This window comes from Rousettus aegyptiacus, unplaced genomic scaffold, assembly GCF_014176215.1.
Source record: "Rousettus aegyptiacus isolate mRouAeg1 unplaced genomic scaffold, mRouAeg1.p scaffold_m13_p_8, whole genome shotgun sequence".
NCBI classification, from domain to species: Eukaryota; Metazoa; Chordata; class Mammalia; order Chiroptera; family Pteropodidae; genus Rousettus; species Rousettus aegyptiacus.
The window spans coordinates 101,501,084-102,077,799 of NW_023416311.1; the positions used below are offsets into that span (position 1 = coordinate 101,501,084).

A 576,716-nucleotide genomic window follows, 5' to 3' on the forward strand; every position below is an offset into this window, starting at 1 on the left:
TACCATTTAAGAAGCTACCCAAACAAATCACATGCATGCCTAAAAAATGCTTTTAGTTTGTTGTTAATATGTCTTTACTATGTGCTGGACACTGAGCTTTATGCTGAGTACCGGGTTTAGCCAGGAATAGCACCAAGTCTAGTTGTGAAGACAGACAAGTGTACAGGCAGTATATATTAGGTGTTGACTTGGGTCCAACTTCATGATGGTTGTGGGTCATAATATACATAACTAAATATATTTATAACTAAATATATTTCCAAGGCTGAATGTCTAGATATGGTGGAGAAAGGAAAATTTAATATCTTGTCTAGTGTATGGTCTCAGCATAGTGTCTGGTACACAGAGTTAACCAATGCAATTGCATTATTTGAAAGACATCTAAACCAGTGGACAAAGTGATTGGTCAGTTATGTAGAACATTAGACTAGTTTTTCAAATTTCTGAGGTTAGATTGCTCCCTAGCAAAATGTGATATTTGCCAATGTTCACTGAGGACTAATGAAATTTTTTTTCTTCTTTATGACCGACATTAGAATTTTGGTAGTTTAGGATTCCTGTAAGTGCACATCATAATAATAAGTAAATGGAGGTTCAGAAAATTAACATTTACTCCATGAAGACCTGCTTACACTCTGCCAAGGCTGTAGCTAATTCTTGACATGCAGAAATTATAGTTCATTTTTGTTAGTAAGACAAGAAAGTATTTTTGGAATCATTTAAAAGGATGAAAACCATTACAAAAATACTATGGCTTCTGTTTTATTTTTATGAGTGTTATGGTATTAAGAATAATATTTGTTTCTGATATAATTATAACTATTTAATAAAATAATTAATCCACAGTATATTTAAGTCAATTTAGTGATTTCTTGGTAAAAAAAACTCACAAATTAAAAATTAACATTGACATATTAGACCAAATTCAATGTGTATTATACTATATAAATATCAATTTAGAATGAGCTTTCAATGAAGAATAAAACAATAAATTGAGACCATTACTCAATTGTGTGTTATCTTTTACAATTATCTTTGTTCTTTCTACACACACACACACACACACACACACACACACACACATATGTTACAATTGGCATACAATATTATACTAGTTTCAGGTATACAACAGTGATTTGCCACCTTTTTAACTTATAAAATGATCACCCCGATAAATCCAGTACCCATCTGACACCTAATACTTATAATAATATTTTTGACTATATTCCTTATGCTATAATTTACATTCGCATAACTGTTTTATAACTACCAATCTGTACTACTTAATCTTTTCCTGCCCCCCCCCCACCTTTTACCATCTGGCAACCATCAAAACATTTTCTGTATCTATTAAATTATTTCTGTTTTGTTTGTTTGTTTTGTTTTTTAGATTCTATATGTAAGTGAAATCAAATGGTATTTGAATTTGTCTGATATATTTCACATAGCATAATACCCTCTAGGTCCATCCATGTTGTTGCAGATGGAAAGATCTTCTTCTTTATGTCTGAGTAATATTCCATTGTATATATGAACCACCTCTTCATTATCCATTTATCTATTGATGGACACCCAGGTTGTCTTCATATCTTGTTTGTTTCTTTTTCTTAAGATTGCTTGGATTATTTGATGTCTTGTGATCCCACACAAATTTTAGGGCTATTCTAGTTCTGTGAAAACTTCCCTAGGGATTTTGGTAGAGATTGCATTCAATCTGTAGATGGCTTTTGGTAACTAACTCTGCACAATATTAACACTTCCAATCCATGAGCATATTTGGTCATTTATCAGTGAAGCTATATAGTTCTGGACTATTGTATGTTGAGAGGTTTTGATTACCATGTCGGTCTCCTTACTAGTACTCGATCTGTTTGGATTTTCTATTTCTTTGTGATTCAGTCTTGGTAGGTTGCATGTGTTTCAGTATCTGTTCATTTCTTTTATGTTTTCTAACTTTTTTTGCTGTATAATCTCTTTTGATTTATTTATGTGTCATCAGTTTCGTATTTCTTTTATTTAGAATTTTTTTTACGCGAATCCTCTCTGTCTCTCTGTCTCTCTCTGTCTCTCTGTCTGTCTCTCTGACTCTCTCTCTAACTCTCTCTCTCATTAGTCTAACTAAAGCTTTGTCCATTCATTTATCTTTTCAAAAAAACAGCTCTTAGTTTTATTGATTTTTTTCTTATTTTCTTTCTTGTGCTAACTCCAGCTTTAGTTTGTTCTGCTTCTTCTAGTTACTTGAGGTGTTTAGTTGTTTATTTGAAATCACTTTTTTCTTACTATAGGAATTATTACTATAAACTTTCCTCTTAAAACTGCTTTTACTGTATTCTATAAGTGTTTCTACATTTTGTTTCCATTTCCATTTATCTCAAGATATTTTTTGGTTTCTCTTTAGATTTCTTTTTTGCTCCACTGGTTGTTGAAGAACATATTGTTAAATCTCCATGTATTTTTAAATTTTTCAAATTTTTTCTTGTAATTAATTTTTACTTTCAGACATTTGTGTTCAGAAAAAAAATGCTTAATATGATTTAATTTTTTAATTATTATAACTTGTTTTGTGGCTTAATACTTGATCTGTCCTGGAGAATGTTTCATGCACTCTTAAAAAGAATGTGTATTCTATATTCTGTTGGATGGAATATACTGTATATAACTGTTAAGTATTTATGGATGTAATGTATAGTTTAAGTTTAATATTTCCCTACTGATTTTCTGTCTAGGTGATTTATCCATTATAAACAGTGGGGTAGTGAATTACCATACTATTATTTTATTGACATCTATTTCTTTCTTCAGTTCTGTCAGTACTTGTTTTTTTATATTTAGGTGTTCTGAAGTCGGGTACTATTTGTTTATTTTTATCAATATTTTGATATTATTCATATTTTCCTAAAATTTCTAGTATTTTTTAAAAAATTTATCAACTTATTTTGGGACTACTTCAATGCTATTTGAGGCAAGATATTGAGGAATTATAGAAGTTAAAAAAATCCTGAACATTCTAGTAGTAAATGCTCCTTCACACATAATAAGAAACAGAATAATAGTAAATTCAGACTGATCAAATAATGTATGCTTTCTAGAACTCTATTCATGTGTAAAAAAGTCTAGAAAAAATTTTACAAGTGATGGATCAATGACAAATGTAAATTAATTTTCCACGTTTTTCATGTGCTGTTTTACTAGAACAAAAAGGTTTAAGGGAAAACAATCTCTCTGCCAATCATAGTGTAAGGCATGTTTCTTTAAACACTTTATATTTTCTTTCAAAGATTTTTTATTATACATTTTAAATACAATGATGAATATCATTAGAGTGGCTTTTACTAATATAGAATTAAGCACAAGGAGTAAAATGTAATTTCTTATTAAATGATGTAAGTTTAATTCAAGTAGACTACCACAGTGTCCTTTTTATATTAAAAAGGATAATTTAATTTTAAAAGTAACATTTCATTTTTAAAACTAATTTATTTTGCTAAATAATGCATGATTGCCTACCCTGAGTTCATGTTTCTATCATGCATATTTTATTATTTCTTAAAAATTCTATAGTAATATGAAGGATTTTATGGCATATCCTGGTAGATTTGTGTAACTAAGTAGTTTTAGTAAAGATACCAACTGCTATCTTTATTCATGTTCTTTTAAATATGATTTCAGGTTGTTGATATGAGTTGTAATAATTTATTACATGAAAACTCAGCCAGCTTAATTATAGTTATAATTAAAAGAGTCTTTATGGGGTATATTAACTGATGATCTTGCAAAGTAGAATTTGCTATATCATATTTTTCAGTTAACATACATAATGTTGATGCATTCATAAAAAGTTGTAACAAATAAATTCAAATCATAAATATTTGTTTCTCTAAGATTTTCTTTCATTCCTTAGAAATTTATTTTCTACAAGGATATATATATATAATATATAATATATAAGATAATATATAATCTGTTATATATGGAATATAACATATATAATAATATATAAATAATAATTTAATACATAATAATATATAATATATTATTAAATGTATTAGGGTGACATTGGTTAATCAAATTATATAGATTTCAAGTGTGCAGTTCAATAATAGATCATCCGTATATTGCATGTGTGTTCACCACCCAAAGTCAAATCTCTTTCATTCTAATATCCCTTTTACCCCTATCTGCCTATCTCCTTCCCCCTTTCCCTCTGGTAACTACTAAACTATTTTCTGTCTGTGAGTTTTTTTTTGTTTTCCTTGTTCATTTGTTGCTTTCTTAAAACATATTTTGATTTAAAATGTTTATGGGATGTTTGAGTTCATACTATGATCTTTTAGATAGGATAAGAAACTTGAGTATAATGTTATAGAATGTTGTTATAAGGAAGAAACAGTATTTAATCTCTACCTTCCATAAATATATCCTGAAGCCATAAGTAAGGTTAAATAATAATTCTTACTAAGAAAATGAACTTTTCTTCTTCATTATGAGGAACTTATATAGATCTAAAACTTAGATTTTTTTCTCTGTGGTGATAATCAGTTAACTTATGCCACTTAATTATGTCGAAGGTCAACATTTTCTGAGTAGTAAACTTAGGAAGAACAAACAGGTATGTAATGATTCCTAGTTCCTTTAATTTAAACCATAAAATTATATGAATACAACTATAATGTTTTTATATATTTGTTTAATAACTCGTTTGTGAGAAAAAACAGTTCTAATACAAACTAGTTATCATTAACAATCCATATTCATTTAGGATAGAACAAGGCAAGTGTATTACAAATATCAGGTAAGGGAAATAAGCATTATGGTCAATAGCTTTTTAATATAGCTAAGCTTTTTTAAAAAATACATATTTCTTACATTAATAAATCATAAGCCAGTGTTATAATAACCACTCCAATCTTTTCCTTATATCATATCCTTTAAAAATGCTATTTATTTGAATAAATTATTACTCACTAAAAATAAAAATAGTCGTAAATTATATTGACTTTAAATTTGGTACATATAGATATACTAAAATATCTATTACTATTTCTATCTATTTATCTAATCTATCATTTATCTACCTATCTATCATCTATCTATCATCATCTATTCTTCCCTAAGTATTATTTAATATTTATTATGCTGATATAATTTTCATAAGCATATTCCGAAGAATACTTCTTCCTTTTAACTCAACGTCACTTCATTTTAAGAATTTGGGAAAAGATTTCTCCTCATTGATGGATGAGACCAATTCATTTTTATATAATGTCGAGAGTCTTTAGCAATAATAGGTAACCTATGATTAAAAAATAAAAATGCTTGAGAATTTTGAAAGTGTTACATATATATTTTTGGTAAGTAAATGTGGTTTTGGCTCATCACATTTTAAACACACACATTGTCTTTATCATTTAAAGATGCTAAAGAAAAAATAACCTCTACCTAGAGGTTAACATTTTCTGAGTAGTAAACTTAGGAAACAAATCAGGAATTAGAGTTCAGTCCCATATTCTCAAAGAATAGAGTAGTTGATATAGTTGACCTTTCTGTTTCTTTGTGTAAACATAAGATGTCATCCATACATAAATGAAAACTGTATTATGGAAAAGTAATTAAATGTAACAAATATTGTTTTAAGATATAGAGAAGTTAGAGGTGCTAAATTTCATGAGAGCATTGTAACCCCAGGTCCTAGAATAGCATCTGGCACAGTGCCTAGAACAAAGATATTATTAATTTAACAAAGATATTTTAAAATAAATTAATAGTGTGTAAATAAATTAATAAGTTATTGAAGACTATGTATATTGATTTTATATAAATTTATAATTTTGTTGCCATAATATAAAAAATAAATCGATCTAAATTATAGAAAAGAATTTTTACATGAATTAGTCCTAATAGCCAATTCAGGAAGTATACAGAAGAAAAAGATTCATATTTTTTCCAAAGGTTGTAATAAATTATCTTCTTTTAGTTTTTAAGAGTGTGTGGGGGGCCAAGTGTTTATGATAGAAATTGATGAGATATAGTCATATGTTATGTTATAACTTAATTCACATCCTGAACAAATATTTTTGTTGTGTTTACTGTCTAATAAACACTGTGCTAAACACTGGACATGTAGCCATTAATTAGACAAATTGTGTCTCTTTTCTCATAAAGTGGATATTTTAGTCCAGGCTGTTATTTATTTCTAGGTGACATCTTAGGTCTACACAAAGAAACAAGAAATTCAACGTAGCTACTAACATTGAGAACATGGAACTCTACTACTCTCTTTATCTTCCTGGTTGTGTCTCAGCAATTCTGAGAAGAGGATATTCTTCTCTTAGTTTCCTTCCAAAAAGAAATGAAGACGACTTGTATGTGATTATAATCTAATACTACATTTACTTAGGTAAAATGAACTTGGACTTAAGCAAAACAAAACAACAAGAATACAGTGAAATTTATATTGAGGGAACAGATTTATTTCTTAAGAAACATTCATTCCAGCATGTGAAAGTGCAAATTTATAAATTTAGAACATATAAAAGCCTTTGGACTCTCAATTTAGCAATAAGCTGAATCCTTCAGTGCAGCAGCCCTATTTAACCCTGGCAAAGAGCCAGTTCCTTTTTCCACAGACGGCGGTGGCTATTGCTCATAATAATCTTCAAAGCAGGTGCTTATACATTTCTGTCATTAGTATAAAGGACCACCTATTCCAAGTCAGGTGATAAAAATGAAAGTCTAAATGTCGATTTTAATATCATCAGATTCCTTCAAAAAAGACCCTGTATGTTCACTCAGTAGGGGATGATTTCACACAGTTCTCTAGCTCATTCATTTCCTTTTGTCATGGGAACTCCATCTCTGAAACAGCAGTTGCTGAAATAAGGCAGACTTAGCTGAAAGCCAATCGAGTTATTTTATTTACTTAATTTATAAATTCACACTTAGCCTGAATTTCTGAGCACGTGTGCAGAATACAAATACTTAGAGCAAGTAAAATCTTCCATATGCTTTTCTGATGTGGAATGTTCCCAAGCATCGTTGCAGAATGCATCTCGCTTGCCCATTGACAAAATCTTCCTTTCTAGACACACTCTCTACTTGGCTTACACTCACAAGCCAACTCTACAACTTAAAAAAAAAAAAAAATCCAATTGAAAGAATAGATGTTTTTGGAATTCTGTATTTGAGGGTTTAGGAGTTAGTTTGTGTGACTGCCAAACTTGAACATAAGGATATTTCACAAATGAAGAATGTTTTCTCCTTGAGTCTACATGCCACGAGCCTTGAACTGATCTCCAAAGGGAATATATGTTACTCATTAATAATAAGTCAGAACTAGATCTTACAGGTATCTAAAATTATTATTCCCTCATACTTTTTATAATTGTTGACTGTAAAAAATAAAATCACAATTTTGATGGGTTACGAGAAACGTAAAACAACAAAAATGAAGCAGACTGTTTTCTGTGTTGGTTGATTCTCACAAAATTACAGATGATGTTGTGGGATTTGAGGGTCTTTCGAAAAAAGGTGATATTATGCATGTCTATTGCCAGAGCTGCTATAATTGCAGCTTCCTTATAGAAACTCTGTCTTTTAGCAAGCTTTGATTTCAGTCCCAGCCTTAGACAGTCTATCACTTGATTTTGCTCCATCTGGCCATAGTTGAATGAATTCAACTAAGTACCTGACTCAAAGCAGTCAATTTATAGAATGATTGATAAAATATAGAAAAACAAGGGATCTCGTTTTTGTTTTTTTTTTTTCTCCAAAGAATCTGAGTAATTGAGAATCTGAGACAATCTGGTTATAATAAATGCTGTATCTCAGAGTATGCACTGGGCAGAAGCGGGTCATGAAGAACCATGAAGAAGCCAGGCTAGGAATATACTTAAGTAAGGAGGTACGGAAAAATGAGGTGGAGAGAACTGTATGGGAGAGGAGAGTTAAAAAGTAGAAGAAAAAGATTTTCAGTTGGTGTTATAAAGAGACCTTAAGCATATAAATAAATACACTCTTAATATAGAAGTTTCTCTCAATGAAATAAAGCTTCCTTCGACCCAAATAATCTTCAAATTTGGTGATACTACTAATCATCATGTTTTTAATATATGCACAAAAACGTTAAAAGAAAAAAAGAAAGATATTACTATTAGCAAATGCCACATACACATCTTTTTGTGTTGACCACTTAAATCCTTTATTTAATGTGATCCTTGTGTCAAATCTGTTCCTCCATTTAGGTCATATTTCTAGTATTCTTGTGTAACAGACATTTATTGGGAATCTATAATTTCTAATATTTGGGCTGTAAAGTCCAACCCTTAAGGAGCAGATATTTAGGGAAGAGTTATGCACAATAAACATATTAAACATATATATTACATAGTATATATCTTAGTTTCAGTTATCTGGAGAACAGCCTCTAATTTGGAAAAGCACCTACAGAAAATATATTTGAGTGGTCCCTTGGGATCAACACCCATGGAGGAAGGAAGAAAGTAAGATTGTGCAAAGACTGAAGTTGAATTGCACCACAATCTTAAAAAAGTGGTCTCACAAGAGCTTTTGGGCCTGACTATCTCTTGAACATTGTTCCACCTTGAAGCCAAGTGAAGCCTTTATTTCCTACCTCAATTCATGACCAACCATAGAATGCTCACTAACTCCCTGGAGCAAGAATATTCTCTGTAGCTGAAGACAATTTCTGGAGAGGAACTCATCAGAAGGCTATTGACAACCCAAGCTCCAAGCGCTGGGGGAATGAATCCTTCAGGGGGATCTGGATGTGACAACACGACTCAATACAGTATCCCAGAACATGAAAGCTACTCCACAAATAGATTTGGGTATGGGGAAGCCAGGTTATTTGGAATTAAGAAAAGAGAGTAGGTGATGTTTGAGCAGAGTTGAATAATGTGACAGGTTTAGATGGATTGGTTGTTGGAGAGGTTTGTGCAGAAGAGACAGACAGAGCAAACAAACACCTGGCATGTTTAAGTAATGACACGCCAGTTTGGCTAGAGGAGAGTCCATAAAGGTTGAGTATTAGGAGATAAAATTAGGGATGAAATCAGAGTTAGTTCTTTGGGGCTATGTAGGTTATGACAATAAAACAAAAAGAAAATGGCTTGAATAGAAATGTAGACTGGAATTAGAATAATTGTGGGATTTTGAGCAAAAAAAAAATAAAACATTTTAAACTAAAAGAGATTAAAATAATAGCATCACTTTTTTTTTTGGTAGTATTGAAAAAGAAATGAGTGAGGAGGAGGGAAAAGTTAACAGTGGAAACCAAACTTGTTAGGACGATAAGAGTTGTGTTGATAGTAAGATACAGGTGAGAGATGATGGTGTCTTGAACTAGATCTGTACCTATAAAGCTACTAGGAAGTGGTCAGATTCTTCGTTTATTTTGAAGTACAGCTAATGAGATTCATTTGGTATTTGTGAGAAATAAGAAAAAGAAAGGCATCAAGGGTGCCTCTAAGGGATGCAACCTGATCAATTGGAAATATACAATTAGCAATAAGTGAGTTAAACAAAGCTGAGAGTGGGGAGGATATTTTGGGGTAGAATTGGATGGTAATGGGATGATTATCATGGAGATGGTATTTCAATCATATGAAGGCATGAACTCACCAAGGAATTATGAAATACAATGTGTGCGTGAGAGAGGAACCTAAAAAAAGAGGCTGAAAAATGATCAATGAGAAATACATATTTTTTCAATGTTAAAAAAAAGTTTCAGAAATTAAAAAAAAAAAATTTGAAAACAAGAAAATGGTCTTAAATATTTTTCTGGCTGGTCACATGTCACCTTACTCTTTTCATAAGTTTTTTTTTTCCCCCTGCTTAGAGATAATGGGTGCCTAGGATAAAGAGATTTAGAAGTCTTATTCGATGAACTCTTCTTAAGGACAGAAGATCATGTACTATTAAATCCATTTATATATCACATATACTCTATTCCCCCTAAAAGCATTATCTTAGCTAGTGTGTCTCTTTCAAAATTATTCTCTTCATCATGGTAATCTTTAGAGATTATCAAACCTGGAGCTCCTCATAGATGATGAGAAACTATTTCTCCCTTTTTTTTTCTTTTTTCATAGATGTCACACCTATGTAACTAACACATTCAATGAGACTCTACTAATTTATTGTGAAATTCATCAGGCAAGAGAAATGAAGAACTATATACCTGATTACCTCAATAGCTTTTCCTAGGATTTTGATATTAATAATGCCTCCCCTAATCACCTGAAGATTGAATTTCACGAGGACGATAGAATGAAAGAAACAAATACACACTCAGTACAGAAATGCAAGCACCCACGTCACTGTCACTGCTATGTGTGTCTTTTGTCTAAAAAATAAACTTTATGATATTTGAAACAATGAACCAAGACTCTGGGCTACACCCAAGCTAGAGTCTACAGATATTGCTTATACTACATTTTTCGGAGCCCGGATCTCTCCAACCATCGATACCACAGTGTAGGGCTCATATTAAAATTGATTTATAGAAACATTGTTTAGACCTTGATGGAAACTTCATGTTTTATATGGTACTGCAGTCCTGAGATACCTTTTCTCCAGACTACCAGGCAAAACTTGCAAGTTAGGCAAGTCCACTTTCATTTTTCAAACCCTGTCGATGTCAGTCACTGCTCGAAATGCAAGCCCATTTAGCCCTCTCTGACCCTCAACCTCTCAGAAACTTGCACATGACCTTTTGGACAAAGATACTTCCTAATTATTTAACTCATCTTGACCTGGGAACTAGTGTTTACATGTGAAGTTGACAGAAAATTTTCCGTTGCTAACGACCCACTTACCTGAAAATCCAGGAGTCAGAGCTGACTGAGGCCATGATGCATCGGAAAGCCAAAGAATGCTTTCTGAAATCTTCCTCTAGGCTATTTACTTGTTCTTTCTCCTGCCCTGGAGTGATATTTCTCCCCTTACACGTTCTCTGTCAGAAACACCAATCATCTTCACATTTTCCACTCCTGTTATAAAATGATTACTTCCAAAGCAATCATTATTTCTAGATCTTTTTCTCTAATCCTAATTATTTTTAATTCACACATATCTCCAGATATTCTTTAATATATCTGCATTTATCTATAAATAAACATATTTATATATATATTTATATTTATTTATATAGGCTTTATATTTTCATTCCCCATCTCCTCAGACTTGATCTGTGAATAATACCATGTTTTGGTGACTTGCACAAGTACTCATCTAGTTCTGTGAGTCACAAATTTGTGGTTCATTTCAGTCATAAAGTCCTATAAGTAGTTTTATTAGTAAAACATGAAAATATTTTAAAGAAGTAAAATAAACCTTTAAAAAAAACACTTCAGAATTAGATTCTAATCTTGCCTTAGAAATATGATCTTTATTTTATTTTAATACACTAACATGATAACTCAAGAACTTATAATCATTTCAAAAAATCTTTGGAAAAATTACAGTTGTAGAAATACAGTAGAAGAAATATCATATAAACTGACTCTGCTGTCATCAGAATTACATTGACAAACATCTTTATCATCTTTATAACAGTAGACTATCTACCAGTATTGTAGAAAAATAATAAGGTTGCACAGGTATCTCAGATTCGTAGTTTTCAGCATGCCACACAACCGTCATTATTAAAACACTGAATGACCCAAAATAAGAAAACAACTGTATGCCCCATTGTATGAGAAAACGATGTTTATCTTTCTGCAATACATTTTAAGTCAAACTTGTCACAATTAATAGAAGACATGTAATACATTTTGATCATATCTTTTCTTTCTGCATAATAAGTAAGTGTGGTAAAATCCAAGTTCATTTTTATTACAAAACTCTGTTGCCTTTTTCTGACTCGAAGTCTTTAAAAATACGCGGATCACTATAAATTGCAAGAGAGTGAGCTCCAGAGAGCAAAATCTTGCTCATGATACTGCTACTAAAAAAAAAAAAAGAAAAAGAAAGGCATAGTTTCTGAAGAGCTAAATGCCAGACTGTGTCCTGACATTCACAGGTTAAAAATAAGACGGACTTGGTTAGAATCAGTAATTATTTTGTGTTATTTTTGTTACTAAGGAACTGTCATTATTCTGCTTAACTGACATTTCACCCATAACTTTACTTGAACTGATTATGACTAAACATTAACCTTCATATTGACCTTAGGAGAAAAGTATAATTATCTGAAGCAGCTTAAAGTATCTTATTATGTCGGTGCAAAAAAAAAAAAAAAAAAAAAAAAAAAGATAATAATATGTATTTTCTATCAAATTAAGCAGCACTTTAAATTATAAGATATTTAGCTTATAAGTTTATAAATGTGTGTTTAATGATTCATTTAAAGAACTAAATGCACATATTTATATATCAGGAATAAAATGTGAACTAAACATTTATAAACCACTGAGTTTTTGTCCTCTCCTAACACAGGATAATTAGAGTTGTTTGTTCAGAAACCCAGGGCTTGTGTACAGTTGGGAGGAACCGCCACTAATATTCTGCCTCTTTGTCATGGTATCTATGTTCTTCAAGTCACAGTAATCATAAATGTCACAGCTGTTTAGGATCAGCATGATGAGACCCAAAATTGTGCAATGGAATAATCATTTAGCATTTTAAAAATCAAAATAATAAATGTTAAATGAAAATGCAATAGAAAACCTTATAAGGAAAAGATGCCCAAGCTGCAATTTACCCAAAGATAAAACTTTTAATAATATGTTATTTCTCTTGGGGGTTAGAGTGGGTTACCTTTACACACAAATCAGAGGTTAAATAACACTATTTTTTTTGATTAATCAACTTTGTTATTATTTATGTATTTTCTGTTTTGATAGGAGAGGATTTGGCTTATACTTCACCCTCGCATTTCCTCAATTTCAGTTTTAATCATTAGTTTTTATCTTTTCTCAGCTATATTTTCAACTTAATTAATATAATTAAAGTTTTATCTATTTCTAGTGTTTCAACAGTATCTTTTCTCTTGATGTCTTATAATTGAGCATGTCAGGACTCCTGAATTTCTGTCCAATTCTCTTTCCAGCTTGCTTTAAGTAAGCTTGCAAGTTATAGCTTTCTGATTGCTATGTCAAAGAAACATTCCATTTCTTTTCCCTGAATCAAGTATCATGCATGATTTTTAGGAGTATAGTTGAAATCCACTGAGATCCATTAGTAAGACTATAAACATATCACAGGGAAATAAAAAGTGTTGCTCAAAGGAGATTCTTCTTATGTCAGCATAAAATAGATTGTTATGTTTAACATTCATTGCTTATTCTAAAATTTTCTGTATTTTAGCATTTCTCAATTTCTTGTGTTCGAATCACTAATTTTTTGTAAGGTTTTCCAGTGGTCTTAGTGTTTCTTATCACCTTATTATCTTGTTGAGACTCTAGAGCAACTTTCAGGAGGCTTAGCTCTATGGACCCTGATTTTCAGCAGGCATTTCGGGAACTTTCTGATTCGTGGTAGCTCGTGACTTCCTTTGAGCTACCTCTATCATTTTATCAATTTTTTTTTTTTGGCCTCATGAAACTATATCTGTCAGTTATAAATATATATAGTTGACAATTATCAGCTCACAGTACAGCTACAATAAAACAATAAATACAGCTTTTTTAGAAATGCTTTGAGTACTTCACACTTTATTAGAAAAATAAGCTATTTAAATTATATTTTCTTTAAAACAATATGAATGCCTTGCATTGAAAAAGGAAGATATTGCAAGCAATATTTTATTTTGAAATCAATTATGCTTTGAAATTTTATCATACTGGTATCTATGTTGTATTTAAAATAAACTGTTAAAAAAAAAAAACTAAACTAAATACATGCAACTATAATAAAGAACTTACAAGAGCACGAACATTTTTGCCAAGTTATTTTAAAAATCATGACTCAGAACCGACTTCTGAAAACTAGATGTATTAATAACTATACTTTTTATTTATATTTAAATCTAAATGTGATAAGACTTGTAGATAGTCTAATCAAAGAATAGTTGCATAGTAGGAACTCAACATTTATATTGAATACTGTTATCGCCTGAAGAGGGTAAATGTCTGTGTTCTATCATTATACCAGTTTTTTTTCAAAACCAGGGCAGCATCCCTCAGATTGATTTTATCATATACTAAGTCATGTGCAAGCACTTTGAATGCATCAAGAAAACAAAGCATTAATTCATTTCACTGGTTCCTTCTTCAGCAACTAATGTACCGAAAATACAGCACAATTCCAAATGTGAAAAAGAATATTGATTTATACCTTCTTTATTTTTATCACTCCCAATTACTTCAGCCTATTTTTTTAAATAGGTAAAAATATAATAAAATTTAAGATTAGAATTTCTCAATAATGACTGAAAAACATTAAAATTATATGGAATTCCTTTTAATAATAGTAACACTTAAACTATTCACATGTGAGCTATGACTGTGCATAGTGTTGAAAAATGTTTCATACATTATTTGTTGAACTCACTTAATATTGAAAGGAACCCTGGGACAAAGTCTTCCTAAACATTTTTAGTCGATTTTACATAATTAGTACCCTAAATTGCATGTGATGATTTTTAAAGCTACAAGAAATAACATGGCATTGCTGTTTGTTCAAAGAGTATCGAAGATTTAATAGCATACTTAGGAAGCCGTTTAAATCCAATTAGAACTATATGTTGAAATGGAACTTTTCACATCTGTAAGGTTGACAGTAAATATTTATTTTCTGAGTGATACTTGCTAATACTCTGCTTCCTAATTGCTTTCCCGTAACACAGAGCAGACTCAAAATCAGTTTGAAGAGATTGCATGCACTTTTCAAACTTTAACAATAGACTATCTAAAAGCAAACATTTGTTCACTTGAGTGCTCAGGTTCTATTTTAAGTTACGCTGAATTCGGGTTAATAAACATGCAGACTTTTGTTTCCATCGTGTTCCAGTTAACTGTGCAATTTAAAAGCGTCACATTTCTCTCACCTCTTTTAAGGATTCACAAACTACCTCTCAACTTTAGTACTTTCTGTTCTTATATTTAATTAGGAAAATAGTGCCTAAGGTGTTTTAAAGTTTAAGTAATAATAATTTTACATGTATTATTCATTGGGTATTTATTGTTTCCTATGGGGGGGTATCATATTTCTGCTGGACTGTTTTTAAGGATTATAGGTGTTTATCAGATAAGTTTTACCACAAAATCTGCCAGCATACATGCATTTTCTGTTTTATTGGTTGAACACAATCCTAATTCCAAGCCCTTCCTAATTTGGTCCTTTTTAGTTTTGTCTATAGAATAAATATTCTCATCAACGTATAAACATAATGACATGTTTACCATTTTAAAACTCTTTCAAATTTTTATCTCCTGCTCCACCTACTGTCCCATTGTCTTTCTATTCTTCCTCACAGCAAAATTCCTTGAAAGAGTTGTTCTTAATTGTCATTTGTCTTCATCTTCTCCTTCCTTAAAAACAACAACAACAACAACAACAACAACAACAACAACAACAACAACAAATCTACTCAGGTTTTCTTTCCAGAACTATACATAAACTGCTCTTGAAAAGCACTGTGAAATCCAACAGTCAAATTTTCATCATTATCATCTTTGACCTATTAACGAAATTTGGCAGAAGCATTGCTTTCTCGTCCTTCCTTTTTTCTTGTTGGCTTCTGGGACATTGTCTTCTCACCTCACTGGCTTATTCTCTCAGTCTCTTCTTTATGCCTTCTTTGAAATCCATCATGATAAATGTTTGATATTCAAATACATGACAATATTTATCTGACCCAAACACTTCCCTATACTACATATTCATATGCACAACTGGGAGGTTAAAATTAATATGTCCAAAATTTAATTATTTTTCGAACCCATAACTGATAGGCTTCTCCCCAAGTGTTTCTCATTTCATTAAATGCAGTCTATTTAGGACGGTATAAATTTAGGATGATATTGAGTTATGGTGTTAAGAACGTTTATAGCAATGGATGAGATAATTCTAATACAGGAAGCCCATTCTTCCAGTTACTAAAACCAAAAAATGCGATGTTATGAACTGCTGTGCTGCTTTCAGTCCTCACACTAATCTATCAACGAATCTCCTGGGCTCTATCTTCAACATATTGTCAGATTCTGACTGCTTCTATTATCACCACAGCTATCCCAAGTTCGAGTTACTATAATTTTTTTTCTTTCTTCTTCTTCTTCTTTTTTTTTTTAATGCCTACAGCACTTGGTTTTCCTAGATGGTCTCCCATCCACATCCAAGTACTAACCAGGCCCGACCCTGCTTAGCTTCTGATCAGACAGGATTGGGCTTGTTCAGGGTGGCGTGGCCATAGACAGGTTACTGTCATTTCTACCAGGACTTTTAAAATAGCTTCCTAGCCTTTCTACCTTTCTATTCTCTCTCCTAAATGGTCAACTATCCCCACAGTAGCTAAAATGATCCTTTTAAAAGTTAAATAAATTCATATTTCTTCCTTAAGACCATCAAAATCCTTCCCCATTTTACACATCAAATTCAGTGACCTTAAATGCCTACAATGGCCTACAACCTACCCTCCATCTTGTACTCCCACTGTTCAGGATATTTCATGAAGATACTAAGGATGTCTCTGCCTCGGTGCCTGACATTCTCTGTTCACTCTAGCTTAACTGTTCTTTCCCTCATGACTGGTTCCTTCACTTTTTATAGGTATCTGGTCAAATCTCTGCTACTCAGGTGAGATGATTCAATGCATCTCAAAACCACTATTCTTAGCTAGGTAGCTCACTCTCTATTTCCTTATACTTCCTTTATTTTCTTCATAATATCTATAATATTACATGTTTCTTCACAGCATATGAATATATATGTATGTATGTGTTTATATATGTAAATATATGCTATATGTATAAATATATGTATATAGTTGTAGTTTGTTCATCTTATACTAGAAAATGAGTTCTCTACTAATAGACACTCTCACTAATTATTTGTTAAATTAATTATAATGTAGCAATATGTGTGAATCTACCTAGAGAGAAATTAGAGAAAAGAAAAACTGTGTACAGGTCACATGGGGGGAGTGTTTGGTAATTGCCAATGTTGCAAGTGTTTTTAGGTTTGATGACTGAAGATTCTTGGATTATGGCCTTATGTTTAAACATAACTCAAGCTCGAATTAGACAAGAAGTAATTTAATGTCCCTTCTAACTATATGGTATTTAATTTCAGGAGTTATTGATATTATTAGAACAGTTAAATTAAGAAGTACCTAATATAAAATAAATCAATCATCTAGATGTATATAAATATAGTGTAGTATAGATCTTAAATAGTCTGCAGTCATAACTTTGTGTTTCCTATTTTTGTATAACTTTAATTCCTTTTAACTATAAAGTGACTATATCTTGGACAAAGGACCTATTCTTGACCTACAATACAACCTTGCCATAATCACTACTGTACACTTGAATTCAGAATTTATGAAGTAATAAAGGCAAATTTGTGGTGTTCCCTAGAAATTATTTGCTGTTACATTTCTTATGTCTGTTCTTTCTGGTGAAACCTGTGTGTGGCACATGAACAGAGACACTTACATGGCTGACTTAAAAGGGACTGAAAAGCCCCATAACCAAAAACAACCTTATTAACAGCCGGAGATGGTGCCTTGAACTATCAGCAGACACATTGAGAGACTCCTTTGAGTTTCAGCAAAGTGTTTTAGGAAAGTCTTTCTTAAAATGTTTGTAAAATCTTGTCACCTTAGCACAAATTAAACCACTGCTAAACAGGACAATAACAGAATATTAGAAAAAAAAAAGACAATATTGATGTATGATGTTTAAAAAGTTTAGAGTAGGAGCTGGGGCAATTCTGATAGGGAAAATCTAGACAGTCCCTCCTAAGATCTTGGGTAACCACTGAACTCTTTGGTAGATTAATATGATAAGAGAGTAAGCAAATATTAAAACTTTACGTATTTTTCTTATTAAAATGAATAATGTCCAGAGCATATTATAAAAAAAGGAGAACATATCTAGAGTATGCTAATTCATCAATATCTCCTCATGACCTTGGGAGGGCAGGACGATGAGTAAAGAGAAGGACGATAAGAAAAGTAGACCTGGAACCATTGTGATGAGATAGAGTGTGGAATCAAATACTGTAATATGAATTCTGCCTCTACATTTTAACTGCTTATTTGAGTCTAGCTAAGTGATTTTCTTTTTCTAAAACAGAGTTTCCTCTTCGGCCAAACAAAGATCATATTTTTGATCCTAAGCGATTGTTATGTGGGTAAATTTTATAAAATATTAATGATATAAAGAACATCTTTGTTGTCAGTTAGCACAGAGAAAGGAATTTCAGGAGGATTCAGTGAATTTAAGGTGTTCTCAACATCATTATCTAGCAGCTTACACAAAACCTTTTAAATAGCTTTATCTATAAAATTATATTTATTTTTATCTATGTTGAAGTATTTCAAGATACTAGAATCAACTTGACTAGAAAAAATTTTAATGATTAACATTTGCTATTAATAAATATTTAGGCTTTATGCATCTGTTGATTTTACAGATGTTCTGCCAACACTTTTAGATCAGTCACTTGAGTCAATGAGCACAGGTATAGACATGGCATTAAGACCTTTCTCTACGGCCCGCATACTCTCCCTGACTTTAAGGAAAGGTTTGTAGCCTTAAGGCAAAGATAATTTCTAGAATTTGAAATTTTTCTTTTCTAGATTCCTGCATTTTTTGTGACTAGCTACACTGCCTGTATTATTTATGATTACATACAACTTGAAATCACCAAAAAACTCGATTTTTAGACAGAATCTTTCTCGTAAGCAAAATGGTACAGAGTTCATCAGCCCAAAGCTGTCACAGAGCGCCAAAGTGTCACAGAGCAGCTTCACATTCCCAGCACACGGCTTTTACGTGGGGGCCAAGGAATTTGGAAGTTAATGGCCAACAGCAGTGACTGTGTTCCAGTCATCCCTTCCAGCCAGGCCAGAGAAGAAATGTTAAAGAAGAGATATCACACCCTCTCATAAAGACAGCTGACACATATCGAACTTCAGGGAACTTATATAAATGTAAGTTTTAGGGCCATTGGAAAAAAAATGGCATAAATATATAATCTAAGACATTCTGATTCAGAATCAGAAGAAGGACAGTCAGCTGTCTTTCTGTTTTATCTCTGTATTTGAAAACTTACAGCATGGATTCCTGTTAACAAAATCTCAGAATTCAGGAAATTACCATTTAGAGATTTCAACTGATTTATGGGCAAATTGACATTTGAAGACTCTCCTGGAAACCCAGCCACCCACTATTATGTTGTCACTATGGAGACATTAATTTGTGAGTTCTACAAATGGTATATTATCATATTATAAACAGACGCCCAGGTTAGTTTGTATAGTCAGTGCCCTGCATGGTGCACCGTGTCCAGTGGGTGAACAATGGCGGAAATCTGGCCTCCAGTCCTTCGCCAAGCCATGTGTCCTGGTGAGGGGCATGGTAGCAGGAAGAAGAGGAGCTAGCGTATGATTCCCTAATGTAGAGAAATGAGAGTTAAATTGTAATGGAGGCAAAGGAATATGGAGGAAGGTCAATGGGCAAAAGACAAAAGGAAAATCTCAGATATCATAGGAAAGGGTACATGGTACAGACTCTGGGGGCCTTAAATCTGCGGTTCTGAATCAAGGAGGATTTCACCTCCTGGAGACATTTGGCAATGTTTGCAAACATTACTTTTTGTCACGACTGAAGGGCTGCTAATGACATCTAGTGAGTCAAAGCCGGGGCTGCTGATAAATATCCGAGATGCACAGGGCACCTACTCACATTAACAAAAGAACAAATCCAAAATGGTAATAGTGCTGAAATTAAGAAGCCATGCTGTAAATAAACGCATACATTTAAAAAGAGTTAAAATGCTAGGAAACAGTGAAGGTTTGCTGAAAGGAGATGAACACTATCAATTTCCTCCAATGTACTATTTTTTTCTGAAAATTAAATATGTTATTAGGTCAGCCATTGTTTCATGCTAGTCAGTGAGTTGCCATGCAATGTTTTTATGTAAAAAAAAAAAAAAAAGTCTCCTTTTTCCAAACGTTTTCTTTCTAAAAAAGTAACAGCTAATATCTGATTTGAAGTAAGCCACTTTCAACGATTGCTGTGCAAATAAAAAATCTAAATCTCAGGAGAATTTTCTCTTGATGTCTTGTTCCATTCATTTTTTTTTTTTTTTACATAGAATTGTTACTGAAAACTCTTTACTGAACTTCTGAAGTTCAAAATTTAGAAGCTGAGGATGGTTTCCAAAGATATTCAGTCTGTTATATAAACACAATATTAAAATAAAAATTATGTGGGAATTAAGTTTAATTACTTCAGTTTGATTTCAAATTGGATTTCTCCATAGTTAGAGGGTACTTCTCATCCTGGATCATCATGCAGACAAGGGAGTCTGGGATGGAGGAAACATCATTTTGCTTTAGAACAGGGAAGTATGAGAAGTGCTCCTGTGCCTTGAACTCTGGCTGACACTGCTCGCATTTTTATTCATCTATAAATGCATGTGATACCTCCATAAGTGTGCACTCCAGGTGATCCTAAGCATCTGTACTTGTATTTCCATAAAGCATAGTATACTTCTTGCTGCTTAAATACTAAACATATATGTTATTGCAGTTTTATAATCCTCGGTTCTAAATAATATGAATGATCTGCTACATAGTACTATATTGCTTACTTGGTGATATTCAACAGAATTATTATTCTGACTCTTTTCATCTGCAAAATGCTGTTTAATGTATTGGCATTGCAACTGCTAACTCATCAGAAAGAATATGACAGCATTATGCCAGCAGTTAAGAAAGATTTGCCGTTTAAAACAAAATAATTAGTTCCTCCAAATTTGTAAAAGTGCCTTTAGACAGTATAAAAGTGCCAAGATCATCACCAGAACTATCTAAACGTCGCTCTCCCCCTCTCACCTTGCACTATGCCACGTGAATGTCATCTACATCATTTCATCACATAAGCCAGGCTGCTTGAACATTTTTTTTTTCTCAGAAAGGGGAAAGAAAACCACCTCCTGATGTGTTTAGTCATTTCAAAAAGCAAATTTTATATTTTTGAGTCATTTAATTAGAGGAGAGAAATGTGGTGTGAGATATCACCAGTCTGTGAGACACAATAGCATTTAAAAATAGCACTGGGTCTGATTTGTAAACGAAGTTTTCGTAGTTGGCTTTCATAAAGATGAAAAAATGAGAATAAAATAATAAGACTAAAGCCACACTGGATCAGAAATACGCTGTATTTCCTAATGGTGTATCATGTAATGGTGACTCAATAATAAAATGTAGTATCTTGGTTTTATGATTCTACAAAAATATGCAAGTCACCATGAGAAACACTGAAAGGTTTATGCACTCTTTATATTTTAGAAGAAAAAGAATTGGAAACCCCAAATTTTAGAATATTATTGCTTGGGTTGTTTTAACATCTACATTTAATATCCTGGGCTTGTGCACACACTATTTAACCTCTCTTCACCTCGCTTTCCTAATGTTTTATAAAAGATAAAGTTACCCTCTTCATAAATTAGATCAGGTGATGATTTAATATATAACACCCGCTCGTAGTGTCATATTCATAGTAAGTGCTATATAAATATTTGAAGAATCTGTGAGCAATGTTGAATGGAGTGCTACAGAAAGGTAATCAAGTTATTTCCTAGTTTGCAAGATCCTAAACATCAACTGGCCAGTGCCACTGGGGTACCAATCACTCTTTTTGGTCTCACAAGAGGGCAGAATAGCAACAGACGAACCTTTTTGACAAGAAATTTACCACTCCAAAAGGCAACATATTTCATGATGACTATTTCCTTGCATTCCATTTAGATAATTCTAACTCTTAAGAAGTGTGTCCTTTGAATGAGCAATAAACATCACTCTCTAAATTGTTTGTTAATTGAAGCTATAAACAGAACCTTTTCTTCGGGATCCCTTTCATATATCAGGAAAGGACATTCATGCCCATCATGAAGCTCATCTTTATTTTGAATGAAACATCTCCGGTTCCTTTTTCATGACAAAATCCAAAATGCTGTGCACCTGCTTGCATTCTGACTCAAAGCCTGCTTCAAACACAACATGCTTTAGTAGACATGGCATTTTCGTTGTTCCTTTAGAAGCCCAGTATAAGGGCCTTTTGTTTTCCTGCCTGTGGGACTGTTTCGTGCTTTCAGCCTGCATCTCCTTAATTCTTGTTTGCATTTGGTTTGGTTATATTTTGTTTTTGTTTATTTGTTTATCTGAGCCACATCCCCCGTGATCTCTGTTAAGCTGAATACCTAGATAACGTATGTGCAGGTTTTTAATTGCACATATGCATATTTGTGAGTCATCCAAAAATAATGTGCCATACTTTAAGTATTCTATCTAGTCACTTAAAAGTATTGAATAAGGCAGTCAAAAACAAACAGACAAACAAACAAACCAGCTTTGGTTTTTACTCCTGTTTCTTTGTTTCTTCTTTTTTCACTTTTCATTTAAAAAATTTTTGAGGATGGATTATCTTCCAGGCTGAATAATTTACCTACATTACCTTATTTAATCTTTACAACCAATAGAGAAGATAGTTACAAGTTTTCGTTGAGCAATGAGGCTGACACATGGACAGACTGTCACTTTTTCTAGTCCCAGACTCCTTGACACCAAAGTGCATACACTTTACAAGGTGGAAAATTCTGAATGTGCAACTTTGGAGCATACCTTTGTCAACAGTTGTGCATTTGATGTATTGCATTTTTAGTCTGCATTTCTTTGCTATTTTCATAACAATTTTGTGAATGACTTTGTCAGATGCCTTAATGACTTTCCAATATCCCGTCTTGAGGTCAAGCTTCTAAATACTTTCTCAAACCTCAACAAAAAATAACTACAACCACAAAAATAAACAAAACAGAGGAAAAATATACAACCACATAACTGTCTTTGCTGTCATCAGCTGAAACCTGGAACAAGAGAAAAATACCAAGCAATAGTTATTAGGGAAAATTAGATAAAACTGAGTTAAGTCTTCAGCTTTGTCAACTTCAATAGGTTATGCAATATTCCTGAGATCCATTTGCTTTAAAAAAATGAATTTAAGTGTTCTAGTATATGAAAAGCTCCTAAAAATACAGTACCTGGCTTATTATAATTAAAATAAACAATAATAAAATCCAGTACATAATAGATTGCACGAACATGATAGGAATGTAATAGTCAGCATAGGCTAGTCTATGTGGTGCTAACAAATTTTCCAAATTTAGTGGCTAATACTATGAAAGTTCATGCCTGACTAATCCTGTGTATCTAATGTGAATTGGCAGGGGAATTTTACTCACTGTAATCACTGAAGAATCCAGGGTGACAGAGGGTATTCATACATCCTTGCTCAATTGCTGAAACAGAAAAAAGAAAGGCTCATAACCAATCATGTAATGAATTTTAGAGTTTCTGTATGAAAACAATTAGTGCATTTATATCCTCTGGCCATTCTAATCAATCTTACATGCCTTACATGAATTACTACGAAGTCCCTGGAAGGGAGAGGGGTATATGAATACTTGTTGAACTGACTAGTAATCATGTATCTCCAGAGAAACAGAGCCAGTAGTGTGTGCCTGTGCGTGCATGCGTGCACACGCATGTGTCTGTGTTTATCTATAAGTGCATGTAAAATGGTTTATTATAAGAAATTGGTTTATGTAATGATGGAGGCATTGAAATTCAGACCAAAGACAGCCGATGTTATACAGTTTCAGTCCAAGTCTTGGTCAAAATGCAGGAGAAGACCGATATTCAGCTCAAAGACAATGAGACAGTGAAAGAGAAAGCATTCTTTTTTATTCAGTCTTACATTCTAGTCAGGCCTGGAATGTGAGGCCCACCCACACTGAGGAGGGCTGTCTGCTTGTCTCAGTCCACCAGGACAAATGTTCACCTCATCTAGAAACATCCTCACAGACACATCCAGAAATAATGTCCAAGTCATTACTCAGTGGCCCCATCAAGTTTAACACATACAATTAACCATCATCGACTGTGACTCTAAAACGCTGTAGATTTGGAATATATGTGGAAATTTGCAGAAAAAAATAACCCAGACAAACAATGATTTGAAATAAACAGGAAAAGGAAACCTATTACAGTGGATTTTTAAAAATTGTTTATATAAGAGTAATCTCCCGGCTTCATTTTGTAGTTAGGAAAGTACCTGAAGATAAATCAATCTCTGGCTCTTCTGTTTTAATCTCCTGGTAAAAATGCCAGAACTTTGTCAGTTTCTTATTTTCATGTACAGTCTCAGTTCTTGTCGCTTACACTCTCCATATTCCCATCCACATATGTGTCTAACATACTTCAAAAAAGATATGACACAGCTGCTTCTGAAGCCATCTGTTTTATTGTAAGTTCTTTCCAATTTTATGTAATTTTTGAGAATTGTGTCATTCATGTATAAGGTTCCTCTTTTGTGCTACTCCAGGATCAGGAGATTGTAAATAAATATACATAAATTTTCGTGCTTTATTTATGTTTATATTTTCACTAGAATAATACCTAATCTCCATGAAGAGCTTAGAATTCCATAGCCAACATAGCCAATAATTGACATTCATTCATAGAAAGTCATGTCTCTAAACCACGGACAACTTACACAGCTACACTTCAATTATCTAAGCATTATTGACATTAATGGAATAGATTAGTCTTTATGTGAACTGAAATACTCATATACATGGTTTGATAATGGCCTGGCAGTATATAAAGAAGCTGATTGTCACAGGAAACAGATATGTTGCAAAAAATGTTTTTTTTTCTGACTCGATATTTAGTTCCACCATTGCAAAATAAAGGATTTAACTTTTCAATTCAGACATAAAAAGAAACACTGAAGCCACATTAGGCCTAAAGAACTCTAGAATCTGTGTTGAGGTTATTTCATTTCAAAGGGTGAATTGAAACTTTGAGACTGTGAATTTCAGACAGTCTGTTTCTTCCCGGTGAGCCACTCATTCCATCACATTTGATCCTCCCAAATCTGTTTAGCAGGGGCTTGAGTATTTTGGTAGGGCTAACCACAGTGGTTATGTTCCAGTCTGTTTGATCAGAGACACACCTGTCTTTCAGATGTTTCAATATCCTCTGATAATTGTGGTCCATGGTACAAAGGCATTTTAGATGACAAAAAAAGTTTTATAAATTACCTAGCTTAACCTCTCCACTTTGTAGAAGAGTAAACATTTTTATAAAAGAGACAGATGCAGCTTCTGTCACTAACAGAAGTATCATTAATTGCTTCATCTTTTTGAACCTCACTCAACATGCGTTGCACATAAAATGCTTTAGAGCTGTGGAAAGGTGACAGGTTTGTTCTGCAAGGAAAATTTTGAGAGAAAATGTCATTTGTGTTCCCTTTTCTTTCCAACCTCTCAACTTTGATCCTTTCCAGAAATCTAACTTTATTTGGTAGATGTCAGCATACTGATACCATAAAATTAAGAGATCACCAACAGATGATTTAGGGAACCCTGGCTCTTTTACAGATTTATTGCTAATGTGTTATTTGCTAATGTCTCCCTTCCGCTTATCTGATAAAATAAAAAGTGTCATATCAGATTTTTAAAAAATTTTTTGAAACGTTGAAGTCTTTTAAGAGTCTGGTGCTATGAGAGAAACCACTTTTCAGAGAAAGGAACAACTCCCAAGTCTCATATATCAAATTAGATGATCAAATTTAAGAGTGTAATTCCCTCAGAGGAAACACTTAGCCTCTGACAGCAAATGAATCCTATGTCACTGAAAACTGTATGACTCTAAACCAGATCATTTGAATATCTAATGCTGGGCCTGGCACATCTGTTATAGGCAAGAAGGCAGGGAAGTGTTAAGAGTGGAGGCACCTAGGTTAAAATATTGACTTGTAGATAATAAACTGTCCAAACCTCGATTTCATATCTACCATTTTCACCTGGCTGGGCTGATGTAGGGATAAGCAATCACATATGTAACCAAACGATAACAGTACCATGCACTGAAGATAAACGTTTGATTTATTAACTGGGAGATTAGGACATGGACATTTTGGGGCGGTCATTACTCTGCTTACCACACTAACCATGTCTTTGATCTTTTCTTGTTGGGGTTTCCTATCTTCCCCTTAAGGCTAGCTTTATTTCTACCTTCTCTGTAAAATCAATTCTGTCCATTCTCTCAAAAAAAGGTCTTACTCTTTTAAGATTTTAATAGAATCTATTATTTGGATCATTCATTTTTTCCTCTAAACTTTGTATGTGTATATGTAAACCCCTGTTGATGTATTAGATTTTAGTAGACACTGCGTTCACATTTCCTTTTATTAAGGATCCAAAAGTGACAGTTTTCTAAAAAAGAAAAAGAAAAAAATCTCCAAAAGGGGAAAGGGCTTATATTTACAGGTTAGCACTTAGGAAAATGGCTCCCATTATGTGGATTGATTGGCTGATCTTGCCCTGTCTTTCTTTCTGGCTTTCACTATCAGCAACTCACACTTCCCACATTTCATCTTTCTTTATTACAGATGTTGGACCCTCTATTTGCTTTAAAATAGATAAACTCTGCCTGTCTTGTTTACTGGTGGAAAGTGAATTTACCTACATTTACCTCTTTCTGCTAAGGTCTCTTAACATACGCTTGTGAATTGTGAATTGTGGCACTTGAAATATCTATCTTTTTGTCTTAAATAATTACTCTCATATTATTTCTCTACAAACATCAGTCAAAGGTTAAAGATTCTCAAGAGTTGTTGCTCTGGGTTTTTGTTGTTCGTTTGTTTATTTTTAAGCATAGAATAGTTTATGCATGAGCATCTTGGATTTCTTTCCACAACCAGTGTCACTACCTGACTTTGCAATTAAAGGAAACCGAAAGAGAAACAGAGGAATCAGCAGGGGTCAATCTGAGGTCTCATTTTATGAGGTTTAAGTGAGGTAGTTAGCCAACTCCCCAGTGCTCTCAGAAATTGCATGAGGTCACTAGGGAATTCATACCTGTTTTGTTACCTTCCAATTTAGGTTCTCCAATCTGTTATGCCTGAAACCATACGCAGACACCTGCAAGGATACCAGCCCCTTCTAAAGCTTATTAACACACAATATTTTAAACCATTAATTTTCCAAGTTCTTCTTTTCTTCCCACTATACGTTAAAGAATCCTGGGTCTTTTTGTTCATTATCATCACAGTAATTCAACTGTAGCAACCTTTCTTTTACTGATAAAATTAAGTACAACATAAACTAGAATGAATTAAGATCAGAGAAGCTTACAAAATTGGAGAACTATTTCATCTGTAAATCTTCTTTGAACAAACATGGAAAGTTCACGCACAGATAGCAATAATTATAGTTTTGGTCCCTTCATGACTCTCTTGGGTTTCTGTTAATTTTAAAGAAATTAAAGAAAACGCACAGTCACTTACATCTTCTGCATTAAGGAGGTGGATGGGCCCAGTGTCAGTTTTGAAATTTTCTATTTAAATATTTCTTCCCACTGCCAACACAATTTCTTCTGACAGAGCAAACATGATTACATTAGGTCAGCCCCATCGTTTACCAGTATTTGCAAAAACTTCTTATAACTCGGCTTTTCCATGGGTCTATGCAGGTGCAGCTGGCACACAAAAGCAGAAAAGCCACATTTGTTCAGGCTGTAGGATGGTTTGTAAGGTTAACTTCCTAATTCCTAATATTAGACAACTTTCATTGGGATATGAATAATTATCTTCACCTCTTCTTTTGGGCGAACACATCTCAGTATGTCCAGATCCCTTATGTCCTTAACCAATATTAATTATGTACATATTCATACCACATAACTCAACTTTTTTTTGATCCAGTACTACTTCTCACCTTCTTCACAATATAATACAGCCAGTCATTCTAGCTTATTTTTCATAAAATACAACAGTGATTTTTGGTTGATTCCACAGCAAATGTTTATTGGTACATACTAGAAAAACTACCACAGTCTGATGTTTATATTTTATACTCATGTCACTGTTTTGATGGATATAGCCTTGCTATCCATGCGCTTTTATGAAGATAGACTTAGAGTAATCGCTGGACATGGAAGTTAAATTATTGGTTCTATACATACGGCATATACTGAAATGTCTTCTCAGAACTCTTTTCAAGGAGTAGAGTTATCTGAGAGCCTCCAACTATGAACTTAAAAAGTCCATCTCATCTTTTGAGCTGAAATCATACCCTTTTTAGAAGGCCCTCAGCCAATGACAGAACAAAGTGTCGATAAAAGGACTTACACATTTTTGCTCAACACAGAACTTCTTTAGGGGCCAATCTTTGTTTGGAGATCCCTGCTGGGATGAAAGAGATGGACCCAACGGTCCATCATAGCCTCTGTTAAAGTAAGAGTTTATAAAGCCAGGTCATAAATGGAATTCTTAGAGAAAAACAGAATTGAGTGAATAAATAAAATCAATACCTTTATGTGTTTATTCCTAAAATCACAGACAGTCTTAGAGGAAAGAATGAAAACAATAGAAAATGTTATTTTTTTTTTATTTTGCTTGTTTTAATTTCACTCAGACTCTCAGTTACAAGACAAAACAGTGTCCACTTGGGTTTTTCATTTTTTCTTGTTATTATTTGTAATTATCTATGTTTTTTTTTTGCATGGTGATTAAAAATTCCCATAAAAGTATAAGTAGAATATAATGTTATCTCAGTTTGAAATTTTCAAAGAGTTTCAAAATGGATACATTTAATGACTGATTCTTGCTAGTTTTTATCTTTAAAATGACATCATTATAAATCTCATTTCTGAGAAGCTATAGAATTTGAGCTCCAGAAACTCTATGACTCACTCTCAGAGGTAAGATTCTAAAATGTCCTCTAAGATTTCTGTCCTTTTTTTGTACTGGTGCTATATAATACCTGAGACTATAAAAATAATGGATTTTATTCTCATAATTAGGTTACTTTATAAGTCATAGTTGACCTTAAGATAGGGAAGTAATCCTGGTAGGCCTGATAATTACATGAATTTTTAAAAAGTAGAGTTTTCTTCAACTGGGGACGGAAGAGGAAGTCATAGATCTGAAGCAAGAGAAGGATGCAAAGCACAATTTATGGCTTGAAGATGAAGAAAGACACGTAGTAAAAAAAAAAAATGGAAGTACCTTCTGGGAGCTGAGAGTGGCCTCCAGCTGACCACTATTAAGGAGAAAGAGACCTTAATCCAATACCTACACAGAACTAAATTTTGAAAATGACCAGAGTGATCTTGGGAGCAAATTGTTCCCTGCAGCCTCCAAATGAAAATTTAGACCAGCAGATACCTTAATTTCACCTTTGTAAAATTAGTACTTTGAGCAGAGAACTCAGGCATGCCATGATTTTGCTTTTACCTACAGAACTGTGTTGTTTCACAGTCCTAAGTTTGTGATGACTTGTTACATAGCAATAGAAACTAATACAATTATATTTTTTCATGTTTGGAAATAGTACAATTAGAAAAAAACTATCCTCCTTGAACTCTCCAAATAATAAACTTTAAATTTACTATTCTGTTTTATAGAAAAGTAATTTAAAAAATTAGCCATTAATTATTTTCCCGTAAATAGTTAGCACTGATAAGATTATAACCATATATATGCAAACATTCCCGTTTAAAGCTTTGATAGCAGAAATTCAATAATTATGCTGTAAACTTTGAAATTTTAATATAACTTAAATGGTAAATAAGATCCGTACATATAGAAATTTTTCTGAAAGGATGACCAAGCATTTTATATCTTCTAATTAGGATGTTACAAAGAAAGGTGTATTCGTGGAATTATGAAAATGTATAGTTATTTAATTTATATTTCTGACATATATATGCAAATAATATTATTGGATAGGTTTTATGTTTAATAAATATTTGCTCACTAAACAAAATTTCTAGCCCAAGTTCATGTACCTTTTAAATTTTATTTCTGAACCTCACAGAATTCCATGAGAAAGATATATTTTTTCCACATTTGAGGAAACTAAAGCTTATAGACTATAACTGTTAATGATCAGATGGCAATTAAGTTATCAAGGCATGCATCTATCAAAATCCATATCTGCCTCGTCACAGATGCCCTCACATGCTCTCATACAACAAACTCCTTTGATGTGTTCTCCTGTTACAGAAAAGCAATATTATTACAATATTTTTCTAAGAATAATCCCAAGTAAGGTTACCAACATGAACCAAAAACAGTAAATTAATTTGAAATAGTGTACAAGTACATTTAATTTCTGTAAAAATATAGAATAGAAAAACCAACAATATTTTAGAATATTTTATTCTTTACCTTTTGTGAGGAAAATGATTCAAACATAAAATTTGTTTTAGACTTAGTAGTTGGTAGGTATTTAACATAGCATATTTCCTAGCAGAAATCACTACCTTGGATGAGATCAAACAATAAATTGATAATGAGGCAAGGAGTTTATAAAGAAAATTCTGATATAAAAAGAAATGCTGGGTGTCTACTTTAGAAAACAGACTCGAACATTATAATTTTGAATTGGAAAATGTCTAAAATGATTAAAGAGAAATAAAGCCTAGGGCAAGAAAACTGATTAAGAGCACATTTTAGTAGTTAATTATGACATGGGCTTTCAAAAGCTAAATTATTGTGTGAAAGGAAAAGAAAATCACTTTGGGAAACATGAACTGATCAGATTTGGTCAAAGACTAAAATAAAATGCTGATTTGCCTTTGATAATTAACCAAATGATTAAACTGTGGTCATTTTCATGTCCACTAGTTGGAAAGTATATGACTATTTTATAGGTTTATAATATTCCTTAAAAGAAAACATGTCCAATTATGTATAAAAAGAGAATGGAAAAGTTGGAAACATTCTGACATGTTCACTAATCCTATTTTTCTTAGGCTTCTCTATGTATCCTAGAAAAATCTGTATCTTTTGCATTAATTTTTATAAGTTTTCTACATTTCTCAGAAATATGCTACAATGCACATATTAAGACATAGCCTAAGCCCCTTAGAAACTCACATAGCCAAGAGGGAATGGAGACCACAAAGGAATACTAGACGTGTAATAAGATTTGTATTTTTATTTAGAGAAGAAGGCCAGCTTCCTCATGCAGTGAAGAGGGAATTCTATCACGGCCCTGGAGTGTGAGGAATGATTTACAAAGCAAAGCCCTTTTAAGCTGGATCTTGTTAGAAAGCTGAGCAAAGAATGACAGGCTATTTCAGGCAGATAGAAAGGCATATAGAAAGACATGAAACAAAAGATGTGGCCTAGAAAGGTGATTAGTTCAGAATCACTGGAGTGGGAGATGGGTAATTATTAGTAATGAAGCCACAATATTGAAGACAATCCAAATAGAGTCATGATGTTACTACATCCTCATCTGTTTATAAAGAATTGGCTCCTCCCAATAAGCAAAACCAGTCTGTAAATTTGGATCTAACCCTAGAATAATTGCTTCTAAGCATTCATGATTTTAGTCTAACCACTTTTCAGTCTATGTCCATCCCATCATAATCATGGAAAAAAATGTACATTTTCTTTGTTCAAACTCCTTCAGCAATGCTCAACCACTAACAAGACACAATTGAAACCCTTTAAGAGAGCAGATGAGAATTTACTTCTCCTGCTTAGTGACCCATCATGTCAAAATATAAAACCAAATTGTTAGTCATTATTAAGATCATTTAGAACAAACACGTGTCAGTTGGGACCAAGACTAAATCATACACACCATTAGATTCCCAATTACTATGTATAGATGTAAAAGTTGGACAGTGAAGAAGGCTGATCAAAAAAAAAAAAAAAAAAAAAAAAGGAATCACTTGAAATACAGTTTTAGAAGAGAGCTCTATAGATACCCTGGACCTCCACGAAGACAAACATGTGGGGCCTAGAGCAAATTAAGCCTGAAACATCGCTGGAGGCAAATATGACAAAACTAAAGTTTTCCTACTTCAGGATCATTATGAGAAGGCAGGGTTCTTTGCAAAGGCAATAATGCTGGGAAAATAGACGGCAGCAAGAAAACAGGGAGACCAAATGCAATATGAATTGACTTCATAAAAGAAGTCATAGACATCTGTCTACAGAAGCTGAGCAGGGCTGGTGAGGACAGGGCACTGTGGACATCACTTATTCTTAGGGTCACCAGGAGATGGAGCTGACTCAAAGACCCATAACACCCACACACAAGGACTTGCCATTCTCAAACTTTTTCATACTCTTGTATATTTTGTGTTCTCATATCTTTACGCAAGACTGTAAATTCTACTGTTTTTGTTTCTCTGCACCATGGTTATATGGCAATCAGGCCAACACATTTTTATGGTTCAAAAAATTACTGAAATACCACTTGCTCTTTCAGTAGTTCCTGACCTCTGCCTTTCTTAAGCTCACATTACTCCTTTAAATCTCACGGGACATTTTACACAACATTATTATTACATCCCAGCTCACTTTGTCTATTATTAATTTAACATAGCACCGTACCTACAGTTTAAAATCTTCGATACCACGGAGCCATACCTTATTTCTTAGAACATAAGTCTATAAGAATACTAAGCAAAATTGGACTCTAAAAAAGAGTTTTTGAGCAAATAGATTGTTATCTAAAGAAAAGATAGACAAATGAAAGGCATTATTATTAAAAATGTACATTGATAATACTCATACACAATTAATTGTTGTTTTCTCTTGACCAGTGGGCACTTCTAATGTGACTTGAAAACTACAAACAAACCGACCCCTGGGTCATGGTTTATTGAAGCAGTTCTGCTGTTATGTATCAGTAAAGCTTATGAATTAAAGTAGAAGCTTGTAACCCATGCATAGAGATTTATAAAAAGTAAAGATTAAAAATAATGTCACATTTACGTTGGAGCAAAGACTAAACTTACTGTTTACTTAAATTTGTCAAATGGAAATCTCTCTCTACGTCTTTTTTTCATGCCTCTGTTACAACCAGCACTCTGACTGAAACTATGCAGGATTGAGTTTCTGTTGATGTAAAGAATTTCTGTTTTTAGAAAATCAGAATGGAACAGGTGGAGTTCTGTATCTTCTCTTTATACCTGTATCGCTGTTTGTCCCTCCACATTTTCATCTTCCCTAAACCTTTGATCCCTTGATTTAATTGTTTCCCCTCTATCAGTGCTCTCATTCATCTATAATTTTATTAAATTCTACCAATGCCAAGTTTTGTGCTCTCTATCTTTTTACCACATCAAATGGGCAAAACACCTACATATTGATTAGTCAAACTGTTTACCATTCTGCTGGTGGAATACAAACTCATGATTTACAGTGTATACCGGGCACACTAAATCGCTGGCAAACTTTCGTGATTTCTCTGGTAAGTTGTTTCATTACCCATGCAGCTCTCTATCCTGTTCTCTATAGCAGAATGGTAACTGACATGTGAGTGTTCTCAGATATAATTCAGTAACTCCACAAATATAAACATTCACATATTACATAGTGCTCTGAAGTGGTATCTTAATTTAACTCTAAATTTCCATGTTTTTTCCGTGCGTATAAATATGGTATCAATCTTGTCCTAGTTCAAGCACCTTTACAGTTGATCAGGTCCGGTTTTGTCTCTGATACATGACTACTGCCTTGAGATGTAACTGTTTTACACTCTTGGTCTTTAGTACTTGTTTGTACCACATCTTTCTGATAAGTGGTTTATGTTCAATGACTCCACCTTCTGGGTGAAATGCTGACTCTGTTTCTCTCCTATTTGTCTAATTCGGGGCACAGAGTAAATACTGGATCATACTGTTTATCAATTCAGGACCTACAGGAAACTTGACCCAGAAAACTCAGTTCATTCAGTGGTCTTATGGCTTAATATGCCCTATTCTCATTTCTGAGCCAGAGTTTGTTATCAACGTGAAATCTCTCGCACACAAAAATTTTTAGAAATTCCATCAAAAACCCTGGATTATTCTACTACCATCCCTACTCTATAAGATTCTATACTTATATCTGTAGACTCTTTGATCTGGGATATATATCTATATCTGTATCTATAGCTATCTATTTATCTATCTATCTATCTATCTATCTATCATCTATCTATCTATCATCTATCATCTATCTCCTGTGTGTGTGTATATATACACACATACATATAGTCTTTTCTTTCATCTCATCTCCAACTCTAGAAAAGCCCAGAACTTCTTCTTCCACACAGAGGAATATGTGTGTCCTGAGTTCTAAGGGATAATATCTATGTAAAAAGGAGATATCTGAGGTCAAACAGGTTTCTCTCCTGACCAAATGATCAACAGTAGAATAGTTTACTATTATTAAATGTGTCTCCATTTGGCAAGAAAATAGATAACATGGCGCTTACGTGCATGCCTCTCCCTGGCTCAACGGCAGTATTTCTAAGTGACGCTTACTTAGATAGAGTCTCCAACCTTATGGATTCTCACTCGTGCTCCTACTCTACTTCCCCATCTGTAATGTTTTTAATCCTGTTAGTGTGAGAGAAAATTGACTCTGTGAGAAAATGAATCTTACTTGTGCTTAACCTTTGGCTATTTTAACTACATATACAAGTGTGTGTATCTTTTGCTTTCTTATTACAAAGCTGAAAACTTAGATGTAGTTGTTTGCCTTGGAAAGTTCTGGCCATCTCATGCCTTTATTACATGATTCTCTCTTATCCATGCTTCGGGTTATTAGCGTAATACAACTTCTCTGGAAAGATTTGTCCATTCCTCTCAGACTTGTTGAGATCCTCTTTTAGAAGTGTCTCATCCTGATTTTATCCCTTCGTAACAATATTTATCGCATTGCTAGTGTTAAACCCCCACCTTCTGTTTCTCTCTCTTGTCCAACGCATAGGTGGCTTGCAAGAAGAGACTATGGATCTTTCTTCCTCATATCCTAAAATTAAAACCAGGACTTAGTACAGAGGCTTCCCTTGTAAGCTTTTTGAAATGCTATTGAATATTGACTATTATACTTGACTAACCTCATTGAATTTTGAAGTGCCTTGGCTCTGTGCCCCTCTGGTATATGTAGAGAACCTCTACATTTATCCTAAGCATTATAGAAATGTTGTGAATATTTTGTCCTTGACATTTCTGTACAGTCACAATGGTATACCATCTCTTAAATGAAACATTAAGCAACAGAGTTTATATTGACTTAAATAAGTAGTCTAAAAATATTTTGGATCTCACCATGAACAACTTTGCTTACTGTTAACAGCATTTTGAGAAAACACATCAAAAATATACTTGGCTGCATAAAACAAAGTGATAGTCTAATTTTAGGTCTCAAAATATAGTAATAATAATGTATCTACAAAGAAATTTTTGGTTCTCTTAAGGTTTGGTATGTAAAAATAATTTGATAGGTGTGAATTTAAATATCCATGTTATACCCAGAGGCATGTTTGCAATATCTGTGCTGAAATGTGTAAATCTAAATTGAGGAAATGGTGAAATAGAAGCTTTAACTATTTTCGATATGGATGATATCTATAAATAAAATTCACCAAGATATTAGCCAATCAATATAAGTACATAAATAAACAGAATCAGATACTAAGAGGTATCAAAAATAATCTTTCCCTTCCCTAATGTCCTGGACAAAAAAAAAAAAATGGTTCAAAGACATTCAAAATTAGTTCATCATCAATCTAATAAGTTAAAATGCTATTTTTAAACAGCGTTGCAGAATTTACCAGGGTCATGACTGTGAACCCATTAATATAAGCTGTCTTTGGAACTACAGTAAGAAAAAGTCAATAAGAGAAGAGCCCAGAGAGTTATGGGCCCAGTGAGAGCATCCTCCATATTGAAATAAGGACCCTGGTGACATTATTCTTCTGAATTTGAATGATCTAGTAGCCCCCATGTAAATTATCTTTGCAATAAGAGCAGTATTATGCTTCACAAATTGTGTCTCTCTATATACACACATATGTCTATATATATTTAGATACTTAATAGTATGAATCAACATGTGAAACTGACAAATCATTAAAGTTTTTTATTTTTAAATAAATTTATAAAAGAGGTAAGGAGTTTTTATTAGTAGCAAATATTAATAAAGTTCTAGCATCATTTAAAAATGTGATCTTAGAAAAAAAATTTTTTTTTTCAAAAGCCTATTTGGCATCTGTAGTCCTGTCATTAGGATAAAAGATAGTAAAAAAAAAATCTCTGAATACTATGAAAGCAGTTACTCATGATTATTGTTTGCTAGTTACAAATGATTTTTATTTGCTAATTATGGAAAACATTTAATTCATAAAAATGCTTCGTGGGAAAAAATATCAATGGCATTGATCATAAATGGTCATTTTAGAGAATAAAAAACAAAATGACCAATTTTACATAGACATTGTTTGAACTAGTAGGGGAGATCTAGGTGATTTCTTTAGTATTTTTTATTGCCCCAAAATAATACATCTCAATTCTTTATAAAGCACTTACAAAAAATTTAAAAAATTAAAAACACACATATGCGTTGGAGAAGGTGCAATTCATATTATTTCATTGATGTGGGTGCTCATGGGTTAGTGTTTTTTAAATAATATTAGCTCTAGTGATTTTGTTTTAAATTTTCATTATCTCAAGACTTAAGTAATTCAGAATGAGTTCTAGTCTTCATTAAAAATTATTAGGCAAGCCTTAACTTTTAAAAATAAAGAGCAGAATATGAATAATGCTCCACATCGCTTTGAAATCAGTTGTTTTTTCCCACCAAATATGGATGGTACCTGAAACAATTAAATTAAAATAAGTGTCTTAAAAACATATTCAAATCACACAGGAATCACAATTATTTTTCTCTTGAGATATTTCTTCACCAAAATAGGCAAAAATGCAGAGGGTACCTAATGTAGCGCACATATGTTTTTGGACTGTAGGATTTTTTACAACTCCCAGAAATATTTAGTTTTCATTTTGACATTGTCTTAGACAAGTATTTTCTCAGGTATTTTTATCTACATTAATGAATGAGAAATGTAAAAGTTATTATAAGCATTCTTACGTGAGAACATACAAATTGGAAGTTCAGAATTGATTTTAGTCTCCATGGGAATCTTCTTGATTTTGCCCTCAAAGGAAGAGAATGAAGTAAAGTCTCTATGTTGCCCATTTTCCTGGGATCTAAATCGATGAATACAGAGGTGTTTTGTTATATTGTAACAAAGCAGCAAAAATGATTTGTTTCAGAGAGAGTGCTTTGGTGACAAGCATGAAAATGATTAGATAATCTACAAATGTGACTCTTTTGCTTCTATGACCGTTTCTGATTCCTCCTAGTCCAAACAAAACATTTTACAGAACATTTACAATGCTAACTGAACTTTGGCTCATCCTAACCCCCCACCCGCCTTAGACTAAAATGCCCTTTTCATAACAAATTTTCCTTATTCTTCCTGTGCCAACTTTTCTGTAAAGTCATTTTATAATCCATTATTTAGTATTAAATACCCCATCAGTATAACTAAAAAACAGATCATGTTTTCAGGAGGTTTATCATTTGGACAGATTTTTACATTTATTGAACAATTATAAATAATTATTCAACTCTCACTGTCCTAGGAACATTACAGATTCTTAACAAACATTAACAAAATAATGATGTTTGGCCTTGTATGTCAAAGTAAAGACTTCCCTTTTTATTCTGAAAATACTTGAATCAATCAAATATTAATGATGATTAAAAAATCAGGCTTATATTTAAAAATACCTCTGATGTAATGAGTAGAATGGTTTAGATAGACATAATGGGTAATGTACAGGAACCAGTTAAGAAACTATTTCTGTGATTTTAGGGGAAAGATAATAATAAATTGAACAAAAAGATGTCTGTTGAAACAGAAGGCAGCAAATAGAATTAAAATGCTATTTGCAAAGCAAAATGATAGTATCGTGATACACTAGATGTTTGTGAGGGTTGAGATGAGGCAGAAATTACAGGTGATCCCTAGGTTCTTGAAATATGGATCAATTATTATACCATTTACTAAAATAGAAAATTATAGAGGGAAGGCCAGATTTGGGGAAGATCATTATTTTAGTTTTGGAATGTTAGATTTTAGTTCCTTAGAGATTTCCAACGGGAAATTCAAGCAAACAGTTGTATATAAAGGTCAGAGCAGAGGCATTGGCCAGAATTAAATATGTGGAAGTTATTGGCATAAAAAAATTGTGCGAAGACCTGGTCTCTGACATGATTGCCTAGGTCTGAGTACTGAGTAAGAGACTAAGGAAAGAGACACGAAGGACTCCAACATTTAACCACAGAGAAGAGCAAGTATACAGAGGAGTTGAGAAGAAGGAACTGGAGAAATGGGAGTAAAAATCAAATTAGATGTACATTATCTCAAATCTTAAGGAATTTTTGTTTTGTTTTCCTCAAAATAGGTTTGTTTGTTTGTTTGTTTGGTATGACCAGTGCTATTGAAAAACCAAATAAGTATTAAATATGTCCATTGAAATGAATGAGATATGAATCTTTGAAAGAAATTAATTTGGTGCATTGAGAATAATTTTAAGAAATATTAGAAAGTTTTTAGAAAGGACGCACAACTTTCCAACATGTCGGGTTAAATGGAGGCTACAGACTTGCATTATTGATTTGTGTAAGTGCACAAAGGCTCTGCTGACATTCCCCAAAAAGAGGGCACAATAGCTCTCAGTCCAGCAAAAGATAACTGTAACCATATTACATTTATTAAATTTTAAAAATAACAATTGTATCTTTGAGAGCAATGGACTTACCAGCCACAGAAATAAAGAATAAGAAACAAATATTAGCATTATCTATCCACGAGGTATTTGCCTGGGCAGGTGTTATGATATTTTGAAGGAAGATAAATTCGGTCTTCTGAGTTTGACACCATTAAATATTTAAACGATATTAATTTCCTTTGCTCTCCATCTGTTCTCACAAAGCTATCTTTGCATAATGTTTGACTTCTTCCTTTGTCCGCAGAGAGAGAATACACTCATGTAAGAACTCACTATTTTGGTCTCCTTAGCTGTTATAGTTCCTTATGTAGATTAACGCATCACCATTTTAATTTCATGCACCAGTCTTGTGAGTTTGATTAATGGCAGTTTCGTCTTGAGCAATGAAATTGTTCTTGGTTGGTAACAGAATCAGATTTCTGAGTATGCAGGCTTAAGGACAGATTCTGGAATCTAGTTCTTATACCAAGGTGTAGCCCTCCAGGTGAACCGATGAGGGAAAACCATACCATTCTATGACATACGTTGCTCCATTTTAACATCTCATTGGATATAAGGTTTTCCTTATTTCCATTTTCACATGAAATACAAGTCTGTATCTCATGCATCTTTATATGTACTTTGTGGGCAGATGTCATTTATTTTCTGTAGCATATAGCAAATTGCTCTAGACATATTGACTACTAAAAATAAAATAAAATTTTAAGTGTTTGTATAATTTTGTAGATATGAATTTGAGCATAGGCAGGTTATTATTTGCTTGGCAGCAAACTCTGTATTTTATATGTGCTATCTATTTACTCTTCGAATTCTCTTGTTCTGAAAATTAAAACCCTGAGGGGCAGGGTATTATTATGAATATGATATAGATGACATACTTTTAATATCTTGGGCTTTAACTGATAGATAATAGCTAAACATGAAAAAGTTCTGTGCTTTAGTTGAACGTGTTGGCAGAATTAACATTCTTGTGAGGCATGGTGGTTATGTACCCTCAAAGAACAGATTGCCCATAACATGCTCTGTTTGTGATGGGATATTAAAAACCAGCTCTCATAATTTTTCACTCCACACCACATTTATAGATTTGTTTCTGCTGACGGAATCCTGGAAATTTAATTAAATGTTTAGTTTAATTAAAATGGAAAATATAGCCTTGTTTTCAGAAACTCAGTACAACCCAAAATATAGAAAATGTGAGTGATTATGTATCTAAAAAGCATGTATACTGATTTTCTACATGTATATATTTTTTCTAACATTCAAATATAATTACACGTGTATATTGCACAATCCCTAAAGCAATCTGTACATTTTCATCACACACACACACAAAAGATGTATTTCTAGAATTCATATAAAGTTTAAAGTAATATTTATATATGAAAATTGATGAAGATTTAGCTATCAAATTGGTGGGATGTAGTATTGACTGAAAAACCCATCAAAGATATGCCTACACTAGATTTCAGTCCATATATATTTTTAAATAAAGGACTAGATAGTAAATGTTTTCAGCTTTGTGGGCCATATGGTCTCTGTCAAAACTACTTTATTCTATTGTTGTAATACAAAAGTAGCCACAAACTATAATCAAAGGGGAAGAGCATGTTCTAATAAATCTTTATTTATGGGCACCAAAATTTGAATTTTATATAACCCCATTTTGCTACTCTTCTTACTTTGATTTTTCTTAACTATTTAAAAAACATTTAAAAAATCCAAGAAAAGTTTTTTAGCTCACATACCTTACAAAAACAGGAGCAGGCCTAATGTGCCCCAACAGCCTTAGTTTGCAGATTTGTGATGTACATATACAGTCATCCACATATACACACAGGCACCTGCACACACACAAACACACCACTTTTTCCACTTAGGTATTTCACTTCCAAATGTTCAATAAACATCTTTGATCTCAGTTCCTACTCTTCTCTGCTCATTCTGATGTATTTACCATAGTTCATTCTGTTGTTTTGTTTTACTTTTTCCTTTTCCATAAACACTTGCTCTGTTGTTTCTGTATTTTGAGTCATGCTTAAAAATTCCTTTCACATTCAAAGATTTTTACAGACACTTGACTAATTTTTTCTCAGCATTTTTATGTTTTTTTTTTTTCCATGAAATCAATCTTTCTCCAATGAATTTGTCATGGATAAATCAGCTAGTGCTGTGTTTTCTTGAAAAGATGTCTACTAAACACTAATCTTTAAGCATTTACTCCTAGAAAGTATTGTAATGTGTCAGTTAAGAGTCAGGATTTGTTTTTTGTTCCAAATCGTTAGTCAATTGATTCTCTTTAGTTAACTGATTAATTCATCTTTCCCTTTTCTATTTTCATTATCATTTTGATATATATATTAAATCTTTATATCTTTTGGTATCTATTTCTTCATTGGTTTTGATTGCATTGAATTATTTCTTTACTTATGTAAAAGTTATATTTTTAAATTTACATTAAAAATCTATCTGAAGTTTATAGGTCAATTCAATATGACTTCCCTTTTTCGAAATTTCTTAGCACTTCCAATGGAACAATCTTAAAATAAAATTGACATCCTCTGTTAAATTAAAAAAAAAAAATTTGTTCAAATGTTGGTTGTAGTTGTGTAAAATTCTTAAAATATTTACCTGAAATTGTCATACTTAATTTTTATCAAAAAAACATATCCTTTCAAAAAATTTGTAATGTTTTCTTATACATGTAACATATATGTTTTAAATTTCAAAATACGCCTTGTTATTTTAAAAAAGAACATTTTGATACTTTACATTACTTATGTTTTAGAAATGTATTATACACATGAAATTAATCATTTGTGCAACGGATTTAACATGCATAGAGCAGCAAGTGCTGTGTTTCACTGAATATGTATAAACCTATATACTATATCTTTAAAATTATGGCAACAATTAACTAAATATTATAATAGTTTATTTTTTATAAACAAACAGGAACATACTCACCTACAGAGAACAAACTAATGGTTGCTAGAGGAGAGGGGATTTTGGGGGGTGGGTGAAAAAGTTGACAAAATTAAGAACAAACTAGTAGTTATGATATAGGCATGAGGGTGTAAAGTATAGCATAGGGAATATGGTCATTAATATTGTAATAACTATGTATGGTGCCAGGTGAGTACTAGACATATGGTGGGATCACTTTGTAAATTACATAAATGTCTAACCACTATGCTGCACAACTAACATAAAATAATGTTGAATGTCAAATGTAATTGAAAGTTTATTTAAAGTTTATTTTTCAATTATAAAAGTGTTTGCTGATGAGTAATACATGGAAACAATGAAGTAGAGAGTATAAAGTAAATTCGTATTTTGTCATTCTGAGTATCGAATATATTTTATTTATTAGTATTAATTTTTAATGAATAGCTCTGTTCCATTCTTAGAGAAATTATATTCTCATGATTAAAAATTTCAACATTTCAAAATGTTTTAATGAGAATAAAAATTTTTCCTCTGAGCCCCACTTCCCAGAGAAATTTCTAGTTTTAATTTTTCTGATAGATATTATTATAAATATATTTCTATACTCACAACTTAAATGTATTTTTTCAATCATTCAACTCCCACTAATTAAAAAGTAAAAAAATTTAATGTACTAAACTATTTCCTCTTGACCCCTTCTAGTCATCACCTTTAGTTATTCTAATCAGTGCTTTTATAGCTTAAATAAATTAAAACTTTCTCTTGAGTTCCCAAATCTAGTGGCTATCTATTGATGACTTGCCCTTTATGAAGATGAATAAATCAATATCCTTATCCACCTTCCATCTTGCCTCTATAATTCTATTGGTCATATTATTATTTTGTGTTATAACTGATTTGCTTTTACATTGACTTAGCATCTAATTATCTTCCTATACTTTGTGACTTTATTTTTAAAAAATCACTCATTTAATATAGGATTGGGGGATCCTATATTATTGAAATTGTGTCTCAAAGAAAATTTTTCCAAGTGTCAAGCTCTAGTGGTCATTTTCTAAACTTGTCTAATCATGGGAAAAATCAATAAAAGGTTTTTAAATATCCAGATTCCTAGGCATCTGCACTGAGAAATCTGATTAAACTGGTCAAGAGGGGCCCAATATTAGTCTTACAATCAGGAAAGATTAACTGAGTGATGCCCTTGTCTGGATCGACTCTATGACCAGTATTTCTTAATTTCTGTGTCAATGTCTTCCTTTTATTTATCATTCATTCTTTCTCATTTGGTTATAGTATGACCTCAGACTACTTTAATGCTTATATAATTTTATGTTTGGTATATATTGATATATTTTATCTAAAAATATATTACAGGTGTGAATAAAATTTCTGCAGTTTCTTATGTTCAAATATATTTCCCTTGCCACCATCTTTGATTAATAACATGGCAACCTATATAATGCTACATTCTGGCATTTCTTCGGATTAGGCCTTGCTGTCTTCTAATATTTACTGCTGGTGAGAATATATCTAAAGTTACTCTGGTTTTAATTTCTTGATAGATAACCTATTATTTTTTATTCTATTTGGAAATATTTAGAATGTTCTATTCAGTTCCAGCATTTTAAAATTTTACCAGAAATTTTTATGTGTATTTTTTTCATTATTTTCATTTATAATTTGTTGGGGCTATTTCAACTTAAAGATTTATATCATTACTAAATTACAAGGACATTTTATTCATTTGATTCATCTTTCATATTTATTTTTTCTTTCTCTGTGTTTTGAGATTTCTAGTTAGATAATGGAATTTAATATACCACCTGTTCATTTTTATACTCATATGCTCTATCTTCAACATAATAAAGTCCTCAGGCATTTTCTTCTAGATGAACATGTGTTCTTTTGTATAGCCATTCTATTAACTAGCCCAGTTATAGAATTTTTAAAAATTTACAAATGAATTCTATCTCAGAGTAGTAACTATTTATTTTCAAGATTGCTACTTATTTCACATATTAAATTTTCTCATTTCTGATTTTAGTATTACTCAAATACTTCCCCATCTTTGGTAGTCTGTTCATATTTATGAAAAATAAAGTTGGTTAATATATGTTTAAAATATTGTTGCCATACAATTGGATGATGTATTCTCTCCCTCCAAAAGGAGGGATGATTGCAGTAATTATATAAGTAAAAGAAGGTAGATATTTAGATCTTCCTTTAAGTTTAATATGCAGAGAACAAGAAGACAGGTCAGGGATAGACTCAACTGCCAAGATACAAGTATTTTATTCTGATGTAATAGGTGCTCTGCTTTCTTTGTGAGAAACAAGAGGTACGTTAGAAAATTATTGGACTTCTGGTGAGAGAGGATGATTGCTTGGACCAGTGAAGATAGTGAAAAGCAGTTTGGTCAGATTCAGAACATGTTGTAAACTTGCTGATATATTAGAAGATTAAAAGAGAAATCAAGGACTATAACTAGCATATTGGATCAAAAGTAAAGTGGTTTTAGATAGAAATATTGTTGTAGGTTGCAAAAAGATTAAGCATATGAGTATAATATATTAGAAGCAAGTAAGTTGCTAGATTTTTCTAATAAAAAAGAACTATTTTGTAGTTATTTCTGTTTTGTAAATGGAATTGTATGAGGTCACTCTTTGGCAAGAAGACGAAATTAGAGGATAGAGAAGAGACACAAAGTTAAGACATAAAGGTCCATTATCTTGGAAAATTTAGTTGGGAAATATAGTACAATTACAAGGAAAAGCCGTATGTCTATTTGAGATCTCTGCTTTAAATTTAAAGAATGAGTAATTTATAGGATACTGTGATATTTCTCTACCAACTTAAAAATATAACAGAAATTGCTTTATTTTCCATGTACAACCCTCTAGCACACACGCATGCACACACACACTGATATTTATATTGTGGTTTTTATAAAAGTTTGCATATTTACATGACTTTTCTGGTCTTTACAGTACCTTTTCAACTTTCTAAAAATGAGGGAAAATTGATTGACTCTTTTAAAGTGGTTTTTGTGCACATTCATCTCTCCACATTCTAATGTATAGTTCTTCTGATTTCACATGAAATCTGTCAAAATTTGGTAGAAACAACACTGACAGTGTCCTAAAATAATTGTGTAATTTCACAATAGTGAATTTAAATGTAAATAGTGACAACTTTGCAGAAAACACAACAGGCGAATGGCTTCTTTTTGTTCGGGTTTTTTTCTGACTTTCTCTGTTTCACGTACAGTTGTGCTCTATGGGTTCTGTGATTGGCAAACCAATCTGCTTTATCTCTTGGCTCTGATTTTCATCCTCTGGAATTCTGAAATAGAGAAAATCTATATCTTCCTTGAACAGATTGTGGATGGCAGCAGATCCCTGCCATTCACTTTTCAGAGAAGTAGGTAATCGTAACAACACAAAGTGTCAACAAATGGACCATAGCACCACCACCCCAAATCATACCCCGTTTTTCATTTGCAATGTGCGTCTTTCTTTGGCGCACTCACTTTTAACTTAAAACACTTAAGAAGATGCCAGTTATATGCATATACTTTGGCAAAATCATAATAGTAACTGAGAGATTATGTCTGTTTTTATCATGTTATTTATTGAGTGTATATTATGCGCCAGATACTGTAATAGGTGAATTGTATAAATTGTATCCTTCAACATATGTAACCCCCATAACTTCCCTTCTAGAAATGAGCAATTATACCACCAAAGATGAGCAAACTGACAGCCAGTGTTTATCAATGTAAACACACGAAATAAGTGGCGAGGCCAGAATTGGACCTAAATTGGCCGCCAGCCAAAGTCTAGGAATTTGTTTTCAATTTCTGAAGAAGGGGAGATGGCATAAGGAGTTTACAATTAAGATCTCTCTCTACTGCACCATATATTCAATAAAGTTCTAAGGGAAATTCAGAAATCAGAAACTAAAGGGGATCAAAACTTTTTAATACAAAATCTATATCGCTCCTGTTATATGAGGAGTACAATTCAAAACAAGGTAGAAATGTATTAGAAAGATTCATGGAACCTTAGAAAGAAAAGATTTAGGCTTGAAGAACATAATGAGAAAACCATCAATATCTGTAGTGACGAGTCCATAATGATGGGCAGAACATATGGTTAGGGACAGTATGTGTAAATCTGCCAACTGTGATGTATGAATACTGGAAGCTTGAGAAATCTTTAGGTAGGCAAAGCAAGGCAATGCTCATTTCTTTCTGACAATGACCCAAGGCCTACATGTATGTCTTAGTAGGATTGCTATATTTTGGGAAGAGCTTAACCCTCCCTGTAGTTTAATATTGCCACTCTGAGAGCCAAATATTGAGCAGGGTAATGAATGTAAAGGCTGAATTGTCACTGCTCTCCTGAGCTCATCTTGAAAATTCTTACAGCCTATGGGAACTGTAGGGACTGGGCTTATGCAATGCAAGAGGCCTACAGAGAAATTATTTTAGTGCACCACACACAATTGACTTGCAGTAAAAAAAGGAAAGGAATAATAACACAAGGCATCCTGAGATATAGGTAAATGAAATCCCTTTTGATCTAACCAAGCTTCCTAGAGCCCCAAATTAACACTGGCAATATGAAGTTTATTTTAAATACCTTTTCTAGACAATACTTCAGGGACACTGTTCTCTTTTAAGCTTGTTCTGTTCTTTATGAGGTTGATGGCCTCTATAATTTTTTTTCTCTGAGTTAAATGTAATCAGGCTTTAGGTGATAATCCAAGTTTTCTTTTAAGGTAGCAATGTAAATAATCTTTAATATATAACAGCTACCCTTACCCTTATACACACAAACACATACACACCTATTTATTCAGGCTAAGAGAAGGTGATAGAGTTTCCATCTCAATTTCTTGCTTTCAACAAAATCTTTAATTTTCTTTATGAATAATTATACATCCTTATAATTTGGAAATCGTCTTTTAAAGCAACTGTAAGCCACAAAATAGTCAAGTACAGATAATCTCATCTTAAATGAATATCAAGCTTTTCATGCATTAAAAGAAAGTATGAGATTTCATTTGTCAATTTTATTATGCTATAGAATATGCAAAACTTTACTGTAGTAAGACTTAATTTGATTTATTTTTAGTTAGACATTTTTTTCAACGAATAAAACATATCATTGAGTTTCTACATTTTACATTACCAGTTTGTGCAGATAGAAGACAAAGTTTATTTACTAACAGTAATATAAATTTTAAAAATCATGTTGTTAAGATTTACTACTGTTTTCTGTTTATCTCTTCTGACTTCTTTTAAGTATCATCTCTCCGCTCTCATCTCCTATTCCTTCTTCTCTCTTCTTTCTCTCTCGCTTCACTTAGTGTGCCTTTATCATTCATCCTATAGAAATGTTCCTCTTGCCCTTTAGTGGCTGTAACAGCTTATATCATTAGTGTTACTGTCTGTAGACAACACATACAATTATGTCTCTCACTCAAAACTATTTCCCAAGCTGCGGTCTTCTATTGCCGGTGACTCCTATGTAATTCCTCATAATGTCTTGCTAACACTTCAACATTAGCATATTCCAATCTAAATCTATATGTTTCCTAACCAGATATTACTGTTTTATTCCTTCTTCCTACTAATGACTGTGCTATTTTTCCAGGACCATGCTTAAAAATTTAAATTCATTCTGAACTCCATTATGTCATGGTTTATTATTTCTCTAAATATGTGTACCTCACTTTTTCTCTTATCACAGGTTAAAGGCATTTGTTATCATCCTTCTAGATTTTACCTATAAATTTTCCAGTGACTTTTCATCCTGTAATTCAGCATGGAGAGTGCTAGTTAACCATCATATATTCAATATATTTTGGTTATCTATTAAGTCTTAGACAATGTGGACAGTGTCCCCACTAGACCAGTTCCTTCCTTACAATGGGCTCTTGTTCTGATTTCTCTATTTCTATACATAAAGATTAAAAACTACTAAAGTTTCCCCTACTACTTCTTATCCCTCACTATATAGTTTAGTAGCAACACGATGGCATGAAAGTTGCACACCCATGTTAATTGACATTCTACCTGCCTAGTCAGCACAAATTCAAGCAAGAAATGATGGTGGAATATTGTAGACTATATGTAGGTGGAGGAACTTGAGATAGAATTTAATAGATAGATGATTTGAGGATTATCAGTAAAAAAGATAAGTTAAATCTGATTTATCATTTTTTGTTTTGTTTTGTTTTGTTTATAAGCTTAAAGCCAGAAAACTTGAATTACTTCTCTTTCTGTCCCTCAATGAAAACTATTTCAGTGCTTTCCATATGGTACTCTGTTTTTGCTAAATAAATCTATTCATGTATACTTTATATTTGGATTTTGGATTTATATACACATGTGTGTATGTGTTAATGTATGTGTAAGTATATACATATATACATACATATTATGTTTTTATATAAACATACATACAAATTTATAAACACAGAAAGTTATGTGTGTATACACACACACACAACATTTTTAAGGTAAATACGAGAAAGAAATGTAGAAAATTCTCTTGAACTCAATTTTCTAAATGTATTCTGATTGAGCATTAAAACAATTCCAGTCCATTATATTTCTCAATTAGCAATAACATGCTAGAGGGATGGATATGGACAGAAAATTATGAGAGAAAAACAAGGACAGAGCCAATATTTTAGGAATAACATGAATAAAAATTAAAATGATGAGATAATTTTGAGCTAGTGAATAAGCATATTGAAAAAGAAATGCTGTTTAGGAGTAGTGAGGGGTGAATTTATTTTTTACTATTTTCTAATGATTTTGAGGAGCAATAAGATTGTCATGTTTTTTGAAAAATGTTCCTTTATTTTACTTAGTATTTCTGTTTTCAGGAGTCTACCAAGTGCAATAATCAGAGATCCAAGAAAAGATTTATAAACAGAGATGTTCATAGAAGCATTATTTATGACATCAAAAACCTAGAAACATGAATGTTCATTGGTAGGAAAAGGTTAGATAAAGTAAATTACGTATATTGTGTGCAATGTAATGCTGATTTTTTTTGAAAATGTTGCATAAGCGCTTTTAAATGCCTAGAAAAACTGATAATATTAACATATATAATGATAAAATGTTTGATTTTGGGTGGTGAACAATGATATATTATTATATATATCTTATATAAGATGATATATATTATATAATATATATTATATACAGTACATAGTATGTTATTTATATTATATAATATATAATATAAAGATTATATATTATATAAAGATGATATATTATTGAATTTTACACTTGAAACCTATCTAATTTTACCAACCAATGTCATACCAATACATTTAATTACTTTTTTTTAATTTAAAAGACAATCTATATTCATCAGTTTTCATCATGTCTTATAAGTTGCTCTTAAACAAAAGATTAATAATAGTAAGTTTTAGAGTTACTGTCTTCTCTGGGATGACATTAGCAAATTGAATATTGTTCTGAAAATAATTTAGTTAATCAGAAGTTCTGATTAATTGAATATCAATTAAGTAACACTTGTTTTTATAGATTGATGTCATAAAATGATTTAAAAAATTTGTCCCTTTTTTATATTATGAATATTGTAATTGTATACAGTATTTACTTGATAGTTAAGAACCTTACAATGCTTTAGGGTCATAGAAATGTCAGTATTCATTTTAGAGCACCAAAAAGGTAAATATAGATTAATATGGGAGGTTGAACTGAGTTAGTACTGTCCCCAGAACATTCTGTGGAAACTAGATTTTCTCTTTTAATATAAAGCTCCCAGGTAAGAATTTATTTGTGATTTGCCTTTTTCTGCTGCAGAATGGACTACAGAAGCAAATATGATTTAATGAATACTTATTGATCACTTAAAATCTGGATTCAACTAACTTTTATTCAAAGCCTTTTATATGCCAAGAATTGTGTTAGACCTTTTACATGTGTAAATCGCTTTAAGGGTTGTGACAGCTGTGTAAAGTGACATGTACTTTGTGTGATCTTTGTCTACGAATTAATTACTTAAAACTAGGGTCCATCATTTAGTAAATGTTCAGCTATCTTAGAACCCTACGTCTTTATTTTATCCCTTATTCTGCAACAAATACCTATGCTATTAAAATAAAATATATATGTAATAGTTGAGGGGTTTTACTTTTTCCTTGATTAGTTATCGATACTGCCCCCATTAGATCCAAAACAGCACATTGGTTCTTTGATATCCTGCAGGCACTGAAGAAAACGTAAAATAAGTAAAAGTGTATTTATTAATCTAATTATTATTATGAGTAAGAGAGTCACTATTTTTTCAATTAATTACATATATAGATAACTTTAAAATATTTTTCATCTATCTTCTTTATTATCCTGCACCAGTATTTTCCAGTACTCTGCAATTCTTAATCTGAAGTGTGATAATAGAGTGAGTAAAGGTGAATTTTATTAGGTCATCTTTAATTATACAGTTAGAGATGGTATTTTTACCAACATAAATTTTGGGAGGATTACTTCTCTCTCTTTCTCTCTCTCTCTCTCTCTCTACACACACACACACACACACACACATATACACATACATACATACATGCATATATACACACACATATAAATGTATGCATACTCTGTAGTACTGATTACCCAAACACATAAAATAAATAACTGCAAATTAAATTATATATTGCTTCATGTTTTTACCAACTGTTTCTTTATTCATAAATAATCAGATGATTTTTAAAGTTATCTTAGAATTTTAATAACCATTTAATTTAAATTAACTATGATATCATGTTTCTGTAGTTGATTATTTTAAATGTTGAATTTTAACATAGGCTATCCCTACATTTTTTAATATATATATATATATGTATTTTTTTTTTTTTAATTTAGATTTGAAAATGTTGATCAGCCTCCTGAATTTCCAGGGTAAAACTGAGCGTGAGATGTCATCTAAAGAGACAATTTCCTGAGTCTGTCTCTCAGGGCACGATCATAAGTTAGCATTACAATTTTATCTTTCTGGGTTCTGTACTCTGACCATCATCAATCGTATGTTAGATGCTTCTCTGTCACCGGTGAAAATGATTCTTATAACTCTTCCAAGGTAACATAAGTGGGGACTCAGGATCAGAAATGTCCACGCTTTCTGTTTCAGAGATTTGCTCTGTAATAAATTCTGCTGACTGATACATTGTCCAGTTTTTTGAACTAATCTTTGACATAAGGAGAAAATAAACACCTGCCTACCACCTGGCTTTCCCCAAGCAGCATGTTCCACATCGGTTCACTTTCTTCTTTTAAACCTGAAAATATAAGAGATACACTAAGTGGCTGACAGCTTTGCCTTTCTATGGCTAGGGAAAGTTGGCAGGGTTTCAGAATGTCGAACTTCGGAAGCCATTTAAGTCCAATGTGCATTGCATCACTGTGTTTGTGGAGAATCTAGTGCCCTTAATCTGAGTGTGGTTTCACAAAAACAAATCCCCCTGGGTGAATGGATTCTTTATCTAGAACTGGATTGTATTGTTTGGTGATACAGACAAATCCCTCTGCATGTCTTCCCATTCAGGAGCAAGTGCCTGTTGACTTCCATTATGGCTGTCCGCTGGATGTGCTTATTACAGTCTTACGAGGGAAAATCACTAAGGAAGACTAGCGAAATCACATTTCATTTTCAGGTGTGTCCTTAGGATACTCATTACTGGTGTCTCTGCGAAACCTTCAGTAGCAAGCTGGCAAACATTTTATTTCATTCAAGTAGAGGAAGCAATATAAATAGGCTTCTCCAGAAAAATGTCACAATGTAAACATTTAAAATTAAACTACATAACCTCTTAGAGACCAAAAGTTCTTCTTTATATCCCCTTTATTTTTCATAACTATTCCTTCCTTTGTGTTCTCAGAGCTTTATCAACAACAGAAAGATTCAAAATGGATTCTCTTCATTTACCAAAAATGAATGTGAACATGCCTGGATACTAGGCAAGAAAAATCTAATTTAAATCAAAAGTTACCCAAGAGAAGGTATACAAAGTATAACACAACACTGGCTCATTATTCTAATGCTATTGTTTCTGTTCCATTTTTCCCTGAGAATTTAGATTTTGGAGATTTCCAAATTCTAATTGACTTCTAACATCTTCCTTAAGAATAACTACACACTTAACAGCACAATTCTTTCACAATTAGAAACAATCTAATTTGAGTGCTTCTTTCATTGTTTCTGTTGGTTACTTTAATATTACCAAAACACCAAAGCAAATTAAATCCCCGTGTATTTCACATCACTCAAGCTACATAAAGGTAGTCAAATACAACTTTCTTATATTAAAAACGCTCCCTCTGAGGCCCTTTAAATGTCTTTCGAATGTCTCATACCTGATCTTCTCAATTTCTTCAGCCTTTCTCAAGTGAAGAGAGGGATGATTAGAAATTAACCTTTATTGAAAGTTTACCACATTCATTAATCGTCACAGAGACCTTCTGAGGTGAGGATTACCTCCTCATGTTAAAGAGAAGCCTCTTGTGGCTCAGAGAAGTGAAAAGCTCACACAGGTTCAGGTGGAGAGAAACGTTTGAGCCAGGATTTGAGTCCATGTCTTCTGGCTTGAAGAGAGCTTGCCCTCTCTATCGCACATCCCCTCTTGAGTCTTTTTGTTCCTTGAACCTCTGAACATGAGCATTTATAGTATCAACTCACCAGAGCAAGTTATGCTGCTCTCTGTGGCTGCAATGAGTGAGGGCCTTGTATAATTCTAAATATATCTTCCAAGGGATCCTTGGAGTAGCCATTTCATTTAGATAAAACTCCTACACTTGTTTACTACACTACTTTAAATGAGGATGCCCGATGTTGTCAATGAGTGAGTGTGAAGTGAGTTTGTATTGGGAGAAAGTGAAGTTATTTCAGCTGTTCACATCAGTTTTGAATACAGCCAATCAGTCTCGGAATCCATGTTATCAAAAGCTATGTACATTACAAATCGTTTTAATTTATTCTGGAATAATAAGATGGAGGTGTGTATGTGCGTGTGTGTGTGCGCGCGCGCGCGTGTCAGAGTTTTCCAGGCACAAGCACAGGGAGTCGGAAAGCCACTGCAGTTCCTATCCATCTTCACAAATATAATGCTGACCTCCAAGGAAAAGCTCTATCTCATAAACCCTCCATGTCCTGAGTACTTTGGTTAAGGCATTAAAGGGCATCGCTCAAGCTGAATCTCACAGCTACCACCCGACTGTGGATCACTGATGAATGAGCCAGCAGTTGAATGTTTAGCAGGCTGTGACGACTTTGCACGGGAATAGGAAAATTTATTACCAGCCTGCCACATCAGTGGCTTGCCCTGCCTGCTTTTTCTCTAGTTCCCTCCTGCTGTCTACTCCCACTCCATCTGACAGTCAAACCCTTTCTCGCTCCCCAGTTTTGCCTCCCCCGCAGAGAACTGACGGTCTAAACTGTCACGGAGTCCTGGCCTTCGTATTTAAAGAGCCGGTGGTACTAAAGACGATGCCGTTGGTCCACCGTTTTTATTTATTTGTATTTGTATTGTTATTAATGGCATAGCTTTCCACATGACCTTGCTCGGGAGGCTAAAGGATGTTCGTTGTGCGTGCTATAGAATGTGTGCAGCCCCCAAAGTGTGTACGATGAGGAGGGGAGAAGAGAAGACGGCAGTGGGAAAGGCAGCGGACAGGAGGGCCAGGGAGGAGAGGAAGGAGGAGAGACGGGAGAGGAGAGGATCAGGCGGACAGGCTCTGCCAGCCAATCAGAGGCGCGCTCCGGGGCTGCAGAAGACCGAGCCGCGGAGCCCGGGGCTCGGAGGAGCGCGGAGCCGAGTCTGGGCTCTCGGAGGACGGGAGCAGCTGTGCCGTGAGCACTGGAAAGTCCCCTCTTTGCTTCTCATACATTAAGTTCCTTTCCACCAGTTAGGGCAAGTCAGCCAAGGTAAGGCTTCAATAAATGACACTTTACTATGTAGTGACATTAATCTATATGTGTGTATATCTATATATTTTTATATATATTTGTACATCGTAGATGCTTATCCAGTTCTGAGTCAAAACAGTATTTGGTGAAATGTTCCTCTCGGATTGGTTTCACAGGATCTGGTGCAAATGGGAAAGTTGTAGTGAATGCTTCGTAAGCCTTATCGCTAGAATACATTTAAAAATAATAATAATAATAATAATAATAATAATAATAATAATAAATTCTTATCCAGGAATGTTGCCAGAGAGCCTATGGAATGTGAGTCTAATAATCCAGCTGGTCTCTGTTTATGTTTATCTGGGGATGTGCTGTTATCTGCCCTGCCCCTGAAGAAGTTGGAAGGATACTCTGCAAGGCACATTTGAATACCGATGGCATCAAAATCAGCTGTCCATGCATGTCTGTCTGTAAAAGTGAGGGAAACCACTGTCAGAATAGAAAGAGACGTTGAAATTGAAATTTCGATAGTGCTTTTTTAATAATTGCTTTTCTGGTATTCTGTAAAATTACATGAAATCTGAGTCCTGAAGCTGCAGCAAAGCAAGGCTCATTTTTTCTTTCCTTTTTTTTTTTTTTTTTTTTTCCATGAATCACTTTCAGAAATGCTTATCAAAGCTTAAGATAAAACTTTTCTTTTAAGGGACACTATAAATGATGCATGAAAAAAAATTAGGTAAGCTCCTGTCATCAGCAATATACTTTATTTAGTATATGCCCGAATGTTTGTTAACTCTGATTCATTCCCCTTTCTTAACTTCCTGAACATGATTTATTTGAGTCTGGAAATAACAATTATTTTGTCCCTTTCATGCCTTACAAACAAGGTAAAATTATGTCTTACGCATGTTTATGTGCCTCTGTGTGTGTGTTCATGTGTGTGTTATGTGTACGAATGTGGAACTAGCAAAACCTGTCATATGTAACAGGTGAAGGAATAGAATTTTATTAGCTAGTTATTAAAGTATTTCTTTAATCAATGCACGTTGTGCTTAATGAAATTTTAGATAAATCAACAGCAAATTCTCCTTGCTACTTCTCTGCTGGAAATCAAGAAATACTAAAATAAAAATCTTAGCTAAAATTGTTATGGTCTTGCGTCTGCTCAGGTGATGGCATCACCGCTTTGAGCTGAGAGAGATGGATCAGAGAAAGATTTTATTATGCAGCCAAAAAAAAAAAAAAGAGAGAGAGCAAAAACCAAAATGAACTATGGGCTCTCACTGTGTTTTGGAACCTTTATTTTCCACTCCGAGATCACCCATAGATTTTCTTTGAAACAGAGCATTTTCCTTCTGCAATGATTGTTCTATGTTTAGTGGACTTATCAGAGAAAATATTGAATTTTAAATCAAGAGTTTAAGGTCCAGACTAGATCTCATATGTACCTTGTTGGATGTGGGAGGAGGAAGGACGTGATGCTCGTGGAGATTCAGTTCTGTAGCCTTAGTACTCTGTTCCAGGCACCAACCATTATTTTAGTCTCTTTCAAGCCTTCTGTTATATATGTAATTTCAAATTTCCTGATAATAAATTAACTTAGTGTAGGTCAAGCTATTTATTTACTTAATAAGGCATTCATTTCATGGGCCTTCGTGATAAGTATTTTACAACCATACTGCTGATGCTTTTTCACAGGGGTAGCTAACTTAAGGGGAGTGCGAAACATAAATTTAAACTAATGGTCAAGTTTGAGCTCCTGTCCTGGCAACATGAAAGGTAGAAAATGAGAATTTGCTGTTTTAGATGCAATAGGAATGTCCAAATGAAAATACCCAATAGCAAAGGAGAGTATAACAGTAGGATGAAGGTAAATGACAGGAAACTCTAGCTGTGACTCTCTATCCAGTGAATGTTGAATATAATTAGCTACAGCAGTTGCAAGCATGGTCAATAGCAACCAATGCTTGAATAAAGTCTATACATTGAGCAATATAGAAATTATTATTCTTCCTGATGACCTGTTTCAAATGGAAATTGTGGAATCATGAGAATAAATAGTCACATAGCCCAAGTTCATAAATTCTTTATATGAAGTGTACTGTATATAGTAAATATAAAGTACTTTTTCCATTTGGCTTATATAAATGTCATTCTTATGCTTTTTGTTGATTTTTATGGTCCGTTGAATATAAACCACATGTTTACAAGTTAGCGTGTCCCATTTGCCCTGTATTTGGCTCGTTGATGATTAGAAGACTGCGATATACCTTATATATTTGCACCCTAATAAAATTGTCCTTTAGGATCTAAACATGCGCATGCATTTCCACAAATATAGGGTAAAATATATTTAACTGATTGACCTGGAAAAATGTGCTTATCTGAAATGAATATATCAGCTGCAATGGAGTCAAGTGAAAAGTAAGAGAGAAAGATTGATAGATTGAAAGTAGAAAGTATATAAAGTGTCCTTTCACTTTTTAAAAAATATACAGAACTTTAAACTCTTTAATTTACTTAATTATATTCCTACCTTGTAGTTGCTTTATACCTGTCTATTAAACTGCATTCTAAATTAGCGCTTCTTAACCTTGCTGCCATTGATATCTGGGTCATATAATTCTCATGGTGGAGTGGGGGGGGGGGACTGTCCTGTGTTGTGTAAGATGCCTGGCAGTATTCCTGTTTTCTACCCACTCGATGACAGTAGCACCACCCCCAAATTGTGAGGACCAAAAATATCTCAAGACATTGTTGACTATTCTCTGTGGAGGGAGGCAAAGTTTTACCCTTCTTCTATTGAAAACCACTGCTCTAGGAAAAAAAAAAAAAAACAAAGGATAGGATCATGCAACACACTCTTTCAGTAGGCAACTGCCTGTGTATATTGTTCAGTTTAGGAGCTCTGTGATAATTCCCCATCTCTTGCTTTGAATGGATTTCAACTTGGAGGTGATTCATTAGGTCCCTAATACAAAATTATGAAGGAGCTAATCAATATTATTTTTTTTCTATGAACAGAGAGACTGAGCTATATATCATCATATACTATATATAGTATACATATAGTATACTATATATGATCATATACTAACATTTGTGGAAACAAGAGGAAAAAAACTGAGAAAAGGAAAATATAGATATTGAGGCTGAAGACAAATTTCAGTTTCATTTGTTTCTTCAGATGAGCTTTTATTCTAAATAATAAATGAAACACACTGATTCTCTCTATTCCACAATTGCTTTCATAAATTTCTGAAGTATGTGTATGTTTGGGGTGGGCGTTCCATGTAGTAATTCCATGTGCTTGGGGTGGTTTATAATGTTCTAAGGCTCCAGAAGTAAAATGAAAACATTTTGGTTTAAAAAGCATAGTTCTTTACTGGTGGTGATGTAAAGCACTATGGAGAAAACAACAACAACAACAACAACAACAACAACAACAACAACAACAGCAAACTACCAGGCTTAATGATTTGAACACTTGGTAGAGCTTGGATCCTGCCATGGATCACGTGAGTCACATATCAGCTGGACACATACATAGGTGACTTTTCCCCATCTGCAAAAGGACATGAGAACAGGTATTAAAACCAAATAAAACAAGGTGTTGAAATGGGTTGTAATTTATGAAGGTCTACACCGATGTTGATAAATTATAGATTCAATGTCTTTGGCGATTTATTTGGTGAGAACTGACTCAACATGGTAAATCTTCCAGCTATTCTAGGGTGTTGAAAATCATCTATAAGAAATGGCAGTATTACCTCAAAGTGTTGTTTCACAGGTGAAGTGATACATCTTCATATTAAAATATGTAACTTAAATTATGAATAACCCTTAATTTCCTTTCTTATTTCCATCTTTTCTCATAGTATCCACATTATAATTTGTTTAAAAATACAGAAATTTAAAACATAGATTTTACCTTGAAGTTCACTCTTGAACAATAATCATTATTACCAATTTGGTCCACATTTTAAGTGTTTTTTTTTTAAATAAATAGGCTAATATGTATGTTTACATATAATCATGAAATGAATATGGATTTAAAGATATATAGAGATGCATACATTCACATAGCATATGTACACAAACACAATATTATACCCACCTGATTTTATAGCATGTTCACTCTCCATGTTATTATATAGAGAATTCATGAATATTTAACAATAACCCAGTATGCCCTTTTGCACAGGACTGATACGTAACTCTTATTCACTGGTAAGAATACATTGTTGTTCACAGCTTTCTCTTCTCATTAGATCAGGGTAATTTCAGGTCGATCGATGTCCCTGCCATATTGAATGCTATACATTTTGACTATTGCATATGATTGTATAGATACACTGTCATTAATTTAAGTAATCTGTAATTTTTTAAATGAAAAGTAAAGAGAGGTCCAATACAAGTTAAATAATTTAGAATCTATTATTACTGATAGCATTTTGACTTTTAAGTGCGTTGCAGTTTCCAGGAAAATAAATGAACATTGGTGAAATGTGAGAGCTGGTATGAGAGGAATATTTGCTCTAAGATACCCTGTAATGCCCGATGTTACTTCCGTAGATAACAAAAAATTCTGATATGTAAACTTCTACATTGCTGGGCTATAGCCATTTAGGAAAATTTTTGGTACTCTGGGAATAAAACAAATAGAGTTTAATCTCTAAAAGTATGTGAATGACATATTTGCAAATATGTCACTTTTCTGAGCTCAGAAAAACTATGTCTTATTTAATATTTTACTTGTACTGCATAGAATATAATAGACAAATTACCAATAAAGTGAATTTTGGTTTTGTAGATGCCTCCACTGAAAAGAGGAACTGAGCTATCATTTCCATTTTATTTTATGTTTACTTACATGACCATAAGGGTCTTCAAATAGATATTTGTTATTATATTTAGGCTTTTAGAGTCAGTATATATGACATGTATAATTATGCACAATCCAATATGACTGGCCATTTCTCTTATCTCGTTATTTTCAGTCTGATACCAAAAGTTTTTTTTTTTTTAATAAAATGTTTATCTGGGTTAAACTCATAGTTATCAATGAGATTTAAGTGAAGACAGAATCCCATTGAATTTATTCAATGGGTAACCTATTGAGTCATCACATTTCAAAGACTTTTTGAAATCAATATTGGTGTTGACTAAGGTGTGATAAAACTCATAGTTATTTCTGGTGAAAGTAAAAATTATTATACCAGCTTGCAATCCATTGTCAGAGACAGAAAAAGGCAGAATCTTTTCTGAGAATGAATTAGTAGGAAATAATCCAAAGTATAAAACAATGAAGAAACTCTTCAAGAAGTTAAAATTAAGAATTTGAATCAATCTAAATAGTAAAACAATGAAGAAACTCTTCAAGAAGTTAAAATTAAGAATTTGAATCAATCTAAATAGTGAAAACTTTATGGAAATTACATATGATAGTAAACTTGATACAAAAATTTATATGTACTGCAATTTCAGAAAAGATTTTTTTAAAAAATCTAGTTGGGTAATGTATTGAAACAAAAATGTGTATCCTCCTCCCAACTTTTTATAAGATTTATATTATCTATATTTTTAGACATGTGTAATTAGTACTTTCTAGCTTGGTTGTGTGATAGAATTTAAATGAATCATGAAAATTATTTTGCGTGTATGTAATTTTGCTGCTTTTATGGAGAACCTACATACTGCCTGATTGTTTCAATTTAACTGAACAATAGATTAAAAAAAAAAAGCCTTGTATTATTGATTGAAAAGTAAACCAGTTTCAGAAGACTATTCGGTAAGATTTGCAGTTCCGGTGATTGATATTCTACTGTTGAGAAGGGCAAGAATTTCCCCCTTCTCCCCTTCTTTAATTCTTTATGGCTGATCTAATGAAATTGGCACAAGACTCGATTAACAGGGGGAAAAATTTAATGTGTGCTCAAACTAAGCACCTCTTTTATATTGTTTAGACAAAGAAACAATAAATTCGTGAGAAGTTGACCGGCAAAGAAAGTTAGTGAACTCATTAGAAAGGAATCTAAGCAAGGTTTGAACTTGGGTAGTAAATTAATAAGGCGTTATATTTTTATTGATAGATTTTTTTTTCAACTCTGGATTTTTTAATTCTGTGGTAGCATTGTCTCTCATCCTTCAGGAGCGGGGAGGGCACCAGTCACTTGTTAGATTTATTTCCTCCTTTTAGGGGAACAAAGGGGAGTCAGAGAGCTCCTCCCACTTCTGCTGCTTCCCAGGTAATTTTAATTAGAAACATTGTAGGCTATGCCTTGGGCCACAGCATTACTTTTAGAGGATTAGCCATTTTTAAAAACAAAAATACAGCCAAATTAAATGTTATATTAAATATGAAATTCATTTGAAGATTATATTTGGGAAAAGAGGGCAAATAAGGGAAATGATATAGTACATTACTTTTAGAAAATGAAAATTGTTAAGGGGCTAAAATAAAGGTCAAATGTGGAACAAAGGTTTTGAAGAGATGAGAGTTGGTTTGATAGTCTAGCTATTATGGCTTGGAGGCCCTCACTGAGAAGGTTACTTTTCATAAAGCCTTACAGGAAGTGTGGATATGAACAATGTTGGTGCCTGAGAAACTGTATTTCAGGGAGAGTGAAAAGCAACAGAAAAAGTCTTGGGAAGGAGCATACCTGGCCCGTTAGAAGAACAGCAACAAGGCCAGAGTAGTTGGAGTGAGGTGACAGAAATGGAGCATGGGAGGAGACAGTAGACACCAGATCGTGTGTAGATCTTACAGATTAGTGAAAAACTTTGGATTTTTTGTAGGAGAATTGAGATGGCGTTGGATATTTCCAAGCAGAGAAGTGGCATGATCTGATTTACATTTCAGCAACAGACTCTGTGTTACAGTTAGACTAAAGAGAAGCCAATTACAGAGCTATTTCAATAATTCCAAGGTGAGAAGATGGCGACTTGCACCAGAGTAAAAGCAATATGAGCAGAGAGAAGAGGTTGGATTCTATGTTTATCTTAAAAATAATGCTGACAGCACTTGATGTTATATAGGACATATGGGTGGTGGAGGAAAGGGAGGGTAAAGAATAAATTTTGTTTGCTGTCTCCTGAGTAACTAGAAAGATGAATTGCTTATCCCCTAAGAAGGGGAAAAATTGGGAAGAAGTAAGTTTGGCAGGGCAAAGGGGAGCAGACAGTAGATAGGAAAGAATGACTTTTGTATGTTTTTAGATTGAAATATCCAAGTGGGAATGACATGGAACCAATTGAATACACAAATAATAGTTCAGAGGAGAGCTACCTACTGGAGGTAGGGAGTCAAGAGTCATCAAACATCAGTTGCATTTAAAATAAAGAGATTTGTGAACAAAATGATGAAAAACAAGGGTCAGGACCTTGAGTACCTCTAGGTTGGGAAAATGAAAAAAAAAAAAAAAAAAAAAAACATAGGCAGTTGGGAAGAAGAAACCCCACCAGTGAAGTATCTTAAAAGCTAGGGGAAAATGGATTTCAAGGACAACACTGTTTCAAAAAACATTTAAGTTATTGAAATGAAGACTCCCAAACACATATAAATGAATATTCAACATACACATTCTGGACATTTTATTTTAGGTAGAAAAAATTAATTTCTTTAAAATTATTAAAAATATTCTTTTTTATAGTACTTATTCATTCTAGTTGCTTACTTTTTTCACTTCTCTATTTATAGTAATAATTTTCAAGTCAATGTGCACCTGATATCAGAAATAACTAAAAAGTTCATTTAAGACAAGCAAATATTGACATGAAATTATTGCTTTAATCATCTGTGGATTTAATTTATTAATTAGTTTTTGTCTTCTAATGTTTTTATTGACTTTACCTAAAGTTTAATGTTACAATTATTGCTTTTCAGATCTGACAAGTTCGCAGCATAAAATATACCTCATTTACTGACAGCTGAAAATTTTGCTTCTTGATGACCCAAAATTATTCTACAAAACATTATCATGAAAGAATAGTAGATATGAAGTTTTCTGTAGCCAATATTCCAGTTAAGGGACTGTATGTTTTTACTTCACCATCTTACAAGTGATTTATGTCAAACCTTTGAAATGCAAGAGAAATACATTAAGAATGGAGATATATATCTACAATTTCAGCTACAGTTATGAGGTGACTATAAAGTTGTGAACTGATCTATAAGTAAATATGCAAGGTTGCTGCCTTGCAGATTATTTCAATGATGCTCATACCAATTAAAGAGTTCTTTCATACAACTATTCCAAGACGCACACACACACACAGACACACACACACGCACACACACACACAACACAGAACCTATGACGTTATAACCACATTCTGTTTTAATCTAAACAGATGATAATAGTCTGGATTACCTAGTATGTTATCAAGCAAATTTTACTTAAAATGTTTATAATCACATGAATTAAATAATGTTATTTCTGAAACTCAGTTTTATGTAAGGAGTCACAATATGCTGAACAATTTAAATGATATATTAGCGCCGTATGTGAGGACATTGAAGGCTAACGTGGTAGGCAAAATAATGGCCCACAAAGATGCCGAATCCTAATTTCTTTAACCTGTGGCTATGTTATGTTACATGGCAGAGGAGTATTAAGAATGCAGGAGTTAAGGTTGCTAATCTAAAATAGAGAGAAGGAAATGGGAGGCAGACGAGAGGTCAGTGACGCCAAGTGAAAAGCACTCAATCTGACTTTGCTGGATTGGAATATGGAAGAAGAGGGCCATGAATCAAGTATTTTGGGCAGCTTCTAGAAACTGCAAAAGGCAAGAAAATTGATTCCCTCCTACAGCCTCTAGAAAGAAAGGCAGCCACACGGACACATTGCTTTTAGCTCTGTGTTGACTAATTTCAGACTTCTGACCTTAGCAACTAGAAGATAACAACATGTTGTTGGAAGCTACTAAGTCTCTGGTACTTTATTACAGTAGCAATAGGGAGTTCATATAGCTACCTAAAGGAAGTATACACTTATTAAGTTCTGCCTTTTTTATAAACAAGGCATCATGTAAATGTTCTGAAATAAAGATGTAATAATTATATGATTAATCTAGGATTGTTATATTGTTTGACATTAAATGAATTAAAAAGTTATTATGTCAAACTTGTAGGATGTTTCTTTAAAAAAGTAAGCTATAATTTCCCTAATGAAAGAAAATAATATATCCTACTTAATGTGTACTTTCTTTTCCTCAATAAGTATTTAGTACTGCTATTTATATAAGTTTACTGGACTTCTGGTTCCTGTGTCCAAATGTGATTTAAAATGTATTGAATTATCTTATATAGCTTCCTGAGCTAGATTATTCATTTATGTAACAATGCAAACATTATCACACAAGTAAAGAAAAATATAGAATGTACAGAAAAAAATCCCTCTCCGTGTTGAACTTTTGCAGTATTGGACATATTTATTCAACTTCTGAGTGATATTATTTTTTAAAAGCAGTGTTAATTACCATAGAACATTCTGCACATTACAGATTATAGAAGGCGTGACCTGGTATGATTAAAAAAGATGGATTTAGAGTGAGAATGTAGAAATCTGTGTTCTTTTACTAATCTATTTTTTTAATAGGTGTGTGTGGGAAAATTGCTTAACCTTCTCAAAACTCTTAAATAGGGGGGAAATGTTATTTATCCTTCCAGTTTGAATGGCTTTTTCTCATGTTTAAAACATAACATTTATGAGAATTTTCATAGGAAAATGTTGAACAAATTTCGAATGTATAAAAAATAGAAGAATGGAGTAAGGCAAATCATCTAATAACATTTGACTAATTACACTTTTATTTCAATCTTCGAAGTGTTCCATGGATATTGTTTGCTAGCACCTGGTTAGAGAAACCCTAATTAACAAGTGTTTCTAAGAGTGGCAGTATGACCCGCCCACCTCCTCATGAGCTAGTCCAGGACAAGAAGGAGAACCACAATGAGTAATGCAGACTAGTCTTCCCTGCTCTCACAAATTGGTGACACTGTAGGCACTGGAACAAATTATCCATCTGAGCTTTATTTTCTTAATCCTAATGCCATGATCTGCTTCCAAAAGCCTGGCTAGGCACCCAGAGGCAGGTCTGGGTCATGTATTCACCCCTGATACACGATTGAGTACTGTTTTATTTTTTTCTTATTTGTTTAGCTTTTCTGATTTATTGTATTAATTCTACGAATTCCTTAAGTGGTGGGTGTAACAAGCCAAATGATGAGAAATGTTAATAACCTCCATTTCCCTTTCTTCAATCTTCCTCAGCTGAAATCTCCAAAAATCGTAATTTTTTTATTCAACTATATTTTTGTCTATACACCTGTAAAACGTCTATGAATGAATATATATAGATATAGATAGAAATATCATATGTTCACAGACTATTTTGACATTTTTAAGTAAATGTGTTATTTTATTCATATGATAGTATGACATAATTTTACATTGTATTAGAGCATTAAAATCTTACAAATCAATATATTAATCTGATTCTTTCTTTATTGTTTGTTTCTTAACTTGTTTTCAACCTTGTTTCTGTCTTTGTGTCCTGTCCCACTCATCTCTTTTCGCACTCTTCAATCTCGAGTTTCTCCTAATTTGTAATTGTTTCTGTATTAGCTCAGGCAGCCCCATAAATCTGGGAAGTCTAAGATTAAGGTGCCCATTGGTTCACTGCTGAGAGCTCTCTTCTTAGTTTATAGATGGCCACCTTCTTGCTGTGTCTTCATATAGCAGAGAACAAGCTCTTTGGTGTCTTTTCCTATAAGGATGTTAATCCCACCATGAAGCTCCTACCCTCATTACTTTATCTAAACCAAATTACCTTAATAAGGCCCATCTCCAGATACCATCACGTTAGATATCTGGAGACAGTCCTTATTAAAGTAATTCAGCATACTCATTGGGGGAGAGGAGAATTGCAGTCCAGTCCATAGCAGTTCATACTTCTTTTTTCCTATTATTATTATATCATATTTCTAAACATCCTATTATTTCTTGTTCCTGTTTGTGACCCTACCATGCATTCTGATCTCATTAATCCCCTCCAGTCCTCATTCACCTCTTTCTCCAAAATCACCTTATGTGACTTCGAAGAATATGCCTGCATATTACAGCCATCTGTTCTGAAACCCTTCAATACGAAAAACTAAATCCACACTCCTTCCCTGTAATGTTTTGGTTAACGATCAGTCAGTTCATTCTTCAGGTTAGTTTAAGGGTTGTGAATATTGCTTGACTACTGGGCTCACTGTATCCTTCAGAGTGCTGTATATTCAACTCTTTCCCCTATAATTATATAAATTGCCCAAATCTGTGACATTTTGTGTTTTCTATGATATTTAAAGACCACTTTTCTAAGTTTATTGGATGTATTCTGTAAAATAAATGTTAAAGTCATTGTCTCAGAGCTTTTAAACAGAATTTTTAGAAGTTTCACAGAAAATTGTACTTTGAGCCATTTATCACTCACTCGAGTAATAAAAGGAAAAAACTTATGAAATGACCAGAATCAGTAATATATGAATATCCCTGGTTTCACATTGCCAAGGCATGAGTCACCCTTTCAGATGAGATGCTTACACCAACTTGAAAGGATGCTCTTGTGTGACTCAGGAGATATGTAACAGTTAGGAAGAGCTTGTTTCTCTGATAAAGCATCTCACTCCTTTTCTAGTCCAGTGCTAAGGAGGATTTCATATGTATGCAAAAAGGTATTTTTAACATAAATTTGGTATTAGCACGCTAGAAGTGCTGACTCTTCCACAAGTAAAATTGTGGCTTTCAGAAAGAAGTAAACTAGGACACTGTCAGCATCCTGGAAATGATTTTTTTTTTTTTTTTTTTTTTTTTTTTACTAAAGGAAATGCCAAACGTTTAAAATGAAAAAGCAACACATTAACTCAATGAAAAGGCTAGATTATTCTAATCAATAAACTCTACAAGAATAGTTTACTGTTAGCTAATATCTGTTTCTGTCCCCAATTTATTAACAACAAAAAAGCATTCTTCTTAAAAATTTGATTTTCTAAGAGACATAAAATATTTAAAATAACAATTGCTTCAAATCAGATTGTGTTTAATTGTTATTGATCTGTTCTATCTAAATGTTCAGCACAGAGCCTACCCTTCAGATCTTTATCAAAGTATGCATTTATCCTGTAGACTCCACAATTTACTTTTGTGCATGTTAAGTGTTTATATAATACCAGTACATTTTCAACAATTTATTGCATTTCATTATGAATTACTACATAAGAAAACAATGATTTTATAAAATATAAAAGTAGCACACTTTGGCAAAAGACATTTCAATGGACAAAAATATGAATGTAGTACAATTTTTGTGGATTATAGTCATCTATCGATTTATTTAAATTATATAAATTATAATTTAATTGTGTATGTGTTGTCACCCTTGTTAAATGGATATTCTTGTTTCTTTCTGGAACCTCTGGTAGTTGGCAGATATTATTAACTTCATTTTGTGTAAGAGTAAACTGAAGTCATATAAGTTCGTAGACTTGCCCAGAGGAACACACTTCAGAGGCTGAATCAGAATGGAGATTGCTCTGTCTTCTTCTGTCTGTCATGCCTCCCCACCACCCAGCCTCCAGATCCCCTTAACCTAGGGTCTCAGCTCATGGCCTTGCCTCACATTAAAATTACAAAATTTCTAAAATCAGTGGGACAGTTTCTATTCCATGTCATCTCCACCTACTCTGGACAAGAAATGGTACCTGTACTCTAATCCTGTCTCTGCTCAAATTATAGAAGAGGAAGATGCCTACTATTATCTCTATTATCTACAACCTATTCTCAGAGATCCTCCCTAAATCTTCCCCTTGATAGGCTGCATCTTCAACTCATCCCTCCCTAATGGATCATCCCATTAAGTATGCTCCAGTAACTCCCATCTAAAAATTAAAAAATCTCAGGACCCCACTACCCATTTATTCTGCTCAGATTTAACGTCAGTTCCCTCAGCAAATCACACCATCATTATCATAAGTCACAAAACTAAGAGATATCCTTTATGCCTTCCTCATTCTTTTTTGTCACATAAATATCTGATATATTCAACCCCTAAAATGTATTTAAAGTATATTCACTACTTCTATCTCTGCCACCACTACACAAATTCAAGTCACCATGATCTCCTCTACAATGGTTTCTAGTCTGCTTGCATCATCAAATGCCCTCCTCAGATGGTTTACCACATACCGGCCAGCAGCAACTTCTAAAAAATATAAATCAGTGGATACTGTTCTCTTTCAAAACCCTTCAGTGAACCTCAATTTTATGTAAAATAAAAGACTGAATTCTTGCCATGGCCTCTAAAATCCTATGTGATCTCACCCGGCCTCCCTTTGAAACTTGATCCCCACTTGCAGCCACCAGGATATACTTTCAGGCTTTCACCTCAAATGTGGCAAGGCTTCCTTGAGGCATTTGAACTATCTTGTGCTTCCTTTGGTCTGAACGTCCATTCCTCATATTTTCCTATGGCTAGCTCTTTATACGTCTTGCTTAATCTCATCCTATTAAAAATAATGTCATCCTCCCTAAAGTAGGTATCATATCAGCTTAGTTTTTCATGTTCTTCAATGATACTGTTTATTCATTAGTTTACTCATTTGTTTTTCTCTTCTTCAGGGAGAATGTAAACCCTACTTGAGCTAGGATCTTGTACGTTCATTTACTTTTGGATCCCCAGTGGTAAAATATTACCTGGCAAATAGCCCAGAATATATTCCAGAAAATATAAGAGAAATTTATTCATAGACTAAAATGAAAACAAGTCAGGCTCTTTAAAGGGAAAGTTTTTTAAAAATTAATTGAAGAATATCATACATAGAAATAGTGCACAAATCATTAGTGTAAAGATAAGTAACTACCACAAACTGAATGTACTCAGGTAACTACCACTTATATAAAATAAAAGATGACCTGCATTCCAACGGCCTTCTGACCGTGCCCTCACAGTACCTTCTTTTTCCCTAGATAGTAACTTTTTTCTGAATTCTTACAATATAGATTAATTTTGTGTATTCTATTATATATATATATAGACTCATATAGTATTATTCTATTCTTCTATTGAAGACAATCTGGTTCTGTTTACGTTGTTAACTACTATAAATGATATAACTATGAACATTCTTGTGTTTGAATTCTGGAAAACATGCGTGGCTTTTTATTGCACATTTACTGGGTTGGAATACTCTATTTAAGATATGGATATGTTCACCATTAATAGATATAGCCAAATATCTACTTTTGCAACTTTACCTCATACTTCCAAATTTACACTCTCACATTATTGTATTAATCTTGTTATTATCAATCTTGTTAATTTTAGTCACCCTGGCAGATATGTAGGAATCTTTCATTGTGTTCTTCCCCAAACTATATTTTCAATCTTCGAAGCTAGAAAATTAAAGGAACAATGCAATTAACATTTGTGCCCTACAACTGGATTCATCAGTTGTTTTTATTTGCCACGTTTACCTTATTGACAACTCGCCATCTTTATTTTTCTGAATATTTGCAAACAAGTTTTAGACATTAGATGCAAACTTTTACGTATCGAAAAGTGAAAACTTTCTGATTTATAGATTTGGCAATTTTGACATTCACTATTTTATTGGTTTACTTTAACTGTTTCAAAATAGAATGGTAAGATGCAGTATATAAATACGATTTACTAAATACATTTCAGGTGCTAGAGAAAAAAATTATTCTTTGACATTTATGAGGGTCATGTGTAAATGTAAAAATAATCTCATTCATTTCATTCATTATATTTAAAACATGAATCAGGCTTGAAATAGCTTTTGGAGATTAAGCCACTATAGGGACAAAAAAAAAAAAAAGAAAAGAATATCACCTGTTCTTTGTATTATTCCCTATTAAGTAATACAAAGATAGTTATTAACCACCAAATGATGATAGTTTGGACTCCAAGAAGCAAATGTTTGATTTTTTTTTTTAATTTATATACTTTCTCTTTTTTGTAATGCTTCTTGGTATAATGGGGACAACCAAATAGTTGTATCATCCTCTCCTATGAAGGAAGCTATGATAATATATTTAAACTCTGCCTTCAGCAAAACCTTTGCTAGAGGCTTTGGAGTTTTCTGCTTTCTCTAATTAACTTTATCAATAATATGTATCACGTATTCTTATATACCAGCTCTGGAATGAATGAACTACAAACCATTTTTTTTTGTGAAATACTTGGTTAGTTATTATGTTATATAAAGAAAAGTTTGCTTTTAGAATATACCTATAAACAAACATTTTGGATGCTAGTTGTATTATATATTCTGAGTATCGAAAATTTTATTTTTTCCCAATAGACTTACATTTAATCTATAAACATACTTTGTTTTAATTCGATGTGTTATCTTAATATCATCATGCTAAAAGGTATTTCTTTAAGAATAAATTTCCAAACAAGACATATGTGCTTTAGCAGGTAGAGATGAGATGAGAGCATTGCACAATCTTGAATAAGCTATTTTTTTTCCTGTAAATAGAATCACCTCATTTTCAATATCCTTAACTTTTTGTTATTAAAGCTTGTCTGCATTATCTATATATATTGACGTCTTTACTACACATTCTAATTGAATTGTTTTCACTATTATTTAAAATACCCAAATTAGTCTTGTATGAAAAAGTGAATAATTTTTAATGTGCTAGTATTTATCTCAGACTTAAACGTGATTTTTAAGTGCAAATAAATGTATTAAAATTATTTTTTTCTGCTAAGGATTTTCAAAAAATATTTTTTATGAACTATATATCATGAGGCTAGTGAACTTAGCTATTCAATTTTTATTCAGTAAGATATTTTACAGTTCACATCATTTTACTTACAAAAATACATAGCCTTTTAAATGAGAATGAAACATAACTTTCAAACACTTGAAATAATAAGTTTGAGGGTTTCTTGTGCTATATATCAAAATATATGATTATTTGTATTTAAAATTTTTGACTTTCTTTTCATTTGTGATAATAAAATAAGAAAGATTAGTTTTTGTTTTATTTAACTTTCAGTTATGCAAAAGTGTAAAATGCTTAATATTTATTTTGAAAGAGAAGAATATGCTATTTTATCGATAATTTCAAATATCTAAAAACATAATATTTATAATTAATTCATTCTAAATATAAAGACTACTTACTGCACTATAGCAGTACCAGTACTTGTAGGAAAAATACTGTTTTATTTTGTTTTTGTTTTCTTGCTATTTATTTATAACATATACTGCAATTTATTATTGTTGATTTATCAATTGATTTACTTTTTCCTGTCTATCTCATTCTTGAGTCCTTTTTATTTTTGCCACCTTGCTTTCTTAGATATCCCCCAATGCTCTTTTGTTGACGATTTGCTCCTCTCTATATACATACCCTCACTCCCTTGTTCAGCTCAAACTTTCATGATTATCACTCATGTGATTTTATGACTCCATGTATCTAGCACTGTCCTTTAACGTCTCGTCTGATCTTGCATTTCTAGTAATGAACAGACCGCCTCCAGTGGGTTATCTAGCTCTGTCTCAAACTTCTTAGATATTTAACACTCTTAGATTTGAAACTACTTACAATACTCTCTCTCTAGACTGTGTAAATGCACACACACACACATATACACAATAGACTACATATAGTTTAACTATTTATGATACTTCTTTCGTGATCTAAAAATATCGATTTGTTTTTATAATTTAAATATTATGATTTAACTTATGATTTTTTTTTACTTTACAATGGTGTAAAGTGATACACATTCAGTAGAAACTGTACTTCATATTTTGATATTCGATATTTTCTCAGGCTAGCGATATGCAGTATGACACTCTTGTGTTGTTGAGCGTTGGCACCGAGCTATAGCTCTCCATCAGCCATGCAATTACTGGGGCAAACAACCGATACATGATTTTGCTCAACTATATGGCTAATGTAAGTGTTCTGAACACATGTAAGGAAGGCTAGGCTAAGCTATGATGTTTGGTAGGTTAAGTGTATTAAATGTATTTTCAATGAATACTATTTTGAACTTATGATGGCTTTACTGAGATGTAAATCAATTGTAAGTAAAGGAGCATTCGAAAGTAAAATGTGCTCTACTTTCCTTTAGTTTCCTGAGACCAACAGGATGGAGTATAGAGATTATGAGCTTTAGAATCACTCAGAAATATCTTTTGAAGCTTTATTACATTAATATGTGCATCACCGCAGGCACATTATTTAATTTTCTATTTATAAAATATTCACAACACTAACCGAAAGTATTTAATGTTATGTTTCTAGCACAGATCACAGTGTCAAGCATAGAGACACTGTAAAACATTGGTCTTCACGATTTCTATTTCAGCAATTTAATTTTCTGATTTTCTGTTTATAATATTGACAGCACCATGATTCATTAAAGTCAAAAGTCTAAAATAATAGTTGAATATTCCTTCTCTAATCTGTTTCCAATTCTGTCATTTTTATTATTAATGAATCTTGTAGATAATCAAATTCTCTGTATTTCAACAACTGTTACTCGTCATTATCTTTAGTCTTTTCCTTTTTGGTTTACAATGCCTTTTATTGCATTTGTTCTATTTTTCTTTTAATATTATTGTTTTTTCTTACTTTTTTTTTCTTTTACAACCTAAATATTCTTCAGTCTTCTCGAGGAGAAATATCAGATCGTTAATTTCTCTTGTATGTCATGCTGGCCTGTTAGTGACTATATTATGTGGATGATATACATTTTACTTGGTTGGTTTGACATTAGTATAGCAAATCCATTTTGAAATTCTGATAAATATTGAATATAATTATATTTTTATTACCCAAGTATCTTTTATTTTTTATTTTAAAATCAGTCCTCTCAAAATGATAGAATATTCTGAAGTGACCTTAAAGTTGTTTACCGGAACCATTGCATTTTCTTCATTTATTTCTTCCTTATTGATTATATGAATAAGTATGTATAAAACTCTTGAAAATAATAACCCTCACTTGATACCAGAATAGAGGAGGTTCGTTTTTTCTGTATGCCTCAAAGCCAAACAAGACACGAGCAGGGGTTTGCAGCGATGAAAGTAAAGGTTTATTTAAGAAAATGGTGCCAAGTCTGGAGACAGGTGAGACAGTGCTCAAAGACCTGGCTCTGTGATGGCCTCTAGGGGAGAGGTTATATAGCGGAAAGCTCCTTCATCGTGGTAGCTAAGGGAGTCGGGGTCTTTGGCTCTTCTGATTGGTCAGGGTTAGTGGAGAAGGCCGGTGATCATTGCATCAGGTCCCGATGTCAGTCGTGGCATCCTTCTGTCCTGTTTCAAAAGAATGCAAGTAGGATCATTCTACCTTCATGTGTCTGGAGCTGAACACAGCTTAGGTCAAGATGGTATCTTTTGTTTTACCAAAACTCTGTTTCTGTGGTCAACAGACCTGAGGCTCTGTTCCTCGGGTTATTAGATGTTGACCTAACAACTTAATGATAGAGTGGTTGTGCAGTATGCAGAGGGATAATGAAAGAAATGAAGGAAGTGAGCCCAAGTCTGGTTTGAATCAAGGAGAAAGAGAAGAGAAAAAGTGATTTTAAAGAAGTGAAGATTTTCACAGTTACACAGCTTACTAATGGAAAAGGACGTTTATTCATATAAGCTAGTCATTGTTTGAATTCATTTCAAACAGTAAAATGTTCAACAACTAAAATATATTTTTAAAAAGGGAATTGATTTTTTTATTTAACAATGTAGCAATTTTGCTACTTTTTTGAACTTTTATTTAATATAGGTTTGGTAAATATATCATTTTCCATTCTTCAGGTATAATATAGAGATAAATAATAAATATATAATACCTGATTGGAATATAAAGTTATGTGTATAGTTAATGTAGTATTATAAACCGTGATAAACTTTCCCCTTTCTTATCTAGGCTTATTAGCTCTTCATCTTCTCTCTTACTTCCATATTTTTAGTTACATAAAAATTAGAAGTGCAACTAATATCCATAAAATTATAACATTTTTGTTTCTGAGCAAGAGCATTATCGGATGTATTTTTTTTTATGTCATCATAATTGAATTAAGTAATCTGAACAGAGCAGGTGCCCAGAAATAGGAATACAATATGTTTTCATGACCAATCACCTCCATTTATGTACCAACTTTCAAACGATCTTTCATCTTGATATAAATAAATCAAGTTAGAATATATAGCAGTTCGAACTCACGGTGTAAAATTATTTTATGTTTCTTTCAGAAAATTGTCTTTTATATGACAGCCATATGCCATCTGTTCAGTATTTACTATAGGTTTTTCTCACTGTAAAAAAAGAAAATAAAATTTTGTGTCCCATTGCACTGTATGCACACCTCGGTCACGTGAGTGTAGCTGAGGTAGATTTAGCCGTTTATTGACATGTGGGGACGATGCATCAGGAAATTCTGTTTTGCCTATTAACACTCTCTCCCCACAACAGTGGACCAAACTTCTCTCTTTCTAGTCTTCTCTTTTCCTTCTTTTCTCCTTAAACCTAACCACATGGGGAAATATAGCCTATAGGGCAGTGAAACTGGTGATATTCTGTACATTTTTTGCACGATCCCTCACTAATTAGTAGAATGAAAATATATAAAAAGTCAGTCTCATAATTCTGGGTCATCCATCAATTCATCTTCAATAGGTACTTTGCTATTATGTATAATGCTATTTATTTAATCTACTCATTAAAATTATTTTGATTGTGTTTATCTTTATCAGGACAGTTTGCATCAAGCCATGTAAATAAATTGTGTATACACATGATTCAGATTTAGAGTTTCTCACATATTTGGTAAAATTTGCCAGGGAAGCCATTTGGCCTGGGGTTTCCTGTTGTGAGGCTTGTTATCACCAGTTCAATTTCTTTACTTGTTAATGACCAGTTCGGATTTTCTGTTTCTACCTGATTCAGTCATGGACGATTGTGTATTTCTAGAAATTTATCCATGTCTTCTAGTATTTCCAATTCTTGGGCGTATAGTTGTTTATGTAAGTTTTTTATGATCCTATGTATTTACGTACAATCAGCTCTATTTATCTTCACTCTTTTTTTTTTTTTATTAGTCCTGTTTAAGTTTTGCCAATTTTATCTTTTTGAAAAACCGACAGTTTTGTTGATCCTTTCTATTGTTTTTCTGGTCTCTGTTTAATTTATTTCCACTCATCCTTATTGTTTGCTTTCTTCCTTAAATGTTGCGCTTTCTTTATTTTTTCTTCTAGTTTCTTGAGTTGTAAAGTTAGGTTGTTTATTTGAGATCTTTCTAATTTCTAAATGAAGAGTTGCTCTTTCTTGTCACAATTATGCAGAAAATCTATTATGTCACGCCCTTTCACTTATATTCTCACTCAGAAAGTTAATATTAAACTTATTCACTTGTATTCAAATAGGACTTATTATTTATTATATGTTTTCAGAGAATTGAAGTTTTGATTTTTATAGACTAGCTTATAGTATTAAGTTACAGTCACATTCTTTATTTTTATTTACCTCTATGTAAAGTGGTACAGATTTATCCTTTTAAATGCAAGCGTAAAGTACGCATAAATTTAAAAATAATGACCCCATACAGTCCTACTACTCAAAAGATAATCTCTGTAAGCACATGTACAAAGAAACACTTTATGATGTTACATATTATACAAATATGTCAAATAATTTTATCCAAATAACACACAATTGAATGTTCTAATAACCTTAAATATTTCAATATAATTTAATTTAATACCTTTATTGAATGGGTATATCAAAATTTATCCAAACAATCATATTTGGCTCTTTAGTTTATTTCTGTTGCTACTGCCAACATATCTATGGTCACTTTTATTCGTTTTTTTTTTTTTTCATTTTTAGATATTTCTCTTAGCTTACTTCCCATAATGAAATCACTCAAAACGTGTGAATATTTTTCAGGTTCTAAATATATAGTTCCATGTTATACTTCAAAACATTTGAGAATTCTGGCTGTTACATTTTGTCTTTATTTTTCATGTCACCATTGTCACCTTCCAACAGCATCTTAGTTTTATACTTTGAAAAAATAAGTTAGCTTGCAGTGAGAACCACTTAATAACTTTTATCCTTAAAAAGTTTTTGGAAAATATATTTTAAAAATGTATGAAAATATATTGTAGAAACTTAAAAAACATACTAGTTCTTTTAAAGAATTAATTAATAGAAATAGTGTAAACTCATGATTTTATGAGAGAAACTGTGTGATCAGAATTATTGAACATAAAAATAGACATATACCTGCTCATGTGAGGTAATCTTATTAAGGCTTGTTGCTGTTCCTGGTTTTGTTTTTCTTTCTTATTTCTTATATGCAATCATCTGGGTCAATTTTAAACTTGATAGCAAAAGATAAATTTAAATATCTAATTTCCAAGGAAATACAATGCCTTCTTTGTCATTGCAGAGTGTTACTGAGTCATAAAAGAGAGATAATAATAAGCTTAGTAATATCTTTCCTGTCTTGGTGAATTAGATGGAAAATCATATAATTTTAAAAGGATTATGTATAATGACTACCTTAAATAGTATTCTCTGAAACTTAAGCATTACACAAAATCTATTTAAAATTTTCCTGGAAAATATAGGATAATACCATCTGATATGGAGTTTGATACCAGACCTAAATATCTCAAATAATCTGAAAGGAAATGAATTTTCTGGTCTTTTTAACTTATGAATTTATCACTGTGTATTTCTCATTTATTAATTATAGATAATTAATTTATCCATTAAATATAGATTTATTTCCGGGTCCAAATTATATTATCTTTTCAAGTTAACTTATTAAATGTTTGTAAATAACACATTTAATTTGCAAATATATGTTTTTATCATAGAATCTGACACTGATGTAAGTAGGGCAAGAGACACAAATCAAGTTAGCAGAATATTCCATACATAAATAATTTTATACATAAGCATTTATTATACAATCTTGGAGATGTCACAGTCAGGATTAAAGACATCCTACAATAAATTATGGCCATATTGGAAAAATCAACTAAAACCTTACTTCTTCAAACAAAGTAGAAATGTACTGGGAAGCAATTATAAAAATAAGATCACAGAAAAATAGAGTAATTGCAATGGAATATTTATAGTACCTGCGGGAGGAAAAGGTAATATAAACTTGAAAATTTTAGCAAAAAAATATTGCAGAGGAAAAATAGTTATGTTTAAAAGTACATAAACTTAAGACTATAAGGAATGCAAAAAAACTAAGTTAGGCCAATAGTATTTTTACTGCAATCTTGATAAAAGACCAACAATTTTGTATATCATAATAATAAAAATTAGGAAAACTTCAGAATCTGTTATCATTATTATGAAATAACATTACTACATAAATAATACATAGAAAGATTAAAATAATCAAAAAAGAAAATAGGCAACAAATGAAACCAAAGAATGTAATCACTATGAATTCCAACCTGTATTAAAATTATGCCAGGATAAGGTGTCATTTTCTCAAGTTTGAATTTGAAATAAATAGAAAGCACCAGTGCTAGTGACGTTGTGTTGAAGTGGTCAGACTCCTACATTGCCAAAGGCACTCTAAATTTGCTTTATTCATGTTGAAGGCAATTTAACAATTTATATTGAAAGCAATATAATGCATAAATATTTTTGCTCACCTTTTCCACTTTCATGAATTCATCTCCATGAACCAGCCTTAAATATGAAAAATATATGCTTAAAATATATGTTTAAAGCACCTAAATTTATTATCATGAAACAATGTAAACAATCTAAATATTTAACAAAATTTAATATTGCTTAAATAAATATTAGATAAGATGTTATAATCATGATTCACAAATGGTTTTTTTAGATAAACACATGGAAAAAGCTTAGCAGGAAATAATTAAATACTAATTTTAAATACATTTATTTAGAACATATATAGGGACAATACTTAATCAAAATATCCTTAATAAAAATAAATATTTTATTTTCTCAGACAAGTCCTTTAATTCTGAAAATAAATAATCCTCTATATTAGCTCACAATTATAACAGATGATGGAAGAAAAGAAAGAAAAAAGGGGAGTTCTTCTCAAGTGTACAAAAAGTAATGCCTATTATGCCCCTTAAATAACACAGAAATGTTTTTACATAAAAATTAAATATGCTATTGGAGTTTTGTTGAAATTTTCATTCTGCGTGTAGCATTTTATACCCAAGAGATAAATGGTAGCTAAAGCAAGTCCACATATCTAAATAAAAACATTTTGGTCGCAACTGGCTGTAACATCTAATTTAAAATTTACAAAAGGTTATGCAAAGATTATGTAGATATATTTTTAATTATTTGAGATTTAATTTTTATCTTTTAGATATTTTAAATAAGACTATGTGTAGATAACACACATATACATAACACATGTAGCTAATATTTAAATTATTCCCAGCTTATTAAAATATTTCATGTATGTTTCACATTTATGTTTCAGATATATATATATATATTCGTACACACACACACACACACACACATATATATCCTCAATGTTTCTTTTGTCCATGCTTCATTAAATTAAATACAGATACCTCAGGGTTGATATTTTCTTAAAACAATCAATGAAAAGGGTCACAGATACTAATTTCTATAGCATGAGAAACATCAAAAGAGACTTTTTAACACTTTACCAAAGTGAGGAATAGATTTTATTTTTTTCAATAATTTCAAAGGCATTTATTGGGGCAAAAATAGTTAGATCGAATTAAAAGGACTACTATAACTATATACATATATATATATATTTTATTTTATAAATAAGTCAGATTTATATTTACCTTTGTGAGATTTTACTAAGGTATTCTTAGTTCACACTTTTATGCTCTTGAGATTCATCTATGAATTATGTATGACAACTGGAAACAAGAAGAGTTGAAGTGTGAAAATCTTTGAGAAGGATTAACACCCATGAATAGTCTATGGAAAAGGCTGCATATGATTTTCTACTCTATATCAATATTTATCATATGTGTTAAAGTTATGAAACTTTATGATATTTAATGACAAATGTGCTTCACTTCAAAATATTGCAGATATATGGGGAAATGTCCTGATAGCTTGTCAGTGTTGAAAATGAAATATAAGGGACCTACGAGCTGCCGTCAGAAAGTTTCAAAGACAGACTGTAAAATACCTGAGGTCAAGGGTTAGGTCTTACATCTTACTCTTGTGTCCTTAATGCTTGCCTCATGCCAGGAGCTTAATAGGCACCGGGCAGTTGTGGGCGAATGAAGACATAAAAGACAAAAATGTAAAAAATGGAAAAATGACATATAAAATTATCCCTGGAACAACCCATTTGGATGACCCTAATGACCCTAAAAGACACTCATTCTTTCAACTCTAAATGGAGTTTTCTTGAGCCAGTTTGTATAAGTTCGGTGAGACTGGAGGTAACAAATAGCGTGTGCTGATCTGTATTGAACCATATTATGTTGTAATATTTTTTGGAGGATGTTTAAATTTCCAAAACAATGTGATGTGGCCTCACTTTCAGGTCACTGGCAACAGTGCCCTTGAAAAATGTTGCTGACTAGTCTGCTATGTGTGCTACTGCCATGACCTCCTCATGTCCAGTGAAATAACTTAACTTGTTTGATTTACTCAACAATACCAAACAAGTTACCCTTGTTTGATTAACTCAATAATATCTCCGTCTGGTCTTTCTGTTATTCTGAAATTCTGTTGATATTTGTTCAACACATTGATTATGCAGAAATATATATATCAGAAACCTTCCACTACAAGGAAGTATTAGATATGCCCTATGCTAACCACTAAATGTTAGACAGTAATTATTCCTATTACAAAAGGTTTGTTAGATATATTGTTAACTACTTGATAAAGAGTTTAAATGGGGAATAATTTAGTACCAAATGATTTCTTAGTATCAGTAATTTGAAACCCAGCCAGCATTAAATAAACTACCACTAAATATTGCAAGACACTTTTACTGGTTATCTTGCGTAGAGATTTATATGGAGGGTCACTATCATATTAAACAATAAAGTTACTACTTGCAAATATATTTAACATTAACTGCAGATAATTAAAAGTTATTATGACCTGCATTTCTAGCCTAGGAAATGTAATCAAAGTGGTACCTTTAGGAATCCCTAAATAAAATTACTGCTTAAACAGAGGACACCTTTTAAGAAAATGAAATCGAGCATATATTTGCTTCATTATTTTATTAGTCAGAGAGTATGGAGGAGTTAGCTAAGGTTCATTTCAGTTTTTTCATCTAAATTACACATAGAATTGGCTTTCAATTAAGAAAGAAAATCTACATTTCTAAAAATGTTTTTTGATTTTTCCCTTAATTTGAAAAAAACTTAGTTTATAAAAGCTCATTTTTCATTGCAAGTGTTACACAGTCACGTAATAATGATATATATAACCAATTTTCAACTAATTATGATGGAACCTATATGCTACTCTGAGGTGAGTATATTTTTAATTATAAAAGTGTTCTTTAATATGCTCAGAATTTGGTATTTTTAAGAAAAATAAAGCAGTATATTTATGCTTAGATATTTGAAATTTTACATTTAAATTTTTTTGTGTGATCAAATGTTTTAAATATATATACATATATATTTTTTACAACTGTCATATTTTCTTTGAAAGAGTCTCAACCTGGTCAGCAAGTTCATTCACTAGATCCATAAACCTGTGTATACAATACACCCTTCTGCCTTACAGCTGCTCACCAGGGACTTGTAGCCATTGGGTCGTGTTATTTTTCCTATTAATTCTTAAATTTCTCTTATTATTCTCTTATATTCTCAACTTTGATTCTGCTATTTATATATTCCATTAGATTCTTTGGAAACTGTTAATATTATAAGCTATAAAATTTGTGTAACTGTTTCCCTCATCTTCAAGCTTTCCTGGACTCTCTATCATATTTAAAATTAAGAGCAGGACTATCTCTGTAACTATACTTTTAGGATTCTTTTTCAATAGTATAAAATCAATATGAGCACAAGTTGTAATAAATTCCTAGTACAGATGTGGATAAAATGTAATTTTCTCACCACTTTCAGCAGATGATGAAATTGTTAAAATTATTAAAATAGGCATTCATTGATTTTGTTATTTTTTTAACTTATTTCCATAATGCTACAATCAATTTTGTATTAGTAATTGGCTTTTATTTATTTTTCAACAACATTGTTAGAGACTTATTAATTTTAATAATATTTTCAAGGAATAGAATGACATTGTTCATTTTATCTATTGCTTATTTTTTAATAATTTTTTGTGGTAACACCAGTTAATATAATCATATAATTTTCAAGTGTACATTATCATTTGATATCTATATATTCTATTGTGTGTTTACCACCCAAAGTCCAGTTTCCTTCAGCTACCATATAATTGTTCCCCTTTACCCACTTCACTCTCCCGCTCTCCCCTATATTTAATACCTCCATTTCTTTGCCATCTTAACACCATCATGAGATGATCAGCACTTTATCTTACTATCTCCCTAAACTTCTCTGCATTTTATGGTTATGGCTTTAATTTCCCAGAACTCTTTTTCTGAGATGACTATTTTTTCTAATAGGTACTTCTTGTTTGGGTTGATGTAGTATTCGAATGTGTATGTTTGAAAAAATAAAATTTGTAAAATATATATATTTAGGATAAATAGGTAGATTCTGTTAGCTTCCTAGAAATCTGTTCAGATTGATCACCTTTATCTCTTCTTTCTGCTCTGTACTTTTCTTTAAATGTGTGATGTGTTTTGCTGTTTCAACATATTTATCAATTAAGGATGTGCCTGGATAATCCCTGTAGGGTTTTGTCTATAGTTATGCTGGGATGTTTTTCAAAAATGGGAACCCAATCTGGCATATTTTTCATTGTAGTAAATAAGAACTTTATTATCTTCCAAATATGGACCTATATGTCTAGCTTTTCTCTCAGTTTTCATATTGAATATACTTTATTGGAGTTAAATATTAATTTTTGCTTCTCAACACAGCATTAATGCACATATTTATAAAATAAACAATAAATTAATACCATTTTCAGCCTTTTCATCTTTAATTTCCCTAAAGTTAAATTTATTATTATATCAACAAATTTCTACATGTAGTTAATAAGTGATAAGAATAGCTTTTTGAAAAACAATCTATATTCATATATATATAAATTCAGAATCATAAATAATTCAAATTCTAGATTCAGCTGGTATTTTTATAGTATTTACAAAGTGCAAATAATTTAATAGGGCCCAAAATGAATGCAAAGACTTGATAGAATCAAATTCTATGAATTTATTTCTTGTAGTTTCCTGAAAATAGATACTTTAAAGTAGTAGCTCTGATTTTAATAGTTTTCATTTTAAAATCCTCTTCAATTCTTTTAAAAGATTTCCCTTTTCCTAGAAACATTAGAACCCCATAACAAAATTAATTGAATTATTTTCCACTTAACTCTCCACCCCAACTCACCCAAATACTCATAATGCATGAATATCAAAATATTCAAACATTCTCATATTTTGATTAGACTCCAATGCTCTAATTCTGCTTTGGTCCTGAGACAAAAACTATGTCAGGATGATATAAAGTGACATACTGATTTTCTGTGCTGTTTTCTAGTCTGCAAAATAATCTGCATCATTAAATCTACTTCAGGAAACAAACTATATATCACTATACCAAAGCTAAAGATGAACAGCAAAGTGGATTCATTTTTTCTGGCAGTGAAGAATATGTGTAGTATCCGTTAGTTATGGCATCATCTGTAATATTTTTTAAAACTCTAATCATTTTTTTATTTGAATGAAAATATTTGCCTTCCAATAAAGCCTATCAATAAACTATAATAAAAATGTGCAAGTATAATCAACAAACCTGAGAAATCCTAAGGATTACTTATTAAATATAACTATCTTTTGTATTGAATCTAAATAGTGTAAACCAATAGCATGTCTGTAACCCATATGCCAATTATTTCATTAATTGTGCTTTTCCTTTTATAGGTATTAAATGTATTTATTCTTCGATCTTATCATACTCAATATTGATTCTGTGCACAGACTTCATTTACTTTTATTTTTAGTCATATTCTTAATAATTTATACAATATTCACAAATATATTTTTAATCACAGATATCCTAAGAGTTTAGGATACAACTTAGATTTTATTCTTTCAATGTAATCTGTAGGTATTGTACATACATGTCTGCCTTGGATCCTTGGATAAAATAGTTATTTATGTCTCAATTCAAATGGTGAAGGTTTTATAGATTTATTTTCTGTTTTAGAACTTCTAGTTTCAAGCAATTGAACAACCTTAAAATTAAATTTCATGGTTGGAATGGATCTTCATTTTTCTATGTCAGAATTTCCCCTACTTTCCTCTCATATAAGTAAATACATTAATGGTGTTTGAACATATATTGAATATTTGGAGCTATAGAACTGTTAACATTGCTATTCAGTGGACGGTTGTAGGTATTGCAAAAATGCATACAACCTAAAAATGAAATACACTACAAACAGTGAAATACAATTTCACAAGTTACTTCAATAAAATACTTTTTATTTTGAGGTTTATTAATGTTGCCTAGTATGTGCTAGGTATTGCATGCTAGTAATGCATGAGGAATGCTGTGAAGAGAGTCACATAACATACTGACATGGTTTCTGTTTATGCATTTTATGTGTATTTTAGCTTCATATCCTCAGAAGACACAGAAACAGATCAGTAAATCAGAAGTCTTGGAACAGGGACCCTGGAGGTAGAGTTATTAGGTAGTTATTAGGTTACAGTTCGGCCTCTGTTGCAATTTGAAATTGAAACAGAACAATCAGGATGATCATACAGGAGAATAACAAAAGATCTCTCCAAAGTCATTTTTTCATATATCTCTTTTCAGGTTTCAGATAGATAGATGATTATAGATAGATGATAGATGATAGATAGATAGATAGATAGATAGATAGATAGATAGATAGATAGATGATAGATGGACGGATGGATGGATGGATGGATAGATGGATAGATGGATAGATAGATAGATAGATAGATGATAGACAGGTGGTAGATTTTATAGTTCTTGATTTTTGAACAAGTGAGTTGAGAATTAGTGAGTTGCTTTGTACTTAGAATCAACAGATTTCATGACTTTGAAATGCCTCAGATTCCTAAATATTTATAACCATCTGGATACCTCTGAATGGTGAGAAGTCAAAAGCAAAGTAGGAAAATGATAACAAACAGCTGGAACCTCACCTCACACTCCTACTACATAATTGAAAAACAGTATCTTAAGATGCAAATGTATATTCTTAGGCAAAGTTCCAACATCTCCTTACAATGCAGTAATTTTAGCACGACTAAAAGCCATTTATGTATTAATCCAGAGTTCTATGCGCTATAAAATAAAATACCATAATTAACTCAGTTTTATGATATCATTTCTCCAGAGAATTCTGTTTAGGTTTCTCAAGAATAATATAAGCAAGCTCCAAAATAGACTGTTTCCCAACACTTTCTAAATTCTTGAGGATAACATTTAATGAAAAATGCTCCATTTTAAATAAGTGTTGTCAATTACTAATACATTTTTAAAAGAAAAAAATGAATGAATACTAGAGAAAATACAAAGACAGAAGGTTGTGGAATGATAGTGCTTTAAAAGATGCACTTGTATCCAGTTTTGTGATTTCTACTTTTAGGTAAAATGAAGTTGGCTTTGTCGCACATATGAAAACTTTCATCTTCATTTATATTTATTCATTCAAAGAGAAAAATACCTAGCTAGTATGCCCTGACACACTTGGTCTCACTCTTGGAAGACACCTCTAATCTTTCCCACAGAACCTTGAGTTTCTTCTCAAAATTGCACTCAAAGCTGCCACAGTTGACTAAATGGAGCAGACAATGAAGTTGAAACCTATGCACTCCTATGCACTCCAAATCTAATCAGACATACTCTGTGCAAGAATATGAGTTAAAGTGACTCATTCTTAAAATAACCAATCACTGTGACTGAACCAAGGCAATAAGTAAGCTATTCCAAGTTAAGGAGAAGTATCCTGCTCATTCTATCTAGTACATCATAATAAGATCTTGGTAGGGAAGTGTTAGTTTAAAAATATTTGTAAGCTGAAACTTATCAGATTTTGTTAACCAATGTCACCATAAAAATAATTAGTTAATTAAAAAAAGAAAAATATTTGTCCGTAGACTGACAAATAATATTTCAAGCCTTACAGTAATTAATAGTAGTATTCACTTTCCATTTATTAATATTTAGATGCAATGAAAAATAATGCATTCAATATCAAATATTTATTTTCAGTAGCTATTTGATATTTATGATTAAATGCACTGAATCGTTTCTTGATATAAATGCTGTATGTTCTTATCGCATAACATAAATTCTACACAATAATTAACAGAGGTCATCGGTAAGGAGAAAAGTTTTGGTTAGAAAATATTTTCGCAGTTGTAATTAATATTTTCCATATCATGAAATTAAGTTATCTTGCTAGTAACTTTTTGAAAAATATTATAAAACTAGTTTGTTTGTTTGTTTTTGGAACTGGTGGCCTTTGGTAGAGCAAAACTGACCAAATTATTTTTAACCATATTTTATCTATTAAACAAAGTTGAAATATTCTTACTCAGCCAAAATTATAATAATTGTTTTCTACTTTTCAGCAAAATTAAAACGAACAAATGTAATTTAAAAATGAATTATGTGCTCATTTTAAATAGTTTCTTTCCAGCCTAAATTCTAAAGAGAAAGATAGGTTGACTTGCTTATCTCTTTGGAATTTCAGGGGGATATTTTTTAAACCCCAAACTTACATAAAATTTCCAAATGGAAAAGACTGGACCATGAGAGTGAAGGTCTAGCTTATTTATTGTTAAGCACTTTAAAATAGTGAGTGAAATACTACAATTATATGTCTCTATGTTAAAGAGTGTGCCAGGAAATTGCTGTAAACTCTAATTTGTCAAATACTTACATGGGTTTCTGTTATGAAGCCTTGAAAAGGAAAAAAGAAAATTCACATACCTCAAAACCTTTTTTTTTTTTTCTTTTTTCTAAACACAAGACTCAGATCTCAGTACAAGACCAAGGAAAAGTCATTTTGAGGTAGAGTCTTTGGGGAGATATTGAGAATAGACTTAGTGTTATTTCTTTTATGCCTAGGGAAGAAACATCCTGAGAAACTATAATTTGATGATTATGGCTAATGTAATCTTTGAATCTACATGTGTTTAACTGTGCTTACTTTTGTTTGTTAAACATTACTTTCTTATGATGATTAAATAGGTCAACCTTTTAATCATGTAAAGATGGAAAGCTTAAATTGATTCATTTCTTGACAGTTATGGAGAGGAGCAGCCCTGAAGCCTTTTATACAGATAAACTTTCCATAGTCATTTAGCTTTCTCTAATTTGCTCATATACTTGAGCAAACATTGAGCACATGTGATACATTTTCCTTACACTTTTATTATGAAATAATTAGAGGTTCATAGAAAGCTGGAAACCATGCAGGAAGTCCTATACCCTCTCCACCTGTCACTCCCTCAACAGTAACATCTTCCATACATCAAGAATCTGTGAAATTCATATTCGTATAGCCACAGAACATACTCAGATTTTATGTTATATATGCATTCATTTGAATATGCGTGCAGGTATACAATTTTGGCACATGTGAAGCTCTATGTAACCACCCCAGCAACCAAGATGAAAAATTGTTTTATCATTTAGGCTTCCTGGTACTACCCCTTTATAGCCATTCCCCAGATTTAAATGCATACAAATGGCAACCATTAATACATTTTCTATTTCTATAATTACTTTATTTCAAGGATGTGATATAATTCTCTTGAGGTCTTTCCACATTGTTGCATTTATCAATATTTCATTCCATTTGATTGTGAGTAGTATTCTATGGTACAGACAACCCACACTAGTTTAACCATTCACCCGCTGAAGGGCATTCGAGTTATTTGCATTTATTGATAAAGTTGCTGTGAATATCTGTGTACAGATTTTTGCATGAAGAAATTTTTCATTACTCAGAGATAAATACTCATGTGTAAATTTAACACCTTGTCTAGTAAGTGTATTTATAGTTTAAAAGAGTGGATATACCACGTTATATTCACATTTGCAATGAATGAATGAACCAGTTTCTCCACATCCTTGTCAGTATATTTTTTTTCGTCAGTCATTCTAATAGATGTTTAGTGATATTACACTGTGGTTTTCATTTATATTTCTTTAATTAGTAATAATATTGGAAATCTTAAGTGCTTATGTGCTATCTGTATATCTTCTTCAATGCAAGGTCTACTCAGTTCTTTTGCCCATTTTCTAACTGGATTATTTTTTGTTTGTTTACTTTTAAGATCTGAGAGTTCTTTATATAGTTTAGACATAAGCTCTTTGTGGGATGTGTGGTTTGAAAATCTTTTCTTATGGTCTGTAATTTTCCCTTTCAGCCTGCTAAAAGGAACTGTTGAAGAGCAATACGTTTTAAATTTTATGAGGTCAAATATATCAGTCTTTCCTGTTATGAATTGTGCTTTTACGATTCAGTCTAAGAACATTCTCTCTTTCTTTCTCTCTTCTCTCTTGATACACACACACACACACACACACACACACACACACACACACATACTGAAGATGTTTTTCAGTGTGTTTTTTTTTTTCCTGCAAGTATATAGTTTTATATTTACATTTAAGCCTTTGATTGTGAGTTAATTTTTATATAAGGTCTGAAGTTTAGATTATTTCCAATATGTACACCTTTGATTTCTCTTCTTACCTTACTTTCCTGGCTAGAACATCTAGCACTATGTTGAATAAGAGTGATGAGAATGAACACTTGTGCCCCGTTCTTGATCTCAGGATGAAATTATTTAGTGTTATGCCATTAAATATAAGGTTAGCCATAGATGTTTTGTAGATGCACTTTATCTACTAGAAGAAGTATCCTATAATTCTAGATTCCTAAGTATTTTATAATAAATGGGTAATTGATGTCATCAAATGCTTTTTTCTGCCTCAGTTTATATGAATGTGATTATATAAAATATTTTCTTATGATGGTTATGCAGTTTGATTTTCAAACATTTAGTCAGTCTTGTGCATCTTCCCACTTGATTATTTTATGTAAATTATTTTATACATTGCTGGATTCAATTTTGTAATATTTTGTTGAAGATTTTACATCTGACTTCATGAGAGATAGTGCCCTATAATTTTTTTGCTTTGTTCTGTACTCTTTGTTTTTGGTATCAAGGAAACATTGGTCTTAAAAGATATCTTTGGAAGTGTTCCTTTCCTTTTTATTTTCTAGAACAGATTGTATAAAACAGATGTTAATTCTTCTTAAATGTTTGATAAATTCTCTGGTGAAGCCATGTTGATTTGAAGATATATTTTATGGCAGCAAGTTAGTTACTAATTCAATTTCTTTACTGGTTATGGGACTATTCAGGTTTTCTATTTCTCTTGGTCGAGTTTAGGTTTTAACTCTACCGTTTTTGAAATATATTTGTCTAGAGAGTACAGGCTCTGCTGCCTCTGTGAATGGATCAGCCTCATCAAGGGCTTGGATGTGGGACAGGTGTGGGGTCTGCTCATGTGGTGTCTGCCGGTTTCCTCCTTTTTTGATCATTTGGACAGAGGCAGGCTCTTTCTGTTTCATTGTTGATAGTTTCAGGTTGTAGGCCTCTCTGCTGTTCAATCCAAAATTAATAGTAAATAAAAAGAGAACCCAAGCAATTCACTATGATGCTATTCCTTGATAGCCCTAGTCAGTCAGTCACCCATTGTCTTCATGGTTTTCAGAATCTTTTATTTTTCCTTTCTTTTTTTTTTTTTTTTTTTTTTTTTTTTGCTTTTGGATCATTTCCAGAGTATTTAGTTGTGTTTAGATGGAAAAATAGGGAAAAGTGAATCTACACCATGTTATCTGGATAGGTGTAATACATATTAAGGAAAAGCATATATAGCATGTGTGGATCCACATCAGTAAACATACCAACTTCACATACAGTTGTTTCATCGGGCAGTCAATTAATTTTTAACAGAGATATTGTGTAAAATAGCAGAGGACAGAGAGATGAACTCTACAAACAGGCGCTACCATCATAAAGTACCATGCATTTTCCAGGTGTGTATAAAATTGAAAGAGCTTGAAGATTCATATATTTCTGTATTTTAAATCACTCTTACTAAATAGTCATCAGTAAAAGCAAAATCTTAGTATTAGAAGTGATGAATCTAGCACTTTCATTACATTTTATGCATACTTTAGGGACTTAGATTTTGCTGAGACTTTTATGTTATCTATTAAGCATAGTTTGTTATTTGTTTGTTTTCATCAATCCTAAATTAAGTTTGAATAGGTGGACGTTAGCCTTTTTCTATTTTTGGTCAAATACTATCCTATTAAACAACATAGGACAGTTAGACTTTTATGTAAAAAAATAACAAAGTTTAATAACAAATATATTATTTCAAATTTTATTACTTATTTGGAGTTTAACAATGAGAACAGAAAAATTATCTGAAGATTATAAGAAATATATTAAAGTAGAAAAAGAAGTAACAAATATCAAAAGGTACTTTCATCCCTCACATAGATCTTTAAATTATAAGTGAATATCATTTTATTTTACTTTATTGGTTGAAATAGTTAACTCAGGTTTTTATCATAGCTGTCTTTGCAATGTTTGAAGTTAGAATGAATATGAATAATTACTATTTTCATCAGTAATATGAAATAATTATTGGAAAAAAAAGAAAACCCTGTCTAGATCTCATTTCTAATAGAGTTTCTTATTTATAAATCAATTAATAATAATATTTTCACAAATAGCACAGCATTGGACATTTTCCTTTAAGGAGAATGTTTAAATATTTCCTTTGTTAGTTTTTCATGTGAATAGTTAATTACAAATAGAACACTGTAATACTCTAAATGGTCAGGCATCAGGAAGTTATGTTTTTAAAAGTATTCACTGGAACCTCTAGTTACTGAATCTCAAAGATCCACAGGATATTATATAATTTTTGTATGTTGGCATGAAAAAAAGAGTTAACTTGTTTGTTTTGATTTTCTCTAAAATTAGGTCTTAAAATTTATGACAGATGATGGATCAGAGAACTGTTATTCAAATATGACATTTAAATTACATCTCAGTTTAGAGCTTAGAATAGCTTTCATATCTTGACAAGGTTGGTTATTTACAACCTGAGCTCTATCTCAGGATTCATATGTTTGGATTCATTCTATATCTCCTTGAAATATTACATTTAGTTTCATGTTTCTTTACAATTCACTTTGAGAACTGAATTACTTAGATTAATATGGTATAGTGAAATGAAAATGACATTTGGATTCAAGAGACCACATTTAAATTCATACTTTACCACATAGTGACCGTATATGCTTGTTAAAGTTTTAACTTCTCTGATTCTTACATTCCTTATTGAAAAAATGAGGAGTACAAACATTTCTGCCCTGTATACTTCATTATATACTTTATCGTCTCTTTGTGAGGATCACGATGAAATGAGATGATGTAAACACACTGTATAAATGATTGTATTATTATCACTGTAAAGTTGTCACTTTACAACAAACTCATGATTATCTAAAATGAAGCTTAAAGAGGCATCATGCTTCCTTTAGGCATGAGGGTCAGCTAGCACAGAGTATGTCAGAAGGCTGTCTTAATATCTGTGTCATGGGTCACTATGTCCCATCTCCAAAACCTGAATTTGGTGTGTGCTAGTAATCAACTCCTATCAGTAGCAAAAAGTCCAACTTCTGCCCTTGACTGTTTCTCTCTGAAGGTTAGGAGATTTCTCAACAATGACTATATACTAGAGGTTTGCCTTTTGCTTCTGCCTTGACCTCTATTTTCTGCTTAAACTTTGCTCAGGCATTTTTCCTCATGTCAAATCAAAGTCTCATACCTTAATCTATCTCCAGCAAGCATCCAAGGGAGCAGGTCAAAAGGAAGCAAGAAGGATGACATCTGTCAGCCTGTAGAATCTGTTTGGAAAAAGACTCAGTCTGCAGGTTAACTTATTTCAGGAAAACATTAGTAAAACAGCAAATTAAAACCAGAAGTCAAGGATCAAATTATTCTTCCAGAATGTTTCAGAATGGACATATTTTTCTTTGCAAATTTCAATAGTTTATGGAAATAGCGCTACCTTGATAAAATAAAGATAGATTTTATATTCGTATATGAATCCATGGCCAGAGAGTCAGTTTTTAGTGGCAGAATTCTTTTTTTGGCCGTCAGTGATTCAGTGGCTGGAGTAAATTGCACTAGTTTTCAAGGGTCAAGGCTGTAAGCAGTTTGAGGCTGATTTGACTCACTCTGGGTAAGGGTGAGCATCTGTCAAAAGGAAATCATGTCTGACTCAGTTCAGGAGAAACGACCTAACTGAAGTCTGTAAATTATTCTTCCAAATTGGAGTCTATATTCTCCTGAAATTTTAGTATTGTTTTGGTATGAGAACACTGCAGGTGGCACCGATTTTTAAAATCTTGATCCCTGACTTAATATACTTCTTGATGCTGACCTATTATATAACTCCCCTCTATGTCTTATTACCCATTTGAAATCCACTTTCCTGGTTATGTCTTCATGCCCTTGACCTGAATACAGCTGCCATCTTTAAACTTACAGGAAACTCCAAGAGTTCAGGTTGAAAGGAAACAGTTCGGTATAATGAAATGAGCATGAATGGGAAGACAGGATATATCAGTCATAGTTTCTTAAGTAGCTTGATAAACGTATGTATAGCTGCATATTTTTGTGTATTGGCTTGCTGTATAAAACATACTTGCAAACAAAATTAATTGGGAAAATAATATTCTCGTGTGTATTTATAATCTGCCTGTATTCTTCAGGTTTTCACTTTTCAGTTCTTCCATTGTGGCTCACACATACCAGGATGTTAAGTACATTGTATCTGCACTGCCCCACTCAATGCCTCCATGATAATTTTGTGTTAAAAATTCCAGTTCCTCTCACATGGCAGGCGCTCAAGAGAAATTATACTGAATGAAAGGCTACTGCTTAACCAAATGAATGGACGAGTGATAGGTATCCAGAATTGGCCCTTTTTTTATAACTCTGATTATATCATTATAATAGAGCCTTCCTAATTTTAATTCTTCAAATTTCTACTCCTCATTCTAACCATAGATGTTTAGAGCCTTGATATTGAGATTGTTTCAAACGTCAAGGGTGGTTTATACTAAGGAGTCAATCTAAAATTTATTATTTTAATATTTTATTTTGTAAAGAATCATCCTTTTGTAATAATATATCAGCATGTATATATTTACTCAAAAATGGCACACATAGCTATATTGATACTCACAGTGATATCATTAACCTATACAAGTATATGGGAAACTGAATCACAATAATCACAATATATCTGTATAATTATTACAGCGATACTTGTGAATGACCTATTTAAACTGGCATATTTGGCAGGTTTTGTATTTTATTTTTAAATCTTTTACCATAAAAGGAATTCTGTATTTCAAGCTAAGTGAACATATATATTTGTGGAGATTTCAACAGGAGAGCATATTAAAGATTGCTTTAATACTATTTTATTTAAAATTTTAAAGACTATCTTGAGAATTCCACAATTTTACCAAAAATGCAAATACATTATTTTAGATCCTCAAGTTTTGCTCTTTCTTTAAAAATAAAAGATATCTAAGAAGCTGACTTGTGACATATTTATAGTATCTGTTAATTTCACTATACTGAAAGTGTTAGAGTAGCTATTTGATTATAATTTTTACAGAAGTATAAATCACATTAATCATTTTTGTACTGCTTTTGAACTTTTAAATACAAGACATATACTGTTTAAAGACAAAATTCAGGGAAGTTCAGGTTAAAGACTTCCTGTATGAACATTCTCATGGTTTTTTTCAACATTTTTACAAATTTTTAGTGAGAGAAAAAAAAAGAACCTCATTTATAATTTATTTGTGTAGAAATAAAAAAATGCTCTTTTATTTTCACTTGGACAGTATTTCTTTTTTTAAAAAAAGGGGGGAGGGGGTCTGTTGCTCTTTTCAGGCCTAAGGGGAAATGTTTAAAACTAGGAAGGCAACATATAACTCAAAAACAAACACACACACAAACACACACATTTAAAACTATATGTGACTCAACTCTCTGATATGGAGAGCAAAAGCAACTTTTTGGGTTAGAGTAATAGAATTGAAATTGAAAGTGTCATAGAATAAGTACAATATGCCATATATTAAATAACATAGATTGCCTAAACATGAGTTTCTACCACTATGAGTATGTCCTATATGTGACTTACAGAAACTGGAAATTAATAGCCATTGCAATTACACCATTTAATTAGAACCACACTAACAGATCAAATGAGACCGATCAAGAAGTAAACATATCATCACTAGAAACAAGCAGTGAGAAGATCCAGAGATAAAGAGAAAGACAGTGATCCTGACTCTCCTTAAAATCTAGCTCTTCATTTATGAATGACAGACACATTAAAATTCTTTTTCCTTAGAAAAAATGCATTCAAATATTCAGGTAACCTAGCCTATTTAAGAATTTCCATAGAAAATACAGTAAAGAATACTAAAAGCAGGCAAGCCATAGCTTATTAATACTCTCCTTCCCTCGGTGGGGAAAGTAAATGAAGTGTCACCCTTGAGATGCAACACGCTCGTGGTTACAGGCGGTGTAGCAGTGCTCTGTGAGAGCTCTTGACTTTTTTTGAAGGACCTTTTCTTCTGAAGGTGCAAGACAAAATGTGAACAACAAAAGATTATTTCCTGGGCTAACAACTCAATTTCTATTTTCCCCACTTCTGAACTAGAAGGGATGTTTGAAGATAAAGATATAATCATAGGCCAAGAAAACAAATTAAATTGTATCTTCGAAAGCTCCTTATGCATGGAAAAATATGCTAAATAAATTCATACTTTGGAACCCATTGTTTTCTTCCCCACATTTTATCTAGGATTATTTTAACAGAACAACCTAGGTCTTCAGATAAAATGTGATAAGAATGATATGAACTTACACATTTTGATAGGCTAGAGCTTTCTGATCCTATCATTCTGTGCAAGTTAGAAAATATATTAATCAAATAGAAACCATGTGCTAAGCATTTGCAAAAGAAATGATGCCTACATGAATAAAAACAATCTTATTTGCGACTACGTAAGGTTGTTGAAAGAGTCACCTAAAAACCCCCTGTATTCACACATTAGTTACCTTTTCTCTAATCAGAGTCTCTTCAGTGCATACTTTCTATACATATAATTGGTTTCTTTTGTTTGTTTGTTTTTTGTTTTTAGTTATAAGGGGGAAGTAAAAATGGGCTCTTAAAAAATGTTTAAACATTTCCCATTTCCTTTGGCATGATTCAGGCTTCAGTGTTAGCAAGAATTCTTTAGGGAACCATTTGTTTGTAAATGGCCTTCCCACACCTGTTAGAAAGTGAAAGCTAGTGCATAAAGTAGCAAAACATATAGGAAAGATGAAACAGAAACCCACTGAATTACCTTCATCTCTAAAAGAGGGGTGTTTAGTTTGTGGAATCAGAAGCGCCGCAGAGTGATGTATGTATAAGCTCAGATTGTCCTCATCCGCCACCATGAAGGGTGCAAAAATAGCCCAACAGGTTAAACTCTTTCCAAATCTTATGTCTCTGAACTCATTCATTCATTCGCTCATTCATTTTTAAAATTTATTTATTACATTAATTTAGACTCTATTCATATATCCTAGTTCATATATCCTATGGACTACAATATAACAGTGGGAAAAATAGCCCCAACTCTGATGGAATTTATATCTATTGTAATTAGATGTTTAAAACTTATTACTTACTCAGAAGAGGAATAACTTAAGAGAAGCAGACTTGGGAGGTGGGGTGAGGAATATCAAAATTTAAGATGCTATTAGATATGCAAGTGGATATGATATATTAGAAATTGAACGTTTCCATCAAGTTTGGGGGATTGATCCATACTAGAGATAAAAATTGGTGAGGCAATTATATATGTTTGTTATTTAAAGCCCTGAGACTACATATGACATGTTTCCTAGATGATTAAAAATAAATAAATAAAGAGATCTAACATCTGGCCCTCTTCAAAATTGTGAGGATCAGCAGAGGTATCAGAAAAGGAGGCTAAGAGGTTTCAGTAAGGTAGGAGAAAATCTAGAGACCCTAACACTGTAGAAGCAAAAAGGAGAAATATATATGAAGTGAGAAAGAGAGATCAACTATTTAAATGCTACTGTTTGGTAGAGAAGTATTATGCTATTGAATTTAACAATATGAAGATCACTGATCTTGGCAAGGGCACTTTGAGTGGAGTTTTTGTGACAAAGTGCTGACTAAAAGGAAAAAAAGGGGACAGAATAGAAATAGTATAAGTAACACTTACCAAAATTTTGCTTTCAAGGAAATAAAGAAATGGTGCAATAACTGAAAAGGGAACTTGGGGCCAATATTAAGTGCATTCAAATATCTAAAGAAAAGAGAGAAATATTTATGGAAGAGCAAAAGGAAAAGACCAAGGGAACACTTTTCTCGAGAATGTAAGAGAAATGAAATTTGATGTAAAAGTAGATTACTTGGAACTTGATGGGAGAACAGATATGTTTATTGATAATAAAAAAAGAGAGAGAAGGCAGGTAATATGGGAATAGATGTAACTAGGTGGGAAATGTCTTCTGGTTCTTATCTTTGCTGAGAAGTGTGATCATCAGTGGAGAGTTAGGATGGGGAAGAAGTGATGGAGGCTTAAGATAGAAGAAAGTGTCAAAGTATCAGCTAGTAGAGAAGGATATTGAATGGAGCAGAATTGTAAAGTTTCTCCAATATTAGGAGCCCTTTTCAGGGTAAAAATTGTAAATTTAATGAGAAACTGGTATGGACGACAGTGTGATTTTATTTTCAGTCATTTAAGTTGCATGGACATAAGCATGAGCAGACAAAGAGTTAGATTTTATCCCTGTTACAATTTAGTCAAATGGTTTACTTAAGTATTGAAGAAGAGAGAATTAAGCAAATGTTTTGAGGATATGTGCAAGGTAATTCTCTTAATAACTGCACATGGAGTAAAGAGAAATATGCAGACATGATGGATGTAAGTTACTATGAAAAGATGGTAAGATCACTGGACTATAGTTTCTGGGATAAAGAATTGTTAAATTAGGATAATAAAGTGAATGAACTGTAAGGATTTAAGTCGATGAAGAAGGAATGATGACTGCAAATTGAGGGAGTTGAAATTATTGTTAAGACAAGGTCTAATGGATGACCATTGTAGTGAGGAGTTGAGGTAGTAGGGTACAGATCTATACCTTTGTAGAAGAGGAAGTCGAGAAAAGAGAAGCCCAGAGTATTGAAAGGACCATTTACACAGATTTATGATAGAGTTGTTACAAAGAATGAGTAAGCCAGAATTTTTTTTAAAGCGAGAGCTAGATAATATGCATTCTCTTATAAATAGAGATTGTATGCTAAATATGTCTACACATGGCTCTGAAACAGAGCTTTTCTGTGTCAGTATTCATCTGACTATAAAATCCTCAATGTATTCCCAGAAGTCAGGGCTTGTTTGCTCACTGCTTTCTCATCCTTACAGGTTGTCTAAGAACTACGAGTCCCAAAAATGGGATGTACAGTGCAGCCTTGTTGGTTTACAAAGTAATATACTCTAGCTTTTCTTTTAATCCCTAAATTTTAACCCAGAAATTTAATTCCCAACAACTGCAGAAAAATATGTACTGTAATAGTATGAAAGACAGACGAGGTAGAAAACAAAATAAGAAATTTGGAAGTATCTTTAAAAAAAAAAAAAAGAGACGTGAAATAGGACAGAATACAATAAGAAAAAAGAAAGGAAATAACAACTTAAAAGAAAGACAGGAAAGCATAGATATATAGATAAGTATAGAAAAATAAGTACTCAGAAAGTCAGTTTGAAATGTGTGCAGGCCAAGAAAGAGATGGATACAAGAGTTAATACAAAAGAGAGAGAGAGATTGTAAAAGACTTGGGGACAGAGAGAAAGAGATTTTGAACAAGATTCTCTTATTCTGTGTTAATCAATATTAGTCATGTGGCAGTGCCACGTTCATAGGCTAGAAAAGCTTACATTATCTCTGGCACTTGCCTTATAAACAAATATTAAAAAGATGACTTTTTAAACTCATCTATAGTCTAACACCACCAACAAATTTTAGAGTTTCTGCCTTAAATTGTTGTATTTCTGCAAGCTTAACGAAGCCAGTACCTATATTGAAAGCAGAAAAATTATAATTTGGGAGTAACTTCAATAGCACTAATATCTATCTCGGTTTCAATTTTAATTATATTTATGGAGAACATATTCATCACAACTTTGAAAGAACACGTTAATTTCAGAGGAAAATAGAATTTTGTTTTTGGAGTCAGGATTTTTTTTTTTCCTATTAACCTGTAAAACAGAGGAAAAAAATTAGCAGTGTGAACATTTTAACTAAATAGAAGTTATTTTGACAGATGAAATCACAACTGAGATTAGATTGGAAAGACATCAAATTATTATTGAAGAATATTGTAGCAGAAATAAAACAAATTATTAATCAAATATTTGAAAGATTATGATGTTCTTAAATGATTCTTAGATATGACAAAATTAGCAAAGCAATTTTTCTCAGGGCTGTACTTCATGTGAGTTTATTGCCATTGTTTGCATAATACTATCTGTTTGCTTTAATATTTCAGTATTTGAATACATAGTGAACCAAACCATGACTTCAGCATATATTTAAATTATGTCTCTCAAAATGTGATATATGACAAAGCCTTGATCGCTTTTTTTTTTTTTCTCAGATTTAGTTTTTCTGGTCTTAGATTTATTATTCTTCTCAGGTTTTTATTTTTTCAGTTACATTATTTGTCTATTAAACTTCAGAAACATCTTAGGATATGGATTTTTTAATTTGTTTTAATTTGAAAATTTTTGACATCGTAAACAATGATAGTCCTGATCTTCTTTAAGTATGTAATGGATCGAATGTAATATAAGCAAGGCCTGTTCTATAAGCTTAGCTTTAGGGTTATGGCTGACTTCATCCTGCTCACTCCCTTGGCATGCTAGGTGTCCTGTTATTGAACTGCTCTGAACCATTTGCCTCGACTATTTTACCTTTTTTTTCTGTTCTCATGCACCAGTGTGATCAATATTTTCTCCTTGATTGATAAGATTGCAGAACACAAAATGCTAAAGTGGAAAATTTAGGAGAGCCTCTTCTATCATTTTTCACTTGGGTGGGGGATTTTTTATTTTTAATGTGGGTTATTCCCCACCACAAAATGACTTTCCTTCTTTTTTTCATTTTTCCTTTACTCCTATGTTGTAAGTCTGCTTCTTCGGTGTGCACGCATGTGTGTTTCTTCTTTCTTGTTCTACATTTAGTGTTCTAACACACCCCATGCATGGTATTTGACAGTAATTATAATCAGGAATGCACGCTTTAGCACCAGGTCCCCTAAGTTGGAATCCCAGGATTACTAATTATCAGAGTGTGAATATGTGACCTTAGTAAGTCACTTAACCTTTTTCTGTGTTCCATTTTTGGCAACCATATCTGGAGATGGTAATTTTAGGATGCTAAGGCCTTTCAAAGACTAAATGAACTAATCTTCGCAAGATCATTGGATATTGCTTGGTACACTATAAACCTCTTCCAGGTGGATGTCACCATTCTTGTTATCTTCTCTGTCCCTCTCGTTATGCATCTGAAACTAATTTCTCCCCATCTAAGTTTCCCCTTCAGTCACTACTTACTGTGAATAAGAAGCCTAACCAACATTATTTCTGCCACAGAAAGCCATCTTTATTTCATGTTCGGGAAAGCATTGGAAATATGGGAATCGTGAGATGAACATTTATGGCTATAATATGAAAATTTAATGTTATATTAATAAGTTTGGATGACTCCAAACTTAAAGAAACAGTGCCAATAAAAGGTAGGTCCTAGGCTATAAAATTTGACTCACAGTAGTCACATTAGCACACCAAGATGTAAGATTCTGATATATCAGGGTCTTTCTCAACTTAAATGCCCTTGTAAATTATGCAGTAGTTGGTTCTCAGTTTCTGGGTTTTAGAAGCCAAGGAAAGCAATGCTGAGAACTAATCAAGATGTATGCTTATTCGTTAATTCATTTATCTATTCAGTCAGTAAGTAACTAGTGCATACCTACTTGGAGGGAGTTAGAAAATCAAATTCCTTAAAACCTAGAAGCGTATGCATACTTATGGAGACCTGACATATATATACAACAAAATTTAAAATCGACAAGGCAAATTTTAAGTGCATGAAAATGCTCAAAAGCTACCTATAATGCCCCTGTCTACTCTAGGCTGGTGCCACCTGAGTATTCATACTTGCTCCCAATACCTCTTATTGTCTGGTTCTCCTAGGATCCCTTTTATACTACTGTTTCATTCTTTTTATGGCTTAACTCCATTCCCCACAGAAAACATTTGAGTCAGTCTCTTTCCCGACACCTGTTCTATCACTGTGTATGATTGCACTTTTCTGTTCATATGTAGCATGGAGCATTTAGGGGGCATCAACAGCTATGCTAGTACCAAACTAAACCTCAGTGACTAAAGAACTTGCTTCAAAGGCCTATATTTTCAGTTGTCTAGTACTGAGGAATTAGTGACTCATTACTATGAGAATGTTTGTCACAAAAATGGGTCAGGGCCATTTTTCTTTCAAATCGATCATAGAAAATATGAACAGATTTGCTTTTGGTAGGCTTGGAGAATCTCACTGATTATCAAAACTTAGAAAACATTTTTTGTGTGTGTGCAGTATTGAGTGATATTCCAAAGAATTCTAGATTACTTTCACTACATATTTAAGCATGAAACTACTTGTATGAGAGGACGAAACCTAAAAAAAATAACAATAGAAAAAAATACTATAGATTCTTTCATTCCAGCTTCTGGAATTCCCAGGGAGTCCTTTTCTTCAGTTGTAAAATGAGATAATAGTCCTCATGCACAAGCCGATGGTGAGGATTAAACAAGGGAACATCTGAAAAGAACTCAGCAGAGCCCGATGGTGAGCAGCCAATAAGTATATTAACAGATCCTGAGGTTCACGGTTGACATTCAGCTGAGAGACAGTGCATTGCGATACCAGCTTTGGGCTCTTGGCTTCCCAGTCCAAGTCATGTGTCTCTGCCTGAGGTTTTCCTCTCTTTTTCTGTTCTCAGTTATTGTTTATTTCTTTCTTTAAAAATGTTCTATTAAGTATTGTGTTTCTGGGCGCACTACATTCTCTGTTGAATAGAACATTTAGAAAAATTAGTTAATTTTCCCATGTGAAATTTGCATACTGTTTGGCAATTTCTAAACCAAATACAAAAGCAAATATACTTGACCGTGTCTAGGATTCCCATCTTTTATTTTGTTTAACGAATCTTATATGGTTTTTAATAAAGCTTTTTATGCCAGGCCCAGTTCTAAGTGCTTGCAAACATTAATTCATTTATATCAATAGCTTCTGGTACTGAAAAAAAAATAATAATTATATGTTAGTGAGCTGCATATTTAGTAAAATCTTGTGTTAATAATACTCGTTTTAAATAATATTTGGGTGTAATTTAATTCGATTTAAGTATCTCTGGACTGCAGCCATTGGAAGCCCTGGGGGTCCTTGGCAGGTAATGTAGAGGAGGCTTTGTCTTCCTCACAGCGTTTGGGTATTGCTTGAGCTTCTCCATGGCAATAAATCATGCAGCATAGGGCCTGTTGTGCTGTGTTTTCAGGAGCTCTGCATGATCAAAGAGCAAGTTGTGTAAATAAATTGATTTATCTCAAATAAACACAATAAAATAGAGTGAATTTAATAGACATGAAATCTCTTGTAGGCTTAGTGGCCAATTTCTCTGTTTAAAGGCTCAGAATAACAATAAAGCAGAATTTAGAAAAGATATGCCCTCTCCTGGGTCAGAGACAGAGATTTGCAATTTATTTACAGGATCAATACATAAATGTGCACATTATATAAATTGTTCAGTATTCTAGAGATACATTGAGACTCAATTTCTCAAGCATTTTCTTCTCATCTCTGTCAAATCCATAATCTCTTTTTCTAAAAGTAAAGGTTTTTATAAATACATAGTGTTGACAAAATTGCATTCACTCATTAGAAGGCAGCTAAATGCCAGTGGCATTCATCAAAATATAATTTTACTAAAATAATCTACATCACAATAATTTTTATCTATGTTTTCATATTTTGTTTTAGAATAATGTATCTTCAAAAGTAAAGCAAATATTTTATGTAATTATTATTGCTAAAGAACTGACTATATTTGTACATTTAAAAAGTCAATATAGTATAATGCTTAAGAGTTTAGCATCTGGAGTTAGAGACTTCGAGTTCAAATCCAGGCTCCACCACTGTGTAACCTTTTGACTTTGGCAAGTCACTTAGCTTCCTTATAAAGTTAGTACAAGATTCATCACTACTTCATAGAATGTCGTGAGGATGAACTGAGTTATTGCATGTAAACTATTTAGCATGCTACCTGGAATGTGTTTGGAGAGAATTCTCTAAATCTCTTTCATGTTCCTGGACATCTTCTGAGCAAGAGGCATTGACATCCTTATATGCACTATGGATCAGAAATAGAATAGAGATAAATAGAACCATAGATCATAGAGATCGAATTTTCCTTCACAGAAGAGGGAAGATTTATTTCCTTACCAGTATAATAAAGATAATGTCTTCACCTGTGGAAGGATTGAGCTTATCTTCAGGAGCTAGCTTTAAAAGATCAGGTTTTTCTAAACTTGGAGTTCCTTAGCATGTGTACACATGTGCAGCATACATGTGAGCTATTTCACATGGTCCCAATGACACTTGTGAGGCAAGGAGAATTCATGTGAACATGAAGCTTATACTGCCTGCTGTGTCCTGAATAATGGTGCCCTTTGTCTCTGAGTTAGAAGTCCCGTATTGCTTGCCACCGTTTATGAACACTTTTCAGCCGTTAGCTTACAAACAGGGGAAATTTTGTCACAGTTATTGATTACATAATTAGCATTTAATAAATCTTAGCTATAATAATTATAATAATTATTATTATAATTATGATATGATCTAAAGAAGCCATACCTCAAGAAATACTCAGTGTAAAATTTCCAGCACTGTTAAGACTGGTAGTGTGTCAATTGACTAAAATAGTCCTGTAGCAATCCATTTAATGTTGATTTTTCTTTTTCTTCTTTTATGAATAGTACAATGTTTAGATTAATCAAACTGTGCTCTAGCTATTTGACTTCTTTATTTAAATAACTCCCTGTGCAGATATTTTCTATATTAAAAATAAGTTATTTTATATTATTTCTTTTAAAAAGTATTTTTACTAGCTATGAAATTCTGAAATCTTTAGGCATATTCTCCTAAATAAAATAAAACAAAACAACAGCCCCCCCCACACACACACAAAAATGATAGTAAATAAAATTCAAAAATTGAATCACTGATTTTTATTTTGGTAGCAAAAGGAAACTTCATGCTATACCAAATCTTTTGTTGACTCTTTACATAGATGATAAATAAAAAACAGTAAAATCATACTTAAGAGTTGATTTTCTTGCATATAATTTATATAGAGTAATCAAAAATGACTCTTGTTTGCCATAAAAGCTGATAACTGAGGCTTATGAATAAAAATGTTAGCCTTATATCAATTTCAGTCTCTGAATATCCTTCTGCTTTTTTTTTTCTTTTGTGGAATTGAGAAAAACCTTGGTTACCAAAGATAAATAATTACATGTAATCAGTGTTTTAAGAGCACACATGGCAAACTCAGGATACTCTTCTATTAAATGGGATGATCGAAATAGCTTTATTCTGATGTCAGCACAAAAGTAAGTTAACTGTAATTAACTTACAGTGAACTAATGGTTGCCCGTGTGCTAAACCATACTCGACATTTCATTTTTATTATAGTTTTCAAAATTAATTTAAAAATTATGACTGTAAGGTACAAATATCATACAAGTGAAATTAGGAGCAATGATTTACTGTGTCTCTAAAGCTTCTCTAAGTTCAGCAGACTATATTTCGAAAGCCACTGTGCCAAATATAGAGTAGATGGGCAGTTTTCAAGTTGTGTTCCCTCGAAGAGTTGTTGCCTGTGCATGCATTTAGATTCTTCCTGGGCTCCCATTATCTTCAGCCTCCTCCTCTCTGTGCTCTTGTGCCCAGCCAGCTGTCTTCATCTAGTTACATCTTCGCTTTCTATACTTAGATGAATTTTAACCCAGTGTTCAGTGTTCGATGACTCCAAATATCCTATCGACATTTAAAGTGCTAAAGTGCTAATTTTTAAAATGTGAAACAGAGGAAAAGAAAGATAGGAAATAATCCAATGAGATATTTCTAAAATAGAAGTACACCTGAGTAGGGAGAGAGGAGAGAATATAAACTTAGTTTAGGGAAAAGAATTCAATATCAAAAGAGCATACCTCTGGAAGCTTACCTCTCCTATAAGTGTTCTTCTCATCAACTAAATAAATATGCATATCTATTATTGTTAATAGGTATTCATTATTAATTAATGATTGAACAGTCATTATATTCATTATATTTATAAATTTTCTCAGTATAAGAGAGTTATATTGCATAGCAGAAAATATAAACCAACTACGGCATTGCCCCCAAGGAAATAATTCTTATAGTTTCACTATAAAACACACTTTTCCTGACTGTTCAGCGCGTAACTCAACTCAGAACTACTGTGTCTCACCACGGGATGGTATTGCACTTGATCTGCAGCCATTTTTCCACAAGAGGAGAACAACAGCTTTAGGCAGTTGTCAGAATTTCTGCAGTCTAAATATGATTCAGAAGCTATTCTTTTGAGAAGAGTATATTACGATCTAAAAGGAAATCCTTCAAATCTGGTTTTAGATTGTTAAAGGTTTTTGAGCCTGATATTTAGGGCTTTACAAATAACTGCATTGTCAGTTTGTATACTATCCAGTTCAGTTCTTTGGCCTGAATTAGAGATGAGGGGATAAGAGGTATAGAGAGCTGAGCCTATCCAGCTTTACCATAACTACTCTTTGAGGATATATTGTTATATTTTTATAAGAGTACAAAGTCTAGAATCATAGGCTCTGCATATTTCCTCTGTATGTGTGAAATTGAAGACGTAGTGACAAAGGGAAAACAAAGTCAACCCTTACACAGTGATCAAGATATTTAAGGAAAATAATATATTTCTGATGTCTATTAATGTGTAACAACATAACCCATACTAACTGGTATAAAGCAACAACTTTTGTTTTTATGCTCAGTTTCCACGGATCAGAAAATCAAACAGTACACAGAAATCATGACTCGCCTCTGCTATGTATATTTCTGGAGGCTCATAAGTGAAGACAAAAGATTTGGGGTTACCTAACTAATTGACTACTGAAAGCATCTGAAAGCTTCTTCACTCACACATCTGGGGTGGAGGTTGAGACAACGTGAAGGTTTGTTAATCGGAGTGCCAATACATGGCCTCTTCATGTGACCTGGACTTCCTTAGAATATGACAGTCCAAGGATTTCCGTGGTGGTTCAGCGCTCAAAAAGCAGAGAGGAAATTGCAGAGCTTTCTAAGACCTAGCCTTGCAAATCACAGAGTGTCACATCTGCTGTGCAATATTGCTCAAAACAACCACAAGTCTGCCCAGATGCAAGTGACACTATGAAGATGCCACTTTTATATTAGAGAACTGTTACACAGTTTGTCTTAAAACTGCCATCAAACCTAAATATCAAAAATGGGAAGGGATATCTTACCAACAAGTTTAAAATGTTATAGTCTATAATTAATGTGGGGGTGAATCAATTTTTCCCTCTTTCTCCAAAATAACTCACAATGTGGGAGAATTGGAGACATTTTTAACTATACCAGGAAGGTGTATAATGCTTTTTTGGTCCAATTTTTGGAATCCTTAATAATTATTTATATATTCTTCAGGAGAATAATAGAAAAATAAATGCTTCGAGGTTGGTGAAATTAGACACAGAGAATTTAAACAAATTCTCAAGGATGAAAGAACAATTCCCATATAAAAAAGTAAGATTAAAAGTAAATTCGCTAAAGTATATAGCATCTCAGTGACTTTAAATTTTTCTGTCACAAGTCAACCAGGATCTTGTTAAAAACAGACAGAGGGAGGAGGTTTGGGTTGATTTTTATGTCAAAAAGAGGTATGACAGGATCAAAGATATATTAGGCTGCATTATATCGTTTGATGCTTATATGACAGGACGATCTCTTGTAATATCCACAAAATTCTTTAACTGAAGAAAGTTTGATGCTTCTATATTTAGCATTTGTGAACATTTCAATCTTTTTTTTTTAAAAACCCCATTTTGTAGTAATTTCAAGCTCATTTAACCATGTGACAACCTGACAGAGAGTGGCATTAATACTGCTTCAGTTGACCGATCTAAAGCAGACTACATGCGAAACATGAATAGAAAAAAATGAATTTTTTTGCACTCCTCTATTAAACCGTTTCCACTGGAAGTACATTCTAACAGAGGGATGGGATTAATTACTCTAAATGAAAAAAAAAAATGTTCTCTCCTTGCAAACCAAGATTACTAGTTGTGACAATTCACCAAGAGAAAAATAATTATCTGTGAAACTGTGTTGATTCAGCAATACTCTCCATCTTTTAACTCTTCTACCTTACTGTTGTAAAAATGATGTGATATTGGTGTTGCCTTTCTCCTTAACAAAACACAGATAATTGTGATAGATATTTACTCTAGCGAGTGGTTTTCAAACATTTTGATGTCAGAAACTTATTTTTTTATCAGTTTCAAGTATACAGTACATTGATTAGACATTTATATAGTTTATGAAACAGTCCCTCTGATTATTCTGTCTTTTCTCTGGTTCTATACACGGTCATCACCTGATTGTTGAATGCATTCCCTAGGCCATGCTCCCCATCCTCGTGACCATCTATCAACTGCTAACTTGTATTTCTTTAACCCTTCACCCTTTTCTCCCAGCCCCTCTCAAACCCCTCCCCTCTAACCATCAGCCAATTTTCCTCTGTATCTGTGCGTCTGTTTTCAATATTTTTCTTTTTGTTCCTTAGATTCCACATGTCAGTGAAATCATGTGGTATTTATCTTTTCTGTCTGACTTAATTCACTAAGCATAATCACCTCTAGGTCCATACATGTCCTTGCAAATGATAAGATTTCATTTTTCTTAATGGCTGAGTAGTCATATTACTCAGAACTTTTTTATATCTTAAAAGTGCTTGAAGACTTTAAAGAGCCATATTTTTAATAGGGGCTTTCTATATTGATATTTATTGTATTAAAAATTAAAACTGAGTAACTTTACGTGAATTTCTTCATACTTTATTACCAACATAGTTTTTAAAAATTATTTTTACCAATTTAATAAGTGAAAAATATGCAGTCTTAATTTTAAATTTTTCTAATTATAACTGAGGTCACATGACCCTTCAAAAGATTTTACGTTTTTGTGGTAAAATATATATGTTGCACAATTGTATACTGAGTTTTAATTTTTTCACAAATTTATGTTTTAAGATAACAGTTCACTCATGAGATGAATACAAATGTTTTTCTAGTCTTTTTTTTTTTTTTTAATACATCGACTCTATCTTGTTGCTTTTTATGGGTGTTATTTATTTATTTATTTATATGCTTGGATTTATCAGTATTCTCATTTGTTTTTTCCAGTTTATAATTATAGTATTCTTTCTCACTTCATGTCACAAAAGTTTCTATTTGTTTTACAAGTGCATTTTTGTTTATATCTAAATTATTGTCTTCTCCAGAATTTAGTTTTGAATCGTATTTGAGGTATCAATCTAATTTTTTTTCTCAATGACTAACTAATTGTTATAACACCATTTTGAAATAACTTTTTTTCCATTTCTTTGAAATAATATTGTCATCTTGCACTAAATCTCCCTTTAGTGTTAGTTATGTGTGTGTGTATGTGCGTGTGCAATTTGTTCTCTGACCCTTAATTTCAGAGTCTAATATGTATTATTAATAAAGAGCAATCTGTGTAAATATACTCCACACGGATGGTCATTTTAGAGGAAGCATTGGTAGTGACAGCAATGATATTAACTGGGCAGCTGGGACTCAAACTGTATCTTTCCATATCCACTCTACAAGCCATACTTGTTCATTACATTATTCTTGACAAATTTTATCTCTTTTATTATTGCTTATTTAAAATAGCTTAAATTAAATAATGAGTTTGCTCGTCATTTTTGATACCTTAATTTAATAAAAATTAAAAGCAAAATAGCATTATCTATAGTATATCATGACTTGTAATTTCAGGTTTTAAAAATAGCAAGATTTTAACCAGTTTTACTATGGTACTGTAAATATTATGTTACAGAAAATAATATGTTCTAATGTATGTCTGCAATTGTTTAAAATGGGTTTTGAGAGAGAAATGAGAACCATAAAGTAATCTACTTATGCAGAATTTGCCACTTATTAGTCTTCATTGTTCCTGCTTATAGTATAGAAATGACCATTCTCCCAAAGTAAGGGAAAAGAGAAGAGAATGAACATAGATAGAGATACTTTGATATACTTAATTTTTATAGGCCTATTTCTTTTTAAATTTTTTTCTGTTTCCTTGATTGTTTCCATTTATGTATTGGAAACACAACCCAGAAAACCTGTCCACACTTTGCAATCATCTTATCTCTTCATTCTTATCACCACTATTTTTTTGCTCATATTAGATCAGAACTTCAATCATATACTCAAAGTCGAAATGAGCATCCTTTTTTTCATCAAACCATTTGACATCCGTAAAAATTTAAATAGGATAACTTGATCCACCACCATAAGTAAAATCTTAATTTTAACTTTATTTACATAGTAGTTTTGAGATCTCTTTATACTGTTTCAAAGAATGCTCTAATTTTGATAAAGTAGTTGGAAATTATATATATATATATATATATGTATATAACCTCTCACCTCATTTATTTAATCATAAGATTTGTTGAATTATTTATTAAAATATTTTATAGTTGATTTTTGTTGGAGGACATAGATTTGTGCAGCTATTCATGCACTACTGAACAAACAAAAATGATCTTTGCTTTATTCTGCGTCTGTAAGTCTTTATATATTATGGCTAGACCTAGGCATATGTCATGATGGATTATGTTTGCTAACTCACGAAGGAATTATTGTGGCATATTGTATGTTGCCCAACATTTTCCCAAGATTTTATATGAGTTTTAAAACCTTATTTTTATATATGAAAAATATGATGACAGTGCAATAAAATCAGATTCATAAATGCTAAATAATATGTTAAAGGTAAATGTCAGGTCGCATTCTCTTGGACTGTATTAATTTTCTACAGTAACATCGTCATGTTGGAAATTATTCATTTTCTGAAATCGTCCCATTTACAATCGGAGATGCACGCCGACACCGACATGTTTTCACAGAGTACATTCGTGTCCTAGAACATGTACTCATTTTCATCAGCACATAAAATTCTCCCTGTTTGAAAGATGATTCTAGAGCATCAAGGCACATATCATTTTAGAGAATTATAATGCTGCTCATTTTCCGATAGGACTATGAGCCGCTAAAGACAGGATTTTCATTACTAGTGCCTTTTTTCCACAACCCCCTTCTCTCTTTCACTACACAAGGCGTAACGCCTATCAGTACTTAGCCATCATAGATGCTTCATTCACATTTGTTCAGTTGCACCAAAGAGCTAAGTGATAAAAATGGATTTTTTGAGCACATTATGTAATGCATTATAGTTCGGCATGTATTTTTAGAATAGCAACCTATACACTCTTCTAAGTATTGAGGAAATGTGACAATAAAGTAGTTCTCTCCATTCAAAAAGCTTACAATTGTAAGTTTTTGCCTTAATATGATGTGTTTTAATGTGCACCTGCATCCGTTAGTTCTTGTTGACTCATGAGAGCGAGGTAAACTGAATGAATATCACTTGCTGCCTTTATATAGGATAAGACATTGCACCGCTGAGACTTTTTCCAAGTCTCAGGACCATAAATTGGGGACATGAAAATGTAAGACCAGGCTTTTAAAACCTTAACCTAAAGTCTTTTCTATTATTCTAGACTAGCTCATAGTTAGGAAGCTGAGCCCTTCAGTATTTTAAATCTTCAGGGCCATGATTCTAAAAGAACATACAAATATGATTTTTAAATCCTTAATGTCTAAATAAATTAAAAAACACAGGAGAACAAAAAACATCCCAGAATATATTTGACACAAAGATTCCTCAGTTTTTAAAACACATAAAATAGTGGATTTTGTTTTTGTTGTTATTGTTTTGGTGAGGCAACCCTTGGTTGACCTCACAGATTGCAAAAACTTTGTCAGCTTATGGTCCTTTATTTTTTATTTTTTATTTTTATGCCTACAGCACCTGGTCTTCCTAGGTGGTCTCCTATCCAAGGGCTAACCAGGCCCAACTTTGCTCAGCTTCCGAGATCCGACGGGATCGGGCTTGTTCAGGGTGGCATGATCGTAGAATAAAAATAGTGGATTCTAATCACTGTTATATCGAGAGATTTTTTTTGTTTGTTTTCTGATCCACAATTTACTCTTTAAAAAGGCAGTTCTTTATTTGGCCTTGTCTGTCAGAAAGAGAATTCTTAGCAACAAATTCTGTTGAAACCATATGTGTACAATACTCAAGTTCACCAAAGTTACTAGGTTTATCTTATATGTTGGATGACAAGATCAAAAAATTGAATACCCTTCACAGACTTGAATGGCTACAGAATCTTAGCAAAAATAAATTTTTTTGAGAATAAATATGCAATCTTAATTTTAAAAGGGCAAAGCAAACTATTGTTTCTTAGTTTCTGACACTATATCATAGAAGGAGTATATCCATGATCCATAAGGACACTCTCCCTGCACTCATAGATTCTGGATCTTATATTCTAGAAGAGAGGCATGGAAAATAAACAATAAGTATATCATATAGTATTTTGAAGATGATAGATACATGCATGGGGAAAATGTAGGGGAGAGTAAGGTAGATGGAGACTAAGGTGACTGCGGAGCTGCAGGTTGTAGTATTAAGTACCAGTGTCAAGAGGTGTCTCACTGACGAGTTAGGGATTGAGCAAGAACTTAGACAAGAAGGGATGGTCCATGTAGATATCTGAAAGAAAAACTTTCCAGCAGAGGAATAGCTAGAGTGAGGCTTTCAGACATTGCCTGGTAAGTCCCAACATGTGCACGGAGGCTTGTATTGTAGGAACGGAGCCTATAAGGGGGTCTGTAGTAAGACAGGAGGTTTTAGCATCCTTCTACAAAGTCGAAACGCCTCTTTCCTTATGTGACTCTATTACATAGGTCATTAAGTGATTTTTATTGGTTCCTTCAAGTAGCAAAACACAACTAAGCTTGTAGTAGGGAAAAACTAATTTCAACAATGTCACCATGAAAATAAAGTGACCATCTTACTTCCATTCTAATATTACTCATTTTTGCTGAAAATGTGATTGTGTATATGAGTAATTAGTAATTTCTTTCCACAGGTGTCGACTCCAGCAACTATGAAATATTGAGTTGGTATTTTTTCTTTCTTGTGGTGAAAAATGATTTCAGAACCCTAAAGAATCCAGTATTGCTAGGTGCTGAAATAACTATAGCATTTAAATTGCTTTTATTATTTCTGACATCCTCCACACTCTTTCTGGCTATTCATTCAGATTTTGAACCACTTTTGCTGACAATTATCACACAAAGGGACCAAAAATATTTAGTAATGTGTGTGAGTATATATATTTAGGTGGATGGATGTTTCCAAATATGTAAATAAGCAAATATTTGCCCAGTCCATCAATGTTTGCTAATTATATTTTCTTATGGGGGGCATGAGGATCACATGTCTGGGCAGAGTATATAACTTTATACAACTGATTTTGAGGGCCCAGTCATTTTACATTACAACAAAATTGATTTAATGGGATGATTTTCTTTTTTTCTTCAGTAAAAGATACCGAAAGTTATGGTAATTTTCCCTGCAGGATACTATCAGATTTTGTTTCCTATATAATGAATGTGCCATAGAATTCCTCTTTTTTTTCTTTTTTTTTTTTTTTTCAAGACAGACAGGTTTAATTTAGTTATGTATAAATACCTCTGAAGAATCAGTTTCTAGTCTTAGTGGTGCATACTCCTAACATCCTCATATCTTCTTGAATTATTAATACGTGCCCACTTTCAATTTTAGACCCAGGTTTCAAACGTGACAACAACAGCAAAAAAGTTCTGTTTGTTTTATGACCAAATGTCTAAGCAAAGTCAAATTCACTGGAAATCCAGAACCAGGAGCTCATTAACATTTTCAATATAAGTCCCTAATTCTTTCCTATTACAACTTAAATATCTTTCTCTCCTTCCCTCTCTCCTTTCTTTTTTTTTACATTTCTTCTCGAAAGCATAAGGGTAGCTATCGTTTTAATGGACACTTTTGCATTTTTTCTCTTTCTAGAATCAGGAATTTCATAAGAAAAGGAGTGACAAGCATTACATGTTCTTTAATTCATCTCACTTAAATTATTTATAATTTTAGGTATGCTTGTAATGGTGACTAATAGGAGAGCCTGACACTTTTCTAGTAAAAAATAGAAAACTATCTTGTGCACACACTCAATACATCAATTTCTGCTTAAAACAAAAAATCAGTACCTCTTTTCTGTCATTTGTCTTGATTTTTTCTTTCCACAGTAATGGGAAAAAGGATTGATTTTCTTTAAAATACTTATATTTTTCTTGCCACTTTCTTGACCAAATACTTCAAAGGTTCCTCACTATCTCTAAGAAATGTCTAAAACCCTTGGCTGGCTTTCAAGCTACGTGAGAATCATCTGGATTCAGCTACTTCCTCAGACTCGGGGTCCATCCTTTCCTTTCAGATCCCCTCACAGCCCGGCTCTTCTCAGTGTTAGAAATGTCTCGTCTCCTTTCGTTGTGACTCATGACACTGAGCACTAGTCTTCCCTCTTACTCACAGCATTTCACAAGCTGCCGTTCATTCATCATTCAGGCTAAGCCAGAACCAGTCTCTGTCTTTAGGCAGTTTTTCATCATTCTTTCATGAATACATTATCTTTCTCATAGCATGTGTCGCTTATACATTCAAAACAGAGAATAGGTTATTAGAAAAATAATTCAGCTCTTCTTCCATCACTCGCAAGTGGAATAACCTTTGGGGGATGAAGGGAAGCACTGTCATAGAGAAACTACGCAATAATCTCTAAAATTAGCTTCAGTGAGAATAGTGTTTAATTTTATTCTCTAAACTTGACAATACTCCCAACCAACTCATCTAGTATCTGGCCTCGTTACTGCATGATGGTGGCTGCTCTGGTTCAAACCACTTTGCTTTTACAAAGCTTTTGAATGTTGTAAGTTGTTAATAAACAAACCTCGATCTCTTTTTTCTTACTCTGTGCTCTCTTCCTGAGCATCCTCACTCGTGCCTTAAATCATTATCTAGGATTGATGACTCCCAAAGAGCATCTCTAAGGGATACCTTCTCTCCTTTCCAGAGCTGCTAGCTGCTTAAGCTGACACCACATCTGAATGTGTGGTTACCACGCCACTCCCACCAACCTCAATACAGGCTGTTCCACGAATCCTTTTCTCTATGGGATCTATCGCTCAAGCAAATTATCTAAAAATAATCCTTGACAACTCACTCCTTACTCCTATACCCAGTTTATTTCTTCTATGGCATTTTTTAAATCAGCTCAGATCACTATAACTAAATACTATAGACGAGGTGGTTTACAGAACAGACATTTATTTCTCACATTCTGGAGACCAGTAAGTCCACAGTCCAGGTGCTAGCAAATCCAGTTCTGGTGAGAGTGCTCCTCCTGTTTCCTCTGTGCCCTCACATGGCAGAGGGAACAAGTGAGCTCTAGTATTTCTTCCTCTTACTCAGACACTAAGGTCATCATGGGGGCCCCTTCCATCTGACCTCATCCAAACCTCATTTCCTCCCAAAGGTCTGAATTCAAAATGTTATCATATTAGGGGTTAGTGCTTCAATATATGAATTTGGGGGCCGTCCAAACATTCGGTCCATAAGAAATCTTATCTCCTAATGATCTTCAGTATCTGTCCCCTTCTCTCTGTTATCCCCATCAGCACCTTCTTTCATATCACCATCATATTTTATCTACACTCAAAATCCCTTCCCCATCCCACGCTGTGCCAAGAGAACAGAGAGGTTTTTAATCAGAATGTGAATCTAATTGTGACACTGAGCTACCACAAACCTTTCCGTGGCTTGCCAGGGTTTGTGGATAAGAACATAATCTAAAGGATAGCCTGGAGCTGGCAGCAGCTTAGATCTCCAGCTTCTACTCTCTACTGACCAACCCCCTAGCCCTTGCTCTTGTGGAGGCGCCCACGACAGCTTTTTGTTTGTTTGCTTGTTTGAAGGTGCTCTACTCTCTGCCTAGAATTTCCTCCCTGCTTCCAATCTGTGTACTTAATAGGTACCAAATTAAATACATCAGCTCACATGTCAGTTCTGCTTCTGGATGAGTGCTTTCCCCAGGCCAGAGGTAAATTCTCCTTTATATGTTTCTACTATACCTTTCTTTCCCACAATTTAGAATATTTTTAGATGATAATTGTTTACATAGTTATTAGGTTGACAGCTGTCTTCACCCCGCTACCTAGACTGTAAGGTCCAAAAGACTAGTCTTCCTCTAGTTGGTGTACCTTTTACCTCCAATTCCTAGGACACATAGTGTGCCTTACATCAGTATTTTTGCATAGATAATTATAGCATATAGTGCTTTCAGACATGCTTGCATTTTTATTTGACTTTTGTAGTACAGTACAATATTAGAATACTTATTCTGTCTCTCAATTTCCTTTCCATCATGCCTATAAAGTTTTTTTTTAATTATTAATATAAGTAAAGGAATATTGATTGATTGCCTAGAATAATCTTTGACCATATCCATTTGTGAATTCATAATAAGTGAACTTACATGCAAGAGTGCAATGGTGATAGTCCAGTTCTGAAGCTAATAAAAGCAAATATATCCTTACGACATCAATTCATAACACTGAGCTTAATGGAGCAGAGGCCACTGCGCTGTGCCCTTAAGGAAAATGTGCTTGTTTGCACTCTAGGGTAATCGAAACCTGCATAGAGTTGTTTTTATTTAGGTGGCCAAGACACTGTAAAAGAATGATTGTGGTGTCAGTGACTAATTTGGGTTCCAGTTCACTAAGATATATTTCATAGTACATTGTATTTCCTCAGCAAATATAAATAATACCAATTTGCAAGCAGCGCTTTTTACATTTGCCCCTTATTCGATCCCATTTCAACCAAAAAAGTCTGGTTATTAGGTTGAACATTTATGCTGAGAGGCAGTTGAGCAACATTGGGACTGATTTATTTCCTGAGGCGAAAATAAACTATCCGCATTTTGGAGGTTAACTGATACATTAACAGAAGAGAAAATCTGTTTAGTGGACCCCTAAAAGGATGTGAGCCAGAGCGAGGATGTGACGCGGACCCAAACAAAGTCAGCCTGTGTTCGTTCATGTTTTAAAGAGAAGGCAGAAGTGGCGTATGATTCAACTCACATGTTTTGAGTTTTAAAATGTAGCCATTAAGAAAAACAAAGGAAGGCGCCAGGTATCCGCACAACATACTTATTTTATTTGAATTACTGAATCCATTATATATTTCCTGTCGTAGAATTTTGGAGAATGAGCATACGTATCTGCTAGGAGCTATATAGATTAATGATAGATGAAGATGATGTTTCTTTCCTATCACGATGATCATTTAAGTGAAGGTAAATTCAAGACATGCACCAAAAATGTTGTTTTTTAAAAAAATTTTAATTAGTATAATTTCCCGCAAATCTAAAGTAAATGATAATGCAAGATAAGAATAATTACTACTGGCAGATAGCAACAGGTGTAATTTTCTTTTTTCCATTTCGCCTACTGGGTATCTTTGGCATCAGATTTCTAATAATAATCATAAAAATAATAATAATATTCATTAAAGAATTGCAATTAAACAGAAATGTAGGAAACCACTTTACTTGGATCATTTTATTTATACTCACAACAATTCAATAGAGGTTTTGATATTTCGGCGGCTGAGACACTTTTTAAAAAGATTGTAGGGTTGCTGACTAATTTAGGTCTTCGTGCACTAGGACAGATGTCATCGTATGTTATATTTTCTCCATAAATGTAGAAAACACCATCTCTTCTCTGTACTATTACAATTTTCATTAGTTAATAAACTGATATTTCTGAGAGAAGGAGATGTGACCAAAATAACAACAAGGAGCTGAGTCAGGCTGTGGAACTGTCTGACCACCTGACCACAAGAGACTCTGCCCTTGCCCATTGGGCTGAACTGCCTCTCAGCATAAATGTTCAACCTAATAACCAGACTTTTTTTTTTTTTTGTCCAAAATATTTTGGAATATTTTTTATTACATTTTGGATTTAGGGAAACTGGCTCTCTAATAGATTTCAATATTAGATTTTCTGTTAGCATTCAGACCTGATAAAATATAATTAAATTTACCACTTCAAATGATTGTTCTTATACAACTGCTTACTTAGAAGAAGTGGAAATCACAGCTTAGATGAAAACTGATCACAAATCTCACTATTGATAACTCATGTCTTTGTCATGCATGGACAGCATATTCAATCAGAAAATACTATAAACAATCTGGAAAGATGAGGATACAATTTAGAACTTTTTTTTTAAGCATTGGAATATCCTCCAACTGCTGGAATGCAAAGTTTCTAAAATTACACAAATTCTTGTTAGAAAAAAATAAACATTTACTGTAGCAAATATTAATGTGTTTATAACTATTTTAGATTCAGGTTTAACATCATTTATTTTTCATATGTGTGTGTGTGTGTGTGCGCGTGTGTGTGTGTATATCAGATATAATTTTTTTTCTCCTGACTTCTCATTGTGCATATATAATTTTAGGTTAAGTTTATGTAAGATGTCCATGCTACAAAACATTTTTAATTAACTGAGGTTAATGTTTTAAAATGTATGTCTAAATAAGAAATATTGTCACTGTCAATATTAGAACTCATTAAAACAGTCTTGCTTTGAAATATGAGTACTCGAATTTCCCTTTACATTGAACATTTAGTCATATTAATTCTGTTGGCTTTTTTCCCCCATCAAAAAAAAAAAAAAGTTAAATGAGTGATCAGGTCAATTTTCTTTCTGATAATTTTCATAATTATAATAAATAAGCCTTCTGAGACAAGATTTTTATTTCCTTACCAAGAAGAGCAGAAAGCAAAGACTAGCCTTTCATTGTTGCTAGGATACATCATTGAGAAATAATAAAAGAAAATTATATATTAGTCAGACATTTTTGATTAACTCTTCCTTATCTACATTCAAAGACTTTAAAGCATATACCTTAGGTTACTAATGATAAAATATCATTTCATTTTGAGTCAAAAATTTAAATATTCCTCATAAATATTGAATGAGTGGTTGAAAATATGATATTTTAACATTAAAGGAAGTAATATAGTCTTTGAATGTAGTAATTCACTATTTAAATTAACCAAGGCTAAGTACAATGCTATAATTTTATACTAATTTATTTTGTAAACATGTTTTTTCTAATTTTTTTAAATCAATCGGTTTTGGTTAAGAAACAAATAATCAGAAGTTGTAGGAGAGAAAAAATTCAGTAAAAATATATTTATAATCAGAATTTTTTTTGGATTTATAAAATCACTTAAATTTGTATAATATAATATTTCTAACCAAATACAAAGTATATTGCTTTTCAGTGAGTTCCGTGGGCAGTATTTCTCAAACATACATAGCCATAGTTTTTTTTTTTTTTTAATGGAGATGTCTTGTCTGGCTGTACTGGTGTTTGTAAGAGCCTATTGAGGAAAAGATTACAACAAAAATGAACATAAAATAAGAATATTTCTTTTGAAATAATGGAGCATTGAGTAATCACCTTGTTCTCTACATTTCAGGCATGTTATGGTAGGCAAACCACTGTTAGTTTATTATTAACCACTACACATTAGAAATCCCCTTTCACATAGATTTTTATTTATCTGTAAAGTGATCACTATGTTTTAGTTATGAACTTCTGGCAGCTGGAGTATATGATAGCTTAGAGAGTGAGACACAGACAGACGGACAGATAAACAAACTTGGGCAGATGATTATTTTATTTTGATAGCTCTTGGTTTAATGCATTTGTCATTACCTTGGTCCAATCATAGGTATATTCATATTCTCAAACAATCAATCTTTAATACTTTATCTTAGAATAATGCAGTGTTAACCTTATTCTCTGTTTATATAGTAAACATACTATTTTGAATAGATGAATGAGCTGGGATGCTTTTCTGAATATGTTTCTCAGAATTACACAGTTTGAATAGCACTTCAGAATTCTGTCCAAAGTCTTGGAATCCTGGATACTGTGGGTGGTTGGTTCATCTTTACAATAAAAAAGAATTATAGGATAAATGGTTACAGTGAGTATTTTGTCAAGCTATAGAACTTCTTCCTGATAATATTGTTCTATTTAGGTTAATGAAAAATATTTTAATAGGATAAACTATATTTTATGTTTTCTCTATATAGATATAGATGTAGATACAGATATAATCAATTTAATGAATTGCACATTTTCATTAGGTATTTTGCACAAAACTTTAAACTTTTAACATATATCACACATTAAACTTAATGTGAAGAATCAAGAGTAGTCAATGTTTATTTGAAGTCTTTTTAATTATGAGGATGATATAATTAATGCCTATGGATTATATTTATTAGTTCTGTGAAATCCCTACTGTCATATAATTTATACTGTTTTATTAATTATTTTTACATCTTTCACTAGATACAGGAACTATTGACATCTGATTTTCATTTTTCAGATGATTAACTTAATTAATGAACAAATTCTTTCTTTCACTGTCTTTGGAGACTATTAAATTGAAGTTTAATTTCTGAAAACACACATTGTTGAGGAGTATGTTAATGGCTAGAGGAAGAAAATATAGCTTGTTAATTCTCATAGATAAATCTGCTAGCTTCAGAATGCAATCGTTTGAGAAAGTACAGTGGTGTTATTAAGGACGACTATTCTTAATGCTTACATCTAGGAGATTTCCCCAATTGAGTTTTAAAAAAAAATTGCAGTAAAGGCTATATAAATCTAACTGCTATTTGTCAGTTTTTTCCCGGATTCTCTGATAGTCTTCATTTTTAATAATTCACAAATCCTGTTGATTTTAACACAGTCATTCAATGTCCTGAACCCTAATTGATCTATGTTAAGTTGTCTCAAGTGACATTTTCCAGCACCTACCAAACTTTTTTAAAGGTTAAAAGCAAGTATATGTTATAATTCTAAATATATTGTTACTAATTCCTTGCTCAATTTCTAATATTTTCAATGAACTATTAATAAAAATAAAAAAAATTGCTAGTCATTCCCAAATTGCAAACAGGTTGCACTCCACAAGTTCATTTGTAAGCCACTGTTAGAACTTGGAACATATTTTCCTATAAAACCTGTGTGATGAATGTAGTTAGGACATAAAGCCAACCTGAAAGATTCTGCCTAAATCAAAATGTAATTAAAATGTAGCACCAGTATTATTATAGGACCTGGCCATTATTTATCCAACTGCTTCTTTGGGAAACAGTTTCCAATTTCTAACTTGGAAATTGGAACACTTGAACTTCATCCTTCTTCTCTACGTTTCCAATTGTTTGCAAAATTCTCCCTGCCTTTCTCCAGCCCCACCTTTCAGGAGCTCCCACTTCAGTAATATAAATGGAGGTACTTTATCAGTGTGGAAAACATCTCTTGGCAAGAAAACCATTTGCAGTTGTAAGATCTTCATAAATCCTATAGTTATCTCTCAGACTTGCCTTTAAGACTGTATTCTGTTTTGCAGTCGTTTTATATATCCACATTTTTTTTAAGAAAGCAGATTCACATATGCTATCATATTCTCAAAAGAATTCAAGACTTCTTCCTCCTACAATACAAAGGTATGTTTTTATAAATTCAGGAAAGCGATACATACCATAGCAAGATCATATCAAATTCATTCCATGAGTATCAACATGTTATAGAATTTATCATTAAAAGGTGCTTTAAGATTATAAATTCAACACTTGTTGTTGTTGTTTTTTTCAGATGTGAAAAACAAAACCAGAAGTGGTATTAATTTAGCCAAGCTTATGTATCTAGCTAATTTGCATGGCTATGTTTAAACACTGAGCAGTGATGTTGCATATTACCTGAAAACTTGCCAATGAAGAGATTTATGGTTTTTTTCTTTAATAATATTTTCCTAAGATAGACATATATAATGTTCACCTTTTAATAATGTGAGGGTTAGAAACACCAACCCCCAACTCCTGCATAGTTGAAATTCCACACCTAACTTTTGACTCCCTCAAAACTTAAGTTCTTCCTTGGTATCCATGGGGGATTGGTTCCAGAATTCCCATGGATACCAAAACCTGTGTTCAAGTCCCCTATATAAAATGGTATAAATCAGTGCATACAGTCAGCCCTCCAAACGTTGTATGGAGAATAGTACAGGTATTTATCGAAAAAGATATTGTGTATTAAATTGACTTGCAGTGCAAGCCCACAGGTTGTAAAAGGGTCACCTGTGTGTATCTTATACCTTCAAGTGCCCCTCCAGATTCTCGATCCTAACAAGTTTTGACACATATAAGTTTACACTGAAGTCGTGCTTATAAATCCCTCTTTCTTACATGCTACTAGATTATGTTTTTATGGGATAAATCACATTAGAATCCAGAACCATTAAATTATCTAGCCCCGAAGAATCCACATATCATGTATTTCAATTGCCTTATTTAGCAAGTGACAAAAGGATTCTTAGGATGATTGTAAATTTTCCCAGAGCACCACCCATTTGTTCAGTGTACACTTTCGAAGGAATATGCTCTGTCCTCTGAAGTAATGGGAGGGATGGGGACAGGCTTTGTTTCTCTCTCAAAGATAAGCAGAATATTTATTCTTCAGAGGCATGACTGTGTTCTCTCCATATACTACAAATTCTGTTCAGATCGCTTAAAAGCCCAGTCCTTTAGAAAACAAAACAAAACAAAATTAACAAAATTGCTTGCATTACTGAAAAACTAGCATGAGAGCTGAAGCCCATATTACATCTTTAGAAATGTTCCTAATGGGTCATTATTTTGAATAGTAATTACAAAAATAGTATTATATGTTGCTCTATCTATAATAAGACATAACTTTTTTTCACTCACCTTTCAAAACCACTTAGAAATTAGGAGATAACAAAGCACACTCTCCTCTTTGCATTATTTGGGAGGGAAGGGAGAGAGGGCGCTGTTCCAAGTGGTAAGGTTAATCACCTACAAAATAAAAATCTAACTTGCTATTAGAAATTCTGACGCTAAAAATGTTATGACAACACTTTCTCTTTTAATTTGCAACTTAAAAATGTCTAATGCTTTATTATGATGTGGAGATGTTGTATATCTTGGGACGGGATTTATATCTGTCTTAGCTTATCTAAATATATACAGATTTAGGTGATAAATGAAAATTATCCAAGCCAAACTCTGGGAAAAGTTATTGTGTAGAGATTTCAGTAATTATTTCAATTACATTCTTTATTTCTTCTGTTTTGAATATATAATATATACCACAATAATATATGCCACTATATATAATATATACCACTTATTGATTATATTATATTATTATATATATTATATAATAATATATACCACTTATTGATTATTCTTCATATTCCCATTTGCTTGATAAAATATTTGCTGCATGATGAGAGTTAAACATCAGAATTATTCTGCAAGGTATAGATAGATACCTAAGACCTGGTTTAGAGAATGAGAAACAAAGTTCAAAGAGATGAGATGATAACTACCATGGACATGGGCATCTAACCAAAGTTATGTTACCAAATTCTCTATTTTTCCTACATGCATTTGTTTTCCCAAAACTCAGCAGCTTAAAACAATATTTATTATCTCACACAACATCTGAGGGTTTAGAATCTGGGGGTGCTTAGCCATGTGGTTCTTGCTCTAGGTCTCTTACAAGTGTGCAGCTGCCTGCACTCACCTCACATCTTAATTAGGACTGGAGAATCTGCATCCATGCTCACTCACTCACTTAGCTGTTTGCCTGCTGGTTTTTTGGATTATGGTTCCCAGTTTTTTGTCACATGAGTGTCTGTGTAAGGAAGCACAGATTTCCCCAAGAGTGAGTGATCCAAGAGGGAGAGAGGGAAAGAAGGAGAGACAGACAAGATGGAGGGCTTCAGGATTCTTGTAACAACTTCAGAGGTGATATGCCATCATCTCTGCCATGTTCTGTTAGAGAAATCGCCCGCTAAGTCCCGCACACACTCGGAAGTGAAGAATGAATCTCCACTATCTTGATGGGGGAAGATTCGATGATTCGTGGTTTTATTTTAAAGACCACACACTACTCTTATTAGAGTGCTTCCATACATGTTTTGTTACATGTAAAGTACCATTTTCTTTTTATCGAGGATTATGAACAGGTTAAAACTAAACTCACTATTGCCCTAATAGTTTTATAAAGACTAGAAATGAATTAACACTGTGATGACCTAATTACATGTTTTGGTTGAATAAAGAAAAAATAGGGCTTTGCAAGGCAATGATACTTGTGGTAAACATTTATTTAGAGTATTATGATATCATTCTGAGACAAAGAATAATTATTCCTTTACATTAAAATAATTCACATGTTATTCATTTGGCTTTTGATTGAGATACTAGAATCTACAGCTCAATCATTTATGTTTTAATCATCATATGTGAAAAAATATCTATTCAATGATTGCGTGATAATGGCCAGTTACTATTTATTTTACAAAATACCATAATACTAACTACAGAAAATGTCAATATTAACTCTCTTTTTGAGCTAACATTTTATTTATAAGATATCTGCATCTTATATTTCAAATTCTACCAGGCAACATATTCTGAGTTTACATGTTATAAATATGTTAACACTTTTTATGTGACCACTTATTTTCTAAATAATATTAAACATATTTCAAATACAGACCACATCACCCTTGAATATTTGTTTCAAATTCAATGGGAAATCCAACTTCTTAAACTTGAAGTTGGCCATAGCAGATTTAAGACTTATTCTCAAATGCTCATTTTGCCTCCAGTGCAATGAAAGGATTCAAATGTAAGTAGATAAATCGAAAGATACTTAGTTTGGCTTATTTTAAGATGAAGAAAGATTTCTTGGAAAGAGTGAACAAATAAGATAATAAAGTAAGACAATTGAAAATACAAAATTATATATTTTCTTCTGTTATAACTATTACATTTATGAAACTGTTGAAAGTTTTTTCTTAAATGAGGAAGAGTATTCAAATAGCATTATGTAAGAGTGAAGTAAAATTTCTACTTGGAAGTATAATGTATTGATTTATAAAGAAAATAGTCATTAATGTATTACAACATATTCTTATGTTTTCTCCAGTATGTTAATAGTAATGACAATAGTAATAATATAAACTACAATTTATTTAATACCAGACAAAAATATACTGATTAAATCTTATGTGATTATTTTATTTCCAAATTGTACAGAGGATATAAAGTCAGAAGTTAAACACATTTCTCAGGGCACTAGATTATAAGAGCCAAGTCAGGATTTTAACCTGATCTTGATTCCAAAGTCTGGTTCTGATTTTGCCACTTACCCAGATGATATTTTTGGAAGACCTATCCTATACAAAGCCTTTACTAATGTTTTTTAAAAGGCATGTATTATTCTCAAAGAGGAGGAGAAGGCAGTTTTGCACTTAAAACATAACAGCTTATAGAATCTTAGTATCAAAGTAAAGTTTATTTTTAAAAGTCAGGAGAACAGATAATCAAAAATAATAAAACAAAAACATTCATAACCAAAACACTCATGTATTATCATTGTCAATAATCCATTCAGACTTTTTTAAATTATGTATATTTAAGCAGACTCACCTGTTATATTTGTTATTATTATGTTTCACTTAGCAATGCTTTTTCCTTATTTTCCACACAATTAAGTATTCATTACAACACATCACTTTTATTGACTCTTTATTCCTTCACATGGTTGTAGCCATATTATTTAAGCAGCCTTTTATTAGTAATCATTTTTCCTAAATTTTCTTTAAGCATCACTGTAATCTCTATAAGACTCTGCATTTATACGATTCTTGATTACTTTTAGAGAAAATATTTTAAAATTTGGGATCTATTTTCTACACACCTTTTTAACCAATTAGAAAATGCAATAAATTGAAATGTTTCTTTTACAATAGCAATGACGGTCAATATACATGTAAAATTAAGAAAATCATTTGACCTAAAAATTTGTATGACCTAAATAAAGAAAGGAAAGAGAACCTAGAACACTTTTCTGAAGGGAATGGATACTGAACAAGTGTGAAGGTAAAACACGTTTTTAGACATTGTAACACAAAATAACAAGGACAAAAATAATTCCCAACTCTGTAGATTCAGTGCAATTCCTTTTGTATATTTTCTGAAACTAAAGTTTATCTAGAAGAATAAATACAAAAAAATCACATCTTCTTTATAAATCGAAAGTGACATATATAAAGAAAATAACATGATGAGTGCATAGCTTAATTAATTTTCATGAGTTAAACTTACCTGTGAATATTTCTTTCTCCCAGATTTAAAAAAAATATATACCAAAATAACACTATCACCCTACTAATCACTGCCTGTCCCTCTGCAAAGTAACCGGTTCCATAGCTTAATTTACTATATCTTGAACTTCATGTAAACAGAAATATTTACTATGTACTGTAGTCTATGTGCTTTCCCTAGCCCTGTTTCTTTAATATTATTTTTCAGTGATCCATCCACATTGGTTCATATAGTTGTAACATTTAATCATTATTGCCCTATAATATTGCTATATATAAGTACAAGAGTATTTAATACTTCAAACATAGAAGAACATTTTAGTTGTTTCCAGTCGACTATTATTATAAAATTGTTACTCTAAGTATATGTGTATGTGTCTTTGGGTGAATATTTGTACTCATTTTTGTTGGACATATATGTATAGACTTACTGGATCATAAAGCATGTGTATGTTCAACTTTATTAGATAGTACAAAACAGATTTTAAAAATGGAGTTATTGATTTAAACTCATGGACAGTGTAAGAAAACATAATTTGTTCACAATCTGACTAACACTTGGTATTTTCTTCTTCTTTTTTTTTAATGGTAACCATTTTGGTGAGTATACAGTGGTAACACAGTGTTGTTTTTATTTACATTTCCTTGCTGGCTAATTAATTGAATCATTGTTTTATATGTTTACTGGTCATCTGGATATGCTCTCTTGTGAAGACATTCTGTTTAAACTTTTTGCCCATTTCTTTTTTATAATAATTTTCTAATTATTTTGTAGAAACTCTAGGTAGGAATAATTTATCATATACTTAAATGGAAAATATTTGGAAAATATTCTCCCACACCATGTATTGCCTTTTCATTCTTTTAATGGTGTTTTGTTGTTGTTGTCCATTTGTTTGTTTGCTTTTAGGAATAATGTTTCTTAGTTTTAACATATTTTAATTTAACATCTTTCCTTATGATTAACATGTTATTTTGTGTGTTGTGTTTAAGATATCTTTGCATACCCTTTGGGCATGAAGATATTTTCCTATTTCTTTTCTAAAAAGTAATAAAACAACTCTATCACTTTTTAAATTAATTTTTGGTTTTTAGATATGCATAGATTCCCATGCAGGAGTAAAAAAATACAGAGAGATTCCATGTATTCTATAACCAGTCTCCTCCAAAGGTAATACATCACAAAATTACAGTACAATATCAAAACTAGAAAACCGATAATGATATAACCCACCAATCCTACTCAGATTGCTTCTGTTTTACATACACTCATTTGTGTGTTCGCATTTAGTTCTATGCAATTTTATCATATGTGTAGTGCTTTAGTTTCTTGTGGTTGCTGTAACTACAAATTCAGTGGCTTAAAACAACAGAAATTTAATTCTCACATTCTGGAGGCCAGAAGTCCAAAGGCAGTATTACTAGGGCAAAGTCAAGGTGTCTACAAGGCTGTGATCCCTTTGGATGCATGAGGAGAGAATCTGTTCTGGGCTCCTTCATGGCCGGCCTCACGCGTTGACCTGTGGCCGTATTCCTCCAGCCACTGCCTCTTCTGTCACATCCTTGCCTCTTCTTCAGTGTGTGTAATCTCACCCTGCTTCTCATTTATAGAAACGCTTGTCATTTCATGTATTTAAGGGCTGCTCAAATAACCCAGAATAATCTCTTTAATTTAATAGCATCTTAAACTAAAGGGCACTTCCCCCCCTCCCCAAGTTAGGCAACATTTATACGTTTCAGGGCTTGGAGCATGGATTCTTTCAGGGTTTATTTTTCAGTCTGCTGCATATAGGATTGTGTGCTCATCATCACAATCAGGGCACAGAACAGTTCCCTGATGATATGGATTCATTTTGTTGCCTTTTGATCGCAAAGCCCACATCCGTTTCACCCATCTCCGCCACTGTCCCTAATTTATAGCAACCACTCACCTGTTTTCTACCTCTATATTTTTGTCATTTTGGTAATTTATATAAGTGGAATTGTACATAGCCTTTTGAGAAAGTCCTTTTTCAATTAGTCTAATTCCCTGGAAATTGATTCAGATCTTGCATTTATCAGTAGTCCATCCTCTTTATTGCTTATTCCATTGTATGGATGCAACACAGTTTATATAAACACATGGGCCACAGTCTGTGTAAATATTCACCTGTTAAAGGACATCTGAGTTGTTTCCAATTCTAGGATATAACAAATAACTCTGCTATTAACATTTACCTACAAGTATTTGTGTAAACATAAGTTTTAATTTACCTGGAACCAATACCCAGGAATATAATTGCTGGGTTATTTACAGTCACTGGAGGGTCAAATCTCTATCTTTTTTTTTTTTTTTTTTTTAATCTTAGGTTTTAGCACAGAGTCAGATTCAAATATGTCTGATGCTTCCTTCAAATAAACTACTATGTATAAATGATGATCTTAATTAGATCAAGCTCAGCATTTGTGGCTTCTTCAAGAAGCCTTCTTAGGCTCCCTGCAAACAGTCCTTTATTAGGGGCCATGTCAATTTTCAAGATATTTTATGAAAAAATCTGAAACATAGTAACTAAAAGTCTTTCTCAAGGAGAAACTCAATTCTGTTTTCCTATTGATATTTCTGGTGTATTTGTCCCAAAAATTCAGCTGATGTGCTTCAACTCCAACAGTAAACATAATCTAGACTGAGGACGAAATATCTACTACCTACAATAATGTGTAAGTGAACATTGGATCAAGTTTTATTAAAATAAGGTCATTCCATAGACTACCTCAAGCCTAAACATTGGCATGAAAATGAAGATCCATGAGCAAATCTTCAGCAAAGACAGAATTATCTGTGTATATCACAGAGAAAAAATCACCTTCGGGGTTTTTCAGGGCTTCAAGACTCACCTCATCATTCTTCCTGAGCCCCTTAGAAAGTCTTCAGGCAAGGGTGACATAGTGATAAATTACTTTTTGGCACTCACTAATATTGGACAAGTCTGAGAAAAGATAGAAATGTTTACAGGTCAAATGTTACTGACTTTCGAGCCCCCAAATATGGTATGAACAGTTGTGAAGATAAATGGGAATCCATTTGGAGAAATTGTACAACAACTCCCCCCAAAAGTTCCAATTTTTCTATAGCTGACAATGCATGTATGGTTTCTTAATTTTATCTAGTCGAGGAAAATGTCTCCATAGAATATAAGGAATTTTATAATGGGAATTTAAACTTATGTGTTTTATGATTAACAAGTACAAGTTACAAATTTTGAAATACTCCCTCCCCTGGTTTTTCAGATATGATCAGCCACTTACCACATCTTAGAAACCTAACTTTTTGTCATTATCATAATATGTCACTTATGTAACATATCTAGTTCAGAAATTAAATAGGTGATTAGAACACTAAATAGGCATATAAAATATGTCTAACTCATTTAAGTGTCCTGAATTTTACAGGAAAATCTATAACTATATTCATATAAAAAAGTTTCATTTAATAATTACATCAAAGTAGTCAAGTAGTTACTAATTTATATTTTTATATGCATACAAAGAAGTAGTTAATAAAACTAAAATAGATCCAATTTGAAATATCAGTGGGTTTTCTTCCAGTGATTCCAAATTCTTGTGTTTTAGGATGATTAGAAATTAGTGAAAGCTTGCATCTCTCCTTTTCTAAAAAAAGTAAACATAAAAATATCTTATTCTACACCAGTACAATCAGTCTAGAATTCATCTTCTACCAAATTTCAAAATTAAGAACTTCTTAAAAGAGAATTTTCTAAGCAGATGCAATAGTTAACAAGTGTTGAAGAGTCACAATAACTTCAACAAAACTTCCTTACATCATATCTATCATTTTTGAACTATAATAAGCAAAACTGAAGTTCCTTGCTCATTTTACAACTGTCCCCTTGCTCATTTTTTTTCGAACCTGCTCTAATGTGAAGCTTAAATAAGTGTGTGTGTGCTTGTGTACCACCTCTGCTCGTAAACTAATAATACTTTTAAAGTCATTATTAATTTGTCAGTTTGTGTGGCACTGAATGTAAATGTGGCCCTTTTTGTGATTCAGTAATTCGCTTTCTCTAGGAATAGAGTGACTACTCACAAAGGCTATTTGGGAAGAATTTTCTCATTATAGCACTGATTCAATGAACTGATTAACGATTGACATAAATATTTGAATATTTACACAATATATTTTATATCGTATCAGTTACCTATTGTGACATAACAAATTACTCCAAAACTTACCAACTTAAATAACAATACTTAATAACTCACATAATTTTTCTGTGTCAAGAAATCTGGAACAGCTAAATGTGTGGTTTGGGCTCAGGGTGTCTTATGAAGTCACCTTCGACAGGTGTTGGCAGGGGCTTCCATCTTCTGAAATCCTGACTGCATTGGAAAGGCACACTTGAATGCATGCTGCTGGTATTGGCAGGAAGCCTCAGCTCCTTCTTGTTTGGGCTTCTACCTAAGTGTCCACATGATGCGCTAGTAGGCTTCTTCCAGAGTGAGTGATCCAAGAGAACACGAGGAAGAAACCTTCTTGAAAGTCAGACTTTGTCATTTCTATAATATCCCTATTGCTTAAAAAGGTTGGTTCTCATCAGTGTCAGAAGGGACTATGCAGGAACATAAATACCAGGAGGTAAGACTCATGGACGTCACAGAGCCCTGGTGACTTTATTTTTGCTCAAATGACTAATTCTAATGTTAAGAATCTTAGACAATAGAATCGATAATTATAAGGTTAATAACATGACAGAGACCGTGCCCTACGTAAATGTTTGTTTTCAATACCATCTTCATCCTAGAAAGTAAAATTAATTTTTATTATTATTTGTTATTTTAATATGTCAGACAGTAATGGATAGTATATATCACAACAGTAATTTGTTCCACCAAAGAGAAACTAATATTAATTACAAAACTTTAAAGATAATCTTGTACTTTGTATACTAAAGAAGTAGAATTCTAGCTCTATGGTTATTTTAGCTAAATCGAGCCGTGTCTCTAACTTTTGTTTTGAATAGGCTTATTCCCGGATTATTCCTAATATTAATTATTGTATTCAATGTGCAAATGAAATTGTTTTTATTCTGTTTTCTTATCCTCTCTGATACCCACTCAGGTGTGCATTTCCTCCTCATCCTCATATCCCACATAGTACTAGGACTAAGTAAGAGAACAGAGAAGTTAGCTAAAAACACAGCAAACTGAAATGTTGGCAAGAGAATGCCTTTTAAGGCATTTCTTTGTGACAACTCTTCCTTTTGTTAAGGGTCCTTCTCTCTTACTTGACTTCTAGGAAACACTTTAAAAAACGAAATATGTAATTACATTCCATCTTCTTGATGAATGTGTGAGTCATTTAGAAAGCGAGTTTGAATATAACAGGGAGATCAGATCTGCCCAGGCTGGAATTTGTATCTTTTCCAAAGCTGATGTTTCTATTCTGAAAACAGAGCATCTCAGCTCTGGAAGAAATTCAAAGATTATAGGGAACTCATTCAAATCAAATTCTAGAATCTTCTGCCAAACATGATTCAGTTAATGTATCAGGCCGCTTAATCTCAGGGAATTTAGTTACCTAGTAAGGGAAACAATCAGTTCAGGGCTACTATAAGTTCTTTTGTGAGTTCTTCCTTATGCTGAATTAAAAAATTATAATGTTCCCCTATGTAATCACTTTTCATTTATGTGCATAACGTATCGATGAACCATCCAGATGTAATGTCTCTACCTTCATAAGCAGTTTTTCATAAGAAGTCAGGATCAGGCTCATGGTTGTGAATCTGTGACTCAGGAGCGATTCCCACTTGAACTTCAGCCTCACTCCTATTTCTCTGCCACTCCAGCTAGGAATTCTGAAATTAATGATATGCTCCCATTAGAAAGTGAAAATATAAATTCAATACTTTTCATAGTGGGAGCGTACTGTGACTTTAATGAAGTAGAAGATGTCCTCAGGCTCGTATGTACAAGCATATTGAAGACTATTCTTTAGGAGAGGGATTGGTAAAATGGAATGATACAGAGAGTAGACCCCAAAGCCAGAGTTTGCTAGTGTTCATGTTAGAAATTCACAAGGAAGAAAGAACCTTCAGTAATGAACTATGCATATTGTCCTTGGGGGGGATAGTACCCAATGTTATAAAAGCAGGTGTTTCACTCTATGTTTTTCCATTAATAGTAAAGCATTCTATTGTGTACCTAATCTTTTTCTGATTCTGTACTCACACAGAAACTATCATTTTTAAATTGGTTTCCTATGTAGGTCCACCTATAAGGAATGATGGTGTACTTATTCTGGGAAAAGTAGTGCAATCTATGTGATATTTTAAGTACATAATTTGGTATTATGGACTAACACTACCTTGATTTGATCAGTGTGAAATGGCTACATTTTCTGTGTAAGCAAACCAATCCTCATTAGACAGAGCTTAGCCACTGAACATTTCAATATATTCAACAAATTTAATGTGCTAGGCTGAATGATGGTCCCCCAAAGATGTCTACATCCCATCCCCTGGACGTGTACATGCATTGCTTTATACGGCAAAAAGGATGTTACAAATGTGTTTAAAGATGTTAGCATGAGAAGGAAGTCCTTAATTACCCAGGCAGGCCTACTGTCATCACAAGAGTCCATATAATAGGGGAATGGGAGGATCAGGGTCAGAGACAAGAGATGTGACAGCAGAAACAAAGGTTGGAGTGATAATTTTTGAGATGGAGGAATGGACCACAAACCAAGGGATTTAGGCAGCTTCTCATAGCTGAAATAGCAAGAAAACATTCTTCTCAGGCTCCAGAAGGAACACAGCTCTGCCAATTAATAGATTTTAGCTTGTAGAACTCATCATGGACTTTTGACCTCCAGAACTGTAAAACAATAAATTCGTGTTGCTTTAAGCCACCAAGTCTGTAGTAATTTGTTACAGTAGAAATTGGAATCTAATACAGTAATTCATCTTTCGAAAACTCTTAGATGGTACTCAATTGACCTTTTCTTGCTAACAGATCCATCTTGCATTGTAAGTTTTTTCTTAAATGTCCACATATATATCTGATACCACACATAATTCTTTTATGAAACAAACACAGCATGTTAGACACAGTCTGACACTTCATTTTCCTTTTGATTAGATTCTGTATTTTACATGTACATTTTAAAATCACAACTATTTTGGTGGTGGCTACATGATCTGTTAAACTATTATAAAACTCAACATAAATTTCTATGTCTCCTTATATTTACAGATCTTTTGACTTTAAAAGTCAGATACTACTAAAATCTTTTCTTAAAGATAATCATAGTCCTGATGGCATCAACTACAAATTCTTCTAAATATTTAAATTTAAAATAATAGCATGTTTACATAAATTTTCCTATAAAATAAGAAAATAAGAATGGTTTATTTAGGCCAAGTAATTTATATTACAGCAAAAGAAAAACGTAAATGTAAACATAAATGCAAAAACCCTAAAAATAGTAGCTCAATAAATCAAGCAACATATAAAAATAGCAAAGCTATGTTTGTTTCAGAAACACATGGTAAGTATGAAATACAATAAATTTCAAAATATTTGTAGGATATAGAAGAAAAGTTTCTCTTTTTCTCAATAATAAAGAAAAAATATTAGATAAAATTTAATGCCAATTCATAATAAAATTCTTAGCAAACTAGATAGATAAAAACATTCCCTTCAACAAATAGAATAATTTAAACTAATTATGTTCCTTGGTAAAATAACAAAAAATAAATTCCTGTATTAGTCAGGGTTCTCCAGAAAAAATGTGCCATCTTCACTTCTGCATAATTTTGATGACATGTGGCTTTGGCTCACTGTGTCACCAATGTTAGCTCATATTCTAGGTGAATTTTCATTTTAAGTACTCACAGTCGTTTAATGAACTTTATCAATCAGAATCGAAATTCTAGATTCCCAGGGGCAAATATGATTAGTCAGATTTATTCAGATGCCTACCATGAGCCCAGTCTCAGGTGAAGATTAAGGAGTATGAAATTAGAGCTACCTAAATCCAGAATGTGGGTTAAGCAGTTCTGGTGTTTTTCCCTTTTAATAAACATATGATTGGAAAAAATTAATTGAAATATCTGTTTTACTTGCTAATTGTGTGTGTGATTGAAATAAAATGGCAGAGTACTGTGGTTCTGAAATCTTTTGTTCTCACACACTCTTAAATGTATATAGTTTCAAATGATTATATCTAACAATATTTTCCATATAAAAATTAAAAGTAATAAATTATTAAAATATTTAATTTAATTCTATAAAATTTATTGCACATTACAAGTCACCTGTTTTATGAAAAATAACTATATTTTCAAAAACATAAAGTAAGAAGAGTAACTTTTTTTTTACATTTTAGCAAACCTTTTTAGTGTCTGACTTAATAGAAGGCGACTCATAATATATCAATCTGTGCTTTCAATCTGTTGCAATAGTCATGTTTCATAGTCTCTGGAAAACTCCTCTGTGCACTCAAGGGTAAATGAAAATGAAAAGGTAATAAAACATCTTAGTAGAGTTATGAAAATAATTTTGATTTCTCGTATCTCTTAACGAGTTGCTAGGCATCCCCACAATTCCCTGAACAACCCTGAGATCTGCTGATGTAATGGATGGTGAATATCTCTGAGGCCAGATAGACTTGAGTTCAAATTCCAGTCGAATCAGTTATGGTTTGTCTTTCTGAACCATATTTTCATCATCCGCCAAGTGGTTCTATTAATACCTCATTAAAATCATTGAGGGATGATTCTGAAAACATGAGATAGCATATGAAATTATGCAGTGTCCCTAAAAACAATAACACTAATAATAGAGTTTCTTTTTCATTGAAACTTTACTATACCTCGGGCTTTGTTGTATTTGCTTTTCATGAATTAACTCATAACAGATCTAACTGATAACATGTCTGTGAATTAAGTTTTATCTTGGGTTCCATTTTATAGATACAGAAACAGAAACTAAAACATTACTTGCTTAAGATAACACAGCTAGTCAGTAAAGAATAGGATATCAATTCAGATATTTTAATGCTAGACCTCTTGTTCTTAGCTATGATATATTCTCTTTGGCAATTAAGATATAAGCAATAAATGTTAGTACATGTTTTACTCATATAAAACCTAAAAGTTATTCTTACGTTATTTAATCTCCTGAAGATCAATAATGATTCCAATTTTATATTGTTCTTGGACTCATATGAAAGCACATTACTACAGATCTACTGTCCCTTTTTAGACATCATACCATATGCAATTCTGATTTGCTCGGTAATAACTAACACTTCAATAGCATTTAAAATGAGCCGAATACTATTCTAATTTAATGCTCACAACAACCTTCCAAAGTATGTACTATTTTATATACATTTTATAAGCAAACAAGAAGGAATTGGAGACTAAGCCCCTTGTCTTCCACTAGAGAGATAGTTGGGGATAGAGCTAGAATTCGAACTCAGATATTCTAGCACCAGAGTTCATTCACCTAACCACTAAGGCATAACTTCTAAATTCTCTCTGTTTGCCTATAATGTCATAGAGAGTAGGAAAGCGAAGCAGAAATATGGTATAAATCTATAGTTTTTTCGTGATAGTTTATTTATTTGAACCATTATCATATCTCAAAACAACAATTCACACTACAGAAATACATAATGTCTTGATAATTGCAGAGTATCAATAGCAGATTATCCTTTTTCGCTCTCAGTTTGCTCTCAATGGTCAGTTGTCTATGAATGATGTTATTTGATAATGTTATTTTGTTGTGCTATGTTTGGTTATACTGAGCTGCTTTAGTGGTAAAAATATCTGAGAGAGAGAAAAAAACAAGGGAGAAAGAGAGGAGAGAGACTGTTAAAAGAAATTAAGTTTGAAATTTCTTACTAGAAGTTGTTAGGAATACTCTGGTTACAAGAGCATAGAAGGTCTGTTCTGGGGGGCCCATGACTGGTGTATTAAATTAAGAATATTCAGATTATCACCTGCTGAAAGAGGAGGCACGAGCCACTCACACAGGGTCAACAGGTAGCTTCCTCAGCATCTGATCTCCCATTTGGGGAAGTAAAAACCCCAGGGTCATTTTGATCGAAGACACAATTTCAATATATCCACATACAAAATATCCAATCACAAGATTTATTACTTACAGATCCCAGAAATGGAGAAAGGGTAGTTCTCCATCCCAGGTCAAGATGGAGAGCAGGGTAGGTAGCAAGCACTTACTACTTGGGGCTGAGGGTAGTAGCTTTGTAGGGGAAGGGAGGACTCAACTCTAAGTGGTTATTTTACAGAGTGCCCCTGGAAAAGCTGAGTGGCAGTTTGCAGTGGGAATATTAAACTCAGGGCCTTATCTAAATGTCCAGACTCTAGGTGTGAGCAAGGGTGTCATACTGTAGAATATCTAGGCAGCAACTCAAATAAGTGTTTTGTCATTACAAGGTCACCCATACAGATACTATTTTATAAACACAAAGTTGTTGTAGATGTTTTCAAAATTATGTGAATAATTTAGAGTATTAAAATATATTATTTCCCATATTTCTTTTTCGATCACATGTATCATTATCATTCATATAATGAGTACTGAGGAATATACTTATTCCTCTTTGGTTGATTTATTTCTATCTTTATGATTTTAATATTTTGTATAGAAATTCTTATTAGTAAGAAACAAAAGATAGATTTCAAGTTAAAATAGGAATGAGGCTCAAGGGAAAAAATGGCGCCGTGTTAGGCAACATGTAAGAACTTTTCTGCATTTCTAATGTCTTCTAAGACTGTCTAGTTCACCTTTCACTGTTCTCACTCTGTTCCATTAATAGGACTTAACTTTACCTCCGAGGCTCAACTGCCAAAATCATAAAGGTTTAGTGAAAACAATTTTGTTAACAGTCTTTAAAACCAAGGGATGATCTGAAGTGGGCAATGTTGATGCAGAATTTATTTTCAGACTTTTTGGTAGAATAAAGACTCCAACTATAGCTATAATTTTAACTTCCCATTGACTGTCAGTTGAAAATATATAGAAAAAGAGATGTGCTATTTGCAGTCTCCATTAAAAGTTTAAAGATTATACATTTCAACGAATTCAACTGACAACTCATGCTTTACTGCACATAAAAATAATTACACATTGAAAAGAAATAAACAATTTATGGACTATAAAATACAACATAGGTTGTAGTACTTAAGTCATATTTCAGAAAGTCAAATAAATTTAAACAAAGATGATATAAGTACTAGTTTAATATTATATAGTATAATGACATAATAGTAAGCAATATAATTATTTTAACATTTTAAAGAGTAAGCATAATTCTTCAGTAAACACTCGAATCTATTCTTATATATTTGCAAGTTGAGATGTATTTTTGTATTTAGTAGTAAAAAACTCAAATCCACATTCGGCAATAAATACTGAACATTAAAATTCTTTATTTTTCAGATTTTAGTTTATATTTTCAAACCTTAATGTTCACAATACAGTCTTTATACATATATATTTGAATATATTAAAGGTAATTACTTTTCTAAAAACTATATGGAATTGGAAAACAAACAAAAATTAAGGATCCCCAAACAATAATTTGAATAAAATGGCAACCTAGATGTTTTTGTCTCAGTATACACAAACTATGCTTCTCATTAGTAAAAATGAATTCCTGTAATTCTGAAAGAAAAACCAGGTAACTTTGAAAATATAATACTGGGTAAACAATTTTTCTCCTAATCATTAGAAATATAAGTGCAAAATTCATGCTTAGACATCAAATAAATCACAAATACCTAAAGAGGAAAAGATAAGGAAATTGTGTAGTAAATGATCGTCTTTGTGTGAGATACAAAATGCTCATGACTTGAATTTAGAGTATAAACTGCTTCTTAATTTTTTAAGTCCTTTGAACACTTTAATGGTCTAACCAAACCTTCCACAATTTGATCTCAATTATAGTTTCAAGTAATTGTTTATTTCATTCCTTAAGAATGACACCGAACATTCATAAGAACCCTACAAAGAACCTATGTAAAATGTAGTTTCCAGCCATTGCTCAAAGATTATGATTCTGCAAATCTAGTTTGTGCTTCAAAATCTGCATTCACGGCCATTTGAAGGATTTGGTAAGCAGGGTAGGTTTACAGGTTATTATTTGTAAGGGTTAAACTACCTTGAAAAGCCAAAACATACATTATCTTTTATTGAATTAAATACATTCAATAGCATGTTATTCCTATTATCAATTCAAAAGCATTCTGGACCTATAAATATGATTATACTTTTATAAAGATAAAATATATGTAATAATATAGTTAAAACTGATAAAATACAGTTAAATTTCACATTTATCTTTTTTACTTCCTTTATTAGGGAAGGTTTATATATAGTGAAATCTACTCCATGATGATGTGTGTATACCTCCTGTTCTGGTATTACCCTGGAGTATTATTTCTAAGGTGGTAGAGATTACATCATAATGAAAAATGTTTTGTTGCTTCTTTCCAAGTTTTGATACCTTCACTCATATCATAGTGAGTATATATTAATGCCATTCTTTCATAGTAATGATATTTCAGAGATTTTATATACAAATTATTTAAGCGAAAGTGAAATGGTGAGATGAATCTTTGTGTTTGTATTTTTAATTTCTACTTCCACTATTTATAGCAATAATCCAATCTGTTACTCTAGTTCACAAAGTATTCAAAATATTTATAATTTTTAGAAATGTGTATTAATTTATTTATCTTACATAATTTATTTTATTTAATTATTCTGAGAAAATTAAACTTTTTGATGTAATTTTTGAAATAAGACACCCACAAAAAAAGTTGGTTTATACTTTATGCATCTGATTTGTAATAAACACATACTTATTACTAAATGTACATCTATCTCAATGTTATATACTATTAAATAACAAAAATTCAACTGAGTAAATTTAAAGATCGATTTGTTTTTTCATCAATTTGCGAATAAGGCACATCCCATCTAGCAAATAGAAAGGAACTCCATTGAGCTGTAGAGAACGAAACAGTTTTAAAGGCAGAAAGGAGGTAGAAAAAAGGAAATTATTAGCAAAGAATGCATTGTTTCCAACAAGATTGCTCCCCTAAAGGGGAAAATGGGGGCCTATGGATTGGATTGTTTCTTTAGTGCTGACCAGGTAATTCCAGGTTGCCTGGTTAAAAGGTTCTTTCCTGGGAAGTTGACACTGTAATAGGTTAAGTATTAACTCTCGATTTGCTGATATGGGGCTTGGCACAAGTGACTTCATTTGTGCTCGTCTCTTTTTTAAATAACCCCCTTCTCCTTTTGATCAGACTTTCAGTTTAACTGAGAGATGTCATCAAAATTTAAGTCATTAATACCACTCACAGCTAGCACTCCATAGTTCTCACAGTTTTATAAATTTTGTTGGTTCTTTCTGTGGTACGCATGGTTCATGATGTTTCCTTGTCGTTCTTTTAATCTGTGGGATATTCATAGGTCATGGCTTTAGGTTCATGTTATTGGCAGAGAGGCCTTGTATGGCCTCAGGCTTGAATAGATATTGAGGTAGTTTAGGAAAGGATTTATTCATGTCTATTAGAATTTTTACACACTCTGCACTTTTTATTCTCCTGAGGTCACCATTAGAAGTAGTACACATGCCTTTGGGCATCTCAGTTAAATTAGGGGAATTTTTTTCTTCTGTATCAAGGATGTATTGTAAAGAACATAGAAGATCAATCTCGGGTGGATGAGGAAATTCTAAGGTGAGATGTTCTGCATTGGAGGCAAAAATACATCAGCCCTTTTGATTTAGAAAGGAGACAGATCTTACCAGATAGATTAACGGTCTGTGTCACAGAGCAGAAAGGAATGTTTTTCAGTAAAAGGTCCCAAAGTGGAAAATGTAGCCCCAAATCTACCAGAATTCTGCCAGGTTTTCTTTAATTGTGATTTTAGTTTCACCTTGGCTGTTTAAGGGTATTAGCAGGAGTACTTTACCATAAGGTCTCTAGGAATCTCATCAGTTCTAAGAAGCACTCATATGGGGTAGCCCTTGAGTAAATTGTGGAATTCGCATAATATTTTTGAGGGTAATTCTTTTTCTCCTGTGCCCCAATTGATTACAAATGAGACATTGGCCCCGGGCCAGCCTTTCAATGATGGGCCCCTAGTGGGGTATGAGGTGGGAGGCCTGGGTATAGGTCTCTGGCCTTGGAGCTCTAAGGCCAAAGGCTTGGCAGATGATCGTTTATGATCGAGTTCCAAACTCTTTTAAAGGTGCTCAGCTATAAAACAAAAACAAACAGACAACTTTTAATGGTCCTCCTTGAGTTTAGAAAAATCTTTTGCTATGTCCCTTGGTTTGTCTTTGACCAAGGAATTTGAGATGTCTGAGGAGGTTCTTCTGCAGCCAATTTGAGGAGTATCACCTCAAAACCTCGAGTGGTTTTATTTTAAAAGATAACCATTTAACCGTTTCTTCAATGGAAATCCAGTTCAGACAGAAAATTAGTAGAATATGAGACTTCAGATAAAGGATGATAGAGAGGGGAGGTAGAAGTCATGTAAGTCTTATTGTCTTGTTTTAGATTCTTCTTATGTCTTTAATTTTTCATTAGTCTTCTATAATGAACCTTTTAATGAAGCTATTTTGGAATTTTTGAAGCCTTTTGGAAGCTTCTGTGTACCAATTAAACTAAGTACTCTATTTGTTAAATTCCTGGGACCTTTACTTTCAAGTACACTTCTTAAATGAATGGTCTTGTCTAGTTGGAAGGTTTCCCATAATGGCCATTGTAAATCTAGATTATTTTTAGTAAGATTTTGGCATTTTTGTAGATATTTATAGCTTCTGAAACCTCAGTTTTTAGACATCAGCAGTTGTGCTGGAAGGTGGCGTGCTGAACTCTAGAATGTGAGGCTCCGTTAGCTGAGGCTTTGGGTTTCTCAGAGTCAGGCTAATCACCTAAAAGAGATGTACCACTGGTTCGGGAACTGTGTGATATTTTAATGTCCCTCATTTCATGGACATTTTACTCGAGGTTAGTGGGAGAACTTGCATCTATCTAACCCTTTCCATTACCAATTTATCCTATTATGGGAGTCTTCTAGACCAATTTATCCTATTATGGGAGTCTTCTAGAGATGATGAGTGCTCTAAGCCTTTAAATGCTCAATTTATGCCCGCCAACTTTTGTGACTTTTTGGCCTCCAAGAACCCCATTGTCAGTAGCCTATCTACATATATCTACATAACAAAAGACAAGCAAACATATGCACTTTAACTTACTGTCAGTGACCAAAAGATGTTACTGCGGACTAGCCACCAGAAGCCTGTGCCCACTGCCACCAGTCTCCAGCATCGACTAAACCAGCAGATGTTAATGCATAGGGACAGTGAACTGAAATGGGGGAAAGGGGTCCCAAACAACAGGGGAATTCAAGATTGCACCAAGCAAAGACTTGGGACTTAGGTTACAACTATAACCCTCTGCCAGCTGGAGCCGTCCCACTAAGCCCTGGGCTAGAAAGCCACTTGGATGAGGCAGGAGCTCAACACAAAAGTGATGCTCTGAACAGAGAGGTGGTGAGCTCAGAGTTTGTGGAGCCATTGGCTATGTTCCTCCTTGTCCTGGAAGCTGTCCCAAGACTTCTTAGGTTCTGATGCTGCCATGAAATCTGTGAACAAAAAATTCAACTGAGTGAGTTTAAAAGACCGAATTGATTTCCTTCAGTGATTCATGAATCAGGCAGATAAAAAGAGCTTCTAGCTATAGAAAAGAAAAGGAGTTTAAAGGCAGAAAGGGGGCATATAAAAGGAAATCGTTAACAAAGAATGCATTGTTTCCAACAATATCACCCTCCTAGGGAGAATGAAAGGGGCCTATGGGGTAGATTATCTTTTTAGTGCTGATCAGGTAATTTCCTGTTGACTAGGGTAAAGGTGACATTCCTGGGAAATTGAAACTGCAGTTAATTTCAGTATTAAATCTTGGTTTGCCGATGTAGGGCTTGATCCAAGTGACTCCATTTTGGGCCTGTTGTCTTTTTTTTAACATTATAAGAGGGGATGAAAAATAATGAAATATTCCTGTGCTTAGAGTATTTTCAAGGTGACATGATGATACTCAGATTCAAAAGAGCAGCAAAAAATAAAAAAATAGACAGTAGACATCACTTTCGATTGTGCGGTCATCTCGAAGATGAGTAAAATAACACTGTGAGACCTATGTAATATGAGGTGCAGATATGTCTTCTGAACATATGCACTAATGGAAGTAGATCAACCATGGAAAATCACAATGATAATGTTATTAAGAATTTTAATATTCATGTTAGAACACGATATTACCTAAATTCAAATACCCAAAACATTACAGCATAGTAAAGGTACACCATGAAGTTTAGGGTAAAAAATACCAAAAACTGAGTCGCCTATATCTACTTACCAGATATAGTCCACCATGACTATCATATAGTATATAATAAACATGTATAAAATTGTATTAAACTCAGTGAGAGATACAGCAGAATTCTAGTGGTACTTCAAAGAGCACTTGAAGATGTGGATATTTATAAGCATTTAAAAATTCAATATTGGACTAAAATAGGTTGCTTGGTGAGAAATGAGACTGATTGATGTCCTTCAGAACAATAAAACCATAACCCGTGACATTATCTTTTCTAATAGAATCATTTGCATTCTATTTGACAAAGAATCTACAAGTAATCAGGTGACTGTACAGAGTATTGACTTTTAATCAATAGTAGATAGCATACGTCAACATAAGAAACATCCAAACCTGTAGAGAATGTTGATGAGTTTATTTGAGCCAAACTGACAACAATTGCCGGGAAGCAAAATCTCAATGGATTAAGAAAATGCTCCAGAGAATGGCAGTTTTGCGGCTTATTTTATATACTAGAATCAAAGCAGGAGACATAAGGAGGGTTCCGTGAAGCCCATTGGTGGTAGACTAAGGAGGCGTGAGCAAGCCAAGTGGGGAAACCTCTGAGATTGGATATAAAATAAAATGGAGAGACACAGTTCTTTTACATTGAGAGTGAATAATTAGCATTTACAGCAGAGTGAATAATTAACATTTACAGCACATGGAGATGATTTACGGGGGACCTGATAACCATGAGGGGTTCTGTGGTCTCTGCTCTGGTGCAGTGGGTTGTTTCCTGAGGAGTCTGGAAAAAAGGGATTACTCTGACATTCCAAGGGTATGTTACATTAGATGCAAAAAAGACAATAGATAGTTAAAATATATGTATACATATATGTGTGTGTGTATACATGTATACACACACATATCTATACATATATGTATAAAAAAAAAAAGATGATAGGTGCACTTAAGGTAAAGATTGACCTTGTCAAGAAAGCTATATGCCCAGGATATGACTACCCGCAGTGACTTGCTTTTAGTTAGGCATTTTTATGTTTAGATCATCCTAACGTGTTTACTTTCAGTCTCTGGATTTTTAGGGCCCACCACGTGTGCCTTTCTTGAGCTTGTCAAGTTTCGTATGTGGCCCCTTTTTCATCCACACACTTAAGACAAAGGTATTCTTCTGGATATTTAGATAATCTTCGAGCAGTCTATTAACATAAGGCATTGAAAGAACATGCTATTTTCTCATTGTCTTATTTCCAAGATTCAGACTTTTTTTCTTAATATTTTTCTGACTTCTTTCATACGCGTCCTTTTATAATATTACTGTCTAGTTTACTGCCCTATTTTACAAACTCTTTCCCCTGTTCTTTTGCCAGATCAACACTTCCCCAGAGAGAAGGAAGTAATTAAGTGTGTGAATCAAAGGGGCTCCCTGTAGGACTACAGGCATCATGCTAAGTAAGAGTAAATAGAAATTGTTTGAGATGTCAACAGTTGGAGCAGACAGAGTCAATAGAATTTAGAGGTAAGATTAGAAATAGATAAGCCACTAAATAGGAAATATTCCTTTTGAGAGTTAATAGAACCTTTATTTGTAAAGTTCTGATATTCTTAGTGTTTCTCTGTGAGCGTACAAATGTTTCACACACGTTTTTTCATTCTAATTTTAGATATTTTAGATGTTGCATTAAAAATTTCTTCATGTTTTGAACAGATATAATTAAATGCTATTTAATGTGCCCTTCAAAATGAGACACTTCAATAATTTACTGTACTTCATTCCACAGTGCTCGAGTCCAGAGCAGTGATTACACCAAATTGATCTCTTGACATTTTTCACAGCACTTCATTTTCAGAGTAGTTGGTCTCATACACATGCACATCAACCAAAAATACTGAGATTCAGATGAGCTCTTCAACACACTGTCAAACAAATCTATCCTCCTTCAATGCCTAATTCACTTGAAAGCAAAATCTTATAGATTTGATGGTTACCTAAAAGAGTGTAATTACTCTTCATTTTAGGGCTTCTAAAAATGTTTTTTTCTTGTTTAAAGTTACTCAATTTGCATTCACCTCAGTATAAGTGGGTGGTATTTGTTGTTTGGAAGCCTAATTTAAATAAAATCTAATTTAATTTATTTAAGTATTTAATATAGCTTGTGATAGCATGGTCTTTTCTTTCTTTTTCTTTCTTTCTTTCTTTTTTTTTTTTTTTTTTTTTTTTAACTTCTGAATTATTTTATTTCTTGTTCTTACCAAATGGAGATTAAGCATCTGGTCCATGGAGCATTAGAAAGTAGAAAGGAGAAGAGATATAAATATACATAGCAATTAATCTGAATAGGACAGCTAGTTTGGTCTTTTTTTCAAAATAGGATCTTTGCTTATGCTACATTTTGGAAAAATATTTCTGCCATGTCAAATATGTGAACCCATTTAATGCTCCACAAAAGCAATATGTTAAAATTTGTCTTTGTGTAAATCATTTTCTTTAACTCACCTGGTAGGACATAATGGATTTCCAAGGAAATGATTTATTGTCACCTTTAAAAGATGTGAGTCTTATTTAAGCAATTAAATTGTCAGTATGCATGAAGTCAAATGACACACTAAATGACCATCATAGAATAATTCGAATAAGTTAGACCCAAACTAAGAGAACTATGTTTTTGAAAGAAGCAAATCGAACAAATCAAATACATTACTTAAATATCTGATGTACACATATTCCATTTCCTTATAAAAAGTTTAATATTCTGGTATTTCTAAATATTCCAACTATCATTTAACCACAGCTTTACTCGTATAATAATAGTGACTACTTTATATCTGCTGTTCTAGTTACATTTAAAACAATCCTAATTGTTATACTCACAAAGTTTTATATTTATGTTTAAATCACACCTGAGGAAATAATAAAGCAGGTATTTCAAGAAATTTACTCACCAGCATCCAAGCAATAAATGGCAGAAACGAGGTTATGAACAGTAACCTGGAATTTTTAGGCCCACATTTTTTTTTCTATTATTGTGCCATTTCTTTTACAAATACAGGAATTGTTTTAAGATCAGTGCTTGATGTTCAATTTTTATCCCCTTACATGAGGGTTAAGAAGAATAAGCTGTTGGCAAAAAATGTTTAATAAGTTACAAGTTTTTTATTCACTTTAAAAATTAACACAATTTTTTTTAGTTCACTTAGGGCATTCTTACCACCTTATAAAAATCTTTTTACAACATTACACTTTTTTTTAGTTGATTCTGCTTAGATTAAAGCACTAAATGTATTGAGCCAGTTAAGCTAATTTTAGTTAAAAGAAGATTTTATTCACTGGGCCTGAAAATAGTTTTAATATTACATTCTAGTTCATATTTCTTTTGTTTATCAAAATGAGAATACATATAATGGTAAATATATGAATGCATGAACAAATGAATAGTTTATGGTAATTAGCTGGAGATGCAATTTTTTTCTTTTTATCTGATCTTTTTGGATAGTAGCGATTGTTTAAAAATTTATGAAATTTGAAAATTGCTTCTAAGTGACAATCAGGTGTTTTGAATTAAAATTAAATTTAAATTATTCGTGCCACAAAAAAGTGATTTTCATAAAATTCCTTTTGCATATGGAACAACAACATTTATCAGAGACTCAAGCAGAATAAGCTCCTACTGTTGTTTTTTTTTTTTATTTATTTTGACTATTCCACTTACAAGTGGCCTTGATTTTTTCATAGATAAAATGAGTGACTTATACCTTCCTCTTTGAATAGTTGTAAAGCTCTGTGAGAGAATGGACATAAATTTTCTAACAGTGCCTGACACCTGGTAGTTAACTTAGTCCTCGTTAAGTCTATTAAATTAAGGTCCCCATCCGCTCCAATAACCATAGCTCTTTCCTCTGTAGATGGAACCATTGTACAAAACATCATGAAAAAGTATGTTGCCTGAGATCTTAGTAATATTTTTGCATGGCCTATTTTTATGTCATAACATTTTAAGAAAGCATAATATGAGTTAATAATATGAGAACTTCTCATTAGTATGTTTTAGTATTATGGTTGAAGCACTGTCATTTCATGTGCTTTAAGTATATAAGTTTTATAAAAAGTTAGCAATCTAATAGCAATATTACAATATTTAGTCTCTTTCTCAAAGATACTACCAATTATTAAAAATTAAAACAATTAAAATTATAAAGAATAAGTTGGCATGTACCCAAATTTCTATACCCAAAGGGAAAAAATATTTTGGAACATTTCCCTTTGTCCATCTTATCCATCTGTTTTCAAAAATGAGAACATAATGCACACACCACTCTATAGCTGCCTTTTTGCACCTAATAAATTAGTAGATAGTGCTTCCACGTCAATAATGAAAATGGTAATTAATCATCATAACAACCGTAATAGTCTTTCTGAGCATTTCATATATGTCAGATACTATTTGAAACACTTTAAAGGTAGTATGATATATAATCTTCAAAACAATTTTGAGACTAGCTATCACTTTCCAGTCTAGCATCTTATCTCAGATTTCACGTGAACTAGGTAGCAGAAACTTTCCTCAAACACTTGCCTCTCAGGACCAAAGAACACTATTCTTATGTTCTTTATTGGTGACTTCATATAACACTGAAATATCCTGCTGTGATCATCAGCATAATTCAATTTATTTGTTCTAGGTCTTACATCCAAGCTATAAGTGTTCCAAAAGAGACAACCTCTATTTTGTTTCAGTGTTTCTATAAACATGTATCCTCACATATAGTCAGTCAATACAAAAAAAAAAAAAAAAAAAGAGAGAGAGAGAGAGACAGACACACACACACACACAAATCAGCTTTCATAGATTTGTTGTGTTCATTTGTGTGCACAAGCTTGCAGTATTTAGCAAACCCCTTTTGATTTACACTTTTGAGCCCTTATAGTCTTTATTATTGTTAACATCCTTGTGTTTAAAATCGTGTTGCACAACTGTTCGAATTTGTCTTCTTTGGAAAAATCCCCATAATTGCCATTGCTCAATCAAAGCACACACCCATTTAAAATTCTGAGGCATACGATATAGAACTGTTACCTAGAAAGACTTTCCTAGCATTGTTTTCCTAGTATTGAATAAGATTGTACAAGTCCTCTACTTTTAACCATATGTAATGTTGTGGGGTTTTGCACTCGAATTAGTTATTAGCCAAAATTAAATCTTACCAAAGTTGTATAGCACACTTGCTTTGTGGTACGGAACTTCAAATCTCAGTGGCTTAAGACAGGTGAATTGATAACTCACTCACCAGAAGTCTTGGGGAGTAGGAAGGGCCTTAGTCCTTGAGGAATTTATTCTATCCCTCTTGTGGGCTGACCTTCCTCTAGGGCCTCCATTTTTTCTGTGTATACCCAGAAGATGGGTAGGGGAAATGGAGCATTGATCATAAGAGCAGATTGTGTGGGCCATGACTAGAAATGAGTTATTCATTTCCACCTGGGTTCTATTGCCTAGAATTTAGTCATAAGGCTACCTTTAATTACAAAGGGGGCTGGGACATTACTCTAGCTGTGTGCCCAGGAAAACTGGAACATAAATTTAGTAAACAGTGAGCCAGTCCCTACCAGTTATCCCTTCTCATCACCAAATATCTGTTTCAATCTTCATCTTCCATGTAAGACATAGTCATCACATCCCAAAGGAAACAGTCGTGCATCTCAGCTGTAAAATGCCCAAGATCCTTGGATGACAGTCTTCTCCAAAAGATCAAGGTCTAAAAGACAATCCCAACTCCCACCCCATACACAAGCCCAAGGTCAAAGGCAGAACCAAGATGAGATAACCACAACAAAGAATTTCCTCCAAGGTAAAAAGAGAATGGAAGACACGTAGAAAAGAAGTTTCTAATCCATGTTAAATTTTCAATACTCCTGAGAAATGAGACTCTGCCAAATGAGAGAAACTCTCTGGTCCATTATTCTTTGTTAGGCCGCTAATTTTACAACCTATTTTTTTCTTCTTTTTTTCTTCTTTTTCTTTCTTTCTATGGCTACATCGAAAGTAGGTACTGGTGAATTTTCTCATAACCTTAGAAATCCCTCTCCAAACCTGTTACCTATATGTGCAAGTTTCAGTATCTAAACTCTGACTTGACTCTCAAAGTAACAAAATATATTTTTAGTCTGAGCTCCTTTTTGCTTTGTCAGTAAGATTCTTCAAAAAAAGAAAAAATAGGCTTTTGCTTCATTTATTATTCAATTTATAAAGAAAGTTATCGCCAAGGCAAAGTCTTAGATCTCCTTTATTTCCTTACATCTCACCTCTATACTACTTTATCTCTCAAATTAATACTAGCTTCCTTGAGGTGATCTGGAACAAAAGGGTTGAGTATGGAAGTGAAATTCTTAAGCTAATCATGTAAATCTTGTGATTTTATTCAACTGACATGTCTTAACAAACTTTTTTTTTTTAACTCAAAAATATTTTTAAATCTACCCTTCAATTTTTGGGTCCATAGTGCAGACAGCTTTTACAAACTTCTGAAGTGCTAAACTCTATTTCCTTTGATCTCTACTTAAATAGTGTTAAAAAAAATACTAAACTAATTGCTTTCTTGTAATACTTTTGTGCAGGCAGCCATTAATAGCCATTACAGTCTAAATGACTCTGTAACAAATTCCTGTAGATTTAGAATGTCCATCTGCATGTTTTGGGTCTTCTAATTTGCTGCAGGTGACATTCTTACCAAAATTTGCTACTTTTAAACATGATGGTAGCATTCCACTACAAAGCACTAATGTTGATATTGGAGAAATACTAGCAGCTCTATGAGACAAACCACACAATCTTAATAGTTTTATACAATAGAAGTTTACTTCCAGCTTAAAAAAATACTAGTTGGGGACTAAGGATAATTGCGTTCAATGTTGTTATTCAGAGATAAGGCTCCTTTGATCTTAGGTGTGTATTTTGTTCCAAGGATGCAGAATCCTGTGGGAATCTTTCATTGTCCAAGCCTGGATGTGTTTTTTTTTAGTACTTCCAGCCAAATTTCTTTGGCAAGAACTTAGCCTATCTACACCTGCGAGAAAGGGGAGAAAATGTACCACAACTGGAGTCCAAGAGGAAAGAGACACAATTTTGGTACACATGAGCAAGTTGTTGCCATAATTATTATGAAAAAAACTCTGAGAAATAAGTTTTGCTTAATTTCAGTTGCCTCACTGAAGTTAGGATAAAGTCTGTATATAAAGATAAAAAATAAATTTGGTTCTTTTTTTAAAAATTTATTTACCAAGGAATAAAATGAAAAATGAATAGGAAAAATGATTCTTCATTAATTATTTTTAAATGAAAATGATTAAACTAGCAATTGACTATAAAAGAAGTCAAAATATATTTACATGCAGTATGCCAATAGAAATCACTTTAAGGAAAAATTAAAACACATTCTTCCTTCTAGTTTAAGTTTGATAGATCCAATTCTATTTTGGTAATTTGCATTTAAAAAGAGAGAAAATTATAAATACAGACTTCATGGAAGAAAAAGCAGAATGTATTTTCAAGTACAACACTGAGATTTCAGTCACACAAGAAAAAGGCAAATTGACAGATGAAATTAGGCACTTCATTTTCAGTAGCTGAAGCTCCTATTAATTGGGGCCCCATCAAATCCTATTAGCTAAATATTATGTCACAGTGTCAAACCCTTAATTCCGATAACAGTTGTATATTAAGTATCTCCCGTATGTAAGAAACAGTGTGATTTAATGGGAATTCAAGAATAAATAAGACACACATCTACCCCCAGGATTATGGTTGGGTGCAGTGTTTATGAGGTGGCTTTTCTGAGTTGGGAATCAGTATTACTTGTGGACTCATCAGACAAGCAGAGTCTCAGGCTCCGCCGGCAATCTGCTTTCAACAAGCCTTCTGGGTGATTCTGGTGCACACTAAAGTTTGAACCTTGCTAGTTGAGATTCTTTGGAGGCAGTTATAATGTGTGAGAGAATATACTTACCTTCCCACCTCTACTTCATCCTGAGCACTTTTCTAAATTACAACAGTGTGTGTAAGACGTGAGCTGCAGCTCAAGAATGCTTTGTTCAATTTACCTGCATTATGTCCACATTATAAAAATAAATATTTTTATAAATAAGTTGCTGCAGATAAAGTCTTATGAGGATTTTTTTACAGAGATGCAGAAAAATAGTATAATAAAATTCTTTTCACAAGCATTTTTTTACTTCTTGTTATTTACATTAAATCTGCCTTTTTTTCCCCAAAATAGATTAAAGTCATGTTCCACTCAAAGTCTGTCAATATACAGTTAATAAGGAACGTATTAAAAGTAAAGATCAAGACAATAAAAGGAAGAAAATAAGTCTGTTAACTATGATGATAAATAAAGATTATGTGATTGAGAATTAGATTTTATCCTTATCTTTAAGCTAAGATAAAAAGGAAAGCGTAATTAGTTACATTGGGCTTGTTACTATAGAAACATATGAAATTCGTTGTTATATTTTCATAAAGATGTTGTGGAAGATATTATGAAAGACTAAGAGGTCACAAACTCAGCAGTCAAAAGGAAGCAGGCAGATTACTTAAATAAGTGATCAGGGCTGGGTGGTTAAAACACGGAATGAAAAAGACTTGTAACCCAGAGAGTACAGGCTGCTCGAAAGTGAATACGTGTTCCCAGCTCATAAAGGCCATCGCCAGTCTAAATGGAGACCAAATTTCGCCAGATCTCTAGGTTTTTAAAAGAAATTCGAAATTTAGATTGTAGGTAGCATCTACAAGTGCTTTAATGTTTTTAAATAAGCTGTATTTCATAACATTGCGTTGGAGAGACTGCATAGTTCTGAGTGTGGGTATCCCCTGTGACCACCCGCTAGTATGCAGTTTTTATTACATCACATCCTTTATGCAAATTCGGGAGAAAGTTATTCACTGGTTTTACAATGCATGCGAAAGTGATTCGTTTATATTTTCACACTATGAAATACAAAAAAAAAAATGACAATGCAGCTTTTTAAAAGTAGATTCTCAAAGATTTCTAGTGTTTGTGTTTGATTTTTGATTAACTACCAGGAAATACGTAAGCCATTTAGGAATGCATTTTGTGTAAGCTTTCATTCTCAACTTTTGCTTTTCCCTCGGCCTCCTTTCTTTGCTTATCACATTTTAATTTTGTTATGCCATATTTTATGGTATATTAATTCAAGCGTGCCTCTGGCCTCTCAAATTGGTAAGTACACATGCAGTTGCATTTATGTACACATACCAATTACAGAGACTCCATCCATATTTTGAGCAAAAGGTTCATATTCTGAAAGAATTGCAGCCATAAAATATTTCTGAGATTTTTTAGTGTGCTCGTCAGTAGGACTGCATACCAGCCCATAATTCACAATGGCAGATACCAGAGAGCTGCCTTCATGAGCCTCTATTACCTAGAGCACAAGCATAGAATTGCAGGAGGTGCGGTAAAGTTGCAACATCCTACACTCATGTGAAGGTATCTTGTTTTCCTGAGAGCTCTTTAAAAATTCTTAATGTTTCCAAAGGATTCTTTCCCTCACCAACCATGCCTGTAAACTGTAGTGTCTTAAGTCACATTGCTGCTGCCACCCCTGATTGGCTGTCTCCTATACTGTCTCCAGTGTAAACTTTCAGTGAGATATGTAGATCAGAACAAGGATGGTACTTCAGGATAACGAGAACAGTTTTCCCTCTCTCTGCACCATTCTTAGCCAGTCCCCCTTCCCCAAACAAACAAGATAACTGCCTGCTTCCAAAGTTAGTCCCCTGCATCAATACATACGGGCTTTCCTCCCATACTCTGATAACATTCCATGGTACCTGGGTTGATAATCAACATTTGCCATGACCTATAATCACAGCGATCGCTTCTTTGCAGCAACATAAAAAATTAGTATTCTCCTCAATCCCCAAGCCAGATGGCTCGTTCCTGTTTTCTACGTTTATTTCTGCAACCTTTGTGATTTTATGAAATTTTCATTCGTTCACATCATTCAGTTTTTTGAAAATGTGTTCTTGTATCTTTGGAAGCCAACAGGCGAATGGTAGAGGGAAGCTGAGGTGCAGAGCCTGGGATTCTTACCTCCAGAGAATTATTCCAGGCCTGTGCACTTCAGAGATGGGGCACGTATTAGTTTCCTATTTATGTATAACTATTTATCATACCTTTAGGCTCTTGAAGCTAAACCCATTTATTATTATTTATTATTATCATTTATTTTTTTTTAATCTTCACTCATTGGATTTAGGCTCTGCTTTACTGGGTTTCTGCTCAGGGCCTCACAAGGCTACAGTCATTCTCATCTAAAAGCTTGAGTGGGGAAGAATCTGCTTTCAGCCTCATTCCATTTTCTTCTGGTTATAGAATACATGGTGAGTTGCTTCTTCGAGGCCAGTGGGAAAGTTTGGCCGCAGAGAGGGTCCTTGACTCTCCTTTTACCTGATTAAGACAGGCCCATGCAGCATAATCTCCCTTTTGACTACCTCAAGTCAACTGATTTTGGACCTCAAATAAATTTGCAAAAGCCTTTAACTGCTACCATGTAAATGACCCTTTGCAATAATTCATAGCCTTGAAGCAAGTCAGATTTTCTCTGTGCTAGAGGAACATTACACATGACTCATTGAGATCAACTTAAGGTATGTCTGCCACAGGGTGCTTCTGAGCTCTCTCTGAATATGTCTTAGTGCAGGTGATGACTGGCTTCACCAGCCAATAGAATGTTAGTAGCAGGCTGTTAACCTGCTATGACATATTTTTTTATTTATATTTGAATAAGACATTTGAATATATTATGGTATAGGATTGGAATTTAATAAGTAATGAGTTAACTCAAATATAAATTCTAAGAAAATATATATGAAACAGTTTCCATTCATTGGAAGGATTTGACTCACCAGTTTCTAATGGGAGGCAAGATTTTTCTCACACAATGCCCTATCTCAATTTTACAAAACCCAATAAAGTAACTTCTCATATTGATAAAGATAAAACGTTACAAAACAAGCACCTGTTCAGAAATATAATAGGTTCTAGAAAGGAGTTTGGAATCCAGGTTTATCTCTTCTGGAGTCTAAATTCAAACATTAAGCTCTATTTTATTTCCTTGTGCTCTACTGTCTTTGCAGTGAAGAAACTGGAGAGGTCATGAATAGAGGGTTATAGACATTAAAAATAATGATGTGATAACTTTATGAACAGATAAAAATAGACTTTAGAGTATTATACAAGTTAAACTCCAGAACTGTTTAAAATAGGCACAGGACCAGCTCTTGATTTGTTATTTTAATATTTAGTGAGTCCTGGTTCTATGCCAGGCAGTGCTGTAGGCTCTGAGAATACAAAGATGATACCCTTCTCAACACTGAATGTTTAAAGAGGCAGCTTAGGAGCTTGGATTATGAATTTTTGAGCCACATTCTCCTGGGTTAGAATTGTAGTCCTTCCACTCACAAATTTCAGAGCTTATCTATTTTACCTCACCAAGTCTGTGGATAAAATATCAGTACTCATAGGATTATTAAAAAAGATAAGAAATAATATAGGAGAAGTGTTCAGTGTCCTGCATGAGATATAATGATCAATAAATGTCAGCTGAAGATGATGGAGATGATGATGATGATTGTAATAATGGTAATAATAAACTCAAAATCTAAAATTTAGTGCTATGTGATAGACACACACAAAAGAAAGCCAATTAAAATATGTAATTTTGATTACAAACTAGTAGTACATAGGGGTAAATATGGCCCACGCTTTATATATTGCTGGGCTAATAAAATTTCTACTTTTGTGCAGAGTAACATTGGACTGTACCCTTGGACTAGGTAACTTCTACTTCCCACAGTCTGCATTCCTATTGCTTAGATGTTTTACTATATCTATCTGGACCTTTAAGCACTTTGAGTATTACCTTTGAAGTAGAAGTGATTAATGTTTTTAACCAGCGGCTAGGTTTTTAGCAAGATGAAAACATAAACTTGCCCGGAGGAAGGTAAGGCTCTAATTGAAGAAGTGTTATTCAATGCAAGCATCAGAAAAAAATCTCTGAATGTTATAACACGGGACCATTTCATAGCTGAGCTAACAGAATATCATGATAAAATCAATATTTATCCTTTGTGAAATTCTTATATTATCCAAAAGGAGATATTGAAGGTGCTCATAAAAATTTATTATGGAGCAAAGGGGGGAAAAAAGCATCCTTTAATACTAGACTATCTAGAAAAACTCTCTTTTCTCCCCAATTGTATTGGGATAGCACAAAAGAGATCGAGTTTAGAACAACATAGTATATTCACCCCTATCTATAACTAATCACGTCTACTCGAACAGTGCAAAATCCCCTGGCTTTTTTGACAAGAACTACATGATCTACAAGGGATTGAAATGATGTTGACATTCCTGAGTTGTGAAACCAACTCAAAGTTAGGGCATGGTGTGCATTGGTTATCAAAAACAGCTGTGAATCAGCTCATTGCTCTTACCAACTTAAGATTTCACATGCTTCTACAGATAAGGCATATTTTTGCAATATCAGTATTAATATGTTCATTTGGTTTATCAAGTGGCTTCTACAAACCTATAAACTTTTATTCATAATACTGGAGTTTAGTGTTAAAATATTTTGTTTTGTGCTGCTTAAAATCTGAAGAATGACATTCTCACATGAAAAATTCTAAGTAAATAAGACTAACGATTATTATAACTCTAAATTTACAATATTAATGCATTGCCTGTTCTAGCAAGTCTTACATAAACCATGTCAATTGCTGTAAAGAGTGGTCAGAAATTTTCCAATTAAAATTTGGGTGAGAAGATATTACAGAATTATCTATAAATGTGAATTTAAATGCACTGCTACAAAGCAATTCCAAACACCTTAGTCAAGATAATGTAAAAATAGTATTGTCTAATAACAGACTGAGTGAAACTCCTAATGATGGATATTTATATTTAAACTACCTGTGTAGCTTATAGAATGGATGATTTCATTTAGTCCTCATGGCATCCTCTAAGGACAAGTCATAAAGTGATATTGAAAGTTTTTTGGGGGAAATTCTGGATAGAGTATTATCATTACAATCAGAGCAAATAAATATGTTATAAAAGACAATTTTTTCATGTGAAGAAAACAACTCATTGTACATTGTATTTATAATCAAGAGTTGCCTATAATATTCATTTGAGTGGATCACTCCAGTAGGTGAAATTGTAAGATGATCAAAATTAGCCACTGATCTCAAGCATAGGCTGAATGAAATTAACACTGAGTTGTCTGGGATACTGCCTACTATACCTGTATTAGGTAAAGTATTAAGGAAAGAGAAAGAGACCCAAGACACATCTTGTTATTTCAACAACTCAGATTATTGTTTGAAAAGTGGCATGATAATTAAAATGTTCACTGCTTAAAAATAGGGTGACACTTTTAATGTATGTGCTTAGATAAGTAATTTCTTGCTTATTTTCAAAAAAGTATTTAAAAATGGGTAGCATTGTGTGAATGGCATTGTACATTAAAATAATTATTTTTTAAAATTTTCTCTATGTATCACTTTCACAACTGCTCTTCTTTCTTCACTCTTAATGCTGTTTTGATCATATTTCATAAGTTTTCTGGCCACTTTCAGTTATAAAATGTTTCTTTAAGCCCAGTAGAAAAAATTAAACTCAAAATCACATTTAATCTATTTGTGTTACCCCCCCCCTTGCTCCGCCTGTTTCTTCTCTGTCCCCACCCACATTCTCCACACAAGCTATGCAGATGTGGGCTGAGACTCTTCTTCCACAGCTGAATGGGTTGTGCTATGGTCTTATCCCCCTTTGGGGATGCTGTGACATCCAGGATTGTGTATTGGGGAGGAAGGACCATGACGATAGGCTTCATTTATGGAAATGGGCACATAATTATGTTGGAGGATATTCCTGAATTTAGTGTGGTTCAGTCTCTTTTCTAAATAGCATGTGTGTGTGTGTGATCTAGTATGCATCTCTCCGAGGGCCTGTATTATGGCAGGTTTTTGTAATACATCTCTGGATGATGATACTCTGCTTTTTAAAATATTAATCATGCTGGCTTCTCTAGTTCTCACCATTTGGGTCAGTGCCCAGCTCATCATCATAAATTAAGCCCGAGAGCTGGATAGCTACAGAAATAGGAGCTGGTGGTAAATTTGGGGAAAGGGGTGGAGGGAATTTTGATGATAATTGTTATTAATTTTGGTCCTAGTAATACATACTATTACATTTCACTTAAAATTTAATATTTTGTCTATATTGGTAGAAAATAATATGATATAGCTCTAAATATATATTTAGATAAAATATTTGCAATCAGTAAATATATGTTGGCTATGTCATTTATATGTATATCATATTTAGTGTCTGATATTCTAAGACTCTTTCTAATTAAAACACGGGTAGAGCAATAGCCTACTCATAAAATAGCAAGTAGCCATTATAGCATAACCTGTATTTCATGCTTGCTTTACACAAACATTCAGTGTACATTGGAAATGCCATGCATTCCATAAGGCTTTCATAAAACATTTTTTTAAATCAATGGGTAAATAGATATTTATATAGGTGTTAAGTCTTTACCTCTCACTTCATTGTGTGTTCATTTACTTTCTAATTATTTTAAATCTGTATGTTTAATTCCATTCAATTTAAAGAAACAACATCAGATATAATTCTGGAATGGTCAGATTAAATAGGTAAGATTATTTAGTTCCTCCTAATCATTCCAAAATATTAAAAAAAAAAAAAACTGTGAAGTGAGTGACATGAAGTAAAATAAAAATATGACTTTTCTCCTATGATATCAATTTGAATACTCTTTTGAAATTATTAAGGATCAAATTATATTATGGAAATACTTTCTTTGAGGGGATGGATAGGTGTTCGCTGAGAGCTCATTTTTTATATGCTAATTATGTGCTTGGATTGCCTATTGAGTAGAATGACTTATTGTCCAAACCCAGACATTTTTTAAGTGTGAAAAGGGGAGAAGTTAATCACCATGGCAGGACTTTAGGGGTAAAATAAGACGGTCCCCAGCAAACTAGGATGTGAGTACCACAGTACATAGAAACCGTGTACCAAAAACAGGACGTTCTTTCTTGTGCCTTTTCCCTGACTCTTTAAATGCTTCTTGCTTACCTGATCCCAGGTAGGCTCTCCACATACCTGTGCTTTACTCACCTTGTCTTTGCACCTGGTGTGCTGTCCTCTCCTTCATTATTGGACAAAACTTAGTGTAGTGCTCTCCTTCTCCTTATGTGACCCTGCCCTCTGGCATCCAGCACAAAACTGCCTGTCTCCCACATCCAGGCCTGATTGAGCAGTCACTAAATGCCCGCCGGGATTTCCTAGAGGCTGGGTTTTGTAAGGACACGTTTGCTTCTTGACAGTGTAATAATTTGATTATACTGATTTTGTGTTCTTCATGCACAATCCTCATTCCAGGCTGATTGCTCTCAGAGTTTTATTATAGAAACGCCTCAAGGCATAGTTAGTCTTGTAGACAGAAAATGCCTTCTGCGTTTTAAGAGACTTGCTCTTTGTTTTCAAGAGCAATACTGGAGAACTCTAATCCACAAGTTGATGCCTTAAACAGTGAGGTTTTTGTCTTTGGTTTTGTTTTCCCTACACACCAGGATTTGGCAAAGATGCTTCTGGCTGTGGAAGAGAGAAAAGCAAAGAGGAAGCATAAAATTAGAAACTGGAGGGGTCTCTGAAAAACTGTCATTATGCTTGTTACCCTTGTTCATGGTCTGGGAAATACAGCTGTAAGAGGTGGACACATAGCTGATTCAAAGGCTGAGGGAACTTAATCTGTTTCCTAGATGGATCCTTGGAAAATGAGCTCTGCCTATTAAATACCAATGTGCTATAGCAGTGGTAGACTATAAATAGCAGCACTGCACAAAGAGCAAACAGGGTGGGAGACATCCCACTTCTCACACCACCCGCAGTCAACTGCCACCCTTGAGAGCTGTCGGAGATCGGCCAACCTGAAAGAGACACCAATGAGCATTGAGAAATATTGAGGATGTGGGGAGCCCTGTGGGAAACAGGTCCAGAGACGGGGGTGCGGGGTTTTCCTGAGGAACAAGTAGAAACGGTTGCATCTGCCCAGGGAAGAGATGATACCCAGAGTACCTGACACTAGGTACTCCTCTGCCCTCCCTGTCTGTCACCTTGAGAAGGGTACAGTCCAGAAAAGACTATTTTAATTTGCATGGAGACAATTTACCAGGATTTAACTAATTTCAAAGATTGATTTTTTTTTTAATATAACAAAAGTTACATCTTCTGTACATCTATCTGTAGATTATATACCAAACAGCCTTTCAAACAAGAGAGAAGGGATCAAGAACTCAAAGATACTACATAGCTATAATTGGCCAGGTCCTGTGTTTAGTATTTTACATACATTATCTCATTTATCCTTCGAAATAACTCACATATTTAGAATTTTCAGAATCTTCATCCCCACCCCCACCATTCCCTCCTCCTCACCCCCCAAAAAAGAGAAACACATGAAGCGTTATTCAAAAGACTTGAATCCAGATAGTTTATTGTGTGAAGCTGCCTTAAGGGATGTATGTGGGTGGTGGAGCAGATGAGGCAGGGCAGGAAGAAGAGCCAGTCAGTTATCTTTTGGGGCTTTGCCACTGTGAGCAGCTGTGGCTTCATCCAGCAGCAGTGCTGAGGGATTGTGGAGAAGGTACTTCAGACTTGTCTTCCCAGGTGCCCAAAGAAAGGAATGTTTGTGTGTCAGCAAACGTTTCCTCATTGGTCGTGGGCTCCCTTAATATTCTAAGTTTGTGCATTTGTCAGAATATCTGAGTTGTTTTAACAATTTGGGATCATACATAGATACTAACAGAAGACCCCCCTTTAACTTAGCATGCACTACAGATTTGGGGGGACTAAGTAAACTGGAAAAGTTAATTCAATTTTCCTGTTTTATGAAAATAAATAATATAATCGAAGTAATAAAATATATTACAAAAGATGAGATATTTGACAGAAGCTTTTGGTCACTGCCTACAAAAATATATATTTTAAGCAGTTGATTGCTTTGAATAATTCTATGATTTATTTGTCAATTTCAATTATACAGTAATAATTTACTCTCAAATGATCAGCATTTGGCATACCCACTGACCCCTCCTCTGTGGGTCATGCTCTTTCCCGGGTTTCCAGGTTCCCTTCTTTTACACACTGGTTTTGCCCCTCAAGCGTCTTCGATGGTACCTTCCCATTCGGCATTCATTTAAATATTGAGAGATACAAGGGCTTTGTCTTTTGACCCATTTTTCATCCGCATTTATTCTACTGATGATTTATCTAGCTTCCAAGATTCAAATATCATCTTCTTTCTGATAACTCGTGAATTTATGTTTCCAGTCCAGATCTCTTTCTGAAATCTGGTTTTGAATATCTTTCTGCTCACTCATCATTTTCAACAGCAGATAAACAGCTAGCACAAATTTGACATGCACAAAACTAACCTTTTAGTACTTCCTCCCACATACCATAAAAAGCCTCCATCCTTTGAAATTTTCTAGTAAATGGGAATACAATGTTTCCAGTTGCTTAGCCAAAAAAAAAAATTTTTTTTTTCGAGTCATCTTAGAGTTCTCTCTTTTTCTTTTCCACTCTTCATATTTATCTTATCAACAAATTCTCTGAGATTGACCTTCAAAATACATATGAAATCTAGACCCCTCCTCACTCTCTCAAGTCCAAGGTTCTCTTATCTTTCCCCTCGCCACTGGTCCCCACAGTTCTGCCTTTGCTCCTCTTTAGTCTTTTCTCCGTAGAGCAACTGGAGCTTTCTTGAGGAGGAGCAGATCATATCACTGCTCTGCTTAACCCACCTCCTTCAGATTCAAAGCAAAGTATTACTGGGATCCTTACATGATCTGCCCTTCCTTTACCTCTCCAACTTTATCTCCTTGACTCATCTCGTTCTGGTTTTCCCATCCGAGCCTCCTCACTGCTCCTGGAAACGAGTCTCAGAGCCAGAGTCAAGGCTAGTCCCTACCCTGATTCTCGTCCCTCAGATATCCCTACAACAAGGATTCTCATTTTCTGTAGCATGTAGATTGATGTCAAAATGGAAACATAAGCTCAGTTGAAAATTAATGACTGCAATTGGAAATTAATGCCAAAGGAAGGCAATTATTGCTGCTTGCAAGTTTATAAAGAAGTGTCTGAGGCACTGAGAGCCTCAGTTGCTAAGAATCTAGGTTCTCTCTGTGGAAAGACATTCTGTAGAATACTCTATCTTATTTTTGTAAAAAATTGAAATAATGGTGTTATTATTTTAGTTAGTTCTCCCCTTGTACTAGTGAGATGTAAAGTCTTAGTCCTCATTTCAGATGGAATACATTTGGGGTCTTCATCTAGATTTACTAGTCAACCTGAAAGGTATTTAAAAAGAAAATTATGACCTAAGATTAGAGAAGCAAATAACTTAGGAAAATTATTATTTTTTTCAATTGTGTTATGCTAGGTTATTAAGAGATATTTAGAAATGTATTCTAAATTATGTGAATTTAGTCTCACTTTTTATTCGTGTCTGTCTGCTTGGATCACATTCAATGACAATTGTCTTTATAAGGAACCTAATTTCTTCCTAAATTACAATGGGCTATTTTGATAACTTAGGCTCATATCACACTATTTAAAAAATATTTGTTTAAGTCTTTGAAAATGTTTCCTACTCAGAAACTGAGAAACAGAGCCTTTCAGCATAAAATATACTACATGCCTCAAAACATCCCATGCAGTTGGAAGGACAAGTCAGACTAATAGAAACATGATATATTTATTGAGTACATGATAAGAACTAGAATAAAATTATCAGCAAATATGTGAAAATTGTCTAAAAGTGCTAAAAAAGTTAAAAATGAATAGGCAGTCAATAAATAATTTGGAAAGTCAATTTGAGGTGATAGGATTTGGAATGATCTTTAAAGAAGTTGAATATATAGAATGGACAGATGAGGATAACACAGGAGCAAATACATGATAGTCTAGGTAATCAAAGCCCACGTTAGCAACATCTAGTGGCATGGACCGAGCAGAATAATGGGACTGGTTGAGAAATATTAGAAAATAAAAGGTATTCTTTGGTGGACCATATTATGAAGATTCTTCACTCCAGGCAGGAAATTTTTAATTCCTAATCTTTGGAGACATTTAAAATTATTGAACGGGTAGTGACAAACATTATTATGAAGTTTTAGTAAGTATGAGAGCCTCCTAATCTGGCACATTTAACCTGAAGAATATCTAACCAATAAGATAGTTCTTATTCTATGATATTACAAAAAGTCTTTGCTTTTAGCCAATGCAGAGTCTTAAGTTGGAGTTTGGTTCGAGGTGAAATTTCTAAATGTGATATTTCGTTAAACAAATTTCTGTTTTTTATGCAATTTATTGCGTATGAGATTAATTTGTTTTTAAGTTGTTTTAATGTTTTAGTTATTTTATTTTTGAGGCAAGCAAAATTAAAGGTCTGTTTCTAGATTTAGTTAAATAACAATAATGGTTTCATTTAATTTAACAACAGGACCAATTAATTCTGAAAAGTTCATCAAACTCCACTTTCTTACAGTGTACACTATATAATTTATATCTCCTTATTTTTCACAACCTGATATTTCTAATACAACTATGAGAAAAATTTAAAAACAATAGTCTGTAAGTTTGCTGTATGATCTGATCTGTAGAAATACTGAATATCTAAACCACTCGATTTATTACTTGATTTGTCATCATCATTAGAAATGATAGTACAACTTACACATGTGCCCAGTCTTGTTATATTTTCTTATGGGAAGATTGTTCATGATTTTTCACCATCATAGATAAGATTCACTGTCATTTCAGCTATAAAATATTTTGGCGGCAGTACTTCTTAAACAGTGAATATCTGAATCACTTGTTGGAGCACAGAGCCCTGGTCCCATCTCTAGAGATTTACTAGATATGGAGTGGGAACTGGGAATTTGCATTTCTGATCAACTACTAGTTAAAACAGATACTTCTTGTGCCTAGAACACATTTAAGTAGAACAGTTGTAAGACATGCACACTGACTCAAGTGATTTTTTATTACTTTTTCTTGGACATGTCATGAATTCATCAAACATGTTTATTGAAACAAAGTGAAAGCTTCAGACAATTATTAGGAAAAATCTTTTACTGTGACATTCCTTTGGCTTTAACTAAACAAAAGCGATTTTTCTTAATAAAGAAAAACATATCTTCACTTCCTCTACCATTATCTCTAAATCTTTCTTTTTGTCTAAAATCACCTTGAAAAATTTTAAAATATCTTATCAGTTCGAAAGGGATTTTTTTTTTCTTTTTTACAGTCTGGCTTCCTAAATATAGTAACTTCTTAATCTACATAACAGTCGATTAGCTCTTATTTGGTTTAGGGGCATTAAATCAGCATGCAAGTCTATCTGTTGTAGCTGAAAAAAGATAGTTATTATTAAAACATTACTACTGAAAAACATATTGTGTTTTGAGGATCCAGCACAGCTGGGATCTGTATACTACCTCAAGCACCAGATGCTCCATTTGCTGTTGTTAATTTAGAATTATTTACACACATGGATGGGTGAACAGAAGGGTGGGGAGGCGCAATGATTCTTACTAGTTCAAAGTTTGTTAATTTTTTTCTAGATAATACATTTATGGCTTAAAATAACATAAGAGAGGAAAATTAAAATATACCAGAAAAATGTCTTTTTCTTATCCAGTACACTTCACTCGGTTTCCTTTCTTTTGCAAATAGAAGATACTGTTCTTTTATCATATATTTTTTCAAAGGTGTTTTTGCATAAAGAAGTAAATGTGAATGCATATATTGTCCCACTTTTTAAAAACATTTAGTAGCACACAGTATTGTGAAACTTATCTTCTTTAAAGAATGTATCTCAGAGATCCTTTTATAACCATACATAAGGTTCTGCCTAGTGTTCTATTGTATGGAAATATCACAGTCCCTACAACTAGTCATCTATAGATACAGATTAACAGGTAAAATGTTAACAGGTAAACTTTTCTGTAACAGAATAATTCTATTTAACATAGTGTTAAGCAGTGCATAAATTTGACACAGATGATCTCCTGTATACATGATTAAATCTTAAACAAAATGTTCCTCATATGATGTGATAGGAATGAGCTGTCTACCTTTGATTCTTTTTTTTAATTTTAAATAATATATTTTACAAATCTTTAGGACATATTACTACAGTAGAATTTATTACTCAAAAAATAGAGCTTAATCATTTTTGTAGGAGTTGGCAAATTACTCTAAAAGGGATTAGCTTATTTTACATAACTGTAAGCAATATATGAGTGCATTCCTCCTCCTGGTCTTGCCAAATGAGTTAGCAAACCTCTAGATTTTTAACAGTCTGTTGAGTGAGAAATTGGCTGCCAATGTAGTTTTAATTCTCATGTCTTTTATTATGAGTGAGGTTAATGATTTTCTTAATATGTTTAAAAGCTTTTTGAATGTTTTCTTCCTGTGAATTGTCCATTATGTACTTTGCCCACTTTGGGAGAGTGGGATTATTGAACACCACCTTCTCTTCTTGTCATGTTCATGCCATGCAGGCATCTTTAGTTTTTATAAACTGGTTTTTATCAATCTGTTCTTTTATAATTTCATGATTTTTTTCAAAGATAAAGGTCTCCCACATTAAAACCGAATATGTTTGTGAGATTAGCACAACGGTTACCCAGATTAGTTGGCGCATGTGAGACTCTTCATTTCTTTCTGGAGACAGATTGCTTTCAGGAAATGTGCTGTTTGTGTGATTCTACGTACCACGTTACCTCCTCTGCTTTGCTGAACTATGCTGGGTCCCAAAGGTTTTTTTTTTTTTTTTTTTTTTTTTGTCTACCTGACACCTTTTTCCCAACTAAGGTTCCATTGCAGATACAGTTTTAGTCCTGGACGTGCACCCTCCCCCTCAGAAAGTTTATTTTTGCTGAGATTTACTAGTGCTGACTCAACTTGCTTCTGTCATTTCCTTAATAGTTTCTTACCTCCATTCTCTTCCATGTAGCACATGAAAAGTACTTTGGCTCATTCCTAGTTTTTGAAAGCCCTTCAATATACTTTAGGTTCTAGAGATGACATGTTATCAGGGCATGGATGTTAGCGTCCCCCTAAATTCTTATGTTGAAGCCCTAAGCCCCCAGTTAGGCTGTGTTTGGAGATGGGGCCTCTAAGAAACTATGAGTGTTAAAATGATGTCATAAGAATAGTGATCCGATGGTATCACTGCACTTATAATGAGAGATACCAGAGAGCTGTTCTCTCTCCCTCTTTCCTCATTTGCATGAATTGAGGACTATGAAGGGGTTAAATCCTAAGGCAGGTAATGGGATATAGTGAATATATGAGTTTCCATTTAGCTATAGAGCACATGCGAAGCAGAAGCACTTTAGAGCCCTACTGTTTGGAGGTATGTGCTCACCTGTAAATTCACATGAGCCAGCCCTGCGGGCAGATGCTTCACAACTGTTTGCTTACCCTCTCCAAAGGAAAACAGTAGGATGATCATTGTTTACTTGTTGTAATGATAATAATATTATTACTAATTACCTTTGAGAGATTTATACAGGCCAGGCTCTTAGAGATATTGTCTCAGGTAATAATCATACCATTCATTCTGAATGGTTGTTGTTATGCTCATTTAAAGCACATGAACTCAGAGTCTAGCAGTTTAGCTGCCTGGATGACACTTTTTACTAATTATGACTGGCAGAGCCAGGACTCAAACTCAGATCAGCCTGACTTCAAAGCCCTTGCTTTTCACCTGGATAATCTGGATAGTTTCTCCAAGAAAGACAAGGTATATAATGAAGAATTCACTCTCTACTGTGATAATTTATAAAGTTAACACGATGTGGGTGAACTAGTGTGAATAATCCCTTTTTTCTATTTAACCATATCCCAAATGAATTTCGTCATCTGCATGTACAAAACCATGCTAATAAAGATGCATTGCATATATAGATTTTTTAAATGTAACTTAGAATATTCTATCAGCTAATAAAGTAAATTCTGTTTTTATCTTGGGTTTGAACTTACAGATTTTAGTTTTTGAAATAAGAAAGGATTGCCGTCTACTGATTTGAAAGAATATATACTTTTAAAGAATACAGGGCCTATATGTTCATTAGATATTGAATATTTAAATTATTGTACTTTCTTATAACTGTGTGATATATGGTAGTTAAAAATAACATGATAGATCTGTAGTAAACATGCCATATATTTATTTTTATGGTAAGAAAGCAATTATAAAATGTCAATATAACATGACTCAGTGTAAAAAAGTATCAATTTAGTTTTCTTCATTTATTCTCTGTTAGATATAGTTATTATTAATGACCAGGGCTATATACATATTAATTTTATATGTGAAAAGTGGAACTTAAGGGAAAAAAGGATGAAGGTTTTTGTGTTGTTTTGTTTTGTTTCGTTTTTACTTTTCCCTTTATATCGATTGTATTGTTTTCATTTATTTATTTTCTTACCATAAGCAGGTAACACTTTTAAAATAAAAAAAAAGAAAAAAGTAAAATCATGATAATAATGTTTTCAGGGTTAAAAAGTATAAAACTAGAGAATATACATTTAATTATTTGGAGAGCGAATACGCATACCTTTTAAATATTCCCAGAAAAGATATACCAGATGAAAAGCATTTATTTTTATAGGACCACAAGGTAGTAATTATATTAACAATGTGGCAAATTCCCCATGTAAGCGTATCAGCCTGCTATCCAATAATGCCCTGGAGGACATTACACAGTTTTGTTGCTTTGTTTTCACCACGATTCAATGAAGTTATTCTTCAGTAGCCAATGAGAGTTTACGGGAGTGTCCACTGGGAGTTTATTACAACCAGGAGAGTTCCCGATGTTCAATCTTTTGAATGATTATATTAGGTGAACATATTCTCTAATTGCTAAGAGCTATAAAATAGCATAAACAGAATAATGCAATAACTGGAAATATGAACATCAAGTTGCAAATAAAATCTCAATGAGTTTTCAGATAGTAAAAGTAGAACACTTTACTTCCTAAGCTTCTTCAAAAGATTAGATAGTTTATGTGTCTCATTCTATTAATATGTCAACATTTAGTAACACCTTGAAATATTAGAGTTAAATTTTATTTTCTGTGTCTGAGCGACTTATAGCAAAATAGTTGAGGAAGTTCCTCCAAGATTTCCCTATGTCTTTTTCCTTTACCATATATCAACATCAAAAGAAAATTTTTCTGCTATTTAAATTATCCCACCTATGAATAGGTTGTTCCTAGATCTTATCCTAGTTTTCATGGAAAGGAATAATCAGATTCCTGTAAGCCATAAATAAGTTCTTTATTTTATTGCAGCTAACAGAAGACATTTAAATATGTATGATTTTTATTTTTCTAAGCTGATAGAAATATATGGTAATGTAGGAGAAAAATTACATTTATCTTAAACATTTGTATAGTTGAATATTATATTATATTACACAAGCTTACTTTTTAATTTTAGAATAATGCACTAGATTTAATAAAGATAAAAAACTTCCTTATGTTTATCTTTAAATTTTTTGGATAAAAAAAGTAACAATAAATATAAATATGAGTTAATTTCTGAAATGAGATAGCTATATAACAACATATAATATTACTTTAACACATTACAAGGGCTCATTATGAATCAGAAAGAGTTCTCAAAAAAAATTTTGGCTCATATAACACTAACTACAATTTATAGAGTAAGTAGTACTATCAGACTCATTCATCATTCAGGAAACTGAAACTTTAAGATATCAATTACCTTACATCTCAAGGACTGATGGAAAGGAGACAGGTGCATAATGATTCAAACCTGTGTCTATTTAAATCCAATGTTAGAGAAAAATAGTGAACTCAAATAGAATTGGCTTCAAATTTTATCTCTCAGGCAAGCTATTTGAATGCTGTGAAATAAAATTTTCAGGTAGACGATGGTCATAAAACAATTTAAATAAAATAATGGCTTTAAGCATATAGCCCATTTTATGAAATTTAGTATATATGTTTAAAATCCTAAGTTCTGTTATGCCACTCTATAAATACATATTAATATAAATTTAATGTAAAAGATAGGTTGGTGTTATCTGGGTCTTTCAGAAATAAAGACACTGATTTAATTAGCAGTGCAATTCCCACATCCCCTCCTAAAATACTTGATCTCTAGACTTCTGTGATACCCCACCTACTCCTTCCAACCACCATGGCACTGTGTTTCGCTTCTATTTCCTATATTGACTCCTTATCCCCTGCCCTTACCTCTAAATGCCGAATGCCCAGTACTGAGCCCTGTGCCATACACCCTTCTCTACTCAGTCTCTTCCAACTTGGCCTTATCGATCCATGGTTTTAACTTACCAGTTGACTCTTAGGTGGTGACAGCAGTGTACAGGTCTGTCTGACTGTCTTCATCATGAGAATAGCATATAATGGGACAGTCTGAGGAGTACTATCTTGTCACGTAGATATAACAGGCTTACTATATGATGTTAGAGTAGAATATACTGGTAAGAGTTTGTTTGGAATGGTGGAAGATAAATTTGACTTTGAAAAGCAGTATGAATTTCTATTAATAATCAAATCGTTTGTACACACACCACACATACCTTTTCTCTTTGAGACAATTTTTCAAATTTTCTCAATAAAAATTTCAGAAATACAGTATCTCAGAGTTGAACAATGTATGATTCCTATAATTTATATTTTCTATAGAAAACTATGTGTAACCCAGCTTTAAATTCCAAGTGGATTTGACTCCATATTTTACATAAAACTTTGGCATATATTTGACAAGCTTAAAATTTAGCACTTAATTTTCTTAAAAATAACAGTTGTTATATATTATATCTTAATTAAGATAGATATCTATATAAAGAAACTAAAATCTCTCCCTCAAAAGAGGAACTCATATTCCTAACTTTTTATAAAAGATAAGACTATTTACTGTAGAAATGTTCGAAGGCAATATGCTAAAGAAAAGCTGAATTTTTTCAATTCCATTATAGCTTTGTAACTAAGTATCATTTTAGGTATGCATCAGTTTGGGACATTTATGTGTTTACTTTCTAAAAATGAGTGTCTCCAAAAACATTTTCAAGACATATGGGAACCATTTTTTTTTAATTACATACATACTGTACATTATAGGGATAGAAAATGAGAGTTCTAAGAAAAGGCACACAAGTATTAAATATTCATTATCAAGGCATTATGCAAATACTCTGCCTCTTAATGTTTAACTTTAATTTCTTTTCAGGAGTTATACTATCCAAATTATAATTAAAATACTTTCTAATATCCAGATCATGGAAAATAATCCTAATACATGCAAATAATGCATATAATATAATATTTTATGTAAAAAGTATAGTGTTCTTACTTTTGAGAGATATACTTCAATTTTTATTTTCTCAGCAACAGTGGTAAATTTTGACTGAGCAATCCAGGTCCTCTTGTCTTTGTCCATAGCTCTAATTAATTCTCATAGAGATGATATTATTAGACCTACTTTACATATAAGAAAATGTGGCTAAGGTCACATGACTAATAAATGGCACACTTAAAACTGATACAAGCACAAACTAGTTTTGTTTATTTGTGCATCTGAGTCTTGACTGTGAGTGTAAGATATGCTTATCATTAAGGTACAGAAATTAAAGTTAAATCCTTACAGGAAGTCACAGTCTAGTTGGGAAGACAGCCAAAGAAATGCATATAAGTCATGTGATAAATATGACTTTAGAGGAGGAAAAAAATTCTTTTGCCTTTTAGATTCTTCACTAGGCTCCTGTAATAAAACAAATTAACAAGAAATTAGATTAGATTAGACTAAATAGATGATAGATATAGAGATGATAGATAGATAGATAGATAGATAGATAGATAGATAGATAGATAGATAGAATGTAAGTTTTACAGGACAGAGGAGTCCTCACAAGGAAATGAAGACCCAAACCCACAATTTAAAGCAGGCATTTTTATAATGAGTAGGACAGAATAGTAAATAGTGAAAAGAGGCAAGGCAAAGGGGCTTGGGCTAGTTAGTTAATTGAGTAAAAGAATGACTAGAAGATAAGACTTAGTTTAGCAATGTGTGTTTGTACAAATTTCTCTTGTCTTTGACAGAATGTGTCTTTCCTTCCATTATAAGGGGACATCTCTCATAGGGCACTTTTTTCTCTAATCTTAGGGAAGTCAGCATGCCCTGTTTGCATCTGGTGTTTTTCAACCGCCTGTACCTTATAATAATATACTTTTTGCAGTGGAATATTCTGAACTCCTTGATGATCATATAGAAAACAGGGGACTTTGGTGACAAAGTGGATGCACTCTGAGGAATTGCTTGGGGGACCGGTTATTTGCTGACCATTAAAACAGAGAAAAGGGTTTTTCACTTAGAACAAAATAGCTTATAAAGAGGCATAAAAGTTAGGAAGAGAACAGCACAGACAAGAGAGAGTAGACATGGCAAAATATGCGCAGGTCATGGTGTTTCCTGGGTAGACACTGTAGATAACAAGGGAAGTGGAAAAGTGTCAAATATTGAAAAGCTATGAATTTCCTGTGCAAGTTTTGTGAGTCTGTTCTGGAGGTGATAGAAAGACAGAAAATTTTCTGGGGTGAGTGAGGGGATTATCTATAGCTAGAGGACATATTTCAAAAGTAAAGACATTGTGAGAGACCTCTGGGTGAGTATCATCCCTTCTGTTTGCATTGCATAGTGCTGTGTGCTGCAGATGAAATTGGTACAGCATAAGACTTGATTTTTGACTTCAGAGGAAAAAGAGAGAAAAGCAAGACATGCACATTTGAACATTTGCGATAAAAGTTTCAGAGAAGGCTATCACCAGAAATAAATTCTCTGGAATTTGGAATAGAATACCATCCATTATCTCTCCATGTTTTTTATTCAATTTTTCCTTTCTTTTCTTTCCTTCCTGTGTACTTTATTTCGCAAATCCTATCCAAAATCCAAAGCCATGGAGAATATCCTGTTTCAGCTCAATGGTTGTTAAATGAGGGTTAAGTTCAGCTCTGAGTAACAGAAACACAAAATAGCTGTGGCTTTAAAAAGACTAACGTATTTTCTCTTTTAACTGAGCTCAGAGGAAGGCCCCCTGGGACTAATGTGCTCCTGGCTCTGCCCTATGGTCTTCTCTGGATAAAGTTGCTTGATCGCTCAATCCCCAGGCTGTGCTACTCATTTTTTGTGGTCCACAAGGAGTCTCTAGCCACACAGTCAGGAGTCATGTGATACATTAGAGGAAGAGGAAAGAATAGAGGAGATACATATCAACAGTCTTCAAGGAAAATTTTCTGGAAAGAGCATTCAATATTTCTGCTTTTGTGCCATTGACCACAACTTAGTCCTTGAGTAATACCCAGCTACAAGTGAGGCTAGGAAATGTAGTTTTTAGCCTGGAGAAGTGGCGCATAAGGGACTTGTGCTTGTCAAGGTGTGTAAAGTGCTTAGTAATGGAAACCAGATAGTGAGGCCACTGTCTGCACCAGTCCAGTTTCTTTAGTATTTTAAAAAAATATTTTAAATCAAAATGAATAACCATTTTAAAATTCATTTCATAAAATCCTATGCATGAAATGAAAATATATATACATATATATACTATTTTTTCAACAAGAACAAGGATATATATAATCAAGGATAAAAATAGTGTAATAGGTAGAAATACTTTTGGAAGAAAGAAGAAATTAGCAATAACAATTTGTCACTCTGACACGTACAGATGGGTAAGGAAACATTAAATTTGGCACCATAATTTTCAGTTTTTTTCTGAATGATATCTACTAGGTGTTGTGAAGTTTGAAATCAGCAACATGAAAATTGGAAGTAATTCTATGATATCTATTAAAGCCAAATAGATGAGCATTGCAAATATCATTTTATAATAGCATATACCTTCAGTACATTGTTTTTCCCACTTAGCTGTATAATTTAAAAAATATATAAAACATTAAAATAAAACAGCTCTACATAAATGTTTGCATTAATCTAATTTGTGACAGAGATAAGGAGTAGTAACAATGTGAATGGTCTGTTTTACTTTCATATTTTTAGTCAGCATAGGAGAAACATTCATACACACACACACATATATATTACTCATATTAGTCACACAATTATGCTATTGCAGAGTTTACTAATGCATATTTAAATGACTTCATTAATTTCCTCTGTGTTAAAAAGAGCTTAGTGAGAAAGAAGAATTTTATTGACAAAAATGTAACTTTGTTATTCAGTACTTACGTTTCTTTGATTGTGACAGGCTTTCAAGTGAAAACCAAAAGTATAATGTTAACCAAATCAAAGTATGTTAAAAAAGTTTTTCTGAACACATTCTTACAATGAAATATTTCAAGTTGAAACTTGGTATTTTTACGCCACCTTTGTTGCACAAACCTGACTTAATCTGTGTATTCTCTATTTATTCCTTCATTCAACAAATGTTTACTTAGTGGCTACGATATGAAAATTTCTTCACTTGCCAATACAGGGGATATCATGAGAAATACAACACAAAGAAAACATTAAATAGCACCTATAAAAATTATTAGAATGTTGGTCTGCAATATTTAGTTAGGATTAGGTAAATGCTGTGGTAATTTAGAGGTACAGTTACAGTAAACTATGGTATCTAGACTTTCGATTGAAGGATTTAAGATTTTTGCCCTACTTTTAAGCTAATAAGCTAGGCTGCCACAGCTTTATAGATGCTGACAAAGTACACGAGACTGGATCAGAGACAAAAGACTTTAATACCATAGCACGCTTGGCAATGTAAGATTCCCTAGCTCCTCACATCCCATCGGGTAATGTGAAGCAGTCAAGGTATATGCCACACACACAGTATACATATATGGGTTACAGCTAAGGAACCTGGATTTTGAATTTCCAGTGTCCTCTGAGGTCTTCTAGCACACTTCTACAACTTTTGTCCTAGAAGAAGACATTATTCAGTCAGAAAATGAATCTGCCCTCTGCCCCCAAGGGAGGTAACTATCTTTCTTCCAAGGCTGTTTACTATACAAATATTCTTGAAAAGACAACGAGAAACAAAGCTTTCAATACTTCTTTTTTCAGACCTGAAGAAACACAAAAGACCCAAATAGAATTGTCTCTCCAGAAAGAGAAATCTTTGTGGAGAAATACTCTTCTGTCTAGGTCTCAGAGGATAGGTTTTACTAAATGGAGTTTGGAGAGTAAACCTATTAAGGCAAAGAAAATTGAATGAGCCATGCCAGGGAGTAATACCTGTAAGTACACGTGTAGTGTTTTCATCACTGTCTCTAGGATACGTAAATGAATATTTCCAACAGAAAAAAAAAAAAAAAACCTACAATATGCAAAAGTTAATGCTTCCTAATTTATTTCTGTTATTAATTAGATAGTTCATTGTGTTTTTGAGAGTTGCATCTATATCTATATATCTATTTATATCTATATCGATATTTTTAAAGTAAATGCAATTTATTATATTTAAATCTTGGGGCTGTGGGAATATCCTGAAATGATCAATTGAAAGTGAAAATATTAATTTCGGAGTTGGTTGGGAATAAAATCGCAGCCCTGGATACAACTCCATATGGTTCATGAGTATTTGGAATTTGATTATAAGCAAGAGCTATGTAATCAAATTAAGGCCGAAGGAGAAGCATATAATTCATTATTAAACAGAAAAATTATCAATTGAGAGGAAAAAACACCAAAGTTATGGGGGGGGGGGGGCGGACCAGTAAAAGTAGACAGTAAAAGACAGGAAGGTAAAACATAAATTCAGAAGTTGGTATAATTGGAAAATGAACAAGACCTAGACTTAGAACAAGAGAATGATACTGATATTGTTGTCATTGGATTTGAAAATGATGGAAACCCTAATTCCAGTGCCAGACATATACCTGATAATGCATCTTGCCAGCAATGGGCATTATGACTGCAATCAACAAGGATATCTTAAGGTTTTAGAACACATCATCCTAAAGATAAGTAAATAAATACATACATGCATACATACAGATTATAAATTGGGAAAAATTGGCTTTTATTCAGGACATGTAACTTTCACCTTATATAAGTACCCCAGGATTCAAACATAATATAAAATTCCTTATATTCAAAATTTCCTGACAGTATGATGGATTTTAATAATTCATTATGGAAAAGTTAAGTTTCATTATTTTCAAGAGGAATTACCCTCATGAAGAACAGCCCTCTCATCAGATGGATTTACAGTTTTGACAGTTGTGCAGCAAATAAAATGAACCATTGACATGTAGTCCTCTACACAAGACGTCCTTATGTATCTCACATTGAAAGTAATTCCAAAAAAATATGGACTTTTCATCATATTTCATCTTCTTTTGACATTTTCTATTTAAACTAAGTTTGCAAAGTCAGGTAAATTTCTACCGATAATAGAGTTGAGAAGTCGGTGGTAATTATAACTCCAGGCTTTTTGAATATGTAAAATAATATCTTCTGTCATCTCAGATATATGAAGGATGGAGTGATACATTCATGAAATAAAATTATTTTTAACAAAGACATTTTCAAAAGCAAAAGAGCAAAGAAATACTTTTTTTCCTTAAAAAAGGAAAACATAAGGCATTCTCTAGACCTCTTTGGAGTCCTCAGTTTATAAATTAAGAATGAATTGCTGAAAAAATTGTGTCAAAAGCCCAAGTTATAAGTAACAACATTTGGGGTAAATATGAAAATCTTTTTCTTTGAGAATAGTGTTTCTTCAAAGCTCTCTGAAAGATTGGCTGTAGTGAAGAGTTATAAATGGCTAATTCTGCATCTTCTGTGATATGACTAACTCAGTGTAAGTAAGGAAAGTCATTTGTAAATGATGCACAGTTATTAAGTCATAAATTCAAAGAATTAGCTGAACATGCTTAAAGATACTTCAATGAAAATTTGTATTCATAAATGAGAAATATGAAGCTCAGAGAATATAATCCTCATAAAAATGTGATAGTTCTCTACAAAATGATCATTTGAGGTCATATCTCATGACTAAATAGAGTGTTACTAATTCTACTACTGAAGAGGGAATAATTAGAGCAGCAAGAGGAGTAGTCTGTGGAAGCAATGCTGGATCACTTAGATTAAGTACTGAGCAGAGGAGGGAGGTCTGCATCGCACATTAGTGCATGTAATGCATTATTTGGAAACTACTTCTTTTGGAGTATTTTGACAGTAATGTTTTGTATCAGAGAAGGTTCTTGTTTTCAGACGACAAAAATCAACTTGACCATGGAAAGCAGCAGATATATTTATTGGAAGAATATCATGTAGCCATCAAAATTGATGAGGGTCTTTAAGAATCAGGTTGGTAAGAAGTATGAACCAACAGAAGTTAGGCAGTAATAAACAGTGTCAGCTACTTGCCATTGAAACTGTGTAGCCAGAATGACGATTAATTTGTGCAGCTACCACTGTACTTTGTCCGTCATGGTTACTGGACTCACTATTGCTACCTTTGGACCTTGAGACCCTTACAGCTGCTGTTGAAACATTTCTCAACTTTTCCTACACCCATTTGTCACTTGCTCCAGGGTCCCAGATCATATAATTAACATGTGTATATCACTGGCACAAGTTAGAAGTAAAAAGTTAGAAGCAGAAAAGTCATCTGGTCCTAGGTGTTCAGAGCCAACAGTTAAGCCTCTGGTCATCAGGATTCATATGTTGGCGTGCTCCATGAAAGCAGGAAGGGTGTTTAGATGTTGCTTAGTGAAAAAAAAAGCCAAAACTCTACAACATATTTCTATTGTATTAGTCTCAGTTAGTGATTTATTTCACTATTATGTGCATTTTAATTCTTTCTAACCTATGCAGAGATGGGTTTTTTGAAGTAGAGCAGAAAATGTTTATATTTGTAGTCTGTCCTTTCATAATACAGTAAATGAAATTAATTTTTAAAGTACAATAGTGATGTTTACATTTGTTCTTTCATTCCACAGAGCCTTATTTATAACTTTTCATAACTGTCAGACTAGATTCATACAAATGTAATATATATAGATTAAAACATATTTATATATTTTTGGAATGCCACAGGAGATGATTATTGTAAAGAAAACACTATACATATCTGTAAGGCATTATAAAAGCCACTTTCTTCACCTTCTACTCATGAATTATGCTTTGTTAAACAACTTAGCATAAAGGGCAAAGATGTTAATTTCATTTAAAAATCACACCAAGTGGTGTGAACGTATTAAGATAACACCTTCTTTATAGTCATCAACTTGACATCTAAGAAGAAAGTTAAAGTTTCTTATTTTGAAATTCGTGACTTAAATAGAAGAATATTTAGATAAATAAGAAAGAAAACCTTTAATATAAAATAACCCAAATAATTTAATAGATATACTAAAAAGAACACTAAAAGTGTTTACATTTTTATAAATAAGAAAATTGAGACAAAGAAATTAGATGATTCACATAAGTACATATTATAGGTAAATTATCAAAAAAATAAAAAATAAAAAACTTTTCTGACTTTCTTTTCAGTGTTCTTACTATGTTGGCACTAGAATGGCATTTCTCTTTTTATATGCTAGGAGAGTTTTTGAGTCATTTTAATGTAAATCAGTGAAAATGTATCTTTGCTTTCAAATAATATCACAAAGTTTAATTTATATTTGCCCGATGATTAAAATGAAATTCCAATTCTCATCCAATGCTATACTTTCACAATTGTTGAAGTAAGCACTTTCAAAAACCTTAATTTATGGGGAGAGATACTGAGAGGGTAAATGCCTTGCTTTGTGTCTTATGTGGTTATTTTTTTTCATCTCCTACTCAGTGTAAATATTTTCATCAATTATATAAAGGATTATGCTTTGATTATTTAGATTCAATTTTTTAAATAATTTATATAATCAAGTCAACCACTTTGTGATTCATTTAGGTCCACATGTAAGTTTGTACTATTTCTAAAGGCAAATTTTATGGAATGAGAAAATGATTCATCTACTATTTTAACTTGATAGAATACTTATAATCTTGAATTGATATTTTTTTAACCTTGAAACAGACATATTTAACATGCCGCAAAACTTACTGCAGTTTTATGTTTCAATAAGTTAATAATTTCGGTCAACTTTTTCTCTCCCAAATTCTGTTTTTTTATCATCCAGAAATTATCTCTCAAGTTTTACTTTATTATCCAATTCTTGTAAACCCTAAGTCCAAGTTTGCAACATCTATTTGAAAATCAAAGCATTTTCCCCTCTGTTCTTTTTGCCATTCCTTTCTTACTTACACCCTTCTTTACACTGCTGTTAGATTACATGTAGTGTCATTCCCAAACTTGAATATCTGTCTTGCCTGTATTTGAAGACCCCATGTTAGAGTATTATCTGCAGTCCTAGCAACATCCATACAAGCCGTGAGTGAGCCAGCTGATATTCTCACTCATATTTGTGCCAATCTGATTCCTTAGTATGGAGTAACTTTCAATTTTATATATTTTTTCAGCCATTTTCTTTTCTGCTTTTTTTCTTTTGATTTTTTTTTTTTTTTTTTTTTTTTTACTTGCTAAGCCACTTTTAATCCTAGGAAGTATTTTGTTGAAGTTCAGTGAGTCACATATAATAGGTAATTAATTTGTGTCTGTGTAATACATTTTTATCACATCTAACAAAAAAAATAAATACAAAAATAAGACAATAAAATTTGTGCTTAGCACGGAGTCTCTATTAGATCACATATTGTAAGTGATCACGCTACACTCAGACATGTGTACCTGTGGTCAGTTTTGACCATTTCAACACTCCCTATGGCTTCATTTCTCTGTTTCAAAGAATACACACACACACACACACACACGCACACACGTGTATGTGTATATATATCCTCAATATAAATATACCCTGACTATAATATTCATGTGTAATATATATTCAATTATATATAATTGAATATTAGTAGTGCAGATAGGAAGGTTCATCTACAAATGTGTGTTCAGTGTGCAGGTTTACGCATGACTATATGTATTTTTGTTTGTGTGTATTTCCAAAAGAATTTACACACGTTCTTTGCCTGTCAGCATCACACTGCAAAATAGTATAATTTACATTCAGAGCAAATACTTAAAACTACCATGTTTTGTAATGTATATAATTTTCTCTCTTTCCATTAGGTAGAAAATGGTTGCCTGTGTTCGCTTACTGTGAAGACTTAGAATCAGACAACTATAGCTTTGATTCTCCAAGTATTTCAGGATGTAAATGCAATCTGACTTTACCCTGATGGACAGTTAAATCATGGACACGCTGAACAATTTATTTTGGACTGTCCTTCTAAAACATGCTTTGGCTTCTCTCTTGAATGCTCACTAAGCATTTGTAGCTGACAAGGAAAAGAAAGAAAACTGTGAACTGGAAAGTTATCCTACAATGAAAATTACGAGCACATCTTGCATCTGTCCAGTCCTAGTGTGTCTCTGTTTTGTGCAGAGGTGTTATGGAACTGCCCACCACAGCTCCATCAAGGGGACCAGAAACCAAACCAAACACATCGAAGGTGAAACCGAAGTCCACCATCGTCCCAAAAGGGGATGGGTTTGGAATCAGTTCTTTGTTTTAGAAGAACATATGGGACCAGATCCACAATATGTTGGAAAGGTATGTTTTTGTTTATTGGTTTACTTTTTTCCTCTTCTGGGAAATTGTGGGTGAAATGAGGGCGGAGAAGCAGTTGGATTTGAAGACATGGAACGTTAAGTGGATTATATTATAGAATGGTGTTACTGTACAAAATAGTTCAAAATAATGATTATAAAGATGAACTTTCCCAATTATGTCACAATTCCTTAAACATTGGTCTGTACACATCCATCTAGACAGAATGTTCTTTGCCAACATATTACTCTTCTTGTTCTCTCATGTAAAAAGAAAACACTAAATTGAATACACAAGTAATTGTGCTTTCGTTACCATGAAAGTAGGTTGGTACAAACTTTTTTTTTAATCTATCACTAGTACACATAAAGCTAAAAAGAAGATACCGTATCATGACGTTTAATATAATTCTATTAACTGTTACAGAGATGGTATTTTCATTTGCCAGCCTTAAAAGCACATGGATATTTTTCCAATCCCATGAATCAATTTCCATAAAAATGTTGATATACTTTAAATATAGATTAAATGCACATGGGATGTGCAGGTTCTGTTAAAATTTCAAAACAGTAAAGTAGAGAAAATGATCAGTAAGTTCAGATGAACTTTATTTTCTCCCTAAACTACAGAAATGACAAATTAATGGCTTCCCAAACCCATTAGGGAATTGTGTGCTCAGTAAAATGGAACAGTTTAAGCGTGTGCCATGTAGGCCCTAGAGTAAAGAGCAGAGTGGGAAGTGGAGAGGCCTTCTGATAAATTACTGATTTGATTGATCCTTGAAAGTAGCCACACTCAGGTTTGTTCAGCACCTGTGAGAGAAACAGTAAGCACCCTGATAGACTTCAGACTCAGTGATTTCCATCTCCTCGCTTGACTATTTATTTTCACTTTAGAAGTGTTAGTACTAAAAAAAAAAAAAAAAAAAAAATAGTACTCTAAGCCGTGGTGCTTCCCTAACGTGTGGGCAGTACAGGATCACAAGCCATCTGTTCCACCCCTCATCCAACAGGGACTGGGTTGCAGCTGTTTTTTTCCCTACAAGGCAGGAGCTGTGGAGTCAAAATATGCAACACAAACACACACACACAAATGATCTGAAACAATTTTATCATTTTCTCATACGCATATTAAAATGAGACCAAAAAAACTCATCTTCATCCTATGCATTTTTCCCTATAAAGTATTCCATGAAGTAAAAGGAGATATATACAAAATAAAAATACACAACATATTGAATTATTAGAAAGTTATTTTTTATGAACTTCCAAGTGTTTTTTGTATAATTATTTTTATCCTTGAAAAGGAAAAAAGAACAGAAAAAAATTTTCCCTTTAGGAATAAACCGAAAGGAAAATATTTTATTATTACAATATTTTGTTATGCATATTTCTTATTTTAATTTAACTAAAAAAAAAAACACACACAAAATTTTAGAAAGGGGCAAATGATAGACAACTTCTTATTTCTTTTTGCATCACCTGGATTTAGTAAAAGAGCAAACCTCAATTGGTACATCAATCCAAGCCATCTTTCTGGGCTTAGGTGCCAGTGAACATATGGTTGAGAGCTGATAACCCATCAGGAGGTGGAAGAGGTCTGTGAACCTGTTCAAGATTCTGGAAGTTCAGTAGAAATTGATATCTGTTTTATTATTTGTAGTATTGACAGACAAATAAAAAGAGTCACACCTATTTCTTAACCTACCTGGTCTCCCTCCTCATAGTCTTTCTAGAATTGCCTTAATGAGCAATTCTAACTTAAGTGTACAGATTCTTCCCCCTCACCATCAACACCCAATATCCATCCATTCATCTATTTGTCCATCCATCCATCCATCCTTACAAGCATGCATACATAAAACAGTGGCAATTCAAAAAACAAAACAAAACAAAAAGCCTGCAAAGCTCAACACAATCCATATGTGCTTAAAATAACAACTTTCTGTCCAATTATTTTTGTTTAATAAGTGAATTTAGATATCACGCTTATAAAGACATTCATAATGAACCAATCATGTATTTTCAAAGTGCTCCTAAATGAAAAACTGGAATTTTAAAAATTACTGTGAGCATGAGAAAGAATGTCTCCATAGAACTAAAAATTATCTCCTTCACCCCTCTCTGTCACAGAATTGCCAGCATATCTTTGAGTTCCTGATTATAATTTTATATATCTATCATTATCTTTCACACTATAAAACAACATTTACTGGAATTTCTTTAGGATTCTTAAGTTAATTAGTTAATAAAATTATAAAGGTTTCAAGTACATAATTCAATAATACATTATCCATATTTGTTGTGTGTTCACCACCTAAAGTCAAATCTTTCATCATATATTTGACCCTCTCTACCTTTATCTTACTTCCCCCTACCCTTTCCCTCTGGTAACCACTAAACTGTTGTCTGTGTCTATGAATTTTTGTTTTTCTTGTTTGCTGTTTTCATTTTATATCCCACATGTAAGTGAAATTGTATCGTTCTCAACTTTTTCCATCTGACTTTTTTCGCTTAGCATTATAATCTCAAGATCCATGCATGTTGTCAAAAGGACAATATTTCATCTTTTCTTATGGCTGAGTAATATTTCATTGTATGTATGTACCATCTCTTCTTTATCCAATCATCTATGGAAAGGGCACTTCTGTTGTTTGATGTCTTGTTTACTGTGACTAATGATGCAGTGAACATTGGGTACATAAATCTTTATGAATAAATATTTTCAAATTTGGGGGATAGATACCCGTAAGAGAGATTGCTAGGTCTTATGATAGTTCTATTCTCAATTTTTTGAGGAACTTCCATATTGTTTTCCATAGTGGCTTGAATTCTTATCAAAAACACCCTCATACTAGACTTGTGATAAGAATTCAAGCCTAAGTGTTTCGATATATAACAACTTCTCATATTTCTTATGATAATTTTCTTAGACTTAGTCAATGATTGGATTTATTATAGGATATTTTTCCCCCGCATTGCTCAATATATATTATGCACCACTAATACAATTATATGTGGCTAAAGCCATGATCCTAAGGTCATTTATAATAGTAAACAATATAACTATACATATACATATATAATAGATATACAAATTATACATATATGCATATATAATTATACATGTATATGTACAATTGATAATGCATAATTTTTCCATAATAAAAAGGTCATGAGAAATCAAATACCAAAACTAGCATGTGAATATATCTCTTGGATTTTATTTCATGGATTTGTTAAAGATATCTTTAAATAATTGAAGAATTAGGGTAAGGAAAATATGTTAGAAAGTAATACCTTTCCTTCTGGAACAAATTATTTGGTAATGTCATTATAATTTTAAAACTAAAGTGTTTCATCTTTTCCAAAAATCATGGGGAAAAACATACTATATAGTGTATTTTTCTTTTTCAAAAGGTGAACAGTGCTGAATAAATCTCATTATAACTAAGAATATAATTTTATGTAAGATGTCACACACATCCTAAAGTGCATGTCATACATCACACTTATCATTGGAGTAGACACATTGCCTTCATGAAATAATAATGATTAGTGAGTAAAGAGCTGGGTTTGAGTTATAGCTTTTCTGTTTCTTATTTGTATTACAACTGGCAAGTCTATTTCTTTTCCAGTAATTCTGTTTCCTTACATGTAAAAAGGAGAAATACTGTTTGACATTTCTAGTATATTATAAAATTCAATTTATAGTTTAGATCATGGGTCATTTAAACTATAGCCTGTGTCCAAATTCAGCCAGTTTCATGTTTTGGTATTACCATTTTGTTTCGTTTTGTGTTTTCATTTGTACATTGTGGAAACGATTTTTTAAAATAATATTTTGTGACGTTCTAAATTTTATGTAACCTAATTTCGGTTTGAAGTAGTAACGTTTTATTGGAATGCTGCCACACTCATGCATTTTCGTACTGTATGTGGCTATTTTTAAGCTACGGTGACAGAACTGAGTAGTGGCAAGGAAGAATAAGGCCTGCAAAGTCTAAAATGCTTACTGGTGGTCGTGAACAGGAAAGGTTTGTGAGCCTCCACTTTCGATGTCTGCCTCACCTAGAATACTGTGGATGCTTTCAAAGTAGGTTCTGGGGCTGTTTCATCTTTATTCATCCAATATCTATCTCAGTGTCTATTGTAACGATCAAATGCAGTTATTAACTGGGAAGTACTCAATAAACTGTCACTATTTGTAGTCTTGTTAATGGTTCTGATAATTATTTGAAATTGTTGAAACAAAACCCTCTCTCACTAATCATTGCTTTCATGGAGGAGAGAATTTTGGGAGGCCTTTACTTCGCCAGTTTTACTAGAGTACTCCTCCCCCGCAGTCATTTTAATGACTGTTCATCAGCTCTGATGTTTTTGTTTTTATTGTTCTTTTGTTGAAAGACATGCAATAGTGTAATGAAATTCCTAAGACATACATTATTTAACACACAAATAGGTGCATCTGTGGGAGAGATATAGAAGTGGGATTCTGATTCAAAGACAAACAAATCTTTAATTTTGGTAGATATAACTAAATCCCCTTCTATAGATGTATTTTGTACCTCTCTCAGTGATGTAAAAGATTGATTTTTTTTCTCTATAGCAATGTCCACAGATGGGATTGTAAAACTTGGAATTGTATAAATATAATCAGTAAAAAACTGCATTTCTGTATACTTTTAATTTACATTTCTCTTATTGTGAATTAAATTTATCATATTTTGGAGGATATGAATATTTTTTTACTGACTGACTTTTCATGGCCCTTGAATTTATATTCCTTTGTTAGTTTCTTTGACTTCTTGGTACTAGTAGTTCTTTATATATAGTAGATGCAATAATTCTTTGCCAGTGATATAAATTACCAATAGTTTTTTCTTCACAGTTGCCATTTATTTCTTGAATTTGATTATGATTTTTGCTTCATATAAACTTATTTTAATATAGCAATTCTTAGCATTCTTTTGATTGAAACTATGGTGTTATTTGATTTGGATTCTTCTGAAATTTGAGGATATTAATTCAGAATTAGTGGCAGTAAACAAAAATTCATTCTTTGGACCTTAATATTGACAGTTTATTACATATATTAGAAAATATTACTTATTGAATAAACAGAATGGTATAAAGTGGAATTGCTTATGTTAGAAACCAGAAATTATGGTTTAGAATACATTTGAATTCTGATTTTTAGCCACTAGCTATCGGCCGTATTGCATATATGTCTCGTGTTTACTAGTAGAATAGATCCTGAATGTGCAGGTTGTAGTTGCAAAATATAGTGACTTTTATTAATGTATATTAGGAATATTTAATTCCATGTAATTGGTAGAATTTAACTAAAGATATGCATTGGAAATAGTGTCTGTTAACATACAACTGCTGGCAAGAAGTTTTGAATATTTCAAGTGGAAAGATGATTGGCAAAATGTTGTAGTCCTTAAACACTTATTTTTTTTTATTTTAAAAAGATTATAGGTGACTTCTTTAACTGGCTGAGCATTCTTATATAAGAAATAAGGTAAACTCTATGTTTATGCCAGGATATCTGTAAGTAGATATTGTCTACATTACATTATTTTATAATTAAAGAAAATGAAATAAAAAAATAATAAATAAGGGGTAAGAGGCCAAAGGGTAAAACATGTTACTAAGCAACATGTTTTAGGTTAAGATATCTAACCTAGTAGCAATGTTACATCAGGTGTGGCTACAGTGACTTTAGAAATATGTTTGATGATAAAACTTAATAAGAACTTAACCATTGTATGAAAAAACAAATCGTATTTTCCATCTTCACTTTCCTGGATTTATGGTGTATCTGCTTATAACCATTACAATGTTTTTCTAGATATAAATCATAACGTAAAAGGTATGGGTTACATCTATGAAGAATTTACTTCCTAAAATTCTACCAGTCACTTTCCTCTCTACACATGTCCTATATGTGTGAGTAGATAAGTGTAGACTCTAGATAATTATTCAAAACCTGCTTTATTAAGAAAACAACAACAACAACAAGAAATAAATGGAGGATAAGCAAGGAATCACAGCAGTATAAAATAACTAAGGAATCATCTTGCCAAATCCCAGATTTAATAAAAAGCAACGATGCTCAAAACAGTTAAGTGACCTCCTTCATGGGAAGAGGGATTAGTCATGGCACTGCCAAAGAATAAGTTGTAAGATATCTAGTTCTTTAATGAAAATTAGTTTCTAGTGTAGAGTGCATGAAATGCCTCTTTCCTCATCCCTATTACTGTCATTATTCTGTGTTTCTTCTTTAAAAGAGAGCTTTCCCATCTGTTTGAATATGAAGTAATGCGGTTTCAAATTAAATAAATAATTTTGGGATTAAAGAGAGAATACATTATGTAAGAAAGAATGGAAAGGTTCAGGCTTTTCAGAAAAAAAAAATATAGCTTTAATGTCATCATGAACTTTGAATTGAAAATTTACTGCATACCAAGGAAAGGTCCCAATTGTCAGTTAATATTGTCAAGATGATAATTTATGAGTATTTTTATTATAACTTCTTTGAAATGGAAAATTTCCTGTATCAAAACATGACATTTGAATTTTGAACAAACGACAGTGTGATGACATGATGTCATGTGAAATTAATTATGGCACCTAGTTTTATATGGATATAACTTCCTCAATAGTCATAGAAATGTAACTATTTACATCTAGATTTATGAGAAATTGAATACATAAAAGAGAAATTTGATTTGGCATATATTTTATTTAATTTGTAGTGATACAGAATTATTTTTAAGAAATCAGATTTAATTAAGTTTAATTATATTTCTAGAGAATAAGTATTAATTTGAATAATTTGAAAAATGTTTAAATTAATGAACAACATTAGTATTTATTATGTATAGCATTTCTTGATGTTACACTCACAATTTTCAAAAGGTCATCAATGGAAAGCAATCCGTATGTTATGGGCATATTGTATATATTTATTCGCACTACATTACTATATACATACATCCCCTGTGTGTGTGTGTGTGTGTGTGTGAGAGAGAGAGAGAGATAGAGAGAGAAAGAGAATGGTGCTAAACTGAAGGTGACTTCGACCTTTGGGGTATCTGTGATGTCTGGACTCATTTTTCACCGCAGCTAAATTGTCTTATTAGTTACAATTGGCCTATTGCTAGTGTTAAAGATATTTAAAAGGTCTAGGAAAAAGTCATAATGCATTTTCAAATATGAATAAACTATGAAAAAAATGTAATTTAGCCTACCTTATATTAGTCTGTATCAATACAAATATAAACAGAATTTATTGTTTTAATTGGGAAACAAGGTCCATAAAGGCAAAAAAGCCAAGGTCCATAAAAGTCCTAATGTGGACCTGATTTTTGGTCGTGACAAGTAGGAATGCGGTGCTACTGGCATTTAGTTAATAGAGCCAGGGATGCGGCTACGCATTCCATAGCACAGGGCAGCACGCCCCGCGCCCCACAACAAAGGGTTACCCAGCCCAGAATGGCAACACGTGTCAGTGGTGATCTGATAAGCGCATCCTTATGTCACGTTTCTCTTGGTCAAAATGTTTTTGAATATTTTGTTCATACTATTATATCACTATAATGATGTTTTACATGTTTTTATAATACACATACAGATGAGTTTTAACTTTTAGTTTGTTTATGCATTCCGATAATTTATTTTTATTGGGAATTTATAATATACTCATAATATACTTGGACTTATTACTACCAATTTATTTTGTATTCTATGTGCCCTGTGTTTTTGTTTCCTCTTTTCGTTCTACTGTAATGACTTTTATTGAGATTTCTCTCTACTAGTTTGGCAGTTTTATGCTAAATTGTATATATATATATATATATTTGTACTTGTTCTTAATTTTTCTGTATGCATTATTGACCTCACAGGTCAAAACTTCATATTTCTACCTACTCCCTGAACAACAGGTACATAAAATGGGCAAAATTTTATTACGTTATTGTGTTTTCTACTTTCTATATGTCTATTGTGCCAAATTGTTTTAGGCCACTCAATCACTTATTCTACTTGTTGTTATTGTTGTTAGTATTAATGTATGGATTGTTTATTTATTTATGTGTCTAACCTATTTTACAACTTTTTATTCCCCTTTGTTTCTATATCAAACTTTTTGGGTTCAGTTTACTTACTGAAATATGACTGTGCCCTGTTTCTTTTTAGTAGATACTTTATGAAACAAAATTAATAACATTACAGTTATCCTAAATGATATAAATAGTTCAGAATTTTTAAACATTAAATACTTTTTCCTTGGCCATGTTATATTTTTATAGTATCTTGTTGCCTCAGTTTTTAAAATGTACTTTCCAGATTTTTTATTATTATTAAAATAATTTCAATGTTCTTTCTTAGATTTACCTGAATTTACCAACATCTTTGCACCTCATTACTTCTAATCCTATTCCTTCTCTGGGTTTGATTTTCTTATTCCCTCTATACAACTTTTACTTTTATTATTATTATTATTATTATTATTATTAATTTTAAGTTTATTTATTATGATGATGATTATTTTTTTAATTCAACCTATGAACAGTAAAAGATCTTTCTTTTCTAATTGAATACTTATTTTTTGTGTATAAGATTTAGGATGAGTTTTTCAAGGACTGTTTTATTGAAGATATACTATATTCTAGATTGTAATTTTAATAATGGGAAATCTGCTTAAATTCCATTTTAAATTACCTCTTTCATCTATGGCCATGCCACCCTGAACAAGCCTGATCCTGTCTGATCTTGAAAGCTAAGTGGTCAGGCCTAAGTAGTATTTGGATGGGAGACTACCTAGAAAGACCGAGTGCTATAAGCATAAAAAATAAAAAATAAGGGATTGTAAGCTGACAAGGTCCTTGCAATTTGTGAGGTCGGCCAAGAGTTGCCTTGCCTAAAAAATAAAATAAATAAAATAAATAAATAAATTACCTCTCGTGGATTGATATCAAAATTATCACTGTGTCCTTTGTGGTCTATAGATTCACTAGTGTGTCTAGGCTCTGGATTTTTTTTTTTTTTTTTGACTTTCTATTTTTCTTGGTCTGTATATTAATTAGCTAGAGCTGCCATAACAAAGTACTAAGTGGCTTTAACAACAGAAATGTATTGTCTCACACTCCTGGAGGCTAGAAATCTGAAATCATGATGTTGTCAGAGTTGGTTGCCTCAGCACTTTCTGAGGATTGGATTTTTCCAAGCCTCTCTTCCTGATTTGTAAATGGCTGTCTTCATGTTCACGTGGCGTTCTAGCTATAAGAGCATCTGTGTTCAAATTTCCCCTTTCCTTATAGACACTTTGGATTAGAAGTCACTTTAATGACCTCGTTTTAACTTTTTTGCTTCTGTGAAGATTCTATCTTCCAATAAGGTCCTGAGGGTTAGAACTCTAGCAATGGAATTTTGTTCAGACAAAAGTCAACCCAACAGTTGAAATCAGCAGATTTTTTAATAATTATTAGGACTTTTATATTTTAAAGAAATGCGATATGCATTATTTCTTTGAATTTTCTTTCTCATTTATTGTTATATTCCGAAACTTATATTTGATATAATTTCTGTCCAATTTATTTCTGGCATTCTCATGCTTTCTTTGACTGAGTTGAATAGTCAAGTATGCTCTTTTACTTAAACATGAATATTAGCTTAAATAAATATATTTTAAAATTTCTAGTTCTTTTTGTTTTTTTTTTTTCTTTTTTATACTGTCCTTTCATTTTTACCTCTTATAATTTTAATTATTGGAAACCAGCAATTTAACAATCTTGTTCTATTTTTCTATTTTGTTTGTGTGTGTGTTTGATTAATTTGCATGTTTCTTTTCTCTATTCACTATTTTTCATAGAGATTTGATTATAGTATGCCTGCTAAAATTTTATTTTACCTCATTTTCAATAGTGTAAAAGTGAAAAGGGGATTTGGGGAGATTCCTGAAAAATAAAGCTGGAAAAATATCTGTAGAGAGCCACGTAAGATTTTTTTTTTCAGCTGGCAACTAACTGGTTTCATAAATCTGAATAAATATTAGCTTTTAATTCTAACTACTGATTCCTGTCCATACATTTAATGTAAACAGCAACTACAAGAACACTGACAATACTAAAAATAAAACTTATACACCTTTTGTCTGGGCTGCAAGTTTGGTTTTCAGTTTATCACAAGAAACTATTTTTTTCTACCAACACCTCCTAAATAGATCACCAGCTTCCTTGCTAGTTTTTAAGTTGGTAGGTAGATAATTTAATTTTTATGCCATAAAGGTTTCTTTTCAAGTAGTATTGCTTTTTTCAGATATCTTCACTTTAATTTTATAACTTGAATAACTAAAAGTCATGGTTTATGATACTCAGGATATATAAAAATCTAATTCTTAGTGCCCGGCGCCTGTATCAGTTTAAATTCCCAGATGACATTAGGCTGGATGCCAGTTGTAAAAGACCTTCCTGGCACTAAGACTTTTTTCCCTTCTCCTTAGTGATTTTTTTTTTCACTGTTTCTAACTCCGTTGTATTGACTTTAACTTTTAATCTTATGCACCATTTTAATTGTTTATAGTAAGAAACATATCTTTATTAGGGTTGGCTGACATTTTTGTGGTCATTCATGCCTCAGGTTTTTCTTTGCACAAAAATAATATTTAGATTAGATAATCTTAATAGTTCTTCTAGATATAAATAATAGCATTCTTTTACCATGCTTCAATATTGCCATACAGAAGTAGAGATAAAAATCAGAATGTTTCTTCAATCCTGGTTTTTGGCACACATGAAAAAATCCAAATATTTCAAAAATATGAAAGAGTAGAAATATGCATTTCAAAAATCCTATTGTACTTCATAACTAATTATTGATTGGTTTATTTTAACATGTATTTGCCCTAAGAAAAATAATAGTTAAAAAATTTTTTTTCGTTTAAAGTCGACATTCAGTATCATTGTTTATTGGTTTCAGGTATACAGCATAGTGGTTACACATTTATGTAATTGAAGAAGTGATCTCCTGGGTTAGTCTGTACCCACCTGGCACTCTACAAGGTTATTACAATGTTTCTGACTGTATTTCCTATGCTGTACTTCACATCCCTGTGACTATTTTGTAATATTCCATTTACATGTAAAGTGATTATTGATACACACATAGTTATTGTCATTTTATTATTCATGTTTTTGTTTTTCCTCCTTTTTTCTTTTTAAAGTCCCTTTAACATTTCTTGGAATACTGGTTTGAAAGCGATGAATTTCTTTAGCTTTACTTTTCTGAGAAGTTCTTTATCTCAGCTTTAAAGGTGAGCTTTTCTGGGTAGAATAGTCTTGGTTGTAGGTCCTTGCTTTTCATCATTTTGAATATTTCATGACAATCCCTTCTGGCCTGAAATTTTTATGTTGAGAAATCAGCTGACAGTCTTAGAGGGACTCCCTTGTAGGTAACTAGCTGCCTTTTTCTTGGTGCTTTTAGGATTCTCTCTTTGTCTTTAACCTTTGGCATTTTAGTGATTATCTGTCTTGGTGTGGGCATCTTTCGGTTCATCTTGTTTGGGATTTTGTGCTTCCTAGATTGTATCTCTGTTTCTTTCTCCAAGATAGGAAGTTGTCCATCATTATTTTTTCAAATAGGCTTTCAATCCCTTACTCTCTCTTTTCTTTTGGTACCCCTACAATACAAATGTTATTATTCTTGATCTTCTCCCAGGGGTCCCATAAGCTTTCCTCACTTTATCTACTATTGATTCCTTCTAGTGTATTCTTTATTTCAGTTATTGTTTTCTTCATTTCTGACTTGTTCTTTGTTATGGTTTCTGTATCCTTTTTATGCTTACTATCTCTTTGCTGAAGTTCTCACTGAGATTACATATTCTTCCCCTAAGTTTGTTGAGCATCCTTATAACCAGTGTTTTGAACTCAGCATCCAGTAGGTTGCCTGCCTCCATTTTGCTTAGTTCTTCTTCTAGAGCTTTGTTCTATTTTTTTTTTTTTTTTTCATTTGGGACATGTTTCCTTGGTTCCCCATTTTGGTTGCTTCCATGTGTTTGTTTCTATGTAATATGGCTGCTATGCTTCCCGGTCTTAGTAGAGTAGCCTTATGTAGTAGGTGTCCTGTGGCGCCCAGTTCACAGTCTCCCTGGTCACCTGTACCGGGTGCTCTGGGAGTGTCCTTTATGTGTGTTTTGTGTGTTCTCATATTGTGGTTAAACATTGATTGCCGTCGGCATGTCAGTGGATAGGATCGACTGGAGCTGACTAAAAGCGAGGAACGGCCACATCCACAGGCTATGAACTGCTGTTGTGGGCTGATCCCATGGAATGGGGTTCACCCCAGCTGGCTTATGTGCCTGTTGAGACCACCCTTTGAGTATGCCACTAATGGGGCTAATCAGGTGGTGCTTTGCTGTGATCTGATGCCAGCCTCTGAGTGTATAGGTTCTGGGGCCCCTTGGGAGGGGCTTCTGTGCAGGCCAAGGTCAACCACTGCCTGTGACCACCTGAGCCTACCTAGTAGGAGCTGCAGAATGATCCACGGTTGGTTACTGCCTTTGCTGGACTTGGAGACATGTGAGAGGGGCCACGTGTTGAACCGAGACTGGCAGCTACCAGCTCCGGGCCCAGGCAGCTCAGCAAACGGTCCAGGGCACCCCGAAGTCTGAAGACATCTTCCAGCTTTCTGCAAGTCTCAGCAGCTGATAGAGTCCCAGGTGACATGTAAGTTGGGTGAGATGAGGTCCCAGCAAGTCAGTAGCATGGAGCCCACTGTGCTCCCCAGGTTAGTGCTATTGCTCAGCCTGTGGCTATTTGCAAAACTCTCAGCTCACACCGAGGTCAGCTGCCACCTGCCTGGGGCCCACAGACCCCTGAGATTTGTTCAAGAAATACTGTAGCTTGGGCTGAAGCTGGTCACCCGCCACCTGAACTGTCACAGAGGTCCATCAGCTAAGGCTTGCTGTTTGCTGTCAAAAGAGTCTTCTGCCCTGAGGGCTGGGTGGGCCTGGCTGCCCAGCCAGTAAAATGCCTCTGGTAAGTGGAGAGTTTAGTGGAGTGGGATCCCAGGGAGTCACGTGGCTGTCTCTAGGCCAATGCATATTCAGATTTGGCCATGTAGGGGGAGGGCTCAACACAGCGAGATGGCGCCCGCCCTTAGGCTGCACAAGAGGAGGGCGCGACACAGAGACAACCAATTCTCGTCCCGAAGCCACACAGCTCGGACTTTCCCTGTATGCCTCTGGTGCCTCCCGAGCTGCTGTCCCTCCACCAGAGCCCAGGTGAGTGTCTGTGGGCGACTAAGTGTGTGTGGGCCCTTTAAGGTGGACATCCGAGGTCTCAGGTTTCTTCCATCTCACCCAGATGGCCAGATTCTCCAATGATTTTCATAGCCAGATCTTGTGGGAACCCCTCTTCCCAGCACTGGGTCCCTGGGCCGGGCGCCCCAGTGTAGAGCTGGGACCCCTTGCTCCTCTGGAGGATCTCTGTGGCCCTGAGATCCCCCTAGACATTCTCAGCTGCTACTCGCGGGGGTAGAGCCAGCCCGTTTGGCGTCTCCGCCCCTACTACCGGGGTCTTAGTTATAGGAGTTCTGTTCAGCTAGTCTTCAGATGGTTTTCCAGGTTGATTATTCTACAATTTAGTTATAATTTTAATGCGCTCATAGGAAGATGCAAGCACAGCGTTTACTTCCCCTGCCATCTTGGCCGAAACCAAAAAAGAGCAGTTTTCATCATAGGCATTAGATTATGCTCAGGAAATCTATTTCGTTATTTTATTGATTTTTATTTAATGAATGTTTGAACATTTAGTTGCACCCTAGCTCAACTAATAAAGGTATTTAATTTAAAAGTTGAGCCTAGAGGGTCTTCAAATACATCTTTTTTGTTTGTTCGTTTCATAGAGAAAATGCCAGGCATTCATTACAAGAATTATAGAATAAAATATAATTAATTCCTGTCCTCTAGGATTATTTATGTTTTCTATATTTGAGTTGCTTGTCAAGGAATTAGAACAATATATGGTGTGAAATTTTTTTCTACACTAAAAAAAGGTAACATAGCAAAGACAACAATATAAAATATAGAAAAATGAAAATATACTAACAATCATAGCCTTTGGTTTGTATTGCTTTGAACTAAAGTTTGATTGTAGTTGAGTTTATTTTGACAAAAGTTTAATACTATTAGGTCATGTTCATCCATTCAGAATTTATTGAGCATCTTCTCAGTTCGGGTCACTAACAGAAAAACTAGGTCTGAATAAAGAGTTTGAAAATATAATTCTACAGAGGACATAGAGACAACAGAGCAGTAGAATCACAGTAGATAAAGAAGGAGTGTCTTGAAGAAGTGGACAATGAAATCTGAATCTTGGGTGAGAATAAAATAATACTCATATACAGTGTTGTCACTAATAATAGTAATAATAACAATAATAATACTAGAGCAGGAGGAAATTTTTGGAGAAGGTGAAGGATTAGATATGTTTAGATAGATTGTGGTGATGGTTTCATGGATTGTGTACTATCTTCACACTCATCAAGCTGTATACATTAAATATGTATAGCTTTTTATATGTTAATCATACCTCGGTAAAGTGGCTTTACTACAAAGATAATATTAAAACCTTTAAAAATTGTGAATTGTATTTTTCACAGTTAGCCTTTTACCTTGGAAATTATTTTTCTCCTGAATGGCCTTACTCTGTCCAGGGGGCTGACTCACAATCACAAGGACTGAGCCTTCTTGGACTACTATTCAAGCATCATGATGGGCTAGTGACAGTTGACCTGTGGCAAATAACTTAAGTCCAGAATTTCTGATTTAACCATCAAGAAGGTTAAATTATAATTACAACAATGTGTTTAGACCAGCGCTGTACAGCACAACTGTTTTAATTATGTCACATTTTAAATCTGCACCGTCCATTATGGTAGCTACTGGCCCATGTGTCTGTTGAACATCCAAAATGTGGCTAGAGAAACTAAGGGGCTGCATTTACATTTTATTAATTTAAATTTAAATAACTACTTATAACTATTAGCTACAGTATTGGACCTTGCAGGTTTAGACTAATTAAGAAGGAAACCTAGTCTTATGCACGACATAGACTCTTTGTTCCTTGGTTTCAAATAACCTACATTGTTATTGTTCAGTGTATCTGTACGTGTGAAGGTGTGTGTGCTTGTACTCAGACCAACCATGATTTTATAGATCACATTGACAGCAACAGAAGAATCTGACTGTGAATAATTAAGCATACAAGTAATTTTCCAAACAGATATTGGATAGATCATGGAATTGTCGAAAAACCCAGTGTACCAGTGATGAAATAAAACAGGAACCAAGAGAGGCCGAGTGACTGTAAATGCAGCCAAGTTGATATCTGAGGAACAACTGAATCCAAACGTTGCCACCGGACTTCTCCCCAGGACTTGCACTGCTACTGCCATCGCATAGTTGATAGCATAAGTGTGAGGAATTATCTGCACTGTTCATTGGTCTTTGTGTCCCATGGTCAAATTTCAAAACTCCAGATAGGAGCGTATGTTGGCCCAGCCTAAGTTGTGTGCCAGTGATCTGGCTGCTCCCAATAGGAAAGATGCAGTGTCTGCTCCCGAGGTTCCATAATTGAGACAGAACTCTCTCTTCTCCCCAAAATCCCACAGTGGGGTATTGATTTTTTCAAAATCAGATACAGAGAGGTGAGGGGTGGGGGTGGGGGGGTGGGGCGTCCATAGAGGAAACATACACACACAGCAAACTCTATGGGAAAGTTTAATATATTTGGTTTTTATTTTAGTTCATCATTTTATTTTATTGATTATGTCTCTAAGTTATAGTTAGTATCATTCATCTTATTTAAAATACATAGAAACTCAGAAAAATTAGAGGTCATTATCTTTCTCCTTTGAACTCACATTAATGTCCACCAAACTTTTGAAGAACGGGAGTATATATATATATATATATATATATATATATTCATATAATGTTTCATAAACTTGTTCTGGAACATCTTGTCTGCTTGGTAATTGCTTGTTCAGTTCATTAGCTGCTTTGCATGCATGGGTTCTTTCCGTTGTTATATCAAAATTATGAGAAGTATTAAACGCATCTATACTATTCAAGGCAATACAAGCTACTTTTAATTAAAATAAGAGGACACTAAGCAGAATGAAAATGCTGTAAGAGAGACATATATTTTTTTACTTGGGATTACACTCCCCTCTTACAGATGAGTTATGTTACAAATTTATGCTGTTTTTTTCTTCTCTCATGGCCATCGTTACTCTTATTCTTTGGACCCTGTTATTATCATTCTATAGAATTAAATTGACTATGAGGAATTTTGAGTTTTATTACTATTTTTATAAACATTTAGATGCAAAAGGTTAAAATAATATCTAATTGCGCATCAATTATCAGCACAAACAACATTAAGTAAATATTTATGTTTCGGGGAGGAGCGTGGAATGCAGGGCAGCTGTGTGGGACTAAAGACTCCTGGAGAGCTGTTAATTTGTGTAGAAGTAGTTTCTATTCTATGCTTTGCAGCTGCACTTTTCTCATAAGAAAAGTTAAAAATAACGAGGAGATAAATATATGCTATACTAGGTTAATGTATTAAAAGCAAAGCTTCGATATGGTCATTGCTATGGGGAAAATTGAAAAACTGAGCCTTATTAAAATTACTCCATGAAAACCTATGTGAAGAGAATTAAAAGGTGATTTGATCGCTCCCTAGAGACTGGAAACAAGGAGTTGCAAATTTCACATCCAACAAACAGTGTCTAGCATATTTAAAGAACTCTCAATATTTAACAGTTAAAAAAATTGAAAATGAGCCAAAGACGTTTTGTGAATCGTTATTTTGGTGCCAAGTCTAAGTACTCTTCTCCTAGTGCTAGGTACCAAGATTCTCTCCTCCTTTTATGCACCCCCCCACACACTAAATCGTATAGTTTTAAGTTTTACATTTATGCCTACGATGCAGTTTCAGATAATTTTGTTTACAGTGTGAAGTTTAGGGCAAGATCTTTTTTTTTTTTTTTTTTTTTTAATTTGCCTTTGGAAATCTAGTCAATCCAGGATAATCCATTAAAAAGGCTTTTTCCCCCCTACTTTGAATTGGTTTTGCGCCTTTGTGAAAATTTAGTAGAGCATACTTGTGAGGCTGTGTGTATAGGTCATCAATTCTGTTCTATTGATCTCTATGTCTCTCTATAAACTGATACCACACCTTTTTAGTTATGGTAGCTATAAAACCAGCGATAATATCAAATACAGCAAGTTTTCATCTTTGTCAAGATTATTTTAACTAATTTAGGGCCTATGTCTTCCCCTAGAAATTTTAAAATAAGCTTTTTTATGTCTATGAAATATATTGCTGTGATTTTAATAGGCATTGCATTAAATTTATGGATAATTTTAGAAAAAAAATGACATTTTAGTGTGTTGTCTTCCATATCATGAACATGATATCTTCATTTATTTAGTCTTTTATTTCTTTCATCAGCATTTTGCATTTTTCAGTGTTCACTGCAGGAAGTATCCTGTGCATGTTTTATTAAGTGTTTGCTTTTTTTTTTTTAGCGTGACTATAAATTGTATTGTGTTTTAGTTTCTGTATGTTCATTGTTAATATAGATTTGTGTTTGTTAATCTTCTGTCCTGCATACTTTCTGAACTCACTTATTCTAGGAGTTTTTGTTTTTCGGTTTATTTTGTAGATTTTATACATAGATTATGATGTCCTCTGCAAACAGGAAGAATTTTAATTCTACTTTTTGATCTGTATGTATTTCTTGCCTTATTGCTGCACTGGCTAGAACATACAGTACTATGTTGAATATGAGAGGTGAGAGATTAAAGTTTTGCCATGTTTCTAATCATAGATGTAAAGCATTCAGTTCTCCACTATTAGGCATGATGTTAATTGCAGGTTTCAGATATTCTTTGTCAAGTTGAGTCCTTGATAAAGATTTGATATCCTCTCTATTTCTAACTTGCTGAGAGTTTTTATCATGAATAGATGTTGGGGGTTGCCAGATCATGTTCTGCATGGATTGATATTACCATATGCTTTTTCTTCCTTATCTTATTGATATGATGTATTACACTAATTGATTTTCAAAAGTTGAACCAAGCTTTCTGTACCTGGACTAAATCTCACTTCATCTTTTTATGCACTAAAGATTCGGTTTGCTAATATTTGTTAAGGATTATTGCTTTTGATTTCATGGAGGTTTTTGTTTGTTTGTTTTTGAACTATCTTCCGTTTTTGTATCGAGGTAATATTGGCTCATTAAGTTACTTGGAAAATATTTCCTCTTATATTTTATTGAAAATATTTTGTAAAATTGATATTAATAGTTCTTTAAGTATTTAGAGGAATTTTCCAGTGAAGTTGTCCATGTAGAGCTATCAACTGGAACTTTTTAATTATAAATACAATTTCTTTTATGATTATAGGCAATTCAAATCATCTGTTTCACTGTGACAGTTTGCGATTTTCAAGGAATTGATCCATTTCTCCAAAGTTTTCAAATATATGCCTGTAAAGTTTTTCATATTATCCCCTTATTATCTTTTTAAAGGCTGTGATCTCTGTAGTATCACATATTTATTCTGAATTAGTGATTTTTGCCTTATCTCTTTTAAAAATATTTTTCAGTCTTCCTAGAGGTTTATCAATTTAATTTTTCAAAGAATCAAAATTTCATTTTATTGACTTTTCTGTATTATTTTCTTTTCAAGTTTACTGACTTCTCTTATTTTATTGTCTCCTGCCTTCTCTTTACTTGAATTTATACTTGATTCTTTTTGTAATTCTTGAGGCAGAAACTCTTAGTTATTGATATCTGTTGTTCACATAAGTATCCTTGCTGATTTTCTGTCTGTTCTATCAGTTCACAAGAAGGGGATGTTGAAGTTCCCAACTATATTCCTGGATTTGTCTAGTTCTCTTTTTAGCTCTATAGTCTTTTATTTATATATTCTGAATCTCACTGGTTTGGTGCTTCCAACTTCCCTGATGTCATTGGACAGGGTCGGAGAATCTCAAGACCATAAAGTTAAAGAGACTTCCTGGACCAGACGAGCTGAGGTTGGGGCTGTCCAGCAACTCTGCCCATCTAAGTGGAAAAGGGAAATCTCATTTTCTATGGGGAAGCAGAGTGCTTCCACTGGTATTTTATTAATGGCGGGTCTCCCAAGCAATTCCCTTCATCAGAGCTGTCTGCTTATCTGACGTTGTCAGAGAGATTTCTGTTTTATCTGGGGAGAAATGGACCTACTCGAGTGTCTTCTGTTATCAGAGTCGGAGGTTCAGGAAACACCAGTTCTGGGTAGCTTTCTTCCATGTGTCAGAGGATAAGGCACCCCGTTGCTGTCCTGTTCCTCTAAACCTGGGGTCACAATTAAGCTTATCTCCTCCTTACTACTTTTCAGAAGTCACTGGTGATTGTCCCTTGTGCCATTCCCAGAATTTGTCATCTATAATTGTGCTTATGAGGAAGAAGCTGGGAAAATTCGGGTCTATACCATCTTGTCTGAACAAGCTAGAAGTCATTAAATAAAATGTATTTTTTTATTTAATGACTTTATTTACTAGTGTGAACACCTTATTTATAATTTTATTGTTTGCGGCAGAGGTTTTAGAAGTATATTTCATGTATGCCTTTTAAAAAATAAATGTCATTACTATATGCTATTAAATCTAGTTTAGTTACGATTAGTTCTCTTTCATGATGTAATGCTATTTGTAGCAGTATTTCAAATGAAATAGCGTTCATCTTAATGATTCCATGTGGATTTTGAGAGAGAAGATTTTGTTCCTTAACACATAAGTATCCCATTGTTTTTCAAGAAGATATATATTTTAAGCTAGGCCACGTTGCCAGGTGTAGCATCCCGGAACTTATTTAAAATAAAGGACATCATATTTCCAAATTTAGGATTTCCTACTTAGGCAATTACTTTCCATGTGTGCAGAAGTTTCTCTAGTCTTTCTCTCCAAAATGTATCATGATGAAGTTTACCCTTTTTCCAGAATATATCCAAGCCAGAGCTGGGTTATCAAGCCTCTTTTCATAACTCTCAATCTCTGGCCTTCTCCTGACTCTCAGAATGTGGTATTAAGACCCTAGTTTTAATTTGTTTTATTCTCTCTTTTCTAAGGATGAAGTGCAGACAAATTTTGCTCATTCTCTTGTTCTTTTAACCTTAAATTTCACTTATAAAATTCTTCATTTTTCTCTTCCTAATAACTAAGAAAAGTCACATTGAATGCAACTATATAAAAGGCAGTTAGAAAGATTTTATTCTAGAATTGTTCTAAGTCAACCATACTTCTGCTTTCCCATAATTAAATATAATTAACATTTTATGATGAATCTTATGGTCACCTCAGCTCTGGGGCAATAAATATTCATTCTTGACAGCTTTAGAAATATTAGTAAATCACTTAAAATGCCTCTTAACAGATTACAGTCAGTTAATCTAAAATTTGTTTAGTAATTTACTTATATTACCTGCCTCAAATGTTAGTAACTAGCGAATACTTTAGTTTAGTCCTAGCTTAAGGTAGCTAGCAAGTAGAATCTTTCTACCACAAATAACAGCCTAGATCCCTATGTGAACTGGGACTACTTTCTCCAAGTTATGTGTTTTCTCTTTTCTCTTTAGAAGAAAGCATCAAAATATGAATAGGAAGATAGGTGAAGAACTATAGAATCTTGGAGTTTCCTTTCCTGGTAAACAAAGCAACAATTATTGTTGTAGAAATAATAATTATTATTTATTGATTGACTGACTGGAGCCAGACTCTAGGATGGTCAGATGGTTTCATTATTCTGTACGCCACGCAATAACGGCTATTAAAATAGCAGTAAAAAAAATTGCAAGTATCATGCTTATAATCTGATATATTCACAACCGTGTCTATGCATAGATGTTTAAATGACTTGCCTTTCTGTTAAAATAGAAGTCAAGTTTCTACCATAGGTATCTCATCTCTGTGGAAGAACATAAAATTTGTTCACAGTAAGATATAGTTGTTTCTATGCTACATATAAGTCTGTATTTTAACATCTATTGTCCTATATTTTGTAAGTATTTAACAAATAAAGTTATACTTTATCATGCAAATGTGATTAAGCTTGTCTTGGTTCAGTGATAATATTTCTAAAAACCCTGCAACAGAAAATTATAGTTTTAATCAACTAAAATTCAAATATTACTTGATATATGACTTGACCTGTCACGTGTGGTTTAAAAGAAATGTAGAAATTTTAAGTTCTTAAATATTCCTCCAAATATAGCCCAAAATAAAGCGAAGATGAAACAATAGCTGTAGTAAAGTGGAAAATGTCTTGCTGAATTTTTCGGTATATCGACTCCGTTTCAGCTAGCGTAAATGAATGAGTAGTAAATCTATTTCTTTTCCTCCTGTTTCTGTCACATTTCTTGTGAGAATTTGGTTCACATTTGGAGTTTGAAATGGAAAATAAAAATAGAGCTCTGTTTGGCTTCTGCTGTGTCAGATAATTACTTTCAAAATTCTGTAACTGGAAGCCAGTTGGGATTGGAACTGTGTTTTTGTTCCTGTGAAACAGAAATTCTGTCATGTGCAGCTACAGGATTTGACTGATACTGCTAGAAGTTGCCTTTCTACTTAGTGAGCATGAGTGACTAGCTTATCCAGTTACAAGTGATGAAAAAGCTGTTAAGGGAAAGCTAATTCTAGAAAATTAACATGTTTCCACACAGTATATGAGATACATTTCTTATTTTAAATATAAAGAACAAAGCATACAATGTTATTAAAGCAGTAATTTTTCTTTCTGCCCCTACTAACTACATGTTAAGTGTGTGTGTGTGTGTGTGTGTGTGTGTGATGCAGAAATATTTTTAGTCTCACACATCTGTTTTCTCTACTTCTTGTTATGTGCCTGACATTTTGTACATATTACTGTTTAATTCTGCAAAGAGAGACACTCTAATTTTAAAACGAGGAAACACTGTTACACATGGACCGTGTGGTGATAATTTAGAGTTTTCCATTTCTAACCAGACCTCTCTCCTGAGCATCAGATTCCCTTAGGTAACACACATTTATTTACACACTTGGAAGCTTTGTTGTCATCTCAAAATTAACCTGTACAAAACTGAACTGAAAGTCTGTCTCCTCACACCGGCTCATACCTGGTTTCTCTGCAGAATCCTCTTTTCAGTAATTATACCTCCATCCACTCAACTGTTCAAGTAACTGTGCCTGAGAATCATTCCTGACACTTTTTTCACACCCACCTCTCCGTAAACCCAGTCTGTTAGTGAGTGTTGTCAGTGCCTCATCTAAAATATATCTCATATGTGTCTAGTTCTCTTCGCTTCAGCCCTCTTCATTCTAATTTATTCTGCCATTATCTCTCACCTTAAATACTGCAAGAGCTTCCTAATAGGTATCTCACTTCTCTTGCACTATTTAAACCCTTCCCTGTTTGGGAGCCAGATTGATCTTTTGTAAATGGAAATTTAGACCCATCATTCTAGCGTTTAAATTCCTCTGTGCTTTCAAGTGCATTTAGATTAAATTCGTAACACAGATGAGAAAGCACAGTTCAACATCTGGATGCATCCCCAGCCTTGTCTAGAGTGACTCCTTTTATATCTCTCAGTTCGATTTGCTTTTTGTCTCCTCTCATAGCAACTTCCACTGTTCCTTTACAAAACTTACCGAATTAAAATGTTTTGATTTTCTGTGTGTATTAATGGTTAGATTTATCATTAGATTCTGAACTTCCTCAGTACAGTTATGATAAATCTTTTGTTTACTCTGTGCTTCTGGATAGTCCGCAGATAGCCAACCACTGGCACATGGTAGACGATCTATAACCACTGAGTAAAGGAAGGAAAGGAGGAAGGAAGGGAGGGAAGAAGGGTGGGTAAAAGAAGAGAGGAAGGAAAGAAGAATAGTTTCAGAATTTACACACATTGTAAGTAGAAGAATTGAAACACAGACCTGTTTTTTGTTGTTTCTGGTTTTATCTCTTGATTAGAGAAGTTTAAGATTAGACTTTTGAAAAATTAGGTGTGTTTAGGTAGGAGAGTAAAGAAGACTCAAGGGATAGCAAGGATATTTTGTTCATATATTCAGCTCATGAAAAATGCTGGAATGTAGTTGAAATCGAAAACAGTGTAATATGCCCGGTTATATTGACATGTTAAGTGTATATAAGTATGTTAAAGAATAAGAATAATAATACAATTATATATCGTTGTGTCAAATAGTTTGTATCAATTGAGAGAATCATATGAGTTTTATTTTTCATTCTATAATGTGCTTTATTGATTGATTTGCATATGTTAACCATACTTGCATCTCAACCTCTTTTTTATGCGGCCAGCAGCAACTTGATACCACTACCAGACAGAGACACTGCAAAAAAAAAAAAGAAAGTTACAGACCAATATCCTTGATGCACATGAATGCAAAAATCCACAACATATTATAAGCCAACAAAATTCAAGTGCACATTAAAGAGATTATACGCCATGGGTAACATCTTTGGATTACAGTAAAAAATAGAAAGCAATTATTAAGAATCTCAATGCGTTTGCATATAAGATGTAGTAGCAAATTTATTTTTATTTTTTATTCACTTGGAATTTGATTCTAATTGGTTACAATATTGAACACTTTCTAATTAACCTCTTAATTGAATGTTGACATCAATAAACTAAAATTGTAAATGAATTATTTTTAATAATCACTACAATTATAATGTCCAATATTTATTAAGTAATTATTAATGCTTGGCATTATTCTAAATACTTTATATGCATCAACTCATATCCACCTCACTACAACACTTTGAGAAAGGTAGTACTATTATTTTCATTTTATTTTATCTATGAATTTCACTTATTTATAGAGAAAATAACTGAAACCGAGTGAGGTTAAGTGACTTGCCCAAGATCATAGAACCAGCCAATGGACAAGTAAGCATTAGAAGACATGGTTTGGTTTTAGAATCCTGAGAAATTAATGTTTATAAAAGAAATTTTCTTATGACAATTAGGGGCAACAAATTATCATTTTAATTTTAGAGCAGTACAGATTGCTTCATTAGATGCTTGAACTCACTTAGAATATAGAGAACTGAAGAAGACAACAGACTTGGTTCAGATATAGGTGGCTCTTCCCCCTAAAACAAGTCTTTTACCCTTGACTAAAAATTTATTGCTACTCTCACAACTAGTCCCTATCATTAGCCAAACAGGCAAAAAACAACTAACACCCCAGATGGGGGAAATAGGAGGAAAATGTCTGAGTGAATGATGAAATATAAATATATTTTAAAAATCAATCCCAAAGAATTCACAGTTTTTCATTAACAGCAAGTCACTATTTCAGATTGCAACTAAAATATGTTGGAAGTTAGAGTAATTACTGCGAAAGGAGTACATGATCCTTTATTTATCCCATAATATAGTTTTGATCAGAATTGTATGTCTTCCATTTCTTGAATACAGGACATCAATCTTGTCATTGACAAAGCACTAATATATAATCAGGGAAGAAGCTCATTATGCTGAAGCCAATTGCACAGGTGAGATGGATTCCATAAGTAGAGATGTTAAGTATAAATTTGTATGGATATAAGTGATGATAAATCAGCAACATCCCTTTCACAGTCAAATGTAAAAACTATCCCCAGAATATATTCTTCGATTAATGTTTTAAGAACAACAAATTAAACCAGTTATATGTATTTATTTGAGCTTCTGTCTCATTGAACACTTGAAATTAAGATTTTATTTTTATCATAAGCTAATGGTATAAATGAAGCAATTGACATATTTCAGCAAATCTTTTGGAAGAATAAACTCTTTTTATCTCAAGTCATCTCAGTTATGGCCTTATGAAAAGTCTATGTGTCTCTGAAGTAAACAAATTCCAGCCTCAACTGTGGTTGCTTAGTTACTACATCTTGGCACCCAGAGTAACATATAATTTTTGAGGATTTAAAAATGATAGAGTTTCAGTTTTTCCACTGATTACTACATACCCTATTATAAGCAAAATAGTCACACAATGTTTCCCGTTGGCATTAGTTGATAGTAGTTGAAAAGTGGTAGAAATTCAACGAGAATGGTAGAGCAAGAAAGAGAGATTGAGAGGTCCTACAAACTGATTTATATTAATAGGTGGTTTATCTAATAAAATGAATATTAGTTATTTGACATAATTTTGAAATAATTCATTATTTTATATTAGTTTTAAAAATATTTTTAGTGAAAGTTACTAGTATTTGTTAAAGGTATCTTTAAATTAATTTAATTTCTTTCACTTTACCTTGAACCTTTGTCTGCTTTTCTGATTTTTGCTATCTCTCTCTCCTCCTCCTCCTCCTCTTTTTCCTCTTCCTCCTCCCTCTCCCCTATTCCCTCCCTCCCTTTCTCTTTTAGGTCTCATGACAGACATTTATCTTTTCTGTTTTGTTCCATGGTATTAGATCCAAGTTTGGCTCATGCTAATTTAGTCTTCATTTTGCTTTGTCTCGCTTCTCTTAACTTTATTTCATTCTTAGAGACATCGTCATTCTGCAGTGGTGGCATCATTCAATCATTTGTAAAAAGCCACTTTAAATAGTAATCACAAGGGCAGAAAATTTACTGTTAAAGAATTTTGATGAAATATAAATTAGTGCTAATATACAGTGTTATAGAATGAATATATTTTTACTTTTAAATGAAAATAATATATACGAAAGTTACTAATATCAATATTTTTATATGAAATGCATGGTTTTGATTTTCAACTGTAATAAAATAATGGTTGATATCATTTTAGAAGACATACAAGATATTTTCTTAAATGTATAAAGTTATATGTATAATTTTAATGTTTTAAAATATTAGATTTATTGCCTCAATAAATTTGAAATCATAATTCAGAAAATATGCTTTTGTTTCAATTATCTGACAATGTATGTATTGGAATTTTTATCTAATATAATCCAATGTGCAGTGTATGGTTAAGCGACAGAGAAAGTGTCTGCAGATTGCAGTGAGGACATGGGAGAATTAGAGTTCAGTGCGTGACATCAGGAGCCTAGAGGGGGTTGGTTATTTGAGAACTTGTAAGAGCCTATACTGTGCTATCTACTTCCCCTCACTTTTGTTTTACTTTAGGTTATTTTATTTTTTCCCTCTTTTTTGGGGGGTTAGAGTCTGTATATTCAAGGAGACTGATTGGAGATATAGAGGTCAAACCAGAAAATACCACTTTCGCTTTAATAGGTTTGTTTTTGAAGCAGTTATTCTATTTCTTTAAAATCAAATACAGAGTAAACTAATGTATTATATAACAATATGGTGGGCGGAATAAAAACACTCGGTGCATACAAAGAAGTCTGTCATGTTGACATTTTTACATTAGTATTGACATAGCAGGGCCATCTTAATTTGGGAAGAACTGAAGGCCTTTTAAAGTTATTTTTAGCAATCTTTATTGACTTCTTTTTCTTTTTGTTTTTCTTAATGGATTATTTTAGTCTAATACATTCTTAAAAGTGTACCATGGAGAGATAGCTGAGGCCTAAAGATTTTCTTTTAAATCATTTTTTGTTGTTGTCTGTTGCTGTTATTTGTTTGGGGAAAAATTTTGGACTGTCTATGAAAGCTGTAGATTTTTTTTTTTTCTGAAATCATTATGGTTCCTAATGTTTCAGAGGGAACTTTGCTCTACTTAAAAATGGGCCAAGTATGTTACAGTCCTTTTCTGAACTACAAAAAATAAATTGAATATTCATTATTGTTGAGTTTCTGAACATTATTGAAAAAAGATACCAGTAAACATGTCAGGATTATGGGACTATGTTAGTTGTCACATGTTGTTATATAATGATGAGAAATACACATTATTCATTTTTATGTCACAAGTAATGAATGTATTCATTATAGAAACATTGAAAATGCAGACAAAAGTAAAGAAGAATTTGAAAATCACCATTTGTACTATACTTCAAAAATATTTCCCATTAACGTTTTTCTATGCCACTGTAAAACTTCTTCTATGCTTAAATGCATATTTATGTTAAAAAATAGGTTAATATTTGCCTCAAATATTTCTGTTTTTTTCTACATTTGAAAACTTATATAATAATCTTTTCATTAATAAATACATTGATACAATAGCATTCTCAGTTGCTAGATAACATTTCATTTTCAAATATATCATTACTCATCTAACTAGTTATCTATTATTAACATTTTGTTTGGTTTCAATGATTCATTATTATATAGACTATTGCCATACATGTCACCACACACCCAACATTGTGACACAACTTTGGCTTATTTATGTTTTATTTCATATTTATAATATGGCAAGGATTGTATGATGACCTGAGACAAGTGTCAATGATTTTAAGACAGATTCAGGAGTCATGTCTCCTACACATGAATAATTTACTAGCTGTGTGACCATTGGCAAGTTATTTAGCATTTTGTCCATGTTAGTCTATAATGTGTAATAATCAGTTTTCTAGGGGCATTGAAAAGATTGCATGGTTTAGTGCAGATAAAATATTTCAAAATTTTTATTTCATAGAAAATACAGTCATTGCTTTTTTTCTTAATTAATGAAGTAAAAGAAACAGCCATAAGAATTTATATGGTGTAATGAAAGGGCAATGACTCCAGGCAGTTGAAACTGTTGATAAGACACAAGGTAGAAATCTAAGATGCAAATCACACAACAGGGTGGGAATTCTAGTTAGGTTAGGTATTGATTTTAAGGTCTGAATTGAGTGAGTTAGTGAAATAAAGTTTATTTTCAAAATGACCTAAAAGACAAGGACATGGTCTCCTAGAATGGAGGCAAGCACGTTTTCATGCAAAAATTCTGTAAATGATTTTGTAAAATTAAAACTGCTGGCTCAAGAGTTGTGCATGGTTTGATGGGTTTTTTCTACTTATTCCCCAATACATAAATCTTTAAGATGAGCTCAATGATATGTACCCTGACCAAATATGTAATTAAATATGTATTTTTTTTATTTTCTTTATATGCTGGTCATTTAATCATTTTTATCAAGGTATAATTGACATATAACATGTTAGTTTCAAAGATGCAATATAATGATTCAACATTTGTATATGTTGTGAAATAATCACCATAATAAGTCTACTTAACCTTAGTCACCATACATAGTTGTATTTTTGGGTGTGTGTGAAGAGAACTGTCACCATGCTGTACATTATTATATCGCTGTGACTTATTTATATTTATTATTATTTATATTTATTTACATTTGTTCTTCCTAAATTGTCTATCACTTTTCTATAAGGTTTCATGTCTATTTTTTCATTTAAAATTCTTAAATATATGTATAAGTCCACCACTAAGTGGTAAAATCTATTGCTTTAGCCTCGGTTTATTGTTTTTTTACTCCTTTAGTGATATATGTTGTTCCTGATGTAGATATATGTTAACTGTATAACAATAATATCAGTGTTTTCCTTTGTTTTCTTTAGAGACTACAGATTATGTTTGAAACCAATTCCAAACCATCGGTATTTCTTCTAGTTCTTTAATATTTCTTTTATATTCAGTGGGTTTCATTGTGGGTATTTTGTGAAGCATTTCAAATTTATTTTTTAAAAAAATAATTGTTCAGTTATTGTGCTGCCAATTTTAACCAATTACAGCATTACTTTTTCTCACCAACTTGAGATTTCATCTTCATCATAGTTTAAATTCTCTGTCATATATATGTATGTGTGTGTGTGTGTGTGTGTGTGTGTGTATTCTTTCAATAATATGAAACATTACAGTGTTTTATCCAGTTATTGATACATGGTTTATAGATATAATAATATTCACAGCTTTAAGAAAGCAGGTCGGTGAATTGTGATGGATGTTTGCACCCTAGTGACCACTCCCTTGATCAAGGTATAGAGCTGCATTGTTCAATACTGTAGCAAGTGTCTACTGACCAGTTGAAGTGTCGCTAGTTCAGAGTGAGATTTTCTGTAGTGTAAAAGGTATATTGAATTATGAAGATAGTATAAAAAATAATGTAATATATCTCATTAATAATATTTTTAATTTTGATTACCTGAAGAGACAATATTATTTTAGATATAAGGTTTAAATCAATGTGTTATTGAAACAAAGTTCACGTGTTCCTTTTTTCCACTTTTTAACAATAGCCAATAGAAAAATTTAATCTGCATATGTGGCTTGGATGATTTTTCAGTTGGCTAGCACTGATACAAATTATTTTTACCTCTCCAGATATGATCCTCTTCCCCTCCCCCTGAGAAACGCTGACCTGATTTCTGTCACTAAAGCTAGTTTTTGCCTATTCTAGAATTTTATGTAAATGAAATTATGCTATACATCCTCTTTTGTGTGTGGATTATTTTGTTCAGTTTATCTTCAGTTTTTCTCTCTCTGGTGCTTGTATCCATTTATGATTATACCACCTTTATTTATCTATTCTCCTGCTTTGGGTTTGATTCCAGTTCTGAGCTGATATGAATTAAGCTGCTATGGCCATACATGTACCTATTTTTATGAATACATGATTTCCTTTCCTTTGGGGAAAGTGAAATTTCTAGTTCATATGGTAAGTGTATTTCTTTGTAAGTAAGTGTAGGTTTTTACTTTATAACAAACTGCCAAACTATTTTCAAAAGGAGTTGTATATTTCACATTCTTACAGTAACATGACAATTCCTGTTGTTCTACATCCTCACTTAGAATGGCAGTCTTTTATCTTAGTTATTTCGGCATGTTTAAAGATGTATATCATTATGGTTTTAGTTTTTCTGCTGGCACCTCTTCAGGTATATATTGTGAATGTATCTCCCCTTATGAGTGTCTGTTCACATATTTTGCATATATTTTTCTTGGGATGTTTGTCTTATTGAATTACGAAAATCCATTACATAGTCTGAATATATGATCTTTGTAAGATGTATGTGTTAAAAATATTTTTTCCCAGTATATTGCTTGCATTTTCATTTTCTTGATGGCATCTGAAAATAACTTTCTAAGTTTGATAAAATCCAATTTATATATTTCTTTATATGGTTAATGGATTTTTTTTGTCTTTTCTCAGTTATTGCACTTTTTAAGGTTCTCAAAATTTGCCTGTAAATATATTTTAAGATGTTTTTATATTTTATTTTTTTGAATTAATTTTTGTTAGCAGATTTTGTTTATTTATTTTCTATGTGGTATTAAACTGTACCACTATCATTTTTAAAGAAACATTCCATTAACTCTGTCTAAATTAAGTGACCAAAAATACATTTCTCTTTCTGAACTCTCTTATACTATTACATTGACATATATTTAATTACTGTAGTTTTAAACTAAATCCTAAAGTCAGGTGGTCTTGATTTCAAACTCCTCCAGATTTGTTCTTTTGTTTTGCTCAAAATGTTTTGGATAATCTAGATCTCTGCATTTTCATATGAAAAGCAGAGATCTTAATTTTGATTTTTAAATCTGTCAATAAATTTGGAGAAAGGACATTTCAAGTCCTCAAGTCTACTAATGTGACAAAATGCTTAATTTATTTGGAACTTTTATAAGTAATTTCTTTCAGTAATATTTTATAGTTTTCAGTGTAGAGGTCTTACACATATTTCTTTAAATTTATTCTAATTATGTTACTTTCTTGATATTATTATAAGTAGCATTTTGTTTAACATGGTTTTCTAATTTTTTGATGTTAGATAGAAATACATTTTAAAAAATACTAAATATACTAAATTTTGGCTATTTTTGTAAAACTTCAGAATTTTATAAATAGAGTCTCCTGTTTTCTGTGAGACTGCCAGTGCAGTTTTGAATAGAAAAGGTTGAAAACATCTTTGCCTTTTTTCTTAACCTAAAGATAAAGCATTCAGTCCTTTATCATTTAGTACACTCGTAGCTGTCTGTTTATAGTAGAAATTCATTGACAGGGTGAGGTATTTCAGTTTATTTTTATTTTTTTTTTGACAGTTTTATTATGAGTGTGTGTTGAACTTATTCAGATGCTTTTTTCCTGCATATATCGAGTATTCCTTTGGGTTTTACTCTTTATTCAGTTAATGGGATGATCTGTGTTTGTTAGTTTCTTAATGGGATGATCTGTGTTTTTTTAATTTCAAATATTGAACGAATTTTCATTCCTGAGACAAACCTATGCAGTTAGTATGTGTTATCCTTTTCATTTAGTGCTAAATTTTTGTAGAGAAGATTAATAGGAAATATTTATCTATATTTTTCTTTCATTTAACATCTTTGTCAAATTTAGGGGACAAAGTAATAATTGTTCACTGATGTTGTATATATTAATATTAATTCTTCCTTGAATAACTCACCAATGAATACTTTTGGGTCTAGTGTTTACTTATGATAAGAATTTTGATTCCAAATCAATTTCTTTATTAGACATGTTTTTTTTTTCCCCTAATAGGTTTGATATGTTGTTTTCATATTTCATTTAATCAAATTTGTTGAATGTTGGCCTAAAAATTTCAATTTATGCATAGATTAGGAAAGTATAATATGGAGATTAAAATACATCTTACTGTTTTTTGTGTGTATGTGTGTGTGTTCTAAGATAACAAATCTACAGACTATCCCTGACATATGGCAGTATGACTTACATTTTTGACTTCACATTGGTGCAAAACCTCTACACATTTGATTGAAACCATACTTCAGATTCTGAATTTTGATCTTTACCCAGGCTAGCAATACATGGTACAATCTCCTCTCATGATTCTGGGCAGTAGCAGCAAAGATTTGCTCTTCCCAGTGAGCCACGCTATCAAGAGAGGGAAACAATTGATACTATATAATGTAGCACTAAATGAATTTTTTATTCCCAGTCTTTTCAACTTATAATGGGATTATCAGGACCTACCCCATCATAAGGTGAGGAGGATCTGCATATACTGAAACCTTTCATTTGTTAAAATTGGGCAGCAGATTCGGAGGTTATCATCATATTATTGTCTGTACCTTTTTATATTTGATGAAATTTTACAATATAAAAATAAATGCATAAAATGTAATTTTAACTAAGTAGCCTATACATAATATTTAACTAAACAGTACATACAATATATAATATATATAAATACAGTTATCCAAACACATTTTAAATATCTGAAATAAGTTTAGATATATGTTAATATATGTAATGGCATATTATAATACAATATATATAATTGTAATATATAATATGCATTATGTATTATATATACACATATAATTACTTATATATGCACATACATATCATTGCAATTAATACTTTATTGCTCAATTGCAGAAAGAAATAAGTCGAAAAGAGAGATTCAGTCATTAAGAAAGTATACCGAATACTTCCTAGCGTTCTAGAGTCGAAGTATGCTTTGTAAGATAATAGTTCTGTGACATTCTACATACCCACACACAGGGTAAGAGTTATGTCTGCAAATAATTGAGGAAAATATTGCATTGTATTTTATCTTTTTGATTATCAAAAAACATGAACAAAATTATTTTATGTTCTTTATCTTATCAAATAGCACATGGATTCACCGTCACCCAATATTAAAACATCCACTCATTTGCAGTTTATTGTCATCAGATATTATGTGCCAGATGGTTAGCTTGTTAAAAGGTGTTAACTTTATATAACCCAATTTCCTCAAGCTTATTCATCAAAGAAAAATTTTATTCCTTAACCCTTATCTAAAAACATTTTAATTCAAATTTAATCCTTCTTTAACTCAAATGCTAAATTATCAAATATTTTAAATTGCCACTATATATTTATTGTGTGATTAATGCTGAATAAATATAAAATATCACTAAGTCCACAATGTCTACAACCCAAATGATTCCCTAAATATTTGGTTTTTTGTTGTGCATCTACTTGGGCACACGAGTTCTCTTGTGAGAAAGATGAATTCCTGTCTCTAGAGAATGAAAATCAAAAACTTTTCTAGATGTTTCTTATTCTCTGTACTTTAAAAATATGAAAATATTCTGATACTTTTCTGAATTTTACACTTTTAAATTTAGTTTTGTATATATTTTTCTTCACTTAATCATGCTGTTATCTTTAGAAAACACAGGCTATGACTTTTTTAAAAAAAACAAAAAATAAAAAACAATTTTGCTCAAAGACTTGCACAATATTATACACATGGCACATAATTAAAATTTATTATGACCATTGAATGAATAAATCAATAAAAGTTTTTAGTATAAAACCTTGAAATATAATATGTTTTGACTCACCAATAAAATGAAGAAAATAATGACTACCCACATTGCTGTTTGTACATAAAAGAAAATCTGGATTATGTCTGGCAAAGAGTAGACGCTCAACAAACAGCACAGAGAATTTTAATGTTAGTAACATATACCTAATTTATAAAAAGCTCATCACTACGAAGAACTCTTATGGTTCTCAAATACCGTTAGTAAATGTTTTCTTGTCTTAAAAGGTTCAAGTGGGATTTAATTGTTTGTCCTCAATGTCATGACATTATATTAATGTGCCAAGATAATCATGATACATGGAGATAAGAGTATACAATTCACAACAGTTTCTGACAAATGAAACAACTATTCCTGAAAACCTGTATAGTGTGGCAGAGAGAGGAGCAGAAATGACAAAACTGCATGTAGCCCCACCCGGTTTTTCCAGAAAACTTGTTTGGCTTTATCATGTAGGAATTCCCCAATGAAATGGTGTTAAGTTGGGAATGTAACAGCTAGTGCACATGAGTTACAGTAAGATGTGGTTATTTAAAATCTAGTCATGTTTTTCTTTTTCCTTCAATCTTGCTGCTTTGAAAATCGAAAACACCTTATATATTAACATGTAGAGATGAGTTTTATGAACATTAATTTGTCTTTCATGATTTTATTGTGTCTGATACATCCTTTCCACATGCAGAGCTCCCTATAAAACTCATTGCAGGGAGGTTAAGAGACCTAAGTGAGCCTCATTAGTAAATGATGGGATCAGGATGTGACAGAAGCCTATCAGACTCTCAATTTTGTGTTCTTTTGACTGCTGCATCCTGCCTTCGTGTTACATACAGGAACACAACAGATTGATTTATAATTCTGATGAATAAACTAGCAAGACCTTTCAAAAGGATTTTTATCAGGATTTGTCCCTATTAATTAGGTAGACACAAAGTTAACGCGGCTTAGAGCAACAAGGAGCTTGCATTCAAATACATTTTATGTTTGTGGACCAGAAGTCACCTTAAATGCCCTAGACTACACAAAATACTAAACTACTCCCAAGGGCAGAAAGGCATTTAGTGAAATTAAATATCTTAAATCAACAAACATTGATATATTATTGCTATATTTAGGCAACACAACGTGAAAATCTAGTCCTTGGAAGATAAATCGATTAATGTCTGAAGTTATAGGAAAGTTCGGGTATCTTCATGCAGAGCATTTATCAGAACTAGAATAAAAGTCATTTATGTCATTAGGAATGAAGTTTGACCTAACACATCTATAAGTTAGGGAGATTCGTTATCATTCTCATTTGCTGTAGTGGAAACTGAGTCACAGGAAAGTTAAGTAATTTATTCCAGCTCACAGGGCAAGTAAGTTTAAGTATGCTCATGAAAACTCAGAAAATTTGCCACCGGAACTAGGCTCTTGACTGTCATGCTGCTATATTGCCTCCGCTGTAGATATATCCTTGAGGGCACGGCATTTTCTGATAGAAATTTGGATTTGTTTCTCTCTGCATCACAACCCAGTAACTTAGATTACACCACATGCAAATCCATTTTGTCCTCACTCATCACCATGGAAATGTGTGTTCTTTCATTTTTACATTAATATGTCCAATGCTAATCTAACAGTTGCATGGAAAATAGATTTTTATGTCAGCATATACATTTTCTTTGCAGAAAAATTTAACTGATTGTAAACATGAAGAGAAAATATGTTTCCTACATAGTAGAAATACGATATTTTTGTACGTTAATGAAAAATGCCTTAGATGCACCAAAGAAACGCGGAAAGTAGCAAAAAAATTACAGATGTGACACACCATGCTGCCTCTTGCTTTTCATTTAAAATGAGGGGTTGCAGCCATTCTCTCATTTTTTGCTCCCTTTTCACCTACAATTCTCTCTAGATCTGGATTATTGTGAGTGTTTAATTCATATGCTAAAAACTAATGTTGAGAAAGAAAAACATATGTAAAATTATATCTTAAATAATTATTCTTCACTCCGTAAGGCTACTTAAAGTATTTTCAATAAAACCTAATTTTATATAAATAAAAGATAAAGAATCTAGCAATTAGTTAAATGTATTCGTCCATCCCTTCATCTCCTATATGGGACCTGGTTTTAGAGAATTTCAATATCACTTATACTGTCTTTTTATTATTTTTTTTATGATGGCCATAATTCAAGAGGTTGTAGGTCTAACATAGATTTCTATTTTCCAAAAGGTTAATTGTATCTTAATTGCTGTCACGTATAAATATTAAATGCTTTTTCTATAAAATAAATAAAAACAAGAAAAAATATGTTTACGAATGTGATATAGACTAGCATACTTATTTGCAAATTTTTTTCTTCTAAAGGCATCTTACATCTGTGATTTGTTCAATTAATTTGATGTAATTCAATGAGAAAAACCCACAGTGGGCTTGATTTCATCACCTGCAGCACATTTCTCTCCTGAGAAGTATACCTTCCTTTTGCTATACCACAGCAATTCCCGTAACCAAGCTTTTTTCTAAAGCCAGTAAAAAACACGACTTGAAAATAACAATAATTGCTATTGATTTATCAAGTATTATTAACAATCTAGAATTTGTCACCATATAGAAAACATCAAAGAAAGGAAGCGATGATAGTAAACCTAAAAAAAAAAAAAATATAGGTAAATTTTGTCTCCAGTGAATTTGCACCTGATGCTGGAGAATCATTATACTCCTCAGGGATGTTATTGAAGCAGAGATGAAAAAAAGAGTCATCACGAACCAAGCCGTGATGCTCTGCTATTCAGTAGATTAGATAACTGGAAAATAAATAAATAAATAAATAAAAGATATCTAGAAGCAGTGCAAAGGCGTTCTAAGATAAAGAATTTTTTTTCTTTATTCTAAAAATAAACTAAGCAGATATACTGAAATATGTTGTGAAAAATAAAGTAGAAGATAGTGACAGCAGAATTTAACGTGTTGATAATATCATGAAAGTGAGCTATCTTTGCTTTACAAGGATTGGGAAAAATGAGTCAGGAAAAATATCAGCGTAATAAGAATTCAGTGTTACTTTTTATTCAAAAGCAAATGCATAGATTTTGTTTTGTACAATTAAACTTAAGACCTAATACAGCAAGTGAATTTGGTTTATGTAACAAATATTCAGTTAAATGATGAACAACTTCTGTATTTGTGAATGTGGGGGTGGTACAGGACATCAATAACTTCAATAGACGGTTAGTGAAACCTTACTGTTATGTATTGATAGTTAGGCAACAGATTGTTATTATTATTATTATTTTGTGAACCAGCAGGAGTTTGCAGTCTGTTTCACCCTCAACTCATCTTTCTGTCTTGCAATTGTAAAAGTAGCTGTAGGTAATTTCTGCTGGTTTACATTTCTACTACATGAGACCACAAGTTTTCTGTCTCTGGAAACAGAAAATTCCAAGGGAATCTTAGGTTTTCTGGTTAAAGCAGAGAGAAGGACAGGTAACCTACACTCCTGATATTATTTTCCAATATCAAAGACCCAAAATAAATCAGAAAGAAAAAGTTGATAACCATATGATTTCACTTATATGTGGAATATAAAATTGAAAGCAACAAACAAACAAGACAAACAAATGAACAAAAACTCATACAGATAATAGCTTAGTGATTATTAGGGGGAAATGAATAGGGAAGAGGTAGATAAGAATAAGGGAGGTCAAATATACAGTGATGGAAGGAAATTTGACTTTGAGTGGTGAACACACAATACAATGTACATATGATGTATTATTGGATTGTATACCTAAATCTATATAATTTTATTAACCAATGTCATCCCAATAAATTTAATTAAAAAATCACCCCAGATTTCTCTATGGAGGGAGATCGATTTATAGTACTAATAGACAATGTACAATTACCATCTCATAAGTTGATAATGTAGAGTAGCTAAGAAGTTCACATTTAAGGGTACATTGAGCTAAGAAGGTTATATAAGAAGAGACATCAACATTTCCCTCATACATTTTTCTCTGAATGCCTGAGTTCTTTGCACTATATATAATTCATTAATTGCCACTCATATAGAAGCATCTAAATGTTAATATGTCATGCAGAGAAAAATGGACCAGACTTTTTTAGTCTATGTCATATTGTGAGGCAAAAAGAACTTTGGTTTTGAAGTTAGACAAAGCATTTAATTCTATGAATCATACATTGCTGGTTATGTGATTATTATTATACTCTTCTAGTTATACCCCAATATCTAATCCTCTGTTGTACATGTTAGTGATATAAACACCCCTAATGTGTCTTCCAGATGAGTAGTACCTTATCCAGGATTCTTTGTAGCATGTGTGTGCATGGATGGCAGAACTACCTTGCTAGTAATAGATTACCTCTGAGTTCAATGAGAGAATAAATTTGGCTTTATTGTATTTTACCCATATCCATTTGTGACAGTGATTTATTCTCTACTTAAAACAATAGCCTTAAGCTTTCTTTCTTTTTTTTCTCTTCACCCTAACTATCCCCTTAACTTTACTTCCAAATTGGAATAACTGCTTTATAACATCTGTAAACACGTATTTCATATAGATTTACATAGCAGAAGGGCTTATATATTTGTTATTTCTTCCAGACCACTAAAATTATTCATTAATAATGGCACGTCGAATGGAGGCATTTGTATCGTAGATGAAAAGTGTTCAGGTTCAATTCAGAACCTGGGCATTTTCGGTGTTCCAGATCTAGATCAAACCAAAGCTGATAATAGTCACATGATATTTTTAAATCAGGACCACTTCTTATTCAATAATATATATTTGAAATTTTGACTGTATTGCATATGTGAAGCCAAGGGCTCTGGCTGTGTTAACCATACACTTTGTTTTTCTCATGACTGTCCCTGATAACATCTGTTGTCATAATATGATGATTTATACTGTCTTCCTTTTACTCTCAAATGTATCCCCGTTCAAATGATAAGTTATATGATCATGCTAATTTGAAGAGATTTATACCAGACCCCTTTTTTAAAAAAGTCTCCTAGAAATTGGAATTTTATCATTTATCAACAACAAGAAGTGGAATTTGAAATTAACAATATAATCGTTTACATTAATACTCCAAAAATGAAATACTTAGTTATAAACTTAACAAAATATTCATGCTCTATATGAGGAGAGATAAAAATCTCTGATGAGTTAAAAAAAAAAAAGAATAAATGAATGGAGAGGCTTTCCATGTTTATGGATAGGAAGACTCAATAGTGTCAAGATGTCACCTTTTTCCCAATGTGATCTATAGGTTCAGTGCAGTCCCAATCAAAATGTTAGTAGATTATTTTATGGATGTCGAAAAATGTATTCTAAAGTTTATGTGGAGAGACATGAGACACATGAGACTAGCCAACAAAATATGAAGGATATGAAAACATTTGGACAACTGATACTACTGCACCTCAATATTTACTGTAAAGATAATTAAGACAATATGGTACTTGCAAACTAATAGATAAATAGATGACAAACAAAATGGAGAGCCCAGAAGTAGACATGCATAAATATAGTCAACTGAGCTTTACCAAAGGAGAAAAGGCAACATAGACTCTTCAACAAATGGTTCTACAAGGACTTTATATCCACAAGCAAAAAACTAGATCTAGACAGAGATCTTATAACCTTCACGAAATTAACTAAAAAGAGATCACAGACCTAAATGTAAAATGCTAAATTATAAAATTCCTGAAAGATAACAAATAAAAAAACCCAGATGACCTCAGGTATACTGATGATTTTTGAGGTACAACACCACAAGCTTAAACTATGAAAGAAATAATAAGTTGGACTTTATTAAAATTCAAAACTTCTGTTCTTCAAAAGGCGATGTCAAGAGAATGAGAAGACAGATCACAACTGGGAGAAAATACATACAGGACTACATATCTGGTAAAAGATTATTATTCAAAATATACAAAGAAGTCTTAAAACTCAGTAACAACAACAAAAAAAGAACCCAATTCAAAAAGTGGGCCAAAGACCTTCACAGATGCCTCACCAAAAATGTACATAGTTGGAAAATAAGCCTATGAAAAGATACATTGGTACATATGTCATTAGCGAAATGCAAATTAAAATGACAACGAGGTACTACTATACATCTATTAGAATGATGAACATCCAAATTACTGACACTGCCAAAATCAGGTGAGGAGGTGGGGCACAGAAGATTTTTAGGGCAGTGAAAATCCTGTATGATACCATAATACTGAATAAACGTCATTATACTTTTGTCCACACCTGTAAATAGTACAGTACCAAGAGTGAGCCCTAATGTAACATCTGAGCACCTGGTGAGTATTTATCAATATAGATTCTTCAGTTGTAATGACGTGCCACTCTGGTAGGAGATATTGATAATGGGGGAGGGTATATGAGAAATCTCTACCTTCCACTCAATTTTACTGTGAACCTAATACTACTCTAAATAAATAAACAATTATGAAAATAAGTAAATAGAAATGATCCATATCGAAACACAGAAACAGGAAGCCTTTAAAAAATTACAGAGATATCAATTTGTAAGAAAATGTTAACCGATCTAATATAAATGTAATTGGAGACCCATTAGGTGGAAAAGTTGAAGGCAAAAACAATATTTGAGGAAATAATTTCTGAAAACTCTCTAAATTTGATGAAACATATTTACCCACAAGTCAGAGCTCATCAATAAATCCAACCAAGACAAAACAAAAGATGAAGAAAAATCTTATGAGTCAAAGAAAAATGACAAATCATTTAAAGTCAAAGAACAATGTAAATTACAGCTGATTTATTGGATACAAATATGCCAGAAGATGATAGAAAGTCTTTTAAAAATTCTTTAAAATCTTTAAAATATGTTTGAGTACAAATAAAATCAACCAGTATTTTTATATTCAATGAAAATATATTTGCCAGTTATATGGTAATACTAAGTTTATCCTTAAGTATTAACCTTATGTAAATTCAGATTTTGTCTCTTAACTTCTATTCGCAGCACATAAATAATGACAGAGAGGACTCTCAATATATTCTTGAATAAATAAATAATTTAATAAATGAGTGAAAATAAGTCTATGATACAATGAATAAAAGAATGGGTAAATGATGAGCAATTAAACAGGTGAATGAATGTTTGTTGAGGCGTAGGCTGTATTGTTTCTGAATATGAGGAGCTTATGGCCTCATGGACACCTTGTTGTTCTTTTGCACTTGATAAATAATTGAATATAATAAACCACACATATTTAAAACTTGAGATTTTATAAAATTTGTCAGATGGATACACAATGAAAAAGATCAAGATATCTAGCCCCGCAAAAGTCTGCATCATGCCCCTTGAGAATCCTTTCCATCTGCTCCCCCACTCCCATCCCCAGGCAACCATTTATATGCTTGCTGTTACTATAGATACGTTGCATTTTCTAGAGTTCATTATAAATGGCTTCATATAGTATATACTCTATTTGGTCTGGCTTCTTTTAATCAGAAAAATTATTTTGAAATTTATGCATGTTGTAACATGTCGTACTTTTTTGTTCATTTTTGCTGAGTACTGTTCTATTGCGTGTATGTACCACAGTGCAGTATCCATCCATCTGTTTTTGGAGAGACATAAGTTGGTTTAGGTTTTGGGCTATAACAAATAAATTGTTTCAAACATCTGTGGACAACTCTTTATATGGACACATACTTTCCTTTCTCTTCAAAAAAGACCCGAGTGTCAAGGCTGGATCGTATGGTAGTTGTATGTTTATCTTTCTAAGAAATGGGCATCTGTGCCATTCCCACAAGTTGTGTGTATTAGTTCCAGTGTTCTTTCACATTCTTGCCAGCATTTGGTATCATCAATCTTCATAATCATTATAAAAATTTGTGGTGGTATCTCATTGTGGTCTTAATCCAATTTCCCTACTGATTAATAATCTTGCATATTTTTATTTGTGTTTATATTCCACCTTATCTGGTGAATTGTTTGGTCCAGTATTTTACCCACTTGTGTATTGGATTGTTTCCTTATTAATGATTTAGTTTTTTTATGTATTCTGGAGACAAATTTTTCATGACATGTATAACTTGTCCTTCATTTCACACAGCATAAAACTTTTCATTTCATTCTCTTAACAGTATCATCCAGGGCATATTTAAAAATTTTAATAAAGTCAAATTTATTAATATATGTCTGTATGGATCATGTTTTTGGCATTATATTACAAAAAATTAAAAATTACTTCACCCAAGGTCACAAAAGTTTTTAAAAATTTTTTCTTAGTTTTACAATTTTGGTTTCACCATTAGTACTATGGTCCATTTTGAGCTCATTCGTTTATATCTGTGAGTTATGAATGGACTTGTACTTAATTACATATATATGTATATATATATTTTATATATATGCATATATATTATATATATTATATATATATAGTTTCTGCTTTATTTTTTGAAAAGACTATAAATTCTATTTTGAATTGCCTTTGCACATTTGTTGAAAATCAGTTGGTCATATATGTATGGGCCAATTTAGGGACACACAATTGTTTTTCATTAATATAGTTGTCTATCTTTATGTAATACTACACTGTCATGATTACTATAACTTATAATTAGTTAGTTTGAAGTAATCCAAATTTTTTTTCCAAAAAAGAAAATAAAATATTGTTTTGGCTGTTCTTGTAATTTTTTTTTTTCATTATCATTTGAAATTTAGAATCAGCTTGTTTATTTGTAAGAAAAAAACCTACTGGGAATTTGAATGGAATTATATTAAAAATGTGGATCAATTTTTTTGGAGAATAGATATCATAAAAATAGAGTCCTCTGACTAATATGTATAGTTATTTCTCCCTACAATTAGGTTTTCTTTATTTTTTTTAACCATGTACAGATTCTTCATTTCTTTTCAGTAATTATTCCTAATTATATAATTGTTTGATGCTATCTTAAATAATATATTTTGATTTCAATTTCTTTGTTGGTTACTAGTATATGGAGATAATTTTTTTCCCTACTTTTGTTTCTTATCCTTACATATAACTAAATTGATATATAAGTTCTAATAGCATTTTTTTGTAAATTTAATAGCATTATTTAGTTATAATCCCTTATTTTTTTAAATTTTTTATGCTTATAGTACCTCGTTTTGTTAGGTGGTCTCTCATCCAAATACTAACCAGGCCGAACCCTGCTTAGCTTCTGAGATCAGATGGGATAGGACTTGTTCAGGGTAGCATGGCTGTAGACATTTTTGTTTATCTTTTTGTCTTATTTCCTTGGCTAAAACTTCCAGTAAAGTGTTAAATGCAAGTGGTGATAGCATACATCTTTGTGTGTTCCTGGTCTTAGGGGGTAAACATTTTACTTTTCACATTTAGTCATAAGGTTAGATGTAAGTTTTCATAGATAGCCATTATCAGGTTGAATATGCTACCTTATGTTTTCAGTTTGTTCATAGGTTTTTTTTTTTTTTTTTTTATCAGAAATGGATGTTGATTTTTGGAAAATGCTTTAAACATGTCTTTAGAAATATATATTTTTTAGTTTTTAGTTTTTTAATACAGTGTATTACATTTGATTTTCAAATGTTAAATTTACATTATATTCCTGTAATGTAACATCACTTGGCCATGATGTTTTAGATTTTTAATATATTGCTGCTTCATTTTATTTAAAATTGAACATTTATCTAATATTTCCTTTAGAATTTATCTGTTTATGTGTGATATTTACCTGTACTTCTTTAGTAGTACTTTGTCTTATTTTGATGAAGAAAATGGATAAATTACAGAATGAGTTGGAAAATATATTTATCCATCCTTTTCAGTTTTCTGGAAATGCTTGAGTAAAAATTGGTATTATTTTATTTTATATTTGATGTTTGATTGAGTTTACCAGTTAAGCATAAAGGCATTTTTGTTTGATTGAATTTTTGGTGGTGGAGGGGGATAGAGAAAATTTTAAACTGAAAATTCAATTTTTTAATAGGTAGAGGGCTATTAGTATTATCTATTTTTGAGTGATGTCTGGTAATGTTTATCTTCAAGGAATTTATTTTATTTAAGTTGTTGGATTTATTGAAATAAAGTTGTTCATATGATTTCCTTATTCTTTTTCTACAATTTGTAGAATTTAAATGATATTCTCTATCTCATCCCTAATAGCAATTTAAGTTATATTTCTAAACAATCTTTATAAAGGGCTCAATTGTTTTGTAGAAACTACAAATATAAACCTACTTTACTTCAGAAAACTAGAAGAAACTAAAATTAGCCTTTATGACAATTTAGAGTTATATTTATTTGGTGATTCTCCATCTATTTCTTCTTTAACCAATGAGAAATATAACTTTCATCTTAATACTATTTCATTCTAATTCACCCATAATAATGCCAATAATTTAAACCCTAATGTTTCTTTTAACACAATGCCTGATTATTCATCCTATATATTTTAGATGCTCTGGATAAGCACACAAAGGTCCAAGTTGAGCCATGTGACACTTCCATTGTTTGTCTCGGATTATTTAGACACCATCTGTCCCAACATAGTGGTACAGTTGAGCTCTATTTATGAGTAAATAGAGTAACCTACCAAAATTGCATTGCTTTCTAGCTGTGAACTTATATCATCTTTAATATACACTGTGTAGAAAGAGAGAAAAAACAATACAAGTATGCATAGTAACCTATTTTTGCTTTATATTTGCATTTTCTTCTTGAAAACTTGTATCAAACATGTCAATAATTAGTATTAATTTATATAACATTTTATTGATATAATCTACTTTTGAAACACTTTTTTTTTTGTTACTGACCATTATAATTAATTTACTGGCATTTTATGACTCTTTATCCCTATGACTATCTTAATTGTTATTATTTATACTTTTCAAGTGAGACAGAAACTATAGGATATTTATATTGTTCAATACTATAAAGATAACATATTTCAAAAAACCCATACATACAGTCATATTTTAATATGGTATCACTGAATCAAGGAAAAAAAAACAGCTTGTTGTTACATAAGGTAAAAGTCAATGGGCTTACTTTATGTGACTATAACCCAACTATTCTATATCTAATCGATTTCTAAAATAGCCCACTGACAATATGTAACACTGTTACTGTTTTTTTTCCCCTCGTTCTTAATTTGACCGTGGTATTGTCATTGGTTCCTTAATGAATTTTCCCCTTCTCTTCCTCTTTTCTCTCTCCCTCTCTCCATCTATTCCTCTTTTTCTTCCTCATTTTTCTTCTCTTTTCTTCAGTATAGAGTACCTATGAAGAGATCATTTAAATACCTGAGAAATAGACAATTTTCCATGCTTTGCATCTTTCTCAATTCCTACTCTAGTCAATAAGTCCTCCTCCTCTGCATAAATGATGTCTCCCAAAATCTCATACATAATGCTGGCCCTTAGTGATTTCTAGAAATAAGGATGCATTTGGGAGATTGAAAACTCACTTTTTGTCCTACTTTCATACAACTCATTATACCATTTCCTTTCAGTTCATTCTTATTTCCTCTACTATGTCAAATCTGCTGTTTAATTCATCCACTAGAAATTTTATTCATGTAATATTTTTCATTTCCAGATGGTAATGTTTTCAAATGTCTTCTGCTTCTTGACGGTTTCTTATCATTCAAGCATCTTTGTAATGGTATCCTTTTTTTCTCTAATTATTTTGTATACAGTATAATTTTTCTGTAGTATGCACATCTGCAGTTTTTGATCATTAAAAATCAGTTGTTTCTCAGCTTTGATTCTACTTGTGATGGTCTGCCTTTTCATGTGTTTCATATCTTTTGTTGTGAGGACTTGCTTAGTTTTTATGGGTAGTATTGCTGTGGGCCCTGCTTGGTGAAACTTTATTCTGTAGAGTGTGTGCATCTGTCTCAGCTAGTAATTGGGACTTGCCTCGCTCTCCCTGGATGTATCAACTTAACACTCTCCCTATAATTTTGGCAAAGAACTAGTATAGTAACCATTCCAAGCATCCTCATCTTCACAGTCTAGTTTGTCATGGGAATACACATGTTAGTCCATTGTGGCTTATTGTCCTTTCTGGCTACTAACTTCTCCCATTCATTGTTGCTCCAGCCTTGCCTTCTAGCATCCTCCTCCTTGCCTCTGGGCACATTTCGACGCTCAGATAGTCCCATCCAGGCTCCAAGGATTTTGAGCCCTAGCTGCTATGCTCTGAAGTTTAGGCATTTTTTCTGCTTTAGCTTCTTATCACTTCTCCACCATCTGAAACTCATGTTGTCTTAGAGGAATTCTTGAAGACAAGCATTATCTCGAAGTGATTAATACCCTGGATCTTGTTGTGTAGAGAAAGGTTTCTAAAAGTCTCTTTAGAAAGTTCTTTATTTGTTTTTCTCCTTCTCTTTTTTTTAGTATGTGTGTATATGTGTGGACATTTGTCTGCTATTCTCTTACATGTTGATTTAATGTATGACTATTGCAGATGATGTGAAATCTACAGTTTTGTACATTTAAACTTTTCAGTAATTGTGTTTGTATATCTGTAATGTGTCATTTGACTAAAATATGAGTCCAGGTGCTAAAATTAAACTTAGAGGGGTTCAAGTCCAACATCTCTTAATAGCTTGGTATCCATGGGCAAATTAACAACGAGATTCAGTACGTTCATTTAAAAATATAAGAACAATAGTAATATCTATCTCATAGAATTACTATAAACTATATGTAAATTTTTAGCAGGATATATGATACATGCTAAAATATATCATATAAAAATGCATTATATATATTACAAAAACTATATTTTTATAATGCTGTTATAATAAGTTATCATACATCTTATGGCATAAATAGCACAAATTTATTATCTTACAGCTCTAGAATTCACAAGTCCTAAAATCAAGATGTCGAAATGGCTGCATTCCTTTTGGAGGCTCTAGGGGAGAACACTTTTTTTTAAGCTTCTAGAAGCTGCCTACTTTTCTTGGTTTATAGCCAGCTCTTCAGTCTTTAAGGAAAGCAGCACAACATCTTCAAATCAAATCTATCAAATCCTCTCTCTCTCTCTCCCTCCCTCCCCCTTCCTTCTTGTTATATCTGCTTCTCTAAGTCATACCTTTTCTCTGACTCTCCTGCCTGCCTTTTTCTCTTACAAAAACACTTGTGATTACATTGAGCACAATAGGATAATCTAGAATGAATTATGTTCCCTTTTTTCATATCGGCAACATTTATTCTTTCATGTAAAATAAAATCGATAGTTTCTCTGGATGAAGACATGGACATTTGAGGTTATGTTATGTGCAAAATAGATGTAGGGGTTTTTTGGTAGCAAAAAAGTGACAGTTAGGTCCTATCACTCTACTTCACTCAAGATCTTAATTAATTAATTATAAGACCTTAATTTTGTAAGGGATGAAAGGAAAATCTTAAAGAAAGATTATCTAAGCAGATCCCACAAAGAGAATACAGAATTAGTGATAATCTGAATATTTATTTATCTACTAAGGTATATGATGGTATACTTTTCATTTTCAAATCTAAAGTTTCAAGTCCTACAAGGCAATTTAAAATAATTCATTGTTCTTACAGAATATGTTCATGCTCTATTTTTGCCAAGCCTAACATAAATGGGAGAAATGTCTGGGTACAAGTAAAACATTCTTTGGATCATGTTCAAAGCCTTATTAACATTGTACCTGAAATGAGAGTTCATTTTGCCTTGCTCATTTGCCAAAATAGCCAATTCTAAAGAAATGTTAAGGTAGACTTATAGCATTCTTTTTGTGTTTCATTTTAGACTGTAAGCTCAATGGCAGGGATACTGTATTGATAATTAGGTTTTTATATAGCAGTCATTGCAGTATACTTTGATGCTTAAGTAATTTGATATTCATAATTATTAACACTAAAAAAGAGGTACACTTTACATGACATGTATTCAACATATAAAAAGTACATACTTTGAAGACATTTGAAAATTCACATGCTTTTTTCTATGTTCTTTAAAAATATTTAGACTTCCTTATGGATGTGGTAGCCTGAGGTTTTAATTTGCATTTCCCCAAGGACTTCCATATATCTATATATCTTCAAAGGAAGATATCATTTTTTCAGTTTCTTATCGGTTATCTATATATCTTATTTTGAGAAATGTGTATTTAAATTCTTTGTCCATTTTCAGTTAGCCTATTTGTCATTTTATGGTTAAGTGTATTTATAAATTCTAGATACTATAGCTTTATTTGATATATAGTTTGTAAATGTTTTCTCCCACTCTGTCAGTTTTCTTTTCACTTTCTTGAAAGTATGCTTTGAAACACAAGAGTTTTTAATGTTCATAAAGTTCAACTTATATACTATTTTGGTTGCTTATGCTTTTGGTGTCAATACAAGATAGCATTGCCAAGTGTACTGTTACAAAAATTTGCTTTTTTTCTAAAATTTTTTTGGAAAATTTGTTTTTTTTCTAAGATATTTATAGTTCTAGTTCTTACACTTAGAACTTTTTTTAATTTACTTTGAGTTGATTTTTTATATATGAAGTCAGCTTGGGATGCAATTTCATTCTTTTGCATCTATATAGCTATCCAGTTGTCTCTTCAAAATTTCTTGGGAAGTTTATTCTTTCTTCCATCAAATGTATTCGCATTTATTGCAACTCAATTGACCATAAAAGTACGAGTTTATTTCTGAACTTTCATGTCTGTTTCATTGATCTATATGTTTATCCTTATCTCAGAACCATATGAATTGATCGCTGTAGCTTGGTAGTAAGTTTCAAAATGTGGACTATCCAGTCCTCCCACTTTGTTCTCTTTTCAATATTGTTTTCTGATTCCTGGCTGTTTCTCCCCACTAGAATCAGTGTGGGCTTTACCAGCGCTGGGATTTCTGCCTGCTTGTTCATGATGCCCCATCACTGAGCACCATGAACAACATGTGGCGGGTACTCCAAAACTACATGTTAGATGGATAGGCTCCTAAAAGTGATTGCTGAATCAAATAATAATATATTTTATTGTCAAATGAATTTTCCAAAGGAAAGGGTTAAAATAAAAAATACAGAGTTTTAATGGGAATGAAATCACAACACATTTGAATGGTTGGCTATGGTTCGGAACTAATTTTCTGGAATTTTAGTAAAGTTTAGTATGCTCTTGAGGTTTTTTAAAAATGTAGCTGCCACAGCCATCTTTTTTTCAACTAGATTTTGATTGGGAGATAAAAGTAGACATTACTTTTCATAGAGAATAAGTACTCTTGTGCCTTATATATCTCCAATTTTAATCAATTGGCTCTTTTTTGAGGCATCTCAACAATTAATAGTGAAATTCTCAACTATTAATTGCCTCCTGCAGTGTCCAAGTATTTTCCACACCTAGTAGGATTCTCAAAAGTAAAGCTAATTGGAATGAAATTATGGCAACTTCCAAATTTGGAGATATTTTACAATTTTTCATCTTATATCATTAGAAAACAAGGCTAAGATCATCCATACCTTGTTTCTCCAATTAATCTGTACAGATGTGAAAGTGTGACAGTAAGAAGGTCAATAAGGGGGAAAAATGATATGTTCGAAATATACTGTTGGAGGAGAGCTGTACAGATACCCTGAAACACCAGAAAGATGAACAAGTGGACCCGAGAGCAAATTAAGACCTAAACATCACTGTATGTGAAAAATGATAATACTGAAGCTGTTCCATTTCAGTTGCATCATGAGAATCAGTGTTCTTTATAAAATAACTAATACTGGAAAAAATAGAAAGCATCAGGAAAAGAGGAAGCCCCAATAAGAGATGGACGGACTCCATAGTAGGCCTGAGTTCGTTGGGGTTAAGCAGGGTTGTGGAAGACAGGATATTGTGGACATTACTCATTGATAGGGTTGCCAGGAGTTGGAGCCAACTCAGTGGCATGTAACACGCACACGTGCGCGCACGCGCGCGCGCGCGCGCGCGCACACACACACACACACACACACATTAATATTCCTTATCTGAGAATCTGAGAATCAGGGTATATCCTAGTCAAACTAGTGGTGTTTCCTGCTCTTTTTTCCCTCCTTCTGGTCAGTCACAAGTTTTCTTCTCTAAGAATACTTGTAAAGAAGGTAAAAGCTAAAAACTAAAATGAAACAGAACTATACATATTTAACAAAGACCTCTGATGTTTCTAGCGAAACAACTGTATACCTCTTCCCTTACCCTTATCTAGTTTATTAACCTTTTAATTGACTAATGTTAGCTTTACGGTGGAATGAAGTACTTTATTGATACCATTTTTGCCATAACATTTTACATATTAATTGATACAAAGTTAAAACTAATGGTTATGTATTTTTCTTACACAAAGAGACTCATGTGTTAGTGATCAAGAAACTTATGATTTGATTAGTATTTTTCTTCACATTGACTACTTATTAATAGTTCAGTTGAGTTTTATTTTATAGTTTAAAATATAACACATTCTGGAATGAAGAATACATAATAAGTTCCAATAACATATCTTTCCTATGATCTTCATATTGTATTAATTATGTTTTATGTGTTGGAGGAAGTTGTAATAGTGGGATTACTATATGATATTTCTGGCTTTATATTTGGCTTCTACTGGAATATGGTAAATATAAGTTTCCTACTCATATAAAAGTAGATAAATTTTGTAGTTCAAAATTCTATAATTTTAAATCAGTGACCTATCATTTTGGCATAGCTTGAAGTCCTAACTAAAAGCAACTTTTTAAATTAATTGTTCTGCCACCATGTTCTTAACCTTTTACAGTTATTCTTCCTCCAGGGATAGAATATTAGCTTTGTGAAGAATTCTGTATTAGAGTAAAAGCTATATATATTTTGTCCTGACCCTAATATGTTCTAGGGTGAATAGTTTTCTCAGAGGAACTCATGTGAGTCACATTGGCTTTTTAAGTGCCATAGGTTACTACTTAACATCAAGAAAGAGTCAATTTATTGAAGTAATGCCAGAGAAATATTCATTTTGCTTTACTTGGGTAACTACGTTTTTCTCCCTTCCTTAATTCTCCTCGCCTTTTCTATTCTCTAAAGTGCAGTTAATTAACCCTGCTCTATTATGTGCTCAGACACACAGGGATTATCTCTTCTTGCTTTCGAGCAACATCTGTCCTTCAGCATAAAAATATCACTCATTCTGTTAAATCCATGACTCTAAAAGTATATTTCCACCAATGTGTGTTATGATAAGACCCTGCTACTGCTTTTTCGGTGGTATTTCTAAACTTTCTGTTAGAAAGTGTTCATTGCATATGACTAAAATCAATTATCTTCCAAGTATTTTTATAGATTTAATGTAAAAATGTTGAAAATATCTCTTAAATAATATACTACCTAACTTTACAGTGCAATTTTACTGTTTACTAAATCAGTATCTTGAATATAACCACAGAATTTCTACTTTATATGCTCTAATCGGATTCTTTCTCTTTTTTCAGATTTTACTTGTATTATTATTATTATTTTATTATTATTAAATTCATTGAGGCAACATTGGTTAATACAATTATATAGGTTTCAAGTGTACAATTCAATAATATGTCATATGTATATTGCATTGCATGTTCACCACCCAAAATCAAATCTTCTCTGTCACCATATTTGACCCCTTTTACCCATAGCTACCTCTCTACTTCCCCTTTCCTTCTGGTACCCACTAAACTGTTGTCCGTGTCTATGAGTTTTTGTTTGTCTTGTTCATTTGTTACTTTTAGTTTTATATACCACATATAAGTGAAATCATATGGTTGACGACATTCAAAGATAACACATTTCTATTGTGATTATCTGTATTGATGAGCTTTCTTGGTGTTTTAAGAGTTCTTTCTCTGATATTAGCCTTACTCCTCACCAATTCCATTCATTCATTCATTCATTCATTCATTCACTCAGTCATCATTTTCTGCCTTACAAAATCTGATATAAAACATGTATTTTTCCAGGATCTTAAAATCCATTTACTAAGGAAAACAAGACAATATAGCCAACATTTCTCTCAGACATCTCTGTTACAGAAAAAAAAAATAGTAATTGAGAACAGGTATGATATAGAAGAGGTAGTCCTGAGAGTGCAAAACTTGTTTGCTTCACAAGTGATTATTGACATAATCATATAAACTATTAATCAATTGACCAAATAAATGCTACTTTGATGGTTTACAATTAGTGTTTTATGGACCTAATCCTTTCAAGTTGCAACTAGGCCAGCTGAGAGAGTAAATAATCCATTAATAAAATGCTGGTCTACATTATTTAAACACTCAAGCAGTGTATTATCAATTAATATAATTCAAATATATTTTATAATGTTTTTATGTAACATTTAATGTTATCCAACAATATAAATACTCCTAAATTCCAATTTACTGATTGTATTACCTGTCTATTTTCAAATCAGATATAACTTCTGAAACATTTAGACCAAGTGATTTATTAATTCTAAAACCTTTTATTATGGAATCAGGTCCAAATTTTAAAATGTAAATCAATAAAATTACTGGAATTTTTCTCTTATTTGAATTACTTAACAAAATGTATATAAAGAATAGAGTATATAATCTTTTTAATAGATGCTTTAGATTGACAAGTTTACTATTTATTTTGACCTCTGTTGATGGTCTACATAGATAAGCCCTTTCTTCTTTATATGAACTTTTAATCCGAAACTAAATAATATCAGGTTAACCACACTAAAAACATAGAAGAATATGTGACTGCATCCTGAAGATAAGACTTGATTGTAACCATTCTTGTCTTTCTGAAATTAGTTGTTAGAAGTCACATTTTTCCCCCAAAGTGTTTTTAATTAGATGTGTACATATATATGTCTATGCACATATATATGTATGTATGTATAATATAGATTTATAATTTATATATAGTATACGATAGCTAATAAAATGATCTGCCTCTTATTAACTTAATAAGAAGAATGTTCCAGAAATGTCCTAAAAACATTTGTTGAATGAATTTGTTGCTTTACCTTGCTATATTCTGGTAATGAATTGATACATTTTTGGAGACTACAAAACAGAATTTTGGAGGCATCTGCTTCATAAATGATAAATATTTTCTTCTAGCTACTAAAATGATATGTCAAAAGACATAAAGAAATAAATACATTTTCATACATGCATGCAACTCTCTCCATGCAACTCAATCTGCATTCTCCGCTAGTAATTTTTTAATGAAGTTTGAATCTTTGAAACCTATGTTTTTCATATTGTCCTAATGTATTTTACTTCCTTTTATAAAAGCCCCCCAAAAGCAGTTTTGAAATGAGTTGTTAAATCTTACTGAGTGATTTTCATTAAAATTGTATCTCCATTTATGTCTTATGTGTTTTGAAGAAAGAAGTAGAATTATTTCTGATGTCCTATGATTTATGTTTCAGTTGTTTTTTTCTATAAAAATTGTCCTTTCCTCATATTGTATTGTCTTTTTCTTTATTTTATCTGTAAAAAAAAAAAGCATTCTAAGAGTTCAGAGATTTTAAAATAAACCATCAAAATTTTCACTTTACTATGGCAAGGAATCAAAATGCTATATGAACAGGTTATATTTTTTTAGTGTGTCCAAAGTCAGAAGTGAGAAAAAGGTGAGTAGTGGAGATTAAGTGACCAAAAGGTTTCATAGGCAGGATTACTGTCCAGATCTCTTGGGAGAAACAATTCTTCATATAAATCATTGTGATATGAGAAAATACCACAGTTGTTCCTAGCTAGAAATATAGTAGTGGCACTTATGAAAATATTTAACTGAATTTTGACATCGTAATTTATAGTAGAATATTAAATATGAACTATACAGTTAAAAAGCATTTACTGATATGTAAATAACAAAAAAAGAAATTTGAAATCATCTTAATCTTATCTATCATTCTTATTGAAGACCTCTTTGCTGAAATGTTGCTTTTCTAAAATCTGTTCAAAGGATATTCAATCATTTTAATAAGTAAGAATTTACTAGTGTATCTCAATTAATTAAGAATCAGAGTCTACTTATTGATTAAATCTTCATTATTCTTTAAATTTTGAGTTAAATTTTTATAATCTTTAAGAAAAGGAAATATATTCTACCACAAGTTTCTTTTTAATTCTAAGTATAACAATCGATTAGAAATAAAATTTAAATGATAAAGTTAATGCCTCTGTGACAAACAAGGGCCTCTTTTGTAGATATTTTAATGATTAATTTGTATTTCAATTTGCCCTATCATACAATTTTTTAAATTTTAACATTAAAATAAAATGCCAATTATTTATTTATTTTTTAAAAAATACATTTTTACTACAAGCATGAAAACAGTATTCCTACAAGTGATTTATTTACCGGTAATTTATTTTCCCAATTCTATTCCATGTAGTTGGTAAAATATTCCCTTAATAGAATGACACCAAGGGCTATTGTTTTTGCTATTAATAAGTATTACTAATTATTTTTTCTTAAATCAATAATTGGATTTTTTAATACATCATAATAAAAACATCCGTATTAACAGTATGTGGAGAAAAACTTCAGAAAAATAAATGATTCAAATAAAATACAGGACATTGAAAAGCCATAATCAAATAAGTATTGAATTATAGATAGACAATTTTCAAAGAATACCATGTAAGGCTGGAATATAATTGCATGTGAAATTATTTCATTTCTATTTTATAGCTGCACTCCAATTCTGACAAAGGTGATGGGTCTGTCAAGTATATCCTTACTGGAGAAGGTGCTGGGACTATATTTATCATTGATGATACCACTGGAGACATCCACTCAACAAAAAGCCTAGACAGAGAGCAGAAGACCCACTATGTGCTTCATGCCCAGGCTATTGACAGACGAACAAACAAACCTCTTGAGCCTGAGTCCGAGTTCATCATCAAAGTGCAAGACATCAATGACAATGCTCCAAAGTTCACGGATGGACCATATATTGTCACTGTGCCTGAAATGTCAGATATGGGTAAGGAAAATCATTTTTATACTTTGACTTAATGTATTTTGAGAGCCAAAAATCATCTTTTGAAGACAAGATTTTAATTTTTTTTTTGTGTTGATATAGAGAAATTTGGAATAGTCCCCAAGAATTTCAATAATTTTCTACAGCCTAAACTATTAAAGAATATTAGTTCAGGCTATTCTAATGTTTATTAAAATTAATTTCTGAACTTAAAAGTTTAAGTAAGGGTTTCATCTCAAAGGAAAACTATTGTAAATCAGAAAAGACCTAGAATTCTTGTTTAATTGACGTGTTTTTGACCACATAAATATTTTATGTATATTGTAAAGAACATATAAACACAATTAAAGTTAAAATTTACGTAGATAAAGACAGTATAATGTTGGAAATCTATTACTATGTCTTTTCAACTTGCAGTTATTGCCTAATTATAATAGTATTAATAGTATAAGTAATAGCCACATTAAACAATTAAAATTTTCACATTCTCCTAAGTATTTGCATATTTTATTTACTTATAAATATACAACAACTTTGAGAACTATTTTGAATCCCACTTTAAAGATATAAAACTGGCATACAATACTTAAGTAACATTCCCAATTCACATATTTAGAAAATGACCAAGAAGAAATTGACTCTAGATTCTTCTGAGTGCAGAGCTTACATTACATTTAATAAACTGTAATCTGGGTCTTCAGTCACCCTGATGATCTGGGCTTTTCCTTCCTCTCACTATTATCTGCAATCTAGCTCTTTTATTTAGTTTTTATTTCATACGATGGATTTCTAAGTGAAGTTAAAGTTCAGCTATCATAATAATTTTTTACTATTTTATGAGTCTTTAAACTTGGATTTAGAACACAGTTTTCGAATGAAGATTGCATATATTTAAGTTTACTGCGTATATATGATATGATTTTACATTAAGGTTATTATCATCATTAATCAAATCACTGTATATTGGATATATACATAAAGGTTTTTTTTTGGAAAAAAATTTCAGTTTTATTGAGCTGTGACTGACATCTAGCAATGTATAACTTTAAGGTGTATAGCATAATGACAATTTATATCTATTGTGAAATGATCGCCACAGTAAGTTTAGTTAGCATCCTTTATCTTATATATATATAGGGTTTTTAAGTGGAAAATGGTAGTTTCTTCTTTCCCAATTCCAGCACATTTTAGGTCTCTTAAGCTAGGCAAGTAGCTCCTGAAGCTGTTGGGGAAGCAGGTTGGAAAGAGATACTAAGTACTCCTTGAAGAAAGTCTCAGGGGAGAAAGCAATTATCAAACTGGCTCTTTCTGGACCAGAGTAGAACCCAGAGGCCTTCCTCAAAGACCTGGGGGAGGCCCAGACTCAAGCTCATTGGTCTCTGAGGAAAACTGAGGGCAAACTGAAAGTCTCAATGCTGTTAACTAGCAGCTGAGAGCTTGTGTGGAAACTCTAAATGGGCCTCCTCCCAACACTTTATCAAGGGACTGATAGCCCATCAGTTGCCCTTCTGTCTGACAAAAGCAAAAAAACTCTTTGATTCTATCTTTGTGAGAATGATGCTGCTGGTAAGGAGTTCCAGGGGCTGCATAAGATCACCAAGAAACACAAGGGAACAACCATAACCATAGGGGACAAAGAGAAAAAGAGAAAAAACTAGGCAGAGCAGTCATTACCAAGAAAGAGTAGATAATAAGAGAACTAGTGTTTTATGGACACTACAAAGCCACATTTTTTTTTTTTATAAATAAGTAAACAAAAAAATTTAATGTATGGATTGAAGCATGGATGGTCACTGATAAGACCAAAATTACTGCTCTGGAACTTGAGAATATACCTAATGGGAAGAAGTAGCTAAGAATCAGAGCAGAAGTACAAAAATATGGAAATTGTGAGGAAAAGATTACACTTAGAGCAGGGTTCCCCCAACCCTGTGGCCTGTTAGGAACCAGGCCATAGCAGGCGAGCAGTGGGCAAGGGAGCAAAGCTTCATCTGTATTTACAGCTGCTCCCTAGGGTTAGCATCATCGCCTCAGCTCCACCTCAGATCATCAGGCATTAGATTCTCATCGGAGCACCAGTCCCTGGTGCCAAAATGTTTGGGGACCACTGACTTAGAGGATATGTTCATTAGGCTTATCATGTGATTACCATATGTTCCCAGAGAACAAAATAGAGCAGATAAAAGTGAGGAACAATATTATTTTCTGGAGGTGAAGGGTACACTAAACTTACAAGTTTAATAGATTTTCTGCGTTCTAGGAAGGACTAATTGAATAAGAAACCTATGTAAGTTCTGGGAAAGTTCTTAAAACCTAAAAATAAAAAAAATATATAAACTTTTAGACTAAAAAAATTCTTACTAAAAATATGTATTGGTATTATTATATTTATCACATCAAATATTGGACTTTGGTCAACAGTTGAATACCATTTATAGCCTATGTCAAAACATGATTCATCTGTCAGTGAAGTGAAAGAAATATTCGAAGAAGGACACTAAAAGTATATAATTCTCTTATCTAGAAAAATATTTTAGAAAATAGTTACAATTGAAAATAGATGAATCAGAAAAAAGATCAAAAAGAAAAAGACAAGGACAGGAAAAAGTAATCACCAATCTACTCTGAAATATATGTGCGAGTGTGTGTGTGTGTGAACAAAGACTTCAATCAAAATGAGTACATCTGAGGCTGTTAAAAGATACTGTACAATCTAAGAACCATGAAGTGTAAAGGAATTATCACAGTGAAAGCCGTAGTGTGAGGACTTAGGCGCAAGTTGAAGGATAGAAATGGGAAATAGGTAGGATTCTTAAATTCTTTTACTGAGATGAGTGTGGTTAATGCAGAAATACTTAATATCTGAAAGTAATAGAGAAAAAGAACATAATAGAGTATGTTTTAAGTCGTTACTTCTTGTGGTTCTAGGCATGAGTCTATAGAAAGAGTATGGCAAGCCATAGGCTGAGTATTGGAAATTATATTGTGTGCATGTGTGTGAATTCATTACTTTGGGAAAACAGACACATAAAATCACTATATTAGCATCTAATGCACATGGAATATGAATGTTATAGAAGGTGATATAAAAGTTAGAGGAGGGAGAAGCTCACTTTATATTTGGTGCTTAAGTATAGACGACATTTGCATTGACTCTGATTTTTAGAAATAAAAAAAGCTAATAATATTGTAGAGTAGTGATCATCAAACAGTGACAGGGAAAAAAATTCAGCCTGCTGTTTTTACAAAAACATTTCCTTGGAACATAGTCACACTCATTTATTGCTATATTGCCTATGGTAGTTTGGTCACTGTGATGGCAGAGTCGAGTAGTCACAATGAAAATTGATTCGCAAAGCCTAAAATATTTTTCTGTGTTGCATTTTACATAAAAGTGTTTCAACTTCTATTGTCAAAGATTTTGGAGGATGAGCCTGGAGGCAGGGGCAATAATTAGAAGACAGTGTTGTAGTCCTGATACACGAGCCACCTGCCGATCTAAGGCAGTTAGTGTTCTGTTGGATATACACATATACACAAAAATATGGCATTTGTTACAAATAATAGGATTATGCCTCTTCCCTTTAGGTAGATACTGTAAGTTATCTAATATGCAGTCTCCCGTTCTGTGATACTGAGAGGACTCAGTTTTGTTTAGAATGCTACTATACAGACTTAAATGTCTACCTCCCATCACTCCCTTTCATCTGGGAGTTGACAAGTGACTTAATTCTAGCTGGTCAGATGTAAGTGGAGGACAATGGGTAAAGCTTCCAGGAAAGATATAGGTTTTCTGACAAAAAGACATTGCTGGCACACATATTTCACCCACTGCCATTTTCCTTTCTTGCCACCTATAATGCAGATGCATCAGCCACTTACAACCATAGAAAGAAATCCTCTTGCTAGGTGAGATGGAGCAGAACTGATGATTCACCCTGGCCTGCCAATCCCAAACCCTTCTTTAAGAAAGTAAACCTCTTTCTATTTAAGCTCTTTAATTCAATCTCAGATACACGCATTGCATCTGAATTGGTACTTGGACCAATTCTAGGTTTTAACATGGACCAGTAAGCAAAGTATTGAACCTAATACTGAATCCAAAGAAATAATGAGAAAGATTTCAGCATCAAATAAGAATCAGCGGTGTCATTTTCTATTAAGTGCCTTGATTTGGGAATATTATGTGAAATCATCACTGCTTTCCCCTTCCAATATGTAGCTATGATGCTAGTCGACTTTGCTATGGCAGCAATTTTCCTTTCTGCCTGTGGTGTAAGTAACAGCTGATTTCAGATCTCTAAATCCTGCTCGCCATCAACTGTAGAATCAATTGTATCTGTACAAACACTTATCAGTGGATTAAAGGAGATTGAATATTTAGATGTGGACTTTGAATTCCACAGAAAATCTAAAATCGATCGCCACAAAACAACCAGTTGGTTTTGCCAGAGTCTGAAATTATAAGTTACTATAGCAGTTGTGATAATCATCACTGAAACAGCTTGAAGAAATGTTTATTGAGCACTTACTATATGCAAGGCATTGCATGCCATTTGCAATAATTTCATGCTTATATCATCATGAAGTCAGTATTAAAGTGATCCTTGTTTTACGGAGGATGAAACTAATACATATAATTAATTAAGTAATTTGCCTGAGATCACATGGTTAGTACGAAGTGCAACTGGAAAAGATTTCTAATCACAGCAGAGCTTCAGCTTTTTAATCAAATTTAAATCTGATCAAGCTATTTTGGGAATAAATATAACAACAACAACAACAACAACAACAACAACAACAACAACAACAAAATAGTGGGTGTCCTAGAATCCATACAGTTTACTGAGCCAGTGGTGGGAGTCTCCTTCTTGACCGATTAGAATAGATTTGACATTATGATAATTTTCCTTTTGTTTAAAAGAGAGGATTTAGAGATGGCCAAGTATCATAAAGAGGAAGGTTATCCTAAATCTCCTGAAAGTAAGGGAATAGCTAATTATTTATACTAAAATCTAATCCCTAGGGAATCCAACAGGAATGCACTTTTGAAAAAAAAAAAAAAAACTGTACACAGTGTTAATAAAGACAATGGACAGTTTCCACTGAGTTATGTCTACCAAAAGCTGAAAGAACTGTGACATGGATGGTGTGGAAACTGAGGCAAACGGAGTTGTCCAAGTGAGCTGTCGGGAGTGGAAATCAGCTTCCCTGAGCTAAGGAGTGGAGTTCAGACAGAGGACCAGATGTGCTCATGATGCGGGAGAATGTGAACAACAGTATTTTTTCCCATGCTTAAGGACAAACTAAATGGTGAATAAATCCATGATCAGACTCCAAAAATGGAGGTTCTCTTGCCTCAACTACCTAAGAGTCTCTCTGTAAGAAGCAACAACCTCTCCTCTTCCTCACCCTTCCACTTGGCAGTCACAAACCAGCATCCAAACATGAGCGCATCTCCATCCGTGTTAGCCAGGCTGGTGTTCAGACTGGCGATGCCTGCTGGGAGCTATACTGCCTGGAACATGGCATCCAGCCTGATGGCCAGATGCCAAGTGACAAGGCCATTGAGAGAAGAGAGATGACTCTTTCAATACCTTCTTCAGTGAGACAGGTGCTTGCACACATGTGCCCAGCGCAATGTTTGTAGACCTGGAACCCACAGTCATTGATAAAATTTGTAATAGCCTTGTCTTGGACCGAATTCAGAAACTGGTTGACCAATCCACAGGTCTTTGGAGCTTCTTGGCTTTTTACAACTTTGGTGAGGAAACTGGTTCTGGTTTTACCTCCCTGTTGATGGAAAGTCTCTCAGCTGATTGTGGCAAGAAATCCAAGCCAGAGTTCTCCATTTATTCAATACCCCTGGTTTCTACAGCTGTAGTTGAGCCCTACAACTCCATGCTCACCAGCCACACCACCTGGGAGCACTCTGATTATGCCTTCATGATTGACAATGAGGCCATCCATGACATCTGTCGTAGAAATCTCAATATTGAGTGCCTAACCTATACTAACCTAACAGATTGATGGGTCAAATTGTATCCTCCATCACTTCTTTCCTGAGGTTTGATGGAGCCCTGAATGTTAATCTGACAGAATTCCAGACCAACCTGGTGCCCCATGTTCACATCCACTGGCCACATGTGCCCCCAACGTCTCTACTGAAAAAACCTACCATGAACAGCTTTCTGTAGCGGAGATCACCAGTGCGTGCTTTGAGACAGCCAACAAGATGATAAAATGCAACTCTCGCCACGATAAATACATGGCTTATTGCCTGTTGTACCGTGGAGACATGGTTCCCAAAGCTGTCAAAGCCGCCATTGCCACCATCAAGACCAAGTGTATCATCCAGTTGGTGGACTGGTACCTCCCTGGCTTCAAAGGTGGCATGAATTACCAGCCTTCCACTGTGGTACCTAGTGGCAATGCAGCCACAGTACAGCAAGCTGTGTGCCTGCTGAGCAACACCACAGCCATTGCTGAGGCCAAGCTCACCTGGACCACAAGTTTGACCTGATGTATGTCAGGTGTGCCTTTGTTTACTGGCATGTGGGTGAGGGCAGGGAGGAAGGAGAGTTTTTCTGAGGCCCATGAGGACATGGCTGCCCTTAAGGATTATGAGGAGGTTGGTACAATTCTGTTGAAAGAAAGAATGAGGAAGAAGGAGAGGAATACTAAAGTTAAAATGTCACAAGGGTGGTGTTTTTACAGGGAAGCTTATTCTGTTTTAAATATTGAATAATTATGATCTAATCAGTTAATTTGTATGTAGAACTATATACTCTTATATACGATTGCTATGCTTTAAACACGATGCTTTGGTAAGACCCAACCTGTCAGATTCTGTGATGGATTTGAATAATAAAGTATTTCTTGTCTTAAATGGAAAAAAAAAAAAAAACCTCCAAAAATAGAAACTTTCAATCTGCTAATTAAAAAAAAAATGTTATGAAAGGCTCTGATGTAAGATATGAATTTAATAACCAATAAGAAATAAAACATGAATTTAAGTGAATAAACATTTGAAGATATAGATGTCAAATAATAATGCTAAACCTACTAATATAAAAGATGACTAAAATATGTGGTAATATCAGACATGGCAGACAGGATCTAATTTTTATTATGTAAGAGACACTTTGTTGTTGTTTTTATTGAAGTACCATTGGTTAATAATATTATATAAGTTTCAGGTGTACAGCATTACAATTCAATATCCATATATACCATAGCGTACTTGCCACCAGAACTTTAGCTTCCATTTATTACCATATACTTAACCCCTTTATTCTCCCATAACCCCCTTCCCTACCTGTTATCCACCATTCTGCTGTCTGTATCTATAAGTTTGTTTTGTTATGCTTTTTGTTTGTTTCTTTTTTGTTGTTTTAGATTCCACATAAGAGTGAAATCACATGGTTTTTGTCCTATTTTGTCTGACTTATTTTATTTAGCATAATACCTTCAAGATCCATCCCTGTTGTTGCAAATGACAGTATTTCATCTTTTTTATGGCTGAGTAATATTTCATTGTGTGTATATACACACCACATGTCCTTTATCCATTTATCCACTGATGGACACTTAGGTTGCTTCCATATTTGGCTTTTATAAAGAAGACTACAGTTTACATAGAGGTATATATATATATTTTTTGAATTTGTGTTTTTACTTGTAGAGATCTATTCTGTAGTTACACTCATATGGATATGCATAGATATATGTAAAAGTGTGCCCTTTGCAATATTGTTCATAATAGTCACAAATTGAAAACACCTAAAGTACACTGATAAGAAAGGTTTCAAATAAATGACTCTTTAAACATATACAGAATACCCTGTACAGCCTTAAAGTTAAATGAATTTTTATGTATATGCAGACATACAAAGATCTACATTATTTTAGTAAGAAACTGTTTTCAGAAACTGCATGTGAAATAATCTTGTTTATTTTAGAAAATAAGGGTGTTTCTTAGAAGATGCATGATATCCTCAGGAAATATATAAAGGAAATACAGATGAAAGTTATTACTTCTAAAAATGAGTAAATATCTTGTATTGCAGGATTATACTATTATTTATTAAAAACTATGTATATGTTATTTATAAAATTATAATGAAAAGTAAAATGTAGATTTGTAATAAAATAATAAATATTGATAACATTAACAATTTAAATATATACCAGTTTCTAATCCTAATAAAGGCTAACAATGTAGGTAAGTAACAACAGAATTTTTCTCAGCATCTGGTGCTTTATAAAATCATCATTTTTATCATACACTCGTTAAGTGAGTTTTGAGTCATGTAGTCATTAAAAAAATGATCTCCTCATATCTTGCCAATTCTTTCTGGAGAGAGAGAGAGAGATTGAAAGTATATAATATACTAAGAACTGTGATAGTAGCTAGTAATGACATGTTAAATAAAACAAGGACTCTAAATTTGAGCAGCCTGCAGAGACATAAACAGAAAATTTCAATATAGTGTTTGATACACTAAATAAAGGGGAACCATTTAGTGGACAAAGTCCAGCTTGCAGATTTGAGAAGTTGTCCTCTATGAATTTTATATACATATGGAGTTTGTCAGCTGGCCAAGAAAAATAAAAGTGCATTTTACATAGAGAATACAATGATGAAAAGTACTCCTCTCTTCCCTGAGTTGATAGTCTACTTATGTGTGCGTGTGTATGATTATGTGTGTGTGTATGTGTGTGTTTATGGGTGTTTGAAGAAGGAATAAATAGGATCATCATGCAAATGATGAATTCCTTTTATAGCTTAGCAAAATATACTGTGAGAACACAGAGAAGATAGCACCAGAGAATTCCTGGGTTTGCAAGTTTTTATCAGGTTATTTCTTCTTGTGTATCTGTAGTGCTAAGTAATGGTCATGGAGACCTCCAAGTAATTGCTGCATGCTATATTGCCAGTGAGAAAAGCATAATTTGGTTTCATATTTCTTGTCAGTGGCTAATAATAAGCAGGCAAAGTCTGTGGGAATCTGGATGGTTTAATAAAGAAAAAAAAAACAAAATAAACCGAAGTAGTTTTTGATGCATGTTTTAATATAGTTTTTCTTTATCTCTTTGATTTACATCATGTAATTTCAACTGTTCTCTAGGAGAAGCATATCCCCATTGGGTGGGGTTTTTCAACCTTGCCGTGACTGACAGTTGGGGCTGGATAACTGTTGTGGAGGGCTGGCCTGTGCACCGTAGGATGTTTAGCAGCATTCCTGGTCTCTACCCACTAAATGCCAGTAGCGTCCTTCCCACTACTGCCATGTTGTGATGTCTTCAGACATTGCCAGATGCTCTCTGGGAAGCAGATTTGCTCTCAGTTGAGAACCACAGATATGTAAGATAAAAGAATGAAAACATTCAAATAGAAACATGAATTGGAGAATATGGTATTGGTTAAATTTAGTCCATTCCAAGGAGAACCCCATAGTGTTAGATACTCATGCTAGGTATTTTATGAGTAGAAACTATTTCGTATGCCCAGATAAACAGTTTTTATGTTTAAATATTAATTGTCATTTTCACATGCACAATGTTATGAAAACAGCACCATAAACGTTTGAATAAAATTATCTGTTCTCACTGAAAGGAGAGTAACAGCATGGCTTTTTGAGAGTCACTGTGGCTCTCATGTTTTAAATTTTAAATCTACGATTTTATAGCATTGATTTATAAAAGGACTATTTGAAATAGGATGGGCTGTTATTTTATTATTTTTCTTTATTACTTATCTAAAAATGTGATCAAAGCCAATAAAGTGAATGCATATGGACAGAATAACATTATATTATGGAGGGCCAATGTAACCTGAATAGGTCCTCAAAGAGACTTGTATGCGTTTATCAATGCACATTTTACAGTTTTTCTATGGTGTGCAGCACATGATCATTCCAGCCTTGATGAACCTACCACCTTCGATAGAAGTAGTTCTTTCGCTTCATTTTTTATAATTTTATTAAATATCTAAGTGTCAGAATTGAGACAAGAATATGAAAAGTTAATGATATTACTTGGCATGGCAGAAAGAGGAAAATAACCATGAGGTAAAATTATACCTGTTCTTGGAGTCAACGTTCAGGTGCATGTGTGGCATTTAGGAAAGGAAAATAGAATGAATAAAATTGTATTTGTATATGAGTATTGCTATTCAGATGAAAAGGGCATTATTTATGTCTTAAGATGTTTAGCAATATTATGATACATCATTATAGTAAAAATCTGGTAAAAATTTGTTTTAAATCTTATTGATAAATCTCTTTTTTAAAACTGTAAGAGTAATTTTGTCTTTTCTATTTGTATATGCATATACCCAGTTTTCTGCAGTTATAGTCTTGCTTCCACCTATAATCAGGACTTTTTAGGATGAATTTAAATTTGGTCTTAATGCAGTCACTTTAAATGTAAAAAAAAACTACTTTATATCTAACAATTGTTTAAAGAAAACCATACCAGATTACAATCTGATTTGCCCAAAAATAAATGTCACATCTTTGTTTTTTGCAAAAACATATTTATAAGAAAATGTATAAATCTCTACCTCTTTTCTTGTGTATATTAATAAAACATACAATTAAGTATTATTGAAAAGATTTAAAATTATAACAGATTATAGATGTAATATTTTTTAATTTATTAGAAATAGAGCAAAAACAATTAATTGTATGAAAATTATGACTGTATAATTTATACTTTAACTTCAGTGGAGTACTGAAACTTAGTTTGACATATCCAGAAAAGATGAGAAGTTTTACTGTATGACCCTTAGATTTTGGAAGGTTCCTCATCTTTGGAGATGTAGTAAACCATTCCTACTCATTTTCATGTCTTCTTTGTTCTCCTCTCTGATCTCAAACCCTCAGGTCCTTTTCCGTGTGAAGCTGTGTTCTCTGTTGCACAGCAACAAGGAGAGACACCAGCTGTGCTTCCTTTATTGCACTGCTTGTAGGGAGACTGATTTAGTTCTGCTCAAACATCTTGGGAGCTTTACCCTGGATATCTGCCATGAGCCTCCTTGTCATTTTAAAATCATTACTCTAGGGCATAATCTTCAAAATGAGGTCATTTCAATAAAGTGAGGCTGATGGTGCAATTGTACATGGTAAATAGAGTGCATATAAAGTGTCACATATGGCAACTGATAAATAGTTATTTAGGCAAACTTTTATATGTTTTATACTTTTTTCTTCTCGTTTTTCATCATAATTTTTTGTCTGGGTCAGTTGGCTATTGTTTTGTAAGCAAACAACCCACAACTTAGTGGCTCAAAATATCCTTCATTTTACAACACATTATTAGAAAGAAAATTTAAGGAAATCTCATTTACAATACTATCAAAAACTATAACATACTTAGGAGTAAATTTAACCAAGGAGGTAAAAGATCTGTATACTGAAAACTATAATACATTGATGTAAGAAACTGAAGAAAATACACATAAATGGAAAAAAAAATGTGTTATGCTTATGGATAGAAAGAATCAATACTAGTGAAATGTCCATAATACCCAAAGCAATGTACAGATTCAATGCAGTCTCCATCAAAATTCCAATGGCATTGTCTAACAAGATAGAAAAATTGATATTAATATCTATACGGTTCCACCAAAGAACCCAAGCTGAAGAAATCTTGAGAAAGAACAAAGATGGAGTCATCACACTTCCTCATTTCAAAGTGTATTAAAAGCTATATTAATCAAAGCTGTATGGTATTGGCATAAAAACAAACACAGAGATCAATGGAATAGAATAGAGAGCCGAAAAGTAAACTCATGCCCATGCACATACGGTTAGTTAATTGTTGACGAAGGAGTCAATAATATATAGTGGAGAAGGAATAGCCTTTTCAATAAATAGTGTTGGTAAAACTGGACAGCCTCATGCAGAAGAATGAAACCGGACCCCATTTTATACCATACACAAAAATCAAGTCAAAATGGAGTGAAGACCTGAATGTAAGTCCTGATACTATAAAACCCCTAGAAGAAAAATTCAGGGGTAAACTCTTTGGCATCAGTCTTGGCAATGACGTTTTGGATTTGACACCAAAATTAAAAGCAACAGAAGCAAAAATAAACAAGTGGGGCTACATTAAACTGAAAGATTCTGCACAGCAAAGGAAATCATTAATAAAATGAAAAGGCAACCTATCAATGGGAGAAATTTTTTATGTTTTCCTAGGGTAGGATTTCAAGAGTGTGAGAGCAGAGTTTTTAAAAAAGAAGTTTAGATTCTACTACTTTATTTTTGCTCTCTTCTATTATTGTAAATACATCACTTGAAACAGTGTTCTGTAAATATTTATTGAAAAATTAATTATTGACCCTTTCCACCTACAACTTTCAAATTAAATTTATTGAATGACATTGGTTAATAAAATCACATAGGTTTCAAGTGTACAATTTAATAAGTCATATGTATATTGCATTGTATGTTCACCACCCAAAGTTAAATCTCCTTATGTCGCCATATATATGACCCCCTTTACCCTTATCTATCTTCCCTCGCCTACTTCCCTTCCTTTTGGTAACCACTATATTGTTGTCTGCATTCATGAGTCTCTGTTTGTCATGTCTGTTTGTTGCTTTCAGCTTTATATCCCACATACAAGTGAAATCATCTGGATCTCAACTTTTTCTGACTTATATTGCTTAGCATGATAATCTCCAGATCCATCTATGATGATGCAAATGGCGGTACTTCATCTTTTCTTATGTCTGAGTAATATTCTATTGTGTTTATGTACTACATCTTCTATCAAAAGATACTTTGGCTGTTCCCATGTCTTGGTCACTGTGAATAACTCTGCAATGAGTATCGAGATGTACATATCTTTACAGATAAAGGTTTTCAAAATTTGGTGGTAGATATCCAGAAAAGGGATTGCTGGGTCATATGGTAATTCTATCCTTAATTTTTTGAGGCACCACCATACTGTTTTCCACAGTGGCAATACCAATTTACATTCCCAGAAGCAGTGAATGAGGGTTCCTTTTTCTCTACCACCTCTCCAACACTTGTTATTAATTGTCCTGTAGATGATAGCCATTCTAATAGGTGTGAGGTGGTATCTCATTGTGGTTTTAATTTGCATTTCCCTAATAGCTAGTGAAGTTGAGCATCTTTTCATATGTCTGTTGGACATTTGTATTGTATGTCTTCTTAGGAAAAGTGTTCAGGTCCTCTGCCAATTTTGTAATTGGATTTATTATTATTATTATTATTATTATATTGTTGTTGTTGTATGAGTTCTTTTTTTTTTTAATATTAGGCCCTTACCAGAGCCATTGTTTATAAATATCTCATCCCATGCCTCTTTGTGTAATTGATGGTTCTACCTACAGTTTTGTCTGGAGGGATATTTTGCTGAAATAGAGTCTCTTGAATTTTTGAACATCATTATTCTGATATTTGGTAAAAATTCATTATTGCTTCTTGGAGTAATGATTAATTTTATTTTCCTATATATGATTAAATTTCTTATTATAAATTTACAAAAAACACATAAACCGATCTAGTTTTTCACTTTGGTTTAATGATTAATGATTGGTGTGGTCCACTAGTTTATATTTCATGCTGCTGCTGACTTCATTTCTCCATCTATTTTTTTGGAAGTACTGTTTTGCAATTCCCCAATAGAACTGATCAATTTACAATAAAAATCACAGGAATAATTATTTTACCATAAGTTCAATCCAATTCACAATTCACTGTATTAGAGTATATGCTGCTGAATTACATTCTAAAAATTCAGATGTGCAATAAATTCAACTCTACTTCTAATTGAATTTGATTTCTAATTCTATTTTGAAGTTTGACTTTCTTTTTTTGAATCTTTAGATACTTTAGATATTCTAGATACTTTTCTCCATTTTCTAGGAGTCAGATGCAGAGAAAAAGGACAGTAATTAGGTGCAGCGTGAAGATATAACAATAGGTGTGGGGCAAATCTTCGAGATGGCACAGTGAAGAAAAGGTATGTCAGTATCATCAGAGACTCCTGCTGACTTCTACCAGACGTCATTCCCACTTATTTCCAGTAGTCAGTCCTTGATGATCATGGCTGCCTTCTGTCTGTCTTAATTGCAAGTCCTCTCAAAATGCACATATTTCCTCTCAGCTAAATTTTGTTTCTCACCAAGGTAATCTATGGAAATAAAAGTAGACCAACCAAATGAGAACAAGCAAAAGCTATTTATTCAGTTTGCTAGAGCAGGAGAGTTAATCGCCATTACTTGAATTTTGGCAGAGACTCAAAGTCAGGCAGAGGAGTGGGAAAGCTTTAGAGTGACCAAAAAGAAAGGTTTGAGTATGTCATGAATGGAGATTGTTGGCATGGGAAAGCTGTGGGTGGGCTGACTAGAAGCAGAGCATCTTATATGATCAGTTAATAATGCATATTTTGCTTTATATGCTTTATCTTAAGTTGGAAGTGGGGAAAACTTTAGGAAAACTGTTAGTTACTAATCAAGTCCTGGCCATTTTGGACTTACTGCTGTTGTTGCTGTTATTTGGCCTCCCCTACAGGTCTGACTTAGAGATAATAGCCTGACTCCTGGGCTGGTTACTACGGATAATGGGTTAGTTTCTTGGGCCGGTTGCTGCAGACTGTGGGTCAGAGTTCTATTTCATTTGCTCTGGCCATTGTTTATTGTATATTCAGCCTTTCAAATCAAATCGTAGAAAAAAAAGCATAAAAGTCATTTTTGTAGAGAAATCATAATGTCGTATACTACAGTGATCTCAAATATGTAACTTACAACACTCAATGATGAGAGATGGTGAAATAAATATGTGTGAATGTGTATAAATATTTTCTCAGAAAACACTAGGGGTTATATATTGCTTAAAATTTAATGAAGCAGTATGTCTATAGTGATAAACGTTGTACCAGCATAACTGAAACTACTGATGTAATTAAAATTGCACAGAGAGGTATTGGGAGGTAATTTAGATATAGTGCATAATTTATCTTTTTAAATAATTTTAATGTTTTAAATTACAGCTGGCATACAATATTATATTAGTTTCAGGTGTACAACATAGTGAGTAGACATTTATATAATTTACGAAGTGAAAATCCCGATAAATCTAGAACTCATCTGACACCATACACAGTTATTACAATATTAATGGCCACATTCCTTATGCTATGCTTTACATCTCCATGACTATTTTGTAATGACCAATTTGTACCTCTTAATTCTTGCCCCTTTTTCACCCACCCCGAACCCCTTCCTATCTGGCAACCATCCAAATGTTCTTGGTATCTTTGAGTTTGTTTCTGTTTTGTTCGATTGTTTACTTTGTTGTTTAGATTCCACATGTAAGTGAAATCATGTAGCATTTGTCTTAGTCTGACTTACTCCACTCAGCACAATACCCTCTAGGTCCATACATGTTGGTGCCGATGGCAAAATTTATTTATTTATTTTTATTTATTTATTTATTTTTATAGCTGAGTAATATCCCATTGCATAGATGTATCTCACCTCTTCTCAGGTTGCCTCCATATCTTGACTATTGTAAATAACGCTGCAATGAATATATGGATTCATGTATCCCTTCAAAGTATTGCTTTGGATTTCTTTGCATAAATACCCAGAGGTGAGATTCCTAAGTCCTTCTCTGTCTCTTATTATATCCTTTGTTTTAAAGTCTGTTTTGTCTAAGTATTGATACCTAAGCTTTTTTTTGGCTTTCATTTTCATGAAATATCATTTCCCATCTCTTCACATTCAATGCGTGTGTCTTTGATCTAAAGTGAGTCCCTTATAGGCAGCATATGTAACAATCTTGTTTTCTAATCCATTCAGCCACCCTATTTTTTGTTTGGACAATTTAATCCACTTACTTCATCTTTAATTATGGTGTATCAATCGATATTTTTCAATGATGAAATCTGAAAATTTAGAATTATAACAAAAGATTAAATCATTAGACATTTGAGTAATGGATCTAGTGGGATTAGGCCCAGGAATTTAAGAGGCTTCTAATTTATATCTATATGATTTTATTTTATTTTATATTATTTTTGCTCACTAAAATGTTAAGAATTTGCTATTATAATTTAGAAATAAATGTTACTACTAACGTAAAAAATAAATTGAGTTTTTTCTCAATATTGAAATCGATTGAATGTCAATTATGTGTGTGTACATACCCACATATATGTATATAAATATAATGATTATATAATGATTGCATTTATTTTATATATATATATATATATATTAATCTCCTCTGAAATATTATTGGCAGCATTTGTGAACAACCAAGGACAAAATATTTTGATTCCTAGCATTTTATTTTGTAGTTTTTTTATGTTTATTTTTTTGTTTTTAGTTTTGTTTGCACTTTTATCGTTATTGAATAAAAATTCGGCTGAAGCAAAACTACATTATTCAAAACATTGCTGAACTTGGTAATAATTTCTACTTTCTAATTTTTTCCAAAGAGTGAAGTTAAAATCAAGTACAGAACCTAGTCTTTATATATGGTAAAATATAGTCATTACTTGGAAAAGTGATGAAGGATATTTGGGGAGAAACCTATTAATACCTTAAGCATCAATCAGAGTTTAGTCTGGAAAAACAAATCCTCTGCTAGTTAGATCAATAAAAGGAATCACATACATGAGAAAGTTAAAAATGATAGAAGAAATGAAAAGCCAAATTGTGGATCGTGAGGCAACCAGTAAGGGAGTTTAGCATCCTTAAATTAAGGCTGAGAAGTGTTATTGACCCCAGGAGCTTGGCTTTATTATATGGCCCATGGAGAAGGGCAGTTGAGAGGGTGCTAGAACCATTAAAAAAGTGTAATCACTGGGAGAGACACCACCCAAAGCAGAAAGAAGGGTGACATAGACAGGGAGGGAAGGAGAGGAAGAAGGAGAGAGAAAGAGGGGTGTCTTTTTTCTCTTTTCCAATTTCCCTCTATGACCTGCCACTGTTAAGTTGGAAAGGAAGGCCAGTCAGTATCAATGACAGACATTGGGCTCCTGAAAAGAGTGCAGAACAAAGTAGGAAAGTAATTTGAGAACAACATACAAATTTATTCAGAACATCTGTATGATGGATGGGACTCTAATCAGTCCAGTCAATTTTTACTGCCACCATTTGCTCTGCACAAAAATCAAAAGAATTGTGTGCAATCTGTAAGTCTAACAGAAGAGCATAAATTTATCCATCCCTGGGGATTGTTTCCCCCCGAGTATTCTACCACACTATTTCATTGGTCAAAAATGTAATTATTGACTTGCATTTTTGCTATGGCAGGGTGTGAAACACAACATAGCCTCTGCTCTAGCAGATGCATTTGACCAAGGGAGCAAACAGTGAGAGGTAGGAGATGTTTTCACTATTAAACAGGATTCAACATTTCATGACTGAGTGGGACAATAGAGTACCCGGGAAACAATGCCACAGAGCAGAACAGATAAGACAGGGGTTGACTTCTGGCTTCTCCCATTGTCAATTATATAACTGCTTGGAGCTACCGTGCCCACATTCATAAAATGGCGTTAAATGTAATTTTCTCAGTTTGATCTCACTATCGAATTTAATGTCATATAGCAGAGGGCTTCCCATATCATTAGCACTAAATACATATTATTTCCTTAATTATTTTTTTCTATTTAAGAAATATAATATAAAATTTACTTGAGTAATATGAAATTTAACATTAAGTATTCTTATAAAAAGAATCTAATTGAAAATATGCAGAAATTAACAATAGCCATAGGTTAAAATATGCAGTTAGAATAGTGACTTTCATTTTGGTACCTAGAAGTTTCATAAATGTTCTCGCGGGATTTTTTTTTCAACCCAGTGACTTTTGGGTGAATACTCAAAGCATTATTGAATTACACAATGACTGGAATCCTGTGCTATTGCTGTTTGGTGAAATTACATTCCTCTTGTGTAGAATAAAATTTAACTTGTAGGTTTATGACTATTGCTTTTTCACAGTCCCTGGGAAAAAAAAATCTTCTGAGAATTAAGCCTTAAGAGATTGCATCAGAGAGATCCTCTTAGCCTTCAGAATCCTGCAGGTTATTTTTACTAAAAGTTATTGCTTAACATTAATTCACTTGAGATTTTAGCAGAGCTGCAAACCCTGACAAGTCATGCATAACGATGTGCAATCTCAGAGAATATTTGCTTGGTGGTAAAATGCCTTATTAAATATTTCAAATTGGTCTTTGGAGACGTTTGAGAAAGTCCACTCTTTCTGCTTCTCATTGATATGTAACTTTACAAATAGTGTGCTATTTATAAAGCTGCAATATCAAAAGAAACTGAATGAAAAGAATGACACAGGACAATCCCCAAAGGTCTTAAGTTTTATTGTAGAAAAGATATCTTGAAAGCATTTTTTTAAAATGTATTTAAATCTTTTTCAGATTTGTATAAAGTGTTAGCTGAGGGACGAGGATCTGTACCATAGGAACAGCTATGTACATGCCATAGGAAATATTTGCCATAAAAATATTGGACGCCAAATGGCTAATGCAACTTTAAAATGCATGTTTCTTTGGTTATTTTTTTTTTAATGGAAATGGTTGTAAGAGTAGAAAGCTTATATAGAACTTTTAAAAGTTTTCTTTGATAAAAACCAGTTATGTAGGGAAGGGGCTGTTGTTTTAATATGTATTGACCAAATCTCTGTACTTTTTGGAGAAAATTAGATTCTTGTTTTAATAACCTGGTAGAATAATAAATTTTTAGGCATTACTGTATGATTTTTTATTTGTAAATCTAGCACAGTAGGGGATAATAATTTTCTCTTTTCTACTACATATGCTATTAAGGCATTTAGTGAATAATCAATTGAATGGTCTAATGTGAGATACTTTTCTCAGATATACATACATAAATGGTGGTGATTTTTTTTACTTAAACTTTTAAACAGAAATAAAAATTCTCATTACAATTATTAATATAACTCATTAATATATTTAATATACTTAAAAATGCCAATAGGTAGGTCACAAATAGTGTCTAATTTTGTAAAAAAATCGAATACCATTAAATTTTACCTACTTAAATGTTTCTACTGCGAGATTAACTTCTGATTTGATCTCATTTATAATGTATCTGGAATCAAATAGTATAGGAAATTACCCATCATTTTTTTTTCTTGACTTGTGACTTCAGGTTCTGGCCAAGATTCACTTAAAGAACAACCTTAAATTCTGAGAATAAATGTCATTTTTTCCCACTGCAACTGTACCACCCTGTACTAGTTTGCTGTGGCTGCTGTACCAAGTCACCACAAACTGGGGTGGCTTAAACAACAGATACTTATTGTCTCAGAGTTTCTGAAGCTAGAAGTCTGAAGTCAGTGTGTCAACAGGGTCGCGTTCCTGCTTAAAGCCCTGGAAAATATCTGGTCCAAGCCTCTCCAGTATCCTCTTCTGGTGGTTCTCTCTCAATCTTTGACATCCCCTGACTTGTGGTATGTGTGTTTGTCTGTGCCTATCTCCAAATTTCCCATTTTTATGAGGACACCAGCCATATTGGTGAGGGGCCCGCTCTACTCCAGAGTGATGAGCCTCTTTCCACACAGGGTTGTCCTTTGAAGTTCTTTCTGGAGTTTAGAACTCGAACATGGGAATTTTTAGGGGAAACAATCCAACATGTAACGTACATCTTGGGAGAGTTCTCACTTTTTTAAATTAAGTATATTGGGGTAACATTGGTTAATATAATTATATAATTTTTGGGTGTACATTATAATTTAACATCTGTATATTCTATTGTGTGTTTACCACCCAAAGTCGTTTCCTTCAGCTACTATCTATTGGATCCTCTTTACCCACTTCACTCTCCCCCTCCCCCACCTATATTTGATCCCCTTTACCCTATCTACCTCCCCCCTCCTCCCCCGCCCCTACCCTTTGGTAACCACTAGTATATAGTCCACATCCATGAAAAGCCTTTTTTTCTCTAATGTAAAAGAACTTCCAAAAGCACCAGGGATTCTTATAATTTTCCCACATAGACTTCAGATAAATTAGAAAGTGTATGTTTTGCTTTTGGCCTGAAACTCCCTTAGCAATTCTCCTGGGTAAGATATTCTTGAATAGGCAAGTAAGGGTGTTATTTCCATACTGGCCTTTTATCTCCCCCCTTCTGTATTCAGGGTCAAGGTGACTTTCTTGGGCTGTGTGGTGCGTACACCTGTGCTACCTTCAGCCAGCAATCTGTGTACTCAAAGTAGCAGCTCGATATCCTCAGATGCCACCAAAGTTCTATGATAGAGAGAATTTGCTGTTTCTCATTTCACACACAGATAGAATTGCCCAATACCTGAGACGACTACAGCACAGAGATGTGTGCAGCTGTTAACGACTGTGTTTTCTGGGCGTGGTAGAGAGTGATTATATTTTCTTTTCCTCTCCTGAAACCCTGTCCTGCTCTGCTTCCTTTCCTCTGCTGAGTCAAGCCATCACTTAGTCAGTACTGCCAAACTCCTCTTCTTTCTTTCCGTTCTCCTTTTCTCCTTGCTCTTTATTTCACTTGTCACTCAATTCATGCTTCTCAACTTTCACTTAACAAGGCTGGACTTTGTAGACACCTTAAGACACCTCCTTCATGTGGTGATCCTGCCTGTCACTGTAAACGAGGTGAGATCCTGCGCTGTTTGTCTTTCTCAGCTTTCTCCTTGGAATGGTTGCTTGGGGACTATTTTAAGACATTGAAAACTATTTAGCCTTAAATCACTGTTGCAAAGCCAAGGCAATTTCCAAATCTTAGGATTTTATAAGGGTGTTTTTTAATGTTCATTATTTTACATCTATCACATTTTTTTTTTTTTTTTAATGAATCCTAGTAATCCCTGTATGCCCGGTACCATCAGCATTTTCCTCATCAGATCCAAGATTTGACTGATATAATTTTATAATATGTTATCCACATTATGAGCTTTTTACACTTTTAAATAGCCTGACCTGGGAAACTACTACAGATTTTAGTTTTATTTTCAGTGAGGTTTCAATGAAAATGTCTGCTAAACCAACTTTTATCTGCAAATATCTACCTCTGAACAAGTTGGATAGATGAATATTGGGTATGAAACAAGTGTCAAGCTATCACAGGAAAAGTCCTTAGTATTTTATAAGCATGCATAGTAGTGGAAGAGATAGTTTACATGTGACTAGCTCTGAAAAGTTTAATCAAACTGGAAAATGTAGTGCTGTAGTGTGAAAATTCATGGTACACATACAAGCCCAAATGAGGCTCTCCAAGAACAGACTAGCATTGAAGCAATGAGACACTTTTTTCAACTTTTAATTTTGAGATCACAGATTCACACAAAGTTGTGAACAATGATATGGAAATATTCCTTATACTATTACCCAATTTTTTCCACTGGTAACATAGTAAAACTATAAAGCAATATCATAATCGGGTTATCGAAGTGATTTAATCTACTGATCTTATCTAGATTTGTCTAGTTTTATCTGAGTATGTGTTTGTGTGTTTTAGTTCTATGTGATTTATCACCTGTGTATGTTCACGTACCTAACATAATCAAACATAATCAACATAATCAAAATATGAGACAGTTTCAACACCACGACAAACCCTCGTATTGCCTTTTTATAACCAAACTCACCTCTCTCTTCCTCTCTTTTAACATCTGGAATTCTACTAATCTGTTATCCATTTTTAAAATTTCATCATTTCAAAAATGTTAAACAAAATCACACATTATATAACCTTTTGGAATTGTTTCCCCCCGACCACTGGGTATAATCCCCTGAAGATTTATTTAAGTTGTTGCAGATACCGATAGCCTATTTATTATTCTTGCTGAACAGTAGTATTCCATTGTATGAGTGTACCACAGTTTGCTTTATTATTTTCCCATTGAAAGACATCAAGGTTGTTTTTATTTGAGGCTACTAGGAATAATGTTATTCTGAGTATTTGTAAGTAAATTTTTATGTGAGTATACATTTTTCATTACTTTAGTATGAATGCCTGAGAGTACAATTTGTTCAGTTGTATGGTAATTGTATGTTAGGCTTTATAAGAATCAATTAAACTTACATTTCTACTAGTGGTGGTATGAGTGTCCTAGTTTCTCAGCATTCTTGCCAGCATTTGGCAATACTGTTATATTTTATTACTCATAATTAGAGACTGCTTTTTAGACATTACACAGTCAGTCCTCCATTTCTGAGTTATGTATGATTACTAATCATATTTATGCTTATAATCTCAATGTGAAAATATTAGTCAGAGGCCAGGGTCATAGCATATTATTAAGAGTTCATATACATTTATGGCCTGCTAATAAGATTTGTCAGGTACACTTGATGGACTAACACTACTAAGTTTTCTAGGATCCCTTGAAGGCAAAGAACAACCTTTACTTAAAGTTTGTCTGAATTTCAATGTGTAAGTAAAAACTTTGTAGTTGAACAGCTATTAAGCCCTTAATCAGAGTGTTGTACCTAAAAATTGAAGTACTTACTAAAGTTAAAGACTGAAAATTGTCAGTGCTTCCACAGTCAAGTACCAAAATAAATGCAGAATTGTAAACAGGCTCATTTGATTGTGGAAATATTTTTTGTTTGATACATAATCTGAATTAGTAGATGAAATTGTTCTAGTTAGGCAAAATACAATATCAAGTATGCACGATTAGATGATCCATCAAGTATATGCTATGAATAAGTGAGAGCTCTTACCTAATAATTCTACAATGAAGTTGTATAGCTCATAATATATGGTTATCATGACGCACTTAGCTCAGTTTTTATTTGGGAATACCTGAAATAAGGGACAGATGTATCTCACTATGGAAATAGTGTTTAAAAGGTGTAAACATAAAGAAAATACATCCACAAAATTTAGTACTTCACATATAGTATTTAAAAATTTATAAATTATTTTAAAGTAAGTATAATCTTCAAACATCCCATGTGATAAGAATATCCTCATACCCAACAATGAAAGATAATTATACTGATAGTGTGTATAAGAGACTAAAGGAATGAAATCTGAAGTTCCATAACCAGTTAGGAGAGTCACAAATTGTTTATGTAAGAAACAAAAAGAGCATGAATGATGGAAATGACTTAAGTGGTCTGTTTTGATGCCGTTATTAATTTAATGTCAGCTCGCTGACCTTCCCAACTAATCACAAACCATCTCACTACTGGTGTTATGTAGCATGCAGTATGCACCCTCATGGTACATTTTACTTTGCCTCGTAGTTAGCACCAATTTGATTCTTGAAGATCAGTCCAACCCAACCATGATTACGCAAGAGAAAGACCATAATAATATTATCAGCACATAGACATATTAAAATGTCTGAGATGAAATGTTCTATTTTGAAGTCTGATTTAATACAGTTGATAGAGAAAGGAAGCAAGGAATATGTCAGACAGATACATCTAAGAATTAAATTTGGTCAGATACATGTATTACAGGTCTCCATAGTGTTTCAGCATAAAGTTTTTTTCCCGTATACAAATTGCTCATGGGCCAAATGCCACCACACACTAAAATTTGTTTTCCTGCATACACAGGTACCTCTGTTCTGCAGGTGACAGCTACTGATGCAGATGATCCTACCTATGGAAACAGCGCTCGGGTGGTTTACAGTATCCTCCAAGGACAACCCTACTTCTCCGTAGATCCTAAAACAGGTTAGTGCATTTATGTATAATTTGTGTGCAGGTACGTGCTACAATAAAAGCACCATTTTTACAATTGACACTTTAACAACATGGGTCTACTTATATGCAAATTATTTTCAATAAACACATACAGTACTGTAAATGTATATTTCCTTTTTATGATTTTCTTAATAACATTTTGTTTTCTCCAGCTTATTTTGTTGTAAGACTATAGCACATAATGCACATAACATATAAAATATGTGTTACCGACTGTTTATGTTACTGGTATGTGTTCCAGTCAACAGTATGCTGTTAGTAAAATTTTGGGGGAGTCAGAAGTTATGTGAAGATTTTTGACTTTGTGGGCATTTGGCACTCTTAACCCCTGTGTTGTTGAAAGGTAAACTATAATTCTGTATACTCGTCTATATCAGACATTATTTTGGGGCATTAAAAAATGCCCTCACTTTTCTAAAATGACTGGATAACTGGATCACATAACTGAAGATAAAAAAAAAATTTCTCTTCTTAATATTTTGATTATTCATTACCTTTCACTTATACCAGTAAAATGCTTCTTAACTTTACATATTTCTGTAACATGTAGTGAAATGTTCTCTGCTAAAAACAAATATGGAGTATTTCATAAAGATTCTTTTATAATTTATTTGAGTTTGAATGTCACACAAGTTGTTATATATTACACTGGGGAATTGTTATATCTTGAACTGACATTTTTTCCTAATGAGAAATTCTTCAGCCCTCAAATATTGTGTTATGTATGAGAAATTAACTGAGAATACAGCCAAGAACATTTCAACATTTTTTTTCAGGACAATATGAATTCTGCTCTCTTTCATTTTTTTCTGGCCAAAACAATCATATCATATTTTATACATTATGATGCCAAAATGGGAATGAAGGATACTCAATAATACATTATAGTGTTACGTTACAGCAGCATAATATTAAAACCACAAAAAGCTCTAGCTCCATTGACAAATTGTTAATAAAACTTGGCTAAAGATAAACTCATTTTTACCGTAGCCAACTGTTCAGTAAGAAACAAGTCTCACATTTTATTGAGAATTTCAAGGATATACATAATCATAAGACATAGATGAAGCAGAGAGAGGTCCAGGACATCCTAGCAGCAACTAAAATTCTTTCTGGTCACATTAGATGCATTCTGAATGACGTTAATGTGGGATCTTCAAGTAAAGGGCACAACCCTATAACTAATACATTGAGCCAAGTTTAGTCATAAATATCCCCTTATATACATACAACTGCATATCATACAGAACATTTTGCAGGGAACCCTGCTCTGTAAGCCTGTAGATTCCAGGTATGTGTATCTGAATGTCTGCTCAAACATTGCCATGTGTTTGTGTGACTACATCCACATGTGTCATGTGTGGGTAAATGTGTTTGTGTATGTGTGTGTACTTTGGATGGATAAACCAGGCCACTGAGGACAAAATTTGACTAGCGTTTTACTCTGCTATAGTTTGTGCTTTAGTGAAGCAAATATATCAATAACATAATATTCAAATAGAAATTGCATTGTGTTATATGTGTTTATTATAAATTGATTAAGTACTTCATTAAATAAAAAATATCTGTAACTTAAATAGGCTGTTACTCAAATATTACTCTATGAAACTATGTTTGTTTTTATAATTTTTTGCTCTTTTCTTTAAGCGAAACAATTTGAGTAAAATGTATGCCTCCATGTTGATATATTTAATTTCAATATTATATTGGATAAAGGATCATGGGAATCTATTAATGTGTATCCTAATATAAAAATTCTTTATGCAAATGTCTTAGATAGTTTTCTCTGCTAATAGGGATTATAAAACAAAATGCTCATTATTCTCTTTAAACCTGACTTATTTATTTATTTTTTTATAATTTCAACTTAAAAGACCTGTCACTATGCAATTAAACATCCTTAGAAGTAATGAATTTTATGAAAATTGTGCTTAAAATGATGACTAAAATACAAACGTACTAAAAACTGAAGAATCATTTGCCATAGAAGGGGTGATATATAAGAAGCCTTGGGACAGTAGTCACTTACAGGTGTTCATTTTAATAGTAAGGCATTTATTCTATCTTCTCATTTGGCATGACTGTATTTCAACATAATCCCAATTACTTTCAATGAGACCAATTATAAAACAGAAAATTTATACCAAATAGAATTGCGAATGCTTATGGTTAAGTTCAGGGCTTTGTCTAGTTTCCAGTGAGGTCTTGCTTCCTACTTTATAAACCATCTATGAATCGCTGCTTCCAAAGAATTATATGGCTCTTGATATACTATACTATACTATACATAATTGATTTAATAAATTCTGTTTTACACTGAAATCCTATTAATCGATATGATGAAACAAATTTTGCGAATAGATTGTTGTTTTAAATGTTTTATTTAGTAACTATTTTATGCTACTTGATTAATGTATCACAACAAAAGATGAATTTATATTAAAAAGTGATATTTTAATATTACCATTTGAAAGATGCAGAAGACTGTGAAAGAATGAACTATAGGATTTAATGAAATATAAAAGACACCTAGTATTTCTCAACATATTTATGTAAGAATCATGGAAATGTAGGCTTAATGTAGATAATTCTAGTTGAATACATTTTATTTTATTTTACTTTACTTTATTTTTTATTAAATTTATTGACGTGACATTGGTTAATAAAATTTATAGGTTTTAAGTGTACAATTCAATAATATGTCATCTGTATACTGCATATTCACCACGCAAAATTAAATTTCCTTCTTTCACCATATCTTTGAGCCCCTTGATTTTAAATCAGCAAGGAAACACTTTAGAGTTACCAAGTGAAGGAACCACTTTAATGTTCATGAAAACTATTAACCCTAAGCAGGGCATTTTGAGGAAGGCTGCTGTGTGAGAAAGCCATTTGAAGTGATCACTGAATCCACATCAAGAGAAATCTGGGCTGAGAGTTGTCTCTTAGCATAACTCTAATCTCATTCCTAGTCCAGTTAATATAGTGCCAACTGCATTAAAAATAAATCGATATGTTCAAGGTCTCTATGTCTCTTCACAAGCTATGGAATTTCTGTCAGGTGGTGACGCAGAAGCTGAATGATCGAGTTGCTACGAAAAGGAAAAATTTTCCCTGACTTAGGTCAAAAATAAAACCAGAAATATACCTAGTATCTTTTCTGGGTCTTAGAAACAGAATGGATTCACAAGGGACAGTTGTGCAATTTTTCACTGAGAATGCAAATCTGTTTATGGCCATGGCGTTTATAGCCACTTAATGATTCTCTATGCTAGCCGTTGCGTGGTCAACTACTTATAAATGACTTCATGTTCTTCCAGTGCATATATCTTATGTCTGTGACTATGTCACAGAGATATATTATGGTCAATTCAAGAAACCTGAAAACCTGGATTAAAAAATAATGTCAGAGAAAATGGAGGGATGTGCCGGTTTATAGAATCCTAATTAAGCTTTATTTACAATTGTCTATAATGCTAAGAATTGTGAATACCAGCTTTTTTGACCATCATTAATATGAAACATGTAAATTGGGGTTTGTCAATAATTTTGTCAAGTTATTTGCATGAATGGTACTAATAGTGGTTTTTAACCACACACCTAATAAAGGCTAGATAGCTATTCGGTTTAATATAGATGCACATATTTTAAATTGTCAGTCATTTTTATATAATTTTTATATATTTTTACATTTTAAAGAATGCATGTTTAATTAGAAAATATGCAGTTGGGAATATTTTTGTCGATGAATTCTACATTTACTATTTAGGTACAGAAAATGATAAGATTAGAAAGTCTACCTTTTAATTATATACAAAGATCATACCAGAACTTCTTTTTATTTCAACACCTAATGCATTTTAGCACATGAATGGTTTCTGCTCTGTGTTGAAAAGGAGCAGACAGTGGATTTCACATCTCTTGTCAGTCAAACACTCTGCATTAACACCATCTATTCCACAGAGAGCAGGGCACATGGCATCAAGTAAAATGTTCCACACCTAGTGGTACCTGTGGTTCTAAAGGTATGGTAGTATAGCTTATTTTTACAAGGCATGATTGTAAATATAATAAAATGCTTAGTTGATCTTCCTGTGAAATAATTAAGATATTTAATCATGTTATAGTTTAATTAACATAGTAAAATAATTCATATTTATTTCTTTTTCAAAATACTAAGGTGCATTCCAAAATGACTTGGCGATACTCCATGCTCAACTCCTAAAATGTAGTCTTATCTAAAGAAGAAAAAAAAATTCATATGACGGGATTTTTAGTCCAAATAACTGTACATATTTATAAAAAGAGAAAGCTCCATTATGAACTTTTATTTAGTTAATTTTCTTTTCAGATATTTCGAAGAAAGTTTTTTGTATATATTATAAGTAAGATAAATATCTTTTTAGAAAAAGTGCATGATGATTTAAAAGGAAATAAGTTAAAAACAAAATTAGCTTTTTACCTTTAGAACTTAGTGTCCCAACACAGATTAGCATCTCTAGGTTATGTAAAAGGAATGAGGCCTGTGATACAATTGTCATTAATACACAGGTCTTGACCAACAATGATTGTGATTCTTGAAAATGACCTTTCCTTAACATCTCATATCAGAAATTAAATCAGCTATTAAAATGTACTTAGTGGAAGACCTCAATGAGTTTCTTAGGATGTAATTAAAAACAAGATTTTCAACACTCTTTTTCCACTTTGTGTGATGTAATTAAATTTATTAACAGTTTTCCTTCTGTTTAATTCTTTTAAATTTATTTCATTTCGAAAATTGTTTGAGAAGGTTATTAGGTATGTTTGCTTAAAAAATGTTAAGCATCTCTAAAAGTCATGTGGATCTTGTTATTAATATTTCATAATTCAATATACAGATCTACTTGAAAATAGTTTCATTTACCCAGAGTAACATTTTATATTATAATAGCTTAGAAGATAATAGCAAATAAGTTAAATATAGAAGTAGGACAGTGAAGAAGGCTGATAGAAAAAAAAATGAAACCATTTGAAAAATGGCATTATTGACAGCAGTTACCAACGTTTTTGGCACCAGGGACCAGGGCTCCTATGAGAGTCTAATGCCTGATGACCTGAGGCGGAGCTGAGGTGGTGATGCTAGTGCTGGGGAGCAGCTGCAGATACAGGTGAAGCTTCACTAGTTCCCCCACCACTCACCTCCTGCTGTGCGGTACCCTTACAAGGTCCGTGGCCCAGGGATCAGGGACCCCTGCATATCATACAGAACCCATGCATTAGAGGAAAGCTCTATGAATACCCTGGACCTCCAGGAAGATGAACAAGTGGGTCCTAAAGCAAACTAAGCTTAAAACATTGATGGAGGCACAAATGACAATATAAAAACTGTCCTACTTCAGGTATATTCTGAGAAGGCAGGGTTCTTTGTAAAAGACAATTATGCTGGGAAAATAGAAGTGGCAGGAAATGAGTAGAAGCTGTAGTCATGAGTGTACAGGCGCCGAGCAGGGCTTCTGAGGACAGGGCACTGTGGGCGTCACTCATTTGTAGGTTCGCCAGGAGTGAGAGCTGATTCGGCGGCACAAACCTCACATGAGAAGTTAAAATATTTAAATTATGGTCACCAATTTCTACAGAAGATAAAGAGTTTTCTACAGTAAAATATGTTTTGTCATTTTTTCTTCTTCATAGCACATTTCTAATTGATATAATAACAATGACAATATAATTGCATGCACAAATAATTATAGATACATTTTCAAATAATTTTCTTTCACTTGACTGCATAATAGAAAAAATAGTTAATTAGTAACTCCAATGCCCTAAGAATTTGCTTCTCTTAGTGAAAAATGGAATGCAGTAATTCAAAAGTATGGAATGACATCAGTTTACTTAAGAAAACACTGTCACAATTTGTCTTATTTAAGGAAGAATCTAAATGTTTCCTGAACTGTAGCAATGAGGATAAGGATTAACAACATAAGAAAAAAGTCCATGTTATATATATATATATATATATATATATATATATATATATATATATATATATATATATAGCATTTAAGACATAAAGCCGGTGAACTATAGTAGACACTAGCAGTTGTTCACTCGATATAAACTTCTCATTTTCCTAATCCTATCAAAACTCTGATGCTGCTCAATACAACGACATACTCAGTCAAAAAACGAGATTTCTCAGCCTCCCTGTAGATACTTTGACACAATTTGCCATTGATATATAACAGAAAGACCACTGGAGCTCTCCAGGAAACTTTTGATATCTTTATATAGGTGCCAATGCTTCCTCCCTTGGTCTTTCATCTTCTAGATTTAAACACATGTGTAATCATTGGAGGACAGTGGCTGACTTGTGATCATGTGACAACAAATGCACAAGATGAAAGTCACAAGCAAAAGACTGCTGAGCAAAAAGACTAACAATGCAATCACTCTGGTTAGGCAATTTTTATGTGCAGTCACATACAATGTTGATACCTGGATCTTTGTGAATTTGCTTTGCAGACTGATACATCACAGCACAATGCGCTGCCCAGGCAGGCACAGAGCAGGCTCCCTGGGACCACTTTTATTCCTCTCAAACCAAAATCCATGATCCAGAGAGAGCACACTGCTCTCTGTGTATGAGTGACCATTTTCCACTTCTACGGCTAATAGTAAAGTAGAAAAGGAAACTTTAGACACTGACTCAAATCAGATATCAAAAGTTATAATGCGGATGTTTGGCAGATTGAAGAATGAGACCAAGGCAATTTACTCTGATACTCCATTGAGAATGCATATTTGAAAAAAAAAAAAAAAAACAATCATTAAGAAGTAGCAGAGTACTACATAGTCACCATACATATCAGATAAGTCTCTTCTGTAGCAAAGAAATTATCATGTCCTATTGACATGAACAAAGTTAATATCTATTGAATTTAATTGCTATGGGTATAGTTTTAATGAAACAAAATTATAGACTGCTGTTCTATGTTAAACTACTTATTGCAGCCAAAGATGGATCCATATCATTGAATTAGCTTGAATTAGACACTTAGTGAATTTTGTTGTATATAAATTAAGTTTAAAGCTGTTAAATAAGCAAACAAAAGAAATGATTCCAATTAAATCCACTTTTTAAAATTATAAATATCAACTTTTTTTTAAATATTAACTTCTTATAACAAAATAGACCAGCTATTACTAGGAAGAAATTAATCTCATTGACTCTGAAATTGTAGTGACAGGAAATGACAGGAATCAATATTGGTTAATTGCAACACATTTAATACTACTTCTTCCTGGTAAAAAATAGATTTACCTTTTTTTGTAACTTCGTGTATCCTGCACCTAAATAGCAGCTGTTGAGAAAAATACCAGGAATGAACATATAGGTATCTCGAATCTTTAGCCAATAGCTGGTGAATTTATTAGCTAAGTGATGATCGGTAGTAAAAATGTTGAAAAGAAAGGTAACAGGAAACATTGCAATTATCTTGTCTGGTCTTTAAAACTGATTGAGCATCACCCGTGGAAGGTAATCACCAAGCAATTCAATTTTTTTCTCATCCTTTTAAATTTATTCTGATAGGCTATTTATTCTCCTACCTCAGGATGAAATGTACTGCAATCCTATTGACTTCCTTAGTTTTTTTTTCTAATCAAATATCTTTAATATTTAAAATGAAATTGAGACACTCCTAGGATAATATTAATCACTATTATCTATCATCTACCTATAATCTATCATCTATCATCTACCTATCATCTATCTCTAATCTCTTTCTTCCTCCCTCCCTCTCTCTTTCTCTCTCTCTCTCTCTCATCTCCCACCCACCTCTATATTTCAGCCAAGCATGACTTATGTGTTACTTTTCCACTTGGGCTATTACACTATCCTAGCTCGTCCTTCCCAGGCAGACTTCTACAATTATGGTTGGTTCCCTTGCACTCCTTAGTCAGGCCTAATCTCTTTGATCTGTGAGCTAATTTTTTTGTATACCTCATAAAACATGGCAAGTACTTTTTTGGCTCACGTGTTGTTTCTTCCCGACTCCGAGTGCTCCTTTAGGGAATGAACGCGACCATGTTTTTGTTGTGTTCTGCACTGGGTCCCATTATGTGCCTAACACATGGAATTGTGCTTCTAATTATCTTATTGAAAGGGTATATTACTAAAATATCCAACATTAAATTTATGGAAATTTGGAAGAAAAAATAACTTAGCATTGCAGATTTAGATTTTTATTGTAATTAATGTTACTTTTATTACACTATAAAATGTGCCTCATCTTTCATCTTCCATAAACACTTTTTAAACATTTTTCTATTTCTGTCAGTCTTACAATCTAATTTAGGATCTTTCTCAAATGATTACCAAAAAATTACTATATAACTATTGTTAGAATGCTAAGTGTTTTGGGTACCATAATAAAAACAGTGAGTTTTGAGATCACAAAGAAAACTGTTTTTGAGAAACAGAACAACATTTTATATGTGTGTGTACACACACACACACACACACACACACGCACACAGACTTAAAAATTAATTCCTAGAATGCAACTGTTTAAAAACCCTCATCACTTAATTTTGTATCTTCTAAAATCATTAGTGCATTGTGCGACATATGGAAGACAACACTATTTATTTTTATAGAAATGAAATGTAATTTTGGGAAGGTGGTTTCCAAAATAATACCTGTTTCTAGAATTAAGTCTCTTTTATGTTATTACCATAATTATTTAATTTTTCAAAAATATTGCTGTCTTTCACATATTGAATTTAGACAGGTTAAACATCTGAATAAAAAAGTAATAAAGTTATGGTTTTAAGAATATTTATCTATTTTTTATTTTCTTTCCAAACATTGAGGAAATGTGGAAGATAATTATGATCCATGAAAAAGAAATCAAATTGAAACAGAAAATTAATTTTTTAAATTTCCTCATTAAGCTGTTCATAAGAGATTTAAACTGCCATTTTATTTCAAAGGTATGTCCTCTCTCTCCCTCTTTGGGCCACTTTTTCCTGTTTCTGTCTTTTCAACATCATTCAGAACGCCACAGAACTCTATTGTTGTTGGGCAGAGAAATATGGACCTTCTGTTGCCTCACTTAATCCACCTGACAAATACAAGGGAATTTCACCTTTTCAGAGTGACAGTACAATGGAGATTGTTTTCTCCTAAGAGTAAAGTCATTTCTCCACAGACCAACCTGTGTCCTTTCTTCTCAGAGATACCTGTTAGCCTTCTTTTAAAACACAACCATTCCCTACTGTGCTAACTAAATATTTTCCCAAACCCGCGTGGCTGAAACATTTGAATATTTTTGCTATATCTCTCCTTCTTTTCCATATCTCTACTACCAGTTATTTTTTTTTTATTTATAATTTACTCCCTACAATCACTATTTGTTCTCTGTGTGTAATTTCCTTATCTTAATTAACCTTGTTTAATTTTTTCATCTTCAGCTTTTCTTTTTCTCACTCTATGTCCCCACTTTAGTCACTCGAATTTCTAATGCTTCTCTAAAAAAGAAATGTTTTCCTCATTTTTCCTCTAAATTTGAGGATAAGGAGTTTCACGGAATGAGAATTGTAAAGAAACTGTTATGATAGCAACAAAGCCCATAGCTATTCTTGTGGGGGAAAAAAACCAACAACAACAAAAAAAACAAAAACAAAAAACAAGACACAAAAGCCCTGCCTGCTGGGGATATTCAGTATTAAATATGCAAAGACATGCACAGGTCTGGGAGTCCACTGAAATGTACTAACAGGCAGGCTTTGCCATAGGCACTACTGTGCTTGCCAAACACCCACAGGAGACTGTCATTCTTAGTTTGTGAAGCAGTCACCCAAAGCAGAAGTAATTTAAGTATTAAGAGATGATGATTTTATGGTCCCAGTTCTTCCCCGTGCAGAAGTTGTACATGCAAACCTCAGAAAATTAAAGTACATGCAAATATCATATTACAGCTTTGAAAACCTCATATGTATATATATTTAAATTATAAATTATAAATTACAAATCTATTATGTTATTTATATTTCCCATATATGTCAGTGTCACAACTGACATTTGTTTCACATTCTCGAAACATTTATTTATGCATTCATTATGTTAATAACCATTTATGATGTCTTGTATGTGGCATTTCCTCTGCTAGCTGAGCATTTATGGTTGTACCGAAGGTTTTACTGACACAGTCTCTATACACTTAAAATGCTCAGTTCCCCTTTAATATCACCGCTTGCAAACAAATTAAGCAATGGCATATGCTTCTCAAAATGGTTCATTGCTGTTTACATCCCTCAGCCCTGCTAACACTGGTGAGCTGCTCTCTCCAGATGACTGATTGACTACTAGATGTAGTTGATTGATAGTGGTGTCAAACCCAGAGGAATAGTCTTTTTTTTTAAAGCACTCAATGGCTATATGTAAATACAGTCAATGATATTAACACCTCGGGCTTCTCTAAGTTTATTTAGGAGCCAGGCAAGTTGAACCGCTCATGGAAACAGAGTTGATTTTTGGAATTAATTATTCTCTATCCAGTATTCCTGAAATATATAGCAATTTATATATAACTGCAGTTCTCTATCTCTATGTTACCTCAGCTTTTTTCGGTTTTCATATTTGTAACACATTCTCTTCAGGGATATTAAAAACGATGATTCTCAAAAGGCAGAAGAGAGGAAGTATGGGAGAACGAAGCAGGAGAATAGACTACTCAGAAATGAAATAATTTATTGAAATGTGGAGGCTAAAGCTTTTAATATTTGAAATTTCTTTTGTCAACTGTTTCTCAGTGAACCATTCTGATATATTATTTATAGGCTACCTCAATCAAACCATGACTTGCAGTAACTATATTTATGTAAGAAAATGAGCATGGCTTAGGGAAAAGAGTTAATGATTGTGGCTTCAGAAAAGTATTTAAAGAAGATAGATGCAGATCACTGAACAGGCACCATAAAAATTTAGATGGATAGACTCTACTTTCTCTCTCTGAGAGCTCATTGAATACACTCAAGGCTGTTCATATCACATTTTTTGTTTTATGTTGTTTTCTAATCTTTATAAAGCCTTTTTCTTACCATGCCCATGTGGAGGCCATTAGAGTGAAATATTTTCAATTTTTTTTCTTGTGACTTGAAAAAATATATATATTCTCTTCATCTAGGAATATTGAATGTTCTTTCTTATATTTCCTTTGTCAAAAGCAAGAATCTTTTTTCACTACTAGTCATTCGTACCACTGTGTCAAATTTTCTTCTGGTGATTTTCTATGGTATTGTGAGAAGATACTGTCAGATTTTTAAACAAACTTTGTATAAAATGATCCACACTTTACAGTTTGTTAGTGCCCTGACTAGTAAAATGGAATTCTTTAAATCTTACGTTAAGGATTTAAATATAAACCATTTATGATAACCATATGCCTGCAGTCTAAAATGAATGCACATTTAATATGCAATTTTGCATTTAAAATGCAATTTAAATAATATATCGGTTTTATGTAATTCTAGTTACATGAATTATGTAAAATACACAATTGAGATTAATCTATAGAGAAGCATTCTTATTCCAATAAACCATGAGATTAAATGTCCTTTTGTACTTAAATAGTCAGAGAATCACCTACAGCAACTGCTAAGTATTGAAATATATGTGGGAGGAGGGGTCATATTTTTAGAACATAAAACAGATGATATTTTCTACTTTTCTGGATATTTTCTTTATTTTTAACAGATATTACATTATGTGTTTCAACTGGAGTTTTCGATTGTTTCTATAATTCATAAAAGCAAAATTGCTCATTGCAAGGTTTATTTCAAATGATTTACTCATTGTCATTATTTATTGCTTGCCTTGTGTGTGCAAGATTATGTGAAATGTTAAGTTTTGTTGAGTTAATAGAATAAAATCAGGGTTTAAATTGCTGACAACATCTTTCTTCTCAGATTTCACAAGATGTATTGGAAAACAAAAAGAAAATTTCCAAACCAGCCCTCACAGTAATCAAGTGAGCACTGTTCGTCATATTTTCTCAGTAGAAGACAAATGTTTGATTTTATTTGAAATCACTTTTATAAATAGTAAATATATCGTCTTATTGAGAACAACCAGGTTGCTCCTGTGATCTTTTTATAGATGATAAATCATGTTAAAACAGAATTCAACTAATAAATGTTGGTAGTGACGGTATTTAGACAAATGCAACCTTTTCTGTCACTAAAGCTTATGTTGATTATGCAATATCCCTATATCCTCTGTGGCATATCTTTGCAAATAAAGCATACTGATACAACTTGTTTTAGGTTACTCATGAATATATTTTAACCTCCAAATTAGGACACAAATTTTAAAAAGACTTTTTTGAAGAATTTATTTATATGAAAGCTTTAGAAAGATGAAAAAATCTATATTTAAACTAATGGTCTTTATTAAAAATAAAATTCCATGAAATCGTGACTACCACAGCCTGTTAAACCATTTTGAGATCAGAACAAAACAATGAGACTTACTTGTCCCATAAGATATTTATATGTTACAAGGATTGTGGTTACTCTAAGAATAAATTATTTTGGTTAACAGAAACACTCATAAATGGTCTATAGTTAACTTAATTTTTGACCTATGAAATAAAAACAATGAATTTGCTTTTAGTAATTCATCTTTCTAATGAGGATATATAAACCTTGTTGTTTAGCAAAATTCCCTCAAATTCCAATAAAAATTCAAAGTTCAAATTTGCTTCCAGGTCTCCAATTTAAAGGACAATTAATTACATGAATGAGATGTGGCAATAGTATTTTGTTCAAAGTGTTACCTGATCTATTAAAAAAAAAAATCACTGGTGCATTCTGGGAAGCAGAACTTTACTAAGGAGAGAATACTGGATCCAGATTTAGTTGGTAGAGTTGCATTTCTGCTCCACCATATTTTCCCCATGTGACCCAATTAAGTCTATACATAACCCTCAGATTCAGTTTTTTTCCCCTATAAAATGGGAATAAAAATGTCTACACTAATTTTCCATCAGGATTATTATGGCTATTAAAAAACCTAGACATAGACACACTCAAAGACACACATATATAAAGTTTTATACATATCAAGGAATTATCATTACAATTCAATTGCAGTAAAGTAATGTTGTAAAATATATGAAAAGTAAGTGTCCAAATACATAACCTTATTTGGCGGTAGGTTAATAGAACAGTATAATCAACCCTATTTTGATTTCTATGTTTGAGGCTCTATCCAGCTTTTGATTGTAAATTGTAAAGATGGAATTATTTCTGGAAGTTGATTATGTTCTTCACATGCATAGGAAATTTAACATTGGTTGTAGTCGCAAAGTTTGCTATACCCGGTGCTTTGCAATAAATTCTGACTTGGACCCTTAGGATTGAAGTTATCAAGAGTGTCAAGTCAGAGAGAACTAACCAATTCCTGATTGTAGCCCCCAGGATGCTGATTGCAATGTAGAAACCTCTGTAAGGGACAAGCCCATTTGTCATTGTCAGTGAACTTTAGAACAATAATTGCAATTTTATGACTATTTTTATAACTGATTGTATGTCAGGCAAAAAAAAAAATCTTATACGTTTTTAGACTTTTAATGCATTCTAAATTTTCTATGGAGTAGAATATAGAATAGCTATTTCTGTTTAAGCAGGTCACTAATCGTTCATTTGGTCTCTTTCTGTATGGTAAGATAATATTTAATAAGCCAGATCCCTGCATCCTTAGATTTAACACTACAGTGATATTAAATATATATATATATATCTTTTGTAGCAAAAAGACAGCATAACCACAATTTATGCCCCTAATATGTACTTGTTCAATAAACAAGTCATTAGCTTGAAGACAGAAGGTCAATGCAGAAAGAATAATAATTATGAGTGTATCCTTCCAGCAAATTGCTGCATGGTTTTCTATGTGCACACACACACACACACACACACACACATGCACACACGTGCGCACGCACACACACACACACACACATGCACACAGACCTGGAGCTATAGTTCTACCTCTTATCCCTTTCACCCATGCATGTACAAATGTCTGTGCACAGTCACACACCAGGAAAGAGGTATAAAGTTGTCCCATTGCCAGTCAAGTGGAAAAAAAGGACATGTGTTTCAGCACTGGTTACCTGAGCCCCACCCTGTTTCAGGCACTGTTCCAGGCGCTGCCAGGCACTGTTTCCAAGCTGTAGGGAGATCTCCCTTCTTAACATCATTTTTCTTCAAGGGATCCTTCCTGAAGTGATACCTTAGTCTTAACTTAATGGCATTATGTCATCCACCATACCTAGTTGTCTTTAGCATTTCTGTATCTAACAAACATTCATTAATTCAATAAACCTTCATTAACATTACCTCTCACACTGGGGCAGAGACTCTAGTAGGCAATAGAGACAAAAGATAAAGATTACCCCCCCTCTACACACACACACACACACACACACACACACTTCAATTATAAATTCCTTTGAGAAACTATGTACCAGAGACTAGCAATATGATTTTTAAGCCACTGAAATATGGCCTTAAGAATACTAAATATCTATTAATATTTTTCACAGTTTATATTTTACCTTCTTTAAGATTTTCTGTCTGTCTTAAAATATTTCCAAATTATTTTCCTTATTTTCTTGATAGATAATTTACAAATCCAAAATATATGGGGATATGGAGAAAAATACTCTTAGTTATCATTTTCTATTATTAGTTTTTATTTAAAAATGTATTCAGTTTTCTAATTCAGGTTTGGATACCTCCTCTATATTTTTCAGTCACCATTGCTCAGCACAAACATTAAAACAACAGAGCTGTGGGAAGCAGTGCATCTTGTGAAAATAGCCTAAGTAAATATAACCTTGTACTAGCCATTGAGGAGACTAGAACTATTAATGGGGTAAAAATACCTTCCCGTCCCTGGAAGCTGGGTTTGCGTTTGTGTGGCTGTTTTTGTATGTATATATGCATGCACATGCTTGTGGATGTAAAACACACAGAGAGGGAAGTGGACAATTGTCCCCACACCGAGATGGATTGGATACAATTTGGAATGAAACTTGACCCACATTGCTCAGCTTCAACTTTCCTGGTAATATTTCCTAGAGGCATAATCCAATTATAATTTTAATTATTTATAATCTTTATTTTGTTGGCAGATTATAAGCATAGTTTTGGAAAAATTAAAATAAATGCCTGAGATACCAAAATTTTTCAGGAATAAATATGGAGAAAGGTACACATTACTAATCATATAGAAAAAAAAAATCATTTCCAATTAGAAATTCCAAGAAAGATATATTTTAATTATTTTATAGGGTTTTAATAGTTTTAACTTTTTAAACTTTTTAAAACATTAAGTTGGTGTCACTTCTTTCATATAATTTCTCAGAATATTTGTTGATTGAAATAAAAAAATTATAGGTTATCGTTTTCTAATTCTAAAACAGTAAGAGAATTGCTGTTGAAATAATTATATGCTTCGAAACTTAATTTTAAACAGTGTTTCTTATGAATACTTTCTAAACTTCAAAGATGATCCGAATGTTATACTCAAACACTTTCCTTTTTTTCTGAGTGTTTTGTATTTTCAAAGTTTTATATAAATGTTGAATAAATCTCTTCATAGCTTAGAAATCTAGATATAAAATTAAAGTTTACAATACTGAAGATCATATAATCAACTCCTCCTTTAATATGGCAAGTAATCTCTTCCCTTAACCAAATTATATTTAACATAAAATTTTATAGCTACTTCGTGAATACTGAATTATCTTTTCTTCTTATATTATTGTCTTTCATGAGATGAAATGGGTAAGACTTTTCATTTTTTTAGATAAGTTAGAATTATTACAAAGCAATTATTACTTTGTTTAATATACATGTATAATTACAGCTATTAAAATCACAAAATTTCTAGATAGTGAAACTGCACAATTTATTTTCTTTCCTCCTTTGTTATAATATTTTTAATCCCCCACACAATTTGCCTCCACTAAATTCACCACTAGCCCGAGGTGATCCTTAATTGGATTTTTGTGATATGGAAGACATTTGTGATATCTCTAGTTGTAATTTGAAGTTCCTTGTTTCTCTGTGACAGTGTGAAAACTATGGAGTTCGCTAATTGGAAATACAGTGAGTTCTGCTATAAAGCTTGTTTTGTAAACACAAATATGTTCCAAAGTGACTGATATATTAAGGGCCAATTTTAGCATAATGCAAATATTGCATTTGTTTATAAATGATTTCATCCACGCAAAACACTGAGTGAAAACAGACGACTGTATCCAACTGAATATACAAAATGTGCACACACACAAACACACATACACACATGCTCTTCAAATACGCATGTGTAATGAGCCGTACCTACCTACATCAGGTGTTCCAATTTTCCGTATAGTTTTGGAGAACCCATCTTCCATCACTTGACCATAATTCAAGCTGCAACTCTTCCAACACTCACTTTCACAAGAAAACACCAGGTTTTTTCAAGGTAAATCACTATATCCATCATATTTTAATGTTTTTCTTCACCATTTATCAGGCGAAAACTGTTTTCACTAGGTTCCTACTTTTATTTTCTTTGCTATGTCACTGGCAAAGTTTTCGAGTGTTGGGCCCCTGACAGCCGTCAACTGGTGACTTGTGCAGTTAATGTAGTTCAAGTTAAGACATAGACGTAAAAATGAGGAAAACCTCCACCAGAAGCAAAACCTGTGGAGAAAAAAATCCAACACCTTTGAGAAGAAATAAAGAGAAATTAAACTTTCTTATAGGAACCAAACTTTTAGACATATTATGGATGAGCACCTATGTTGGTTTTTTTCTTCTTCGTTATCCCTTTTCTTTAGATTTATTTTGGCAGCAGCATTTCATTTTTTGAATTAAATCCTTAAGTGAAAATCAGGTTTTATATAGTTCCTTTATTTTGTGACGTCAACAGTTAAGTGTACTGAACTCTCCATATTTGCATTTATTTGTGAAGGACTTTTAAAAAACTTTTCAGCCCATTAAGTTGAACCCTCTGTCCTTCACCAGATTCGCTATGATGTCAACATGAGTTTATTATTGTCTCGTTTGCTGGTACCTCAGAAAAAAAATCAGAAGCTGTATCTAGAAAATTCTTCCTTTTTCCTCTTCATTTTTCATTCAGTTTATGAGGATCCTGTGAAATTTAATTTGCTTGAAGGAATTTCTCTGTTAAAAGTTCATTTATATAATGGTTGTGAGGTCAGATTGCCTGGACCACAGTCTTACTTTTTGGCTATGTGAATTTGGGCAAGTGATCTAAACTGTCGAAGGATCAATTTTCTATGTAAAATGAAAAATATAATAGCGGTTCTCTCACAGGTTTATTGTGACAGTTACATGTGACTATAATTGAAGAGTTTGTTGCATTATGTTGCATAATGAAAATTCTCATAGTGTTTTAAACAGTATTCTGATAACAGAAGTTAAAATATGCTTATAAAATTTAAACAATGAAAAAATAGGATACAGAAAGCTGATTAAAGTCATTTGAGTTCATTAAAATAATTTTTTTTAGTAATCATTTTACAGAGATTTTTGGATTCAGCATCTAAAGAAAAAAATTACACGAAGTATCTGATAATTTATATTTCTTCTCTCAATTTTCATTAACCTTAATTTATACGTGAGTGTAGAAAGGGTTAAAGTTGCCAAAATTCTGTATATAAAGCAGAAATATAACATTTCTAAATTGTAATCATTTAGCCTTATCAATAAAATATACATTTAATTGCTAACAAATAGCTAGGAACACATAAATAACCATTTTAAAGGACTACCGTTGCTTTTTTTTTTTTTTTTTTTTTTTTTGTATTTCATAAAGCTACAAACTACTAATCTTTGGTAAACAGCTTAGTTCCTGATGACATTTAACATAATGACATTTAACCTGACAGTTCATAGCAAATTATGACAGTCTAAAAAGAGGGTAAACCAAGATAACTGTCCATGGATTAGCTCTCATTTCCTTTATGTCTCAAATAAGAAAAAAAAAATGATGTAGTACAATATTATTTGCCATTAAATTAAGTAAATCATTACTCATTCTTGACTGAATGCAGATGGGCATCATCTGAAGAGATTTCTAATTTAATTGTATCCCAAACAATGTGTGTCTTAAGAAAAGTCATTTTGGAAAACAATTGTGAGTATTCTGTCTTATTATTGTCTACAATAATAGGGTTTTTATCTAAAAATCTTGGCATTTAAAATATCTGTGACTAGCAGATTAAAAACAAATGTTGCCATCAAATATTATCACTGTTAATATTCCCATTCCCAATAAAGTTATAATTTTTCCAAATAGGTATTGACCAAATATATTTTATACAGCTTCTTATCTTTCTGGTAGATAATACCTCCATTATTAAGATATTGGTACTTTTGACTCATACCATTATTCCTTTGGAGCTGGTCTTTCATAAGCTGTCTTGAATTAATAATAATAATAATAATAATAATAAAACCTTTAAGGGGATTTACACCATCAATCAGTTAAAAAATATTAAATTATTTGGTACTGCATTAATATTTCTGAGAATTAAAATGCTTATGGGAATCATATAGAGAAACATTGTAAGCACATATAAGTTTATTTCAGAAGAAAATGAAGAGATATGACTAATTTTCTCAATTGAACCTTCTCAATACCAAAGGCATCAGTAAGATAACATGGGAGAAGTTGTCCAATTCCATGAATACAAGAATTTTTATTTACTAAACACTCTTCCAAATGCTTTAATTTAGATGCCACACCAGCTCTATAAATGTTACAATATTATTATATGCATTTATTGACAAATAAACCAGAGCATAAGGAAGTGAAAATTCTTACCCACGGTCACGCAGGTAATCCGTAATGGACTTGAGGTTCAAATTCTGCAGGTCAATCCCATACCACTAGGTGATGCTGCTGCTCTGTCAGCCTCAGTGTTGCTCTTCCTGTATCTGGATGCAGCTGTGGAATCAGCCGCATCCAGATACAGTAAGAACAACACTGATCCTTATAATGGCTTTGTTGAACAAGTCCAACCATTGAAGCTTTAACAAATATCCCATGGTCTTCCATCTTTCCCAAAACAACATACTGTTTAGGTTTTTGGGGTGAGGAAAGGTAAGTCTACATCATGCAATGATAATAAATTATCTGCATATGTGATTGCAAAATATCCAGGATTGTTTCTAAATGGTAGCATTTCTTTCTCCATGACTTGTGGTGAATATCTTATGGCATACATCTTGAAAAATCATCATGCATAGTACATTAGGGTCCACTCAAGTTATTCTCCTTGCCGTTTTTTCTGATTTGAGACACAAAGGAAATGAGAGCTAATCCATGGACAGTTATCTTGGTTTACCCTCTTTTTAGACTGTCATAATTTGCTATGAACTGTCAGGTTAAATAGGTTAAATGTCATTATGTTAAATGTCATCAGGAACTAAGCTGTTTACCAAAGATTAGTAGTTTGTAGCTTTATGAAATACAAAAAAAAAAAAAAAAAAGCAATGGTAGTCCTTTAAAATGGTTATTTATGTGTTCCTAGCTATTTATTTTAGCAATTAAATGTATATTTTATTGATAAGGCTAAATGATTACAATTTAGAAATGTTATATTTCTGCTTTATATACAGAATTTTGGCAACTTTAAGCCTTTCTACACTCACGTATAAATTAAGGTTAATGAAAATTGAGAGAAGAAATATAAATTATCAGATACTTCATGTAACTTTTTTCCATTGCACTTATGACTCTCCCCATTTTATTCTCTTCCATACTTTATGTTTATTCTCTATTTTCATGATCTAGTTTATCCATCATATACTTTTCCATTATAAAACCAAGATAAATTTAGAAATTGAGTTATTTAGATTTAAAGTGATTTACTTAAAAATATTCTATTTGAAAAGTCCCCATGTCAGAATTATATAATCTAGTACTAAAAATATAAGATTCAGTAATTTTCATCATGTAAACTTCATAACTCTGAAATAGGGCTACAGAGATGTCAGATATGGAAACTACAGTTAATGTTCACCCTAGACTACTCTACTTCTAACTCTAATAGAACATGAAATTTTATAAGAATCTGCTAAGTAAATAAACAAGGTATTTGTCAATAGTATGTTTATTTGGAATATTTTCAAAGCAATATATTTATCTAATATAACTAGTGTTACATTTTCTTGATTGCTCTGTACTTTAACTGGAAGAGCTAGTTTTATTCAATTAACTTTAGATTTGATGAAACAGATCAGAAAGTTGAGACCTGAGACCACATAAATTCTCATCAGTTTTCTCTGACTGCTCAGTCCCTGTTTCTTAGATTGATAAATTACTCGAATAACATAATTTACTCTTTTTTAAACAGCACTTTATCCCTTGCCCATAAACTTCTAGTGAATTCTGAACTTGCGTATATAAGTACTTACCAAATATTCCTACTGAGATATACACCAGTACTACAAACTGTGATGTGCACTAAACTGAACTATGAACAAAAGACTTAGAGTGTTCCATTTTCTTAGTTTTCTTTGTTCATTGCTCATTCATTTGGCTTAGCCCAGACAGTAACTTAGACATTTTCCAGACTTTAACTTTCATTTCACCTCCTTTCAGGTAGACTATCATCATGACATATTGATGTATTCTCTGCAGTGCATTTTGATTCTGTCAACTCTTCTTGATTTCCATTAATAATACATTAATTGTCATCTGGTCATTTTACTCTAAAGTGCTACAAAGTCCCCTAATTGGTCTCCTGTTACTCAAGTTTGGTTTCTTGAATTCTCATACTTGTTGAGCAGAGGTCCTGGAATGGGCTCCAAAAGGCATACAAATTTTAAAATGCTTTTTGTGAATCTTGATGTTTCTATCCCCAATCATAGTCGTCTTTAGATCCATACAGAGCTGGAATGAGCTTTGTAATGCGTATTTGGTCATGTTATGCACTTACTTACAATTCTTTAATATTCCCCTATCTTTAGAGATAAAAGTTGAATTGATCCTAAAGGACACGAAGGCTCCTTTATGTCCAGAGAACTATGAGCTTCAGTCTCTAGCCACACATCTAACCATCTTTCACCGCAGTAGCGCAAACTGTTGGCTTCCATTCTTTGCCCTCCCTATAACACATGTTTCTGTTTCTTAGAATCTGTGAATATACGCTGGTTTTTTAACGTACTTTTCACTTCTCTCTAACAAAATTCATTATTACTTAAAATTTCTATATGAAGACATAACTCATTTGCACTATTTCTTTAAGTATGTCAAGCCATTGACTCATTTTCCTATTTTTATCTGAAAACAGTTTTCAGCAATTTTTAATAAAAGTCATTATCTTCACAGAGTTTGCCAACACGTTTTTTGTTTGTTTGTTTGTTTGTTTGTTTGTTTGTTTAGTCCTTCCCTGCTAGTCTTTTGTGCAGGATTTCCTCTATGGATAGACCTATAGGGAAATGTACACCTCCGCACTTTACCTAGTTCACTCCCACTCATTTTCCAGACCTCGCTTCAAATGTGACTTCCACATGTGCTCAGGTTCCCATTTCGGTTTCCACAAAGTACTGGAGTCGTGGACTAGCAACATCAGCGTTGCCTGAGAAATTATCAGAGATGTAAGTTTTCAGGCCTCAGTCAGATCCCCACATACACCTGGAGACATGAAGATCCACAAGACAGAAATTGATTCTGATTGGCTTTTGTTTGTTTTTACCTTTGTAGTGTTTGTTAACCATTATGTTTGTTTTACTTATACAAAGCCTAATGTAAAGTAGGCACTCTGTATATATTTGCTAAGTAATCAATACACAGGTGAAGTTATTTGTTTTTTTTTTCCTTGCCTTATTTTATAACCTCATCGCTCTGATCCACACACACACACATACATTATTGAAATATACCGAATTGTTCACTAATACATACTTCCCTTTTCATAGGCAAAGTGACCATTATAAAGATTGCAAAAGCTAGGCTTGATGTAATGTTCAGTTCTGAAAATTTCGATGTTTTACTGTATGAATGTCTATATAAACACAGAGTGAAAAACTAGCCAAGTGCAAAAGAAATTATATTTAGTATTTCAATTTGGGGTTTATTTGTGTATTCCTTATTTAAATATAGCTTCACAAACAATTATGGTAAAGTACAGCAAAATTGAACTAGTTCGAAACTAATTTATTTTACTAAAATATTTGTTTATGTACATTCAGTGTTAACAGAGTAAACAAATATTTGTACTGGTCTAGATGCCTCATGACTGAGATGTCATCCAGTTAGGGAACATAATGACAGTGCACCTTGCAGTCACCTTCCCATCTTATTTTTGACAATTAATTAAGAAACAGTATTTGTTACAAGACTATATTCAATTATTAGAAAATCCCTTTTATTCACACATCTTTTAAACCACAGTGAGCTCTCTGACTTTCATTTATTTTTATTCAAAACTGAGCTAAGCTGATAAGTCTTATTATTTTATATAATACTGACTATAATTCTCTGCAGCCATTTTTGTTAGACAGTTATCTCTTATTAATTAAATGAATAACATTTACATTTTAAATTACTATAACAGGTCTTTTGATGATAGTGGTCTAATGCCCTAGAAGAATACAGAAACATTTAAAATAAGTGGAAGGTCATTATTATCTCATTTGTTTTATCAATGCTAATGAGAATCATAAAATCTAATAGAATATTAATGAGGACTTTATGTCATGTCTGGGTGAAAATATTATAACAATATATATTCCAATACTTTCACAAGTGCATTCAAACACCACACACTCAGACTCAGAAAATATCCTAGCATTATTTCATTAAGAGTGGTTAGCAAAAATAAAATATAATTACCTATAAAGGTTTTTAATTTGTAATTACCTAGGCACTCATTTCTGACAATATGTCTCATCTTAAGTATTTGAATTTATATTTTTACATTGAGCAAGTCTTTGTAATTATCCCAAAGAAATCAATAAACCGATTTTAATTTTTAGAGAAAAAGAAAAAGCATTTTATGTTTTTGATTAGTTTTATTATTATTGGTAAAACTAAATATTCAAAAAATATGTTTAAACTTACTTTTTATTATTAAGCATATCACATTTCTAATTAGGCAGTAAGAAATGGAACTGAAATATTTCTTTAGCATTGTAAGTAAATTTCTGTTGCAATGACATGTGTGAAGATGCTTGTTTGGTAGATCAGCCACATTAAGATGAGAACAATTATCAACTGGATTTTAATATCAGATTAAAATAATTCACCAAAAGGAGAACCTTAAAAAATATAAAACTTTGTGAAACGGGATATTTGAGTATAAAAATATGTGGATCCTTTGATAAAATATAAATATATGCATAAATGTATCTGTTATTTAAACTGGCAAATAATATATAATTCATAATAAATAATAATATTTAAATAGTCTAATTACTGTGAACATTATTTCTGTGTTTGTGTCACTCAGGATTAGCAAACTAGTTTATGTATATATGTGTATGTGTGTGTGCGCATGCATTTTGGTTAGAAGTCTCATGAGAGGTATTAGATTTTGAAATCCTGAAGGATGTTCTTACGGTTTTAAGAACAATATGTAATCATTTTAATAATGAGCTGACTCAATATCAATTTTATTTATTTACAAATATAAGATAGGACAAAAATATTAAATGTTTAATTCATTAAACCATTCTTTTATATAGTAAGGTATAATTTTTTCTATTTTGTACAGATAAAATATTATTATGAAATTATTGATTCATTATAAATATATCTACTTGTTAATACTACACTTCTAACTTGACCTATATACTATTGTATTTCTTTATTTTTGTCACATCAATTTAGTTTTGGGGGTGAAATTATTTTCTCAACAAAATATTAACTGCTAATTTAAAAATGGAAGAATATTTTATCCAAACATAACATATTAAGAAACAGGGATTTATTTCTTTAAAGATTGTAATGAAATTTGTGATTTCAACATTTAAAAAGAATACTTACCCGAGTGCCAATTTATATCATAATTTTAATAATTTACTTGAGATTGAATTAATTTTTATTCGATACATTCCTTTCTCTCCTTGTATATCTTCCCTATCCTCCAAAAGAAACTTACACAAGGACACAAACAACTCATTAATTGCAATGACCCGTATAAACTCTTAATCTCCTTTCTCTTTTCTAGTTTTGTGCCTTTACTTCTTGTATCTCTTCCCCCATCCCTGTTATAGTTTTTGTGACATTGATATATTCCAGTTCTCTTTGAACACAGACATTTTGGTAAAAATCAATTTGCTTTTGGGAGATTTATTTGAATCAAATTGATTTTTGGAAAATTGACCTAGAGCTATTTTTATCTCCTTACAAAACAACTTTCACAAATGTTTACCAGTGCCTACAAAGCCAAAATTCCTCTTTAAATAATTTTTTAGTCATAGATTCTTTATTGGTTGGTATAATATTTTAGCTACTCTTGCAGAGAAGATATTGAAAGATAGTTTGATCAATCCCTTCCATTGTTCAACTAGGATAGGTCATTAAAACTTATTTTTCTTGTAAAATATGTGATGGATTTTTTGTTGTTGTTGTTTTAATACTGTATAAGGCCGTTATTACATATCCTTAACTTTTCTCACTAATCTAAATAAGATTAAATTGAATTTTGACTCCTTTTTCTCAATTAATCTTGCATAACAATTACAATTTTTCACACCCTAAATTATTCCTTTATGTAGCACAGACTGTGTCACAATATCTTATTGCTGGATATTTAAAATTTTAACTTTCATATTGTCCAGGCTTTTCTTAAACTCTCACCACAATAATGATTTTTCCTGTTGTATAATCACACTTCTTTCTAAGGTCAACTTCCTCGCTGTTTCCTTAGCCAAACACTCAATTTCCACGTGCAAATGATTTCTTTTTAGAATACCTGGTTTTCATGTCAATCTTTTATCTTTCTCTCTTTACATTCATAATTTACATATTTCTTAAGCTTGGAAAATTTGAAGATCAAACCAATGTGCCTTTTTTAATAAAAACATATAATAACTTAACCAGTAGCACAGAATTCTATTCATGTATGTCACTGTTGCCGAACTAACGTAATTGAAAGTTGCTGATAGGAAGAAGCATTTATTAAACTGCCAGGTGTCTTTTAATGTTCCATCCAACAAATAGCATTGAGCACATAGAAACTAGATGAATATTAACCAAAAGTTTTTAAGTTAAGGTTTTTTAGGCAATAATGTATAAATATATTTTGATTATTGGAGTTTATTTCCCAGTTTATTATTTGTACAGAAAATAATTTTTACTCCAGACAACAAAAGTGAATCATGCAATTTAATGAGTCTAGAGAATTTTTAAATTTATTTTGATAGTTGATTATTTTTATAATGTATTATTTCATACTTCATAGCATGAAGTATATAATACCATAATAAAATAATTTTTATATAAATTATTTCTGCAACATTTCCAATAAGTGATAATATAGTTTTAATGTTTTCTTTTGTAATGTTTATCTTTATAAATGTGTTCAGAATTCTTTGATGGAATTTTTACCAATTATTAATTATCATGATTATTATCTATCTTGTGGGAAGTCTTCTTACTCGTGTTCAGATATTCTGAACCATTAATTCTTTCAAACATATTTATGAATACCCAAACATATGTGAATCATTCTACATATGGATATACAGTGATAAAAATAAAACTGACATGTTTATTTCCCCCAAAAGAAAATTACAGAAATTCTCCATGCCTTATTTTCAAGAGCTCTGACCATTTTCATGTTTGTTTTGAGAATTAACTGATTTAATGCAGTGAAGGGCATAGTATTGTGTGCCATGAATCAGATATATGCAATTACAGTTAACTTATTTCAATGCAACCTAAGATGGCATCAGTATTTTTCATGGCATGTCATAGAAGAGACTCATTTTGAGCATAAGTTTAATTAAACATTCTAAATGTCTTTGCACACGCACTTGGGCCATTTTGAAATATATACAGTTGATTTCTATATACCTACATTTGGAATTTCACATTATTTTTTTTTATCCTTTCAGATAGTCAGTTTTGCTACCTAGATTAGATTTAGATTTCATGACCTGGAATTTCTCTCAATTTTGTGTAATATACATATTTGACAGCTTTCTACCAATGCCAAAATATTAATCACGCATACAATAATAAACTTTCAAGGACTAGTTAATCATCTAAAGCCCTTCTAAAAGCTACTAGAAATTTACTTTGAGTTTTACACTAATTTCCCCATAAGAAAATTTAATCGTTGAAGATCAATACAAGATGTTTTGAGTTTCCCTAAATATTATTTTCTCTAACAAATTACTTTATTTTTTAAAAAGGCTATAATGAGTAATCATGTCAAATACGTTATTAAAATCAAGGTCACCACATTTTCTAAGATTCCATGATGTGTTACAATTAGACTAACATGCCATAACTTGTTGCTAATGCAAGGTACTTCACAGAGATAAATGCATTTCTTCAGAATTCTTGCACATAGTTACTTCAATATTTTATTCCACTGTGCTGTATAGACATATGTCATGTTCAACATTCATTTTATAGAATCAACTTCAGGAATTAAACTTGTCAATATACTGACTGTAAATATTATTATTTTTTTAATATCTTAAATGTCTTTTTTTTTTAACCTCAACAAATCCATAAACTATATGCAAAAGTTAAGGTACTGGAGTATCTAATTTTTTTTTTAGTTTTTTAAGTTCTTATTTAAGGTGAAAGAAAATTTTCCTGAGAATTTTATTCAGTAACATAAAATGTCATTTCTCAAAATATTGCATGTGAATTATTAATAAATTAGTTGAAAATGAATAAAATAAAACAATATTCACTGGTCACATTGCAAATTGAAGTTAAAACTAAACAGATTTATTCAGTGCAGGGTTTATCAGTGCCTTTTGCATGTCATGCAAAGTGAGCACAGAGATGTAGTAGCTTTATTTCCTTACTCCCCAAACATTACTCATTAAACAAGGGTCTCATTTTCATCCCTTCAGAAACTATGACTCAGGATTTGTCTTCTCCACAGTTTATTCTGAAAATTCTAGTTTAGGATAGTCTTAACTTAAAATTGTTCCCAAACCCATTCTTTCAGACTAAGAATTTAATATGTAGGTGTAGAAGCACTTAAAATCAAATAACTTCCTCATTCAATTTCCAAGTACTTAGAAGAATTTGATCATACTTATAAACTTGAAGGCATAGGAGATGATCAGGTTCATACTTATTTATAAATACCAGTTAGCATCAGTATATTTTGTATATTGTATGGGACTGCAAGAATAAAAGACAAAGCTATAAATTATAATTTTACAGGGGAATAGAATCATTTTTTTCCTCACTACGGCATTTTACTCATAAAATTCTGTCATTATTTGAAAGGTTCCAAAAATGCCTGAACACCTATTAGCAGCATAAAGAGAAACATTTTTGAAAGCATTAATTTTGTTAGCTTTAATGCACTGTTGCATTATTATAATGTTTAACTATTTGAAAAAAAACTTAGCGTAATTTCCAGCTTTGGATGTTTTAGATGACCTTTTCTCATCTATGTTACAAGAGAGGGAATAAAAGTAAATCTATTCATTTCCCTAATTTTTTTAACTAATTTCCCAAAGTCCTCTTTGTTCACTGGGCATTCTTTTTAAAATTATACCAGAAAAATAAGCCTATGTACTTTTTATTCTCATATACGTAGTATTTTATTTGTTATGGAAAGAAAAGCATAAGAACAGTATGCTGTAATTTTAAATATAGCTAGCTATACATTGTTTTATTCTGCTCATTTTGCGTTAATTTCATACACTATACATGTTATGGGTAAAACAAAAGCTCATCATTAATTCATGGATAAAGGAAATTAAGACAGATTCAGTGGTATCTGGTTCAGAGTTTATCACACTGTAATGTGTTGTCTATTAATAGATAATTAATAGAAAAATGATTTTAAGTATTTTATCAAGCAGGATAGGAGACCTCAAGCTTTTAGAATCAAAATGCAAGGGTAATATGAGCTGTGCAATTTTGAATTTATCACGTGATAAACTCCATATCTATGACACTGAAGCATAAAGTCATAGCAAGAATACTTATATGGTTATATTTACCTCTATGCACAGTACGAAGCAGTACTCTGGAAGACTAGATGACCCATTTGTTCTTTTCTTACTTATAATATCTATGTGGAATCTCCTCAGCACCACATTACTGTGTCTATGGGTTCTATATGCTGGCTTGAAGTAAATGCCAGCATATTCAGGTAAATTCGGAAGACACGATACTAGTCAGAATCCTGAATGTTCCCGATAAGTGCTTATATTTTCATATGTAAAAGAATGACCAATTTTTAAAAGAATATATATCCTTGTGTTGGATTTAAAACATCTGTATATATGTGGTATATATAAGAAAATCAAAATATGTACTAAAAAAAAAAAGAACAATTAGTGAAAAAGTAAGCCAAAATGGTGACTGCATTTTATTAGATCCCATGTATTTTCATTCACCCATTGGGCACGGAAGAGTCAACATAGATAAATTTCAATTTAAGCTGAGACATGATCATTATGAATAATTTTGTTCTCCTGAGGTGAAATAAGTGAAAAGACCAACTTGTATTAACCCCTCTGGGTTTTGGCTTCTCACAAACCTACAGTCTAGTTCCAGCTTCCAGAAGGGGGAGTCAAACAATGACTCACACATTCAAGGACCCATAGCAGAGGGTAAATCCATTACCCACCATTTTCTCTGAACCTGAGTGTATATGCGATAAGCTCGCAGAAAGGTCTCATTTTCCCTGCCGAGTCCTTCCCTTCTGTAAAATATGCCATTACATTTGATAGTCTTTTTCTTCCAAACTCTATTGTACAGGTGATTCTGTGTATTGTATTTTTATTTCATTTTACAGTGTATTTTCTGAAATATAACTACCAACTTGAGACTGCATTTGAACCTTACTTTGCTAACTATCCTTTTTGAATCTATCTTCAAACTAATTTTGTTGAAAGGGAAATAACTGAAAAATAGAAGAAATTTAAATATTACTTTTTTTGAAAGAAACATCTTCTAGTCTACCGACATACTGTATTTCTTTTTGATTTGCAAGCATGCTAAGGAATGTTCAATGCCCTCACATGTACTTCGTCTTTTTCACAAAAATATTTTGAGAAATAGAATTCATCTAAGAACATCATTACTTTTATGATCTTAAAATAAGTAGTATATAATAATATGTGTGGGGTATTTAATTGGAAAGTAAAAAGTAAAATGAATTAAAAGCATAGAAAATAATTAATGTTCAAATTAAATAGATACATAAATCTAATAGTAAGTTTCTTTTCAAAGCCTAAATTATAATTATATAGACAATACGCTTATCATAATTCCTAAGGTTTTTCTTTGGTATATAGTTTATTTGTCCTTCTGTTGGAAATAGGTTTTGAATCCTCAGTCTCCTCTTTCTTTTTGCCATTCTTTTGTTATTATTAGTTTTCTATTGCTGCTTGACAAGTTGCCACAAACTAAGGGGCAGCAATGTATTATATTATCTCACAGCTCTGAAGGTCAGGCTTTAAGTCTACCTAGTGTGTTCTTATAATCTCATAAAACTGGAATCAAGATGTCAACTAGAGGCTCTGAGAAAGGATCATTCAGGTTGTTGGCAGAATCCAGTTTGAAGCAGTTGTAGGACCCAGGTCCCTGGCTGTGAACCAGGAATCACTCTCAGCTCTTAGAGGCAGCTCTCAAATCCTTTCCACATGAAGATACCTTCAAATTCAGCTATAAAATACCTCTCTTTTGTCAAATTCTTCTTGACTGTGAAAGTCTATTTTGACTACAACCACAGCTGCAAGGAAAACTCTTTTTAAAAATATTTATTTATTTATTTATTTATTAATATTAAAAAAAAAATTCAGTTACAGTTAAAGTATCCATCAACAGATGAATGGATAAAGAAAACTCTGTTTTTGAAGGCATCAGATAGGTTAGGCCTATCTGGATAATCTCCCTGTCAGAAGGTCTAGTGCTTAGTAACCTTAATGACACCTGCAAATCTCTTTACAACATAAAATATCATAATTGGAGAGCTAAGGTTATGTTGACCAACTGAGAAAATCAGTTACTTTCCGAGTCCTAAACTTTAGGGAACTTGGTACTCTTTTGTCCCTGACCTATTCCTTTCTCCTCTAATCCAAATATATGTAAAAATACATGTTTAATTTATTTAAAGAAAAATGACCTACAGAGGAGTTACGTGTGGAATCACACTTTGAGAAAATATGTGGGGACGTTTATATATCTCAAAACTTATTAATTCTTAATAAATGTTTAAAATGTTAAGACTACTCAAGATTTATAAATGGATTTCAATTTGTTTTTCTTATTAAAAAACTAGTCATATTCTATTCAAACATCTCATCACAAACCAGGGGCAAAAATTTTTATCATAGAATACTTTCACGGACTTAAGCTGTATTAAATTAAATGTCATAAACATAGTGTTCTACTAATTTGGGAAACATCTATGAATAGCTTAAATGATAAAACGAATTCTAGAATTTTCAGGTAGTTCAGAGTTCAGCAGCAGTGATGTGAATCTTTTTGTATAAAAAAAATAGATTAGTACACTGATTATATATTATTTCACTTATTTATGAAGAGAATTCTTCTACCGATATTTATTCATCATTATTTAATTAATTTCTCTACTTTAACTAAAATAAACATGCTGTAATCCGCAATCTATGTCATCAAAGAAATGCAGATTAAAACAATGAGATACCACTATACATTATTGGAATGGACACAATCTAGAACACCGATGACACAAAATGCTGGCAAGAGAGTGAAGCAATAGGAACTCCTGTTCATTGTTAATAAGAATGCAAAATGATACAGAAGACGATTTGGCTATTTCTTAAACTAAACATACTCTTACTATCTGATTGAGCAGTTGCATACCTTGATTATTACCCAGAGGAGATGAAGATTTACGTCCACACAAAAATCTGTAGATGGATAATGGCTTTATTCATAATCATCAAATATTGGAAGAAACCAAGATGTTGTTTAGTAAGTGAATAGATAAACCGTAATACATCCCAACAGTGGAATATTATTTAGCACTAGCAAAAAAATGAGCTGTCAATCCATGAAAAGAGCTGGAGGAAACTTAAATGCATACTACTAAGTGAAAAAAGCCAATGTGAGAAGGCTGCATAGTATATGATTCCAATTATATGTCCTCCTAGAAAAGAGGAAGGTATGGCTGCAGTAAAAAGATCAGTAGTTTCCAGAGGTTGAGGATGGGAAGACAGATGAATAGATAGAGCATAGAAGTTCTTAGGTCAGTGTAATTACTCTGTATGATACTAATGTGAAGGATACACACCACTATACGTTTGTCCAAACCCACAGAATTTACAAAACCAAGATATTACCCTAATATAAACTATAGACTTTCATGATTATGATATGCCAGTACAGCTTGATCAGTTGTAGCAAATGTACCTCACTAGAGCAGGATGCCTGGAGCTGGGAAGACTATGCAGCAGTGGATGTTTGGGAAATATGGGAAATCTCTGCACCTTCCATTCAATTTTGCCATAAACCTAAAACTGCTCTTAAAATAGTCTACTAAAAATATTCAAATAAATTAATAAAATAAAAAAATATTGTGTGAAATTGGATCTTTTGAAAGTTTTTTCATCACCTGAGCTGTCTAAAGAGATGATCTGAGCAATGTGACTCAATATGAAGTAATAAAACTACATTTTAAATTCTATTATTGAGATACAATTTATATCGTCAAATTTTTTTTTTTTTTGGTGAACAATTCTAAAAATTTTGACAACACACGTAGTCTTGTAAACACTAACATAATCAACATGTAGAACAATACATTTTTACCTCAAAATTCTCACCTGTCCCCGGATAATCAACCACTACTTTCATTTCCAGCTCTTAGGAGCAATCGCTTTGTGTTCTAGCCCTATAACTTTTTTCTTTTTTTCTAGAATGTTATTTAAATAAAATGAGACAATATTTAGTCTTCTGAATCTGGATTCTTTAAATTAGCATAGGACGTTTGAGAATTATCCATAGTGAATGTATTGGTATACATTGTCTTTTTATCTCTGAGTTGTATTTCATTTTATGGATAAACAATAGATAATTCATTCATTTACTAATTACAGAATAGTTACATTTTTGACAATTATTAATAAAACTACTATATTCATTCATGTACAGATTTTTGTATAAATACACATTTTTGTTTCCCTTGAGTTGAGTGTCTAGTACTGGGATTGATAAATTGTGTGTAATAGGTGTATGTTTAATTTTATGAGACTACGATGGGTCTTCCAAAGTGCTTGCAAAATTTTACCTCCCATGATCAATATTTGAGACTTTTAATTGCTTATGTCTTTGGAAGCAATTGAAAGCATTTTAAATAATGGTTTAATGTTAGCCATTCTAATAAATACTAATATTCCATTATGCTTTTGATTAGAATTTCCTTAATGACTAGCGATTTTGAGAATCTTTTCATGAGTTTTTTTTTTCCACCTCTATATCTTCTTTGATGAAGTGCCTGTTAAAGTTTTGTTCCTATTTTTAAATATTGAGTTGTTTGTTTTTATTATTAACTTTGAAGAATTTCATATCAAATTCTTTTATTATATAATGTGAAGATTTTTTGTTAGTCTGCATCTTATTTTTTCATTAACTTTGTCTTACAAATAACGTATTTTTAATTTTGATGAAGTACGTTTTATTAATTTTTTGGTGTGCCTTACATTTTTGGTGTTACATTTATTTTTTTTCTTAACTGATGGTGAAAAATATTTTCTTCCACGTATTCTAGTGAAATTTTATAATTTTAAGTTTTAGCTATAGGCTAATGACCTAATAATATTCTTCAATTTCATCATTTGCTAAGCATTTTTATTAACTAATACTAAATTTTATCAAATGCTATTGTTGTATCTATTGAGATGACCATATTGATTTTTTTGTTAGTTTATTGATATGATAATGCTCATTGGTTAATTTTCAAATATTGAATCAACTTCTCATACTTTGTCATGATGTATTTTATAAATATTGTTCTTTAGGGTTTACCAATATTTTGCTGCAAAATGTTGTGTTTATGTTCTTGCAAAAAAAATGGCCTCTAGTTTTGTTTTCTTATAGTATTTTTATTTGATTTCATATCACTAATTGTTCTTAATAAAATGACTCAGAAAGCATTTTTCACTTTATTTCCTGGAATAGTTAGTGTAGACCTGCTATTATGTATTTTATAAATTTTGATAGAATTTTGTAGAGAAATTGTTTTGGCTTGGAATTTCATTGTTGAAAGAAAAACTACACATAAAATTGCTTTTAATAGAATCAGGACTCTTAAGGTTATCTATTATCTTTATTTTCTTTGGTAGTTTGTGTCATTCAAGGAATGTTTTCATTTTATCTAAAATTTTGAAAATTTTTGCATAAAGGTTTTCACTTATCTTCATATTATATTTTTGATGTCTAAAGAATCTGGAGTGAAGTACATATCTTATTTATTATTGATAATTTGTATCTTCTCTTTCATGGCTAGCTTCACTAGAGGTTTGTTGATTTTAACAATCTTTATAAAAATCAGCCTTTTGTCTCTTTGATTTTATCTATTATTCATTTTAAAATTTCATTGCTTATGCTATTTATTACTTTTTCCCTTTTACTTATTTTAGCTTTTCTTTTTATCTCAATGTGACATCTAAAACATTGATTTAAACATTTTTTATAACATATTTATTTGTTGCTATAACTTTCTATTATTGTTATAGTTGGATTACCTTAATTATGAAATACTATGTTTTAATTTTAACTGTATTTTAATTTCTTTTGTGGCTACTTCTTTGGTCTCTTATTATTTGGAAATGTCTTCAATTTCCAAATACTGTTGATACTTCCTGATATTTTTAGTTACTGATTTATAATTTAATGTTGTTTGAGATCATATTTTGCATAGTTCTCATAAATGTGTTAATATTTGTTTTATGGCCCTGCAGTATGGTCTACCTTATTGAGTGGTCCATGTGGACTTGATAAGAAACTGTAGTTTTTGCTCTCGAATAAAGTTTTCATAAGAATAGTAAAGCTCAGGAAGGTTGATAGACTTGTTTAAATCTGACCAAAGAGAAGGGGGAGGAAGGAAGTTGAAAGAGTTAAGGGGGTCAAATATATCATAATGGAAGGAGATTTGACTTTTGGTGGTAAACGTACAACGCAATATACATAAGATATATTATAGAATTCTACACTTGAAACCTATATAATTTTATTAACCAATGTCACTCCAATAAATTTAATTAAAAAAATCATTTATATCTTCAAAGACTCACTGATGTTCCATTCCAATCTTCAGTTTCAAATCATAGTTTCCGTTGCAACTTCAGGTCCCTGTAGTGATCAGAAGTTATTTTTATTAAATTTTGACAAGCCACTCTTTGTTATTGTTGTTTAGTGATGGCAATATTGCACCTAATTGGAAGCCAGAAAACTCAATTACATTTTTTAGAGAATAGGAAAAAACTGTTGTCAATTCCACCATCTGTTTTTCGGCAGGTGGGCATGTGTCGCTATTGAGAATCCTTACTAAACCACTGTCAGTATTTCATTATGAAAAGTAAGAAATGTTCATAGTGAGGCAAAATTTATTTTACTTACATTTTAAAGCTATATTTAAAAAGTAAAAGAAAGATTAACAAATATGCTATTAGAATTCTTGTGGAAAAAAAGTGACACGAAACCCCTTAGAAATTTGAAAACCTTTTTATATCTATTCATCTTGACAAAGATAAGAGGTAAAATGGAAACGTTTAAAAATTTTTTTTATTCAATTAAGTTTACTGGGGTAACATTGGTTAATTACATATAAAGTTCAGGCATGCAGTTCTATAATACAACATCTGCATGTTCCATTTCCAAAATTTGGTCTCCTTCTGTCACCATATATTTGACCCTCTTACCCTGGTACATCCTCCCCCACCCACTTTCCCGCCAGTAACCACTGTACTTTTGCCTGTCTATGAATTTGTTTGTTTCATTTGTTCATTTTTGCTTTCCGTTTTATATAATTTTAGCTTGTAGTGTTGTCATCAGATTCTCAAGTGCTTTTAACATGATATATAATCACATATCAACAGCTTAAGAAGTAACAAACTTGATAAGGAATGAATATGTGAATGGTACTAGCCTCTCATCCTTTACAATAGTGTTTAAAATATTTGGAATTGGTACCGCAAGTACAGTGATCAAACTGCCAAATGCCTTAGATTGTTCTCATTCACTACTTAATGTGAAATCTACATATAGTAATTTAAGTATTTTGATAGTAATTTGTTTGAAAGTTTTTTGATCCAAAACTATACCATAACAATCCAGAAATATCTATTGAAAGGTAACTTAGCAAGGCACCGAGATTAGGAATTCCTGTTTTTTTTCTTTCCAAATATTGTGATTGTGTTGGTATTCACTCTTATTTAACTATAGAATTTAGAAAGATGATTTGATTTGACTTGAAAATATTAGCTTGAATTTCTAAAAGACAGATGTTAAAATATTTTAGAAGCTCATAATTATCAAATAAATGCACTTAACAAAATAAATTTACACAAACTTAGTACTGTTTATTATCAGCAATTGTATAAGTAAAAATATTAGTAACTACCACCATGGGTACCTTCTATATTCCAAAGAGTTTCATAGACTTTTTACATATATTACATAAATAATATTGTTGACATATTGGAAAGTAAATATTGTTATCCCTCTTTTAGAGTTTGGGAAATGGCCTTACTAAGAAACTTGCCCAGGATCATGTAGATTATAAGTTCAATGCAGTTTTTGCCCTGTTTTACTCAAGAGCCAATGTTTCAATAAGTCATCTCTTTGACACACCATGAAGTATAATTCAGAATATGTCATGTGTTAACATGACACATACATGTCATCATTCCTTGGTGGGAAGAACATAATCTTTTAAGCTATAATACAGCCAAAAAAAAAAAAAACTTTATTTCAAGAGAGTAATTCTATATAAGTATAGAAATATTTGTAACAGTAGGTTCAATTTTGAATGAAGAAATGTTCTAGTGATCAGATAGGCTAATTCTAGACACCAAGCATCCTCAATTCCCTCTAGTGCCGTTTATCCCTGGGTAGAGCTCTTACATAAATGATAAGAGTCATACATGGTAAGAGGCTCTCCTGCTCAATATCTTAGCCGACTGGCACACAGTCTCTTCAGGCAAACTGCAGACTTTCTGTTAAGAATTAGAAAGGATAAACTCCTGCAGGGGAAATTGCTATTCCTCACCTAGTCCAAGAAGCATGAGCTTCCTAAAGTGAGGAGAAAGATAACGATTTTCAGGTCATTTCAAAGCACAATTCTGTTTAAGATAGAGAAAATGTTTTATTGAAATGAATGATACTTTGTTTTACAGTTGGAAAATGCATTCAGAATTGACTCAACAAAACTAAAATATATCTTTTAGATTATTTTAAACTTCACAGTGTTTAAAAGAAATGGAAATCTTCAAATTTCTTCAGAGACCAAGGATTATAGTTAGCATCAGATATCTAAATGTTTACTAAAACTAATTAATAAATAATTCTATTAAAAATTTCAAACTATTTCAAATAACATCTTCAAGTTGATGCTATTTGCTAAGAGGCTGAGTACTTTATAAGGCTTTTATATGAAGACATTGACAATACCAAGTCTTGATTATGATATTTATTTTTTCAAAGTTTGATTTAGAGAGTTAATGGTATTAGAAAACTAGAATCACTTTTCTTTCTTCTACATATAGTACAAATTAATATTTTAAACATATAGTGTTAAATTATTATTTCTAATTACAACTTACAATTTTCCTTGTTCTATATATTCCCTCTGAAGTGAAAAGCTCATCTACAAATAGATTTTGACCTAGTCAAGTAGCAAACTGAATATTAATGGCACAAGAGAGTACAGGTTTAATTAACTAAATTCTGGTCTAGCTTTTACACATTTCTCAAAACAATGATTATTGCTGTTCTAAGGTCAATTTTTAATACATTTCATATCCTTCAAGACCCAAGACCTATGCTAATTTTTTCAAACCTTGAAATATATATAATCATCTCACTGTTTTGTCCTTATACCATGTTGTTTGATTTCTGTTATCATAATCATCTTAGCCCTATTTACTACTAGTATGAATAAACAGTTACTCTCTACCAATACACACACCAACACACACATACAGAGGCTAAGTTGGTATTTATCTTTTTTCCAAGCTTTATTGAAATATAATTGATATATAACATTGTGTAAGTCTACACAATGCGTATGTACAACATGATGACCTGGTACACAAATATATTAGTAAATGATTGCCATAGCACAGTTAATAAAATGTCCATCATCTCACATAATTACCGTGTGTGTGTGTGTGTGTGTGTGTGTGTGTGTGTGGTGATGACATTTAAGATATACCCTCTTAGAAACATTTAAGTGTATAATACAGTATTGTTCACTATAGTCACCATGCTGCACATCAGATCCCCAGATTTATGAACCTTATAAATGGAAGTTGTACCCTATGACCAACATCTCCCTATATCCCCCACTACTCATTTTCTGGCCACCATTATTCTACTTTCTGTTTTTATAAGTTTAGCTCTTCTAGGTTCTATAAGTGATATAGCCATTCATTATTCATAGATGGACACTTTGTTTCCATATCTTGGCTGTTGTGAAAAATGCTGTAATGAATGTGGACTGCAGGTAACTCTTTGAGATTCTGGTTTGAATTCATGTAGACTTATACCCAGAAATAAGACCACTGAATCAAATTTTGGTTCTACTTTTAACTTTTTGAGGACCCTCCATACTGTTATCCATAGTGGCTTCACCAATTCGTATTAACATCAACAGTGAACAAGAGTTTTATTTCTTCACATCTCACCAATGTTTGTTATCTCTTTTGGTAATAATCATTCTAACAGAGGTGAACTGATCCGTCATTGATTCTGGTCTGCATTTCTCATGATTAGTGATGTCGAGTGTCTTTTCATGTACCCGATAGCTATTTGTATATCTTCTTAGGAAAAATGTATTTTTATTTCCTTTAGCCATTTTTGAATATAATTTTTCTATTAATTTGTATGCTAATACAAATATTTTTATTAATATTTTCACTATTAATTCCTTATCAAACCTATGATTTAAAAATACGGTAGTTCCCTCTTATTTGTGATATTGCTTTCTTTGGATTTAGATACCTGAGGCCAACCATGGTTCAAAATATACTCACCATGCTGCACATCAGATCCCTAGATTTATCAAATATGTAATAAAAAATTCTAGAAATAAACAACTAAGTTTCAAATTATGCACTATTTTAAGTAGTGTGATAAAACCTCACAGTGTTCTGCTCTGTCCTGCCTCAGATGTGAATTGTCCCTCTGTCCAGAGTATCCACATTGTATGTGCTACCCACCCATTAGTCACTTAGTGGCCTTCTTGGTGATCGCGTTGACCGTCATGCTATCACAGCACTTGTGTTCAAGGAACTCTTATATTACTTAATAATGACCCCAAACACAAAAGTAGTGATGCTCACAACTCAGAAATGCCAAGGAGAAGCTTCAGAGTGCTTCTGTTAAGTGAAAATCTGAACATTTTCAACTTAATAGAGAAAGAAAAAAAATGTACACTGAGTTTGCTGAGGTCTACGATAAAAATGAACCTTTTGTCCATGAAATTGTCCATTAATTTACAAATTAAAAGCTATGACCTATGGCCATGCTACCCTAAACAAGCTCAATCCCATCTGATCTTGAAAGCTAAGCAGGGTCAGGCCTGGTTAGTCTTTGGATGAGAGACCGCCTAGGAAGACCAGGTGCTATAGGCATAAAAAATAAAAAAAATAAGGGTTTGTAAGCTGACAAGGTCCTTGCAATCTGTGAGGTCAACCAAGGGTTACCTTGCCTAAAAAATAAAAAATAATAATAAATAAAAGGTATGTATGTAAAGGAAAAGAATAGTACATGCACATACAGAATTTCGTATTATTTGTGGTTTCAGGCATCCAACATATCATTCTTGGATAAGGAAGGAATACTGTATTCTTTTCCCCCATTTTGTAGGTTGCCTTTTCATTTTGTTAACTGTTTCTTTTGCTGTGTGGAAGTATTTTAGTTTATCGTAATCCTGCTTGTTTTTGCGTTTGCTACTCGTGGTTTTGGAATCATATCAAAAATTTGTCACCAAGATCAACGTCGAAGAGCTTTATCCCTGTGCTTTCTTCTAAGAGTTTTACAATACTGATTTTTAAGTCTTTAATCCATGGACTTCTGTAAATTTTTATAGAGTGCCTAGTTCTAGGTGAGGTTCCTAGTAGAACCTTAATGTCTATCTACATTTAAGATAGATGCTGAAGTGACATCGACAATATGGCTGAATAAGACGTCCCTTGTAGTATCTCCCCCTTGATAGCAATGGTTTGGCATCCCTCCATGGACAAAAGTGCCTTGTGGAAGCTGAGGGATGCAGGGCCATGTGTAAAGAGACCCAGGAGGAGTCTCGCCCAACTCTGTGTAATAGGCATGCAGTCCTCATTCACACTTGCGGACCCTGCAGGAGACCATGAACTGACTGCAGCCTCTCAGTCACTGTCTGGAAGCCCGTGCACAGCCCCGTTTTAAACAGTCTCCCGTAGACGAGGGAGTCTTTGTGAAACTCTAGGCTTCCATGGTACAAGTTCTGGCACAGCACTGGAAAAAATATATGAGTTTTGGATTCATTAGAGAGGTTAAAAGGAAAAGTTTGAATTTTTCTATGAGTAGACATAGCTAAGTGCCAAGTAAGACCTTCTCGGCCTATGGATTCCCCACGAGGGGAAGTGAGAGTATGTGAGTGACTACCTGGCTACGCCATCCAGGTGACCCAGCACTCTCTCTTGCCCCATCCAGAATACTGAGTGTAAATTGTATGTCAGGGGGACAGGAAAAGCTAGGGGAGCATGCAAATAGGACTGTCGAAGAGCATTAAAAGGATATGAATCCTAATAAATGCATAACAGGCTCCATAACAAGCCTGTCCATGAGCTGCTGGGGATGCCTTACCTGCTGATTCCCCCAAATAGCCCACAGGCACCCCCTAACAGTAGACATACTTAACCCCTACATACCCCTACCCCTGGAATTGACTCTCTGCGTGGCTCACAAGGTGGGAGGAATCGATTTTGTCAGGTGGCTAGGGAGCACACACAGAAAGCCAGCCTTAACCTGTGGGCCAAACTTGAGTTTGCCCTTAGGAAAGCCAAAGGGAGGCTGTCAGTACTTGGCCTGGTGCATTGCAGAATCAAGAGAAGGCATACAAATTTAATAATCCTGCCACAAAAGAGAGTAAGAAGCATGAAGCAGACAATCCACAAAAGGTCTCAGAAACCTCAGTGTCCCTCACAGGGCTGACAGAAGGTGTTTCTCTGCAGAAGTCAGTCAGTAAAGACTGCAGGAGGTGACCGCCACTGAAAATGCAACATGACAAACATACTTTTTGCCTTGGCCGTGATTGTCATGGTGCTAAGAAGGATACATTTCTGTGTCTGGTCTTTACGCCAGGTCATTAGAAGTTTCTCTTTGCCTGATATCCCTTTTCAAATTTTTGTTACTGCCCTTGCCTTCAATGGAACAGTTCCTTTAATGGCTTCTATCACTTTGGTCTTGTTCTCCAAGACTATGGCTTTCGGGGCCTGGGACATACATGCCTGACTGGTGAACAATAATCTCCACCGAGTGTCTGCCTTTGTGGCCCTTAATCACTTTTAATTTATTTTTCTGGCCAGTCACTCCGTGTGGCTTCTTACTGACATTAGCAGTGGATTTGGTACACTTAAAGGCCCCCTGATGGACAGAACAAGTATTATGTACTGTATGTAATTATATGTACAAATGTCAAGAGAGTGGTCAGCATACATGTACATATTTGTCAATAGAAATTCAATTTTTTTCTGTACTGTTTTTTCAGTTTCTATTGTTGAATGCTTGTTTTTTTTTTGTTTTGTTTTTTTTTTTAGTTCATTAGTAACCTATTATCATTTTTGCCTGGCATTGTATGTAGTAATGTATCTTTAGCAAATACTAATTTAGTTGAAAAATTTTCTTAAATTCATCTGCATATCTATACTGCCCAAAAGAAGAAATTATAGTCCTATATCCACACTTACCTTATAGTCACAACCTCAATAGAACTTATTTAAATGGGAGCATAATCTACCTATGGCTATTTACAAATGGTCTTAGTTTGATTTCATAATATCTTCTCTATTAAAAAATTATATTTTAAGAAAATTTTATTAAAAGATTTTAAATGCTGAATCTGAATTTGTTCAGTTACAGAAAAACACAAAAATGTGACTATTACTAGGTTTTGGGAAATAAAGTAAAATCAAATTGAATTTGATATCCTGGCAGTAATTCCAGTTAAAATGTCGAAGAGAGTTGCATTATTTTTTTTTAATGTGTTCAGAAATAAGTTACTCAGAAGTAAATTTCATGTCTACTTGCATGGAAGGTAACTCTAAGATAAACTGTATTCATGTTTGTTATGCCTGAATATATTTTACAGCCAGAATTTCAATTACTAAGGACCTTATATTAGTGAGCCAGGAAATATCTGTCGGTAAAAAAAAAAAAAAAAAGTAACTAGACTAAAACTATCTCTTCTCTCATGCTTCCTCTATGTATGGGAAGAATCAATTTGCTTTCATCTTAATCTCAAATAGAAGGAGCAATTGACTTTGGGGAAACCCTGTAAAATTTATTGCTGACAGCATGTGAGAGAATACTTTCTAAGGATGACAGAGCACATGAATTGATTTTGCTTCCAGGGACACTAGGGTAACTGATTCTCTCATTCACTTAGTCTAGCTCTGAGGCTTGTTGTCACTTTTCTTTGCAGTTTGAAATGTTTATACCAAATATGTGGTAGGACAATTTGAGAGAGAAGATATCCAGTTTGGTACTTACTTAGTCTGATGTATCCAACTATCATTGCCTACAAATAGATATTATACAGAGAATTAGTTTACTAAATAGATGAGAAAGAAGATGTTGACTTCAATATAACAGCAAGATTTAAACATTAACAAATATTTTAATTAACAAAATAATGTATTTATTCTAGAAATATTAAGTGAAATCAACTCTAAGAGTTTAAAAACATTTAAACATATATATTCCTTTATGCATCAACTTGAATGTCTATAATATGTAAATCATATAATTATCAATTACAGTGGTTGATTTTAAAAGATTATTCCAAATAGAATTTTTTTGGATAAATAATATGTATGTCTTGTCACCTTCATGGATGTGTGTGCACAGATGTATGGATATATACATATCACATGTGCAGTATGATATACATACTTATATGTATGTGTAAATTTTATAAGTTTACATGTAAATCTATACACATATGTATATATACACATTCACATGCATTTCTTTGTTCACATATAAACTCTTTTATAAATGCACATATAATTTGTATATTACGAAGTACTTTCAGATATATATGATGTAGGCAGGACTTGTTTTTTTTAGCTACATAATACAAGACAAGAAACAATATTCTAGAGGTTTTGCCACTTTTTTCCCACCCTGTCAGGATCCCTTCTCTCCCCTCACCCAAACTCACAGGGATCAAAACCAGGATCTAAACCCCCACATCCTATCCTTAAAGGCCTCTGTAAAAGATTATACACGAGCCTCATTCTGTTGTCTCAAAGTTTCTGTGAAGGACACTAAAAAATGGTTGAAGAAAAAAGTCATCCTCAGTTTCACCTCCCTTTAATGAGAAGTAGAAGATCTCTACACATTACTTCTGAAAGAATGACTCAGGTGTTCTTTGAGGAAAATTAATTAGGCACATACCTGGCTCCTCTAAGAGAGGTGATGGTTAAAAATGCGGAATAGAGGACTTTGTTAGAGAGAACTGGATGCATACTGCCCACTAATCACTTCTAATCTCTTCTTGGACAAAAGCAGGGAATGCTTTCTTTTTAGACCAATTAGAGAAAGTTCCAAGGTGGTCACAGTAAGAGTGTGTCATATGTTCGCTGAAGCTTGAGGGCCTATGGGCTGGTAGCAGAAGCTACTCAAGCGTAGGCTAAGGTAGCCAAGCCTTTATTTTCAGCAAGATTAATGTGCTCAGCCAGCAGCAGAATAAGAAGGCCTTGGGAATCCTGCTCAGGAGAATTGCCTAGAATGTTAACCCTTAATGAGAAAAGTGTTCCCTTGACCCAGAGGATGAAAGAGAAGTGCTAAGTGAAGTGCCAGAGAAGTTGTGGACATTGTCAGTGTCAAGGTGACTGCCATTGCTGGTCCCAAGTGGAGAATGTCAGAATCCACAAAAGTTATCCCTAAAAAAATCCATCAAAGTCGTCCTGGTGATGAAGAGGGCACCAACCCAAATTTACAGCTAACTCTGCCATCTGCTCTGTGTTGCTTTTAGCAAACCCTTCCTTTCCTCTGGGTCAGATTCTGGAGGAATTAACTGGGAAACAGAAAAAAAAAAAAAAAGCGATAGAGCAAAAAGAAACCAAGTTCACATCCCACTGGAGGCTTACAGGCTTTTAGCAGATCTAAGCTTGGGGTCTGCTATTTTGAACCAGACCATTATTATGTAATGAATATTCTGGTCTGGAATTTTTAATGCCTAAACAAGGAACTATTTATATTATTATTAAGAGTACTTGAAAAATTCTGAGGCTTGTCTGAGGTTTTATCCAGAAGCGTCATAAAGAATTAGCCCACAGAGGAAGTGTAAAGGGATGATGGGAATAAAATTAGTTTGTGTTCTGGTTACAAACTAAATTTTGGTCATTCAGATATCCAATTAAATGCCCAAAGATTTTTTTTTTAAGCCCACAATATGAAGCCATTTCAATATCTAGCCACTCTTGTTAAGAATAGCACTCTCTCATCTAAACCCAAAGAAAATATTTATTTTCTATCTTAATTATAGTCATACGTTGCCCCTTTTTGCCAGTCCTAATAACTCCTTAGGTCACACCTTCAGGCCACCATGATCCCTCTGAACGGTTTTGATCCCTGAAGTCTTGGATTTCTAATTCTGTACTCCACACTCCCTCCAGACTGGCATTTCAAAAACTCGGAATGTAATAATTTCGATTTTTGCTTTATAAACTCCAGTCTTCACCTTTCTGCCTTCCAACATCTTCAGAATAAAAGCCAAACTTTTTCACGGCACATATCAGACCCTCTGTGGTCTATTTACCTTCCAGAAATCATATTCCTCATCCTTATATAAACTCTTTACTGCTTCAATATTTCCTGAAAAATATGATGCCTGCACTCAATTTATAAAATGGTAGTTTCACTGCCTGCCTCCTTTGCTATTTTTTTAAAAACCTGGCTAATGTCTACTTTTTATCAATATCGATCTCAGAGACAATTCTAATGGTGGCTTCCTTGGAAGCCTTTCCTAAAATTTTTCAACCATTGCTCTGAGCTAAATCTACCTACTCTGCTGTGTTAACCTTTGGCATATTTCTCTCACAGCACTAGGTCTGTCATAAAGAAGTAATCCATTAAATAGATACTGCTAATAACATAAACATTTTCAGTTAAAAAAATTCCGAATAAAATTATTTTTCAATTGTTTCACCAACATGTGAATATAATAAAAATGTTTAAAAAGATGGAAAAATAGTGATAAATCACAACTGTTGAATAAATGGCTGCTATCTTTCGCTGTATGAAAATTATGTAAAATGTTAATAGTGACATGAATAGCATCGATTGCTATGGTTTATGAAACGTGCTTAGTTAATCCCGGTGCTTATAACCTCACAAAAAAACTTTATGTAAGTTAGTTTAATCAAACCGCAACAAACTATATCTTACTTTTATTTCTCCATTCTCTGTAGGCAGAAACTGCTGTTATGAGAGGTTACATAAGCTCAGAACAACCGAAAGAGGACAGAGTTCTGACTCTGTTCTGTCTGATTCTGAAGTTCCTGCAGATAACGTGTAGGTTTCACAAAATGATCCTGTTTCCATAGTGTAGTGGTTAGCGCGTCTGCCTCACACAAAAGGATTCTTACAACCCACAATTCTTGTTTTTTCTTTTTTTCTTTTTAAATTTCTGCTTATCATAGATTTGTATCCCTTCAAATAAAAACAGAAATGCAGGTTGGTACTTTTCGTTTAGTTCCAAAGTATACTCAGCGGGCTCCTCATCGTAGATTAAGAAAACAGGGAGAAGTTTTTTCTTATATTTTTTTAAGAGACTCATACAGAATTAATTACCTTTTTGGAGAGACTCTTAGATGAAACCCCACCTCTGGTTAAAGTTGTCTCATTCTCCTTTCACATCTTCTCTGACAGAACTTGAGTTCTTGTCCTGACACGATCGATGGGGAGTATTTGCTTCTAGATGATTGTGATGCTGAGTGAAGGGTCACTCTATTTACATGTTGATATTTTAAATTTTTTTTCAAACTACATAAAAAAAAAATAATAACTATGGCGAAAACATCTTTGACAAGCAATTCTGGAGAAATAGTTGTGTTTTTTGTTGTCGTTGTTGTTACTTTTTTTTTTAACCCAGAGTTATTTTCTGACTTTATCCCTACAATATTTTCTGAAAAATAATATCGTCACTTATTCATTCTTCCCATGTTGATTTAGGAAACATATACTATAGAGATAAAGTAAAAAGAGTAGCTATATAATTGTTAGTGTTAAGTTTTAGTTAATATTAATTCAAAGTTTATATTTTCTTATAATTACAAATATTTTGAGAAGTAAAGGTTTTTTTGCATGGATATCCAAAGATTTCTAAGAAACTGGTTTCACATTATTACTTATTATGTGGATTTTTAAATGTGTGGGTCCCATAAACAACTGGTTTATAGATTTTCATACTATGTGTTGATTCTTCCTGCCATAATTGAAAACTCCTGAGGAAGTATGTAGATTAAGGAAATATCTGGAGGGTGAGAAGTAATTCACTGAATTGCTGATTTAGCTTCTGCCTTAAAAGTATTCTTACTGGAAGAGTAAGAAATATGCAAATACATCAAGAATACATAACTAGCTTAACAAAAATAAGGCAAATATTTTATTACACTTAAATATACACATATTTTTTTCTAAATTAAATTTAAAATATTCTCCATGTACAAAATTCAATTTATTGTGAAAAATAAGAGAGAGGAGAATATTTGGAATAGAAACATTTACAATGTTAAAATGTAAAAATTGATTAGTACCATTTAGTTACTTAAGAGACTTTGTACAATGTCAAATCTGACTCCTTTTCTATATAATTAAGACATTAACTAGATGTTCAAGTCATGTCACTGAAATATGTTTAGATCTGGTTCTAGAATCTAAGACGACTTTCTCCCAATAGACAGTTTGATAATTCTGTCCTCAATTATCTTTACAACTCATTACATCATCTTTTCTACTTGCCTAACTACATTTTTCAAGTATTTCTGGGTATGATAGAGCCAGTATTTAACCCATACAATTAGAATTCAGAGTCTGTTGTGATAGTAACTACCCTCCGAGTTTCTGATTATTGTGAGTAAATTGGGGAGAATATTGCAAGTGAAACTGAAATAGATTTTGAAAGGATGTCTGCAGTTCAGGAATGTGGTTTCAGAAGCAATCTTTTTCTCTCTTGGTCAGGTTGGATTCTAACAGCTTTGAAATCAAAATTCTGATTATGACTAGGGAAATGTCATAAAGATGGTGGATAATCCTGAGTGACTGAAAGATCTGATACCAAGTGATGAGGTTTCAGTCTTTTGTAAAGCAGTACAAGGAACATCTTGCTCCATATGGCCATTAGTTGCTTACAGTCTTCTTTCCCCAGGGAATTAAACACCAATACCACTAATCTGGCCTAGTCTAGGATTTCTTTGACCAATACAATACAATGAAAGTGTTATAACAATTTCTGCCCTGGACTTAAGAGGACCGAAAGCTTCTACCTTGGTCTATATGAGCCCTGACTCTCATGCAAGTAGTCAAGCTATGCTCCTGGAGAGACCACGTAGAGAGGCCCCCAGATAGAAAGGGCAAGGGAACCCTCTGATTTTCTCAAGTTTCTAATACTGATCATTGAAACTAGCATTCCAACATTTTCAAAAATGATGGAAGGACCCTGCAGTATCCTCTATGGCATATCACCGTCAATGCAAAACTGGGAAAAGAGAATGCAGTAGCAGAGCAAAAGGTAAATGAACAATCTGAGGCTTGGCCAAGTTAACCTAGGTTTTCAGACACACTGTTCCTCCAATTTACTGGACCTGTTCCTATGTAAGTACCGCTGCAGAGAGGAGATTGCTGCTTCGAAATTGCCTCTGCCTGCTTGGGGCTGGCCTCTGGGACCCACTACAAAAGCCATTCTAAAATCGCATCAATCTCTAATAACCTAAGGGATTCAAATTTTTGCATTTCTTGCCCTTAAGGTAGAAATGTCAGTGAGAATCATAACTTCTCTAACTTTATCACATCAGACCACACTTCTTTCTTGGGAGTCGGTTTGTAATAAGCCAAAATTTGCAATTAAACTGGAAATCACACGCTCATGGACACATGCACGCACACATATCTATGTCTTTCAATGTTATTTCCTTTTATGATAGTTCTCACTTTCAACTAAGAGCATTTTTGACCTAAAAACCCATTATCTTCCAGAAAGTGGTCTTATCTTCATCCTTCTTTTCCTCCTTCTCCCCCTCTTTTACCCTTGAACACCGCATATATTTCATCATTTTTAAATATGTTGTCGTCATTTCTAAGATACTGAAATCCGTTCCCTGTATCAGCTTTATTTTATTATTCTCTGTTATTTTTTTCACTCTTCTCAATGAGAATGTTTCAACGTATTTTCTACATCATTTACTTTATTCAAATATTTTATTATGGATATAGTTTATTGCTTATAATTTTAAAATTTAATTTAAATTCAATATTTGTTTTGTTCACATAAGCTATATTTATATTTGTTTTTGTTTATATTTATATTTATATTTGTATTTATATTTATATTTATTTCAGTCTTCCCCGTTTTAATAAATCAATCTAGTTGCTCAGGCAAAAACAGACAAAGAAACAAACATCCTGAGTTTTTCCTTTCTTTCATACCTTACCAATGATCCACCAGCAAATCTCATCAACTCTACCTTTAGTACATTTCCTCTATCTAATCACTTCATGTCACCTCTCTTTCTAATATCTTAGAGACTTTATCACTTTACACAGAAGATCTCAGTACCACCTTATCTCTGATTCTATCATTTCCTATGTAGCACGCTTCATGAAACAACAATTAAAGGATCATTTTAAAACTCAATCACCTTAACTTTAACAAATGGTATTATTATTGCTTGCATCATCTGCACCTTCCTTTTTCTAAGGTATATACACTTCTACACCTATTACTTTGAGATTCTCAGGAGAAAGAGTACACACCCTGACCTCATCTAGAGACTTAGCATTATGACTTATAGAGTAATGAGATGTGATGTGAATGACAGTGATATAGGCCAGTTCCCAGCAGAAGTGACTTCATCCCTCTTGTTCTTGCCTTCTGCCTCGGGGTCTGGTCTTTCAGCATGGGTCCCAGAATGAAAGAACATGGAGTAGAGCTACATGTATCCATGGATGTGTAATATGAGCAAGAAAAAAAGTCACTGCTGTTTATGTTAGAGTTCAGCCTGTCCAGGCTAAGACCTTCTCTACTTTCTTACCAGAAACCACCTAATGCTTCCAGCAAAATGAAATCCATGACTTCTTGGAGAGCCTGCAGTGCCTTCTGCGACATAGTCCTCTCTATCCCTCCATTCTTTTTTTACTTTCCCCCTATATAGTCTGCTCCAGCCACATTGACTCCTAGTGTTCTTGAACTTTTAAGCTCCCTCTAGCTTTGTTTGGATAATTTTCATTTACTTTCATTTCTGCCTGCAGTGCTCTTCTTTAGATAAGCCTATGGTTCATCCCTTTATTCTCAACTCAAATATCACCTTTCGTAAAGGCCTTTCCTACCATTCTAGGTAATAATCAAACTGAGACAACTTCTTGTCTTATATGTTGCTTTATTTGACTTCATATAAGCTACTACATACATCCTTCAAAACAGCAATAGTAGAGAACATTTATTGAATAGTTAACACAAGCAAGCACTGTTCTAAGTATTTTCTAGGTTCATTTTATTTTATCCTCTCAATAATACTGTGAAGAAAAAGGCACTGCTATTATGTTATTTTACAGATCAGCAAACTGAAGGACAAGAAAGTTAAGTAATTGTACCAAGTCCACAAAAGAGTAAGTGTAAGAAGCTTATACAAACCTGGGCATTCTCGTTTTAGAAAACAAGCTCTTAGGTAGTGTGCTGAGCTAGCCTGGAGCTGTTTCAAGTATATGCATGACTTATCCTTAAGGCTGCACACTATTCATCTAAAAGCTGCTGAAATTCCTTGCTGAAATCAGAAGTTGAAAGCCGGTTTGATGTAACCCCACATTACTATTTCAGAGGTTCAGCGCCTTAGGAAAGCAAAGTCGCTGTTGGGGCCATAGCAAACCCCAGCAAAGGGAACAGACGCCCTGTTTATTTTTTTTTCTGATTTTTTTAATCTATTTTTTATTCTGTAATGTTTTTGGAGGATCCACATACAGATGACCTGCATTTCAGTACCTGGTTTACCACAACTTTATGGGATTATTATATTAAAACTTCTTCCTATCTGTGACCCACAATGTCAGAAAAGAACCTTGAACTCCACTGTCCAGAGAGAAGGAACAGCAATTCTAATGAGTTATTTCCTTTCTGATTACTGTGGCTTTGCCAGCCCTTGGCTTCTAGCGATTCGGAGTGATTCAGATACACAGCACAAGAAACAGGTTTTGAACATATTGCTTTTATCTGTCTTATAGCCCTCACTCATTAGAATTTTTTTTTTTTTTGGCGAAATAAAGCTAAAATGATGTTTATGTGTTTTCTATGGCACATGCTGCTTTATTGGAAAATAGTTTACTTTTCATCCCTAAGAATTTAATTATCATTTGGTTTTCTAACTTCATTAAACATTGATTATTAGAAGCTCGTGTAGCTTAGATGGCACTTTTACAGAGTTCAGTAGATTACCCCTGTTAGAACATTTCTTTGGTCAATTAATTTGGGTTCTGAGTGAGTGGTTTTGTTGATTTTACCTTTTTTTCCAAAAGCCACAGCCAATAATCACTCAAAGTAAAATTTGGACCTAAATAAAGAAGTTATGTATAACTTGATCAGTTGTCTATCAATCATGTTAGAAGGAAAGGCACCGTTTTAACTTGCACGGATCATTCAGAATATTTAGTAAGTACTTAAATGCACTAAAAAAATGTTCAATCTACATGTACTTATACTTTACAGTAATATTGACAGGAGAGATGATGGGGAGGAATTATTTTTCTATAAGGAATGGCAAAAGAGGAAAAACTAACAAATTACCTATATGTACTGCATAATAGGAGAATTCATGGTTTCTGTTAGATGACATGCAGTTAAAGTTGTAGGGAGGGCTTTCTGAAAATCAAAATGTAAATTCAGCATTGGCAGGTTTGAGCCTGTGTTTCTAGCCAGTTCTTAAGAGGTGGCGATGCTGTGAGTCCAAGCAACTGTACTTTGAATCTCGAAGGCCTACAAACTCTAAGGGAAGCTATGGTGCTCTTGGTTATTATGCTATATGCAACACTGATGATCATTTACCCAGTTATTCTTTCACTTAACAGGTATTTCTGACAACTTGTTATATGTCAAGTATTTTTCTGAGGTGTTTGGAATATGTCAGCAAACAATACAAACCCATATCCATGACATTCTAGTTATTGGGGAGGCAAAAATAAGACAGACGATGAATAATGAAAACATAACAAAAATAAAATTACATAGAAGGTGATAATTGCTATGGCATAAAAGAACATTTAGAAGAGGAGTGTGGGGACTACTTGAAAACAAGGTTTGGTATTAAATAAGGGGTCAGGTTTGAGGTATTGGCAGTGATATTATTATATCTGATCTAATGAAATGAAAACAACCTACTGCAATCTATAGATTTCCAAAAGCTCTACTTTAGTTTTCCTCAGAGGAGCAAAATCTCATTAAGAGAAGAGGCACAGATGGTTATTATTCAGTATTTTCTCTCAGTTTTGCTTGAGAGAAGATGGCATTTATTCTGTAATTTATTCTGGCTGAAAGAGAAAGATCACATTACTTATAAAAAGTAAATCCATAGCTACATGAATAAGATAAAATAAAACTTATTCTTCCCAAATCCCAATAGGAGTAGAGAATGTACATTAAAGAATGTACATTTCTATGATTTTTGCCTTTTTTTCCTTTTTTTAGTATTCAAATAATATGTTTTACTAACTTGTAACTGTGAGCATAACATGAGGAAATTCTGTCAAAAGATATAATGCATAAAAACCTTCTTTTTTAGTGAATATGATAATTCTACAATTTTGTATAAAATTTTGTTTTCGCGAATGAAAATAGTTTCAAACGAACTTATATTGATAACATGTCTTGAAGATTAGAGGTAGCAGAGTATATGAAAATTGCTGGTCAAACTTTTTAAAGGTAAATAATTAAAATGTAAATTATAAATTAATTTTCTTATACCCACCAGATCCATCATGTATACTAAATATTAACAAAACATAGAAAATAAAGTAAAACACTTTCACCACAAGATCATTGAATAAAAAATATATGTCATGCATCTTTAGTTGGAAAAAATTATGCATGATTTTTGAACTATTAAAAAGGTGATTCGTATTTATTAATAAAACTCTACAACTAGGTGTACTTATAAACCTTCAACTTACAATCCTTTCTGTGATATTCATTGCCTAAAGTGAATCAGACTATATACAAATCTGGGGAGAGCTTTTTAACTTTGTAATTGAAAATCATCGATTGAGCCAGGCTATTTCAGCAAATAGTGGTTTTATGAGTGCTATTTCACAATTCATTGGCACTTTACTAAAAGGAAAATTCCTCTTTACCTTTAGAAAACTTTCCCTAGCTGCAATCACCTATAATAAATATATAATTTGATTAAAAATTAATGGGAATGTCTATTCTTCCTCTGCCAAAGTGCATAAAAATGATTGCAACTCCTAAAGGCAATTACTTTGGAGAATTATATTCTGTACCATCATATTAAGCTTGTTAAGCATATCTTTGAACTCTCCTTTCAGAACTGCATTCAGAAAGAATTTATAATAAAAAATGAAAAAAATAAAATAGATGATAAGTGGATGATATGATAGATGGTAGATAGATAGATGATAGATATATTTCCACATACATACGTACATAAATGTAGTCTTCTGTTTAAGAATTTAAACTCTTTTTGGCCCAAATTCATCATAATAATTTACTTGAATCACTAATTAATTAGATTTAGCTCCAAATTCCTACATCTATTTCCAACCATCAAATAAATGCAACTTCAAAAGATGAAGGTTGTTATTACCACAGGTTTACAAAGCGATCATTTTTCATTTTTCCTGGTCTTCCAGAAGTGGTTCAGGGAGGAGGGCGGGGAAGCACAACATCAACAGATTTAACGTGAGAATTAAACACAAAAAGACTGTATTTAGAGTCTCCAAATATATTTGTATATACAAAATTGTTTTTATATAACTTAAGGGGAATCACCTAATATTTGAACGTTATGTTATTAAGGATGTCTAATATACTTAAATCATAAAAGTCACCTATAGTAAAACATAAAGTATTCTCAGAAGCAATTCTGGTTATGTAGGCCTACTAATCTATTGAAAGATTGTGCTACATTTTCTCATTTGCTCTAGAGAAACAATTTGGCACGAATGGTCTGTAAAAACTCAGTAAGCACTTATTATTTAATCCAGATGAGTGATTTGATATTTAATGCCTTTGTCCTCATCAATAAATTAGGAATAATGCATAAATATTCTGTCATCGCACAGCACCATTTGAGTTGAAAATTAAATTATTCATGTTACAAAAATTGGTCAACTTTGCAGTACTATAAAAAGCATTCATGCAAGCACCTTCTTTATTTGGGGGAGAATATTTCTCACTAAACTAGTTATATAAACTGGTCATCTTGACACATAATATGATGAAAACAATAAGAACAGTGCTAACTTTTGCTTATGATTTTGCTGTGCTTTTTCTGGGCAGTTTCTAAGTGTTTTATACATGTTATTTTGCGAATTCATTGTAATGGCCTTAGGACAAGATGAGAACCCATGACCCACATCTCAATAGAAAAAATTGAGTCATAGAGAACTGATATTCCTAAGACCACAGTGTTGATCAGTGAGAATAGTATTTGGACTCCATCAGTGTGTTCGCAGAGCTCATGTTCTTAATCTATCTGCTACTTTCAATACCACCTAGACTCTACTGTAGAAATGGAAAGAAAGCATTGTCTTGCTTTATATAATAACAGTATTATCATGTATCAAAATATAGTTATTTACAAGCTTTCTTTCACACATAAATAGTTCTGCAAAAGTAGCTTAATATGATATTAGATCAGAAAAAATAGGGACTTATTTTCCTTTAACTTAAATTCCTACAAACATACTGTAGAGAAAAGGGATTTCTCTTGAATTTGAGCAGTGTTTGCAAAGTACAAGTAAGAAGTTATAGGGGTGTTATGATTATACCCAGGGTCTGTCTTCTCACTGCTTTTTACCAGGGCCTCTCTGATTTGGTATCCATAAAATAATTTAAATATGAATTGAGGGATATCCTACACTCCAACACCTCATCCTCTTTTTAAAAATGTTCAAAATAATCCAGATTGAACAGACTTGATGATCTAATGTTTTTAAAAAAATTCATGCTATTTAACCTGTGAACGCGTGTTTCAGAACTATTTCCATACCCTTCGTGTTTTGGGCACTTAACATGTGACAATGAAATTAACACTCACCGAATTAATTACTTTGTTAAATGAAGTCATTGATTTTCATGATTTCTAATTTGTTAGAATGTTTTTTTTTAACATGCATATTAACATTGGGAGATATAAGCTAAGCTAAATATTGTTGACATATAGAGATTGAGCTATCTTCTTATTTTCGTCTGACAGCAGGGCTGAAATATAAAATCTCAAGGCAATATATAATAAGTATACTATAGTGAAATGAGACATTGCAGGTGCCTGATTATATAGTAATTTTATCTTATTTTATTTTGTTTTGTTTTATTTTATTTTATTATTTTATTTTATTTTATTATTTTATTTTTTATTTATAGAGAAGAGTAAGGTAAGCCCACTGGAGGCCAGCTAATGTAGTATAAATGAATACATTGCATTCTGTACTACTTATGACATCACACTGTGCTTTCTACTTAGCAGCCTCCAATAGTCAGAGCAGTCTTTGCAGCTTGCTTTAATCTGAAAGTGACAGCAGTCAACTGAGGAGTGCATGCATGCAAAGGCATAAATGCAATGAAATGCTTCAATGGAGAGCGTGCAGACCTCTCCAAAACAATCTACCAAACACGGGGAGGGTTGGACCCAGGTGACAGAGTTCATCATATTCACCTAAACAGTGCCCAAATTAAAGAGAGAGAGAGAGAAAAAAAGAAAAGCAACAGGCTTTTAAGTATTTTATTACCCCAAGTTTTAAATATTAAGAACCTGGCTCACAAGATGATCATGTGAAATAATATGCCTGGCATATGGAAGGTATTCTGAATTATGTGTATACACACACACCTAGAGATTATGTGAGACACATGATAGTATGTAATAAAGTCTTGCTCATATAGTTGGGTTTGCAGGAAACTCTTTCAAGAAAAGGGACAGTTCTGAGTTTGGAAGTAGCAACAAAGGCTTTAGAATCAGCAGGAAGAAAATCGGAAAGAGTGAAGGAAAAATAATTGTATATTTAGATGAGAGAAGTTCAGTGTGAGAAATGCATTTGAATTGGAATTGAAACAAAAGAAATGCAAACCTCTAGAACTACAGTTTGAGATATCACCAGTGCTGAGGCAAACAAAACAAATAGCTCACTGTTCTAAACTTACTAGGGGAAAAATACAAACCAGAGAACTGTGCAGGATTTGCGAAGTTTCTGACTTGCATATTTGTTCTGGGGGAAAAAAATATATATCCACTTTTGGACAAAACTATAAAACATAAATGCGTTTTAGAAGCAGATGATAACTCTATCGTGCCCTTCTTATGCGATATTCACTGTCTAAATGTTTTCATGAATTAACTAATGTAATTTTATGTTAAATAAAATATGTCGTATCAGTGTTTGCATTTTAGAGTTGAAGACAGTTAGGCAAGGGAATGGTGGAACTAGGCACCTGGCTCTAGATCCCTAGACCCTTAAACACACATATGGGACCAAAGTATTCTTCTTTTCAAATTAGTCTATAAATATAGCTAAGAGAAAATCCCAATGGTTAACACATAGTTGTCCGAAAAGTAGAGTTAAAATGGAAAATGAGTACATCCTTTAAAATATTAAAGGAGAGTAGGAGATATTTTAAGTTATTCATTATAAGTATAAATTTTTAATTATATTAATAGCATGTGGTACTACCCCTGAATGATTATAAATGTAGTATTAGATGTTGGTTATCTGTATATTTTCAGTATTTTAAAAGGACAATATTATCTTGTTTTCAATTTCTATGAATAAAATATGAATTAGTTTCTTAAAGATACTTCATAAGCCCTTCAAAAAAGTTCTGAACATTTTTGTGGTATCTTGTAAAGATTCTTGACCCAGACTAAAACTTGAAAATAGCCTCAGAGCTTGAGAAATGGCTTGTTCAGTGTTTTTGCTACAGTTACTGCAAAGGAGAGATTAAGAAGTAAAATTATTTAAAAAAAAAAAATCAAGAGCTTGAGTAAACAAATTTCTGTTACAAAGCAAAAACTGACAAATTGAGAATCAGTTTGGATCTCAAATGACATAATGAAAAAGTAAAACTGAAGAGTTATCTTCATGTATGCTCTGCTTCTACTTCTAAATTATTTGGGAATATGTAAAAATCTCCAGTTGATACACCTTCTTAGTTATTCGTATGTATAAAATATTTCAGGTTTATGGTTTACCCATACACACAGTGAATGCTGTCTCTTCATTAAATTCATTTTAGAAATATTTTTGAAAGGGGAAATACCACAGAGCAAGAAGCCAAAACTCTTTCCTAGTGAGCTCAATGCAATGACTTTGATAAATTGTGCTTGAATCAGTGGAAAGACATTTATAGGTTCTCTGGAACCCTAAGCATTACAATAAGCAGTGAAAGGTGCTAAATCAACAAAAGTGGTATGATTTCTGGGATTGTTTTAATAGAAAAAGCCTCTAAACAACTAAATCAATGCCTCATTTAGTCTTTCTTCTTCAGTCACTGTTTGTCATGTTAATTCCCTTCCTAGTTCAATCCTCTTCCATAACTCCTGCTGCTTATTCTTTTGTTCTCTAATGTAATTCGTTCTTCAAATTTTAAAGAACTCTCTACAAAGAATTCCCAAATATTTCCAAGGAATCAGATTCTTCTATTTAGTCTGCATTAAATTTATTAATGTAGTAATTTGTTCTACTTACTCCATAGGCTGCCTCTGTTTCTGCCTGATTTCTTCACTAAAAAACAAAATAAAAAAAGTATTGAATGGCAAAGGGAATGGGTAAGAAAGATACTGATATAAAAATTAGAAAGTAGCCACTTCCCAACTCTAGGATCCTGGTTCACCTCATAAAATAGCAGTTTTCATAGACAGAAAAATGAAACAAAACACATACACACACGCACAAAAACAAACAAACAAATAAAAATAAACAAAAAATGGATTTCTACTAATTCCCTATGCTATGTCAAGGAATGTAGAAATGTTAAAAATACCAAGGTAAAATAGGGCAGAATTTATATACGCTATTATTTCTAATTGTCTATATCTTATAGGATAAAGCTTGACAAAGGAAGGGCCACGTCAATAACTAATAAATGAGTGGCAAAAAGAGGACTTGGCTGGACAATTTGAATTAATAATTGAAGAAATTTTTAAAAATGCCTACTCCACCCTCCTTAGATAAATTTTTTCACAATTTTTCCCCCCACTTTTGGAACACGATATCTACTTTTTTGAGTATGTCTAAATGATTCTTGTGCAAAAAGAAGCCTCCTAACTTGATGAGGTAAATTCGTCGCAGTCAGAATGTTATCATCCTTTCCAATTAAACCTGAATTATACTTTGTTAACATAACATAAAGTTAGCTAATTCTGTCCATCCAATAGTCATTTTTATGTAAGAATCAAAGTAATATTGAGTTCCATCAAAATAGTCCTTTATTGTATTATAGTCATTAAGATTATTGATTTTTTCCTCATTTGCCTTTTTTAAACAAAAATTTTTCTATCCTGATTGCTAATTTTCAGTATACAATGAAAGGAATGAAAACTCAATAGAGGGCAATTAATCATAGTAAGTGGAAGTTTCATTACATTGGGCAAGAATGAATTTATACCCATCCATCTCTTTATAACTATCATTATCCTGACTCACTAATCCAGACTTCTTTATTCACACCATATGTTCAACTGTCTTTTTTTACATAGATAGCTCTTAAGTATGTAAAAGTTAACACTCTTTTCACTAATCTTTATCTTCTACTTTTAATCTTGCAGAGGGACTCCCTATTGACCCAATTGCCCGAGTGCCGGGTGCCATTTGAATCACCCCCTTACCCTCACACCCCACTTCTAATCATTCCAGATTTATCTTTCAAGTGTTAGGGGCTTTCTATTTACTTTTTTTTTTTTTTATCAAAGGACCAAAACTCTGTTCATATACTGATGGATCAACGCCCATGACTCAAGTTTTCAGTTAATAATGAATTCCATGCCGTTCTTCTACCACACAGTAAAAACAACAGCATGTTGCATTTACATAACATAATAAGCCCTCACGTGTTTTGTGAATATCATTTAAATTAGAATGTAATTCCCTTCTATATTTTACATGCTGTTATTAATATTTAGCTGAGAGATAAATAGGGTAGTAGACTATCAAATAACTTACTACATCAGTTCCACCTAGCAGGTGATAAGAATATGCACAAGGTACTATTATTTCTCACTTGGACCATTCAAGAGTACAATTAGATAAGGCTTTATCACAGGAGGAAACCTATTTCTTATAAATGAGACTTTTCTATAAAACTTTTGGGTTTCTTTGACCTATTTAATGTTCCTGTTGCTTTCCGTGACCTGCATCTATGCTTGTAAGAAATATTCATAATTTATTTTCCCTTCACATGATCTCACTAGACTACCTTTCAGTGATAATGGGTATTAGTTAACTACCTACAAGTACCAATGATTTTATCTGTAAGTTAATGACAATCAGATATCTAAAACTGAATTGTTTATTGGTCAAAGTAACATAGTATAATATCAGTATCATATTCCCCCAAATTTTGTCAAACATGTTTATCTCTTAACATTTTTAAAGTTTCCAGAAAAATTAAAAAAAGTGCCATGGTTAAATAGTTAATTTTGTTGCTTTCACATTAGACTTATACTTTAAAGATCAAAGGCAGCAAGAATGAACCAGCAGTCTTGAAAGCCTAGGTATTACTTTACTACATTTTTCAATTATGTCTGCAATTTTCTTGTGTTGCACCTTGATACTATAGCCATCCTGGTTACATTATAATTCTTATTCTCAAAAACTTAATAGCCACTTGAATTCTCCATAAGTGCCTTAGAGATTCAATGTTAAATTATGTACCAAAGGAAATATAACATATACATATGCGTACCCTTGAAATCGAAGATAATTTTAGGAATTGGATATATGAGTTTGCTTCAGTACTGCATACTTATTATATGTGACATATATAACATGTATATCATATATATGTATACATATACTTTCATGTATATAACATGCATAACATGATAAACAGCTTATTGAAAATGACAATATCTTTTTCAATTTTTAGAATATGATATAATGCATTATAAAATAAAATCATATTTAAAAGAAGTAAAACTTTATTTTAAAAATCAAGAAAGTGAATAAAATAATAAGTAAATTAGTATTACACAAGAAATTGTCAATTTTCAGTTACTCATGGGTCTGTGTTGTCAACTATACCATTACTAATTGAACCAGACAGTCACTGGTATATGTATATTTTTATAAAGCAAAGTTTTAGTATTTTTTAATTATATGACTTTAGTTGTCTCAACAATTACTCCAAATGTTTTATATAGTTATATTAAGTACCCTTGCTTAAATAGCAACTGCGACTAAAAAAAATCTACTTAAAGCATTTTACCTTTAAGATTCATTCATTTTACAATAATACACAAAAAATAAAGAGAAAAAATATACTGTAGAAAAAATGAGAATAATGGAAAAGTATGCCAATGTTTAAAAATGGCATAATATAATTACCTGATAAAGTTAATGTTTCTTATGTGCGTGTGCCTTTTGAGCCCATCGATTTTTCATAAACGACATGAGCGAACTATTTCAGGAAAGTCATACTTAGCTACTTCTAGATCTCTAGAAACCTTTTTTAGTATTATTTCATTACTATTTTTTAAGAAAATATATTTCTATCTAGAGTATTTCTGTAAAGATTCAATATCTAATAATAAAATAGTCAATGGTTTAAAAAATTGAAATTATATTTTTAATATTTCTAATAAAAAAGATCCACAAATATTATAATTAATTTTAGTACTCTCCATAGAGTGTAAATTTCCAGTTGATAAGAATCTTAATAAATTCATTATTTACAGAAGTTATATGCCATGCGTTCATTGCATATCAATTATATGGAGGTCAGTTTCATTTTTCCTCTTGTCTTTATCTTCCAAATACTATGTTTACCTGCACTCAGAAAACATATTTACATGTACAATAGCTGAAATATTTGAGATAGTATGTTCCTGTATATGTATGTATATATGTACTCGAGCTATGAAGAGAAGGATGAGTGACCGGTGGGTGGAGGGATTGGGGGAGGGGAGCGGGAGAGAGAGAAAAGAAGAGGAGAGGAGGGGCGAGTAGGGAGAGAGGAATATTTATAAAATATTGATTTAATGGTGTTAGGAGTAGATCTATAAAGTCGACTATCATTTATTCCCTATAAGGAACAAATGCGGGTGTATATCTGTATGTCTGTACACACACACACACACACACACACACGTATGTATATTTATATGTGTATTCCAAATTTTAATGGCATTTCTACGTAGCAAACTACCCAAAAACCCAGAGCTTTCAAATCAATAGTGATTTTGGGAGTCAAGAAGTTGGGCAATTTGTTAATTCATGTGCCATTGGCTCAGTTACTTGATAACATTCGTCTGCCACCTGGATTCATGTGGCAGTTCAAAGATGAATACACTCATACCCCTAGTGCTTCAGTGGGAAAAGTTGGGGGACTGGGTTCAGAGGAGTCTCTTGCCCTTCCATCTCAGGGCCTTTCCAGAAGCATAGCTTGATTTGATTAGTTAGATGAGAGTCAAGTTTCATATAGACCAAGAAAGAAGCTTTCAGTCCTCTTAAGTCAGGGAAGAAATGGCTATATCACTTCCGCTGTATGGTATTGGTCAAAGCAATCATAGACCAGTCCAGATTAGTGGTATTGGTGTTTAATTTCCTGGGGAAAGAAGACCGTAAGCAGCTAAGGGCCAAGATGCTCTTTGTATAGTTTCACAAAATACCAAAACCTCATCCTTTGGAGTCAGATCTTTCAGTCACCCAGAATTTTCCACCATGTTTATGACATCTCCCTAGTTATAATCAGAATTTTGCTTCCAGTGCTGTTAGAACCCAACCTGACCAAAGGAGATTACTTCTGAGCATTTACTAAGCTGCAGACATCCTTTCAAAATCTATTTCAGTTTCATTTGCAATATTTTCCCCAATTTACTCACAATAATCAGAAACTCAGAAGGTAGTTACTTTGACAGCAGACTCTGAGTTCTAATTGCATGAGTGAAATACTATCTCTATCATATCTATCTGTTCTTGGGCAATTTTTTTAACCTTTCTGTTCTCGCAGTCTGTTTTTGATTTAAAAAAAAGCAGGGGTGGGGGGGAGATAATATCAATAACTTCCATAGGCAGTTGATATCAGGATTTAGTGTGATGATCAACATAAAGCATTCTTCATAATACTTAATAACTGTCAGGAGTTCTATTGTTATCATCATCACCATGGGAATTTACTCTCAAATAGGCCTTTTTTGAAGTGTATAGTTTATACTCCTTCATAAATGCTGTCTCATCACATTTTTTTGCTGAATGCAGTAGTTAGGCTGAAAGCCCAAAACTCTATAGAATATTTGACCTTCACAAATGCCCTGTTATTCCTATGGATTTATTGGTATGGTTATTAAATATATTAACTAGAAAGATCTTTTGAAATTATAGATCACATTAAAACACTAATAACAAATATAAAAATAAATAAAAATGCAAAAAAATTTAAAAATAAAACATTATGTTTTAATATGTCTGATTTATGCCCCAGATCTATAGAGATGGTAATTCCTACTTTTATGATTATATTTCTCTCTCTCTTGCTCACTCCCTTTCTAGCTCATTTGCTTTTTCTGTCATTCTCTTTCAAAACAGCCCAAAGCTCTCATATAACACCCATAATGTTCTAGGGCTTAATTACTTTAGCTAATGCTACAGTGGTATTAGAATCTTAATGTCAGGAAGTCCTAGATTATATTTTGAATTTTGCAGATTTCTGATTTGGAGAGAGTTACCTAAACTTCGAGCTCTCTCTCTCTCTCATGGAGTATATGGGGGAAAATAAGTGAGATACCTACCTGAAAAAAGTGTCCATACTCAGATCATGTAAATCTCTTTTCTTTTCTCTTCGGTGGAAATAAAATGCTTCACCATCATTTTACTGGTAGGAAGAAAAAATTCTAAAGACGGAAAACCCGAATGTTCCTACTAAAGCATAAAAATGTCTTCCTACACAAGTTTATCGCTGTTAATTCCATGAGTCACAGCTTGTAGCCAAATATGTTCTTTTTTTATTTTTAAATTCTGATATGCCGATATCATATAATATCTTCCATGTTTTTTCTTAAAATAAAATAATTTTACAGCAAAAATATTTTAAAATCTGAAGTTTATTCCATTACTCACTGGAATTTTAGAGTTACAAATGCGTTAAATGTAACTGTGGGGAGAATGATGGATATACTCAACCACAGCTGGTAATAACTAATGAGTAGTGAAGTCTAGTCAATCTTGACTTTCCACAGGAAAACAACAGAGCTATTCTAAACTTCAGCCATTGAGGAATAAAACATAGGAATATTTAGAGAGTATTTTAAAGATCACCGAGTACTAATCTCTACTATTCTCCTATGATAATTTTCCAATTGGTCTATAAAGCCATGCACATTGCAGACCCTCAATTTATGTCAGATCCTCTTTCCATGGATACTCTGCTTCTCCATCCAACCTTCCATATCTTCCAAGAATGACATTCTCCCATAAAGTACTCTTTGTCATACTTGTCCATTTTGATGACTGTGACCTCTGAAGTCTGGGTTTTTGGTCGCCATTTAAGAAATTACATTTTTGTATTACTTAAGGTTCCAGATTTGTGTATCTATTTCCCTATTAGTAAACACTCTAATCATAACACTCTAATGTCTTAAGCTCTGCCTTCTATGTCAGAAACATTCAGCATATCCCGAACTGATGATGAATGAAGAAAAGAGACCTCCGGAACTGTGTTGCTAATAGATACATGTAGATTTAATGTCTAAATATTTTTACTTTAAATGTAGATGAGAATTTATACAAACCACATTACCTTTCCAAAGTTAATAAGGAAAATTCAGAATGCGTATTGAATTGATATAGCATATACTATACTAAATGTTAAAACAAATAGCAGTTGAATAGCTAACATAAAGAATCTCCCAGGTACCAAGCTTACCACAATCATGCAGTTGAAATAATCATTTCTGCCAAGAGAGTAACTGCCATCGTGAAGAAAATGGTTACTGAAACTTCTGACCATTTCTAATTATCTCAGCATTCATATGAATTATTTTTAATAAATAAATCTTCCAGTGAAATCTGAGCACCTTGAAGCTAGGTATCATATATTCTCAGCTCTAGGTGAATATCTCAAATTTGACCATTCATGAGAATCAGGAAAAGAGCTTGTCACAGATACTGATGAATAGAGTCATTCCCCCAGCTTCTGATACAGTAGTTCTAACATGGTATACTTGAAGTTACAGAATAATTGACATTCCACATTATTTTGTTGTTAAGTGGCCCTTATGCCACATTAGAGAAACACTGAAAGTCCAGCACATTTTGATAGACATTACATGATGACATAATAGACTTTGAATGAATGAACCATTGAGCAAATAAAGAAGCAAAACAAGCAGTTGAGCCGAAGTGCATATTTGTAGTTAGACACAGAAGGAAACAGCAGTTTCTCTTATAAATGTGTAGGTATGCCTTAGAGGTTTCTGTAGGCATTTGAATGTGTATGCTTCTTTATTTGTTCTATTTTTTTAGGGATTTTATTTTGCAGTTTTCTGTGGCATTATTTAATGAACCCAATTTGTGCATTTTAATCTTAATTTTTTTTATGGGGTAAAAATGCAAGAAAACATTTTGGAGGATCTATTGCTGTATTAAATTTTATCATTCAGGGAAAATAAACATATAGTAGGCCGTTGAGTAGGATTCAACAAGCAACGTTTATTACCACGGATAAGTTTTTTCAATGTTATAAACTTGTATTCAGCAGAGAGTAATTCCCAGTAACAAACCCCTACATATCAAGGTGATTGGAAAGCGGTAGTCAAAAGGCAATTTGCAGGCAGTGCGGCACCTACAATTGTTTACCAGAAATGTAATAAGAAACAAAGCAAAATAATACAAAGGTAATCACATCCTGTTGATTCAACCCAGCATCCCTGGTGACTAAAAGGCAACAATTCCGTTAAAAGTTTTGAAGTAAACATTGCTAGTGAAGTGTATCCTACAAACATTGATAATGTCATTACCAATTATCTAACATATATTATAAATATGAGTTTTCTTTATTTTCAAACAAATGAAAAAGTAATAATTTATGGTAATTAATTTACTGCTCTGTATTTTTTTTTTACAAATTTACTTAATGAAACGCCCATAAGTTTATTTGAAAAACAAAAGTAAGATGTATTACAATATTCTGTATATGTACACATGGAAGAAAAACCCAAACGAACAAGCAAACAAACAAAACATTTCTTACTCGGACTGTGTAAATATAGCTTAGCCTAGTACATGAGTTTAGACTTCACAGTTTTGAAAAATGTATAGTAACACTGCATTTTTTTTGTTGTCTGTGCATGTGTTTCCATACATGTATGCATTTGTTGGCATGATAAGATGAAGGTAAAAAGTGAAAGAAAGATATAAATACATACTGATAAAACTTTGTCTTTCTAACTGTGGCTTTTCAAAATATGTTCTTGACCCTTCTGCACTGGAATTACCTATGCTAGTTATAAATTTATAAGGAAGTCATAGAGAAATCATGAATACACATTGACCCTTGTCCTGGAGCCGAGCAATAAATCTCTCACCCCTTCCCTGTCCTTGGAATATACCTTATGCCCATTATCAATATGTTAGTTCTTTTCAACTTCATCTATAGAGTCAATGGAATACCAGTCAAAACCCCAGAAAGTTATTCTATGGATATTGACAAACTGATTCTAAAGTTTATATATAGAGGCAAAAGACTTAGAATAACCAACATAATACGGAAGACAGACGCTACCCAACATCTAGACTTACTATAAAGCTATGCTAATCAAGACAGTGTGATATTGATGAAATGATAGATAAATATGTTAATAGAACAGAATAGAGAGCCTAGAAATAGACTTCATACATGTTGTCAACTGACCTTCGACAAAAGAGCAAACGTAATGCAAAGGAGAAAAGATAATATTTTCAACAAATGGTGTTGCAACAAATGGACATCTACTTGCAAAAAAGTTACATAGACATTAAAACCTTAATAAAAGTAACTCAAAATAGATTACAGATCTAACAATACAATAAAAAGATACAAAATTCCTAAAAAGATAATGTAGGAAAAAATCTAGATGATATTGAGTATTGCAATGACTTTTTAGATACGACACAAGAATTATGATCCATGAAAGAAATAATAAGCCGGACTTCAAAAGACAAGTCATAGCCTTGGAGAATATATTTGGAAAAAACATATCTGATTAAAGACTTATCTAAAATATACCATGAACTCTTAGCACTCGGTAATAAGAAAACAGATTACCCAATTAAAAAATAGGGAAAAGTTTGAATAGACACCTCACCAAAGAAGACATACAGATGGCAAATAAGAATATGAAAAGATGTTCAACATTATATTCCATTAGGAAAATGCAAATTAAAACAACAATGAGATACCACTACACACCTAACATAATGGCTAGAATCTGAAACACTAACAACCCAAATGTTAGTGAAGATGTGGAACATCAGGACCTCTTATTTATTGCAGGTGGACATACAAAATGGTGCAATCATTTTGGAAGATAGTTAAGACTTTTTACAAAACTAAACAAACTCTTACCATAAGATCCAGCAGTCATACTCTTTGATATTTACTCAAAGGAGTTGAAAACTGATGTCCACGCAAAAACCTGGACACAGATGTTTATATTAGTTTTATTCATAATCACTAAAACTTAGAAGCAATCAAGATATGCTTCAGTAGGTGAATATATGAACAAACTGTATTAAATTCAGGCTAAGAATATTATTCAGCACTAAAAAGAATTGAGTTATCAAGCCATGAAAAAACATTGAGGATACTTAAATGCCTGTTATTAAGTGAAGAAGCCAATTTGAAAAGGCTACACACTGCACAATTTCAATTATGTGACATTTTGGAAAAGGCAAAACTATGGAGATAGGAAAAAGATCAGTGGTTGCCATGGGCTGAGGGGAGGGAGGGATGAACAGGTGGAGCAGAGTGAATTTTAAGGGCGGTTAAACTATTCTGTGTGATACTGTAATGGTGGATGCATGTTATTATACATCTGTTCAAACCCATAGAATGTACAACACCAAGAGTGAATTCTAATGTAAAATATAAACTTTGATTGAAAAAGATATGTCAATGTAGGTTCATCCATTATAACAAATAAACGATTCTGGTACAGGTTGTTGATGTTTGGAGAGGCTGTATGTGTGTAGGGAGGAAGGGAAATCTGGTATTCATACTTTCTTCCCAATTTTGCTGTGGACCTAAAACTGCTCTAAAATATTGTCTATTTAAAATAATAATAAAAAAAATTTAGTCTGCACCAATTACATTCTAGGCCACTCTGCTTACATGACTCTGGGCTACATGTTAGAAGAGGACTCTTGTATACAGACATCACGCTGTTATGGCACTTTGACTGTAACACTCAAAGTTACCTATGTGCTCACAGGGGAAGCCATAGCTAGGTACAAGCCACTGGGCTATTCTCAAGAGAATTGTGAGTTTGAATGGATCCTTAGACAATCATTTCTGAGAAGTAAATGTCAATTCTGGATTTGCTCTTTTCTTTCCATTTGCAAATTTGGCTAACTTGTTTCTTCCCATTTTGTGTCAAAAGCAGCTGTATTATTAAAAAAAAAAAACAAAGATAATGGCAATGCAATGGAATAAATGAAGATCATAGGACATAAAACAGGAAGTTATGCTGATTTTGCTTCTCTTATTAAATGAATAATATTCAAATTGTATAGAAGAGATTATCATTCACTTTGTAATGATTGATTTTACTTTTATATATTTATATTCTTCAAAATATCACTTTAGGGATTTCATTGTAAAGTATTATACTGTACAATAATCTTCTGCTTCTTCACATTGCAGCCAAGCTACATTTATAATATATATATTTTTAGAATAGCATCTTTATTTTGCTTCAAATATTTGGAAGTATATATTTTTTTCACAAAATTTTTTTACAAATTCTTAGCTCGTTCCTTTCTGCATCAATTTAATCCTTTCTTATATAATTATCATATGTGATAAAATATTGTTCTTTTTAATAAGGATGCTTGGGGCTTTTTTATATGTGTGAATTAGATGAATCATTTATTATCGTATTATTATAATTTCTTTTGATAAGAATAAATTTCATTTCTATTTAGCTTCAGGAAAGTTTTCCTGAACTCCTCAATTATATATTCACAAATTTTGAAAGCTGCGGGATCATTTTTCCTGGTGCCTGAGGCTCTCCTCTCAAAGTCATTACACATCCAATCAATTCGGTTAAAAAAAAAAATGTGTGGCTTGGTATTCTATATTTAAAATAACTGATTGGTTATTTCATTCCATTTTTAAAAGACTATTTTTTAACTTTAATATACAACCCTATGTTCTTTCATTATATCATGATATTGCCTGCAAATATGTTTGCTAAACTCTATAGTTAATAATTATAATAATTGGCATCATGCTATGAATGGCACTACTAACTAATCAAGTGTGTGTTTGATTGAAGCCATTGGTGTCTGTCTCAAAAGTGTCACAATCCAAATATTTTTAATAAAAGTAAAAAGGTGGTTGTTAAATGTTGGCCGATGTTTGGAGTAACAAATATATTAATGTCTACATTCATAAAAAATACATATATACATATATATTTATATACTTATAATGTGGCTCATCTACATAGGGAAAGTTTTTTTTTTAATTACATGACATAGTTAATAATTCTTGGGTAAACTCGACTCTCTTGAAAATATGTTTTAGTTTTAAATTTTAAGGCGCTATTAACAAAGCCATCTAATGTGTATGTATAAGTGTGTGTGTGTATCTACAAATAATTACAAATGGATATATAACATTTTTTATCTCTTTAGATCCAAGTATTAACTCATGAAAAAGTCCAATTAAGTATCCCCTTTGGCACTGTAAAATACTTTGACTTTTACATGCAATTTTTGGACTCAATCTCATTACTTTCTTTATTTTGCTTATGTACACAGATCTACTTCTTATCATAGTACTTATTTCCTGGCAAAAACAGTGAGTTTCTTAGTCTTGATAAACATTAAAATGCTTCCCACCTATAATATTTGTTTAAGGGTTCACACGTCTCCAATGTTTTCAATCATCAAATTTTGACAACGCTGTCAAGCATTTATGTAAATTGTTCTGTAAAAAGAAAAATTAACCTCTACTCAAATCATCCCAGTTGACACTGACCAAAAGCACATATTGTAGAACATTGAATCCACCAACAGAAGGACCAAGCTCCGGCTACAGGGTTGTCCTCTTGGAGCTGTTCACCCCAGGAACCAAGAAGATTAGTATCTTAATTTGCCACTAACAGAACAGTTTGGGACACGTGGTTATAATAAACATTTCAATGAGACAGATTTAGTAACATTGTTAAGGTAACATTTGCCTCAGAAGCCTTTCATTTAAAGTATTTCATTTAAAAATACATTTCTTAGAAAAAAAAGGAAATTTTATATTGTTTCTCATTTAACATGCAATCCATACGGTTTTTTGATTTCTATTCCAGGAGTTATTAGAACTGCCTTACATAATATGGACAGAGAAGCCAGAGAACACTACTCTGTGGTCATTCAGGCCAAAGACATGGCTGGGCAAGTCGGAGGGCTTTCAGGATCGACGACAGTCAACATCACGCTGACCGATGTCAATGACAACCCTCCACGGTTTCCGCAGAGTATGTACCCATTTCTTCTGGTTTACTTTTGTACATTATTCATTTATGCAAAACAAAATGAAATAGTTGACTATATAGTGTCTTGTTGCTGTTATCTTAAATCGGATTTTGTCATGAGTGCTTTAGGGTCTCCCTTCTATATACTAGGCTAAAGAAATCTTTCCACTTATTGTCTCCTGAACCTGATAAGTAAATGTATGTGTTTCATTTGGCATCGGTGTTAAATATTTTAAGTAATGATATCCTGCAGTTGCTGAAGAAGTTATGGATTACTAAGATATTCATAGAGATACTCAAAATATATTTTGATATGGGTATTCTACTCATGCAAATTAATTGCACATATACCTCTTGTGACAAATTTAAGAGGAAAGCCTTCATGTTGTGAATGAACACTCTTCACACACACACAGACACACACACGCACACCAACATCAGGGTACAGCAAATACGATAAGGTAGAATCTCGAAATAGAATGTGGGTGTTCAAAATGGAGAGGACAAACTTGCAAGCAGTTCAGGAGAAGAAGGTATCAGTTCTGTGAGTCTGGAAAAAATGATGTTTATGACATCTTCAAAATGGGAAAGAAATAACTATAATAAATCTGATTTCTACTGTGGCAGAGCTGTGGGTGACATTTTATAGAATAATCTTTAATTAGCATCTTTTATGTCCTTCCTACACATAATTTTTAAGAACTATAGTAAAATAGACAACATATGTCAGAAACGGTTCTTCATTAAGTTAGTCCTAAATGCTTTCCCTACTTTTATTTCTTAATATTGCTGTCAGTAAACTCTAGGCCCAGCCCCAGCAAATACTGCCTGTTCCTAAAACACAGAAACACTTTGCATATTCTTAATTTAACTCAGACTCTTCACACTCACATTTCTTTGTTTAAATTCCCTGTTATAAGTTTCTTTTGAACTCTGTTGCAGAATTAATAGAAATAGTCAATCCCTATTTCCTGTTACTTAGCACGTTTCCATGCACTTTGTATTATATTTATTTCTATAGTTATCTATCTCCTTTACTATTATGAATCCCTGTAAGGAAGAATGATACTTGAATTGTCTTTGTAAGCTTAGATATTCAAATATTCAGCCCATCCCTTGGAAAATGATTGAATGAATGATTTATGATGAGTGAATGAATGAGCCTAATTTACATACTCTGTCAAATTACCATCCTTAAAAGACATGCAAGTCAAGTTCACAGTTGAGTAAAACCACTTTAAAATATTGGTTCTAGAGATAAGTTTATGTTAAGTGGTTTGCTGGCCTTTGCTCTACAAACAAAGTATATTTGAGAGAATTATAAATCACAGGTTCATATTACATTAATTCATAACCTATAATTAAATTTTAAATCATTTAAAAAGTGCACTGTACTTTTGTATTTAGGTTATCATTTAGTTCACACATCTATTATTTTTAGGCAAGTGTTATTATTTCGTAGAATGAGAAAAATGAAGTTCAAAGATTTTTTTTTTTAAACAATGAGTGATAATGCTAAAGTAAATTGAATACAAAATTTATTATAATTTATTATAGCAACTTGTCTGTTTCATTTTGAAATAGATTCAACCATCACTATTTTTAGGATGTATAATATCTTAGTTATTAAGTGAAAAAGTCAGTTATATATAATACGGGGTCAATAAATACTTGGCCAGGATACAAATAACATCTCTCACTCTCTCTCTATCTTTCTCTCCATAAACTAATTTTTAAATTTGCAAATCCATTCAAATTGATTTTAGAATTCAACAGAAAACTGTAATAGTGATGAAATAGAAATATTAATTTCTAATTTTATTATTGATTAGTGACAGTGTTATTGTTAAAGCATCAGTTCATGGTGAAACAATCATTTTTCCTGACAAAGATACAGAATAAATGTATACTCTGAGTGAACTCATTAAAAGTGATGAGATTTGCCTTTTTTTAGTCAGTAGCAGTCTATGTGGTGGAATGACTGACAGATAACATTTCTGCTACACTGCAAGATACATTTAGTTATGAAACAGAGACCATACACACTCTGACTTGTTTAAAGGCATTTTATTTTGCACTCACATTGCACTGACATACTGCTGTTTTCAGAATAATTTAGTGACATCACGAAAAGAGTAACTTGGAGTAAAGTATTTTTTTCATTTACCCATATGTGTTATAACTCACTAGTTGGCTACTTATATAATGAAACTTTGTAAACTGCCTGAAGAAGAAAATGATATAGTATGAGGTCTGGTATTCAGAAAGCACCATAAAAGGCACAAATCCATGTAATTCAATTTATATAAAGATCATATCCCTTCATCAAATAGATCCTGTAGTCTAACTATATCTCTTAAGATGTGATGTTTCACCTGACTTCTTTCTCTCTTTACCTGGCTGATGGAGCCATCTTTCTTATATCATTGCTATGATTAATTTTAGTATAAACATCCAGCAAACAAACTGAAAAAATTATTACCTGTGTTTTTTTTTTCTGCTAATTTACTATGGCCTGAAAAAGTGAGTCATCTTCATATATCTTGTATTTTTTATTAAAAACTATAAGTTTATTTTAATTTAAAGTAGATAGACTTTGAATAAGAGTTCGAGAGTTAGAATGAAGTAGACTAATAGTTTACAAAGTCCCTACTCTAGAGAGTTGCAAACCCAGTGGCCTAGGACACAAGGCAAATAAAGCTCCTGGCTGAAGCAAGCTGCCTGTCAGTGTCTAGAGGCTATAGGGGAGAATAGAGATTGTTCAGCGCACATCCAAATTAGAGGACAACCACTATGCAGTTCCTGGTAATGACTACGTGAGGGCAGGAGAGTTGGAAAAGGGAGCTACTTGTAAGGCTCACAGTGAAAAAGAAGAAATCAGCCTAAGGCTTGAATCCTTACACAAAGAACAAAGAGATACCCTGTTCTCCTTCAGAAAAAAAAGTGTAAAATTTAGGTGTAAAATTCCTCAGAATTGCTCCTTATAGTGCAAGTAATTTATTCTACATCTTAAGAGTCTTGCTGTCTCCTTCTCTGGTTTTAACTGTGTTATTGTTATACTAAAGTTATTACTGAATTTTAATTATGTAGGAAAAATCACTGACATCTATTAATTAGTTTAAAGAATATGCATATAAAATTCAATATGTTACATGAAAGTTTATAAAACAAACCTTCTGTACCCTACGTGGAAGGAACTGGATTTTGAGAATTGCCCTCGAGTAAATAAACAAGTTGGAGAAAGAAGAATACATGTGAAATAATCACAATGAAATAATAGAAACTTGGTTGTCAAACAAAATTTCCCCACGAAGTTGAAATGATTGCAAAATTGTAAGTCATCCAACAACTTTAGCCCACTTATAACTGTAGTGATGATATAGTGCATAACAAGCCCTAAAAGTTCAATAGATGGCAGTAGTTCCCATAATACTAAAAAGTACAGGTGTTTAACTGATTTGGGTAAGTTTTAATGTTTAATGAAAAAGAAAGTATCATTGATGAAGATACTTATACTCATTTTTTTGTTCTTGCCAATAACAAAATATTTTAGACGAAGAACCATAGTTTTTAATTTATTTTTTGCATTTTTATGAAAACAAATCTAAATGTGTACAATACATTGAACATTGATGTTTTATTTGAAAGAGGACTGAAAAGAAACAAACAAACTAAAAAGCTTCTTTGATCCATCAAAATATGAAGTGTGTGCTTTAATTGCCAGCAAATTGGAGTTTCTGTAGTATACTTATAAAGATGACATCGAGTTCATTTTAGTATGCTTACAGACATATATTTTGAAACTTGGGAGGATTTCTTTAAATATCATCATGCACTTTATTTACATAAGTGTCCCTGTGTACTTTACAAGAAGGTAAATTCTGCAGCTGCATGGTTATTATCTACATTTGTAAAATAGTTGTGTCATTCTAATTGTCTGTATCCATGCAGAATTTTTGTTTGCCAGCTCTTGAGAGATATACATGTTAATGTCTCCCACTATGCTAATAGATATTTTATCTGCCCTCTTATTTTTTATTAGGTTGTTTTTGTTTTTTTTAGTTAGTTTGAAATCATGTTACTGGATACACTGATTTAAAGTATTTTTTTTTATGAATTGAGAATGTTTCATTGTGAAATATCTCTTTAACTTTACTAATAGCTGATACTTTCAAGTCAAATTTGTTTGATATGAATATAGTTATACCAGAGTTTTTTCTCTTTTTTTTTTTTGCAGTTAACATTTGGATAAAATAATGTCTATCATTTTACTTTAAACTATATTGTTCATAGTTTTTAAATTTCATTAAGCCAGTAAGTTTTTGTTGTTTTATTTTATTATAATCTTATTTTTTTAAGAAATCAATTTAAATATGGAGGAATATTTTAGAAGCAACACCTTGAAATTAACGAAGAACATAATCTGGAATAAAGAGAATAAATAAATAGGATACACGTACGTGTGTGTGTGTGTGTGTGTGTGTGTGTGTGCGCATGTGTGTACTACTTTGTGGCTTTGTGAATATAGTGACTATTTTTAAATTATTTTAAATTAAATTTTTTATTACCTTTTGACCTCTTCTCCAATTTCTTTGCCTACCACCCCCTGCCTTTGTCAATTACCAATCTATTCTCTATGTTTATGAGATTAATGATTTTTTTCCTTTTAGATTCCACATATAAGATAGATCATACAGTATTTGTCTTTTTCTTTCTGACTTATTCCACTTAGCATAATGTCCTTGAGGTCCATCTATGTCATTGTAAATGAAAAGATTTTGTATTTTTATGACTAAATAATATATATATATGTATTATATATAATTTCTGTATCCATTCATCTATTAATGGACACTAGGCTATTGTAAGTAGTGCTGCAATGAACATTCAGTGCACATATCTTGTTGAATCCGTGTTTTCATTTTTTTCCAGATAAATATCCAAAGGTAGAATTTCTGGATCATACAGTAGTTCTCTTTTTAATTTGTTGAGGAAACTCCATAGCATTTCCATAGTGGCTGTACCAATTTACATTCCCACCAGCAGGGTATACAGGTTCCTTTTCCCCTACAACTTCTCCAACACTTGTTATCACTTGTTATCACTTTTTTTTTTTTTTTTGATAATAGCCACTCTAACAGCTGTGAGATGATATCTCATTGTGTTTTTGATTTGCATTTCCTGGTTGATTAATGATTTTAAATATCTTTTTATGAACTCATTGCCCATCTGTATTTCTTCTTTGAAAAATGTCTATTCAATTCTTCTGCCCATTTTTTAATAAGATTGTTTGCTTTTTGTTATTGGGTTGTATGGGTTCTCTATATGTTGGGATATTAACTCCTTATCAAATATATAATTTGCAAATATTGTCTTCCATTTAGTAGGTTACTATTTTATTTTTTGGAAGGTTTTTATTGAACTGAAGAAGCTTTTTCATTTGATGTAGCCCCACTTGTTTATTTTTGCTTTTGTTACTTTTAGTGTCAGATTCAAAATATTATTGCCAAGACCTATGTCAAGAACCTTACTTCCTGTTGTATTCCATAAATTTTATGGTTTCAGGTCTCTGTTCAAGTCTTTTTATAAATTTATTGGGGGGAGGGCATTGGTTAATAAAATTACATAGATTTCAAGTTTATAATTCAACAATATGTCATCCGTATATTGCATTGTGTATTCACCACCCAAAGTCAAATCTCTTTCCATCACCACATATTTTACCCCCGTTACCCTTACCTATCTTCCTCCTCTTTCTCTGGTAACCACTAAACTGTCATCTGTGTTTACAATGTTTGTTCATTTGTCATGTTCATTTGTTGCTTTCAGTTTTACGTTTCTGCATATGAGTGAAATCGTATAGTTCTCAACTTTTTCTCTTTGATTTATTTTGCTTGGCATGATTATCTGATGATCTATTCGTGTTGTCTCAAATTTTTAATCCATTTTGAGGTAATGTTTGTGTATGATGCAAGATTACTGTTGAATTTCGTTATTTTGCATGTGGCTGTCCAGTTTTCCTAACACTAGTAATTGAAGAGAGTATCCTTTCCCATTGTATATTCTTGGATCCTTTGTCATAATTAATTGACCATGTATGTGTGGGTTTATTTCTGGGCTCTCTTTTCTGTTCCATTCATCTATGTGTCTGTCTTTATGCCAATACTACTTTGATTACTATAGCTTTGTAATATAGTTTGAAATTAAGCAGTGTGATCCCTCAACTTCATTCTTTTTCATGGTCACTTTGGCTATTCAGAATGTTATTTGTGATTCCATACAAATTTTAGGATTGTATGTTCAATTTCCGTCAAAAATGCCATTGAAATTTTGATAGAGATAGCATTGAATCTATAGATTGCTTCTGGTTGTATGGACATTTTAACAATATTGTGAGCTTGGAATTTTTTCCTTTTATTTGTGTCTTCTTTAATTTTTTAGTTTCTTATAGTTCTCAATACAGATCTTTCACCTACTTGATTAAATGTATTTCCAGGTATTTTATTCTGTTGATGCAATTGTAAATGGAATTGTTTTCCTGATTTCTCTTTCCGATACCTTATTTAGTATATAGAAATGCAACAGATTTCTGCTTATTGATTTTTTATCCTGCAACATTGACGAATTCATTTATTAGTTATAACAGTTTTTTAATGGGGTCTCTATGGTTTTCTGTATATAATATTATGTCATTTGCAATGTGATAATTTTATTTCTTTCTTTCCAATTTTGATGCCTTTTATTATTTTTCTAGCCTGATTATTCTGGCTAGCAAAAGTGGCGAGAATGATCATCCTTGTCTTGTCCCTGATCTGAGAGAAAAAGCTTTCAGCGTTTCACCAATGTTAGCTCTGGGCTTGTCATATGTGGTTCTTATTATATTGAGGCACATTTTCTCTCTGTCCACTTCTTATTATAAATGGATATTAAATTTTGTCAAATACTTTCTATGCATCTATTAAGATGATCATATGAATTTCATCTTTTATTTTGTTAATGTGTTGAATCACATAGGCTGATTGGCAGCTGTTGAACCATCCTTTCATCCCTGGAAAAATCTCCCTTGATCATGATGTATACTTCTTTTAATGTACTTTTGAATTCAATTTGCTAATATCTTGTTGAGGATTTTTGAATGGATGTTTAACCAGGCTTTTGGCCTATAATTTTCTTTTCTTGTTGGATCCTTGTTTGGTTTTGGTTGTGGGGTAATGCTGGCCTTGTAAAATGAGGTTGGATGAGTTCCATCCTCTTCTGTTTTTTGGAAGAGTTTGAAAAGAATTGGTATTAATTCTCGTTTGGGTGTTTGGTCTACAATTTTTGTTGCTTATTTTAATTTACATAATTAGTTTAATTACTGATATATTTCTATTTAAGTTTTTCACTGTGCTATTAGTTTCTTTCAATATTTTTCTTTTACTTTTTTTTATCCTTTTATTGAATTATCAATGCATTTCTTGGTTTCTTGGAGTCTCTACATGTGCAAATATAGTGTCAACATCTATAATTACCACAGGAAAATTAAATTATGATTTTGGGGCTCATTTCTGTGAGCTTTCTTTTTCTTTGTACCTTTGTTCTTATTTTAGATACCGTGCTATCCCAGGACCCCAACCTCTGTTTCCACAAACTATATAATTTCTGCTTGGACTCTTTCTCTTCACACTGCACATTTTTAAAAATTGCCCTAAGTCAATGTGAATATAAAACTCATTTTATTATGTTTTTTTTTTTCTTTCCATAATCACACTTCACTCAGGCCTTTCTACATCGAATATTCTTGAATTACTGAAACAGTCATTTTATGCATATTGGGGAGCTTTTATAGTTGTATTCTATGGGAGAGTTATATATATTTCACTCTATCATGTACAGATTAAAAAGACTATCACACTGTTAAAATAGAAAAATTATGGAAGATATTCTAAATAGTAGCATATCAATTTGATACTCAACAAGGATAAAATGAACATATAAATCTTGAAAGATGAAATTCTTAAGTTAATTGTAATTCAGGCAAGTTATTTGTCTATTATTAGTATTTTTATTCATCCCTGTAAAGATAAAATATGTTTCTTATGTTATATGATTTAGTGTATACATAAAGACAATTAAAAATCTTTCCCCATGTGTTTATTCTATTAAACAAGGTATATATACCTATAGTGCATATTCTTTCAGACAAGGTAATTGCTCTAAATAAATAAGATTGTGGAATTCTTCTAATTTTAAAGTTAAATATTTTTAAATTATTGGAGGTTGCCTATTTAGAAAATTACCAGTCATAACATGTCAACCATTTCATGATCCGTTTTTAATCTATTTGGCTGCACACTATGGCAAAATTGTAGGTTGATTCTTTTTATTTATTCTCCTTAGTATAGATATGCATGTTAATGATCATAGAGATCACTTTGAAATGATTTGATAGTTCCTAGTATTTAAAAATCAATTTTCAATTCTTCACAGAATGCTTAAAAAAGTAAGGATGATTTCCCATTAAAATTTATGTTTACAGTCTTTTAGCTTTTTATGAGTTGTGTTTATCATAAAAGTGAGAGAATGTCCAAAACTGTCCCACTGTATCTCATTTTGAAGGGAAAAATATTTTTTATAGGGTAATTAGCTTTGCTATAGTTTACACAATATAACACAGAATATGTTAGGTTAAGCAATTTTAAAGATATTATTCTAAAGTACAATGAAGATTTGATATAGGGCAATATTAATATGTGACTTTCAAATAGCTATAACATTAGTCATTTATCCATGAATTAAACATATCTTAGTGAGATCCTAATAAAATGCTTAATTGTTAATATTCAATACAAATTTCTTAGATGCAGAAAAATTCCAGATTTTGTGTGTCTTTTTCTTAATTTGAAAGTAGCACATCTAATGTAAACTATATCTGAATAAAACAGTATAAAGGACAGATTTAGAAATACTCTGGTTAATCTTATCAATATAAGACAACCTAGATAATTCAGACTTCACAGTATCAAACCATTCACATGTCACTCAATTTTCCCCCGGAATAATCTATAAATAAATATATATATTACATACTAGCCACTTTCCCAAGTAAACACTATTCAATTAAGAAACGTATTAGTCATAATAAATGCAATGATTAGATGATTACAGCTTTTAAAGACTGGAGCCTGGGTTACTCTTAAGGAATGACTTATTTACTCAGCTGACAAAGTTACTGAAGCAAAGACACAAGGTCTTTTAAAAAGGAATTAGAATCAATACTATCCTGGGGGGAATAAGTGTATTAAAAAGGACAAGCTTCAATGAGCCAGATATCCTTTCATTATTCCCACCAAGTCTTTCTTTTTAAAATGTACTTCACCTAATCATTGGCATTTTATGATGCAGCCTAAGGATTTTATGAAAAGGATCATATATAGCAAATTACATTATATCACGGTCAGAAAAAATTATGAAATAATATTTGTATCTCTATCCTATGTAAAAGTATAGTCTTAATACCAAAATAGATAATACTATCACTATTTGAAAATATCTTTAAAACTTGTTAATAAAGTATAACTTAGAAATTATTCATATATATTCAAACTAGGAACAAAATGACTAATATACTACAAATAATTTAACACCTAAAGTTCAATAAAGCCTGTTTGACCACCTCATATGTGAGGAAATCTCAGCTTCACATCCAGAAAAGCAGAGAAAAACTAACATATTGAAGAAAATTATATGTTTTATAATAATATTATATTCTTAAGTTTTTATTATCAAATTCATCCCATCGTCATGGATTTCTAGCATTGGTGATATCTCTACTTAATTTTTTTCCATTCTGAAGAAAGGTTTCAATACCAGATGTTCACATCTTGATTTTATTTAACTTGTACTGCAACAAAATGTCCATGACATAAACTTACCATTTTAACCATTTTTAAGTCTGCAGTCCGGTGGATTCACACATTCACATTGCGCCACAGTCATTACTGCTATGCATCTGTAGAACTCTTTTTACCTTGCAAAACTGAAACTTTATACTCATTAAACACTAACTCCCTATTCTGCCTTTTCCACAGTACCCTATAACTACTATTTGATTATTCTAGTTACTTCACATAAGAAAAATCGTATATTTGCCCTTTTGTGCCTGTCTTACTTCATTTAACATAGTTTTGAGCTTCATTCATGCCATAAAATATATCAGAATTATCACAATTTTATTTCTTTTTAAGGCTGATTAATGTTCTCTTGTATATTATTTTGTGTAGTCATTCACTGTTGAAGGGCATTGGGATGATTCCACCTTTTAGATATTGTAAAATTAATGATGCTATAGAAACTGGTGTACAAATAAATATTTAAGTCCCTGCTTTCATCGCTTTTTGCTCTGTATCTAAAAATAGGATTGCTGGATCATATAATTTTAGATTGAATTTTTTTGAGGAACCACTATACTGTTTTCCATGGAGGATTGAGTACTTTATATTCCCAAATGCAGTGTTCAAATATTCCAATTTCCCTACATGCTCATCAATATTTTCATTTTTTTTTTCATACGACTATCCTAATATCTTCAAATTCAGTCTTTGTAAGTTGTCTGTTTCTAAGAATTTTTCATTTTCCTATGAGTTAGTCATCTCATTGATATATAATTTTTTATAGTACTCTCTTACAGTCCTTTTCTTCTATAAAATCTATGGTTCACTTTGTTTCTGGTTTTAGTCATTTGAATCATCTCCCATTTTATCACTAATCGTTCTGGCTAGATTTGTCATCTTTGTTGATCTTTTGGTAGAGAGAATTGGGAACTGAGCTGTTACCTCCTACAGACCAAGATCTCTCTCTATTGGGAAGGGGTGAGCAGGTGAAAACATCACAAATCCTTTCTGTTTTGAAAGTATTATATTTATTGATCATTTGCTTGATTCCTATTGACCTTTGACTGTTTTTCCAAGCTCCTGTTACTTTTGTTAAGTCAGTTTCTGGTGTTTTCAATGTTTCCACAGAGAAACAGGGCTTGGAGTTTCCTAATCTGCCATTGTGCATGTCAGTCACAGCATTATTTTTAAGGCATTTAAATCATAATTATTCCAATATATTTAACTTTTCAAGATAAGAAAATATTCTACCTTAAAATAATGTAATCCATCAAAAATGCTATAGATTTTGTAGTAAACATTTGGTATAATAAACAATTTATTCAGGAAAAAAAATGCTTTCCACGCACTAATCTTTCCACAAAAAAAAAAAAAAAAAAATCTAATAATTACCAAGAGTGAACAACCTTCATGACAACTCAAAGCAAAAAAAAGACAAGAAAATAAATTTAGATTTATAAATTATCAATATTCTTGCTTTGACAAAAATCAAATGTCTAATATGAGAAGGTAATGAAAAGAGGCATTACAGTGGACCTGCACATTGATTTCAGTAGTTTATAAAACAACTGGCTGAGTAGATATGAATTAGTTCAAGAGACTATAAGCTGGCACCAGCTACAGAACCTTCAAAGTTCCTCCTTTCTCTCAAAATCTTTCATCAGCTAGAGTGTTCCACTGTTGCATATTTGCACAGGTGCTCTAGTGCTCCCCATCTCTCAGATCCTGCAAATGTAGAGAATATTCCTTCCTACTGGAGTTCTGTCGTAGAGCCCCATGAAGCCTAAGTGTCATACATTGGAATGATAAGGGTCAGGGGATTACATGTACTCGCTACTGATAGAGCTGTGAGTTTTCCTCCAGTTGACTTTAATTGATAGTTCCATATGGTTGTGGTGGTATGAGTGGTCCTACACAACAAGTAGCCAATGGCACGCTGATGTTGAAAAAGACCAGAAGGAGTAAAAAGTGCAATGCAGGCATTGTCATCTTACCTTGCCAACCCTGGAAAAGGGAGGAGGTGTGTGATTACAGGAATGTATTAGGGACATTACTACAGTTGGGTGTCTGGCATGAAGGCAGGGTTCTAAAGTAGAAAATGGAGAAGCCACGCCCATCAGTTAACAGAAACTTAAGGTGACACTGACATTAAGAACTCAAACAAATTTGGTAAGGAAGAGATTAGATGAAACTGGACACAGTCAATAAACTGCAAGGCAAGTATGAGGAATTGGGCAGAATGCATCAGAGAACATGAAGATTTAAAACAAAAAAGAAGAGGGATCCCAATATATACTGTCAGAGCGGGGGAGGGTGGTTATTCACTGTACAATAATAGGAGTTTCAGATGAAGCCACCAAAGAGAATGGTGAGCTGATATTCAGGAAAAAAAGAAAAAAAGAAAAGAAAACTTGACCGAAAAATTTTAAGAATAACTACAGACATTAATCATTAGATAAATAATCAGAAGTCCCAAATGGAGTGGGAAAATGTAAAGTATTATCACCTAGATATGTTATAATGAAATTTAGAATTCCAAAACCAAAGAGAAAAATGATTTTGTCTTCTCCTCAGCAATAATGGCCCAGATGACAATAATTATTTTTTAAAAAATGGATGAGAAGGGAAAAAACCTCACTAAATTAGAATAAAAAATTGGATGAGATAAAGATATTTTAAAACAAAAAGAATGAGTTTACTACTCAGAAAACCTTACTGTAAAACTACTTAAGATGTTTTCAGAGATTGCAATTATTATACAATATTCATTCCTACTTCTGTTACTTCCTTAGAGAATTCTGTTTAGATTCGGATTTTGCTACAACTCTTTATCCTCAAATTATTGAAATCTCTCTTACCTGTCCTTGATAGATTTCATTATTTGTTCACAATTATTCATTCTCTCTCCACCTTTGCCATTCTTTCCTATAAGTGGATGACATTTCCCAGCTGAATCTGGGATTGACCGAGTAACTTGCTTTGCTCAATGACATGTGCACCTTCATGATTTAAACCACATCTGAGCAGAAAGCTTAATGAGTGTGCACGATTTGGCTCAATTTCTTCTTTTCTTGGCCTCCACTCTGATAACAATGTAGCCTGGAAAAAAAGCTAGTCCTTCAGCTTAATGAGAAGACACCAGAGCTTAATGGGCTAAGCACACCAGAGCCCAGCAGAGCTGCAGCAAGCCAGAGCTCACCTGTAGTGTGAGAAAAAATAATATTTGCAGTTATAAATCATTGAGATACAAGAATTATCTGTTGATGCAACAAAATTTGACTGATAAAGTGGTTATGCATTCCGTACTCTATCTCTCTAGAAGCAAGTTTCTGTCTGTGACAACAAAAACAACAACAAAGTATATGGAATTGTGTTTGAAGAACAAAACTTTAAAGTAAAGCTTATAAAATGCTAGAAAATGGTTATGTTTTACTTAGGTAAAACATTTGTCTGGCATTACTTGGAAAGCAGAAAATTTACCTTATAAACTCATGGTTTTAGGAGAAAAAGTCTTAAAGAGAATAACTTTAAGGTGAATCGATTGTTAATAGCTGTATTTGATAAGATACTGTAAGAGGTGATTCAAAAAATATTAGTCTATTTTCTAATAGACAAGAAGGAAAGAGAAAGAAATCAGAACGTACCTGAATTTCAGAGATACAAAATAGAAATGTAAAGGGTTCACCAAATAAGATAGTCTCAGAGCCATAGGGACAGAACCTTTGTAATGATTGTACAGAATAATTTCTAAATTACTATGAGCCACTGATATTTTTTTTCTTTCAAATGGGGCAATTATTTTTATTATTTTGCCCTATTCATCACCAATTATATGTGTTTGGGGTGTGCAAATTATTTCTCCTAATTCAGTGGTCTTTGGATCAAGAAGAACCACATTCAGAAATGATCATGTCACAAGATCTTGGAATTCAAGTCTGATGTCATGGTTTAAAGAGACTTGGGATGTCAGACATTACTAAGTATATGTTATCTGTGAGAAGCAGTCAAATATCTGTGACTGGAAAGTGTACTGTAAACACATTGTATTATCTGTTCACAGTTGTTCCTTTCCCTCTCTTATCATGCTTTCCTATAGGTGATTTATATGTCCCTGATACTTTAACTTTGCCAATGACTTTGAACTTTGCCAATTACTTTGTTCGAGTCAATGGAATATGAGCAGACATGTCATAAGCCATGCTTGAAAAAAAGATTTAAATGCACTTCAGTAGTAATATTCTGTGTTCATGATCTTGCTCTCACAGTGAATGCTTTTTCTACTCATATTCTGGAAAGAAAATTCACTTGGAAGTGAGCCTATCCTAACAGAGTTGTAGCATAGTCATTGTTTTCATATATGACAGGATAGAATTCAATATTCGTTGTAAGCTACTGAGATATTTTGGTGATTTATCAACACATAAACAGCTGATTAATAAACATATTATGTCTGTTATCCTTAGCATTATCACTGTGCAGTGCACTATGTATATTTATAATATATCTGGCGCATTTTCCCTCTCATAACATAGTACATTCCTTAAGGACCCAGATTTTTGTCTGTTTTGTTTACTGTATTATCAGTACCTGAAAATGTGCTGGCACAAGGCAAGCAAGATTTACTAAATGAGTCACCAATCTAAGCTGACCAAAAAATTTGTATGTAAGAATACAGATTCAAAATGATCAAGAACTTTTAAAGAAAAAGTATTGGGAAGGTGCTAACAAAAGAAATATAAATTCTATTTGCTTTGACATATGGATCTACGGGACTTTGTAGAACACCTAGGAAACAGATCCATGTCTACACTGGGACCTGGCATATGTCCAAGTTGAAGTTACAGATATATTAGGAAATAAAAGGCAGTAGAACACTGGCCAATCATGTAAAAGTAGTTAAAGTGCCATTATGAAGGTTTCCCAAATTGATTAAAGACTTATGTGCTATTTATGCTTTAAAAGAAAATGCAAGATTATTTTATGGCATTTGAAGAAGAAAGATTCAATAAAGGATTTAACATATGTCTATGGCCACGCAACTCTGAACAAGCTCTATCCCGTCTGATCTCAGAAGCTAACCAAGCAGGGTCAGGCCTGGTTAGTACTTGGATAGGAGGCCACCTAGGAAGACCGGGTGCCATAGGCTAAAAAAAAAAATTAAAAAACGAGGGATTGTAAGCTGATGAGGTCTTTGCAATCTATGAGGTCAACCAAGGGTTGCTGCGCCTAAAAAAAAAAAAAAAAAGAATTTAACATGAAACGATCCATATTAGTACATAAACATTAAATTTATTTTTACAAAACATAAAAACATAGGAGAATGATACATGAGCTGGCATTTAAAAATATAATATCTATGTTAATTTTATGTGTAATGTATGAGATTAAAAGGTTATAAAAACCTTTTGTGTCACAAAGTCAGAAAAGTTAAGAGTGTATAAAATTACTGCAATAAAATAGAAGAAAATCCTATAGATATTCAGAAATCTAGGGATACACCAACTGTAGACATTAAATTTTCTTTTGAGTAAACTAGTTGTCTTTTTTAATAGAATATAAATAGCTTTAATGTAATAGGTAAGAAAAGCTTAATTTCTGATATACATATATTTTTTTTGAAATGATTTTAAAAAATAAAACAGACACCATGATGATGTGAAAAGGAAATATATATAAAAAAAATGAGATTCAGAACTCAGACTGAAATATGTTTTGATATGAAAACATTATCCAAAACTAACAACATCCTGGTGATATTTGTTTATTTCAAAGACCAACATAAATCCTAAACTTACAGATGCAAGAAAAAAGCCTACATAACAGTAGTAAATCAGCTATTTGTAGTTTTATCCCCTGCCAAAATACATCCTCATTGCACAATATATAGTGGTGCAAATATGTACATTTTTGTTGGTTTGGAGAAGTCTTTGTATGACATAATTTTACATAAAGCTATTACCTACTTTGGCCTTCAGCAAAACAATTTGTTTTACCGTGAAGAATTTTTTTCAGTGATTCTTCACTGCTACACAATTCAGACAGAATATACTTCCGTAGTTGGTGACTGTTAAAACAATAACTGTTTCCTCTCATAAATGCGCTAAGAAAATGTAGGGAGTGAGGGAAATTTTCCCCTTTATTTCAAGGAGAATTAAGATTCAAGCCTTTTGTTTTAAATTTAAATTTGCCCTTACAAACCCAGTCATAAAATGTATTTCTAAGAATTGAATACATGAACTACCTTCTTATCTTTCTCTCCAGCTAATTCATGAATGGAGATACCATATCACACATGTAATGCGTGTTTGTATCAATAGTATCTGTTTGTATCTATGTTTACGTGTGTGTTTATATGTGTGTGTGAAATTGCAATCTTGGTGTTTTATTTTTTAATCCTTTGTAATCCTCTTGAAAATTGGATAACAACCTTACCATTTATAATTTTTTCGGACACAAGCAGAGTACTCTGAAGGATTCCTCTGAGCAACAGCAAAAATGTTGACTGGATTGATCTGTAAAATTATTCAAGATAGCTGTTTTTTTTTTTTTTTCAGAGAGTAACTAAAGAGTAAAAATATTACACCAAGTCAAAGGATCGTTCACCTAGTATATCAATATTCTATGAGTCATGGTCTTTGTTAATCTTATTTAAAAAAAAAAAAAGCATCAGTCTATTGATCAAAGTTTTCTAAATACGTTATGATCATACACTTTAATGTGTCTCTCCAGTATTCTTCAGTCCTATAGAGAATGTCAATTCTCATAAAATAACAGGTAAATAAAGGTTTATGTATTATCATTATAGTCAAAGATGATAATACCTAATTTTTGATGGATTGTTGGCTCTCAGTTATCAGAAATTTTAAAGATAATTCTATACATGTCTTTATGATAGGTACTAGCATTTTTTTCTGTTAGAATAAATATGTAGAGTAAATTTATCTGATATAACTTGTTATTTTAGGATAATTTTATATATTTCTATTCATGGTTAATCACCTATTACTAAAAATGTGAAAGGATATAAAGGAATCACATTGAGGATTAAAGTTACAAAGATACATGTATATGTTATATTTGTGTCAAACATAAATGTTAATAACATATTTATGCATGAAATGCATACTAGCCTCTTTACAATATGCTTACTACTCTAGAACTCCAGTCCCAAAGATCTTGGTTTCTTTGTTTTACATATGCAAATATGCATATATATAAACTTATATTTGCGTATATGTGTGTATATGTACACACACATATACATGATCAAGGACACTTAGGTTATTTCTATGTCTTGTTCATTGTGAACAACGCTTCAGTGAACATGGAGATACAGACATCTCTTCGAGATCCTAATTTCAGTTCTTTTGGATATATCCAAAAGTGGTATTGCTGGGTGAAATGGTAGTTTTATTTTTAATTTTTTGTGAAATGTTCATACTGTTTTCTATAGTCGATTGCCCATTTACCTTTCCACCAACAGTGCACAAGGGTTTCCTTTTCTTCACATCTCTGCAACGCCTGTTATTTTTTTCTTTTTAGTAATAGCAGTTCTGGCAACTGTGAGATGATATCTCATTGTTATTTTGATTTGCATTTCCCTGATGATTAGTGATGTTGAGCATATTTTCATGTACCTGTTGGCTATTTGGATCTCTTCTTTTGAAAAATGTTTATTTAGTTCCTCTGCCCATTTTTAAATCAATTTGCTCTTTTGTCGTTGCTGTTATTGACTTGTATGAGTCCCTTAATCTTCTGGATATTCACTCCTTATCAGATTTATGATTTCCAAGTATTTTGTCCTATTGTATAGGTTGTCTTTCTTATTCTGTTGATTGTCTCCTTTGCTGTGCAGAAGTTTTTCATTTGATATAGTCTTAGTTGTCTATTTTTGCTTTTGCTTCCTGTGCTTTTGATATCATATCCAAAAAATAATTGCCAAGAGCATATCAAGAAGCTTTTTCTCTATGATTTTTTCTAGGAATTTTACATTTTCAGGTCTTAATTTAAGTTGTTAATTAATTTTGAGCTGATTTTTTGTGTATAATGTAAGGTAGAGGACCAATTTCTTTTTTTGTATATGCATACTCTACCATTTGATGAAGAAATTATTGTTTCCCCATTATTTACCCTTGTCACCCTCATCAAAGATCAGTTGACCTTACATGACTTGGTTTACTTCTGCATTCCCTGTTTCATTTCATTAGTCTATATGCCTGTCTCTATGCCAACACCATACTGTTTTAATTACTGCAGTTTTGTAATATATTTTCAAATAGTAAGTGTGAAGCCTCCAGCTTTGTTCATCTTTCTCAAAATATTTTGTCTATTCTGGATCTTTCATAGTTTCATACATATTTTAAGATATTTATTTCTATTTCTATGGGAAAAAAATGCTATTAAATTGTGATTATAATAGCACAGCATCAAATCTATAGATTGCTTTGGGTAGTATGCACATTTTAAGAATACTAGTCTTCCAGTCCTTGAACATAGATGTCTTTCCATTTGTTCATGTATTTTTTAATAACTTTCATCAATTTTATATAGTTTATAGTGCATGGTAATTCTGCCTTCTATTCAAGTGTATTTCTGAGTATCTCATTCTTTTTGATGCTATTGTAAAAGAAATTGTTTTCTGGATTTCCTTTTCGTATGGTTCATTGTTGTAGTGTATAAAAACACAACTGATTTTTGCGTGTTTATTTTATTTCCTGCAACTTTACCATATTTGTTTATTCATTCTAACAGTTTTGTATTGTTTTATTTTGTTTGTGGAGTCTTTAGGGTTTTCTTCCTATAAGTTTATGTCATCTGAAAACAGAGGTAACTTTACTTCTTTCTTTTAAATTAGACTCTTTATTTTTTCTTCTCAATTTCTCTATCTAGAACTTCCAGTGCTATGTTAAAGAGAAGTGCCCAGAATGAGCATCTTTGCCTCCTTAGAGGAACTTAGAAATCCTAGAGGAAAACTTTAAATTTTTTCACCATTGAAGTTGATGTTAGTTATGAGTTTATCATATATTTCCTTAATAAAAGAGAGAGTTCTGCCATATGTGACATGGATGAAACTGAAGGACATTTTGCTAAATAAAGTGAGTCAGTCACAGAAGGACAAATATCTGCATGATTTCATTTACATGAGGTACATAAAACAGTCAAACTCATAGAAGCATAGAATTCAATACTGTGCAATGGGTATAAAAGTTCAGTTATGTTAAATAAGTAGGTTTTAGAGATCTCTGTATCTTATAGTGCCTCTGGTTAACAATAGTGTTGTAAACTTCAAAATTTGTTAATAGGGTAGATTTTATATTAAGTGTTTTTGCCACACATATACACAAACAAACAAAAACAAAAAAGAAAAAGAAAAAAGACGCAAGAAAACTCTAACAGGTTTTAGATATGTTTATTACCTTCATTTTGGTGATGTTAACAGTGTTTGTAATATGTCCACACTCATGAAATTTTATACATTAAATATGTAGTTTTTAAAATATGTATATCGAGTATACCTCTATTAAGAATTTTTTTTTTAAAAAAAAAAAGAAGAAGAAGAAGAAGCTCACCAAATTTATATTCCTGGAGTTTAAGAGTATTTTTTTTTTTAAAGTATTCATTAGTCCTTAGAAGTTCTATAAAAGTATTCTAAATCTTTTTGATTTATAAATAAATCTCATCTGTCTATTTTTCTAGTGATTAGAAGATATTTTGAATATTTTGGTGTTACATATTTATCGGTTTGAATAATTTTTGGTATTTTGCTGTACTCACTATACACTTTTTAGAATATCTACCATACTCAGAATTATTCTCTTGAAATGTATCATAGCATCTTTATTTTTATGTCTAGTTACTATTTGTGTAATCCTTTTTAAGACTTTACTTCTTGAGAAGTTTTAGGCTTACAACATAATTGAGATGGAAGTCAAGAGATTTCCTGCATATCCTCTGCCTCTGTACTTACATGGCTTCCTTATTACCAACATCAATCATTAGAATTGTGACTTTTTATATCAAGGGTGAACTTGCATTGACACACCACAAAAATCACCCAAAACCCATAGTTTAACTTAGAGTTAACTCTTGGTATTGTATATTCTATGGGTTTGGAAAAATGTATAATATATAATAAAAACCATTATGATATGGTACAGAGTATTTTCACTGTCCTAAAAATCCTCTATGTTCTGGATATTCATCTCTCCCCACTTTACCCCTGACAACAACTGATATTTCTATTGTCTCCATAGTTTTACCTTTTCAGAATGTCATAGATTTGGAATCATACAGTAGGTCATCATTTAAAATATGCATATAAGGCTCCTTTATATCTTTTTACAGCTTAATAGCTCATTTTTTTAGCACTCAATATTCCATTGTCTAGATGTTGAACAGTTTATTTATTCATTCACCTCCTGAAGGACATCTTGGTGGCTACCAAGTTTTGGCCATGACGAATAAAGCTGCTGTAAATGTTCACATGTAGTTTTTTGTGTAGACAAAAGTTTCCAACTCTTTTGTGTAAACATTAAAAAGCATGATTACTGGATGGTATGGCATCCTCTGGGAAGATGAGCTGAGGATTTGATTATAGCAAGTGGTTTTCTTTGGACATCAGCTGTGACCACAATAATTCATTTCTTTAGAAAATCAGATCTGGAGAATAGGACACATTTTGAATACTTTATTCTGAGAATAAATGTGGTATTATGTTTTTTATTTGATTCTTTGAATTTTTGTTTTGTTTTTAATCTTCCACCAAACTTTTAGCTTGTACCGTAGAGTGACAACTTAAAAGGGCCCACCAGATTTGACAATTAACTGATGACTACAATGGAGCTGTTTGGGAAATATCTATTACTGTATTTCAAATTGGTCCAAATTTAGCTGCTTAAAACGACCAACATTAATTATCTCATAATTTCTGTAGATAATGAATCTTGGTTTGATGTAGCTGGGTACCTCAGGTTCAAGTTCATGACATCCCAGTGTAGCTGGCAGGAGGAGCTGTTCTTATCTGAAGGCTTGCCTGGGGTAGGTGGGAGGTTTCTGCTTTTAGCCTACTAACATTATTACCGTCAGGTTTTAGTCACTTGCCATTTGGTCCACTCAACAAGGCTTCAATACAACAGGGTAGCTGGATTCCTCCAGGGGAGCTACATAGGAGAAAGTGAGAGAGAACTCCCATTAGGTCTTTTTGTAAAGTAATCTTGGAAGTGACATCCCATTAACGTTTCTGAATTTAATCAGAAGTGAGTTGCTATATCTAGCCAACATTTGAAGAGAGGTTTCTTTAAAGGCATAAAATATCAGGAGGTGGGGATTATCAGGGATCATATTAGAGGATGCCTATGAAAAGTTGATTTACAATTTGTAAATTTTCAACTGTGTGAATAGTTTACAGAATATTATTTTATTAATCTTAATATACTTTATTTTATCTAATGGAGAATAGTTAATGAAGAAGAGTTAGTTTACTTACAGTTCTTATAATGTATTAGCAAGTATTAGTTCTTCAAATGTGACTTTCTACTAGAAATATGCTTCTACTTGTAAGACTTAGCTTAAATGTTTGCTGAGTTATTGCACTTTTACAATTTTTGCAACTTTCTTTGTAAAAACAATCTTTTTACAAATGTCTTTGTAAGTACTACCATCATATTAATTCTTTGATTTACTTATATATCTGTATGTACTAAGACTTCATTTTTTTGCAAGTGTCATCAGCTCGGTCTTAGTAGCTGAAAATCCTTTGGGATGCTTACAGAATTATGTGTGGGAAGTTACGGTTTAGCTGGAACATAGAAACAATAGCAACCAGGAACTTGATTTCCAAGCCATTATCACAGAAAAAAATTAAGATATATGTTCTAATTTATTTTATAACTTGTTTATGTATTTTTTTTAACGCAACAGGGTTTTATTTTACATGTAACTTCATAGAAACATCATCGTATCTTAAGGATTCTAAGAATTATGACTTTCTGATGCTGAATGTGTGCCTTAGATTGGGTACTTCTTCATAAATTTTGGAAATGTGGCCATTGTCAGAGATCCCTTCCAACATTTCATAGCTTTGCCACCAAAAGGAGACTAGAGTCTTTTTGTTGTTCCAGTCTAACATTTCTGGGAGTATGCCCTCTTTGGATCACTGTGAATGCGCTGCCTACCTTTGCACCAAACACTTGTGAGAAGAAAGATGGAGTTCTATAAAATTTGGATCTCATGCTCTTCCCAGGTCAATTAACTTTATCAAGAAGAATAGAGTCTTTAGCAATATGGAAGATCCTGGTAAAACACGATTAAGGACAGGGAATAATCTGTTTCACAGAAGAGAGTATTCTAGCTGGGGAATGTTATGTTGGTGAGGACTGTTGAACTCAAAGGTAAGACATAATGTCAGATAATGTCTCAAAAATTTATAGAAAAAAACTGACAAAAATCTTTATTGAATAATGAATAAACACAGACACGACGCATGAGTCAATTTTTAATATTTAACATATAGCACTAGACACATACAATGTATCTTTAGAAGAGAATTAGAATATTTTGTACACTTATGAGACATATTAGCATAAAAAAAGTTATAATACCACAGCTAACAAAATATTGACTCAGGAAAGCTATTTTCATATAGGCTCTACATTCATTCATCTATTTAGTCTAATTATATCTATGTATAATATTAAGTCATCATTAATTTAGTCTTGGCTGACACTCTTTTATAAAAATCTACTTTAATTCAAAGTTCTTGTTATTTGTGTTGCTATTTGATATTTGCTATAATAAATAAATTCCTTTAATTGATATGTGTCTAACATGTCAATAAAGAAATTGGTAATAACTTTTCTATTATGATTTTAAATATCTAATTCATAAGTTTCTATAGGGGGAGTCCTACAAATTTAGTATCAGGACATGCCGAAGAATATATTTCTGCATATAGATAATGAAATTTATAAAATCAGTAGTGTTTTAATGTTGTTGGCTAGAGGATATACTATGTTAAAATTAATGCTGATCACAAATACTTCATCTTCCTATGCAGTCATTATAGTTACTTTCTCAGGTTGAATTTGGTCATTATCTTTTTTACATTTTAATAACCTTATATATATTTTACTTTATTATAAAACCACTTCAAATTCCTTTTAGAAGTTGGCTGGGAATACTTGGTAAATAGATGTATAATTATGTTTACTGTCTCTCTTTGTCATGGCTTATATATTTCACTAAATTTAAGTTTATTCATCAAAATAAAAATCACATTCACAGGCAGGCGATATTCTTTTTTTTGTTTGTTTTCATTTCTAACTCCAAGTTCTCATACTTTTGTATTTTAATTCACATGCTGTGCAGAACAAGATTGGGAATTACACTAATACTTGACTAAGTATTATTTTCAATTTTTGCCCAACATAAGAATGTTCTCTCATCTATTAGATGACCTCCCTCATCTATTTTTTTGTGGTTTGTGAATATAGAGCTAATAAAATATTTTAATTCAGATATCTACAAATTATTTTCATGTAGGCTACTTTGCATATATGTTAAAGTTTACATAAATCTAGAATTTCATTACTAAGTAGTATACTAATATTTAAAATTTGAAGACAACTTCATACTCAATATGTTTATTTAAATATGTTGTCTAAATATTTTAATGTATTTCATGTAAGGGTATTATGTTATGATCATGATCACCAAAAACTTAACATAAAATATTTTTCAGAGCACTATCAGCTATATGTTCCTGAGTCAGCTCAAGTTGGTTCAGCCGTTGGGAAGATAAAGGCAAATGATGCAGACACTGGTTCAAATGCTGACATGACATACTCCATTGTTAATGGTGATGGTATTGGGATATTCTCCATCTCCACCGACAAAGAGACCAGAGAAGGGATCCTTTCCTTAAAGAAGGTAAAATGAACATAATGTTAGTGATTTATTCACTCACCAATTTTTCTGTGAATGGAAATTTGACAAAGGTATGATAAATCATATTGTCAGGTCATTAAAATGATAAAATATTTCATCTTTAATAAGTAATTACAATTTAATTATTGTTGTGTTTGACTCTTAGGATACTCTCTTAGGAATTATATTTTGTTATGTTGAAAAGATCTGTTGTAGAATACACCATGAATGTGACCCCTCATTTTATTTTCAGATAACAGATTTATCATCACCATAAGCTCTATTAATGTCTTTATGTTGTACTAATCTAGTTACATTAAAAAATATTTTCTAACTAATGAAAAAATCTTCACCATATTAGCAAACACTCTTAGGAGACAGTTTTTTGCTTGATGGTCATGGATTCATCAAGACAGCTGTGGTGAAATTGTTAACCTTATCCCTCATTCTTTTTTTTTTTATTCCTAAGAATTTATCATTTGACTGAGTCTATTGCTTTTTGCTTTTAAGAGTACATAATGCTCATGTCCTTGTAGAAATGAAGAACTCAGACAAAAACAAAAGAGTGATATAAATGTAATTCCTAATGCACTGTGCTCAGTCTTTCTTTTATTTTGTTAAATTATATATATTTGGGTTTATTTACACTGGTGAATAAAATTATATAGTTTTTAAGTATACAATTCAATAATATCTCATCTGTATATTGCATTGTGTTTATCACCCCAAGTCATATCTCCTTTCATTACAGTATATTTGTCCCCCTTTGTCCTTATCTACTTCGCATCTCCCCCCTTTTCTTCTAGTAACGACTAAACTGTTGTCTGTGAATTTTTATTTGTCTCGTTCATTTGTTGCTTTCAGTTCTATAGCCCACATATGAGTGAAATCATATGATTCTCAACTTTTCTATCTGACTTATTTTGCTTAGTGTGATTATTTCAGGATTCATCCATGTTATTGCAAATGATAGTATTTCATCTTTTCTTATGGCTGAATAATATTTTATTATATAAATGTACCATATCTTCTTTATCCAATCATCTGTCGACAAACACTACAGTTGTTTCCATGTCTTGGCCACCATGAATAATGCTCTTATGAACATAGGGGTGCATATGTCTTTACAGATAAATATATATCTTTACAGATAAATGTTTTCAAATTTTGTGCATAGATACTCAGAAGAGAGATTGCTGGTCATACGGTAATTCTATTCTTAATTTTTTAAGGAAATGCTATACTGTTTTCCATAGTGGCTGTACCAATTTACATTCTCACCAGCAGTGTTTGAGGGTTCTGTTTTTTCCCATAGCCTCTCCAATATTTTTTATTGCTTGTCCTGTTGATGGTAGCCATTCTAACAGGTGTGGCATCTCATTGTGGTTTTAACTGGTATTTCTCAAATAGCTAGTGAAGATGAGCATCTTTTTATATATGTTGGCCATTTGTATGTTTTCTTGGGAGAAGTATCTGTTCAGGTCCTCTGCCCATTTTTTAATTACATTGTTTTGTTGTTGTTATTGAGTTGTATGAGTTCTTTATATATTTTGGATATCAGCTCCTTATCAGAGGTGTTATTTCTTAAAACATTCTTCCGCTCAGCTATTTGCCTCTTTGCCTTGTTGATGGTTTCTTTTGCTGTGCAGAAGTGTCTTAGTTTGATGTAGTCCCATTCATTTATTTCTGTTTTTACTCTGTTTGCCTTTAAGATAAAATTCATAAAATCCTCTCTAAAACCAAAGTCCACGAGTTTAGTTTCTATGTTTTCTTCTGTGCAATTTATTGTTTCATGTCTTATATTTTGGTATTTGATCCATTTTTAATTAATTTTGGTGTATGGTGACAGATAGCAGTCTAGTTTCATTCTTTTGCATGTGGCATTCCAATTTTCCCAGCACCATTTATTGAAGAGCTTTATTTTCTCCATTGTATGTTTTTCACTCCTTTATTGAAAATTATTTGCCCATATATATGTGGGTTTATGTCTGGGCTCTCAATTTTGTTCCATTGATCTGTGTGTCTGTTTTTCTGCCAATACCATGCTGTTTTGATTATTGTCACTTTGTAGTATAATATGAAGTCAGGCAGTGAGATACTTATGGCCTTGTACTTTTTTCTCAAGATTACTTTGGCCATATTAGGTCTTTTGTGCTTCCATAAAATTTGATTTTTTTAAAATCTATTTCTTTAAAAAATTCCATTGGGACTTTGAAGATTGCATTACATCAGTAATGTTTAAATGTTTAATGATTTCAACTTGATCTACTAATTTTCAGATTTGGCTCTTACTGTCACATATTTTGATTCAGAAAGACTAGAGTAGGGCTGAGAAACTACCTTTTAACAAGTACTCCAGATTATTCTACCACATAGAATATGTTCAGAACACTATCTGATATATTTTACCCTAATGTGCTACTGTAGATATTGAACTAAATCTATCCATCATCTCTCTATGTTTTGTATATTTTTTTTCTACTTGTACTATGTAAAAACATTAATTCTTCTGACAATCATAACTTTATATTGATTTAAAATTGAGAATTAACTTGTTTTCTGGATGCTACACAGGGCCAGCAGAGGAAAACTTTAAAGTGTATAAATATTTACAGAGCAGTAGTCATCACTGGTCTATGTAAAATATGCATATCTTCACCTGAAATATTTTTTTTTTCATTTTAATACTTCTTTATTGAGATTGTCAAGCCTGGGTCAAAAATATGATGATAAAAAGAATCAATTTTCATATCATTATTCAACAAATATATGTATTTTGAGTGCCTCTAATGTGCCAATTGCTGTGCTCCAATAAGCCATGCAAGGGTAAACAGAGTCAGATTTCATCAATGCCTGCACAGATCTTCCAAACTATGGAAATGCACAGACAAATCAAATACCACATACATTCCTAGATCAATAATAAAAACTTTTCTATGGAGGAGAGTTATACATAGCTATTGAAGAAGAAAATCTGGAAATTTGATCCTGTCCAACATTCAGCAATGGCTGAACAGAGAATTGAAAGAAATTTTGGAGTATAGGTAAAGATATAAGAATAAGCATTCCAGAAAGAAGAGTCTAGAGGTGGGTGGAACATGGAATTAAGGAATCGAATAATGTTGTTGATTCTGGAACAGAGCGAGTAAAAGATTAAGTCAGTGGGTGGAAGGGCATGCAGGGCCTTGTTAAATTTTGCTCAGCGAAGAGCCATCGAAGATATCTAAGCAGGAAGTGATTAAATGTTGATGTAAGCTGAATGAGGACAAGACTTTTTTAATTCTTCACTGCATTCCTGACATCTAGCATATTTTCTGATACAGAGTATGCATCCAATAAGTATTAGAATAATTAATGATGGATATATGCATAAAAATGAGGAGGGTATTGTCCACTTATCATTTCTTGAATGGTCTTAATTTCAGTAAATTGAGGTAAATGGAATGGTTCCTTCTGAAATATGAACTCAGAATCCAATATTTAAGAAACAAGTAGAACATAGAAGAGAAATAATCTCGAAAGAAAATTGCAAAAAATAGGAGAATCGTAGCACTAAAAATTCCCAAGGGAGGCTGCAGAAGAGAAATACAGTGACTGATTTTTTTTTAAATGTGAGTATTCTAGAAATGTAAATCAATTTAGAATTATAAATATTAATTGGATTTGGTAAAAGGGAGGACAGAGTGATTGTCACTAGCAGTTTTCAGATTATCATCATCATCATCATCATCATTTTTATCACAGTAATAGTAACAGAAACTAATTATTGTTTAGTGTTTTCTCGAGTAGAACAGGTTTTAAGCTCTTTCCCTGTCTTGATTAATTGAGATAGTACAACTATTATCATTTCTTTAAATCTCACTAGATCATTATGATATTAAGAGTATTATTAATGTCACTTATAAAAAAGAGATTGAATCACAGATAAAGAAATGGAATCACAGCTATAGAAACTGAATCGCAGAGTCATAAAAAAATAAATATGCCAAAGTATATATTCATCCGCAGAAAACTGGTCTTGATAGTCTTTCTTCAGAGTCTGAACAATTACTCATTTTACATGCTTGGATGAAAAGAAACATATATGTACTCTTTGTTACAATGAAGTACAAATTCAGTATGGTGGAGAAAATGTGAATTAAGGTAATGGAGAAAAAGGTGAAAAATACCATCCTCTTTAGGAAACTTAAGTAGTAAAGCGGAAGAAAAAGTTTATGAAGCAAATAAATGAGAACATAGTGAAATGCAGATTTAAATTTTAAGTGGATGATTGAACACGTGTTTTCATGTAGGTAAGAACAAAAAAAAAAAAATTGAGGATACTAGAGAGAAGAAAATTGATTTTAAATGACTCACTGAGTTAGAGATGGTCCCGTGTAGGATCTTGATCACAGGTAGAAAGAAACAATCCATGATAGACAGTATGCCTCCTTTTCTGAGAGAATTCAGATGGAGGGCAAAGAAAACGGTTCCAGATAAGTTTGCAGTGATCAAACCTGAATGTGCATGTGTGCGTGCACACGCGTGCATTTGGCTGTGGTAGGAGTGTGTCCATGCTATTGAGCATTACTGTCTTTATAAAGTAAGAGGTAACAACATATGTGCAAAAAAAAAAAAAAATGAGAGCAGCGGTGAACAGTTTGTATATACACATGACCTGAAATACAAGTATATATTGTGAGATTAAGGACATTGAGGCCACCCTGCATGGCCTCAATTCATTGGATGTTGTTATAATAAAAAAATGAAAAGACATTAGTATAGGTATATGTGTGTGCACATATATTTAGTAAACATACTTCATTTTCTATTGACACACAAAATAGATATTTTCAAGATAAAGATTGTTTCAATTCTGGAAAGGCTAGCGATGATATACTAAAAATAATCTTGAAAATGAGTTCAAATTATCTTTCACCTTTTTCCACTAATATTTTTAATGCAATCTAGACTTCCTCTAAGATACATCAATGTTTGCATTCATCTAATTTTTAATTCTTCAGATTAAGATGATCAATTTTAGAGTTATTTCATTGTTACTTATTTTATGTTATAAATGATAGCAGTTTAAAAACTGAACTATATAACTCAGTGAGTTTTAACCTTTAGGAGGTACTGATTCAGATGGCAGGAAATGGATAAAAATTCTTTAAAACCCATTCTTTATTTAATCTCTAAAGCAGCTCACTTTAGTCAGCAAGGCAGAACAGTTAATCTTCTCAAAGATCAAAATCAGCGGAGCTCTATAAATCAGCTTTCAGGAGAGTCTGCACATTCTTATCCATATCATTCCTTCATCAGAAAACTGTGAAGTTAAATCCACCGGTCCATGGTATGGTACCTTGTAAATACACTTTGATAACTTTCATTCATTGTTTAATGGAGCCTGACTTGGTGGAAAGGAGAAAAGTAGATAAGGATGCATGCAAGTTGATGCACTCATTCTTCTGACATAAAACTCCAGCTAGGGATGTGCCTCTTCTTAGTAATCTTTCTCAGAATCTCTTCTTCTGGTCCCTATGTCAATTTGCATTCTTTATAACAGTCATTCCATTTTTTTTTTTTTTAATTCAAGGCTCCAACACTATTTGCTCTCCTGACTTGCAGCTATACCCTTTGTAGTATCATTTTTTTTTCAAGCCTATTTAATTGCATATACAATGCCTATCAATTTAAGCCAGAAAATCTTAAACTTGTTTTCAACTCAATGAAGTGGGATGGGGAATATGATCTTTACTGTCAGTTGAAATATAAATTTGGGTCCTGCAGTTTAAGAACTCCATGACATCTTATTTTAATCTTCAGTTTTCTTGTTTAAGAACTTTACAAAGTGGTTATTAAAAGTAGATAAAATAATGTGAAAAGAGTGCTCTAAGCTGTGTTTGGGTAATAATTACAATAATGCCTCAATATCAACTTTTCTTTCTCGCATCCTTGCTTGCTTTCTCTATCTGCAACAAAATTTAGTTATGCTTCTCGGACCTCTCTATGTGGTTATTTTGAAACCCCCCTTTGTTTCATGTTATCTAAGTTACCTGTAAGCACACAAAGAATGTGTACACATGCTGTCACTCATGTTTCTGTGCTCTTTCCCCTTCCTTCTTCTGTAAAAGATTATTTTTCAAAGATCAAGTTTAATATTGTCTTTGTAGTGCAATATTTTCAGGAATATTTCAGTCACAAATATCTTTCTCCGGATTATCTTTTTACGTTTTACAAATAACAGTGAGCATTTCACTAATTTCTTACTATAGAAAACACAGCAATCCCACACTTCTCTTAACTGTGCTAGGTATAATAGAGTAGAAAATTTTATTCTGATTAATTCACTAGGAATTCAGTAGGAATTCCCATGTGTATCTGTTTGTGCTACAAGTGGGCCCCTGACTATAACGGTTGTTAAACATTTTTGTAACCAGGACTTGTATTTTTTTTTTCATACTTTATAGTATATAAAAAATGATTATACTATTTTATTTAACAAACGATCCATTGAAATGGATTATAAGCATAAATGTTGTAAAAGCGTATACATTGTAAAAGTATATTTTAACAGTTTAAGTTAATCCTGAGAAAAAAATATGAAGTGTGTTCAACTATAACTGTATTAGGTCTATTCAAAATAACCATATTTTTGTTTTCCTAGTGGATTATGTTTATTTGATTTTTCTATGTTATTACATTGTGTGACATTGAGTGACAGGCTAAGAATGAGGATCTTATTTGTCCTTGGATTGTAAAGTTTTTGGACCATGAGCTACAAAGAGCAATAAATTAGCCATCCCAACCCATTGCAGATACACATACAAAAAAATGCTTGAAAAAAATCACACTTTATACATTTGCACTATTTACAAAAACTGAATATTTATTAGGGATTTTATTATTAAAAAACTCAGCCAAACTGCTATTTTTATTCTCAAAAGATTCTAATATCTGGAAAGTAGTTCTCCTGCTTAGCCAGAAGCTAAAGAGAGGAGTCCAAGTTTTAATTCAATGAAATCTATTGCTATATTTATAATAACTTTTGACAGAAAACTGATATTGGACAACTTGTTCTTACTGTTCATCTTTAAGCATTGCAATAAGCCTAGAGTGATAGAATCAATTGAAAAAAGTTAATTGTCTGTTTTGAACACATATATACCTACATTATAATTTAGTGTACCAGTTGGAAATTAATAATTTGTTGAGATATACATATCCATGGGCAACTGGTAATTTATCATATGTGTGGGTATATAGAAATACACATACACACATGTATATTTGTTTGTATTTAACTATGTATAAATAATATGTAATATATAAATATACTTTACATATATATGAGTGTATTTGTTATTTGAAGAAAATCTTTTTTTTTCCGCAGGCTTTAAATGGCAGTAAGCAAACATGTAATATTTATTTGTATTAATATCCTTGGAATTATATACAATGATACAATGAATTAACATTACATTCTTCCACATAAAGAAATTATAACAAGAAAGTGTGTGTGTGTGTGTGTGTGTGTGTGTGTGTGTGTGTGTGTGTGATCTAGTCTCCACAGATTTTCTACTATCCAGGAAAAGCCTCTGACAAAGATCGTAAACCATGGCATAATAAAGATAAGCTGAAGAAACACTATTCAAATTCATGCCATTTTTCTTATGTTTTAGCAAACTATTATTTAAAATATATATGCTTTTTAGAAAATAAAAATTAATAATAATGTTAATAATGTTAGTCACTACTCTAAGATTTGGCCATTTTTTTCATGATTGAAGTGACATTTTTCATGTATTAAGTTATTAATAACAATTCTATTATTGTCCTTACGTTTCTATAATTGGAAACCTGGATGATGATGCAGTATAGAAATTGGATCAAACATACATCAAAAGGAGTCTCTCTTCCCTTATTCCTCCTTTCTACTCCCCTTCCCCCACTGTAGAAACATAGTGTGTTTATATTTTATGGCCAAACTATTTTGAATTTTGTTGTCCAGCCCAGTGCCCTGCCCTCTCCCTTTCCAGGACCATAGCCCCTTCTTCTTGGCCTCTGGTCCTCTCCCTGGTTTCTATATAGCTGATTTTTTTTAACCTCTCCTGACCTGTCCCCAGCCTTATGTCCCCTGTCCCTTGTTTAGGAAGACAGAATTTTGTGACCTTGAACTCCAAGAAGAATTGATTTATCAAACAACTTGGCTTAATGATGTGAAATTTTCAGTATCCTTCTATTTATGGTACTTATATAGTTCCAGACGAGGAATAAACTAGTGTGATTTAAAGAAAGAAGCAGTGATTAATGAGAAACAATTAAAAAGTCCCAAATATGGAAAATGATTGATGGGAAAGAAAGATAACTAGAGTAATATTAAATGTGTTAATATTAAAGAGGGAAAAGTATTATTTTATGTTAGAAAGTTTAATGATATGTAAAAGTCATTACTAGGAGTAAAAGGATGAAATTAAGTAGCTAAATTTTAAGATGGAAATAGGAGTCAACTTATTGACAGTGAATTGCATTAGGATACTGAGTATTATTATTATTATTATTTTTAAAAGAGAAGACCTACTGCCTGGGGAAGTTAAAATTAAAATAAAATAATCACTTCAAGCAGAGGCAACAGAGTTAATGAAGGATTTTACATGAAAAGCATTTTAGTTTCTTAGCTTTTATGAATCCGTGAATTAAAGACATTATAAAGATAATTCAGAGTTCTGGTAGCAAGAATTAATGAAGTCAGAATTAATGTTATCAGTTCATTTTCAATGTTGTAAAAACTTAGATGATGCATGAATGTATATTTTCATATTGAGGACATTATATTTAATTAAAAATATGTTCATCTTTATGCATCAAATTTGAATATTATATTATACTATTTTTGTTCTTATTAGATTTTTGGCAATATGGCATTGTATTAAAAGGCACGACCCAGAGCGCCCCAATGCCCAAGTTCTAATCTCATATATACCACTTCCAGGCTCTTGCCCCTGGGCAAGTTTGTTAACTTTTCTGTGCCTTGATTTTCTCATCTGTAAATGGGAAACTATTATACTTCACAGAGGTGTCATAATGATAAAATGAATAAATATATGGTAATGGTTTCAGTCATACATAGGTGCTAACTATTCATCTTTTTAAAATAATATAGAATTTTCCATTCTTCAAATGTAAACGATGTCAGAGCACTTTTCTGTACCCCTAACACAGTTGTATTTGAGATTAAGGAAGAGATACTAATCACCTACCATATACTCAGAATTGTGCCAGATACCTGAAATATAAAAATGAAATAGATGATTTTTTTTTTCTCTTAGGGGAAACTGTGTAGACATAAAATATTGTTATAATACAAGATGTCAAGTCCTAATGATATTGTTTTAATTACCATTAGGTAAATGGAAGAGAGTCAGGGATATATTTGCATGATCATGTGTGGAAGAGTATATACCAGATACAAAACCAAATGTGAGTTAAGAGCTTTATATCCAACTACATTGTACTTCAAATACAGAGATTATAGGCAATCGCTAGAAATTGAAGAATATGTTAGGGCCAGTAAATCAAATATTAGATCCATAAGCATACTTAAGAGGGCAAAGATCAAAATAATGCTGTTAATAGGTAACAAGAGTGAGAAAAAATAGAAACACTTTTTGTCACTGCTTTATAGAGGCTACTAATAATTACTGTTAAAGAAAATACAGATTAAGTATATTGTGTTAATTTGAAAGCATAAAGGTAGTCATTAGAACAAAAATACAAGAATTTCATACAAAAAAACAAGAGACACCTAAAACAACAAAAATGAAGGTTAAAGTAAAAATAATACCAACATAATAAATAAAAAGGAAAGAAATGTGATTTTAATACCTACTATGATGGAATCAAAATCAAAATCAAAGGAAGACAAAAGAGACTTTAGTATTCAAGACATATATACGAAAAGAGTAAATATTTATGCATCACGTCAGACAGCAACAACATTCACAAACCAATATACAAAAATCTAATATACAAATATTATGTGAAATATTAGCAATATTAACCATATGTAGTCTTCCCCAAAAAATCTCAATAAATTCCCAATTGCCAAAATGCAATAAAACTAAACATTAATGAAAACTACCTATAAAATTAAAAAAAAAAATTTTCCTCAACCTGAAAACTTAACCACAACAGCAAGCTTTCCTTCAATAACATGCAAATCAAAGACAAAAGTGCACAACAAAATTATAGAATTTTTAGGCAAAAATGATAATGAAAAACAATATATGTGGATATTATAGAATATGTTCTTCTGAGAGTACATTTTTAATCCTAAATATATTAAAGACAGAAAATATAAGAAAATTAGATAAATTAATGTGACTAAAAATAGAAAGGAGGAATAAAAACAGAAAAACTAATAAAGACAGAAAGAGGTTAGAGACCAGAAATATATTACACTTAAAAACTAATCTTTTGAAAAGAAAATATGATATATCGTAAGAAAATAAATGTCTTCACTAATCTTACTAAGAAACATGGAAGGAATAATAAGTAGTAAATAGCTAGAAAAATGGAAAGAAATGTAACATATGTTCTTAATTATACATTAATAAATTCCATGTAAAGAATATTTTTGTGAAAGTTGCTGTAAAGCAACTTCAAAGACATAGAAATGATTTCACATATAAGCTGATTTCACATAAGAAAATGGGAAACTTGTGAAAGAACTAATGCTCCAAATACTTCAGAATTAATGGTCCACTAGGGAAATTCTGTCAGACCTTAAGGGGCAAATGATTCCAACTATTTAAACCTTCCAGCACACAACAAAGAGAGAAAAATTATACTGTGTTTATATATGAAGCAAACAAATCTATATTAGCTTCCTAGTGCTGCTGTAACAAATTATAACAAACTGGGTGGCTTGAAACAACATTCTTTCACAGTTCTAAAAGGCCAGAGGTTTGAAATCAAGCTAGTTATTAGTTAGGCTGCACTTCCTCCATAAGCCCTAGAGGATAATCCATTCCTTGGTTCTTCCAGTTTCTGATGGCTCCAGGCTTTCCTTGGTTTGTGGCAGCATCACCTCAATCTCTGGGGAAATGTTTGAACTGGAATTGATCATCTAGACTTGCAGTTTTCCAAGAAGACAAATTTGGCATAGTTCTAAAACTTTGTTAAATGAGATAAATTATATTCACATTATCAACCCACATTCCTGTACCAAATTTTCTTGGTGAGGCAAAATTTATGAATAGATAATGGTGAACAAATTATCAAAGACTGGAGCCTATTCTTTCAAAGAGTTTTCAAGTAGCTCTAAAAGTAAGAACTCTCACCAATTCTTTTTTTAGCTTAAGTTTTTTAATCCTGTGCTCAATCCAAATGATTTTTGCCAGAATCCAGCCAGAATAGCATGGAGAGATGGCATTTTAATATAATTAGACGAACATTACTGAACTCAAGGGGTTCATTTTGCCTGCATGCATCAAAGCCTAAAGAGACATGGACAGGAGTTTGCAGCAAAGTAGAGGTTTATTTAAGGAAATGGTACCAAGCCTGGAGACACAGGTGAGCTAATGCTCAAAGTCCTGGGTCCCCAGTGGCTTCTAGAGGATAGATTACATAGAGAAAAACTCATTAGTAGCTAAGAGAGTTGGAGGCTTGGGCCTTACTAATTTATTGATTGGGGCTAGGTTACCAGGCAGTTGATCATTGTACCAGGTCCAGATGTCAGTCATGGTATCCTTCTGTCTAGTTTCAAGGGGATGCTTGTAGGCTTGTTCTTCCTTCTTGGATGTGGAGCTGCAAGATGTCATCTTTACTTAGACCAAAACTCTGTTTCTGTGGTCAATGGACCTGAGGCTTTGTTCCTAAAACAGTTTGATGCCGACCTAAGGGCTCAATCATTAAGGGAGTGGTTGTGCAGTATGCAGGATTGGAAAGAAAAGAAGCAAGTGAGTGCCAAGGTTGCTTTGAATCAAGGAGAAAAAGAAGGAAAAAAGACATTTTAAAGAAGTTAAGTTTTACATGGTTACACAAACTTTTTCGTATGCTCCTGAACAATCTGTTTCTACAACCATCTTATCAAGTTTAAATTATATCTCATATTGATAAAATTATTTTCTTGTTTTTGTTTTGTTTTATTTAAGGCCCCAAAAATATATGTTTTGTATTTGATTAACTTCCAGCCAGACATTACCTTATTGTTTTCAGTAGCCTTGGTAATTTTTTTCCAAAGTTTTTCCTCTACAGTCTTCTCACCAAAAGTAGGTATTAGATGAATAGACGTCACTGTCTCTGGTATACCGTTTCTAATAAACTATTTTTAAGTGAAAAAAAAATCTGTGATAATTAAGGGAAGTGAAACTCACAGAGAGGTTCTTAATAGTTTCTCAGGAACAAAGGATTACTAGGAAATTACTGAAAGATCTATTTAAAAATGCGTGGTTAGTGAATATTTGGGCATCTTTGCCAGGATTAAACTAATATGAAAAGTAATCATAATCCTAATTCCATCTCTATATACTACTATTATAATTGTAATACAAAACAAAGAATTAACATACATCATACTGTAAACATAATCCTGAGATCTCTAAGAATAAATGGATGTAATTTCTTCTCAGCTTTTCTATGCTTACAATTCAGGACTGCCAAATTCTTTTTATAAACGATATTGTTAAAACATTTCTATTTGCATTAATTTATTTACTTTTAAATTGCTGTCTCAACCTGAAATAGTCCTCTTATTCCTTAGTGGCTCCAGATGGGTCCCTATTCATCCATCTGCCAATCCTGGCAAGCTAGACCCTCAGAATGATATCCCTGCCTTGGTATAGTTAAATATATATTGGACAATCATAAGCATGAAATTACGTGTGCACATAAACAGCGTTCTCCTTAACAGTGGATAGGGTCATGTTAAGACAAATAACATCTAATTCACTGAAGGACCTGCCAAAAAATGCAAAAAAAAAAAAAGTGAGCCTGTCCTATTATATATGCAGCTTGATAATAACATCTAATGGAGGTAGAAGTGGCCAAGACTGCCCTCACAAATGTCATCGAGAGTAGGAAAGATATAAAAGCCTATAATGAATAAGTGGAGATCATATTTTGAAATCTTTTATTATCATAAGAAAGGAGTGTTAAACATCCAGGTAAAGAAAACAAATCCTTTCTAGCTTTAAAGTCTCAGACACTCATGTTCAAAGAGAAGAAATTTAGTTATTGTAAAGTTTACCAGATGTAGCAGGTTGACTCTAAGCATTTACGGTGATCTTAAAAGAATGGTAAACCTGCTTAGGGGAATGGTTTTCAAGAGCAGCATGCCTGGATTCTGACAATCCATGGTCCTCTAAGCCAATACACATCCACACAATTCCTGGTAGGCAACAAGCATGTACCATTCCCAGCACAGGTTATTTAAGTTTGGATGAGATTTATTGAATTAGTTTAAGACAGATTCTTATTTATTAATATTAAAGAAAGAGGAATCAAGGAAAGAAAAAGTACAATCAATATGTGAGTCTAACTAGAATTTATGCAACTCCCCGATTAAGATGGATACTAGTTACTTTGACAATTTACTTCTAGTTTAAATTCCCTCAGAAAGAAATGACTCCCAATTAGTGGGTCATAAACTGCATAATCTATTAACACTTAAAATATAAATCTAAAATACGTTATATATATATATATGTATATATATATATATATATATAGTATAAATAGTCCACTTTTGAGAATTTGAGCTTATACGATTTTTTATTTTATCTTATAAAATCTTGTAAAATATTGTGGTGGCCCGGTATCCTCCATGTCCCCATGACCCAAGAAGGTGTCTAGGTTCTAGGTTTTTAATATCTAGTTCGGAAATTGAATGGTTGTTTTTCCTAATATGCAATCACCAATTTCCTGAAAATCCAGTATTCCAAGGCAATTCAGAAGAGATAAGGGAAATTATCATCAGTAAGATTAATCTTTCTATTTATGAAATTCCTTAAGGACACTCTTTCTAATCAGAATCTGCATGGTCCTTAAGGTAAAGAAAAATATCCGAGTTCCTCTATAAGTAATGATCATTCTCTGATCCTGCCAAAAAAAAAAAAAAAAAAAAAAAGGGTCTCAAGATTTGAAGCAAACTAGTGCAAAATCAGTGGCAGAAATAAGTATGAAATAATATGTCTTCTGCTCGTTCTCATGGATATTAATAAGAAAGACCAGTGTCAGTGGAAACTTCACCTGGCTCAAATTAAAAGCATAGTCTCTAGATCACCTGCATTAACATCACCATGGAAACTCTTGACATTGACCTCAATCATAAATCTGAGCTCATTTTGAGTCACAGCAACTATTATGTGCATCATGGTTAACACTTTTCAAACATTCAGTTCTTATGTGAAAATGTCCTTCCTCCTGAAAAGATTACCTAGCTGCTTATTTTCACCTAGGTTTGTATCCTTATTATTAATTTCCATAATACCCAGGCTTATAGTACTAAATATACAGTGCTATAAATGTCTGTTTACTGTTTTATATTCTACATCAGACCATTGATTTTTGGGGATAAATTACCATACTGACCTTATTCATTATTGTACGCTAAGTCAAAGTCATGACTCTTGATATATATTATTGATAGAAAAATAAATATTGCTTAAAGAATTTAAAAAAAGAAAAAATAAAAAGATCGTAAAATTAGTAAAGACTCAAAGCTAAAAAGTAATTGGTATAAATAAATAAAAAGAAGACAATAATTTCAAAAACAAAGTCGATTACACCATAATATAATAAAGTAGGTTAAGAAAATAAGCACATGAAATTCTATTATAAGCAAAACACAAAATAAATAATTTAAAACAATAAAAATGAAATTCAGAAGGTGGAATAATATTTTCTGATAAAATTCCAAGAGAATTTTATTGAATCGAAAACAAAAATTTTTTAGATTTTAAAATATGATACAAAGTTTAAAACCAGCAAGGTAAAAAATGAGATGATAGCTAAAAATCAGTGATATGAGATAAATTGTTTAAATGTAAAAAAAAATTTTAAATCTACCTTTTTAAAAAATTTATCAAGTTAGTAGCAGTTATTTTTAAGATTAATAATGTAGGTTGACAAGGAGTTAGAAAAAAAAATTTACTAGAGCAGACTGAGAGTCTCCGAAACGCAATATTTGTTTTCCTTGGAGAATATCTTTTTGTACCTAAGTTATCATCATATTTATAGCTGTGAAAAATCACAAGTGAAGAGTTTCCAAAATCACAATTGAACAGTTTTCTGCTTTAGCCGTTAAGACAAACTTCATAGTTTGTTTTCAAAAGAAAGTTTACTGACTTAAATCTATTCATATTTGCTCATTTCAAAAACTGGGGGAAAAAATGCTTGTTTGACAGTGATGGCAGTCATAATATTGGAAATCTTGTTGTTGTTTTTTTTCCCCCACAGCCATTGAACTATGAGAAAAAGAAGTCCTACACCCTCAACATAGAAGGAGCAAATACACATCTTGATTTCCGCTTTTCTCACTTGGGTCCTTTTAAAGATGCCACCATGCTGAAGATCATTGTTGGGGACGTAGATGAACCACCACTATTTTCCATGCCTTCTTACATCATGGAAGTCTACGAAAATGCCAAGATTGGAACTATTGTCGGCACAGTTTTGGCACAAGATCCTGACAGTGCTAATAGCTTAGTAAGGTATGGTATGCTTCAAATTTCTACACACATAAAGATTTCGATTGCCTCGAAATCATTTAGAAGGTATAAAATAATACTTGAAATATTTTATTTCCATGCCTTTTTTATTAATATAATTAAATTATAATGTTAACTGATTCTTTAACTGAGTAACGTAACAGATGAGTTTCTGTCAAATTAAAAATATATTTGGCTATCTCCATGAGGATATTATTGACCACACGGGTTAGGTCCCCCTGCCCATTTAACTTAATAGATAGAATAATTGACTAAGATTTTTTTTTAAAATATTGAATCACAAACTGGAGAACCTTTGCTCCCTTAGTAATAGGAAATAGAGATAGTATGCAAAAAGCAAAGATTTGGGAATCATGTTTATATCTGACCCCTCCTGGATTTGTCACAGTAGCTGTGTGCCTATCCGTATCTGTAAAGTAAGAAGACTACTATCTATCTCTCAATTATTGTGAGAGAGTGTAAAGCAATGTACAGAAACTGCTAAGCGGAATGGCCTACAACTACTGGTCTCTCACTAATGTTAACTTGTCCGAGGCTGCCTAGAGTACTGACATAGAGACTGAATTTCAAAGACGGGAAGACCAATGTGGGAATTCTTGACTTACTAGCTATGTGATCTTACATGGTTATTCAACCTTGGGATTTAAATTCCAAATATATAGATAAGAAATAATAATTTTGCATAAATATGTTGATAGAATTAAATTAGATCAATAAAAATTACTTAGCACAGTTCGTAAGGGCTCATTATATATTTTATGTTAGTATGTCATGAAGTAGAGATAATTAAAATTTTCCTTGCATAATCATAAAGGTGTTTGCTTTTTTTGTTTGTTTGTTTTTGTCTCAATTATGACCAAATCTAAGTCCTTCGTAAATGTATAAGACTCTTTAGTTACCATGTATGTATACCCTTGGATAATCCTAAGGGCCTAAAGTTTTAAATTTTAAACACATCTGTCTGCTTTTTCCCATCCTTATTATGAGACTCCTTAGTTCTCATCTATTAAAAGCTAATATGGTAAACATTTCCCTCGGTATCTAAATAATGCTTGTAAATGCTCTCAGTTTCCTTTTATATAAGCATGATTGTTTCAGTTAAAAAAAAAAAATGCCCCCATACATGGAGAGAAACAATTTTCTGTGCACAAATGTATATATTCTACAATCCTGCTCCACCTGTGAGTACAGAAAGAGTACCTAACAATGGTAACCTTCAGTCACACTGGGAGCAAGGAATGGACACTACTTGAATAAGCAGGGTAGGCAAAGTATAGGAAATAATGTGCAGAAACACAAATTATAAAAATTGATCTCTAATTAAGGGATGGAAGTAGAAGGTGATATGTTTAGTTTTCCAAAAACTATTCTATGGATTCTATAGAATACATAATTTTAGGACATCTTTGATACATACCAGTAAGTAAAATTTGTCTAAATGTATAAAAACTGTAGCATTACAAAGGATATTTACAAATGTGGCTTATTTTTTAACCAAAAGGAGCCAACACCTTTTGAGAATAAAAATATTTCATACTTTCAGTTTGATATAAAATATTTGATAAACATCAGTAAGACTCTTGAAAATTGAAGTATGATATTAATGATGTATTTTGTATTTTTTAATGAAAAAAGTTGAGAGGTCAATTTTTAAAAGTGCTATGTAAAGCACCTATGTATGCAAATATTATAATAGTCCTTATGATAAAGAAATTAACACATGCATATGCATACACACAGCAGCTTGAAGTCCAGTAGAGAGAGAAACTTGAAAAACAAATTGAATCCTTCGATAAAAGTGATAAACATAGGATGAAGGTGTGTATGAACAAACTGTGCTCAGTGTCTTCTAGAAGGAATGAGTTGAGGAAGATTGAACCGAGGCTCAAAACCCAGGTTAAAGATTAGACAAGTGAAGCCTAGAGAAAGGAACTGTAGTTTCTGTGCATTTGAGGAGGTCAGGTTTATCTGTGTGAGAAAGGCAAATAGTATGGTTGAGGAGAGAAGTTAGGGAGAGAAAATAAAGTGTTAACTGACATCTTTGAAATTTATCCTGCCAACATGTCAACGGGTAAGAAAAGAAAAAACATACAAGTGTGAGCAATTATAATCAAAGCAGTGATGGAAAGATTTACTTTGCAAAATAAATAATAATAAATTATAAAAGTCCTACGAAGAGTGACATATAAGTGCCAAAAAGGTAGGCCAAAGGAAGAAAAAATGTGGCCAGGGGCAGACTTCTTTCAGTGTTGCACTAGATAGCCCAACATATACAAAAACTTCCATTCCCCCACCATCAAGGGACCTGAAGACAGGTTCAGGTGTCAGAACTGGGAGAGGAATGCCAGCTGCCATCATCTCTGAGCAGAGGCCAGGGATGGTACTCAAAAGAATGATCTCATCCGAAGCATCAATAGTGCTAAGGTTGAGAAATCCTTATACAGAGTAAACCAAACTGGCTGGTACGTTGGCAAAACTGGAATGCTAAGTATACTCATGGAAAGAAATGTTGAAAAGACACTTTTAGGAAATGCAAACCAGTATGTATGTTTCACATATTTGCATAAGTATGTGAACATTTCAATATATATATATATATATTTAGTTTATTAAAATAAATTATTTACATGGAATTAATTGTCTCAGTAATGGCTCCATATTATTGGGAACATTAATTGTACACCCTATATGTTAAATACATTCTCCCAGTTGTCGGGCTGCAACGAGGATTATGTACTATCTCCAAATGCCAGTATTGAGAAGTTCAATTCCCTTAGCACATGCATTACTCTTTCTGCTTTGTTTTTGTTAGATGACTAAAATGAATCCTTCTAAAGCTACCTTAAAATAATTAGACTCCATAGCTGCTGTTTTGGGGTATAATTTACATAATATTTACTCCTAATTTCAATAAAAATGTGTCATTCACATGAGCCTCTAGGTACAAACAGTGAATAAAAAACAGAAAACATTAGCAAACACAAAAGCAAGCCTTATGCTTCCACCTTTCTCAGGGACCAAACATTTGTACTAATTAAGGAAAAACACATTGAAAAGATGTACCTTGCAATGTGCCCTGAAATGCAATTAACTCCAAGTTTGTAGAATTGATAATGAAAGGGAGTTTGAGTCTTACAGTCATTTTTGAAAAGCTTCCCTACTTCAGTCTTTTGTATTTCAATTTTCTAAATTATTAGTAAGACTCTTCAAATTTCTAAGAGCATACCACATCTAGCTTTTTTCTCTTTCAACTCAAAACAAGAATGTGCAGTTTGCAGCAATATAATCACCACCTTTTTAGAAAGTAAAATCAGAACCAGGCTATTCATCAAGAGAGAAGAAACCCTTGATTTAAACAGGCTGAGCTCACTTGCTGGCATACTGCAAATTGAATTCAGGAATATCCTGAGTGACTGCTGAGAGATGAGCAATTTATATTGGACATGAGAAGCTGGAGAGCTTTTTGAAAATGTGACCTTATAACATGTGACTATTAAAAATAGTGACCATTTCATGGCTTACTAATATCTGTTAGCAAGGGGCTTTTTATAGCAATGCCAAAAACCCTTGTTAAACCCTAAGTCTGTATTATTAGTTTCCTTCTACAGATGAAGAAATTAAGGGTCAGAAAGTTAAATAATTTGGCCAAGTTTACACAGTGATAAAGTGGCAGATCCAGAATTTAAATCCAGTTTTGCTTTACTCCAAAAACCCAGTTCATTCATGCGCTTGTTTTCAAAGCCACAATACCCTGCCTCATATATTTTAACACCTGCTGCTGCTGCTACTACTACTACTACTACTACTACTACTACTACTACTCGTAAACAATTTATAGACGTCGAGTATCATAAAGTAGGAAAGTGATGGGTGTGTTACGTGATCAGAAAGCCATTGATTAGTGTCAGTACATGGGATCTACTATTTGTGTAGATGCATTTTATACACCGGAAAAAAGAGATGCTGAAAAGAATTGTCTTTTCTTATACTACATTACTAAGATATATGCTACTTGATTTAGTACACCATGAAAAAAATTTTTGAAGTCCTCAATTAACATTTCTTATAGGATGAAGAGTTTTAGTGTAAATTTATGAGTAAATATATCCTACTACCTTACTTCTTTTCCACTTTGATTTATAACCTGAGTTTATCAATTCATTTACTTATTGTTAATTTTAATGTTATCTTTTTATAATAACTTTAAAGCAATCAGAAGGAAATAATAAATATTGTGCATAATTGTTTCATATGTTCGATATGATACTGTGTGGTAAGCAGTAGCCCATTTGCATGCTAACATAAGAAATAAAATGGAATTGTAGTCAGTTTGGAAATACTTTCTACATAAAAAAATCTTGTTCAAATATGTTTTTAAAAAGAGAATAGTTGCAGAGAATTAGAAGTGTTTACTCAGTGTATTTTGAGTTTAATTTTAGCCTTAGTGAATACATACCCCCAGTATGTTCACTACATCCTTACCAGTGTTTTAGTTTTTCTTATGCATCTCTGAAATTTTCACGTAGCTCATAATGAGATGGAAGTTAGAAACATGACATTAATTTTGAATATTACAACAGCAGAAAAAAAAGGGAGATTTCAAAGTAATAACAAAATCATATGGCAAAGTTAAAAAGGAGAGTTAAAAAAAATTAAGGTTTGAATGCAAGATTCAAACTTTCTTAAAGAAAGAAAAAGAATAACCAGAAACTATTTCAAAATATATTTATGTTAAAGATACCATCTGATATATACTGGATTTTAGTCTGTAAACCAAATTTACTTATTAAAGTTTAGCTTATTTAAAATCAAGAATATCTTAATTGGATCCTTAATGGCAAGCCTTCATAAACCCTCATCAAAACTGCCATCGTCTTCTGATACAAAGCAAACAACTTGTTAGAGATATTTGATGCAGTTCAAATTGAGATAGGAAGAAAGCAGACTCACACTTAAAACCAGAAGTCTTTGTCTGTAACTTTTGTTTTGTAATAGTATCATATTCCATATAGCCAAGTTAACATACTTAGATTGACTAAGAATTTTAATACTAAATGTTGTGTGACAATGACATTTGAGAATGGAAAGGGAACTAAAGATGACTGAGACAACTTTGTTCTTATATAAATGATGATATCTGTAAACTGAGAAGGCTGAATGACTGACTCCAAACCACACAACTGATAATAGAGATTGGAGGAAAATACGTTGTTTTTTTGTTTTGTTTTGTTTTGTTTTGTTTTGTTTTGTTTTGTTTTGTTTTAACCATGTTTCAGTAGAGATACAGAAGACTCATTTCTTTCTTTTCCTTTTTTTTTTTGTTCACATTTATGTGAAGCCTAGCATATGGAGTTAACCACCCCAAATCACAGTCCTGACCCCAAGAGAAGAAACTATTTTCTGGGCAGGCATGTGTAACTCATTTAACCCTGGAATAAATACCTGAACCCTGGCTTAGTGATGCTGTCTACTGACTGGAGAATAAACACCCTTTATAGCTTTCATGTGAATATTTCAGAGAAAAAAAAAATGTTTAAAATGATTTAATAGCATTTCCAGAACTAAGGATTATTAGAATTTATTATATTTTAGTAACTTAGAGACATAAATAACAGGAGACATCATTTCTCATTTAGGGGTTTTATTTTTTTAGATACTTTTATTTAATTGGATCAAGGTTTTAGTTCAGAAAATTAAAAAGCTTTCTAAAATATCTACATGTTATGTGTGCTGCCCATCCTTTAAAGCAAACTACACTATTTATCAAATGACAAGGTTCTTATATTTTTTAAGATTATTTTCTGGATGAATGTCTTGTGGGATAAATTGCATCCCCAAAAAGGGAACTTTAATTTTAAAAATTAACCTGAGCTTGCCATAAGTATGACTTTGTAGTTAAAGGCGAGGCCAAGCTGCTGGAAGAGCCCACAGAATGTATATTAATTAAACTTGATCCTATCTGTTGGTCACAGTCAGTCAAACTTACAAAAACAGCTGTTTGGGAGGCAAAATTTCAAATGTGCTTTACCACTTGCATTCTGTGTCTTTAAAATATCCAAAATGTGACAACTGAAAGGAATCTCCTATACTTTAAGCCAAGTGATGTTTCTCCAAGTAAGTCACTGTAAAAATAGATTTCTATTACATAAGTTTCCAATTAATTTCTTATGGTGAAATGGATAAGCTGTAATGAAAATAAGTGCCTCTTAAGACTGAAATTTTGCTATAAAAATTAAAAATACCTTTTACAATGTACTCTAACATGACTAACAATTATCTTGAGTCTATGCCTACATAATCAAAGAGAAATTGAATGCAAAATGATGAGCTAGGCAATTTGTTTAAAGCAGCCTCTCTTGAAGAACATACTTGAGTAAAAGTAACCATTATTGAGAGTGACCGTTTGCTCTCTTCTCAGCTTGCCTGCCTATTGGCCTGTAAATTCTAATTTGAATAATAAATTTCTATCTTATTTCAATAAAATGCATTTTCTTTTCACATTTCTCATTGTATTAATATAAACATATTTATTCTCTGAACATCGATTATATAAGTTTGCAAGTTCTTTTTTTCTTATTTGCTTACTTGTTTCCCTAACTAAATTATGTCTAAATAATTCTCAGGTTTTGCCATTTCCTCTCTCTTTAGTATTTATTATTCCTTTCTTCTACCCACTCAAATAAATATTTTTGAATGAATGGATAAAGCCTCAAATATTATTTAATTTTTTGAGGAAGGAGTTTATAAGCATTACTTAATAGATCTAGATTATATTTTAATCTATAGCACTAACTAGCTCCTTGATGCAGGATAAATTTCTCTATCACTCTGTGCCTCGGTTTCCTCCTCTGTAAAAAGGGTCAATTAATGGTAACTATCTCGCACAGTTGTTTTGAGTGTAATGAACTAATATTTAGAAAACACGAAGCGTAATGTAGTACATTTTAAGTGTCCATATCTATATTATCTAGGCAAATGGTTACTTGATATTATATTTGCTGTATGTTCCTCAAAATGTCAAATTAACATTAGAATTTGCAAAAAATCTAAGCATATATAAGTTCACAAAGTATTAAAATGTTGTGTTTATTTTTTGAAGGTTTATAAAAGAAAATACATGGATATTATTATGAAAATTATTTAAAAAATTACCTACTGAGAGTACTTTTATTTTTTAAATTGTTTGTTTGATAAACAGTTTAATGGAGCCATCTCACTTCCAAATTTTAAATGGTTAGCATTCCCCTAATATACTTCTGAATAGTTTCTTTTCTCTCACATTTCTCTTTTCCTTTTTTCTGAGTTTTTATTTCTATGGCTAGGCAGAAGTCCCAGGGTAGTTAAGCAAAACTATTTAGTTCTACTTGAGTCAAAATTCAATTTAAACTCTATGAATACGCTCTTCAGATTCAAGCATAGCCGATATCTAGCCCGTATGTTGTAGATTTCCCAAGGGAGTTAGGTCACGCAGAAAACTAGGAATTAAATAACACAAGTCTGAGAACACGTGTCTAGCATTACACTTATCATTTAAAAAAAATTTACACATGTGTTTTATGTTTTTTAATTCAAATGAAAAATGTATTTATTCTAAAAGTATTTAACCACTAATATTAGCACTTCACATTAGAAAGCTCTGTGTAAAGTGTCTAAAAGAGAGGGAATACTCTGACAAAGGTATACGTTTTCGGCTTCTTAATTTAGCTTAGAAGCAGAAGAAATTCCTGTTTTCTTTCAGACTGACAGTTATGAAATGATCAGATTTCTACAATGGGACACATTCTGTCATATTTTACAGGGTGTATCAATAGAACATAAATTGACCTTTACTAATAGTCGCTATAGAAAATTTTGGGGTCAAATAAGTTTTAATTTTAGGTCCGACTTTCAATATAGAAAACTTTTTTCTCGAATACCACCTCTCTCCCCAAACAGAAAGTTGTTTAAAGACTGATTAATAGTAAATAACTTTAGATAATATAATAACCAGATTTCCAACCGGTTACATTTTAAAGATGTTATCATTTTCATGTGACAAAACTTCTCACGTCTCCTAAGTAGTTCAGGGCTTCTCTGGGTTAGAGAAGAGCCGAAAGAACGAGAGAGAGAGAGAGAGAGAGAGAGAGAGAGAGAGAGAGAGAGAGAGAGAGAGAGAGAGAGAGAGAGAGAAAGAAAGAGAAAGAAACTCAAATCAAAGAAAATAAACCAGCTTCAGTATACTGTGGTCTAACGCTTTGGAAAGCAAGATGACAAACCTCTTTCCCACTGTTCTGTAATGTCTGAATCTAGTGTCTCTTCTCTGAATCAGATTTGCTTTATACCTGTGTTTCTTGTTTAAATTGTTTTTCTCATGTTGGACTTTCTTCAATGAGCATGTAGTTATTGCTACTAGAACAATCAATACACAATGGTCAATTCCTTGTTTTGATCACACAATTACAAATGAATATATCCTGTCCCTTTTTAGCAGTTATTTCACAAAATGAGCTCATTAAATAGTCTCAGTCTACATGGTAATAATATCTTCTGTTACATTTGGATATGTGTATCCACAGGTTGTCGTAGGGTTTCACACCTTAGTTACATGTTCTACGTATCTTAACAGTATGCCTATGAAAGTCATAGGTTGCATTTCAGTTATACTCTGTTCTAGAAAGTAAGAAGAATTTCATGATATTTCCATCGCTACAATTACCTATTCTATATATATACCCAAGTTCTGAGATTTTGCTCATGCTAAAATAGAAGTGTCTCTGTTAGTTTCAATGGAAATCCTTATATCTGAGCTCTGGAACCCAATTCTACTCACCTTCTCATGAATTTCACCTGTTTAGGTATTTCACTCTTTCAAAATGACCTTTTTTTTTCCAAGAAAAATAGCACTTAATATTTCCCTTATCAGAAAAAAAATGAATTTGTTGAATCCATGTCTCTGATGACATAAGCCACATTTTTATGATCTCTGTTTCAGGCAATGATATCCAACAAAGTGTCATGGCTCATGAGTTTTATATAGTCACATCCAAATACTGCTGAATCCATTGTAATAAAACTTCTGTCCTTTCATATCTTGTTGAAACCATTCTTTCCAGGTTAACTAATCTTGTTTATCCTGCCAAAGCCAATTATCCTTGACTGACCTCACTCAATTTCTTAACAGAATTCACCATCGCCGTTGACTTACACATTCTTTCCTTGGCTTCTGTGCCACCTCATTCTCCCAGTTTTCCTCCTCCCTTGGGCTGTTCCTTGCATTCTGCTAGCATCTTCTCTTCTACAGATGCTCGGCTGCTTTAGACTGAAAAAGTTGAGTGCCGTGATGCTCAATCTTTCATTTCCTCTTACAGTTCTCTCCTAGATAAGGCTATTCTGTCCCCATTACCTCAAATTTAGGCTGATATACCTCAAATGTATATTCCCCGTTCAAAAAGCACACTTGACCCCCACAATCATATCTTATTCTTTGCATTTTATTACACATGTTTATCTAATTGATATCTAAGGCATAATATGTCAAAATGATTGATTTCTCCCAAATTATTTTTCTCCCAAAGTGTGATTTTTATTCCTGTGTCTTTATCCACATCAGTAAATGGACTTATTGATTACATGGTAGACCAACTACGCGCGCGCACACACACACACACACACCCCACAAATGGAGGAGTCATTTATAATTTTCTCCTGTTACTAATTCCACTTCAACAAAAATTTCTATAGACCATATCTGATACGTAGCATTATTTTATACACTCGTTTCTACTTCCTTTTTTTCCCCCACCTTTGTCCAAGATGGCAACATTCTTCTAAATCGTTTTTAAATTTCTACAATCCAAGATTTAAAATACTTGCTGTGATTTTTTCCAGAACATAATAGATTATTTCCTTTGTTTAAAATTGCTCCCATTGCTTATTTTTAAAAGTTAAAAACTCTTTACTATGTGCTACAGGGCTTAGTTGTGCTACCCCCTGGCCATCCACCTAGTTCATTCTGCTAGCCGCATTGAAACAAACATTTGTTCGCAAACCAAGTCAAGCTTTTTCTTTACTTTGGATCTTTGCGCTTTGGTGTTCTATATTCAGATATTCTTCCCCTGGCACTTTTCATATAATAATTTATTTTTTTCTTCAGATATAGATAAAATGTTACTTAAGCTGAGACTAATGAAAAGGGAAGTATTAGAGATTTAATTTAAAAAAAATCACTTTTCTCCTTAAATAGTTCTAGAATGGCTTGGAACATTTCTAGAATACATGATGACTGTTCACTATATATTTATTCATTCATATTTATGTTAATTAACTATTGTCAAATAATGTAAAACCCCAAAACTCAGGGGTATAGAAAAAAGTAATTTATAACGGCAACATGTGCATCCGTGACTTTGCTGAACATCATCTAAACTAGGCTGCCTTCTGTTCGCGGGCTCTGCTTGTCTCCAGCACATTCAGTAATGCATCTGCTCACTTAATAGATAGCTCTACTTGAGATAGGGGACATGGACTGGGACAGCTCTGCCCATGTGTCTCTCGTCTTCTTTCTGGGACCAGTGGATTAGCTCTGGCATGACTTCATGTGGCAGCGGCAGAGCATGAGAGGAAATATGCAAAGCCTCATGAAACCTAGGCCCAGACATAGCATAAAACACCACTGCTTTCACCTCATTGTATTACCAAAGTAAGCTGGAGGCCAAAGCTGATATGAGAGAGCCCTGCCCCACACACCGCCTGAACTGGAGAGAGAAGAGGATTCGTGGCCAGCGAAGCAACCTACCTCCCACTTATTTCATTTCTCATTTTTTGACTACCAAAGAGTGCTAGATGATGGAACTACAATAGTGATTAATTGAAATGTTTTGATTTTCATTTTATATTTATCTTAAAACCTCAGCTATAATGAAACTCTAAGGTAAATTATTCTCCAACATCTCTTGCTATCCTAAAATGTTTGTGCATATAGCAATGAGCAATTTCATTATATGTTTATTTTTTTCTTCCAATGTACTATAGACTTCCCAGAGGTAACTTTAAAAAAATATTTCTTTTTTAGTAATCACTGTGTTTCTACTGTCTACTATTTTATTCATGAAATTTGGTAAAGTTATTTTTTTTTTAATTAATAATTGAACTAAGCATAGCATTAAAGACTGAGATAAATTTAACGGATGTCAGTTCTGTGCAGATATAAATTTGTCTGGCAAATCTTAAGAGTCAAACATAGAAATTAAATGTATATACATTTAAATATGTAAATAAAATACCTCACTTGATTCAGTTTTATTTTCTTTATTGTAAGATCATGTGAAAAGAAGATTTATCTATTTTCTTCTCTAGATACTTCATTGACTACAATGCTGAAGATGACAGGTTTTTCAATATAGATGCCAATACTGGCACTATTAAGACAACACAGGTTCTTGATAGAGAAGAAAATCCATGGTACAATATCACAGTTGCTGCTTCAGAAAAAGGTAAACTATTTACTTTATGTTTCATAGAAAAAGATTTATATTGAAATTTTCTCATGAGTAAGGTTCTCACCATTTTTGTTTTTGATGCTAGGATCTAGCAGAATGCACAGAATGTATTAGATGCAATTTTACTTGGTGTCAGATGCAGTGAATAAATTACATACCTCTTTACTTTAATCCTGGCATAATGGTAGATAATTGATGCTATGGAACACTTAGTTTTAACATGAATTTTGGGGGACTTAAGCATTCAGTCTATAACATTGGATTTGCTGTTATTGGCATGCCATATAAAAGAATCATTTAATGTGTGGTCTTTTGTGACTGGCTTATTTCACTTAGCATAATGTCTTCAAAGTTCATCCACATTGTGGTATGTGTCATTACTTCATTCCTTCTCATGCTAAAAAGAAATCACATCGTATTGCTAAACCACATTTTATTTATCCATTTATCACTTAATAGACACTTGGATTGTTTCCACTTTTTGCGTAATATGAAAAACATTGCTATGCCCGTTAATGTGAACGTTTTTGCATAGACATGTCTTAATTCCCTTGGGTATATATCTAGGAGTGAGATATGGAAACTATTTGAGTTCATTTGATGAACTCAACTTCCAGGCTGTTTTCCAAAATGGACACATTTTACATTCCCAATGGGAATATATGAGAGTTCAATTTCTCTATGTTGTTACTAACATTTATTACTAATATCTTTTTTATTACAATCATTCTAGTCAGTGTGGGGTGATGGCTCATTGTGTTTTCTGCACTTTTATAATGTCCTTTTACACAAATCAATAATTATACGGTTTTAATCGTTTCTACTCTACTTGTTTTTTTCATGTTTTTGCATCTGCAATATTAGCTCAAGTGGCTTTCATTTAGAAAATTTTTTCTACATAATATTCTCTTTGAAAATAAGCATTCACTAATTACTTTTAAATGAGTTTTATAAAGAATACATGAGTGGGTTCATTTGTAATCATTCTAGATAATTTTTATTTTCAGAATAATCAGATTAGGTGTAGAATTTCATGTTCTTTGTCACCTGAGGACAGTTTAATGGTGCCAAATGGTAAGGGCTCATTGAAAATTAGTTGAAAAAGGTAAAGGAATGCGCGGATTAATATATCCAAGATAAATTGATGAGGACATTAAAAAGAGCCAGAAAAGATTGTGTTATTCTTTTGGAACAGGCTCTATGTATAGAATATAGAAGGGAAGAATCCCTGAAGAGAATGATATATGTCAGAAACTATAGAAACTTATTTTAAAATAACTTCAAGTTCAACTCTAGAGGTGATCAGAAACTATACTTTAGATTGTTCTAAATCTCTCCTCAGTCCACATAATATTAGTACTAAATAGAAACTAATTTATGATTATATGTGAGTTCATGTACAGCATGAAAACTATGTTATGTGTAATCATTACTGAAGGAAATGCCCAGTTTTAAAAGAATGCCTTAAATATATACTTACCAAGATATTTTTTTTTACTATTTGTTAGAACTTCACCTAAGAAATGAGTTAATCCATATCTACTAAGTAAAAGAGTACAGTAAATTGTAATATTCTGAATTTTATAGATAGTAATAAAAAAAACCTTAGAGACAACTCAATTAGCAATACTAAAATGTAATTTAATTCTAATCATAAACAAGTATATTGGAAGAATGAGCTCTAGTTGAGATTTTACAGCCCTATTTTGAGACTGTGTTTAGAAAAGTATACATTCATGCACTAATTAGTTGACCTGAGTGCTCATTAAATATTGTTGGGGGTTCTTCCATGTACATTTGTTTGTTAAGTGTTAACCTCAACATCAATCACATTATCTGTCTTTTCTAGTATAGTCTCTTTTGGAAATGCAGTTGATAATTTTTTTCAGACCAGATTTTTTTTTTTTTAAAGGCTTTATATGTTAGAGAAGCATTAGGTTCACAGCACAATTGAGAGGAAGGTTCAGAGATTTCCCATATACCCTCTGCACCTACACATGCTTAGCGTCCTCCACTACCCACAACTACCCCCACCAGTAAAATACAGTTGTTATAACATAAATCTACATGGACACATCATAATCACCCAAAGTCTATAGTTTAACTTAATGTTAACAACTCTTAGTATTCATTGAGTTTGGATAAATGTATAACGACATATCTTCATCATCATAGCACCATCCAGAGTATTTTCACTGTGCCGAAAATCCCCTATGTTCTGCCTATTTACCCCTCTCTACCCTAAGCCCTGGAAGCCAACGACATTTTTATTGGTTCCATAGTTTTGCCTTTTCCAGAAGATCATATAATTGGAAACACACAGTATGTCACCCTTTCAGATTGGCTTCTTTCACTTAGTCACATGCATTTAAGTTTCCCCACATTTTTTTATGCCTTGAGAGCTCAGTTCCCTTGTCTTTCCATGGCCTGAGAATGCAATTATTTTTAGCACTCAATTCTATCTCCTTGTCTGAATGCACCAAAGTTTATTTATTCATTTACTTCCTGAAGGACATCTTAGTAACTTCTGAGTTTTGACAGTGATGAATAAAGCTGCAGTAAACATCCACATATAGGATTTTATGTGAAAAGAAGTTTTCAATCTTTTGTGCCCAGGGATACAATTGCTAGATCATATGGGAAGAGTTTGTTTAGTTTTGTAAAAACCTGACAAACAGTCTTGCAAAGTGGTGGTGTCATTTTTTATTCCCACCAGCAATGAATGAGAGTTCATGCTACTCCACATGAATGTCAGCATTTGGTGTTATCAGTGTGGTTGATGGGGGGGGGGGGGCACTCTGATAGGTATATAGTGGTATTTTGTTGTTAACTTGTAGTTCCCTATTGGTGTATATGTGGAACATCTTTCCATATGCTTATTTGCCATTTGCATGTTTTCTTAGCTCATTCACATTACAGAGAATGACCTGCTCTATTCGATTTATCAGTAAACATTAATCATATTCAAAATCCCCTCACAGAAATGCACAGAATAATGTTTGACCAAATATCTTGGCACCCTCAAACTAGAAACAAGTTGCGACCCAGTGTTCTAGGTTTTATCGAGCCCTCTAAGTGATTCTCATGCACATCAAAGTTTAAGAACCACAAATTGCGTGACTCTAACGTAAATTAAATTTAAAACGTTGTTTCTAATCACAATGTGCTTTATGTCATAGCAGTACTTAGTATCGATTTTATGGGCATGTACAAGCACACATGCGCGCGCACGCGCGCACGCGCGCACACACACACACACACACACACACACACACTTTCACACTGTCCCAAGTGCCAAAGAAATGAACTCCACAAATGACTTTTATGGCTTTTCTTTGTAAGATTTGGACCTTTCTGTTCTAAGCTTAATCTTCTGAAAAATGTATGTTGCCATTTAGTCACAGATCCTCAAACAGGCCACGTTGCTTCAATAATTTTGTAATTCTTTCATCGCTCATTTTGTTCTGCTTTACAAACAGCTATTTCCTTTTAAGTACTATTTCAAATCTCACAACATCTGCGAAATGTTTCTCAAATTTTCATTCAAATTTTACAGCTCCTTCCCATCTGTTCTGTAACTTCATGTATACATTACATATATCATGTATCACTTATTAGTTTTCAAAATAATACCTCTTACATTTTATTATGAGATAATTTAGCTCCATTAGATTGTGAAAATATCAGGTCTGGGAATCAGATTTATTTTTGGTTATCATAGTATTTCCAAATACTTAGTAATTTTCCTGACACGTTGAACTTAGTTACTAAAGCTTTGTTAAATACATAAATATGCTTTGCCCCTTATTTCTCCAAACACCTTAATTGCCCAACAAATTTATCTCTCACTTCACACTTCTGTGGTCACCACTCTATATGTATTTCCCATTTTTCCAAAAATATCCTATTTCTTCCTGTCGTGTGCACTAAACTTGAGAATGTAGTCCACCTAATAGATGCAGTGCAATAAGATTGTATCCTTGCAGCACAATGAGATTGCATCATGGCTTGCATGCCAGTTAGAGTTTCAAGGGAGCCAAAGTCAGGAGAAGATACTTTACTTATTCATCTTATGAGTCTAAAAAATTCTACTGTCACAAGAGCTCACATATTAAACAACTGTATCTCATTGCAGCGATATGAATATTTGCCTTAGCTCTCTGTTTCATTTTTTCTCCATGCAGATTATATATAACTCAGTCCAAACAGTGATGTTTCCATGTTCTTTATTTATGAAATCTTTTCTTCTCAATCCTTACACAGACATATTCAAAAATTAGGACCTACAAATTTCAGATTTGGTCCAATAATTAACTTCAGCTGTTGGAAAATGAATTTGGATTTTATGAACTCATTTGTTGTTGCCTTTTAACTCGAAATTAATTTTTGTTAGCAGCTGTGTCTAATAATACAAAATCCTATTACTGAAGAGTGAGTGATTTTAAATTCCTTCAGTTTCTGTACAGTGTTTTGTTTTGTTGTCGATGGCTTATTTTGATATATGAAATTTGTCTTCCACAAATATGTTTATATTAGCAGGCTAAAGCATCCTAATTGGCACTTTTTCCATGGCAAACGTAAGGAATAGCATACAAATAAATTGGTATCGCTTTAACCAATGAACAAAAGTATTAAAATAAAATACTTTTCTAGCATATCCCTTTATATATGTATGTCAGTGCATTAGTTACCTATTGTCATGTAACAGATTACTAGATAATATTCAAAAATAATTCAAATTGTTCTAAATTTTACAAGAAACTTTATGGCCCATGTACATGCAACGTTCATAGGTAAATTAGGCTTTGAACTTATTTTGATCAGGTCTCTATTCCCATTGCTAGTAACAAGCAACAGTTCTAGGTTAATTCATAATGTATTTACATGATGAATGCCACCTTAAATTTGGAACACGTTCTTTCACATCTAGAGTGAAATAAATTGTCATTTTAAATAACCATTAAAAATGTTGCTCCAATTAGGTAACTTTTTAACTAATCTCCATTTACTTTCTTTAAAATTTGTATTTAATACATGAAATATATCCATAATTGGATTAATTATTATGGCAAGAGGTAAAGGTTCTCCACATTGACTCAGGACAATCAAGGCCCATATTTTTATTTTCATTTGCAGTCAATTCCATTTAAACCTCTTGAGTTCTACACATGGGAGGAGTTTGGTGAAGCAATTGCAATATCTACTACATTCTGTTATTCTGTTGCTGATTATATAAAATGTCAAAACATTTGAGGGCTTATTAATTGCACTATGCCTACTTCTATCAGATTCTAGAAGAATTAAAACAAATGAATTCATTCAAAAGAAAAATAAACTTGAATAATTAATGCAATTATATATATATATGACTAATAGATATTTATTTTATAATTTACCTTTCTTCTCAATTTTTTTTGATATCTCTTCCAATATCCTTACATGCATCAGATAATCTTGCTTCTCTAATGACTTATAAATTAAGAACAATCAGAAAAGGGTTTCCATGGATTCCTGCCGTTATAGCTACCAACCTAAATAGTACTATGGACAGTAGTCCCCATAAATCTAGCTTCTTTCAAGTTATTGTGAATATATTCTCCACACCATGTTTATAACCATCTCCCTGTGTATGCCCTGCATCCTGCCTTTTCTTGTTCCCTCTGAAACATTCCACTGTCAATTATTTTTCCTCTTCCCTCTATCTTTGTTTTCTCCTGTGCAATATAGCATTTCCCGTCCTCATAAATAGGCTTTATTTCTTATCTGAAAATAAAATTAAGTCAAACGAACAAAAACTGAAAACTTACCTTGATCTAGTGTTTCCCTTCTGGTACAACTCTTATCATTTCCTTTTTCTAAAAATACCTCAAAAGAGTTACCTATACAGTCATGCACAGCTTAATGATGAGGATATATTCTAAGAAATGTGCCAATAGGCTATTTTGTTGTTATGTGAGCATCACAGAATGCACTTACACAAATTTGGGTGGTATAGCTTACTACACACCTAGGCTATATGGTATAGCCTCTTTCTCTGTAGGGGGAGGAAAAATAATTTTTCCTTAACTCTTTTGGGTTCTGTACTGAGACATCCCTGTAATAAAAGATTAATAAGAGAAAAACAAACAGAAGTTTAATAACATATACACCTCCTGTAGACATGGGAGAGACCTAAGAAAAATGAATAACTCACCAAAATGACTACAGCTACCACCTAAAATACCGTTTTCAGCTGAAAGACAAAAAAAAAAAAAAAAACATGTTGGGGATGAGGGGAATCAGCTATGAGAGGTTATCAAGTAAAGCACAGTATAGGAAGATAAGGTTGTCATGCAGGTTTTGGTAGTTGTTTTCTGCACTGGTAAGGGTTTCTAGAAATAAGGTTATCACTTTCTCCCTTTCTGGGTACAGCAAGAGAGACATCCTTACAGAGGTTTCCCTTACAAATGTAATGTCTTTCACAAAGGTTTAACATCTACTTGGTTTTTAAAGCTCTGCCTTTTCTACTGTTTCTTAAAATTAACCAGTTTAAAATAACCTTTATGTCAACTAGACATATTTTGGGGTGACAAATTCTGTTCCCCTAAAGCTCTAAGGCTATGAACCTGTACATCATGTTACTGTACTGAGTACTGTAGGTAATTATAACACAATGGTGTTTGTGTAATGCATTGTGCTAAGATGTTAGGAGAGCTAAGATGTCATTAGACAATAGAAAATTTCAGCTCCATAATAATCTTATAGCACTGCCATTGTATACGTGGCTCCTCACTTCCTGAATTGTCGTCATGTGACACATCACTATATTTACAGTCTGCACTCCCTATTCTCATGCTCTTTAAAATACACACTAAAGAAACTTGTTTTCATCACTTTGCCAAAATTACTTTTGTCCTTCATATTGCACAATCTAACATATACTTTTCCTTCCACCATTTGCTTAACAAAGCAGCAACATTTGGCACAATTGGCAATCCCTTCAAGAAACAGGTTCTTTCTTTGGCTTAAAAGCACAACATTTTCTAGATTCTTTTTATCCCCCACTGGTTCTCCCATCTCATGTACTTCTTAATTTCTCTCCATCTCTCTCATCATTGGATTGTATGGTATCCTGGTTTTCAGACCTCATACCTGTCTGGAGTAATTGTCCAAGTACTTTCACTAAGTCTAATGGATTTCTATAACATCTACTTAGAGATAACTCTCAAATTTTAATCTGCAGGTGCCTGCTTATTCAATCTTATTGCATATTAGGCACCTTGATATCTTCTCTTGGAGGTGTCAAACTCAAAATGTTCCAAGTAAATCTTTTCCTCAAAATTCAATATCTCTATAAATCTGCTTCTCCAGAAATCTTATCCATCACAATAATGGTGGCTATTGCCTTCCAATAGCTCATGCCATATTTGCCTCCTCTTGTTCTGTCAAGCTCTAGATCTAATTTATCAGAAACTTATATAAACTATACCTTAAAAAATATCCATAAGGCAATCACTTTATACCGTTTCCATCACTCCAACCACTGTCCGAACAGACATCACCTCCACCTGGAGTATTACATAAAGTAGCTTCCTAAATAGTTTTTTGTATTTAACCTTTTAATCTATTATCTAGAGAACCACCAGAATGCTTTCTTTAAATCATAAGTAACACCATGCAGTTCTCTTTTAAGTAAGATAAAATTCAAAATAAATTAAGGTTACAAAACACGACACCTATAATGGGTGAACACACTCACATATGAAGCTTGCCAAACAAAGGGTAAAAGGAATGTCTTCTGCTTTTGCCTTAGTTCTCATATATGAATCTGAACACATTTTAGAGATTTTTTTTTAAAATAAATGTTGACTGTTCTGGCATTTTTGCTTTTATTATATACGTTTCCATTTTTAGTTTTATGTTCATAAAGCCTAATTATTATCTAATTATTATATCATCTATAAAGTCCTTATATTACCTTAGTTGTCAGTGATATATGATATTTAAGAATAAGAAGTAAGACAAGCTCTATTTAAATTCTATTTTTGTTCATTACCAGCAGTTATAATTTAGTCAAGTTATTTAACAAAACTATCACATATATTCTTATCTGTAACAAAGGATTTCAGTGAGGATTAAATGAAATATCTGATACATGGTGATGAAATAAATGTCAGCGCCTATCGTTATCATAAATATGGCTAAAATATATGCTAAATTAATCAGAGTCATTACTTGGTATATCTTCAGGGAGCTTAGAGAAAATTACATTTTTGAAACCATTAGAAAATAGCATACAGATGAAAAAACTGGAAATAAATTTTATATATAATTATAAAATCTTCTAGCCCCTATATAAAAGACATGTAGAAAAAAATTACGATTGAGTCATTGTTAAAATACATTAATTAAACTCACTCTCTTATCTATAACTTATTTCATGTAAAGCATAGTTGAGGCTCACACTTGACTATGTGATAATAAATAATCATATCCTCTCAAGAATGCATTAATGTTTTATTCTACTTGAGTGATATTTTAATGGATAATATTGACAACTACTGAAATGTGCAGATCTCTTTACATTGCAGTGGGTTTTACAATTGTATACGCCCTGTGTAACCACATTCCTATCAAGTTCTAGGGCATTTCCACAGTCTCAGACAGATTCTCCTTTACAGTCAATACCTTTACTCTTCACCCCTCATAGGTAACAATATTGTGATTTATTTCACCATAACTTTTTGAACTTCTAAAATTTCATATAAATGGAATCACAAAATATATATACATTGAGGCACACAATATATATACACTTTGAGATGCTTTTGAATAATATAAAATGTTTAGATTCATCTGTATTCTCTGTAACAGTAGTTTATTTCTTGTTATTTATAAATAACATTCCATTATGAATGTATCATAATTTATTTATTTCCCTGTTGACAGGCATTTGATTTGTTTCCTGTTTAGGGACTGTTATTTGTAAAGCTGCTATAATATTTATACACAAGTATTTGTGCGGATATATGTTTTCTTTTTTCTGCATAAATACTTAACCAGTTGAATGTTTCTATCACAAGATAGGTCTGTGTTTAACTATGAGAAACAGTCATACTGATTTTCCAGTGTAGTTGTAACATTTTATCAAACTGTGAGAATTCTGATGGCTATAATTTCATCAGCTAAAGCTGATAATCTTTCTAATTTTAGTCATTTATTTGGGAGTACAGTAGAATTACATTGTGAGATGCTAAATACTTTTTCCATATCTATATTGGTTATAATCCTCTGTGACCTTATTTGCCCACTTTGTTTAATTTCTTATCATTAATATTGTACATTTTTATGAATCTGGACATAAGTTCTTTGAGATATACCTCTACATCAGTATCTATCGATATCAATATCTATAGATATTCCAGTTCTGAGGCTTGCTATTTTGTTTACTTACTGTATTTTGTGAAGGACATTTTTAATTATCATAAGTTAAAACTATCAATTTTTATTTTATAATGAGTGATACCTGTGTCTTGTCTATAAAATCTTTACCTACCCAGATTGTGAATGTTTTCTAATTGCTTTGTGTCTTTAGCTTCTAAGTTTAGGTTTAAGCCCTATCTCGAGTTGTTGTCTGTGTTTGAGTAGGTAGGGATGGGAGTGGATTATTTTCCCATATAGATGTGCATTTGTTGTAAAGCTTTCTTTTCTTGTTCAAATTGTTTTGGCGAATTTGTCAAAAATCAATTGACCATGTATACTATTTTTAGGATGCTCTTCTTGTTTCATTAACTATTTGTTTATACTATGCCAGTGGCACGTTATCTTGATTAATGTACGTTTATAGAAAATTTTGAAATTAGGTAGCAAAAGACATACAGCCATGGTCATCTTTTGCACAATTGACTTAGAATTCTTGATTTGTTTGCATTTTCTTGTAAATTTTAAAAACAGCTTGCCAATTTCTATTTTTAAAAAAGCTACTGATATTTAAATTGGCATCAGATTGAAATCTATATATTATTTTGGGGAGAACTGACATTTCGACAAGGTCAATCTTCCAATTCATAAATATGGTATATACTCTCCATTTATTTAATTATTCCTTGATTTCTCTCAGCAGTATATTGTAGTTTTTATGTAGAAATGTTATACATCTTTTGTAAAATTCATCTCTAAGTATTTTGTGAATTTTAGTCCATAATACATGATTCGTGATTTTTTTCAATTTTATACAAATATTTGTTAAATAAAGCTTTATTTTCATGACATTTTAATTTTATTTTGAAAATTGAATGTCATTATTTATAACACATTTAATTTGTAAACTGAGCAATACTATGTCCTGGCTACAAATTAATAATTTTAGACTACATTATTGTTTTGTTTAAAAGTCAGGTTTATAGAGGAATAATTAACATTATAAAATCTTCATTTGTTAAGTGAAAATATTGATGGGTTTTGTAAATGCATCTGATCACACAAGCATCATCATTAATGTGATAGAGCATAATTTTATCACCTCAGAATGTCCTTTATGAAAAAATTTTCTTTCTCCCACTTCTGAATTCTAGAAACTATTGGTCTTATTTCTGAGCCTACGATTTTACCTTTTCTAGATATAACAAAATACAAAGTAGATATGTAGATTCTTTTGACTGGTACTTTTTGAGTATCATATGCTTTGAATATTTGCCCGTGTCATAATTTCAATAGGTAATAACTATTTATCATTCTCTTGTATGTGTGTATACAATATTTTATTCATAAATCAGTTTATGGAAATATGGTTTGTTTTCAATTTTTATCTATGCCAAATAAACTTTCCACGAATATTTGCAATAATAGTTTATGATGACATGCTTTTTAATTTAATTTAATTCATTTTGGGCAAATAGGTTGTGATGGTAAATAGAAAGAGTTTATATTATTTACTAATTATTTTATTCATTTATTTTATTCAAGTTCTATATATAAAATTTTGAAACACATGTAAAATTGGAAAAACTGTCTTCATTTCAAAATAAATGTACTGTGTGGAAAATTTGTTTTATTTGATCATTTATTTGCAAAGCTTATCTTTATATATTTATTTAAGGCAATGGTAGAAACATACTTGTTAATAAACAAAATATAAGCCAATTGTTTAAAACGTTGTAACAGCAGTCCATAATAACAGTTCACATGGTTGTGGACTGTTTGGTTTGTAAATATTTGCCTATATAATATTTTTTTATAGAAATCAGAGAAACACAATTTATAAACACATTCTTAAAAATCCGAGCATTTATGAAACTTAGACAACTATAAATGTGATTATATTAATTGCAATTAAATTCATAATCACTGCAATTTACTACTGTTGTAGTATAGAACGTTTTCCTTTTAAGTAAATTTTCACAAAGTAAAAGAACAAAATCACATTCTACATTTTGTTGACAGTAAAATTCACATGAATCTATGTGAACATTAAAATATGAATATTTAGATTACCAATATATAGAATTCCATAGTAAACTGTTGTATATATACTAATAAACATGATTTAGATTTTTAAGAGGGCACATATTTATATAATAACGGCTTTGGGGTAAAATTATATTAAAAATTAAATCACAAAAACCAAATTGAAACAATATTAATATATAGTTTGTTTTCTCCATGTATATTGATGGTGGGGAATCTAGAGGGTGGCGTATTTCATTGCTCTGCATTCTCTAGAGCACATCATACTGGCATGCTCGTATCAGACTTTTCAGAAGAACTCACCAGATTAAACAAACCGTTCCTCAAGTTACAGAGAATGCTCTAAATCAAGCTTGTGTACCCACTAGAATACCACTTCCCTGCACCACTATCTCCAGAGGCACTCTGCTGATGTGAGTTCCTGTTGCATTGCTATTACATAAAACACTGATGGTTTTTATACAGTAGAGTTTGTTCTGGAAATTATATATATAAGATTATCAGTGTGAAATAGATTTTGTTTGGTTTCTGTCCCTTTTTTATTTTCAGAACAGATTAAAATGTGCATACTTGCTCTCTGCCAGGCTCAGTCTGGTAAGGCTACATAGGTTCCTTAATTGTTTCACAAAGATACAGTTTGGGAAGTAAAATAGGTCTTATTCCATTTTACAGATTAAATAATTAAGGCAGAGAGATAACAAATGACTTTCTAAAGTTTATGTTCCAAAAGAGTTCAGGAAAGGGGCTTATGTGAAATCTGATTTCCTAAAAATAAAGCTTGAAAATAACAATAATAATAGCTACAACAGCAATGTTGCATTAAGAACTTCGGGGACATTGTCCAGATATTGACACAGCAAAATGTTTCTAAAACATGTGAATATGTTCATATTTTATAGGTAAAGTGATTGACATTCCAAAAGTAAAATAGCAACCCTAGGACTGTGAGAAATGATAAATAGAAACCCAAAGGAATGTGCCAATTCTCTAATACAGATTTTGCTCAGTTTATTATTGAGCAGAAAATATTAGAATGCATGCACATAGGCCACAAGTGGCTACAAAGCTATGGTGGGTTTTCAGCTCTACTTATCTGGAAATAAAGCTACAGTTTTTCCATCATTCTACTTTTAGTACAGAGACAACAACTAATTCAGTTTGTATCAGTAATTATTAAACTTAATCTGGCATTCTGGTTTTCGTAACTCTTCATCAGTACCTCCCGTGGGTGCCCCAACAGAGCATGTTGTACAGATCATTAGTCATACCCACCATAAGGTTAGATTCAGTTGAGCCTCCCCAAGGAACACATAATGGTGGTAAGTCTACAGACAAATCGATATTTGTCTGATCCCAAATGCCGCGCTTTTAATCATGAAGCGATGGAATAGTAATTGTATGTTGGAGATTTAAATAACATTAGATCCACATGGAGAGAGTCTATTTCCATCTAGAAGGGTTTATAGTTTCCTGTATCCAAGTATGAACTGGGTGCCAAGCCATTCCAAGGCCAGAGGACAGAGGTGAGCAAGACAGAGGTGGGACAGTGAGGTGGTGATGGTCGAAAACAGGTACTTAGTTGTTCATTTTTTTCTAATTGTTCCTAAGGATATGGTCTTTTCAGAATCCCCTCCCACAAGGCATTTTTTTCCTGATACTCTAAGGTTGCTTTTAAATCTCCCTTCTCAGAAAAGGTGCGGAGAACTATTTACTCAGGAACAATGAAAACTGCTGATATCAATGATTAGAAGTAATACAATTATTCTTGCCTCTTAAAAGATGAGCAAATACCCGGTTGAGAAATATAAAATACAGGGGAAAATTATGTATAATACTTGCAATAGAAGAGATATAGTTATATAGTGGTGATAGGAAGTTAATCATAACCTGGGCTTTGCCAAGATGAGTAATTTAAACTGGGTCCATATCAATTTTGTAATTTACAGAATGAGAATTCAGAATAAGTATTCTTTTTTAGTTTTAATATATTATTTAAAAATTAAGCAATTGTCAATATTAGCTTGTAGAAAAGCTGTAGTGGTGCCTTATTTTCAATAAAGAGAATCACGATAAATAAGCAAATACTTAAATCACCGTTTAACCAATTCTAAATCAATACATATGGTTATCATATAAAATTGTTTAATATAATAAATCATAAGCATCACATTAACTTTCTTTCTGTATAGGCAAAATACTAATTAACGATAATATTATTATAAATGATGTTATTAACAGAACATATTATTTTCAAGATTTTTATAACTCTATACATTAAAATATTAGTCAGTATTTTTATAATTTTTAATTCAATATTTTTATAACTTTTTCTGTGTAATCTATTTGTATATCTTTTTTCCCTGTAAATTTAATGTGGCATTCAGTATTCACTATTAAGAAGATATTGTAAAGCATATTAAACAAATTTGAAAAAAATCAATATACTTAAGAAGTAGTGTTATTGAGATCATCCTCAATAGTATATTATTTATTTCAGAATAAATTATTTAGATTTGCATGTTTGTTTTTCAGCTTTACAAAATTTACTATACTTAAATGCAGTCTTCTGAGATATTTCTGAAAAAAATATTTTTATCAACATTTTCTTTCTAAGATTGTCCACATTATGGCTATGTTGAAATTCACTTATTTTCTCAATGGTATAAATACATCACTGTTATTTTATTTATTCAGCTCTTGTTGGACATTTGTATTTTTCTGTTGTTAATTGCTAGATCTTGGACATGAGAATACATAACTGTGCAAGGAAGGAAGGAAAGATATGTGTGTTACTTCGATGTTTATGAATTCTCATTGGTTTATATTCAAATCGGCATTTGAAGAAATCTTGTCAAACTTAATATTGTATCAATATGATTGGTATAAAATGGTAATTTATTTTGATTAACTTGCATTTCTTTAAGTATTAATGATATTGAAAACTTTTTCATCAGTGTGCTGTTTATATTACTTATTCTGTTAAATGTTTATTATTAATTTTACCCATTTTTATTGTCCTGTCTTTTTTCTTTGTGATTTAGTACATTGTATTATATATCATAGATACAGATCCTTTGTAAGGAAATACATTCACTCATTTGAGACATTGTTTTTCTCTTCGTGGCATAGTTTGGGGGAACTGAAAAAAATGTCGCATTTGAATGTAATCGAATTAATGTTTCCTTTGCAACTAGTACATTTTGTGCTTTGAAATCTTTCATGTACTTAATATAGTGTATATCATTATTTTTCCAAAGTATGTGTAGTTTTGCCTTATCTATTTAATTCTTTAATTTTTTCGAATGAATTTTTGTGTGTAGTGTAATCTACGGCCCATTTTGCAATGATGATAATGTGGATGAGTTTTACTACATCTATTTTTTGATCAATTAGTACTTTCCCCATTGATTCTCAATAGCACCATTACCATATATTAAATGTCCATATTTAGTGGATCTGCAATTGCTTCTGCTTTTTGTTTCTGTCTACCCCATTGATACTGTCACATTGTCTTAGGTCCTAATACCGTACAATAATAATAAGACTTGATAAATGGTAAAGCCAGTATCTCTTTTTCTGTGCTTCTTGATACTAGTTTGGATAATCTTTGCACTTATAAATCTTAGAATCCTCTTTCAATTTTTATAAATAATTCTCATTGGATTTTTATTAGATTGTATTGAATATGCGCATCAGTTTGAAGAGGCTTGTTTTATTTATGATATTTTGTCTTCCAACCACTTGGATGATAGAGCTCAAGTTTCTTAGATCCTCTTTAATGTAATTCAGTTAAGTATTCTGCATATGTCTCTCATATGCTTTGTTAAATTTGTTTCTAGATTTCCTTCCTTCATTCTTTCCTTCCTTCTTTCCCTTTTTGTCTTTTTTCCTTCATTTAATATTAAACTAAATAAGCATTTCTGGAACTAAATTGATAAAGATAGATTATTATACACATCAGGGGAGTGAGTTTGCTGTTATTTTTTTAAGTTATTGATGCCTAATATCTTTCATGAGTAGGAGTGTCTAGTACTGATATAAAAGTTTTACAGAGCACAGAAAACAGTTGAAGAGTATTTTCTTCTTCCTCTGTTTTCTGTGGAAAAGGTGTAAAAGAATGAAATTATCTGTTTCTTTAAGTTAAATAATATAAACCTGATTTTTTCTCTTTGAAAATATTATTTTTTACCTAAAAATTGATTTTCTTTAATTATAGCTCTACTCAGTTTTCCCATTTCTTTTTGTGCCACTTATGGCTCTTTTTAATGCATTCATTTCCTTACTATTTTCAATATTTTCTGTATATTTTATATGACTTTTTCCTGATGTGGTATTTGCCTTCTCATTTCTGCTTTAATAAATCAATAAATTTATGTGAGTCTTATCTTTTTTACTAGTCACATTCTAATATCAGCCTGTTGTTTTAATTTGGGTTTTTTAAGATAATGGCAGAAAAATCGACAATAAAAAAAGAAATCTAAATTTCCCATTATGAATTCTGAATTTATAGCTTTGACATACAAAATAAACCAATACTTGCCTTTTGTTTATATCTTAGAATTAATAAACTTACTGAAAAATGGGAAGATTATGTTTAAGACATATTTAAAGTAATAACTAACATTTTTATATCTACCAGATTTATATGTGAATTTTATGCTAAATTCTATTTTAAATTGTTCTTTATTTTCCCCAAGCATGACATGACATCACACAAACCAAATATATTCTCCCATAAGAAGAAAATAATCCTTGTGTGAAGAATTTTACTTTTTATTGTCTCCAAGTTTATTTACATTTGAAACCTTGAACTTTTTAAAGATTATGTGATTTATTTTTTAACAATTCTTCTACTTGTCTTAGATTAATGATGACACCAATTGTTTATCCCTGAGACAGCATACAATGAATTCTGACAACTTTCTCCCACTAGAGTTCCTGAATAACATGTAATTTCCCAGATATGATGAAAATATTATTTTAGCATTCATGCCATGTCTCGGTGTTCATTTTTCATTTTTCTGTAAGTTAATGAGTTAGCAAAGAGTGCCTTCATAAAGTTGTCTTTTGCCAAAAGTCCTGCTACAGCATATGGAGCTAGTGACAAGCTACAGTATTAAGGAGATTTGTTTTAAACCAAGCCTCTAAAGTGTGTGTGGAAATACTAAACACATCCCTGTGTGTTTTGCAGACAATCCTGGTTTGCTGAGCCATGTCACAGTGGGGATTAGAGTTCTAGATGTCAATGACAATCCACCAGAACTTGCCAGGGAATATGATATTGTTGTCTGTGAAAATTCTAAGCCTGGCCAGGTAAGTTAATTGTTCTCTTCTTCTCATTTGAATTAAAACAAATACGAAACAGCAACAATAAAAAACAAAACAAAACCAAGCAGCTCTATTTCTATTATTCTTAAGTATAATTCTTGAAATCCCTCAGTGTTATTTTTGTGCTCAGTAAAATAATTTTATAAAGGTTTTTTTAACTCCCAAATAGATTTTTTTTGAAAATCATAGAAAATAATTTTTCAGTTTCCAAGTGTAATTCAAAATCTAACTCATTCATGTAAGCATTCATCATACCAATAAAATTATATTGGATGCTTTGCGTGTAGCCCTGTAATAAATAAGAAAGAAACAGTAAACTTTCCTGTCGTAATGGAACTTTGTGACTAGACTAGGGAGAAGAGAATGGTTCATGTATTTTGTAGGTCCCGAGAGAGTGATGAGTCACGACTGAGTGATACTTGTATTAAAAGGTGATTAAGTTTCAAAAATGTGAAGTGTATGTATGTATGTATTAAGAAAGAGGGGAAAGTAAAAGAAAGAGAAAAGAGCTCGAACATAGAACATGAGTCTGGATGTGTCATGATAGCTGGTTAAAGGAGCATAGACATTCTGACGGAAGGCCAGTGTGGCTGAGGCGCAAAAAAACTGGTGAGAGCATGGAAGGGGAAGTGTATTTGCCTTCTCTGCTGTATGATAAATCATACAAATTTAGCAGCTTAAAACAACACTTACTTATGTAAGAGTTTCTGTAGATTAAATATCTGCTCATGGTTTAGCTGGGGCTTTGCAGAGGTCTCCCAAGACTGTAATCAAGGTATCAATCAGGGCTATGTCCTCGCCTGGGGCTTGGGGATACTTTCCAAGATCACATAATTGTTGGCAGCATTCTGTTACTTTCAACCTTAGACCTGAAAGCTTCAGAATCTTCTTCAGTTCTTCAAAGTTCCCCAGAGTTTTAGATGCCACCCACATTTTCTTGCCATATCAGTTTTCGTAGTATGGACATTTATTTCACTAAACTAGTAAGAGGTGTCTCTGTAGTGAGTCAGGTAGGAAACAGCTTTATGTAATATAATGTAATCAGATGAGTGATGTATCAAAATTTTTGCCATATTCTATTGGTCAGCAGCAAGACACAGGATACACTCGCACTTAAAAAAAAGAGAGATTACACCAAGTCAAGTACTCCAGGAGAGTCACCTTAAAATCTGTCCATGACAGATGAATCTCAAAATAGAAAAATATTCTAGGTCCAGCCGAGTCAGATAGTCTCTTTTACTGTCTTCGGTAAACCAGAATGAAGATATCATCCAAAATCACTTTAAATCATTTTGAAGCTGTGATGTAATTATAATTCAAAGAAATATTGCCTTGTGTATTTGTGTATGAGGAACAATCATTAGGAGCTTGCTAGAGTAATAATTGCTTATGTGTTTTAAACATCCCAAGGGAAAATATTTATGTATATATAAATGGAGGACTCTTTTTTTAAATGCAATTTTCTCATGTTCATTGTCCAAAAGAAAATTAGAAAATATGAATAAGAAAAATCTGATGAAAATTATATATTTAAAATACTTACAGGTTATATGTTTTATTATTTTATCAATATATTAAGATTATCACTTCATGTCTTAAGAATTTTCTTACATTACCATTTTAAAAGCAGTATAGAATTTTATGATATAGACATGTAATAATTTGCTTGCCAAATCCTCTCTCAGTTGTGTCAAAAATGGACACACACATGCCCAAATTATTTTCTTTACATACATGTAAATTAAAATAGTGAGGGGAAAAAGACAATACTTTTAGGAAAAAATAGATCTAGCACAAGGTGAAGATTTTTTAAACTTGACACCAAAATGGTGACCTACAAAAGAAAAAAAAAATAAATTAAACTTGACCCAAACCAAAAAGTTTGCTTGAAGAAAGACTATTAAGAAGATGAGAGGACAAACCAGAAAGTGGGAGAATGTATTTGCAAACCCAAATCACATATCTAATAAAAGATTAGCATCTAGAATATAAAATGAATACTAAAACTCAACGGTAAAAAAAAAAATCCAATTTAAAAATTGTCAAAAGACATGAGCAGACATAGTAATAGATCGAAAGTAAGGAAGGAGACAGATAATGTTAAAATATTGTAACTCTTTAAATTTGGGGGAAGTAGATAGGCTCCTAATTTGTAATAGGTTTAATGTGTTAAGAATGCATGATACAATCTCTAATTTAACCAATAAAAATTGTAAAAGACTATGTAACTAATAAGCTAATGGAAATTGGAATTAAAAATACTTAATCCTAAAAAAGTTGGGGTTTAAAGTTCTATTTCTTTAATATCTTTTACCTTAATTATGTTATTAAAATGTTTATTCTCTTTAAAATAATTCACACAAAAGTCGTTGTGATTCTTCTCCTGATATATTATCATTTACAGTATAAAAATGAAGAGGAATGGAAAACTTTTTATATAGAAACTATCTTCCAAGATTCTAAAACTGTACATCTAAAACTAAAATATAATCATAATAAAATATGAAATTTATAACCAATATAATAGTTCCAAAATGTTCTACAAAGTTGTGTGAAGTTTGTAAAGCTTAAAATTAGAATGACAAAATTTCATATTTATTGTTGAGATATAGTTTTTTCTTTGAACACATATAGGAATAATAAAGAATAAAAAATTAGTACAAAAAATTGTATTATCTAGGTAGAAGTTACAGAAAAAAATTTTAATCAAGAAATAAAAATAAATCTAAGAAAAGTGGTAAAATAGAAAGAGAATAAAAAGTAATGTAAATTTTAAAAAGTACATATTAATGTTTATATTAAAATAAAATCACCTAAATTTTCAAATTAAAAGATGCCTGTTGTCAAAATAGATAAGAAAAAATAGTTCATTAAATGTTGTTTATAAAGAGGCATATAAGAAATATAAAGAAAAAGAGTTTGAAAGAAACATTTGGAAAAACATAGCACACAATTGCTTGAATAATTACCCTACATAGTATCACCTCACCGCACACATGTGTGTGTACACACATACACAAACTTTACCAAAGGAAAAATTACTAGCTAAAAACAGGCACATTCACTATCATAAAAACAGTCAGTGCACCAAGTAGAAATTATAATTTTAAATTTATATGTACTTATTAGTATTGCTTTAAAATAAACAAAGTAAAAATTGATTGAAATATATATATATATAAAAAAAAAAAAACCAGACAAGCCATTTTTGTATTGAAAGTTTTATATATACTTTTTCCGGAAACATAGAATATTCACTTAAAATTTTAGTAAGTATACTGAAAATTGAACCTCACTATTAATGAAGTTTTACTGTTTAATGAATATAAAATACTGTACTTAACAACTTCAGATTATGTATTCTTTCAATATTTTTACAAAACATTGACAAAAATATTTACTTTATGCAGGGCCACAAAGCAAGTTTTAATAATTTGCAAAAAATTGGTCTTATTTTTTCTCTGTGACAACAAAATAAAGTTAGATACTAATTTTAAAATATTGTTATAAAAAATACATTGGAAAAGAAGAAATGTACTTCTAAATAAGCTGAGTCAATGTAGTAATAAAATTTGAAAATATTAAAATGGAACGATAATAAAAATACACTGTATCAAAAAGAAAAGAAAAGGGAAAATCATTTTCCTGTTTATTTATGATGAAACTAACTTTAATATAAACACCCAACAAGGATATAATTTGAATTATAGATATTCTCTTCCATTAACATAGAAATATCATAAATAAAATATTGCTAAAGAGTAGCCAGCAAAACTAATACTTTGAAATAAAAAAGAGAAAAATTAAGTTAATTTCAGTAGGTGAAGTCAAAGCTTTCAATAAAGTTCAACATCCATTAATAATAATAATAATAATAATAATAACAGCAACAGTGATACTACTACTATACACTAGTAGAATTTTGTGAATGGAATTAACACTTTTCCCAAGTCTAAGATCAATATAAATGTTATAAATGTATCTCTTTTATGTCTTTATATCACAGAGTTAAAATTAAATAATATACCATTTAATATTACTTTAATAGATTAAAATATCTGAATTAACTATTACCCCTCTTATGTATCTATTACATGATCTGTCAGTAGCAATCTTTGGTAAATTTTTTTTTTTTCACTCACTCTGTTTCTTTGATTTATAGGTTATTCAGAAAACTCAAAATTTAAAATACAACATAAAGAATCAAAAATCCATACATAAGCTAATGGTTGTATCAGCCACTTTTAGATGTTTTTAAGAATAATTTGTTTTTTCCAATTTATATAAACAAATTTATTCTTAAGATAACTTTAAAAGTTCAAAGATAAACTGTGATCTTGTATTAGGAGTAATGTACACTTGCCAAGCCATAGCCGACTTTGTGAGGCAAAATCACTGAAAATCTGGACAAATGCTACTGAGCCCTTGCTCTTGGATCAGTTGATGATTATCCTGTGAATGTGAACATCAACTGCCAAATCTAAAATGTTAATTTCAGTTTTTTTCTGGATGGAACTCTCTTTGTACTGGCCTTATAACCTTGACTTTTTCAGTTGACCTTTTATATTGCCTACTTCTTACTCATATAAACATCTGTTCAGGCATTCTCTAGGTCATGACTTCTCAATGTCACATTGCTAGCCTGGAACCTTTTTTACCTTCTGCATGGACCACCGAAGTTCTGTAGTCTTTCTGGGTGTGATTTCTGTGACACTGACAAGTCTTTCCTCATCTCTGAAATGAATAAAATTATCCAAATTGCAGGGCCCTTTCAAACCTGAGATTTTATGAATATATGACTAAATAAATTTCACTTTTTTAAAAACGTGGGCTACCTTATTCTTCTTATATAAAAAGCCATCTATTTTTTAGAGAGGGTTAAATAAAAAAAAAAAAAAACATTTTCTCTTTTGTGGGTCCCATTCACTATTTATATAGTATTTCTCTTTTCTTCATATAACTGTTACTGTTTTCAGAGAGTAATTGCTAGACTTAGCACTTCTAAGTTCTAATGTATTTTGATTAAGTTTTGTGATTATTTTTTTTATCTTTTAAAAACTACTCATAATTAGCATCATTTCTGTCTTCTAATATTGTATGATTTTAGTTGTCACTATAAGATACTTGGATTCTTTATGCGGCTCGAACTTTTGTTTCCAATTCTTTCACCAAAATGAGTTTTGATTTTTCATTGAAGGAATAAAAATGTCATTTTAAAAGTATGTTTATTATATTCATATTTAAACAAACCATTGCTAATCTGTGTGATAAATCACATAATTAACCCATTACAGGTAAAAATGGTCTGAATCTTTTGTTTAATTTGCAATTTTTGGCTTATTCAATCTTATATTGGTAGCATTTCTGGAGAAACTTTATGTATTATGATGCATAGAACTCTATATAAGTAATGATTTGGGCAATAAGTTTTCTGAAGCATATTTGTGTTGCCCAGCCCATGACGTTTGCTTTTAGAATTATAAGCATTTCTATTATGGATCCTGTGCATCTAAATATAACAGCATGTGGCTGTGGCAAAACACTGGCCTTTTGTGAAAGCAGAGGTTTAAACCACGTCCAAGAGCAGAGTTTAGATCGATTCAAGTATCAATATGAAATGCAACAATATATTTATCTGAGTTAACATATTTTCCTGTTCTGAAAAATCTTTTAAGTAACTTGCATGAAAAAAATATTAAAAAGATTATGCATGCATGAAATTTGAGGTCAGTTCCCAAAATAGAGTGAATTTAAAATAATTGAAATGTGACTACAACTAGAAACTTTGAAAAATAAATGAAGGCAATGCTTTCTATCTTATTCATATTAACTTTTTCTGTGTCCCCTCCCCCCATTGGATGTAAACTTAAGAAACAAGACATATAAAATAAAAGATTTTATTACCTAACACCAGACTCTGCCCCCATTACATCCAATTATTAACAATACAACTTTGGATGAAAAAATTAACTAGGCCAGTAGTGATTTCACACTGTGTCAAGTGTCAAGTTCATTTAATCAACAAAAGTTGGTATTATTATCAAATAAATGTATGATTCCATTTGAGTTTATAGTATAAAGCAAACTCATTGATTAATGTAAAAGAAATAACACTATGCTCCATGGAATGTTCTTTTTAAATTTAAATGTTTAGTTAGGGCTAGCTCATTTACTTACTATCACATTACTCTATTTTTATAAATTTGTGATGTTATATTTTTCCTAAGAATGTACTCCAGAAATAATAAGCTATGGAAAACGCATTTAAACAAGAGGATACATTTATTTGATAAAATAAATAAAATTGATTCTGATTAATTTCCTCCAAAAGTAAATACTTTTTCATGGATATTATAAAAAACTATGCTGGTAATTATTTGTAAATACCAACTATAATTTGGACTTTTTCCCTCTTTGGTTAACTAAATCAGCACTTTTCTATTCCTCCTCATTTCCTACCAACTAATGGGCTCGACATAGAAAGGAATTTTGGTTTTAACTGTGGTAAATTTGGTTATTATTTCACTTGCAAAACATCAAAATTGGGTCAAATTGGACATACTATATTTCACATACAAGAAATACTATTTGTATGACTTTTTACTTTCTCTCTCTTTCTCTCTCTCTCTCTCTCTCTCTCTCTCTCTCTCTCTCTCTCTCTCTCTCTCTCTCTCTCATTCTCTCCCTCTCTCCTCTTTTAATGTTCCTAAAGGAAGATTGGAAAGAGGAAACCTAAGCATGAGGATACTAATTTTTTTTTGAATATTTATTTTAAAGAGTATAATGGCTATACTATCAGGATTTGTATGCTGCTCTTAGGCCACCTGTAATATGTTATTTACATATTCTAACTTTCTCTGCCCCTCAGTGTGCATAAAGCCCAAATTTTGGAATTGTTTCATCTCAACCACTAAAATGAGAAATATTTCATACAGCTCTGAGTGGTCCGGTTTTGTCTCCACCCCTACTTTACTATTTAGCTTTGAGACACATGACACTCTTTTAGAGACCCAGGTTCCGTATCTCTAAAACACAGAAGCTGGGTCATGATCCCAAAGGTAAAAAGAAAAAAATATACAACACCACTGCTTTTGCATTTACTAATTGAGATTGACGTATACTGCAGTATACTGCAAGGCTGTTCTACATCAGCACTGAGATATTCGTATTTATGCAAACAATGCTTCACATCTCCCCAAACAGGTATTCATACAAAATCTTAAAACTCATTGGTCCCAGGGTACTGTGGGTAATAAAGGAAAAAAAAAAATCTAATGTTTCAGCTATGCTAGAAAATAAAATGTGAGTGATTATAAGTTGTACCATAATATGTTTCCTGAAATCTAGTACAAGTAAGATCAAGTTAATTGGTACTTCTGCTAGATAAATCTGAAAACACTGAAGGCAGATAAAGAGGTCTTTTACAAATCCTTTTGTGTTAAGAGCTGAAAATGTTATAATATAATTAAAATCAAGAGAATAAGCCAAGTTAAATTTACTATTTAGTGTTTGTTTTTTCTTTAGGTTATTCATACCATCAGTGCCACTGATAAAGATGATTTTGCCAATGGACCAAGGTTTAACTTTTTTCTTGATGAACACCTGTCTATAAACCCAAACTTCACCCTGAAGGACAATGAAGGTGAACATGAATATATATATATTTTGATCTATAAGGTATCAGCTTCGACTTGACGTGGAATAGGCCTAAGCAATTTTGCTGTTTTCTCATATACCCATGAACAGCTTGCAAATCAGCATTCAAAGTCAGTTTGATGTTAATGTGTTATGATCTGTGAATAGCTTGTATTTAAAATTGAGCCATATGTACAAATAACTTTCATTGAATTTATTCAGAAGCATCCCTTTAAACAAGAAATGTACATGTAATGTGCTCTTGGGCAAATTTTAAGAGAAATCTTAGCTGACAAACATGTTTATGAGAGCCGCTGCAACTGCTAGGGGTGGAAAAAATTTAAATTAAGAAAAATGAAAAATATGTCCTAGGGACAGTTAGGAAAGAAAATGCAAAGTTTAAAACAATCTTGCATTAGCAAGGCTGCGAAGATGTGCTGTACAAATTACATTTCCTCTCATTGTTATGAAGGTTTTCCACATGATGGGTAGATAAATACAAATTATTGGAGAGTATTGTGGAAATTTTAAAATTGTTTTAGTTTAACCGTCTGTGTTGTGTGTGTGGTGAGGAAACAGCATAATTTACTAACCAGAGAAGATTCATCATGATTCAGATTCATCAAGGCTGTGTAAAAGTCACTCTTCCTTACAGAGGAAACATTAAGTCATCAATATGTACGAGATCTGATTAGCAACAGCTTTCTTCTTACTGAAATTATCTTTGACTACATTTACCTGAATATGCTGTTATTTGGGATTTAACACTTGCCTCAGAATCACATGAAAGAAACAATGGCATACACATTTTGGAGTAAACTTTTAATTCCCTCTCTGTACTCTTCATGGGGAAACATTTTCAAAAACAAGGTAAAATAATATCACTTAATGACTAAATCCACTAAAACATTTTTCCCATTATCCTTAAGCTTCTTTAAATTGTCATAACAAAGATACAAGATTGTGCGTGTGTCCATAACAAGGTTTATATGAAAATACAAAACTTGTTTATTTCTCTCATTTTACCTACCCCTGTGGTCAGTTCTACTTACAAGAATACATATTTGTGTATGATGCATTGTAATTAATTGACTAGCATACATATCTTTACATTTGAAATCCTATCCTGCAATCCCAAATATATTTAGTATAATTAACTACAGCAAATATGTAAAAAAACAATTTATATTTCCCCATATTTCAAATAATTGCATGATTTGAGGAGCATTCAACTTTCTGCTGTCGGAGATGTCTAGAAACCCGTAATTATATTTCAACTGTTGTTGAAACCCATATTAGTGACTAAAAGTCCTTCATATACAATTATTATATCTGGAATTTGTGAATTTAATTAATGAATATATTCACAAGGTCTTCATACAGTGCTTTGACAGTATCATCAGTGCTGAGAACTCACATTTAAGGAATTCTTGTCAAAATATATATGCAATTTTAAAAGGGTTTATAATGTGGATATAAATGTTTTAACATGTATTTTAATCATACATATAAATGCTTAAATCAGCTACACCATTCAAAGTATAAGAGAATTGCGGATAATCGTTCAGATGTAAAGATGTTTGAATTTATTTGCAGGACCATTTTTTAAATTTTTTGAGAATTGATGAAATTATGAATAACAGAAATTATAAATACTAGAAAAAAATTAGCAATTTTCTGGAAAAAGGGACCAATGGATAGCTGAAAACATGTACCTGGTCAAAGAGATTTGGTTATGCTAGATCAGAAAAGCCACTTAGCCTCTGTGCCTCAATTTCTACATCCATAAATTGTAGTTCAAAATACCCACGTTGCAACGTTAAGAGAATTAACAATACTATATACAAAAGCATTAGAGTCAAGACGGCCTTTTTTCTAAACACAAGGAACTTATGAATAATAATATGTAAAAATGAAATTTAAAATGGAATAACCATACCAAAATGAATGCATACAAACATACATACATTTATGTGTATGCAAATAGTTCTCTAGACAAAAACCAGAATGAAGGCACAAAGGAGTATGAGTCAGCAAACCCAGGCCTGCTGAATGCTGGTCGCTTGGGCATTGTGTTATATGTGTTAGTAAACATTTACATGACCCCAGAACATAAAGAAAGAAATCTAGAATAAAAAATTAAAACCAAAAAAAAAAAAAAAAAAAAAAAATTAAAACTTTTTTTTTCTGTGCCCACTACTTACATGAAAGTGTTAATTGAGGAAATCATAGAAATAGAAATCAGACAGAGTCTCCAAGCCAGGGTGAGTGATCAAGATGTGATTGGTGTAGTGACATCTCCAAAACTACTGTCTGGTAAAGAATGAGTGGAAAGGAAAAGATAGTTCCAAAATAAGAGAGAGAAAATGTATGTTATTGTATAAGCTCAAAAAATCAAAAAATTTGAAGTCAATAAAATAGGAAACAAATCAAAAAATGAATTTACTCTGAATAATACAAAATACATAAATAAATAATCAGAAAGATAGTATAAGCATTTTTAGGATTCTCAAAATTAGAAAGAAAAACACCTTGACAAAAAAGAACAAGTGATTAAATGAAATGAGACAATGGAAAATGAGTATGTATGAAAATAACTTTTAAACCTTTGTCAAAATAAAACTATATTTCTTGCATATACAGACAAGTATAGAATAATATAAGAAATATGTATTAATTTACTTTAACACAGATAACTACATATAAACATATATTAAGAAAATATAATTATATATATACCTGTGTATGATATGTAATATATGTATACAAATTATATGTATGAAACTATAGTAATTGAATAGACAGAAAATATATAGAACTATATAGAGAAATAGCTAGAAGTATAGTTATACATGTAGACCTATATAGATATAAATGTATAGCCATACAATTAAAATTTAATTATACATAGACGTATATGTATAATGTATGTATATGTATACACACACATATACATAGACACAGAGAGAGAACAATGAAAACTTAATAGCATTACATCTAGACTAGACAGAAAGATTTAACAAGTCAAATAAAAAATTCATTCATTCATACAAATGAGGCTCATATAGATCAAAATACAGAAAAATTGGTAAGAATACTTAATAGATATGAAGTTTAAAATGTCGAGAAGAGCTATGAAAAATCAAAACCGTAAGAAATATGTGTGGATAAAATTGCCACATGACGAAAATAAAATTTTACAGTTGATAAAAATCATGTGCTCAAAATGCTGAAGGAAAATAATTTTCAAATGCCAACCTTCTCTATATTTAGTTAAAAGTGGTAAATTATTAAATATGAGTTAATATGACAGTTATTAAAACTTTTTTCCAGTGTATAAGAAGAAACATTTTATTGTTAGCTACTGATATCTTGGGAAATAGTATATTAATCTTTGTCTTTGGGTTTTCTGAAAAAATAATAGACAAGAACGATAACTTGAAATTCATATTTTATTTCATCAGTTAAAACTTGAAGAGTTAACACTGAATTAATAGAATAAGAATCTATAGTTTTCAAAGCAAGAAAAGATTTCTTAAAACTTAATAATAAAGCTTATTTTATCAATATAACACAAGATCAGAAAGAAGAATAAAAGATGCAAAGTGGAAGCATGGAAAATGAAATAAGCAGATAGCTGTTCAAATATACCTTCGTCACAATCAGATTAAAGACCATCGATAAAGATATTACACTATATTTTTAAAATATACCATTTTACCACTTAGGTAAATGAAGACCATCAAATTTTTATATTAATTTGTAAATTAAATATAATTTTAATCATAAACTATATTTAATAATCTGTTAAGTTGAAAATGGTAAAAGATCAAATAAAACAAAAATACATTGAAAAAGATGAAGGAGCTGCATAGTTAGAGGAAAGAGAAGAAAAGAGGCATATTTTAACAGATATCAAGACTTTATAATGAGCAATGCAGTGTGAGCCCTGATAGTTGGTTTTTCTTTTTTCTTTTTCTTTTTTGAAATGCAAGTGTCTAACTTAAGTTTTGATTGTTGAGGCATCCAGCTCAAAAATCACTATTTGGAATAAACCATTATCAGCCATAGGACTGGATTCAGATCCAGGCTACCTCCTTTGCTTTAGAGGTCTTGGTTAATTTTGATAACCGACTATTTAGGCTGCCTTTTACTTTCTCTTCCCACACTTTAAATTCCCACTCTTATGTTTTAAATCCATCAATAAAGAGTAAGCTCACAAAACCCTGGGTCCCCCCATCACTCCCAATAAAAGCGAACCCCAGGCCCATATGCTCACTCTCCCTACCTGGAAACTCTGTATGGTCCCAGGTATGATATGTAATTTACATGACATGTAAGTAATAAAACTTTCTCAAAGTTTCCTGATGGTTATTGTTGAAGGTGTTTGCAATCATTAGAACCTAGAAGTTCTTATGCTGAGTGAAATCAGTCAGAGAAAGATAAATGCCGTATGATTTCACTTATATGTGGAATCTAAGGAACAAAAAGAACAAACTAATCAAAAACAGACTCACACATATAGTGGACAATTTGGTGACAGACAGAGGAGAGAGGATGGGGGTACTGAGAGAATGGGGTGAAAGGTTAAAGGAGTATAAATTAGTAGTCGATAGATGGTCACAGGGATGGGGAGCACAGCGGAGGGAATGCAATTAGCATTAATATGATGGCTGGGTGGAGGGTCAGGGGAGGGAAGGAGCAATTGTGGGGATCATTTTATGAACTAAATAGAGGTCTAACCAATGTACTGTATACCCGAAACTAATTAAAATAAATGATTAAATTAAAATAAACTAATTAAAAAAAAAATGCAAGGGCCTGTCCATCCCCAACATCAGTGATTGATAATCTGAATATGGAAGTACTACAGTACAGGTAAAAAGATGAGGAATACAAATTAAGAGGGCTAAAATGTGACATATGCTTAGAAAACACCAGCATACAGCTAATATTCTGCTCAAAGAAGCAAGAGTCTTATTAAAATAAATACATCCACTCAAAGAAAATGTAGTCTAAACACTCCCTTTGGTTGATAGCCATTTCTTCCTTTTACAGAGATGAAAATCTCTAGTGAAATTCTCTATTGTTTTCATTTAAAAAAAAATATATGTTCCTCTGTTTTCTTGAACATATTAATCTTAATGATTTACAATCATTGTCAGCTAATTCTAATATCTCAATGATTGTCAGAATTTTTGTTTTTGTTTTTCATCATTACTGGAGAGACAAGACTGGGACTTATAGTCTTGTTCCTTGTTGATCCCTGGTCATTTTTAGTTGAATGTTTCACATAATGTGTAAACCTAGAAGATTCTTGAATGATAGTGTATTTCTTCAGAGCATATTCATCATTTTCTCTGATAAGCAATTAGAGAGGGGATTATTACTTTAATCAGAGTTGAGCTAAGCCAAGGCTGGTTAATTGTTGCCTTCAGGTTCAGTCTACCTCTGATTTGTCTGTTCCTACGGCATGGCCTTCTAGAGCTTTCAGCTTCAGCTCAGTGCCTGTTTGGGCACTAGGGCCACATACCTAGTACCTAACTTTAATCATTGTTCAACTAGAGACGGCAAAATGAAAAACAAGCAGGAAAACACTCTTTTTTTGCTTTCCAGGGCTTTTCAGCTTTGAGTTTTGTCTTTCTGCAAAATTTCCAATTTAAATTTTCAATTTAACAAATGCCTTTAGGGAAAGTCAGCCATGTGTTTGAGGACACTCAATTTCCAAACCGATTGCAAGCCCTGGAGTTTTCTATAAAACTTTTTCCTAGTATCTCTGTTGGTTCCAGGCTCCTAATATAAGCAGATACAATGTAATCAACAGTTCGCCCCTCCACATTTTTGTCCTCTGGAATCTTATTTCTCTGGTTATCTTGCTTTAGATAATTTCTTGGAAAATTCAGGCTTTTCTCTTTGTTATCAGTGTTTTCTCTTTGTTAACTCAGACCTACAGTTTATAAAGCATTTGGAAGAAGTCTCATGAAACAGTTGAGATGCAAATTAGGCTTGGAGGAAAGAACACTGTTCAATAATCTAATTATCATTGAGCCGTTGGCCACCTGAATGTTCACCGATACGCCACAGATATTTGTTCTTTGAAATGTAATTCCGATTGGTTCAGGATCCCATTGCATGACCTGAGCAAAACCAAGACCCTCTCCAACATTTCTGTGGATCAGTGTGAAGTAAACAGCCTCATTACTCTTCATGCCAGTCACCACGTCCACCAATTTTTCCCTTTTCCCCTGTGCCTTGTTTTCCCTGTTACTCTTCCATGCCGACTGCAATCTATCTCCCCAAAGTATTAAGTATTCAAAGCTCAATACTGCTCTAAGTTATGGGTAAACAGAGTACAGCTAAAAAGCAGTACAGCTGAGCAGATAACGGAAAGGAGCAACGGATGAAAGTAATTGTAGCCTCAGAACTGATTTCAAGCCCGTACTTTCTTCCAAATCTTTACTGGTATAACATGTACAGCTAAATAAACACGGCCTGTGAATACACCCTGAAAGTCACCTCCCAAAAGGAGTGGTGTTGAAATTCTCAAGGAAATATTTAGGCGCCAACCCAAATGTATTCGCTATCCCTGGGAATCAGAACTCAAAGAACCTCCCTATGTGGAAGATCACAGGACATTACAGGGATCAGGTAGGTCGAAGAACAGGGACAGGTGAGGTATACTTAATATGAGAAAGAAAACCTTAAATACCTTAATAAACATTTGCAGAATTGTAATCTAATAGTCAATGGATCTTCTTCTGGTAACATTCGAATAAATAGAACAACAATAAAAAAAAAAAACTTATCTTCCTATCTAAGATAATACTCATGTGACAATTAGGGAAGTGGTTTTAAAACACTGAATGTCTCAGAAAATATAAAAACTATGTATCGGTTATAATAAAATGCCATTGACAAAATATTTGAAGCTATAGCAGCCAAATAAAAATAAAGACAATAAGAATATCTTAAAAGGTAAAGACAAAGTATAAAACAAATGATATATGATTAAACTCTGAACAGAAATAATGATTTGCATATAGAGTATAATTACGTATAAAAGCAATAATGACAATGTGATAGGAAATACAATATTTCCTATAAAATGTCTATCAAACGTACTTTGAATATTTTCTATTAGAATGTACTCATTTATTGGATCTAAGAATGAAGAAAACACCATAAATATGGACACATGCACGCGCGCGCGCGCGCGCACACACACACACACACACCTGTTTCCTTGCCTGACACTTTACCCTGACTGTCCTGCATGTTTCACTCCAGCTTCATATGGTATTACTATGTACCGCCACCCTTCTCCCTTCTTAGATTTTTTTTTTTCTCTCAAAGAAATCTGTAGTCAGCTTTTAAGTAAACGTTTTTTTCTCCTGCCACATAATCTGTACAGTGATGCGCACTGTCCTCTGTCTATAAGGCCAGAATACAAGGAATTAAAGCACACAGCTCCTGCTTTCGAGAAACCTGCCACCTAATTGGGGAAATAAGGATGATATAAAATGTAACAGGCAATTAAAGGCAGTGAAACGTGAATTACTTTAGAGAGCTCACTAAAAGTCGTATTGTTAAAAGAGGTGGAACACGATTTGACTTTATAAAGGATAGAGTGTTCTACCAGGTAGAGCGATTCAGAGAATACTTTTCAGTTAGTGGGAAATGAAGACAGCAGACAGATGACAGAACGTAACATTAGTTATGTCGGTAAGAATCTAGCCAGGCAGACGTGACAAAGCAGAGACACAGGCATTTCAATCCGCTGTTGAGAACACTGAGTATTCAGTACTGTGCTATATTCTGTGCTCCAAAAATGAATAAGAAATTCCGCCATGAATCCTTTCGCAAATCATGGTGGACAGAAACATTTGTGCCAAAGAAAATCTTCAGTATTTCCATGGAAAGCTATGACCCCTTACCTATTAATTACTAAAGACTTTGATTTAAAAAATAAGTAAAAAAATTTTTTAATACATACATATGTATTTAATACACATATATACATACATATAAATACACATATATATAACAAAATGTATATTGTAAATATGTTTGATGACCTCATTTTTATCATTAACTAATATATTGATACGGAAACAATTTTCTTTAAAAATAAAAACCAGAGTTCAGAAGATAATTTTTAAATTGCAACATTTTTAAATAATTTTACTCTAAAACAAAGCATGAGGTGTTTCCTGATTAAAATGTATTTTTCCCTACTATCACCTTCTCTTTAAATTGTGATAGATAAGCTTTTAATTTTAGCATCAAAAATCCATTGCGTAATTTGACTTCTTAACCAATATCTATAGCAAATGAAATGTAGCCATACTGTCACAAAGTCTATGAATATAGGCTTAACACCAGGGGTCCGTGCACAAAATTACTCTGTTCATTTTACAATATAAAAGTGTAACCTCATCCCCTAATATAAAATCATCATTAGTCTACGAGATAAGTCTGTTCTGCTTCATGATCTTTATGCTGCCTCTTGAGGGACTAGGTTTTATTTGAGGCAAGATTTGCTAGCCTAATTTTTAGGCTTAATGCCAATTGTCAAGTGCATTTATAAATATTACAGATTTTTGTAGGAGAAAAGGTAATTTATAACTATTATACACTTGTAGCTCTGGTTTCAGGGTTCAAAATATCATTTAATATGCTTTTGAAATTTCAAAATTCTTATAATTTTGTTGATAATTTGCTATCAAGAATATCTGCTATTCATCTCTTTCTGTTTTCTTTTTGTATGTGTTTTCCACTTTTGTAGATACTTCCATTCTTTAAAAATAAATGAGTCCAAATAACACATTCTTCTAAAGATGACAGAACTGTACCAAAAATAGTCATATTAAACAAAGGATTCTGTAAACTATCATTTTCACCTTGCAGCAGCATTTTGAAGATTTTGAGGTTTTTTTTTTTAGTTTTATTACTTTTTATTATTTCTTTGCAATACTCATTTCTACTTCTAAAATAATGAGGTCATATTATTTATAAATCTTTTATGATTTTTAGCAAAGCACTTAAAAGCAACATAGGGAAATGCTATTTTCCTTACAGATATTTGGATGTGCTAAAAAAAAATATCTAACTCAGAGTTTACATTGCATTGAGTTTAAGATAAGGGATAATTTCAAATTTGACTATGTAGTTATGAAAAAGGTATCTGTAGTGCCTTTTTCTTTCAGATTTCACAGTCCTTTGGTAGTGAAATTATTTTAATATATATTGGAAACCATGAGAGATTTTGTGTTTATTTTGTACTTCGTTGGCATTGTCAGATCTGTGGTAGTCAGTATTCCCATGGTTTATTTCTGCCCTTCAAACCAGAACTCACAGCTGGTGTTGTAATGTGCATAATTTCTCTACAGAGTATAACCATTTAAAATTCTGTTTTTATCCACAGGGCTTCAAAAGACCATTTAGCGATCCGCCCATTTCTAAGTAAAATAGCACACATAGCCTGTCCTGAGAATATAGTTGCAAATGAAATTTCAAACGTCCTCTAGTGTCTAGTGGATGTAGGAGCAGCTGTGCCTGCTGAATCACTCACCTACTGTCAGAGATGTTGCTGTTTTTGTTCTACTTTGAATCTTCTTTCTCCTCTCAGTCACATTTCAGACTTCACTTACCACGTTTAGCCAGTCATCCCTGGCAGAGTCGCACTATCCTTTATGCCAAGAGAGAATCCAGAGCTTGACTAGTGAGAAGGCAAAGAGTTTGTATGTAATCTTGACCCTAAAATGGGGAAGTGTGACTTGCCGATGTAGTGATTTGTTTTGTTTTAGTGGGCTTGTTGCTCTAGATAGAAGAATGTTTGTGTTCTCTCAATTTAGCCTCTATTTTTTTTTCGTTTTTGTTTTTACTTTTATATAATTTTTGCTAATAGATTTGGGAGCACATACCTCTTACCTTCTTATTCTATACTCCTGCTCACTCTGAAAGCAAAAGTACAGCTGACTGGCATTCATTAAGCCACAATATAGAAGTAGAAAAACAAAACAAAAATATGGCTCATTTTACTATTCTGTGCCACTTTGTTTTGCTTTCCTTTTGAGAAAATGTAGATTATACTCTTTTGCCTTAATCCCTTTTTTGCTCAGAACCACATCATGCTACAGAAGTCATTCATCTCATCCTCTGCTTTCAGGTGGGCTGGGGGGTGGGGGGTGAGGGGTACTTTAAGCCATTTAAAAATAGGATTATGTGTTAGCTTTTTAAAGCTCTCTCATCATTTTTTCTTATAATTTCCTTCCATGTTTATAAATTTTATTACTCCATAAATAATTTTATTTCACTTTCATTCATCTACTAAGAATAATAGTATTAGTTAAAGGTATGTGATAAATAATGAGAACAGGGTTTTTTTTTGTTTTTTGTTTTTTTTTTTTTTTGGTGAACTGTTCATATCTCTATTCTGTAATTATTATTGTGATATGTTTATAAATTATCTTGAATTTGGTGTTGATTTCTATTTTTATAAGTTCTCTTTATATTCTTTATCGCCTTCCTCACCTAAATTAACACTCATGGAAATTCGTATGTGTTATTCATGAGCAGATTTGCTGATATTCTTCAAGATTCATATTTTTCTTTTGTATATATTTATATTCTTTTTAAAAAGTCTCTAATATAGTCTTGTATACAGAGATAGACATAAATAATAGCAAGGAAAGATGAACAGTTTCAAATGTGGTTTTAAAATGTTGATAATCGATGGTAGCTTCTTTTCAGAAAGATATTTTCCTGCTGAGTGGGAGAATAGGGCTCAAAAGATAATGACAAAATCAAGCTGGAAAAGCCTACTGTATCACATCTGATAAAAAATGGATATTAACAAATTGATGACTAATCTCCTCTGGGAGCACAGTCTAAATTCCCCCGTATACATAGAGGAGTCAATTAAGATGGTTATGACTATTTTACTAGCATATTTATGAATCTGAAAGCAGAAGACTGAGAGAATAGATGGCCATGTTTATCTGGTGTTTAAAAATGATCAAGAAGGAGTGTGGCAGATGGTCAAAGGGATGGCATTCCAGGGTGCAAATAAGAACCTAATGACATATTGGATCAAACACTTGTGGTTTGGCAGAAACACAAATGAAGCAAGGAAGATATTTACAAACACAAATGAACAGGCAGAATCCAGCATCTGAGCATTGAGATTAGGGCAATTCTAAGATTAAAGGAAGGGAGAGTCAGGAAACGAAAGAAAGAATAAAACTTCAATAAGGAGATCATGTGGCTGAAGTAATATGAGCCATATTAGATTGTTTGGTTTTAATTTCTTAATACGTGTCAACATAAGAAGGGTACTGTAACAGAAGACAAGTTCCTGCTGAGTGTAGTTCAAATCGCTATTTATCAAGTATCTATTTGTGAAAGGAGCCAGGAAGGAAAGAAGGCAAAAGAACATTGTTTCATGTGTGGGCTCTGATCATAGTTAGATTAAGAATGGATCTTACTGCTGCTAGAAGAGCAGAAAAAAAGTGAAAAAATAAGGAGCCGTGAATATGTGTCTGTGTTGTGAAAGTTCAGTTTTAATTTTCTACTTTCTCTTCAGACACATACACACACACACACACACACACACACACACACACACACACACAAAGTCCAATAAGAGATCCACATCTGAGGATCTCATATGTTCTGATAAATTTGGAAATTTTATTTTAATAGTTTGCTTGACCATGCTTAAGATAAAGTATCTTTATTCCTGCATTATCAAACAAGAAATCTGTTGAAATTCCAGGCTCCTTTTGCAGGGAGTGACAGAGAGTGAATGGGCATCTAATAATTTAAGAGTTAAGAAGAACACATAGTTTTAATACTTTCCAAGATACAAGGTTATTTTTTGCTTCAGGGAATGTTTTAAAAGCATGTCTTATTTTAATTTAAACTGTATTCAGTTTACAAAAGTAGCACAAAGATTGAACCTTTCAAAATCTCTCAAAATACTGAATGAGAGCATCACTAGACACGTATTGCTAGTTCAAGAAAATATATCTGAATTCCAGAACCAGTATGCGAGTCATATTATGCTATCACAATCTGTAGCCTTCTCTTCCTGTAGAAATATAGGTGATGGAAGTGTACCTCTCCATACAATGGTATATTTTAGTAAAAATATTTTTCTGAAAGTTTCCCACGAAATTACCAGTCAGGTATAAAATTCCTGCAATTCTTGTAGCTATGAAAATACATTTAATTATCACTTTTAAAAGACTCCAAATTTCATTTATTTTGCAGTCATTACAATGTGTCTATGTGTGTCAAATATTCTATATCTGCATGACAGTCACCCTAATTTCTCCTCTATGTGCCCATGTCCTTTTTCTGAACAAGAAATCAGATATATAACAAAATAAAGATGTATTGTCATCTATTTTGACAAATTAAAGCACATTCAAGTCTATTGCTACATTACACTAGAGATTTAGTGGTTGGGATATAAAGACTATATTAATTACATTCATAAAGATATTAATTATTAAGAAAGTTTGCCAATTTTTTTTCTGGACAATTTCTGAGACCTTTTATGACCTAAATTCATAAGTGACATGTAGAATTCTCACACTCAAAGATCCTTCATATGATAAATTTTTCTGCTTTTTTACCATCCCAGTCAAGTTCTTCTAAATACAGTCCATTGAGTTAAAGCATCACTTTTAAGGTAGGAAACTCGAAAGTATGTACAGTATCACAATGAAGTCTTTTCCATAAAAAGATGCATAGAAATTCCATACCTTTACTAAATGCTTCTGAGGATATTTTAACTTATTTAATCTCTCTATGGCCATCTCTCTCATGTACTTTTCAAACTTTACAATCTAATATGAGTTTTTCCTTTATGTCTTCTTGTTAATATAAGGTCTTGTGCTGGTTGTTCAAAATCTCCTTGAATCTTAATCCAATATATTAGCTATATTAACTTGGCTTCCAAGTGTTCTGTAGGTTTCTTTCTTCATTCAAACTATTGAGAATCAGAATTAAGAACAAAGCTTGCATATACATTACTAATAGAGATTGTCCCTAGTTTGGCATTAATAATTAGCACTTATCTGTAGATGTCCCAGCCTGCTATGGTCTCTTTTTATTCAGCTCGCATTATTTTTTTTCATCCATTTGGAAGTTATACAGAACTTTCTATAACACTTGGTTTATTTTTTAAAGCATCTTTAAAATTTAGAGATTTATTGTTGTTCTCTAATTTGCAGGTTCAGCTAGACAAATTTTATTTTCTGCGTATATATGTACATGCACAGCTGCATGTTTATATGCATATATATTTTCTTCTTATACATTTCATTTCAGTTCAAAGTTTTCTTTTTCAAGTTCAGTGAACCTCTGCCAAGTACATTTTTTGCAGCTCTGGTGAGGTATGCAATATCCCTTGTCAAGAGCTCATTATTCTGCTGCACTAAGTCTTTCTAGGTGGGCAGCTCTTTGCTTCCTAAATCCTCTTTTCTTTTCAAAAGTCAAACATTCAAATGGAAAAAAAAATAACGTTTTTATGGCTCTGTATCTGAGAGTTTCTGTTTAAGGACTTCAAGTGCACTACAAACAGGTTTGCTTTCTTCTGAATTCTGATCATGTTTCCGATTGTGTCGCCAATAATTATTCTGAAAGAGGACATGCTTCCAAATTAGGAATGTGAAGTGTATACTAGACCAGAGATGTAAAAGGACGGCCCTATGTACGCCTGCCTGCATCCTGTCATCACACACGTTATTATGCATGTTTACCGAGACCAGGGGTCAGTGCCTTACATCTCTTCTTCAGAGGGCAAAGCAGTGAGATTATTAAACATTCTTGTGCCTGTGAATACTTAGTTCCTAGGGTTTTTTTTTTTTAGACTAAGGAATTGAGCATCTAGATAAGTTTATATTAATCATGATGGAACATCCTGCAACTGATAGAAGTGCTTCCTCAAAGCTCAGATTTTCTGTGACAGTATCTGTGACAATTATACAGCACATATGATGATGCGGTTTCTCTTTTCCCTTCTCTATTCTGAAGGCTACTTCAGAATAGAAAATTTAAACATTTTTTTATTCCTCTTCTATAAGGTAAGAGAATCTTTTTCAATTGCTTATCAGATTATTTATTTATTCTCTAGATTTATCCATCAACAACATATATGCACATATATATACACATATATGTATATATAAGCAGAGATAAATAATAAAGATATAGGGATCTAATATATAAAACTTTATATATACATACAGAATATATATACTGAGAGATAGATATAGATATCTAATACTATATATAAAATTCATATATATGCAGAGATAGAGATAGATATATATCATTATATAATTTATTATGTATACAAAAATATACAATTTGTTTTATTATTGTATTACATTTAATATTTGAAAAATTTATTGTCTCTTTATAACATTAATTTGGCAATGTACAATCAAGATTATATTTAAGGTATTATATCGTGATGATCCTAAACATATTGATATGTAACAGGATTCCAATTTTCAAAATAAAAAAAATTTGCATGTAATTAAAAAAATTCCTAATTATAATTATCCATTGATTTAGATGGAAAGTAATCCACTCACAGGTAGAATTACTTGTTGGGTTCTCTGAGAAGCTGACTCTGAATTGGAGTTCAGAGGTCAGAGTGTTTACTGGAGTCCATCAACATCTGTGGACCCCATAAAAGGAAGGAAGGTTGAACGATTGGGCAGAGTGAGAAACTGAGTCACCATGCAATGTCAGTGCCTTCACACTGAACCCATGGGAAAGCTTAGGACCTAAGCTTGCCCTTCAGTATCATCAATATCAATATTGTTGACTTCTGAGGAAATGGCTTGACTTCTGTAACCTTGCAGCAATGAGTCTTTGATTATGTACTGCTCCTGAAAGATATGACCTTGAGCCAGACAGCAATCTGCAGCTAGGGCAGCAAGTCTTCCCGTGCAGGATATAGTACATAGCGTTTGCAAAGCACATCGAAAATAGAATTAAATATTTTATCCATCACTAACTTTCCCGTGATGTGCCCACTATAACAACAGCACTTCAAATCACAACTAAGTCTAAAAAAGTTTATCAGTTAAAATGGTGTCTCCATATATATATTATCTGTACCTGTGGCTCTTAAACCTTTTTTATACATTAATATCACCTGAATGGTTTGCTGAAAAATGTAAATATTGGTTTTTATCACTTACATTCAGAGTCAACAGGTTTGGGGGAAGGGTACACTGGCTCACGCAGAATATTAGAATCTACTGGCTTTAAGCTATCTGTGCCCTTTCGCATCCTTTGACTGTTATGTCCATGCCAGAAATGTTTATTGCTTTCTCCCTCCTCTGTCTTCCTCTATTTCCACTCTCCGCTACTTTGAGATCTATTAATTTTCAAATAGATCTCAGTTTGAGAACCAATATTAGTTACCCTTTAATAATAAACCCCTTCATTTTCCCTTGTCCATTTCATACACAAGCAAACAAAATAATTCACACATTCCCATGTATCCACTAAAGGAAATGTGACTCTCTAATGCCGGCTTTACTAAGTACATTTTGTTTTGCTTATGTCTGTCATAGATAACACAGCCAGCATTCTGACAAGGCGGAGGAGATTTAGTCGAACTATTCAGGATGTGTATTATCTCCCCATTATGATCTCTGATGGTGGAATCCCCTCTCTCACCAGCAGCAGCACCCTCACCATCAGGGTTTGTGCATGCGAGAGAGATGGGCGTGTGCGGACCTGCCGCGCGGAAGCGTTCCTGTCCTCGGCGGGTTTGAGCACAGGAGCCTTAATCGCTATTCTTCTCTGTGTTGTCATCCTCCTAGGTAAGTCATTGTAAATCCCCGTGTTCTATGAGGGCAATTCTGAATGTACCCTCCAATGGTCCAGTAGTGAGTTAGATGAGAAAGATGGGGAGGAAGGGAAGGGGGGAGATGAGAGAGAGAGGGGAAGGGAAGAGTCACTTTGACAAAATTTAAGATGTAATTATGAACAAATGTGGATCACAAACATGGCTGTACAGATTTTCTTTTCATTAACTTTCTCAGTACCATAGTTAATCTACAAATAATTTGATTGAAATGTGATTTAAAAATGTTGAAATGTCAGAATATGAAATAATAGAATATGAGAGAAATCTTTTTGGAAAGGATCTGTTTTAGAAACAATTGATATTAAATATTCAAAATCCCATATTGAATGGGCTTTTACAATTTATTTCAAAGAACATAAGTGGTACCATTCTAAAATGAATCTGAATACCAAATAAAAAATAGATTTCTTGTGGAAACTCCTTTTAGTCTAAAACATTAGTTAATCATTAATGTTAGCTGAAGTTTAAAGTAGTAAGTCTAAATAATTTTTGCCTTAGACATATTAAAATTTATTAAAATAAAGCTAATATTTTCATCTCTTAAAAAATAAAATGTTTAATTTTATATTATCTTTTTATTAGTCTAAATCATAGCACAACTGCATTTCAAGCTATTGTTACTATGAAATTATTAGTATTACTATTTAAAACAAGACAAAATTCATATTTTTATAACAGAAAAAATAGACGTAAAAACTCATTCTGCTTTATCCTTCACAGTGGTTATATATTTATTTTTCCAGTATGTCTTCTCTCTTCTACCTTTCTATTAGCAGCCTTATCTTTTGCTGTTGGTACTGTACATACATTAAAACAAATAAACAAACAAAACAAAACAGAGCTATGTTTTGACGAGACAGAGATATTCTTGTAAGAAACATTTCTTGCTTTATTTCTGAAATAGAACACAAATTACTTGTACAGAGGGAGTGGAGAGCAATGTGGAATAAGGCTGAAAGTAGATGGAAATTTGGGCAGGAGTGAGACAGTTGTGGAGTTCCTTGGTCATGGTATAAAGATGGCGGGCTTTGTTCTAGGAGTGTAAAGAGAGGTTTAAGGTAACAGAGTTCTGTCATTAAAATCTGCATTTTGAAAAAGATGAGTCTGAATGAGGTGGGGAGCAGATACCACTTCTGGCAAGAGAGTATGTAGGCTAAGTGATTAATAAGACGATGCAGTATCTTGCTCAGACATAGCATAGTTTGGACAGCATACTGTGAATGGAACTGAAGAAAGGTAGATAATATCAAGATGTTTTAAGTGAAATCAAGTGATACAGGTCTCTGGATAAAAATATTTATCAAAATTTTAACCTAATGTTTATTGAAAGTACCTGAGATTCCATTTAAAAACTGCAACGTTAATAATTTCACATCAGTGAACAAATATCTAATGTTTATGACATAGTGTCTTTTTCTTGAAACAGGTTTCCTAGGGCTAAAAATAAAATAGCCAAAATGTTTTGTTGTTTCTTTTTAAGTAATCTTGGATAAATTAGATAAGTAGCTGAGTTAGAACAGTATCAAAGAAGACTTTTAATCTCTTGCTGAACGTGGGCCCTGATCTTCCCTGAGCTGGGGGACACCAGGAGTCACAACAGTAAAAAAGAATGTTAAGTGAGAGAAGATAGACTAGAACTGAGCTGTGATAAACTCCAAAGTGATCCCTAACTCAAGAAGAATGAAATAGCAGAAGAGAGCAAAGGAGTCAGAGAAGAAGAAAGAAAACTAGTGAAATATAATGTCTTAGAAGTCAAAGGAAAAAGTGTGTTAAAAAGGACAGACCATTCAACAATTTCAAGAACTTCTCAGAGATTGAATCGAGTACCAAAAAGTATCAACTGCACTTAGCAACGTGGAGCATAGAGGTTCTGTGCACCGTAACAAGAATTATTTCATTGCAGTATAATTTTTTACAGTGGATGCATGGTGGATAAGGAAAATCAAGCTTTCTAGATTTCATTCATTTATATATTAATTGATCATGATACTATTTTCTTTAGATATTAACATATTAGACTTTCCTCATTGAAAATTAAACCAAAAACTCATAAACGAAAACCAGAAAATAAAACAAAATGAAACTACGAACATTGATCCCATCAGGGTTCCTAGTTTAAAGCGTAAGGTAGAGAATTCAGTGACTAATTTAAGTTCTTTCGGAGCTCTCATTCTGAAAATTGTTTAGTTGGTGGAGTCATGTTAACTCTGGCTTCTGTTTTCATTTATCATCTATCTTAAATGACTTTGTGGGCTACCCTTGGTTTGAAAAAGAAGTTTCGATGAGAAGTGCCATGACCAGGTATAATCAAAAGCACTACAGAAGCTAATAAAATAATCTCCTCGACATGTATCACCTCATTCTACCAAATTTAGTGTTAACATATGATAGCATAAAAAAGAATCAAGTGATATTTAGGGGTTTAAAAATCTACTATCAAAAGTATTTACTGGAAGCAGATTGGAAGTCAGTACATAATGTATTCAAATGCAAGTTGTATGACAATTTAAATTATGAAAACTCAGAACTCATTAGAACTCCAAGCACCAGAATGGTAATACAAATATATAAGTAAAATATATGAGAAAATAAATTTAAAAAATGTTTCTCCAAATATGAATTCCTTTTTTAATAAAATAATTAATGGCACTTAAGAAATTTATTTTAATTTTCTTAAATAAAAAATTAGTCAAACATATTTAAAATTCTGTCCAAACTCAAAAATAAAGAATAGATAAAAATATTAACCAAGAATAAAATATTCATTAAAATAAGAACCTCTCAAAAATAATAGTTTATTCATGTTTCAATCCAGATTATATAACCAAATTTTAAAATACCATAAATCATTTATAATTTTTAGAGAAGACAAGTTCTGTATCTATTATTTCTTTTATAGTGCCTTGGTTCTGTTGTATTTTATTTTCCCAGATGACATACTGTAAGGAGTAGTAATTTGTTTCATATGTATAGTTTAATAGTCCAGTAGGGGAGAGGGGTAATGTCATTCCATTGTAGTCATTTGACTGCCAATTTTTAAATAAGAAATTAACTTCCAAATCTGTGTGTATGAATATTATCCTCTCATTCTCATGAAATAAATTTGGTCTTGTGGCTTTTAGTAAACATTTATTTTGGTTTCCAAACATGTAATAAATGTCTTCAAGTAAAATTATGTGTTTGATATTATTGGTAAGCTGATTTTAAAATATTTAAAAATTATTTTCTTACTGAGGCGATTACCATTCACAAAGATTAAAATAACGCAATGCCGTGTTGCCCCTTTCACAAATATGATGTTTTGTTCATCCACATGGAATTGTTGTCGGAGCGTCAACTGTGTGCCATCTGCTCCAGAAACACCTACCAAACAAGCATGAACATAAAGCCATTCATTAAGAGCACATCTTACTATCCACGTTTCCACATTCTTCTCTGAATTGGTCTAAATTAATTTTTGACTAGAGGGACCATATGTCCATATTTGTCTTGATGTCCTGATGTGATTGTAAACAACATTTTCACCTCTAAAAGTGTATCAGATTGTATGATTATCTATTATATGTTGATCTGCATATTAAATAGGTATATAAAAAAAAAAACTAAGAATATTGGTCACTACATGGAAAAGAGATAAATGTAAAAGCTCAAAGTTCAAACTTAACTAGTATCTATATTTTGAATTAAAATATATCAGGAATATTTTCTTAAATTTGGAGGAATAGCAAATATAAACAATCATAATAATGAATCCAACAAAATCTCTATGTTTCATTAGGCAAACATATCGCTGAAGGATGCAAATTACCTCCATAATTTGATAAGTGTTGATCACATTCTCTCTTGTATGTACACACATAAATTCCCTTGACATCAACCACCAAATATTTAAATGAAAAGTAAAATAACTTGATTTATTAACAAAAGTAAGAAATTTTACTAAAATTAGGCAGTCCATAGAAATAGATATTTTAATCTAGAACAGCCTCCTCACTTGATTATAAAGATGAGCAGAAATATATAACCAATGATAAAGCTAAACCTCTGAATACGATGAAGTGATTCGCTTGAGGATGCTGCTTGAGCCGTTGCATTAGAAAGCTCTAGACTGAGTTTACACTAAAATACAGCGCAGTATCAAATGCATATTTACTACATTCAGCAAAAGTCTCTCTTTTCAAAAATAAAGTGCTATTTTAGAAAATGTCTTTGAAGTACAAGCCACGTGTATGGGAAACGGATTTATTTGTAGCAGAGCACTTGAGAAGCAGAGACACGTGTTACACGGGCATTTCATTTTCACATTGCTGTCATTCCTCCACTCCAGGTTCCCAGTGCTTCCCATGCCTGCAACAATCTCCCCCATTACTTTGTCCCATTACTTTGTCAGTATCCTTTTATTCCATGCTTTTCCAGATAATTCTCTGACTCTGCCTAAAAATGTTTCGGCTTTTATATTTCATCCCCAAAAGTTCCCACTTGCCTTTTCTTTCCAAATTTAGATTCCTCCTTTTTCACATATAATAGTAGATCTTACTCTCACAATTATCCTTTCCACTTCTGGCTTGAGAATCTATTTTTCTTTCTCTCCATATTTTCAAGTTTTAAGCACATATACACTGTGATATCTAATTCGAATACAGGCAAAGCTTATCTATATCGCTTAAGGTTGCACATAAAAGGGGTTAAACTATAAAGAGAAGTAAGAAAATAATAACAATAGAAGTAAGAATAGAAGTTACTTTTTAGAGGTAGGGTAAAAAAGCACTTTCTAAGATGCCAGGTACGTTCTTCACCAGAGGATAGCTAACCTGGTGTGTGTTTGCTTTATAGATAAAATGCAGTATACAGACATAAATAGATAAAATACAGTATTGAAATATGAATTTCAGATTAAAATATATATCTAGGTGTATATTTGTGTGTACAAGCAGACACATATACACCTACAGATATATTTTATGAGAAATACTTATGCTATATATAAACAAATAATGCTCTAATGTCCTTATGTTATGTAAATATATACATATATATGTATGCTATAATATGTGTACCATAATTAAGTCACACGCATTGATATTGGGATATATATATATCATAAATGTGTTCTTTAAAATATGTACATATGTATACATTCCAAATATTGCATGAGATTCTAAATTATATTTATATATAATTATATATATATATAGTATGTGTACACATATGCATACAGTATACATATATATTTTGTTGTTCATTTTGTAATAACATATATAATACGTATATGTTATTTATCTCAAATTCACACTTAATCGGATTTCCTGCATTATTTGCTAATCTAACAACAATTCGAATATACTTCTCTGATTATTATATTGTAAAGAATATTTAAAATACTAATGAACCTAATACCTACTAATAAAAGCCTAGAATATTATCGACTAAGCAAGAAACAGTCTGTAGAGATAAAGTGAAGGATATTGGGGCTAATGTCACAAAGTAGTAGCGAGGTAATTCTATTTAGTAATGTTTTAATACTATCAAATAGAATAATTTGAAACTACTGAAAAAAGGCCAAAACACATTTCTCTCAATTCATCTAACGGTGGCAACATTGTAGGTAATAAGAACTAATTTGACCGTATTTGGCAAAGTAACCCTAAGCCACATGTCCAACTGGTCACTTCAGTTCTTTGTTCCATATTTTTAAAATCACGAAGCAGAATATAGTGATGGAACATCATCACCTCTGATATAGATATGGTTCGAGCTTTTGCACCTTCCATTTATTTGTCCTTAGACTTTGGTTGTAGTTGTTAGAGTAATTTCTTGATTTTTAATTTCCTCATTTTAAAAACGAGTAACGCCCCAGTGCTACTGTAAACATTAAGAAGTTATGACCAGGACAAGCTGCAAACTGAAAAATTCCTATGAAACCTAATTTGCATACAAATAAAATAACACCTTTGATAGACGAATAACAGTTTGATAGATAAATGCAATTATTAATGCATCATAATATTATTGTAAAGAATAATGGACAAAAGAAGTCAACCATGTGAAATATTTCTGCTTTGGTTTCAAAAGTAACGGATTTGCATTAGAGACTGCTTTCTGTTTCACAGAAACTTAAAAGGTATCCTGCCTTCAGTGCCTCTCCCTATAAGGATTAAGTATCTATAGATAGGACCATACATACCACTCTTTTTCCATTCAAAATTTCATAGTACTTTTCCGGCATCAGTTTCCCTCAGTGTAAACACTGAGGTTATACTGTAGCATGACTCAAGTATCCTGAATACATAAGCCTGGCAAAGGAAAATATTGGGGGGTTCTAGAAAAGATCAATGATTTCCAGTGTTTTGTAGGTACACTTGTTCATGTTCTTCAAGATATTAAAAACCATTGAGGTGTTATGCAGAGAGTACAGAAATCAGGGCTGTGTTGTAATGCAAGCCAAATGTAGCTGATGACTGGGTTGGAAATTGCTGATTTCAAATCTCCAAAAATGACGTTTTTTGTTTCTAACTCTTCATTCTCTTTCCCTTTTCCCTCAGCGATTGTTGTACTTTTTATCACCCTGAGACGCAGCAAAAAAGAGCCCCTGATCATTTCAGAGGAGGATGTGCGGGAGAATGTGGTCACCTATGATGATGAGGGGGGAGGAGAGGAAGACACCAAGGCCTTTGACATCACAGCCTTGAGGAATCCATCTGCTGCTGAGGAACTCAAGTACCGGAGAGATATCAGACCTGAAGTGAAACTCACTCCCAGACACCAGACACTGTCCACGCTGGAAAGTATAGATGTTCAGGAATTTATTAAGCAAAGACTGGCAGAAGCTGACCTAGATCCCAGCGTTCCCCCTTATGACTCTCTTCAGACGTATGCCTATGAGGGTCAGAGATCAGAAGCGGGGTCTGTCAGCTCGCTGGATTCAGCCACGACACAATCAGACCAGGACTATCACTACCTGGGTGACTGGGGACCGGAGTTTAAGAAGTTAGCTGAACTCTATGGAGAAATAGAATCTGAAAGAACAACTTAGGGGGTCAATTCTTGCAACATTCTAGAATTTGCTTCCTGAGCAAGTGGAGATATAACCTCAGCCATGACAAGGAAGAAGCGTGGAAACAGTACTTGGAACTGAGCAAGTTGTCCGCAGCCACTGTAGAAACAAGTGCCCTTTTCATGATTGAAACTGGGTTATTTAATCGGAAGAAAGTCAAATTAAAAAAAAAAAAAAAGAAAAAGAAAAAAAAAAGAAAAAGCTATTGTTCCTTCTGTATATTTTCAATTGCTCAATAAAGTCTGTGGTACTGTTTAATTAAGAATACCTGAATTAAGCCAAACATGATATTTGTTTCGATATGTTGTGATTTTATTTTCAAAAGCAAAACTCAATAGAAAGGTTCAAAACCACTTAGGACTCTGATTTCTAGGGGTGGTACACTACAGAATGAAACTTGCAAAGGTAACCATGACCTCTTTTTCCACTCTTCTGGGTGGACTCTTGAGACCCGCACTCTGCTATTGTGACAGATGTCATTAGCTTTGTCTTGTGTTTAAATGGCATGAGGTATATCCAAGATACCAGGCCACTTCTTCATGGACTTGTACGTACCATTTTCCTTTGCCCTCCCCACTTCTTTTCTCCATACGAAATTGATGGAGCATGGGGATTTGCTGCTTGCACTATAATGTATGCAACTTCGATGCACTAATTGTGCTCTGCTCTGAAGCACAGAGGCCATGGTCTCTGTCCCTCCTGCCCCCTTTTATTTTAACAGGAAAGGCCCTTTTTTTACATGGATAAAATGAATGATTTAAGGTATACTCAGATATTCTGATCTGTCAGGGAACGTTTTAATCAAAAAATTAGCTGCGAACCTCAGACTATACAAAATATTGGGAAACTTCCCCGCCCCCCTTGGTTTTAAGTATGTTTAGATCAGAAGATTTAATCATTCCGATAACTAAAATTAGTTGTCAAAAAGTATTGTGCTTGGTTTATACTTCAGTCCAATATGCTTATTTATGACATAGGCAGTCATCAAAAATATGCACCTCACAAGATAAGAATGTAGTCTGAATAGATTTTCCTCTGATTTACATAAACTTCATAGATTCGTGATTGAGTTACTTTTATTTCTTACACAGGTTCAGACTTTCCCCATTTCACTGACTGACTAGCCCTTTATGCTTGGGATATACAGGAAAATGTGTAGGATGAGGAGCAAAGAAATAGGAAATTCACACTTATTATTCCTGGACACGTCTCCCAAAGTCTCTGAGCTTCAGGGTCGACTGTAAATTAGAGACGGCAAAGGCCTCCCTGCCTACCTCACAGGCTTGTGTGTGGTTCAGTAAGCGTCTGTAAAATGCTTTGCCAACAATAAAGTCTTGCAAACACCATCTAATTTTCTAATTCCATTACCTTATAAATGTATAGCTACATACATTTTGGATAAAATATATAATAATGGGATTTCATAAAACTTCAACAGTGAAGCAACTGCTAATTACACATTATATATACAAGTTGATTATTTTAATATTTTGCTAAATAAGTTAAATTTTTTTAGAATTTCTTGGGGTTATCCCTTTAAATTGTTTAAATAATATGTTGCTGTTGTTGCTATTGGTCTTTATTTCATAGCATTTTTGAAGGCCTATTCTTCAAAAACAACCACATTTATGTATTAATTGAAATCCTCAAGATTTCAAGAATTATTCCAAGGGGGAAGTTTTTATTTTGCTCTTTAAATTTATCATAATCTAGTATCTTCAACAGTTATATGACATTTTCTGTCTGATTCTATCTGTGTGCAAAATTTTTAATTTTTGCCTCTGTTTGCAACTGCCCTATGCTATCATATTTCAGTTTTGAGGTATGAGAAGTCAGTAAATTTAATTTGGATAATTCTTAATTTGTGTTTTAAGCCTGATAAATAAAATGAATTTAATTTTTTTACAACATTTTAACTTATAAGATGCTACTTTATCATTTTTTTATATCATGAAGTTTGTTTATATTCCGATATAAAGCTCAATCAAAAGACTCTCAGAGGCATTGGGGAGTAACCTCTGATTCACATACTCTGATTATACTAACGCTGAATTACATTTACCCTGAAAGAACTGTTAACATTTGGAGAATTTCTATGGATCCTGGTGTTTTGACTTGCAAAGGGGACCAAGATGGCCAGGTTTTAGGAGTCCATCAAGCTTTTCGATTTAGATTTTTGACACACTATCCACATCTTTTGTTTTGTTATATATGCATATGTTTTTAATATTCGGCTGGTAACTTTATAGATGAGAGTTTAAAAGATGATAATGTGTCTGTACCTTGAACCATTTACATAAAAGTCAAGGTCCTCTGCATGGTTTTGAGTACTAAAATATTTTCCTGCTTTTGTAGAGAAAGCACCCAGATGATCTAATTTTAATTACACAGTATAATGGTAATAGATTGCTTCTAAGCCCCTGATATTAAATCTAATATGGAGGAAAAATGGAGCTTCTATAGTATTGAAATATTATCTTTCAGTGTTGACTTATTTCAGAATTTTGTTAATGAAAGCATTCTAAGCATTATTTTTTATATAAACTCTGAATCTAGGCAATTATGTTATTATTATAAGTATGGATTGGGTCTCATATTTTTTATTCTGCTATTTTCAGTAAATAATAATAATATACAAATACTTTGAAAATGAAACGAAATCATTTAAAGGTCAATACTATGATCTAAAAACTTCAGTTTAGGAATGTTAAAAGAAAATTCTCAAAAAGTTTAGTGGTCAAAGAGTTGGCACATCAACTCTAAGCATTCATCAGACACAAATAATTAGCTATGGAATCATACGTAATTCTATATGGAATCAGAAATGTAATCACTAATATGCCTCAGCATATTTTGTAAGTTACAGTTATATTCAGAGATCTAAATAATCTATAAAGTCAATTTACTTCTTTCTAATAAAATGATATTTTACAGACAGAGCCAATAGAAAATGTAGCTGCTAAATTAGAGGAAATATAAATTGTTATGATAATTTTTTATCTAAGGTTTTCTTACAAGAATTTATAAATTTTAAATATTCTCTGTGAAAACACTGAGAAATTAATAGGCCTTGCAGAAGTTACTAAAGATCTATCATCAAATGTTTTTTCTATGACAAATCTATACTAGTGCAGATTTGAATTGGAGAATGAAAACAAAATTATTCCTAAAATAAGGCTCTAAACACAGTTAAGTTGTCACTTTCCTGTAATCTGGTATGAGAAAGAAAATATTCTGAGAGAAATTGCATTTGTGTAACCAAACTCATAAACATACACGCACATATATTTTCTTGGTAAATATCAGAGAGTACAATAATGAATATTGGAGAGTACACTATTTATAATAGTAACTTAGATATTGACAGAATCCAAATACACGAAGCATATAAAACTTTAGTAGCCAACATATGGAAGATTCAGCTAGAATTTAATGAACAGATTTTTTTTTTTGCCTTTATTCTGTATCCAGCCTAGCCCAACTTTCAGTGTTATCACTGATTGGAACTAATTCACAATATGGTTAAACAGAGCAGACAAAATTATCAAACAGTAATAGATCATTATTTTAGAAATGATTTAATGGACATAGTGAAGCTATTAAATACTAGCAAGTGCTTTGACCTTGATACTTACTATACTACAATGTGGTTAGACATCTGGGCAGAAGGAAGGAAGTGTTTGAGGTTCGTCATTCTCAGCAATACAGAAAGATTAAATATACAACTAGTCTTTGTTTTGTTTGTTTGTACAGAATTGCATCCGTAAGTGTGATTTGTTGAATCGTTTCTGTTTTAGCTGAATATGTATGGAAAAGGAACAGAAATTTATTTATTTTAGCAGTCATCAAACATCTTCAGTTAACTGAGCATGGTAATAGGTACATTGAAACATGCACAGGTCCAGTACCTTTTTTTTGCAGTAAGTCTTCATCTGCTTATTAGTATGTACTGTGCTTGATCAAAACTCTAAAGCTGATTATTCTAGAAAGAGGGAAGAACCCATGTTTTAAACTCAAATTGTACTTATATTCAAGGTATGGTAACATTCAATTAACTTACTTTGTTTTTAATTTCAAGGCTAGAAAAAAAAAAATCTCAGGACAGTTCTTGGGAGATATGACTCAAATTCAAATTCTCTCCCCTTAGAATAAAAGACAAATTAGATATTATTTGAAAGAAACAAAACAATTTTGACCTTTATCCCATACCTCATCTGCAGAAGGTAAATCTTTCTTCAATTCAAGATTAGAAATCTTATCAACTAAAGTAGTTCACAACCATTCCACTAGAACAACAGCACAGAACCCACTCACTTTTCAAATATTCCAAATCAATCGTTTTAAAATAAGCATATTAATAGTAATACTTTTTTAATATATAAAAAGATGTGGTCTTTGACTTATATCAATAAAATACATAGTAACTTTTTTTTTAATAAAAAAGAAAAGTAGACCACATTCTTCTTTGAAGCAATGATGCAAAGAAAAATGCTCTTAACCTAATGAAGAATGATTCCGTTTATCCACTTTGCTGAGTCTGTGGCAATGAAGGATTTTTGTCCTTCAATACGACAGAGACATCCAACCTATTTTAGTAATGATTTCGTTTTTAAAGTCTTGGGTGAAAGCAACTGGAGAAAATGGGCATCCAAGGACTCTTGAAATTACATCTGTGAGGAAGGTATGTGATTTATAGATAAAAATGGATTCATTGGATGGTTCAGTCTTATTGCCCAGCAATACTAGCCTTGCAAATAAGAAAATGGGCCATAATAGTTAGCGTCATCTTAATAATTTCATCAAGGTAATCTTTCTTATGTCAAAATGCACCAAATTCTTACTCAAAATCATCTACTGTCATTTTCAACATGTCATTTCAATGCCTTTCAATGTTTCAAACAAAAATGTATACACTCTAACATTTATTCATTGAGTAAGGCCTTCTGAATATGCACTATATATAACATATTACTCTAGACACTGAAAGGGATGTAAAAACAAAAATCTCCGTGGTAGGTCTTATTATTAATGAAACTAGAATCTCACTTGAAAGCTAAGATCTAATATAAAAAGCTATTGACAATAGAATATTAAGTAAAAGCAGCAAGTGGTCTAAAATATGCCGGAATACAATGCTGGGAAAGATCCAGGATCACATTAAAACTGTGTTGATAATGTGCAACACTTGAGGCACTATAGGAGAGGGACGATGTACAGGTGCAGAATGGAGTAGAAGCAGAGGGAGCAGTTGAAACAAAGGTCCAAAGGTAGATTATTCTACAAGGAATCGAGGGTTCATGCAGGGAAATAATGTAAGAAGTTGAACTTAGATTTAAGATGATTGAATGGAACTTACTTTTAACCAATGTCATTACATTTATTTTTCCCCAAAACAGAAAAGTGACCATGTCTACACTTCTCTTTTAAGAATCTGAATCTTTCATTAATGTCTACCATTCCGAAAAGAAAGATTATAGAGTTACTTACAAATGTAGAAGGAATACTGGACTCTTTTTATTATTTCTAAAATATAATTACTTATTTTAGGAATATATCTGGAAAAGATTTTTAAACATGTCATGGTAACCTACATTTCAGGAATGATTGTTGGAGTCAACTTTATCAATTTATTCATCCAAATAAAAATTAAATAAGGACAAGAGAGATACTTTTAATAATAATATTTATTCATATAAATTTATTCTTAGCTGTATAATTATGTCCATCTTCTATAATCATTGTTTTAAGTATAAACATATTTTTGAAGTGAAAAAAAATTCAAATACCAAAGACTAAATTGATGCCTTATTAAAACTACATCAGTTATTTTTAATAAATTATTTTGAATACTTAACACAAAAGATGGCACATACTATAGTCTTTCATTAGATAACAATTTACATTAGAATTTATTTTCAAAAAGTAGCTATCATACAACATGAAGATTCGAAAATTTGTTAATATCACAGGAAAATTCACCTAAAATCTCTAATTTTATATCTCTTGTTTCTCACTTTTTCTCTTTCACATTTACTTGCCTATTTTTTGGAATCGTTGAAAAGTTATATTTGAGAAAATTCTATATTTAATGTATTTTTCAGAACGAATTCAAAAAATGTTTTTCAGAAATAGAAAGTAGCTATCATGTTGTTTTTAGGATTTTCATTTTCAATACATTTTCTCCCCCTCTGTTATTAATCATGCTCTTCCTCACAAAAAGTAATAAAAGAAAATTGCATTCTGAAAAATACTCCGTGAAAGTCACTTTCCTGTGAGCTTGGGGTTTCATTCCATGATGTGGTTTGTTTTTGTAGTCTCGCGACACTGTGAGTTTTCAGTTTCCTGGAATTCATCCTGTCTTCATTTTTCCAAAGACAGCTGGGGGAAAGAGTCATTTTTGTTCATGTTAAATTTATTTCAAAAGGCTTTGGTGATCTATTTCTTAAGACATTGACATTATAAATGAAATGACAATAGTGCTTTCCTCTTTACAAAGCATTTTCAGTATCGTGTTTTTCAAAGTTTAATTTTCAAAAAGGTTTTATTTTACTGATACACTTTTCATCACTTAAAACTTAGAAAATTGTCTTGCAATAACTAATACTGAATAAATCGGCCAAAGTCCATCACCTACGTTTTCTCTTTTCAATTGCACATAATTTCAATTACTTTGAGGCGATCACACAATGATAATAAATGATAATTAGCCTATCAATAAAATACTCCTTTAAAAGTACTTTTAATCATATTTTCTAGAAGGCATAAGTGTTTTATTTTTTATTTTTATTTTGCTAAATTCTCAATAAGGCAATCTTGAGTTAGTCGTCTTACCCATTTACCTGTTTCATTTTGATTGATAGTCTGAGACTGAAAGTGAAGTGATTTGTTGGGACAAATAGTCTTGAAAAAACCATGTCACAATTCAGTTTTTTTTTTTTTTTTTTTTTTTGGTTCCTCATCAATGTCTTGAATTGAAATACAAAACTAGCAAACATTAACAGAAAATACCTATGCCTAGATTAAGAGGGCAAAAAAAAAAAATCCTTAGATTCAGTAGCGGAGGATTCAGAAACCTGTGACTGTAACTACCTGTATAAGTTTAAATATCAGTTAAAACATTGTTTAAATATCTCTTTAAAATGGAAATAACAATATCTTTATATTTATCTCACAGAGTTGTTATGAATACCAGATGTGATTTTGTGTGTGAAACACAGAAACTAGTAAAGTTCTTGAATTTGTTTTTGTTTGTTTCCTCAATCTCCCCAATCTCTGGTCTCAGAAAAATGTGACTTGGGCTATATATTATAGGTTTGAATGCTTGGCAAATTTTAACACATATTTAACATGTGTATTCTGAACGTATTTCTCCATCCAGGCAGGCAGGCAGACAAAAAGAAAAAAAATTATAATATTAGCTCATTCCATCATTCTTACCATTCAGAAAACAAAGGAAATTACAGTCTCTATTTCACTATGTGTATTAAATTTTCTTTAATACCCTTAGTACATAAAAACCTAATTATACAATTAGACTAATAACTATCGTGTTGTGAATTATACTTAATCTTTACTTTCTCTCTGTTTCAGAATTATTTTTTATAAAAATCAATTTGTCCTATTCATATAATTTGAAAAAGCATGAAATTAATTTTTGTAATTTTTTTGAAAAAATATAACTGAAGTGTTTAGAGCAAGACTATTTAGAGGTTTATAAATCTCTTAACCATCAAGAGAAACAACACTCATTAGCACAGCCATGAGACATATTTTGCATGATAAAGGAAACACACCTGTGAAGCTTGAGGGCTCTTTGGGGGAGTTACAAAGATGTATCAGGTATAAAAACACCATGCTATTATACAACAGTTAATAATATAATAAGTAAACACTCAAATATAATAAACACTCAAATATCATCCAGTGCTTGTAAATTCTTAAATAAAATAGATATGATGCAGAATCTAGAAGAAAATCCGGCCTATGCTTCAAATTCCGATTTCCCCTTCATTCTACCCACAAACTGGAGATAGTTATATCTCCAATAGAGAATAGAGGTTATTCTTTAATTTCAGTGAAAGAAGAATGTTACTTTTTTAGGAGATACTAAACAAAATAAAAATGATCTATTTAGAGGCTAATTCTTCACCTGCCAGACAATAAAACTTTACATTCCACAAGTAGGAGAAGAAACTTTTTCTTCCCTTTGAGGAAGTTATTATTAGTTCATGTTATTAGCACATAATAATTTAAGAATATTAAGGTAGGTCTTATTGGAAAGAGTACATTTTGAGGATATTTCTGCTTTTCTCTATATCTCAATCAGTCTAATCTTTTCTTTCATGAAAAGGTAGAAATCACTAATTACGTAAAATAACTGAATTCCACAGCTTTCCTTTTATCATTTCCAAATCTCATTATTTTCAAAATATTTTTTATCTAGGGCTCTTCAAAAGTCCCTGTGACTTTTTTTTGACACTCAAACACATCTTTTTATTATATACTAAATTTAAAAATGTAAATCTTTTTAAAATGCTTATGAAACATTGTATACATAAGAACTGACAAATACTTTCAGATTATGACATTATGTACATTTGTTAATGTTAATTAGAAACAGAACAAAGTACATAAATTTGCTGATAACGAATTTCAGAAGTCAATTTTTTTTAACATTTGGCAACTGCAAAGTAGTGATCTGCACAGGAAGATGTTTGCAGAGGTAAAATAGTAAGAAACAGAATGATGCAGATATTCCTGACCTAAGTGTTATTAGTAAGTAGATCTCTTCCTTGTCCTCTTAAGTCTCATTATAACAGAAATTAAAGTGCACAAGACCACCAGGAGTACTTGATTTGGTTGTACTCTAACACACACTACAGTCAATTGTGCTGCCATATTGAGGGATTCGATTCTTTGTACGGTTCCTGAGGTTTTAGAAGTTAATTTTGAAAGTGACTAAGGGAAGAGAGGCACGTATTTTCTAAATTGCACCGAGTGGCTTTAAAGTGTAGAAACACCAAAGATAAAATTAATTTGAGAATAGATTCAAGGAAATTATCCATGTCTATTTTGTAGCTACTAACTTGTCTGTCAATTGAAGAAAACTTCTCTTAAATTGTCATTTAGCCTTTACTTCAAGAAAATAGTTGAAGAAGTCTACCCCACCCACCAAAAAAGGAAAAAAAAAATGCGACGTAGGGAACAAGATAAACGTGCTGGCGAAGTTGTACAGTTTTCTGAGAGTTACTCCCAGCCATGTTTAAACACTGCTTTTTTGCCAGTGGTTTCTTAAAGAAGACCAACCAATAGCATAGTCATGTTAAATTTAATTTTTTGAAGAAAGAAATAATAAGGAAACTATATTTTTAAATTCACAAATAAAGGTTATGACAATATTATTTACTATAGAATAGAACCTTTTAAGAATGTGAAATAAACAAGGAATTGTTTTATAAAATAGTGACCATATCAAGAAAATTGAAGCAAGGAGTAATAAAAAGAGGTTAGAATTATCTGTAGTTGGAAAATATTTTTTCAGATGGCAATATGTGAACTAAAAATTCTTAGCATTCTAGAGCACAAAGACAAGAATTTCATTCTGTCAGTCACACTTCTAAACAAAAACACTTCCCTACCACTTTGCACAAGGCTGACAAAGGTCAATTTGAGAAGTCCTATTTAAAAAGGGACACACTCATACAAAAAGAAAGAAAAATAAATATATGGAGAAAAAAATAACTCATATCTTCCAAGTTATTACAACAAAAGACTGTACCAAATTAGGACAGAGAACTAATGGCAGTACGACAGAAAGCAAATTCTTGGTAATAAGAAATAGTACTCAATGTGAGGCTCTCCTTAGGAAAACCTGCAGTGGTTAGATTTTCAGATAGAAATTGGAGGGAAAAATAAAGCTGCCCCGATGTAATATGGAAGGAGAACTATCTAGAATCAAAATTAAATCACTGATAGAGGAATAAATGATCATCTGAATACATGCAGTTTACAGTTGGTCTCAGGTTCATGTCGTAACTCGCAATTGACAAAATCTTACAACAAACACAATAATAACAAAGTTTACCAATTCCTGATGAGTATTGGATATATCCTACGTGAAATTACTGTGAAATATATTTTTTTTTCTGCATTCCACAGAACACTAGGCTTCTCCAGGAAAAGGTAGTTGAAAAATGTCCACCCTGAGCCATGAATACCCTGAGATATTTCAAAAAGTCTCGAACTAGAACAGTAGCAAAACCTTATCATAATAAATGATATATGAATAAAAATTAACGAGCAGTATTAAAATGTCTCTAGGTTGTGAGTAGAACAAAGGGAAAATAGAATTTGAAGGAGATGCCAAGTTTTCTTCCATATTCTGCATCATGTCTATTTTACTTATGATATTTGACTATTTATTATATTGGGAGTTATTAATTATTATATAATAACATTGTGTTATGATACTTGATAGAGTCCCTATAATTCCCCAAAGAGCTCTGAGATTTGATATGGGTTTCCTAAGGTTACCAGATGCATATAATCTGACTTTACAAAATAGCCCAATACTCCAAAGCATGAGTGCTGCCGGATTTATTGTCAATGCAATCATTGGTTTCCTAACCAATTAGATAAGGGAGAGAATATCTTCCAGGGAAAAAAACGTTATCGTTGCTAAGAGTCAGGTTTAATGGTTCATGTCTCAAGTTTTCATTAGTAAATATATGTAGGTTTTATAATTATTAATACATATGTGAATAAAGAAAAAATAGTATATTTAAAGCTTTCTGTGAGCATATGACCAGTCACATCCTCTTTTACTCTCCCAGAAGTAACCAACCACTGTCCTGACTTCTGCTTTTCCTTCTCATTTCAGCAATATTTTTCCTTACAACTTCGGTGGTGTTTTCTTGTACCATCTTACCTTGTTTCAACTGAATAATAATTTCTTCTGTAATTCTTTTTCTGTTTTATCATTGACCAAAACTACTGTCAGTAATTCTAATGGGGGGAGGGTTTCTAGAGTATCAACCATGCCAAAGAATTGTCACTCTCTGAAGCTATGGTTCCTGGCTTTCATACTCAGGTATTCACAATTAGCTGCTCACAGAGTTATCAGGATCTTCCAGAAGGTGGTTCATTCAACCAAGGGAAATATGCATAAAAGGTGCTTGCAGTGCTCGGAGTGGTTTGCTCACCAGTGAAGATGATCTACCTGGGGCCTCTGGCATTGCCTACTGTGTGAGTTCTCCTCCTCTAGTCTGTTATTGACATTTTCTTAGTGTTAATAAAACTTCGTACTCCTAAAAGAGATCCAAATTATATAGAGAATTTTTTATAAAAGTCGATGGAACCAATTCGCTAATATCGTGACTTAGTTTTCTATATCTATATTTATGAATTAATTTGCTGACTGCTTTAATTTCTCATATTGCCTTTCATAATTATGGAGTCAAAGTTATTCTAACACCAAAATAAAAATTATTATTATCTGGAATAATAATTTTTCATTTTTATTACTACATTTTTATTATCTGGAATATTTTTTATAAGAATGGAGAAAGTCGTTCTTCAAACACCAGAAGGAACTCCTCTGTAAAATTTTCATTTGGGGGAGGGGAGATTGGAGGAGTGAGATTTTTAATTGTTTACTCAATCTCTTAATGCATTTAGAAATATTCAGATTTTATAATTCTTTTTGAATCAGCTTTGGTAAAATTATACTTTTTAAGATATTTATCTTTTAAAATGTTTTTAAAATTTTAGCAGAAGATAGTCGTTATCTTACTATCTTTTTAATATTTACTGCATCAGAATTTATCTTTTTGTCTTAAAACATTTTTCTGCATCCTTTTTTCTCTTTATCAAACTTGAAAAACCTTGCTAGTTTTATAACTTTTTAATGAATAATATTTAATTTTTATTTTTTATAGCATATATATTCTTTTAATTCTCTAATTTCTGCTCTTACCTTCATGAACTTTAAAATTCATTCTGCTTTATTTGGATTTATTAGTTGATCTTTATTGAACATTTTAAGTTTGAAACTTAACTAATTTAAATTAAGATTTTCTTATTTTCTAATATTAACCTTTCAAGATTTAAATCTCCTCTATCCTCTTAGAACTATTTTATCTATAGTTACTAGGGTATTATCCTCTGCTATAACAGAAAAAAATCCAAATTTCAGTGGTTTATGAGAACAGAAATTTATTTCTGATTCCGCTAAAGTCTAAGTAAGTGTTTCAGATCTATAGTTGAATTTCTCCCAAGCAGCGATCCACAAATCTTGTCATCTTCAATTTTGTATTTCTGATGGCCTCCAGGTCTTTGAGTCAAATGCTGGACCCTCTGTATCCAATCGCCATGGAAAAGACAGACTGATCCACTCATATTCTATTTGATGAGAGCTGGTACCATGCCTCGCATAAATGCAATAAAAAGAATGAAATATTATTGGATATGCACATTGTTAGAGTTGAATGCCCAAGGTACTCACTGGGGACTATTCATATATGCATCTTCTCCCTACACATATTAAAATTCCAGATTCCCAGATGTAAAGATATTCAGAATAAACCATATTTTTTGCAAAAACAGTTTAGGTAACACAAACCTTGCTGAGGTTTCCATTAGGGAGAGTGGAAAGTCTCCCAAAGTCAAAGTTCTATATAGAACAATGCCATAGTGCATTGAGCTATAGTGCAAAACATTCCTCATGTGTTTGTGATGATGCCGGTGCAAACAAACCTGCTGTGCTGCCAATCATATGAAAGTCTAGCACATACAATTCTGTGCAGTGCATAATACTTAATAATAATAATAAACGACTATGTCACTATTTTAATTGTTTACTATACTATATTTTTATCATTATTTTAGAGTGTACTCCTTCTACTTATAAAATTCTGTTTCCTGTGAAACAGGATGCCACGTTATGCTTGCAGCAGCCTCATACATCTAGTGTTTAACACATCTCTTGATCACATCGTTTTCACTTGTGCTGGATGTAATATCTTGTCTTGTGTAGTGACATGCTGTGCAGGCTTATAGTCTCGGAGCAACCAGCTATATATATAGCCTCAGTGTGCAGTCTATACCACCCAGGTTTGTGTAAGTGTACTCTGATGTTGCATGATGAAGAAATTGCCTAACAATGCACCTCTCAGAATTCATCCCCCTCTTTAAGAAGTGCATGACTATAGAAAGAGATTTATTCTAAATTCAAGCTATTGTGGAGGCTAGTGAGTCCAAAATCTGCATCTTGGGTAGCAGGCTGAGGACCGAGGCGAGCTGATGGCGCAGAAGAAATCCTTTCACTACAGATTTCCCTTTTGCTCTATCTATGAGGCCGGTCTATTTGTTCTACCCAGGCTTTCAAGCTAATTGGATGAGGCCATGCACATTATGGCAGGAAATCTGCTTACCGAAAGTTCATCAGTGTAAATGTTAGTCTCATCTAAAAACACCTTCCATGTTGATAAATAAAATTAACCATTGCAATGGCTGTTGGATTTTGTCGTGTTTTTTCTGCATCAATTACTATAAATAGATAGTTTTTCTTCTTTAGCCTGTTGATATGAAGGATTCCACTGAATGATTTCTGAATGTTGAAACAATCTTGAAAACCAGAAATATATTCCCCTTGGTCATGGAGCGCAAATTGTTTTATAGTGTCATATAATAAGGACTTTGTCTAATCTCTGTCCTGGATCCTGGGTGGAGCTTCAAAACCTCTGGAATTTCCTGAGGGATAGGAGTGTCTTCACGGGGGGCCCAAGGCTCAATCCTTACTTCATACTAATGAGGTAAGTTGTGATGGACCCCAAAGAGTTTCAAGATGAGTAAAATTGAAAGCTGACAGGTCCAGAAAGAGCAACCATGTGATTTGAGGGTTGTCTCTTAGACCCAGGTGGTATCAACCCAAGCTCAGGGGAGTGTGTGGGGCCTGGAGATTGAGTACAATCACTTAGACAATAATTGAGTTGATAATACCTACATAATGAGCCCAAATAAAAACTCCAGACACCAAACTCAGCTTAGCTTTCTGGTTAGTAAACAGGTCAATGGGTCAGGAGGGTGATATGTTCTAATTCAACAGGGAAAGAACATAATAGCTCCACCTGTGAGATCCTTCTAGAATTCTCTCTATAGGTCTCTTCATTTGGATGATCCTAATTTGAATCCTTGATAACAAAATGGCAATTGAAAAGATATCATTTTCCTGAGTTCTGTGAGTTATTCTATTAAATTATAAAATCTGATGGAATTATGGGAATTCTAAATCCATGGCCACTTAGACAGAACTGCGGATGTATGGGGCCCCCTGAATTTGAAAGCAGTCATGATGGGGACTGAGCCTTTACTTGTGGAATCTAATAGTCAGTAGTTAGTGCCAGAATTGTATTGCAGTATAGCATATGCCATGTTCAATTCAATTTGCTAATTTCTTGTTGAGATTTTTTGCATCTATGTTCATGAGACATATTAGTCCATAGTTTTCCTTTCTTGCAATATCTGGTTTTGGTGTTAGTGTGATGCAGGCCTCATAGAGTGGATTCTGAAGTGTTCCCTCTGTCTCCACTTTCCGGAATAGATTGTCAAAAAGCGCTATTGATTCTCCACGTTTCCAGTAGAATTCATCAGTAAAACTGTCTGGTTCTGGTTCTTTCTTTTTGAAAGGTTATTAAACACTGAATAAACTTTTTAATAGATATGTCTGTTGAAATTATCTCTTCCTCCTTGTGTCAGTTTCAGTAGTTTATATCTTCTAAGAAATTATTCTATTTAATTTAATGTATTATGAGTTGTTTATAATATTCTTTATATTAACCTTCTAATATCCACGGAATCTCTCGGCTTACGTTGCCATCTTATTGCATGTTGTTTACCTTCCCATTAGTGCCTTTAATATATTGATTACGATTTTTTTTTTTTTGTATTTTAAAACTTTGTCATATCTAAGTCTGATTCTGATGCTTACTTGGTTCCTTTAGACTGAGTGTTTTTCTCATCTTTCAATGTGTCTAGTAACCTTGGGTTTAAAGCCAGATATAATTAATTGGGCAATAGAAGCTGAGCTAAGTAGACCTTTAGTGTAAAGTTTCATATTAATCTACTAGGAGTTGAACACTGTTTAATGTGTCACCTGCACTTGCCAGAGAATTCAAAATCTAGCGTCCTTGCTTTTGTCTTTCTCCTTGTCTTGAACTTCTCTTTCAATAGGCTCTGTGTCTTGCATTGTAGCTCTTTCAGTTGCATCTACTATTATTATACTGTATTCCTCTTCATAGGGTGGTTAGAAGTGGGGACGGAAAGTATCTATCCTATAATCTCCTGAAAAAAAATGTATGCATTGTAGTTAATCCTGTGTCCTTCAGTTGTGATATTTTCACAAGTGTTTCGTAGCTTACTCTCTTCCTTAGCCTTAACCTAGAGGTAAATAGAGTCAGATAAATGTTCTTCCCATAGATAAGATAATGCTCTGACAAAGCCTTTTCTCTGTTTTTTCTTCTTTTAAAGAATTTGTGTTTATTTTTAATGGTTAAGTTTTCTGTCACCTTGCTGGAGACAGAGAACGTCTTTCTTGGCTCTTCAGTGTAAGAACCTGATGGAGTTCCTATAGGAAAAACACAAAATTGTGTCTCCCCAGCCCCCTGACCCCAAGACTAAGGCTGCATGATTTTCTCATGGTCTCTAAGGTCCACAATTAGCCTCTAGCAATTTGTCAAAACTACCATTTAAGTGTCCCTACCAGTTTTTACTCCAATGCCTTCTAATCCAGGAAAATGAATCTTGGCTGTTATTCTATGTGTTTTCATGTCTCTCTAGATTTCTGTGTAGCAATTTGTCCTGAGGATTCATTTCTATGATATTCCAAGAAAATTTATTGATTTTTAGTTTATTTTTTTTTCTTTTTGTAAGAATAGGGGTGATGACTTCTAAAATTTTTACATGTTAGAACTAAAACCAAGAGTGACTGGTCATTCTTCTGTCATATTTTTTATTTATTTAACTATATTGAGCTGCATCTATTTTTATTATTATTTTTTATATCTAGAATCCTTAGCCTTCCAGTGTTTGAGATGACCCTGATGATGTCTGAAGAGCAGAAACAGTTGCCACAAATTTTGCCCCAATTGCAGGTCTGTGAGCAAAAGTAATGATTGTTGCTATTGTAAACCACTAAATTTAAAGTGAGTTGTTATGAATTCATAAAAAATTAGAATACATAGATTAAGGGGAGATTTCTGTTGTTGTTCTATCCAGTTACTATCATTCAAGAACTATTTCAAACTAATAATCTGTTTGATGACTCTCACATTTTAGATCTTTTTGCAAACTTGTTCTATAGCTAGCATGTGGTTACCAATTCTTAGAGGAAGGTTGCTGTTGACGTTCCTTAGTCCTTTTAGATCCAGATCAAAACCATGATGGGCTATTCTCATCCTCATCTTCTTTCACACTGTGACTTTTTTTCTTAATTCTCACTTTCATTGATGATTCATTTTTCCAATCTGAATTCTCGACTTGCATGAGCTCTTCAGTTTTTTCTCCTATCTCCCCGTTGTCCTTTAAAACCTAATTTCCTGGTCATCAGTGAGTGACAGAAGATGGTAGGACAACTGCCAGCTGATTTCCCTCTTTGAATTCCTGCTTTTTTATTGTTTGGAGCCTGTGAAGTTTTTCTTTATATAACTTTCTACTCAGCAGTGCCTTTTAAAAGTTTGTCTTTGTATTTCAAATATTTGTAGTGTTTTGCACAAAGAAGCTGGTTTTGTTTTTTAAGATATTATATTCTCTTGTTGCTAGAAAGAAAATTAGCTTCCATTTGTACACTCTTATTTTAAAACTCTCATTTCAGAACAATTCTCTAAAGGCGAGTGACCAATTATATCAGCTATATTTCAAAAGAAAACAAACTATTATATAATTATATCAAATCTCAAATTCAAAGGAAATAACTGAAAAGGAAATGGTGAACCTTGTTCAATAATTATTAGCTAGAGAATGTATTCATTGCCATCACTTGCTTCCGTTTTTTTTTGTTTTGCTTTGTTTTGTTTTTGTTTTTTGTTTTCGAAACATTTATATGGATGTGGCAAATAACCAACCTTTAGGGAGGCTCTTTGGGGGTCATGAAGCAATTTGCATTTGTAGTGCTAGATTTTTATCACTTCATAAGAGAAATTCTCATCACAGCCTATGCTTCTCTTGGGAGCACTCTCCTTACTTACAAATCCATGTAGACATTTGCTTTCACAAAAGTGTAAAGATTCACCTTTGAGCCCCCTCTTATCCGATTCACTCAGTTTCTTCATGTGCTGGATATATGTTTGTATATAGACACACATACACACACTCACACACACACTTAGAACTTCCTTCAAATTTCAACCACAAATTTCCGCTAAACCATATAAATAAATGCATTAGTATATTCATCCATTAAAATAATCCATAGACTTACCTAGTTATATAGTTTTAAATTCTAAGCATTTAATATTTTAGGTCACATTTTATTATTATATTCCTAAATTTACTGTATTATTATCTGGTAATCTGACATTAATTTTTGAATATTTAAAAAATTATAGCTAAATTTCATGATAAATACACTTTAAAATATTCTTTACATATGCAAAAAAAATTAGTCTGAGTTCAAGAGATGCGATATTTTATATATTAAAAGATGGCTAATTTTATAACATAAAGATTTTTTTTCATTAACAACCCATATATGTTGATCTGTGAAGTCCACTTTTTAGTATATAGCTAAGAATTCTGATACTAAATAGTTGATTCTCTTTCTTTCCTGTTTTCATACTTTATTCTTTCTGTCAACTTATCAGATTTTCCTAAATTCAAGATCTTTATAGGGAATGTCTAAGTTTGCATTGTTTTTCGCTATTTCTGTCTTTCAAACTGAAGGCATGGATATTTCCCCGTCTTGTGGCCACAGCATTCCATTATTTGTTTAACTATCTCTTTCATCTGCTTCTTTTATTATCATAACAATATTTTTATTAACATGTAAGAGTTACTGAAGCTCTGATTTCTTCATATCTCTCTATTTTTGTAGTTTTGAGTTTTAGATATTTCTTCAACTTGGTTTCAGAGGCCACTAATTCTGGGATTGATGGTGACTATTCACCTTTCAATTTGTCTACTTTTTCCGTGATTTTTGTTGTTGATTATAAGCTCTTAGAAGGTCTTTATGGCTTCTACTTGAATCTTCTTAAATACTGCGAAATTATGTGTGTAGGAAAGAAGTCTGTCCTCTTAAGTGACCGTCTTAGTTGAGAGATCAGATTTACTTCTATCTTTATATCAGTGCTATCCAATAGAAATAGAATGTGAAATAAAATGTTAGAGTAATAATATAAATATGAGCATATTACACATTTATATAAATATAAAAATGTAATTTTACTTCTTTTTAGATTCCACATTAAAAATAAGTAAAAATAAACAGGTAAAATTAATTTTGATAATATATTTTATTTACCTCAATATATCAAAATATCAAATTTATTAAAGAGTATCATTTCAATACACAGTCAATAAAAATAATAAGATCCTTTGTTTTTTGTTATATATTTTAAACTGACTATATGTTTTACACTTAAAACACATCTCAATTCAATCCCCAAATTTTCGTCAGTTAAAATAATATGTAGTCTTCAGTCATGATATTTACATTTCAAGTATTTAAAAGCCTATATATATAGTGACATATAGTGACTACTGTTTTGGACAATTCAATTGTAGTACTAGGGCACTTTAATGCATTGTTAATTGACAATTTTTCTTGTATTGAGTTCCTGTTCTTAGAAAACACATTTTTAGGCGTATAGGATAATCTGGTTTATGTTTGTAGCTTCAAATATTCTATAAATTAAATAATTTAGGTTGAAGCAAAATGAACTGTTAATTCCCTGCCTCCCAAGCAATAACTATCATGACAATCTTAAATTCACTTAGTTCCAAATGACTACAGAATTTTTAAAAATATTAAAGTGGTTGATATTTAGTATATAAAATAATTTAAAAAACAATCTTTTCATTTGAAAAGATTGATGTTGGTTCAAGTAATGTTCATGATATACATTTTTTAAATTAAATTTATTGGAGTGACATCAGTAAATAAAATTATGTTTCAAGTATACAATTCAATAATACATCTTTTGTACATAGCATATGTTTTCACCATCCAAAGTCAAATCTCCTTCTGTTTCCATATATTTGAACTCTTTACTTTTCTCTACCTGTCATCTCTCTCTTTTTCCTCTGGTAACCACTAAGCTGTTGTCCACGTCCATGAGTCTCTGCTTATTGACTCGTTTGTTTTTTGTTTTCAGTTTTATAGCCTGTATATGAGTGAAATTACATGGTTCTTAACTTTTTCTGTCTGACTTAGTTCACTTAGCATGATATTCTCAAGATCCATCCATGTTGTCACAAATAGGGGTATTCCATCATTTCTTCAAGCTGAATTACTAATATTCCATTGTATATATGTGCTACCTTTTTATCCCATCATCTATTGAAGGATACTTCTTCAGTCATTGTTATATCTTGGCAACTGTGAATAATGCTGCAGTGAATATCAGGGTGTATCTACCTTTACAGATAAACATTTTCAATTTTTTCAGGTAGACACCCACAGGAGAGATTGCTGGATCATATGGTAATTTCATTCTTAATTTTTTAGGACCCTCCATGCAGTTTTCCATAGTGATCGGGCCAGTTTACATTCCTATCAGCAATGTCCAAGTGCTACTTTTTCTCCATAATCTCTGCAACACTTACTATTTCTTGCCTTGTTGATGACAGCCATTCTAACAGGTGTGAGGTGGTATCTTGCTGTGGCTTTGATTTGCATTTCTCTAACAGCTAGTGAGGTTGAGAATCTTTTCATATATTTGTTGGCTATTTGTATGTCTTCTTGGTAGAAGTATCTGTTCAGGTCTTTAGCCCATTTTTTTTTAAGCTTACAAATTTATTAAGGCATAATTGACATAAAATAAATTTCACATGTTTATAATATTCATTTTGATAACTTTTGATATACGCATATACCCTTTAAACCATTATTGCAAACAAAATGCCAAAGTTTTCTAAGATTTAACTGCATATTTAACAGAAAAATGAACAGAACTAATAAGTCAAATATTTTATACTTATATTCTCCATGAAATAAGGTAATAAATATCTCCACTACCAACAGAAAATAATAGCTATAAATAATATCTCTTCATCACCTTTAAAATTCAAGTTTTAGAATAAATTTTAAATCACTACACCATGTGGAGTAGATAGAAAGTAATCCCTTGTAAACCAATGCTAATTTCATTTGGATAATAGTCATCATCATAGTTATGCTAAATAAGCATTTGTACAATGGAACTTAAGGCTCTTAAATTATGAGAGAACAAAAAACTTGGCTTCCTGCCCAAAGAACTAAAACTTGTGTGAGATGTCATTTTACCTGTCACTTAGGAACTAGCGACAGAATTAACCTATAAGTGATGGAAAATAGCCATTCTGATAGAAATAGAACCTCATTTTATAAAATGAGAGAGGAAGAGTGCAATGAGAAATGTGATGTCTGTTGTAAATCTATGTAGACTCATATATCAGAGTTTTCATTGGAGAAGGGTGTGTGTGTGCGTGTGTGTGTGTGTGTGTGTGTGTGTGTGTGTGTGACTTCTTTCAATACTCCATAATTCATTTGCCTTTCTAGGACTCCAGTTCACTGAAAAAGTAGAACCTATTTAGTCTCATTTAGAATATAGACAAATTGTATCTTTTTACTGTGTGTATTATATCAAGGCCTACGAAATGTCATATAATCGTTATAGAAAAACCATTATTGTCAGGAATAATTCTAGCTTTTTACAACTTGTAAAAAAATCTTTGATTAATAGCTTTTGAGGTAGGCAGAAAAGCTGTATTTTTAAAATTTTAATTTTAAAAAAATTTAAAAGAGAGGAAACTGAACATTAGGTGAAAAAAAAAAAAAATCACATGCTATATAATAGTGCTGGCCTAGGGAAAAACTCTCTTTTACTCTCATACTATGGACACTGTTTTCTGCATCACTAATTCAATTTAAATTTAACTTAGCTTCCCGAGCAGCGATATGATATAAATGGACAAATGCCTATTGACTCATAGTACCCTGTCAAATAACCAATGGCGTGAAAGTGGCGAAAAGAATAATTTGGTGAAAAGAATATCAAACTAAAAACAAGAAACGGACTGCAGTTCTAGTTCTCTGATGACAAGATGCATACTGTAACACGACTCAATACCACTGGGTGTAAGTCTCCTCATTTTTAAAGAGGATTGTTAAGGCATGCGATCTCTAATTTAGTGTACACCTTAAAAAGTCTATGCTTATTTTTTTATTCCTTTATCAGATTTTATTCAACTTAAACTGTTTTATCTTTCACATTTAATTATCTTATCATGAAAGAGAATGGATATTTCTAAAGATGCACGCCTAGAAATTTTAATTCTTTTATTAATGTGCTCATTTTTCAGAATTCCTGATACTAAATTTCCCTAAAACTGTCTTGAAAACCTATTGTTTGCACTCCATAGCCATATGCAGGTTTATCTATATACCATCATGCTAAACCTTTGAACTTTCTGAAATTTGGACTTCATTTTGCCATAAATTGCTTGTGATTTTTCAGTATCCATGAGTATTTTCCAGGTTAACACACAAAAAAAATGATTAAGTACTCATTGCCATCTGTGCAATTCAATGTCAAGTATAATTCCTTGAAGTAATAAGTGATGTTTACCAATGATTTATATGCAACATCTTGAATGGATTATGAGAGCATTACAAAATGAAATCTTATGTGCCAATGGGCATTTGCATATAACTTATCTCAGACTCTTTAATTCCAAAGAGTCTTTCACAAACTTTTCATGATGGAGTCTTATGACCACCTTAGAAGAAAGCTGACCACAACCTCCGCTTGACTTGACTTTGATTGCACTAATGCAGGATTTATTGTTTCTTAGTTTGGGGATTATTGCTCTTGTTTTCAGTACAGATACTCCCTTCTGTGGGAAGTAAACTCCAGGTTTTTACATATACACCAAAATCTGTGCAGTTTTTAGGTCAGTCAGTCAGCTGCTGAATAAATGATTTGGGGCTCTTTGTTCACACCTATAGTTCACAACTGAATTTCATTCTCGGTTCTGGGAAAACTTCAAGTGAGTAACTTACAGATTGTATCTTAGAAATTTTAAGCTTAGTCTCAGCTGTATATCACTAATATATGCAGCCGTGTCATTTTAGATGCCTTATATCTAAACACAGTATGTTTTATGCCTCTGGCATTGATTTTATGTATTTTCCTCATCTGATTAATTGAATATTGTGTAAACTTGGTAAATTTGCAGTGGTACAAATGTAGCCAACTCTATAGACCTCAGCTGAAGAATGCTGAACTCCAGGGCATTGTAATTGTGAAGTTTCAGACATGGTAGTCCTAACCATTGGCTACCTGTGCTTCAAGAGAGCTAAGTTCTTTGAGAGTTTAAAATAAGGCAAAATACGCATGCTAAGCACAATCTAAAATTTATTTGCAAATGATCTGGATTAGAAGGGCCATATAAAACATTCTGTATCCAGGAAAACTAATTAAGTACTAGACAATGTAGAAAGATTATTTCACTTAGTCATTATAATGCCTTACTGAGTTAGGTATTAATATTTTTCATTGGGCTTTAAACAGGTAAAAAAAATATATTGCCCAAGATACTACAGTTTTTTTGTCTAAGTTGAGATTTAAAATGTGGATTTCTAACTTAGTGGAAGGCTATGATTATACGTGCTAAGCATTTCTCTTAGAAAGCAAAAATGATGAATATTTACTCACTCAATAATAATATGAGCTATAAATCAGTTTATAATTTTTAAACCAGGCAGCCTTTCTTCAAAGGGGACTTAGTATGAGTGTCTTTTGTGTTAAGGTTTGTATCACAGATTACAGGATCATATTGTAATAAAAGATTGTGACCTTTTGAGAGCCCATCTTTTAGCATTAATCTGTAGTCCTTTTCTCCATACACAAAAGAATAGTGAATATATTTCATCAAATGTTTTTTTTACTGTGTTTTGTTATTTGACAGAAATTATTTCCAGAACCTGACATTCAAAAAAATGCAAGTAATTATGCTTTGTAATGAGGAATCTTTCAACTCTTATGATGGAATTCAGAATGGAAATTACCAAACATATTAATTAACTATTAACTTAGCATCCTCCCTTTAGAGCATGGGTAAATTTTAATGTTCCTTTATTATTAAATTTAACCATAAGTAAATGTATACATGCCTATAATTTGCTATTCTTGGAAAGGTGGCTAAATATATGTACTCTCATTATCGAATAGAATACGGCAGAAGAAAAATAAATCCTAAAAACAGTCTGGCACTAAAAATTAAATATGAACAAGTCATAAAAATATCTTCACAGTATGAAGTATGGAAGCAATTGGTCACATAATTCTCTGTTATATTCACAAATACTAAGGATTACCATAATAACATTTTCCTTTTGAAGGTAGCAATATAGTTATGGTTAAAGATTAAGTGTAATAAAATACATACTAGTAAATATTTATGTATAAATACAAACTATATATATATGCTCAAGCATATATATATGTGTATGTATATATATGCACATATATATATATTCATAGATTCATGTATGCTGTGACATATGAAAGAATATTATAAGGAAAAACTCAATAAAAGCATTTATAAATTAACCTCTGATTATCCAAGAAATAAGTTACTTGTTTCTCTAACAATTAGTACTTAAAAAAACAACTTGTAAATAAAAGAATTGTTCTGATAAAGATTATCTTACATTTTATTTATATAACTGGTTTTCCAGAAAATGTATGAAAAACAACCATTTCAAACCATGTTCTATTTCTACTGCTAACTTGATCATCTTCGTTCTTTGCTTTTTGGTCAATATATATCACTGACCTTTCAATAAAGACTCTTAGCCTTCTTCCAACAATAGCTTGGAATATATAATTTCCAGAAGAAGAAAAATAAATTACATGTGTGTGTGTGTGGGTGTGTGTGTAGTTTCCAAGCCAAAAATGAAAAACATGTAATAGGCATGCCTCTGCATGACCCTCGCATCATATATACCATATATAAAAAATTCTGTGCATATTAATGCAAAGACATGTGTTATTGGAGTCTTACCTGCTTTCAAATGCTGTTTGCACTTTGTAGCAGGTCCAAGATATTTAGACAGTTAAATTCTGAGCTCTCCCTTTTCTTATTAATAGCAGACAGTGTTAATACCTTACATTTTGCAAAGCTGTCCTAACTACAAGGAACATGCAGTGTGGTTCTGGAATCAAGCCCATGTTCATGCTCTTATGGAAATTTTTTTTTCTAATAACGCTTGAAGGATGTTACTTCGACCTTGTTTGAAGTCATTCTTATCCACTACTTATGTGCTACTTTTCCCCGTGCTAGATTGCTAGAATAATTCAAAATGAAATGACCATGTTCTTGAATCATCCCTTGTATATTAATTAAAGAAAAATAATATTCTCCTGAAATGTTTTAGTGATATTGCAGTTATTTTTTTTCCCATTACTTTAGGTGTTTTTACTCTAGATATGTGTGAACACATCATGGTGAATTTGCTGTCTACCAGTTATGACTGACCTCAGTAGCTCGCTCTGTGTGTGGTCTCAGGGCTCACACTTCATCAGAATTATGTAAGAGTTAGGAGAGTCTATAAGAGCTGCAAGATCTTTTCCAGTGAGAAAGCAAATATAAACTGAGTAAAACTTGAAAAAAAACATTTTGATGCACTCCTTGCAAATATCCCCATGATTCCAGCAACTGGGATCTATTGGTTAACTATTTTTCATCCACCACATGCATGCAAAGGCAGTTCCATAGTAATAAAGAGACTTAAATTATCTTTTTTATTGACTGTAATTACTTCAATTATAGTAAATCCTATAGACAACTAGAAATATATAATTACAACACTTTTGTACTTTAAAGAAAAATGGAGTCCCAATACTTAAAGATCAGAATTTAATAGGAACTGCTTTGAAATAAACCACCAAAGTAGATTTATGCTAAATTATCCACAAAAGTGCCAGATGGTTAAAGATGTTTCAATTTTATTTTACAGAATATCAAGTGTAAATCTCCAAAGCACAGCCAAATTTACAAGGGAAGAAAATACATGTTCAAGACTTTGAAAGTAATGCTGTTGATTTTACAGTCCTCGAAAATGATCTTATTCAACTAGATGAACTTGATGGGAAAAAAGTTCTAATCTGAATCATAAATAGTTCATATTCAAAATATTGAATCCAAACCAGTCGTTCCACCAGCAACCTATTGAATTTTAACTGTGTTTTCCAATAGACCTATTCCGAATTCTGTAGATTCAGTCTGTAAGGTCCATTTGCTTCAAAATTACTTCCATTTCTATTGATCTAGTAAGAAAGAAGCAAGTCAGACATGGATTATAGGAGTTTAATTTAAAAGCAAAGAGACAGTACCATTTTGTCATTTCAAAATGAACAAATCAATTAGGATTTGTAGTTCCAAGATGACAGAAATATTTCTAAGGGAATCATATGGTGGATTTCAGACATATCCATTAACTGTTCTCTTCCTTGGGAGATATCCATTTTCTATGTATTAAACAGAAATGGTTGTGGTTGGTTTATGAATTATTTTTACTCGATATTTTAGTTAGAGGCTATTTTGGGGATAAAATAGCTTCTCTTTTACCAGACCCATTTGATAAAATATCCTTTAACGGTCAATGATTTGTGTAGCTTGACCTGTGGCAGCTGATATGCAGAAAGCCACAGAAAAAAGAACGATGTCATAAAAGTACAGGATCCAAGGCTGGCTATGCTACACCTGTGTCTCTGATAAAATATGTGTATTCTTCATCTCACTACTACCTATAAACTTGATTCTAATAAGCTTACCTTTTGTTTCAACTCTATCTTTTTCTAACACCAAGATCCCGTTTCCCTCTTTTGAGTTTGGTGTCCCTGTTTAACCACAGTTTAAATGATTTCGGCTTAGACATCAAGACCTTGTTATCCATTTCTCATCCATTTCTAATAATCAGTACTGGGTTTTAACAAATCTCCCACACAGTATAGGCAAAACTAATAATGTATTCTTAAACCAGCTACTTTTCAGTGTTGCACAAAGAAGAAAAAAAACGTTGAATTACATGTTAGAAAATAATATGTTTTTTTCTCATTTTAAAATCACAACACTAGTTAAAAAGGCAATATTTTTCTCTCATTATGCTTGTGGTGATGTTTTGCTTCTGTTTGAGATTTTAGCCCTGAGAGAAAAAAAAAGTTGAAGGTGTTAGAATCATTTTGTTGAAATAACTACACAACATCCATTGCCAAGCATTTATTTAGGAATTAAGAGTTCACTCATGGATTTTACCATGTGGATGCTTCTGGAACTTGGCTAAGTTCTTGAGTATCTAAATTGAGAAAAATATTCTTCTCACTACCTTTTAAAATGGGATTTTTTTTTACATGTAAATAAATTATCCACCATGACAGGAATAAAATATTTTGAGGCATCATCTCAAGGATATTGCCTGAGTTCTTTTCCCATTCTGGGCATTAGAACCTTAATAAAAATGATGAATTAAGGCCTATTGGCTATAGAAATCAGCCTGATTCTGGCTTCCAAATAGATAATAAAAGCCCAATAAGTATTTATAGAATAAATTAAAGGGCTTTGTAATGAAGAATAAATACTGAAATAACATCATAAAATGAGAATCATACAGAGCTTGTAAACACACACATTCAAAAACGGTAATTATATATCAGCTCTATATAAAGTGGGTTTAATTTTAATTACCAAATACGCTATACAGAGATTTAGCAAACATCATTATAAAGCTGATATATATTGATTACATATGTGTGTTTCTCTTTTTAAGTCATTCTGCACTGTATCAATCAATTTCTGTTAGGTCTTTTATTAATGTCATGGATTTAGACCTTGTTCACTGAATTTTTCAATCCCTATTTGCTCAAGCAGTGAATTTTTATTAATACTTTCGATAGTACACATCACACTGGAGTTTAAGAAACTACATTCTGTGGAATGTGTGGTTCCTCATTTTTGTGGAAATTATTTTTTTCTGTGGCTCTTCTCCTGAACTTACACAGCCCTCTCTAATTTTCTTCAGGATTCTCAAATGTTCCTGAATGGTGGACTAATTTAATTGCTCCCACTGTAGGAAGAGTATTTGAATGAGTATGACTTGATTTAAATTTTAAAAAATTAAAAATAAAAAAACTTACCTTCTACTTAGACATCAGCACTCTTCCAAAATTCCCAATGAATGACCTGCACCCCTCATAGTTCACAATTTTACTCTTTAACCACATCAAACATCATTTGTCAAACTACCATACCATACAAAGTATGTGTGTTTAATTAGTTATTTAAATAGTTGTATGTCAATTTGAATGGTTTTATACTTACACGGCTACTAATAAATAGGAAGAGAGGCATGCCTCCACGAAAATGATTATTTATTCATTCTGATCATATATTTTATTGTAGTAGTCTCCTGAGGTTGTATCTGTAGCTGAAAAGATGTGGAGTTTTAAGAGCACATGTGTTGGCGTTTGAAGCCTTTTGATACAGTTTTCCCCAGATTCTTCTCCTCAGATCTGTATCATCCATAAAAGACTTTCGCTGAAAAAAAAAGGATAGTGGGGATAAGGGACTGCAGCCAAGTGCCTGTGACATACGCCTTGACGGAAAGCTCTGATAAGACTGACTTTGCCTCAGTTTTGAACTTGTTGAGCCTTCCTTGAAGAAAGAACTAAAGAAGCAGAGAACATTGTTTTTCATCACCACACTTTTCCTCGAGAAATTCTTCAAGCCGGAGGCACAGTCCCACAGACCTCTCATATTTTGAAACGAGTTGTTTCAAGTAGCCTTTTCCATTTTATTTGATGTTATATCACACATCACCACTTTCCTTAGTTGTAGTGTTTTCCCAAACTTCCAACTCTTCAGGAAGCAGCAGGTCTCACCGGGTGACATGAGAGATTTCTCACCAAATGCTGTCTTTTTTCTGCTGAAAGGAAGGAAAGTTAATAATTGTTTGAAACTATATTCTCTGACCTTGCAGAGGTTAATGCTTATCTTTACATTAAATGCGGGCTTTCCAAAGCATGAGTGCTGTTTTAAATAGCAAATATTCTACTCACCTGTGCGACTTAGGAATACCTGTTAAATAATTCTGAATTTGAATTTCTTATTTGTAAAATGGAGTGGCAGATCAATTGCAATTAGCATAAATATATACATAATGCATTTGAGGGTATTCCTTTGATGGGTCTTCAAGAAAGGGATACAGATATAGTCCGACATGCTGACTACCTGGCTTACCCAACAAATTTAAAGTGGAGCTCAGGGTAGGAGAATGGAGAATACAAAACATGCAATGATTTAACTTTTCTGACTCTAACTTTTCTTTGCATTATGTTTTTTTGTTTTTTTGCATTATGTATTTTTGTTTTTGTTTTTGTTGTATGTGTGTGTGTGTGCGTGTATGTGTCCTGTTTGTTGTTTTTCTGGGTAAGGTTTTGATGACTCTTCCAGTTTTCTTGAATTTACTATGTTAATTTATTTTATTCCTGTTATCTTACCTAAATAACCTCTTTTCTATTATAACATACATTCCCCTCCCTAGATTATCCTTCTAGTTAATTTTCCTCACTAAGCAAAAACAAACAAAACAAACAAAAATTCTCCCATAATGATGTCATTTATAATACATTATTATATCATAAATGAGAAAGGCAAAGGAAGATATTTCAGATATAGAAGGACTAAGAAAATATAACTTATAGGATGATGAAAATAATGAAAAGGGGAAAAATCTAGTCATTATAACAATAAATCGGAAAAGATCATAGAAACGAAGGGGGTTAAAGAATGAGAAAAAGTGAACAAAAACTGAAATGTTATCATCTAAACTTAAAGAAATTATATAATGTGAGTTTAAGCAGAATTTAAGAATTACACAAAAAAGGACAAATTAAAAATACAATTTTGCTTACAAATAGAATAACTATTTTAACTAGACACATGAAAGGATGTGATTTTGAGACTGTGAAGTAAAAATTACTAAAAGTATTTCCTTTATAGGCATTCTTAGTATTTAATTTGGTATATTGATTTTAAAAAGTCCAGGCCCTATTAGAAATGGAGGATGTATAGAAATTTAAAAATTACTTATTAGATCAAGAATAAAGAAAAGAGAATAGTAAGAATAAGAAAAGCATGTTAAATACTTAATATACAAGAAATATTGATCAGGAAATGGGCTAGAGTGAATAGGTTAATGATAACCATAAATAAGTTTGGGGTTTAATTAGGTTACAATAAAAATAAGTGAAAACAATATCAAAATAGATACAATCTGAAACAAATCTATCTTAAACAAAAAGATAGTGAAACTATGCAACAGCTAAAAATAAACTGGTAGTTTTATTAAAGTCTTTTAAAATGAAATAATCACCAAGACACCATACTGCAACTTGAAAAGGCAATTAATAGTTTCACACTATTAGTATTATGAAAAAATATATAATATGTAGACATTCACACAGGTATTCATATAGAAATTTAAATACTGATGCAGATAAACAAATAAGTGCAAGGAATGAAGAACACTATTGATGTATTGTAAACCACTTGCAGAATACAAGAAGGAAGATAATAGGGGGCCCCGTTTTTGCTATGGACACAAGTGTATTATTTCTACAATGAGCATGCAGGCATATGTGACTTTAACATTTAAAAAATAGAAGAGATATTTAGCACTTTTATAATTATTAGAATTTATTGTTTAGGTTATAGTTTTATCCAATAATGCATGTCTATGTGACTGTTATTATATCATTTGATTTTGGTTTGATATAATTAAAAATGGCACACAGAACAAGAGGAAGCTCATTTATATCTATTGTGTCTTTTTTGGCACTTAATAGTTTGAAAAATAATCTGTCATAATGTAATTAAACACTTCGGAGTCACACATGTAATTACCAATAAAGACTGAGCTGTAGTAAAATCCATCTCATTGGTCCTAAATCCTATAAAAGAAGGTGGAAACTACTGGACAAATGGCTCCTTGAATGTCCTGAAGGTACTTTGCTAACGCTTCCCTGATACAGTACATTGAGAAGGGTAGAAATGGATTGTTTACCACAGTCCTGAATGAAGACTCATCTGAATTAAAAGGAAACAATAGTAAACAAAGCCAGAAAAAATTGGAATTGAAGTAAACTGTTTTAGCCATGAGTCAAAATATGCTTAAAATTTTCTAAAAGGAAAATAAAAAGCTTTCATCAAAGTTTTTAGAATAGAACTAATTTACAAATGGAAAAAAAGTTTCTGTTTATATTCACCGAGTTAACACATTACTCATATAATGTAGGTTTAATTATAATTTTATGTAGAGTAATTATTACATTATTTACAAACCATCATTCTGTCTGTAAATATTTAAAGCATTATATAAAATTCATGCACTATATACAGATAAAAGACAAATAGGATCGATGAAAGAAGACATAAATAGAATAAGTTAAAAACATTAGGACACAACCAATATATAGCTGTGTAATATCTCAGGGTCAAATCTAACATATAACTAGTTCATAAAAGCCAAAGTAAAAGAAGAAAATCACAGGTAGTTACATAAATTATGTTTCTCATAAGCAAAAGTATCCATCAAATATTATTCTTAAGACCACAAATACCAAGACCTCTAAAGAGTGTCCTAGATGTGTCCTCACAGCTGCATCAGTAGACCCACTGTATACTTAGTAACTAATCCTTAAACTACATGTAGTAAATATGACAAGGATATATATATTTTTTGTCTAAAGCCCTTCAGTGTAGAATAAGGTCATGAGGTCACATTCTAGAAAAAGTTTTTATGGTTGAAATAAGAGAGGCAAAGGGTACCAATTCTTATGGTTCAAGTATACAGCCTGAAGATTCAACTTAATCCTTATCTAGATATTCTTCTATAAAAAGTATGAGTTGAATGTTTCCCCAAAAGTTCATATTTTGAATCCTTAATGCTCAATATCTAAGAATGTGAACATATTTGACATAGGGTCATTGAATATAATCAAGTTAAAATGGTATCATCGGCTCCTAATCCAATGTGACTGGTATCCTAAAAAGGGAGAAATTTGGATACAGAGACAGAGGCATATACAAGGAAGACAATGTGAGTGAGAACACCAGGTAATGAGGTGATGTTTCCACAAGCCAAGGTGTCAACCCTGCTGACACCTTTATCTTATCTTTCTATCCTCAGAACTGGCAAATCATACATTTCTGTTGCGTGTGCCACCCAGTTTGTGGCAGATTGTTAAGGCCGTCATAGCAAACCAGTACAAACAATTTTTCTTTCTACCATGCTTTTGATAACTTGTGTTGCAGAGTTTTCGAGGATATAAACTTTGAGAAATACTCAGAGATAAATGTTTTGTCTTGAACGATAATTGCAGACCTGGTGTTTTTGTTTTAGCTTTTTTTGACCCTACTGATATACTTCACAAGGGCAAATATTTTTATCTTTTTATTCACTGATATAATCCAAGCAACCTGAATGGTGTGTTTGGCATATGGTTGACACTCAATAAGTATTTATTGCATGAATGACTGAATTCTCTTATGAGAGTTGAAGGGTGTAAGCATTACTTCTTCCTGAGTAGACTGCTGTTGTTTTAATCATATCAAAGAAGGGGACCAAGGGAGTACTTATCAGCAGATTCAAAAGATTTCCTCAGCAAATAATTATGGATCGGCTCTGTAAGAAAGAAATATTAAATTGAGCCTCTAAATTCACAAATGAAAGAGAATACCAAAATGCTGTTTTCAAGCTCATGTTTTCAAATACCCATTATTGAACCCTGATGTAAAAAGGAATATTGAGAAATTCAAGCCACAGTGTAAGTAAGCCTGGAAAATTTTTGCAGGTCCTTTTTTTCTAATCATTTGGAAGATGCCTTTGGACAAAGTTTTTCTCATCTGTCTCTCCACAAAGTAGAAAAATAATTGGATTTACACGGTCTGGCAAATCATTGAGAGGTATATATAAAATCAACTGTCGTTACCTATTTCAGATAGAAAATTGTGAATGTGCCCATTTGGCACAAATGCCAAGGTGAAAAACAGAAAAACAATCCACACATTTGGTTTCTACAGTTGCACTGTTGTAATAGAAAGGGGGTAATAAGAGTTTTAATTTGATCTGTCATTGTTGGCTAGAAAAGAATCTTGAAGGAAGGGTGAGTTCTAATAGCATGAAGTTTTAATTGTAATTCTGCCCAACTTAAGAATGTGTCTAATGGGAAAAGAATCTGTCCCTTGTTATACTCATTATCATCTGATTTTCCGATTTGTTGAGGGACTATTCCTAATAAGTCTGATTGATAATTTTACTTTAGAGAAACTTCTATAAGAAATCTACGCTGAATTTATAGAACTCATTTCTGGAGACAAAGATCAAAAACAGATCAATAAATACTGAGAGTAATATTATATTATTTCAACTGTATTTTCATGTGATAATAAAAAATATTTAAGTGGTCGGAGGTGGAATAGATATACATCTCATCTGCTTCTCAATTATAGTATAGTAATGATAATATTAGAAATGCATTTTATTTGACTCTGAGTAAAGTTTCCTAATGCTTTCAAAACCTGCTAAGAGAAAGAAATAGTTTACTGTTGATGAAAATCATCACACAGTCTAATTTCTGTATTAATTTGAAAATAATTTTAAATTTCTTTAGGACAATAATATGTAAATAGATATTTTCATGTGAAAACACTATGAAAAATACCCATGTATGTCTGAAAAATTGCCAAGATTGTAAAAGTCTTTAAATATACAAAAATAATAAAAAAGACATGCAATTTTTCATAATTTATGGATGAAAATGAGAATAAAGATATTAGTAGGGACAGTTATAAATAAGCATGTGATTTAAAGTCAGGCATATCTGGGTACAAATATTGGCTATATTTACAAGTTATTTAACTTGGTCATATTATTTCACTTCTTGGTGTCTCAGTTTTCTTATATGGGTAATAAAGGCAAATAATGTTTTACTTATAGGCTTTTTTTTGTGAGTCTTAGGGACTATATGCAATCGGTGTCTTCAGGTTTGGCTTTTCAATAAAAGGGAGCTCTTTATAGTAGCATTAATATTAATTGTGCTAGTCTAGGCCCAAGAGAGCTGAAGTCACTAACACAAGTGGGTCTTCAGCTCAGAGTGAGGTTTTTACACTGGGTGTGGAAGAGTCCAAATTAGCTATTCTATGAAAAAAATACAAAGTGATATCAGTATAAAGTTAAATCAAGTGAAATCTTAGTTCTTAGAGAAAGTACATCTTTAAAATGAAAAATGTTACCAGATAGTAAAAATAAAAGAAGTTCTATTTTAATTCCATTCTTAATACATAAACTATCTAAAGAAAGGAATGGATAGGGTAGCTTGCCTAAATGACAGAAAATGGAAAGTTCCTAAGGCGAATTCTAATAGGAAGATTTCAGAATAGATTTTAGAGACAAAATAAAAGAAAGGCTTTTTGGCTTAAGCATAAAACCCCAGCTACTGTACCCTATAGAATAATCAGCAAATAGGAACTATCCCAAGATGAAATATCAGAAATCAGCAGTTAATGTAGGAAAAAATGCATAAATGGTTTCTTTATGGATAGGTTAGGATAATTCTTTTGTGTGCGTGTGCGTGTGCGTGTGCGTGTGTGTGTGTGTGTGTGTGTGTGTGTGTGTGTTGTGTTAAAGTAATAAAGATATTCAACCACAGGGAAATCTAATGCTATAAAACACTGCAGCCAGTAGTAGGTATGAATCCCACTGCCAACACTCATATTTTTGCTAGGCCCAGGATTATGGATATGAGGCAAAAATGTTAATTTAAATTTATGTTTAAAGACTGACCCTCAATTTTCATTACACTTCTGTTTCTGGAATTTCCACTATTCTCCTCCTGTTGAGATACAGAAAGAGAAGAACTTAAAACATTCAATTTGTGCAACATTTTGTGTCTAGACTCCTTAAACAACCATCTCCCACCTGGGAGGACTGAACAGAGGATCTTTCATGAAGATATATTTCCAGACTGAGTCAGGTACATATTTCCTGATAGTATAATAATTGCATGTTTCTGATAATAGTGCTAAATAATTCCAAAATGTCCTATAGGTTGTTTAAGTTTTCATGACTCCCTTTATTTTGGTATATATCAAATAATTTTTTCATACTGAAAAGTATAGAGTAATACAAAAAAAAAAAAAAAAAATCCAGAGGGTGATTTGCAGGAAAGCAAGGCATTGTGTGTGAACAGATACAATTTATATTAACTCTATATCCCTGGCTATGTTGTCACTATATTTTAAAGTCTCTTTTTCCTTATCAGAAACTTGCTTGTGATAATACTCCTTAGATTTTGGAAGAGTAAGAAATTACTTTTCCAGCTATAAAGCACTGTGCTACTTTTAATATAACAAAATGACGTGTTTCGGAAGGATGAAAATCTTGAAATCTCACTTAATACAATAGTTTGGTGATAGATACTGAATTCTTGATGTTATGGTGAAAAATAGAAAACTGAACCCCATTCTTCCTGTTACATAATGTGGTTCAGAAAGCATAGTTTGAAACTTGAAAGAAATGTTATGCAGCACAGGTCTTCACTAGAGGGTGTTGTCAAAAACTACAAAAAGTTAGGTCTACCATATTTGTAAGCTAACATGTTAGCCTCCCAGTTTCTGTGAAGCTAGTGGAATGCACGAGACACCTGGGTCAGAGACCAAGCATGTCATTACGTAGATAGAGCAGCATGAGTTTCCTGCTTATATCCTTTCCCCTTGCCCTACCCCCAGTTTTTGTGGGGCAACGTAGAGTACCCTAGTTGAAAACTATACGCACAATGAGGCTATGAGCAAACCTACCCAACATTTTCCTGGACAGAGGCATTATTTTTATTATCCTGATCAGAAAACAAAATATGCTATACTGTATCTATGTTCCAAGGCTATTCGCTAAACAAACATTCTTGAAATAATCTAAAACATAAACTGTCAACACTTCTTCACAAGATTATCAGAAAAGCAAGAGATCCATTAATTGTTTCTCAACAGGAGTATTGAGTACATATTTGTGCCCACTAATTACACTCATTATTTTTATTGCAAATCTTATATGTACTTTATTTTGAGTGCATGAAGATTAATACAGAGCCTATAAGAAATATTTTGAAAACTAAGATTTTGATGTTTACTTTTGTTTGCCAATAATATGACAACCTCACATGAATTAAATGAGAGAAATAATCACATAATTCATGCCAAGAATGACATTTATTTGTAATTTTTTAATAAATTAACTATCACCATTTCTCCAGTACTGTCTTTTCAGCTTGAAATAGATCTCATCTTCTATGACATTTTACCTCCTAGAGACAGAGTAAAAATAATCTAAATGAATATCTTCTACTTGTAAAATCTGATATCGAGTACCAAATAATATGAATTACACATTTTCACAAAAGAGTTGATGGCTTAATAAGAGCATTTTGGACATACGTAGCACATAAATGATTAATCTATGTTAAAATAAATCATTGACAAAAGCATATCACCAGTCAGTATAATGTTGCTAATTGCCCATTTCAAGGAAGATCCAAGTGTAGGAATTTCCCTGACATTTTCCTCGGGCAAATCAATTGAGGGAAATCTATTCAATCTCTTTGCAATTTCCCTTTTATCTGAAAGAACTTCATTTACACCCTCTTTATAAAGTAATCCTACTGATTCTCAAGCTGGCTTCCTTCTTTTAATATGCTGTTAGAACTTTATAATTTTGCTTTCAAGACTACTATCTGGTGATTCTCTATTTTTATTCTGCCTAACTTCTAGGTTTTTTTTTTTTTTTTTTTTTTTTTTTTTTTTTTTTTTCACATGAAGAAAGACATTCAATAAAAGTAACCCAAAGAAAGAATCTCTGATATCCTTTCAGAATACAGTTCTGGGTATAATTCTAAACTTGACCTTTCATGATTCCAGGGCCTTAAACTAAAAAGTAAACTAGGTTGACAGCAAATTCAAACTTGAATGGATTGAATTATTTGAAAAAGGGATTCGTTTTGAATTAACATTCTCTGAAACGTGTCATGGGATATATGTCACCTCAAATTTTAAACTATAACTTGAATGACAATACTGATGACTGACATCTTTGAGAGATGTATCATGGGCATAATCTAAATGTATATTTACATCATTTCCGATAACTTCAACTTGATGTGAATCTATAACAGTGTTATTTATTAGGGATATGTATTAAATTTTTTAAACAAACTGCCCAAACTCAAGAACATGGTAAGTTATCTTAAGAGTGATTCATGTAAGACAGACCTGGGGCATTTACTTAACAGGAATAGCATGAGTCCACGACGTGTTGACAAACACATTATTTGAGAGCACTATATACCGATAAAAGAAGATTATGATAAACCTCCAGTGGCCATCAACTCTGGGAAACAATATTGCTCTCAGTTCCTAGTATTCTCATTTTGCTTGAAGAAAACAGATGCAAAAACAAATGTCATCTTAAAGTATTTGAAGTTAGGAATAAGGAAAAGAGACTAGACTTAATGTGAATTACCCTTTTGAGAAAAATAAGGAAGTTATACAGAAGATATTTCTGACCAAATAGTATGTTCTAATGGTGAGAAATCTTAACATTATAACAATGGAATGGATTATTTACTTAGAAGTTACCATCAGCAAAATTATTCAATATTTGATCAATTATTTCTCACCCACATCTAATGACTATTCCTTGCCAGAAGTGGCCTGCAGAAATTCCTTTCCAATACTGATATTCTGTAACTCTGTGACAATTGATATGTAGATTTTTAATTTTCTTCTTGTTAATATTTGTTTTTTCATTTTGACAGAAACGATACAAAGAAATATTTTTCAAAACAAAGCTAAAATATCGGTAATTGATAAGAGAAGGATATTAACATAAGAAGTTTGGTTCTAGGAGAGATTATTAAATTAATTCACTTTTCGTACTTGGATTGGTATTCTTGAAGGACACTAAGATTGCAATTAAATAGTCAAGTTTCAGTCAACTTTTTTAAAGTCACCAAGAGAAGATTAAACTTGTGGAGGATGAAAATATTTAACAGTGAATTTTAAATTTTGGTCGGTGAGATCATTCAGGACTAATCATCTGAAAGGAAGCCTGAATTTGTAAAAATAAGCAAAGAGGTACATAATGCTTCTTGCATATCAAGGTGTGTTCTCAGAGTGATGTCTTTCTTATACCCTCTGGTCGTGTAAATTCTTCCACCTGTCATATAGAAGTAGATTTCTTGCTTGTCTGTGCATCACTAGGTTTGCTCTTGCACAGCTCCTGGTCTTATAATGATGTTAGCTCAGTGCTACATTGTCCAAATTCTCATAGTTGCTCATTGTTTACCAGAGGGCTACGAAGTAAACACTGAGAGGAATGGCAAGGAGCATAATTGGCATAGTTTCTCTTTTACAATACTGGACTGGTACATCAATATCTTTGTTTTAACGATGATCATATTAGTTTTTTTGTTGCTGCATAAAAAATCATCACAGAATTTAATATCTTAAGACAGTAAACATTTATCATTTCAGTTTCTAAGGGTCAGGAACCCAAACTGGTTCCCTCTGGCTCAAGATCTCTTATGGTTTTATAGTTATACTCTTGGCAGGGGCTGTGGACTTCTCTAAAAGCTCAAGTAAGAGGGAAATTATCTGCTTCTATGCTCACCCTAATAATTGTTGGCTGGCTCCAGTCTTTTGTTAACCTGGGTATCTGCACGGGGGTGTTTCATGACATGGCAGGCAGCTATCCCATAACAGGACAACTGGCTTCCACAGGGGCAAACAATCCAAGAGAGAATGAGAAACACAAACATGATTAAAACTACAGATTTTTCTACATGACATCACTTCTGCTGTATTAAATTAGTTACAAGTGAGCCAGTAAGTCTGGGCCACACTCAAAGAAAGGGGAATACACAAGTCTATGAATATCAGGAAGTGGGGATTAGCGATAGCCATCCCGGAGTCTGCTTACTACAGTGAACTCCAAATTTTTAAATCTCTGATTCCTACTCTAAGGTTCGCATATAGCCATTCACAGTGCTCAGTGGGAATCAGTATTCATGAGTTCTTCCCAAAGGAGCCTTAACCTCGCCACATGACTAGTGTTCATCCATACTAACACATTCAAACATCTTTTATTAAGGATGCTCTGTGTTATCATCTTCTGATATTGTTCAGTAGGAAACCAAAATTGACATTTAGTAAGCAAAGACTTATTTTGAATATTAAGAAAATATTCTCTATTAACTTGACTATTTTCTTGAATATCTATCTCTTCATATTTTCTGTTCCCGACTGAAACCCGCTCTGTCCCACTTTCTTTATGAAGTCCACTCCCCCTTTCAGAGAAATAGGTAAATTTAAAATCTATTCAGTAAAGGACAGTTCTTTACAATCTTGGTTTTGCTGCTGGTCTCTCTTTCTCTCACTTTGGTCTCTGATCTAACATCCCTGTACTTTGTACTTCCTTGTAACCTACTTTCAGCATATGCTGTATTGGCTTGATATATATTTTGTATTCCAAGTCTTTTGCTAGTTTTGTTACCTGCTGTTAATTGGTCAACTCCGATGTACCTTTACCTGACTAGTTGAATTTTTATGTTCTACTTTAGAGACTAACATGTTTTGTTTATTTTATATGCACCTTAGCAGGTAGAATATTGCCATATGTTTAATAATATTTCTCTTATTATTATGTGTGTATAATCTCCAAGTTTGCAAAGCTTTATTTAACATTTTCCATATTTAATAATTATAATAGCATAGTACCATTCTACGATTGAGTTAATCAAAACATGTGGTTAAATTATACTATAAGGTCTAGTTATTTAATAATAGAACCAATACTTAAATACAGATTTTTGTGTACTACATACCTTAAAGCCTATGTAAATAAATAGTCATAAGATTAGACTAAGGAATATTACAAAACAGTTCTATAAATTAAGGAAGCTTATTTTTTTCTTTTAATAAAGCAGAAACACCAATGAAGAAACTTGTTTCAGAGAAAATTTGGTTTAAATAAGGTATCTAAGATGAAAGACCCTTCTAATAGTTTTGGTAAACCTAAGTCTTGCGTTTGTCCTGCCAAATACAAAGAACATGATACTTTTGGATATTTTGTCAATCTTTGAAATGCTGGTTATTTCTAAGTGTTTGTAGGACAGCTTCCTGTCCCACACTGTGCCAGGAATCTTAGCATGACATTCCCTAATAATAGTGCCAGAAAGAATAAAAGCTGAGGCACTAATCCCCAGAACAAACATTATGGACATGGTGAGCAGTAGAGAATTTAAATTACCCTAATTAATTTGATAAAGTGGATATTAGAATGTGGTATTTAAGCAGTAAATAATTTTTTTTTAAACAAAGGGTACATATACTTCCTAAATGGAACTTCTTGGATCAAGAGAGATATTCTCATTTATTTCAGTTAGAAAAAAAAATAAAAAAGAAAATCTGCACCACCAATTATATTTAATGATTTTATCCCCTAAGCTTATCATATACAAAATCACATTGCCAAAATTTCAAATTACTAATTTTCTTTCTTTGATTACATTACATTAAAGAAATTATAGTTGTGGAATATTGCAGAAGGAGATAAAAGGGATCCATTTATTATTTAATATCTTTCCTCTCCTTTCCTCTCTTCTCTGTTATTATTTTCAATAATAAAATATGAGAACCAGAGTTTCAAAAAAAAGAACGATTTAGCCTAAGTGATTTCCATAAAGGAATGAGAAGGAAATTAATCTTTATTGAGAATCTACTCTTTGCCAATGTCCTACATGAGTTATTCTATTTTTTTATTAACAGTAACTTTGCCAAGTAGGTATTATTTTGCAGGTTATAAAAGTAAATGTAACAGTTTTAAATAATTTATTTATAGCAAAAGTAATACTTAGTAGAGCTGGGAGTTCAATATCTTCCCTGAATTCTTCCTTACAGTATATAAAACACCACAAAGAGGTAGTGGTGATAGCCATAAGGGGGTGTCCATTGCTTAAGTCTAGTGGGAGATAGCTAAATGATTAATCTATAAGCCACGATATGCCAGTCACATTAATTATAAAAAATTAAGCAAAATATTTAGACTCTAAAAATATGAGTTTAAAATTAAAACTTATATTATTACTGCCTTAAAATCTACCTATGTTGCTGCTTAACTGGTTTTGTCTAATGAGACATAAAATTGAATGGAGAATAAAATATTTACATATTATTTATATTTGAATAATATTTTAGATTCACAGATTTCATTTTGAGATGTTTTATTTAATATGCCTATTTGTACAGCCATGACAATTGCTTTCATTCAATTATTCTAGTCTAGAAGTTTAGTACATAAAGCGTATTATATCTTTATTCCACATATTAACTTTAAGTACAAGAAGATATCATATATGCTAAAGAATTATGTGTCCTTCAATTTTTTAAAAATGGCTTATTTAGTTAAGTCTTTAAAATAATGCCAAAGTAAAAATGTTTGGTATCTTTAAGTTGTTAGCTGTTTAGCATTACATATATTTCTTCAAGTAATGATTATTCAATGTACATTACTTGTGTTATAATTTAATTATTCAATGTATATTATGTATGCCACCATAGCCAGAAATAGAAGATAATGACAGAATGAGATTTGAAAGTTTAAAACAAATAGAGGTCACAATGATTACAGAATCCAGAAATTGTACAGCATTTTTTAATATTTGGCCCATGTTCTTTATTTGGCTTTCTCTCTATGCAATACTTGAAGTTAAGGGAAAAAATTGATAGGGTGACCTTCCTCTAATCTCACTTCGTTCAAAGCTTGTATGAATGTGGCTGAGTAAAAAGGATTAAATTATTTGTAAAATCCAATTTGCCACACTGTAGCAGTTTCCCAGAAACATCAGTCCTGAGACTATAAAGTCGTTTAAGAGGCTGTATAATTTGGATCTAACTACAGTTGAATAACCTTAAAGAAAGTAGTAAAATACCTTGAACAAGTATATGAGTGTGTGTCAAATGCAGTCCTGCTGAATACATTCAACCCATCTTCTTTCAAACCTGTTCTTTTTTCAATTCTAGTTTGTTGAATTCAAACTAGTTCTTCCTGGCTCTCATGATCTCTGTATTCTTCCCCTCCATCTCTCCCTCCTCCCTTCTTCTTTCCTTTCCCTGTGTTAGGCCCTAGGAAATACATTGGTGTCAAATAATGGACAGAACAGGGATGCTTCTCATCCTTATGCCAGATACAGAACCTGATCTCTATCAATGTATGCGTGACTATGTGTATCTGTGTATATGTGAGTGTGTGAGGAGAGAAACAGAGAAAGGTAGAGGCAGAAAGAACGATTTGAAAAGCAGAGATGATTTACTTTGATATCCTTTTTTATGATATCACATACAAGGTGAAAAGCAATTTTATAAAATCTTTATCTTCAACTAAAAACAAGCTACTCTGAGCAAAGTTAAACTTTATTTTCATTAAAGGAAGTAAATCTATGTGAGTCATTCTAAAAGGTATGATGCTACTGATTTCAATAAAGCATTTCAAAATCTCTAGTTTTTAAGAACTCGCTAAAAATATATTAACGATATAATCACATTCAATAAATGGATTTCAATTAAACTATGATTCCATTAAATAAAATATGATTGAAAACATAAATGTGCATGTCTACTTTATATCAATACTAAAATGAATAATCATATGCTTATGTTAAAATCATTTTTTTAATTGAGAATTATCACCAAAATCCAAAAATAAAATTATTTGACAGTTTGAATTACCCAGCATAGGTAATATAATAAACAAACTTAGCATCTCAGTGCTTTAAAAAAATCTCTATTCTTTTCTTGCTCATATATTTCCATCAAGATTAGCTTGGAGCCCTTTCTGCTCTCTCTCTTCTTTCCTAAAGGACCAAGTCTCACGGTGCCTAATATGCTATACATCCATGATTTCCTAGGCAGGGACATGGAATCATGGCAAATCAACAGTGACTTCTCAAGGTTCCATCTGGGAAACATACTAATCACTTCTGCTGACCTTTCATTTGTCAGAGCAAATCATGTGGTCATACCAAACTTCTAAAGTGAAGGGAAATACATCTGACCATGCACATGAAACATGGAGAGCCAGAAATGTATTTGGAAAACATTAATAACTTCAGAACGATGATTTAAATGAAATCCTTTGAGTATCAAAAATTCACTGCATGAGTGAGGACACATTGACAGTAGTTGATATAAGGAATTCAGCTAAAGGTAGGTCAACAAAGTGAGACATGGGCTGAAAAATCCCCATGTATCTTTGCTTTGTCAAAATAAAAAGTCATAGTCTCATAGTCTCATCACTGTCTCCCGCTCTATCAGCAGTGGTCCAGGAGCCTTCAGTTTGGATAGAAATTGAGAACTTCAGAGTCGCTAGCCCCTGGCATTCTTTGGGCTTAATTTTAAAACTTGCATTTGTGTTGTCAATATTCACTAAGTTCCTCTTAATGAAGGAGGCTCTGTTGTGATTTTCTATTTGCGTGACAGTTATCAGCCTGGGAGGCAGAATCATCTCTAAATTTGTTGGACTAATGAACTTCTGGTATCTCATAAGTATTTGATAGATTTCCTTCCCCAAAGCATCACACCCGAAACTAAATCTTAGCAACATGAATGCATATTACTTCAAATTGCATTCACATATGAAAAAGTCCCTATCTATTCTAAGATTTGAGCATCAAGTCGGTCAATAAAACATCATTTTCACAAAATGAGATTTGTCCTATTTATATACTGATAATGTCCATATTGTGCTTGACCTTGGTGTTATTTTAGGTCACTAATATTGCTTTGGCTATCTTCCATGAGAAATCATTCTTTCAGGTCAGTTTGTGCCTCTTAATCAAAGTAGGCTATTTCTAAGTTATTATCTGTATTCTTTTAAATGGCTATTGTAACCAATTACTACAAAAATGCTGACTTAAAAGAGCAGAAATTTATTTTCTCTTGGTTCTGGAGTATTACTTAGCAAAAATCAAGGTGTCAGCAGAGTCTGGGCATGCTCTCCAGAGACTAGACAGGAAAGACCACTTCCTGGTCTCTTTCCAGCATCTAAAGCCACATTCCTTGTATTCCTTGGCTCATGGCCCCTGTTTCTAGTTTCAGTCAGTGTTAGTTTCAGTCAGCAATAACAAAATCAGAGACTGGTTGACTTAAACTACAACGATTCATTTTCTCTCAACTCAGGAGTTTGAAGTGCAAGATCAAGGTGTTGGCAGGTTGGGTTTATTCTGAGGCCTCTCTCCTTGACTTGTGTGTGACTGCTTTCTCACTGTGCCCTCACCTGCTTGTCCTCCCGAGCCTGGCGTCTCTCTCCCCACATCCTAATCTATCTTCTTATAAGGACATCAGTCCTATTAGATTAGGGCCCACATTAAAGACCTCATTTTAATTTCATTACATCTTAAAAGTTTTATCTCCAAATACAATCATACTCTAAGTTATTGGGGATCAGGGCTTCAACATGTGAATTAAAGGAAGGAGCACAGAATTCAACCCAATTCAGTGGCATAATGTCTTCTCTTTCTGTTTTTTTTTCCCTGTTCTTCCACGTCAATGCTTCTCATCCTCTATGTTCTTTGTCAAATTCCCCTCTAGCTCCTTCTCATAAGGGTACACGCGATTACATTTAAGGCCTAGCTGAATCATCCAAGATAATTCCCACAACTCGAAATTATTAGTTTAATGACATTTGCAAAATCTTTTTTTGTTCATACAAGGTAACATTAAAACCTTTCAAGGATCAGATTTGAATATAATTTAAGGAATTCTTAGTAGGGCTTTCATTTTTTCTGTTCCACACTGTCCCAAGCTTGAGGTTGTCTTGAAAAACATGCATGGTTTAAGATCCATTGCCCTTCTACATCTGAGCACTATAGATCAATAAAACCAAAGAATACAGAATTGTGAGGATAGGCATTGTCCTTCAAACATGTTGATTAAGAAGCAGATAAAAATATTCAGTTATTTTAACAGCTTCTCACATAGCAAAGTAAAAACCTGACATATATTTTGGTACAATTACTTTCAAATAAGGAAACAGATGAAGTTCGGATGTCTCAAGTAAACTGGGACAAATAGACAAGTCAAAATGAGGAACATCTCAACATTAAAAAGATTTAAGTTCTCTTTAACATTAGAAATGTTTGCTTCCTGATGTCATACCTCCTGATAATTGTGCCATTTCAAAGGAAAGACTGATGCTCAAATGTCAGGGATGATATACAATGCGTTACTATTGTAAGAGAGCCCTTGACTCTAAAGATTAATGAGTTATTCCAATTCTAAGAGTCTATAATTACCATCATCCTAAATATTTTAGTCAGATTGAATAACTATACACACGCACACACACACACACACACACACACACACACACATAATTGAAATAGTTAAATCAATTTTTCTCTTTGATTACCTAAGGTATACATTAAGCTAGCTCAGGAGAATCGAAAGATACTACCTTTCTTATTTCCATTCTTAATTATCTAAAAAATATTTGTTATAGTACTTTGCTTAAACCATAGAAAGTATACAGGAAGTACCCTGGGTAATATTATAATGCAATAACTCCATGCTGTGAAAATAACTAAAATATAGTTTTACTACAAAAAAATTATGTTACGTCTACAATACAAATATCAAAAGAAGTTTGACCAGTTGACTCCTGGTTAAAAAGTGAATATGAACTCTTAAATCCCATTTCTCCAACTTCATTTCTATTGGAATGACCATAAACATGTGGGAAAGTAACATCAACATTTGAAATCAAGCAAAGAATGGTATCTTCTTCCACAAAGAGAAATGTGTGCTCTTGATGGCCAAAATGAGGAAGATGATAAGTTTTATTTCTGGTGAGGGCCAAAATTTTTATGGGAATTCAAATGAGGACTTACATAGAAGAAACTCACAAACTGTCAACTTTGGAGTCTGTGTGGGGCTTGCTGCTGTACTCAGAGTTCACAGCTGACATGAGGGATGTGTCCTCATGGGTCATGTTGGAGTCACTGCCACAGCTGTTTTCCAAGGATAGCAGCCATATGAGTTGGGAAACAGTGCCCTCCACAAACTGATCTGATTTCAACAAACTTATAAAACAAATCTTCATTCTTTTCAAATCTACCGTTTGGGGACCCACAGCCTCCAATTATAATGCCCTCTGTCTTTCCCTGGAGTGTTCACCCAGCAGTCTAACCTTGTAATGCCATCTTCCAACGTTAAATCTAATTCAAACTCTCCTTGAAAGTATTATACATGTATTTCTGTATCTTATTTAAATAACAGTTTACTAAGTTCAATAAGTTATTATCTACCCCATCAAGCTTTGAATAATTAACAGATGTGATGTCACCTTTATAATCGCATTCATAAATTTTAAAATGGTGAGAGGCTAGGGTGTTACAAGGAACATTTTCATTCTTCCTGAAGACGTAAACACATCACACAATGTTTTTCCATTTATTACCTAGTTTTGATACTATAATATAAAATGCTTTAAAGGAACAGAAATGCATTCAGAAATTTATGTAGAATCTTATTCCATGTAGTCAACTATTTCATTTATCAATGCTAACTCTTAGTCTTCATCATATATGCACTTACTTTTATATATTTACAATAATTTCATAACATTATGGCATGTGTAACATTTATTTAAACTTCGTAATGGTGTGGTAATCCATTTTCTATGGTCTCTATTCTTTCTTCTTCATCTTTGATACCTTGTACTCCTCTCTACTCAAGCCACTGTATTTTTAGTGAACATGTCAACCCTTCTGTCTACATATTTATGGGGACCTGGAATTAAACAATATTTAAATCTCTATCTTCTCTTATATTTTATTTTTCACTTACAAAATATCCTGAAAATGCCTCCAAGCCTGCTGATAACTATATATATGTATACATATATATATATATGTATACATATATATATGTATATATATATTCTTTATATATATAAGTATATATTTATACTTTTTACTAGCTGCATAATATTCCCCATTAAAATGTATTACTATTGATTCAACTATTTCCTGTTGATTAATATTTCAGAAGTTTGTAGCAGCGTAATATACCAAAATAATTATTGTATAATTTGATATACCAATGATTTCATCTCTACAGATTCTTGCGTAAAGTGGAATTTTTTTTACTGTAGAAGGTATATTTTAATTTTAATTGCTATTATCAGATTGCTTTTAAAAAAAAACTTCTGTACTAATACACGTTTCTAACAGCAATGTATGAAAACACCACATTCTTTATATTTCTGGGTGTTATCATTTATTCATGTTTTCCTAATGATAACAAGTCTATTTCATTGTCGTTTTCGATTTCATTGACAACCTCGAAGACTGAGCCTTTTTCCTCAGTTGATTGGCAGCTTGGAGATTCTCTTTGGATATCTCCTTTCATGAATTCAAACCCTTTTGCCAATTTTTTAAATAACACTGTATCTTTTTCTTAATTAGTAGCAGGTGTTTGGATAATATCAAAACTTCATCTGTAAACATTTGCCAATCACTTTCTTTTGAACTTGTATAATGCTATAATTTTAAATTAAAAACTATAAAACTTTGTATAGTCAAATATTATATATTTTATTGCTTCTGGGTTTCTTCTCTTATTTAAAAATCTCCTTTTCCCTAATGCGTGCATTTATCTCGCTAACATTTATTCTTTACTCTTGATTTTCTGAAAGTTCTTAAAGCTCAGAGCTATGGTTTAATAATGACCAAGATGGCGGTAGGGAAGCAGTAGCTGAAGATTAGCTTTCAATCTATAACTTAGTCCCTTCAGGAAACATTGAATGATAATTCTCAAAATTTAATGGAATTTTAGAACATGTTATTATTGCTTGTTCTGTGGCATTAATTTGAAGTTCATAAGATGAATATTTACAAACTCCCTCTTTGAAACAAAGATGCATATTTTTTTCAAAACTACAAATGTGAAAAAGAGCAAGCAAAAGCATTCCCTAAATGACAACCTTAAAGAAAAAATCTACAGAGATTATCCTCGGAGCAGATATGAATAGAACAGTGTGCTTGTCATGCCTTTTTCATAAACAATCATCATTGTGTTAAAGTAAAATTGACAATAATATATAAAAATTTCATTTGACTTTGGGAAGGAGATAATATATTAGAAGTAAGTAGACTTTATAACCTAAAAACAAAGCCATTGCCTTCAAAAATCAGAAATATTCAGCGACATATAGTATAGCATGCTATCAGTAGAATTTATTACCAGAATAATGTATATTTATTTCATAGTTTCAGCCACAGAAACAAAATGTGGTCCTCTTTCTTGTGATAGAATATTTACTAGCATTAGGTTTAACAATGCCACACAAGGTTGGTTAGTAAACTCAACTACCCATCTCATAGTGATATAGTGATGTTATAAATTGACAAGTATTACTAAAATGGCCTCTAGAAGTAAGAACTGAAAATGAACCAATGTGGAGCTCTGAGAGATGGTACTTATGAGTTAAACTGTTGTCTTAGGAACTCATTGTTCTAATAAGTTATCTGTTATTGATGCCTGGGAGAAATATATCTGCTGAGAGCAGAGGATTAGCAGATAATTGTCAATAGTCATGATTTTTTAGTCTCATTTGTTTTGATGAAAAGGAAAAACCAGTACATAGTGTCAATATGAACCTCAGATCCCATGGATTTTTTACATCAATTACCTTGAGGTTAGAAAGATGACGTTTTATGGATGAAAGATTAGAACACTTGTGAACAAAGATTAAGTTCACCTACTGTATTAACTGAAAAATTCACTGATGTTCCCCTGCTCACTGCACATCTACCTACACTCAACCATACAATCCATTCTAAGAGAATCATATCACCCAAGACATGCACACAAATACATGGGAGGATGCCATAAGCTCTTATTCCATCATCTATGGTGAATGTATTCCTCTATATGCAGAATATCATTTTTTATTGATTGATTTTAAAATGGCGGTACAAATTAAAGTTGAGTCATTTCACGTTCTGTCAGCTCTCTATATGTATTACATCATATAGTTTTACTATGTATTTTATTACCTGCATAAGACCAACCTTAAGCTTACTTTCACTTATACTCTACAATTTAGAGACAGTATTATTTTCAGTTTTTCTTGGTGGAATAAATTTGCAAAAAAAATTGTTACTTAAGGAGAGGTTTCCAAATTTCTCTTTGTCACTTCGAATGATGAATATTTTAAAAAAAACTAATATCCAGGGTAAAAACCTGGGTCCCCATGTCAACACATTGTTAATTTGTTTGGTCACAAGAGACATTAGCAAGATTTGCTCAAGCAAAGCAAAGTGCAGTGGGAGAAATTGCCACCACTCTCCCATTTTAGTTCTAAGTCCATCTTTCCACCCTCTGTGCCTCCACCCTCTGTGGTTACTCATTAAGTTTCTTCTACACTCAGTACTCTTATGACTTCTTCTCTCCCTTTTCCCTATAACAGTTTTCTAAGAAAACTGAAATTAAAAAGAAGAGACAACTCATTTTTGGTGCAAGTATCTGTGGAAGAGCAGCATTTCAAAGAACTCAGAGCTCAGAAGTGCAGAGTTATAGACAGCTTGTAGTAAATGCTTGCCTTTCATCAATAAAATGGAGTGAAGGATGATTTTCTAAATCATGGGAAAACATCAGAAAAGAGAATTTTGACATCAATTTTCTCTCCTTTAGTTCTTTCATTTTTAAAGGTAACAAAGATGCAATAGATAATGGGCCCATTTTCAGTACCTGTTTTAGTTAGTAGTTTCTTTAATTTGTCAAGTAGAAAATATTTTAGTCATTCTCATAATGAATCCACAATATGTTACAGTCACTTATTTTGGACCCAACCAATAAGATGGAAAATGTGCTGTTTTTAAAATTGTAAACTCCAAGCAGATTTCTCTACTGAGTCACAGAGCTTGTTTGCCTCCACATTTCAACATTCAATGTCTGGCTAATTTTTTCTTACTCTGTCAAAAGCTGTTATGATCATTTCATAAAGCTCTAATTTCTTATGAAGGCACAGGTTAAATAAGCCCTATAAATGGATACAAGAGAAGAGAGGTGATGGAGACAAGCCCAAGAGCCCCCTAACCAAAGCTTTCTCATTTTTTTTTTTTAGGTGAGGCAACCCTTGGTTGACCTCACAGATTCCAGGTACCTTGTCAACTTATAATCTCTTATTTATTTATTTTTTTATTTATGCCTACAGCACCTAGTCTTCCTAGGTGGTCTCCCACTCAAGTACTAACAAGGCCTGACCCTGCTTACCTTCCAACATAAGATGGAATCAGGTTTGTTCAGGGTGGCATGGCCATAGACAAGGCTTTCTCATGTAGACATTATTCTTGGGCATCAGTATTTTGAATGTTTTGAAACATAATACGGTTGGTAATATTGCTCCTAATTCAACATTGAATATTCTTGTCCAATGATAACCTCACATTTGCACATTTTTTTGATGTTTAGAATTAATCTTGACATACACAAATAGGTCAATTAATATGTATATCAATATCATTTTATGAGAAGTTGCAGAGAAGAGAGGATGCCCTCTCATTCACAGTATTTCTGTACCTATAAGTATTCCTGTAAATGTCCACTTGCAAATTGATTCACTGGAGATTGTAGTAACTTGTTTACAAAAATCTTGCATGGCAACTTGATAAACAGACCTGCAGATGAACCCAGTGGGAAATCAAAAGCTCCTAGAAAGTATTAAATTATGGTAAAGAACTTATTACAGTGTACCTAATCTCTATCTGAAGACTGTCATTTCTCTAAAGCATAGCCATAAACCAAATTAACTTGAAGTGATGCTCTAAATGAGAAACTGTGTGTACGTGTTTACGCCTAATGATATCTTCAGCTTTGGGTGAAAACGCCCACCTGGGCAAACTCATTTCCACCTCTGCCTCCTCATGTACATTAATTATGTAACGAGGGTAAAACCTTGCAAACCAATCTGAGAATGTTTATCTAAGTAAACACTGCATCTTATGAATTCCTACAATCTTCTAATTTCCTGTAATTGATGTGCTAACTCAAATCCTGTTACTCAGGTCTGTCAGTGCATGCTATTTTTGACTTTACGCAACTACTCTACCATGCTTTGACAAAATTTGTAATTTATTTTGTTTTCTACTTTAAACCTTTATTTTTCATTGTTGAATTGTAAAATTGATTTATACTTACTACAAAATTTGCAAAATTCAGACGTTTGTTGAAAATAAAACGTAAAACTCTTCTCCCATCGATTGATGATAACTCCTTTTATCCTTATCTATTCCACGGTGACCTTTCCTGTGATTTTCTCTTTGAAACTACCTATTACCTCTTCTCCCCTCCCTTCATCATTCTCAGGTTAAGGAAGTGGTTTCTATTATTAGCCTGTTGATTCATTCATGTGTTTGTTGTTTATAGCTGTAGATTTTGGATTTTATTCAATATGCTTCAGCATTAATTTTATCTTTGGAAAAATTTATTAGCTGTATGATAAATATGTTCTCTTAATACAAGTAAAATATCATTTCAATATGAGTTAGAATTCTTTTAAAAAGTTCTGTAAAACTGTTATTCTATTTAGAATTTTACATATACAATCCATAGTTTCACTTCTATTTATCTCTTTACTTTTCTAAATTTGTAGTGCTCTATATCTATCTTTCAAGTCCAAATTTGTTAGTATATAAAACGTTTTGAATAAATACCTTTTTTAAGATACTAAAATATTATTTTAAAGTACAAGAAAATTATTCGGTGTAATACCATTTTGAATTGGTATTAATAAATATTTAAGGCAATCTGAGATTTTATGTCTATATTAAACAAAATGAAGGTACACACACATCTAAAGTATATTTAAAATAGACATTATTCTGCTTGTGTTGATTAATATACTTACCATTATTTTTGTCTTTTAATTTTGCATTTACCAAAAATTGTTTTTTCTTTCTCTGACATATTTAGGTTGACCTAGTTTCCTGTTTCTATTTTCCTTTTCAAAATTAGACATTCTATTTTCTTCCTAACAATTGCAATTTCATTAAAATGTATCTAAATGTTAACATATTTTCCATTCTACCCAAGATTCATCTTTGTATTAAAATCTGGGATATATTCTATTATTTACATCTTTAAATATTCCCATTTGCCCATCATCTCTTCTCTCTTCTCATATAGATGAGAGAGTCTTGAAGATGAAAGCCAGAGATTTTGTTTGTTTGTTTGTTAGTTTTAACCTGATTTCAGAAATAGCATTCCATCATTTCTGCCCTAATTCTTAAGTTAGTCAAATAAGGATAGCCCACACTACACAAGGAAATGAATTCAGGATAGAGATTGGGGGACGAGAAGGTGCTCATTATAGAGCTTGCTTACAACAAAAAATAATTTAATGGTATAAATTTATCTTTGAAATTTAAGGCACATTCACATGTTTAATAGTTAATAAAATTATTTGTAGCCTTATCTGATAAAAAATTTGTAATGCTATTGTAAGAGAAAAAATAAATTTTAAGGGTTACTTTTAGATTATATGCTTTATATGTAGCAAATAAACACTATAACATAAATTATTTTTCTCAGGTCTTTGTTTATAACAGATCTGATCTCACAAAGGCGGAGGGAATTTTATTATTCTTGGCAAATATCAGCTATTCACAAAGGTGCATTTGTATGGCTAAAAGTATTTGATTTCCATAATGTAATGTCATATATATTTTACTTGTGGTAGAGTATTTATTTAGATATTAATTTGAGTTCTTTTCACCAACTCCCATGCCATCCGTTACCCCCAATTCTCAGGAAGAAACCAAAGCACATAGCTGAAACTGCTTGATGAGAACTTTAAAGTTTCAATAAAAAAAAAACACACTAAAACTGCTGAGGAAAATGTTTTAGTTGAGTGTAACTAGTGCTCTATTTCCAACACAAAAGATATACAAAAAATACACACAATAAAACACATTGAAATATTAATGCAAATGAAACATTTGGGATAATAAGAAAGGGAAAAGGTATAATAAACTCCCATGAGAGTGAGAGGAGAAAGGGTGACATGACCACAGAAAGTATGTTGAACCTAGAATTGGACCTTGGGGCTCTTAACACTGGTCATATCATAACATTGGTGTTTATTACAGGTAAAATCTATGTCGCACCTCTAAGATCTTTACAGAAAATTGGATAGAAAGAAAACCTTCATAATGACTGAGATGAAGTTTTCCATGAGATTATTGGGATATAAGCACGGCATGTAATTTAAGTTGGGTTTACTGTATGTTTTATTCTATTTTTTTTACCATGTCTTTTTTTTTAGCATTTCTGAGTTTCTAGTCTAAGCATTACACACATATGTTACATACATGGAATTTTACCTGAAATTGTAATGATTGTAAAGAATCACAGACAGATTAACCAATCAGTCATTAAAGTTGATATATTTGGAGACGAACATCGTGACTCTCATAAACTTTTAATAAATATACCATTGTGAATAAATGTCTAAAATTCTAAATGTGTCCCTTTAACTATGTTTTTGTCTATTTTCTGTTTACTCTTAATTGTGTGTTAGGGGCGCCACAACCTAAACGGGCCCTTAAGGGTTAAGGATAAAACATGCTGGGCTTGGGCTTCACAAGAACAGAAGACAAATAGCAGCTCAGCAGCCCGTGACACCAACATGTTTGTACAGAGAACTCTGAGAACTTCCTTTGTTTTACACCACCTGTGCTTGACCGATCAGTACATGACCAGTACCCCCTTTCCTCTTCTTTCCTTCCACTGCCCCTTGTCCCCATAGCACCAGCTGAAGACCAATTATATTGTGACAAGTCCCTTTTGCTTGCCCCCCTTTGTTTTTGCTGTATAAATATAGCTGCTTTGCAAAATAAAATTTGAGGCTTGATCAGAATACTGTCTTGCCTCCACTCTTTTCTCTCGTCCGTGTTACCCCTCTTTTCTTTAGGTTGGGTTCTCCTCGGTTCTCCCACCAAATAACCGGTCCCGCGGGCGGGACAGGTGGCGCCCAACGTGGGGCCCGAGTGCAGAACCCTTACCCAGGCGGACTACGAAATAACAGAGGCCGCGGCTCGTTAAGGAGAAGTTTTTCAGAGAAGAAGTTTTTCAGAGAAGACTGCCTTTCACCGCTCATGGAAGGTCCTCGTCTTCGGCTCACCGGAGATCGCCGTCTTCGGTGAGTGTTCATCCGCCTTAGTTTAGTTTCAGCACGGACTGCTAGGATCATAAGTAACAAATTTTAAACGGAGAAAAGAGTTGAGCATAAACTCCCTCTGTCTTCTCTAGGTCCTCTTGTCTTTTCCTTTTTTTCAAAGGATTTGGGACTTTTCTCTCTAGCCCGCTTCTTGGCACAAGCCGTCCACCCCTGAGGTTAGAGGCTGCTTTTTCTGAGTTGGGAGAATACAGTGTGTCAGTCGACTTTAAGGCAGAAGTCGTCCACTCAGAGGGCATCCCGGTCGTAGACCTCTCCCTCCGCCCTGGAGAGAGCGGTAGGTCTGCGATTCGCCTCTTGAGAGCCGTGTTGGCGGATTATACCAACAGACTGCCCACGTCGAGACCTCTGATATAATCCCTCCTCTGCCGCCTCTGTAAAAGAGCCTTGTCTATGCCCAAAGGCACAGCCGGCGGGACGTCCGTAGGCATCGCACCCCAGGGGGTCCGTGTTAGCGGATTGTACTAACCGGCTGCCCACGCGGGAGAGAAGTTAAGTTCCCTTCTCCTCCTTTTTGTCTTGATACCTATGTTCACTTCCTCAGTTCCTATCCCTCTTTCTTTTTAGATAAATAAAACAAAAAGATGGGACAAACCTTGTCCAGAGAAGCACAATTCATAAAAGACTTAAAATGCTCATTCAAGGAGCGAGGAATCCGAGTAAAAAAGAAGGATTTAGTCAAATTTTTTCTCTTCATTGATGAAGTCTGTCCCTGGTTCATAGTAAATGGCCCTGAAATCCATCCAAAAAAATGGCAAAAGGTAGGCAGAGATTTAAACGATAAGTTACAAAAGGAAGGTCCTGATGCCGTCCCCGTCTCTGCTTTCTCTTATTGGGGACTAATTCGAGACATTGTAGAAACCGCCTCCGATGACCCCGAAAAACGACAACTCTTGTCAGTAGCGGAGTACTGCCTTAAACCGCTGTCTCGCTCAGCATCCGTTGCTTCTCTTCCCACTGAAAAGCCCCCCTCTAGATGTCCCTCAGTCGTTATAGACATGAGCGATCCCTCTCCAACTAAAGGCATATACCCCTCTTTGCCCACAGGACATTCCCCTTCTCCTAAAGGTCCTCTTACCAATCCCTTATTGACTAAAAGACCACTCAATGACCCCTTAGATCCTGGTGATGCCGCCACCTTAGAAGATGAGGCCGTACGATATCGTAACCCAGATTGGCCTTCTACTTGGCCCCCACCCTACAATCCACAGTTCCGTGCGCCTGTTCTGCCATTCCCCGCCTCCAACGGCAATAACGCTTCACAAACCAAAGATAAGCTTGCTGCACAGATGGCCGAGATAGAGAGCAAACTGGCCTCCCTTCAGGCTGCCTTACAAGAGACTGTTCTTACCGCCCAACGCTTGCCTATAAAACCTTCCAAAAACCCCAAACCAAAAACCCTCACTTTCCCTGTCATCACCCGATCCCAGCGACCTGAATCTCCCACCTCTAACACCGCTGATCCCCCTGATGCCCCTGAAGGTGGAGAGGATACTGCTAACAATAATGATGAGGAAGAAAGCAGTGACGACGAACTCCCTTCCCCCGCCCCGGAGCGTAAAGAGTTCCATAAATTACAGTTCAAAAACTTAAAAGAACTAAATACAGCTGTCAGGACTTATGGACCTAATGCTCCTTACACCTTATCTGTCCTCGAAACACTGTCTCGAGGGGGACACCTTCTCCCTTGTGAATGGCTCCGCATAGTCCAGGCTGTCCTCACCCGTGGCCAATATCTAACTTGGCGGGCTGATTTCTGTGACCGCTGCCAGACTATAGCCGCTAATAATCTTAAAAATCCCCGCTCTCATTCTTGGACCTTTGAAAAACTTACTGGTCAGGGGACATATGCCACTGAGGAGCGGCAACAAAATCTCCCTATTGGACTCCTCTCTCAGACACATAATGCCGCTCTCGGGGCCTGGAGGACTCTTCCTAGTTCTGGCACACCCACCACGCCACTCACCAAGGTTATCCAAGGTCCCCAGGAAGATTACAGTGAATTTGTCAGTCGCCTCCTAGAGGCTGCTGAGCGCGCTCTAGGAAGCGACGCCGCTAATGATAGATTGGTCAAACAATTGGCTTTTGAAAATGCTAACGCCTCCTGCCGAGCCGTCCTCAGGGGTAAGACCCGAGACAAGACGCTCGATGAAATGCTTCGCTTGTGCCGAGACGTTGATCCATTTACTTCCAAGGTATCTCAGGCCATTCATCTAGCGGTTGGTGCTGCAGTCCAGGCCAACCCTGGCCAACAGAAAAATTGTTTCAAATGCGGTCAGCCAGGACACTTTGCCCGTCAATGCCACGGTTCCCATGACAAACCCAGGGTTCAGGGCCCTTATAATAAAGGACCTTCTCCTCCCTCGACACCTTGCCCTGTTTGCAAAAAGGGCCGACACTGGGCTAGAGACTGCCGCTCCACCACCGACATACTCGGTAACCCCATCACTCGCCAGCAGGGAAACGGACAGAGGGGCCAGCCCCGGGCCCCTCAGCCAATCCCTTTTCTCAGGGCCTCGGGGAACAGCCAGATAGAACAAACTCAGCCCCTACCCACCTTTCCCCAAAATCAGTCCATTCCCTTTACAGGGCCACCCCAGGAAGCGCAGGACTGGACCTCTGTGCCTCCTCCGACATCATATTAGAGCCCGATAGCGGGACTCAGGTGATCCCCACAGGCGTTTTTGGGCCCCCTCCTCCTAAAACATTTTTTCTTATCCTTGGAAGGGCCTCCTCTACCTTGCGGGGCATCACCATTTTTCCCTCTATTGTTGACAGTGATTATTCCGGGGAGATAAAGATATTAGCCAGTAGCTCCAGAGGCCCACTTTATATACACCAAGGTCAACGCCTTGCTCAGGCTCTGCCCCTACCCCTCGACACATCTAATCCTTCCCTAGGGCCTTCCCGAGGGGCGTCTACGCCTGGTTCCTCTGATATTTTCTGGATCCAGCAACTTTCTCGGGAACGCCCATACCACACACTCAAAATCAATGGCAAAGAATTCAAGGGCATCCTTGACACGGGCGCTGATTCTACAGTGCTTGCGAAGGCCTCCTGGCCTTCTTCCTGGCCTTGCCAGCCCTCTCTTACTCATCTTCAAGGCATAGGACACTCTCAAAACACCTTTCAAAGCTCTCAACTCCTCACCTGGGAAGACCCTGATGGAAACACTGGTCAGGTCCGCCCCTTTATTGTCCCCGGGCTTCCCGTAAATCTGTGGGGTCGCGACATATTGACCCAGATGGGAGTTTTAATGTTCAGTCCCTCAGCTACCGTTACTCATCAAATGCTAAACCAAGGGTTCATCCCGGGCAAGGGCCTTGGAAAAAATAATCAGGGTATTACCGTTCCCATAGAGGCCGAACACAGGGCCCCACGGACAGGCTTAGGGTACGACATCAAAAATTTTTCGTGAGGGCCGTTGCTCCCCCTGCACTCCAGGCAGATAAAATCACGTGGAAGAGCAACCACCCTGTCTGGATCGATCAATGGCCCTTGCCCCGTCATAAACTTTCAGCGGCCACACAGTTAGTGCAGGAACAGTTAGATGCTGGCCACATTGAACCATCTACCTCCCCTTGGAACACTCCCATCTTTGTTATACAAAAGAAAGGGGGTAAATGGAGACTTCTTCAAGATCTCAGAGAAATCAATAAGACCATGGTTCCCATGGGGGCGCTCCAACCAGGGCTGCCGTCCCCCGTTGCAATACCTACAGGATATCACAAGATAGTCATAGATCTAAAAGACTGTTTTTTCTGTATCCCTTTACATCCGGAGGACAGAAAGCGTTTCGCCTTTAGCCTCCCGGTTGTTAACTGCATAGGACCCTCCCCAAGATTTCAATGGAAGGTTTTGCCTCAGGGCATGGCAAACAGTCCTACCCTTTGTCAAAAATTTGTTGCCCAGGCCATTGATCCGTTTCGCCTTACACATCCCGACCTATACATTGTTCATTATATGGATGATATTCTCCTGGCAGGCTCTGATATTGCCATCTTGCGTGATACCAGCCATAAATTAGTTGATGCCCTTCAAGATCTAGGACTACAGATCTCCCCAGAAAAGATTCAATTACAGCCCCCTTTCCTCTTCCTAGGCTTCGAGTTACACCCCACTAAGGTCCTTTCACAAAAGGTTGAATTAAGAAAAGACTCTTTACAGACCCTCAATGACTTCCAACGCCTGTTAGGTGATATCAACTGGCTTCGCCCATATCTAAAGTTGACCACCGGAGATTTAAAGCCCCTCTTTGACATTCTTCGAGGAGATCCTGATCCCTCTTCTCCACGCACCCTGACGCCTGAGGCAGCCTCGGCCTTAAACTTAGTTGAAAAAGCCATTTTAAATCAAAACATCTCATACTATTCCCCTGCCTGTGCCCTGTGGCTACTAATTCTTCCCACAACATTCACGCCTACGGGTGTCCTGTGGCAAAACAAACCCCTATATTGGCTTCATTTGCCAGCTACTCCTTCTAAGATACTCCCTGTCTACCCTTCTCTTATCGCACAAATACTTAAAATGGGGCGCGAAAGCTCCCTAAAGCTTTTTAACAAAGACCCTGACATCATTGTTGTGCCCTATGAAGCAGCTCAGGTCAAATGGCTACTACAAACATCAGATGAATGGGCTGTCAATTGTATTTCATTTCAAGGAAAGATAGATAATCATTACCCTGCTGACAAACTCATACAATTCCTTAAAAACCAAGCTGTAGTTTTCCCTTCCCTGACCAAGAGCCGTCCTATTCCACAAGCCCCTTCTGTTTTCACAGATGGCTCCTCTTCAGGAATTGCTGCCTTTAGTATTAATGGACAGCTTACTAAGATCAGGACCGACTACTTGTCCGCACAGCTTGTAGAACTTTTTGCAGTTGTTCAAGTCTTTAAGACTCTCCCTAATAGTCCTTTTAATTTGTTCACCGATAGTGCTTATATAAGTCAATCAGTTCCCCTTCTGGAGACCGTCCCTTTTATTCGACCCTCCACTAATGCCTCCCCCTTATTCTCAGAACTCCAAAACCTCATCCTCGCCAGATCTCATCCCTTTTTTATAGGGCACATCCGTGCTCACTCAGGTCTCCCCGGCCCCCTAAGTACTGGCAATGATCTTGTTGATAGAGCCTCTCGAGAAGTTTCCAACCTTGTTATGGCTATATCTTCTACTGACCCCATTCAACAAGCTCAACAGGCTCATCAGATACACCACCTAAATGCCCGGACTCTTCGCCTTTTATTCTCCATTACTAGGGAACAGGCACGCCAAATAGTGCGCCAATGTCAGGGGTGTCTTACTCTACTACCTGAACCCCATCTTGGCGTCAATCCTCGCGGCCTTACTCCTGGAGAACTGTGGCAAATGGATGTTACTCATTTCAGCCCTTTTGGTAAACTGAAATATATACATGTTTCTATAGATACCTTCAGTGGCTTTCTCTGTGCAACCCTACAGTCTGGAGAAGCCACCAAACATGTTATCAGTCACATGATTTCATGCCTTGCCTTTCTACCATTACCTAAAACTCTCAAGACTGATAACGGCCCAGGCTACACCAGTACTTCCTTTAAACAATTTTGTGCTCAACTAAATATCAAACATATTACAGGTATTCCATACAACCCCCAGGGCCAGGGCATTGTTGAAAGAGCACACCAGACTCTGAAGAATATGCTTACAAAACTTCAACACTCCAAAGGTATCCTATACCCCCCACACAACAATAATAAGACCTTGCTAAATCATGCCCTTTTTGTCCTTAATTTTCTGACACTCGACAATGATGGAAAGTCTGCAGCCGACCGATTTTGGCACCCTACTACTGCAGACTCTTATGCACAAGCCCTGTGGAAAGATCCTCTGACATCAAAATGGAATGGTCCTGACCCCGTCCTTATCTGGGGAAAGGGACACGCTTGCATCTATGACAATCAGGCTCAAAACGCCCGGTGGTTACCTGACCGACTACTGAAACTCTATAATCCGTCCAGGGATCCACAGCCCTGAGACCTCGCTTCCCCTCTGTTCTCTTACAGATAACCGCCTCGTCCTCCGGAGAAGCATTGCAGAGGATGGTCTCCAGCCCCTCTCCTCCTCACGGGAATTTTGCTCTTCCTCCTGTTTCTCGTCCTCCTCTGCACTGACTCTAATATTCCCCTTACCCACAGATTAGGATTGCTGTTCTTTACACTTGTCCAGGACAGCATAGATAAAGTCAGAAAAAGCCTAGAGGCCAGGCAAAAACAGAGAGAAAAAGATGAAGCCTGGTATAAAAATTGGTTTTCCACTTCCCCACTCTTTTCAACACTGCTCCCTAGTCTATTAGGACCTTTCATAGGCTTGCTCTTATTACTCACTTTTGGCCCCTGGGCATTCAGGAGAATAACAGATCTAATTAAAAGACAGGTTGACTCGGCGCTATCCAAAGGACCTACGGTATACTACCAACAAATCACAATGACAGAGCCCTCGGAAGAAGTCGGCGCAGCCCTAAATTTCTCCACCTTGGCCCAAGAGGGACCTCGACCTTGGTATAGCAGGTTTGGTTGGTGGTAAATACCCCTCTCCCTACGGGGACGACATAAGGGACAGAGAAATGTCTACCTTCACCTTTGATAGACCAAGGGAAGGTATGGGCATCGAGATGGGTGCAGATGCAAAGCTACTGCAAGGGAAGACCCACTAGAGGGTCCCCTCTGTCCTTCCCTGAGAACATACCTGGTTTGCATAGAGGTTGGTATCCAAATCACAATTTAAAACCGGCTCTGCCTCTCCTCCCCAAAAGATACCAAGAGCCAACAATAGATGGGCGTATATAGCCCACGGGAGGAACCAGGTCAATGTTCCCCCACTCGGTTAAGGCCCGCCTTTCTAAAAACAGAAAGGGAGGAGATGTTAGGGGCGCCACAACCTAAACGGGCCCTTAAGGGTTAAGGATAAAACATGCTGGGCTTGGGCTTCACAAGAACAGAAGACAAATAGCAGCTCAGCAGCCCGTGACACCAACATGTTTGTACAGAGAACTCTGAGAACTTCCTTTGTTTTACACCACCTGTGCTTGACCGATCAGTACATGACCAGTACCCCCTTTCCTCTTCTTTCCTTCCACTGCCCCTTGTCCCCATAGCACCAGCTGAAGACCAATTATATTGTGACAAGTCCCTTTTGCTTGCCCCCCTTTGTTTTTGCTGTATAAATATAGCTGCTTTGCAAAATAAAATTTGAGGCTTGATCAGAATACTGTCTTGCCTCCACTCTTTTCTCTCGTCCGTGTTACCCCTCTTTTCTTTAGGTTGGGTTCTCCTCGGTTCTCCCACCAAATAACCGGTCCCGCGGGCGGGACAATTGTGGATGTATTAAATGAAAAATTAAGGAGGATACCATGATAAGATTCTGCTAATATGTCTGAGTAAGTAATTTCGATTAAGAGTGTCGTAAGACTCTGAAACTTAGATGGCTAGATTAGTTCCCTGCTGCTGCTGTAACAAATCACCACCACTTGGGTGGCATTTTACAGTTTTGTAGGTTAGAAATCTCACTGGGATAAAATCCTGGTGTCAGAAGGCCTTTGTTTGTTTTGATTTGATTTTGTAGAGGTAGGAGAAAAACCTTTTCAGATTTTAGAGATGATCTCCATTCCAGACCTGGCCTAGTGGCCCTCCTCCTTCCCCTCTGAATCAACAAGAGAAAGTAGAGCCTGTCTCTCATGGAATCTCACTGACCTTTGCTTCTATCTCTATGTTTTACCTGACTCTTCTGCCTCCCTTTCCACTGCCAAGGATGGTTGTAATTACATCGGACCCCCTAGAATAATCCATGATAATCTTCCTATTTTATTTTTCTAAATCAATACTTTATGTGACATAACCACATCAAGCACTAAACCATTTGACAGGACATTCTTTCAAAAGTGAGCACCAACACACGATTGTGTGGCTTTCCCACTAATCCTTATTGCCTATGGTGACTTGGTTTATTCCTGAAGACAGACTAGAGTATTCTTCCTGCAACCTGCTGAACTCTCACTTCGGTTCATTGCAGAAGCTTTTCTAAACAAACCTCTCTCTTCTGGCAGGGGAGACATTTCATCTGAAAACCTATACCCAGTGTCTGTCCTTGTCTGACAGTCAGTACCTCCATGTGCGGGTCTCACATTTGCCCCATGGTCTGGGCGCCATAGTCACTGACCAGCCAGGAACAAATCAAGCCTACATCTGCCCAAAACTGTATTCCTGGAAAGGCTCAGGACTCAAGATAAAGTCTCACATCAGCAGGGATGGGGGAGCATGCCAAGATGTGGTGGAGGCTAAAAGAAATTGAATCTACACTCATTTTTAGGAGCATTTAGGGTGGCCTCAGCTCCCCCTTGCAGGCAAGACCGGCAGCCCCTTTGACCCTTCTTTGGGGGCCTCACTAGGTTGCGTCTGGGCCAAGTGGGCTGTTCTAGGTGAGGAGAACAACAGTATCAAACCTGAGTAATAACTGCTTGTACAACCCAAACCCCTTAACTAACTGATTGACTTTTCAAAATTATAATGTAAGTATTATCATCACCCCATTTAGAATCACAGAGAACTTCACTAATCTGCCAAAGGTGTTAAAGCTACTACATGGTAGATCCAGGATCTGAATCCAGCCAGGACTTTTGGATCCAAGAGTTGCAGTCAAATGGCTGTAGGGTCTGATGGAGCTATATAGACAGCAGAAAAACCAAGGCACAGAAACGGCAAGGTGACTTTCTCCAGCCCAGAAGCAGGAACAGAATGGGACCAGGCTCCTGGCCTCCCCTGTCCAGGCAGAGTTTGTGCTCTGAATGGGCCCAGGCTTTCTCTCTCCCTACTCCCTGGCTTCCTGAGCCAGTCTCCTTCCCCAGCCAGCTCTATTGCTCTGGGCTTCTTTTCTCTCCCTAGACTCTTCATCCTTATTGCCAGTAAACTGGTCAATCCTAAATCAACCAGCTTCCAGCTCTCACCAGCCCTGAAAAACACCTGAGACCTGCAATACCCAACCAAGGAGCTTGTAGATCTGCCTCTTCTGGGGTAGAGGGCTTCTTTCACTGTGCGGTGTTGGAATTGCATTAACAGCCTTTTCTTACACAGATAAAAATGAAGGTTAATAACATTCTCTATCCTCACCTCCTATCATCCTATTGTAAAGGCGATGACCCCACCCACCTCCCCCAACTCCACAGAATGGCACCTCACTCTTTCTCCTGCTGGGACTCTGCATCTTGAAGCTGAGCTCCAGCTGCTCCAGTCACCGTGCCAGTTCCCAGACTGCTTCACCTGCGATGGATGGAGGTTAGTGGCTGTGAAAGGGACTCTCCTATCCCATCTCTTTTCTTGTCATAACGCCTTAAATTTGAGACCACCTAATCTCCCTATTTTAAAGTCAGCCCATTACCATGCTTACTTCCTCTTTGCCATGCAACTTGATATATTTAAAAGTTCTAGGGATTAGGATATGGGTATTTGGTGGGGGTGGGGGGAAAAGGGCATTATTCTGCCTATTATTCAGATATTATCAGACATCATTCTATCTGATAATGGTTTTAAGGTAACCTTAAGTTAGTCAACTATTTTCATTTAATGAAAATATGCATTTATCTACACTGTATGTATATTATTATAAGGCATATCTTATAATAATGATGACTTAAAAGGTATCAAATAAGCTTTAAAGAAATGCTCCTTAAAAGAAGATGGTACTTGGAAAAGTTGACATGGACTATATTAGACTAAAGTTAACCCTTGAATAGCTAACATCGTAAGTCCACTTATATGTAGATTTGTTTTCAGTTGACCATAGTTGAGTTAACCTGCAAAGTTCAATTCACCTGCATAGTTCAAACTTGCCTTGTCAAAGGTCTACTCAGCCATTGGGAATCTGACATAAGGCACACATGAATTTTAGACTGCTGGGAGGTGGGTTCCCCAAACCTCCTCATTTTCAAAAGTCAACTACATTATGAAAAAAAGAGAAAACACTTTTGAATTTTGAATGTGTGTGAAGGGTCGTGTGTGGGTGTGGGTGTGTCTGAGTGTATGAGTGTGCTGTGAGACAGAGGGAATTGACAAAGAGAGGGAAAAAGAACAAGAACAAGAGCATAGGAAAAAAAAGAATATGATATTTGGTAAAAAAAACATTTTTTATGAAATCATTTTCTGTTTAAGAGATTTGTTCCTTTGAAATCTCTGAGATTTCTTTGGAAAAGATTTGTTTAGACATGCAATCACTTACACCATTCTTTAATGGCCAATTTCCTTTTACTTAAAAGCCACCTCTTCAAATTTCTAACTAAAGATAATGACTATGCTGAAATTATATAGCTTCCTTCTTTTTTTGTTGCATTTTCTCTTTCATGTCTGTGACACCATCACTCCATTGCGCTAAAACCAATAATTTTCCTTTCCAAGAGTGTTTCCTTTCAAAAGGAAATCAACAGGAACTATTTCATATTCTCACTTTCCTATTCAAATTGATTTACTGTATTCCCTTTACATTAAGTTGGCTTATATCTGTGTTTTTGTTGTTTTTGTTGTTGTTTTTAATATAATTCACTGCCACCACACTTCTAAGAGTTTTTTACAAAGCCCCAATTTAAAACATCAGATACAATGTTATACTCTTTCCTATTGATAGCTCATGGGTTAAACCTCTTTTAAAAAGTTCATGGTGATGACCTTATTCAGGAGAAACTCCATCCACAGTCCAGTCATAATGCCTTGACTTGCCCTTCATTATTCCTTTCTTCAGTTTCAGAAAGTTGGTTTATTATTTAGTCTCTTTTGAGCTATAACTGGTGGGTGGCAATACTTCCCTGAACTTAACCTAACAAGACAGGAGTAATCATTTCTTGCCTTTTGTGTATACTCTCTACTTTTCATGCTAACAGAGCTGAGTACGTTCTAAAATTTCCACATTATTAATAAAGTTCCAGGGACACTATTAATCAATGTCATTTTTATACTACTTCCTAATAGATAGTCTATAAACTCATATGTACTATTTTCAACCCAAATGCATGATCGAGCATTTTCTACCACGAAATCTTCTGAAGTTCATCTAAGGTACCTCTGATTCATTTTGTAGCATCTTGTATTTTATACAATACTTAACCACATTTACAACTCTATTTTAAAATTGTTTTTTTCTAGTATTTTTCCCCTCCTGAATCCGTGAGCTCATAAAAAGACTATTTGTTCAGCCTTGTCCTCTGAATTTTAGCCTAATAGCTAAAAAAAAGGAAAAGCGCTAAGCATTTTGAAAGTAGAAAAAATAGAAGATGATTCTTATTTCCCTTTGCATGCTTAACCAAGTTTCGAATAGGTATTATGAAAGAAGAATAAATAACTTTTCATTGGTATGTATTTTCTAGGCTCTGTTAACCAGTATTTTCCAAAAATATACATGGAGACTGCACATATAAGCTCTAGTCTTGTAAATCCAACTCAATTTTACACTACAGGAAGGTAGCAGAGTTTAAATAAATAACGTGTCTTTTAGACTCTGTAACACCTGAGTGAGAGTCATGTTCTGGTTATATGACGTTGAATATTGCGCTCAACCTTTAGTGCCTCAATATCAGCTTCTGATGAATAAGAGAATTGCATTTTAGAGAGGACTAAGAAAGATAATACGGTTTGAATGTTGAATTTCTTGTTTCAGTAATAATGTGATTTTCAGTTTTGACTTCTTTTTGTATCCTCTTCTCGAGTCACATCTGTCTTGCTTAACCTATTGTTCACATTTATGGGAGCTATCATTCTATTATCTTTTTTATTTATGAGACAATAAACGTAAGTCTTTATCAGTATGCCTTAGATTTCTTTTTTAATGAAATTATTGATCCTATTCGTTGATTTTTAAGGGATATTTTCTTTCTTCATTTGTTTTGAAAACTGCCAAGGTTTTTCAAAACCTTGCAGAGGTTTTTCTTTTGAGTCATAAGTTTTATTTGTTTGTTTCTTTGTTTTTTTTCTTTCCACATTATGATTGCCTTCAGCAAACCCTATTTTGAACCACGCTGTATATGGGGAGATCTTGCCTCCACTCCCATGTGATATCAGAATGCAGCTGTGCTGCTTGGCCAGGATCCCTCTAGCCACCCCAGGTGAGCATGCCACTTTGGAATTATCAGCTGCAGCTATGGAAGTAGTAGTCTTTTCTGTCTTGTCCATCCTCCTCTCAATGAATGGAATATCAATTCAGAGGCTGCTTTAATGTATAACTTTCCTATAATCCCACTGCAGTCCACATCCTCCTACAGAATCTAAATTCCTGGCCATATCGAGAGTTTAGTTTGTGGACTCAGAGGTCAAAAGGCTATAATACCAGCAGTCACTGCTCATTTCTGGATAATTTCATTCTATTCGATCTCTATAAAGATGTTCAATTTTTAGACATATTTTTGCTAGAGTGGTGGTAGGACATAGCACAATGACATTAATAAAATTATTACTATATTTCAGGATCATCTTTTCCAACCAGGCATCCCACAAAATGTCAAAAGGTCAAACTCATGTTTCTATAAAAATAAAAGCACTGCATGTCCCCTTATACTTGCATCTCCTACTGCAATTCATGGGTTGGTGCTAGCATTATCATGTACTGCGTTACAGAGCCTGGAAACTCGAACTTGCCCTGAACTTCCCCTTTCACTTGTGGAATGTAGCCAAACAACGACCAAGTATAGAAGACCATAATTCTGTAACTGACCTTATGGAAAAATCTTTCTTAATTTTCTATTGCTACTACTTAATTCAGGTTCCTATCATGTCATATGTCTATAATTTACAAAATTAAAGCAATATATAAAACCCCATGTCAGTGTTTCAAAGTAGACAATGCAGATCCCCCGAACTGCTTTGGGACAGAAAAATCAGCTAAATCCCGTAGTTTTAGAACAGTATAAAAGATAGACTAGTTATTCTTGCATTTATTTATGATGCTCTCTAATGTCTACCTGATTTGCTGTATCGGCACGTTGTTTACATGCAGTAGCATGGTAAACTTGCATTCCAGGCACAAGTCCTGACAACCTCTCCAACTGTTCGGAATGAAGCGATCAGTAAATTAAAACTGCTTTTCCTACTATTTATCATTATAAAGATTATGGATATAGTCATTCCTGTGGATATAGGAGAGGATGAATTTTAAAAATGTTATAAACCACAGAAATCCTTCAAACGTTTTGAGCCAAGTTCATCCTAGTAAGCACTAGATCTGTCACAGTTTTTTAAGCTATATTTTGAAGAAATAGAAATACCATTTTGGAGACCATATACAATATTAACCATAATAAATCTATAATCAGGATTAAAATTATGACTTACACAGTATTTGATACTGATATGTTTGTCCAAAAATGTCACAATGCACAACAATGCCTTTGAAATGTGGTATCTGTATTTATATATTTACATCTGTGTCTATACATTTGTGTTGTGTTTGTGTGACTTTAATTTTCATGACCTTTATTAATAAGGACAGAAAACAAAGATATGAAGAGAATTTAAAGATGAAGAATCTAAAGTAGAGAAGAGACTTTTCAGAGTAAGCCACAGGAAAGAGAAAGAGAAAGCCACTCTTGTCTCCTAAAACAGCGACAGGTTTTAAATTTTGGTTTTTAACCTAATACACACACATACAACTATTATTCTGATTTCATTGGCAGTAAACTAGATCTAGATTTTTAATGGATCAAGCAACTGACATTTAGGAAATATGAATAACAATGATTTATTACATACCAGTTGATACACAACCCAAAAATATGCTTTAAAATTTACATGGAGATTGAAGCAACTCTCTAAAGTTAAAAATTGCCCTCTCAAAATTGCCCAAATACTTTAAGATCCTTGAGAAAATATGCAATAAACATATGTGAGATGAGTAAATACTGGAATTTCTATTTTTAAGAAATATTTACTTGGGATATACAGTGGAACATAAATAATAATCAAATGCTGGCAGTGAGTATCAACATTTCTACTATTAAGGCTGTAGTACACAAAAAGATAGAGTCCATTGGTCTACATCAGTTATTTATCATTTATTTTATAACACCTTATAACTTATTCTTGAATTTGTTTATACCATATAGTTGTAAAATTAGGTCAATCCAATTAAATTTATAATATATTCCCCAAAATAGATCATAAAATTATTAAATTTGTTTGTAGGATAAAAGAGGGCATTGTGTGTGGATGTGAAATATATATTGAATTATATACCTATATAACTTGTATATATTATGTAAACAGATACACAGATATATATATTCTCTCTATATAGTGGATTTTTATATTTTATATTTTTAATGTGCACATCACTTGTCACATGCATACATAATCTCTGCATGGCTTTTAGTGTGTATAAACTTAAGAAGAAGAGGTTTTAATATTTCTTTAGCTTTATGTCATCTTTGGTGAGAATAATAAAAAAATACTCATTATGATATGCAATTTCAGTATAAAGATTTTCTTTTAAAATATTGATATTTAGGATACTGCATTACATAAGGTAACATATGTCTTATGTTAAAACATCATTACAGCTTTTTCAGATTCGATAACTTTTGGTGAAAATGCATTTTATTTTTAGCTAACAGGTTAAGACTTACAGAAGGAACAGCTAGGATCTCATATCTCTGAACCGGCTCAAATTCATAAATTAAAAAGAATTATTTTTGTTAAGGTCTCTACGCACAGCTGCTTCAAAAGTCTGAAAGAACGAAACTGATGTTCAGGGTTCTATATGTATGTAACTCTGATTTCCTTTTGTGCTAAGAAGGTCAGTATTTATTTCAAATGAGATCTTCTTCACTATGTTATCTAAATAGTTAATATTTATATGCTAGAAACCTAATGATGTTTTTATGTTTATATTTTATTTTTCCATATTAATCCACTCTTATTAACTATATATCAGAAAACGGGTACCAAATCTTCACAACTCCTCTGGGTGCCCAGGAACTCGGCATGTTTTGAGAGAAGATACTGGAAACACACTGAGCCTTTTTATAACAATGATTTTGATAGAAGGCCATTTAGACATAGATATGAAGGTGACATTTTCTTGAAAGATTCATAGGAATCAAGCAGGCAACAATCGAATGTCCATATCAAGATGAGACGCTCATCTGTGCGAAGTAGGCTGTGTGTGGTGTCCACAGAGGTAAAAATAAGTGAACTTATTTTTTCCCACTAGAAGAATATAACCTCAGCTAGTATTCAACAGTCCTCCAATTCTGACTCTGATTTCTTTCAACATGATCCTCTAGTTTCTACAATCTTACATCCATCACAATCTTTCCCCATGTCACCCAACATCTTCTTTCCCCTTCACTTTTCTTCAGGTATCTCTTATTTAGTTTTAGTGAGGGTGGGGATTGCAGAGAATTATTTTCTTATTCATCGCTCTTTCTAGTTCTAAAGGTAAAGTTCGATCTCTTTTCCCAGCATCCCTCAGGCTTACCTTTACCTTTGTTTACATTCTATTTTGTCAATCACTGAGTTTTTTCCCTTACATTCCAACATACTGTATTTTAATTTTAATTATGATAGAGACTATATCTGTGCCTCTCAATTGGTTAATAGATTATCTTTAAGAGGAGAGAAAAGAAAACCCCAAAATTGATATTTCTAGTTACATTGCTAATAAGCTGTATGTAGAATCTACATGGATTTCTAAGTAAACAGTCGTACTCTACACAAATGATAGTTATTCAAGATTTTATTTGGAGGAAGACATATAGATTAAAATTTTAATTATGGGATAAGCTATTTAAATGCTTTCTGGCTTCTGTGTTTTATGTAATTAATATTTATTAAGAACCTATTGTGGATATAGTAACGTAAAGACAATAAAGGAGTCTGTTTACTTTATTTGGAGCTTACTTTATATGGAGCTTACTTTTTAGTAGATGAGATTTAAAAATAGATAAACAAAAACTATAAGTAACCTCAGACATAGATAAGTATAATGGAGAAAATAAAACTAGTTGATAGAGGATGACTAGAGGATGGATAATTTGTATTATGCAATCAAAGAACCTGTGATAAGGCAACACTATAGCTAGAATTTAAATAAAAGAGAAAGTGAAAAAATTCTCCAGTCAGAGAAAATAGACACTAAAAAGACTTCAAGGTAAAAACGAGTTTGTTTGAGTATTGGTTTGCTTAGAGCTGCCATAATAAAGTACCCAAAATTGGTGGCTTAAATGTTAGAAATGTCTTGTTTAACAGTTCTGGAGGCTAGAAGTCTATGAACAAAGTGTTCGTAGGGATATTTCCTTCTGAAAGTTGTGAGGAAGAACCAATTCCATGACTCTCCCCCAGCTTCTGGTGCTTTGCTAGCTATCTGTTGTGTTCCTTAGCTTGTAGAAGCATCGCTCTGACCTCTGCCTTCATTTTCACATGGCATTCCCCTTGTGCGGATGCCTGAAATTTCCCTTTTTATAAGGATACCAATCACATTGAATTGGGAATCCAGGCTACTCCACTATGGCTTCAGTATAAGCTATGATATCTGCAACAAACCTATTTCCAAGTAAGGTTATATTCTGAGGTTGTAGAGGTTAAGACTTCAGCATATGAATTTTGTGGGGATACAATTTGATCCATAACAAATTGTGTAACAGTAACCTTTTGCCATATAACAAAACCCTCCATAATTTAGTGGCTCTAAACAACAATGATTCATTTCACCCAAAATTTCCAGTTTGGCAATTAGAGCCAGAATCAGTTAGTGGCTTAGGTTGGTTCACAAATACATTTGTGTTTAGTTGATGGTTAATGACATAACTCAACTTCTAGAGGTTGGCTGGTTGGTAGTCGAGGTGAAAGGTAGAGCTAGGCTACATCTTTCATCATCTACCCAGTTAGACTGAAGTTTTTCACGCATTTTCAACAGTTTTGAAGAGCAACAGAAGAGAATGCACTAAGTTCAAGCACTTCTCAAACCTCTACATGTTTTATGTTGACTGATGTCTTATTGATCAAAGCAAGTCAACCTCATTTAAGGGGTAGAGATATAGATTCCAACCCTCTAATTGAGGATATGCACCATCACATCACAGGGGTCTGGATATAAGGACATAGGAATTTGTGGCCATTTTTATAATTTACTAGAGTTTGTCTGAAGACCAGAAATAACGTTTGTCTGAATAACTGTGATTTCAATTTAATCATACCTAAATTGGATAATCAAAAAAAGAAATTTATTTATTATCATGGATGTGAATAAAGGAAAAACAAAAATGGCATTAAATACCCAAAATTTACTTCTCTCATCCATTGCTCTCATAATCCCTTCTCCCTGTCCCCATGGTAGATGACTTTCACGATCTAGACATTTTTCTTCATGGAATAAACATGATTGACAATATATGTGATATCGACCATTTTTCTAGGCCAAAGAAAAGCCAGAATTTTAGGATTCTAACTCTCAGCGCTATGACAGAATTATAGATGCAATCAATATCGTGGTTCTCCGTCATACTAGCTTATGTCTTGAATAGGTTTTGGATATTTATCACGATCTTCTTTTAACCTCAGTCCATTACCACAAGAGTACCTGCTTCAAAATGTGTCCTTTTTCTCCAAGGGACATTAAGATTCGAGGTTTATATATTTAATTGGTTTAATTCTTCTATTGAACTAGAAACTAGTTTTAGTTATTTTATTTCATATTAAATTGGCTTATTAGTTTCAAGGAGAGGATTCAAATTGTTTTTCCATGTAGTAACATTTTTCTATCAATGACTCAGTATCTATTCCATCTTATTTTAAAAAGACTAGCTCTGATTTCCTTCTAGGGAATTATATCTTCCACGTTGAGAACACTATTAGTGCTTTCACATAGAGAAGGGGTGAAAGATTTAAATTACATTTAGATCCAACTCTTTTCCTGGAATTTTCAATCTTGAGACACATGATTCAATGATGAAGTAAATAAAACAGAAGTTTATTACTTGCAGTGGAAATTTCTAGTGAGATGGCTAAATTTTTTTTTTTTATGCATAACCCTTAGAACTATCTAATGTTGCCTTTTGCTAATCTTGGCTATCCAGTCTTTAATTCTGTAAAATACTGGATATTTCCCTATCTATTTGTTCTTCTATTCATGTTTGAGTAAATTTCCATTGCCTGTAACTAAAAACTTTAATTGATATACTCATAAACTAAATGATTATAGTTTATTTATTAGAAAATTACAATACATATGAAAATTATACTTCTTGTGTCATGTTGAATAATACAAAATTATATTTAAATGATTATTAATTTTGAGTGAAAACATACTCATTATATAAAATGTAAACATCATCTATCTTTGTTTCTATTTCTAGTTAGATGAGAAACCTACTGATTTGTCTTAAAATTTCAAATGTCATGATTAGAAATTTCCATAAGAATGTAAAAACATAATTTACAACTCATTATTTCTATCTCCTGGATGGCCACGTTTTCTATATTGTATAATCTTTATACTGAATTATAAAATTATGATGAATGTTTGAGCAACTACTAGCAGTGGTTTGAGAATAAGTACACTAGAGGCAGAGGAAACTGATGACAATAAAATGTTATAATATATTAGATGTGAAAAATGCCAAAGTTAGGAAATGGGGGAGGGGAGAATTTTTGTTATATATAATAGAAAAATAATCTTGATTAAAGAAAACACTGTATTTTGCAATATACCATAAAAATGTCTCTAAGACATTTAGATCTATTTTTTTGCCATCTAACTGTGACCAGAAATTGAATACAATGATATAATATAGACACATGGTAATAGATAACAATCTACCAAAATGTTTTAAATAAATATATTATCAACCTAAAGATAATTTTAAGAAAGCAATATAACAAAAATTTGCAGTTATATTTATTTTGCTATGTTATTTTGGTCTGCAGTTAATTTCTTCATTTTTGAAATAGCATTTGTGTAGAAAATACTCATATAATGTTTATCCAATTAAAGAGACATGTAGCCAGCTCTAGTGGAGCACTGCTCATAAGCTAGCTATAGGTCCTCATCATTTCATTGCAATGACTTCGAAATGCTAAAACAGCGTATTTTTTTGCCTGGAGGCTTCCTTTGTTGACAGAAATCTGCTTTAACAATAAAACAGGTCAGAAATGCTAGAAACTAACATTTTCCTTGAGCATCCTTAAGCCTAAGTTTGATGGAAAAATATCCTTACTTTCCTTATCCATTTGTTGCTCAAACTCCAAGGCACTTATTCTAAATTTTTGTCATTGTTTTCTGGCAAGATTAAGCCCCAGTGGTTCACAGTAGTAACTAATTTCCTTGGTAACACATTTTTATTGACTGCCTGTACCTCCCTTTTCACTTCACCAGTCCTCTACCTTTGTTTTGGGGTATCCTGGGATGACCTTCAAAATAAACTACTTATATTGAATCCTTGTTTCAAGGTCTGCTTCTGGGCAAACCCAAACTAAGACAAAAGGAAAACTTTTTATACTATTTGACCTTATCTTTACAATAATGTTTTGACATAAGTAACTGAAATACATAGCATTTATTTAGCCTATTATAATTCAGACAGACATTATATTGTGGCATTCGATACTAACTTCCTTCTTGTTCATCCCTTTACAGTGCACACCATTTTAAGACTTATTCTACTTATAATTTTCCAAAAACAATGTACAGTTCCATCTCCTGTGGTTTTGCTCATATGGTTTATAGAGACATGATTATTCAGGTCTGTTCTTTTCAACCCTGAATTTCAGTTCATTCTTTAAGGCTTTGTTCAAGCAGATGTAGATTACCCAACCCCTTTTCAAATACTTGTTGGGTTTGCAAATCTAGTAAAATTCCTTAGTTCATGCAGATTAAGAGCAATGTACGATTTCTATTTTTTATTACATCTGGTATATTCTAGGTCATTATCCAATAATTTCAAGTACACCAATCTTCAGTTCCTGAATTCATTTTTGAAGTTTTGTTCTGTAAATGTTATTTTTAATACTCTTAATTTATTGTGTTTTTTTTTTCATTGTATCTTTCTATAGGATTCTCACCTCTAGTTTAGGACAGACCCAATATTATTATAAACATTTATTTATATACATTTCATACCCAGTAGACTGTGTCTTCTAAAACATGTACTTGAGTAGAAAGTGTAAATCTTGCTGCTTGCATGCTTGACATTAGAAATGACACACGGTAAATATTTATAAAGAAGTGAAAAATGTCAGAAAATATATTTGAAAAGTATTGCTTGGAAACTGAAGTAAAATTCAGAACTCTGACTATCATTTTTATACAAATTTAATAAAGAGTACTTTTCAAATACCCATACCATAAAACACCAGGCTTAGTGATTACAGATTTTAGTTGACCCCTGGGCCTTATTATTTTATATCTAATTTGAAATCATTTATAATACATAAAAACCTGGCATTAATACACAATTCATCAGCTCTAAATGATTAAAGTAGTTTTCAATGAATTAAACATAAGACTATATTTTAAGGTTATTATATATCTAAAAGGACCGACGGTTCAAAATCCCCTGATAGTCATGAATACACATCAGATGACAAATTATCAAATATTTCAAAGATATACTTAATCTCAGCCAGTATTTTATGTATTGCAAAAATGAGCACTCGTTTTTTTCTTAAAGTAGCAAAGGATTTATGCATCATTCAAATATCAAATGAGTTTGATTTCTATTGAACCTAAACTATTATCTAAAAACACTACTGAAAAGGAAGAAATTATATAAATTAAAGAATAAAAAGTGAATTTTTCATAGCTTTTAAAAAAAGTTCTTCTTCAATGTTTGTTTACTACTTCCTATAATAGCAGAAAAAAATATATTTATATTACATATTTTAATACTTAAATGGACATTATAATACTTTGATACATTATATTATGAGATTTCTGAACTATGCACCAGAGTCCTATCCATGTATGTATACATGGTACCTCAAATTGTTATGGAATGATATTATAAACCAAGTACTATTTATAAGATTATAGACACCAGATTCCCTGGTACCAGAGGGAAGCATTTTATTATATTCCAAGAGCAAGTTATGTGATGAAAGTCAACTTGACCTTAGGTTGAGCCTCAGATGTTTGGGGCATCTAACAGCACAAGGTGGGAATAAACCCCTTGACCTTGTTTCCTGCTTTGGCTGCCAGTTGGCCAAACATAATCAGAAGCTAGAGGGCAACAAAGTTCAAAGTCACAGTGTATAGTGGTCAGACTCTCAGGACAGAGAGCTGGTGGATTAGGGTGAAAGATTCTGCATTATAGTCTCAAGTGTCTGGTGAATGAAAGGTGAAAGAAAGAAAAATTTGTAGCTACACAGCTGTATGCTAAGGAGTAAAATTTATCTTTCTTAGGTCAAAAAGTCATAGTCTTCCTAAAACTAAAGTATCATTCCCCCCCCCCCCGCCCCCCATTTTATCAAGCATGTGGTTGGGAAGGGCACCACTTAGATCCTGAAGTCATCAAATCTGAACAACTTGGAGAAAAGATCTGAGTTGGATTAGAGATGCTTGGGTACTTATCACTGAGTTACTGATATTATTCCAGTACTCTCCAGCCATATATTAGCTAGTTTAAAATCAATCTACAGAAAGAATTTTTATCAAAATAATTCTTAGAAGACAGGACTAATTGTCCATGGGTTCAATGTACTTTAGTGTCTGGTCAATGTGGCAAATTAATTAAGGGTAAATTCCAGTCCAAGCTTGGCTTAATAAGCCCTTGTATGGGTCATGCCAGAAGGGAGCAACCTTTTCAATTTTTCCAAAAATGGGGGATATTTGTGTATACTACAGTGTAAATATATATATATATATATATTTATACATATATATATATGTATGTATGTATACACACACACACATACACACACACACACATGTTTGAAGCCTACAAAGCAGAGAATCTAAATATTTATATTAGCTGACATCTCCAGCAGACAAATCTAAGACACTTGAAAACACAAAGCATTACATCAGTTCTTTAAAGTTAAGAGAAATTATAACAAGAAAATGAAAACATTTCTTACCCAAGTCTAAGCTCCTCATCTTACAATCAGCAAAAAGAAATGAGTGTGATGAAGTGAGACTCCAGTGAAAAGTCAATTTATTACTTCAGGTTATTTATGATAAAAAAAAAAAAAAAACACAACTACTTGGAGATTAAAAAGAATCAGTCAACCATATACTCAGGAAGATAAAGCACAACTAACCATTCTACTTAAGATTGACCTAAAGATGTAAAACACTACGAGGCAAAACTTTCCTGATTTTTATTATAAATTTGTTCTAATATATTCTTTTAGGGTAATCTTTAGGTAAGTTTATGTTTATTTGTGAATCGTGTGGCATTTTTAACTTAATTAAAAGCAGATAAGAGAATTTAAAATATAAGATACCTGAAGACATCACAAAACCCACACTCCTGCTTTTCTAAGCCTCACTTTCAGCACACTAACTTGAATAAAAAAATTTTTTTCCAAGAACTGAAAAGTATTTTGAATTACTTGTCATTTAAATTATTATTTAACCATATGCTAACATTTAAGAAATATTATATAGTTAAAATTTAATTCAGTAAATGATAAAATTGGATTAAACCACTGTGCCTGATTAAAAAGCAAATTTGTTTACATTTGGCTACTTAAAAAAACACGTAAATTTTCTAACTCCATAATATGATAACTCTACAAATTGAAAACAGAAAAAAATTTGGAGATGTACATTTTTAACCAGCAATTTCTCAGTTACCTTTTTAACATTTAGATGTATTTTATCCTTAATAATCTTTCCTAAATTATTGCATTGAAAATTAGAGGTTTTTATGTTCTATCCTGGTAATTGACCTTAATTCATAAAAAAAGAGAAATATTTTATAAAATGAAGGTGAAAAAGATATAGAAAATACTTGTAGCAACTTTTCCAAAAATAAAACATTTTTAGTGTTAAAAACATGACAGCAGATCCAAAATGAAATTGCTGATGCTAACTGCTACCTCACCAAACTGAGACTTAACATAATTAGTTTGGGTACAGCCAGAAATGGAATCTTAAACCAGTAGTAAATATGAGTTGGAACTTAATGAAAATGAAACTACAGATATTTTGTGGTACCTATGAAGGTGATGCAAAACGTTATACAGGGAAAAGTGAAAAAGAACTGCTTACATATTAAATCCCCACCATCACCAACAAAATGACTAAAAATAAAATTTTTTGAGATATAAAAAGTGTTGGAGGTACCTTTAATAAATGAAAAAATAAGATATTAGGCATAGAAACGCTAACAGAAGTAAAAGGTAGTATATTATTAAAAACTGCATTTTCAGTGTGTTTGGAGGAAAAGATTTATACTACTTGGCATAATCAGTAAGATGTTCATAAAAAAATGAGATTTGACTCAAATTTTAAAGAATGAATAACAAAAAAGAAGGTATTAGAAAAATAAAACAAGAAGGAAAGTTCTGCGAATTCTGAGCTCGGGCCTTGGACTGACTGAGAATTTTCCTTCAGAGCGATGAGGAGCTGTCACATACAGGTGTTATTTACCTTCTTTCTCAAAGATTCAACAGAGAACAACATCTACAGGCAAGCCTAATCTCCAGGTCAGTAAAACCAATGCCAAAAAGGGCTATTTCTAACTAAATCCAGAGAAAGTGTGACACCCAAGGAAAGATAGTAAAGAAAATGAAAAAAAAATTAATTAAATATAGCCAATATAACCTTTGAAAAGGTTTAAAAATCAATATAGATAAATGGAATTAGATATTTGAGAAATATATATATATATTTTTTTTTTTTAATAAATAATGATTGTGAGTATCTTTTCCTTCCTGACTGCTTAATGGTCAGCTGTCATCATGCGCAAAACAGTAACTATATGGACTATGGAGTTCATGACCAATAGACAGTCATCAACGTCCTGCACCGTGGAAAGGCTACAATACCTAAGACAGAAATTCAGCAAAAACTAGCCAAAATGTACAAGACTGCACCAGATGTCATCTTTATATTTGGATTCAGAACCCATTTTGGCGATGGCAAGACAACTGTCTTTGGCATGATTTATGATTCCTTGGATTCTGCAAAGAAAAATGAATCCAAACATAGATTTGTAAGACATGGCACTTATGAGAAAAAGAAAAAAAAAAAAAGACTTTAAGAAAACAGCAGAGGGAACTCAAGAACAGAATGAAAAAAGTTAGAGGGACTGCAAAGGCCAATGTTGGTGCTGGCCAAAAGTGAGGTGGAGAGTGGACAACTGGGGGAGTAAAGGTTCATCAATGACTATCTGTGGTGATGGAGCAGATTTTTCACGAGAGGATTAATAAATTAAGAACTTAAAAAAAATAAAAGAACGATTGCGGGTACATCGGTTTAAAAAACATAACAAAACACATGGCTAAAGAATACATTTGTGAGCTGGCAGAAGACACGGCCAGATTTCAGAGAAAGGGTAAAATGACACTTTAGAAAACAATTTGATCTTACCTAGCAAAACTGAAGATGCACATTGCGCACAGATGGTAAATATTAGTATGTTCAAAGCAACATTATTTATAAGACTAAAACATTTGAACTAAGAATGTTGTTCCTTGTCGTTTTAATAGATAAATTGGGGATGTTAATAAAATACTGAGCATAACAACCCAAAAATTGTTAAGTGGAAAATACAAATTAACCAAGAAAGTATACAAACTTACACATATGAAATTTAACGTTTAAATTTTAACAGTATAAATCTTAATAATAGATACAAATTTGGTGAAGGCAAAGAGAAAAATGAAGTCTTAATTAATAGAGAACTCAAGGGAGTGGTAATTACCGAGGCTAGGTGAATGCAATCAGTGGCAAACAGCAAGTTTCAAAATTGTTATTTTTTCCCTTATTCTGAGTAATGAACATGATGTGTTTAATTAATAAAACAAATTTGGAGCTATAAAAGATGAAATAAACTTTTGATTACAATTTAATTACATCAAAAATATCTAAAGCAAATTAAAATAAAATGATGAATTGAGAAATTTATAATGTGGATGAAGATGAATTTTAATAAGATAGTCAAATGAATGAGAAATATGTGAATAATTGAGTAGGAAATTCAGAATAAAAAAATATCTAATGATCAGGAGAAAAGTGCCCATATTTCTAAATTTGAGAAATGCAAATTAATGGAACACTGAGGTATACTTTCTTACCTATCAGAATGGCCCCCAAAATGGGGGAAAATTTAATTCTGACTTCTTGCAGTATTATGGGAAAAGGAAGAACATAAAAAATTAAAGTAATCTTGAAACACCATCTAGCACTGTCATTAAATTATAAACATTATATTTCATTAATCATTAGACTCAGTAATTTCACTGCTGGGAATCGAATCTAAAGAAATAAATCTACTGAGTTGTAATGAAAATGAGATGCAGCATATTGTGCTTTTTAAAAATTAGTTCTGAAATCCAACACTTGCTGTTAATTTGTCTCTGAAAAATTTACCTAACGTCTCTGTTTCTCATTTCCTTTCTTTGTTAAATAATTATAGAATTTTGTGAAATAATTTTGGTGTTGTTGTGAAGAATGCCTATAAAGATATCAAACATATATACAAGTTGTTAATGTTGATTACAGAAATGAGAGGTTAATTTGTAAAAATATGGGTATTAATATATTTTTTAAAAACAGCATGTGTGATATCTGAGGTTATAACATTTGTAAATGTTATATATTCAAATATGATATATGCTTATTCATATATGTGAGGTTATACATAAAAGGATTGTCACTTAGAAGAAAAAAAGTAAAAACAAAGACAATCCTAAAATAAAGTTGAAAATTGAAAGATGGGGGAAAAATCGATAAACACAGATCTATTTTGTCAAATAATATGTTTATAATGTTAATATTTAAATTTTCATTTAAATTGCTATCTTCCTTTGATTTACTGTGTAATTTACTAATATATGGTATTTTCCCCTGTATATTTTCTTCCACGTCTCTAATGAAATAACACATCATTTAAGTTTTACTTATATTACCTGCTTCAAAAAGACTTCTCTGTTTTTTTCATCCAGTATTTTTTTAATTTTTAACGACTCATCATTTTTAAAAGAAAACTAAAAAAATTATTGTGAAATAGACCAAAACAAATATAAATTACTGTTGACAAACAGCAAAAGTCTAAACGTATACTGGAACTGACTCACAACAGCTTGCACGAGCTGATTGTTAAACTTTCAGTATTTCAGGTTGGTAGATTGAAATAGTCATAACGAGTATACTAGTTTCCTAGAGCTGTTGTAACAAAGTACTACAAACCGACTGGCTTAAATAACAGAAATTTATTGTCTTACAGTTCTGGAGAGATGAAATTGTCGGCAGGGCCACACTCCCCTGAAGAAGGATTTGCTCTTGTTCACTCTTGGCCTCTGGTGGTTCCTTGGTTTGTGGAGGCATAATTCCAATCTTCACATGTTCTCCCTGTGTACATATTTGTCTCTGTAATCTTAGAAAACAATCTAATACTGTTTTATTAAATTATAAATTTATTAAATTAAAACTCAATAATTTAAACTCAATAATTTCACTGTTTGGAATCAAAGGTTTTATTAGAACATCATTTATATTGAATTAAAATTAAAATTGGAATAAATAACCTCGCTTTTACTTGAGTACCTCTGAAAATATTGTATTGTCAGAAAAGCTCACTTTCAATGGTACTAAAGATGAGGACTGCAACATATCTTTTGGGGGGTATGCAATTCAACCTTTAATAGTGAGCATATTTACACTGTGAAAATTGGCAAGGATTACTTTTTTTTTTTTTTTTTATCCCAAAGCCAGTTATATTTACCAGTACTCTTGTGTGTGTTTTATGTGAAATAGCAGGCTTTACTAAGCATTGGCTTTCCTCTTGGGAAAACCTATAAGAAACAAAACAAGAATGCAAAGCCACTGGATTCACCATCACATTACGTAGGACTACACTCTTTAAGAGCAATTGTGGCACAAAATCTCCATAGTTTAAATAATTCTCACACAATTCTTATTTACCTAATGATCTTCGATTCCAATTTTAAGATAATTATATTTTATTTTTAAATATGAATTGACCTGAATTTTTACAAATACCTTACCTGTTTATTGTTTGTTTTTGTTTTTGTTTTGTTTTGTAATTCTAACCTTCTTGGCTTTTGAGGCAGAGTTCTACTAAGTTGATTAAGTTTGGAATAAATAATGATGGAATGATATAATAGAACAGAATAGAATGAGTGTGATAGAAGTCAACATAATATTAAACCATGATATTGCTAATTAAAGTTATAGTTGTATTACTACCCATTTTGAATGGACAATTATTTATAAAATTAGTTGTTAATGTGCAAGAATCAACAAAATGTAATATGTCCAGGTCATTATTTGAAAAGATCTCATCTTTTAATTTCCTTCAACTTTTGTAGTAGTGAAAAGGTTAAACTTATTAATACTGATCACATTTAAAAAGTTTGTATTATCTGAATTTCTTCTTAAGATACACACATATAGTAAAGCTGGAATTTTTATTTATGAAAATATTGGTTATACACTGTTTTAAAAAGGCCTCCAATTCAGAAGTGATTGACACAAGCTCCATTGTACGTGTGTGTGTGTGTGTGTGTGTGTGTGTGTGTGTGTGTGTGTGTATTCTCCTGTGGAGAATAAAAGGTAAGTACAACTGCAATGTTTCCAGTGGGTGGAAAATAAAAATATTTTTCTGGTACATGATTTCTTCTCCATTTTATCTCTTCACATCTATGTCTCTGTAGATAGTAAACTTTCCTTTTCCATTTGAGTAAAATAGTTATATTTAGAAATCAATTCCCTACAAATAAGAGAGCATATAAAAATGAGTTTGTAAACTTACAAATAGGACAAGTAATTCACTCATTTAATAAATATCGAATAAACATTTTGTAAATGCTAAGCCCTTTGCAAGTCCTGCACACACTAAAATAAATGAGATCATCCTGTTCATGAGAAATGTACCATCAATATATAAAAATAAACAAATAATCAAATTATCAAAATAGTACATAAAAAGAAATAAGTATAATCAAGTATAATCGGTTCCATAATATTTACATATTAAATGAAGCAAAAGATTCAGCAGGAAGCAAAAAACGTACTTTTTAAAAATATGTCTCTTTACTAAGTCAAGAATAAAAGTTTATGGCTATTACCACAGTGTCGATTATAGTGGCCCTTACTCTTCAGAGAAGGCATCCAGAGAAGCCAAGCCATCTCTAGAAAATAGATGGACACTTTTTCTTGCTCTCTTTTACTCTCCCCTTCTCCTTCTCACTTTCATGAGATTTCTTACTTTTCTCTACTGCAATTGCACTTTCTCCCTGCACTCCTACTTACTTGTCCTCTCTTCACTGACTCTCCTCCTGATATTTATAGCCTCTGCTCCTTCCTAAAACTATAGGTTTTACCTGTAATGCCAGCTCTGGCCTCTTGCGCTGTCAAGACCATCCCACTCCACCTCTCGTTGACAGGAAATGCCCCACTTTATGTAGGTAAGATTTCAAAGAGAAAAGAGAAAGGGATTTATCCAGGCTTCAACCAATATTCCCTTTTTCAATATTTCAGCATCTTTCTGGATTGAATAGTTTCCATTAATGTGGGATGTGGGTTTCAGAACTGGCAGATACATCCCTAATACAATAGAGCAGCATAATTTTACTCATGTTAGAAATATAAGAGAGTACCTATAATGCTATTATCGTGGACTTAAAAACATTAAGAATTTCAAAATATATCTAGGGAACTTCAAAAGAGATGTATTTGAGAGAGTGTGCATTCTTGGATTTAAAAGTTTCTACAGAACCATCAAGTCAATATCGGTGAAGCTAGGTTTAAAATTGAACAAAAGACTCATAGAGAACAGATGCTCCTTATAGTGGTTTAGTTAGCTTTAGAGCCTACAAAGGTGGCAGAGCAACTCAAAGACCAGAGTTGTAATGGGACGTCCCACGACACGCAAAGACTAGTTTCCCAGGCACTTAACCCTACTAGTCCTCTATCTTGTGAAAAAAGAGACAAGCTTGAGACAGGTGCAGGTCGCTTCGGGTCAAGAAAATCACCTTTCCATTCTAGATTTTTTATATACCACACTTTTCACGTGGCCTCCCTGGGCACATGTATTTAGGCCATTCCTGCCAGTGAAGCTCCAACTCTTCAATCAGGAGAGTCCCAGTGAAAAATTCTGAAAATCGGGTAAAAATTGAGTTATCCCATGTTTCATTCAACTCACTATATTCTGAACCTCAGTGCTATAAGAATGGAAATCCAGAGTCAACCCAAATGTCCTGGATCTGGGGGCTGAACTTCAGACCAACAATTAAGCATATACTTGAACAGGTCTGAAGACTTCTTGAAACCACTAAACCAGGGATTTCTTTAGTAATACATGACTGGAATTCTTGGGTTTTTGTAAACCCACTGAAAATACTCATGCAAGGGTATGCGTGTATATCCATTTGTCTTGGAGAAGGATAAAAACTTTCAACAAACTCAAACTTTGTGATTAAAAGGAGGGGGGAAGCAGGAGTCTACATAAGATGCAATAGAAATTGAGATAAGGGTTTGTATTGGATAGTCTTAAATAGCAAAAGAGCCAATTCAGAAGTCCATAGTGCTTATCAGAGATATTGCTTTCTGGAAGACACACAGGACAAGATGGAAACCAGCAAACATTTCTCATTTTCACAAATATTAACAAAATGGCTCAAAATTCCTCTGGAGATAACACTGCTGTGTTCAATATGAGTATAATTTAATTGTACTTTGGAAGTGTCTGCCTATAGTGTAGATTCCCTTTTTCTTACAAAGGGAATGTTTGTTCGACAGTAAATTATCTCTTATTCACAAAAAGCTCATTAATATTTACTTCTCCGATACTCATAGTGAGCCATGATTTAATAATAATGTTTGTATCTTCAGAATTCTCTAGCCTCCTGTCAAAAAAAAAAAACAGGTCTATCATGTTGATTTTTTTCTAACATTCACAGGTAAATGATCAGAGGCACCGTAAGCAATACAATTTCTAGTATCTTCCGTTGCAACTCTTTTCTTTGAGGACTATTGAGCAACACGAATTTTGTCGGTTTGAATTCTCTGTAAATACATAACCCTTTATTCTTCAGTTCAACTGGGAAAATTTACAAAGATAAAGAATGGCAAAAATGATTTCTTTTTGCGAAGAATGTTGATATATTTCATAAACAGAAGTTATGAATAGTTTATAGAACACACTTGTGATTTAGAAAAACCTTTTTGATTTTTTGAATGGTATTAATATGTTTTTTTTTAATTAAAATCATATTTATAGCGATTGAAGCCTTGAAAACTAACTTGTGATCCAAATTTTATAATGCTTCCATCTAAATAGATTTTATAATTTAGAGCATTTTATATTTTGAGATAAATTTTCATTTAAGTAAATTTGTATATATGTTTATAGCAAAGTATAATTTATTGAGTAATTTCACAAAAAGAATTCTCATATTTTTTGACTAAATTTAGATCCAGATTTTTTTCTAAACTTACAAATGACAAATTAGAAAACACTTTCACAAAAATGCATTCAGTGTGAGTGAGGAAGTGTCCTTAGGATGTTATTTAGTTATTTTATAAATCAATATATTTTAAATCTATTTTTACCCCTCTTAAGATCTATATCCATTTTCTAAATTTGATACTCATCTATATGCCAAACCAGACATTGCAACAGCACTGTACTCAATCTAAATAATTAAAAATAAATTAATTTTCAATGTTTGATGTGCCAAGAACTGTGTGCAATAATCATGAGCTTAACAAAGAACTGTGTAAACTGGTCTTTGTCCAAACTTTACATTGAGATATTCATTTAGATTTGGAAAAGTTATTCTGATGATCACTGACTTTACATACATTAACTCAACTTTTAAAAAATATTCTGTTAGCCTTGATTGGCTGATGTATGCTATGATAATAGAGAAATCTCTAAGTTTAGTAGCTTCAAAAGAAAGTTTACTACATGCCTGCTGCAAGTCAGTCAAGGACTCAGCTTATCGAAATCAGTAAGGCTGATGGATCTCAATGTAAACAGACTTCTATGATCACAGAGGAGGGAGTAAGAGCACACAGACTCACAGGCTGGCTCACAAAGCCTGTCCAGAAGTAGTTTATTTTACCGCCATACATATTTCATTGAGTAAAACAAAATGAATGGTCAACTTGTCAGGGATAAATGTCTCTAAGACTTTATCTCATTGTTTTTTAATAACATCTAGTAGTTTTTTAATGGAAGATAAATATAGTATCTCATATAAATTACTTCAGAAAATGTTCAAAATCTTTCTACTTAATTAAAATGGTAAAGATTTCTTTCCCCATTACTAAGAAAAAATATTATAATATCCATTTATATTTATCTCTAATAAAGAACGTAAATAGTGTTGAAAAGTGGATTTATAAAAAAAATTTGTTGAATTGCATACATAATTCCATACTCTGGGTCATAGCTTGTGTGTGTGTGTGTGTGTGTGTGTGTGTGTGTGTGTGTGTGCGTGTGTGTGTATGGCATGATATTTAGAAACCTCACTTAAATGTCATAATTCTTGGTTTCCTTATCTTAAAATGTATCTATATCAGAGACCTGCCAGGAAAACCACATGAACTAATGTGCGTAAAGCTAGAAACTCTAAAGGCATATACAAATTTCAGGGATGGTGGTATATTTTTTCTATTCAGATAATATGTATCTGTTTTATCTATATGTATAACTTGTATGTTTAACTTGAGAAACTTGAGAATATTTAACTGAGTCCTATCAGGAAAAAAAAAATTATTTTTTCACCCTTAACTAAAAAATATAAAAAGAAAAAAGATTTTATTACATCTGCAATGTGGACACGGTGTGGTCCATAATTGATTCCTTGATACAGTAGGAAAGCAAAACCAGCCATTACTCTACCAGCTTGTTTCTCTACAGGGGCTAAAATCCTGGTGAAAGAAGTATTCAGAATTCCATAATAGAATGATCGCAACCCCAAAAGACTCAGAATGGCACTGAATTATAAAGAACAAAGAAACAACTGAAGCAATGAAGAAAATGTTGCAGAGAATAGATGTAATATTTCTTTATGTCAGTTGATAATCACTTCAGTGAGGTACATCACTTTCACACCACTGGAAATACGGGGGATGATGGTTCGGGAAAAAAAAATGAATCCTGTGAAAACATTTACAGGCATATAGTATCAGAGTGAAAGTAACAAAAAAAAATTTTTTTAACTGTTAAAAAGTTCTCTGGATGCGGGATACAAATAATATTTGATGTATGAGACATGGTAACTACCATTAAAGACCTTTACATATGAAAATAAGGTTTAAACATCTAAATTGAAATAAAAGACAAGACTAACCATGAAGAGTTCTTTTAATACCCTCACTTATACTTTAGTTGTGTATATTAGTAATATATATTTGTTTATGAGAGCCATCATTGTGAAAGAGGGGGTTGTTTCAATCATGGACTACTTTAACAGATGCTTTTGCATATCTGCTACATAACTGTTCTAACCTTTGAACCATACTGAGAAGAGCACTCCATGTCTTAATCAAAAATGTAGTTGGTGATACCGTTATAAGAAATACGCAAACGAATAAAATAATTACAAATCTGAATAAGAGCTATGGCTAAATAAAAATCAGTTCCTCATTCAGCTGTTGCTCTTAGCTCTGGTGGAACCTGAAGGGTTCTTTTGGGCTTTGCTCCAATCCGGTCTTCTGCACATGGTCTTTGATTCTGTGACCAGGTTGAAGGATTAGACTGCATTTTGCAACAGAAGACAGGAACAGGAACCTGAATCAAATCATTCAAGCTCATTGAAAACTTCCTCACAGAAAAGGAGTCCATCACGTCTATTTACATTTCATCAGATGAGACAAATCACACGGTCAATACAAATGATGGCTATAGAAATACAGTCTACCTATAGGAAGGCCTGGTAAGAAGGGAAATGAATAATATCATTAAAGTGAAAAAGAGAATAATTGGGAATAATAATAAAATTTACCATAGAAGTACTCGAGATGAAATGTTCTATGATGGGTGGAATGAAGAAGCAGAAAAAATAGTATATTAATAAGCTTTGAGTTTAGAAAGGGTTTTCTGTGTCTATCCCACACAACACCAGTATTGCTGGAAGAGTAAAAGAGAAGGAGAATGGCAAAATCGAGTGAGGCTATAAAGTTATGTAACCAGATTATCTACTTAGCATAGACAAGAGTGATGAGTTAAACTCTTGATTCTGTGTGCATAAAAGTGTTTCCTTTTTTTCACATCCTCAACAACCCTTATCTGTTGGTTTATTAATGATAGCCATTCTGACAGGTGTGAGGTAATATGTCATTGTGGCTTTAAGTTGCCTTTATCTGATGATAAGTGATCTTGAGCATTTTTTCACATATCTATTGGCCATCTGTGTGTCCTTTGTGGAGAAATATCTATTCAGGTCCTCTGCTCATTTTTCAATTGAATTGTAAATTTATAAATTTTGGACATTAACCTCTTATTGGATGGATTATTGGTGAATATCTTCTATTAAGTAGGTTGTCTTTCTGTTTCGTTGATGGTTTCCATTGCTGTGCAAAAACTTTTTAGTTTGATGTTGTTCCATTTGTTTATATTTTTCTTTTGTTTCCCTTGCCAGAGGAGGTATATCAATGCCCAAACAATTCAAATATGATAGATTTGGCTTTGATATATTCCATAAATGATTCAGTGACTCCACTGCAATCAAGCTTCAGGCATTGAAAATTCTTCAGAACTTACCCCAAATGACTTTCCTTTATAATTAGAGAAAAATCTTTTAGAAGGCAGGGGCTTTACATCTTTTCATCATCATATCTCAATTGTCTACATCACCATATGGGATATTATAGACAATCGATGTTTTTAAAAATGAGAGCAAGCAGGAAAGAAAGAGATAAAGAAAAAAGCAGGAAGAAAAAATAAAGAAAACAAATTTATTATTGAATTTAACTGAGTAATTCAAAGTTTATTTGAAAAAATACTATTTTTTAAAAAGTAAACATAGATTGGACTTTGTATATATTAGAGCATATTACAAAAATATAATTCAAATGATATGGAATTAGCTAAAAACTAAACATGCTGAAAAACCAGTCAAAAATCTCAAAACAACAATATTGCATAATAGTTTACAATAAAATAAATTATATGCTACTAAATACTGTCAAATAATTATTTTCTTCATATAATCTACTAAATTATTTGTTTATTTGTTTATATCACTAGGAACACTTTCAAACATTTATAATTACCTTTAGCCATAAAAATCGACACATCACTAAGACTTAAAAATTACAAATCTTAGCAATGAATATGGAGTTGACTCTCAAAAATATGCAGGACAGGAAATTTTTAAATGACAGGACCAATAAAATAAACTAAAAACTATAACAAGAAAAGAGAAGAGACAGGTTGATGAAAACAAAATACCATTTTAACATTGAAAAACCTAATGCAAGAAGAGGTCTTTAGATCTTCAGGTAAATGGACTGTAGTTAAAACCAATCAAATTATATGTGGCTCTCTTCTGCACAAGAGTAACAGTTGTGTTCTAGATGAACCAGAAGACAAGAGAAACTTAAATTCCTATGTTGTTTCTTCTGCCAGACTTCCATCTTGTGGAAGACCGTTTGGGGTGAGGACACAGAATATCTGGAAAGTCTCTGGAATCTCACTCCAGTAGAGTAAAAAAATCAGCCAATTACAGAAGCATGGGTGTGAAACATGTGTTTCTCTCTAAGGAAAACGTTTATTATTAGGAAAAAAAGTATATGATGTTCAAAGAAAAGGAAAAAAAACCCACCAAATTATACAAATGCTATTTCTGAAACTGTAAGTACATAAATATTCTTTGCGCTTTACCTAGTATGGTAATTACACGTAAAATAAATTACATGTTTTCTGACTTTTTTTGTTTCTTTCAATTTGAAAATATTGGTACAAATTCAAAGCATTCTAAACTGTGTTAACAAACCTAAATATTATATGGCTTTAGATGTTCTATTTAAAAAAAAAATGTATTTAAAGACTATTATTTAAATACATTAAAAATTAAAAAAGAAGAAACTGATAAATGGAGACACTAACAGACTCTTTGTGCATATGACAATGAATTGACATTCCAGGTCTAATTTTTTTTTTTTATAGTTTTATCTTCACATTATAAGTCATTCTAATTACCTTATTTGAGAAGTCAGCCAAAAGGCAATTGAACCACAATCTTCTTAATTCTACTTTTTTAATCATTGTTTTTAATATAAGTTACGCTAAGTGACTGGAATAGAGGTTTGGAATGAAATTTGATCCTAGGTGCTGTTATTTCTAATTTTATAAAGAGAAAAAGAATGAGCCTTAATTTCTCTTAAAATAGCCACCAACTCAGAACTTATACTTCCTTTTAGCTGTATTACTGCAGAGAAAGCATTCAAATTTTTACTTAAAACTTTTCTATGGCATACTATTAATTAGAACTTAATGTGCAGGTTCATTAAAGATATGCAATCCCTAGATTGATTTATTTTGGCTTTGATTTTAACTGCATTAACTATAATATAAAATCCATTATCTTGCATTTTAAATTACAATATATCCTTATACAGTTTGAATTAAAAAATGATCAGGAATGCATGTAGTTTTCCTATTTGTCATGACTTGGTTATGCAAATACATTTTTATTTCAAATATTCTTAAAAATGGGTTCATATTTTAGATCTCATTAAATTACAAATAGAAAGGCATAAGACTATCAACCAAGAATAATGATTTTTATTCTCTAGTTTTATCTTGATAATAGACATTATTGTTCACTTTCTGTTTTAAATGATAGCATGCCGACTTAAATATGACAATAGACTTCATTTAATTTGGTTATATACTACCAGAGGTAACTGTAGTTACATTGTTAATACGTACTGAGATAGTTTTTTATATGATAAAACTCTTATTCTTAGATTAGTACCCTAGGAGCCAGGTGCTGATGCAGAGGTCTTAAAAATGGAAAATTAAAAAAAAAAAAAAATCCTTATTGGAATGCAAGCAAAACAATCCTGTACAATGCTAACAATATATAAACATGCAAGATTATAAATGCAATATAATTACATCGAAGTGGGATAATTATATCAAGAAAGACTCTTTTCCTGTTGTAGTGATTCCCATCAAATTTGTCACCAAATGTTTAACTTTAATTAAAGGGTGATCATTGTCAGTCACTTTATTTCCCAGTTTTAAATAAGTGGCTGTATTATCATTTTCAATGATGTTGACATTTTTCATTGTCAGGAACACCTCTGGAGGAAAATAAACCCGAATTTCTAATATTCCCTTTCTGGGAATCAGGGGACAGAGTCACGTCACGGGAGGCTCTCAGTCAGTGGTGCTCTGGCGGAAACCCGGGGATTACTCATCGTCAGAAGAAATTTCAAGAAATTCTTGATGTTGAAAACACTTGATTCTTTTGTCATCTCCTTAGTTGCTTTAACTCAAAATCTGGGACTCAAGTAAAGCAATAATAAAAGATCATTAAAACTAAGCATAGTGTTCTCAACTGTCAGGGTTAAATATGAGAAAGTTTTGAAATATGGTAATATAAACCAAAATAAACAGTATATGGTAGAGAGCTGATTATTAAAAATGTAGTTTAATGGAAATAAATACATATCATTTAAAAAACAATTCTTTTTAAGAGACTTCGAAGATGACAAAGTCTATATGTTCCATTTTTTAAACGGTAAAATTAAACCTCAGAATTTTAAGACATTTAATGCTTCTTCTATTGTGTCATACAAGAGCAACATATTAGAGATGATGCTAGCCTGCAGCATATTAATGCTAAATTTCACACTGACCAAATATCATTTTGTTGATAAATAATATCCGCTTATACTGTTTTCTTTGAAAGTCTATTGAGTTTGGGCAGATTAGGTAAGGCATAATAAAGCCTTTATATATAATGCATATGGCTCCATATATAAAGGTCCCATCTTTATACATACATAAAGACGTACAACATTAAACTCTATTTACCATTTGTAAAATACCTCCTCTGGTATTGAGTTAGGACGGTTGGATGCTTTTCTTAACTGGATGTGAGGTAGAATTTTTAGATAAATTAGATAGATTATTTTAGATAGCTAAAAATGTAAAAATGGCCAAGCAAATTCATTCTGCCTTAGATATATTCAAGGGCTGCAAAATGAGTAAGATACAGTACATAATAAGACAGTGATTAGAAAAAATAAATAAATCTGTTTTTCATACTGTCCTACACTTACTTTATATTACACATTAATTATATTTCTATACACAATTTTAGATAACTAGAAATAAGATTTTTTTACCAGGACTTCTATAATGGTTATTGTTATTCAGTAAGTCAGTATGCCCAAAAAAGAAATATAGATATTATCTCTCTGTTCTTACTTCATAGGCAAGCATTTTTACCTATAACATTTCTAAGTTAGTAATTCATAATTACACTTGTTCCTTGGATAATCAACATTAAGCGATCTTCTAAGAGAGAAAAAGGAAGAAAAAAAGTTCAAGATGCCAAGAGTGCAAATTTCCTTTTTCGTAGGGATCTTGTGGGGCAGTATTAAAGGAAGAAAAGCAATTCTCTTTTCTTTGATTCCTTTTGATGTTAGGCAAAATGTTGTTTCCCCTGGGAAAATAATCTGGAGCATCATCACAAACTGCTGTTCTGAGGGCCAAAATCAAACGGCCCCACTTTTTTGGGGGAGGGGGCAACTTCAGGTTCTGTTCAGCAAGTATCCCTTTTCAGCATTAGATGTTCTGATCCAGTATATAGGGCCCTGATTTCATTTGCATAAGTCTTTCTGGAAGCTACGCCAAAGGATCACACTGTTTAGATGTTTCATTTTTCAGTTCCTTGTTCCAGCCAAGTGTCTGGAAACTGATATCTTGAGAATCCAGACCATGTGAATCTAACTATCTTATTTGTATAAGACTTTTGCTATATTTCCATTTGATAAAACTCTCCTTTTACTTGGAAGAAATAAATAAGCAGATTTTGTATTAAAAAAATCTAGCTTAACACATTGCATGCAGATTTCTGTAGTAATATAGAGTTAGATTGTGAGTTGAATTTAACCTGCTTTAAATTACTAAACTACTTTCTAGATTTCAGATAGGATTTTTAAATTCATATTTGATACAATAAGAAATATTCTGGATAATTATACTAAAAAATTCAAAATAAGTTCTAATAGAGTATATGTTTATATTTGAATGCCTTACACATTAAATATTGAAATGTTGCTCACAACCATCTAGATTTGTTTACGCTTCTCTTGATCGTTTAATCCTATATGTAAAAACATTTCCATAAGCAAACTATTTTTTATAGTTTATTTTTTGAAGTTTATTAAAACTATTAATCTATTTGATAAACTTTTGCAGTTCAATAAAGCTTTATTAATCTATTTGAAAAAAATAGAAAAACAAAAACTATTGTATAGGCAACCTTGATTGTCTACAGTGACATCATCTTTTCTCTTTTGAATCTTCTATTTTCATTTGTAGTTTATGTTAACGAGGCCTATGCAAGCTTTCCTTATTAATAAATGTCCCTTCTTTCGGGGTATTTCTTATCTCTTCTACATACTTAAACTACGTAATTTCCACACAATCTCATTCTTTGCTATAAATGATTTAATTGAACATCTTAAAACCCTAAATTAATATTTAATAAATAATTCTTTCCTATTTGATAATGTATTTCTTTGTTCCAATTACAATAGACAACCCATGAGTGTGGAAAACAAGGCATTGCGTGGAATCTGACATGGTGCACTGTCCCAGATTAAGCCTCTTCAGTCTGGGCTGGAGGGCTGTTTTACACATAGGATGATTTTACCTAAAAACACAGTTCTATATTTTATGTAATCACAACTCCACAAATATTGGAATCCAGTCATTATGACCTATCTCTTTAATGTTTAACATCTTCTGTATTATAAAGACCCTTTCTAAACTTATGCTAATAATTAATTCAACAAAATGCTATATTTACAGAGATTAAGCTATATAGCGATTGCTCATAGCTTCGACTCTTAGATAAAGAAACAAGGAATTTGAAGGAAGGAATTTGCAATACAAAATTCATATCTGAAAAATATAAAAGATAATTTTTTTTTCCGCCTACAGTACCTGATAGTCCCAGGTGGTCTCCCATCCAAGTACTAACCAGGCCCGACTCTGCTTAGCTTCCAAAATCAGACGAGATTGGGCGTGTTCAGAGTGGCATGGTGTAGATGATAAATTTTTAAGTATGATATTAATGTAAAAGTTTTTCTGGGTGATTTTTGTTGTTGTCTTGTGTTTTTTTGTTTGTTTTTTGTTTGCTTGTTTGTCTTTTTTGTTTGTTTTGCATAAGCTTAATGGCTTTTAGACAAGTTATAACACTCATGATTACTTTTGGAAGAAAAAATCACATTTCTTTCTTATTCAGAGCCTTGTTTCATTTTATTTTATACTGTGTATCTGTAGCTGTGTGTGTTTGTTTGCCTATGTGGGTCCATGTACTTGTTTAGACATATTTGCATGTCTGTGTGTATATTAGAATTACTTGAAATAGACACCAGAAAAGGATATGGATATTCAATTACTATAAGAAAAGATATAAATGTAATGACAAAAAATAAAATAATGCTCAAAAATAAATTTTAAAATGCTCAAAAAAAAATTGTATTTTCAGATCCCTTTGTAGAAAATACTCCCAAGTTAACTATTTTCCCTTTTTGTAGCTGTTTCAAATTTTTTTGGCAGAATGAACAATATAATACCAGTATTCTACATTGAACATTTTTTAAAGTCCTCAGAATATGTCAAATGATAATAATTTCCTCAGAATCATTTGGAGAGTGAATATTAAATATAGATACTTTATGAACATTGCCATCACATTGTCATTCTTTTCTTTTTCCTTTAATTTGAATTTTGTGTGCAAATGAAAGCCTGAAAACTAATGGGATTTGCGCTATGGTTGGTACCTCAGAGCACTGCTTTTAAAATTGACATTTTGTGGAAAATGAAGCAAAAGCTCATTATGAAACAAATTATACAATTAAATAGAAAGTAGCAGCTGGGAATTGCAAGGATTTTATGTGAAAATCACAGCAAACATTGCTTAACTTTATGGAATCAGATTTCCAATGGATTTGTTATCTACTGAGGGAGATTCACAGCGGCAACTCAATGATGACTGCACACAGAGAACTTGAATTTCTGCAAAACTTTTCTCCTCTGCCCACCTCAATTACAATAAAGCAGCAGAACACATGCTTTCACTTAGGAAAAAAATATATATCCTATGACCTGGTAATGCAGATTTAAATGACCTGCTAATATTGATCTATTTGGAATTTAAGCCTTGCATTATACATGATCTTAAAATTCAATACATTCAATTTGATCATTGCTAAAATAGCATTGAAATGTGAACATTGACTTAAGTTGAATGTATGTAATATACACTTCATGTATTTTTATATGTATGAATGTCATAAATATAGCACATCTCTATCTTGGCTATATTTTTCATCTGAAATATTTAATATCGATGTTACTATAAGTACTTGTATTTTCTAATAATGTGAATTGTTTTTCCTTTATTTAAAAAATAGCATATAAAATTAGATTCTGTATTTGTTGAATAAAGCTCAATCCTTTATTGAGGGAGAAATTGATATAATGTTAATAACACCTTGGTTCTAAAACAATGATTTTTAAAAATGTTTTAACATTTCTGAAATTTCAATCTGCTTGCAATCAATTGCTTATCGTTACCATTAATTGACAGTGTTTCATTTTTCCTATCTTATTATAAAATAATGGCACAATACAATGAATATTGTTAGTGTTTTTTTCTTATTCTAAAATATTGATAAAAATATATTCATTATTTTAATTGTTTAATTCATCAGATATTAAACAGCTAAAGCATATTCTGCACCATGAGTAACACTAAGTTTGACATGAGCTCAGCCTTTATGAAACTCTGAAACTAGTGGGAAAAATTAGCAATAAAATATGTTATAAGATTCAATAAAATATGTTATAAGATTAACTATACCATGCATGGATGGTCAGAAAATAATTTTGGAAAAGACAAATAGTGTAGACTTCAGAATAACTGTTTTGGAAAATTAGGGCTTGAAAGGGCGACATTCCAGAGAGAAAGATTATTATTCCAGAGAGAAAGATTATGAGTCCAAAGGCTCGAAGGTGGTAAATGGTTACTTTACACAAAGCAGCATGGAATAATTAAGTTAAGGCAAAGAGAAAAAATAACATTGGAAAGGAAATAAAATATAACATGAAGAGTATTGCATATTATGACAAAGTGCTTGGACTTCACACTTACGACAACTGGGAGCTGCAAAGTTAAGTCAGTTCTTTAGATCGCGAAGTTTTACTGGATCTTGTTTCTAAAAGAATTATTCCATTTTATCCCATACTCTTTAATGGATTGAGAGAAGCAACAATTCCAGTTTTATAAGGCTTTCCATCTCTGGAAACTGTTTTCTTCCATTTTTGCTCAAAAGGAAGTCAACTTTTAGCTGAGGCCATCTTTATTTTGTGATACCCAATAATAGTCAATGAACACTATTATTTTCAGGTTTTGAAATCACTTCACCAATATCTAGAGACTTCAGTTTTACAACTTTTTTTTTCAACTTCCCCAAATGAATCTCCAACTTTTCAATCTACAGTTTCTTCCTTCCTTCCTTCCTTCCTTCCTTCCTTCCTTCCTTCCTTCCTTCCTTCCTTCCTTCTTTCCTTCCCTCCCTCCTCTCCCTCTCTTTCTCTCTCTTTCTCTCTCCCTTCTCTGCCCATCTCCCAGATACTATGTCATATATTTTAGATTTTTGGTGATGGATGAATCTGATACCATCCTGGTAAATATTTAACAACCCAATATTGTCAAACAGAACAAAACAAAATAAAATAAACAAAAATCCCTAATGTTTATTATTTGATTGTTTCTTTGATGTTAATACCTTCATCATAGATAATTTGAGGCTACTAACTTTATGTCAATGAATGCAGAGTTGAGCCACCTTGAACCATCAATGGGAAGTCCAATACAAGACATCACTTTTCATAGTTAAGGCAATAATAACAAGAGATAAAATTCCTAATCCAGGTTGTATTTTTTTAATTGAAAATGGTCCTATTATCCCCATGTCCTTTAAAATATAACCTTTCAGTTTCTCTCATGAAGAAGTTTCTCAACAATTGGAATTCCCTTGCTTTGACAAAGAGAATGTTGTAGAAGTCACTCGTGTCAGTTCTGAGCTAGGCCTCAAGATCATTGCACACTTTCATTCACTACTTCATTACTCTGTCTTCACGTTGAAAGCAAGACTGGACTAGCCAGCCGATTGATAGCAGAGACACAAGAAGAGTTGAGTTGTCAGCCAAGAATAAGCATGAACCACTAGCCCTCACCAAAGTCACCATTCAGAAATAATAGCAAGCCTAGCTGGGACCAAACCAGCCCAGAGTAGCTGAACCATACAGGCACTTATAGGTCACTGAAAAATACCAGTGATATTTTTTCAGTGATTGATTCATTATGAATTGCCAGCAGCCCCAAGTTTGATATCCACATCTCATACTACATTGGTCCAGAACTGACACTTATATCTTTTCTCTCTCTCTCTCTACACACACACACACACACACACACACATACACACACACACACACACACACACACACACACACACACACAGAGTCTGCATGCATTTTGTTAACAAGTTGAGGACATTTATGGTTATTAGAAGTCATTTGACTATCAACCACTCCCACTAATTTAAAGCATGTGAACAATATTCCTTCCAGGTGTTCATTTATTTTCTGCTGACTGTTAACCGAGGTAGTGATTTAATTTCTCACCATCTCCCGGCTCTTTTCATTGCCTTACCACCTATTTTCTTCTCATAAATTTGTCCTAAATTTATTCTGTGTCTTTCATATTATTTTCCCAAATATGCAGGCAAATTTATTAATGAAAGTCCCTTTTATTAATTACTGCTTCAGGCCCCATTTGCAGGTGCTCAGCAAAGAAATAAATGAAACAAATAAATAAAGAAATCTCCCTTTAGAGGTTCATCTTTTAGACTATAGCTCTGGATGTAAATAGCTTTTTGTCTTCATATAATTTCACCAAATTCTCATGCTATTTAAAACTGCCACTGGGTTGGAGAGTGTGTGGTGTTTTACAGTGTACCTTGTTGCATGGATATTTTCTTGAGGTTGACAGGTGACGTAGTGTCAATCTAAATCTTTCTATGATCAAGTTATCCTAACACGGGAATTTTTGAATTAGGAGGTGAATGCTCTAACGGCTCTTAAATGTTCAACCTGTGACCAAAAATTGGGTAGCTGCTTCTGAGGTTCCTATAGCAACAGCCTCTAGCTACACAAAACAAGAACAACGTACACCTATTACGTCAGCAGGAGCTGAGAGCTGTTACTGTGTCCTGGCCTAGAGAATTCCGTCAACAGCAATTCTCACCTTAAAAACTTGGACTAGGGAAAAGAGTGAACCAGTGACCTTTAATAAATAGAGACTGTAGACTGGGCTCCACATACATGGGGAGCTGTGAACTGCCACTCATAAATACCACGTGGATCTTGGGATAGAAACAAGAACTGGAGGTTTCTACTTATTAATGAAAATTGTAACCTGAAATACCACAAGCTCCTAATGTAAAAATGACTGGAAAGCCAATTAAATCACGGTCTCAAAGTAAAGAGTGGAGCTCAGAACCAAGAAGAACTTCGCCATGGCCCCTCAGAAATGGTAAGAAAGACCTTGAACCCAAAGAGTTTGAGAGTAACACACCTGTGCTCATCATTGTCCTCTAATGTCGCCAGAAGTTTGTTTTGGATCTTGTTGCTGCCACCAGATCTGTTTAAAAAAAAAAAAAAAATCAACAAAGTAAATTTAAAGATTGAATTGGCTTTAATCAATAATTGCGTGAATCTCATTTTATCTAGCAAATAGAAAGGAGCTCTTAGGAGTTGTACAAAATGGAAGGTTTTCATAGGTGGAAGGGGATAGAAAAAGAGAGTTCCTAACAAAGCGTGGATTGTTTCAGACAAGGCCACCTTCCTTTGGGAGTAGGGCAGAGTACGTCATGCAGGCCATCTACTAGTGCTGATCATGTGATTTCAGACTGATTGATTAAAGGTTATTTCTGAAAGAGGCTGAAGCTGCAGTTAGGTTTGATATTAAATGTAGTTTGCTGGCAAGAAGCGTGGCGCAAGTGACTTCATTTTGGGCCCATTATCTCTTCTGTTCTTTCAAAGTACCAATAAAGTAGAAAAGCAGTTCTAGAGGTAACGCCTGGTAGAAGATAAGAAGCTTGTGATTTTCAGACAAATTCTTGGGGGTTCCAAAAGTTAGTTACAAATATTTTCATTTAATTTATTTTTATTTGGAGCATAATTTAAAATTTATTTTAAATCTATTTTACATTATTTAAGTAATAATTTTTTAAACAATTAGTGCCAAGCTACCTTTGTATCCTTTCATACATATTTAAACTTATCTTACCACTTTCAAATAACCAGCTAATAGAAAGAAGAGTCAGTCAAACTTTATTCATAAATGAAGTTTTGCAATGAGCGAAATACAAGTGGTATGAAGTAATGTTGCACTAATGAAAATTTGAAGATGTTTTATTAGAAAAAACAGTGAAGAATGAGAAATTACACATTGTACTAGGTTTAATTAACTCCGAATAATCTGAAACTTATGATAAATTATCTTTAATTAAGCAACATAAGTCATCATATTAAATCATAATTTTAACTTACAATTGACTATTTTTATAGTTTTTTTATATTGATATCTAATTTAGTATTGCAATGTTCTGACGGTAACATGGTTAAGAATTACTACTGTCACTTTCCTTACACGTATTTCAGTGATGTATACAAAGAATTTAACTAAAAAGGGGGTCAAGTTTGACGATCACATTACAAGTGATGTAAACAGTTCAGATAAATATATTATGAATTAGTTCAGATGATAATTATGTGTCATGTAGTAAAAATGCACATTTTTATGTGAATTAGAAAAGAAACTATAAAATACTTCAAGCCAACTTTATTTGGTATATTCCATTATTCTTGGCTATGTTCAAATCTCTTTGGAATTCAGAAGGCCCTAATGAAACCTATGATTAACTAGTTACATTTTCATAACTGAAGTCTAATTATAAGTTTAGAAATTTCCTGTCTAACAAAGAAAAAGCCAATGCTGCTGACAGCTGCACGTGCTATAAAAACTGAGAACTAGGAGGATTTGAAACAGCTGTGACATTGTGAGGGTAAAACCCTGCAGTTTCTCTTCTGTGAGGTGAGAGAAGATGTATCATTAAGCATACAACAAAACACATCCTTATGTGGGTCTTTACCAGTCCTCATAGGTTATAAAATTATAACTACCAATGTTTTAAACAAAGCCTACAAGCATTAAAATTTTGCAAAGAAAACAATGTATTAAAATCGCAAAACTTTTTTGGGTAAAAATTATCTTCATACTGTGTTTGATTCCTTTTTGCGATATGACTAGATTCTCCCAGTTTGCAAAGACAGTTATATTAAAGAATTTAGATGTATCTCTGTGGCAGTTTGATAAGGTAAAAATATTTTTATGTATCTCTGTGGCAGTTTGATAAGGTAAAAATATTTTTATAACAAATATCAACCATTAAATCTCTCTACTTTTGATTAAAAGACATATTTTATAAAAGTAGACATCTATTATATTTATACCTATCTATATAAATATATATAAGTATATTTTATAGTCAAAAAAAGCCAAATTGTAATATATAGTGAGCTATATCTATATGGATATATGTCACTGTTGTATTTAATACTTGACTGTTTGGCAATATTTGACTATAAAATGTAATTATATAATTTTATATACAGTATATGTTGAGAGAGAGATAGTACTTAACTATTTGAATTTCACATTAACTCTTATCGCTAAAAAAGTAAATTTTATCTAAGAAAATCATGAGTTCTATGATTGAAATAATTTCACTTTAATTAGCACTTTTGCTAAGTTCACTGCACAAAATAAGCCAGCAATTTGTAGAAGGTTTTCCACTATGTGGCTTCATTTACACATTCGTTTGACGAATCTAAATGGCACAATTAACAGGTAACAGGTAGTACCTTAGGGACCCGTTGTTCAAGGAGGTGAACAAAATAGACATAGCTTCATGCAACTTTCAGTCCAGAGAGAGAGTCGGCCAATGACAAATTTCAACAAAATGTATCTTTTATTTTACTAATTTGAAAGTGCACTTTTTTTTTTTTTTAAACACCTTGAACTAGTATTTATTGTCTGGTTATTAGTGCCTTTCTGTTGCCATGGTCCAGGCAGCAATCTTCTAGTAGTCAAAGTAGAAGTAATTGGCATTGTCTGTCTATGGGTACATAGGGTCAGGCAGTTCACATGTCATTATATCAGCGGAGTCAAGTGTTCTCTGTTTGACAAAATGTCTCAGCCCTTAGGAGAAAGGGATTCGCAGGCATAGCAGTGCCGCCTATTAATTAATAAACCTGTTGATCAATTAGTTAACTTAAAAGAAGGGATTCTCCTTGACCTTACTAATGGGGCAATGTCTGCCGGACTGAGGAGACGAGAGAAAGAAGGACTGAGACTGGCTGGAGTTCATAGAGAGTAGCAGTGACGAGGCAGCCATACTGGATGTTGACTCAAGTTGTTACCTCACACAAACTTCATTTCTTTAAAAGAGTTTTTTTTTTTTTTTCCCTCTGATTCAAGTTGGTTTTACACAGATAATGACACTATGATTCACTTGTTTCTTTTTCCTTCTCTTATCCTCTGTCTGCCTGACCTTTTAATCATTAAGTTTTAGGACATAAGATTTACTGAGCCTCAGGTCTGTAATCATAAAGCGATAGGTTTCTGTTGGACTTTAGACTAAAGATAACATCTTGGCTTTAGATGTGTTTCAGCCCCAGGCCCATTGAGGAAGAACAACTCTACAGGCCACAGGATGGGGCCATGGGACCAGACAGGATGGCATCATGGCTGATTCCTGAACCAGACACAATGATCAATTACCTCATCCTCCTCCAATCCTCTAATCAGTAGCACCCATGACCCCAACTCCCCTAGTTTCCATGACTACTGATTTTTCACTATACAATCTGTACTCCTGAAACACCCAGGGAGCCAGGCCTTTGAGCAATAGCTCTCCTGGGTCTCTAGGAATTATAACTGTAACAAACCTTACTTTCTTTGCTGCAAAACCTGCACATATCTCTTCTTTGTCCTAGATGCAGACAGGCAGAGGGACTCTCCCCTCTTTTTTTTTTTTTTTGTCCCAATAACAAGGTGTTCACAACTGAAGAAGTTCCTTTAAAAGCATGTCTAGTTGTTATTACTGATGGTGGATCTAGAAAGCTACCCCATCATACATAAAATAGTTCAGGATTATTTGAAGAAGGAACAGAGTCCTGGTTATTGATAACTTCTGCCAAAATTAAGAAAGTGCCAACACCAAGACTTCCAAAAGGTGTGGCAGTGGTTTAGTTTAAAATTCAGGAAACTGTGGTAATCTTCGAAAAAAGAGATTTTTTTCTCTGCATTTGTATGCATTTCTCTGTTACTGCCCCATAACAGCATGAAGGGCGATATGTATGGGAAGCATGAAGAGCATTAACTATAAATCAAGAACGAATTAGAAAAGCTGAACTGTGAATTCGAGAATAGTTTACCTTCGCCAATTTATTTTGTTTAAAATTACTTTTCTTTATATGTACAGGGGTGATAAATGATGACTAAGATTCAAAGCATTATTTTACAGAGCTTAAAATGAAAATTATGAGTGACAAAAAAGCGATATATATATTTCCTAGCAGTATATAAAATGGTACTGGATCTCCCGGTTAGAAACAAACATAATAAAATGTATAGTAATTAAAGCATCTGCATAAAGGAAATAGGATAATGGATAAGACTCTGTGATTTGGGGAGTGCTTTGTAAAAGATTGTCAGGCAAGGTTTCTGATGAAGTGGCATTTATTTTGAGCTTAGAAAATAAGAATAGCTCCCTTTGCAAAGACAGGTTTACTATAGAATTTGTCCAAACTGATCCATTTCTGAGGGAAAAGGGGATACTCTTAATAATTATGTTGGTATTGTATCCAGCAAAAACAGTAAGCATGGTCATGTGAAACAAAGAGTAGAAGATTATAAAAGGCAGAAGAAAATGCAAAATAATTAGAAACAATTTGGCACGTAAGAGTAACTTAAGACCATTTGTCTGGACTGTAACAGAATCAGAGAGACTATTATTGAGATGAGATCTAGGCGGCAAAAGAGACAAGATCAGGTAGAACTTACTAGCCCAAGGTAGAGTCCACCTTTTATTCTAAATGCAATAGGAAAGCATTTAAGTTGAAAGTAATATCTGGTTCTTACTGTAAAAGCATCATTCTGGCTCCTCTGTGGAGAATGGATTGGAAGGATCAAGATGGGACTAGAGATATGAGGAGGCTTTTGCAAGAATTCATATGATCATGATGGTGATGATAGAAATCAGAAAAAAAGTGGACAAATTATAGATATTTTTCAATATAGAAGTACTGAGGCTTGGATATAATGGCTGAGGGAGAAAAAGGAGTGTCAAATTGCTCAATTTCCTTCTTGAATAATTGGATGGTTCAAGTCAGAACAGATTTTGGGAGAGGGGTCAAGATTTGCACTTAAATGATGTTTATGATGCATGAGAGGCATCCATATGGAGATCTCAAGTAGGAATTTAGATAAATAAGACTGAAGCTCAGAGGAAAAGTGTAAGCGGAAGAGGAAAATTTAAAAACATCAGCATAGCATGTGATTAAAACGATATGATCTTATTTCACGTAAGGAGAGAGTACTAAAATGTAAGAAAACAAAGATTAGAGGTGTGATCTTGAAATTAGATGAGAAGAAATTTAAAAAAAAAGTTTGGTAAAGGTAAATGAATCGCACATGTTAAGTAAAAAACAAACCCATCATGTCCAGAAACACAAAAAAGATTATTACAAGAAGAAAAAGTGGTTGAATATATCAATTAATATTGAAACGTTTAATAAAATGAGGTGAAAGAAATTGCTAATTGATTTGGTGATGTGGTACTGAAAAAAATAGATGTTAGAAGTTGAATCCAGACAGTGGGTAGACAGATGAGTAAATTACGGAATCAGAAGTTGAGACAATGTGGATGGCAATACTTTCAAGATATATGCCAATGAAAGGAACTAGAAAAATGAGATTTAAGATGGAAATCAATTTAGTGCCAAGAGGGAATATTATATTTATTATTATTATTATTTTATCTTAGTGATGATGTCCTAGGAAGAATCTGTATTTTGGGGTGGGAGGTAGGCAAGACACATTAGGAAGAGAGAACTTGATTTAATAACTGATAGCAAGAAGTAAAGTCCTTGATAAAGTAAGAAAACTCCGAGTATAAAAGCAGAGATTACCTTCGGATTGCAGAGGCACTTTGGAGTATGAGAGCGAGAATGCACCTTACAGACCTCCACCTGCAGAGAACATAATTGAACAACTGGATGATAAGGGCAGAATTAGAAAAACATGGGGAAAAGAACATAAATATAAAATTCCAAAAACACTTAATTTTCAGCTTCAATAATGCATGTATTCTAGAAACATATAAAAGCTGAATGTATAAATAGTTTTAAATGGTTTGAGAAATTAATTAATTGGAGAAATTAATGTTATCAATAAAAGCTAAAGATCTGGGGTCTCTCCAAACATTGGGAGAGTGGTTCTCAAAAAGTGTAGCATGTGTGTGTATGTTGATGTTGACAGCGTTGCTGACGGTGGTGGAAGGGGGTTCCTGGTGAAAGTTAGCATGTAAGTAACAGATTGTGACTCATTCTCTGGCTATTCCAAGGACGACGGAGAAGAAAGTTTGCATCTGCCTACCAATATACCTGCCAGTGCCAACTCTTACCAAGAACTACCCATCCATCATGTCTTCACGTGAAGGAGTCTCCCTCATAACTTACCAGAGTACTATTAGCGAAGAGTATAAATGTAGGTCATATACAAGCCAATTAATGTCTAAAACAATGAATGTCCAATGTTACAATATAACTGGCAGAATGATAAAATGTGAGGGAGGAAGAGAGGTGCTGGAGAGGGTATTTTAGAATGCTTTCCAAGTAATTCCATTACAGCCTTACCTCTCAACCCCAGACAATTTGCCACATTTTTAGTTTAACTCATGGAAGGCAACAACGCTTTCTTACAAAGTGCCCTTAATGTTACCATCAAAATAAATAATATTCAAATGCTGCACCTACAAGAGAAAACCATCTATTTTATTTCATATTTCTATCATATAAACAAGCACGCTTCTGTAGAATAGTAAAAGTGACCCTTCCTTAAAAGACAGAATTGCTCCTTTAGCTAGAGTAATAGCCAATTGTCACAAATTGATTGTGACAGTGTAGATTGGATATCATTCAGTGGTTAAGACTGATATAACCAGAAAATTGCAAAGTCAATTCAATTATTTTAACAATCCTAATTACTAAATTGAATTGCACAAATCTATTTGGTTTAAAAATTATTTATTTCAAAGCAGTTGCTATTATTTTTGTTTGAGATGGAGATTAATCATTTGTGAAAGTTCATCTTACAAACAGCCTTTTGAAGTGGATCTGGTACTGTTCAAAATTAATTATTGACTTTTCTCTGATTTAGAAAGTTAGTGATAGGTTATTAGGAATGTTATATTATTTTTTTAAGATTAACAGAAATATATTCAGAGAATCTAGTTATTTAGAAAGGTTCTTAGAGTGTCTATTGTTTGGAAATAAGACAGTAGTGAAGAAAGATGTTTCCTGCTGTTTGTAATAAGCTGCTCTCAGTATTATAATAAAAATCAAACAGTAATGATTGTTATATATACAGAAAAACTCCTCAGATTTTAATCATGAAGTGAATGTTGACTTCTGAAACTGTAGCCCATGGTACCACATGTGACAGTGGGAGATTGTAGAATGTACCGTGACTAAATGAAACTTAATTAAATTGAAAATATGTGTAAGTTTTATTATATTTTATTAATATTTTGAACTGATAACTTTGAAGACTTTTGACCTAACCAGAATTAAATTATAACAACTGTGGTATCTTAATCCCAATCCATCTCAAATAAACCCCACACTTGGAACATCTGTTGTGCAATAAAAAGCTAATTGCTCCAATCTCAATGACATTCGAATAGAATTGCCAGATTCCAGCAGAGAACAAAAAAGGAAAAAGCAAGTTGGAAGAATTTAGTATTCACTAAAGTAAAAACCTGAATATTTTTCTTAAGAAAAAATATTTAAGAATTTTGCAGTTAACTATTTTATAATCTTAAAATGTTTGAATATAGTTGGAGTGTTTATTCTATAAATAAATAAGTCTATAAAGGAATCATAAATAAATAAACCAGCACAGCTTCTGGCATTCCTCAAAGTAGAATCAGTGAATTGGGTTACAAATCCTTTTGTTAATCTTAGGAAAGTTATGAGCTTTTTCCAAAAAGATATAATATATATTCAGAAAATAATTTCAAGGCACCCCTTTATTCTCACATCCCCATTCTCAAGCACCTAAGTTTAAACCATCTGTTCTAGAGTTTAGATTGTATTTGTTTTTTAGGTATTCATCTTAAGAAACAAGACAAAGTATGTGTGTGGTGAGGGGAGACATGATAAAAATAAAAAATAGCCTAATATCTATAAATATCATAAATGCAGTACACATTAAAAAGATATAATGGAATTGAGAGTCAAAACAGTAGCTGGCTAATTGAACATCTTGAGACAAATGAAAGTTGTTACGTACAACTCTCAGGGAAAAAAGGCCATTGTGAACCATATATTTGGCATGTGGTATACAATTTTTGATCTCATAATTTTATAGCTACTCCTAAAAATTTCTATTTAAAGTCATTGAAATATTGGTGCTTTAGATTCAAAGATAAATCATAAATGTTGATATATATGTTAAAACATGACATTGGAGGTTGAAATATCAAGATTTGAAGGAAATAAATATTGAAAAGAGATAGAAGACAAGCATGATAGGTGAATAAATCATGTGTGAAAGGAAAAGGGCGCAAAACCTTGAAGAAAGCTTTTAGTACTCTCTAGGAAATTTTTTTAAGGAACAAGATAACATTAAAAAAATCAATATCTTAAAAATATGGGTGTGTTTTTAAAAATTTATTAAGTCACTTTATTGAAGTATAACTGATATACAAAGGGCTATAGATACTTAATGTATATGACATTAAGAGTTTGAAGATAAACAGGCATTGTTTTTGTGATAAAACTATTTTGGTGATTTTATGAGAAATAGGATTCTTTAATTGTGCTTCTTACCATCTGTATAAATGTCTTCATATAATGGCTTGATTCTGCACTATACTTGGTCTACAACATCATCACTTTTGAGATGCCTTCCTGTGGCTGCCTCCCAAGTGGCTTCTGAGCCTTCAGTCTTATACCTTAATTTGAGAGGACATCGAGTCTTCTTAATCTTGTCAATTTGTATTTCCAATTTGAAAACAAAAACTATCAGACCAAGTTTAATGTATTTTGATATATTTATCTAAATACAAACATATACACATTAGGACAAATCCTGCTTTATTTTTAAACTCTTTGAAACAGATACCATCTCTGATGCATAGCCTTACCAGATTGTTTTTCCTCCTTACACTACGGACTCATTAGTTTTGATGAAAAAGTAGAAAGTCTTCAACCCAGCATAGAAGAACAATTGTGATTGTGAGTGGGCCGGCCATTCCAGATTAATCATTTGTCACATCACATTATAATGTGTGACCCCTTGATTCTGAACTTCCTATCATTGTTCATATACATCATACTGTTTCTTTGTCCCCAGCTTTCCTCTAGAGTCCCTTTATGTTCTACTCACAATTGTCATATCACGCATCACTTTCTACTAAAAAAATTCTCAATCATCTTTCCCAAAGTCTAATTATGTCCATTCACATTTTTTATTTCATGTGTCTATGCCTAAAACTTAGTACTTACTACAGTTACTACTGTTATTAAATTCAATCGTCACTTCTATATCTCTGAGGAGACCTTAGTCTCATCTTGAATAGAAACCATGGTATTCCAAATTTTATAAGCTTAGCAACTAGCATAAAATCATGCACTCTATGGACAAAGCATTTGTGTCTTAAATGAATAAATTTAATAGAGAAGAATCTTGATGTGTGGTAAAAGCATACATGCTTTAGTATTTGATCATTCTGGATTAAAGTTTAGACTCTATCAGTTATCAGTTCTGTGACATTAGGTAAGAAAGATGATCTTCTGGTTCATAAGTATTTACTCTTCTGCAAAACTAGATCAACAATGAATGAGAATTTGAAGGATTGTTCTTGAAAATCGAGATAATGTATATTAATGTAAAAAATGTCAAAAACATGGAGAAATAGGTAAATATTTTTTTCTATTATCATTACTAGTGGCAGGTCAGTTTACTAATATTAAACAAAAATCTTTATAAGATATGGTCCCTCAAAACTAAATAAATAGAATTAGGTAACTAATTAGAATTAGGTAACTAATATCTCTCTCCAGTGACTCCATTTGTGATTTTTCACACACTGCTTTAAAATATAGTAGTTATAATTTCTTATTTAATAGAACTACATGCATTTATAAAGTAAAACAATTTTTAAGTCCCTAACTTTATGAAATTCACTTTGAAATGCCTTAAAAGTATGGATTTTTGAAAAAAATCTTTAGGTCCTTTGGGTTTATATACCATTTCAAGAGATTCTTCAAGAAATCAGTAATGATGCACAAAAATAACACTATGTAATATAATGAGATAGAGATTATTAGGAAAAAGTTAACTTTAAATTGAGTTTGGTAAAAAACAATCAAGAGTGTAAATATTTTTCTCACCGACACTTTTGTAATACTTTTAAACTTGAAGGCAATGCAGAACTTTGGTCTAGCATGCAATGTGGCTGCTTATAAATAATTTCCTCACTGTTGGGTACAAATGGACTCAGGACCATTCAGCCAAAAAACTACAAAATTACTACCTTATGTGATCATTTTTGTCATTTAGGTTTTCAGAGAATCTGCAGAAAGTACAAATGTTATTTTGAAAAAAATGTATGTTTGGCAGATGTCACCAACTTAGATTTGAAACCCAGAGTTTTAAATTAATTCATAATTTTTTTTTAATTTTGAAAGTAAATCATGATTGCTATGAGTAATTTAAAATGTTCTCTAAAGTTTCTGCAGAATTTTTAGGAGGATGATTTAATTTTTTGTAATTTTACAGAAAGAAAATTTATTTATTAAAAGAGATTCCTATGTTAAATATATAGTTACCATATGAGCTAGCAATTCCACTAATAGATATCTACTCAAGAGAAAAAAAGACATATGTCTTTGTAGAATATGCATACCAATTTCCACAGGAGCATTATTCATAATTGTCAAAAAATCAAAACAACCCAAATATCTATCAACTGATAACTGAATAAATAAAATGTGATATGTGTGTGTGTGTATATATATATATATATATATTTATATGTCACATATATTAAATGTGGCATATATATATATATATATATATATATATATATATGCAATAAAATACTGTTTGGCAAAAGGAAGAAACGGAATACCGATGCATGCTACAACATTGTGCAGGTGAAAGGAACCAGTCAGACAAGACTACATACAGTATGATTTTATATAATGTTTTCAAGTCTTATTTATATAAAATTGACAAATTTATAGAGACAGAATGCAAAGCCATGGTTGTCAGGGATTGAGGGTTTCTGAGGGGAGAAAGAAATGACTCATAATAGGCATTAGATTTATTTCTGGGGTGATGAAAATGTTCTAAATTACTTTATGGCAACAGTTGTACATCTTTATAAATATATTTTAAAAAATGAACTATATACTTAAAACAGGTGCATTTCATGTTATATAAATTATATCTCAATAAAACTGTTTAAATATGTATGTATCTTTCAAAGATTAAAAAGGTTTAATATACTTACTGAATAGTAAAATTGTTTTATATTTAAACAAAAAAAATCTTGAAAAATTAATATAATGATGTCATTTACTTAGACATCTTTATTCTGAAATATTTAAAGTTTAATATTTTTCATGGACTAATCCATATGAATATTAAAACATAACTACTGCAAATAAAAACTAATGACTAGATTGAAAGATACAGAAGTTTAAAAGCTTTAAATTTCACTTAAATCTTTCTTTTAACATATGTAAGCTTGTTTTTCATTTTAACAAACGAGGTAGTTTCTATGTAGCCTTTGCTTCACTGGGTGTAATTATTAAAATAAAGCAATAAAATTCAAGGAAACATAATTGAGTACCAAAGAAATTTTCTACTTTTCTTGTTTGTGTTGTTATGTGCCAAAGGCATTTGTATCCAACTACATTTCTTTGAAGATTTTTATTTACTTCGTCATTATTCTTCCACTTTTTGTGGAAAGCTGGTTTTGTTCCTATCGCGTCATTAGTTTGTTGCTACATAATCACAACTACTTACTAGGTCCTTTAAAGACTAGATCTTTTCATTTTTTAGCTAGAGACATCTTAGCATCATGTCTAGCAGGGTGTGTGACATACTTGTATTTCCTATGAGGTCATTATTTTTGGCTTCAGCTAGTTCTAATTGTCAGTTGTCTGAGGAAACTTCAATTTCAAGACATCAGCTCAGCTTGTCAACTGCATTGTTTGACCCTGAGTGCACTATAACACGCTGGTCTTGTAGGTTTCTATCCCCACAAGAGACCCATCCTTACGAAATGATGATATCAACACAACCAAGCTAATGTCTGCCTTACCCCAGTTTAACCAATTAACCTGCACTTTACTTACTGTTTTTACCACCAAATGATCTACCTTTGTGGACATCCATCCGCTGATTTCCTACCCAATGACTGTTCCCTGTTCATAACTCTTATCCACCACACACGTTTTTTGACTTAAAATGTATTTTATAGGTAATTGTTCTCACACTAGGATTACTAATGGCTGAAATATCCTGAGACGTGATATGCAGGTCTCCGAAGTACACATAACCAAAGAACTTCATAAGAAAGTTTGCTTCCACCAGGATCTGTCTGTAAAGCTTGGACCAATAAAATTTCCCTGACTTTTCAAGAGAAGGGACTCTGTGGTGAAATGTTGATTTGTGCTACAATTACCTTTTGGCTGAGGGTAATCAAAATTTACATAAACATTGATTTTCATATAGAATAGGTTATAAAAGAAAAATAAAAATACTTCTTCTTCAACAATTTTTTCCTTGTGAAATTGGAAGCACAATGCCCCGTGGGAAACCAAGGCAAGAGAAATACATTTCTTTCTTTCTTTTCAGACTGAGCATGTCGGTTCATTTTAATGTTTCTAATACATCACCAGGGAATAATATACTGGTCGCTTTAGAGGTTATGCTGTAGAGCAGTGACACTTTGGTGCAGAGATACAGTGATTAAATAAGAGACAGATTAGAAATAGTCACAGGTAATAGAAGATCATGCATTTAAGCAAAAATGACACTGTCAGAATTCATAAAATTCTTGGCAGATAAATTTTTATTAAGACCTGAAAACTCAGTCAGAAACCTACTCTTTGAAGTGTAGTCACTGCTCTATTTTTAAACCTAAAGGCTGATATAAAGAGAGATTCATAAAGAACCCACAGAAACTTCACTCTCACCCAAGAATCCTACATTGTCATTTCAAGATGAGAGGCTGTCTACTCTCCAATACCCCAAATAAGCCACAGTGAGTTTTAACAGCATCTTTCAGACTCTTCCAAAACACAAAGCTCTCTTTCTTCTTTTTTTCCTTTGTTTATGACATCTGGTTATACAACAAAATCAAGTACTCTTCTTTGATAAAATTTTATGATCTCTTAGTCACTACTATTCATTTCCTTCGACTTCATAAACTGACTTTTTCCCTACCTAAATAACATATCATCTTGTATTTGTGACTGAATGGCTATTTAGATGATTTATCTGTTTTAATCACTTTTTGTAGAAGTAATAACCTGAAAATCATGGTTACTTAAAACAGCACAATTTTTTTTTTTTTTATTTGAGATTGCAGAAGAGTTATGGCTTTTCTGGACTTGCTCTTCTCTAAGAAGTTATCGTTCTAGAAAACAAGCCAAAAGAACTGCCCACATCAGGGATGTGGCGTTTTCATAGTCGGGTACAGGACCAGCAAAATAAAACCAAGCCAACTCACATGGGTGAATTGAATGCTTCTTCACAGATGTGAAGAAATGATGTCTGCTTACGACCACTGGCCAGACAACATATGGTTGGTTAAGCATGAGTTGGCAAAACATATTCAGCCTTCAGTAAAGCACGGCAAGGGTGGGAAGAACAAACAACTGGATATAATGAATACTTTCTCCAATAATATATTCCTTTGGTCAAAACATTTGCTTTCCCTTAATGCAATTAAACTCATTCCCTCTGAGAGATTCCAAATGCCTCATCCGATTATCCCATCGGACTTAATACTGGATGCCTTATGGTCTGCATTAAGCAAGGGTGCAGTTTTGCTTGTTTCAATATCTGTGAACTGAGAGGATAAGCTGTTGCCTTTCTCTCTCTCTCTCTCTCTCTCTCTCTCTCTCTCTCTCTCGCTCTCGCTCTCGCTCTCGCTCTCGCTCTTGCTCTCTCTCTCTCTCACACACACACACACACACACACACATACACGCATGCATACACATATCCACTCACACAAAACATAGAATGGCGGAACAGTATTAAGACAACTGGAATAAACTATTACATCTGGAAAGGAGGAAAGAGCAGACATATACAGGCCACTGGTCAATAGCAGTTCTGAAGACCAGACAAAAGTTGAGAAGTCTCCTATTCTTGAGATATGAAACATTCCTGATCGGGTTCTTGTTCACCCTAGGAGCCCCCTGGTGGATTGTTCTCCATGGCTGTTGGCTCTGGAAAGTTATTCCTTTGTATCAGAATTCCTTGGATGTATTTGGAAGAAATGAAGAATATTCGCTGTGAGGAGATTAAGCAGCTTTCTAAACGTGCTTCCTGTATCTAGTGATCTGCAATTCCTAAGGTCCTGTTACCTTGAAGAGTCACAGTGTTTCTTAATCTAGACTGGTATGATTTTAGGCACTACAACATACTCATTTTCTAAAAACATTTTACTACTCAATTCCAGTCAGCTCCAAATACCTAGAGATGGATGCATGCCTTTCTCTGATTAGAGAGACCTTAAGTTTCGTGGGCTTCCATGGAATAACATTCTCATTCTTTTTTCTAGAGTTATTCTGTTTAATTGATGGGAATGTCTAAGTGTAATATTAATGCAATCAGATATTCTAAAAAAGAATATGATGACCGCATCTTTTTTTTTTTTTTTTTTTTTGAGATTCTTTTACTAGTAAGAATTGAGAAGGAATTGTTCCTTCGAATCATTATAGTTCTGATATCTGGATTCTCTCATTTTTTTTTTTTTTAAACTCTGATTGTAAGCAGGTCTTTTATTTTTTGAGCCAATTAATTTTTTTCAATATTTACTTAATCTAGACTGGTAGGATTTTAGGTAATGCAATACAATAATTGTTCATTATTAATGCAGTTAATAATAAGCAATAAATGCTACCAAAATTCTCTCTTAGGTAAAATCTCATTTCTTATAGTCAAATATTTACTTGACATTTTTTTTCCTTCCATGTTATTACAAGTGATAGTCAGTCCCAGTGTTTTCCTGACATTGCAAACTTCAGCAGCATTTTCTTTGCTAGCTGAGATCCAGAACCAAAGCCAATGCTTGATATTTTAGGTGTTTGCTGTGGCAGTTCACTGTTTTTGAACACATTTCTTTTTTTAGGCAGTTCTTGCTGTGGAAGAAAATGACACTAATATTTTAGGACCTACGGAAACAAACCGTTTTTATTATTCCCATTAAATGGTGGCTACAGATTTGATGTTGCTTAGCTGGGTTTTGCTGGTTGCGCTTGGCTTCGCCTGACTTCTCAGGAAGAATAAATGCTGAAGGAGTGATCCTGACTTAGGATATGTTGTAGACATACACGGCACAGGGCAGAATTTCAAGAGGAAAAGGCAGAAAATGCATGAGTGCACAGACGGGCTCTGCTTCGGCATGTATGAAGTGCATTTCATCTGCAGGCTTCCACTGACCAGTGAGGTCCCATGCTTTAAGTCAATTGGCAATATACATCACTTATGGGGAAACAGCATAATGTAGAGGGAAAAATAACTGTGAATCATAATACGATACTTCTCACCATCTGTTGTGGGCCAAATTCAAATCCCCAGTTCCTCAGACTGGGACTGTATTTGGAGATAGGGCCTTTAAAGAGGTAATTAAGTTAAATGAGGACATTAAGGTAGGCCTAAATCCAACATAACTGATATTCTTATAAAAAGAGAATATTTAGACACACACATGCATGCAAGGAGAACGACATGTATTAGTTTGCTCAGGTTGCTGTGACAAAACAACTTAGCATGGGTGGGTAAACAACAGAAATTTATATTCTCACAGTTCTGGTTGGAAATCCCAGATCGAGGTATCAGAATGTTCAGTCTCTTTCTGACCTGCAGTCAGCGGCCTTCCCGCTGGGCCTTCACGTAGCTTTTCCTGTGAGAGAGCTCTGGTGTCTCTCTTGTCACCAGTTCTATTGGATTAGGGCCCCAATTTATGAACTTATTTAATTATAAAATTATATCCTGACTGGCCCTGTCTCCAATTACAGTTACATTAGAGTTGAGAGCCTTAAATATGAATTTAGATGGGCTCGCAGTTCAGTCTATAACTTGGCATATGAAGACACAGAGAGAAGAGAGTCAGTCATCCATCAGCCAGAGAGAGAGAGGCGTGGGACAAGTGCCTACCAGCACCTCAATCTTGGATTTCTAGCTTCTAGAACTGTGAGAAAATAAATCTCTGTTACATAGGCCACCGAAACTATGATACTTTGTTATGCCATCACTAGCAAACTAATAAACCATGCAAAGCCTCCCCATTCTCCCTGCCTCTGTCACAGTTCCTCAGTTACTACTCCTTTATGCATGACCAGGACATTGTCATTACAAGAAACAGCTCAAAGTTGAAATACTATATTTCAATACACAGCCTCTAACAGTAGGTTTCTATTCCTCCAGCTCTGTTCCTCCATTACTTTTATCACCCTGTACCTGCTTTATATTTCTTTTTATTTATTTATTTTTTATTTTTTATTTTTTAGGTGAGGCAACCCTTGGTTGACCTCACAGATTGCAAGGACCTTGTCAGCTTACAATCTCTTATTTTTATTTATTTTTATTTTTTTATTTTTCATGCCTACAGCACCTGGTTTTCCTAGGTGGTCTTCCATCCAAGTTCTAACCAGGTCCGACCCTGCTTAGCTTCCAAGATCAGACAGATCGGACTTCTTCAGTGGGGCCTGGCAGTAGACCTACTTTATATTTCAAGTATTAACTTTCTTTCCTAATTAAGCACATTACTTTAGTGCAACATCAACCTCGAGGAGCGAAAATATCTGGTTTTGTCTTCCCTTGCTCTTCACTGCATTTGTTTTTAAGACGTGGATTAATTTTTAGTTAGTAATTAAATATTGATAAGACCAGAATCCTAATAAAATTGATTTAAATAAATGAATGATTAAAAGAAACCTGATGAACTGTAAGAAAGAGAGTAGTACCTTCCTCAGACTGAAGGTGAGATCCAGCCACCTGATCATATGCTCCCCGCTCACCTATATTTCCTTCCTCTTATTATTTTTTTTCTCTCTTAGCCTGTTAAACGAATTTAACAAGGAGGCCATTAGACTGAGGCGGCTCTAATGTCACTGTGGACTATGTAAGCCGACAAAAACCAAAGCCTGTAAATATTTCAAGGTTATGAAATTGAAACCTAAGGACAGCCAATCACACGAACAGCCAATTAAGCTTTACATTATAGCCAATCAAGAATTTCTTCACTTTGCTTCTGCCTTTTCCCTATAAAAGTGCTTCCCCAGCTCTAACCACTTCTGGTTTGGTGCTGCCCAGTTCCAATGGATTTTTTGCAAATGTAAGCTTTAAAAATTCAGTATGACTTAGTTTACCTTTTAAAAGTCCATATTAGCATCTAAGATAAAAACATGAGGTTTATCAAAACAGGGTTTTGTCTGTTTCATTCATTGTTATATCTCCTGCGTGTAGAACTCCCTGAGGAAATGGTGGGTACTAAATATAAATGAATACAAGGATACAGTTCCGGCCAATGGCATGGCCCAGGACAAGTATAACTTAAAGTTTTCAGGTAAGAAAAAAGCCAACACCGACTCTTTTCCAAGACCAGAGAACCTAAGGCCATTTTGCTGGTAGACTCACCAGGAAATAACTTTTGTTCACTGTTTTGCTTTTCCTGTCATTGCCTTGGAGGTAATAGTTGAATAAGGGAGAAAGAAGGGCATTCATTTATCACCTCCCCACAGTGCGAGGGGTCAGTGTATAGTGTTGGGGAAATAAAATAAAAACAAAGTTTCCCCTCAGCCTTGAAAACTTCCCCACAAAGGTAGAAGATAAATATATATATATATATTTATAAATATATATATTTATAATAAATATATATATTTATTTATTTATTTTACTGAATACAGCTTAAACCAGAATGTAATGCATATCACAGGCAATCTGCTAAAAGATCGCAAAGATTAAATAAAATCGTATCTGTTTATACAGTCAAGTAGATATGATAGTTACATACATGTTTTAAGAACTTGACAGTCCTATTTGTCACACATAGATCTTCCTAAAGTCATACAATAAATGGAATGATCTCCTGTTAGCTGATTGGCTTTATCCAAAGGAAAATAAAGTTTCATATCTTTACGATGGGAAATATATTGGCAACTTGGAGTGAGGCTCCTGCAGAAGTGAGTCTCCTCCTCTCCCCCAGGAACTGGAGCTCTCTCTTCCTTGATGGCATTTCAAAGAGGTGGTTCCCAGGCCCTTGAGAAAGACATTCCCTTATCTGAGTCATAAAGCTGATGAGAGGCTTCTTTAGCCTTAAGAAAGATTTACATACATTTTGAAGAGACAGAGAAAGATCATACAATTACAAGTTTCCTAAAATAAATGATCTAAGACAAAGGAGAGGCAGAGTCCTTTTCGCATTTTCAATAACCCTAATTAAGCCTCTTACTTTTAATTTTTATTTATCACTAAGAATAACAGGTCCAAGCTATGAAAAAGGGTCAGGTGGTTTTGTTAGAGCAAATTCAAGTGATCTTAATTTTGAACCGATGACCTGGAACTGGTCACTTTAAGCTTACTATCTTTAAAACTTAAAGTTATTGTATCACATTTTATTTCCTAAGAAGAATCCAAGAAATTATGCAGTTTGTTGGAGTTTTCATGTAGAAACCGCAGAAAGGGTATTGCCACAGAACAGAGTAGAATGGAGAGTGGGTGATAAAAATAAAAATGCTTTTAAAACTATACCTCCTTATTAAATATGGTGAACATGCACATGTGTGCACGTGCACACACACGTACCTACACACACATACCTACACGCACACACACCATTTGAGGATATATTCTCAAAACCTGGTGAAGAATGTTTCTTACCCTTGGAAAACTAATTTCTACATTTTTCAATTGATTAATATTTTATCAATAGCTAAAATGTGAATATATTAGCTATTATTTTTCATTTTTCATGTTATTGAAAAACAGAGTGAATGTAAAAATGTATGAAGGCAATAAAAGAAATAATGTGCATTAGTAGTAAACCACATACTGACTATTTCCTCTCCAATGTTGAGAACGAATCTTTCTTTCCCCAGAAGGGAGAAGGTATCTTTGTTTCTTGTCTCACCCTCTTTGCAAACACTGCCTCACAGAACAAGACATCTATTCCGACTTAATGAGAAAAAGCAGAGGTCATAAATTTAACAACTGCTCTTCATATTTTCATATTGTGGACCCTCAAAATACACTTACTACTTTCTCATTATATAGTTCTGTGTAATCACAGTGGAGTGCACACACACACACACACACACACACACACACACACACTCAGTTGTATTATTTTCAGTGGTAAGGTAGGTGGCTACTCAGTCACATTGTCTCTAGGAGAAAAAGCCTCGACAAAATGCTAAGTGTGCTTGGTTGAGAAGCTCTATAACATTGACTATTATGGAAGTAGATAAGTAGAAAGTGCCCTTTGGGATCTCAATAACACTTTCCAAACTCAGGATACAAACTGGTGGCTGTGATTGGAAATCAGGTGATTTCATATTTCCTTGCAGTGGAAGAAGGTAGTGATAAGCAGGTAAGCAATGCTTAGGGAAGATGAGGAAAAGAAGCCTTGCTCCCCTAGCTTGGTTTTGTTATTAAATGCCCATTTACCACAGGGCTTTGGGCTCAGCTCCTAATTCAGTCTCGAAAATACAATTCTTATACTTTATCTCTACTTGTAGTTTCCTAATTACGTTAGTCCTCAAACTCTTAGTTGTTTTGTTCTCCAACCTCATCTGTAACAATGACAGTTCCACACTAAACAGGTGCCTCAAGAAAGGAACAACACTTTGGAACATAATCTGCTTTAATTACTAGGATATTATCTCTTCTACGGAGGACGATTTTATTTGCATGAGAATGTCTTAGAATTGTAAGGGAAGATAGCAATCACCTAATTCCATCTTCTGTACAATGTAGGTCCTCTCTAATGCCTGGCTGTTTCAACTCAACAATAATCTCCAAGCCTCCCAGCCTCTATCAATAGAGATTATGTGAGGTTCAGCCTAGAGGTGATTTATTTTGAGAAGTATTTCCTGATTCCTTGAGGCTAACCTATGAGCTCCTCACAAGAGCTTTCTTGTATATTTCTTCAGTAAAATTCTCCTTTATAATCAATTTTTTAATTTGTGTTGCCCATTAGACTGATTTCAGCTTATTTAAATAAGAACCTTTGTTGATACTGTTCTTTATGATAATCAACTCCCAATAGAGTCTTTCTCATATAGTAGATGATTAATAAATATTTTGACTTGGCGAATGAATAGTTCTACAATATCAACTGTGTCAAATCTACAAATATTTTTGAAGGTAATATGAAGGCTTAAGGATCAAATTTCTGAGTTTTGTACCAAGATTAGTGTCATTACACAGTTGGAATGATTAATTACATAATTCATTAAGTTTTCTATTTTAGTTGGATACTTGGAAGATTAGAGTTAAACACTTGATTTATGAATAAAATATGATTATACCTACCTTATCAATGGGCCAATTTTAAAGCTCTTCCTTATTTATTTTTAACTTTTAGAAAAGTTGTCTTCATAATTTTCACGTGACTCAAGTTACATTGACATTAATAGACATTATACATTGCCATAAAACATTTGAAATTTGTTTTGAAATAAACACAAAGTATGGTTAATAAATTTAGAAAACACATAATACTAGAAAAAGAACGCATTGATTTTTTTTTCATACAACCAACACAAAGTCTCTTTTTAAAAATTAGAATCATTTTTGAGAGCCTTTACATTATTCTAAAGCATTCTATCTTAGATTTTGAAAATAATCTACAATTTCTAGCTTTCATTTGTGTGTATATGGAAGATTACCTGATATATTAGGCTATGTGATTCTCTGGTTGTGTGGAGGGAGATATTAAAATTAAAACTGAATAAAAGCTAAACTTGACCTTTCTGAAAGACATAGGCTAATTACAAACAGGTAAATAAATGGGAAAAAAATCTATTTCTTAGCTCAAAGAAATTCTTCAGATATAATCCAGAACTCTAAAAACTTGGAAAATATATTAGTCTATTAACATATGTGTTCATATGAATATCTTTAACTTGTAAACCAAGTTTTTTTGGGGGAAAAAAGAGAACACATGTACACAGAAATAAAAAGTGCCAAAGTTCAGCTAATAAACTAGACAGACAATTTCCCAGTTATTTAAATAAAGAAACAATTTATATTGTCAAGCAGTTTTAGTATTCCACTAATTTGTATAATCTGTGATGTAATGAAAACAGGTTATTGAAATGACTATTAAAAACTTCACAGAATACTATTGGTGAAACTAAGTTCAGGATTAACCATCTGTTATGGGTTGAACTGAGTGTCCCCCAAAGTCAAATGTTGAAGTCCTAACCTCCTGTAACTCAGAATGTGAACTTGTTTGAAAATAGGATCACTGCAATTAGTCATGATGAGGTCATACTGAAGTAGAGTAGGCCTCTAATCTGATATAATTAATATTTTATAAAAAGAGGAAATTTCGACACAGATAACTATACGGACTCCTAAGCGTGGAGAACCATGTAAACATGAAAGCAGAAATCAGAGCAGTCCATCGATAAGTCAAGGAATGATAAAGATGACCAGCAAACCACCAGAAGCGAGGGGAGAGCCCTGAAACAGACACTTCTTCATAGCCCTCAGAAGGAACCAACCCTGCTGATTCCTTGGTCTTGCACTTGTAGCTTCCAAAAGTGTAAGTCAGTAAAATTTTGTTGTTTAAGCTATTTGGTTTATTTATTTATTTTTTTTTATGGCAGTTCTAGAAAATGAATACATCATGTGATTCATTTTCTCCCACTGTCCTACAATAAAGTCCCTATTTACAGATGAAGACTACTACACACTGATTGATTGTGGCTTTCCATTATATGTCTATTGTGATAATTGATAATTACATACTGTATTTGCATAGTAACTACTTTATTCTTATAAGTCTCATGTGGAGTGGATAATTTTCTCAGCATCTTGTGTAGTGACTGGTATATCTGCACTGATCCAAAAATACTCTGCAATGTATTCAGTGTATACATTCTCAATTTTGCTACTTCAGAGACAAAACATTATAAATTGTATATATATTTTATTTATTTATTTATTCATTCATTCATTCATTTATTTTATTTATTTTTATGGTGATATCAGTTAACGGAATCTAATAAGTTTCAGCTGTACAATTTAACAGTAAGGCACACATATATTTACATTGGGTGCTCACCTCCCATAGTTACATTTCTTTCTGTATACATATTATTTTTAACCTGAAATATTTTTAATGGTTTTAGTAACATTTACTGATTCTATCTTCTCTAATACCCCTCTTTATTAAAATTGCCATATCTTATTCAGTACAGAGTGGTTCTTGGAAGATGTCAAGATGAACTTTCTGTCCGAGAATACCTTGTACTCTCAGCTAAAATAAAAAAGATACTGGTACAAGAAAATAGTGTTTTGTTATGATTGATTGTATAACAAGGGAGTGTCTTATTAGGTTATTGTAACTTTGAGGGAAATTTAAAGTTTAAAGTGAGTAGTAGTATGTATGCATGTGTGAATAATTATATGAATATATCAATATATGTGTGTATAATTATTGAATATTACATATATATATATTTTCAATAATCTCAGATGTTAAGTATTTTGATCTCACTAATGATGATGAAAAAACGTATTCCTGATCATGTATCTCTATTTTGCTTTACTTTCTTCTAGATGTTATGTCTCCTTTACCCGTGGATTTCAGAAAATAAGTAATATTCTATCAGAGTACTCACTATGACACACAATAGCCTTAGTACTTTCCGAAACAGCCTAAATTACAATATAAAAATTATACTTCATTGCTTTTATTGTGTGGGAAACTTCCAGTAGTTATAGATATATGTGTGTATTGTATATATGTATAATATACATGTGTGTGTATACACACACACACACACACACACATAATTTCGGCATTGGACCATAGAGTATGAATTAGAGGGATAATAAAAAAATGGTACGGTATTTTAGGCTGGAAGTGTCTTGCTTTTTGAAACAACAAATGGAAGGTCAAAGAAAGACATTTCATTGCCTAGTTACTATGGAAAGCAAAATATTAAAAATCACAACATCATCTAGTATGCACTCATAATAATAGACCTTTCCTTCATATAAGATATCGATTTGACTATATGAGACTAAAACAATCGCATAATTTATTTTGTTTTTCTGAATAACATAGTAAGAATTGTTTTAAAATAAACAATGTTCCCAATAGCAACAAGCACACTTCATGCCCAGATTTTGGTGTATAGTACCATTCTCTAATAAAAGGGACTAGTTCTCTTTGGAAAAAAAAAAAAACAAAACTGATTTTAGGACTGAGAGAGTAAAAATACAAAATGAGTCAAATATTTTGTAATCATAAGTAAGGAAGTGGCTAAATACACACACAGATGCAGACAAACAGACACACACACACACACACACACACACACACACACACACACACAGAGGAGGATATATCATGAGACACAGGTGCCAACTGAAAGAGCTCTCAATGGCTAAAGATGAATAATTTGAGCATGATAATTGATAAGATCGTATTGGACTAACCTAAAATATAAAATAAATACCCAAAGCCCATATTGTTAAAAATGTTTAAATAAGTAAACAAACAAACATGAGAGAATAGATTAATTTCTCATGCAGAAAGTCCCAATCAATTTGTAGAGAGATGCATAGTCCTCAGGAGCATAAGTCCCTCTCCTGAAGCGTGGGCTGTGCGTAGTGGTTTTCTTTCAAAAAGTACATTATGGAAAAAGGAGAAAAAAGCCATCACTTTAAAGTGGAGAAAGCTGACAAGCATGACTGCAGCAAGTTAATAATGTTAATATCAGCAATGACAATTCTTGTTGACAGTACATACTTTTGATATGATGAGAGCAGCATTTCCTGTGCGGTTTTCCTTTCCAAAATGCCATAACTACAGTGTAATCATGGGAAAAACATCAGACAGATCCCAACTGAGAGGTATTCTACAAAATACAAAATACTCTGTAAAACTCGAAATCATCAAAAACAAGCTAAGTCTGAGAAACGATCACATCCAATATGAGCCTAAGGAGACATAATGACTCCATGAGCTATGGTATCTTGGGTGGCACTCTGGGAGGTAAAAAGCACATTAGATTAAAAGTAAGAAACTATTAATAAAGTATGGACTTCAGTTAATAAAAATGTATTGATATTGGTTCATTACTTATGACACATGTACCATACTAATATGTTAATAATAGAGGAAAATGGACGTTTGGTATCTAAGAACTATCTGTACTATCTTGCAATTTTTCTATAAATGTAAAACTAAAATTTTAAGAAGTTTATAAAGGTAGATGAAAAATGGCATTTAGAATTAAATATTGAGATTGCTTGCTGTGGGTGAAGAAAAAAAGATGTTTTCAATGTGACATTTTTGTTTCATTTAGTTAAAATTATTAATAGAACAAAACAAAATGCTCAAAATAACTTATTATCTACACTAGAGATAAAACATCAGATTTTAAGATAAAATAAAGGAATTTCTGGCAGTTATTTTCAAAATTAAGATTAAAGAAAAATAGACATGCACAACTTGGCAAAGAAATACAGAACATAGATTATATGACCACTCCAAACTGGATTTCATAAACTGGTTCATGAAAAATGGCAATATATTATTAACCCTGGATTTAAGATAAGACAACGTCCATACAAACCTAGTACATTTTGATATTATAAACAAAAAAAATTTAAAATCCCAGAAATTTAAACAAAAACTTTTAAGTTACCTTTGAATAATGTTTGGTTCTTTTATGATCTAATAAATTCCTTGCTAGATTAGGATTTTAAATACAAATGATTTTCACTTCTTGTTTTTGTTATCTAGACTTGCTCTAAAGAATGATTTTGCTTTTGATTTATTAATATACGTTATATGAAATTGTTATTATTTGGTCAATTCGACCTATAAAATCAGCAATTTTATATGGTCAAACAAATATTTCCACAGACATTTAAATACTAGCCTGTACGCTCTGGTTTCATTATTCTGGATCTTAATTGAAAGAGCCTTAAGAATCTAAACTTCATGAAATCAGTTTGAGCTAGATGTTTCTCTCTCAGAGAGGTTCATGGCTACAAGGTGCCATTAAGTGACCAAAGGAGGCTCAGAGGAGGCATGTATATCTCACTAACCTGCCCTTAGATCCTGACTACGTGTTTTGACTGGAGATAAATACATACGTTTCAAAGCATATACAATGGCAGGCCCTCTTGCGTACCATTTCCATTTTTGTGAAAACCTATTTTACAAAACAGGACCACGATAACAGAACGCAAACTGAGTAGGAGTGGGACTCCACTTCTGGGAAGCAAGGCCAACTCTTTTGACTAGATCTAGCCAAGAAAAACAAACAAACGAACAAACAAAAACAGAACCATTCCCTGTACAGAGAATTGTAGGTAAACATTAATCGCAAAAGAGTAGCAGAGAAGACAGACAAACAGACCAGCTCAGTTAATGATGCTGATAGAAGACATTGTGACATCCTTGACCTGACTACAGTTCAGGTTGAGAGACAAGCTATCCTGGCTCTACACAGAAGAGAAGTAACACAGAGAAACACATGTCAGCCAAGAAGCCTGGTGACTTTAGACTGTGTCCTATCCTGAAATTCTTCCTGCCTGCCATCCTTGTGGTTACCTACACATGATAAGAAGATCATGCTAAATTCTTAAGATATAAAGATTACCATTTGTTACATTTAAAAACAACTTCTTTTGTAGAATTCTATGTGCAAAAAAAAAAAACTTAAGAGTCTGAAGATTTCTGCCTGAAGAATGTTTATTTGTTCCTCTGTTTTCTCTATTTTTGTTGTTCACTGACATGAAGTCACTAGCTAAAAACATTGTTCTAAATTTAGTCAGAGGTTTTTATTGCCACCACATAAAGTGCCTCAGACTCTAATCCTGACAAAGAAGGGAAGGAGTGGGTAGAGATGGTTGAATATTTTGGGAAGTGATGAAACAAGAGTTCAAAAGCAGATCAGTTTAGTTTTGTTCTGGTTGTTAAAAAAAGAAAATAATGTTAAAATTTTGAGGAGAAATAAAAAATGGGACATGGCTCTATTTATTTAAGATGAAGACTAGAAAGTGTAGAAGTTTTAAATAGATTAATCTTTAAAAAGTGCTAAACCAACAAGATTTTTAGGGCTACTGTACTTAGAAAAATGAAAAGAGGTTAGCTATTTCTTAAAGGCTTTCTTGATTTTTATTAAAATGACAAAGAGAAGAATTAGAAAAATGATACAATATGAAGGAAATTTCATTCACTGCAGTGAGAAAGAAGCTGCATTGAATATATTAGGTAGTTTACCACTTGAATGGATGCTTCTAGAATTCATTCTAGTTAGAAAATCTCCTCTAAGTAAGCTAAGCTATGAATGAGATAATATATTAAGTTTTCACTCATGATACCAAAACTGGAGACCAGAAGAAGCACTACAAATACATAACTCTCTCAGGAAGTCATAAAATAGTTAACATTTCTTAATTCTCATGTTTTCTAGACATTGTCTCATTGACTTAACGCACATTTTCTTTACTGTTAGACAAATCTTACCTAACCAACTACATGCACACTTTTTAAGAGCAACAATTGGGTTTTATATTTCTTCCACAGTTTATTGGACATAACAGGACCTTGTTAAACTCTCCTGAAAAGAAATTTATTTTTATCTCTATAATGTTTTCTATAAATAGAAAGTAGATTACTGCTATTCGATATAGTGTTGACATCAATTATAGCAAGAAGCTTACTTTATTTTATTAATAAATAGTTAGAAGCTTCTTAAAAATGAAGTAACAGGTTAGAGTGCTCTTCAAGGGACTTGAACACTGGTATGAACATTTAGTAAGGTTTTTGGAATTCTAATGCTTTTTCACATCATTTATCTTTATCCTAATCCATGCAAATTATGCATCAAGATGATTATAGGTACTAGAAGCAATTACATGTGTCTAACCTATTAAAAGTGCTTTAAATTCCACATAAATTAAACTTGTTTCCAAGTGTTAATTAACTAAATGCATAAAAAATTGATTATAATTTGGTCTCTAGCATTTTGAAAATTATTAATCCCCTTAAATTATCTTCCTTTATTGCTTCCTTTTATTGAAATTCCCTAAATACAGTAAAATTATAAATCACATCGCCAAAGAAGATAGTTTTCCTTTCCTGGATTTGGAAATTACAGTCGTTTTCAATTTATAGTACTTATCTCCAAGAAAATCATTTAATGTCCAAAAGCCCAAATTTTGGGAAAATAATGTCTGAAACTTTAAAAAAGGACCTTATTTTCACAAAAATGAAATCATTGTTTGTTTCAATTTTTAAAATTATACATTTTTGTCACACACTATGGTTCGAAAAAAATGCCCTAGGCAGGAATATGGGGAGCCTTAGCAAATGGTAACTTGCAAAAATATCTTTTATATTTTATGAAGGGAGATTCTGGTAAAACAGATCTTAACTTCTCTTTTATTATAGGCCATCATTTTATGAGTAAGGCCATGTAGTTATCCTCCATTGAAATGAAGGTATGTCAAATGTGAGAAATTTGTATATTTTTTTTTGGTGGGGGGACTTGGATGATCTGCACCTAACTGATAATGCAGATTAATTGCATGTGTTTGGCATATTTCTATCTCATCTATTCATATCAAAAACACCTATGTAAGTTTTACATGTCAGTTATATATAATTAATGATATTCAAATCACATTTTGTGACCCCTTTCAATTTGTTTTTCAAGTCATTTTAAATTCTTACATTAATTTATTTTCATTGTAGACATTTTGCAAATAATTAGGTCCAAATAAAGAACAGCAACAAAACCCCATAAGCTCCATTACCCAGAAATAACACTGAACAATTGTTCTTCATTGAATGCGCTTCCCAAAAGATGTGTTGAATCCCTAACGTCCTGTACCTGTGAATTCAGCCTTATTTGTAAATAGAATCTTTGCAGATGTAATCAACAAAAGGTCATTTTGGATTATGATGGTCCCATGCAGACATCCTATGATAATGAGGTAGAAATTAGAGCAATGCATCTATAAGTCAATGAACTCCAAGGACTGCTACCACCTGCCAGAAGCTAGGAAGAGGTAAGGGAGGATTCTTCCCTATGACTCAGAGGAAACACGGTCTGCTGACACTTCGATTTCAGATTTCTAGCCTCCAGAACTATGAAAGAATAAATTTCTATCATTTTAAGCCTCTTAGTTTATGGTACTTTCTTACAGCAGCCCTAGGACGGTCATACTTAGTACATGTCCTTCTGACCACTTATGAACACTGTTATTAATGCTATTTCATACCTTGACTTGTTTATACATTACTATCAACCGACTGTTTGTGTTCCAAACTCATATGAAAACTAATCCCCCATGTGATGGTATTTGAAGGTGGGGCCATGGGGGAATTGATTAGGTCATGAGGGTGAAGCCCTCATGAATGGGATTAGTGCCTTCTAAAAGGTACCCTGAGAGCTCCCTTGCCCCTTCTGCTATGTGAGGACATCTCACTGGACACCGAATCAACCAGTGCTTTATCTTGAACTTTTTAGCTTCCATAAATGTGAAAAATAAATTTCTGTTGTTTTATACATTATCCAGACTGTGGTATTTTTTATAGAAGCTTGAATAGACTAAGACATATATATATATATATATATATATATATATATGTATATGTATATATCATAGGTACTATTTGAGGTCATCAAATGTTCTTTATGCAAAAAATTATTTATAATCACTAGTTTTACATAAAGAGTTCGTTCTCTAGTTATACGACCATTATTCATTCATAGAATTTTAGCTTTTTTATTTGCATGCTATTTTAGTAAAAGTATATGTTTGATATTAAAGAATGAATGTTAATATTTGGAGAACTGCTTATTTTTGGAAAGAAATTACACTGAATTAAATTGAAAGATACTGATTATTGACAAATACATTTGGCTTTGGAATTATATTTAGTCATAGTCACGTGTTCAATTTTATTGTAACTAATTAATTATTTTTCTATTATTTTCTTTTTTGAAAACAATGGTAGATTATTCTATTCAATTTCAAAAGAAGCTTATTAAAATATCTGATTGTAATTATAATTTATTAACATTGTACATATCTATTATTTTCCTTTATACACTTAACTTCTATTTAGAGTTATGCATATACAATGTGATGCATATCTTCTTTGTGAATTGTGCCTTTGAAAGTTATATAAAATCTGTCTTGGTTACACTTTTTAATTTTTATTCTTTCTTTAACATTTAATTTCTGAACACCTGTTATAATATAAAAATAAGGGTTTTAAAAAATTATGACAATATTTTTAGAAAAATTTAATAATGGCGACTAAATCAATCTTATGTCTTTTTTATTTTTATTTCACCTTAGTTTTATTTTTTTTATTTTATAGTGTTGTTTTATCTTTTTATTATATCCTATTATCACTGACTTGGTCAACTTGCTTTCTATCTTATCTCCGTATTTATTGGTAATTTCTTCTGTACTCTTCTTTCTAATTTGAATACTTTTCTTCCTCAATGTTCATAATGAAATATATATTTCTATATTGTTATAGGCAAAAAAAAGATACCTAATATCCTGTCCTAAGTTTACCATCCAAGACACAATCCAAACCACTACATAAAACAGATGATTTAAAATGTTCTCTTCAACACCTATCTACAAAAAAATTTTCAAGTTAATTTTTTTCTCTTTGTTTTCATTTCCATGTTCCCATAACTCTAAAGCTTTCCTTAAATACTATATGTAATACATTTAGCTCCAAGCCTTGATTAGGTTTAAGGTAGGTTTCCTCTTTTTCAAATGTTTTAATTAGCAAAGTTACACAATTTTATTTTTTCTAGCACTGCCCATTTATGATATCAATATCTCTATTGTTATAAATATAATGCTTGTGTCCCACCAAAAAAATTTTTAGGTTAGGTTGAAGTTCTAACCCCCAAGATGAGGGACTTTAAGGGAATAATTAAGGTTAAATGAGGTCATAGGGCAGGATCCTGAACTGATAGGTTTAGTGTCTTATAAGAAGACACATAACAGAGCTCTCTGTCACTTTCTCCTCCAACACATGTACCGAGAGTAGGTTCTGTGAGGACATAGCAGAATGGTGGCTGCCTGCGAACCAGAAAAAAGTTGATTTCTCACTAAAAATCAACCCTGCCAGACCTTGGTCTGGGGTTCCGAACCTCCAGAACTGTGAGAAAATAAATTTCTATGTTTAAGCAACCCAGTCTGTGGTGTTTTGTTATGGCAGCCCAAGCAAACTAACACATTTATGTACTAGGTTGTCTTAAAAAAAAAAATCAGAGGACTGCTAATAACATTTAATCGCTTATCTTATCTTATAGTTTACAATGTTCTACTTCTTCCAAATTTCCATTGTGACAAGGAAAGTCAATCTGCATACAGAAGACTGTCTTCAAGATAAAAAAATATTTTCCTCTAATAGTAGTTTTCACTCTAGTTCCCAAAATACTTTTTATTAAGGTTCCCTGATTCTGGTTTCCAAAACTTTAATGTTTTGTTTTCTTCAGAATGTTTATGGTTTTGATATGTTTATTCCTTGCTCATCTAATCTAGGGTTGACATCTACAGCTCAAGGATAATATCTGGCTCCCTGCCTACTTATGTAAATAAAGTTTTATTAGAACGCAGTCATGCTCATTCATCTCTATATTGTCTCTGACATTTTCTAAGAGTTAAATAGTCACAACAGAGACTTTATGGCCAGCAATGGCCAAAATATTTACTACCTGCCTTTTTTTCTGAGAAATGTCCAACCCCTCATCTAAATCACTAATTAAATATTGTGTACACACCATCTTCCCCTTCAGTATAAACAGAATAATCCTTAGGAAATGAATTTCCAAAGCTCTCAGAAAGCTCTTACTATTTTAATTTAATGTCTTTTTTTTTTTTTTTTTTTTTTTTTTTGGTCTGGCTCTATTTCATTAGAAGCTAATATTGCCTTTGAGAGGTCCATTCGTAATTTCTCTATCAATCGGCTAGCCCTAATAAATGTCTTATTTTTCCTTTTGCCTACCCATGACTCCAGTCAACTCTGAAGGTGAGCTGAATCTTGTCAGGTAGCTTAACTATCAATAGCATTAAAGCAGAGGGGCACATTGTACACAGCAGCTTCCGCTGATGTGTTAGACAACAGGGCGAAGTTTCTAAACTAACTTAAGGTCGGTGAAAAGGTAGTAGCAGAATGTAGGATTTCAAGAATTCAGTTTCTGAAGGTCGTAAAGGGTTTGATCATCTCTCTCATATACATGGTTTGGGCTGCAGCTCCCTTTCTTCCTTTATTTTGAAAATCTGGAATGCAGTGTTGGTGTTTATAGAGTATTACTTACAAGGTGTTTCTTCCTCAGTTATAGCTGGGCAAGTCACTCTGAAATGGATTGCTGCAATATGTAAGACTGGTAGTGTCCACGGAAAATACATTTAAAATCAAGATTTTATAAATTGCAAAAAAAGTGAATGGAAGCAAAAGTGGGATACGATTTTAGAAAATTCGAAAGAACTGACAAATCGAGGAAGGAAAAGTAGCTCTAGAAAAGAGGCCGCCCCACCCTTATGCCTGACTTTTAACTTTAAGTTGACTACAAGATACTTGAATTGGTGGAGTGGCTCCTGGGAGCAGGTGAAATCAGAGACTGGTCCAAGTTCTGGAATGTCTGGGGTTTTGGACAGAGGGAGTGAGTGCGAGACTGTTTCTTCCATGTTAATGTTGAACCAAACCAGAGATTCCTGGTGCAATGATCAGAATTCCGCAGTTCCCAAAAGAGCACATGACCTAAAGAGATGCAAAAATCCCAAGCAATAAAGGTACACCAACCTGCATGTGAGATTGCACGACTACCTGCTCATTCTCTGCAAGCTCACAAAACATCTCCAAATTCCTGTTAATGAGTTAGTATAAGGCTTTGCAAAAATCTGTTTTGGAAACATAATGGAAAGCTAGCTTTATACTAAATAGCATAAACCCAAAGAAAGAAAAAGATACAAATGTGACATAGAGAAGCCACATGGGAGAGACATACATCTGGAATGACCTTTCGATGGCCTGTGATAAGGGCTGCAGTAAATGTTTGCTTAGGTGTTATCAGAGCATCATTTTGTAACTGCTAAAAATAATAATAATAATGGTTTTCTACTTTAATTTTCTCTGCCTGAATTAAAAACTCATGATAAATTCTCAGCTACACAAGGTCATTCTTTCTAATAAAATAGAATATAAAATCTGTGATCATATATCATTCAAGATTACAAATGTATTTCATATATTTCTCTTTTTGGTTTTGATGGCAAATTCTTTGAAGGAGAGTCATATCTTTATTATAACTTCAGAAAATATAACAGGTCAATATATCAATTATAATTCACTTAATTATTTGTAAACCAGCTCTAAACAAAAGATTTAATAAGTCTATGTTTGGTAGTATTGGGGAAATTATGGGTAGAAATAAAAAGAAAATTTCTTATTCTGGAAAGCCAGAATTTTATTTAACCTTTTGTTAGTGAGTTAGACAAATCATATTTATCTTTTAAATAAATCACGTTTTTGTGTCTTGATTTGTTCAAACTAACCACCCCCCAAAAAAAAGATAGGCTTGTTTTGATAGCTTTTTTTCCTGTGTAGAAAGAATCATTGCATATATTATTAAAAAGAGAATTTATAAAAAAAAAATAGAAATCATAGAACCATCGTTTCCACAAAAAAAAGAGAAAAATGCTGTTTTTAAATATTGTGAAATTTTTAGTGGTTTTAAAAATAAAGTGAACACTAAATCACATTGACATCCTAGCTTGCAGTAGAAAGACACTGAGTCTTAAATATTAACATTTAGTGCCATTTCTTGTCCTATTACTGTTACAATGAAGACCGACTTCAACTAATCTTTCTTCATGCAGTTCAATTTCACAGTGTAATTCCAGATAAATGGACAAAAATAAGCTAAATATTCTGTACACCAACTTCTTCGCAGCAATGATTTATTTCCCTAATAAAAAAGCAACCAGTATTCTCAATTTTGAACAAGCATGGTATAAATAATATGAAGTACAGAAGATGAAAAAAAGAGTAAAGGCCAACATATCATATACAGGAAATGAGTTTTGCATCATATGTTTAAGAATCTGAGGACCCAAAGTTCACTTCAATCTATACTTGAGTGAATTGGCCCCAGACCCCTGCGGGTAAAACAAAAACTTATTATTGTTAGAAAATAGAATTTACTGCACTATTTTATTTTAGTGAGAGCTTGTTAGACATGATAAACTGTAAACCACGAATGAATGAACTATCCTGATTATCAAGACTGTAGTTTTGTTTCTTCTTTAAAACTTTAGAACATACAGAATTATGTATTCTTTCTATTCAATAATATGTATGTTATAAAATCATATTAAATATGGATTATTTTCAGAAAATTATCATGTAATTTTCATCGTCAAACATAGTATAAGCAAAATAGTAGAATAATTGCCAATTTGTGTCAGCATTTGTATTTTAATTAACATTTTTCCTACCTTTAACATTTAATATATCATAAGCATAACATGTTGCTCACAAAAATAAACTAAATATATTAGTTTTCTACTGTTGTCAAGACAAATTACTACAAACGTAGCTGCTTAAAACAATGTATTTTTATTACCTCATAGTTCTCTCACAGTTCAACCCAGCTCAAATGTATATAATGGCATTGTCTTTATTTTTGGAGGCTCTGTTCAGCATTTCATTGTCTTTCTGGCTGTCACATGTGGGCCATTCTCAGCTTCTAGAAGTCGCTCACATTCCTCAGCCTATGAACTCCTTTTTTTTTTTTTTTAATTAAATGTATTGAGGTGACATTGATTAATAAAATTTTGTTTCAAGTGTACAGTTCAATAATATGTCATATGTATATTGCATGGTATGTTCACAACTCAAAGTTAAATCTCCTTCTGTTATATATATTTGACCCCATTACCCTTATCCATCTTTCCCCTAACCTTTTCCCTCCTTTTTCATCTTCAGACACACAGTGATGAGTTGAATCATTCTCAGGCTTCATATCTTTCTTGTCTTTTCTTACCTCTTTGTATTTCTCTTATTGACATTTTTGCCTTCCTCTTCCGCTTTTCTGAGCCCATGAGATACTTATATTGGACCCATCCCAATAATCCCAGATGATCTTCTATTTTAAGGTAATTTTAATCTGATCTACAAAGTTCGTTTTGCCTTTAAAAATAACATATGCAAAGCTTCCAGGAGTGAGGCTGTGGATATCTGAGGAAGAGGCATTTTTTTGCCTTCTATAATAAATTTCTTGAAATGGTTAAGATTTCTTTATGATCTAGCCATTAAAGCAAGGAAAATTTGTCTTAAATTCCATCTCTTAACAAGAAATTTGAGTAAATTGCTTCTTTTTTTCAGAAGTTTAATTTATATGCTGATATAGATTTATATTCTCCCTATAATGTGGGTTTTAATATAGTAAATACTTATAAAATCCTACCAGAATATTTCATCAGAGAGAAATAAAAATTGAATTTTTATCTCCATTTTTGTCTATTCTTTACTCATTCCTAGTATGTATTGTCTCTAGAAAATAGACTTTTCATCTTCTCTTTTTTATTCTAACATATCTCTCTGTCTAAACTCATTAATTCACAGAGCTGGTTGACCTCTGCTAGGTCTTCCACAAGTAGGTGCAACTTGGTATATTTTGAACTGAACACATAATTTAACCTGCATCTTCCCATATCGATCTACCTTCTACATTTGATGCTTAGGGCATGGCATTCGCGCCAAAGACACAGGCCAACCCCGGGGACTATCCTTGATGTTTTCTTCTCCATCACCAGCTCAGTCATCCATTAAAGTCCCATAGATGCTACTAGATAAACTCTCTCAAATCTGTCTATCTTTGTGGCTGGTGTCTTAATCGACCTTTTTATCCTAGGTCTCTAATCTTGTATTATTACTCACTAACATGAATAAATTGAAAGGATACATCTTAGTACTTGAGTTACTTGATGTCTCAGGATTCAACACTATTTATTGCCCACTGTACTGTCTCCACCTAAGACTCAATTCCTCCTCTGTGGACCAAGGTATCTCACTGCCTTGTTCTATCACGGTGTGCCCTGATGATGCTTAAGTTTTTGCTTCAACTTGGCTAATTATGGTGTCCAAATTTTTTTTTTTTTTTTGGTCAAACACCAGTTTAGATGTTATAGTACAGGTTTTTTTTTTTTTTTTTTTTTACCTATAATTAACATTGAAAATCAGTTGACTTTGAGTAATGCTGATTATTCTCCATAATACTCATGGGCATCATTCAAACCAAGAGAGATTTTCCAAAGAAAATAGAATTTTGTGTCAAGATTGCAACATCAAAAACTCAGTTCTGTCTAATTTTTAAGTCTTCAAATTTAAGACTGCAATTTCAACTGAATCTTCAGTTCTTTGGCTGTAATGCAGATTTTAAACTTGCCAGCCTTGCACATTTGTCAATTCGCTAAAACCTCTCTCTCTCTCTCTCCACACACACACACACACACACACACGCACGCACGCGTGCGCACATGCACACACACAGGCAAACACACATGAAAAACACAGAAAGTAACCTAAATACAAGGTCATATATATTATATATAATATTATATAATAATATTCTTATAATATAGATTTTTATAGAATAAGATATATAATATCCTCAAATATAAAAAGTGAAAAGGCCAGCCTAGGGCTACCTCTAGGGACAAATAAATGCAGCAGTCTTAAAGTTAAATTTTGTTTTCATTTTTTCTCTCATTTCATTCACCAATTCCCATTTATTTTGATTCTAACACCAAAATACTTAAAAACTCTTTACCTCTTCCATCAATTCTGATACAATCATTATCTAATCTAGTCCAGTTTTTAGCAACTTATCCTACATTCATTCATTTTTCTCTTTTAAAATTTATCTTTCATTTAAGAGTATTCTTTTTGACTTCAGGAAAATTTCTACATTTTCTACATTTCTACAATTTCTACATTTTCCCCAGTCTCATTCCTCACTATTTTTCTCTCATGCTATAATTCAGTCATTGCTTTTTACTTCTCTTTTTAATGTAATGTCTTCTTTTGTGCCTTTATCTGGGACACTCATCACCACTCAGTTAACTTCTATAGAAATTTACATCCCATTGTACACTTATTTTACATCTTCAGATGGGCCTTTAGGTAGTTCTGTCATACTCTCATTATATTCCTTGCTTATTTTCTTGCATTCATTAAACTTAATCTCACCAGTTCAGTATTTCCCTGACTGACCTTTTAGACTATAAGACTCACAAGGACAGAGATTGAGTTTGTGTCCTTCTTACCTGTATCCCTGCGGCAGGCACAGATTTTCAGACCTAATGAGTGTTCAATAAAGCTTTGATGAAGAGTACGCTAATGAGGAGATATAAAGTGTACCATAAGGAAAATAGTCAATGATGATGTAATAAATATGTAAGGGGGAATAGATGTACTGGATTTAGTGGGGCGATCACTTTATGAGTTGTATAGATCTCTAATCACTGTACTGTACAACTGAAATTGGTATATTATTCTATGCCAACTGTAATTTAAAAAATTCATCGAAATGTACAATGTAATTAGCAATATTTATGAGCAACTAATTGTTTATTATATTTCAATAAAGCTGAAAAAAAAGAATGCTCTAATAAATGCATGAATGAGCTTCTCTTTCTTCTCTGAAGATTCTCTTCAGTGTTTCCTTTGCTCTGTAGCTAGATTCACTGTCCTTGAATATAAAATTAAACATGCCAACCCTCTGCCTAAAATCATTCTATGCTCTTCATCAATTTAAGAATGATGTGTACATATCTCACTAAGGTACATTTGACCCTTATTGTTTTAAATTAGGGGGAAAAACACATATTTAAATAATGAGACTTTTATAATTCCAATTTTCCCCAGCAATTCCAATAAAGATAAGGCAGAAAAAATAACAGAATTAAAATTATGGAAGCACTGTGGTTCCTTTCCAGAGCACTGAGAACACAGGAAAGTTCCCAGATCTGAGGAATCATAGAATAGAGGAAGTTTTTTTGTTGGGATTTCCTTTGTCTTTAACTTTTCACCTCTATACTGCACAGTAATTTTTTTTTTTTTTTTTTTTTTTTGGCCACAATTCAGGAGAGGCAGACACTAACAAAACACAGTCCTGGACATTTACTTAGCCTTTTCTACACAGCATCATCTCTTGCCTTCTATTATTGTACTGCTGCCTAAACACACTAGATCCAGTGTTTATACCACATCCCTTCTTCAGCAGTATCAAGTTAACTGCAGTTGCTCAAATTCACCATATTTTTGGTCATTCATTCAACAAATATTAATCAAATGCCTACTTCATGTCAGACAATAAGCTATCCTACCATCTTATAAAGCTTACATTCTGGTATCATGCATTTATATCTTACATAGACTAGCGTCTTTCAATAAAATATAGTTACTCTAATTCTATAAGGATAACCGAATACAACCTTCAAACCGAGCTTAAACATTATCTTCTCATGGGGAATCATCTAAATCTGTTCTCATGATTTTGTTCATACCATTATTACAGAACTTAATATGCAAAATTGTAATTGCTGAGTTACTTTTCCATCCAAAGCTTTGATTACTTCACTGTGGGGTCTCTGTCATTATCCTCTTTATATCTGCAAGTTTCATTTCTGTCTCGGATGAGACCTTTTATTTAAATAATACACAATACCAAATCACTTTAAAATGCTACAGTTATACCTGATAAAGGTCATAAGAAAAAGAGAATGGTACAGCTCATTTTGAGTTATGGACTACTAAGAAAATGTTAACAGTGGGTGTCTGATTCAAGGGTATATTAATAGAAGTGTCTTTAATAAGACTGAGTACAAGCTGTACCATAACCATCCTTGATCTAGTTCTATTCTGGCTACAGATGTGTTTGCACTCATAGGGATGTCTCTTGAGGAAGTGAGGTTGGTCTCTGTGAATTAAATTGTTTTTTGATTAGACTTAGTGATTTCAAGTCTCTTTTATGTCTCTCTTTTTTTAAAAAAAATCAAAATCATACTTTAAGTTCAGTTCAATCTAGGTTTCTACAAAGATGTCCAGATATGAAACTTGGAGTATCGCATACCTTTTACATAAGGATAGGCAGCTCAGATCTTTCCCTTTATCGCTCTCTGAGCCTGATAAAATTGAGCATTCTGGTTGTTCAAATTACTTGATCCAACCCTAATTTGACCCAATGAAGCAGCATGTGTTCCGAACAGACTTAATTTGAACAAACCTTAATTTGAGATCAAAAAGAAGAAATATGTCCCTCTTACCCGTCATCTCCCTGGTAAGATGTCCTTATGATTCATTTCCATTGATGACTATGTCAGTACTCTTGTCATAGACTGTCAGCCCATTGGAACTGAGCTCTGTTGAAATTTCTTTGTAAGTATTTGAAAGCTGAATGAAAGACTACCTCTCTAGATATCTTCCTAACGAGTAGGAAAATATACACATAAAATTTTCCTTTAGCTGACTCAGTTTTGTAAGCTCGCATCTTCATTTAGTAGTCTCTTATAGCAGGTAAAGATGTAAATCACCATAATAGAGGGCAGCAGGAACCTGGTAGGTAGATTACAAGAGGATTTTACTCTTGTCTTTTTCAAGGGTAGAATTTATCTATTCATCACTGGGTTAATTTTCTAAATTTACTATTAAAATATGGTTCAGCTGGTACACCTAAATAATAAGGTTCATATTTTAGAATCTGGGAACAGGTGTGTTGTTTAAAGCAAAAGAATCTAACGACTTAGTCATTCCAACTCCCTTTGGCTCATCAATAACTATAGTTAAGGTCATCTTTGTCTCTATTGGTTTTGTGTAACACGAACAAATTTAACAGCTAACTATTATTTCCCCACCATCTAGTGATTTAAAACTGCAATTTTAGGTGCTTTATCTGTCTGAAATTAAATGTATAGCTGAGTAACAAAGTTAATCTGCTGATAGAAATACCATATACATCATAAACAGTCGAGCTGTTAAAAACACAGATTGTAGAGTCAAACTAACTGTTCAAAACCTGGCATCATCCCATATACACCAAGGAATTTAGCACATATCACTTAGTCTCCTTAGGCTTAGTTTTTATGAAGCGGTGAGAATAATAGAAACTCTATGACAACGAAGTGAGGATTAAATTAAATGATTAATGGGAAGTTAGTTCTCAGCACAGTACTTGACTCAGAAAAATGCAAAATACATATAGAACTTTATGATTTATGCTTGTGTTTTAAAACAGAATTGAGCTTGGATAGAGAGAAATAAGAAAATGATGAGTCTACTTAATCCTCCAATGTATATGAAAGATGTGGCATTTCCTTTAAATTTTCGTTATTTCTAAACTTCTCTAATAAGAACCAAATACCTACTGATATAAAACATCTGTGTGAGATTCTTTAGAGCAAAAAACAAATATTACTGATGGTGATATAACTTTGGGAATTTAAGTAAATTGGCTGTACATTCTGTCTAAGAGAATCTAGATTTATTTTTGTTGTCATGGTGTAATTAATTGCATCCTTTTACATTATCAAAAGTATTTGGTTTAGACAACGAATTACATGGTCACACTAATTTTAAAAGACATAGAATTATATAAATATTCTCTAGGCTCTCAATTAATTTTCTATTTGTTCAATCACATATTCCACAGATAAATTGAGACAAATTATAAGAAAATTATATATTGATTCACTAATCAACAGTTCTATCACCTTATATGACTAGTTAGGTTTAATTGCCCACAAGCTATTATCTATTACATTATTGTTGGTAATTTTATTTCCATCTGGGGATTCCAAATTAAATATTCAGTCAACATATTTCCAACTCATGAACCCACAATCTACAATAAAAATTTCATTGAATTTTAAAGCTATTTCACAAATAAGTGAAGCAATTTTTTAAAAAAAAATTGACCTAGGCTAGAGGTAGATATTCCAAAATTACATTTCTATGGTAATGAGGCTAAATATATTAATTTAATGTGAAAAGTCTAATATTCTGGGGTTGATTTTAAATTCATGAATTGCCATGCTATTGCTAGTCATTCAAATCATTTTTTTTCTAAAAAATTAAATGACTGTATTGTGTATCTATATGCACAAACATGTGTATTTCATGTTTTAAACTGAAAAGAGAAATTTGGGAGACAAGTCTCCATGGACCTCATCCATGTTTGCACAACATGTGACCAGAGACACCAATAGCCTTTTTCCAGACTACATTTTTATGGATGTTTGTATACCAAATAGCCTTATTAGATATAGAGAGAGTATCCCTCTGGAGCAGAAGACAGGTGTGTTAAAGTTTAACAAAGATAATGTCTACCTGCTGAGCAAAGTTTGGGCAGATATGCTGGCATCTCATTATAAAAAGCTGGTGTTTCTCAGGTTTAGGGTTCCTCAGCTGTGGTGAAAATCACAACACTAGTAGCATCCATCCAGGCCCACCTAAATTATGTCCATGGGATTTGTGGTACATGGAGAATGATGCGCATATAAAGCTCATGTTGCCTGCTCTAATATAATAATAAAGTTCTTTCTCTCTGACCCAGGAGTCTTGAATCTTTTGCCAGCATTTATGTAACTGGGGCAGTCTCATTGGTTAGTTTGCAAGTCAGTAAACTTCTCTTCACTGAATCGTAATAAGAAACATATTAACACAATGTATATGGCACTTACTTCTTTTGTACATAGGCACACTAAAGTGTTCCCAGGGACACAACAGCACAAACACATTTGTGTGTATTCGCTTAAGATCTAAACTGAGCTTTCTTGGAACGTTCAATATTATCCTCCACTTTGATATAATCACTCCTACTTTTTCTTCATTTAACACAACCATGATATAAATATAAAAACTATATAATCTTTTATAAGTTAAAGATACTTTCACCCTTGCAAAGGTAATTTTTGAAGGTTAAATAAACAACATAAGAAAAATAACTTGTTATTCTAACAGATTCATTTTAAACAGTAACAGTGAATCTCATTCTTCCACCAATCTCCAACCGAGAATTTTCTTTCGATTCCAGTCTTTTTGATACTGTTCTTTAAATGTCAGCAGTAGGTACCCATGATGTTTGCTTGTTCTCTTTAGTATGGTATCTCTGCTAATGATATCACATCTCTGATTTGTTCCAGCTTGAAACACGAGAGTTAACCTCAGTGTTTCTCTTTTTCTTCTACGTAGTCAAATTCATTATATTTCGGTTAAATATGACACAATGATTTTCGTCTTCATCCCACTACCATTGATTTTTATTTAACTTTTTATTATCTGTGAACTGAACTCTTGATTATCTTCCGTCACCAATACAGATGCAATACAGAAATTCATGAAAATTTGACTGAAATGTCTGAATATTTAAACGAATGGAAATTCCAATATTCATCTTTCAGACTTGGCTAAGATCAACTATACACTGATTAGATTCCATATCCCTTGCATTCGGGAAATATTTTTTCCCCCTTTTCCTTTCCATTTTTCTAGTTATATCTTCAGAGTTTGCTTTTTCAGCTATTTGCTTTTACCCACGAAGTCTGTTACTCGAGAACTCCTCAGATGATAGACAATGACAATCGCTTTTTTGTTGTTTTTACTTAATCGACTTTCCCTAGAGAAAATTATAAATACCTACTACTTTTTATAGTCCCCCAAAATGAAAACTCATTCTCCTTAAGACATCTCCCATGCTAATTAATTGTCATTTATATCTATATCTGTCTGTCTATCTATCTATCTATCTATCTATCTATCTATCTATCTATCTATCTATCCACACATACATACTATCAGCCATTACTTAAATTCCATTGCCTAAACTATAAATCCTACTCTGTAGCAGAAAATGCATGTATTTCTTGAACTGTTCCCAATGTAGCTTAACAAGTAAACCTATTACTCTTCTCTGATTCCACCAGCCATGATGAATTCTTCAATATACTTCGATATACAAGTAAGACATTTTCTTTCAATCTACACTAGCCTTTGCAGATACTCGTTCCTTTTCGTGTATCACTCCCCACTTCCTCTATTTCATTTATTCAATTCTAACGATTCAGTCTAAATTTCATCTCTTGAAAACTGCCAGGACACATAGGAGCGGAATTAGTTGTTCTATCTGTTTGGTTTCCACAAGACTTCAAATTTCTTATACAAATTCTAGACTCTGATTAGATTTTTATTTCTTCAAGGAAAATGGTAGTGTAGTATTTACAGATCCTTGTACTTATTATTATTCAAAGGCTTTCTTTCTTCGTGGGCAAACAATTTTTTCTTTCAAATATCAACATGCCTTGGTCACGTTATTCAAAAAGAACTCTACATTCTTACTAATGTTCTACAAAAGTGGAATCAATAAATACAAATAATTTTTTTGCTACTGAAATGAAAAATAAAATAACAAAGTACAGGGTAAGATACTCAAGTACTCTCTTCTCGTAAAGTTTGTCCATTCTCACTAATGGATGTCAAATGTTCCACAAACTTAATTTTTTTTTTCCTCAAACTTAATCAGATTTTATCTGATATCACTGGCTAGCTGTATGGTGCTTGTTATTATTTTTTCAAAATCAAAAAATTATCGCGAATCAATAATCTCCATACTGTAGTATGGAGATTATTTTGAATTTGTGGTTCTTTTAAAATTTTAATGTGTTGTGATTTATTTTTAAGCTGTCCCCTTGTACTTCTTTCCCTTGCTGGTACACATTATGTAATCCTCTCCTCTTGTGTATGGATGGGAACTGTGATCTGCTTCTAAAAACAGAATATGGAAAGGTGATGGGATACCATGCTCAGGATTAAGTCTTACACTCTACAACACACTGTTAGCAGAGCAGAGACAGAGAGAGACTCCTGCTGGCCTAGAAGAAATAACCCTCCATGCCATTAATTGCCTGTAGCGAGGGACTGCAGTCGACCTTTAAATGCTGAAGATCACAGTCATACAGACACAGGATATTTTGTCAACAACCTGAGTGAACCTGAAAAGAGATTACTTTCCAGTTGAGCCTTAAGATGACAATGTAGCTCAGCTGGCAACTTTACTAGAATCATGTGTAATCCCAAGCAAAAACCTAGCTAAACTGTGCCTGGGTTTCTAAACCACATTTAATGTAAAGTAATAAATGTGTATTGTTTTAGGCCACTAAGTTTTCTTTTTTTTTTAAGTAATTTTTTAGAAAACTAATACAGAGCAACAATAGAACCCTAATACACATACTATTGGCTGCTAAAGTCAGATACAATCTCCTTTTCTGGATTTCAGCTAGTGTGAATTATTTTTGAGTAAATGTTGCAGTTAAATTTTTTCAGAATTCAAAGAATTTTAGAAACTATTCAAGGGTTATTTTAATAATCTTTAATCTCTACTCAAAATATTATTTAAATATATTCATATTTGGTCACATTCATTTCAGTCTCCAGGTTATAAGATTTCTCTCATTTTCTTATGTCTTATTGTTCTTGACCCATCACTCCTTGAAGCTCGTTTACTCTGAAACTAAGTTATCCTAGCAATGGGTACACATGAGCACATTTTTATAAAATATATGAGTAAAGATTTTAACTACAATTGTTTAAGAATGTTGCCTCTTTAAACTTTGGCCTCTGGTCTTCTCAGTTCCCATTTTGTGAATAAAGTTGGATGGTTATAGTTATTTTGGGAATCCATCCATGGAAATATGATTTGGAACTCACTTAGTTATAATTTAGCTTAATATATTTATGTTCAGAGTAACATATATATATTTTAAGTTATTTCCTTCCTTTCTGATATTGGCATGTCTTCCACAAACATTTCTATGGACTGAACTTTTGACTCCTACAAATTTGTAAAGCCAAGAACTTGTATAATATGTGGTTGTACCACTCATTTGCTTAATCTAATCAGAGATAAAGCTGCCTTCACAGTACCAAAGATGTTGGCTCTTACTCCCTTGCAATTTTTTTATGTGTTTTTATTTCAAGTTCACCTAGCTGCAAATTTGGATTTTTTTTTAAGTGTAATGAGATGATCAGCTTGCTACAAAGCTGTTCAGCCTTTGTAATGTGGGAATAAAATCATTTTAAGTATTCTAAAACATATTTTCAGAGTCTGAGAAGTAAAACCCAAACATGAAATGCTAAAGTTTATTTTAAAAGTTGATATGGCTCAATATATGTCATTCAGCTGCAATTCTAAAAGACATTTTAAAATGTTTTAATAAAATCAATGTGAAATAACAGATGCTTGATTTGGACACTTATGAAAGCTATTCATTTTGTTGCATTAACAATTATTTATTGAAGAACTGAAAGAAATTTAGATTAAAAAATAAGAGGAATGTTAAACGATAATGATAACTATAAGTGGAGTAATAAATAGAAAATATTTTGATATTAAGAAATAAACCGTAACAAAAAAACATATAGTAATATAGTAATCCATTAAGAAGAGATTAAGTCCAAAAATAATTAATAAATATGGTCTGGGTTCTGTGGATCCATTCATATATAAAGGAATTAATCATAAGAACATACATTAAAAATTTTAATGTGTTATTCATTTGACATATAAGGCCCACAACAATGGAGATAACATAAAACAAATAAAATGTTTTTTTCATAAAGATATTAAAGACAAAGTAGTTCATGAGTAAATAATAAAATTTAGTCACCAAAGAAGAAATTGCGAAATACCCAACAATCTTACTTAAACTTCAAGTATCAAAAATATTAGCTAGGGTCTTCCCCAAATTTATCAAAAATTTTAAAAAGTTACGTAACATTATAAAAAATTCATCATGAGGTCCCAAACTCTTTTCTAAGTTTCCCGTAATAACAATAATAAAAACCTACCACATATACTAATAGAAATGGTGAAATATTTTTCTTTAAAAATATTATAAAGCATTTTTATATTAGAGGATGATTATAGCATGCAGCCAAAAACATTACAGGAAAAAATAACATAGAAGTCAGGTACTTAATAAATAAAAAAATATACATATGCTTTTTTCTCTAGCTTTTGAATTTGTGGTTCTTTTAAAATTTTAATGTGTTGTGATTTATTTTCTCATTTTAACTATCTAGTGGCTTTTATAATTTTATAGTTTTTTTTTTTCTAAAAATAAGTACTCTTTATTATTCACCCTTGATTCTAGCCCATCTTTGGTGTGGGGAGTAGAACAAAGTAATTTTCTTATAACTTCTTGTTTTAAGAGGCAGTGAATCCCTCCCTCCTGACAGGTCGGTTCTTCACAACAATGACATAACATAAAGGGCTGAAACAATTTTGGAATGGAGAATTCTCAAGAGAACTTAGCGAGTTGTTAATGTTTCATTTGTTGCAGTCATGTGAAAGAAGATGGAGAACAGGATGTGATTTAATCACCTACTTGACCATAGCACTGAACATTTACTGTTAGGTTTTACTTGTGCATTTATTCTTTCTTTCATTCTCTCTCTCTCTCTCTCTCTCTCTCTCTCTCTCTCTCTCTCGCTCGTGTTAAGGAAAACACTAAGAGAGGATTTCTGCAAAAGCTTTGGCCTCATAAATTCTTGGAGAAATAGAGAAAGCGACAGTGTGTCAGTGTTTACCAATCTCATGGTATTCATTTGTTTGGTCGGATTTAGACTCAAAAAGAAATATTTACAATTACTTTTTTTTGGACATCATCATTGTTATACACATGATAAAGTCCACCTCCTGAGGTGTATAGTTCACTTATTATATATATATTTAGAGAATGATGCAACCATGATTTAGCAATACTTGTCCTTCACACCCCACTGTTCCCTGCCCACTGCTCCAAAGTCTTAGCCTTTACCAGCCATAGGCAACCACTAATCTACTTTCTTTACTGACAGATTTTCTTATTTTGGATATTTCATATATAGAATCATACAATGTAATTTTTGTGTGTGTGTGACTAGTTTTTTCCAATTAGCATAATGTTCCTTCTTACTATAGCATGTGTCCATACTGCATTATTTTATTGCCAAATAATATTTCAATATATAGATGTATTACATTTTGTTTAACAATTCATCAGTTAATGAACATTTGAGTTGTTTCAATTTTTAACTCTTAAAACTAATGTGGCTGTGGACATTTATATACAAGTTTTTGTGTGGACATAATGTCTTCTTGTTTCTCGGTAGATGTTAAGGAGGGGAATTGCTGGATTATATGGTAACTTTACTTTTAAACTGTCAAACAATTTTCCCAAATAGTAGCACCAGTTGACTTTTCCCACTGCAATGTATGTGGGTCTCAACTTTTCCACATCCATGTCAACAATCACTATCTGTATCAGGGTTTTCTAGAGAAACAGAGCCAAAAAGATGTAAAAGGAGATTTATTCAGAGAAATTGGCTCATGCAGTTATGGGTGCTGAAAATCTCATGATCTGTTCTCTACAAACTAGAGACTCAGGAAAGCCTGTGGTGTAATTCAGTCTGAGTCCCACGACACAAGGACCGGGGAAGCTCATGATGCGAATACCAGTCAAAGGGAGAGAAGAGGTAAGATGAGATGTTTCAGCTCAAACAGTGAGACAAGAAAAAAGGGGTGATTCCAACTTCCTCAGTCTTTTGATTTATTTAGGCCCTGATAGGACTTGAGTATGCCCACTGAAACTGAGGAGGGCATCTACTTTACTGAGTCCATTATTTCAAATGCTAATCTCATCCAGAAACACCCTCACAGACACACCCAGGTATCTGGACCTCCCTTATGTAGTTAAGAAGACACATAAAAGTCACTATCACATTGTCTCATTTATTAAAGCCATTCGGTAGAGTGCGAAGTGATATATCATTATGATTTCAATTTGCATCACCCTAGCTAATGTTGGGAAACTTTTTGTGTGTTTACTGGCCTTTTGTACATTTTTAGAAAAATAATCATTCAAATACTTTCATATTTTAAATTGGATTATCTACCTTTTTAAATATTAAGTAGTATTTCTTTAATATTTTAATAGACTATTTTAGAATAGTTGCTGATTTACAAATATATATATAGGCAGCCCGTACAAAGAGATCCTTTGTAATTTTTTACTCTCCCTGAAAAATTTCCCCTTATTAACACCTTACCTTAGTATAATTATTTTGTTACCATTAATAAAGCAATATTGATATATTAATATTCACCTACCTAGCATTAATATTGAATCAATTCTGAGGAATACTTTAAGGATTTTGCTTACATTTATGACATCTGAATTTAAATTTATGATTTTAAAGATCAATATGTGCAATGTTGTTATATTAACACTCTATATCTGTTTTTTTAATCAAATTTTTTCTTGAGTTCCTAACTCATTCAGTTTACATGGAAATTAAAACCATCTCCTTAACTCAATTCTTCTTAGGCACACTCTTCTACTTTTGTGAGGTTACTCACTCTAAACTAGATTATTTCCTCCATACTCTTAGTGAGTAGTTGGTTTATCCAAAATGTAAAAACAGACCCTACCACATACATAATCCCAAGAGTCCCCTTATTTAGAATACTTTGTTTGCCCTGTTCAAAAATAATTGGTTGTCTTGTGTTCATTGGCCCGTAAGATACAGACTTGCTTAAAAATGGATTAGTGTCATTAGCCCCATATCTGGCCTGATTTAATTGCCTTCCCATCTCCACTGAGCCATGTTACTGAGGTTAAAGCAAGACCACAGAATTATGACACTGTCGCCTCCTTATTCTCTTTCTTATAGGGAGAATTATTAAATATATAATTTATTTTAATCATGCAAATTTCTGTTTTGAAACAAGGGACAATATTTTCATGCAAGGTAGGCAAAAAACATACACTAGTTCCGGTAAGCCTGATGCTTCATATCAAAATATGGTTAAGGGGCCACATATAGCCATCAAGTGACAATGCTCATCCTGACCATCTTCTGCCCATTGTTTTTGTTTTTCCCATAACAGAAGACAAAAAGATGATGAGAAATATTTTTTTCTAGAAATTCTCCTTTCTCTCTCTCTCACCTCTCTCTCTGTCTCTCTCTCTTCCCCCCAGAAAAAAATACCATAACATTAACATTACAGACCAAGTTCTTAGCTTTCTTGTAAAAGAGGAACATTTGTTCAATGACAGTTGTGCTTCCATAGAATTTCTGTATATATTAAATAAGAAATTCAAAAATTCTTTCATCACCAAATATTTCCACAATTTAGTCACTTTTTAAATTCTTTATCAAACTTATTGTCTTTTCAAAGAGAAAATAGCCTTGGCAGAGGCATACTTGTTACTGTCAAGTCAGATTTGTGTGGTTTTACACTAATAACTAAAAATTAAGGGTCCTGTGCTTAAGAGACTGAACAATGAGTACTAGCAATAGAAATGTTCCTGCCTATGAAGGCAGATGCACTACTGGTAATGGATGACAATATTTCAAGAGCTGAGTGAATAACATGGGGGGGAGATTGATAGATACAAAACCTGAGACAGACAGATCTTTTAGTTTATCTATTGAACATTCCATGACATTTTTGTACCATGGATCACTAAAGTCATCATATTACTCTGCTGCTATTATGGAAACCTTTTCATGAGTAATGACTCAAAACCATCCTAATAAATATAAAAAATAGAAGGATATTCTATTCAAGGTTATAAAATATATTATAGCTCAGTAAGTACTGAATGGCTATGGACCAGAAAACAAGTTTGTGTCATGACCATAATTTGTTCTGGATATTCCATCATAAACATTGTCCTTTGTAAAGAGTGGCCTTTGTGATGGCTATGCTTTGCACAATATAATTTCAGTAACAAAATTAATACTTGTTGCAATATATTATATTTCAACGAATTGAAGGCCAAAGAGTGTGCAAAACAAATCGTGAGACTCAAATAAATCTCCTGGCATTGACCCACTTGATTAGTCAAGATAGACCAGGTTATATTACAAAAGCAAATGTCAATGGCTTCATTCAGCAGAGTTGTTTCTCGCTCATACCAAACACAATCTGAGTTTGATAACTTTTGGGGACTCTGTCTTCCACATGGTACCTCAGTAATTGAGGTGCTTCTACTGTGTTGTTTCTCCATCTCAAAACATGGATTTCTGGAGAACACATGGGCTTAAGAGTTCATACTTCAGGAGTTCACATTTTTTCTGTAATACTTCATCCTCAAAATAACATAGGTCTTTTGCTTACAGCCCATCAGTGAGTACTGGGAAGTGCCCCACAATCTACAAAGGGGCTGGGAAATGTGTGTCATCCAGGGGTGACAAGAAAATTGAGTACTAGAAATATCTGTACCACTATTGGGCAGAAATCTGAGGTGGTTTTCTAAATGAGGTCTTATTGATAATATGATATCAATTCTATCTAAATTATTGTTGTTTTTGCTATCATGTTTTTAGATTTCATTTTGTGTTATAAAACATTTTTCAGTCAATCTTACTAGGTCCCTGATTGAATTATCCATTGAATTCTTAGTTGTTAAATTTAAAGAAATTAACCTGTCTATATAATAAAATCATAAAATTACATATGATTGTATGAAATATTATCTAGATGTTAAGGTGTCTTTTGCTTGATTTCTCCAGAACCCATATTTCCGCACTGTTTTTATCACCGATGTATTATTGCACAGATACGGACAACATTATGCAGATAATAAAGAGGTGGTAATGAACAAAATTGAGAACCGGTCGAAGGCAGCTCTCATTTCTCTCCACAGTGTATTTTCTTCTCCTCACCCCACCACCCAAACTAATGCTGCTGAAAATCAGCAGCTCTGCAATTCTCGGTTTGACACTAACTATGGACTCCACGAGGATTGATACACCAGTTTCCTGGCCAAAATTCTGCTTTCCTAATCAGCATCATCGGACAGTCTTTCTCTGAACATAAAATAGAAAAGACTTAACATTTTTAAAAGCTCATCGGGGACATATAACTTTCATTCTTCTTAAATCGAATGCCTTTATAGTGTCTAATTGTAGGAATCTGCAAAGTTTTTAAAATTCTCTAAGATTCTTCAGAGAGCAAATAATCTGTTATGTATTTTATTTTTTATTTTTTTCTTTCCTTTTTGCATGACTACAATATTAAGGTGAAACTCGTTGAATTAGTCCAAATTGCATAAATATATTTTTGTCTATTTCCCTATAGTATAAAGCATTTTAAATTTAATAATGTTTTTAGGATTTAAAAATTAAAGTCTTTACTTTTTAAAAGTTATTAAATATTAATTTAGAAATATGTCTGCTTCTACAGAAAGGTTACTTTTTAACTTGATGTGTAGTCAAGTTTTGTTACTAAAAGTATATCATTAATACATTGAATGATATTATATTGTTTGGGGTTTTTTTTTGTTACTGTTCCAGTGAAGCTTTATTTACAGACATTGCAATTTGAATTCGCATAATTTCTACGTCATAAAATATCATTGTCTTTTTTATTTATTTTTTATTTTTTAATTTAGAAGGTCAGCTTGGAAAATTTGGGGGGAAAATCGGTATTATAAGTGATGCTTTTTAATTTAGTAAAATTTTAAGTTAAAATGTGTTTTATTATAATTGCATTTTGTGAAGTAATTTTTGGACCTGGAGTAAATGTATCGCACAGTAACTGGCACATTCTTTTATATTTTATTTTTCTAAATTGGTTCTAATTTCTAATACTACCCATAAGTTTAAAAAAATTAAATCAATTCTGACATTAATATTCTGATTTTTTATTTGCATTAACCGATGCTTTTACTATTTCCTTGTCTTCTAACATCTATTTTTAAGTTCTTAGAGGTCTTGGAATTTAAAATAAAACACTCTATGTGCCCAGGTTTTTAAATGTACTTTAGGGGTAAAATAAAATAATATACTTTATGGATGTCAGTTACTGATTTGGCAAAACTAGTTGTTGACAGAATTTATCCATATTTTTTTCTTAGAAAAAACTAATTATGAACAAATCTGATGTAAACAATTAATGTTTGTGGCAGTACACTGTTGAAGTGGCATATTTTCCTTCCAGGCTTTGTATCTATGAAAAGCCATTGTGGATTTTTTCTTTTTTCTTTCTTCCTTTTTTTTTTTTTTTTTTTAATACTGACTCCTCACACACATTTTTCCAAATGGGGAAGTGTTTATTTTGATTGCCAGATATGGGGGTGCAGAAATAGAAATGCAGATCAATTTTAGTGTTATCTACCTTCCTGAAGAGAGCAGGCTCTCTTTTTCCCTTAACTCCTTATGCAATAAATAATGAAAGGTCAGTTGGTTGGTTGTTTGCATCTGCTAATAACATGAACGGTAAGATTAGTATTAGTAAATCCAATTACCTGCCTCCTACACAGTCTAAACAGCGATAAAGGTGACCCTTTACCATAGATCATGGAAGTATTGCCATTGATTTCAAATTTGAATATTCCTGCAAAAACAGATTTCTGTTTGAATTTTAGAAGCTTATTTATTTTTTTTCTGATATACTAATATTAATAAATAATTTTTTAGAAGTAGTATTTTCAAAACATTTGAATGATATTTTGACTAATAATGATTATAGAGTGATTTTTTTTCAATGGAAGATTTTAGGAAATAAAAGAAATGTATAAGCTCCTTGAACACATCTCAGATTTTACAGAAGGATTTTAAAAGTTGTATTCATTTTATATTGCATATGTTACATTCACTGAAACATGTAAGTTCAGCAATGATTATTAAGTATTATAAAATTCTATAAAATTATTGACTTTAACACATATTTTCTTATACAAATAATTTATACAGATATAGATATAATCAAATGTTTGCATATATTTTGTTTCTATGATAGCTCATTATAAAAATATTCTAAGAATCAGAATTTTTCCACATATTAATGATATTTAAATAAATAAAATTTATTTATTTAATAAGTTAAATAAATAAAATATTTAAATAAATTTCCCAAAGGTAAAAAACAACTGACATGTTATATCAACTGTATCAGTAGGTTCTTGCTGTTATTGTTATAACCACCATTATTGACATTTAATCAGACTTGATTGAAATATACTAAACTTTGAATGTATCATTAGATTTACTTTGTTGATATTTTCAGAGTTTACCTTCACATTTGTTCATGAGTGTTATTAAGCAGTAATTTTCTTATTTCAAACTGTCTTTTTATTTTCTGGTATTAAGGATTGTGCTAGCATTATAATATGACAAAGAGCATAATTTCTATTTCTATCTGGAATGTTTTATAAAATATTGGAATTGCTTGGACCTTAAGTGGTTGATAAAATTTAGTGATGAATTATGTAAGCTGTATGTGCCTGTAGGTTTGATTAGTTTGATTACTAATGTAATTTCTTTCCATTTAATATGCTAATCATACTCAAGTTTTCTGTTTCTTCCTTCATTTGTTTTTAAAGGTTATTATTTTTTTTTTTTCCAGGTGAGGCAACCCTTGGTTGACCTCACAGATTGCAAGGAACCTGTCAGTTTACAATTTCTTATTTTTGACACCTACAACACCTGGTCTTCCTAGGTGGTCTCTCGTCCACGTACTACTAACTAGGCCTGACCCAGCTTAGCTTCCGAGATCAGACGGGATTGGGCTTGTTTAGGGTGGCATGGCCGTAGATGAACGGTAATTTTTAAATTTGTCTACTGAACCTAGATTTTCAAATACTGGCATACTTGGTTTATATTTTCTTTTTTAGTCAACTTATTTGTTGTACTTTTGTTTTCTGTCTGTCTCTCTATATTTGTCTCTTACTGTCTCTAATCTCATAAGACCTATGTTTATCTTCCAAAACTCACCTCGATTTCCCATATTAAAAAGATATATAAAGATAATACTAGCTAACATATTTTTATTTTATTGAAAGTTATGAGACAGTAGGATAAAAGATCAAGCAAAATTTGAGAATAAAAAATGGATGCTAATCTCATATAAATTGGTCATCCTATAAATAGAAACACATAGGAGAGATAGATGATAGATGATAGATATGGATAATTAAATAGATAGATGATAGATAGATAGATAGATAGATGATAGAGATTAGACATTGAAAATGTAATAAACTTGAAATTAGAGTAATATAGTTTCAGGCTGTTTTTAACCAGAACTTTACAACAATTAGCTTCTAATGTACCTTTATCGACTAGGACAATTATGTACATTTTACATGGAACTCACTCCTATATCATAAAACAACAACAAAATAAATGAATTTTTAAAATAAATTCTATTATTAATCTATGGAAGTTCATCCTCTCATAATTCAATTGAAGATATTTTTGTTTAGGTAAATAAATGTTTCCACCAACTTCTCAGTAATAATAGAGTTAGAACTAGAATAAGAACTGTTCCAGCGACTGAGCAGAATATGCTAGAAGTCAGCTGGGTCATAAAAATCATGTAATTCTGGGTGAATTGACTTTTTTCTCTTTTCAATTTGTTGTATTCATGTCTAGACTTACTCAGCAGGTGTGAAGATGGATGAAAAACTTGGCTTTATGGTTAATTTCTGTTAATCATTCAAAATCATTCTGCTCAGTTTTCTGAAGACAATTTTAAGCCTGAAACAAACATACTGCTATCCTCTAAACTAACTTTATTGATGAATATTTGAAATGATTTACAACTCAAAAAAATTAATTTTTAGAAAATATAGTAATTAATAGCAGCAAACTTTCCAAATGGACTTTCAGTTATCAACAAGCATCACAAGAAGTCATCCCAAACTTCAAATAATGGCTTAAGTTCAGGTAAGGAAACTAGAGTAAGCAGGATACTTTATCTCTCAGATGCTGGTGAAACAGATAGCACATTTTCAGATTTCTTGAGAAACAGCACAAACTTAAAAATAAAAAAATATATATATTTTAAAAATTTAGAGATGGTTCTCAATAGATAGCAAATGGTTATGTTCAAAATACTATATTTTACCTTAAAAATGTATATGTTAAATATTTTTAAATAAATAATGAAAAAGTTTACTTTCATCTTTAGACTTTGTCCTCATCTTACTGGCTTTCCTTACTCTCACCTTTCGATCTTTGGGAGTTGCTAAGATGTCTGCTTGCCTGAAGGGGCTATTTTTATATATTTTTTATCAATTTTATTTGGGAGACACTGGTTAATAAAATCATATAGGCTTCAAGTGTACAACTCAATAACATCATCTGTATATCATGTTGTGCGCTCACCACCCAAAATCGAATCTCCTTCTGTCACCATGTATTTGACTCCCTTTACCTTTCTCTCCCCACGTTTTCTTCTGGTAACCATAAACTGTTGTCTGTGTCTATGAGTTTTGTTTGTTTGCCTTGTTAGTTTTTAGCTTTCAGTTTTACATCCCACATATGAGTAAAATCACATGGTTCTCAACTTTTTCTGTCTTATTTCACTTAGCATGATAAACTCAAGATCCATCCATGCTGACACAAGTGCCAGTATTTCATTTCTTCTTATGGCTGAGTAATATTCCATTGTATATATGTACCATAACTTCTTTATCCAATCATCTATTGAAGGACATTTCGGTAGTTTCCATGTCTTGGCCACTGTGAATAATGCTGCAATGAACATCGAGGTGCATATGTCTTTTCAAAAAAATGTTTTCAAATTTGGAGAAGGTGGGTAGATACTCAGAAGAGGGATTGCTGGGTGATATAGTAGCATTCTAACAAGTGTGAGGTAATACCTCATTGTGGTTTTGATTTGCATTTCTCAAACAACCAGTGAAGTTGAACAACTTCTTATATATCTATTGGCTGTTTATAGGTCTTCTTGAAAGAAGTGTCTGTTCAGGTCCTCTGCCCATTTTTTAACTGGATTGCTTATCTTTTCATTGTTGAGGTGTATGAGTTTTTTTTGTATATTTTGGATATTAGGTCCTTATCAGAAGCATTGTTTGCAATATCTTCTATTCAGTGGGTTTCCTCTTTGTTTTATTGATAATTTCTTTTGCTGTGCAGAAACTTTTTATTTTGATATAGCCCCATTCTTTTTTTTTTTTTTTTTTTTTTTTGGCTTTTATTTTCCTTAACTTTGAGGTCAAATTCATAAAATCTTCTCTAAAGCCAGAGTCATTGAGTATAGTATCTATGTTTTCTTCTATGCAATTTAATGGTTCAGGTCTTATATTTATGTCTTTGGTCCATTTGGAGTTAATTTTAGTGTATGGTGACAGATAGCGGTCTAGTTTCATTCTTTTGCATGTGGCTTTTCAATTTTCCCAGCACAATTTACTGACGAGGTTTTCTCTTGTCCATTGTATGTTTTTGGTTCCTTTGTCAAAAATTATTTGCCAATACATATATATATATACATGGGTTTACTTCTGGGCTCTCAATTCTATTCCATTGGTTTGTGTGCGTTTTTCTACTAACATTATGCTGTTTTTGTTATTGTCTCTTTGTTGTATAATTTGAATTCAGGCAATGTGATATCTCTGGCTTTGTTCATTTTTTTTCTCAGGATTGCTTTTGTTGATTCAGGTCTTTTGTGATTCCAGGGCTAGTTTATGAAGGTGCTATCATCACATGTACAAAACTACTTTATTGCTGTGTGGACTTTACAATCATTAGGATTTAAGAAATAATCTTACCTTTTTTATTAATTTTCTTTTCCTGTTATACCAACATATTACTAAACTGAATGCTTATGCTTTCAAAATACTAATGAAACTACTCTTTTATTTATATAATTGTTTAAATGATGCATGGTATTCCATATTGAAGTTCTTTATGAAAATTAATTACATGATTCTAAATGTGATTGCTTTATGGTTTTCACTCCTGTAAAAATGAGATGTTGATTTTTAATGTATCTCCCTTGATATTAAATCTTTAGCGTAAATAAATAAAATTGATTGTCATTAAATACAGCTTACTCTATAATACACAAGACACTCTTAAAATAATGTAATCTACTGTACTTGGTATAGACACCTCTTTTCTTTAGTAAACCATGACAAATTTAAGTTCTGATGTAAGTAGACTATTTCATTGTCTTCCCCTTCTTTCAATATTTTGCTGCAGTTGCTGAATAGTTTCTTAGCAAAAGAAGTAAAAAGGATTAACTTGACTACAACTCAGTTAAAATGCAAATGAAATGAATTTCTGGGCAATAAAGCATGCATTAAGCTGGTACTCTAATGAACATAATAGTAAAAAGTCCCTGGAATATTTTATGCAGCTCTATCTATTCCATCTTTATGCTCATTTAGATGTAAGTCTTCCAATAATTTTAGAGGCTTTGCATTTCTGCTTGCCACAAACATGATTAACAACGTTATCGTGCTGTTTTCATGGCTTCGAATCTACTTCATTTCACTATACTGAAACCAAACCATGAAGCCAGAAAGAATCTTATTTGACTTCTAAGACTTATGCTCATTTCATAGGAATTATTGAAATTCAATATTAGTGGCAAAATATAATGTAAAATGACAAGGTATAGTTATGAGGCTTTGGTATTTTTTTAACGTAATTTTATATTTAAAGCAAAAGAAAATTTAACATTTATGTTGTAATGATTTGTTAGTCATTAGGATAGAGATAAGAAGAAATGATTTTCTTGTAGAAACCCAGATATTAATTCCTCTTATCAACATGAAGACGGAGGATAGCCATTTTGGGGTGGGAGAGGAGAGTTTTTCAACTTGGTGATGAATTTTAGTGAGTCAGGTGTCCTTCTGTTGAGATAAGCCAGAGTTTAAGCAAATGTAACTAGGCCATTTCTTTTACCTTGTTAGACCGATTCACATTTTGCTCAAAGGCTTTTTAAAACTACAGAGGATTTTAATATATTATCCTAAAAAATAATTGTATAATCTATTATTATAATAGATTGTAAAAGAATATGGTCGTTATGGAGTAAGTACTATTCCAGAATGATAAAATGTTAATAAGTGTTCAAGGTCAAGAAAATATAGGCTAGGTTGAGAGTTAGATCTACAGAAGCTGGTACGTTGTGAGTTGAAATAGCTGCAAAAGATTCATGAAGTCTATTCCCCGCCAAAAACTATCCCTGAAACAAATTTAAATGATTAGTTTTACTCTTTTCATGTTCATCCGTTAGAAAGCATATGGTATAGCTGCAATGATTATAGCCATAAAAAAGGACCATTTGCTAATCATGGCAACGTTGTGACTATGAGATATAAGGTCAAATAGAGCAAGGGAAAAGTAGTCTTAAAACTAAAAGCCATAGGAATGTATCATTTAATGTGCATTATCCATTTTATGTGCAGTATACCTTAATATGTAAAAAAAGGTATTTTGGTTTCCACTGTATGTTCCCATTTATCTACATGGAGAAAAAAAGAGAAAGATTAATTGAGCTAGGCGGGGTAAATGAATTACTCATCCAACCTGATACACTGTCTTTTGGCTTTCTCTTTCTGAAGCCAGAATATTAACTTTGCCAACTGCTTCGTGAATAAAAGACCCTATATCAAATATATGCTCTGTCCTCGAAGAATTACAAAGTGCCGCCTGGTGACTCAGAAAGCACTTTAAATAGCTGAGAAAAATCTCACTCTTTATTGTCCTATTTAAATTAGTCTTTCTACAGCTAAAATTGAGCTGTTATTCTATCATAATATATGTACCTGTATACTCATTTACATTCATGTAGTCATGGAGTACTTAATCTTAGCTTCCTTGGAACAATTAATTCTATTCCAGTCATGCTCTGGACATTGTTGTTCCCTGCCATGCGTATCCGGTTCCACCTCTGCATTCATCTTGAGTTCTTCCCTCTTATGAAAAAGAATATTCACAACTGGAATGTGCATTTACTGTGCTTATCTGAAGCAGCAGTGCTTCGTCACTATGAAATGTTTTTTTTTCCCTTGTTATTTGTAACATAGTATTTATTCTTAATGGTAATGCACTATTTTAATCATTAACGGTGGCGATCAACAGTCTACATTCTCGGTGAATGGTGTGTAGATAGATTACTGCCTCGGAGACAAAAAGGTTAAGTCACTTGACCAAACACCATTACCATTGATTGTCTGCTCCAAAATTTCCCTCTCATATCCATACGGGTATAACATTACCCTCTATTCATGAGAGAACTTCTACCCTTCATTCAGTGGGCCATACTTCCAGTAAAACATTCAATCAAGGTGCCAACGCCATTGCCCACATCTCCACTTCTGTGATAAGTTCAGGAATGAGCACGTAATCAGACAGCTTGGCTAAATCCTTCCAGTAGCTGCTCTACTATGGAAGAAAGTGATGATATTCTCTTCGTTTTGATGCAATTTATTTATATATTCTAACATTGAAATAAGACGATAATTATTTCTATCTAGAAAAATGACATAAAATATACATTTTTAAAATATATTTTATTTAACAGTGTACCTGTTAAAT

At 32.7% G+C, this 576,716-nt stretch overlaps 1 protein-coding gene and 5 pseudogenes across 3 annotated transcripts; 4 read left to right on the top strand and 2 right to left on the bottom strand.

Moving 5' to 3' along the window:
- The first annotated feature begins 53,613 nt into the window (after positions 1–53,613).
- CDH18 (cadherin 18) lies at positions 53,614–421,688 on the top strand. Of its 3 annotated transcripts, none has more exons than XM_016166126.2 (12): positions 53,614–53,772; positions 174,562–175,045; positions 229,041–229,335; positions 252,907–253,026; positions 321,916–322,083; positions 345,691–345,878; positions 361,314–361,567; positions 372,920–373,056; positions 389,699–389,820; positions 397,360–397,477; positions 413,073–413,324; positions 419,914–420,582. In XM_016166126.2, the coding sequence occupies exons 2-12, from the start codon at positions 174,818–174,820 to the stop codon at positions 420,402–420,404; spliced, it is 2,373 nt and encodes a 790-aa protein (XP_016021612.2). In that variant the 5' UTR covers positions 53,614–53,772; positions 174,562–174,817; the 3' UTR covers positions 420,405–420,582. The 3 variants fall into 3 exon arrangements, with proteins under 3 accessions (XP_016021612.2, XP_016021613.1, XP_016021614.1); XM_016166127.2 differs by having other exon boundaries at positions 53,676–53,772; positions 413,182–413,324; positions 419,914–421,688; XM_016166128.2 differs by lacking the exon at positions 53,614–53,772 and having other exon boundaries at positions 174,818–175,045; positions 413,185–413,324; positions 419,914–420,021.
- LOC118606671 lies at positions 234,270–240,731 on the top strand (annotated as a pseudogene).
- On the top strand, positions 292,010–292,128 carry LOC118607406 (annotated as a pseudogene).
- Positions 421,689–469,992: 48,304 nt separating the features above from the next.
- Positions 469,993–470,111, bottom strand: LOC118606946 (annotated as a pseudogene).
- Positions 470,112–497,924: 27,813 nt separating this feature from the next.
- LOC107521445 lies at positions 497,925–498,309 on the top strand (annotated as a pseudogene).
- A 15,028-nt stretch (positions 498,310–513,337) lies between these two features.
- On the bottom strand, positions 513,338–513,455 carry LOC118607486 (annotated as a pseudogene).
- Positions 513,456–576,716: the final 63,261 nt, after the last annotated feature.

What these genes read in the sequence shown, in the direction of transcription:
- CDH18 (XM_016166126.2), top strand. Translation starts at nt 174,818, where the DNA reads ATGAAAATTACGAGCACATCTTGCATCTGTCCAGTCCTAGTGTGTCTC. An exon ending in CCCTCCACGGTTTCCGCAGA is followed by an intron (nt 322,084 to 345,690) that starts GTATGTACCCAT and finishes AATATTTTTCAG; the next exon opens with AGCACTATCAGCTATATGTT. An exon ending in AAAATTCTAAGCCTGGCCAG is followed by an intron (nt 389,821 to 397,359) that starts GTAAGTTAATTG and finishes TTTTTTCTTTAG; the next exon opens with GTTATTCATACCATCAGTGC.